This window comes from Esox lucius, chromosome 11 (assembly GCF_011004845.1).
Source record: "Esox lucius isolate fEsoLuc1 chromosome 11, fEsoLuc1.pri, whole genome shotgun sequence".
Lineage (NCBI taxonomy): Eukaryota > Metazoa > Chordata > Actinopteri > Esociformes > Esocidae > Esox > Esox lucius.
Window position 1 is genome coordinate 34,310,119 of NC_047579.1, and position 438,701 is coordinate 34,748,819.

The 438,701-nt window shown below is 42.3% G+C and overlaps 22 protein-coding genes and 1 non-coding gene across 46 annotated transcripts; 16 read left to right on the forward strand and 7 right to left on the reverse strand.

Moving 5' to 3' along the window:
* The first annotated feature begins 15,822 nt into the window (after nucleotides 1-15,822).
* On the forward strand, nucleotides 15,823-85,849 carry fam20ca (FAM20C golgi associated secretory pathway kinase a). Its single transcript, XM_010874224.4, has 10 exons — nucleotides 15,823-17,118; nucleotides 18,765-18,946; nucleotides 25,682-25,760; nucleotides 71,823-71,915; nucleotides 75,399-75,514; nucleotides 77,150-77,330; nucleotides 78,942-79,051; nucleotides 81,118-81,199; nucleotides 81,520-81,579; nucleotides 82,380-85,849. Exons 1-10 carry the CDS (start codon nucleotides 16,568-16,570, stop codon nucleotides 82,654-82,656), a joined length of 1,731 nt encoding a protein of 576 aa, XP_010872526.1. The 5' UTR covers nucleotides 15,823-16,567; the 3' UTR covers nucleotides 82,657-85,849.
* Nucleotides 85,850-101,603: 15,754 nt separating this feature from the next.
* On the forward strand, nucleotides 101,604-104,187 carry LOC117595225. Its single transcript, XM_034295138.1, has 2 exons — nucleotides 101,604-102,602; nucleotides 102,735-104,187. Exons 1-2 carry the CDS (start codon nucleotides 102,055-102,057, stop codon nucleotides 104,185-104,187), a joined length of 2,001 nt encoding a protein of 666 aa, XP_034151029.1. The 5' UTR covers nucleotides 101,604-102,054.
* Nucleotides 104,188-161,864: 57,677 nt separating this feature from the next.
* LOC105013004 (retinoic acid-induced protein 1) lies at nucleotides 161,865-179,645 on the forward strand. The gene is made up of 4 exons (XM_010874223.4): nucleotides 161,865-168,150; nucleotides 168,385-168,478; nucleotides 168,896-168,945; nucleotides 178,047-179,645. Exons 1-4 carry the CDS (start codon nucleotides 161,893-161,895, stop codon nucleotides 178,053-178,055), a joined length of 6,411 nt encoding a protein of 2,136 aa, XP_010872525.2. The 5' UTR covers nucleotides 161,865-161,892; the 3' UTR covers nucleotides 178,056-179,645.
* Nucleotides 179,646-179,740: 95 nt separating this feature from the next.
* On the reverse strand, nucleotides 179,741-202,089 carry srebf1 (sterol regulatory element binding transcription factor 1). Of its 2 annotated transcripts, none has more exons than XM_013135832.4 (19): nucleotides 201,740-202,089; nucleotides 195,763-196,314; nucleotides 193,821-193,987; nucleotides 193,507-193,650; nucleotides 192,916-193,134; nucleotides 192,555-192,669; nucleotides 191,769-191,929; nucleotides 191,425-191,635; nucleotides 191,154-191,338; nucleotides 190,714-190,972; nucleotides 189,903-190,069; nucleotides 188,384-188,552; nucleotides 188,123-188,231; nucleotides 187,617-187,726; nucleotides 184,588-184,720; nucleotides 184,215-184,380; nucleotides 183,539-183,721; nucleotides 182,228-182,339; nucleotides 179,741-181,764 (listed from the first exon to the last, which is right to left on the reverse strand). In XM_013135832.4, the coding sequence occupies exons 1-19, from the start codon at nucleotides 201,849-201,851 to the stop codon at nucleotides 181,544-181,546; spliced, it is 3,495 nt and encodes a 1,164-aa protein (XP_012991286.2). In that variant the 5' UTR covers nucleotides 201,852-202,089; the 3' UTR covers nucleotides 179,741-181,543. The 2 variants fall into 2 exon arrangements, with proteins under 2 accessions (XP_012991286.2, XP_012991285.2); XM_013135831.4 differs by having other exon boundaries at nucleotides 192,555-192,672.
* Nucleotides 202,090-204,661: 2,572 nt separating this feature from the next.
* LOC105010258 (TOM1-like protein 2) lies at nucleotides 204,662-238,967 on the reverse strand. Of its 3 annotated transcripts, XM_013135845.3 has the most exons (16): nucleotides 238,876-238,967; nucleotides 230,539-230,623; nucleotides 227,040-227,118; nucleotides 225,590-225,739; nucleotides 224,232-224,366; nucleotides 221,876-222,052; nucleotides 221,028-221,144; nucleotides 219,285-219,418; nucleotides 219,042-219,084; nucleotides 217,877-218,090; nucleotides 217,257-217,374; nucleotides 216,934-217,012; nucleotides 215,805-215,876; nucleotides 209,008-209,067; nucleotides 208,086-208,128; nucleotides 204,662-207,554 (listed from the first exon to the last, which is right to left on the reverse strand). In XM_013135845.3, the coding sequence occupies exons 1-16, from the start codon at nucleotides 238,925-238,927 to the stop codon at nucleotides 207,409-207,411; spliced, it is 1,704 nt and encodes a 567-aa protein (XP_012991299.1). In that variant the 5' UTR covers nucleotides 238,928-238,967; the 3' UTR covers nucleotides 204,662-207,408. The 3 variants fall into 3 exon arrangements, with proteins under 3 accessions (XP_012991299.1, XP_012991300.1, XP_012991301.1); XM_013135846.3 differs by lacking the exon at nucleotides 215,805-215,876; XM_013135847.3 differs by lacking the exons at nucleotides 209,008-209,067; nucleotides 215,805-215,876.
* A 3,200-nt stretch (nucleotides 238,968-242,167) lies between these two features.
* On the forward strand, nucleotides 242,168-255,777 carry drc3 (dynein regulatory complex subunit 3). Of its 5 annotated transcripts, none has more exons than XM_010874407.5 (13): nucleotides 242,168-242,315; nucleotides 246,159-246,363; nucleotides 246,486-246,602; nucleotides 248,458-248,624; nucleotides 250,558-250,704; nucleotides 251,257-251,376; nucleotides 251,608-251,720; nucleotides 251,846-252,020; nucleotides 252,748-252,879; nucleotides 253,634-253,704; nucleotides 254,203-254,326; nucleotides 255,229-255,360; nucleotides 255,539-255,777. In XM_010874407.5, exons 2-13 carry the CDS (start codon nucleotides 246,204-246,206, stop codon nucleotides 255,656-255,658), a joined length of 1,578 nt encoding a protein of 525 aa, XP_010872709.2. In that variant the 5' UTR covers nucleotides 242,168-242,315; nucleotides 246,159-246,203; the 3' UTR covers nucleotides 255,659-255,777. The 5 variants fall into 5 exon arrangements, with proteins under 5 accessions (XP_010872709.2, XP_010872708.2, XP_019906246.2 ...); XM_010874406.4 differs by lacking the exon at nucleotides 242,168-242,315 and adding an exon at nucleotides 242,464-242,539; XM_020050687.3 differs by lacking the exon at nucleotides 242,168-242,315 and adding an exon at nucleotides 242,464-242,539 and having other exon boundaries at nucleotides 251,608-251,706; nucleotides 251,853-252,020.
* A 928-nt stretch (nucleotides 255,778-256,705) lies between these two features.
* gid4 (GID complex subunit 4 homolog) lies at nucleotides 256,706-264,216 on the forward strand. Its single transcript, XM_010874410.4, has 6 exons — nucleotides 256,706-257,111; nucleotides 257,636-257,695; nucleotides 259,536-259,643; nucleotides 259,768-259,869; nucleotides 261,497-261,627; nucleotides 263,332-264,216. The coding sequence occupies exons 1-6, from the start codon at nucleotides 256,881-256,883 to the stop codon at nucleotides 263,393-263,395; spliced, it is 696 nt and encodes a 231-aa protein (XP_010872712.1). The 5' UTR covers nucleotides 256,706-256,880; the 3' UTR covers nucleotides 263,396-264,216.
* A 3,790-nt stretch (nucleotides 264,217-268,006) lies between these two features.
* Nucleotides 268,007-271,966, forward strand: noxo1a (NADPH oxidase organizer 1a). The gene is made up of 8 exons (XM_010874412.4): nucleotides 268,007-268,115; nucleotides 268,299-268,379; nucleotides 268,489-268,561; nucleotides 268,682-268,844; nucleotides 269,017-269,189; nucleotides 269,309-269,416; nucleotides 270,056-270,173; nucleotides 270,611-271,966. Exons 1-8 carry the CDS (start codon nucleotides 268,014-268,016, stop codon nucleotides 271,353-271,355), a joined length of 1,563 nt encoding a protein of 520 aa, XP_010872714.3. The 5' UTR covers nucleotides 268,007-268,013; the 3' UTR covers nucleotides 271,356-271,966.
* Nucleotides 271,967-276,043: 4,077 nt separating this feature from the next.
* Nucleotides 276,044-298,691, reverse strand: tbl3 (transducin beta like 3). Its single transcript, XM_029123693.2, has 23 exons — nucleotides 298,487-298,691; nucleotides 298,296-298,347; nucleotides 298,058-298,153; nucleotides 297,930-297,977; nucleotides 297,625-297,766; nucleotides 297,112-297,196; nucleotides 294,926-295,096; nucleotides 294,479-294,554; nucleotides 294,260-294,356; nucleotides 293,669-293,877; nucleotides 292,721-292,862; nucleotides 290,432-290,490; nucleotides 290,080-290,186; nucleotides 289,793-289,928; nucleotides 288,938-289,180; nucleotides 288,388-288,458; nucleotides 287,003-287,159; nucleotides 282,505-282,563; nucleotides 282,131-282,234; nucleotides 279,554-279,625; nucleotides 279,230-279,388; nucleotides 278,943-279,036; nucleotides 276,044-276,812 (listed from the first exon to the last, which is right to left on the reverse strand). Exons 1-23 carry the CDS (start codon nucleotides 298,516-298,518, stop codon nucleotides 276,443-276,445), a joined length of 2,781 nt encoding a protein of 926 aa, XP_028979526.2. The 5' UTR covers nucleotides 298,519-298,691; the 3' UTR covers nucleotides 276,044-276,442.
* A 483-nt stretch (nucleotides 298,692-299,174) lies between these two features.
* Nucleotides 299,175-302,172, forward strand: LOC105013116 (RING finger protein 151). Of its 4 annotated transcripts, XM_010874414.3 has the most exons (6): nucleotides 299,621-299,759; nucleotides 299,864-299,942; nucleotides 300,018-300,091; nucleotides 300,608-300,777; nucleotides 301,024-301,126; nucleotides 301,422-302,172. In XM_010874414.3, exons 3-6 carry the CDS (start codon nucleotides 300,089-300,091, stop codon nucleotides 301,887-301,889), a joined length of 744 nt encoding a protein of 247 aa, XP_010872716.2. In that variant the 5' UTR covers nucleotides 299,621-299,759; nucleotides 299,864-299,942; nucleotides 300,018-300,088; the 3' UTR covers nucleotides 301,890-302,172. The 4 variants fall into 4 exon arrangements, with proteins under 4 accessions (XP_010872717.2, XP_010872716.2, XP_010872718.2 ...); XM_010874415.3 differs by lacking the exons at nucleotides 299,621-299,759; nucleotides 299,864-299,942 and adding an exon at nucleotides 299,175-299,193; XM_010874416.3 differs by having other exon boundaries at nucleotides 299,640-299,759; nucleotides 299,864-300,091; nucleotides 301,030-301,126.
* Nucleotides 302,173-306,222: 4,050 nt separating this feature from the next.
* On the forward strand, nucleotides 306,223-308,501 carry rps2 (ribosomal protein S2). Its single transcript, XM_010874417.4, has 5 exons — nucleotides 306,223-306,397; nucleotides 306,870-306,959; nucleotides 307,273-307,714; nucleotides 307,963-308,054; nucleotides 308,379-308,501. The coding sequence occupies exons 1-5, from the start codon at nucleotides 306,254-306,256 to the stop codon at nucleotides 308,457-308,459; spliced, it is 849 nt and encodes a 282-aa protein (XP_010872719.1). The 5' UTR covers nucleotides 306,223-306,253; the 3' UTR covers nucleotides 308,460-308,501.
* Nucleotides 308,144-308,273, forward strand: LOC114840440. The gene has a single exon (XR_003782634.1). It is a non-coding gene; the product is annotated as a small nucleolar RNA SNORA13 (small nucleolar RNA).
* A 1,477-nt stretch (nucleotides 308,502-309,978) lies between the features above and the next one.
* ndufb10 (NADH:ubiquinone oxidoreductase subunit B10) lies at nucleotides 309,979-314,575 on the reverse strand. Its single transcript, NM_001303946.1, is given in 4 exon segments — nucleotides 309,979-310,125; nucleotides 311,249-311,388; nucleotides 312,518-312,656; nucleotides 314,358-314,575. Coding segments are annotated over 4 exon segments (513 nt in total). The 5' UTR covers nucleotides 314,506-314,575; the 3' UTR covers nucleotides 309,979-310,039.
* A 1,410-nt stretch (nucleotides 314,576-315,985) lies between these two features.
* LOC105013119 (60S ribosomal protein L3-like) lies at nucleotides 315,986-325,780 on the forward strand. The gene is made up of 10 exons (XM_010874420.3): nucleotides 315,986-316,085; nucleotides 319,409-319,601; nucleotides 319,958-320,126; nucleotides 321,108-321,243; nucleotides 322,468-322,654; nucleotides 322,948-323,108; nucleotides 323,286-323,387; nucleotides 324,166-324,261; nucleotides 324,516-324,635; nucleotides 325,629-325,780. The coding sequence occupies exons 1-10, from the start codon at nucleotides 316,083-316,085 to the stop codon at nucleotides 325,689-325,691; spliced, it is 1,230 nt and encodes a 409-aa protein (XP_010872722.2). The 5' UTR covers nucleotides 315,986-316,082; the 3' UTR covers nucleotides 325,692-325,780.
* A 28-nt stretch (nucleotides 325,781-325,808) lies between these two features.
* On the reverse strand, nucleotides 325,809-346,560 carry LOC105013120 (testis-expressed protein 2). Of its 5 annotated transcripts, none has more exons than XR_004576463.1 (14): nucleotides 346,142-346,560; nucleotides 343,918-344,011; nucleotides 338,470-340,028; nucleotides 335,345-335,545; nucleotides 334,925-335,219; nucleotides 334,059-334,228; nucleotides 333,106-333,267; nucleotides 332,216-332,315; nucleotides 331,362-331,503; nucleotides 329,950-330,096; nucleotides 329,533-329,736; nucleotides 329,188-329,308; nucleotides 328,576-328,983; nucleotides 325,809-328,251 (listed from the first exon to the last, which is right to left on the reverse strand). XR_004576463.1 is itself a non-coding variant. In XM_034295355.1 (14 exons), the coding sequence occupies exons 3-14, from the start codon at nucleotides 339,778-339,780 to the stop codon at nucleotides 328,840-328,842; spliced, it is 2,961 nt and encodes a 986-aa protein (XP_034151246.1). In that variant the 5' UTR covers nucleotides 339,781-340,028; nucleotides 343,918-344,011; nucleotides 346,142-346,560; the 3' UTR covers nucleotides 325,809-328,839. The 5 variants fall into 5 exon arrangements, 3 of the variants coding, with proteins under 3 accessions (XP_034151246.1, XP_019906201.2, XP_010872723.3); XR_004576464.1 differs by having other exon boundaries at nucleotides 325,809-328,008; nucleotides 328,118-328,983; XM_034295355.1 differs by having other exon boundaries at nucleotides 325,809-328,983; nucleotides 338,470-339,663; nucleotides 339,700-340,028.
* A 5,052-nt stretch (nucleotides 346,561-351,612) lies between these two features.
* slc25a19 (solute carrier family 25 member 19) lies at nucleotides 351,613-361,883 on the forward strand. Its single transcript, XM_010874422.3, has 7 exons — nucleotides 351,613-351,721; nucleotides 354,754-354,927; nucleotides 355,729-355,884; nucleotides 357,948-358,118; nucleotides 358,392-358,572; nucleotides 358,974-359,104; nucleotides 359,230-361,883. The coding sequence occupies exons 2-7, from the start codon at nucleotides 354,796-354,798 to the stop codon at nucleotides 359,410-359,412; spliced, it is 954 nt and encodes a 317-aa protein (XP_010872724.1). The 5' UTR covers nucleotides 351,613-351,721; nucleotides 354,754-354,795; the 3' UTR covers nucleotides 359,413-361,883.
* Nucleotides 361,884-362,654: 771 nt separating this feature from the next.
* Nucleotides 362,655-368,174, forward strand: mif4gdb (MIF4G domain containing b). 3 transcript variants are annotated; one of them, XM_010874423.4, is made up of 6 exons: nucleotides 362,655-362,762; nucleotides 363,879-363,980; nucleotides 364,191-364,318; nucleotides 364,695-364,847; nucleotides 364,972-365,064; nucleotides 365,179-368,174. In XM_010874423.4, exons 2-6 carry the CDS (start codon nucleotides 363,887-363,889, stop codon nucleotides 365,404-365,406), a joined length of 696 nt encoding a protein of 231 aa, XP_010872725.1. In that variant the 5' UTR covers nucleotides 362,655-362,762; nucleotides 363,879-363,886; the 3' UTR covers nucleotides 365,407-368,174. The 3 variants fall into 3 exon arrangements, with proteins under 3 accessions (XP_010872725.1, XP_010872727.1, XP_010872726.1); XM_010874425.4 differs by having other exon boundaries at nucleotides 364,209-364,318; XM_010874424.4 differs by having other exon boundaries at nucleotides 362,657-362,762; nucleotides 363,860-363,980.
* Nucleotides 368,175-368,285: 111 nt separating this feature from the next.
* mrps7 (mitochondrial ribosomal protein S7) lies at nucleotides 368,286-373,146 on the reverse strand. 2 transcript variants are annotated; one of them, NM_001303956.1, is given in 5 exon segments: nucleotides 368,286-368,659; nucleotides 370,215-370,382; nucleotides 370,482-370,545; nucleotides 370,655-370,846; nucleotides 373,051-373,106. In NM_001303956.1, coding segments are annotated over 5 exon segments (690 nt in total). In that variant the 5' UTR covers nucleotides 373,095-373,106; the 3' UTR covers nucleotides 368,286-368,437.
* A 106-nt stretch (nucleotides 373,147-373,252) lies between these two features.
* On the forward strand, nucleotides 373,253-382,368 carry gga3b (golgi associated, gamma adaptin ear containing, ARF binding protein 3b). Of its 3 annotated transcripts, XM_010874428.5 has the most exons (18): nucleotides 373,297-373,352; nucleotides 373,534-373,821; nucleotides 373,920-374,004; nucleotides 374,149-374,224; nucleotides 374,382-374,480; nucleotides 374,587-374,710; nucleotides 374,936-375,039; nucleotides 375,774-375,854; nucleotides 376,344-376,481; nucleotides 376,826-376,907; nucleotides 377,009-377,125; nucleotides 377,214-377,483; nucleotides 377,587-377,669; nucleotides 377,841-377,986; nucleotides 378,726-378,982; nucleotides 379,153-379,322; nucleotides 379,663-379,773; nucleotides 380,046-382,368. In XM_010874428.5, exons 2-18 carry the CDS (start codon nucleotides 373,731-373,733, stop codon nucleotides 380,154-380,156), a joined length of 2,145 nt encoding a protein of 714 aa, XP_010872730.1. In that variant the 5' UTR covers nucleotides 373,297-373,352; nucleotides 373,534-373,730; the 3' UTR covers nucleotides 380,157-382,368. The 3 variants fall into 3 exon arrangements, with proteins under 3 accessions (XP_010872731.1, XP_010872730.1, XP_019906651.1); XM_010874429.5 differs by lacking the exon at nucleotides 373,534-373,821 and having other exon boundaries at nucleotides 373,253-373,352; XM_020051092.3 differs by lacking the exon at nucleotides 373,297-373,352 and having other exon boundaries at nucleotides 373,368-373,821.
* A 278-nt stretch (nucleotides 382,369-382,646) lies between these two features.
* On the reverse strand, nucleotides 382,647-393,897 carry nup85 (nucleoporin 85). Its single transcript, XM_010874430.4, has 19 exons — nucleotides 393,688-393,897; nucleotides 392,974-393,067; nucleotides 391,698-391,854; nucleotides 391,494-391,564; nucleotides 391,366-391,409; nucleotides 390,931-391,000; nucleotides 389,717-389,838; nucleotides 389,329-389,463; nucleotides 389,048-389,170; nucleotides 388,342-388,473; nucleotides 387,727-387,833; nucleotides 387,550-387,633; nucleotides 387,375-387,440; nucleotides 387,127-387,278; nucleotides 386,852-386,969; nucleotides 386,058-386,158; nucleotides 385,185-385,336; nucleotides 384,858-384,953; nucleotides 382,647-382,848 (listed from the first exon to the last, which is right to left on the reverse strand). Exons 1-19 carry the CDS (start codon nucleotides 393,718-393,720, stop codon nucleotides 382,750-382,752), a joined length of 1,956 nt encoding a protein of 651 aa, XP_010872732.2. The 5' UTR covers nucleotides 393,721-393,897; the 3' UTR covers nucleotides 382,647-382,749.
* A 1,860-nt stretch (nucleotides 393,898-395,757) lies between these two features.
* On the forward strand, nucleotides 395,758-400,920 carry sumo2b (small ubiquitin like modifier 2b). Its single transcript, XM_010874431.4, has 4 exons — nucleotides 395,758-395,863; nucleotides 398,732-398,863; nucleotides 399,983-400,054; nucleotides 400,292-400,920. Exons 1-4 carry the CDS (start codon nucleotides 395,843-395,845, stop codon nucleotides 400,352-400,354), a joined length of 288 nt encoding a protein of 95 aa, XP_010872733.1. The 5' UTR covers nucleotides 395,758-395,842; the 3' UTR covers nucleotides 400,355-400,920.
* Nucleotides 400,921-401,309: 389 nt separating this feature from the next.
* On the forward strand, nucleotides 401,310-416,018 carry jpt1 (Jupiter microtubule associated homolog 1). 4 transcript variants are annotated; one of them, XM_010874434.4, is made up of 5 exons: nucleotides 401,310-401,539; nucleotides 403,793-403,932; nucleotides 413,339-413,466; nucleotides 413,680-413,707; nucleotides 415,520-416,018. In XM_010874434.4, exons 1-5 carry the CDS (start codon nucleotides 401,484-401,486, stop codon nucleotides 415,663-415,665), a joined length of 498 nt encoding a protein of 165 aa, XP_010872736.1. In that variant the 5' UTR covers nucleotides 401,310-401,483; the 3' UTR covers nucleotides 415,666-416,018. The 4 variants fall into 4 exon arrangements, with proteins under 4 accessions (XP_010872736.1, XP_019906182.1, XP_019906180.2 ...); XM_020050623.2 differs by having other exon boundaries at nucleotides 401,312-401,539; nucleotides 415,517-416,018; XM_020050621.2 differs by lacking the exon at nucleotides 401,310-401,539 and adding an exon at nucleotides 403,305-403,603 and having other exon boundaries at nucleotides 415,517-416,018.
* Nucleotides 416,019-417,126: 1,108 nt separating this feature from the next.
* Nucleotides 417,127-420,133, forward strand: LOC117595269. 2 transcript variants are annotated; one of them, XR_004576460.1, is made up of 4 exons: nucleotides 417,127-417,287; nucleotides 417,764-418,132; nucleotides 418,879-419,050; nucleotides 419,487-420,133. XR_004576460.1 is itself a non-coding variant. In XM_034295354.1 (3 exons), exons 1-3 carry the CDS (start codon nucleotides 417,182-417,184, stop codon nucleotides 419,016-419,018), a joined length of 615 nt encoding a protein of 204 aa, XP_034151245.1. In that variant the 5' UTR covers nucleotides 417,127-417,181; the 3' UTR covers nucleotides 419,019-419,355. The 2 variants fall into 2 exon arrangements, 1 of the variants encoding a protein (XP_034151245.1); XM_034295354.1 differs by lacking the exon at nucleotides 419,487-420,133 and having other exon boundaries at nucleotides 418,879-419,355.
* The last annotated feature ends 18,568 nt before the right edge of the window (nucleotides 420,134-438,701 follow it).

A 438,701-nucleotide genomic window follows, 5' to 3' on the forward strand; every position in this document is an offset into this window, starting at 1 on the left:
TATCGCCTAGTTACAGATCTGTGCGCAGTCTACCAGAGTGAGTCTATGTAGCTGGGAATAGTTATCACCCTTATTTCTTAAATTGTTGTTTCCCCTTCTCTGCCTCCTGTCAATTGGTTCAACACTTTTCATCGTAAACAACATCTCAACAACCTTGCCACCTATTACCCCTTTCCCCTAGACACACAGGAAGTACACATTGTAATCATATTGTTGTATTAATTCTTTCGGCAGATGAACAGAGCCTTATTAATCATATTCTGCTCCTACCAAAAGTGGGTGGGTCAGATATCTGCAGGAGATATTGAGGCTTGTTTATGCACCAAAATTAATTTCCTCTCACAACCAATCTTGTATCAGAATTAGAAAATATCTGCCTGAGGTGAAGCAATGTTTATGGTTGCACGTTAAGCCTTGTTTTCACTCCTTGTGAGGATATTTCTGTAAGGGTTCCAGCTGCTGTGATGCGTTTTTTTTCCCTACTATGGAATAACAGAAACTGAATAGAGCAAAAACCAAAAACAATAAAGCTATGTGTGGAATGTCGTTACACTACATTACAAAAGAAAGAACGCCTGGTTTTCTGGTTGGAATGTAGTGTATGTGGTTTGCATTCTGATGTTTGTAGACTATAAATATACTGTTTATAGATCATCAGTTGCATGTATGGGTGTGGACAAAATAACAGCTAACAATACATTATCTATTAATACATTAATATCAAGGACCTAATAAGGAGTAGGGCTACAGCTCCAATGTGTCTTGGAATGCTGTCGTACAAGTCCTAAACTGCCTGTGTAGTGGGATGTTGCCATTCTTCAAGACGAAAAGCCTTTAGTTCTTTAAGGGATGAAGGAGGTGGAAATCTACTATATCTGGTGATGGGGGAAGCCATGGAAGGTGTCATCCAGGTGTTCATGAAATCACTCTTGAATTCGTTAAGCGGTGTGTATGAGGGAATTATAATTCAGGAATATTGGAACATCATGAGGGAACACCCAATGCAAACACTGTTCGCCCATGATGTTCCAATATTCCAGATTTATAATGCCCCCATAAACACCACTAAACTAATTCAACAACAGTCCTGTATGGATCCCCCATCATGTTGAACAGTTGGCAGCAGACAACGTGGGCTGAAGGCATTCTTTGGCTTTCTCCAATTGTTATCTCATCTGGATGTTAGGAATTAAGGTTAAAGATGACACCATATTTATTTTTTCCATTTCTCAGGGCTCCAGGATTTGTTAGTTATTAGTTATTCATCTTTGTACATGGGCCTTAAATAGAATGGAAACCCTTCCATAAATTATTTTGTGAAGCTCACAGTTTTTGTTAAGACTGGGTCACAGAGATGCTGATTTAATTCTGTGGACATTTTAGAGGTAATACTTTTGGGGCATTGAGCATCTATCCTTTTAAGTGTTTATCTATCCCTCTCTGTCAGCTTCAACTTGAAACCACTGTTCCTCTTTGCCAATGCAATTCCTCCATGTTCAGTGTACGCTGTCATGATTACACTGCTGTGTATGTAATTGTGATTTCGTTTCTTCAAAGTAACAATTGTTTTCCATGAGGTCTTTCTATTATGTTGTCCAAATATATGCAATTGTCTTTAGGAGCACCGATGCCTTTTCTTTATAGGTGTGACATTAACTTTTCTGCCCATATACTTTTCTAATGTAATCAGTGGGAATGAGTTCTTTGTTGGTCAGTCTCTCTAATTTACCCCCAACACCTAACCTTAACCCTATCTCTTAACCTAACCCTATCTCTTAACCTAACCCTATCTCTTAACCTAACCCTATCTCTTAACCTAACCCTATCTTTTAACCTAACCCTATCTCTTAACCTAACCCTATCTCTTAACCTAACCCTATCTCTTAACCTAACCCTATCTCTTAACCTTAACCCTATCTCTTAACCTAACCCTATCTCTTAACCTAACCCTATCTCTTAACCTTAACCCTATCTCTTAACCTTAACCCTATCTCTTAACCTTAACCCTATCTCTTAACCTAACCCTATCTCTTAACCTAACACTATCTCTTAACCTTAACCCTATCTCTTAACCTTAACCCTATCTCTTAACCTTAACCCTATCTCTTAACCTAACCCTATCTCTTAACCTTAACCCTATCTCTTAACCTAACCCTTAACATCTAAAAACGGTTGATCCACTTGCATTGTATGCATTGCTGTTTTCATTTTCTTTCTCCCCATTTATATAGTAAAACATGTTTACACACACACACACACACACACACATTCACCTTCAGCTTGTCTACACAGAGGATTCATCTAGCTGGGTCATGTCACTGGCCAGCACCAGGGCCCGTCAACCCCACAGAAGACTGTTATCAGGCAACCATACGTAATACTGTGAGATCAGGAGTTAATTAGTTACTCTTGACCATTCCTGGGACTTGGCAGTCCTGACTGCAGTCTGGGGCACAATCAGACTGCTATATGCTGGCCCTGTGAGTGGCACAGGGGCTTTCTTGCTTCAGGATAATAATGCACCTGCTGTCTCATCTCATGGAAACTGTTGGCAAAAAATAAAAAAAACATTATTGTAGGGCTGAGAAAATAACGATATACATTTAAAAGGCTTGGAATGGTTTAATGACCCTCCAAAAAGTACTGTTTTTAAACACGCTTGTATTGAAGTTGTATCTCAACCTATGATTTTTCTGAACTCCCAAGTGTAGGTTCCTTTTAAGAGTCACAGAGCTGTGTTGTTTAAATAGTAAGTTGTTCATGATTCTAGGCTTGGGTTCTCTCTGGCCAGTCAGAACACACTCCAAGGCTGAATAAATGTGATCTGTAGAAGTTTTGTGTAGAAGTCCACAGTTTGTTTTATACCCTGTAGAAAAACTAACAAAACATTGACACATCCCATCTTTCCTAAAAACATTAACGTGAACATTTTTGCAGTCCACATTGTTCTATGTTATTGCATGGCTTCAAAATGGATACTCAGCATGAGCATATAATTCTGACTGATATAGAGGCCTACTGTAAGTTCTTTATGGCTGATTATGGAAATGTAAAACATTGTCAACATGCAAAACGATTCATTAGGCAAAAAAATTGAGCGTATAATCACAATCAAATTCTAAACAAAAAGGTATAAGAACTTGTTGTGAATAGGATTATGCCAACATATACTCACAGACACGTAACTTCTGCATGCTGGCATAGAGAAGTAAAATAAAGAATATGAATGGGTTTTACATGCCTCTTAGCGATACACAGTAGATGGATCAATATACTGATCCCAAGTAAAACCCTGTTTCCAAAAAAGTTGGAGAACTGCATTAAATGCAAATAAAACAGAATGCAATGATGTGCAAATCATTTAAACCCTATATTCTATAGAAAGTAGTACAAAGACAACATATCAAATGTTGAAACTGAGACATTTTATTGTATTGAAAAATAATGCCCACTTTGAATTTGGTGCCAGCAACACTTTTCAAAAAGACTGGAACAGGAGCAACAAAAGACTGGTGAAGTTGTGTACCTGGTTGAATATGAAGAAAGAAGAAAGGATGAACTAGACTAGGCCTACATTAACAAGGATTTGAGATGCCACACAGAACACAAGAAATCAGAGGAATGCAATCACCTTATTAAACACCTACTTTATTCAACTATTAAATTTTTTTAACGTTTTTGCTTAATGATGCTGTTTTGACCAAAAATAGTACATTGATTATTGACAAATATAGATTATTATTGACAATAACCTCTCGTCCACTCTGTAGGGCAAGAACCTGCATGACATTTAAATCAGGCAGTCGGTCTATTGAGTGCCTTGTCCGCGAAGAAAGTAAAAAACTTTAGGGAAAAAGTCCCAACCCACAAAAGTATGCAACATGTTTCAGCGTCGTCAAGGTAAAATGATAAAGGCGTTAGGTGCTGTCCCATTACTGCTGGCAAAATCAAATTGTTGGCAAAATCGGTCATATCTCCCATTTCATATTCTACTAGTGTTTTCTAAAGTGTAAGGTAAATAATTCAGCCGTCAATGCTCTTAAATGGTTATTTCATTTTATGAATTATATAATGTGCTCCTATTGCAACTGTTGAGTCAAATTAGGATAAGATCATATTCTTGCCTGCCAAATACAGTAGTGCCACAAAAACTGTTTGACTCTAGTCACAATTTGAAGCAAGTTTGCTTCAAGGCCATTCTCCTGCTTGCCGAAATTACCCCCCCCAAACAAATTGTGACTAGAGTCAAATTCTTTTTGTGGGATATTTGATTGCATTTTGTGGGAAATTTCACTGCTGATCTGTATACCCAGGTATAACCACATACATTCGTTCAATGTGCTTTACTATGAAAAGAAAAATATAAAAACGCAATAGAATAAAAAAACTGTCAAATTGTTACAATTCTCTAACCAGCCTCCAGGGGGACTCTCCTCCCTGGTATCTCAATCCTTGTACTCCAGCGCTAGGATGAACCCGTCAGTTCCTTCGTAAGTTAATCTCTGCATCATTGTCTTACCCGGCTGTCTCCAGGGGGACATTTATGCCATGTCTGTACATGAATTTTATATTCATCCTCAATGAATTACAGTTCCCAGAACTGTTTACTTCACCACCCCGGTATCTCAATCCTCGCGATAGGATATAGGACTATAGGATAGTGCATGCGAGGATATGTAGCACATCACCCCTATCCTCTGTGAACTTCACTGGCTCCCTGTCTCATAACCAGCCACGACTCAGAGTCAATCAACATCTTTCAGGACCGCCTCAGAAACTATCTTTGAAATGGCCTAACCCAAGCCCCTCTCCCTATTCCTGTATAAATGCTGTGTATACTTATCCAGTGATATGGTGAATACATAAATGAGAGAGCATAGAACTGAACCCTGGGGAACACTAATAGTGAGAGCCTACAGGACAGACACAGGAGCTGAGGAGATGAAGAAAGAGGTAAGGGATGAAATGTCCCTCTGTTAAATCACCAGGACAAGGAGAGGTTACTTTATTAGGGCACATCCAGAACAGAGGATGTTATATATTGTAAACTGAATTCTGATTGGTATGAGACTGCATACCACATGCCATATTTCATAGTGCTTTTACTCCTATAACTGCGTTGGTAACCAATTTGGAATCAAAATAAGGCGTATTGGGGATTTGTGGTGAATTGCAAATGTAGCAGTCTTAAATGCTCGAGGAGCCTACAATGAGTCTTTCCAAACTTCTCCACGCTGAACAAGCTGACAAGCTGACCTAGCCTGATCTAAACCCCAATAAGTGTGGGGTGAATGTCCTAAGGATCTGCCCTCTAACTAAATGCATTTGTTTACCCAGAAGTCCCATATTGACATGCAGGCCACAGAGACCTGTGGCCAGGGTGACATGCTGATGATACTGTTCCCTGGCCAGGGATTAAGGAAGGGCCTTCCTGGAGAGAGAACCAGGAGGCTGGCAGAGGAGTGTGGAGGGAGAGAGAACCAGGAGGCTGGCAGAGGGGTGTGGGGGGAGGGAGAACCAGGAGTCTGGCACAGGGGTGTGGAGGGAGAGAGAACCAGCAGGCTGCCAGAGGAGTGTGGGGGGAGGGAGAACCAGGAGTCTGGCACAGGGGTGTGGAGGGAGAGAGAACCAGCAGGCTGCCAGAGGAGTGTGGAGGGAGGGAGAACCAGGAGGCTGGCAGAGGAGTGTGGAGGGAGGGAGAACCAGGAGGCTGGCAGAGGGGTGTGGAGGGAGGGAGAGATAAGGAAACACATAGTATTTAGCCTGTAGTGCAACACACAGGAATGCAAACACAGATAGAAACTCCCATGATCACGTGCAGGGATACACAAACTAGATGTAAGGCCTAAAAGCCAGTTACTGTTGATAATGAAACAATGAAAAACCCACACATATGCTCACTCTCACTTACACAAACACACACAACATGCTCACTCTCACTTACACAAACACACACACAACATGCTCACTCTCACTTACACAAACACACACACAACATGCTCACTCTCACTTACACAAACACACACACAACATGCTCACTCTCACTTACACAAACACACACACAACATGCTCACTCTCACTTACACAAACACAAACACAACATGCTCACTCTCACTTACACGAACACACACAACATGCTCACTCTCACTTACACAAACACAACATGCTCACTCTCACTTACACAAACACACACAACATGCTCACTCTCACTTACACAAACACACACACAACATGCTCACTCTCACTTACACAAACACAACATGCTCACTCTCACTTACACGAACACACACAACATGCTCACTCTCACTTACACAAACACAACATGCTCACTCTCACTTACACAAACACTCACACATGCTCACTCTCACTTACACAAACACACACACACACATGCTCACACAAACACACACAACATGCTCACTCTCACTTACTCAAACACACACATGCTCACTCTCACTTACACAAACACACACACAACATGCTCACTCTCACTTACACAAACACACACACATGCTCACTCTCACTTACACAAACACACACACACATGCTCACACAAACACACACAACATGCTCACTCTCACTTACTCAAACACACACATGCTCACACTCATTTACACAAACACACACACAACATGCTCACTCTCACTTACACAAACACACACACATGTTCACTCTCACTTACACAAACCCACACACATGCTCACTCTCACTTACACAAACACACACAGTAAGTTCACCTACAAACACATTTGTATAAGTTGTAAGAGCCACATTCACCAAACGCAGGGAATGTTTTGTTTCATTGGGATATTTGTTTTTCACAACTCCTTAGAGGTAATTGCAAAGCTGTTTTTATTTTAATAACACTGGTTATTGACTATTAAAGAGAGAACTTGATTTATTGACATGCTGCAGTGCTCACAGTATGTAGCTGCAGGGACACTACTTCAATCATCAATGTTGAATTATTCAAATGTAATTAAACTCATATTCCCATGCATTCCCTTCAGGATCAATACTGATCAGTTCCCCTAATCTGAGGTAAAGTGTAATTAGGTCCAAATGTGTAATTAGGACCGCCATCATCGGCTCTCATTTAACCTCAGTTGCCCTCATCTCCAAGAAATCCAAACTGTAAAGAAAATGGACAGATTGCCCACTGGCAGACACATGCACATTCATGCATATATGCGCTGACACTCAGACATAAATACACACACAGACACTCCCTTAACTTCATCCTTCCAGAGCGTCATCATCCAGTCATCCAACCAACAGGCCTATGGTCTTCCAGGAATGAGAGCCAAGGCCAAACAAAACACTGGGCAGTTAGAGGCAGAGTCACAACCACACAGACTGCCCCTGTTCCTGGGTGAAACTATGTCTGACTGGTTCACTTTCAGGCTGAGCTGTAACATTAATAATGGTGTGCCATTTGAGTCCCCAAGTGTTAGGAATTGCCTTGCAAATCTGTTATCAGGGGCAGCACTGAGGATAAACACAGAGTATAACTCTGATGGATCCACATTCAATCCAATAGTTTGCTACTTTTGTTTTGATTTCAATCCGTAACCTTAACTTTTGACATCTAGGGGCCCTGTTTTTACAAAGTAAACGCAGTGCATCTGAGTGCAGCTGGTATTGCTACAGGATTGAGGGTATGTCAGAAACACTGTTGCTTTAACAATAGACAGGATTAGATGAATGGCCACATAGCCTAATGTAAATCTCAATGTCTACAGGATTGACTTATCTCAGAATCCGGGTTGAATGTCCTCAGTGCCAACCCCCTGACTAAAACAGCTTGTTTATCCTAAGTTGGGATTCCCAATGTCCCACATTGACACACAAACAAGACTGGCACAGTGGGTTTTGATAAGTAAATAAAGTTGTCAGCATATGCCAATCAGAATGGCTATATAATATAGTTGCATCAAGTTCTGTCTTTAATGTCTTGCCTTGGAATCAACTCCATTTCCAAGTATTTTATTGTTAATAGCCTTAAGAAAGAAAGTAACACAACTTAGATCTATCCCCTCTTTACTATACACTACAACATGCATGTCCACATTGTTATATGTTATTGCATTGCTTTAATACAGAAATGTCACATACAGGACATAAACGTTTTCAGTTTTATGTTAGCTATTGATAAGGCCTATTGAAAGTGAAACCTTGTAATGAAACAAAATGCAACACCTTGTATTAAATATATGCTTACAGACACCTTATTAACCCCAATTAGCATGGAATATTACAAACATTCAGATGATTCTTTATCAGTTATTGAACTCCCAATAAGCCAGATATAAGAAATTTAAATTATAGCCAATTGATTAATTTCAGTAGAGAGTTCTGCGACTGATAGTGTATTCAGCTTGGGCGAAGCAGTGGTATGATTTGCGCAAAATTGTAGAGGGAAACATGCACGCATCTATCAATCACAGAATGAAGTTCCCATTGTGACTGAAATGTCACTGATATAGCACTTAATGTATTTCCTTATATATATTTACAGTCCCTTTCCTCTTCGGTCTGGAGGATGCGGTCTGGATGATAATTCCCAAAAATAATTTCAAATTTTGATTTGTCAGACCACTGGACAGTTTGCACTTCACCTCAGTCCATCTTAAATGAGCTTGGGCTCAGAGAAGGTGGCGGTGGTTGTGGATTTTGTTTGTATATGGTTTCTTTTTACCATAGTAGAGTTTTTCTTGCTTTTGTGGATGCAGCGACATACTGTGTTCACAGACAATGGTTTTTGTAAGTGTTCCGGAGACCATCCAATACTGGCTTTCGGCCTTGTCCCTTGCATACAGAGATTTCTCCGGATTCTCTGAATCTTTTAATGATATTATGTACTGTAGATGATGAGATCCCCAAACTCTTTGCAATTTTATGTTGAGAAATGTTATTTTTAAATTGTTGCACCATTTGCCTGCACAGTTTATCACAGAGTGGTGAACCCCTCCCCATCCTCACTTCTGACAGGCCCATCCTGGAATGGTCTTTTAATCATGTTACTGACCAGTTGCCAATTGACCTAATTAGTTGTTTGATATTCCACCAGGTTACGTTTTTTAGCATTACACCATTTTTCCAGTCTTTTGTTTCCTCTGTGTCACGGTGTAGGGAAAAAAGCCGAAGGCAGATGCAGGCAGGAACAAAAATTGACATTTATTCGCCGAGGAGTAAAGATACTGGAATTACCACCAACACAATGATCGTTGACAGACTCTCATAACAAAATGATAACAAAACAAAATAAGCTGGTTCTAGGAATGGGGGCCTAGGGCCTAAATAAGATACTGTCCAACAGGTGCACAGCGCTAGCCGCGGCTTGAAGGAAATAAACACAATTGCGCATATAGGTGACCAAGTGACAACAACACTACCAGCTTACTAACAGCGTGACGTTTAGACAATACTAGACAACAAACTGGGGAGCTGAGAGAACGTACATAAACCCATTACTGGGGAATGGGAATCAGGTGAGTGTGGTAGATCAAGACAGTCCGCTACATTCAAGAGCACCCCGTTGAGAGGGGTTGGGAACGATGGTGACTAAAAGGCAGGGGAGGCGGACCGGCGCAGGGGAGGCGGACCGGCGCAGGGGAGGCGGACCGGCGCAGGGGAGGCGGACCGGCGCAGGGGAGGCGGACCGGCGCAGGGGAGGCGGACCGGCGCAGGGGAGGCGGACCGGCGCAGGGGAGGCGGACCGGCGCAGGGGAGGCGGACCGGCGCAGGGGAGGCGGACCGGCGCAGGGGAGGCGGACCGGCGCAGGGGAGGCGGACCGGCGGTGGTGTAAGAGGCGCTGCTCCGGGAGGAAACCAGACACTGTTTTCGAAGCGTATTGCTGGCATCAAATTCAAAGCAGGCACATATTTTTCAAGAAATAATAAAATGTCTCAGTTTCAATATTTGATATGTCGTCTTTGTACTATTTTTTTATTGAAAACAGGGTTTAAATGATTTGCATTCTGTTTTTATTTCCATTTTATGCAGCGTCCCAACTTTTTTGGAAACAGGGTTGTATGTACAGTAATATTGGACAGGTGCTGGCGCATTCTGTCATTCTGTCATTTCAATCTTTAATGCAGTATTAAAAAGATTGTTTCCAATCATGTAAAATCACATACAATTGCAGGAAATTCATTTTCGAAATGCGACATGGGGGATGTGTGCAATTCTGAACGATCCTAAATGCCACAATGTATCTATATGCAAATGTGATACAGTAGTAAAAAAAGGAATGTAGTACCTCAGAGCAACCCAGCTCACAATTTCTTTCTCACCTCCTTGTTTGTTCTGGCACCTGGTTGGGGGTGCCAGAACAAACAAAAAATGTTCATTGAGAGAGGGAAGGTTTGGAATCAAATTATGGCTTTACAGTTGCTTTTTTACGGCTTTACAGTTGCTTTTTTAATGCATATTGCGGCTTGATAAGCTGCTTTTCCGCTGTCAAATGTATGCCATTACCCGCTTTGGTTAAATATCCCTACCAGCGCAGCCTGAAATTAACACATTAGATCACATTATTTGGGACACACCTCAAATATGTTTATCCCTCCCTTCTGAGCACAAGTGAGCTAATAAAACACAGGTACATTTTCAATCAGTTGAAACAAAGAAAGCACTGCCATTAAGAAGTTGAAATTGTGTACTAAAGTGCTTTTGAGCCTAGATGTTTATTACCTATAGTTGTCTGTGTCACAGGGGAGACAATGTGGTATCATCCTATCTGTTACCCATAGCCCCTGTGTGTTTCTGGTGGCATCATCCTATCTGTTACCCATAGCTCCCTGTGTGTTTGTGGTGGCATCATCCTATCTGTTACCCATAGCTCCCTGTGTGTTTCTGGTGGCATCATCCTATCTGTTACACATAGCTCCCTGTGTGTTTGTGGTGGCATTATCCTATCTGTTACCCATAGCTCCCTGTGTGTTTCTGGTGGCATCATCCTATCTGTTACACATAGCTCCCTGTGTGTTTGTGGTGGCATTATCCTATCTGTTACCCATAGCTCCCTGTGTGTTTGTGGTGGCATTATCCTATCTGTTACCCATAGCTCCCTGTGTGTTTGTGGTGGCATTATCCTATCTGTTACCCTAACAGTAGCTCCCTGTGTGTTTCTGGTGGCATTATCCTATCTGTTACCCATTGCTCCTTGTGTGTTTGTGGTGGCATTATCCTATCTGTTACCCATAGCTCCCTGTGTGTTTGTGGTGGCATTATCCTATCTGTTACCCTAACTGTAGCTCCCTGTGTGTTTGTGGTAGCATCATTATTTTACTATGTCTGTCTCACTCTTGTGAATCCATCCTTATAAAACATACAGTTCAATACATATGTAGGAATGTGCAAGTATTTTGGTAGCATACTGTGTGTAACTGTCATTTTAATAAAATGATTATAAAAATCTGTGGCTGAATACAAATTGGAAAAGGGAGACACCTTCAGCACAGAAGCAGAGCAAATGTCTCCAGAGCTGTCTCTGAACAGGCCTTATTATCCTAAATATATTCTATATATTTTTGATGTTTTTAGTAATATCTCACAAAGTCTCACAACATGTAATAATAACCATTGATTTCTCTGAACTGGCATAACTAATAATGCACCAATTTCTGAGGTGTTCCCGTAGATATTTTTATCCTCATCAGAAACGTCTTGTCATTGGTAATAACTATTTAAAAAAAGCAAAAACCCCAGATCTTATAATTTTTTATTATAGACTGTTAAAATTGACAATAGTATGTTGAAAATGCATTTTGCTATTGTCTACAACAAATGTTAGTTACTTACTGCTCTGTCTTCAGCAGCAGTTCATGAGCATTGTGCCTGATGCCCAGTCTGGAACAATCAACACTCTTCCAAGAACTGGCTGCCCTGCCAAACTGAGCAATCAGGGAGAAGAGCTTTAGCCCGGTAGGTGACCAAGAACCCGATGGTCACTCCTGACAGAGGTGCAGAATTCCTGTGTGGAGATGGGTGAACCTTCCAGAAGGTCAACCATCTCTGCAGCACTCCACCAATCAGGCCTTTACTGTAGAGTGACCAGATGGATGACACTCCTCAGTAAATGGCACATGACAGCCAAGTTTGCCAAAAGGCACCTAAAGGACTCTCAGACCATGAGAAACAAGATTATCTGGTCTGATGGAACCAAGATTAAACTATTTGGCCAGAATGCCAAGCCTCACATTTGGACCCAACTTATCATCTGGCCAATAACATCCCTACGGGGAAGCATGGTGGTGGCATCATAATGCAGTAGGCTTGTTTTCTGTGGCGGGGACTGGGACACGAATAAAGATTCAGGGAAAGATGAACGAAGCGAAGAACAGACAGATCTTTGATGATAACCTGCTTCAGGACACTCAGGACCTCAGAGTAGGGTGAGGTCCTGGCTGACATAAATCGTTGTCCTTCCAACAGGACAACGATTAATGAGGAACAAATCTATCAAATCAATTTTAGAAAAAGGCTGTAATGTAATAGAATGTGGAAAAAGACATGTGAAGGGGTCTGAGCACTTTCCAAATGAACTGTATATATGTTTAATTCCACAACTTAGCACCACACCTAACACTCAACCAACTGAGTAAATAGATTCAGTGAATGCAAGCTAAACACGCATGGAACAAGCCCTGGAATGAGATCACTCAATAATAGTAGTACATCTGTCACAATACTGATTTCCTGTGGACTTCCAAAAGCTTGTCCTGGAGCTGGTGAACACTTAAGTGTTGACATCTATGTTCTGCAGTAGGTCCTGAAGGATCTTGCCTTCTACAGTACCCTGACACAAGAGTCACAAAATCAACGTAACCGGGTTGTCACCAGTTTGCAAGTGTAATCTATGTAAATCCACAACAGGTGCATAGCAACATGCAAAGGCTAATATGCAAACAGAACAAGATTTTTGGTATGAGCTATAACTGTTCATTATTTATTGGGATGTTGGATGTCTAATACTGCACATTACATTCTCTTGTTTATAAGTCTTAAGAATCCTAGCAAAACCCATTTTAAGAACAATAAAGAAATAGTAGGTTTTAGGATGATGTTAAGACTCTACCCAGATAACCTCTGAGCTAGGAGTAAAGTCAAACAATCTGAAGTATAACAAACTTGATTCAAATTGTTGCATATTTTGGAAATCAGTCTGGATGAGGCATTTCTAGACGCAAACTCAGACAGAACTAGCATACATAAATTAGAAAAAGACAACCATTTAATTGTTTGTTCTAATGGGATCTACATATAATACAAATGGTGTAGCATTCATCACATTCAGACTTGTTCTCAATGCTTTGATCTGAGCAACATTTCTCAGTTTTAATAAGATATTATATTTTTACTCTCTTTTTTCCAAATTGCATGATTGATTGGAGTTTGACTACCTTTACACTAAAAGCATAGCATCGGTGAATTCTCAGACATCTGTTCATGCCAAATTGCTTTGTCTGGAAACACAAGATGGGCTTGCCTTTGGGGAGAACAATGTGTTTGCTTGTTAGCTTTTAGATGTTTTATTTATTTAGATGCTCAAATCTGGCAGTGGCATGAACTAGATGCCTCTGGGACAATAGACAGAAGCCAAGTGAAACTCTTCTGTGTATTCACTCCCAGTCGGTGGTGCCTCTAAAAGCACAGTGTGCGTACACAGACACACAAACACAAACACAGAGAGAAACACTCACAAAGCCACTTTTCCCCCAGTTTCCATACTATGTATTTTAGTAGTGTCTAAGCTGAGACATTTTCACCCATATACACTTCATGCTTATTGCTTTGTATCACTGTGCATCCCACACGTATGAACCTGCGTTGCAGTTCACACGTGACAAGGTAAATAGATTTTCTGCATTTAGCCTCCCAGTCAAAAGGCCTATAATTGGCAGATTGAATAAACTTCATGGCATTTAAGCAGCTATTCATTTAATCCACTGATGGCCCTGGATACTTCCCAAATTGCAGCCTATTCCCAACACAGTGCACTGCATTTGACAAGAGCACGATGGAAATACTAGGGAATAAGGTGCCATTAAGGACACAGTTCTGAGTGCCTAGATGCCAGGCTAGCTCTTGCTGCAGTGTGCAATAATTACATGTTTTTTTGCTGTCAAAATTAAACGTTTGTTTCATTTTGTCATGACAACTAGTCAGAGAGGAGGAATAGTTATAGTTATCATTCATTTTGAGGAGGTATTTAAGTTGCAGATGCATAACAGCCATCACAACAAATGCATATGCATCAATAAGATCTCTTTGAATAGTATTGACATTTTTGCATAGAGATTAGGTCCATCAACTTGAAACAGTTGAAAAACACACACAAATATTTGTTTTCTATTAATGTAGGGATGTGAAAACTAACCCAGAAATTCATGTTCCCTATTTCCTAGTCCTAAACCAAACCCTTAAGGGGAAATCCATCACTAGACACTATTTGGGGAGTCTCTCTAGATAAGTATGTGTGATTGGAGGTGTTTCATACAAAATTAGGCACAGTAGTTGTTTTATTTTGCATGAGGAGCGCTCAACTAAAAACATCACTGGTTGATTGAGGCTGCCATTTGATCTAAAAAGGAATGAAGTCATGTTTTGATGCAATTATTGTGACATTGCTCAATTACACTATTTGTGGGTAGATATTGTTGTCCTTGTCCAATACAGCCATTGGATTTGTCTTAACAATTTCAGCCACAACATTCCAGGATAGCTTGACTAATTTTTTCTGGCTTATTAAAACATACAGCCTTACAGGAACCATAGTTACTTGTCAAATTGTGTTCCTACTGTCAAAACGTGTTTTTTTCAGTATGGGGCAGTACTTTTCTAAGGAACTCGCTTGCTTGTCTTTTTAAAATTGCTAAACAATGGCTGCTTCTGGTGATTGTAAATCCCCAGCTATGAAATTGCTAAGAATTTTGGATGATGTGGTTTCTACCAACAAAATGGGTACATTCTTGTCTTTGTGTCACAAGAGGAAATTCACAATGTTGATGGCATATATGACTCCGTTAATAACACATAAATGGACATAGGTAAATAGAATAATAGTCAAATGTCCCTTTAACCTAACCTTCACACCAACAACCTGTTCCTAAGGTGTAATGCCTGAATATAAATGTAACCCCAATCCTAAAATGTTGCCAAATTGTACCCTGAATATAACCCCTATGCTGGAAATGCCATTTTTCAACCTAACCCCTAAACCTAACTTAAAAAATAAATAATAATCCCCTCTTGGGGATATAGGAATGTAACCACAAGGTCAAATCTTTCTTGTTTTACTACCCTCACAGATTGTGGGTACTCAAAAGTGTAGTAGGGCAGCCCCCTCACAGATAAGGCAGGGGAATAGTCATGCCATTCTTCGGCTTTATATCATGGAGCACAATACAATCTTTGGAGTAAGGCCTACGGTAGCCTTTGCGCAATTGTCCAAGTTTATTTGATACATTAGAACATGTTCCAGGGATGCAGAAGCCTACGGTTTCCTGAATGGAATGCGTCCACGTGTTTCTATACCTTTTGCCTCAGCACTTAGTGTCCACTGTAGAGTGGCACACATCCACATTGAATTTAGAAACAGACAACGCCCTCTTCTTGCGCTTTGTAGAGTTGCAGCCAGAAAAACAGTGTATCATTCCAACGCGCTTTCTGAAGCTGTTTTCATGTCACTGTGGCTGCTTGTATGTAGACTCAGCCAATCTCTTTCTAATGACGCCAGCGAGGTTGGGCTCTGAAGGGTTTGATCATAATATATAACACACCCACCCAGTAAGAGCGCTAGACTAGTTCGACTGAGAAGTGTAACAGCCACGAACAAGTAAAAGCGAAAATATCTGCACCTGCCAAGCGGTGCACCCTACTCTCTGCTGTACCTTGGACGGGAAGACGGTGACGAGAGATTTTGATTTTGTTTCCAGGATCTGGGATTTTATCCTGTCATTGATAGCTAACCTGCTGTTAAAATCTCGTTGTGATTTCGTTTTTTCGTTTATGTTTTTTAAAGCACTATGTATGCATGCTGTTTTTTCCAAATCATTTCCTTGTCTACATTTTGTATTTTCTGAATTTGAATAGTCTTTTGTGTCCGACTAACAAGACGATCTGACTGCACTGACACGTTTTCTTCCTGAGTTTTGTATGCTCTGGTGACGGAACGGTGCATTCGATACCAAAACAATCTTTAAAATTCCCTGATATTACGATTAGATAGGCTATTGTTTTAGTGGTATGTTTAACAACGAGTTGAGTGCAGAATAGCGACTCGCTCTAAGGTGCCTGCTCTCCGCAATGAATCGGCATGTCCACTTGACTGAATATGGAGAATTCAGTATTTTCTAAAAGACTAGCACTGTGCGTAAACATGGAGTTTCTGACATAACACGGATTATGTTGGGAATAACCACAGAAAATCTCCAAATGATCTACACTGCGTTTTTCCTACATATTTTACATTGCCTTTCATCAATGTCGGTGTTATTTCACAGTTTTTTTGGTTTGCTGATTTAACTACTGAAAGTGTATTCTGTAATCCTATATATCAAGATGATATTGTTTCGTAAATTTCGAGTTTTGATACTCATGGTATTTTTGGTCGCATGCACCATGCATATTATGATAGACTTGCTCCCGAAACTGGAGAAACGAGCCGCAGGACCGGACACCGGCAACGGTGGCTGCCAGTGCGCTCACATCCCTAGCGAGGAGGTCGGAAGCTGGGGGAAGCAGCGCATTAGGTCCGCGGTGGAACCGGGTTGGCCTGACAAACACACACTGAGAATCCTGCAAGATTTTAGCAACGAGCCAAACTCAAACCTCACGTCTCATTCCCTGGAAAAAATCACTGCGATTGGAGAGAGATTGGAGGCTTTCAAACGTATGAAACAGTTCGCCGGGGCAGCAGATAACCAGAAGACGCTCATCGGAGATGCAAGCGGGGGTAAGACGGTATCTGTGCCCGTTGTCTCCCGGCTCGCGGCTCTGTTTGAGCATCCTTTATACAAGACTGACCTGCCGACCATCACGGACGATGACACCTTGTTCAACGTCAATACTGACATCAGGTTCTATCCGAAAGCAGCGGGAAATCAAGAATGGTAAGCTGGGAATGTAAAAATACAGGAAGTCAATGTGAAATATTGAAAAGTGCATTCGTTGATTATTGTAGGCTACTAAAATAACAGTTATTTAAATGTAACTCATTTCTGACTATAAGCTTATACCAGCCTCCAGGTCCGAATCCGAATCAGCATTAGTCAACCTTTTTCTTCGCTGTGTGCATTTACATATTTTGAGGTTTGTACTTTGTGAGATATGTTGTCGTAGGTACGGACAGAATACGTTAAGTTGGCATACTTGTATATACGATAAGTAGTCAGTAGAAATGCTGTTGCAATTGTCCAGCTAATTTAACAGAAAATCAGTAATTTCACTTGCTCTTCTGCATGCTGTACACAGTTTCACACAAATAGGCTGGTCTACATGTATACAGTACATATACCTGACTTCTATGCTTCATTGTTGCATCGCGCCAAGCTGTTCTCAAGTTATTAGTATCTTTTCTCAATCCTCTCCTATCACTTCCATCTATCTTCATTTCTCCTAACACTCCATTCTCTTTAGCTGTCCATCTATCTATTAAACTCTTCCTCCCGTCCTCTTTTTCTAAATAGTCCACTCATCCAACCACTCTCAAATAATGTCCACTCATTATTGGAAACTGGGATTGTTTACCTTCAATAGAAATACAAACACCTGATTTTTCTATGTGGAATTCTACATTAATTTGCAATGCTTTGTTTAGACACATTACGAAGAATAGACTGAGTAGGAGTAAAAGGGGGAAAAAATTGTATACACCCAACCAAACAGTTATATTGAAATAGTAGAACATTCATAAAAAAAAGTCTAAAAAAATGATGTTCAATGATGATACAACCCTCTCGGATAGATTATTTGCCATGGTTCAATGTTATATCTAAAACTATTATAGTGGTCCCTTTTAGCTCCGTTAGTAGAGCATGACACTGTCAATGTTAAGGTTGTGGGTTTGACTACCACGGACCCAGGTCAAAATAAGTAGAAAAATGTTTGAATTTAGGATTGTAATTCTCTCTGGATAAGAGATTCTGCAAAATTACAGAATAATGAATATTTATTAGTTCATGGTCTTTGATATTTCTCTATTATGTTATTACATTGTAATATTTTGTAGATGCATTGTTTGCCAATGTATTACTTCTATAAAGATTCTGTTAATTTTCATTCATGTGAGAACAACATATTGATTGGTGAGTGACTTTTTTGATGGTGTGCTTGCCATTATATGGAGGTGACATTGATTACATGGCTTGAGATTGCTTAGAAATAAATTGTCTAACTTCACTATTTGACATCTAAATAAAACATCAGCAAGCTTCCTTGATATTGCATGTAGGAATATCTCTACATTTCTGTGTCATATTTGATTGGATTAGTAATATCCAATGCAACTGCTTTAGGAAAAAACAGCATTATTCGGTGTTACTTTTTTGTATTCCCCCATCCTAAACATACAGTTTCCTTCCATTGTTAAAATAAAAAATAAAACCAAGTCAAGAGAGCATCCTATAAACCCCATCAGCCTACAGACACATTATGTAAAGTTCATTAACAGACTGAGTAGTACTCATCTCCGTTACCAAGGAGTCGTACAAGGACTGTCTCCTCTAACTCATCCTTTTCTTCTCTTCATTACCCATAGGCACAATGAAGCCAATGCGGAAGACGATGAGTACCCACCCACAGGGGACGTGACAGCCGACTCATACCCCAACTGGCTTCGCTTCCATATTGGTATCAACCGCTATGAGCTCTACTCCAGACACAACTCTGTCCTGGATGCCCTGCTCAAGGACCTGGTCACCCAGAGGATAACCAGTGTGGGTGAGTCGGAGGAAGAAACTGCAATACCCAGATTTGTTTTATTGTATGTACAGTGTCTTTGGAACATATTCACACTCCTTTCACTTTCTCTGCAACTTTTTGGTGCTATAGACTTAATTTATGATTCATTTATGTAATGCTTTCAATCTACACACATAATGTCAAAGTGAAAACAAGTTTTAAAAATGTGTGCTGAAAATGAAAAACTGAAAACTGATGTATTTAATGCACATACGTATTCAGACCCTTTATTGAGTACTTTGTAGAAACATCTTAGCAGCTTCAAGTCTTCTTGGGTATTCCTCTACCATCTTTGCACACCTGGATTTGGGCAGTTTCTTCCAATCTTCCTTGTACATCTTCTCAAGCTCGCTCAGGTGGGGAACGAGTCAGTGAACTGCAATCTTCAGGTGTCTTCACAGATGTTCCATGGGGTGCAAGTCCAGGCTTTGGCTGGGCCACTCCAAGGCACTCCAGTGTTGTGTTTGCTGTGTGCTTGGTATTGTGGTTACTGTAGATTGATGGCAACAAATATATCCTTGTAATCAACTCTAAATTAAGTCTACAACACAAAATTTGGAGAAAGTGAATATGTATGTTATGTATGTATGTAAGATTAGATGTATTGTTGGGAAAATGTTGAGTGGGGTTTACTATGTAAGCAGCCTACTATATTACCAGGCAGCATCAATCAACTGGAGGCCCTTGTAACCAGAGGCATAGAATTACTGGGGGATGGGTGTCATGACCCCCCCAATATACAGTACAAATCTATGCCGTTGCTTGTACCAAATAGTAAAGTTAGAAAGGGATGAACCCAAATTCATGAAACAACAGGTAATGAGCTATATTACGTGCAAAGCAATATTGGATTACAGTATTTTTTCATTTAATTTAATTTAAACAAAATAATATTTTTAACGAGAGTTATATTTTTCTCAAAATGAAAGTCGTGAAAAGGATCAGCATATCTCAAATAAAATAAAATATAATTTACATAACAAAATCTTAAAATCATTAAATTCAAAATCTATTTGTTGTTAATCTCCACGGGGAAAAGCAAAGGAACCACTAATTATAAGAAGCAAATGGTTGGTGACCTTCATAAATCAGGTAGTAAGAGGTTCAAAACCAGTGGTACACTGCTAAGGCAATCAACAAATCCAAGAGCCACAATATTTTGCGGTTATAATATAATATAGATCCAGCAATGACAATATAGATCCAGCAATGACACCAAACACACTTTGAAAACTTCAATGAAATGGTTAATTGGCCACACGTCAGTCTTCAGACTCAAGCAATAGGAAAATAAGCTGTATTAACTAATTGTCTAAAATCCCTTCCATTGTGTTTTCCGATCTCATAAAAGATATTTGATTTCCTTGAAATATATTTAATTTTTGGAAACTCATTATGTGTTGTTTCTTTTATATAGCCTTTTTTGTTTTTTTGTTATCAAGTGGGTTGTGTACATTTCTTTAGGTGAGAAACCATGAATTTGCAAAAATGAACAATGTTCATGCAAAACAAATGTATTGAAATGTAAACAAAAATGTATTTGCAAAAAAGTATTCTGGGAAATATGACTAAGGCCCCTCCCGTATCTGTGGATAACTCCATTGGTAGTAGAGTGAACCACTAAAATATGTATACTGTGATTTCAATTATCCTTGATTTACTGAGCAGTTTGACTATGGAAAATAATCTGTCAGACTGTAAAGCAATTACCCAGATTGCTTTGGTGACATTATGTGGCTGTCACAGGCCAAATGGGTCACCTTTTTGAGTGCTGTTCCCAAAAGAGATCTACTGCTGCAATTAAAAATTGCCTGGCTTCCTCACTGAAGAACCTGAGGTCTGCCATATCATGAGCCTTTGTATGTGTGGGTGGATGCGTGTTGATGCGTTCATGAGTGGCTGTGTGTTTGTGTTGTCTGTATGTGTGTGTAGGTGTTTTTTGTGTACTTGTTTAAGTGCAAGTGTGCTGGTGGGCACGTTTTTCTCTGGGATGCATGTATTTGCAGAGTCGTGGTGACATTGTCAAGTTCACCACCCACCATCTTATGCTGAGCTCACACGTGCAACATTGTGCTTGTTTCCTAGTCTGCCCTGCTCGTAGATTGTGAATTCTTGGCTGGTATCCAGTCATTCACAGCTTGAGAGGTTTAGTCATTCCTCCCGTGTCTATAGCTAGCTACCTTGTTTAAAAAATCAAAATAATTGCCATACCATTTGATTAACACTTGATTTCCCCCACATTGTTATCAATATTCAGTTTAGTTAGCTGATGCTCTGCAGAGAGAGGCAGAATGGTGGTGGGAAGATCTGCTGCATCTAAAACCTTTGACCCAGTCCATCTCTTCTTCAGTCTGGAGTTACATTTGTGTCAGGCCAGCAGTAGTCTTGCAAGGCAATACCTCCAAATCTTGTCATCCCTTCTTTGAAGTCTGGAAATAACAGTTTGAACCTGTCACTAAGATTTTTATTGGATGTTCACTTCCTCCCCACACATGCAAGTTTGTTGTTTGAATGCATGGTGCCAATTGTGTTTACTTATTGATTTTTTTCAAACTGATATAAAATACTTAGCAGAGTTGCTCCATATGCTTGCTTAAAACATTGCAGAAAATGGATGGAGACATTGAATTCTGTTTTTGGACAATTATGCTCTATTCACTAAATTGAGTCAATGAAGCCGCTACAACTCCTCTGCTTAAACACTGTATGGACAAAAAGAAAAACATTGCCACACTACAATAGAAGGCTATAGGTATTATTAAGTTATTATTTAATATAAGCATGTAAGATACATCACAATTCTTATAAATCAGTGCTGCTTTGAAAAGATAGTTTAAAAAGCTGCCAATTACTTCAAACTAAACTAAAGCTACTCCAGTTTAATTAACTAAAGTTTCTTTGAAGAAGTAGTTCACTGCATTTAGTTCACTACATTTAGTTCACTACATTTAATTCACTACATTTATTTCACTCCGGCGCCGCTGAGACTGGTAAAATGAATCGAGCTAGCTAACTAGTATGTTGATCCCCTACACCTTTAAGGTCTGTGCACAGCCCTGCATGCTTGGGCGTATGCATGTGCATGGTTTCTGTGCATGCACGTTTTAGTACAGTATATGCGCTGCGACAGCAAGTGACAAAGGGAAGTGACATGTAAAAAATGCTCGTAGAGGGTGTATTTATTAAAAATAGAGGAGGATGTGGGGAAAAACTCAGTGAAAAGGTAACTCACTGGGGCTGGCTGAGGCAGCAGCATCTGGGGCGGTGTTGGAGGTATGGGTGGGGACTGGCTGCCTTTCTCTCTCTTAAGCTTCCGTGTCGGTTGGGCAATGCTCCATGCAGGGCGGCTGCGAGTTGCATCGCTTTCTTCTGGCCTTCTGCGGCTTATATTTCTGATCCTTGGCCGCTGGCATCTTCAATAATTTAGGATATAAAAAAAATGAAAAGTGAATTGGACTGGCACGCTGATTCCTTACACTATTACATTTTCTCATTTTCTCACTAGAACTGTGAGTAAACTATGTAGAATTTTAGCGACCATGAAATAACTGAGTGATTTCACTTGTCCTTGTCTGCCATTGCTTATTTAAGGAGACATTATTGCGTGTCTTAGTGATGTGGATGGAAGAGAGTGAGAGTGCCGCTTTTCCATTTGACAACTGAAGTCAGTGTGCCTCCTGCTGACCAATAGAAATTCAGCATTTTCAGATGTGTTTTTTGTAGACACCCAAAATAATTTCTGGTGAGTCAGGGTTTTGAAACCCTATCTTTCTTCTGGGTTAGGGTTAGGTATCAGGTCCCCACAAAAAACAAATGTGTGTGTGGGATTGAGTGAGAGAATGAGCGTCTGAATGTACCTCTGCATGGAGAACAGCTTTGTCTATTCAGCCTGGATCAAAACAAAAGAACACAGGGGACAGATATCGAGCAAAGTTTCCACTTCAGCATTTTTCTTGCTGATAATGTTTTGTGGGGCTTGTCTCTCTGTAGAGCAGCTATGGCCTTTTGCTCAGTGTGAAGAGCATCTCATAAATCATAGCAGCCCAGGTGTGTCTGTACAAGTGTGTTTGTGTGGAGGCGAGTGTGCATGTGTGTGTGTGTGTGTGTGTGCATATGCACATATGTGTGTGAGTGAGAGAGTGAGAGAGAAAGAGAGAAAGATTTTTTTTCTTATTCATTGTCATTCATGAATTCATGGGGCTCAGATGGAGAGCATAATGTAGATGCCATAACTTTTATAGAATGCAGAATATAGAAACCTATTGGTGGGCCTGAAGCAACCCGTAGGCTACAGTAATCTATCACTGGTATCAATGCACCTCCAATCAATCACGTTGGAATTTCTACATCAGGGATTACCTTTTGGAGTTGGTCGATTAGATCAATGCTACCCCAATCAGTGGGTTGGGGGGTGGGTGGAGGGGGGTGGCGATATAAAAAAAGTATGAAAATATATGCCCTCATTACTTAGAAAAAGAGCATAAGAGTGTCTGCTAAATAATGACTAAATGTTCCAAATTGTTTTCATTTCAACAGACATCCACTAGTAGCCAGACTGACATAATGTAACAGCCAACCTGACGTGTTGTCCATTCATGGGCTATTTATTTTTCAAACTCCGAACAGAATAAATCGAGTAATTACCTGGCATCGCGGCAAGCATAAATTCAGGAAGTGCATTTAAATTTATTTTTTTGGACATGTCATTAAACACTGTAGCCTGTCTAAGTGCTCTTTTTCATTTTACTGCCCAAGGATGGCACAAAATCAAAGTGTCTCCTGGACACTACTGGGTTCTGAGATTGTTCAGCCAAACACACAACAGTTTTTACACATTCAATTAGCTTTGATAAGATTGATTTCTGTCAACGTCCGGATGGTGTTTATATATACTAACATGTTAGCCTCCATCTAGCTGTGTTGCTCCGTTCGTTTTGCAGACTTGTCATTGTGACGGTCACCATGTTGACTGACAGATGTACAATAGTTGTGTTACAAGTCAGTTTCAACTTGCTCCTTACTTTCATCTGTTGGGTGCCTGATATAGCAACACAAATGTTAATTTCAGCACCCAGAAGGGGCCCATTAGCATTGTCCTGTAAAAGTAACGTGAAGAAATACCATCATCTTTTTGGTGCAACTGCTTTTGTCGGGAATCCTGATAAAATCTAAAACGAAACATTGTTTCTCAACAAGTTCAAAACACCTGAATGTGTCTCATTGGTCCTGGATGGGAACTTCAGAGTGGAAAGTTGTAGGGCCTAAAATTACAAGAAAGATTGTGAATGCTTAACATTCTGAATGGCATTTAATTCTGCTACTGTTCTGCAACCCAACTTAACAATGTATGCCTAGTTAACTCCCTTTCAGCTTCCTTTGCTCTGACACACTGAAAAAGATGGCTAGAATGCTTTCACTGGCTAAAATAGACACTTAGACTTACTGGAGTCTGTCCTCTAATAGTCAAGAAATGATAAGAAAAAGTGAGACCCAGCAAGTGTAGAATGGAGAGACCAATCAATGAGACTGAGAAAGAGAGGGAGATGGAGAAAAAGATAGAAAGCAAGCAAAAAAAAAAAGATGGAGGAAAAGAGTGCAAGGGAGGCAGGGAGTAAGAGAGATGGAGAGACTGAGATAGATAGCAAAAGACAGGAAGAAGAGGTTGCAAGCAGGGGGATGACAGTGGATACACTCCACTCTGACTACAGGGCTTGTTTGGATTGGGATTAGGTAGAGCTGCAATGTGGTGTAATATGCTCACGTTAATGCGTTGTAATAGATGGCCAAATCCCCTGAAAGCCCATCCATTATGACAGAAACACAAGCCATTTAGACAGTCCTCTCAGGCCTTTTGTTTGACAGATAATCAGTAAGAGTTTGTGAGCATGTCTGATTTAGCTTGGCCCAATACCTCCGTGTGAAACAGAGTGACGGAGTGGTTGCCAGATCTTTTGGGTTTTTCTTTCTTTTTTTGTGATGTCCAATTGGCTATTATGGCCTTGCATCATTGCAACAACCCAAGCTAGTTCAGAAGAACGGTCCTCTGATTCACTTCTCGCCAAGCCATTCAGTTTCTTATCACACTGCTCACTCAACCAGGAAGTATTTGCTAGTGCATACATGCTTCGAAGAGAGCGCAGGTCCAAATCTTACAGGGTTTTGTAATATTCTCTTTACAAAGTATTTAAGGAGGTCGGTATATGGATTTACCTGAACTGTGGTTGCAAATGTTTACTGGATTAGATCAGATTTCTTCATATTTCTCTTAAAAATTATCACTGTAAAGAACTGAAGCAAATCATTTTGTAGGAACTCTTATGAATATCACTATTATTGGGAGTGCTTTTACAATGCTTTAACACATATTCAAAGCATAATAAATAGGGGTATTTATAGAGTGTGTTACCAATTGCTTTCATCAAGTATGCATATATATATTTTTTTAAACATGCTTATGAGTGCTTTGGAATTGTGCATGCGTCTGTGAGTGTGTACTGGCATGTGTGATCACGTGTGTGAGCGTGTGTGTGTAATTATGCTTTTATATGCTTGTAATGTATGCGTGCAGCGTGTGAAAAAAATAACAATCTGTTTGAAAACGTATTTCAAATACTGCTTGTCTCTGCATGACTGTGCATGGGCATGTCTCTGTATCTGTGTCATCGTAACCAGGATGGTACCGTATATTAACCTCTTTGTCTTTTCCTTTTCCAGCCATGAAGTCAGGAGGAACTCAGCTCAAGCTCATTATGACCTTCCAGAACTACGGACAGGCTCTGTTCAAGCCCATGAAGTGAGTATAAACCATTTGTATGAAATGTAAAAGGCTCAAGGCCGGATTATCTGAAGTCACCTCATACTGAAGAAGGTAAATACAGCCAAAGCCCTTGTTCCATTTGCAACATTCATGTTATCATAATACATCACTTTGCTTATTGATCTCTAAAAAACCTTTTCAAACCAAAAGACTATATCATACTCCCTCATCTAAATGTGATTAGATAATACTTCCTGATGTGAGAGACTTCTTTTTGGGCCAATTCCGTTTTTAATATCACACCTCCATGTAAGCACACTAGGCAGTACTGGTGCACAGGTCAGTTGTTTTTTCACCCACACAGGCCCATAATTCCATATTAGCGATCCGCAACTGCCAGACTATATGGATGAAGTGAAATTCTTAAGCCCACAGCCGACCCTAAATCTGGAAATATAGAAAATGCTGCTTGTTTAGAGCAAGCACTTTAGACTGTTTGAATGACAGAGGCATGACCTGGCAGCTGAAATGCAGTTTACTTTGAGAGGCGAACTATGGCCCAGTTCTCTAGTCCTCATAGATTATAACAAAACATGTGTGAGACCTAGACGCTTAATCTAACCAACATTGTATGACCCTAAACCCGTAATTATGGGGACTGCAGGTTATGTGAGTCAATGATTGCATCACTACAGGGCAGGTAGACCTGTCGGAGTGAGCTCTTGGTTTCTGGCAGGGCACTCCTGTGCCTGCAGTGCGTCAACATGAACTTAAACAAACATCTGCTGTTATGTAGATTCAGTGGAGGGGCGCTTCAAAGTTTTTCACAACAGTAACCTAATATGGTGAGTGACAGGTTCCACACTGCCACGCAACCACTGAAGAAATAAACAACTACACATACTGCACGCAAAGATCAATGTTTTCTTCCAAATTCACACTACTTTTAGAGTAGGCAAAATGAGCTGGTAGTTATTATTAATATTACAGAACAACATTTGCATCTAAAAAATACAGTGTGGAGAACAAGTATTTGATACACTGCCGATTTTGCAGGTTTTCCTACTTACAAAGCATGTAGAGCTCTGTAATTTTTATCATAGGTACACTTCAGCTGTGAGAGACGTAATCTAAAACAAAAAAACTGAAAATCACATTGTATGATTTTTAAATAATTTGCATTTTATTGCATGACATAAGTATTTGATCACCTATGAATGAACTGAAGAGAGCTGGGACCATAGTCTCAAAGAAAACTTTTAGTAACACACTACGCTGTCATGGATTAAAATCCAGCAGCGCACGCAAGGTCCCCCTGCTCAAGCCAGCGCATGTCCATGCCCGTCTGAAGTTTGCCAATGACCATCTGAATGATCCAGAGGAGGAATGGGAGAAGGTCATGTGGTCTGATGAGACATAAATAGAGCTTTTTGGTCTAAACTCCACTCGCCGTGTTTGGAGGAAGAAGAAGGATGAGTACAACCCCAAGAACACCAATCCCAACCGTGAAGCATGGAGGTGGAAACATCATTCTGTAGGGATGCTTTTCTGCACAGAGGAAAGGACGACTGCACAGTATTGAGGGGAGGATGGATGGGGCCATGTATTGCGAGATCTTGGCCCACAACCTCCTTCCCTCAGTAAGAGCATTGAAGGTGGTTCGGGGCTGGGTCTTCCAGCATGACAACGACCCGAAACACACAGCCAGGGCAACTAAGGAGTGGCTCCGTAAGAAGCCTCTCAAGGTCCTGGAGTGGCCAAGCCAGTCTCCAGACCTGAACCCCATAGAAAATCTTTGGAGGGAGCTGAAAGTCCGTATTGCCCAGCAACAGCCCCAAAACCTGAAGGATCTGGAGAAGGTCTGTATGGAGGAGTGGGCCAAAATCCCTCCTGCAGTGTGTGCAAACCTGGTCAAGAACTACAGGAAACGTATGATCTCTGTACTTGCAAACAAAGGTTTCTGTACCAAATATTAAGTTCTGCTTTTCTGATGTATCAAATACTTATTTCATGCAATAAAATGCAAATGAATTACTTAAAAATCATACAATGTGATTTTCTGGATTTATTTTTTATACCGTCACTCACAGTTGAAGAGTACCTATGATAAAAAGACTTCTACATGCTTTGTAAGTGGGAAAACCTGCAAAATCGGCAGTGTATCAAATACTTGTTCTCCCTACTATATCTGACAGCATTTATTTTTATTGGTTTTTCATTTTGTTCGTAGTTATGTTTGGATTCTGTGATCCCGTCCATGTTCTTCACAGCCTGGAAATTAAAGGATCCCAGAGACTATATAATAGAGAAATATATTTTACACCCTGACCTGAGAGAGCCTGTGTGATTGTGCCTGATGTGAGAGACAATATGAAACTCTGTGATGTTTCTTTTTTCTGTGATCTTTCCTAGTGGAACCATCTGTGTTTTATTAATTAATGAATCAACAGGTCTACATGTTAATTAAAAAGAGAACTTGTTTCTTGAACAAAAAATCTTTAACTATAATGCGTGATGCTGATGAACAAGCTTTATTCTTCTGTGGTTGTTGTCTCTGATTGATCAGAGCTTACACTGATGTTGGTAGAAATGAGTATGGTTCGCTGATATACTTTATGGTTCCCTGGGCCCCACACAAGATCTTTTACAAAAACACCAGAGGATGCAAGACATGACTGTGCTGAACAAGAAGACAGCCAAGTAAGTAACTGAGATTATGTGCTAAAACTGGGAGTTTGGTCGGTTTTAGCACATAATCAGAGTTACTTACTTGGCTGTCTTCTTGTATCATTAAGCAATTACAAACAACAAAGACTCACCTGGCTCTGGACTAGCTTTAAGATGGCTTTAGCCTAGCTTTTGGTTAGTGTTTGGCTAGATTTTAACTATGAGTTTCGCTTGCTGTTAGTTTTGCCTGATTGGCTTCTGCTGTAAAAATATCCCAAATAATGAAAAAAAAAATGATTTTCTATCATTATTTGAAACCATCTGATAGTATTCATATTTCCTGTGAAACTCCTCGAGGGAAGTCTAGTAGTGATCTTATATAACTGATTGATATGAAAAGCCCAAAATAAATCCTATTCAACTGGTCCCTATAAACATCTTATAAGTACAATCATGATAAAAATCCGAAAGCATTTTAAAGTCAGATGAATTGGCACTCTGCCTACTGATATACTCTGCCTAACTCTGGATATTTCTTGCATGTGAAAAAGTGATGATGTTGTGATAATGCTTTTTAATACAACTTGAATTAAACCCCTAGTTTGTAGTGATGTGCAGTAAATTCAGTAGTTGTGTAGGCACTTAAAGCCAGACCGGCTCACAAATAAACATACATAAAGGCCATGTTCACCATACAACAAAAAGCTCAACCAAACACACTGAAATTGACAATTCACCATTGTTAAGATAATGTACAAGATCAGAGTTCTAGCTAGACTAAGTTGTACTCAGGGTGCTGTAAGGGCAGAGTGCTAGCTAGACTAAGTTGTACCCAGGGTGCTGTAAGGGCAGAGTGCTAGCTAGACTAAGTTGTACCCAGGGTGCTGTAAGATCAGAGTGCTAGCTAAACTAAGTTGTACCCAGGGTGCTGTAAGATCAGAGTGCTAGCTAGACTAAGTTGTACCCATGGTGTTGTAAGATCAGAGTGCTAGCTGGACTAAGTTGTACCCAAGGTGCTGTAAGATCAGAGTGCTAGCTGGACTAAGTTGTACCCAGGGTTCTGTAAGGTAAGAGTGCTAGTTAGATACTGAACTGTATTGGTCCTTAGACCTGACTCACATCAAAGCAACTTTGAAGTTGTGTTTTTTTTTTTTTTACTCGATGCAAATGTGTTTCCAGGCGTAGAGTAGGAGCGATGTAGGTAACTCCAGAACTCTGACGCCTTGCCAAACTTTTAACAGATACATTTGTGGGCTTCTTTGAAACTTTAAGAGAGCTAAAATATTTGTGTGTATGGATTTAGATTTTATGGCAGGGGTCGGGAAAACTTCAGGAACAGGCAACTCAGTGCTTAAGGTATGTGGAGTGGTGTTAATAAAACCTACTGACTTGAATCAAATCGATTTCATCACTGAGACATTGGATGGTCTAGAACTCGGAAGACTAATTGAAGGAATCCAATTATGTTCACATTGCTGAGGCCTCAATAACAGTGGCGTGACTGTGGAGGAGATAAGCAAGGAGGGAATTCCCACTCATAAACATGGTTGGAGGAATCAGCAGGGAATCCAACTATGCCTGAAGGGTGGTTTGGTTAAGGTCTTCATTATCCCATATAGCCCATTGCGATGAAAGATGCACGGAGTGCATGTAGGAGAGGATGGGAAATCCGGATGAGAAATATATTTCAATCTTGGACGGACAGTTGCCGCTGCCAAGGACGTGTACTCCGGCAAGAAAAGAGGAAGTGGGCGAAGATACGGAAGGGATGATGGGTTCATTAAAGGGGTTCGGAGGGAGTGTATGTAAGCTGGTGGACAGAGGGACGGGACAGAACAGCGATTACGGCATAGAAAGAAGCAGTTCAGTAGTTGGCACTGTCAGCCATGGAGGGGGTCCAGGCTTTGTATCTGTGTAGCTGCACAATGCCAGGGCTCATCCACCAGGGTGCCGCTCTGCCACGCTGACTCCCTGTCCTGCCTTTAGCCTGGCATCCATCATGGCCAGTGGATACCTAACCTGTGCCAACCAAAGCTGGCACTGCAGATTTTAGGCATGGTATACAGGCGATGTAATGTTGATGTCAAGTTAATTGGATTTGTCAGCAGGGAGGAAAGGGAAAAACATTCGCCCACAGAAATGCAATGACAAAATGCTAATAATGTACTTCTTTCATTTGTGACAATAGTCACTTGGTGCTAAATCAAAATGGTTGACACACTGAATGCTGAATAAACAGCTGGGGAAATACTTTGATTTATTTGTTACGGAAGGCAGAGAAGTCATTTTATCTTCAGGCTAGTCTGTGCACATAGGTGTGTTAGACACACAACACACTCACACATGAGCTGTGTATATATACAGTATTTGTAGGACATTTGTAGTGTGTTTGTCCCTTCTTGGCTCGCTGTGTCCTTGTATGTATGAGCTGTCCGAGCCCCAGGGAGTCTACAGTAGGTGTGACCTCACTTATATCTAGTTTACATGAAATCAATGAGAGATGACATGGTTCTTCTCTTAGCCTTGCAAGGACCCCATCACAGTGTTTTCCCATGTTGGCCTCTTTAATGCCTGCACTAGAGAAGGCTGCTGTGTTTTCATCAACTATCATCCCTATCTCTTTCTTCCTGTGCTTTGCCTGATGTCAATCAGGGTCTGACTTTGCCCATGGATCTAAAAATCTCAAATGCCTCACTTCCTTTCAGATAGGAAAGACTGAAGAATGGAATATAACAGTGTAATGGAGGCTGAGAGATGGAATCAAATGTTATCCATCCGTCACCCTTACAGTCTCTGTCCACGGTCAGATTAATCTGTATTCATATGGACTGATAGCATGAGATTGATTATATCAGGTTTGTAACTGTCAGTATTGATCTCTGCACATTATTCTGGTATCAGTCCTATTCAATGTTCGTTTTGGTAGTTTGTTCTGGCTTGAATATTAGTATGTTACATACCAGAACAACTTACATACATGATTGCTTTAATCCATTTAGGACTTATAGTACTCTTTTTATTGGGGAGAGAGGAGGATTACGTGCCCATGATGAAATTAGAACCAGATTGGAAATGTTGCTAGGACACTGGGTTAACATGATTACTCTTAAAGATGAATTTCACCATAGCTCACCTACTTACTTAATGTACTAATTACTCTTTTTAGGAATGATACATTGTGTGATAAAAATACAACTTATCCTCAATGGAATCTAGAAAGAACAAATTAAAATGTTTCTTAATTTCTTTTAAATGCTTTCATTTGCCTTATGCCAGGACCAAATTCCCCATATGAAACTACAACAGGTGACGTAATTGAGAAGCACATTCTGGATATTAATGGCTGGTTATCCTGCTTATACAGTACTATATGAATAAACAATAGAATTAACACACACTTAAACTTCAATATCACCATTAAAGATCACTTCCAAAACATTCTTGATCCAACTTTAGTCTTGACAAGATACCATTGTGTTTGCTTTAAGTTAGTTTTCTATCTGCTAGCTAACTAACCTAAAGGAACAACAAAGACATTTTAATATTTACCACGATATGGGTAGGGCCAGGACTGGCAAGAGCAGCAAGCACTGCCCTAGTCTTTGAGATTATGGAAAATGTTGACACCTTGTACATTTATCAGTATATCTGCAGATAGGAACGTCATATAAAGACATCCAATGGCTCTATCAAACAAAGACCACCACGACTACATACAAATTAATTGTAGTGTGATTGGTATAACATGCAGGTTATTCTATATTAAATAAAACATGACCACATTTATTTTTCAGATCTCTCTTGCCCTTCAGTACATATGTAGGCATGCTGGAGTGTGTTGTTGAGCACTCAAAAAAACCTCATCCTGTGCACCTGTGGGAAAATTATTTATGAAAGAAATCTCACTGACCTAGAAATCTCTCAAACATCATACACACTACCAAATGGTCCCCAGGGTGAAATGCCCCTTAAAGATAAGTGCCATTGGATTTGTAGAGACTGCAGAGACTAAGGACATCTGTTTTCTACATACTGTCTGAAGGAAAGCATTCTGCCCTTTTGTTTGCCCATGGACATTGGGGCTTCTTCCTTTGAACTGAGGGAAGAGCGCCTGCTACTGACACTCCAACACCACTTCCATCCTGCTTAGCATCAGAGACAAGCCAGCAGTGGAACACACACCCAAACTTTCACTCTTTCTTAACTTTTTTTGGTCTCTCTTTCATAACGGAAATTATGTAATACCTTTGTGAGAGCGATGTAGAAGGTGAGAAGGTGACAACAGTCGGTGCGATTATTCGCAAATGGAAGAAACACGAAAGAACTGTCAATCTCCCTCTGTCTGGGGCTCCATGCAAGATCTCACCTCGTGGAGTTGCAATGATCATGAGAACGGTGAGGTATCAGCCCAGATCTACACAGGAGGATCTTGTCAATGATCTCAAGGCAGCTGGGACCATAGTCACCAATAAAACAATTGGTAACACACTACGCCGTGAAGGACTGCACATGTACAGGCATTTACCAAGTTTACCAATGAACATTTGAATGATTCAGAGGAGAACTGGTTGAAAGTGTTGTGGTCAGATGAGACCAAAATCGAGCTCTTTGGCATCAACTCAACTCGCCGTGTTTGGAGGTCGACGAATGCTGCCTATGACCCCAAGAACACCATCCCCACCGTCAAACATGGAGGTGGAAACATTATGCTTAGGGGGTGTTTTTCTGCTAAGGGCACAGGACAACTTCACCGCATCAAAGGGACGTTGGACGGGGCCAAATCTTGAGTATTTTGTGTTAGAACTTGAAAAAACTGTTGGCTGTGTTTACAATCCTCCCTGTCTATAAACCAGACTGGTATCAGGACCATACTTCTATTTTGGGGAAAGAAAGTGGACACTACCATAGATATTTTAGTGGCCTAGCCAGTCTCCAGACCTTAATCCCATAGACAATCTGTGGAGGGAGCTGAAAGTTCGAGTTTCCATTCGTCAGCCTCAAAACCTTAATGACTTGGAGAAGATCTGCAAAGAGGAGTGGGATAAAATCCCTCCTGAGATGTGTGCAAACCTGGTGGCCAACTACAAACCCGATTCCAAAAAAGTTGGGACACTGTACAAATTGTGAGTAAAAAAGGAATGGAATAATTTACAAATCTCATAAACTTATATTTAATTCAGAATAGAATATAGTTAACATATCGAATGTTGAAAGTGAGACATTTTGTAATTGGATAATTTGGATTTCATGAGAGCTACACATTCCAAAAAAGTTGGGACAGGTAGCAATTAGAGGCAGGAAAAGTTAAATGTACAGATAAGGAACAGCTGGAGGACCAATTTGCAACTTATTATGTCAATTGGCAACATAATTGGGTATAAAAAGAGCCTCTCAGAGTGGCAGTGTCTCTCAGAAGTCAAGATGGACAGAGGATCACCAATTCCCCCAATGCTGCGGTGAAAAATAGTGGAGCAATATCAGAAAGGAGTTTCTCAGAGAAAAATTGCAAAGAGTTTGAAGTTATCATCATCTACAGTGCATAATATCATCCAAAGTTTCAGAGAATCTGGAACAATCTCTGTGCGTAAGGGTCAAGGCCGGAAAACCATACTGGATGCCCGTGATCCTCGGGCCCTCAGACAGCACTGCATCACATACAGGAATGATACTGTAATGGAAATCACAACATGGGCTCAGGAATACTTCCAGAAAACATTGTCGGTGAACACAATCCACCGTGCCATTTGCCGTTGCCGGCTAAAACTCTATAGGTCAAAAAAGAAGCCGTATCTAAACAGGATCCTGAAGCGCAGGCATTTTCTCTGGACCAAGGATCATTTAAAATGGACTGTGGCAAAGTGGAAAAGTGTAGTCAGACAAATCAAAATTTGAAGTTAATTTTGGAAAACTGGGACGCCATGTCATCCGGACTAAAGAGGACAAGGACAACCCAAGTTGTTATCAGCGCTCAGTTCAGAAGCCTGCATCTCTGATGGTATGGGGTTGCATGAGTGCGTGTGGCATGGGCAGCCTACACATCTGGAAAGGCATCATCAATGCTGACAGTTATATCCAAGTTCTAGAAAAACATGTGCTCCCATCCAGACGTCATCTCTCAGGGAAGACCTTGCATTTTCCAACATGACAATGCCAGACCACATACTGCACCAATTACAATGTCATGGCTGCATAGAAGATGGATCCGGGTACTGAAATGGCCAGCCTGCAGTCCAGATCTTTCACCCATAGAAAACATTTGGCGCATCATAAAGAGGAAGGTGCGACAAAGAAGACCTAAGACAGTTGAGCAACTAGAAGCCTGTTTTAGACCAGAATGGGACAACATTCCTATTCATAAGCATGAGCAACTTGTCTCCTCAGTCCCCAGACGTTTGCAGTCTGTTATAAAAAGAAGAGGGGATGCCACACAGTGGTAAACATGGCCTTGTCCCAACTTTTTTGAGATGTGTTGATGCCATGAAATTTTAAATCAACTTATTTTCCCCTTAAAGTGATACATTTTCTCAGTTTAAACATGTTATATGTCATCTATGTTGTATTCTGAATAAAATATTGAAATGTGGAACTTCCACATCATTGCATTCTGTTTTTATTCACAATTGTACAGTGTCCCAACTTTTTTGGAATCGGGTTTGTACAAGAAACATCTGACCTCTGTGATTGCCACCAAGTCATGTTTTGCTGAGGGGTCGAATACTTATTTCACTCATTAAATTGCAAATCAATTTATGACATTGTGCCGTCCTCGATATGTCTGCTTAATATCCTGACAGCCAGCTAAACTTCTTCCCAACACCAAGACTCTGAAGATTGATTCTTAATTCCACAGGTTTAATGGAGTTACAAGGAAAATAGTGAAACTGCAACACACAAAAGAGCAATGACAAATTACACATGAATAAAGGCAAATTTACACTACTACTGTTCTATTTCGTTCTTACTCATTTTAAAACTAATAAGAAATATGTGAACTACATTCAGGACATCATAGCACCTTTACCGTGCAGCTCGTTAACAAACAAACACGTGAGAGCTAGCATATACATAGCCGACGTGCATTCAAACCATCCTCAGATTACACTTTACAAACTTAAAATTATTGTCAAAAATAGCTAATAATACTTCCATGATAATTTCCCAAAACAAAGTATACATACCGACGATGCTACGTCAGACATGAGAAGTAGATAGATGGGACAGAAGCGTCGTGAAATTAACACACTCGAGCAAACTGCTGAAAATGCGCACAAAGAGCGTGAGTGTTCGCTTCCCAACTACGGATCACGCCATAGGAAATTTAGAACCGCGCGATCATCAAGTGACCCTGACCTAAATAGAAACACATAAGAAATGCATATTCCTGGAACGCATTAGAATACTGAAATGCTGACTAAAAGTAAGCATGTTTATCTTCTAAAAACTTTAAACTTAATGCTGATTTACATGTTGCCATAATGTTGTTATTAAGAATAGAACAGACATTTTTGACATACGTTTTTCAGATTTTTTTCTTCTAATCAGTTTTTCACTGTTCAAATTAACCTACCATTAAAATTATAGACTGATCTTTTCTTGACTGATCTTTTCAAAATCAGCAGGGGATCAAATAATTTCTTCCCTCACTGTATAATCATGATCAGCATAAGACAATATTTTTACATTTTTAGCAGTATTCCTGATGTCAATAGTATAATGCTTAAATGAGGAGCCTCAGAATAAAACTTTAAAGTACCCCTTTATGCACTTTAGGAAATTCCGATTTTATTCCATTATTATAGCCTGGGTTCTGCCACTGAGAAAATGCCTTAAAACATTCCACAGAATTAGAGTCAAAGCCTAATAAGGACAACTTAAGAAAATGTTGTGATAAACTCTGTGTCAAAAGCTTTTAACAAATCAACAAGGGCAGCACAACTCATTTAATCATTTATGGCATTGAAAATATGATTAACAGCTGAAGTTGTTGCATTAATAGCATTGTGTCCCGGTCTAAAACCTTCATTGGGATTACAGTCTAGACTTCCTGGTTGAGCGGGTGAAGTGATAAGAACCAGAACTGCTTTGGATGCACTTCGGAGACACATCTCAACATAGACTGTACGAGTTTGCTGGGAGTTGCAGAGATGAGGTAGGGCTTTCATCGACAATTGGATGCAACATTGCGGAGTAATGGGGTAGAGTCAAAATAAATACTGGGATAACAATTATTCACAACAATGGGACGAATGCTTTTTTTTCATGGATAAAAGCCATGTGCACACAACATTTATTATTCCATTTTCCATAGTTAAAACCCAAGGTAAACACAGATTTTTTTTCACTGGCTTACCCAACATTTTACAGTCTGTGTTAAAAAGACTAAGAAAGCTGGGGAGAAACAAGCGTTGACAATCTATTATTTTGGCAATTTTCTTTGGAAGTCAATGGAGATTACCTGATTTTTTGAAAAGGCCCTAACACTGGAGGACATACAGTAGTAGCCATTCATTCACATGAGATGGAGTAGCAATTTAGTTGTACGTGTACATGTGTGTTTTCGCATATGCATGTGGTGGCACAGGCGCATTATAGCAGATGGAGCATGTTACCACTGGCAGCTGTATGCACAGCTGCAACTCATACAGCACACACACAAACAGATACAGTAAACACATGCAATGGAAGACAGATCTGCTGGAATGAACTTTATAAATTATCATCCAAGCCCCATACTCCAGTAGCATGTACTCCACATACACCAGTAACATGTACTCCACATACTCCAGTAACATGTACTCCACATACTCCAGTAACATGTACTCCACATACACCAGTAACATGTACTCCACATACTCCAGTAACATGTACTCCACATACTCCAGTAACATGTACTCCACATACTCCAGTAGCATGTACTACACATAAACTAGTAACATGTACTCCACATACTCCAGTAACATGTACTCCACATACTCCATTAACATGTACTCCACATACTCCAGTAACATGTACTCCACATACTCCAGTAACATGTACTCCACATACTCCGGTAACATGTACTCCACATACCCCAGTAACATGTACTCCACATACACCAGTAACATGTACTCCTCATACTCCAGTAACATGTACTCCACATACTCCAGTAACATTTACTCCACATACTCATGTAACATGTACTCCAAATACTCATGAAATATTGATTAAAACAGTCATGTATTTACAAAACCTGTTTATTACTGTTAGGTGAAGTACCTCATTAGGTCTTTTTACAGTCTGATTGACAAGTTACTTTTATAGATTTGCGTTTATTGCCATATACACTCACCTAAAGGATTATTAGGAACACCATACAAATACTGTGTTTGACCCCCTTTCGCCTTCAGAACTGCCTTAATTCTACATGGCATTGATTCAACAAAGTGCTGAAAGCATTCTTTAGAAATGTTGGCCCATATTGATAGGATAGCATTTGCAGTTGATGGAGATTTGTGGGATGCACATCCAGGGCACGAAGCTCCCGTTCCACCACATCCCAAAGATGCTCTATTGGGTTGAGATCTGGTGACTGTGGGGTCCATTTCAGTACAGTGAACTCATTGTCAAGTTCAAGAGACCAATTTGAAATGATTCGAGCTTTGTGATATTGTGCATTATCCTGCTGGAAGTAGCCATCGGAGGATGGGTACATGGTGGTCATAAAGTGATGGACATGGTCAGAAACAATGCTCAGGTAGGCTGTGGCATTTAAATGATGCCCAATTGGCACTAAGGGGCCTAAAGTGTGCCAAGAAAACATCCCCCACACCATTACACCACCACCACCAGCCTGCACAGTGGTAACAAGGCATGATGGATCCATGTTCTCATTCTGTTTACACCAAATTCTGACTCTACCATCTGAATGTCTCAACAGAAATCGAGACTCATCAGACCAGGCAACATTCTTCCAGTCTTCAACTGTCCAATTTTGGTGAGCTTGTGTAAATTGTAGCCTCTTTTCCCTATTTGTAGTGGAGATGAGTGGTACCCAGTGGGGTCTTCTGCTGTTGTAGCCCATCCGCCTCAAGGTTGTGCGTGTTGTGGCTTTACAAATGATTTGCTGCATACCTCGGTTGTAACGAGTGGTTATTTCAGTCAAAGTTGCTCTTCTATCAGCTTGAATCAGTCGGCCCATTCTCCTCTGACCTCTAGCATCAACAAGGCATTTTCGCCCACAGGACTGCCGCACACGGGATGTTTTTCCCTTTTCACACCATTCTTTGTTAACCCTAGAAATGGTTGTGCGTGAAAATCCCAGTGACTGAGCAGATTGTGAAATACTAAATGCATTGAAGCAACTGCCATGTGATTGGTTGATTAGATAATTGCATTAATGAGAAATTGAACAGGTGTTCCTAATAATCCTTTAGGTGAGTGTACATTGTCATACCCATCTCGATCTATCTCCTTGAACAGACACTTGTGCCTGTTGTCTGCCAAGAAAGCATTCCATACACAGTGCCATTCTTGTCTTATCTGGGCAGACATTTTGCTTGTGGTACTGTTTTACCCCCACAACACAGCAAATGTAGTTAACAGTATTCACGATTGTGAAGACTAACAATTTTCTGAAAACACCAAAGACATACAGTTATCTCAATCTAGGAAGGGAAGAGTGTCTTGTCAACTAGCAACTAACCTAGAAAACTGTCAGAAACAAATGATAAAACTCACAACAACCCTACCTAGTGATCACTAAGCTTGGTTTATTCGAGATGTTGTTTGTAATGAGCAATACCAGGCTTTCAATGCTTGCCTCTCTAGTTGGAGGGAGAGAGACAGTAAGACAAGGAAAAAGTAAAAGAGAGAGTTTTTGTGCAAGAATAGGGAGGTTTACTGCCATGATGAAGCTGAGAGGCACTGTAGAAATAATGTGAGTTGGCTGTTCACATATTGAATGAAAACCTTGTTATTCATTTCCTGGTGTCCTGGGAAATTTGTTGAGATCAGACTCATTACAGGAGTAAGTTTAACTTGGCGAGTACATTTAGTTGGGATAACATTGAAATTCTTCCAAACACATTAACATTGTCAGGGTAGTAACGAACTACATGTAACTGGTAACTGTATTCAGTCTAGTTCATTAAAAAATGTATTACAGTTACATACTTTAAGTTGAAGTCGTTTATTAGTGTTATAAAGCGATATACACTGCATATTCTCAAATATTTTGAAAAACCCATTGTATGTAAACAATAGGCTTATGTTAATGGTGGGCAATGAGGAGGTCAATCGGCCTTGTACAGGGAAGGCATTGCAATTCAGTTCTTTCATTGTTTTGGTTGAGTTTGATTGATTGATTGTTTACCACGTCAATCTATGGATCTACATGTACCAGTAACGTCTTCCAGAACCTCAGATCCAGGATGATACGACTGTGGTTGGTTGCAACATACTCACATCTGGAATCTTCCTAGTTGGACATGTTGTAGCTTGATTATTTATGACTGATTGGATCATAAATGGAAATATTTGTTCAGCTGTAACTGTCGGTTGACTTTTAGAATTATAATGATATAATTTTGTTACACATTTTTTGTGTAACAACATTTGTGTGTAACAACATTTGTGTGATGCTGAGCAGGTGCCATCAGCTGAAAATGTTATGCAACTGTCTCACACCTAGAGCATTTAACTACAGTAATATATGTTTTATAGGAGGTTTGTATAGCAATGTTTGGTGCATGTTTTTAAGGGATGAGAAAGGTGGGTGTTTGATGTCGAAGTAATCTAAATTAATCTGTTACATTATTCATTATTGGTGATCGAAAAGACTGATCATTTTATTTTTCAAATAACTGTAATACAGTGCATTAATGTTATATATTTCTTATCAGCCCAACTCTACTTAGACACTCACATATACACAAACACACAGAGTATCTCCATAGCACTGCCTGTTCGCAACATCTGTTCCCCAGCTCCGACAGGCCAAGTCATTATGCTCCCTGTGCCTGGGTTCAGTCCCAAAACAGAATTGCCTTCATTCGCTAAGTACATTTACACATAACAAGAATGGTACTTGCTGTTAAATTGCTGCTAGTGGTAGACAACATATGGTGACAGATCACTCAAATCTACTTAAAGTCGACATACATTTGCTGTATGTACAATACACAGTGATATACATAATAGAAACGTGGGTGGTTAGAGTTTATACTTTACATTCATTTATAGTAATTCACAGTTGAAGTGCACATTTAGAGATGTATCCCAATGTTGGGAGTACTATAGTACAACTGTGTAATAAGCATTAACAGTTAGGAGGCAGTTTGTGGCTGATATAGTCATTCTAGTCTCTCTGGTTCAGGGGAACGATTACTGAGAACTATTATTTTCTCTCCCCCCTCCATCTTCCCTTGCTCTTTTTATTTTTTCAATCTTTTAACTCACCTAATCACTGTTAATCTCTGTGTCACTGTCCAGGACATGGATGTGCAAATTTGTTCAGCGTTGGGGCCACCAAAAAAGTTGTTGCTAGTGGGTCTGAGAGGCAGAACTGCTTTCTAACCTGGTTTTGATGGTTTAATTCTAAACATTTTGCCATGAGATATAATATTTAAATAATTTTAGACAACTGGCAAGCGGAAAATGAAAAATAGTTTTAAAGAACATTTGCTGCAAATTTACAAATGTTGTTATAGGACCGTAGGTATGTTCGGTGAAGGGCTCGAAAATTCACCCATAAAGAAAGAAGAGAAGCAACCAACATTGGTCAGTACCAAAGTTCAGTAACTGGATCCAAGTTTGCGGAAATCTGTACCCATGTCTCTGAGGAGGTTAACTCAAGGAGAGAAACATCAAATGGGGAGTATATTGAAGCCATCACTTAAAGAGTGTCTGCAAAAGGTTAAAAAAAACATAAAGTGTCCTAGAGCTTCAGAGAAGGAAAATAAATAGTCCACCAACACAGACCTAGCAGTCGTCTGGGGAGGCTTGGGGTATCAGTAGAGTTTAAGCTGGAATAAATGGGGACATCATCTATGACTATGGGGCAGAGTGCTCAAAAATGGAGACAAGGCACTGACAACATGAGCAAGTCCATGAGGCAACTGGAAATAGAACACCTGAACTGGTAGACAAGGTAGCTGAAGATGCAATTGAGAAAGGCTTAATAATGCTCAGAGGAAAGACATTTTCCCTAAGGAATGCATTAAAAGACGGTCACCTGTTTAATACATTAAAAGACGGTCACCTCATAACAAAAACATACAGAAAAAGAGAATTAGCTAAATCATATTTTTAGTAGGACTGTTTCAGATTTGTCAAAGTGGAACTCTGAAACCACTGAATCAAGAGCAGGAGATTCCCCTGGAAGAAAATGCAATGAGATGTCAATCGACATTGTTATTTTTACCTTTTCCAAAAGAAAAACAGTCCTTGGATATCAGACAATAGTGTTCGATTTTTCTCAGCTTTATATCTCAAAGGAAATTTAGCTCATCTGGAAAATCAACAGTGTGCTGAAACACCAATGCAAAATGTGCAAATACCATGCCTTTCCAGATGTCTGGAGTACCCAAGCATGATCTGGCACCGTATCCAGCACACTAAGAGATCATATTTAAACTCAATGTATTTGGCTCACTTTCAATGCCCTTCAGTGTTCTTCATTGCCTGCTTCAAAGCCCTGCAACTCTACTTTAAACACAAGAGTTTACTTGTACATGGCTTTCCCCGTGGTTATGGAGGTGATAATCAGAGCATGAAAATGTTGTCAGATGGGACTCTCTCAAAACATGTTGTCAGATGGGACTAGTATTATCAGAGGACCTCAGAGAGAAACAGTAGGATTTTTAGGCTGTTATTTTTACTCACCCTCTATGTAAGACAGACATGACGGGTTTGGACAGGTTGAAGGTTTTTTTCATTTGTCCTTGTAATTACATTACCCAGCAATCCCCGGCTATACAAATCCTTATAAACAGCACTACAGTCAAACACCATGATATGAATGACATGATGGAATTTTTACAATTTAATTCATAGGTGAATGTGTACATCACACTCCTGCGTTGTAGCTGTCCGACATCTCAGTTTTTGTTCTTTGCTTGTTCACACAAATCTGTTTTACTACGACACAATTCTGTTGAATTTCTTTCTAGTTTGGGGATGAGAAGATAATGTTGTCTGTGTTTTTCATCTCACTTTCCTCTCTGCTTTCTCTCCCATTCACTCTTCGTAGCTTTCTTACTCTATTCTCACCAATCATTCCCCTTTCTTATTTTTCCCCTTTTTCTTAATCTCTCCTTACTTTCTCTCGTCTGCCTCTCAGCAAGGAGGCGGTGGTTTAGTGCCTCACACTCGTTTCCAAGCCTGTGCCCTCCACTCTTTGCCTGTGTCATCCCCAAGCTGACAAATTGTATCTGACAAACAGATGCGTAACGGCTTCATTTAGACATGCAAGCTCAAGTGGAGCTCTGCATCACCCTTTACACACACACACACATTTTATGCTTTACAATCCTTGTGGGGACCCCAAATATTACTTAAAAACAAAATTTCCCTAATGCCTAGCTGCTAAACCAAACCTCCAACCACAAACCTAAATTTTTTATCCATTTAAAAGTTTACCCTAAACATAACCCTTAAGCTAAAAGTAATATTTTCCTCATGGGGACAACCAAAATGTCCCCATTAAGATAGTAAATAATCTATAGTAAAACCAAACACATGTACAAACAGCTGTTTACATACACACACACACACACTCGTTGTCTGTCTGTCTGTGTTTATCTCTTATAGTAATGATAAAGTTGCTGTCTAGTTACCCACTGAACAAAAAACTACAGAATACATTTACTATTATTCTTCCTTAGAAAGCTCTTCTAAATGTTTTATTAGGTTAGCTTCACTGGATACCTCCACAGCTCCAAGGTCCATGCCATTTGCAGACTGCTCTCATGTTGGACTTGTTTTGCTGCAGTACTTCTGAACCTAAGCCAGCCTCCCTACCCCACACCCAGAATTTGGTCTCTTTTTTAGAAGTGTTAATGATATATCTGTACATAAAGCCCTAGTGCTTCTGCACTGCCAGAGAATCCTAAGTGCTTATTTAGAACAGAGCAATCCAAGAAAACTACTTTCTGGAATTTCCCTTTCAAGAACAATCAAACCTAAGCGTATGGTAAGCCACAGCAGGTGGTGAGATAAAAACTCTAACTAGGAGGCATTCCAAAGACAAATTGGCATCTAATATCTATGATTAGGAGGGCTTTTTTTTGTAATGTCTTACACACAGGTGGAAAACAACGGATGCAAGTCAAATCTCACTAATTGCTTATATTTTCCAAATGCCAGTTTGTCTGTATCCATGTAATCATTTTAATTGTATTTTTGGCTGCCTATTTAGATTTGAAAGAAATCTCACAATGTATTTCAGTGGTAGAATCGATTTCTTACTTCCCTTAGCAGAAGGTCTAAGCCCACCACACCCAACTAATCAAGAAAACATAAAATCAAGAAACAATACGCTTCCATCCATGTACTCGTTGCACAAACTAAGAATAAGGGTAAGAAAAATGTGTGTCTTCTACAATGCTCCAGCAAGAATTAATAATATTTCGAAAATAATGAAACATTGGGACTGGTAGAGTATTCTGGGAAAATGTATACTATAAAATGGACTTCTTCACTAAAGACATGGGCTAAGAAGATTTTACTCAAATATGAACACTTCAGAAACAAAATGGTCATTAGCTGCCCTTTCCATATCCCCTAACCAGGGGAAAGAGTAGGAACACCACATAATAATACAGCCATTGTCTCACAATTAAACCAGTGTCTTTTGTTAGTCCCCTGTGTTCTTTGTCTGGCCAGGATGTAGGAGGGACCTGTGAGCAGGTCTGGTATCAGCCAGTTCAATGAAGCACCTGGAGGATAGAAATCTGAACCATGGAAGTTCATTGCATTGTCTACCACTCCTCCTTCCCAGTCCCACCCTCCCTCCCCTCGAGCGGGCAGGGGTTCAGACAGAGGAACCTCTGTGTGCTGGAAGTGGATTCTGAAGGTGCTTTTTCATTTTCTCTCTGTTTCGCTTGTTCTGTCGCTCTGGCTATTTCGCTCTCACTCTGTCCCCCACCCCCTCCAGTCCTGTGGGGTATTGTTCACAGTGGGACAGGGAACTGTCACAAGCGACAGGCATGGGTGGATAGCCATGCCGTGCTCAGAAGGGTAGCGATACGCTCTCTAAAGGGGTTGAGCCATGTTTTGTCTCTATCTAGGTTCGGAACAATCCACAGTGCTGTTGGATGCGTACAGTAGGCCTAGCTTCTCTATACCCAATTCATCACCTTGTAATGGTGTTACCAGAGGAAGCATAGATTGTGTTATTAATGTCATTGCAGAAACAACGTCCCTAAAAACCAACAGGGCTGATCCACTGGATTTAACACAATTACCAGCACTATATCCACTTAGTGCTGGTGTTGTGAACTTGAAGTTAATTATGTCTTATAGCTGATCTCATTAGAATTAGGTCAATCACCCTGTGCGATACTTTATGGATTTACACTGAAACTTCTTCATTCTCTGAAATGTTATACAATAAAATCCATGTTCAGATCACTACTTGGTGTCTTTAACAGGTTCTGAAAATAACATGGAGAGCGGCTGGCTGAGTTTCAACTCAAACTATCTCCAAAAACCAAGAGAAAACTAAGTTGACATAATAAGGCCCATCCAGTTTATTGAGTCTGTCCTGTGGTAGGTTTCAGTATATAATAAAAATATATTTAGGGTGGGGGTTAACAAAACACTCAAGCAGTCTCTAACTAGATTAGATAGATTATTATGGATGTTTTAAAAACTGTCAGTTGCTGGCCGGCAATATCGATTTTGACCAAAACAGATTACAAATCCGATGTTACTAATATTTCCTTCTTCGGGTCTAGGAGATAGCTAAACATAGTCTGCCCCTCTTTCTCAAATCAATATGGGTGCGAAGGTTGCCACTATCTTACCCAATAAGATGGACACAATATATAAGGCAGGTCTCGCAAAACTGCTGCTGCTGAACAGATTCCTGGTGGCCAGGAGGATGGCTGGATGTTATGTAAGACATAGATCTCAACACATCTTTATATAAAAAATGATTTAACCTATTTAACCTTGTTTTAAAGAAAACCGATAGGGTGTGGTACCTCGTTCCCTCTCTCAGGGAACAGGGGTGTCGGACATATCCATGAGACCTCTTTTAGGAACTCTTTGTCCCTGGGTTTTGATGCATAGTTTTTCCTTGTACTAGATATAGATTGTCTTTGAAATGTGTTTCTTAACATTCCAAACAACCCCCTCTGTATTAGTGCACTATGTATTTCCCAATGGCCATTTTCAAAAGTAATGCACTTTATAAGGACTAAGGGGCCATTTGGGACACATAGTTTCAGCCCGAACACAGGGATACACACAGCCCCTGATGTGTTTTCCCAGCTGTTTCACCACTTCCACCAAAACCATCGCCTACTCTCCAACCATAATGACATCCTGAACCTACCATTGTTGTGACTAATGTACATGTATATGTTTCTTTTCAACACAATGTGTCCCCATAAGACACTTTCAGGATGAGAAGGATGTTGACAGATCTAAATTGGAAAACCGCCGTTTAGAGGAAAACACAAGCACAAACCTTCTTGATTTTAAACCTCAAACTCAAATACCTTTCCATAAATACTTTTCTTTTTACATAGTTTATCCAGTGCTTAGGTTGACTTTTGTAGAATGCCTTAGTTTTGAAGCTGTGACAATCATTAGTCTAATTTCCAAATATTTGTAATATTGCCTGTAATATGCAAATATGGGCTAGGAGCACAGGAATGGCATATCGACTTGGATAACCTGAGATTCAGGGGTTGGGGATGCAAACAAAATTGATAAACATAAATTAAGAAGTTATATGAAAGGTAGCACTCTTGAAACAGTTCTGTCACCACTCGAGCACGGATGGTGAATGGTATTTAACTGAGTCTAGCATTGACAAAATAGCAGCTGCATCCATAAACCCCACATAACTTTACTCGAGGGTTGGGGAGACAGTCCTAAATAAACTACCACTGCAGAGTGTTGTTGTGGGTGTTTGTTTTTGTGGTGTTTCCAGATTCCTCAAGTAAACACAGATGTATTTAGCAGAGACAAGGAGAAGAGAGGCAAGGAGAGGAGGCAGGCAGGCCAGTTGCTTTATTTAAGCAGAGGGAGAGAGTTCATTGTAATGGAGAGAGCCGCTTACTTACCAGGCCTTATTTGCTGCTCCGTAGTTAACATATATTATTACGCTAAGTGTGCTGATTATGGTAGCACAATTGTAGATCTATAGGTTTCCCTAAAAGAATGCACGCAAACTTTAAATACTTGAGGCAACAAATGCAATTTAAGGACTTTAAATATTTCAAGTTCGGCTGGGTGGGTTTCAAGAGGCCCTTTCACAGAACCTTCTCTGCTAAATGTTTGATCACACTCCAACACTGAGCCTTATTGGATCATGGCATGTCTTCCTAAAGCCCTCTCTCCCTTTCCTTCTTGGTTGCTCACTCTTTCACTGACTCAATTGCCAAGTTCCATTGGGGAATCTGCTTTTAGCAGATTTGAGTTTTGAGGAGAATTTTGGAATAAAAACAGATACACAAAAAAACATTTCCCTAGTTGGCGATCTCAATAGCCCCTGCGTTTCAAATAATGAATTATTCACATGGTTACAGATACTAGGTTGATGAGTAAAAGAGTTACACTGCTCTTGTGCATCAGCAGTGTTCCAAGAAAAGTGTAGAGGGCTTGATGCATTTATTTCCTTAGCAACTATGTCAATTGGTTGGAGAAAAAGTGCAATCCCCCACACATTGTATCCAGAAGAACATAGTAAGTGTTTTTTTCCCAAAGTTCTCTTTTTTTTAAACCTTGCTTAACAACAGATGCCAGAGAGATTTTGGGGAGTGAGAGAAAGAGAGGGTCTGAGGTGTATTAAAAAATGCTTTTACCCACTGTCATCACAGCAGCTGACAAGCTCAGTCTAGGAAAGAAGCTTCTGCAAGTCCAGCCATTTCATGACATACACTTTTGTCTTCAGCTTTTAAGCATATGTGGTGCTGCTACTATAGTGCTTGTTAGCCGGACCATTGTAATGAAAATGAGAACTCTTTGGCCCAAATGGCGCCGACTCTTAACCAGGGTGTTTAGTCAAAAGTAGTGTACTATATAGGGAATAGGGTGCAGTTAGGAACGCATATCCTGGTAAATTCACATTGATTTAATGACAAGCTGAGGACTGGGATACAGAGACAAGCAGTAGAAAGTCCTTAAGATCCCAAACAGTGTTTAGAGGCTGAAGGCTATACAGCTTGTCCTCATTATCGAGTGGTAGGCCTTTGTGCCAATTTCTGTTAATTTGTCACTTTTAAACCCAATGTCAATGAAGGTGATAGCATATTCTCCATTTCACTAATATCAATTACAAAAATAAAATTCATAAACTCAAATCGGTAAGAACTACTTTTCTTCTACCTCCTTTATCATACTTTTTTTAGCTTCTACTGCCTACCCACGACTGTGACACTTGTGTTTTCCCTCCATCTTTTCTCTCCCATTTACCCTCCCTCTCACTGTATAAAAAATTGTGAAGGATTGAAGCAAATGGCTGGTTTTCTTTATGGAAGATTAATTCCTCCCTGTTCTCCCACTTCACATTACTCCTTCATGCCAGATGCAGCTTTGGGAGAGGAAGGAATGCTCTGACAGCCTGTGGCATTTCTAAAATTCCCAACTTGAATCCCGGTTCCTTCAAAGTGCTGGACTGTACTGTAGCAATCTCACCAGAATAACTGAAAGATCCAGTTGGGTGGAGTGAATTATAATCTTGTTACCAGACTTCTCATAAGTCAGTCTTTGACCCTACAGCAGGTGTGTGTGTATTCACTAGAAACCAAATGGTAGCAAACGAGTTGAAACAATCTGAACATGGTCCAGAAACCACATTTAAAATCACCAGAAAGAGGATTAAGACCCACAATCTTAAATAGTTCTGAAATCAGTTCTGTAGTTGGCAACAGATAAAATAATGACAATTTCTTTTTTTTTTGCTGAATCATAATACATGATCTCTGAGAAATAAAACAATTGCATGTGAATAAGTTGGCCATTTCAAATGATAGGATACATCCACTTTTAGAAAAAAATGTTTGGTATAATTATTGGCACCTCAGTTTATGTTGTAGAGATCCACACAAACCTGCAGATCCTCATTCTTTTTCCTGTGAATACTAGACGCATGTACTGGGCTCTGTCACACAATCAATGACATCAGCCTCCAGTAGCTAATCCAGCGAGTATATTAATCTGTCCATTACTGCTAATGGAATTTTGCTGTAGCTATGTACATTCGTGGATGTGATGTTCTTCAGAAAAGTTGCTTAAACCTTCTAACGGAAATGGATGTTGACCTATTAGTTCTTTCTTTGTGGCTGAGAACTTCACGCTCAGTGACCCAACCCTCTTCCCTAGCTCAATTATTTTGCATCCTTCTCCCCACAGGATTGTTGTAGACAAGTGCTTGGTGATATAGAACAGTAGACTGATCTGGTGTAATGCACTGCAGTGTTGCTATCCAAGTTTCAAAGTTTATTTGTCAAACTCCTGCTTCAAACAACTGCCTCGGTCTCAGCTTGATCAGCACTCGATATCGAAATCTTTTGAATGTGGACAGGACATTGGCCTCAGCACCTGTGTCCAATTTTAACTTCACAGACCCATTTGCCATTGTGATGTCATTGAACCACGATCTGTCTTCACCCATGGCTATCTGATCCACAGTCCCAATGAACAAGTTGTCAGGATCGGTTTGTATGCCATGTAATGCTTTTCACAATCAATGGTTGTGTTTTCCCACCTGTGAAATGTGACCCTTTAGTCTTGACATCGATGTTGGCTGGTGAGACTTCCCATGAGCGATGCACGTGTTGAAGTACTCGCTCTGATGAATGGGCTGTTCTGGTCTTTTACTCTCGTGTTGTGTGTCATGCCTTTTGCCATACATTTACCTATGTGTTCATTGTTCTGTCTTGGTCAGCTGTACTCACAGACTGAATCCACACTCTGGTTGTCTCTGCTGCTCTGCAAATCTCAGTGCAATGTCTGATTCTCTTTGCATCCCCTTTAAGACGTAGATCATTAATGCTAAACCACAGTCTTGTCCCTGATCATGTCGTTCTCTGATCTGCCAAATTCACAGTCTCTGCTCTTCAGTTTTAACTCTATCAACTACTTGTCTGTGCTTGTCTGTGCTAACTGATTCAGCCATTGCAAAAAAAAAAGCTCAGAACAGGGCCCTTTCAAACACAGTGTTCCTTTTTGGCAAACAACATTGTTTGAAAATGGGTGGCTAAAATGTCAATATGCGGTTTGTTGTACAATTCTAATGTGTCCTCTCCTAGTGCATGTAGTGCTATGTTGATCTTCACCTTCTCATCCTTGCCATCTGCCCCGCATAGCCATCATGTAGATTTAGAAGCCTTGTTCTGGTGGCAGTAACTTGAAATTAATCTTCAGCATTAACGTTGCATCATTTCACTTTATGTCTTTGTGTTGCTGGCTAGTGCAACCTCTGAAGAAAAAGCCTGCCTGAAATATCTTAATTTCTAGTCTGCAAACTCCATTGTTTGTGGTCGACAAAATGAAGAAAATGTACATTTTGGGCACCAAGTAATAGTTTCTAACGACAATGCCAAATTATAGTCCCCTACACTTATCTTGGCACTCTTGGTAAATTTGAGAACAACTGGCTGTGAAAAAAAGTCTTATCATGAAAAATATTTTTCTCAAATATTTGTATGCCACAAATATTGGCACCCTTTCTTGTAATACTTTGTGCAACCTTGATTTGGTGCATGCATTTTATACTGGCTAATAAGCTGTTAAAACGGCCAGTGGCAAAAGCCACAGAGTTCACTGATGCTATTTGTGCTGAAATCAAACTTAATAAGAAATGTTAGTCAGTTTAACCACAGTGGTTAATGGTGTCTAGCTAAATATCCAAACTTGGCAAATATTCAATGTTATTGAAGTAATTGTTTTCATTTCTCTAGCCATCTACAGTAATCTCTTTCTAATTTAACGTGTTGAATGTAGTGTAGCAAACCTGATATACCTGTTGTTGGTTTGGATGTTAGCTATGTAGGGAACTGGTTTCGAGCACCGTGGAGTTTTGACTAATTGGTTTAACAATGCAGAAGTATACCGACACTCTGCACACATATGGCTTAGTGGCGTACTGGTAAAAGACTATAACATAGGAGACTCTGGTTTGAATCCAGCGAGGGCAACACGATTCCTCCCTTCTAATCGCAAGCTGGCTGAACTAGGCTTGCCTGGTTCCTTTTTTTGTTTTTCAGGTCCTGTTTGGGTCATATTTCCCATGTGTGTCAATATTATTGGTGGGTACCGTACATTCTACTCCCTTTTCATTGGTCAATAATGAAAAGGGTTGCAGTCTCAACACCACCCTAGAATCCTCCCAACATTTAAATCTTCTTGGTATTACGTTGGCTGCGTAATTTGCCAATTCACTATGTTTGTTATGTTGTGCTGCCAAAGAATCCACCATTATTCACAACAGTATAAATGACAGGTTAACAGATTAGAAGAGTTAGTGATCAAAATGAATCTCAGTGCCAGTGTCATTCAACCATCTCGCCTTCTACATTCTCCCCGTCCTTCACTTGACACACTGCCACGCATGCTTGATGACGAAAATAAAAAACATGCATTTTCCATCCTCAAAATCTAGTCTAAGATGAATTATGTAAAGACTGGCAGTGAATATATGCACGGTACATGCTTTGATGAAGAGGGAGAAGCAGAGCAGCATTTGTTCTGTGGTGTTGTTTTCCCCTTGACAGGCAGACTAAAACAAGGCCATGAGAAGCGAGCGAGGCTACTACTGAATATATTTGTCAGACTCCTTTCCATTTGTGATACAACTTGCTATGGGCCTTAGTCCAAAGTAGTTTAAATATGGAATAGGTAACCATTTCAATGTCAGACACAGTCTGGCATATCCCAGCTTAAATGTTCCAAATATAGGTTTCACATTTTGTTCTGAAATTCACATCTGTTAGAAAAGGGCACATTAGTAATCAGATCAAAACAGATTATGAGATAAGGTAGTCATTGCAAGCACTGTGGCTGCAGGAGAAAAAAGACTAATGCCGACAAAGCTATGTTTTAATTATCAGTGGCAAACTATGGCTTTTAGACCTAGGCCTTCTGTGTGGAAAAGATCCTCCAAAAATATCACCTCTAGGTCTAATTTATGAAAATCACTGCTATTTCATAACATATGTTATGGCAAATGAAGAAAGCACATTGTATGCTCTGTGTGCTATGCATTAGTATGTTCACTGCTTGTTAAAAGTGTGTGGTGAATGATACATTGAGCTGAGCTAGCCAAACCACATGGCCAGAGGTGAAGAGAGCAGGATGCTGCAGATAACAAGTGGGCAGATAAGATTAGGGTCGTAAAACATTACCTAGAGATGTAGCTTTATGAATTACTGTGAAACATTCTTGGGAGAAGGTTGAAGGAGCAAGTTAAATGTAGCCGTAGTTCATAAAAAAACTATGAGTAAAACTTTTGCAGGGCAGATTAAGCTGCATATGAATTTAGGAATATAAGCTTGGGTGTAACTGGGGTTTGCCATAGCTACTCTGACAAATGGGCTGTTTCAAGTTTGTTTTTGTCAAATGCACCGAACAACACAGCGTCATCCTGCAAAACAGTGTACTGTAAACTAGCAGCAATCTCGTAGTATTATTGAACATTTAACAATGTAAGCTAGCAGCAATTGGTAGAATTATTGAATATTATTGATAGACATGAATGTGATAAGCTCACAAACTCCATAGTGAGAATATAAGAAAGAAAGTGTATACACAGCAAAAATATAGCAAGAAGATAAAGCAATAATATACATAAAACTGTACATAGCAGAACTTTAAAAAGAGTACTGTAAACTAGCAGCAATATTGGTAGTAGTATTGAATATTATAGATATGGCAAGTATGGAATTTATATACATAACATTTTTAACTACCATACATTTTTGAAAGAGTAGGATGGGGAGTATGAACAGCCTTATGGCCTCAAAAACTGTTTTTGAGTCATCATGCCCGATGCTCCGGTAGCATCTACCAGACGGTAGCAGTGTGAACCGACCATAGCCTGCGTGGCCGTGATCTTTGTGGATGTTCCGTGCTTTCCTCAGGCCTTGTGTATGGTAGATGCCTTGCATGGAGGGGAGACTTTACCACCCTCTGGAAGGACTTGGGGTCTGCAGTGGAGCAGCTGCCGTACCAGGCAGTAATGCAGCCTGAGAGGATGCTTTCATGGGTGCACCTAGTGAGAAGTTGGTGGGAGAAGAAGTTGGTTTAGAGACTTAGGGCTGCACAATATATCGTTTAAGCATCGACTTTGCTGTGTACGCATCCGCAATAGTCATATCGCAGAATGTGCGATTTAGTAAGGGAAACATATCAATCTACAATATATATTTGTTTCAAATGGAATACTATATAATATTACTGTTACATATTATAACCTAACAACCTGTTCTGAAATATAACCATTTTCATGAGTCTCATACATTTTAATTGTAGAGGATGGGGCTGGGGAAGAATGAAGGATTGATAGCCAAAGCTCTTTCTGAAGACATCCTTCCCCAGCCCCACGGCACCTTTTTCTTTCCTTTCCAAAAACATTGAAAAGGATTGTTCTTGAGTGAAGGACAGAAGCGTTCAATTTGCAGTGGTCTCTTAATTTTAACCCTTCTGTTCCTCACTCAAAACCTTCCCTTTCAACTTTTTTGGAAAGGAAAGAAAAAGGTTCAGTGGTCTCTTCATTTTTTCCGGAGCTATATATTGTATACATATATATATACACATATACAGTTGTGCTTGAAAGATTGCAAAACCTTGGAGAATTGGTAATATACCAATTGCACCAAATGTACCATTTGTAAAAAAAAACATGAATGAGCAGGCAAAACACATAACCTTTCTTATGGGATTCTCATTCAGGTCATAACAGAATGGCACAGTCATAGAACAAAATTTGGCAAAAAGAAAAAAATGAAATGACCCTGTTCTAAAGTCTGTTTCTAATTCTGTGTGTTGCCCCCTTTAGCATCAATGACAGTCTTTTGCAATAGTTGTCTATGAGGCCCTGAATTCTTGCAGGTGGTATAGCTGCTCATTCGTCTTGGCAAAATGCCTCCAGGTCATGCAAAGTCTTTGGTCGTCTTGCATGAACCACACGTTTGAGATCTCCCCAGAGTGGCTTGACGATATTGAGGTCAGGAGACTGTGATGGCCACTCCAGAACCTTCACCTTTTCCTACTGTAACCACTGGAGGGTCAACTTGGCCTTGTGCTTAGGATCATTGTTGTACTGGAAAGTCCATAAGCATCCCATGCGCAGCTTTCGTGCAGAAGAATGCAAATCGTCTTTGATGGCAAGATTGCAATCTTGCCATCAATTTTCACAAGATTCCCCTGAAATCTTTCTTTGTCTACCTGACCTTGGTTTGGTATCAAGAGATCCCCAAATGTTTCACTTCTAAATAAGTGATTGAACAGTACTGACTGGCATTTGCAAGGCTTTGGATATCTTTTTATATCCTTTTCCATCTTTATGAAGTTAAATTACCTTTTTACGCAGGTCTTTTGACAGTTCTTTTCTGCTCCCCATGGCTCAGTATCTAGCCTGCTCAGTGCATCCACGTGAGAGTTAACGGTCTCATTGACTATTTATATACAGACACTAATTGCAATTTAAAAAGCCACAGGTGTGGGAAATTCACCTTTAATTGCCATTTTCACCTGTGTGTGTAACCTTATGTGTCTGTAACAAGGCCAAACATTCAAGGGTATGTAAACGTTTGATCAGGGCCATTTGGGGGATTTCTGTTTTCATTAATATTTAAAAAAGAACCAAACAACTGTGATAATAAATGGCTTCATATGATCACTATCTTTAAATAAAATAAAAAAATGTGGATGATCAATATTTTCTAAATCAATTTCTGCCAGGGTATGCAAACTTATGAGCACAACTGTATGTATGTATAGTGAGGGAATGTATTTTTTGATCCCCTGCTAATTTTGTACGTTTGCCCTCTGACAAAAAAAAAATCAGTCTATCATTTTAATGGTGGGTTTATTTGAATAGTGAGAGACTGAATAACAAACAAAAAATCCAGTAAAACGCATGTCAAACATTTTAAAAACTGATTTTCATTTTAATGGGTGAAATAAGTATTTGATCCCCTCTAAATCAGAAAGATTTTTGGCTCCCAGGTTTCTTTTATACAGGTAACGAGCTGCAATTAGGAGTACACTCTTAAAGGGAGTGGTCCTAATCTCAGCTTGTTACCTGTATAAAAGACACCTGTCCACAGAAGCAATCAATCAATCAGATTCCAAACTCTCCACCATGGCCAAGACCAAAGAGCTGTCCAAGGATGTCAGGGACAAGATTGTAGACCTACACAAGGCTGGAATGGGCTACAAGACCATCACCAAGCAGCTTGGTGAGAAGGTGACAACAGTTGGTGCGATTATTCACAAATGGAAGAAACACTAAGGAACTGTCAATCTCCCTCTGTCTGGGGGTCCATGCCAGATCTCACCTCGTGGAGTTACAATGATCATGAGAACGGTGAGGAATCAGCCCAGAACTACACGGGAGGATCTTGTCAATGATCTCAAGGCAGCTAGGACCATAGTCACCAATAAAACAATTGGTAACACACTACGCCGTGAAGGACTGAAATCCTGCAGCGCCCGCAAGGACCTCCTGCTCAGGAAAGTACATGTACAGGCCCGTCTGAAGTTTGCCAATGAACATCTGAATGATTTAGAGGAGAACTCTGTGAACGTTTTGTGGCCAGATGAGACCAAAATCGAGCTCTTTGGCATCAACTCAACTTGCCGTGTTTGGAGGAGGACGAATGCTGCCTATGACCCCAAGAACACCATCCCCACTGTCAAACATGGAGGTGGAAACATTATGCTTTGGGGGTGTTTTTCTGCTAAGGGGACTGGACAACTTCACTGCATCAAAGGGACAATGGATGGGGCCATGTACGGTCAAATCTCGGGTGAGAACCTCCTTCCCTCAGCCACGGCATTGAAAATGGGTTGTGGATGGGTATTCCAGCATGACAATGACCCAAAACACACAGCCAAGGCAACAAATCAGTGGCTCAAGAAGAAGCACATTAAAAGTCCTGGAGTGGCTTAGCCAGTCTCCAAACCTTAATCCCATAGAAAATCTGTGGATTGAGTTGAAGGTTCGAGTTTCCAAAAGTCAGCTTCAAAAGATTAATGACTTGGAGAAGATCTGCAAAGTGGAGTGGGATAAAATCCCTCCTGAGATGTGTGCAAACCTGGTGGCCAACTACAAGAAACGTCTGACCTCTGTGATTGCCATCAAGGGTTTTGTAACCAAGTATTAAGTTGTGTTTTGCAGAGGGGTCGAATACCTACCTGACTCATTAAAATTTTGACATGTGTATATATATATATATATATATATATATATATATATAGTTAGGTCTGGAAATAATTGACACAAGTTTCCAAAATATATTAAAGTTACAGTTAAATAATGAATATGGGCTCTCAGCTTTAATTTGAGGATATTCACATCCAAATTGGTGGAAGGGTTTAGGACTTCCAGTCCTTCAATATGTAGCCCGCTCTTTTTCAAGGAACCAAAAGTAACTGGACAATTGACAAAAAAGCTGTTTCATGGACAGGTGTGGGCTGTTACTTTGTTATTTCTTCATCAATGAAGCAGGTCTGGAGTTGATTCCAGGTGTGGCATTCGCATTTGGAGGCTGTTGCTGTGAACCCACAGCATGCGGTCAAAGGTGCTCTCAATGCAAGTGAAACAGGCCATCATTAGGCTGCAAAAAAAAACATAACCCATCAGTGAGTTAGCAGGAACATAGGAGTGGCCAAAGTCTGGTAGATTCTGGGTAGAAAATAATGCACTGGTGAGCTCTGCAACACAAAATGCCTGGTCTTCAACGGGAGACAACAGTGGTGGATGATCGTAGGATCCTTTCTATTGTAAAGAAAAACCCCTTCACAACATCCAGCCAAGTGAAGAACACTCTCCAGGAGGCAAGCATATCTTTATCTATGTCTACCATGAAGAGAATACTTCACAAGGGCAAATACGGAGGGTTCACCACAAAGTGTAAACCATTCATAAGCTTCAAGAATAAAAAGGCCAGATTTGACTTTGCCAAAAAACATCTAAAAAGGCCAGACAGTTCTGGAACAGCATTCTTTGAACAGATGAAACTGCAATGAACCTGTACCAGAATGATGGGAAGGCTTGGAACAGCTCATGATCTGAAGCATACCACATCATCTGTAAAACATGGTGGAGGCAGTGTGGTGGCAGTGTGGTGGCATGGCCATGCACGGCTTCCAATGGCACTGGGTCACTAGTGTTTATTGATGATGTGACAGAAGACAGAAGCAGACGGATTAATTCTGAAGTGTATAGGGATATATTGTCTGCTAAGATTTAGCCAAATTCAGCGAAGTTGATTGGACGGCGCTTCACTTTAACAGATGTACGATGACCCAAAACATACTCCGAAAGCAACTTAGGAGTATTTTAAGGCAAATAAGTGGAATATTCTGCAATGGCCGAGTCAATCACCTGATCTCAACTCGATTGAGCATGCATTTCACTTGCTGAAGACAAAATTAAGACAGAAAGACCCACAAATGAACAACATCTGAAGACAGCTGTAGTAAAAGCTTGGCAAAGCATCACAAATGGAGGAAACCCAGCATTTGGTGATGTTCATGCAGTCATTGCCTGCAAAGGATTCTCCACAAAGTATTAAAAATGAACATTTTATTCATGATTTTGTTAATTTGTCCAATTACATTTGAGTCCCTGGAATAAGAGGACTGTGTATGAAAATGGGTGCAATTCATAAACGTTGCATACAATATTTTTGTTCAACCCCTTGAATTAAAGCTGAAACTTTAATTGCATCTTGGTTGTTTCATTTCAAATCCATTGTGGTGATGTACAGAGCCAAAATTATGAGAATTGTGTCAAAAGATTTCTGGACTTTATTGTATATATACATATATACTGCCCATAAGTGCCTTCCAGAATTACTGTGAAGTAAATATAAACTAAAAAGTCTGTAAACATTTCTTTAGTTTTTTAGCTTTCTGTCCATTAAAAATCGTCAAGACTTTTGTCAAATAAATAATTTTGTTCCTGTCTCGTTGTATTCAACCAAAATGGAAAATAGCTTTTGTTTGATTATTGCCTTTTCAGGATTTATTTAGTCAGTTATTGTCCCATCAACTGAAACATTTGGCTTTTTGTTGACAAAATTGACACAGGTTAAAACCCCTACTCAATCTAGGTCAGCTAGGCTCTGTAGTGGGTGGGCCGGTGACCCCCCTACCCATACCTATTCATCTGATTAGAACATCACCAGTCATGAGATTTGCATCTGAATGACAATCACTTCTTGAGCGATCATGAGCTTAGCTATTTTTAGGCCAACGACACATGTAGCCTTGATCCACACTGGCCATCTTTGTCTTTTCCTGTCTCTCGCCTTCACCAAACGTAGTGTTCTTGTCAAACACAATTCGAAAATGTTGCCTACTTCCCTGTTTTTCAGGATATGTTGCTAATATTCTTGCAGTAATGTTAAACAAGGGTGCATTCACCTGTAGAATTCCTGGCCTTTTCTTATGCAGTTGTGCAGCTCCAGAAAAAATTAAGAGACCACTGCACCTTTTTCTTTCCTTTACAAAAAATTTGAAAAGGAAAGTTTTGAGTGAGGAACAGAAGCGTTCAATTTGCAGTGGTCTCTTAATTTTAACCCTTCTGTTCCTCACTCAAAACCTTGCTTTTCAACTTTTTTTTGGAAAGGAAAGAAAAAGTGGTCTCTTCATTTTTTCCGGAGGGTTATGTTTGTACATTGTGACAGACTTTTCTAGCTTGCATGGTTCCTCAACTCAACAATCTGTTTTGCTGTTGTTGTGTGTCTTATACACTTATAATTGTTTTGGGGGATACTTTATCCATACTGTAGCTACGTGTTTTACTACACAGAGTAGAACAAAATAATGTTTGTTTGCTGCAAAATATTTGTTAAATAGCTGACTTGATTTTCCTCAGATATTGTTGTAGGCAGAAAAGTAATAACAAAAGATGCCAAGGCTCAGTCCCACCTAGCTCTCATTCAGACCATAGTTGCTGGGTCTCGGCCTGGTCCAATTAAGCACTTCATGCAAAGCTTTATGGTAATGGCAAACCAAACCCAATTTTACCGCTACACATACCTGATTGTAACTGACAGCTAAAAGACAGCCAGTGCCTGTGATTTAATCCATTTGCCACTGAAATCATGGCTCTGCTTAGTAATGCATTGCATAATCATAATTATCTCTACCCGTTGCCCTTGTTAGCAGAGCTTTCACTCTCATTGTGACCCTGAAAGTGAGTACTTTCATGCCCATAAATGTAGTTATGTTTATAAGCTGCTTAACAACCTTACTGTTCCTTCTTACCTTGTGTTGTGCAGTTTGAATAATGCAACCTCCATCCATTATGTGATCAATGCAATTTGATATTGACATTAATAAGCGGCCTCCATTTGGTTGCACCAACAACAACATTAACAGCATTAGCAATTCTGGTACCAAGATATTATGTTGGCACTGAGCTGATTATATGTAAGGTATAAAGTTCCAAGGTGATATATAAATGTTATTAACAATATATGGCAACTATTATTTTAACTATTATTGACAAATTCTAATATGAAGGCACCAATATACTTTTGGCAGGGACAAAATAAAATATTTTAACATCTAGCTCAGTCTTACATTAATTTACAACCCCATTTAAAAAATAGTTGGGATGCTGTGTAAAATGGAAATAAAAACAGAATGCAATGATGTGCAAATAATTAATTCCTTTATTTAATAAAAAATAGTATAAAGACAACATATCAAATGTAGAAACTGAGAAATGTTATTGTTTTTGGAACATACTTACCACTGTGTTGCATCACCTCTCCTTTTTAATAATACTCTGTAAGCGTTTGGGAACTGTGGAGACTAACTGCTGTAGTTGTGAAAGTGAAATGTTTTCCCATTCTTGCTTAAAATAGGATTTCAGCTGCTCAACAGTGCGGGGTCTCCTTTGTCATATTTGTCATTTCATAATGCCCAAATGTTTTCAATAGGTGAATGTTCTGAATTGCAGGCAGGCCAGTTTAGCACCCAGACTCTTTTACTACAGAGCTATACTGTTGTAATACATGCAGAATGTGGTTTGGCATTGTCTTGCTGAACTAATCAAGGCCTTCCCTAAAAAAGACGTCATCTGGATGGCAGCATATGCTGCTCCAAAACCTGTATAATGTATATATTTTTCAGCATTAATAGTGCCTTGACAGATGTGCAAGTCACCCATGCCATGTCCACTAATGAACCCCCGTGCTGGCTTTTGAACTGTGCACTGATAACAAGCCAAATGGTCCCTCTCTTCTTTAGTCCGGAGGACACGGCTTCCAGATTCCCAAAAACTGTTTCTAAGTTTTATTCGTCAGACCACAGGACACATTCTGCACTTTGCCTCAGTCCATCTTAAATGGGCTCGGGCCCAGAGAAGGCGGCAGCGTTTCTGGATGTTTATGTCTGGTTTCTTCTCTGCATGGTACTGCAAAGTTTTAATTTACATTTGTGGGTGCAGCGACGTACTGTTTTCACAGACAATGGTTTTTGGAAGTGTTCCTGAGCCCGTGCTGTGATTCCCACTACAGAACTGTGTCTGTTTTTAATGCAGTGCCGTCTGAGGCGCCGAAGATCACGGCCACCCAGTATTGGTTTTTAGCCTTGTCCCTTGCATACAGAGATTTCTCCGGATTCTCTGAATCTTTTAATGACATTATGTACTGTAGATGATGCCATATTACACTGAGTAATGTTATCATTTAATTCCTGCGCTATTTGCCTGCGCAGTCTTTCACAGAGAGTTCACCTCGTCCCCATCCTCACATCTGACAGGCCTATCCTCTCTGGAATGATCTTTTAATACACAATCTTGTTACTGACCAATTGACCTTGTTAGTTGTGTGATATTCTACCAGGTTTAGTTTTTTAATTACACTGAAAAACGAGGCACCTGCTGTCTTTTTGATAGTTATTAATATGTACATTCTAAGCATATAATCTGACTGAACAAAACTGAACTCTGTGAGATAATGGTGGGTGTGAAGCAAGTATCGATGTACACATTAGATTTTCCAACTTTTCAACTGCTTACATTTTCTAACCGGCAGTCATAAATCAGTAAAAGTGGACTTGAGCTTCAGGCTGACACTGATTCACCACAAGGAGGAGCTGCCCCCTCAGCACCTCTACTTCCCACGTAACAGGACACTTCCACTATCAAAACATTTCTCATCTCACCAGTGCAAACACTCACTCAAAGGTTATACATACTCATCCATGGCACTTCATTTGAATTTGTATGCTCCTTCAGTCGTTATTTTTGAAAGCAATCCATTGATTTTGCAGTGAGGAAGAACGTGACTGCAGGATGGCTAGTTTGGCGACTTTGAGACAAAGAAGAAGTTTGAGAGAGTGAAGAAACGGGGCTACTTGTTCTATGCAGGGTCAGAACCAAGTGAGAGAGTTTAAATTCAATCAAGGCACAATAATATCCAAAAAGATTTGGCGAATCAAAGTGGATTGGGACCCTCTTATCAGTAATGTATAGTAATCCTACCACAGGCTTTTGGAAGCCTCTCGTTCAGCTGGCCTCTTCCTAGGCACTGAACACTCTTTATCTCTACCTTTCTTGCCTGTCTGTCTCCCCGCTACTCTTTCTCTCTCAATCAACCTCTTCCTTTCTCTATCGATCTGTATTCTTCTCTCAGTTTGCGGATATGGAAAGCATTTATTTTGTAATTGGTGGCCTCATTGGATCATGTATTACTTCCCAGAACCACACTGAGACTCAGTCTGAGACACTGTGTAAGACCCAAAATCATGTGTGTGTTTATGTGCATTCATGCATGTGTGCTAACGTTCATTCATGAATGACTGCAACTGTGTGTGTTTAGTCTTTATGTTTTGCATGACTAGAGGTAAAGCATGTTACAGAAAGCTGCAAAATAATCCAAACCAACTAATTTCACATTTGACAGTACTTTTTAGAAAGTTTCACCACACTGTGTCATAAATTCACACTGCACCCCTTTAAAAACAAATGCTTCTGTTCCTTCAATTAAAAAAGTGTTGCACATTATACGTGTGTAGAGATGTGGTATCGGTTTACTTCCTGCATTGTCAAACTAATTTGTCGAAACTCCACGGTTTTTGAAACTAGTTCCCTACATAACCTATTAACATCCAAACCAACAACAGGTATAACAGGAACACAACACTACAGTACTTTCAGTGTGTTAAATTAGAGATGACTCTAGATGGCTAGCGAATAGCTATACAGTACCTATAATGAATACAATGACTCGAGTCGCTCCACGGCTGGTTTGTTTCTTTAGAAAACAATGACAGTTGAATAGCCGACGCTACGTAAAGTGAAATATTCCTTGTCGGTGCAGTTCATCCACCACATTATAACCGTAAACAGTTTTACTTTAGGCTTACTGAAGTATGTAGTCAGCAAAGTTTTAGTCTATCCTGAAGAAATCTTAATGCTACTTGGTTTGTTCTATGGTGAGGATTGAACACCAGTCAACTATGTGGCAGGTCGCATCTCTAACCATAACGCTATTCAACAATGGGTAGTCAGTCTGTCAGGCACTCACTCACTCACTCACTCACTTAGAATGATTGTGTCCCGCACTTTTCCCTACTTTCCAGTCGGCTCACACTGCTGTCAATGACAGGCTGAAAAAGGGATATGCCTACTTGCTGGGCCAACCAATCATCAGCATAACTGTGACTAAGTAAATTGGGAGGACAGCATGTCCTTGACCCAGCATTGAAGGTGTCCCATGAAGCAGGTCATTATTACATGAGACCAGAAGAGAGACGTGTGGAATGTGTGGAATGACAAATAATCTTAACGTGAGCTTTATGTGATTTATGAGATGTAGAGAAATGTCTTCCAAAACAGTAAGCTACTGTAACTGGTCCTGCTTTGAAATAATACACTAGCTGTGGTTGGGGAGTTTCTGGAATCCATTTACATGACATTTCTATTTTAGTTATTCAGCAGACTCTCTTATCCAGTGCAGTTACAGTTAGCGAGTACATTTTAAGATGGCTACAGGGGGTGTACAACATAGTGGAAACACCTAAGAATATATTAAAATCAAAGACCTAATAAGCAGGAGGGCCACCCTTTCCCTTCAGCTCCAATCCTTCTTGGAATGTTGCCATAAAAGTCCTGAACTGTGTGTAGCGAGATATTGCACCATTCTTCAAGATGAAAAGCCTCCTGTTCTTTAAGGGATGGAGGTGGAAATCTACTTTGCACTGCGCTCCAGATCTTTCCATAAAGATTCATTGATGTTCGGATCTGGTGATTAGTGATACCGTGGAAGGCATTTGACCTAATCCTGGTATTCATAAAACCACGCTTAACCACACAAAATAATGGAATCATCACATGGAAAAGGACTTTGAAGTAACAAAATCACAATTACAATCACTGCTGCAGAGGTTACCTTGAGTTGATTGGTAATCAACAGTGCATACTGTATGTGGCAGTTATGAAAGAGGTCTGACAATTAGTTCTTTGATAATCAGGTTTTTAAGCAACATAAGGCAATTTACAGCGCTCCAAAGAGGCCAAATAGTCAATGCCCGAATTGCTGGTGCATCAATCACAAAAACTTGACAGACGGATCGGTGCAGCTTCTGCAGTAATGCAGTCGATGTATCGGTCTGTCGTGGTGAAGAAAGAGCTGAGCCGCAAGGCGAAGCTCTCGATTTACCAGTCAATCTACGTTCCTACTCTCACCTATGGTCATGAGCTTTGGGTCATGACCGAAAGGACAAGATCCCGGATACAGGCGGCCGAAATGAGTTTTCTCCGCAGGGTGGCTGGGCGATCCCTTAGAGATAGGGTGAGAAGCTCGGTCACCCGGGAGGAGCTCAGAGTAGAGCCGTTGCTCCTCCACATCGAGAGGGGTCAGCTGAGGTGGCTTGGGCATCTTTTTCGGATGCCTCCGGAACGCCTTCCTGGGAAGGTGTTCCGGTCCCATCCCACCGGGAGGAGACCCCGGGGAAGACCTAGGACACGCTGGAGGGACTATGTCTCCCGGCTGGCCTGGGAACGCCTCGGTGTCCCCCCGGAAGAGCTAGAGGAAGTGTCTGGGGAGAGGGTAGTCTGGGCATCCCTGCTTAGACTGCTGCCCCCGCGACCCGGCCCCGGATAAGCGGTAGAAGATGGATCAATCACAAAAACATGCTAATATTGTGACAGCAGGTGCCGAACATGGACAAATTGCATTGGTTAAAGACGAACAGTGGTCGCAAGTCAAAGCTGACCGACAGGGATTAACAGACACCTAACAGGATAGTTGGTTCCCATATTCCAGGAGGATTATGTCTCGATACACACTGCTAAACTAATTCAACAGTGATTTCATGAACACCAGGATGACTGCCGTATGAACGCCTTCAATGGACTCCCCAATCACCAGATCTGAACATCACTGAACCTTTATGAAAAGCTCTGTAGTGCAGTGTGTTTCAGGGATTTCACCTTCTTCATCCCTCAAAGAACTAGAGGCTTTTCTTCTTGAAGAATGGGGCAATATTCCACTACATGTTCAGGTATGACAGCATTTCAAGAAGGATTGGAGCTGTTCTGAAGGCATAGCAATATTAATATATTGAAAGGTGTTTCTGGTATTTTTTCCCATAGTTCACAAAGTAGAGGGTGGCTCTGGAGTTATTTTAGGTACTTTTTGAAATGGTGTGCTTTCAGATGTTTCATGGAAATGAGCTAGAACTTCAACTTGAAGGCAGTGGAGTGAGCTTACAGCTCTGGAAAAAATTTAAAGACCACTCAAAATGTTCCTTAAATCAGCATCTCTACATGTATGGCAGCCATTCCATTCCAGTGTCTGTTAAATTCCAACATAGGCACAGCTCAGTTTACTTAATGAGGTACTGATTAGGTGATTACCTGAACCAAATCTAATTTAATGAGGAAAAGTGTAAAAGCCACTGCTGTGGTCATCACTATCTTCTTGCAATAGGACCAGCTGGATGGCAAAAACAGTGCAAGTAGTACCTCAAAGGTAATTTGAATATAAAAATTACTATTCAGCATGACAAAAGAGTTGGAAAGAAAAGCTTTGAGTGAGGAAAAGAAGGGTTAAATTCTGGCTTTACTGGCAGAGGGATACAGTGAGCATCAGGTTGCTTCCATCCTGAAAATTTCAAAGACGGCAGTTCATAAGAACAAGGTCAAGCAACAGACATCGGGGACAACAAAGCTACAGACTGGCAGAGGGCGAAAACGACTGTCCACTGACCGAGATGACTGTCAACTCATTTGAATGTCACTCAACTACCATAGGATGACATCAAGTGACCTACAAAAAGAATGGCAAAACAAAACTGTTTTACTCAAACACACACCTATGAATAGTAAAACCAGAGAAACTGATAATTTTGCAGTGGTCTCTTAATTCTTTCCAGAGCTGTAAGATGATGAAGACTAATGGGGGAAGATGTTGTGTAATTTCTGGCCTGTTACTCCTATAATTCTGGTCAATGTGGTCTTTAGTGGATTTTAACCCATTAATATCCTTTGTTTGCATGAGTTAGTGACCGTCTGGGGATAGGAGACTGCACATAAATATTTTCTCACACATCTATATTCCTACTGAATTGAAACTTGGACCATTGTATTCCAGCATACGTTTTCAACAATTCGTCTACATGAAAACAGAATACTTTAACACAGCTCTTTCAATAAATCAGAATTTGGTTCATTGTTCCTTTCACCATTGCGTTTTCAAAATTGTATACTCACAGATATGTTTGTACGTCTCCGTCTGAGCTGATACTGCCACCTGTGACTTTCATAATCCTGTGTCTCCGCTTTGCATTGTGATGTTTTGGAGGACATAGGGTGTGAAAGGACTAAGAACTAATCCCTCTAAAATCAACCGAGGAATTCCAGGAATCCAACTGATAGCTACGCTACTTTCTTATCGGCTTCATGTAGAGATACACTGATGAGCCAAAACATTGTGACCACTCACAGGTGAATCGAATATCTGATCATCTCCTAACAAGGGCACATGTCAAGGTCTGGGTAGATTAGATGGTATGTGAACAATCAGTTTTCGTAGTCAACTTGTTGGATGCAGGAGACAAGGACTGAAATGAAGACCTGAGCGACGTTGACATGGGACAAATTGTTATGGCCAGACGACTGGGTCAGAGCATCTCTGAAACCACCATGCTTATACGGTGCTCCCGGTCAGCAGTGGTGAGTACCTACCGACAGAGGTACCGAGGAGGGACAAATCACAGACAGGTGACTTGGTGTTGGGCCTCATCTATGTGTGAGGGCAATAAAGGCTATCCCGTCCCCTGGTCAATCATCGGCCCTCCCTTGGTCAATCGTCAGTCCTCCCCTGGTCAATCGTCACATTCCCCAGATCTCTATCTGATTCAGCATCTGTGGGATGTGCTGCACCAACAGGTCAGATCCATGGAGGCCCCACCATACAAATTACAGTACTTGAAAGATCTACTGCTAATGTCTTGGTGCCAGATACCACAGGACACCTTCAGGGGTCTTACAGAGTCCATGCCTCAGCAGGTTGCCCCTGTTTTGGTGGCACCCGAATGACCAACAGCAAATTAGGCAGATGGTTATAATGTTTTGGCTCATCAGTGTACAGTACCAGTCACAGGGTCAACTCACTAGACAGTGAGTTAGATATTTCCTCTGAAACCCTAAAATGTATCAATTAATTTGTGAGACACTGAGTATAAATAGAGGCAGTATTATTTTTGTGCCTAAGATGTAAGTCAGTGCCTCAAGTGTAAGACAAAACACATATTAATTTCGCATTAGAGATTCCACAGCTCTAATATTTGTTTTCCAGTTTGAGACGTTCAATGAAGTGGGGTCGATCTGAGTATTGATCATGGATTTGGTGTATTTGCAGCACGTGTTACATTGGCTGCTCTCTTTCACTCACATCCCTGCAACTTAGAGACAGAGAGAGAAAGACAGATTGAAAGAAAAATACAGAAAGAAGGGTGTTAGTGAAGGGGTGAAAGAGAGAGAAAAGTGGTGTGGAAAAAGTAGCCAGAGGGAGAGAGATGTTATGGAGTTTGAATCAAGCAAAGCCTAGGCTTTAGCTGGTAGTGCTGGCTCCCCCCCCCCCCCCCCATCCCTACCTCCACAACCCCGAGAGAGAGAGACAGACAGAGGTATTAATACAATACATACTGGCATGGTCTGATCTCATAGGCCCAAGCAGACCCAGGAAAAGGCGTAGTCAGCACATCTCCACAAAGCAGGCTTTTCAGCCGCATCTGTGTTCCTCTTCCTTCGGACACAACTGGTCCACGGATGGAGATTCAGCCCAGTAGTTGGCTTCTCAAGGGCACCTGTCCCTAGGTGACTGTATCCCTGCCTGTTTCTAAAAGGTGCAGCTGGGTGCAAAGTTGCACTTGCACTGACACGAAAAAATTGCCAGCAAGATGATTTGCTCTGATTGGGGCAATAAGCAGACAGTGGCCCTGACAGGACACAAAAGTTATAATGACGCCTTCTGTACTGTCTCCATACCTCCAAAATCACATGGCTGTCACACCTCCCTTGTATATCTGGTGAATTGTGTATTTTAACAACACGTGCTAGCTCACAGTGGCAAGATTTTTACTGGATGTTAAATTTCAAGAACGTTCTCTCGCATGCCTGTTGGTACTACATATTTTCTTTTTTAACTGTTTTCAGACACATTTTACATAATGTTCTTTCATCTGCTAGTTTGCAGTAGTGTGTGTGCCATATACTATTTGGACACATTGGTTGCAGTGTTCTTATGAAACTGAGGCATTTCTTTAATAACACAGCTAAACAGGTCTTTACGCCTGAAGGAAAAACCTATTACCATTTCCATTAAGGCTACTGAAATATATTGAAAGAGTAGGCTACTTCAAATCAGCATCCTTTTGTCTTACTTCTTATCACTTCTGTGGTTATCTAGTCTGGATAAGGTGCTCGTTACAGTGAGTTAAATGGCATTACATTTACATTTACACTGTCCTGAACGAGTGTGATGTGTTTTTTTTGTTTATTTGTTCACTAGTTTGCCTTTGGAATGATCAAACACCCCTTCTACTTGGCCCTTTCATAACCAAAACAGCAAAAAGTCTATGGGGATTTGTTTTATATATATTATTATTCAATTCAGACAGAAAATGCCATGTGTTAGTTTAACCATTTATTAGAGAACTTACTATATGCCCAGTCCTGTACATGCAAGTCTTGGGATTAGCTCCTCTAGCGTAACTTATTGCCATCACATGATCGTGTATACGATATTACCAACAATAGCATAGCCTTAATATTATTAATGCAATTCCCATTGCAATGAGCAAGGTACGCAGGACCGATCCCCCCACAAGGAACACAGAATCGAACAGGTGAAGGCAGGGGTGGTGGGTGGACGTGCACCCACATGCTAGTAAAAGAGTGTGTAACCTGATGATTAAATAGACAGGTATACAATCTGACTTGGTGATAGCACTGATTCTGCATCAGCTGATGCGCTGCTGACCAATTACCACTCAGGTTTCCTGGCTGAACTGGCTACGCTAATTACAGTTTAATTATAAATATCAGTATTTTCAGTCTGCTATTTAATTCAGCCTTTGTATTACAGGAGCAGTGTTGAAATTATAATAATATTATTTAAAAAACTGTGGCGTAATGAGAACTTTGTGGAAAAAGTGATAAATGCATAATTGCTGGAGAAAATTGAGGGAGGGAAGGAGGAAAGGAAATGAGTCTGCGAAGTGGAATATGGTTCAGGTTCAGCTGACTGGCTTGGATTGGAATCATGGTGGGAATGGGACTGGTTAAGGCCTGGTGTGACTCTCTGTCGGTATTCATGACTGTCTCTGCTTCCATATGCATGTGTGTGAGTGCCTCCATATGTATGGATGTCTGTGTGAGTACATCAGATTAGTTTACTATACACCTGAAGGTTATCTCTTTTACCGTGCAGACAGGCAAGCAGGCAGACAGGGAGGGAGGCCAAGCAGGCAGACAGGGAGGGAGGCCAAGCAGGCAGACAGGGAGGGAGGCCAAGCAGACAGACAGGGAAGGAGGCCAAGCAGACATACAGGCAGGGATGTCAAGCTAAGTCAGAAGTGTGACCTTTGAGGCAGAGTTCCATGTCTCCAGTCTGTCTGCTCGAAGGCAGAGTTTCATGTCGCCTGTCTGTCATTTGTCTGTGTCTGAAATTCCATGTCTGTCTGTCTGTCTTTCTGCTGTCTGTCTGTTTGTCTGTCTGCCTAAAGGCACATTTCCATGTCTTCGGTCTGTCTGTCAGTTTGTCTGGCTGCCCAAAATCACAATTCCATGTCTCCAGTCTGTCTTGTCTGTCTGGCTGAGTGGTTGGAGCTGCTACAGGATATGAACTACTCCAAACTATTTTCTTTGTAGTGCCCTGGGGATAAAGGTTGCATTTGGAAGCATGCATGTGTACTGTAGGAAGCCAGCCTAGCTTTGTGACCTAACTCCTGGCAAACATTTCAGCCACTTGAGGGCGGAGAGACAGATTTTTGTTTTACGTTTAATTTCCTGCAATTTCTTTCATAACTAACAAAATCAGTGCAGGCCCCTTGGAATTCAGGAGTATCCTGCATCCTCGGTCAGGATTTAGCAATGACCATATAGTTTGGTAGTGGTAACTACCTCTCAGCAGCATTTTAGTCGCTATTGCTAATCGAACGACTGTCAGTGACTGCTGTCAAGTGTCAAAAGAGCACCAGGTGGAACCTAGTACTTACTCTCAATAGTGAGCTGATATATTTATGTACAGGGCCTTGCGAAAGTATTCAGTCCCCTGACCACTGACCCCTTTATTTATAAACACTGAATCTCAAAATCAAACTTTTTCAACTACCATTGGTTTTAAATTGGGACATATTTGTTAGAAAAATTGTAAACTGAAATATGCAGTAAAATATGTGTAAGTATTTATCCCCCACACAGTATTCATCCCTCACACAGTATTCATCCACCACACAGTATTCATCCCCCACACAGTATTCATCCCTCACACAGTATTCATCCCCTACACATTTTGGCCAGAAAGCTCTATCTTGGTTTAATCTGACCACAAAACCTTTTCCCTGGGTCACTCTCGTGATTTCTGACAAACTTCAGACGTGCTTTAAAATGGTATTTTGAGGAACTGCTTCTTTGTTTCTTCCAACCCTCCCATAAAGGTGTTATTCAGAGCACTTGATATTTGGGGTCGACTTTTCTAGGCAGTGCCTGGGTGGCATGAAGTTTTCTCATGGGGATATCCAAACATAATTTTCTGCTCTTTTCCTAATTTATGCACTTGTATTGCTTAATCTCTAACTTCTGTGGAAGGCTCTGTGGCCTTAATTTACCTTTTGATTCACAGCCTGACCAGTGTTAATTTGACAGTGAGGGTTTTATCCAGAAAATGTGGCAGCTTTTTCTACAACTTTAATGGTTTACAGCTGGAAGCCTCAGTAGAGCAATTTCTCATATGGAAACCTGGAGTTTTCACAGCACAGGGTTTGAATACTTATGCAAGCTACATATTTCAGTTTTCTTTCCCAACCTAAAACCAGTGTCAAAGTGTTTAGGTTTGAAAATGTGTTATATAATAAAATATGAAACAGAATGATATTTCTTTGTATTTATTATTTCCAAAACATTTTGGACACTGGGTAAAATGCCAATAAAAACAGAATGCAATGATTTATCCCAATATTTAAAATAGTACAAAGACAACATCAAACATCAGAGTTGGAAACAGAGTTGGTACTTTACTTAAAGACATGGATATTTTGTCTCAGTTAATGTCAAGTTGTCATAACGAAGACATTGGCAGGTTATGTTGTCTCAGTTAATGTCAAGTTGTCATAACAAAGACATCCCAAACAATGTCAACCTTGCATAAAAAATGACATAATCAACCAAATGACACCTAAAGACAACATTCATAAACATTCAAAATGATTCCTTCATGTGTCATGTCATGGTTATGACAGTATCATGACAGTATCATGTCACTCTTATGCACACCCCTTCAAGTAAAGATGCTGGCTTCTGAACTGTGCGCTGATAACAAGAAGAATGGTCCCTCTTCTTTTTAATCCAGAGGACGCTGCGTCCATGATCCCCAAAATATTTTTAATCGTCTGACCACAGGACAGTTTTCCAATTCGCCTCAGTCCATCTTAAATGGGCTCGAGCCTAGAGAATGCGGTGGTGGTTCTGGATCTTGTTTATATATGGTTTCTTCTTTGCATGGTAGAGTTTTAACTTGCATGTGTGGATGCAGCGACGTACTGTGTTCACAGACAATGGTTTGTCTGACAAGTGTTCACCTAATGCAGTGCCGCCTGAGGGCCCGAACATCACAGCCATCCAATATTGGTTTTCAGCCTTGTCCCTTGCAAAGATTTCTCTGGATTCTCTGAATCTTTTAAAAATATTATGCACCGTAGATGATGAGATCCCCAAACTCTTTTCATTGAGAAACACATTGAGAAACATTCATCTTAAATTGTTGCATTATTTGCCCACTCAGTTTTTCACAGAGTGGTGAACCCCTCCCCATCCTCACTTCTGACAGGCCCATCCTATCTGGAATGGTCATTTAATACCTTTTCATGTTACTGATCTGTTGCCAGTTTACCTAATTAGTTGTGTGATATTCCACCAGGTTTAGTTTTTTAGCATTACACAACTTTTCCAGTCTTTTGTTGCCTCTGTCCCAACATTTGTGATTTTTTTTTGTTGAAGTTTCAACATTTGATATGTTATCTTTGTACTACCTTTTATTGAATATAAGGTTTACATTTTTTGCACATCATTGCTTTCTGTTTTTATTTACATTTTATGCGGTGTCCCAACCTTTTTGGAAATGGGGTTGTACAATTGATAATTCAGTAATATAATAATATTGGAATGGGGTCTAAATGCTTTTGCAAGCCACTGTAAATCTGTTATATTAATGTATTCATAACGTTTTTGCTTGCTTCCAACCAGTATTCTGACTAGAATTAATAATAATAACGTTCTTATAACCATCCCTCAACTTTTGTATCTTCCAGGCAAACTAGGGAACAAGAGACACCCCCAGACTTTTTCTACTTCTCGGATTTTGAGAGACACAATGCTGAGATTGCTGCCTTTCACCTTGACAGGTATGTGCTTGTGTATCTGTCCAACTGTGTGTGTGAGAGTCACTTCTAAAATGGAAAAATGGCATTATGTACTGTATCCTGATAATATATATACTTTATTATTTTATAATAGTATTTTATTGGGTGAAAATAAACAGTAATACTGAAATTATGGCTGTTATACTCCCCACTGATTTCTCCTCCCCACTGTTTTGTGGCTATGGCAACTAGACAAGGTAAAAAAAATAGTAATTTCCAGATTTCTAAAAATGTACAGTCCTTATCAATTAATTTATTGGATTAAGATTTTTTTTTTGTTCAAATAACCTCATCTCATCTAAAGGTATTTCTATCATACTGTTTTTTTAAGTATAAGATCGAGCAGATAAACAACAATGCATTTGTTTTGATCCGGAGGGCATTGTATATATTTTTGGCATCAACACGCCCTTGACTGCTGGCAAGTTCCAGAACATTCCGCAGGCAGCCAGCAAGGCCAGCCCTGTCCCCGCAGAGCTGCATCCCATTGAGACAGCTTCAAAAGAGGTACATTAAGACCCCTGTAGAGCAGTTTTGGGCCAAAGTTGATGAAGAAGGAGGAGGAGGAGGAGGCTTCATGGCGCTCTACCCCAGCGATGCAGTATAGTCAGAAGTGGGAAGACAGCTAGACGATGGACGTTGCAGAGGCCACCCTGGGCTGCTAGCACAAATTCCGTCTGGACTGCAGTGTACACGGGAACCTCAGTACTCAAGGTGATATACTCTCAGCATCAGTGTAGAAGCTCTGGGCCCCAGGGCAACCCTGTGCCCAGCCACGCCTGACAAGAGCAACCCTGCGCCCAGCCACGCCTGACAAGAGCAACCCTGCGCCCAGCCACGCCTGACAAGAGCAACCCTGTGCCCAGCCACGCCTGACAAGAGCAACCCTGTGCCCAGCCACGCCTGACAAGAGCAACCCTGTGCCCAGCCACGCCCGGCAAGAGCCCCTGCGCCCCTGCTGTGCATGACGAGATGCCCAGCGCCCCAGGCTGTGCCATTATATAAGAATGTGTTTTTTTCTTTGAGCAATTTTACCTCAATTAAAGATTTCTCAAATTTCTCAAATTCTCAAATTAAGATCAAGCTGATGAACAAAGCATTTTTTGGTCATTTTAATCATGGGTGCCATCATGGAGGGTATTGTATGTGCCTAGTTGCCTTGTTCGGTATAAAAGATAAAGCTCACTGCACTAGCACATCTCTAGCAGGCGGGCAGGGTGAATGTTATGCAATGTGTTTACTATAGCCTGTTTCACATGTCGTTCAAACACACACACACCTCCCCCTCCAACACACACATGCACACCCTTTCAATTTAATGCCAGGACTGGGCCAAAGGCATGTGTTTGCGTGGGCTGAGCGGTCAGAGGAGAGGAAACCAAGGGGCATGCCAATGTGAGCAGGGCATCATTTAGGGCAGGGAGGAGGTAACTGCTAGCCTCTAAAGAGCAGGTTGCTTTTAGTTTGTGCTTCAGATGTGTATGCCAAGTGGAGGCTGCCTATATAAATTATGGCCTTGTTGTTTTTATTCCCATAGTCACACTACCTTCTGGGCAGCAGCGTGTGGGAAGCTGTGGGCCTGGGTATAAAGTGGTGTCCTGTGATGGAATAGGGTGCCTTTCAGGATGCAACTTCTTCCTCTGATCAAGGTTATGTCAAAGAAAAATGATTTCATCCATTCTATTCTACGTAACAAGATGGGACATAAAACCAGAGAAGTTGTTTGGGTCTGTGTGTAGCCTTTTCCTTCCCAGATGTCAGTGTAACTAGACTTGTTTTTGAATAAAGTACAATGTGTTATAAAGGGTGCAATGAGCAGCCCTCCCTATACCCTACAAAGTACTGTACTGTTCTTTACTTTTTAAGAAGGATAACAAGAGAGGAAAACAGACAGACTAACAGAAATAGAGAGGCAGAAAGAGAGATAGAGAGAATCGGGATCATACAGACGTTTCTTTGTCATCTGGTGGATGGTGACTCTGAGATCAGCTATAGCTACTGAGAGCTTTCTTCTAGGTGACTAGGGTTTCATCCCTGCAGCCCCTTTCCCCTGCCTGTCTCCCACTGAAGGCTGAGTCTCTGAGGTTACACACACACATGCACAGGTAAGTATTCAGACTCACACACACACAGACACAGATATATGCACACACACACACATACACACAAAAACATACCCATGCCTACCTCTGCCAGGAGTGTAAGTCACAGAGGTCATGCTGCATGGCCATTTTGTCTCAGTCACACACACACACAGAGGTAGTCCCAGGCCTGTCCAGGAATGTCTGGTGAAGAGGAAGGGGGGGGGGGGGTCCTTCCAGAAAGATAAGGCCTCCCAGAAAGAGAGGGGGAGAGTTACAGGACGAGAGTGGAAAAGGGAAAAGAAGGAAAAGCAAGAGACAGGTGCACTTAAAAGACAAAGAGAATTGAGAGAGTGAGAGAGGAAAGTGAGAAATGCGATGTCTTCAGTGTCTTTTCTAGCAGAAATACGTCTTTCTAATGTCCTTTCAACCTCTTGTGCTTGGGGAGGCTAAAGCTGGGCATACATCTTAAAATGTTTTAAATGTGGACGTGCTCACGCGGCCTTCGGTGGGTGCTCACATTAAAGAAAGTTTCCTTAGTTGACCCCGGCTGGCTTTTCGTATCATGTTGTTGTTGCTTTTCTCTTCACTATCGTTGTTTTTGATCTCATATTCTGACTCCTGAATGTTTCATGGACCCCGTCACAGTGAACAAGCGATAACCAAAATGCAGGAAAACAAATCCAGGAAGTAATATTCAACATGGAATTAACAATGATCTATTAATGAGTTGCACTTCTCTCTGTCACACCATGCAATGGGTGCTCAAATTGGCTCCCAAAAGTTGAACGCTGCACAGTCATACTTAAGGATGCCCAATGAATGTTACTTCTCAATTACAAGTTGCTGGAAATATACTGACTGCACTGAAAATTTGATGGAATTGGATATATTACTAAGACTGTGTCATCACTGTGATTATGCTGAGAAATAGGTCACACCTACTAGCAATGCTTACATTAACTCAAATCCGGTGCTTTCTCCTCAACCATAGCTAATTAGCTTATTTCCAGGCCACTTTAGTACACTTGTGACTAAATATTCCTGAGCTCCAATTGAGAATGCATTCCAACTTGTACAATACAACATTACAATGAAATGAGCAACCCATACAAAGTACAATGGTGCCAGATACATTTTCTCTCCTACTGTGCTTGCCTAGTGAAACCAGTTTGGATCTGTGATGTAGTTTAAACAGAATTAACATAACAATGAGGATTCTTTCACTACAATTATAATTTGGACCGATTGACCAGTTAAATTTTCTCTCTGTCTCTGAAAGATAAATCCTAAACATTTTCATATAACCAAGGTATTTTCTTTCATTTAAAAGCGGAATGAAATTGATCTAATGTGTTTTTATATCTATGTTCTCACCCCAAAGGATTCTAGATTTCAGAAGAGTGCCCCCGGTGGCGGGAAGGCTGGTAAACATGACAAGGGAGATACGGGATGTAACAAGGGACAAAAAGCTCTGGAGGACCTTCTTCATCTCACCAGGTAAACACACTCCCACACTGTTACTACTTCCTCACAACATTCTAACAGATGTCCCACATATTACGTGCAGGACAAAGTTGCCAGAGATTTCCCCCATATTACGTGCAGGACAAAGTTGCCAGAGATTTCCCCCATATTACGTGCAGGACAAAGTTGCCAGAGATTTCTCTCTAACAATGTGACCTGACCAAGGAAATCTCTGTCCTAGCTACTATATAGACCAATAGATTGGTGTGTTACTGTAGATTGGTGATGTAGATTGGCACACACACACACGCTCTATTCCTATCAAACTATTTGCCTAAAATATGTTTTTAATGAGGACTGAGGAAAAGACCTCATTTACTTGAAAGGTCACTTAAGTGTTGTCAAACTCCAACCGGTCTTCTTGCTTCCGGATTGGAATTAGAGTATAGACACACAAAAATACACACACAAATCTGAAAACAAGCGAGCTGCGAAAGCACAATCATTCAATAGGAGGATTCCCATTAAGAGGATGGACCAAAATCCAACCTAACAAGGTATCCCTTCAATAATTCCATCTTGCTCAGGAGCTCAGTGCTGGGCTAATGGGTACGAAGAGAATACACAGATGAGACGCACAGAAAAACAGACAGACATAAAGTACAGTATCTGTAAAACGTAGGGTGGAAAAGCTATCAGTAATTGGCCAAATTTACCAGAATGTTCTGTAATTTTGGTAATTAACAAGAAAGTACTTGGCAAAAATGTTAATGTTGGTAATTTATACTTGAAATACTACATGTATTACATGTATGATTTACATTATAAACCATAGGGTTCAAGGGAAATAGCCTAAATAATTATAAAACGGCATATTTTAATCAATAATTGCAGATCTTCAGTTAGCAAAATTACTCAATACACAAATGAACTGAAGCGTCCCGTAATATACCTTTCCTTTGGAACCCTAGTCAAAGGTCAGTCATCTTCATTGATGTGACTGATAAAACAATACCAAGGCCTGTCTTTTATTTTGTCTCAAATGTTTGTAACATTGGCATGGCTTAAGCAGGACTTAACAAAGGTCCTTTACATTCAATAGGAAGTTCACCACATATCGAATTCCCATTTAATGGTTCAAGACCCAGCCATTCGTTCAGAAATTTTGTAAAAGCTGTTAAACAAAACTAAACCGTGGGTTACAGTTTCTGTTGGCCCGCATACTACTTTCAATGCGAGAAACCATATACTATTAAGTTGTAAAATACTGAACTTTCCTTTCGAAAGGCTGTAGCCGTTCTGAACTTTTAATACCTGTCTTCAGTGAATCTGTCTTCAGACTATCCATTAGATTCCCATGCAGCCCAGTGAACAGCGATGTGGAATAACAGAGGCCATTCTGTCTGACAGGAGATTACTGTTAGACTCAGACGGTTTGCTGGCTCAGCACTTCCTCCATTCCTACCTCCCTGAACCCAAGATTAAGAAACCAACACCAGTCCGGCTACACAACCTACCAGTTCTCTTTTTCTTTCTTTCTGCGTATCTGACTGTCTCGCACACAAAACACACACACACACACTGTCCTCTTGTCACCCCCCCCACCCACCCACCCACCCAAAACCCCCGCTGCCAACTGAGACCCAGGGTTTTCTTTCTCCCATGCAGCCAATAATGTCTGTTTCTACGGCGAGTGCTCGTACTACTGCTCTACGGAGCATGCTCTGTGTGGGAGGCCAGACCAGATCCAGGGTTCCCTGGCTGCCTTCCTCCCAGACCTGGCCCTGGCCAAACGCAAGACCTGGAGGAACCCCTGGAGACGATCCTACCACAAACGCAAGAAAGCAGAGTAAGTGACACACAAACCCTCATAACGCAAATCCAAAAGAGCAGGGTAAAAATCACAACGGTTTCTGTGTACTCACTATGCTGCAGGGGCAAACATATAGCACTTAGTGTTCAGCAGTAACTTAAAAGTGAAAAGTGTCAACTGATGTGTAATGCAGTGTCAGTAAAAGCCAAACATATATAAACAATAACCGGATTTGAAAAATAAAAAGAACAGACCTGTTGACCGTGACAGTGACATCGTTACAGCATCCTACATTTCACTGACCTCTTTACCCAATCTATAGAGAAGCAGAATAGGCCTGAGACACACATCATACACTCTTTGACAGCAAGTTAGGCATCTGTGACCTTCATTAAGCACCTTATGCCGCCTGTTTCCACCTACAGTATGTCTCATTAAGTCTCATTACCCTTCAGATGTTCTGTCTCTCTTTAATTCTTCCTCTCCCGTCACCTTTTGTTCCTACTCTCTTTTGACGTTCTGCCTCTCTGCCTCATACTTGTTCTCTCCCTTTCTCCACTCGTTTGCAGCCCTCTCTCCCTATATCTTTCCATCGTTCTCCCTCTCTCTCTACCTCTCTCCCAATCTCCATCTTCATCTTTATTCTCCGTCTTCCTCTTTCCTTTATCTCCCCTATCTCTCTCTCCGTATCTCTCCCTATCTCCAGTTCCTCCTATCTTGAGCGCCATCTGTCCCCCCTATCTCCCTCCATCTCACTCCCCATCTCCGTCTCTGTCTTGCATCTTTCTCTCTCAATTTTCTTTCTCTCGTCTACCTTCACCTAGTTAACTGTGTACCCTCCAGATGTAAGATCATCTCGGACCCCTGATTACCCAGAGTTCACTGGGGTTCACCGGATGACACTTTATTACGTAGGGTGCAATAGCATGCCTTAGGAAATGACTCAGCAGGAACGGCCAGTTCTCTCAGGGAAACACATTTCTCCAAAAGTAGCAGCTCGTTATAAATTGAGTCAGTTGCCCTGGGAGACAGGGTTTTCTCTCACTTTTTGGTTCCTGTGTGCTTTGATTACATCACCTGAGTACAGAGTGAACTGGGAACATGGAATAACCACATCTACTTTTGTCAATACTTTTACAGCCTATCTTCCTGTCCATCACGGCCTTCACCGTGTCACTGTGGCTCAATTGCTTTCAATGGATTTGATGTGTGGCAAATGTGACTTTTTTCACCCTTTCTGTCTCTTCCCATTTATGTCTCCCACCTCTCTTCCTGTTTCTTTCTCCTTTGCCTCTCCTCTCTCCCCCTCACTCCCCACTCTCTCGCTCTATCTCTCTCTCCCTTTTTGCCCTGTATTCTGTACCTGTCTTAATAGGAAGAGCTGTTTGTGCAGACATGTGCTCTGACAGCTGCACAGTTGCTCTATGCCTCCCTGCTCTGCTGTTGAACAGCAGGGGTCACACACACACACACACACAACCAGGGACATGCAGGCATGCACACATCACTGCTGGAATGCAAAGGAGCCTCTCACACTGAATAAATGTTATTGTGTGTGTGTGTGTGTGTGTGTGTGTCTGTGTATGTGTTTGTGCATGTGTGTGTGTGTGTGTGTGTCTGTGTGTGTGTGTGTGTGTGTGTGATCAGGTGGGAGGTGGACCCAGACTACTGTGATGAGGTGAAGCAAACTCCTCCTTACGACCGTGGTTCTCGTCTGCTAGATATCATGGACATGACCATCTTTGACTTCCTCATGGGTGAGTAGTGGACAGAACCTTGAGCCTGTGTCTGAACCTTTAGACCATCTGCTAAACCACTATAAGCCTGCATCTAAACCTTTAGACCATCTGTTAAACCACCATAAGCCTGCATCTAAACCTTTAGACCATCTGTTAAACCACTATAAGCCTGCATCTAAACCTTTAGACCATCTGTTAAACCACCATAAGCCTGCATCTAAACCTTTAGACCATCTGTTAAACCACTATAAGCCTGCATCTAAACCTTTAGACCATCTGTTAAACCACCATAAGCCTGCATCTAAACCTTTAGACCATCTGTTAAACCACCATAAGCCTGCATCTAAACCTTTAGACCATCTGTTAAACCACTATAAGCCTGCATCTAAACCTTTAGACCATCTGTTAAACCACTTTAAGCCTGCATCTAAACCTTTAGACCATCTGTTAAACCACTTTAAGCCTGCATCTAAACCTTTAGACCATCTGTTAAACCACTATAAGCCTGCATCTAAACCTTTAGACCATCTGTTAAAGCACTATAAGTCTGCATCTAAACCTTTAGACCATCTGTTAAACCACTATAAGTCTGCATCTAAACCTTTAGACCATCTGTTAAACCACTATAAGCCTGCATCTAAACCTTTAGACCATCTGTTAAACCACTATAAGCCTGCATCTAAACCTTTAGACCATCTGTTAAACCACTATAAGCCTGCATCTAAACCTTTAGACCATCTGTTAAACCACTATAAGTCTGCATCTGTCCCTTGAGGACCTGTGTTACAACACCATAAGCCTGCATCTAAACCTTTAGAACCTCTTTTTCACCACTCTGAGCCTGTGTCTGAACCTTTAAAACCTCTGTTACACCACTCTGAGCCTGTGTCTGAATCTTTAGAACCTGTGTTATTCAACTCTGAGCCTGTGTCTGAATCTTTAGAACCTGTGTTACACAACTCTGAGCCTGTGTCTAGCACCCTATTCCCTGTTCTTTAGATTGCACCATGCAGTCAGTGGGGAACAATTCCATATATTTCCAAATGCCTGTGAATGGATGCCTTACACCACACATCTGACAGGAGATTAAATTCCCTAACTATAGGGGCACTTTGTAGGAAACAGACGCTCAACTTTCAGCGCTGTAGCATGAATGATTTTTTGGATGTTTCATGTAGCCCAGGAATAATCCCCCAGTCAGAAGACAGCCAATACTAGAACGGCATCCTAGTGTTGTAAAGAATACATGTATCTAGAAATATTACAATCAAACAATCTTGTGTTAAGTCACAATCTATTACAATTTCAGTGTCTATACAATGCTAACTTTTTTTCTCACTGGCCCAATTGGGCCAGTTGGTCTAAAATCTACTGGCCCAGACTGATTTTCCCTGGCACGTCCTGAATGGATCCGCGCCACCTCGTTCATTCAGAGCAGCAGACATTTATTGGTGAAGCTGCAAGGTTATCAGCAGCACGTTTGGCCACAATACACACCACGAGCTGCAGGTACTTAAGAGCAGGTTTTTGGTAGTTGTTCGTTTACCTTTAAAATGACCTTTGCCTTAAAGGCTTTTGGCAGGAACACACGACATGTATGTAAGAACATGTGTCTCTTGCCGTTATTGTTTTCGACCCACAGAAACTGTTCTTTACGCAAAGACAAAAATAATTGCCAATTGCTTTGCATACGATGCAATGTTTGGGTCCCGCTCTAGAATGCACTATGAACTGTGATTGGTCAAAACAAATGATTCATTGAATATTCTGGGGCAACCACTACCAAAGGGGGTAAAGAAGTACAGACACATTTTAATGCAAGAACAAGCGAAAATTGAAGTGGGACGAGTGACAAAGATGACAAGCAAACGCTTTAATATGATACTATGAATTTAAATGGGGAAATTGTGTACTGGCCCGACGTTAGGTCTTACTGGCCCCGGGCCAGCGAGCCATCATTAATGTTGAACACTGCTATATTAGGACAAATTCAAAGAAGATGTGCCGTGACGTGAACAGACAAATTAATCTAATACTCAACATATTTCTTTTTAAATGTGGTGACCTTTGAACTCTATACCCAGGTAACATGGATCGGCATCACTATGAGACTTTTGAGAAGTTTGGAAACGACACCTTCATCATTCATCTGGACAATGGAAGAGGGTAAATAGAAAAGAGTATACAACATTTTTTTTTCTCATTCTTGTAATTCTCATTCTAGTATAAAACACAACACTCAACCATTTTAACACTTAGTTTAAATAACTTAGTCGGAGGTCCTGTGAGATCTCTAAGTGTTGGGGACGGTGACTGTAAGAAACACAGGCCAGGTGTCAGGTCTTTTTTCTCCCATCTTATTTCCTCTCTGGTCCTCCCTTCTCCTCCCTCTGCTACTCTTTATCCTCCCTCTCCTCCTGTCTTTCTCTTTCCACTTTTCTCTCTTTTCCTCTCTACTCTCCTCTCTCTTTGCTTCAACCCTGCAGGTTTGGAAAACATTCCCACGATGAGCTCTCCATATTGGTGCCTCTGAGCCAGTGCTGCAGGTCAGTATCTATAATTTTACTCATAACAGTAACCTTTCTCTCTTTCTCTATTCATCTATCCACCATCTCTCACTCTTGTATCCATCTATCACCACACCCCCTGTATCCATTCATCATCACACCCCCTGTGTCCATCTGTCACCACACCCCCTGTATCCATAGATCACCACACCCTCTGTATCCATTCATCACCACACCCCCTGTGTCCATCTATCACCACACCCCCTGTATCCATTCATCACCACACCCCCTGTATCCATCCATCACCACACCCCCTGTATCATCATCACACCCCCTGTATCCATCTGTCACCACACCCCTGTGTCCATCTGTCACCACACCCCCTGTATCCATCCATCCATCACCACACCCCCTGTATCATCATCACACCCCCTGTATCCATCTGTCACCACACCCCTGTGTCCATCTGTCACCACACCCCCTGTATCCATCCATCCATCACCACACCCCCTGTATCCAGTCATCATTACACCCTCCTGTGTAAATTGTAAAAGTGCAATTTTTTTGTATTTGTTCTTTTGAATTTTCTTTTACCTTATATTTCTACTATTCTTACTAGGTGAATATTAACATTATAGTGATCTAACACATAATTACAGGAGCAATTAATGCCCAACTCAAATACACAACAACAAATGTTTATTGTGGCTCAGGGATTTGAAACTACCACTTTTCTAATATGGTCCTACACTCTAACCACTAGCTTATCTACATATAAATGGTGTCCTCTATTTAAGAGCTCCTCCTCCTTACCCATTTGCTTTTCTCCTGCCCCACAGAGTGAGGAGGTCAACTCACCTCCGTCTGCAGCTGCTGGCGAAGGAGGAGTACCAGCTAAGCCATTTGATGGAGGAATCCTTGGTTCGCGACCGCCTTCACCCTGTCCTCATCCAGCCCCACCTGGAGGCTATGGACCGGAGACTGCGCCTGGTGCTCCAGGTCTTAGCTGTTTGTGTGGAGAAGGAGGGTTACAGTAATGTGGTGGAGGTGGATGACATCCCCTGGGCCAGGGGGGCCAGGGACACAGCCACCCGTAGGAACGCAATACACAGGTAGTAAGGTATTGGTAGGAGGAGAGGGAGATGTGTGGGTGAAACCCTAGTTCTCCTGGTTTCCCCCATTCTGGACCTTCGAATAAACTACCATTAATTGAGAACCAACCATGGGCATCTAGTCTCACAGAAAGAGACTGACTGGAGCCTGTGACTGTGCGGAAGCCGCCAATTTGAATTCAGTGAATTCAGAGACCTGCCGTCAATGCCTCTATGGAACCTACCATGTATGTGTGTTTATATATAGGTATGAGCGTGTTGAGAAGAGGCCTACTTTTTGCTAAATACAGATGTTTTATTGCTTTAATGATGAATAGGGAAACACTTTTATTTAATGCAAAGGCTATTCTTTTTAATTCTGGTTCGTGCTAAGCTACAGTTTAATTCTGTTATAACCCAATGAGATTTAAATATGTGGTCTGAAGTGGAGTTTTAGCCTTTATGTGCACAGTAGTTGAAGGAATGGTAGGTCAATAAAGCTTTAATTTTAGAGAGATGCAAGTGTATGAACGAAATGTTGTATTATTTATGATATGTCAGTGTGATCGTTATTCATCAGTTGCATCCATTTTCAGTCTTCTTCTATTACTGTCTATTGCAGTACTATAGGCTTCCATTACTATGATATATTATACAGTCACATTTTCACAGTACAGAAATGATCTGGTATTATGGTAATACTGTAATGTCCTGTGAATTACTACATCAGTGAATTGTTTTGGGAACTTTGGGATTCAATAAAATAAGCACTGCTAAACACCATTTTAAAACTGATAGTTACCAACTTGGGTGATTTTTAAGTGTAAAGTATTTACCATAAACACCAGAAAGTGCTCAAAGTATTTTCAGTGCTTTTCGATACAGTTTTAAGTTCAATCTAACTTGATCAGTGATCAATACCTGGACTGAAGAATCACCAGGGTTTTTCCAAGGTTCTCTTAGTCATCCTGAGCATGATCTACTGTTTACTGCCCTTGCCCTGTGCTTTCTGGAACACCAACTTAAAAAAGTTATCCATTTAAGTAGATTATCATTCAATCTTTACATTTATTTTCATCCATGCTCTCATGGTTGGATGATACTGCCCATTTTTATTCTGAATTTCTGACTTACTAAAGATTTTCTTAATCAATGCATTACTGGAATGGTGGGGTTCGCTGAAATAAAAACATGCTGTGTGGTTATCAAGGACATCTTGCATGTACGTGAATAGTTTTTACAGGACGTTGTGTGACAGACATCAATATAGCTATGTTTGTTTTTGCATACTTCACACTCTTTCTCACTTGCACACTCTCACACACTCTAACACATGTACATTATCTGCGCTAAGCCATCATGCCAGTCTCTTTCTCAGTCTACAGGAGAAGCTCGGTGACACTATCTCATCTATCTCAAATTCAGAATGTATCCGCTCATAATAGCTGAGTGTTTTGTTCTGTTTTGTTCTCAGCCAGCATGGCGGTTAAGGTTTCCATTATGTGGAGAAATAAAGTGAGGGAAAGACACTAATCTTTATTATATTATCAGAGATTATTTAATTACCAACATTCTTATGTTAAAATGCGTAACATTGATATCATTATTTTGAGGAAATGTGGTTATAAACATAAGGTAAAACTGGTCTCTGATTACTGTGTATGCCAGTATGTTAGTCAGATTAACTTCCAATTTGCCATGCAAAACAGAGCTATGAGTTTCATTCAAATCCCAGCTCTTACAAGATACACAACATGTCACTATGTGTACATTGTGTTGTTTGATGCTTTAACAATTGCTATGATTATGTATATGTCACAACAACATTGCATTAGGGTATCTTATACACTTCTTCCATTATTTTATTTGTTTTGCATTTGTCTTAACGTTTTGGCACTATTCAATGTTTTGTCCAAATCACTTTTTTGATGCTGTCTGTTATCGCTGGAGGTTTTGAGTACAATGAGGACATGTTTTACAGTCTGCTCCAAATATAGGCCCTAGAATCTATCTATGCCTGGTGCCTGTGCAATGACGGCTGGACTTGGATGTTTTGGGTCGCCATACAAACAGACAATACAAATGCAGAGAGCCTGGTGGCGTGGCCCCATAAGGAGGATCTACAGAGGGAGAAAAAGGTTTTAGTGGTAAATTCACTATGTTGCTACTTTGTGTTATTAAGGTTCCTTGCCCTCAAAGTACGAGCCAAAATATTTAGCCATAAATAGCCACAAATCTCCATTCACTCAATCCAACACTAGCTCAAAATCTATGAAATTAACTGGTAGAACAAAATGTAGGATTGCCTGCCTGCCTGAAAACAAATTCATATTAAAGGTGTTTTGGCCTTAAACTTTTAATTATGACATGCTTACATGTTCAATTCAATTAATTTTGTATCTATTGGTTGCTTAGATCTGCTGAAGACTGTAATGACTGTAATATCACAACCATAGATATCTGCTGGCCTGCAAACTACGTTTAAGTGAGGAACCATGCAATATTATGTTGTGCAATAGTGCAATTTTCAGCCTCCCTGCGCTTAGCCGAAATGAAATGGTTACGCACCTCCAGGTGTTGTGCTTTTCATACTCTCAGTATAAATGCTAGCACAGGATCACAGGTTTTTGTGAAATAGGCACATACTGCTTATTAGAAATTTCTGACATGCACACAATAAAGGCATTTTTTGTGTACAGGACACGATTTTCTTCATATTTGGACAAAGGCATGTGATTGGTTGACTCAACAACAAGGAATAGGGCGGAGCTTGGATTGAGAACAAGCTAGCGAGAACATTTGAACCCTGTTCTTACTTTAAATCCTAACTTTAACAGTTAACTATTAACCTAACTTGAACTCTTGCCTAACCCTCACCTTAACTCTCATTCAACATTTATTACATTAATGTCTGAAAATATCATGTCCTGTACACAAACATCTTCATTCAGTGCTGATCTGAGAAATTGGTGTTCTGTACACCAAAAAAATTGCCTTTTCCATGTTACACATTTGTAATGAACAATTTGTGTCTATTTAACTTTTTTTTTTAATAATGTGTTGGTGAATACTGATCTATGAATATGTTGGAAGACCTAAGAAGCTGCAATGCGCAGCAATACGCTTCTGTTTCCTCCTATTGCATTGTTACTGTGAACATCTGTTTGCTAAATGATAACGGTCTGCAATAAAACAAAACTGAACAAAGTGTCAAGTAACAGTTTGCTTGTGCATCTGTTGGTCTCAGGACATCATATTTGGTGTTCTGAGCTTTTTGTCGCAGCTATTTTTTCTACTGTAGGATGCCAAGCAATCAAAATGCAACAAAGTAAATAAGATATGTATCAATATAATGTAATAGGATTATATTTTTATGAATTCTTATGAATCAGGTTGCTTGGTCTGGTTGAGAATATGCATTTTTCAAAAGCACTAAAACCACTGCCATCCATCCACAAACAGCATTAATATTACATGGCAAGTAGTGAATCTTGACTTCTGACTCTCCGGCTGCACTGAGATGCAACCCAATTTAATCTTCAGAGTCAACCTACAGCTATCTTCCCAGACTCATCCCTTTTCCTCAGACTCATCCCTAAGAAGTCTCCTCGGATTCAACCCTAAGAAGCCTTCTCAGACTCAACCCTCAGCAGTCTCCTCAGACTCTTCTCTAAGCAGCTTCCTCAGATTCATCCCTAAGAAGTCTCCTCAGACTCCTCCCTCAGCAGCTTCCTCAGATTCATCCCTAAGAAGTCTCCTGTGACTCATCCCTCAGCAGTCTCCTCAGACTCATCCCTTAGCAGTCTCTTCAGACTATTGAACATGATTGCAATTCAAACACAATGTTTGATTCCTTTTGTTATTTTTTATAAACATTTTCAAAATAAGAACAGGAAAAACAACAATTTGTGGGAGTTTCGAGGCGTTTTGGTCCCCACTATATAATTAAATCAGAATCACAGAGACACACCTTCCCATACACAACACATGCAAAATAATCTGAAGACTGCGGTGTAATCTTTTCGTCAAGCGCTAATCTCTAAGCTTCCCTCCTTAATGGTTTTATCAGCTTCATCTTCAGGGAACATGGAGCTCATCTACTTCCAGCTTCTTGGATAACTGGGTGATGAACTTGTATTTCAGCAACATCAGCTGTTGCATAATAGCATAGCCCTAATGCTCATGGTTTGATAGATGAGTCAGGGTTATGCAATAATGCATTTCGCTACTAGTAGTTTGAAGCCATTTTATCTGGTTGATTTTACTTTCTCGAAAGGATATCAATCAATTCATAATCCATCTGTATAGTCTCACTTCCTGCTTTCCTAGAACCATCACCAGCCTATTCCTAATAATTTTATATTTAATTTTTGATTGTAAGGTCCCTTGGTATCCTATATGAACTAACTCTAACCTGTCCCCAATTCACTGCCAGATCATAGAGCAGGAGAGCTGGACAGCCTGACAGTGTTGCTAGGCAACACTGCATGGGGCAATGGTGATGATGGCTGCCGTGCTCGGTTAACAGACAGCAGAGAGCCCTCCGATCTATCTGTTCATCTTCAAAAGCACAGGTCTGAATTTTATTAAAGCATGTTGTGGCAATAGCGATTCAATAAATTTTATGGAAATGTTCATTCTAGAAATGGTATTTCTATGGCAGAGACACCAACTGTAAAAGCTTTCAAATCAGTTGCTAACCTCAGGTAATGATGATTGCATTTGTTGGTGTTTAGCATGTGTGCACTTAGTGTGAAGCTGCCCTTCGAGACCCTTTGTTTGCTGCATGCAATGACTGAGAGTCAGAAATCACACAGACATGACTTCCTCTGAAAATTACTATTACACATGCAAATTTAGATTTATCTAATTTGTTTTATATTTGTTAATATTCTCAGATTTTCACAGTTTCATACTGTGTGTCTGTGTGGTGGTTACATTTGACAGGTAAGAAAAACATTTGTTAGAGAAGTAAAACCAAACATCTACAGTGGGGAGAACAAGTATTTGATACACTGCCGATTTTGCAGGTTATCCTACTTACAAAGCATGTAGAGGTCTGTCATTTTTATCATAGGTACACTTCAACTGTGAGAAAATCCAGAAAATCACATTGTATGATTTTTAAATAATTAATTAGCATTTTATTGCATGACATAAGTATTTGATCACCTACCAACCAGTAAGAATTCCGGTTCTCACAGACCTGTTAGTTTTTCTTTAAGGAGCCCTCCTGTTCTCCACTTATTACCTGTATTAACTGCACATGTTTGAACTTGTTACCTGTATAAAAGACATCTGTCAACACCCTCAATCAAACAGACGCCAACCTCTCCACAATGGCCAAGACCAGAGAGCTGGGTTAAGACATCAGGGATAAATTGTAGACCTGCGCAAGGCTGGGATGGGCTACAGGACAATAGGCAAGCAGCTTGGTGAGAAGGCAACAACTGTTGGCGCAATTATTAGAAAATGGAATAAGTTCAAGATGACAGTCAATCTCCATCGGTCTGGGGCTCCATACAAGATCTCACCTCATGCGGCATCAATGATCATAAGGAAGGTGAGGGATCAGCCCAGAACTACACGGCAGGACCTGGTCAATGACCTGAAGAGAGCTGGGACCACAGTCTCAAAGAAAACCATTAGTAACACACTACGCCGTCATGGATTAAAATCCGGCAGCGCACGCAAGGTCCCCCTGCTCAAGCCAGCGCATGTCCAGGCCCGTCTGAAGTTTGCCAATGGCCATCTGGATGATCCAGAAGAGGAATGGGAGAAGGTCATGTGGTCTGTTGAGACAAAAATAGAGCTTTTTGGTCTAAACTCCACTCGCCGTATTTGGAGGAAGAAGAAGGATGAGTACAACCCCAAGAACACCATCCCAACCGTGAAGCATGGATGCTTTGGGGATGCTTTTCTGCAAAGGGGACAGGACGACTGCACCGTATTTAGGGGAGGATGGATGGGGCCATGTATCGCAAGATCTTGGCCAACAACCTCCTTCCCTCAGTAAGAGCATTGAAGATGGGTCGGGGCTGGGTCTTCCAGCATGACAACGACCCGAAACACACAGCCAGGGCAACTAAGGAGTGGCTCTGTTAGAAGCATCTCAAGGTCCTGGAGTGGCCTAGCCAGTCTCCAGTCCTGAAACCAATAGTAAATCTTTGGAGGGAGCTGAAATTCTGTATTGCCCAGCGACAGCCCCGAAACCTGAAGGATCTGGAGAAGGTCTGTATGGAGGAGTGGGCCAAAATCCCTGCTGCAGTGTGTGTAATCCTGGTCAAGAACTACAGGAAATGTATGATCTCTGTAATTGCAAACAAAGGTTTCTGTACCAAATATTAAGTTCTGCTTGTCTGATGTATCAAATACTTATGTCATGCAATAAAATGCTAATTAATTACTTAATTACTTAAATTGGATTTTTGTTTTAGATTCCGTCACTCACAGTTGAAGAGTACCTACTTCACTGTCATGTCTTCTACATGCTTTGTAAGTGGGAAAACCTGCAAAATCGGCAGTGTATCAAATACTTGTTCTCCCCACTGTATTTGTGAAGTGAAAGAAATAAACATATATGCAAAAAAAATAAGTACTTCTATATTTAGTGACTTTTTTACCTTTCAATTAACTCATTTGAATTGTTGTCCACATTTCATAGGCTACATCCAGATTAATATCCACTTTTCTCAAAAGATTCTGCAGCTCCTCAAACTGGCTTGAAACACAAATGGTTGTTATTTGTGAGCAGGAAAAAAGATTATGTGTGCAGTATACAAAAGGAAAAGACATGTTAAGAAGAAATAACTGATCACTTGCTGCAAGGAGGATTTCAATTTATACATAATTGAATGTTATCGATGTACATATTTGTTGAACCAAAACAAGGCACCTAATGACAGGCCCAATAAATTTGTTGAACGGGGTCATAGTTCCCTTTAGGTTTTAGTTCATCATACACAGGTAATGGATCGTTCAAGCTCTGGGCATCACTGAATCAAATTAACATAATCAGTAGAAACTTTTATTCATTTGACTGAATGAGTTCAAAAATGTTTAGATAGTAAAAAGATCTTAACTTAACTCACTGCTCGGCTTGTCAAATAATGTAGGTTCAATTGTAAAATCTGAATAACACACACAAAAAATAATCTATCTAATTCCTTGATCTTTCCATGTTGTCATAGTGATGGTATAGAGATATTGTACAGAAATATTTACTGTATAATATCACATAAGTAACTGCATAATGAGTAAATGGAATCCCATAGAAATGGTTAGAGAACATAACAATAAGAAAACATGTTCTAGCATGGGCATATATTTACTCCTAGGGAATTTGTGGCTGTGTATTGATGGCAGTGGTGTGTGGGGAAGCAGGAGTGGTGTGTGGGGAAGCAGCAGTGGTGTGTTGGGAAGCAGCAGTGGGGCGTGTGGAAGCAGCAGTGGTGTGTTGGGAAACAGCAGTGATGTGTGGGGAAGCAGGAGTGGTGTGTGGGGAAGCAGGACTGGTGTGTGGGGAAGCAGGAGTGGTGTGTGGGGAAGCAGCAGTGGGGCGTGGGGAAGTAGCAGTGGTGTGTTGGGAAACAGCAGTGGTGTGTTGGGAAGCAGCAGTGGTGTGTGGGGAAGCAGCAGTGGGGCGTGGGGAAGCAGCAGTGGTGTGTTGGGAAGCAGCAGTGGGACGTGGGGAAGCAGTAGTGGCGTGGTAGTAGAGGCATTATTATGGGGCATCAACTGCTGATAGAATGCCTTTATCTTATTGGGGGGGGAATGAAGCATGTCTTTATCTTTAAGATTTTTCACTGTTACTTTACCAGGTAAATATATTAAAAACACAATGTTATTGACAGCAACAAATTGGGTGGTGTTTGGGTTAACCATTTTACTCAAGAACAGAATGAACCCTAACCCTAACCCTAACCCTAACCCACACTCCAAACTATATACCACTGAATTTGTCTGACTGGTGGAGGAGAACAAATATCTACCAACCAACCAACATCTTGAAATCTCACATTATTCCTTTCATTGAATCATGTTTATCCAATCGTAGTTGTTTTCTGCTTCTTTGGAAGTGCTGTAACAAATCTGCTGTCTGTTTTCTTGTGAGTTGACCCACCATTAGGGAAACATCTTTTTCAGACTTCCAAAACACGTGCTTTTGGATCAGCAGTAGGCCAATCCCATGTTAGAAAAATAATTAATGGGTGAGTGGAGATGTGTAAACTGACCAGGAGAGGGAGCTGGTGTGACAGAGATCTACATACCTTCTGTAAAAGGCAACTTGAGCAGAAATATGTCGTGTAGGTATAGCTTATTGACATTTACAGTTTTTCTCAATCAGGTAAACATTTGTAGAATTGTAGATTTATCAGTGTTTTTGTGGAATAGAACAATGTGGTCTAAAAACATCACTATTCAGTTCTGTTTTACAGCACTCTGTCAGTGAACAAATAATATTTAAACGTGCCATTTGTAATTTCCATAAAAGTAAAATGATACTATATTAATTATATTTTAAAAGGTATTGGGGAAAGATGTTATTGAAAATAGTGCACTTCATAAATTATTTTTTATTGTAGGCGTATTTCGTTTAGGGGATTCTGTTTCTCCCAGATGATTTTGTGTTGTATGTTTTGGTCGTAGTTTTAGTGCAAAGACCCCTTTTCCCAACCTTCTTGGTGAGCTTTGCCAACCACCTTTTTACTTGTCCCACTTCCTGCGTTAGCAGAACTCAGAGTTTGCCCAGCACAGGGCAAGCTGTACTGCTTACCAGTCCCAAAGAAATTGGGATAAAGCTTGAGAGAAGCTTGAATAATATAGGCATCGCTTTTGAAAGATGAAGGAATACACCGACTGATTTGAACTTGAAAAGTAACACTGAGTTGGCCATGTTTCTCCTCAACAGGTAATCAAGTTACTGAGGACTGTTACAAGCCAATGGTTAGTAATACATTTAGCATACATTTTTATGAAGAAACCTAGAGAGGACCCAGGCTCAGAGGGGTGACCAGTCCTCTTCTGGCTGTGCCGGTTGAGATATTAAGAGTCCAATTAGAATAATAAATACATTTCTCTGGTCTAAATCCAGAGTCTGTTTGATTCTAGACTAGGTCAGAAGTATGACCAGGTGGACAAGGACAGGGACAGCAACAGGCCCCCCAAACCAGGTACTCCGCAGGTGTGGACCAGGACCTCATCTCCTCCTAAAATTTTAAACTGGAGGAGACTGAGAAAAGTTAGAAAGGGCATTCCTCATATCCCCCAACACCATAATATAGCAGTGTAACACTTTACATTTCAATTAGCGCTCCAGAAATAAGGGTATGATTTTAATTGTGCCTATCCCTCAAAAAAACTGACCATCTACGGAGACAATTAGGTCATGGTATCAGCACAACTCTTCCTGGAAATAAAGCAGAATTCAGTTGCTATCAGATTTATCAGAAGTTTGACAAGAAAAAAAAAAAGACAAATTCTGTGAATATTATGTATAACAACTTTTTGAGTTAATGACCATTTTAAGTTTCAAATATTTTTATTGAACACACAACTATGGGATGTCTTTTTTATTTATTTTTCATGACAATACAAACAGAAGCACAAGGACCAAACATTCACGACTAAAAAGAATGAGAACAAAAAAGCAGGACCCACCATTAAACCCTTAGACCCCTGACACAAATCAGAAGAACGTTGGGGACAGTTTGTGAGCCATGCTGTTGTACTTCCTAAACTAGACCACTAGGAAGTGCACTCGGCCAGTATACTGTGGACCACATCCAGACTACGCTTCACCAGATCCCTCATTCTTGTCAAATCCTACAGGCTTGCCGGTCATCAGCTAGGCAAGCCTACTTAAACCTTTGAATCCAAATTGCTCAACACACAATGGCAAATCAAACTATGACATCTTGCTGCAGAAAAGGTCCATTTTGCCATGTTTTTATAAAGATAACCAATATTCCATAGACAAAGGACCTACCTTGATTCGAATCATAACTTTCAAAAACATTACATTTTTGTAAATATATTTCTTATCACATCTAGTATTGTGTACCATTTAAGTCATCCAGGTCTGTGTACACAGATGTCTCACGAATGCCACTGTTCTGCCTAGTAACAGTATCTTAGGACCGAGACCACTGTCCTGTCGTCTCTATGGTAACTGAGGCCCCCTTCTTGCCCTCTGTATCCATCCTCATGTGCCTCTCACAATCCATTGATCCTTGACAGTATTCGTGGTGGTGGTGACAGATCAGAATCTGAACAATAACCAAAAGGCTGCTGAAATGAATCCACCTGCCGGCAAGGTGAAAAATCTGTCGATCAGTCCTTGAGCAAGACGGTTAACCTTAATTGCTCCTGTAAGTTCCTCTGAATTAGAGCGTCTCCTGAAAGACTTGAATATAAATGGTGCCTAATGTTTTAAAGGGGAACAGCGGTCACATGATCACACCATTCAAATGGCAAGTTCCTCCAAAAACACAATGTTTTCCAAAAATACCTTACCTAAAAATGTCTCACTTTGTTTCTGACATGTCACCGCCAATGATACCATTATAATGATGATCAAAAATGAGGTTCAGGTGTGCAGCCGGCCTGAATCATCCGTCCGTCTCATTTCTTCCTTCAGGTGGATCCATCTTTTATATGGATGATCGTTTGACTGCGGTTCCCCTTAGAGAGGAATACGTGTTGATGTCCCAACGTATATAACTAAGCTAGATGTGTATTTAAATGCTTGCACATATGCGTGGGCACATGCCTGACATATGTATTAAATGTGGTGAGACCCAGGTTCTCACATGAAGCTGAATTGCATGGAAACCGGTAGGAGTTCCACTGGCCTCCACCATGCATAAGCTGCGGTGAGCCTACAGATGATCCTGTCCCCAATGGGATCCCGTCTGCTTTAATCAATTGGGATCTGACTGAAACGTGACTTTGCCTACAGCGCTAACATCATTGGGGATGGAGTCAAATCTACTCCTTCAGTAGATGCCTTTGAAAAAAACTCTCCTTTAATCTCTGTTTCTCTATTCACACACACGCAGACATTCACGTATGAACACACAAACATTGTCTCTCCCTGTCTTTCTCTCTCACACACAGACACCGCCACCCCCTCTCTATGTTTTTCTTTCTCTCTCTCATACTCTTTTGCTTTCTCTCACACACACAAAAATATCGGTTGAGTTATGATAATATACCAGCTCATTCCCGCCCCTGACATTTAGTACTGTGAAGGGGAGTGTGTTGGTAGACTGGGAGGTGAGAAGGGCTTTATGAGCAGACAGACAGAAGCACAGGAATACTGTGCAAATGCAGACCCATGTCACCAATTGCACAATAGGCCCCTTTTCATGCCCTGGTGAATGTCTTTGGATGTGTTTGGATGTCTTTGGATGTGTTTGGATGTGTTTGGATGTGTAAACTGTAGAGGGGATAGTGGTCATTTGTGATGCATTGTGACGTAGAAATGCAGTGACTGACGACTGTGATAGTCTTCTGTCTGATCTGATCTAGTCTCCTTCAACAGAAATTGTTTTCTATGTAATCTCCTTTAACGGTGATATAATTCTGTCTGATCAAACTGATCTGGTATCCTTCCAACAGTGAAAGTCTTTGAAACCAATCTGATCTCCTTCAACAGTGAAAGTCTTCTACCTGGTCTGATCTCCTTCAACAGTGAAAGCCTTCTACCTGGTCTGATCTCCTTCAACAGTGAAAGCCTTCTACCTGGTCTGATCTCCTTCAACAGTGAAAGTCTTCTACCTGGTCTGATCTCCTTCAACAGTGAAAGCCTTCTATCTGGTCTGATCTCCTTCAACATGATTGTTTTCTATCTGGTCTGATCTCCTGAAACATTAATAGTCTGCTTCCTGATCTGATCTCCTTCAGCAGAGCATGGGATATATTTTTTATTCCTACTAGTTTTGCTGTTTTATGCCAGATAGATCCTGGTCAGTTCAGCCTGTCTGGCTCCAGCCATGATATTTTATAATTAATAGCATATTTCACATCCAAGAAAAGTTAATGTATTTATTTTGAAACCAATCATAATGATTTGTGATCAAAGGAAACAATTTAAATGTATAGGATATGTTTGTTTGGGTAATTAGCACACTGTCTTAACAGGCTGAAGATAAGAATTTGAACTTTTTCCCTTCTGCAGCACAGGTAATGCAGATTATGGTTGGCACCAACACCATATTCTCCTCTCTGATGCCCGTACTGACACTATACGCTTCAAGAGCCCAGGCCACAGGTCGGGCTTGACGGGTACACCACACTTTCCTTCTCTGATGCCAGTATGTTGCTGGGTACATTGGCATCTGCCAAGAAGAACCATCAAGAGACTATGTTAGTTATGCTACTGCTTCTCTGTAAAAAAAAACAATTAAAAACATATTTACACATATAAAAGTGTGCATTCTACAATGTTTTTTTGTAAAAACTAAAAATGTTGATATACTTGTATCATTTAGGGTAGAAAGAAATTTGAGTAGTAGTTCAAGTCAAGGGCTTGGACACAACTAAAAGACACATTCAAAAACACATTCAACATAACAAATATAAATCAATAAAATGTGAAATAAAGAAAATAAACATAATTAGGTCAGACTAGCTTAAAAATAATCAAATGGGTACCTCTGCTGACTATTTGAAGGAACACACTAGATATTTTTGGACTAGGCTACTACAGCGTTGTTCTGGCTCATGCATGCAGTGTTTTTCTGGCTCATGCATGTCATCGAGAGAGACAATCCCTGTCTGATGTCAAGGTCAGACGGAGGCGTGTCCTGCCTGTGTGCATGTGTGTGTCTTCGCGTGAGTAGCATGCTTGGGCCGTCGCTATAATTACCCGGTGGAGGATATATTCCATGGAGGAGGATGGGGGCTGGGACACAACATTTCCGCACAGACCGAAAAATATATCTGTTGCACAACAACAGTTACACACTGCAGAATGACAGAGGCATGCTCTGGATGTGCTCTGCATCCACAACAGGCTGCGTGGCACAGCAGGGGGAACAAAAACAGGATGAGAAAGAGAAGGGGATGCGGTATGTGGAAAGGAAGGCTACCCTTCATGTGCGTGAATCATAATTATTCACGGGCACCTGAGCAGCAGCCAGCAGTCAGGGGGGGGGGGAGGCGGGGAGGGACGGGGTGGGGTGGGGGGGCAAGATGGTCGGATGGGAAGAGAGGAGGAGAGACATTTCATCTCCCCACCCCCTTCCTCCTTATTTTCATTCATGGCACAATCAGAGACACACTCTATCTCTCCCATGTCTCTGGCACGGTCCTCTCCATCAAAACACTTTCTTTCTTTCTCTTTTACTCTCTGTCTTGCTCTCGCTTGAACGTGGAGATACACAAACATTCCCTTCTGCATTTTTCATAATTATATACACCCTCCTGTATTTCCCATTCACACACAAGTATGCTTACGGGAGTTAGGGAAAACACAGGTATTGCTCTCTCTCCCTCTCTCTAGCTCTCTGTTTCTCTCACATAAACGGTAAAATCTGCATACACACAGACATACACTCAACCTCTCCCATGTAAACATCTGCATACACACAGACATACACTCAAACTCTACCACGTAAACATCTGCATACACACAGACATACACTCAACTTCTCCCACGTAAACATCTGCATACACACAGACATACACTCAACCTCTCCCATGTAAACATCTGCATACAGACATACACTCAACCTCTCCCATGTAAACATCTGCATACAGACATACACTCAACCTCTACCACGTAAACATCTGCATACAGACATACACTCAACCTCTCCCATGTAAACATCTGCATACACACAGACATACACTCAACCTCTCCCATGTAAACATCTGCATACACACATACACTCAACCTCTCCCATGTAAACATCTGCATACACATAGACATACACTCAACCTCTCCCATGTAAACATCTGCATACACACAGACATACAGTCAAACTCTACCATGTAAACATCTGCATACACACAGACATACACTCAACCTCTCCCATGTAAACATCTGCATACACACAGACATACACTCAACCTCTCCCATGTAAACATCTGCATACACATAGACATACACTCAACCTCTCCCATGTAAACATCTGCATACACACAGACATACAGTCAAACTCTACCATGTAAACATCTGCATACACACAGACATACACTCAACCTCTCCCACGTAAACATCTGCATACACACAGACATACACTCAACCTCTACTAAGTAAACATCTGCATACACACAGACATACACTCAACTTCTCCCACGTAAACATCTGCATACACACAGACATACAGTCAAACTCTACCATGTAAACATCTGCATACACACAGACATACACTCAACCTCTCCCATGTAAACATCTGCATACACACAGACATACACTCAACCTCTACTAAGTAAACATCTGCATACACACAGACATACACTCAACCTCTACTACGTAAACATATGCATACACACAGACATACACTCAAACTCTCCCACGTTAACATCTGCATACACACAGACATACACTCAACCTCTCCCATGTAAACATCTGCATACACATAGACATACACTCAACCTCTCCCATGTAAACATCTGCATACACACAGACATACACTCAACTTCTCCCACGTAAACATCTGCATACAGACATACACTCAACCTCTACCACATAAACATCTGCATACACACAAACATACACTCAACCTCTACTACGTAAACATATGCATACACACAGACATACACTCAACCTCTACTACGTAAACATATGCATACACACAGACATACACTCAAACTCTCCCACGTTAACATCTGCATACACACAGACATACACTCAACCTCTCCCATGTAAACATCTGCATACACATAGACATACACTCAACCTCTCCCATGTAAACATCTGCATACACACAGACATACACTCAACTTCTCCCACGTAAACATCTGCATACACACAGACATACAGTCAAACTCTACCATGTAAACATCTGCATACACACAGACATACACTCAACCTCTCCCACGTAAACATCTGCATACACACAGACATACACTCAACCTCTCCCACGTTAACATCTGCATACACACAGACATACAGTCAAACTCTACCATGTAAACATCTGCATACACACAGACATACACTCAACCTCTCCCACGTAAACATCTGAATACACACAGACATACACTCAACCTCTCCCACGTTAACATCTGCATACACACAGACATACACTCAACCTCTCCCATGTAAACATCTGCATACACACAGACATACACTCAACCTCTCCCACGTAAACATCTGCATACAGACATACACTCAACCTCTACCACATAAACATCTGCATACACACAGACATACACTCAACCTCTACTATGTAAACATATGCATACACACAGACATACACTCAACCTCTACTACGTAAACATGTGCATACACACAGACATACACTCAAACTCTCCCACGTTAACATCTGCATACACACAGACATACACTCAGCCTCTACCACGTAAACATCTGCATACACACAGACATACACTCAACCTCTACCACGTAAACATCTGCATACACACAGACATACACTAAACCTCAACCACATAAACATCTGCATACACACAGACATACACTCAACCTCTCCCACGTTAACATCTGCATACACACAGACATACAGTCAAACTCTACCATGTAAACATCTGCATACACACAGACATACACTCAACCTCTCCCACGTAAACATCTGAATACACACAGACATACACTCAACCTCTCCCACGTTAACATCTGCATACACACAGACATACACTCAACCTCTCCCATGTAAACATCTGCATACACACAGACATACACTCAACCTCTCCCACGTAAACATCTGCATACAGACATACACTCAACCTCTACCACATAAACATCTGCATACACACAGACATACACTCAACCTCTACTATGTAAACATATGCATACACACAGACATACACTCAACCTCTACTACGTAAACATGTGCATACACACAGACATACACTCAAACTCTCCCACGTTAACATCTGCATACACACAGACATACACTCAGCCTCTACCACGTAAACATCTGCATACACACAGACATACACTCAACCTCTACCACGTAAACATCTGCATACACACAGACATACACTAAACCTCAACCACATAAACATCTGCATACACACAAACATACACTCAACCTCTCCCACGTAAACATCTGAATACAGACAGACATACACTCAACCTCTACCACGTAAACATCTGCATACAGACATACACTCAACCTCTACCACGTAAACATCTGCATACACACAGACATACACTCAACCTCTCCCATGTAAACATCTGCATACACACAGACATACACTCAACCTCTACCACGTAAACATCTGCATACACACAGACATACACTCAACCTCTACCATGTAAACATCTGCATATACACAGACATACACTCAACCTCTACCACATAAACATCTGCATACACACAAACATACACTCAACCTCTCCCACGTAAACATCTGCATACACACAGACATACACTCAACCTCTACCACGTAAACATCTGCATACACACAGACATACACTAAACCTCTCCCATGTAAACATCTGCATACACACAGACACACTCAACCTCTCCCATGTAAACATCTGCATACACACAGACATACACTCAACCTCTACCACGTAAACATCTGCATACAGACATACACTCAACCTCTACCACATAAACATCTGCATACACACAGACATACACTCAACCTCTCCCACGTAAACATCTGCATACACACTGACATACACTCAACCTCTCCCATGTAAACATCTGCATACACACAGACATACACTCAACCTTTACCACGTAAACATCTGCATACACACAGACATACACTCAACCTCTCCCATGTAAACATCTGCATACACACAGACATACACTCAACCTCTACCATGTAAACATCTGCATACACACAGACATACACTCAACCTCTCCCATGTAAACATCTGCATATACACAGACATACACTCAACCTCTACCACATAAACATCTGCATACACACAAACATACACTCAACCTCTCCCACGTAAACATCTGCATACACACAGACATACACTCAACCTCTCCCATGTAAACATCTGCATACACACAGACATACACTCAACCTCTACCATGTAAACATCTGCATACACACAGACATATCCTTGACATCTACTCATAGAGACATCTAGAACTAGAGAAGAGGAGGTAGAGAGGTACAAGGGAAGACATGGGGTGAGATACTAGGAAGATGAAAGACACAAAGGGGGAGAGTGAGGGAGAAGGGAAGACAAAGTGGGAGAGAAGAAGGGAAACAGAAGGTGAGAGAGGTAGAGGAGTGAAGAAAGAGAGGCAGAAGGGAGCTAAGAGCGATAAAGGGAAAGAAGGATGAGCTAATGTGAGAGAGTCTTTGAAGCTGGTATCCTCCCTTCCTTTTCTCTCTGCCTGTCTGTGCTCATCAGTGTGGAAGGGAGCAGGTGGTCCCACTGATCGACCCCTCCTCCTCTCCCTGACCCCCTCCTCTCTCTGACCCCCTCCTTTCCCTGTGCATCGGCAATCACTCTCTTCACCTCCGACACATAAACACTATCTTCCTCCCTCTGTCTCTCTCTTTCCAACTCGCTCTCTTACTCACACACAGTCTGTCGCTCAGTGGCGGACGGACCGCAAGACTCCCCAGCAGAGGCCGTCCCCCTGAGCTAATGCCATTATACACACCCCCTATCGCCCCCCCCCCCCCCCCCCCCCGTCTGGAAGGGAGAGAACTGCCTTCTACTCGCTTTCTGATCCCCCAGTGCCCCCCTCCCCTCCCGCCATCCCTCTTTCCTCCTCCTTTTCCACTATCCTTGGCTGCCCCCTTCCTCCCCCTGTACCCCCTCCCCCCTGCCCCCTCCAGCTACCCCCCACCCTGCACACAACATGGCAGCCGGGGGAAGAAGGGAGGTGAGTTAGAGAGCCACGGGGAGGGAGAGAGAGAGGGAGAGAGGGAGAGAGAGAGAGAGGCAGAGAGAGAGAGAGGCACAGAGAGAGAGAGAGGCACAGAGAGAGAGAGAGGCACAGAGAGAGAGAGAGGCACAGAGAGAGAGAGAGGCACAGAGAGAGAGAGGCAGCCGTGGCTGACAGAATACTGGTGCCATTTTCACATCGCGGGAAGGATTCATTCCTGCTCTGCTCCGCTCCGCTTGGCTCAGCTCTGGAAGAAGGGAACGAGGACAAGGAAAAAGAGGACAAGAAAGGAGGCTGACCAATAACACAGGTACTGTGTCCCCTGTCTTCATTCTGCTGGGTAGTTAATGTCAGTGCTCGTACAGCACACGATGGACAGACCAAGGAGGGCTGGATGGAGGATGAGGACTGTGTTTGAATGGTAGTGCAGAGGAGGGGGTGTGTAGTGAAGAGGACAGACAGTTCCTCATGTCAGTGTGTTTTCAGGATTTACATTTAATGGGATGATGCATTATGCTGGTTCCTGGTGGCAATTTTTTCCCTGCTGGTTACGTTTCAGTAAACACTGCAGCATGTCTGCCTGGTTTAGAATTTTCTGTATTTCAACCCCCCCCCAAAAAATTTTTTTTGCATAAATGAACATACTTTTTAAAATTAACCAAACAATAGGCAATGTTGGGTTGTTTGTCTTGGGCTGGTTCCAAAACAGTGCATCCCATGTTAGCATGACAAGGCTATGCTATGCTAGCCCTGTGTTTGTGTTGCGTAGCAGTACTAACCCTATGTCAGACCCATGGCACGTCACATTTGGCCTGCGCTGGATTACGTAAGTCTGCTGCCCAAAAAGGAACGGCAACATCTTATGAAACCAGCATGTAAAGCAGCACAGAAAGATCTAGTGTGTGTTGTTTATGTGTGTGTGGGCGTGTGCGTGTGTGTGTTCAAGTCTGTGTGGTTATATTATGTTGTACTTGATAGTAATATACTCAGTATGCCCTGGTCAAGCATTTCAGCTCTGCTTGCAGCCATTTAATATTGCACTAAGACTGCACTGTCACAGCTGACTAAATTGATGTTGCGCTCAAACAGACACTCTCTCTCTGTGAATCCGTTTAGGAAAAGAGTGAGGAGAGAGAGAGTGAAAGGAGGAAATAAGAAAAGGTGGAATGAAAGGGGAGAGAGAGAGGAGAGAAGGAGGGGAACAGAGGCGGTGCAAGAGCAAGAGTTAGAAAAAAGAAAGGGGTAGATGCATGAGTGAAAGAAGAAGGAAGATGCAAGAGAATAGAGTGGGAAGAGACAGAGGGAAAGGAGGAAGGAAAGGGCTGTAGGTGGTGACAGAACAGAGATGTAATGGAGGGATTCTGGTAACAGAACAGAGGTGTGATGGAGGGATTCTGGTAACAGAACAGAGGTGTGATGGAGGGATGCCTGTAACAGAACACAGGTGTGATGGAGGGATTCCGATAACAGAACAGAGGTGTGATGGAGGGATTCTGGTAACAGAACAGAGGTGTGATGGAGGGATTCTTGTAACAGAACAGAGGTGTGATGGAGGGATTCTGGTAACAGAACAGAGGTGTGATGGAGGGATGTCTGTAACAGAACAGAGGTCTGATGGAGGGATTCTGGTAACAGAACACAGGTGTGATGGAGGGATTCTGGTAACAGAACAGAGGTCTGATGGAGGGATTCTGGTAACAGAACACAGGTGTGATGGAGGGATTCTGGTAACAGAACAGAGGTGTGATGGAGGGATTCTGGTAACAGAACAGAGGTGTGATGGAGGGATTCTGGTAACAGAACAGAGGTGTGATGGAGGGATTCTGGTAACAGAACAGGGGTGTGATGGAGGGATTCCGATAACAGAACAGAGGTGTGATGGAGGGATTCTGGTAACAGAACAGAGGTGTGATGGAGGGATGTCTGTAACAGAACAGAGGTCTGATGGAGGGATTCTGGTAACAGAACACAGGTGTGATGGAGGGATTCTGGTAACAGAACAGAGGTGTGATGGAGGGATTCTGGTAACAGAACAGAGGTGTGATGGAGGGATTCTGGTAACAGAACAGAGGTGTGATGGAGGGATGCCTGTAACAGAACACAGGTGTGATGGAGGGATTCTGGTAACAGAACAGAGGTGTGATGGAGGGATTCTGGTAACAGAACAGAGGTGTGATGGAGGGATGCCTGTAACAGAACAGAGGTCTGATGGAGGGATTCTGGTAACAGAACAGAGGTGTGATGGAGGGATTCTGGTAACAGAACAGAGGTGTGATGGAGGGATTCTGGTAACAGAACAGGGGTGTGATGGAGGGATTCCGATAACAGAACAGAGGTGTGATGGAGGGATTCTGGTAACAGAACAGAGGTGTGATGGAGGGATGTCTGTAACAGAACAGAGGTCTGATGGAGGGATTCTGGTAACAGAACACAGGTGTGATGGAGGGATTCTGGTAACAGAACAGAGGTCTGATGGAGGGATTCTGGTAACAGAACACAGGTGTGATGGAGGGATTCTGGTAACAGAACAGAGGTGTGATGGAGGGATGCCTGTAACAGAACACAGGTGTGATGGAGGGATTCCGATAACAGAACAGAGGTGTGATGGAGGGATTCTGGTAACAGAACAGAGGTGTGATGGAGGGATTCTGGTAACAGAACAGAGGTGTGATGGAGGGATTCTGGTAACAGAACAGAGGTGTGATGGAGGGATTCCGATAACAGAACAGAGGTGTGATGGAGGGATGCCTGTAACAGAACAGAGGTGTGATGGAGGGATTCCGGTAACAGAACGAAGGTGTGATGGAGGGATGCCTATAACAGAACAGAGGTGTGATGGAGGGATTCTGGTAACAGAACAGAGGTGTGATGGAGGGATTCCGATAACAGAACAGAGGTGTGATGGAGGGATGCCTGTAACAGAACAGAGGTGTGATGGAGGGATTCCGGTAACAGAACGAAGGTGTGATGGAGGGATGCCTATAACAGAACAGAGGTGTGATGGAGGGATTCTGGTAACAGAACACAGGTGTGATGGAGGAATGCCTGTAACAGAACAAAGGTGTGATGGAGGGATGCCTATAACAGAACAGAGGTGTGATGGAGGGATTTCGGTAACAGAACAGAGGTGTGATAGAGGGATTTCGGTTACAGAACAGAGGTGTGATGGAGGGATTCCGGTAACAGAACAGAGGTGTGATGGAGGGATGTCTGTAACAGAACAGAGGTCTGATGGAGGGATTCTGGTAACAGAACACAGGTGTGATGGAGGGATTCTGGTAACAGAACAGAGGTGTGATGGAGGGATTCTGGTAACAGAACAGAGGTGTGATGGAGGGATTCTGGTAACAGAACACAGGTGTGATGGAGGGATTCCGGTAACAGAACAGAGGTGTGATGGAGGGATTCCGGTAACAGAACAGATGTCTGATGGGGGGATAACAGTAACGGAACAGCTGTATGACAGAGGGATATCTCAAACCGAAAAGAAGTGTGATGGAGAGATAACAGGAGAGAATAGAGGTGTGGTGAGGGAGAGGAAGAGCACACTAGCATGAGGGGAGGGGGATGATGGAGGCTGAGGAGGAGAGTGTCTGCGAGAAAGAACAGAGGTGGTGGGAAGAGAGACAGAAGTGTTGAGGTGCATTTGACAGGGTGACAGATTGATCTCCTTAGTTATGCAGTGACATGTAGGACTGGGAAACACAAGAACGACACAGCAGTTATTGGTCCAACCCAGAGGCCCGTGGTAGAAGGGGGGGGTATGTTAATGTGTGTGTGGGCATGCATGTATTCATGCATTTGTGTGCGGGTGCATGCATTAGGCGTGTGTGTGTGTGTGTTTTGTTGAGGCATCCAAACAAAAAGGAGAGAAAATAGATAAACCAGAAAGCCCCACAATGTGTCATCCCAGCATGTAATGGCCAAACACACTGTTGTTCCTGGAATGCTCAATAAAAACAACAGAGCATGTACACTCACACACACACACACACACACACCACTCTGTTTGATGGGGTGATGCAACCCAATGAAAGGGACCTGTTTATAATGGAGACGGGTGGGAAGGAGGGAGCGATGAAAGGTAGGGGGGGTTGGTCAGTAAAGGGCATGGAGGGATAGGCTGGCAACCCTGTTGTCCTGGTGAAATGAAAGGTGAAAGCTCGCCCTTTTGTGCCCCCCCCCCCTCTCTGGGCTGTTTGCTAGATGTCAGATGATAGAAGAGGAGAGCAAGTAAGAAAGGAGAGGAGAGGCAAGAACAGACAAGAGGAGAGGTAGAAACAGACAAATACATCCATAAGGTCATGATGGGAGAGGAATGGGGGATGGGAATACAGAGATAGAGGAGAGATGGGAGTTACAGGGAAACGTGACTAAAATAAAAAGAGAGATATAGAGGGAAACAGAAATGGAGGGAAAATGAAAAGGGAGGGAAGATTGAAAAATATATCATCCATTCATCTACCATATATTTATCATCCGTCCATCTATCATCCATTACTCTGCCATTCATCCATCTTTCATACATGTAGCTATCATACATTAATCTACCATTCATCCATGTATCATCCATCATATATTCATCTACCATTCATTCATCTATCTATCATCCATCATCCATGAATCTGCCTTTCATCCATCTATCATCCATTCATCTACCATTCATCCATCATATATTCATCTATCATTCATCCATCTATCATCCATTTATCTACCATTTATCCATCTATCATCCATCATACGTTAATCTGCCTTTTTTCCATCTATCATCCATCTATCATCCCTTCATCTACCATTCATCCATGTATCATACATCATATATTCAGCTATCATTTATCTATCTATCATCCATCCATCTATCATCCATTCATCCATGTATCATACATCCATCTTGCTTACATTCACCTATCATTCATCCATTAATAAGTATAGTATTGCAAAAGAAAAGAAAAGGGAGACAAGGAGAGAGAAGCTTTGGAGCCTATCATCCATTCAACTCTGTATCCCTCCCTACCTCCACCTGATACCATCCATGCACATGGACTACAGGCAAAACTTCCCAGGGCATCAGTGACAGTGTAAACCTCTCAGAGGCTCCTGGTCATTTAAAGATGACTTCATTAGAGGACCCAATGGTGGAAAGGAGTAGCCATTTGGCCATCATTATCTACACAGCTACGACACTCACTGGGTCCTGTGAGGAATTGTAATGATGTCATTACAGATCTGACAGGCAGTAGACTATCTATATGCTTGTTATCAACAGTCATAGCCTAGTTATAACTAGTTATATCTAGTCAGCGGTATAAGTAGACAGACACACAGACTGACAGGAAGAGCAAGCTGACACCTCATCAGTATGCTCGCTACTGTGTTTCTGCCTGTTTAATCTTCAGGGAGTGCTTAGTGTTGTTTCTGTGTGTGTGTATGTGTGTTGGGGGGGGGGGGGGGTGTTTCTAGACCGAAATAAGGGCCAATGTTTCTGTGTGGTGGGGGGCTGATAGACACAGAGATAAGGGCCAATGTTTCTGTGTGGTGGGGGGCTGATAGACACAGAGATAAGGGCCACTGCTTGTGTGTGTGAGTGCACCCATGCATGTTTGCTTGCGTGTGTTTTTACGTGGGCCATGCGTGTATTGTGTGTGTGTGTGTGGGGGTGTGTGTGTGTAATTAGGTGCGAGGTGTTGGGAGCAGCACTTTGCTCATTAAAAGGCGCTGGCTCCTAGCCAGCTCTGGTGGAGATCATCAGCCGCCTCTACAAATAGATCCAGCAGTTATTTCCTATGTTCAGACACACACACACATTTTATTTCTTTATTTCTTTATTTTATAAAATACATTTTACCAACACAAATATTATTGTAATGGTTACATTTCTATGTTCAATGTATTTTAGTTCTGGTTAGTGTATTTCTGCATTCTGTTTGAATCCCATGTGTTTATTGATTTCACCTGTGTCTATTTTAGAACTGTCATCTGTGTCTCGTTTGGTCCTGATCAGGTGGCTATTTAGTTTCCCCTGTTCCCTGTGTTTCTTGTCGGTCATTGTTGTATGTGACGTTGCTAGTCAAGCCTGTCTTGAGTATTTTTCAGCCTGTTGTTATGCTTGGTCCACCACATCTGCATCTGTGTCTTGCTACCTCCACAACGTTACAGATATTCTTAATGGTATCCATCATTGAGGGGAGTCTTTCGTTATCTTCAACATTAACAAACAGAATGTGGTGGCCAGATATTGTAGTTTATAATAGAAATGGAGCCTTTAAACATTCTTGTCATAATCTTTCAAATAATGTGTCACAAGTTGTTATAATGAAATGTATGTATGCTAAAATACGAATACAGCACATTTATGTCTCAGCATCCTCATGTCTCTCTCACCTCAACGTTGTAAAGTCCTGTGGGTTTGAGAAGAACCATGATGATTTCAATGGGAATGTGAGCCTGTCCATTTGGTAACCTGTCAGATCTGTTCAGCCTAGCTGACATGATGCTATCAATATTATAATATTTAACTGCCGCTGGGAATGTAAAACATGCTATAGCTATTAATGATTAAGAGACATGGACTGTCTTAAAAGAGGCACTAGAGTACTTCATACAGTAAGATAAAATATTCCAGATTTCCGACCACTTTCTCTCTGGCTTTTATTGATTTTAGCCACCTTTTTCAGACCATACTAGAAAGGGGAAATCTCCAATAGCCTATGAAAATATTATGATAGCGATGAGGTTTGGACCATTGATTTTCTTAGAGGTTCCTATACACCCATTGGTCAACAGATTGTTTTGTTTGGACACCCTATACACAAATACATGATTAAACATATGGACAACATTTTGGGGGGGAAAACATCCTTCTCATTCTATCCTACAGATCCTAATTTCCCTACCCTCTGATGCTAACATTAACCAAACTCCTAAATCTCTACTTAACTCCTAAACCCTATCATGAACCCCAGCCCAAAGCAGGACTGGGTAAACGTTCTCGATTTTTTTCATTTGTTACTGAAATTGTTACTGAAATCTTATCTTCAAAGTATAGCAATGCCTGTACATAGATTATTTCAGTCCAACACAGTACATCCTAGTGCAGAGAGCCGGTCCGTGGCACCGACAGGACTTTGCAGATGCTCCTGCAGTCCGGCTGCTGTGTGTGTTTGAGATCGATCACTGGTCCTGTCCTATCTCAGCTGCTACTGTAATTCAGCAGGCTCTGAGTCATTTATCTAAGAGATAGAGGGAGAGGAAGAGAGCGGGAGAAAGATAGATAGAAAGTCAGAGAGGGATAGCAAGAGAGAAAATAGACAGAGAACGAGAAACCCTGTCCTGCCTCTTAAGGAAAACAGACACTGTGACAATAGTCCAACACTGCTGCCTGCTTTCATATAGGAGACACTTTAAATATAGTCCAGGACGGCTGCCTGCTTTCATATAGGAGACACTTTAAATATAGTCCAGGACGGCTGCCTGCTTTCATATAATAGACACTTTAAATATAGTCCAGGACGGCTGCCTGCTTTCATATAGGAGACACTTTAAATATAGTCCAGGACAGCTGTCTGCTTTCATATAGGAGACACTTTAAATATCGTCCGGGATGGCTGCCTGCTTTCATATAGGAGACACTTTAAATATAGTCCAGGACGGCTGCCTGCTTTCATATAAGAGACACTTTAAATATAGTCTAGGACGGCTGCCTGCTTTCATATAGAAGACAGTTTAAATACAGTCCAGGACGGCTGCCTGCTTTCATATAGGAGACACTTTAAATATAGTCCAGGACGGCTGCCTGCTTTCATATAGGAGACACTTTAAATATAGTCCAGGACGGCTGCCTGCTTTCATATAGGAGACACTTTAAATATAGTCCAGGACGGCTGCCCGTTTAACATATATTAACGTCTGTGTCTCCAATGGCATCCTATTCCATATATGGTAGACTTTACTGACCAATAACTATTTTGTCTATATTCACAAGTTTAACTTGGGTCACAGATACAGATTATATTGTTTACATTCAGTTTGTATCTTTATTCTCAATTTAGGAGATCATTCATCTTGATCGTATAAATAAAATAGGTCTTGACATTCCAAAAACGTTCTATCCTTCCTCAGCTCACCTTACTGAGGGGAAAGACTTTCAGAGAGGAGAAGAAACAAGAAGGGGAGAAGAGTGAAGATGCGAAGAGAGGAAAGGGTAGAGCAGAGCAGAGAAAGAAAACAGGGGTAGAGCAGAGCAGAGGTGAGGAAAAGAAAGGAGAGAAGAAAAGAAGAAGAGAATACGTGCTTGTTCTCTGTGCTGTCATGGCAGCGTTCTGTGTGGTGGATCTTGCCATCCGGGCACCATGGATACGGCAGCTCTGTCGATAGACCTTTCATCCGGGCCATTAACATCCTCTCATGTTTTCTTCCAATGGGAACATTAGCAATTAGCCCCTACAAAGGCTAGCAGACGGTAGGATGCTGAAGGTGGGAGTCCTATGGTAACTTAGAAGTTGTTATTGTTAATGTGCAGGCGTGTGCGTGCGTGCGTGCGTCTGTGTGATGTAACTGACCAATATTAATGTTGCCTATGCATTATCAGTTTTAGTGAAGTGTGTGAAGGGTTTGTTATCTTTAATCTGCCATGTAACTTCTGCTGTCAACCGTATTAGAAAAGACTCAGTCCTCCACTGCCCCCACACAAAATTCACCAACTCTGTCTTGTTTCTGCTGCATCCCAGTAAGACAGAAAGAAACTGAGAAACAGACAGAAAAACAGACAGACCGAGAAACTGACAGAGACACTGACACACAGAGAGTGAGAGAGAACACAGAGAACACCACAGCTCTCTCTGTGACATTAATAGCTTGCCCGTCATCAGCATGCTGATGCCCATTGTCCCTACTCGTCGGCATAGCGATGCCCATTGTCACTTCCTGTCACCATGGCAATGTCCATTGTCTCTGGTCGTCGGCATGCCTCCTGACCCATTGTTTTCCTACACTGGCAGCTGGCCTATACCAACTCTCACATACACACAGGCTGGGCTATACTCACTGGCTGAGTGGCACGGGTTGTTATGGAAGCTAATTCGCCACTGAGGCACTTTTTATTTCCATACCATGGGGGCAGTCAACTGTACCCCCACACTCAGTGACCTAGCAACTGCCTGGCTCTTGATGTCTGGTCGGGGAGCACATCTAAAGCCCACAGCAGTAGCTATGGCAGTTCCTCTTTACTTGCAAAATGATTGACATTACAATCAAATTACAGTCAAATACACACTAGGAGTATGTGGCCGAAAAATAAAGAAGTTGAGACCTATTTCTATACCTAGTAACACAAAGGATAACTGAGGTAAGTGCTTTTTCCCTATTCCAGATGGGCATTCAGTGTACCGTATACAAACACCCATTGTCCCCTCCTCCACACAACCCTTGTGTGTGTGTGTGTGTGTGTGTGTGTGTGTGCGTGTGTGTGTGGGGGGGGGGGGGTTGCTGTCAGCCTGAGAGGTAGTCATCTGTGGCTGCAGTCTAGTCCCCTGAGAAGCCCCCCCCCCCCCCCCCCCCATACCACACACATCAACCATCCCCCATAGAGAGCATCTCCTGAACCCCAATACGGTCACTCTGTTCACCTCCTCCGTCCCTCCTCTACAGGGCACCACAGCTCTGACCGCTGTCTGTCTGAAGCTCTGCTATCATGGCCACAGCGCTGTCCTGAGGGTAAGCCCATGACCTACACAGCAGTCATTTGTCATCATCGTTGTCATGGCCGTCACAATTGTTGCCGTCATTAGTGTCAGCATCATTATCATGGTTTTCTTGCTCCCCTGAAATATAAATACTGTTCTATAATTCCTTATACAATAACAGTAAAGACCTCTGACTAAGGAACGTCTATTTGTGTGCGTGTGTGATTGCAGGCCGATGTGCGTCTGCTTCCTGATGTGTGTGTGTTTGATCGTAAGAGAGGGTTGATACTCTCCTCTGCTTATCGTCTGTTCCTTCTCTCTTTCAAATGCCTCCCCCTCCATTGCATAACTCAAAACGTTGCATTTAAAGCAACAGACGAAATTCTTAAAAGCTGTTTGTTATAGCTATTTTGTTTCTCTCTGATCATTGCATTGAGGTGGTGGTTTGACAGTGGCGGTTACAATCAACAGAGTTTGGGAAGCTACTTTGAGATACATATACACTACAACAATTGTTGTGACAACAATTGAATTTAAATAACGTTAACATAATATACATATCAAATTTTCTGTGCCATTAGTGGCCAGACCCCTGACTTGGAAGGCGTATAAACTGAGTGACGCTGTTGCTTACTTGGTAACTAACATGACACAAGTGCTGTTTCTGGTGATAGTAGAATTGTTTATTTGCCAGTGTCAGATTTTTTTTAATGTATTCAGACAACAACATAAAAATTTTTTCAAGTCTGTAAACGAAGCTGGAAGGACCTACAAGACACCGTCCTTCTACGTCAGGGCTCATTCTATTCCAATACACACTGAGCAAGACACCGTCCTTAGAAATCAGTAGCTGCGTGTATCTCCTTGTTGCGACAGACTGATGGACAGGATTTGAACCCACGCTGCAACCGTACACGTGTACAGGAGGTAACCGGGACCATTTTTAACAGCAGCTCTGGAAGGAAATGTATGTTAAGTGCCTTGCTCACTGACAGATGCTTCCCACATAATCGGATTTGAATCAGCAACCATCAATAAACGGCCATATGCTCCCACCTCAAGAATGTTATTTAGCCTATAAAACAAGTAAGAATCAACCAGGTCGAAAAATCTATTTGTTTTGCCTAATTCATCCATTTTAACTTTTTGTGTGAAAAGGAAAAAGTGAACAACGACAATACATGCCAAGTAATTAGCTACTGAAAACAGTAGTTAAATATGAATTTAGTTCAGCCACCACCAAGCTAATGCTAAATGTAGTTAAATGTGAAGCTGAACAACATGTAGTTCACCACTCCCTAACATTGACACACTCACTATGCCTCAGACTCTTCAGTAGCCTGGCCTCACAACACATTGGTACATGCTGCCTGTCTCTATCTCTATTTCTCTCTCTTTTGATTTGCACTGTGTTCTCTTCACCCTCTGTCTCCCTCTCTTTCTCTTTTTTCCTCCCCTCTCCACATGTGATCTCTCTGTTTCTGTGTGACTCTCTCTCTCTCTTTCTGTCAGACTGACACCCACACCAGAGCCAGACAGCCTAAGCCCAGGGTTAGCAACACTGTCATCCAACAGCATCCTCTGTAACCCTCCTTGCTGCTAGAAGAGAGAGATCGAGAGAGATAAAAATGGATAGATAGAGTGGGAGAGTGTGTGTGTGTGTGTGTGAGGAAGTGTGAGACAAGGAAAACACATTACATGACTCCTCTCATTTCATATTCAGAACCAAATAAGTGGGCTCCAGCATAGTGTGTGTGTGTTATATGTGTAGAGCAACATGTTGTCAGTCACCCAGGGTAACTGTCCACTAGGGATGGGATTATATGGCCGGTTATGAAAGGGACAGTCAACCAACAATTTATTTCCATCAGTGATTTCACATTCCCTCTGGTGATTTTTTTTTTAATGCTACAGGCCCCATTGCAAGAAGCTATCTAAACAGATGCATAGATTTATACACATGATCACAGACATCTCATCACACAAATCATTGCTCAAGGTTAGAATGTACCCACAAGATCATTACTGACCTTTTACAAACATGTACCAATAGTTGACAGTTTGGTTTCTTATGTTTGGTAACTAATGAATAGAACCAAGCATATGTACAGGTAAGGCTCAATCTGGGCAGAGCACATGCCCCTTTGCTATATACAGTAGTGCTCATTCCAGTTGACTTGCCCGCTGTCTCCATGACACGCATCACGCACTCCAACGGGCATGCGTCGTCTGTCTTTGCTACCCGCATCACGCACTCCAACGGGCATGTGTCGTCAATCTTTGTTACCTGCATCACGCACTCCAACGGGCATGCGTCGTCAATCTTTGTTACCCGCATCACGCACTCCAACGGGCATGTGTCGTCCGTCTTTGTTACCCGCATCACGCACTCCAACGGGCATGCGTCGTCCGTCTCCGTGAAATGCATCACGCACTCCAACGGACATGCGTCGTCCGTCTCCGTGACATGCATCATGCACTCCAACGGGCATGCGTCGTCAATCTTTGTTACCCGCATCACGCACTCCAACGGGCATGTGTCGTCCGTCTTTGTTACCCGCATCACGCACTCCAACGGGCATGCGTCGTCCGTCTCCGTGAAATGCATCACGCACTCCAACGGACATGCGTCGTCCGTCTCCGTGACATGCATCATGCACTCCAACGGGCATGCGTCGTCAATCTTTGTTACCCGCATCACGCACTCCAACGGGCATGTGTCGTCCGTCTTTGTTACCCGCATCACGCACTCCAACGGACATGCGTCGTCCGTCTCCGTGAAATGCATCACGCACTCCAACGGACATGCGTCGTCCGTCTCCGTGACATGCATCATGCACTCCATGGGCATGCGAAGTCCGTCTCCGTGAAATGCATCACACACTCCAACGGATATGCGTCGTCCGTCTCCATGACATGCATCACACACTCCAACGGACATCCGTCGTTCGTCTCCGTGACATGCATCACGCACTCCAACGGGCATACGTCGTCCGTCTCCGTGACATGCATCACGCACTCCAACGGGCATACGTCGTCCGTCTCCGTGACATGCATCACGCACTCCAATGGGCATGCGTCGTCCGTCTGTGACATGCATCACACACTCCAACGGACATCCGTCGTCCGTCTCCGTGACATGCATCACGCACTCCAACGGGCATACGTCGTCCGTCTCCGTGACATGCATCACGCACTCCAACGGGCATACGTCGTCCGTCTCCATGACATGCATCACGCACTCCAATGGGCATGCGTCGTCCGTCTGTGACATGCATCACGCACTCCAATGGACATGCGAAGTCCGTCTCTGTGACATGCATCACGCACTCCAACGGACATGCGAAGTCCATCTCTGTGACATGCATCACGCACTCCAACGGACATGCGAAGTCCATCTCTGTGACATGCATCACGCACTCTGTGTGAGCCTACAACTACACACCTTTTGTTTTCAGAATTCTAAGTGGCCAAAAATCCCCAGGCATGTGGATGGCAGTGAATAGACTCACAGACGTGAAACTTGAACAATGAAAAAATGGATGTTGATCCGTTGAAAGTTATCTGTTACGAATCCACTGGACCTTGTTTTCTTGCTTTCACTTGCATCTATTTGACTGTGGTAACAAGAATGAGGTTACCCCTGCACCATACACAAGCCTCATTCCTTTCAAACATCTATGTCTATATAGGAAAATATCAGGAATATTGTCCCATGTGGCTCATGCTACAGTAAAATGTATCAATAATTGATTGATAAAGAGATCAATTAGGCCCTTAAGTCTTTGAGAAATAGTTCACTGGTGAATATAGTTTATGGTGGTCATTGAGCAGCATTATTAAATATGCGTGCATGTGTGTATTTACGTGTTTGCAAGGTTGTGTTTGCATGTGTGTTTGTTGCCATGCTGTTCTGACTCATTGGCTTGGTAATACTGCGGGGGGAGCAGAGCTGAGCAGTGTGTGTATGTATGTTCTTGTGTTTAAGTGTGTGTTTGTGTATTTATTTTTATTTTTTTTGTGCTAGCTAAATTTGGCCAGTCTTCACAAACAAAGGTTATTTTGGACTTGGGGAGATAGTTAGATATATCCAAGGGTAAAATTGGGACAAAAGTTGGTCCAAACGAAAGCCAGCTGGTGCTGAGCCCTTTAGTTATTAGAATTCCGCCTTCACCTTTATTTGTGGAAAATCCGCTAGTGACACATTGTGCAGCGTTCTTGACTTTTCAATTTGGTTCTAGTCTATTAAAACCCGCCATGTAACACCTGCAAAAGTCAGCACGTGCAACAATAACAGAACGTTGATTTGCGGAGCTGGAAGGTCATTACAACATAAAGAAATACAGTTGTGTGACAAGCTATGAAAACGAAAGGACAGCAAAACTACAGTAGCCTATGTGTAAGGTAACAGGAAACATGTTTGAGAATCCAAATTGCATCCAGAAATTGTATCCCAACAAAAACACAAAAATGTTGCCTATAGAGTAACGATTGACACTGCGTTTACGTATAATTTTAGCATCAGTGGTTAATTAAACACTCAGAATTTGCTGAAGTTTGTTCCGGGACCTACTCTCCATGGGTCCAGTATCTGTTTCCTATTCCTGCAGCTCAATTGTTTGTAGCCTCAGTACCGCCTGACAAGATTGTGAAAGTTTTAGCTTCTTATTGTCCGCTATCTGACCTACCGATGTGCAGCATTCGCGTCGTTCTGCCGGAGCTAGTAGGTGAAAAGACAATCTCTAAGCGCGCCCCACCCCCGGCTCGGTCAACAGAGTTATGCGTTCCGGATCTATGCCCACCGGATCCATCTCTCTCGTGCGCCCCAACGTGTTCCGGGACCTCCCAATTTACAAATTAAGCACCGGCAACATCGTAGGAAAATGATAGCCTAGATGAATGTCATTAGAGTTTTAATCTTTTTCCATTTATCAGTTAGTGGGTCTATGGTGGTGAGCTGTCTGCATGCTGGAATTATGCATCTGGTGAAAGTGCGCATCGCCTCATGAAGTGATTGGCATTCAGATACAAACATCATGACTGGTTGTGTTGTGGGGAAAGTTATATGAGATATCTTTATGCCACTAGGCAGTCAGAGATAGGAAGCTAATATACTATATCATATATGTCATACTGTGTTCCTTCCTACCAGAAACACAACCCATTTCCACTTGGCTACACTATGTTTGGTACTGTATGGCATCCCAAACATTTGAACTACATTGGGCAACATGTTTTAAATGTTTCCCGGGGAGAAAGCTAATGGCACATGCATGGTCTCTGCAAAACCTGTATTAAATATCCTCATCATTGGTCCAGTAAATTCCATTGGAACTATTTGTAATTGTATTAGTTGTAGTCAAATACAGTCATTTTCATCAATACATTACCACACGCCTCTCAATTCTGATCTAGTCATTATGACCAAGCAGATCAGCTAGTCTACCCAAGATCCAAATGAGTTGTTAACGGCAGAGACAGTAAGTAAGGCAGAGACAGTAACCTATCTTCTAGGTAACATTTGTGTATGTTAGAAATTATTCAGCTAATGTCTCAAGACAACCATAACCCGATGCCAATTACAGATGCATGCCACATCTTAAAATGTGGGCCCTGGCCGTATTCCAATTTAACCACTGGGGATATCGTTTCATTTTAGATTTAGAATTAAGTTCAGCGTTAGGGTTAGTGTTAAATATATTCATCCAATAGTTTTAAATACTATTGTGTTCTAGCCAAAATGTGTTCGCAAAAACTAACATGCATGTGCCGATATGTGCTCCATGTCATTCTAATTACTGCTTTTAAACTTGGAATTTCATGGCTAACTGAGTTATAAGTGATTCTACTGATAGATTAAACACATGCAAACAATACATTACTCACACGGGATATGAATTAATAGTTTGATATTCTCTGTCACATCCTGGCACAGCAGACATGCCGTGATAGTGGAATCCCTCATTTGGATACCTGTTTGGTGATTATTACCCTCACCTGTGTTCCTCATCACTGTCCCTATTTAAGTTCCTCGTTCCCTAATGTCTCCTATGTGTCATCGTTATGGTTTCGCCCAAATGTAACGTTGTTCTGTTTTGTCTCGAGTTATTTTATTAAACATCCTCTGTCCTCCCAGTGCATGTGTCCTGACTCCATGTCTCAGCGTTACATCTTCTGTTTCTGGAAAGCATCTTCACGTTTAAGGTAAGATTCATGTTTAGGGTTAGGGAACATAGAATCCAAAATGGGAGTGGTATTTGTGTGTGCATGAGGGAGAGAGACAAACGGGTGTGAAAAAACCAACTGTAAAAAGAGTATCCACTGCTCTAGTAACAGGTACAGTCAACCATGACCCAAACTTTTAACTACACAACACACAAATTCATGCGTACACGTAAACACTCACCGGCAGACACAAACGCTGCATGCTAAGGACAGAAGAGGACGAGGGGGTCTGAAAGATAGATGAGGGAAGGAGGGTGCAGAGAAACTGACAGACCAGCTAACTGACAGATCCAGTAGTGCAGTGGAGGGAATACTGTAGGATTTCATTTGGGAGACAGGCAAGCTGAATGGCAGACAGGTACGATGGCAGACAGGTAGGCCGGAGGGCAGACAGGTAGAATGGCAGACAGACAGACAGAATGGCGAGCAGACGGGCTGTGTCCAGTTAAATATGTGATGTTGAACTTGAGAATACTCAACATTTGCAGGAGGAGATAAGGGGGAATGGTATAGAAGGGTTCACAGTTTTTCTTAATCAAATTAGCCACTTAGTCAAATGTGTTTCCCAACAACTGAATGCCTTCCTGAAGACAAATAACATTTATGAAATGCTCCAGTCCGGTTTCAGATCATATCATAGTACTGAGACTGCACTCGTGAAGATAACAAATGACCTTCTAATGGCCTCAGACAAAGGTTCCGCATCCGTCCTGCTGCTTCTTGATCTTAGTGCTGCTTTTGACACTATTGATCACTCCCTTCTCTTAGAAGGTATGCTTTGGTGTTCCTCAAGGCTCGGTTCTGGGCCCATTATTGTTCTCACTATATATGCTCCCTCTGGGTGATGTAATCCGAAATCACAATGTCAATTTTCACTGTTATGCTGATGACACACAGTTATATATTTCAATGAAGCACGGAGAAGCTCCAAAATTAGCTACTTTGGAAGCATGCGTTTCAGATATTAGGAAGTGGCTGACAGATAACTTCTTGCTCTTAAACTCAAGAAAAACAGAAATGCTTGTTTTTGGACCCAAGAAACAAAGAGCGTTGTTAGCAGATCTCACTGTGAACCTCGACGGCTGCATGGTCGTATCCCAAAATAACTGTAAGAAACCTCTGCGTTACCCTTGACCCTGACCTCTCCTTTGATGAACATATAAAATATGTCTCAAGAGTTGCTTATTTTCATCTTCTAAACTTTCTATCAAAAACTGATGCAGAAAAACTAATCCATGCTTTCGTTACTTCTAGACTAGATTACTGCAATGCTCTTCTTTCCGGTTACCCTAAAAATCAATAAATAAATTTCAATTAGTGCTACACATGGCTGCTAAATTCCTAACTAGAACAAAAAAACTCCTGTCCTAGCGTCCTTACACTGGCTGCCTGTTAGGGTTAGGGCTGATTTTAAGGTTTTACTGTTAACCTATAAATCAATACATGGACTTGCTCCTACTTACCTTGCTGATCCAGCCGTAACCTACGATCGCAAGATGCAGGCCTTTTAATTGTACCTAGAATTTCTAATCAAACAGCCGGAGGCAGGGCCTTTTCTCATAGAGCTCTGCTACTGTGGAATGATCTGCCAATTAAGGTTAAAATGCAAACTCAGTGCAAACTTTCAAGTGTCTACTAAAAACTCCTCTCCACTGCACGGTTTATGATTAGGTCTAGCCTGGCCCGGGGGCGTGAAGGTGACCAGTAGGCTTGATACTGTCCACCCTTGCTGTCTTGCCAGGTGGGCTCTCGTCGCCACTGGGATGCCCTCCCTCCAATGCCTTTCGTGGGAAGAGTCACTGGCTTGTTGTTGTCTCTCTGTTGCGCACTTGTGCAATAGGCTGTACTCTGCTGGCAATACTCTGCCCTCATTCAGGGTGGTTGCGGTTGGTGGGTGTCCCTTTGGTTGATGCCTGGCAAGGTGGGTGGATTGATTTCCAGCCTGTTGGGCCCTGTCCGGGGCCTCCCCCGGGTAGGGCCACAGTGTCGCCGGACCCCCCCCCCCCCCATCTCAGTCCCAAGGTCTTACGCTGCTATACTATTGTACTGGGGGATTGGGTCAGTTCTCCTTCCCCACTAAGTTCTCCTTCTCCAATATAAATCGTTGTTGATATGAGGAATGCATTTTCTGAATTTCCCGGTTTAAACTTTAGGACATGAGGTCCTGGTCCACACTTGCGGAGAACCTGGTTTGGGGGGCTCATTGCTGTCCCTGTCCACCTGGTCATACTTCTGACCTAGTCTAAATTTAAATAGACTCTGGATTTAGCCCACATGTATTTATTAATTATTCCAATTAGACTCTTAATATCTCACCCAGCACAGCCAGAAAAGGACTGGTCACCCCTCTGAGCCTGGGCCCTCTCTATGTTTCTTCCTAAAATTCGGCCTTCTTAGGGAGTTTTTCCTAGCCACTGAAATTCAACTCTACTGTTTGCTCCTTGGGTTTTAAGGCCGGGTGTTTCTGTAAAAGCACTTTGTGACAACTGCTGTTGTCACAAAAGGCTTTATAAATAAATTTGATTGATTGATTGACTTACCCCATAGACTCTTCATGGAGACAAAGGATTGGACAGAATAGGGACTTGTTGCTGTTGTCTGTCCAGTGCTATTATTACAAATTATTGGTGGGTCACCCTGCTGTTTTTAAAGGGCATGTCAGATTACAAAGCCTGATGTCACGGATGGACCTTCTTGATGTCTGGTTGCGTTACACAAACCCGAACATTCTGGTCCTCACTGAGGCAAGATTAAATGATTTGATCATGGATAAGAACATTGGAATTACTGTTTACAACGTTTGTCATTCATAGATTAAATGGGGGAGGGCTGACTATATGAGTTCCCAAAGTGGTACCATATCACAAAAGTTGGAATGTTTGGTTCTAGATTTGGCTTATTTTGGTAGATTTTAACCACCTACCTCAAATTTTCTGAGTAATATTTGTCTTGATTTTAACCAGACACAACCAATTACCAAATTACCAAACCTTCACATAAGAAAAACAGCAAATTCCACTTCTTCCAAGGCTAAGCAATTATAGTCTGGCACCGACATGTTCACTTCTCTTCCTTATCCCAGCCTCCAGTTGGCTTGATGGGAGATCAGGGAACCTTTTGTGAGTAGTTGTTTCATTTCAGTTTACTATTTGATGTGCTAGATGCCATGTTCGCAATTCTTTTTTTTTTAAATCCACTGCTTTTTGCTTTGATTAGGGAATCTTATATAAATATTTTTAACCTTAAATGTCATTTTATATGGGCTTCTTTTATGTCCAAAACAAGCTACATCAATTAAAGGGGCGGTAAAACAAATTTTGCAATGTTTTTTTGGATATTGTTGCACGTTGTATTTTCTGCCTTTTCATTTCTTCGATTTTCTAGGTGGAATCAAAATCTACATATAGATTTTTCTCATGAATTAAAATGTTTTGTTTATCAAGTTATCCTCCAGATTCTCCACATCAAATCAGTTGATCTATTTTACTGGCTACTCACACTAAGAATATAGTCTTTAACATTGTATCTTTATCAGCTTCCCAGAAAAAACAGGAGTCAGGCAGAAATGATTAATGTTTTCAGAGAGCCATGACAAGCATGCAAAAAAGAAATTAGAGCAAGGAGTCAAGTGTGTAGCGACCATTTCTCGTTTCCACCAGGTAGCCATTGGATCATTCACATTTACCATAGTTGTTTGAATTGTGTCTCAATCTAACAAACCTAAGCAACAGGACCCAGCAATCAGCAGAGCCTGGTTGTACAAGTTCTGCAAAAAGACAAAGAAATATACTGAGAGCGTAGAGATTAGCACAAACTGCTGACTAACTAGTAATGTTTCCTTAAATAAGTAAGCGCTAGCATGTTAAAATTAGTGTTATTACCAGCACCCCAAACATGATGAACGTGTATAACAACACTGTCTATACAATCAAAATGTATTTCGACATGGGGAAGCAAGTAGAAACACCTAGCACTCACACCTAAAAATAATATACTATTACCAGCAACATCACTTTTTCAAAAGAGAGCACCATGTTAGCTGACGGGTAAACAACTATAGATAATAGGACAGTAGATGGGCTGAGCCCCTATACATCAGAATGGAGCAATTTTACAGCCATCTTACCTGGGACCTGTTCTAAACAATCTACAATACAAACACATAAGTGGCATTTCAGTTCTTAAAGCAGTTACATTTCCTTAATAATATATAAATTGACACTGTCATGCATAGCATAATACATAAAATTACAGTAGTTTTCAAACAAACAAATTCATTTGAAATAGTTTTCAATAATTTATTAATTTAAGAGTACAAAATGGCTATGGTGTAATGTAGGAAGATACAGCATATTACTATTTCTTTATTTCCAAAGATAACAATTTGCTGTTATTTAAAATTATAATAAATGTATGTATTTGTATATACATACAAACATAATTTCATCTCATTGTAGAAATCACTTTTAGTAACAGTACGCTAAACGGAGCAAGCTAGCTCACTGAATTTGGTATGCTAACAGCAGCATTGTAATCGGAGGACGGAAATAGCAGTAACAAGGCTATTGTTTTGTGGACAAAGGCTACCCAACATCGCCACCTGCTGATTATATACAGTAATTATGTTTTTTCGAGGAAAACGCGTAATTTCACATATGTTGTGGGCAACATGCTGTAACAAGCTAGCTTTGCTGTAACAAGCTAGCTGAGGCCGTTACAATTTAAAAAAAGAAACAGAATTCTGATAGTGTAAAGTTACGTAGCTCAACAGCTACGGTTAGGCTGGATTAGCTTTCTTGTTCATTGGTTAAAAATGCAGCTATGTATGTTATACATTTCTACATTATTCCTGATGCGTGAACAATATTTCCCACCTGCTTTGTATCGTTCATCCTTTTTCTGTATCAAATTACTGCTGTACAAAATACCACCATAACTACTGGCTTGACTTTTCCGAACTGGTCACAGGTAAGATGACGGAGCTATTGAGACATCAGATAGAACTATCCCATCTATGCTTTATATCTATAAACAACATTTTCAGTGAGTTTATATACCTTCCAGGCCAGGGATCTGGCCGAAGGTCTGCACACAGATGTGTTGTGTCTTATGGCTTACGTCTGGAGCAGCGACAGTTTGTTGTTATATAGTGTGAATACAATTTTTATTTACATATTATGTACATGTTATTTCAATGAAATTGTTGTCACGACAGTTCTTGCAGTCCAAAAAGACTATAACTCGGTTGATTCTTTAATTCCCTGCTGAGTCAGGAAAATCTTCCTTGTTTTTTTAGCACTTTTTAATCTCCAATATACTTTAAATGTGATGAAGGCAATTCGGGATGTTAGAGGATATTTTAATTGAATAGGTTGTTTCTTTTGATTGTATTTTTGCTTTTGGATATTGTTTTGTATAATGTGTACTTTGGGTATGTATATATGTACAGTATAGTGTATACATTTCATTGGTATTTGGTTTTCCAGGGCTCACCCCCCAACTAAAATAAACTTAAATTGAAAAATAAATCTGTTCACTTAACTTTTTCAGTTGTCCTGATTAGATATGCTCAGTCTCAGTAGAAAATTCATTTGGTAGCCTTGTCTTAGTGTTTAACTAATGTGTTAGCCTAGCCACGCTAGCTGGTATGGAGAGTGAGTCACAGCCCACAGACTCAACACTACAAACATTTAACATCACAACAATAAACAAACCCAGGGCCTGCCTGCCTCTATGTCCATATTTATTCATGTGGTCTGACACCCACCCACTCACACAAATGGCATAAATGTTACTTTATTGAGGTTAAGGTTAGGGTAAGGTTTAGGGGTAGGATTAGGGCAAGGGAGCATGCCATTTCTATTTTCTGGTCCCCATGAGGATAGCCATACAAAATTGTGTGTGTGTGTATGTACTTTACCTAGATGTAATGCTTAACTTTAACCCTAAACTTTACCAACAACGCCTGGACCTTAAAGAAACCCCAATTCTAACTCTAAAGAAACCACAATTCTAACTCTAAAATGAATTGTGAGTTTGACCCTAACCCTAAACCCTGAGCCGGAAATTGACTTTTGCCTCATGGGGACCGGCAAAAGGTCCCCATGAGTCAAATTATTTCTGGTTTTACTATACTCATGGGACATTTGGTCCCATGAGTATAGTTAGACCTCAAACACACAAGCCTGCTTACACACACACACGCCTGCATACACACACATACACTGAGGGAGAATAACAGACACCCACCAGCAGAGGCACTCAAACCCTGCATCGTCCAGTTAGTGGGATGCCTTGAGGAGTTCCAGAGAGTTCTGAGGCCTGTCTAGGAAGTGAAAATCTCAATGTGTGGCTGTGATCATGACTTTCTTGATTTCGGGTCGTAGCCAATGTGGATGCTTCCTGCGTTACTTGTTGTACCTATTGTCTCTGCTTAAGTGCATAAACTAAGATACAGTTCACTCATTTGAGTTTTTCCACCACACAAATGTCCTGGAAAACTGCTAGTTTTATTTTCTACTATGTAGGACGGTGTTGAAAGCATCATTTAAATGTTCCACTGCAACATTTTACTCTGATGTAGACTAATTAATACAACCCCAGTGTCCCAGTTGTCTGGGTGTCAGCAGCAGTACTTCCTCTCTCCAGAGCCAGCAGTTGAATGGCTCTGCTCTATAGAGTCTAGTGGTCCAGTGGTTCTCAACCTGGAGTCCTTTTTGAAGGGATAAGGAGCAGAAGAGAGAGGGGGGACAGAGGGGTAAGGAGGAGGAGAGAGGGGGACAGAGGGGTAAGGAGGAGGAGAGAGGGGGACAGAGGGCTAAGGAGGAGGAGAGAGGGGGACAGAAGGGTATGGAGGAGGAGAGAAGGGGACAGAGGGGTAAGGAGGAGGAGAGAGGGGGGAAGAGGGGTCAGGAGGAAGAGAGAGGGGGGAAGAGGGGTCAGGAGGAGGAGAGGGGGGATAGAGGGGTAAGGAGGAGGAGAGAAGGGGGAAGAGAGGTCAGGAGGAGGAGAGAGGGGGGAAGAGGGGTCAGGAGGAGGAGAGGGGGGATAGAGGGGTAAGGAGGAGGAGAGGGGGATAGAGGGGTAAGGAGGAGGAGAGAGGGGGGAAGAGGGGTAAGGAGGAGGAGAGAGGGGGGAAGAGGGGTCAGGAGGAAGAGAGAGGGGGGAAGAGGGGTCAGGAGGAGGAGAGGGGGGATAGAGGGGTAAGGAGGAGGAGAGAAGGGGGAAGAGAGGTCAGGAGGAGGAGAGAGGGGGGAAGAGGGGTCAGGAGGAGGAGAGGGGGGATAGAGGGGTAAGGAGGAGGAGAGGGGGATAGAGGGGTAAGGAGGAGGAGAGAGGGGGGAAGAGGGGTCAGGAGGAGGAGAGAGGGTGGAAGAGGGGTAAGGAGGAAGAGAGGGGGGATAGAGGGATAAAAAGGAGAGAGAGGGATAGAGGGGTAAGGAGGAGAAGAGAGAGGTAAAGAGGAGTAGAGGGGATAAGTAGGAGGAGAAGAGGGGATAAGGAGGATGAGAAGAGGGGATAAGGAGGAGGAGAAGAGGGGATAAGGAGGATGAGAAGAGGGGATAAGGAGGAGGAGAAAGGGTTAAAGAGGAGAAGAGGGGATAGAGGGATAAGGAGGAGGAGAGTGAGGGACGGTGGGCTATGGAGGAGGGACGGGGATTGAAGAGTAAGTGGAGGAGAGAGGGTAAGGAGGGGAGGGGGAGAGGGGGATAGAGGGGTAAGGAGGAGAAGAGAGGGGTAAAGAGGAGAAGAGGGGATAAGGAGGAGGAGAAAGGGGTATAGAGGAGAAGAGGGGATAGAGGGATAAGGAGGACGAGACGGGGACAGTGGGGTAAGGAGGAGGGACGGGGATAGAAGAGTAAGGGGGAGGAGAGAGGGTAAGGAGGGGAGGGGGAGAGGGCGGATAGAGGGGTAAGGAGGAGGAGAGAGATGGGGATAGAGGGGTCAGGAGGAGGAGAGAGAGGAATAGTGAGGTACAGAGGAATAGTGAGGTACAGAGGAAGAGCAAAGTATAGAGGGGAAAGGAAGAGGATAGACTGAGGGTGAGGAAACCAGGGAGAGGAAAAGGGAGACAGAATTTAGTGTGGTCACCACACTACAAGGTGTGGGGTGTGTGTGAGAGAGAGAGAGAAATCGAGTGAGACAGAGTGAGATTTAAAACCTCCCTCCTCCCCACCTCCCCTCCTGACATCTCACAGCTCTTCCTGGCTGTGAGCTCAGACAGCCTGTCGCTCTTCCTCCCTCACTCCCTCGTCTTATTCTCCTTTAAGCCTTCAATGTATCTCTCTTTATCTCTCTCGCCTCTCAGTCTTTCAATCGCTCTCTCCTTTCTGTGTGTCAACCCCTTTTTCCTTTCAGTACCCCCTCTTTATCTCTTTACTCTTAGCATCTTTCTCTTTCACTCACTCAGTTACTCCCTCACCCTGGGCACCTCCTCCTTTCTCTCCTCCATTCCTCTCCCCTTTCAGCCCTCGCTCAATACGTTCCTTATGTTCTATCATGTCATATACTTTTCTCTCATGGTCTTTTGTCTCCGCTGAATCCCTCTTCCCCTAGATTTCAATATCTCTTTTTCTCGTCATTACATTCTAATTTGTACATAGTAACTTCCTATAACACACATGTACATACATAAACATACACACATCCATATGCGATAATTCGTGCAGGTGGCGTGTTGTAGGTCACAGTCCAAGGTGAGCTGATGAAGTGCTGGATAATGAGAAGAAAATGTTGTGTGTTCTGGAAGTCATTCCACCATAATGGACTATATAAATCAGACCTCTGGTATGTGACATCATTATGTTAGTTCTGTCAGTGCTAAGGCCAATAATAATAATTAACATCTATGTGCCCACTTTATGCTCTGCGTTTTCAAGAAGTCTGACTAAAACAATACGATCTCACATGTACAACAGCGCCACCTCTAGGCCAAGCAAAATCACACTGAAGAGTTTAGCTGGACTTACATACCTGACCATGAGTGCATACATTTTAGAAAGCAATATTCAAATGTTCCATTGCAACCTTTTACTGTACAGGCCGCTGTGTGGTCCATCTGAACATGCCCACATGGTGTCTTACTGTTGTTAGAATGTGATCTTAGCATTGAAGTTGCTAAGCGCTAGCCTTTGTCTTGATGAGAAGAGGTTGATAGGAGGGCCTTAATAATGCATTTTTAACTTCTTCAAATTGGTTTATGATATTTCTTCTAGCAACCTCTCAATATATCAACACTTCTTTGTGACAACACAAAACTTCTTGCTACATTTTATTGAATCAGTGTTTATTTGTATTTGATCAAAATGTGATATAGTGTTTCCAAAAGCAGGTGGCCTGAATTTTGCGCAGTATACAGATCTTATATAATGTATCTACCATATTTATATCTACACGTCTATACATGGTGTCTACCGTAAGTATATCTAAGTCTAGATGTATTGCCTCTACCTCATGTATATCTACATGTAGTATATCTATCAGTCGTAGAGTGCAGAATGACCTGTAAAAACAGAATAACCTTCAACACCCCCCTTTTCTTTCACTTCCTCTGTCCATCTATCACCCTGTTCCTCCTTCTTTTGACATGAAACACCTCTCTCTCTCTCTCTGTCCTCTTTCACTAACTCTCTGCCTTTATCATCATCACACTATGCCCCCTGTTGTTTTGTCACTATCTCTCCTCTCTCCCTCATCACTTTCTCTATCTCTCTCTCCCTTGTCCTTCAGTGTCTGCAGCCAGCTGTGTCTCTGGGCCATTAGTGCCCTGTCCTCCCCTCCATTTTCCTCATCACTGATTCCCTCTGCAGTCTCTCTCCTCTCCCCCTCCCCCTTCTTCCTCTCTCTTTCCTCTCCTCCCCCTCACCCCTCTGTCCCAGGGCTGGCGACGCTCCATTGTCACGGCAACGACAGATAATAATCCAGTCGGAGGTCCACTGTTCTTTTCCGACACTGCAGCAAAATACTGACCAGACACACACACACATATACACACACACACAAATACACACATATATATATATATATATATATATATATACATACACATACACAAATATATGTATATACACAGACATATATATATATATACACACACACACATATACACATATATATATATATACCCACATGCACACACATACACACACAAACACACATATATACACCAACACATGCAGACGCACCCATGCAACCACACACACAGAGACACGCACACACACACACACACTCTAGCACACACTAGGATGCACACACTAGCACATAGGCAACACACACAAAGCAATCTTACTTTCATCAGCAATAACTATGAGAAGAAAATATTAGTCAAGAACCTACACTTTTTTGATGAAGACTAATGTGGAAGAGGAGACAAATGCCTTTGTGGAATATATAATGTAATCCTGATTTGGTTTGACAGGACTGGTTGAGTTTCTCTACCTGGCTCTGCCCAGTGATGTAAAATAGAGGTACATAATTATTTAATTAAACTAAACTAAAATCAGGCTGAAACTACACCAATATTGTCTACAGATTTGGTTTAGTTAAATAAAAAATTATGAAATGTGACTAAGACAAATCCACAACAGAGGCCAAAATGAGATAAGATACATGCAGACCAAAGCACAACACCTCTCAAATGAACATACATTTTACTGTGGCTCAATGCAACTGATACTGTTATAATGGTGAGGCAGGCAAAGGCTAATGTATCCCATCCGTCTGGCATCCTGAAATCCCCGGTGGGACTCTGGTTCCTATATACTGCATTACCCTACGGGCCAGGTCAAAAGCAGGGCACTGCAGAAAATAGGGTGACATTAATTCATTACTGTTCGGTTGGTTATACAGAATTAGACTAGGGAAGGGACTTGTATTGTAAATTATTTGACTATTCGAAGAGAATACTGGGTTTGAATTATTTCTGCCACTTCTTTCTATGTAGAATGTGTGTGTGTGTGTGTGTGTGTGTAAGTGTGTTTGATTGTGGGAGTAGGGGAATGTTAGTACTGTTCTGACAACTTCAAGTGGAAGATGAGGACTGAGTGGTCACACTCACGCACACATACCCATACACGTACATATACAAACACACCCCACACGCACACGTTCATTTCATCATTATCCTTCATTGACTCAGTTCATCACACACACACCTTTGTCCCTCCCTTCCATCCAGGAGGTGTACAGAAGGTATTTCTGAAATGACGGTCAGAACACCGAGGACATTACATCATGTACATCCCTCTGGACTGTCATCTAACACCTCCTTCCTCCTCCTCCCTCTTCCTCAGTCCATCTTTCTTCCCCCACCCTCTGTACTGTCGGCTCTCTATTCATTCTGTCCTCCTCTTGCTGTCCTTCTCCTCCCCCACCCCCTCCTCTTGCTGTCCTTCTCTCCCCACCTCCTCCTCCTGTCTGCTGGCCCTTGCTCCCTCCCTCTCTCCTCCCTGGGACCACTCCATTGATTAAAACACTTGATTTCCTGTCCTTACACACTGTCACACTTGAATATGGAAATGAGGTAATGAGGCTGTTATTGTCATAGCGACATTTCCAGGCAAGGACTATTCCATCATACATAAGCATACTCCTGCCACACAAGTGTGTGTGTGTCTGTGTGTTAACTAACCTCTCTCCATGGCAGAAGGGTCTGGCAGGGTCACTATGACCTCACTACCCTTGGGTGTTTGTTGTCTCCCCTCCCTCTCTCACTCACTCTCACTCCCTACCCGCCTCTTCCTCCTCTGCCTCCTCTCCCTCCCTCTTCTGTCTGCCTCCACAGCTCTCCTCTCCCCTCCCTTCACATTTGTATGGCCCCTAATCACACTGACAGCAGAATAGCACTCAGTCTGGCTTCCGTCATCGCACACACGCGCAGAGACACAGACACACACGAGCACACAGACACACACGCAGACAGACGCACAGAGGTGTATGCGCATGCACACTTACTTACAAAGACGCAGCATTTCAGTGTTTTCTCTCTCGCACACACAAACACGTATAAATTATGTGTAAATGTGTATCTCTTCGGTCATTGCGGGGGAGCTGAATGTCAATGTGTAAAATGATCTCTTGGCTCACATCAATATCAAACACGGCCCAAGGAGAATTAAACATATATAAGTGAAGTGAAAACATGAAGAAAAAGTTAGGTTTAGGGTATGGGATTACTTTTAGAGTTAAGTATTAAGTTTATGGACAAAGTTATGGTTATGTATTAAGATTAGAGTTAGGTATTAAAATGAAGAAATAATGTTATGGTTATGTTTTAAGATTAGTATTAGGTATTCATATTTATTGAAATGTAGCAGCACTCACCATTTTGCCTAATGACACAGTTTATCGTGTGCGCTGATGGAACTCAATGCTGTGTTCCTGAAGTTGTTTTGGGTCATCAGACCACCACATCTCTTGTGTCCGTGTATGTTGGAAACACGTCTGTGCCTCTCTGCCTGTTGGTGTGTGCTGCAGGGAAGTCTCAACATTTAGACTTCAAGGTTAAATGTTTTCTAGTGTCCTCTAAATGTTGAATGTTGACCATGGGTCTATTCATACTACAGTAGTTTCATTCAGATTAACAAGACATGTTGGCAGATTGGTGATAACTCAAATCTAAATTGTCGATCAAGACCTTCCTAGGTTATGTGGGCCACTGTCGTTATAAACAGCCCCCTGGATCTCTGATGTTGGAATACCCTTATTGTCAGTTTGTAAAACACAGTACTTAAAGGAATAAGGAACCCAAATTAGTTATTCCTAATTTGTCTTTATTTCTCCTGGAAACTATTTTGATATGCTAACATTGTATTATTGGTGGCACGAATCCCTTTCAAATTCTGGTACCAATATTAGTAATATAATTATATAAGTATATAAGTTCAATTTATAATGACTTCTCAATCAGTTTTAGAGGATTTGGGCATAATGCCTGAAAAATGCTAATAGTGGTACTGACTTGAAAGTGCTCTGTGTCACAAATACTAAAACCACGTGCATATAAGAAAACAATGTTAGGGAAATAAAACCACAGCGAAATTCCAGGAAGAAAAAAATGTCCCTTTTCAATTTGGTTCAACAATTTTTTTTTTATTATTTCTGCGTAAACAAAAACTGTAACTTTGCAGAGTGAATGAGCCCGAAACATTTATCAAGAAGCGAACATAGTGACAGGTGTTTGTGTGTGTGTTCATGGTCAGGTAGATCAGGTATCGTCAGCGGTTCAGCCATGTCTCTTGATTACAGTGCAGTGATTGGGCTGATGTAACAGGCGTGAGGAAATCTGATGTCTGCCATAGGAAACATAGCTTATCATTTCACACACACACACACACACACACACAGCTGTCACTACCTTCCTCCCCCGCCCTCTACTCTGAGAGAAAGTTAATTATTCTACTCTTCAGTAAGTGGATTCACCTGCTGTCTGTCTACCAGCTCTAGCCTGGGGTGTGTGATGTGTGCGAACGCCAGAAGACTCAGGAAGAGGAAGGTGGAGGGGGTTTAGAGTTGAAGGAAAGGTGGAGAGACCCGGGGGATGAGGTGCAGAAAAGGCCTTATCTAGGACATCATAAAAACGGAGCCCTTGATTTGCAGTAACAAATACCCAGCTGCCTCCCCACCCACCCACACACATGCAAATCTGCATTTCTGAGAGTTTAGAAAGCAAAAACGGACTATTATAATCACCTTGAAAGTATGTAAGTGGAATACATGATCTCTTGACAAAACATTATCTATAATTGTCTTTAAGATTTCAACATGTAATCCAAACCCAGAGAACAACTTCTTCTGCTCTCGGCTCACTTGAATCAATACAAAACACTCCCTAGATAAACATTGAGATGTTAATCAATAGGAAGATATATTGCGAGAGACAGTCAATTTGGGATTTATCTATGGGCAAGTCAATAAGTAGGCAATATCCCTGTGCCAACTGCCTGTCCCTTTCTCTGTCTCCTCTCCAGACACACCTGACTGATTTCTTTGAATTCAAATGTGTTTTATTTTATATTTGAGAGAATGTGTTTACATATAGATGCCGTTTTCACCTCAAAAGGCCCTAGTCATTCCTACAGTTTCCACTGAACTGGGAACATTTGAGCATGATCAAAATGTCTAGGTTATATTTCTTTCTTCCTTGGCAATATCTGTTATTTCTCTCCTTCGTCACCTCACCTCTCCTCTCTCTCCTTTATCACCTCTCCCTCTCTTTCCTCCTTCATCACCTCTCCTCTCTTTCGCTCTCCTTCTCCACCTCACCTTCTCTGTCTTTTTTTAATCTTTTCTCCTGTGTTTCTTGCTTTTCCAAAATGTAGCTTTATTTGGCTGTATCTTTACATTTCCTTCTGAGATTCCCTCAAGAAAGGAATCTCTTGGTCAATTACTCATTCTACCCTTGTAATGAGGTAGTTAATTATCAGCGCTGTCAATTCTGGTCTTGGGCCAGTAAATGTTAGGTTGCTGGTTTTATTCCCAGAGCTGACAGGGTAAAAAGCCTTGTTGTTCTGTCCCTGAACAAGAAAGTTAACCCTACCTGCTTCCTGGTCACATCATAAAACAAGAAAGATGTTTGTATGCTCATTCACTTTTCCTACTGTAAAATAAAAGTTCCTAGCTAGTTATTGAAACACACAAACATAGAGTGGTGAAGTTAGCAAGCTAATATTTTTTTGGACCAACTGTCAAACAAATTCCTCTGAATGTCTCTCTTATTATCATTCTGCCTCTATTTATCATTGTTCATTATTATCTTTTACATCTGTATATCTCTCTTCATTATTATTCATTAACTCTGTATATCTCTTGTCATTATCATTCTGTCTCTATATATCTCTTTTCATTATAATTTTTTACCTCTGTATATCTCTCTGCATTAGCATTCTTCACCTCTGTATGTCTCTCTTCATTATCATTTTTTACCTCTGTATGTCTCTCTTCATTTTAATTTTTTACCTCTGTATATCTCTCTGCATTAGCATTCTTCACCTCTGTATGTCTCTCTTCATTATAATTTTTTACCGCTGTATATCTCTCTGCATTAGCATTCCTCACCTCTGTATGTCTCTCTTCATTATCATTTTTTACCTCTGTATGTCTCTCTTCATTATCATTCTTCACCTCTGTATGTCTCTCTACATTATCATTGTCCTTCGATCTCTCCACGTCATTCTGTATCTCCATATATCGTTTTTTTCATTACCATTCTCTGTCATCTCTCTGATTATAATTCTCACTCTCTCATCTCTCCCACTCATGCCTTTCTCTCTTTCGTTCAGGGAGTGTGGGTGAGGGTTACGATGGGGAGGGCAGGCTGGCTGGCTGCAGGAGATCAGAGAGGAGATGGTGCTGTGTGAAAAGGATGGATGGACAGATGCATTGATAAGGACTGCTGGCTGGACGGCATTCACACTGCATGTTCAATCCTCCTCTCGCCCTCAATCTTTCTCTCATTCACACACAAAGACACACTTCGTCCCTCTACAATTCGACCTCTTCTTCAATGTTTTATTTTATTTTAGAGCACTCTCAGATGTCAGTCTGCTGCAGCTGCCTATTAGATGGTTTCAGACTGCTGTATCATGCTGACATGATACAGAAATACTCACACACACACACACACACACACACACACATTTGAGAATGATGGTCTGAACCGCTGACATCATTCTGAGGAGGAAGAGAGAATGAGAGCCAGAGCTGGCTGACAGCTACCAGTGTAGACAGCACATTAGTCCATCAAGCCTCATCCCAGCGAAACGAGAAACAGAGGAAGAGAAAGATAAGGAAAGGGGAGGAAAGGAGCTGGAGGGAGAGAAAGAGAGAGAGAAAGAGAGGAAAGGAGCTGGAGGGAGGGAGAGAAAGAGGAGAGAAAGAGAGGAAAGGAGCTGGAGGGAGGGAGAGAAATACAGAGAAAGAGAGGAAAGGAGCTGGAGGGAGAGAAATACAGAGAGAAAGAGAGGAAAGGAGCTGGAGGGAGGGAGATAAAGAGGAAAGAAAGAGAGGAAAGGAGCTGGAGGGAGGGAGAGAAATACAGAGAAAGAGAGGAAAGGAGCTGGAGGGAGGGAGAGAAGGCAGAGAAAAAGAAAGGAAAGGAGCTGGAGGGAGGGAGAGAAAGAGGAGAGAGATCAAGGAGAGTCCTGCAGAGTCCTGACTATGCAGACAAACTGTAAGGACCACTGGATTACAAGCAAACTGTAAGAACCACTGGATTACAGGCAAACTGTAAGGACCACTGGATTACAGGCTTAACTGGGTGCCATGAAATCCTTGTTTTCTATCCAGCCTACAAAAGACCAACGAGGCAATATTGGTCACATTTTGAAGAGTCTCAGCCACACCCCCAGACTCTGAAACCCCTGGATGTGAAATGACATGTTTTTGTTTTTCTCTTTTGGGAAACATTTCCCGAATTGCACCCTTTTCTCTTTGAAGTGCACGATAGAGATCAGGTCAAACTTAGTGCATTACAAAAGCATAAGGGTGTCATTTGGGACAAAGAGTGGAAGGGGAAAATGACACTGCCCCAGAACCTGCTATTGTCTTGCCTTCAGGACAGCCAGGAGAGAGAGAGAGACGGTTGCTATGGTAACCTCCCCAGGAGATGCTAGCACACTTGTTTGTCTGTTGGCCAGTGAGCGCCCAGCGGGCAGATGTGGAGTGTTGTGTGTGTGTGTGCGTGTGCGTGTGTTTTCTGCTCTTTCTTCCTCAGCGCTCAAAATGCCAAACCTGTAAACATTGAGTGTACCTGCGCATAGACACACTGATGTGTTGAGGAAGCCTCCAGGGTACGTCTCAGAGGAAGAGGAATCTAGAATTATAGACCAAGTCATTAGCATAGTGTTAGCAAACCACAGGCCGAGATAACAACATAGCACACATTGCTAACATAGAGACAAACAGACAGATGGACAGACAGAGAGCCTGACAGATGGACAGACTGGGAGAGTCTGAGAAATAGAGAGAGAAAGAAAGATAGAGACGGAGACAGAGATTCCTCCAGTAGCAATTTCCTTCTGCTATTGTTTGTTTGGCTGGAGGGTCTATACTGTATGCCAGATGACCAAGAACAGACCCCCCCCCCCCCCCAAAACACACCATACGAGACCCACAGCACGGTGCTTGGGTGCCAACACATGCAGCCCTCCCTCCACACACCACCCCTAGGCATTTGATCTGCCTCCTTGTCTTCTCCAAGACCCACCAGGCTGTTATTCTGTTCTAAGATCAGGATGGAGAGTTGGACCTGTGGAAATATTGATAAGTCGGTTTGGGGAATATTTTGCAAAACATTCTCGTTGTTTAGTTTTTTGCTAACTACATAGGTCAAGTAAGATGAATATGAAGCATTATCGAGTAAGTGTCTGTTGCTAATGGCACTTAATTCACTTAACTACCTTGTTGATATCGCCTAACAACCTTGTTGATATCGCCTGACTACCTTGTTGATATCACCAAACTACCTTGTTGATATCGCCTAACTACCTGCTGATATCGCCTAACTACCTTGTTGATATCTCCAAACTACCTTGTTGATATCGCCCTAACTACCTTTTTGATTTTGCCTAACTACCTTGTTGATATCGCCCTAACTACCTTTTAGATTTTGCCTAACTACCTTGTTGATATCGCCCTAACTACCTTTTTCATTTTGCCTAACTACCTTGTTGATATCGCCCTAACTACCTTTTTCATTTTGCCTAACTACCTTGTTGATATCGCCCTAACTACCTTTTTGATTTTGCCTAACTACCTTGTTGATATCGCCCTAACTACCTTGTTGATATCGCCTAACTACCTGCTGATATCGCCTAACTACCTTGTTGATATCACCAAACTACCTTGTTGATATCGCCCTAACTACCTTTTTGATTTTGCCTAACTACCTTGTTGATATCGCCTAACTACCTTGTTGATATCGCCTAACTACCTTGTTGATATCGCCTAACTACCTTGTTGATATCGCCTAACTACTTGCTGATACCACCAAACTACCTTGTTGATATCGCCTAACTACCTGCTGATATCGCCTAACTACCTTGTTGATATCACCAAACTACCTTGTTGATATCGCCCTAACTACCTGCTGATACCACCAAACTACCTGACTGCTGAACTAAGTTCAAGTTCAAAAGTTTATTCATCATATGCACCGAATAACTCACCTGACGTCTACGTAGTAAGAATTAAGAAATATAAAAGCAAAAATATAGCAAAATTAAAATTAGCAATAATATACACAACAATGTAAACTAGCAGCAATTTTAAAAAGAGTAGGATAGGGAATATGAACAATATGGGTAGAAGTATTGAATATTATAGGTACACTATGAGTGTAATATGCCTATGAATGGTACATACAAAATACTATTCTAATGCACATTGAATATACATGGAAAGACATCAGAGCATCTGGAATGTTCATGTGTGGTCATTATGATCATAGATCAGTGTTGCTGGTTGAGGAGCTTTATGGCCTGAGAGAAAAGACTGTTAGTTTGGAAGTGCGTTCCCCAATGCTCCAGTAGCATCTACTACACAAACGTCTTTCAACAAGCCATCATGGCTTCCCTTCATCTTTCTTCAGTTTGTCCTAGGTGAATTGTGGACAAACATCAGTTTTCTAAATGTTAAGTTTAAACTTTGATCTGTCAGTCAAACTATGCAAAAACATGACAACCTCTCATGGTTAATGTTAGGCATTGATTCAGACTGGTTAAGGCCTGGTGTTTGTGAGGGGTAAAACAGTAAGAAGAAATTATTACATTTAGATATTCATCCTATTGTATTACTGTAGGTGAATAGGTTGGGGAAACGCAATCAAACGATGTACCAATTATCAAGTAGCAAAAATCTACCTAGTACTGGGATTGAACCTGTCCATATGGAAATGTAATATATGAATGTTACTTATATGTCTTATATGAGCTTATATTATGTACATTTATGTACATATATGTCAAAATATACAAGAATTGGCAATTGTTATATATATGTCAGATTGAAATATGTAACATATATGATATAATATAAGTCTTTTAATGTATATGACCATATATTAGATTTCTGTATGGGTGTCAGCCTCTGAGCCAAAGGGTATTTTAAGCCCATCCTCTGTCCCCGTCCACAACACCCTGGAAACTCACAGGGCTACATGATTGTAATTGCAATCACTGTTGCCTCTATTGATAGGCCTTTAAGAAGACACCCTGGATTTTGCCTTGGAACTGGTGCAAACTGTCTGCTATATTGGTTTGTATTGTAACTTTGATTAATCACCTGGCTATGATTGAGGAAGGACGACGTGTGTTCCCGTTTTAAACTGGAAGGATGGCTGGAGTACACTTTCAGAGTCACCCTCCTTAAAATAACAAGCGGGTCGTCGCACATGACCACAGCAAGCTGCTGTTCGCTGCCTGATCTTTAGGGCCCTATTTCACAGACCCCCCCTCCCCCCACCCGACTCCCATTCTCTCTCTCTCTCTCTGTCGAACCTGGAGGCAGTTGTTCTGTCTGGCCTCACACCGTTTTATGAGTCTGTTGCAGGCTTGGAAGGTGTTGGATATGTCCCAGAGGGATGGTCCTTCAAACACCACCAGGAATGTGGTTGTTTGAAGAACCACTGTTTCGTAACGCTGTCTTCCGGTCCTGCGTTTTGGTTTCGGCAAGTCTATGCTCAAAATGATTGACCGCGGGGGATGTGATGCTGGGTTATTTGATGTAGAGCAACAGCAGGTTGTTGGAGGAACTGTGGGGAGAGCTGGGATCCGATCGTTTCACCTGCTGAGGAAGTTCGTAGCTGAGGTCTGCCAGTCTTAGCCAGTATCTCACCTATGTTTTGTTACCGACACTTCATATTCCGACCGGTAGACGGAGGGCCTCGTTTCCATGGTCCCTGTGGATGGAGGGCCCGGATTCCATGGTCCCTGAGGATGGAGGGCCTGGATTCCATGGTCCCAGTGGATGGAGGGCCTGGATTCCATGGTCCCTGTGGATGGAGGGCCTGGATTCCATGGTCCCTGTGGATGGAGGGCCTGGATTCTGTCGTCCCTGTGGATAGAGGGCCTCGTTTCCATGGTCGCTGTGGATGGGGGGCCTGGATTCCGTGGTCCCTGTGGATGGAGGGCCCGGATTCCGTGGTCCCTGTGGATGGAGGGCCTGGGTTCCGAGGTCCCTGTTGATGGAGGGCCTGGATTCCGTGGTGCCTGAGGATGGAGGGCCTGGATTCCGTGGTCCTTGTGGACAGAGGGCCTGGATTCCGTGGTCCCTGTGGATGGAGGGCCTGGATTCCATGGTCCCTGTGGATGGGGGGGCCTGGATTCCGTGGTCCCTGTGGATGGAGGGCCTGGATTCCATGGTCCCTGTGGATGGGGGGCCTGGATTCTGTGGTCCCTGTGGATAGAGGGCCTGGATTCCGTGGTGCCTGAGGATGGAGGGCCTGGATTCCGTGGTCCTTGTGGACGGAGGGCCTGGATTCTGTGGTCCCTGTGGATAGAGGGCCTGGATTCCATGGTCCCTGTGGATGGGGGGCCTGGATTCCGTGGTCCCTGTGAATGGAGGGCCCGGATTATGTGGTCCCTGTGGATGGAGGGCCTGGATTCCGTGGTGCCTGTGGATGGAGGGCCTGGATTCCGTGGTCCCTGTGGATGGAGGTTCTGGATTCCGTGGTGCGTGAGGATGGAGGGTCTGGATTCTGTGTTCCCTGAGGACAGAGGGCCTGGATTCTGAGGACAGAGGGCCTGGATTCCATGGTTCCTGTGGATGGAGGGCCTGGATTCCATGGTCCTTGTGGAGGGATGGCCTGGATTCTGTGGTACCTTAGGATGGAGGGCCAGGATTCCGTGATCCCAGAGAATGGAGGGCCTGGATTCTGTGGTCCTTGTGGACAGAGGGCCTGGAATCCGTGGTCCCTGTGCTGAAGGTAAGTGCTGCTGCGGGGGCGTTGGAGGAGGATGTGGGGCTTCTGCTCCTCTTCAGGACCCCAGACCTGGGAGATTTCAAGGCCATGGGGAAGAAGACAATGTCCATCATCTGTGTGAGGGTTTCCCGTGCTTCCTCCCCAGAAGGGGTGAAGGTGATGAGGTGGGTGGGTGTGTTTGGTCCGGCCCTGTAGGTTGTTGGCGGTCCTTATACAAACTGCCGATTGATAAGAGGATAGCTAACATCCAACAGAGGATTAGACATGGAGCTATAGCCACCAATAGGCATCTGGTACACCTGGATGCTAGTGTTAAGGTCGACTGTCGGTTTTGTGCTGAGAGTCTGAAACTCCTGCACATCTGTTTTTGTGTCTCAGATTGGTAGGGCTGTCTGACCTAGTCTCTGGTTGGTTCTCTGCTTTGGGTGAATTTCTTTATTCCCAACTGTTTATAGTTGGATCTAAGTATAGTTTTACTCGATGAGGTGTAGTCGTTTTGATTAATTTTGTGTCAGGGACAGCTAATTGCCAATTTGGAAGAGATGGACGAATTGTATTCTGGGCCAGGGGTCTGTGGACGTGGTGAGCATGTTTGCGGGGATGCTGGCAGGTAAAGTGAATGTTCAGTATGACTACTACACACTGGTTAGGAGTCTAAGTTGTGCTTGTACTTCCTGTTGTTTGTTTGAGTATTTCATGTATTATTGGCTCTTAGACCCAATAAAGAGGTTTTAAAACACAACTCTCTCTCTCTTTCTTTCTTTCTCTGGAACTCCAGCTCTCTTTCATTCTCTCTAGCTGTCTTGCTCTCTAGTTATCTTTCTCGATCTGTCTCCCTCCCTGTCCAGCTGTCTTGCTCTCTTTAGTTGTCCTACTCTCTCTAGCTCTCTCAGCGGCTTTAATAAATAGAATAGTGCCTCTGTGACTCATATGGTTCTGTGCCGCTTTAAAGACATAGACATATATATACACACACACACACAGAGACTAACAATGTTAAGTACATTCACCACAAGCTGAGCTAATGATCTGTAGCTCCTTGTACACAGGCCAACCAGTCTGCACTGTGATAATACACTGTATTCAGAAGTAGACTGTGTGTGTGTTTGTCCTCTGTGTTGTACAGGTGTGCGTGTGTCCTCTGTGTTGTACAGGTGTGTGTGTGTCCTCTGTGTTGTACATGGGTGTGTGTGTGCTCTGTGTTGTACAGGTGTGTGTGTGTGCTCTGTGTTGTACAGGTGTGTGTGTGTCCTCTGTGTTGTACATGGGTGTGTGTGTGCTCTGTGTTGTACAGGTGTGTGTGTGTGCTCTGTGTTGTACAGGTGTGTGTGTGTCCTCTGTGTTGTACAGGTGTGTGTGTGCTCTGTGTTGTACAGGTGTGTGTGTGCTCTGTGTTGTACAGGTGTGTGTGTTGTACATACTACAGCCAGGCCCTGCTGCTAGGCTATATGGTAATGAGAAGAAGACACTGCTAAGATCCAGATGATGGGGAGGGAGGGAGGGAGTTCAGAAGGGCACATGTGGATGAAGTTGGGAAAGTGACGTTTGTATAACAAGAAAGGGAGAGCAGGAGAAAGGAAGATAGGGGTCCCAATGAAATGAGGAGTATGAGGCACGTACACATTATAGCCTAAAGAGAATAGGAAAAGGTGATTTGGCTGAGAGGAGGGAGGAATGAGAGGGCAGGGAGGAGGTTGGCAGGGAGGAGATGAAGGGAGGGACCTGATAAGTGTTAAGGTTGGGTAGTATGGATAGACAGACAGAGATAAGAGAAGGAGCAAAGAAAGGGTGGGAGGGAGATGGGAGGGGCATGGAAGGGAGATGGGAGGGGCATGGAAGAGAGATGGGAGGGGCATGGAAGAGGATGGTTGAAGTGAGTGAAGGAGGGGGGATGAGCCCAGGCAGTGTGTGCCATGCGGGCTGTGTTGGCATGGTCTCTATCAGGCAGTCTCAGGCCTGGGCTCTGGGCCCTGTGGACACACAACACAACACACTGAGGAGAACGCATTACACTCACACACACAGGAAGTACACAGACCAACAGACACAAGCATGCATGCACACACAGAAACAACTAGAAACATACATTCAGGGGACACACAAACACACACACACACACTCATAATTACATAAATAACTCAGGAACACCGACTCCTCTGTCAAATGCACGCACACACACACACACACACACATAATGTGGGGCAGGCTGTGACTGTGTGTGTGTCTAATGGTGCTAGCGGTGCCAGAGCAGAGCAGATGAAGGATGATGAAGGATGATGTCCCCTTGCTGAAGCTGCTGTTGCTAATAACAAACAGACGGCTGACGGGCTGGGTGGAGCTGGAGGTTAAACAGACAGACAGACCGACAGGCAGAAAGGCAGACAGGCAGACAGAAAAAACAGACAGATAGGTAGGCAGGAAGACACACAGACAGGCAGTTTGACAGACAGACAGAAAGGCAGACAGATGCTCTTCATCCTTCCCTCTATTTTAGACTTTCATCCCTCAGCCGGGACGATATCTCTCCAGCCTCCCCTTTATCTTTCGACCCTCACTCGCTCTACCATTGTCCTCCATCCATCCTCCATCCCTTTCTCTGCGGCTCGTTCTCTCTTCCTCTCTTCCCTCATCCGCCCCCTCATCCATCACTCCATCTCTCCTTTTCCTCTGCCACTCTCCCCAACACCCCCTGACTGTCTATCACTCTCCTCCCCCTGTTCCGCTGGCACAGAAATAACCCCCTCCAGAGTTCTCCTCATCACAGAGAGCTACACGACTGTTTGGATGTGTGTGAGGATGTGTGGCGTGTATCTCCGTAGCATGTGTTTATCCCACATAACTAGATTGTGTTTCTGCTTGTGTCCAAGCATTTGTGTAGCTGAAGCGTGTGTGGTGTCTGAGGGGCAAATAGTATCTGTATAATACGCATGTAGAGTGTGTGTGTGTGTGTGGTTGGGGGAGGGGCACCTTGTCCTTCCTGGAGGTATGTAGTGTATTGTAGAGATCTGGTCCTGCCAGGGGAAATGGAGGCTTCACAGCGAATCAATGCCTTTCAACTGAGGGTCTGCAGTGCAGCAACAACAACGCCACCTCAACAACATTGCCACAGCAACACCAATTCCATGACAACAACACCGCCACGGCAACAACTTCACCTCAGACCAGCCCAAATGTACAACCGGATATCACACTCTGACTTCCATATTACATTTCCATATGGACAAATCAAACATTTTGGTGGTTAGGGTTAGTTTTTGGATAGGGTCAAAATAAAAACAAAATGGCTCCTACCAGGCTAGGCTTGTCGATGGGATATGATTTTAAAATCACATATCAACATCCTGGGAACCTGAAAAAACATCACTTTTCGAGGGGAATGATGGGAGTAGACTTTCCAATTCTCTTTTTTTCTTTCTTTCTCTATTGAAATCTTTATCTTCCCCTGTACATCACCCACATCTCGTTCCCTTCCTCTCCCTCTCCTCACCCTCTACTTTCTTTCCTTACGGGGTGAGTCGGAGAGTAGATGCTAATGGAGTCTTCACAGGATCTCTCTAAGGTGTGAACCAAAGGGAGGGTACATAGGGAGAGAGAGAAAACAGAAAGAGAGAGGGGGGAGAGCCTGCGATGGCACTTTCTGCCTCTGAAAGGGCATTCTCTTCCTTTTCTATCAGCAGACGTCTGCATATCTCCTCTCCTCCGTGAAAATCCCCTTTTCTTTCCCCTCATATGTATGTAAATCAGGCATTCTATGCAAATGAGCATGGATGGGAGGAGAAGGAGTGACAATGAAGAAGGGGTGAGAGAGAAGGAAAAAGGAGGGGAGGTACCTGCTGTGCCTCCCAGGTTCCAATCTATCAATCATTGACTTAGACAGCTGGCGGCTGACTGTTCTCCACACACACAAACACACATATATACATGCTGTATACATTCACATCCACGCACACATATACACACACATATACATTCACATCCACACACACACATATATACACACAAATATACATTCACATCCACACACACATATACACACACATATACATTCACATCCACACACACGTATACATTCACATCCACGCACACATATACACACACATATACATTCACATCCACACACACACATATATACACACAAATATACATTCACATCCACACACACATATACACACACATATACATTCACATCCACACACACACATATATACACACAAATATACATTCACATCCACACACACATATACACACGCATATACATTCACATCCACACACACGTATACATTCACATCCACACACACATATACACACACATATACATTCACATCCACACAAACATATACACACATATACATTCACACACGCACATATACACATACATTCACATCCACACTCCAATCCACACAGTTTTCTTTTCCTTTTTCATCCTCTCCTCTCAGCAAGATCTCAGAGGTTCCCAATCAAAATGAGGTGAATATCCTCAGGACGTCAATATGTCTTTAAAACAGCCACTAGGGGCAACTATAACACTCAGTGTAAACACTAAACGAAATGCCCACATTGAACAGAAAACATTTTACTTTCACTTTCCCTCTGGACAAATGTTGAAATATTACATAAAATAGTGATGTCTTGTTGCATACCTGCCTGTATTAAAATTGAGCTAGGAGGTAGCAGGTGGTTAGTGATTCCTGAATCATTTCAAATGATATCCCTATCCTTTTACCTTCAAGTATCTGACTAGATTTCCCCAACGTCAGATACCTGGGTTTATTGAAAGGTTTTTCTGACACAGTATCTGACTGTCTATTTAGCAGTTATGTGATTGACCTATAGAAAATATCCAGCTGTTATGCTTCCACAAGGTTCCATTTTGGGTGCCATGTGGAACATATAGTTTTGCTCAAATGTTTGCATACCCTTGGAGAATTGGTAATATATGTAACATATGTAAAAAAAAGACAAGAAAATAAATTAAAAGTGTGTAGGCAAAACATGTCTTTTATTTCTTATGGAATTCACATTCAACTGTAGGTCATAACAGAATGGCACAAACACAAAACCAAACATAACAACAGAAAATGTTTTTTTACTGACCACTGTTCAAAAGTCTGCATACCCTTAGTTCTAAATATTGTGAATTGCCCCCTTTAGCATAAATGACAGCATGCATTATTTTGTTGTCTATGAGGCCCTGATTTCTTGCAGGTGGTATAGCTACCCATTCGTCTTCGCAAAATGCCTCCAGGTCATGCAAAGTCTTTGGTCATCTTGCATGAACCACACGTTTGGCCACTCCAGAACCTTCACCTTTTTCTGCTGTAACCACTAGAGGGTCAACTTGGTCTTGTGCGTAGGGTCAGTGTTGTGCTGGAAAGTCCAAGAGCGTTCCATGCGCAGCTTTCATGCAGAAGAATGCAAATTGTCTGCCAGTATTTTCTGATAACATGCTGCATTAATCTTGCCATACATTTCACAAGATTCCCTGTGTACAACACAGAGGACACACATAGACCTGTACAACACAGAGGACACACACACACCCCCCCCAAAACACCAGCCACCACCATGCTTCACAGTGGGGATGGTATTCTGTTCAGTATAGGCCTGGTCAACCCCTCTCCAAACACAGCGCTTATGTTTGTGACCATGAAGCTATATTTTGGTCTCGTCACTCCAAACTACTGTGTGCCAGAAGATGTAAGGCGTGGCAAGATCTTGTCGAGCATATTGTAACCAGGCTTTTTTGTGGCACTGACACAGTAAAGGCTTCTTTCTGGCAACTCGACCATGCAGCTCATTTTAGTTCAAATATCGTCATATTGTGCTCCTTGAAACAACCACACCATCTTTTTCAAGAGCAGTCTGTATTTCTCATGAGGTTTCCTGTGAGTTTTTCTTTATATCCAGAACAATTCTTCTTGCAGTTTTGACTGAAATCTTTCTTGGTCTACGTCACCTTGGCTTGGTATCAAGAGATCCCTAAATGTTCCACTTCTTTATAAGTGATTGAACAGTACTGACTGGCATTTGCAAGGCTTTGGATATCTTTATATACCCCTTTCCATTTTTATAAAGTTCCATTACCTTGTTACGCAGGTCTTTTGACAGTTCTTTTCTGCTCTCCATGGCTCAGCATCTAGCCTGCTCAGTGCATCCATGCGAGAGCTAACAAACTCATTGTTTTTTGTGTGTCTTTAAGAAGGCCAAACATTCAAGGTTTTGTAGACTTTTGATCAGAACCATTTGGGTAATTTCTGTTATCATTACGATTTAAAAAGGAGCCAAACAACTATGTGATATTAAATGGCTTCATATGATCATTATCCTTAAATAAAATACTTATTTTTTGCATGAAATCAATGGCAAAATTTCAAACTTATACTATACTGTTTAGTATGTTACCTCTTACATTTTACATTTTAGTCATTTAGCAGATGCTCTTATCCAGAGCGACATACAATAAGTGCATTCCTCTTAAGGTGTCTTGGAAAACCAACATCTAACAATCATAATAAGTATACTTTCCTTCATCAAAGCCATTAGTTGGCAAAGCCAGTTCCAGAGAAATCAAAGTTAAGTGCAGCTTTATTACAAATTACAGTATTCATTTTCACAAATACAACAATGATACTCAACTTTCTCCATGTCCCCAGTTGACCTTTTAGGATGTTAAAACCAAATTTGTGTTATTCGTCTTCATGCTGTGATAACGATGTCCGACTCTTATTTTGAAATTCAGTATTTTTAGGTAACTTTTTTTCTGAGCATGGTTCTGAAGCTGACTGGCATCTGAGAAACATTAACAAAAACAGCCAAATGTCATTTTTCAAGCAGCCAAGCTCTCATTACCATGGTCAGGTCAGTAGAGGTGGATAGGATATTGTGTCATTCAAAACTTTATTGGTGCCACTGTACTTAACTTGTTTTCCTTGTAATTGAGCATTTAGCATTTCGCCACATCCACAACAACATCTGCAACAGTATGTACTGTATGTGACCCAAACCCGAGAACTTATTAATTGGATGCTGTGAAACACATGGGCCAGCAGCTTCTTACAGAAAAGAGCTCCGTGCCACAAGAGTTGGACTGCTTAAGGATTCATACACATCGTTACGATGGGTTGTTTTTGTGCTGCCTCCGTGACACTTGTAACAATGTCTATATTCTTGGAAAGAACACGTCCTCCGTCAGGTGCTGACAGATGTTTTAGTGTATGTGAGAGTTACAGTTGCTTGTTTTTAGTGCTGGTGGTTCATGACGGACCAAAAATCCAAAAGAACGGTGCCATAACTCTGCTGCATTATTAAACAAGAATGAAATCATTGTTAGCATAACAGTACTAGAGACAAAAATAAACACTAACGGAAGATTCACGGTGTTAGCCTGGCTTGTTCCTTGTCCTAGTCTGGTTTGTTACCTGTCTTAGCTCATGGTCAGTAACACACAAGGTTGCAGCACATTTCACAACCCATAGAGCCGAGTCTTTATTTGACCCAGTTTCTCATAGCGTGAATGTTATCCTGCAGCAAAGGGAAATCTGAATCATGGTGTGGATTAGAGCGGGTTTAAGTAGAAATGACAAACCTTAGTTTACCTGAAATACCCTGCTGTTTATGTCCAAATTCTGTTTCTACAAAATCTCTGTAACACTGCGATCAAATTAAAATACAGCATCTGTAACAAAAGCTGGACAAGTTCAGTGTGGCACAACTCACTGTTTTTTATGAGCCGGAGGCCAGGTGGTAATTGTGAGAGAACAACTTACATGTTCAGATACTTTCATTCATGTGGTTTAATGTGATATAGAGAGTATGGAGGTCTAAAACGCAGTTGTGGTTTATCACTGTTTCATTGCTATCACATTCATCGCTATAGACTCTGTGCACCAGCGTAGTGACGAACTTCCGCTTTTGTCTAGAAGTCGGTATTGCAGTTTCCGGTTTACTTACTAATACTCATCCACATTAGTAAACACCTAAACTCACAACAAGATGAGTGATGCTGTTGTATGGAAAAAAATAAATATAATGTACGTGACTCATTTAAGTTTCAAGGTATAAGTGGGGCATCATTTTAATCAGAAGAATGTCCTCTTTTTAATAAAGTATGGCTCAATCAATGACTTCAAACGCTAGAAATAGTCAGAAAAGGCGATTTTTTTATATACTTCCACGTAACGCAGGTTTAAGCGCAATTAATACCATATAGGAGCAGATGTTTACTTCCTATGCCAGTTGTTATTTTTCCGTTTCGTTGTGAAATGAGGTTACAGTAGTAAAATAAAAGAGGAGACCTGTTTTGGTGCTTTTTTGAGGCTATGGAACTTTAAGCTTCATTCAGGTTAGAAGAGGCTAAACGAAGGTTTGTTTCAATTCACTTGCTATGGGGACGCGCTAGAGTTCCACCTCAGTCAGTGTTCTTTTGCCGTTTTTGAGGCTAGGGTGAATTTCTTTGCGTTCTATTGTCCTGCCTAATACTACACTAAAAAGGAACACGTCGCTAACTAGCTTAGCCGATAGCCGGCCGGCACACCACAGTAAACTACTTACCCTCGTAGTTGTGCAGATAACTCGATACGTAGAGTTTGAATCCCTTGTTCCTCTTGCTTGTTGGAGCAGGGGACCAGGCATCAACAATTCGATGGACATCACTAATGCTTATTTGAGGGAGGTCTTGGAGACATTTACTAAAAACTGACATTTTGGGCGACGTGGATGATCGCCATAAGTAAACCGGAAAATGATATGCCGACACCTGGCTAAAGCGGAAGTTCGTCCGTACGCTTGTGCACAGAGCCTATTGTCTGTCTCTTTCTCCTTCTCTCTCCCTATCTTCTCTTCTCTTTCTTCCACTCACTCAATCGCTCTCTTTTCTCATTCTACTCTCACTTCATCTTTCTACTTTTTGGCTCCTCTCTTGCTTGTTTTCGTTTACTCGCTCTCTGTCTCTCTGTCAAGGAAACTCAGTGACACATTAGGACAGAGAGATGGGTAATGTCAAGGCAGCAACCTTGGGGGTCTGAGGCCCCAGACACACACACACACACACCTCTGCCTCTGTCACACGATGGGCCATGCACCAAGGGCATGTCTAAGCCTCATTTCCTCCAAAGGCTTCCTGTCCCCTTCCCTAGAAAGTCAAGTAGTTAGATTCAGCAGTTAGATGTAGCCACACCTTGACTGTTACACACTGTCATAAAACAGACAGTCATGTCCAGCTTATTGGAGATTAACATGAACAAATACCATCATAGTTGTGTTCTTGTTTTGTTCTCACATCAGAGGAAGTATGATTGCTCTCATTACGACAGTATCCTTGTATATTGTGTACCACCAATATTCTTCCCCACTTGGGTCTGTGTGTACCACCAGTATTCTTCACCAGATGGCAATGTGTGTCCCACCAATGTCCTTCCCCCGTTGGTTCTATATGTGTACAATTGATATCTTTCCATTGTCGGTTCTGTGTGTACCATCAATATCCTTCCCCTTTTGCTTCTATGTGTACCACCGATATCCTTCCCCTGTTGGTTCTGTGTTTTCCATCGATATCCTTCCCCTGTTGGTTCTGTGTGTTCCACCGATATTGGTCCCCTGTTAGTTCTGTGTGTTCCACCGATATCCTTCCCCTGTTAGTTCTGTGTGTTCCACCGATATCCTTCCCCTGTTAGTTCTGTGTGTTCCACCGATATCCTTCCCCTGTTGGTTCTGTGTGTTCCACCGATATCCTTCCCTTCCCTGTTGGCTCTGTGTGCCCCATATCGTTCCCGTTTGTTGCTTGTGTATTGCTTGCTCACACTGTGTCGTTCTCTGTCCTGACTAGTTCAAGCTAGCCAACAGCTGAGCATCATGGAAACATAGAGCCTCCATCTCTGTGGCAACAGGCAGATACACATTCTCTATATGACTCACCTTCATAAACCGGCCACACACAGAACAGCAGATAGAGTGATTAAAGGTGATAAGCATTAGATCTGCTTGATTGGTCACACACGCACGCACGCACACGTACACACACCACATTTCCGTAGATACACACTCTGCTGCATGGCACAAAATGGCTGAAAGCATTGTCCTAGAACCGGCTGTGAGTGTGTATGCGCAGTGGGATGCAGGCCAAGCCGGGGAGATAGATGTGCATGAACTTGACATCTGTGTGTGTGTGTGTGTGTGTGTGTGTGTGTGTGTTGATGCGTGTGTGTGTGTGTGATCTCACAACCAGGTGAGGATGACATTTACTGGCTGAGACAGAGGCTTCAGATGAGTGCTCCAGTTCTAGACAACTATACAGCAGCTCCTGTGTCCTCTACACCCACAAAGACACATTAGAGGGACCGGAGAGAAGGAGAGCGGGGGAAAAGGATGGAGGGAGAGGAGGCGTTTTCCTTGCCAGGGGAGAGTGACCTTCAATCCACTCCTCCATCTCTTCATCCCTCTCTTTGTCCGTCTGTATCCACTCCTCTGTCCAAGTCGCTCGATTGCATGGCAGGTCATTTGTGCACTATTGGAGATTAAGGCTTAATTAGGTAGAGCCGAGTCTTCTGGGCCTTATGGGGTGGAATAAGGAGAGACAGAAAGACAGAGGAAGATGGAGACGGAGAGACAGGACGAAAGAGACAGAGGGAAAGAGATAAAAGAGAGAGAGCGAGAGAGTGGGATCCAATTCCTCTTTTCATCAACAAAGAACAAAGACTAGCGACTCCCCCTCCCCTCCGTCGGGCTTGGCAGAGTTCCACGGCCACATTCACACTCCTCCGTCCCTGTCCACACACACACACACACACGCGCGCTTGGCGCTACACACTGCTCCGCACGCAGTCTGGAGGCTGCAGACAGACAGGAAGGGAGTGGTAGAAGAGGAAGAAAAGAAAGAAGAATGAAAGAGTGCGCAGCTTCCTTCTTCTTTGTCCTGGTCTCCCATAGTGCTAAACTCCCTGAGCATCAGGGAAACACTTTGTGACTGGCAGCAGTTGTCACCTGACGGCTCTCAAAGCACATCCACCTGAGACTCAGCCGTATGGTATTTCCCTTTCTCCTCTTCTCTTTTCTCTCTTGCTCTTTCCCTTCATCCTAGACGCAGTCGTTTGATCCCTCCCTCCATTTTCTTTTCTCTTTCATTTGCCTCATCCAAATCATCTTCCCTTTTTGCTACCTGCTTTCTGGTCCTCTCTCCGTAATTTAGTCTTTCCCTCCATCAGAGAAGCAGCTCTCATCTCTCCTTTTCCACTTTTAATCTTTCTATTTTTATCCCTCTTCCTTCATATTTCAGACTCAGTCATCTCTTCCCCTCTCTTCCTGTCAATACATTCTCGTCTCTTCCTCTTATGTCCATCTATCTCACTTTGAGTCTTCACCATGTGTGATGGCAAACACCTCTGTAGGATTTCTCTACCGTGAAGGCTAGCTTTATTGTTAGCATCGGTCTAATCATTAGTGGCGCCAGCTTTAGTGTTAAGGTAAGAGTTAGCCCGAGAGGGGTAAAGAGAGGGTAAGCTTTCACCAGTAGGGTCTTAGCGTTTCATGTTCACACACAATGAGGATACCCACAGGTGCACTCCGGCCCATCGACAGTCATGCGGACACCGTGTGATGGACTGGAATGGGGTTGGCAGAGATAATGACACTAAGCCCTAGTCCCATATTTCACTAGATGAAGAACTATGTCGCAATAACCATCGTCTCTCCGTGTCTCTTCTCTGGCCCTCCTCTTCAATCTCCCCGATGTCTTCTTATTCCCTTCCCTCTATCTCTTCCCCTCCCTTACTCTCTCTTTCCCCCTCCCTTACTCTCTCTTTCCCCCTCCCTTACTCTCTCTTTCCCCCTCCCTTACTCTCTCTTTCCCCCTCCCTTACTCTCTCTTTCCCCCTCCCTTACTCTCTCTTTCCCCCTCCCTTACTCTCTCTTTCGCCCTCCCTTACTCTCTGTCCTCCCTTTCTCCTGTTACTCCCTTCCCCTCCTTCTCTCCGTGTCCTTTCCGTCTGTCTCTTTTCCATCCCCTCTCTCTCCGTCACTGGCTGTCTCACTCTGTCTTCCCCTCTCTCTCTCTCTCTGTCTTCCCCTCTCTCTATCCTCACAGATTCTGCTCTAGTTTCATATACTATCAGTGTATCAGTGACTGAAAAGCTTTTACTGTCAGCCTGTCTGAGGACTGAATTCCAAATGGCAACCTATTCCATACATAGTACACTGCTTCTTTTCTGGTCAAAAGTAGTGCAGTACATAGTGTGCCATTTGGGAAGCACAATGAGTATGGATGGCTTTCCTTTGGCCAAATTCCCCTGTCTGTTCCTCAGGTAACAGTGGTGCTGTTGATAAGCTAGGAGAGCTGAGCTGACATGAATAGAACATGAGAGAGGCGAGAGGGAGGGGAGTGGGGTGCAAAGGGAGAAGAATGGGGGTGGGAGGTGGAGAGAGAGAGGAGAGGGAGGGGAGAGGAAGAAAGAGGGACGGAGGGAGGTGGTGAGAGAGGGAGGGGAGAAGAAGGAAGATGGAGGGAGGAAGGGAGGTGGTGAGAGAAGGAGGGGAGAGGAAGAAAGATGGAGGGAGGGAGGGAGGTGGTGAGAGAAGGAGGGGAGAGGAAGAAAGATGGAGGGAGGGAGGTGGTGAGGGAAGGAGGGGAGAGGAAGAAAGAGGGAGGGAGGTGGTGAGAGAAGGAGGGGAGTGGAAGAAAGAGGTAAGGAGAGCAGGATATCAAGGGCACCTTCTGGGAAGCCTGGGGGCTTTGCTATGGAACGAACACCTGAATATGCTGATGTTCCAACCTGGCCACTATGGACCAAACCAGCACAGCTCTGCAGGGGCTCACACACACACGCACACACACACACATACACACACAGTATATATGCATGAGCAAACGCTTTCACACACACAAACCCATAGGCATAGATGCAGTGTATAAGCATGAACAAACACACATTCACATTCAGACACTAACACACACATTACACATACATACATATAGACTTGGCCAAATATATGAACAACCTTGGACTTTCTTCAAAGGACTCACATTGTCTCATAAGTCGACCAAAGTACTTGGGTTCCTCTTCTTTATTTAGCTGTTAATATGAGAGAACCTTTTTATTCCGAATCTAATATACTTTTTTAAATCTGAAAAAAAACCAAAAAGGGTATTGACAAAATGTATAACCTAGATTCAATATTTGGTAGTCTTCGGCCAAAATAACTGCAATCAGTTGCTTCCAAAAGCCATACATGAGCTTCCTAACCTCATGTTGTGCAAACCACTCCGGTTCTCTTGGAGTTTGAAAGGTACCTCCCAACTGCTGTTTTCAGATCTCTCGCTGTGAAAAGGAATTCAATCTGGACTCATCCAGCATTTTGCCTTGAACAGTTCATGGGTTGTTTTTTAATTGTGTTCGGGGTCATTGTCCTGCTGGAAGACCCACAACATTTGACAGAGAACCAGCTTTCTGACACAGGTTTGACACTGTGCTCCGTAATGCCTCGCAATTCTCCTGATTCCATGATGCCATGCAAATATTCAAGGCTCCCAGTGCCAGAGGCAGCTCTAAACATCACTGAACCTCCTCCATGTTTGACAGTGGGGAAGCTGTTCTTTTCTTTGAAGGCTTAAATTTGTTTTCTGTAAACTTAGAGATGCTGTACCAAAAAAAACTATCTGTCAACAGCAGATTGTCCCAGAAAGAATTTGGCATTTTCAGGTGTGTTTTGGCAAATTGCATCAGGCTGTCTGATATCACCCTCTCAGTGGTGGGTTTCAAAATGCCCTTTCAGTGTGTTGGCAACAGATGGTGATTGTTGAAACTGTCATACCTTGTGTCCGTGGCTTGAATCTGTGTGGCAGTTGATCCAGGTGAGTTTTCCATCGCGGCCACATCCGAGGAGCTTGCCTACAGAGGCGTGGGCCTCTTAAACGTTTTGATAACATTACATTGGGTGGAAACAGGAACATCAAGGTTTCTGGAGATGGACTCGTCACCTTGAGACTGTCCATTCTTTGTTACATTCTTATCCGACCTCCTCAGACAATTCTCTGGATTTGTTTCATTTCACTGTAGCACACGCAAGGAGAAAATGCGGGCGAATGTTTCTCTATTCCAACTGGTTGAATGAGCGATTTTGAAATTGCGGGCACCTGCAACTCACTACAGGTGAGTTCAGTTCCACGGAGAATCAGTTACTTGAAATGTACTTATTTCTAACTACTTCTAGAAGGTGTATGAAATATGACCTGCGTCAATAATAAGCTAAGACTTAATGAATTCTTGGGATTTTGAGGATTGCTAATTAAAGAAATACTTACGCTGGAAACACAGTTAAGTTGTTTTTTCTAAGATATTGTGCCCTATTTAAATAAAGCGCAAGGTTGCCAATACTTTTGGTCACGCCTGTACCTTCTCCACAATCAAACAGCACCATGTAGATGATGACAGGGAAGGTGTATGTGTGTGCTTGTGCGCGTGCCTGTCAGCCTGTGTTGGTGTGCATGTGGATGCATGTGTGTGTTGGTAAGGATCAAGGAAGGTTTGAGCTTTTGACGATACATTGACGGCCCCCATTAAGAAAAAAACTTTTCGGCTTAGGGGATAGATTTACACTGAACAAAATTATAAACGCAACACATTTATCATGAGCTGAACTCAAAGATCTAAGACTTTCTCTACTTACAGAAAAAAGGCCTATTTCTCTCAAATATTGTTCACAATCCATCCACCTCACAGGTGTGGCATATCAAGATGCTGATTAGACAGAATGATTATTGCACAGGTGTGCCTTAGGCTGGCCACAATAAAAGGCCACTTTAAAATGTACAGTTCCATCACACAGTACAATGCCACAGATGTCGCAAGTTTTGGGAGCGTGCAATTGGCATGCTGACTGCAGGAATGTCCACCAGAGCTGTTACCCGTGAATTGAATGTTAATTTCTCTGCCATAAGCTGTCTCCAAAGGCGTTTCAGAGAATTTGGCAGTACATCCAACCAGCCTCACAACCGCAGACCACGTGTAACCACACCAGCCCAGGACCTCCACATCCAGCATCTTCACCTCCAAGATCGTCTGAGACCAACCACCCGGACAGATGCTGCAACAATTGGTTTGCATAACCAAAGAATTTCTGCACAAACTGTCAGAAACCGTCTCAGGGAAGCTCATCTGCATGCTCGTCATCCTCATCGAGGTCTCGACCTGACTGCAGTTCATCGTCGTAACCGACTTGAGTGGGCAAATGCTCACATTCGATGGCGTCTGGCACTTTGGAGAGGTGTTCTCTTCACAGATGAATCACGTTTTCAATGTAAAGGTCAGATGGCAGACAGCGTGTATGGTGAGGTGTGGGTGAGCGGTTTGCTGATATCAACGTTGTGGATAGAGTGGCCCATGGTGGCAGTGGGGTTATGGTATGGCAGGAGTGTGTTATGGACAACGAACACATTTTGAATGAACAGAGATACCGTGATGAGATCCTGAGGCCCATTGTTGTGCCATTCATCCACAACCATCACCTGATGTTGCAGCATGATAATGCACGGCCCCATGTTGCAAGGATCTGTATTTTTGCATGGCCAGCATACTCACTGGACATGTCACCCATTGAGCATGTTTGGGATGCTCTGGATCGGCGTATACGACAGCGTGTTCCAGGTCCTGCCAATATCCAGCAACTTCTCATAGCCATTAAAGAGGAGTGGACCACAATCAACAACCTGATCAACTCTATGTGAAGGAGATGTGTTGCACTGCGTGAGGCAAATGGTGGTCACACCAGATACTGACTGGTTTTCGGACCCCCCCCGGACCCCCCAATACAATGAAACTGCACATTTTAGAGTGGCCTTTTATTGTGGCCAGCCTAAGGCACACCTGTGCAATAATCATGCTGTCTAATCAGCATCTTGATATGCCACACCTGTGAGGTGGATGGATTATCTCGGCAAAGGAGAAGTGCTTAGTAACACAGATTTAGACAAATTTGTGAACAATATTTGAGAGAAATAGGCCTTTTGTGTACATAGAGAAAGTCTTAGATCTTTGAGTTCAGCTCATGATAAATGGGGGCAAAAACAATTTCATAATTTTGTTCAGTGTATATTTAAAAATTGTTAGGGTTATAGTTATGTTCGAGGTTATGTTTAGGGTTATTTTGAGTTTTTGGGGTTAGAATTAGTTCATTTGAATAGTGTTTGGCTTTACCACAGGTTAGTAAAATGTAAGATGGGTGTGTGTGTGTGTGTGTCTCCACTCAGCAGGGTGTCACAGAGGAGGCAGACTCAGATCAAAGAGTCCCCTCCCCTTCAGTGGTGCTCCCGGGTCCAAGGGTTGCCAAACATACACAAACACGCATCACACTGTGCCACGCCACACCATGCTGAGCTCCACCCCCCCTACTTACTCACAAACTCTCATAAGCTATTTGTCCCTACATGCATCCATTCCCTACACCAGCACCCGGCTGTTCACTCCTTCCCCTAATCAAAACATCAAACCCGGGAAAAGGGCAGAGGGTTGAAGTTAGAAGTTAGAGTTAGGTTTAGACGTAAAAGGGTTTTTGAGGGTAAGGTAGCCATGGAGTCCAGGGTACAGACACAGTAGCAATCTCACACCATCTCGAGTGCTTGAAGCCTGCATTCTATCTAGTTTTCTTCTAAATTTACTGTCTCTCCATGCAGTTACTCTCTTGATTCTCTCTCTGAAACACACACTCCAGAACACAAACACAAACGCAGGCAGAGGAAGTGATGATCAATCAGTCAAACTATTTGATTGTGTCATACTAGAGTAGTAATACGTGTAAGGCCAACAATCCACCTGTTGCACTTAAAAGGCCAGGAAGGGAAATACTGAGAAAGAAAATGATAGATAGAGGTTTTGCGGAGAGGTTTTCTAATTAACTTACATGGTTGAACGACGGTTCAATAAAAACATACAACTACCTTGGACTAAAATGTTCTTGAATTACAAAGTTAAACCGACAAAATTGCACTTTTCTTTTATTTAATTCACACAAAACCTTTTATAATTTCAACACGAAAACAACAAGTACACATTAGCACAAAATGTGAACAAATAAAATATAGTATTTACAATTTGTTTCAGCGAGCCTAAATACTTTCACAGTCAAATTAGACTGGTATTGGCATGTGTTTCTAAATGACTTTCCCTTTGTAAGATCACTCAGTTAAGTATGGGTTTGCTTGAGATCACCAAACACAATGGCATTTTTCTGATAGAGGAGAGTGTGAGGGAGAGAGAGAGGAAGGAAGGAAGGGAGATAGTACAGGGTCCTCAGTTCCATTATTGCACTAAGAGGCAGGACGGCACACTACTCCCTCCCCTCTCTGTCTTTATCTCTCTCTCCACTCAGCTCATTTTTGCTTTACCATGTCAAGGAAGCCTGCTTTAGTCCTTCAAAGACCCAGTTCTGCAGTTGCCTGCTGTAGGTGACCGCTAGTGAGATGGTGACAAGCAAAGGAGAGGGAGACACAAAAAAAAAGAGTAAAGTACAAGTTATTGATAAAACAAACAAACAAAAAAAATCTCAATTTATGTTGCTGCAAATAATTTTGAACACTTTAGAACAATTTAGAAGAATGGCTATCAAGACAACATGTAGCCTAATCCTGAACATTAAAAGACGTCTTTCCGGACGTTTCCACAACATGGATTAGGTACTCAATGTTGTCTATTATGTCCATTCATGTGTCTTAAGTGTAAAGAACTCAATTCAGTTATTTGAGGATTGTCCTGTTTTTACTTTACTACAAGTACAATGCATATTCAAAATTCATGACCAGGTAAAGTGACAAGTGGGTGCCAATGTAGAAGAGCACTCATACTCTTCCACTCCATCTATCAGAATTAGCTGGTAGGAGTGCTCCGTGCCCTTCACCTACAAGGTGTACGCTGGTCTCTACTAAGATAGTTTCCTGCTGAAACTAGTTCCCCAATCCTGTGTGTTTCACTTGCGTGTAATAGTGTTGTCATGCCACCTCTGTTTCATGCTTCTGCTTTGCTTAGCTCTGTGAGTAGTTCTCTGGTTGCCACGGTAACAATGGAATGTGGCGTCGTTTCCCAGTGCAGGGCTCGTTCTTAGGGAAAGGTCATTGGGCGCTGCATGGTTGTCAATCAACTAGAAAGATAGAGATGGCCAGTGAGACCTTGCCAAAACGCACTATCAAACTCCAGCCAGTGGCCATCCAATCTCCTGTTCCAATTTCTAGAGCGGGCTGCCAGGAAACCCATTCCACAACAGAGGATAACATCTTCATCCAGCTTTCATGGCCAAATCGGAATTCAAAACCTAAACCTCCAAACTGATAACTACAAGTGGAGTTAAACGCATTCCTCTCTCTTTCTCTCTCCCTCTTTTCACATTCTCTGTCTTCAATCTGTCTTTCATGCTGAGATTTGAACAGTGTGTATTTGTGTTTCATGTGTGTGTAGAATATGTGTGTCTGTGTGCTATTGGCTGTGTGTGTGTAAGCAGATGGTGTATGTTTGTGTGTGTGTGTGTGTGTGTGTGTGTGTATCTTCTGTGCGCGCATGCAGTACTCACCAGGGGTCCCTATTCAGTCGTGTCTATTTCCAGAGAGCCATCTTCATCACTGAGGAAATAAACGGTCATGTCTGTGAATGCAGATGAGTTATCATGAGCCCCACAGATCGCCAGTCGCACCTCTCAAAGGGAGATCACACAGAAACTGGCTAGTCCAGCAGAGCTAATGAAACTGGACAGGACGATATCTTAGCTGCTCCAGATACATTATTAAGGCTATATTCAACTCCAATCGAAATCGGAAAGGGACAAATGTGTTATAAAAGGAGTGGGGGGGTGTGGGGGGTGATAACTGCTGTTTAACTCTTGCTGTGAGCGCTTCTAGTCTTACCTGAGGGCTTTTCCTCATAAATAATATTGCAATATGATAATGTCCTCTTCCAGCTGGGACTGATTTGCCCACTGCTGCCTTGATTTACATATCACCATGGACATGATGTAACCTAAAAGGGACGAATGTTGTTTGGGCAGGAGACACTCCTTGTTTTCAATCAAGTCAAACCATGCCTTAAACATGAAAATAACTGAATCTCAAATGTATTTCCTTGATTTCTCACACTTTCTTCTGATTGGATCTTTTTCTCATTGACCTGCTGGTCATCTGTAAATACACTAATGAATGATTTGGTCTTAAGGTCATATACTCTTATAATCTCCACTTGGCACAGACAGAAGAGTTCAGGTAATCTGTAGATTACTTCCTAGGTTTTTACTAGCCACTTTCTTCTATTTTGCAATCAGGATGTAAGTAATAACTTCATAGGCGTAATCCGGCTAACTAGCCATATAAGCAAGAATCTGTTTTCTATAAATGTTTGACAACCTCTCTGGATTGGAGGAAAGTCACTTTGGTTTTATATCATCTGTGTCAGAAAAAGATATTCTCCCCCTTCCCTACTCCCCAACTCCCTCCTCCACTTCTCCGTCTGGACTAAAATCGGTGTGACTGACACAAACACACCTTCACCCTCCAGCCATGATGTAACAGGACACTAACAAACATCAGGCCTGGTACATGCTCTTTTCATTTCCCCTCCTCTCCCCTAGGTAGCAGGCTGAATGAAACCTCTCCTTTCCTCTAGGTAGCAGGCTGAATGATTCCTCTCCTTTCCCCTAGGTAGCAGGTTGGATGATTCTTCCCCTCTCCTCTAGGTAGCAGGTTGGATGATTCTTCCCCTCTCCTCTAGGTAGCAGGCTGGATGATTCCTTTCCACTCCCCTAGGTAGCAGGCTGGATGATTTCTCTCCCCTCCCCTAGGTAGAAAGCTGGATGATTCCTCTCCTTTCCCCTAGGTAGCAGGCTGGATTATTTCTCTCCCCTCCCCTAGGTAGCAAGCTGGATGATTCCTCTCCCCTCCCCTAGGTAGCAGGCTGCATGATTTCTCTCCCCTCCCCTAGGTAGCAGGCTGGATTATTCCTCTCCACTCCCATAGGTAGCAGGCTGGATGATTTCTCTCCCCTCCCCTAGGTAGCAGGCTGGATGATTTCTCTCCCCTCCCCTAGGTAGCAGACTGGATAATTCCTTTCCACTCTGAAGGGTAATCGGCTGGATGATTGTGGGCGTGTTTTTCTGACTTAAATATGTAACGGACACCAACATGTCCCCAAAGTTTGTAATTGTTTTTAGGTTTAGAGCAATAGTTACAATATGGTTTAGGTTTAGAATTAGGTTTGGGATTAGGTATTCCCGTGTTAGGGTAAGGTAAACGTGTGTGTGTGTGTGTATGTGTGTGTATGTAAGAGAGAGAGAGAGAGAAAGAGAGAGCAAAGGAGTTCTGGGGAGCTGTTGTCAGAGATGATTGAAAGAGTGGCAGAGAGAGAGAGATCTGTGTCAGACAGAGAGACAGAAAAAAAAGAGCAAGAGAAAGAGAGCGATGAGAAATCCTATCTATAGCTGCCAGTGACGATGATACGATGAGGAGAGAGAACATTTGCAGCGCTTTGGATTATCAACCATACAGCGGAACAATCCGTTTCCTGCTCCCTCCCTCTTCCCCTTGAACTCATACACACACACACACTGACACACACCAAAAGACACACATGAGATCAGACAAGGTCTTTCAGGGCACGCCTATTAAAGGTACACAGGCACTCCTACTCTACAACCCGCACCCTTCATGTGGCCTGTAAATATATCATACAATGAGCATAGAAGATGTTATAGGCCTACCTCCCCTGTCTAATTTATGGCTGGTCCAGGCCGGTCTGTTCAGATGGTTGGTCCAGGTCGGTCTGTTCAGATGGTTGGTCCAGTCTGTTCAGATGGCTGGTCCAGGTCGGTCTGTTCAGATGGCTGGTCCAGGCCGGTCTGTTCAGATGGCTGGTTCAGGTCAGTCTGTTCAGATTGTTGGTCCAGGCCGGTCTGTTCACATGGTTAGTCCAGGCCGGTTTGTTCAGATGGTTGGTCCAGGCCGGTTTGTTCAGATGGCTGGTCCAGGCCGGTCTGTTCAGATGGTTGGTCCAGGCCGGTTTGTTCAGATGGCTGGTCCCGGCCGGTTTGTTCAGATGGCTGGTCCAGGCCGGTCTGTTCAGATGGTTGCTCCAATCTGTTCAGATGGTTGATCCAGGCCGGTCTGTTCAGATGGTTAGTCCAGGCCGGTCAGTTCAGATGGCTGGTTCAGGCCGGTCAGTTCAGATTGTTGGTCCAGGCCAGTCTGTTCAGATGGTTGGTCCAGTCTGTTCAGATGGCTGGTCCAGGTCTGTCTGTTCAGATGGTTGGTCCAGGTCGGTCTGTTCAGATGGTTGGTCCAGGCCGGTTTGTTCAGATGGTTGGTCCAGGCCGGTTTGTTCAGATGGTTAGTCCAGGCCGGTCAGTTCAGATGGCTGGTCCAGGCCGGTCAGTTCAGATTGTTGGTCCAGGCCAGTCTGTTCAGATGGTTGGTCCAGTCTGTTCAGATGGCTGGTCCAGGTCTGTCTGTTCAGATGGTTGGTCCAGGTCGGTCTGTTCAGATGGTTGGTCCAGGTCGGTCTGTTCAGATGGTTGGTCCAGGTCGGTCTGTTATTAACAATGGGTGTGTTACATTGACTGCATCCCAAATGGCACACCATTCCCTAGTACATGACTTTGGACCATGATCCACAGAGTTCTGTTTAAAAAGTAGTGTCATATAAAGAGAATAGGGGACCACTTGAGAAGCAGCCGTTGTGTATCGTTGTGGCTTGTGAACAGGAGGGGAGTTCTATTCATTTCCGAGGAGCTCATGAACCCCAGCTAGCAATCACAGTCCACACTAATCTCCCTCTCCTCCCTCTACTCCTCCTCTTCCCCCTAAAGTCCACACTCAGCACCCTTCTCCATTTTCTTCATCTTCTCATCCTCCTGAAGTCAAAAAACCTCCCCTTCTCATCCACCGCCCCCATTACTGAGTTCATCTCATCTCTTCCTCCGAGCCTTAGTATCCTTCTCTCCTGAACCTCCTTCTCCACTCCTCCCAAGCTTCATTCTCCTTCCTCATCCTTTTCGGGCATTAGACTAATAATTTCCAATCCAGACCCAAGTCTTCCCTCCGCCTCTCCGGCCTCTCCTCGCCCTCCCTCGTTCACTCTCTACCTTCATCCTCATTCTATTCTCTAGCAGAGGTACAGAGCAATAGAGGTGAACAGAGAGAACTGGAAACAGAGAGATGGAAATAAAAAGATAAAGTACAGATTGGGTGGATTGAGTGAGTGAGGGGGGAAGGGGCAAGGATTCAGAAAGTAAAGTATTCCCGGCAGACCAAGGGAGCGAGAAAAAAGGAGGGAGAGAGAAAATAGGAGAGGAAGACACACCAGAAAACTTTTGTTCTGCTGTAGTTAGCACCTTAATGTTTTAGATCCTGAGTGTAGCCAATGACAGCATACAGAGCCTTTCCCAAGCTGTACCTTCACCATCTGTATGTACTAACGCTGGTTGTGTTTCGGGTGAAAGCATGGCTCCATGCATCTAATTCACAAACACCAGGCATTGCGTTCACATTATGTTCCTGCAGTGCAAATGTTTTGAATATACGACAGGATTTGGTAGACGAAAGACAGGGACACGTGAAAGGAAAAGACGCTGGGGAGGAAAAAGAGAGAGAAGGCATTGGAGAGGAGATCTTGTTTTGTCTATTAGATGAATTGCACTGAATAAATTCCACAAATCCTCCACAACCATAATCAGAGAATAGCCCCTAGCTGCCACAGCATCAGGACAATCCGAACCACAGTCCTCTCCACATCTTTAAAGCAGAAACAAAGGACACCGCCCGACACTGTCATTCTACTACCACGGCACAGTTTAAGCCCGCAAATGAACACTGCCTGTGTAGACTTGAGATCTACTCACGCCATTACACACTCGTGCACACCAGTCAAGCCTGGCAGTCCACTGTCTACGCTAAATCCCTGAATTAGGTCACTGTTTAACAGCTAGCTAGCGTCCCCACCACCACTGTCATCGTCACGGTACCAGTACCAGGCCACGGAGGGGCAGAGAGGGCTTCAGGGGATCAGTCTCCTGGGAAGCTGTTTGTGCCTGTTTGAGGAGCTGCACACAAACACACACACACAAACATACACACAAACACACACACACACACACAGACACACACACACACAGAGCTTCACAGCCACAGCCACACACACTCACACACATATACACACACACGGACATATAAACATGGAGGTTCACACACACACACACACACACAAACACACACACACACGGAGCTTCACAGCCACACACACACACACACAGACACAGACACACACATGGAGCTTCACAGCCACACACACATATACACACACATGGACATACACCCATGGAGGTTCACACACACAAACACACACATGGAGGTTCACAGCCACACACAGACATACACACATAGAGGTTCACACACGCACACAAACACTAACACTCACACAGACAGTTTCAGTGCAGAGATGAAAAATGCTGCTGTCTGTCTGGTGGAACATACCACTGTCCCTCGGGCTGAGGGCTGAGCGCAGGGGGGGAGCATGAAAAGTCCAGCATACTGCACTCTGTTCAGGTGACTGTTCACTCACCCTCCTCAAGCCCTCCCTCCTCTGTGTAGAACACACACACCTCCCTTAAAGCCTGGAGAAGGAGATACAAAGTGAAGAGAGGAGAGACAGGAGAATGAGGGCTATGGCTACTAGAGATGTACTTCTGCTATGAAGACGGAAGACTGAAAAGGACTAATGGTCCAGGGAGGGATGAATGTCCATTGGTGGTGATACATTTTGACGGTTAAGCTGGGGCATCTTAAGCTCAGTGTTCTTGAAAAATGTTTACTCTATCAGTCAAACTGTACAAGAACCTTTCACGGTTAGGTTAACCTATTCATTTGGAGTGGTTAATGGCTATGGTTGGGGATGGGTTTAAACAAAACAAAAAACACGTTTAAGTATAGGCATTCATTTTGAATGATTAAGTAAAAGTTTTTGGGAAAGGTTGGAGAAATCCCCAAATGAATGCCGTTTCCTGGGGTAGTGAAGGGGTGCCTTGGTGCACATTTACTGCTGCTGCATGAGTTTGAATCCGACCCACTCTTCCTTCTGCAAAAAGGAGATCTTTCATCACTTTTCCTTTCAATAAAGTGCCGACTTCAGTGGAAAAAAAAAACTTTTTGGTTAACTTCACTTTTTCAAGTTGGTAGCCCTAGTGTGTCATTTTTTAACTAGTTCACTGAACGCAGTATCAATGGAAATTGTTACTTGATGTTGTGTTTCTGATCCCTCCTGGTTAGAAATAGGAGGCTAGAGACGGAAGACATTGGTCCTGTGGTACTAACACGCTGATTTGTTCTTCTCTCCTTCCACCTCCCTCCCTCCCCATCCCTCCCGTCTCTCTCCATCAGAACCCCCCCACCCCCCCAGCCCCCTCCCTCCCCCTGCCCCTCCTATAGCTGAGCCATGCAGTCGTTCAGTAGAGAGAGGAGTGGTTTCCACGGCAACCAGCCCTGCTACCAGCAGGAGCCTCATGAGTTATCGCGCCTGGAAAGCTACAGACAACACCCCCACCATGGACAGACCAGGCAGGTCTACGAGGCCCAAGCCCTGGCCACTGCCACGGGGATGCCCACAGCGGCACCAGGGCCCGGAACTCTACCAGGACCTAAGGACTGTTACAGCCAGCAGGCGTACCCCGGATACCCCCAAGGCAATGGTGGCGCTGTGGCTGGGGGCGGTAGTGCCGGAGGTCCGACGTCCCAGGCTAAGAAGCCCTACAGAGGGGGGAGCAAAGTTCCCCCTCCGCCTCCTCAGCATATGCAGGCGGGCGGCTACAGCAATCACATGGGCCCCGGAGGTTACTCTGCCCAGTATATGAGCGAGGGCCACCTCCAGCAGTCTAAGTGGGATGACCCAGCACAACTAGCCCAGTACGAGCAGGAGATGGTGGGCAGGCTGGAGCCGGGTCCCCCTGGTTCCTCACAGTATCTCGACCAGAACATGCTGGCTCACTCTCAGAGTCAGTGTCACCAGCCACACCAGGGCTCGGCTCCGGTCTACACCAGCCCACACCACCAACCCCATCCCACAAACCCCACCCAGTCTCCCCTGATGTACCCCCAGGGTCACCTACACTACCCCCAGCACTCCCCCTCCCCTTCCCCCTCCTCCTCGTCCTACATGGAAAAGTGCAGCTCCATACCCCACTGCTACAAGGGCTACAGTATGCCTCCCGGCTCCCAGTACGCCAGGCAGATGGGCAGTCACAGCAGCCTGAAGCAAGGGGGCTACAGACCCCCACCCCAGAACAACTACAGCTACCAGCAGCCTCCATCCAGAGGCGGCTATGAGCCTCAGCCTCCATTACAAGGCATGCCTACTTCCCAGGAGGCCCACCCAAAATACCAACACTTCAGCCAACCCCAGCAAAACTACTGTCTGTCTGAGCTGTCAGTCAGATCCCCGGAGCAGTACTACCAGACCTGTAGCCCCGCGTCAAGCCACTCCCCCGCACGCTCCGTAGGCCGCTCGCCTTCCTACAGCTCCACCCCTTCCCCTCTAATGACGAATCCAGAGAACTTCCAGTACGGCCAGCCGCCCATGACCCCCGGGACAACATCCTCCTCCTCCACTTCCTCTGCAGGTCTGCAGGACCAGGGGTTACTGCTGCCGCCACGGTCCCACCCGTCCCCGTCGCCCGGCATGGCCCACCTGACCCCGCAGCACAGCTACGTGCAGGGGGGCTCCGTGAAGGAGCGCTTCTCGGAGAAGCTGCTGGCCAACCCCAGCCTGTGGAGCCTGAACGCGCTCACCTCCCAGGTGGAGAACATTTCCAACAACGTACAGCAGCTGTTGCTTTCCGAGGCCCTGGTGGCAAACAAGAAAGGGGGCAAGCGCAGCAGTAGCATCGGGAGCAGTGGAGGAGGCTCCTCGAAGAAGGGAGAGGAGTTCAAGGCAGTGACAGGAGCCCCAGAGGGACAGCAGGGTGGGGGACCCAGTCAGGACCCATATGGCTCCCACCAGCAACAGCCCCTTCCCATGGAGATGCAGGAGGGTGGGTACTCCAGTAGTTCAGATGAGCAGCTGGAGAGGGGATACTACTATTGCGGTCAAGGCAGGAGCCCCGCTCAGGCCCTGAACAACACACACCTAGGCTTGGACACGACCTCCTCTTGCTCCATGACCTCTCCGGATGACATGTCCACTCGGTCCGGAGACTCCATATCCGGCGTGCAAAGCGTGGCTTCTAGGGACAATCTGACCCCTGACCCCAGGTCACAGGGGGACCAAAACCTTCCTAACACCCCGATGAAGAGCATGGGCGACGAGAGGTCCCCTGCTAGTGTGACGGTCCTCAGCCCCATGAAACAGGAGAGCCAGTCCCCTCCAGACATTCAGCGTCTGGGTGAGCCACTGAAGGAAAACTTTGAGGAGTCAGCCTGGACAGAGAAAATGGCAGATGATGAGGACGATCGAATGAAAAAGACTAAAGATAGTGAGCCTGATTGCAAAAGCAGCAATAATGTCACAGATGATTCTGCGAAGCAGGAGAAATGGCAAGTGGATGAGAAAGGCCATGCTCTCTATAGCAAGATCAACAAAGCAGTGACAGAGGGGAAGAGTTACTGCTATGATGACAACATGTACCACGAGATACAAAACAAATATGAGCATGATGAAAGGGACTTGGTGGAGAAGTCCCCAGGCTTCTCAGACTCCAGTAACAAGCAAGAACTCCTGGGCCAGGAGATGAAATCTGAGGTCTTTAAATCTGAATCACCCAACGATTCGGAGAGCTCAGTGAAGACATCCCCCTTTATTTCCAGTGGTGACCATGACCAAGATCAATATTTAACGGAGAAAGAGGACAGCTCGGAAAACGCCTCACCAACCCCGAGGGGCGAGACGTTGAACAAGAGGCTCTCTGCCTTAGAGAAGAGAGACAATGAAGAATATGAGGAGGAGAAGGAGGAGGAGAGGCAACAACACTCTATATCTCCTCTTCTGTCTGCTGAGGAGAGAACGGGAGAAGAGAGTGAGAGCCTGCCATCGACTGAGGAGGTAATCAATAATAGATTCAGTCCGCAGGAGAATCCTTCTGGAGAGTTGTGCCACAGGACGAAAGGCCAAGGCCGTGCTGAGCCTCAAATCAACTCAGATCGTGCTGAGACAGAAACCAAAACATTACAACTGGGTCCAGCATTAGCGGCAGAAACTTCCGAAAGGGGTTCAGCCATTTGTGACACTCCACCCCAGTCTCACTCGGTCATGCCGGTTTTCTCAGCTCTGAACGATAAAGCAACACCTCCAGCTCCGGCTCAGTCCAGGGACCATATCGATCACAGCGATGCCAAGGTGCTGGAGCCTGACTCTCCTCAGCTGCCAGGGAAGTCGATATTGCACTCAGCGCCCTCCTGGGCTGACACCCCACCCTCGCCAAAGAAAGGCGATGAGGACATGGAGCCGGGCATCAACTGCCCAAGCGCTGTGACCCCCTCAGCCAAGCTGGAACCCATGGCCCCATCTGCACACCCACGGGCATTCGGCCGAAAGCACGCCCGGGGCAGAAGAAGACTGATGCACTCAGGTGTGGGGATCAGGAGACAGCTGACTGTGGAGAAAGAAGGGGAGAGTGTCCCTTCACCCCCCCAGAAACCCTGCATGCCCTCCAGCAAGAGTGTTCTGTTCTCCGATCAGATGGACATGGCCGCTCACCAGGACTTCATCACCACAATAAGTGAGATGCCCAAAGTGATGGTTGAGGGCTCCCGCTCCAGAATGTGCACTCGCTCATTCAACACGCAAGACACACCTCCTAAGGATCCCCAGCCTACCGAGAGACGAAAACCAGGCAGGAAACCGGGTTCGAAACCAGGCCCAAAACCAGGGCCTAAACCAGGACTTAAACCAGGAATAAAACCAGTGCCAAAACTTGTTCCAAAGGCAAGTCCAAAACCAGGACCCAAATCAAGTTTAAAACCAGAACTGAAGCCAGGTCCAAAACCAGGTCTCAAACCAGGTTTAAAACCTGGACCAAAAGCAGGTCTAAAACCTGGGACTAAACCGGGTCCAAAACCTGGACCAAAAACAGGTCTAAAACTAACTGAAGGAGCGCCCCGGGGTCGTCCCAAGGGCACAGGCTCTAAGTCTAAATTGACACAACAGGAAGGTTCCATCCAATCCATAATAGAGAGTCCAGGAAGAAATCGGAAATGCTTAAGTGTCAACAGTAACCAAGGTGATGAGAACCAGGAAGTGATAGCTCCAGGCAAGGACAGAAAGAACATGATCCTGAGATCCAGAAAGCCCCCCCAGGATAAGCTTACAAAGGAGAAAGATAAGGAGCAAGCTGAGGAAAACCTAATTCAGACCTTGACAGATATAACAAAGCCCAATGCAGTATCTAAATCTGAGGAACCTATGAGCATAGAGCAAGCCCTCTCAGTATTTCCTAACCAGACAGACACCAGTATAACAGACATTAGTATACCAGTAACTCCATCTGAGAAACCTGCGGAAACAACCATTGCTGTACTTCAAGGAACTGCACCTGTACTTCCACACAAAAGAAAACACAGTCCTCAGCCTCTAGAGCCTCCTGTGAAAAAAAAGAGAGGTCCAAAGCCAAAACCACAACAGTCACAGCCTGAAAATCTCCAGGTGGATCAGGGCCACCAGTCTTCCTTATTCAAATCCAAGGAGATAGGTGAACGAGGACCCAAAAAGAAGCTAAAGAGAGGCCAGCATCTCAAGGCATCTCTGACCACTGTGCTGACCAAAGATAACCCTCCTCCCATAATGGCTGACAGTGATGTTGTAAGTGAAATACCCAGTGTCCCACCTCAGTGTCCCACCAAAACCAAGTACCTTCCTCCACGCAAAGGCAGAGGTCTGAAATACGAAGCCATGGTTCAGAAAATCAACTCCGGAACCAGTTCTAAGAAACACCCCCCAACACCTCAACCCGAGATCACAGTGGCGCCAGTGGAGGAAGTGACATCTAAGCCAGTGTCGCTGTCCATCTGGGAGGAGAGTGAGACCCCAGTGCTGGCGCCAGGGAATGCCCCTGAGGAGACATGGGAGGAGGTGACAGGGGACATGCTGAGCTCTACAAGGGTCCAGAACAAAGAACAGCTGGCAGGAGTGCAGCAGAGCAATGTGAAGGGGTTGCAGCCAGAATCAAACCCAGCATGTGTGCTAGCAGCAAGTAGCACTAACAAATCCACCAGAGCCAGAACCAAGAGGAGAAGATGGGCCGTAGTGGAGAGTACAGATACCACGGTGGTTGCCATGGAGACAGGGAGCCTGATCATCAACACGCCGCGGTTGGCGAAGCAGAGGGCCATCAAGAACAACCACGAGATGCACCTGAAACAGAGAAGGAAGAAGAGGAAAGGTGGACAGGCTCCTTCAGAAGAGGTGGGGGCTGAGGACAAGGTCGAAATACCAACAGGAGACCAAGTGATAGAGACAGAGGCCCAGCCAACCACTGACACAACAATAACAACCACTGTTCTACCAGCAGAGATCACAGACAGCCCACAGATGATTGCCACGGAAGCAATCCAGCCGCCTTCCTCTAAAAGAGGGAGGAAGCCCTCTTCATCCCCCTCCAAAAAAAGGGGCAGAGGAAGAGCCCCAGGTGAACAGCCGGGCAACAAACCACTGAAGATGCACAGAAAACCTGGGCCTAAAAAGGGGATCAAAGATGCTATGGAGGTGATTGAAGCAGTGGTGAAGGCTGCAGGGATGGAGCCCCGACTAAAGAAGAAGAAATCAAAAAAGAATAGTTCCACATTGTTTGAGGAGGAAGCGTTTGACCCGTTTCTTACAAAGGTGATAAGCAAAACCACAAAAAAAGCCAAAATCTCCAAATCTGACAAAAGCCCCAAAAGCAAAATCAAACATTCATTCTGTCCATATGTGCGTATCGACAGCTCCCAAGAATTTGCTTCACTCTGTACAATCATCAACAGACCCAATGAAGAGCTGAAGGTGGTACTACATAAACCCCGGAAAAAGAGCCAGATCAAAATTAAAAACCCAGTCATGGTTGCCAAGGCAATGTCAAGCTCTTCGGCTATGCTCCAGGGGCCTTTAGTTAATAAAACCTTAGTTGAGAGGTGTCTGACGTGTTGCCTGTGCGGAAAGCCAGCAAACTACCGGGAACTCGGGGATTTATGTGGGCCTTACTACCCAGAGGATAGCATCCCACGCAAAATCCTGTCTGAAAGACATCGAGATAGTCAAGAGACAACAACAAGCTCCAAAAGCAGCTTTGAGGATCCCACCAGCAGCACCCCAAAAAGCAAAGGAGACCCAAGCGCCGAACAGGCAGGCAGTGAAGAGGGGAATATGGAAACAGCCCCAAAGGAGGGCAGCAGCAGCAATGCCCGCGGGGGTCTCCATCAACAGCCCCATGCCTGGCGCCCCAGGAGAGCAGAGAGGGCACTGGCAGTGGTTGGAGGCCCCCACCGCGTGACCCTACGGGACAGGTTCAGGAGGATGCAACAGCTCCAGGAGGAGAGGAGGGCTGCGGAGGCCAGTGGTCAGGAGGGGGTCAGAGGAGGAGGAGGAGGCCTGCTCCAGAGGCTGCAAGGGGAGGCTGAAGCCAAGGAACACTGGGCCCATGAGAACTGTGCTATCTGGACCAATGGGGTCATCATGGTGGCCGGGAGGCTGTACGGTCTGAAAGAGGCTGCCCGCACCTCAGCGGAAATGGTGAGGCCTTCCACTGTCTCTGCTGGTGTCTTTCTTTGTCTTTTTCTCAACTTATCTCAGTACCACAACACTGACGCTGTACTGCTCCATTAAGACAAAATCCTGTTTTTACATTACATTGAAATGAAATTCATAAAACCCTGCGTCTAATTAGTAAGGATCTGCACACGCCGGGCACAGCGAGTGTGTGCTTAATCACTGAGTTGTCTGTCTTTCTGACTGACCGATCCCCAGAGCTGCGCCAAGTGCCAGAGAGTGGGGGCGTCCATCAGTTGCTGCTGGAAAGGCTGCCCTCACAAATACCACTATGTCTGCGCCAAAGAGACAGGTGAGAGCACTGGATGAAGGGACAGATGAAGGAGTATTGTGTGCATTATTGACCACAACCCCTGTGGCTCCATCCCATCCACTTAAGATGCCTTGGGACTGTATATATATATACTGCATGTGCGCGCGTGGGTGCGTGTGTGCCTTTTAGCGTGCGTGCCTATGTATGTGTGTCAGCTTCCTGTCTATGCATGGCCTCCTCTCACACAGCCTCATGGCTTCAATAGGTTCAGTGGGATTAGAACTCCTCACACGTCTGCAGAGCTGGCACTGGGAGGAGCTGAAGGGCCACTTTAATCCTGCAGAGTGGCTGCAACCTAGCTCATCCTTTCATTCCCCTTTCTCCTTCTTTCTCTCTCCCTGTCTCATCATCTCTCTTTCTGCCTCTCTTCCTTTTATTTTTTTTTGTCTCTCTCAGGCTGCATGTTCCAAGAGGACAACTTTTCACTGAAATGTCAGAAACACAAGGTAAGCAAGTAAACCAAATTATTCTGTACACATGGAAAGGGACAAAAGAAATACCTTGATCTCGTAAATATTCGTGTTCACAAAGACCCTTCGCTCAGTCCCCCACGGGGTTAAGAAACGGATTTTAAAATGTTTCACATTGGATTTCTGTATTTGATAGAGAGACAGAAGAGATGACAAACATGACAGAAAGGGAGACTCACAGACGCACGTCCATAGACATAAACACCCACAGAGGGACAAAGAGAAATAGAGTCAGACACTCCCAGAGACAGAGGATTTCTGGAACCATGGTTGTATATCTCCGCGTCTCCTCTGGCAACAGCCTATCATGTCCCTCCATCTGGCTCTCCCTGGCACTGAACACTATTGACTAACACTAATACCGCTGTTAACAACACCTGAGCACTGATTCGGCTTACATAGTGTTCTGCAGGGCTGGAGGCCCCTCCCAACTCTAAACAGACAGGATCTAATATAGTGGTCAGATTCTTAATATACACAGGCTCTAATACAGCAGTCAGACTAATATATACAGGCTCTAAAATAGTGGTCATTGAGATAGAAATTCAGCAGAACTCTTTAAGGCAGATTAGGAGAGAGAAATCATAGCATCAAAGTTACCAGTGAAATGTCTCCTTTTGTATGGGCAAGAAGGTGCGACCACATCTTCCAAAATTACTGACCTAATACAGTGGTCAGATTCTTAATATACACAGGCTCTAATACAGTGGTCAGACTCAAATATATACAGGCTGTAATACAGCGTTTAGACTCTAATATATACAGGCTGTAATACAGCGTTCAGACTCTAATGTACAAAGACTGTAATATAGTCAGATTCTAATATAAACATGCTCTGATATTAGGGGTCAGAATCTTACTATACTCAGGATTTAATATGGTGGTCAGGATCTCTCCCACAAAGGCTTTAATATAGTTTTCAGGCTCTAATTTACACATGCTCTAAAATACTCAGGCTCAAATAGAGCGGTCTGCACCAAGCAGAGGGTCTCCCATTGGCACACTATTCTCTATTTAGTGCCCTATGCTCGTCAAAAAATACATTTGGATGTTCTATCATGACCTAGATTAGAACCATCTTATGTGAGTTGTACTAGAGTTTTCATATTGGACGATTGCTTCTTATAGAAAATAATTCAAGAGGAGTCCCCAAAAATTCCTCTAGGGTTGTTTGTATAAATATTTCATAAAACCCTTCCAGGTTGATACCAATTTATTTCAGTGTGACAGGGTTTAAAAGCCATCAGATATAAAACTTAGCGATGCACCAATATATGAGCCGGCAGCTGCATCGGCGGATTGGCAGATTATGTGCATTCACCCGAATAGGTTCCAATATGCTCCAATAAGGTATATGTATCCTATTTATTGTTATTCATCTTTTTTCTAATATCTCATTTATCTACATATATATCCAGGCACTGTATGATGTACAATTTAGGAAGGAGGTGTATTTATTATCGTATAATTTATAACTTTTCAATTCAAAATCAGACGTATTTCTGCGAGTCAACTGCTATTAAAATATACAGAGAGATCACTTTTGTACGCTTGAATTTACATTTGTTGAAATTAGAAGCATAATCAAAAGCAACAATTCGTATTTAACTTATTCCAGGGTACCCGAATGACAAAACATCTATATGGGAATTGACATGGGCCAGTTGTGGTATATAAATATCAGCTATTGGCATCGGACAGAAGTACACCCCGAGTAAGAATCTGCAAATGGTTCCCATTCAAATTAGGCCAAAATCTTTTGGCTGTTTTCTAATAATCAGGCATCATTGTTCAAAATGTCACAACAAACTTTGATGACATCATAACCAACTTTCATCAAGACAGACAATTAGAAAGGTTATCATAGCTAGCCATCACTAGCAGTGTAATGGAGTGGTCTGGTCACTATGACATGAATATATTGAATTATTCTGGACATCATTGCTTACAATCAGGCTTGTATTCATTTTTGTCAGCGGGAAAGGATTCTCTCCGTGGCCACTTGTTCCCGACCGCATGAAAACTTCCCTTTGCCATGATAATCTCAAATCAATGTTAGCACCAGATGTTGTAATCTACCATGACACTCACACGGGACGGCACACATCTTACAGCAGTGGTATGTACAGTACACTGCCATAGCATCTAGAGGGCACTGGTCAAAAGTAGTGTGTTTCAATTATAACATGGTGTCACTTGGAACAAAGCCCATGTCTATGCACATTACGTCATAAGGTATTACATTGCATTTGTTCGTTTTAAAGCACACACAGGTAGTTCTACCAATGGCAAATGATGCTACACATGATCCCTTTTAGCTGCCTCTCTGAAGGCACCATTCATCCTTATAACTACACATGTTTTGACCGTTAGGTACTTTAACAGAAGTAGCCCAATTCTGCTCTTCGGGTTTCCAAGAACACAGATTGCTTCTTTTTTGTGCCCTCTGGTGGTAGATTTACGACGCTGCACTCTGGAAAGGCCAATGATGCCTGAGAGAGTTGTGTGTGTGTGTGTGTGTGTGTGTGTGTGTAGGGAGGTGGTTCTGACATTCAGCAGGGAGCAGCACTGAAATGAAGCAGGAGTCTGTCACTCACTCTAACCCTCTCTTCTCCATACCCCCCTCAACCCCTCCCGTCCCTCCCCCCCTTCCACCCTATCCACCCTCAACCCCTCCCGTCCCTCCCCCCCTTCCACCTTATCCCCCCTCAATTCTTATGCTCTCTCCCCTCTTTCTACCTTATCCCCCGTCTTCCCCTCCCTTCTCTCCCCCCACTCTATCCCCCCTCGACCCCTCCCGTCTCTCACCCCTTCTACCCTCCCCCCCACTCTATCCCCCCTCGACCCCTCCCGTCTCTCACCCCTTCTACCCTCCCCCCCACTCTATCCCCCCTCGACCCCTCCCGTCTCTCACCCCTTCTACCCTCCCCCCCACTCTATCCCCCCTCGACCCCTCCCGTCTCTCACCCCTTCTACCCTCCCCCCACTCTATCCCCCCTCGACCCCTCCCGTCCCTCCCCCCTCCTACCCTCCCCCCACCCCCCTTGACCCCTCCCGTCTCTCACCTCATATACCCTCCCCCCCACTCTATCCCCCTTGACCCCTCCCGTTCCTCCCCCCTCCTACCTTCCCCCCACTCTATCCCCCCTCGACCCCTCCCGTCTCTCACCCCTTCTACCCTCCCCCCCACTCTATCCCCCCTCGACCCCTCCCGTCTCTCACCCCTTCTACCCTCCCCCCCACTCTATCTCCCCTTGACCCCACCCGTCTCTCACCCCTTCTACCCCCCCCCCCACTCTATCCCCCCTCGACCCCTCCCGTCTCTCAACCATTCTACTCTATACCCCTTTACTCTATCCCAGCATCCACAAGTCAATGAAACAATCAGCAGTCAGTCAGCCCCCTCTTTCTGCTTTTTAAGACTTGAATGATGCAATTCATGGTCCACTTTTAAAGAATATAACAATTTACAAATCCCTCCTATTGTTTAACCATAAAAGGAACCAGGCAAGCCTAGTTCAGCCGGCCTTCAATTAGAAGGGATGAATGTTGTTGTCCCTGTCTGGTTTCAATCTGCGGTATTCTATGTGGCAAACTGTCTCTTTAACCATTACGCTATTTAAACAGCAGGAATGTAACTTTTACCTCAGCCATTAAATTTTTGCTAAAATAACGTGGACAACAAAACATTTGTTAACGGAATTGAAGTGTCCTCTTGTACAAAGATTACTGTTAATGGTCATCCATACAATAACAGTTGAATAGCTAACCATTACGCTATGTGAACTACAAGGAAATTGAAAGCATTGGCTGAATCTCAAATCACATACTACATATTACATATTACATACATATTACAAGTACGTACTTCGCGGATGGTGGTGAAATACATCGTGTTTTTTATATAGTTAGCTAGTATGTCAGTATTGGGACGGACTGGGAAGTACTACCTCGTCAGAAAATTGCACACATAAGGTCACGCATTAACATCACGCCAAGTTTGAATATTTAGCTACACACCATTAATCATTGTGTTAAACTGACTAACTTAACTTATTACATTTACTTCCACCACAAATAGTATCTATGAAATGTATGGCTTTTAATAGCCAGTAATAGGCCTACTGGTATCTATTTGCTACTTGGAATAGTCATAAGAATTGAGTAATTTTTTGCGAGACTGAAGATGAACACTGCCAAAGCTATTTCATTTCATGGCACAACAACGTTCATTATTCTATCATTCGTGAATTACATTGATATAATAACAATCAATATAGGTGAAGATAACTATTTTGTCAAGAGAAAAGACGAGAGAATCGTAGATACCCCTCCTCTTTTACTGCGCAAGGGGTTGTGATCTATAGGCTATTACCCAAAAACAATGCACGGAACCAGAAATAGTTGCAATATAACCGTAAACAGTTTTATTTTAGGCATACTATAAAGTAACTACAGAAGTTTGTAGCCAGCGACATTTTTGTCTATCCTGAACCAGTCCTAATGTGTCATTTGTTTTTCATGCGGCGAGGCTCGAACATCGACCAGGATGCATGGCAGGCCGCGTCTCTAACCACTACGCTATTTAACAAGGGGTAGTCGGTCGTCTTGGCCCTGCTCCACTTCCGAGGTTTGGCAAAAAGAAACTGTGAATAATTGAATGTTTAATTTAGGAGGTATTTTGTTTTGTATGTCTCAAGTCTCCAAATCAGACATGAACAAATCCACACGTAATATCATTAGGTATGCCTATCTTTTATTTTCTGTGAAACTATGCAACCTCCAAAAACTGCGGCGCCTTATGGGATTCCACTTCGCTACCAGAGGCTGCATCGTTGAACACTCGCTCAAAGGGGCCAGCGGAGGGTCTAATTAGCCTCGCCACCCTTGAGCATTTTTGCTCCATCAGCGATCGAGACACTTGTGCAAACGGCTGAAGCCCACATGAATGCACAAATGGAGGGCTGATGGTGGAATGGCGTCAGTGGGGGTTCACCTGGGATTCAACAGCCCTCTCCTCCCTCCATCTCCCTCTTCTCTTCTCCACCTCCTCTGTGCAGACTGAAACGCAGGGTTGGAAATCTGGCCGCTGATCAAAACACCACCCACTGCCTGAGCTCCTCCCTTCCCCGTCTACACACCTCTCTGTGCTCTCCTCCCATCTCACTTCCTCCTCTCTTCCCTGAGACTCCTCCCTTCCCCGTCTACACACCTCTCTGTGCTCTCCTCCCATCTCACTTCCTCCTCTCTTCCCTGAGCTCCTCCCTTCCCCGTCAACACACCTCTCTGTGCTCTCCTCCCATCTCACTTCCTCCTCTCTTCCCTGAGCTCCTCCCTTCCCCGTCTACACACCTCTCTGTGCTCTCCTCCCATCTCACTTCCTCCTCTCTTCCCTGAGACTCCTCCCTTCCCCGTCTACACACCTCTCTGTGCTCTCCTCCCATCTCACTTCCTCCTCTCTTCCCTGAGCTCCTCCCTTCCCCGTCAACACACCTCTCTGTGCTCTCCTCCCATCTCACTTCCTCCTCTCTTCCCTGAGCTCCTCCCTTCCCCGTCAACACACCTCTCTGTGCTCTCCTCCCATCTCACTTCCTCCTCTCTTCCCTGAGCTCCTCCCTTCCCCGTCTACACACCTCTCTGTGCTCTCCTCCCATCTCACTTCCTCCTCTCTTCCCTGAGCTCCTCCCTTCCCCGTCAACACACCTCTCTGTGCTCTCCTCCCATCTCACTTCCTCCTCTCTTCCCTGAGCTCCTCCCTTCCCCGTCAACACACCTCTCTGTGCTCTCCTCCCATCTCACTTCCTCCTCTCTTCCCTGAGCTCCCTCCCTTCCCCGTCTACACACCTCTCTGTGCTCTCCTCCCATCTCACTTCCTCCTCTCTTCCCTGAGCTCCTCCCTTTCCCGTCAACACACCTCTCTGTGCTCTCCTCCCATCTCACTTCCTCCTATCTTCCCTGGATCCGTTCCTTCCATTCACCAATCACCTCCCACAAATAGGTCAGGAGCTGGTGGGGTTGTTAAAGTGGAACTGCATTGATTTATGCAGTATGGGATTTTACGAAGCATGTTCCAACAGCTCAAAATCCAAAACGGCCAGTGGTAACTAAAAATGACGTGCACATTCCAGTTGACCGATAGGGCACAGCCATCTTGAGCGTCACGACCATGGTCAATGGCAATCAGTGTCGGGACAATGGCTTGTAGCTACGAAGCGCCAAAGTCCATCTGTTGCCCTGGATTCTGGATTTCCAGTGCACACTTCATTGACGAGAATTAGAAGAGAAAGTTCAATGCCTCTGGGATGCAAACAATGTTTTCAGATTGGCTGCAACTTCGGAATAAACGCGTGGTCTTGTAGCCAGCAAATGGGCATTGTGGATTGCGTCAGGATCTGTATAATTCAATCGCAGCAGCCAGAGATATACTTTAGTGCTTTTAAACAACTGGTTAGTTAACTATTTTGTCACCTCTGGGGCTAACTAATCTCTATGGGCAAAACTATATTTCCTGGTTTAAACGGAAACAGCGATTGGACCACCGCAACGAATGGGTTGAAATGCATATGCCTTGGGATGAACAGGGACCATTTCAATGAGTCAGTCTTCTCCCATTTCAAAAAGTACCACCGTAGATGTGCGGCGTTGAGACGAGACGCAGTCGTGGAGGTCATTTCAAAAATGATGATGCAACTCGCGTTTCATGTACATATTAGGCATTACAGAACATACAATATGAATTTTTATGGTATTTTCTATTATTAAATATACATATCACAACTTGTTATGTCTTAGTTGGTAGAGAATAGTGCTTGCAATGCCAGCGTTGTGGTTTCAATTCCCACAGGGGACAGAATGAGAATGAACAAGTACGAAAACATAATGCAGTCACTACTGTAAGTCACTGAGGATAAGAGCATCTGTTAAATGACTAAAATGGAAATTTGAAGTGAGAGTGAGATGGAAGGCTCAGAGCAGGCAGAGCTCTCTCTCATCGACTCAGGATCTGAGGGACGCCGGGTCTGTGAGACGCCAATTTAACAGGCTGAGCAGTAAATACATACACGCAACACACCTGTCAGGTCTCCGTGGAAGCCTGCCTCTGTTCCTCCGCTCTGCTCATCTGACTGTTGTAGGACACGGAGACCAAAGGGAGGCAGGAGCATTGGCTAGAATCCCTGTTCTCACCGCCAGGACTCCTGTTGGGGTCAGGGACTGACACAGAAAAACACAAGCACAATGTACACACACATGCTCTCACATACAATATTATAGCATGCACGAACGCGCGCACACCCATACACACACCCATACACACACGCATACACACACCCATACACACACCCATACACACACGCATACACACACGCATTCACACACCCATACACACACCCATACACACAAAGCACTGATGGGGACACAAACACACATAGTTAAAGACAAACGGAGGCTATTTTAGTGCTCTCTGCGTATGTGTAGGAACAAAAGAACAGGTTGGTACGTCAGAAAGACACCCAAAGATATAAACAAGAAAAAAGACAGTCCTTCAATAAGTAGGAGACAAAGAGGAAGAGAACAGGACAGAAAGTGAGTGAGGGGGGATTTGGAGAGGGAGAGAGAGACCAAGGTTGCTGGATGAGGGAGAGAGAGAGACCACGGTTTGCTGGATGAGGGAGAAAGAGAGAGACCAAGGTTGCTGGATGAGGGAGAGAGAGACCAAGGTTGCTGGATGAGGGAGAGAGAGAGACCACGGTTTGCTGGATGAGGGAGAAAGAGAGAGACCAAGGTTGCTGGATGAGGGAGAGAGAGACCAAGGTTGCTGGATGAGGGAGAGAGAGAGACCACGGTTTGCTGGATGAGGGAGAAAGAGAGAGACCAAGGTTGCTGGATAAGGGAGAGAGAGACCAAGGTTTGCTGGATGAGGGAGAGAGAGAGAGACCAAGGTTGCTGGATGAGGGAGAGAGAGACCAAGGTTGCTGGATGAGGGAGAGAGAGAGACCAAGGTTTGCTGGATGAGGGAGAAAGAGAGAGACCAAGGTTGCTGGATAAGGGAGAGAGAGACCAAGGTTGCTGGATGAGGGACAGAGAGAGAGACTAAGGTTTGCTGGATGAGGGAGAGAGAGAGAGACCAAGGTTGCTGGATGAGGGAAAGAGAGAGAGACCAAGGTTGCTGGATGAGGGAAAGAGAGAGAGACCAAGGTTTGCTGGATGAGGGAGAGAGAGAGAGACCAAGGTTTGCTGGATGAGGGAGAGAGAGAGACCAAGGTTTGCTGGATGAGGGAGAGAGAGAGAGACCAAGGTTTGCTGGATGAGGGAGAGAGAGAGACCAAGGTTGCTGGATGAGGGATAGAGAGAGACCAAGGTTTGCTGGATGAGGGAGAGAGAGAGACCAAGGTTGCTGGATGAGGGATAGAGAGAGACCAAGGTTTGCTGGATGAGGGAGAGAGAGAGAGAGACCAAGGTTGCTGGATGAGCGACAGAGAGAGAGATGCAGCAGATGATAGGAAAGATAAAACAGACACCAGCACAATTAGGCGTTCCTGCTGTGTCTCTCACTGAAGCTGGTTCACTGGCCAGCTGTAAGCTCCAGCCTCCCCTACTGCACACTGCAGATAGCTTCATGACGGCTCTGTGCACAACTGCGCATACACACACACACACACAACAGCCCCAGCACACACATTGCAGCGTTCAAGTTAGCTCAGAGCAGACACTGCAGCTTTCATGTTTACACAGTTCAGTCCTGCAAACATGCGCACACACACACACACATACACACACACACACACACACATATATTCTTTCTGCAGTACTGATAGCGCTGGGGCGTTCTCCTTCAGCAAGCATGAGTACACACAGTACAGAGGTAGAAAGACAGGAGCGAGAGAGGGAGAGAAAGAGGTAGAGAAAAAGAGGGGGAGGTAGAGTGGGAGGCAAATGAAGAGAAGAGACACAGACACACTGCACCTGCAGAAAACACAAGTATACACCCACACAGTTGAAGAGCATGCTGAACATTATCTTTGTGTCCTTGCTTTGCAGTGAACAGCTCTAATGGGTGGTTTGTATGTGTCCTCCAGGCTTTGTAAATAGAACCACCACCCAGGTCCAGTGAGAATCACCTATGCAGCGTGACAGCCAGGACATCCCGCCTCCAACCACAGCTGACCATGAGGATGAGTCATGAGAGGACATCATGACAGACAAACGCATCAGCCAATCGGGACGTAGGGGCTCCTCTTAGGCACCGATGATTGCAGCAATACAGGCACAGGACAGCAGGTCCATTAGAGAAACCCACATAGCCCCGGCAACAGCCCATGATAACCAGACAGACAGACAGACTGACTGACTGCAGTGTGTTCACAGGCTTTCCACAGCTCTGTCTGTTTCTGACGTCTAGATACATGACAGCCATGGTTACTTAGAGACCAGCCCTCCACGGAGAGAGGGGGACGCAGTGTACTGCTCAGCATCTGGAATGGTCCCTATCATTCTTGGACAACTGGTGAACTGTGATTGGTCAGACCAGGTCCTCTGTGGCTACGCTGTCTGAGTTCCAAGTGTGTGTGTATGTCGGGGGTGTGTGTGTGTGTGTGGGTGTGTGTGTGTGAGAAGAGAGCGTATCAAGATGTCATGCGTCATAAGATGCCGCCCCTCCACTGGATGTATTTTAATGTGCGCTTAAGTGTTATACAATTGTACATGGCGTGCTTCAACAGGTTCTAAATATGATTATGATATTGAGAGAAAAAAAATAACAGTATTTTAATATAACGCTCTTCTTCCGAGATGTATTTGGATGTGCATATTATGGCTATACGACCCCACTGAGTCAATGTGGATATCTGTCCTGCTTTGTGTTCAATAAAAAAAAAAGATAGGATAAAAAAATAATAATAATCCACATCAATAGCCACACCATCGTAGTACTTAGAACACAGGCCTAATATGCTGCTTCATTCTGAGTGGGTTGTGAGCTGGTGTGGATATTGGGTCAAAGTTCACGCAGTCAAAGTTCAGCCAATGTGCACACATAACATGATGCACAGTAGATGCCACATCACCATGAAGGTGAAGGAAAGGTCAGGCCCTAGGGCCCGGGCTAATGTCCTCTCTCACGGTACATCTCATCACAGACCCCCATTGATATCGCCGCTGTTCTCCATCACCGAATGCAAGGCTGCTTTTACCATAGAAGTAACTGGGACACGACTCGGAACGGATTCTTAGCACTGTCTCTATCCTCCCAGTGTGTTCGTAACGTAGCCTCCATCTAACTACAGCATCCGGTCAGCTGACACACTCAGCGAGCATCCAGACAGGAGCAAGTCACCCCACCGCCAAACCTCTCGTTGTTCTATTGCTCTCATTATTTAATGGTGTACATAGTATTTGACGCTGTTTAAATGGAAGACGTGATGTACTAATATAATTGTGTATAGTATTTCCTAGAGATGTTTATTTTCTATGAAATGTTATTGCTTATAAAATGTTATTAAAAGAATCCATAAAAAATTAAAAGACTTTTGGGAATGTCACTGGTTCTAAGTTGAGCATGCAGTTTCTTTTTCATGTTTCTCTTGTTTTAAATCGATGACACTACATCACTTTGTTTGAAATGTTTTTGTAACGCCGATGTCAAATATACCAGCACCTTTCAATGCTGCTCAGACCAAGGACTGTTCCTTTTTGTCATCTTCTTTGAAATCTGCACTAACACACACACACACACACACACACACACACCATTTAAAACACTGCACTGGAGGCATATATTACAAAATGTTCTTTTTATTTACATATCCAAGAATAACCGTTAAGAGGAGAAAGACAGGGGAGGACAGAATAATGAAGCAGATGTGGTTTAAGATTTGACACATTGACACTACCGATAGAACCAGCACACAGGGAAGGAATCATCAGTCCAGGCATTTACAGAGACACTATCCCTAACTATTCTGTCCTGGGATGAACACAAAACATACGCATGCACGCATCCACGTGCACGCACACAGACACAAAGCTTTTTTTAAAAAATTTTTATCTGTGTTCTGACTGTTTCTTATTGGATCAGACAGCAGGTAGTTGTCCCCGGACTTGAATACAATGGGTGGGGCAATCTTGCTACAGATTTCTTTGGAAGAGATGGTAACCAGAGAAATGAATGGGGTGGACTTTGTTCCATCTGGAAGAGTTGTAAATCACCCCAAGACTCAGACACTTAGAAATCCCCATAGAAGCACATACCCTCCACAATAGTGCAAACGTACACATGAGACAGATGAGAAGAGCTGACAAATTGGTATTTCATCCCCATGACACGATGCTTTCATTTGACACATTCACACTCCTTCGCCAACAATGGCAACACAATCAAAAGAGGTCCAAAATGGCACTCTGTCCCCTTTGAAGTGCTCCACTTTTGACCAAGGCTCTTACAGCCCTGGCAAATGTAGTGCACTATATAGGTCAAATATGGCCATTTAGGGCGCATCCTACCCTCCATTGGGCCCCTAGCCTGTGTCAGTTACACAATGAGGCTTGGAAGTAATTAGAATGTGAAATACTGATAAATCAAAGAAACACATTTTTATAAATACACTTTATATATCTGTCCCGATATATATACTGACTCGGTCCCCTTTTCAACATGACAGAGAAACCTGCCCACTCTACATTCTGCAATTTTATGTTGTCTGAAATGTTGTGCTTCTCAAAAGCCCAGTCTGTCCCAACATGGTTGGCTCCTCCCATCCAATCAGACAGACACCCACCCTCAACACACCAATCACAACAGAACGCTCCTCTTTGGAAGAAGAAAAATTGCAGGTAAAAACCATTTCTCTTGCAGCTCTCTTGCTCTTTCCCTCACACGCCCGCACGCACACATCCTGTATAGGGCACTACACCACCACCCAGTGGACACATTCTGCCACTACAGGGGATATCACATTGGTGAATGGAAACACACCGTAATCCCTGAACATAGATAATGCTGTGGATGATGACTGAATATGTTAAATGACAGATCATGGTAGCCATGGTAATAGCAAAATTTTATTGGGATGAAAAGGAGCCAAGGTTCTCCTCTGCTAAACTGTTCATCTGAGCACTGTGTTTTTCCTGTGGTCCTCAAACATCTTGGGGCTGGGGACCTAATTTGGAATAGTATATTCATCAAGCACCCCCATCATAATCACAGTCCAACTCGAGGGAGAAAAAATAGCGATAGAGGTTTTACTATGACTTTGGGAGTGCATGACGGAACAAACCAAGCCTTGGGTCCTGTGTGAAAATACTTTAAATACGTTTTGTAGAAAACTGGATGGTGATCCTCACAGACCGATTTCCCAGGGGTAACCTTATAAAATGTTTTGAGAGTTTGAGGACCACTGGTCTACAGCACTGAGCAATGAATCAGGGATACGGGGAGATATGAAACTCGTGGAAGGTAACCGTCTTCCTGTCTGTCGGATATGATTCTCTGTGTCTAGGCAGTCTGTCTCTTCAGCTGCAGGCCGAACGGCAGAAACCTCTGTCACTGTCTGTGTGTGTGTGTATGAAACTGTGTATTTTAGGTGGAGGTGACGGTGCTACCGCTGCCCAGCATGATGATCATCTGCTGGCAGTCATGGAGGGAGCGCTTGTCCCCCAGCTTCTCCAGAGTCCGGGCGGCGTCGGCCAACATCCCCACCCTCTGGCCGGGCGCCGACAGGAAGGAGGGGGGCAGGTAGCGACACGCCAGCATCACAGCCTCAGCCTGCTCCCTCTGACCAGGACGCATCTCACACTCCTCTACAGAGACAAACACAGAGACGAGGTGGAACACAAAATACACCTCCAGCCTGTACACACACACACACACACACACCACTCACAGACACACAGACACACACACAGACACACACACACACACACACACAGACAGGCAGGCAGTTACACACAGACAGGCAGGCAGTTTCACACAAACAGACACGCAGGCAGGCAGTTACACACAGACAGACACACAAAGACAGACCGACACAGACAGACAGACACAGACAGACAGACAGACACACACCACTCACAGACAGGCAGGCGGGCAGTTACACACAAACAGACACACACAGACAGACACAAACAGACAGACACAAACAGACAGACAGACATAGACAGACACAGACAGACAGGCAGGCAGTTACACACAGACAGACACACACAGACAGACACAAACAGACAGACACAAACAGACAGACACAGACACAGCCTCATCAGTTACCGGTCTTGGCTCCAGGGGTGGCTCTGCGTCTGAGCGAGCGGTCCAAAAGCTGGTGTGTCCTGGTGGGACTGGCCCCCGCCATCAGCCTGGCTGTTGCTTCATGAAGAAATAACTGAGGGAGAGACAGAGAGGCAGAGAGAGAGAGAGGCAGGGAGGGAGGTCGAGAGAGAGGCAGAGGGACGGGGAGAGAGAGAGAGGCAGGGAGGGAGAGAGAGAGGCAGGGAGGGAGGGAGGAAGAGGGATGGGGAGAGAGAGAGGCAGAGAGGGAGGGAGGGAGAGAGAGAGGCAGGGAGGGAGGGAGGGAGGAAGAGGGATGGGGAGAGAGAGAGGCAGAGAGGCAGGGAGGGAGAGAGAGAGAGAGGCAGAGAGGGAGGGAGGGAGAGAGAGAGGCAGAGGGACGGGGGGAGAGAGAGAGAGAGGCAGAGAGGGAGGGAGGGAGAGAGAGAGGCAGGGAGGCAGAGAGTAGAAGGAAGAGAAAGTGTATGATGAGTGATGAGTGAGGGCAGATCTGTGTATGTCAGGACCAGGGATATCACCAGAACCCATACTTTGGTACCTAGTCAATGCCAAGAGTCTGAAAACATGACGGTACTGGTTTTTGTTCAGCACCGTAGGTACCGGGGATCCAAAACGTGACAGATGGCGGCAAGTGCAGCTGCAGTAAGATTGGCCAACTTTGCGTTTGGAGGCGGATGATCAGGGAGTAATACATTCACATAAAGCACCATGCAAACTGCGCCTTCAAACTTTCAAGACTGAAGGAGGAAACACTTCCAACTAAGCGAAGCACCTCAAAGACAGGCATGCAGATTTATTTAAAGGAGAGTGAGTTTGAATTCACGTCACATTACCAACGTATCCAGAGTGTTATCCTTGTTAAATCCTCATCCTGAAACATACCATACCATCATTTATGTTTGAGACAGCTGGCATTGCTGTGCAGTCTAGCCAGCTATGTTCCACACGACGTTTGCAATGGCATAACCTCTTAAACCAGGCCCAATGGTGTGTCATTAGTCAGTATATTTAAACTACTGCTTGCCCTCTGAGTAGAGGTGTGTGTGTGTGTGTGTGTGTGTGTGTGTGTGTGTGTGTGTGTGTGTGTGTGTGTGTGTGTGTGTGTGTGTGTGTGTGTGTGTGGCCTCTGCTGTTTTCTTAAGTACATGGGATTCATTGTTGTGCTTTAGTTTTTTCCCGCGGTATCGGATTGAGTTTGGAGAAAGGTTTGGCTGGTAATGACACCGGCCACTACATTCGGGCATGGCGACATCCCCAGTCAGGGCGTGTCTCCCAGACATTCCTCCGTCCTACCCTGCGCATGGCGGGCCTGAAGCTCTGGGCCAGCTTCCGGAGGGAGGACAGGTCCTGCTGGAAGCCATGCAGCTCGCCCGGGGAGGCGGGTTGGGAGAGCCCCCCAGGACCGGAGCTCTGCTGCAGGCGCCACACGTTGGTCCGCATCACCAGCAACAGGTCACACAGCAACAGCTGAACGACCTGGGGGAGACAAACATCTTATCAGGGGGGGGGGGGGGTTGATAAGATGTACAGGGCCTTCAGTAAAACAGAAAGGCGCGTGGGTGCCCCGTCCGTCGTGCTGAATGGGGGCCGAGGTCTGTGTTGTACTGCAGGAACATTGCACCCAGCTGAGAGACACATGCAATGCAACTACAATGCACCACAGCCCTAACCTGACCGTGACCTGACCGTAGCACCACGCAGGTGTGGGTATCTGCATGTGGGTTTTCTCTCTTTCCCATTTCAACATTCATCCAAACCTTTCATGATTTTTTGAAAAAGCTGTCGAAGACTTACGGGTTAGGGTTAGGTTTCTGAGGTTAGGGTTAGGTTTCTGAGGTTAGGGTTAGGTTTCTGAGGTTAGGGTTAGGTTTCTGAGGTTAGGGTTAGGTTTCTGAGGTTAGGGTTAGGTTTCTGAGGTTAGGGTTAGGGTTTGAGGAAACCGATCACTAAAACGTGTGCCTTTCAGCACCTTGTCTATGTTACTGCTATGACAGTGAGGTCCCAGGTTGAGGCTGTCTCTCAGAAGTCTGCTGGCCTTCTCACTGTGGCTGAGGCTGAGCTGGCCGTTCTCTGGCTTGGTCAGTAGGGCACGCACCGCTCGGAACGTGTTCACAGCCGCCTTGGGCAACGGACTCCTGAGACACACATCGAAGAGCATCATCAGACAGGTGGGAATGCTGTCACATTCTCTGTTAAGAGCTTGATTCAGTCTCTCGGCTGTGCGTGTGTGTGTGTGTGTGTGTGTGTGTATGTGTTTGCGCGCACTGCAATCTGTAGACTACGAGGCAGATTCTCTGCAGCAGGGTATAGTCTCTCAGCTGTGTGTGCGCGTGTGTACTCACTCGGCAGTCTGTAGACTACGAGGCAGGTTCTCTGCAGCAGGGTACAGTCTCTCAGCTGCCGAATCGTCTCCCTGGAGCCAGTTGATGATCACCACGGCAACTGACGACCACCACTTGGAATGCGGGTCACAGCCTGAAGAGTCAGACAGATGTTAATAAAACCAGACATTTATCCACAGCCACTTACACGACCATTCCCGACCCATAGTCCTTCAAAACTATTTGGGCGGGAGGAGAGGGCCTGAATGTCCCCATGCGAAAGATTCGATTTTAAAGACCCTTATTTTTGCCAGACAACTTTAGAACCCATTCTGATTTCCCATGATGTTCTGGGATTAGGTAACTGAACATCCAGTGTTCTCCATCCGTTCCTGCACAACTACCCAGTACACACCTTCCCTCCAAATCCTGTACCACTGGAATTAAACGTGTAGTCATTAGAATCAGTCTGGTGTGAAACCTACTGTATGGTGGCTCTCCAGGAACAGGATTGGGCAGCAGTCCTCTACTCAGTGAAAATATATATATATATATGCACATTTCTCCATGGTTCTCCCCTCCCTCCCTCCCACACACACTAACAGGTCCAGCTGCTGCTGATGACGACCTGGGTTTCAATCTGTTCCCCCTCTGGCGTGGTCAGAACATGCTGACACTGCCTCTACTCTGACAGCCTGATCTCTCCAAGGGAAAAGACCACCTCTGTTTAACATTGGGCCAACCCACGCACCCACACACACACACACACACACACAGACACACACACACACACACAGACACACACACAGACACACAGACACACACACAGACACGCGCTGACTGGGCAGTCTAACAGCATGCCAAAGAAAGTCTGCTTTCAAACTCTACACACACACTCTTCCTCTAGGTACTTGTTCACGGTGATTAAAGACTTGACAGGACTGGAAGATGGATGGAGCGGTGTAAAGGACAGAGCATGTTGTGAATACCTCCCATATGCTCAGTGGAGCGAGGGAGCCTATCTAAGGAGCCTATAGCGACTTCCTCTCCTCGTCTTTGTCTGCTCTGATCTGATCTTGACAACACAGGGACCAGTCGAAGCCACGTGTCAGGAGCTAGCCACACAAGTGTTCAGGTGACATGTTACTGAAGATCACTATAAAAGAGCAACAGAGAAGGACTTCTGAAAGTACACAAAGTTATTGTGTTAAGTAGTCGGTCGGAGCACCATGGCAGGAGTACAAGTCCTAGAAGTTCTTACACGGAACAAAATGATAAACGTAACACTTTTGTTTTTGCCCCCATTCATCATGAGCTGAACTCAAAGATCTAAGACTTTCTCTGTGTAAACCAAAGGCCTATTTCTCTCAAATATTGTACACAAATCTGTCTAAATCTGTGTTAGTGAGCACCTTTGCCGAGATAATCCATCCACCTCACAGGTGTGGCATATCAAGATGCTGATTAGACAGCATGATTATTGCACAGGTGTGCCTTAGGCTGGCAACAATAAAAGGCCACTCTAAAATGTGCAGATTCACTGGATTGGTGGGGTCCGAGGGGTCTGAAAACCTGTCAGTATCTGGTGTGACCACCATTTGCCTCACGCAGTGCAACATCTCCTTCACATAGAGTTGATCAGGTTGTTGATTGTGGCCTGTGGAATGTTGGTCCACTCCTCTTCAATGGCTGTGTGAAGTTATTGGATATTGGCAGGACCTGGAACACGCTGTCGTTTACGCCGATCCTGAGCATCCCAAACATGCTCAATGGGTGACATGTCCGGTGTGTATGCTGGCCATGAAAGAACTTCCAGGAATTGTGTACAGATCCTTGCAACATGGAGCCGTGCATTATCATGCAGCAAGATGAGGTGATGGTAGTGGATGAATGGCACAACAACGGGCCTCAGGATCACGTCACGAAATCTCTGTGCATTCAAAATGCCATCAATAAAATGCTCCTGTGTTCGTTGTCCATAACACACTCCTGCCCATACCATAACCCCACCACCACCATGGGCCACTCGATCCACAATGTTGACATCAGCAAACTGCTCACCCACACCACACCATACACGCTGTCTGCCATCTGCCCTGTACAGTGAAAACCGGGATTCACCCGTGAAGGGAACACCTCTCCAAAGTGCCAGACGCCATCGAACGTGGGGCATTCTCCCACTCAAGTCGGTTACGACGATGAACTGCAGTCAGGTCGAGACCCCGATGAAGACGATGAGCATGCAGATGAGCTTCCCTGAGACGGTTTCTGACAGTTTGTGCAGACATTCTTTGGTTATGCAAACCGATTGTTGCAGCAGCGGTCTGGGTGGCTGGTCTCAGACGATCTTGGAGGTGAAGATGCTGGATGTGGAGGTCCTGGGCTGGTGTGGTTACACGTGGTCTGCGGTTGTGAGGCCGGTTGGATGTACTGCCAAATTCTCTGAAACGCCTTTGGAGACGGCTTATGGTAGAGAAATGAACATTCAATTCCCGGGCAACAGCTCTGGTGGACATTCCTGCAGTCAGCATGCCAATTGCACGCTCCCTCAAAACCTGCGACATCTGTGGCATTGTGCTGTGTGATGGAACTGCACATTTTAGGGTGGCCTTTTATTGTGCAATAATCATGCTGTCTAATCAGCATGATATGCCACACCAGTGAGGTGGATGGATAATCTCGGCAAAGGAGAAGTGCTCACTAACCCAGATTTAGACAGATTTGTGAACAATATTTGAGAGAAACAGGCCTTTTGAGGACATAGAGAAAGTCTTAGATCTTTGAGTTCAGCTCATGATAAATGGGGGCAAAAACAAAAGTGTTGCGTTTATAATTGCGTTCAGTGTACATCCCACGTGTCAAGGTAAGGGTTTGGAGCACAACACCAACCTCAGCCTACGTCCAATCAGTGTTGTATATAGTGTACATTTTCAGTGTCTTCTCTCCATGTTGCTAAAACGATGGCTAGAGGACTATTGGTCTCATTTGCGCCTCGGTGAAGAGCAGCATGTGGACCAGCAGCGGAGCAAGACGAGGCCGTTGGGTCTCACCGGTCACAGTTGCCATGTTGGATCCGATGGCGAAGGACTGGGTGGTCGCTCCGGCAGCGTCTGACGCGCTGGTCAACAGCTGCAGGTACTCCAGAGCATCCGCGTACTCTCTGAGGGGACACACGCTTCGGTTAGTTCAGAGGGAATTAGCACACCTTAAGAACACGCGCTGGTTATGAGCTACGATCAGCGTTCTCTTAGGGACACGCACAAACCCTGACACACCTGACAAACACTAGGAGGCGCTCAAGAGCTCATGTTCAAAAACACGAGAGAATTCGCCCGAAAAAGCCAAAAAGACGAATCCATTCATTCAAGATTAAATTTTTACAGCGTAGTGTTAGAAGGTTCTCCTCACCCTGAAACTAGTCTAGAGCCTCAATTCTCTTTTAACAGCGGGCTACCGACATCAGCCTCCACTAGCAGTGTAATGTCATCTTTTTTTATATGATTAATTATCCATGGGATTGATAGCGGGTTACACCATGCGACTGTGGATCACCTACCCCTCTCCGTCAGTGGGGGTCTTACCCCCCCGGGGCTGGGCCACACAGTACAGGGCCTTCTCCAACAGGTGTTCCCTAAACGCCTGGGTCACCTGGGCCAGAGGGTCCACTGTGGAGACACACGGAGGGACAAGACATGAGGCTTCACCTCCGCTGAGAACATGACTGGAGACAGAAGGACTGTGGCAGAGCTTTGTAGACGACCCGTGTCCCCTTTTCATCTGGGTGATTGTGCGTATCGACGCCCTCCACACTACTGACCCGTGTTGCCCGCCTGGCTGTAGATGCTCTCTTTGGGGGTGCTGCGGACAGCCCAGTCCCCGTCCACGAAGAAGCGGTGGCCCAGGGGGTGACAGAGCCACTGCATGGCTGGAGGAACACTGCCACTGGACGACAGACAGGCCTGGCGGGCGCTGCTCAGAAACACCCGCTGGGGACGGAGGGACACATACAGCGTATTCAAATGAACATACCTCACGCTCTCGCACCTCACGCTCTCGCACCTCACGCTCTCGCACCTCACGCTCTCGCACCTCACGCTCTCGCACCTCACGCTCTCATACCTCACGCTCTCATACCTCACGCTCTCGCACTTCTAAATGGATCCGATTCAGTCCGTTTATTGGCCTGGGAAATGTATCGGCTAAAGCAAATGTAGATTTTCAAAAAGCAAATAGGCATTAAACAATAGAATGAACCAATAGTCACAAATGAAGAGTAACTTCACACCATCATTTAAGAACCACAAAGTTTAAAATATGATATAGTAACCCGTTTATATTTGAAATGTTACATTATAAGCGGTGTCCTGTGTTGTGTCGTGTGCTAACAGCAGAATGGAGGAATGACGAGTGGATGACTTTCACATTGCCCTGCTGTGATTTACACACTGGGGTATTTAACCTGACAGATAGGGGGAGTTTGCCCAAATCATATGGGTTCAAATTATTTATGGGTTTATTATCACTTGAAGGAAATATGAATCCTTATATGAGCGTACATTTGGTTACGAGGTCAGAGCATTTCGTTTTTGGGCAGGAGGCACATTTCCGTTATTTCGTTTTAGACGGGCCTTCGCAACCTTCCCTCTGTTTAGGGAAACAGCTTTCCACCCTCATCATTTACACTTTGGTGGATTCTTTCACATGCACCAAGTATTTCTCATCTTGTGTTTGGGCAGAACCGTGTTGCAGCCCTGGGCCTGGGACCGGTCTTTACATGAAGCTGACTGACGGGGGAGGTTCTCTAGATTAATCTCTGAGTTGATGAGAACTCATCTTTTCTGAATTTTAATCCCGCTCTGAAGCATTGTTAAAGCTTTAGCGTTTTTGTTTTATGAATTGGTACTTACTAATTGGACCCCAGGTCCCACTAACATAGAGGCCAGTTGGTTGTCTGACTGGCCGGAGGTCTCCATTGGGACGTCCACTGTAATGCTCTGTGTGCTGGCCCTTCTTGCCTCGTCCCACAGACTGTTCAGTGCCTTGTGGGCGTTTCCTGGGGTGTTGGTCTTTAGGCAGAGCCTGATGTACCACTTTGTTTGCCTCACCGCAAAGATGTCTACAGATACGTTGAGATCATGGTCCCGGAATCCTTTTCAGAACAACACGGCTGTTCGTCTGACTGAGATTTATCGTCAGGGCTCAAGTCTGACAGAATGTGCACTGAAGCTATTCACGTCTCGCTCTTCGTCTCTTTATTCCTCGCACTCCTCCCATATCCTGCCTGACTCCCTCCCTCACAAAGAGACAGCGTTTGGAAACCCGGCGAGGCGACTCACCGATGTGAAGTGAAGGAGTCTGGGTAGGCTGGCTTTGACTCGTAGGGCTGCGGAGACGTAGATCTCTCCAAGCGTGGCCACAGGCAGACAGGGACCTGAACACTCGGCCAGGTTGACAGCACTCAGGGCCATGTGCACAGCAGACAGGCGGCTGGCACCCAGCTTACCTACACAAACAATTAGAAGAAATAAGCCAACCACAGACCCCCGGACAGGAGAACAATGTTAAACGTTTCCCGTCCACTCTGCCTTCGGGTCTTCAACTGGGCCAGGGGTTCTACAGCCCTAACAGGTGAAAGTCGTGGTAATGGTTTGGAATCTCCGTTTGGGTGCCACAACTAGTGTCATAACAACATGTGGCGAATCTTCTCATATAAAGCTGAACCAAATGTTTTTCTAAAGTCACTAAATCCAGTGAAAGGTTTTCATGCTCTAAATAACGCTACTTTGTTTGTACGTACATCCTGCTGCTCCGATTTGACAGTCAAGATGGATTTCCTTCCTAATTTCACCTCATCAATTTCCCTGTCACGATTTGATCTGTTCATTTGCTTCATGTTATTAATGTGAACAGTATCCAAACAGCAGCTGAGAGTAGAAAAGAATCTGTGCATTCTGACCGTGCGGCAAACTTCCAGCGCGAACACACAGCCCTCCGCCTGCCGTTAAACAGATCTACACACGCGTCAGGAAATCCGGCCCACGTCCACCTCTCTCCGATCCCAAGTTGATCGTACTAAAATGCATCCGTATTTCCGGAGTACCCACGGCGGCGTGGTGTCAGCGGGAGGCCCAGGTCCAGGTCACCTACCCGTCATGTGCAGCTGGTGAAGACGGTGGTACACCAGGGCGGCGTCACGACTGCTCTTGCGCGCATCCTCTCGGAGCCCCCCGGCGCGGAGCCCGCCGGCCCTGACAGCCAGCCAGCGTCCCACCCACAGGCGCTGGAGGCAGAGGCGGAGCAGCGCCCACAGGGCGGCGCAGGCCAGGTCCAGCTGAGAGGTGGGTAGCGGGCGCCCCAGGGCCTTCAGACACGTCCACAGGTTCTGACTGGCCTGGGCAAAGTCTCCCTGTGGGAGGGGGGAGGGGGGAGGGAGGGGCTGTATCAAACCTGCAGTCACACGCTGCTAATCTGTGTGTCTACTGCACTCATATATATCACATACATATATATAAATATACACATTTATATATACAAATTTGTTATGACTATATAGGAAATCGGTTTCAGTGAGGATGGGTCTGTCATACCCGGGCAAGGTCCAGGTCGGCCTGCTTGCGGTGCCTCCAGAACAGCACGGAGGAGCCCGAGTGGGGCCTGGTGACGGGCTCTCCATAGACCAGGAGTCGGATCAGCACCCCGGCCACCAGCAGGCCGTTCAGCAGCCAGATCAGCAGGGTTGGCAGCATCCAGTCCATCCAGCCCCACGACTCGGCTGGGCGGAGGAGAGCGGAGGAGGTCAGGAGACAGTCGCACGGCAGTTCTACACCCCTCCCGCCCCCCGGCTCCATCCCTCCATACCTGCGTTTTCCAGACCCAGCATGGCCCTGCCGGTGGAGGGGGGGGCTCCCGGCTCGGCGGCGGAACTCCTCCCTCCACACAGCAGCGCCGCCAGCGGGTTGAGGGAGAGGAAGAGGAAGGTGAAGGTGCACAGAGCCACGCGCGAGCGGTCCAGCATGCCGGCGCCACCCGCCGTGGACAGGGACAGCGCCTCCATTGGACTCACAGCTGGCTGGGAGCAGAGAGTTAGAGGGCGTCGGTCAAACATCACTCTGACCAGCACCATTCGCACGCCCCGTTTGGTTTCTCTGTATGTCCTGCCTGACGTGTCACCTGGCAGTCATGTCTGAGCAGGGGAGGTTTACCTTGCTGTCCTCCCCCATGGGGCTGTCTGGTTCGGAGTCGCTGCTACAGTGGGAGTAGGAGGTGGGAGAGCCCACGTCAGAGGGCGGGGGGGTGGGCAGCTCACTCTTCACGTCCGTCTGAGGACCGTCCACCTCCATGGCAACCAGGTCTTTCAGAGACTCTGAAGAGGCAGAGATGACGAGAGAGAAAAGAGAGAGATGGAGAGATAGAAGAGGGAGGGACAGGTTCACCCTCACAATAGTCCAGAACAACACTACATCTGTAATGAGATCTGGGTGGCTGCAAGCCAGGGATCATGATGAAAGGATGGAGGGGACGAAAAGGCCCAGGACGGAGAGAAGAGCAGCCGGGACAGAGAGAAGAGCAGCCGGGACAGAGAGAAGAGCAGCCGGGAAAGAGAGAAGAGCAGCCGGGAAAGAGAGAAGAGCAGCCGGGACAGAGAGAAGGGCAGCCGGGACAGAGAGAAGGGCAGCCGGGAAAGAGAGAAGGGCAGCCGGGACAGAGAGAAGGGCAGCCGGGACAGAGAGAAGGGCAGCCGGGACAGAGAGAAGAGCAGCCGGGACAGAGAGAAGAGCAGCCGGGACAGAGAGAAGAGCAGCCGGGACAGAGCAGCCGGGACAGAGAGAAGAGCAGCCGGGACAGAGAGAAGAGCAGCCGGGACAGAGAGAAGAGCAGCCGGGACAGAGAGAAGAGCAGCCGGGACAGAGAGAAGAGCAGCCGGGACAGAGAGAACAGCACCCAGAACAGAGAGAACAGCACCCAGAACAGAGAGGAGGAAAACGTACTGTTCTTCTGAGCTGACATCTTGAAGGCAATGTTTTCAGCTTTCAGTTTCTGGTTAGACTGCTGCAAGTAGCGGATGTAATCGATGGCCTTCTTCAGGATTGCTGACTTGTTGAGCTGCTTAGCAGATGGAAGAAGTTGTGACAAACTAAGAACCAATTTGACAGCCTCGGACAACACTGTCTTTGAGCACAATGAATGAAGTTAAATAAATATAAATATAACACTAACAGCGAACACCGGAATCCACAAAAATACATGTTTCTCTGTCATAATTCTGCAGTCTCCTGCTTAATGTCGTGAATCAAATCTTTGACATTTCACTTAAAAAAAAAAATGTAGACATTATTTTTATATTAATACCTTGGCCTCAGTCCCAGCCACAAGGTTTTTGAGCTCAATGATCTTGTCGTTGATAGATGAGCGGTAGCGCTTCTCGATTGCATTGTGGGCCGTGCGCTTCTCACCTTTGGGGGGCGGGCCCATGGGCTTACCACTGATGGTGATACGGTTGATGGGCAGCTTGTCAGAGTCCATCATCACTGGCACTGTGGTCAGAATAGTGCCTCCACTCATCAGAGCCTGAGGGAAAGAGAGGGAAGAAGACAGAATTGAAAGGACAGTAAAGGACAGAAAATATTGTTTTATAATATGATTAACTATCATGTTGTTAGAATAAACTCCTTTTGACCAGGGACAATCATGTTGTTAGAATGAACTCCTTTTGACCAGGGACAATCATGTTGTTAGAATGAACTCCTTTTGACCAGGGACAATCATGTTGTTAGAATGAACTCCTTTTGACCACGGACCATAATGTCATATCATGAGAATTTGTTTACAAAGTAATCAGAAAGTGGCTCCCGGACAATATGTTCATGTAAGACTGGGGCACTTCGGCGGAGCTTCACAGAAGCCCATTTGAAAGCGTATTATCAATGTGACGGCCCCCACCTGGAGGGAGTGAGTGCTCTGAGACGTGGTGGTGGCCAGGGAGCTTATGCAAGGAGAGGCCACCGTGGTGACCATACAGGGATCACGGTTCAGTGTGGTCAGCAGCAGAGATTCAGCCTTGATGAACTGGGGCTGGAGCAACACCTGACAGAAGGTAAGACAAACAGAGGGAGAGAGAGAGAGAGACACGGTGAGGGAGGGATGGGTGAGTTAGACTGGGTCTTGAGGTGACAGTCCACTCCAAATGAATGAAGAACTGGGCTGGGATGATTGAACACAACCTTACTAACTATCCTCAGATGACCCCTACTCACTGGGACTTGCTGAACGTGGTGGGAGGCGATGGTCTGAGCTGGGGGACTTGCCGAGGTGGCCAGGAGAGGAGATGAGGTGGTCAGAGCCTGGATGGTCACTGGCTGAATGCCAGGAGACGAAGACAGGCTGACGATTGGCTGGGCGGGGCCTCCTTGATGATTGGCAACTGAAAAAGCATCAGGGTCAAGTTCATAAGGCACCGAATTGAAGAAAAATGTACTAAAATAGCATGGAACTCCCTAAAAGTTTCCTTTTTCCTAGTGTACACTAATGAATCCTCAAAAGTAAAGGTTTGTATGTAAACGGTATGTAACCTTTTGATCAGAGGTTTTATGTAAACTTTTGATCAGAGCCATTTGGGGGATTTCTGTTATCATTATGATTTAAAAAGGAACAACTGTGATCACTATCCTTAAATAAAAGACAGTTTTTTTTTGCATGATCAGTCATATTTTCAAAATCAATACCAAAATTCCACCAGGGCATTTCTGCCAGGGTATGCAAACATATGAGCACAACTGTAAGCGTCTAGCAAGGCCAAAGTTCATAGATTCCACTAAGTTCGCATTCACTAATTACGTGGCTTCTTAGTACATGACTTCGGACCTCTACTGTGACATCATGAAGTGATATGGGCACTAACTCACTGGCAGTGTCATTTTAGTGTTTGACCTTTGACCACTACTCACCAAAAAAACCTGAGGGGAACTCACTGCTCTGGACCGACCTCAGACTGTAGGGGAAACTCACTGCTCTGGACCGACCTCAGACTGTAGGGGAAACTCACTGCTCTGGACCGACCTCAGACTGTAGGGGAAACTCACTGTTCTGGACCGACCTCAGACTGTAGGGGAAACTCACTGCTCTGGACCGACCTCAGACTGTAGGAGAAACTCACTGCTCTGGACCGACCTCAGACTGTAGGGGAAACTCACTGCTCTGGACCGACCTCAGACTGTAGGGGAAACTCACTGCTCTGGACCGACCTCAGACTGTAGGGGAAACTCACTGCTCTGGACCCACCTCAGACTGTAGGGGAAACTCACTGCTCTGGACCCACCTCAGACTGTAGGGGAAACTCACTGCTCTGGACCCACCTCAGACTGTAGGGGAAACTCACTGCTCTGGACCCACCTCAGACTGTAGGGGAAACTCACTGCTCTGGACCCACCTCAGACTGTAGGGGAAACTCACTGCTCTGGACCGACCTCAGACTGTAAGGGAAACTCACTGCTCTGGACCGACCTCAGACTGTAGGGGAAACTCACTACTCTAGACTGCTCCATCCTGGCTGTTATAATGGACAGACAGGCTAGGTACTGCTTAGTGTTAGACCGATTATCTGGGCCGATTTTCGCCTTTTACTAATTTAGCTGTTATCGGCCCTTGGACATTGGCCAAGCCGATAATCCCTTTCATGTAGTTGATCAAAATGCCCCGCTGGTGCACAGATCTAAAAGCTAATCAACCAAAATAGATTGCACCACTCTATTTGGAAATGTATTAGAAAATGAAAAAAAAATACCTGATTAATTTAAAGTCAGTTTTGTGTCTGTGTCGTAGGGGGAACTCTTCTGGTGCGAATTCCATTCAAATATAAAGATCGGGAACATTGGCATATAAAATCGGTTATTGGCCAATTTAATCCCAAAATATCAGTATCGGCATCGGCCTTTATAAACCGATATTGGGCTGACCCTAGTACTGCTCCGTCTCAGCTGTTATAATGGGCAGCCTGGCTAGTCCTGATGACAATGCCAAATTGGATTTCATCGACATGTGCTTTCACCACGCAGCATGCGCGCACCAGTGTACATCCATGTTGGTTTCCGACCACGCGGGCCTGCCATCGGCGCACACTGCTAATCTAGACCGCCGCCACCTGCCGGTAGCCTGACCACCTGTTGAGACAAAGGGACGGACGCAGAATTGCCTGTTCACCTGTGTAGCCGTTCTGGGCGCTGTAGTTGATCCTGATCTGCTGAGGGTGCTGATGCTGGGGGGCCGGCGTGGTGAACAGGGCCTGGGGGGCGGCCGTAAACACCGCGCTCGGGCCTGTCTGGGGGGCGTGGGGGGAGGAGGCTGGTGGAGGAAGCTGCACGGGGGAAGCGGCAGTGGGGGAGAGGAGTGGCAGGGGCTGGGGCTGGTCCACCGTGGGTTGCCGGAGGCTCGGAGAGGGCTGCTGCGTGGGCTTGGCTAACGGGACTGGGGTGGTTGTGGCGACGTGGGCCAGGGGTGACTGCTGGAAGGTGGAGGAGTGGAACGCCTTGTCCGGGGGAGAAGAACTCCTGATGATAGGGGGGCCCAGGAGAGCGTCCAGGTGGGGGCTGCTGCTCAGGATGGAGGAGGGCGAGGATGTGGAGGAGGCGGACGTAGGGGAGGCGGCGGAGTGGGTCAGGGCGGAAACGGGGAGATCTGGGGTGGGGTCGAAGAGACCCGCTATGTCCTGGTTGAATTCCACCATGTCTTGGTGGTTGATGAGCTGCAGCATGTCTGAGAGAGACAATCACAAAGACAGGTTAGTCAACCACTGATGTGCCGGTATAGGAGATTGGGAGAAGGGGGGTACCCAATGGAAAACCACTAAACATGTTAGAACATTTCAGACATCAAAATGGATCTGTAATCAAAACCTTCACCCCCACAATACTTCTGACCACAATGGGGAAAACCCCAAAACTTAGTTCCTAGACCTAGTTACATAGTTATGGGTCCCCAGCAGCAGAGCAGACTGCCGATGAAGCCATTCTAGACAAGGGAAGAACTGTGCCTAGAAGGCCACTATCCCAGAGTTTTCTCTTCAGTGTTGACATTGAGACTGGTGTTTTGTGGATACTACAAACCCGATTCCAAAAAAGTTGGGACACTGTACAAATTGTGAGTAAAAAAGGAATGGAATAATTTTAAAATCTCATAAACTTATATTTAATTCACAATAGACTATAGATAACATATCGAATGTTGAAAGTGAGACATTTTGTAATGTCATGCCAAAAATCATTTTGGATTTCATGAGAGCTACACATTCCATAAAAGTTGGGACAGGTAGCAATAAGAGGCCGGAAAAGTTAAATGTACAGATAAGGAACAGCTGGAGGACCAATTTTCAACTTATTATGTCAATTGGCAACATGATTGGGTATGAAAAGTGCCTCTCAGAGTGGCAGTGTCTCTCAGAAGTCAAGATGGGCAGAGGATCACCAATTCCCCCAATGCTGCAGCGAAAAATAGTGGAGCAATATCAGAAAGGAGTTTCTCAGAGAACAACTGCAAAGAGTTTGAAGTTATCATCATCATCATCATCTACAGTGCATAATGTCATCCAAAGATTCAGAGAATCTGGAACAATCTCTGTGCATAAGGGTCAAGGCCGGAAAACCATACTGGATGCCCGTGATCTTCGGGCCCTCAGACGGCACTGTATCACATACAGGAATGATACTGTAATGGAAATGTTTTCAGGAATACTTCCAGAAAACATTGTCGGTGAACACAATCCACCGTGCCATTCGCTGTTGCCGGCTAAAACTCTATAGCTCAATAAAGAAGCCATATCTAAACAGGATCCAGAAGCGCAGGCGTTTTCTCTGGGCCAAGGATCGTTATCAGTGCTCAGTTCAGAAGCCTGCATCTCTGATGGTATGGGGTTGCATGAGTGCGTGTGGCATGGGCAGCCTACACATCTGGAAAGGCACCATCAATGCTGACAGTTATTTCCAAGTTCTAGAACAACATATGCTCCCATCCAGATGTCGTCTCTCAGGGAAGACCTTGCATTTTCCAACATGACAATGCCAGACCACATACTGCATCAATTACAATGTCATGCCTGCATAGAAGAAGGATCCGGGTACTGAAATGTCCAGCCTGTAGTCCAAATCTTTCACCCATAGAAAACATTTGGCGCATCATAAAGAGGAAGGTGCGACAAAGAAGACCTAAGACAGTTGAGCAACTAGAAGCCTGTATTAGACAAGAATGGGACAACATTCCTATTCACAAACTTGAGCAACTTGTCTCCTCAGTCCCCAGACGTTTGCATTCTGTTATAAAAAGAAGAGGGGATGCCACACAGTGGTAAACATGGCCTTGTCCCAACTTTTTTGAGATGTGTTGATGCCATGAAATTTAAAATCAACTTATTTTTTCCCTTAAAGTGATACATTTTCTCAGTTTAAACATTTGATATGTCATCTATTTTGTATTCTGTATAAAATATTGAAATTTGAAACTTCCACATCATTGCATTCTGTTGTTATTCACACTTGTACAGTGTCCCAACTTTTTTGGAATCGGGTTTGTATTTAATGATGCTGCCAATTTAGGACCTGTGATGGAGTCTGTTTCTCAAACTAGACACTCTAATGTATTAGTCCTTTTGCTCAGTTGTGCACTGGGGCCTCCCACGCCTCCTTCTATTCTGGTTAGAGGCTTCACATCTTAGAACAAGAATAGACTGACGAATTTCAGAAGAATGTTTTTGTTACTGGCCATTTTGAGCCTGTAATCGAACCCACAAACGCTGATGCTGAAGATACTGAACTAGTCTAAAGAAGGCCAGTTTCATTGCTTCTTTAATCAGCACAAAAGTTTTCAGTAGTGCTAACATAATCCCAAAAGGGTTTTCTAATGATTAATTGGCCTTTTAAAATGATAACCTTGGATTAGCAAACACAATGTGCCTTTGGATCACAGGACTGATTGCTGTTAATAGCAGGTCTCTGAGCTGTATAGATACAGACACAACTACCGTTCAACTGAGCTGTATAGATACAGACACAACTACCGTTCAACTGAGCTGTATAGATACAGACACAACTACCGTTCAACTGAGCTGTATAGATACAGACACAACTACCGTTCAACTGAGCTGTATAGATACAGACACAACTACCGTTCAACTGAGCTGTATACATACAGACACAACTACCGTTCAACTGAGCTGTATATATACACACACACAACTACCGTTCAACTGAGCTGTATATATACACACACAACTACCGTTCAACTGAGCTGTATACATACAGACACAACTACCGTTCAACTGAGCTGTATATATACACACACACAACTACCGTTCAACTGAGCTGTATATATACACACACACACAACTACCGTTCAACTGAGCTGTATATATACACACACACACAACTACCGTTCAACTGAGCTGTATATATACACACACACACACACAACTACCGTTCAACTGAGCTGTATATATACACACACAACTACCGTTCAACTGAGCTGTATATATACACACACAACTACCGTTCAACTGAGCTGTATATATACACACACACAACTACCGTTCAACTGAGCTGTATATATACACACACACACAACTACCGTTCAACTGAGCTGTATATATACACACACACAACTACCGTTCAACTGAGCTGTATATATACACACACACACACACACAACTACCGTTCAACTGAGCTGTATATATACACACACAACTACCGTTCAACTGAGCTGTATATATACACACACACACAACTACCGTTCAACTGAGCTGTATATATACACACACACACAACTACCGTTCAACTGAGCTGTATATATACACACACACAACTACCGTTCAACTGAGCTGTATATATAAACACACAACTACCGTTCAACTGAGCTGTATATATAAACACACAACTACCGTTCAACTGAGCTGTATATATAAACACACAACTACCGTTCAACTGAGCTGTATATGTACACACACACAACAACTGTTCCAAAAAAGTTGAAAAGGAATGTTTTGAGTGAAGAATATATTATATAATATATATATTGTGTATGTGTGTGTGTGTGTGTGTGTGTATGGTGCTGGCTGTAGTGTTGTGGTCCGGGGTCACTGGAGGTCAAGGAGAGGAGGAACATCAAATGACACAACATAGTGGAAGTGGTATCCCTAAGGATTCAAAGGGGGGAAACATAGTGTTTGCCATTAGCTTGTGTGCAACATGTTCAGTTGGGCAGATGGTACCCCCTCCTACAGTCCCTTACAGGGCTGGGAATGTGCCCAGTAAAGACGACTGGTTAGCCAAAGACAGGTAAGACCCCATCTTTGAATCTGGAACAACCTATGACGGGCACAGCCCTGCATCTGGCCACATCATATATACGTACTGAGGTATTTACACACACAAGGTACAGTGTGATGAATAAAGACGACAGTGGGTGTAATGAAATGTATTAAGGTGGAGGAACACTACTCAGCTGGCCTGTGATGGCCGACCAAACTGAAGTACAGGGTTATTTATGCAGACGTATAGTCCCCATTGAGTCTGGTATACCACCTATTCTCAGTCTAATATATTTGTCCCGGGTTGTGGGTCCCGGTGTCTACTGTGGATTGTGATACTGTGGTCGGCCCTGGCCATGATAGTTTTGGTTTTGTTTGCAGTCGTGTGTCAGTGTAAAAAAGATTATACAAAATAAATACATTTCAATTAAAATAATGGGAGGAGAAATTATACTAATATAGATGGTTTTACAGAAAACTCCAGAAATGTATGTTAGAAAATACTGAAAATAGAAAATACTGTTCTGATGTTGGGAAGTATGCTAATTTAGTAATGAGTCTTTTGTGATTTAAATATAGGTTAAATCTAATAGTGTAACATCAAGGAGCACCGCGTTCTAAGTTGGTCCGACCAGGATATGAAGCTTGAGTCATTGTTGAATAGCCATTGTTGTGTGTGAACATGGTATAGAATTACAAGAACACACTTCTGCTTAATTTCTGCCCACAGCAGCCTGACTAGCCTGGATTTGTAAACCAATGTTTTGTATGAGGTGATCACAACCAACCAATCAGAAAGTACCTCAGACACTTGCTATGCGGACCAACCCCCAAGACAGAAAGAGAGCTTGTCTGTGGTTCCAACGAAAAGGGGTTACTAGCGGGCAATTCTTCTACAGGTTACTCTCGGTCAATTCTGGGGATGGGCGGGTGGGCTGCTGCAGCAGTTAGAGCAGATTATCATTATGGAGAAAATTTTGCAAAAATATTGAATATTAGCGAACCGCCAAAAAAACGAATAACCAACATTAAACTGATCGTATGGTTACATAATGAAAAGTAATAAGTAAAATACAGTTTAGAATATTATCAATATGATTATCATTAAATAAGACTGCAACCGTCAATCAGTTTATACATATATAGAGGGTGAATCTTGAAAGACAGAAGTAGCCAAAAGATTATTCAGATCGTTGTGTGTTATTTCACTTCACATGAACCCGAGAAAAGGGAATGCACGATAGTAACCTTGTCATGATGTCAGTAGGACAACTTGGAGGGGCGGGGCGCGCAATGCAACTTGCTTCTGTTCGTCTCACATGTCGGTAGCTGGCAGCACATATATAGTTGAAACCATCTTTCAAACTATATCAGATAACTAATCAACTTATCAATAATATCAGAAAACATCAGATCCAAACTTTGGAGATAGCATCCCAAAACGTTGTTACAGCGCTAAAATGAAAGTAGTATGTAGTAACAAAAGACAAGCACCAAACTACAGCAAAGGGTTCGCAACTGTAGTTATCTGGCAAGGGATTCTCTGACAAAAACAAACCTGTATCACTTGATGTTTGAGTAAACTATAAACAATTGAATTGGTCCTCCTGATTTCAGGTCATACACTAAAAGGTAGCTAGCTGGCTAACTAACCTAATTCTTGTCATGACAGAAAAGGCAAAGTGTATGGGGTTGAGTGACTAGCGGTATTAAAACTACAATACACACCTTAAAATATGTAACTATTAGTTTACATAGTTTGGCGAGAAAACTATGTGCTGCTGTTTCATATGTGGTACGACTGTGCATGTCAGTTTGAAAGTTCAAGTTGCTAGCTTCGCCAGCAAAGAAACACCTGCATAGCTAGGTCAATCTTAGTTTTCTTACCATCAATGTCGTTGAGCAGAGCCGTGTCAATATCGCTGGGGTCATTAAGAGATAGTTGGAGAGTTGGATCCAGATTATCCAGTGACGGATCGTCAAAAGACAAGTTGTTCATTTTTATGGCTAGCGTATGCTGATGTTAACAGTGTGGCAAAAAATGCTATTCCACTTAAATCGATGTCTGGACAGCTAGCCACATTTGCAATAATGCCTGTAAGATGAACTCCAAAGTCTTACTGATTTGTCATATACTTCCTGTCTCTGTCTTCATATTAATGTTCAAGAAGCAAACTTGTCAAGCTAAACAGTGTGGTTCACCAACATTGCTTAGGTGGTTATGATGGAACTACACAAACCACAGGGTGCCCAAAAGGAGTGACACTTGTTTTAGCCAATCGCAACAACCCTGTGAATTCTGGCTCCCACTTTCAGTCCCATGCTTGTTGTGCCTGGCAATTCCCAGACAAAATACAAAAATGAATGTCGATGGCATTTAAATCTGTGCATGGCTATTATGAAGAGTGAAGAGGCATTGCTCTTAATTTTTACTTTCACGTTCCTCGAAAATTACTAAGATTTATCAAGAACACTATAGACATTTATTTTAATCAAAATAACATATAAAATGTAAAATGCATTGATCAAACGGTTTTTATATTTGTTTCGTTCAAGGTCTTCACTTTATTCAGGGAAAGTTTTAGTTGTGTTTTATAGTCATATGGTATTTACGGTATTTCAAATTGTAGATGAACAGCATGGGTCTGTTTATTGTGGGCTTGTCCTTAACAGCCAATCACCCACAAGTAGGGGTGGGCTGACAACGATTCAAGTTTGTGTGGCCGGTAGCGATGACTCCGCCTGTAGAACCAGAGAAATCGACCAATGGCGAACTCGGAAACAGAGTGGGGTGATCTGACATCACGACTTTGGGTCCCGTGATTACATCATGTATTTCTCCATGAAGAGTAGTGTAGCTGAGGGGTGGGCGGAGCGGGATGAATGTGTAGGTACAGACTCAGAAAATCACAATCACCTTTTATCGCAAAATGCACACATACTCATATTGCACTTTGCGTAATAATTAATTATAATCCTCAGTGTTGCTTGAAAATATTGAGACCATGGGACAAACTGGGTTCATGGAAGTCCCATTTGGTTGGCTGGCTTGAAGACAAAACAAACACTTTCTTCAAACAATAATATAAAACAAAAGAAAATATATTATTTAAACATAAAAATTAAACAATTAACTTGGTAAAAGACTCTCCAGAATATCCTTTAATAAGTATACATTTCCTCACAAAAAATCAGTCTCATCCGCCAATTGCTGTCATAGTGAAACATACACATCCATTAGGAGCAATAGGCCCACATGTGGAGGCTCAGGAATAAGCCATGGTAGCACAACAAAGGCGTGGTGGAGGAAAAGAAAATGGGTCAATAACCTGCAGTAGCACAAGAGCCAACAGATTTAACAGCGAGCAGATTATATATATATATATATATATATATATATATATATATATATGTGTGTGTGTGTGTGTGTGTATGTATGTATATAGGTACACATCAACTGTGAGAGACGGAATCTAAAACAAAAATCCAGCAAATGCCATTGTATGATTTTTAAATAATTAATTAGCATTTTATTGCATGACATAAGTATCTGATCACCTACCAACCAGTAATAATTCCAGCTCTCACAGACCTGTTCGTTTTTCTTTAAGAAGCCCTCCTGTTCTACACTCATTACCTGTATTAACTGCACCTGTTTGAACTCATTACCTTTATAAAAGACACCTGTCCAGACACTCAATCAAACAGACTCCAACCTCTCCACAATAGCCAAGACCAGAGAGCTGTGTAAGGACATCAGGGATAAAATTGTAGACCTGCACAAGGCTGGGATGGGCTACAGGACAATAGGCAAGCAGCTTGGTAACAAAGCAACAACAAGGCAATTATTAGAAAATGGAAGAAGTTCAAGATAATGGTCAATCTCCCTCGGTCTGGGGCTCCATGCAAGATCTCACCTCGTGGGGCATCAATGATCATGAGGAAGGTGAGGGATCAGCCCAGAACTACACGGCAGGACCTGGTCAATGACCTGAAGAGAGCTGGGACCACAGTCTCAAAGAAAACCATTAGTAACACACTACGCCGTCATGGATTAAAATCCTGCAGCGCACGCAATGTCCCCCTGCTCAAGCCAGCGCATGTCTAGGCCCGTCAGAAGTTTGCCAATGACCATCTGGATGATCCAGAGGAGGAATGGGAGAAGGTCATGTGGTCTGATAAGACAGAAATCCAGCTCCCTCCTTAATTTGCAATAAAATGCAAATTAATTATTTAAAAAATCATACTGAGATTTTCTGGATTTTGGTTTTAGATTCAGTCTCTCACAGAAGTGTACCTATAATAAAAATTACAGACCTCTACATGCTTTGTAATAGGAAAATCTGCAATATTGGCAGTGTATCAAATACTTCTCCCCACTGTATGTAGATATTCCATTAAAAAAAAAGCAATTTCCAGCTACAATAGTCATTTACAACATTAACAATGTCTACACTGTATTTCTGATCAATTTGATGCTAGTAAAATGGACAAAAATAAGTGACCCCAAACTTTTGAACAGTAGTGTATCTGTGTACTGTACATCTCAAATGCATGGACATCAACCATAATGAAAGACCTGAGCATGGATTGGGGATCAGTAGAAAACTGCAGCGCTGTGAATAACCTGGTGCAAGTAAGTTGCAGTCAGTGCAAATCAGTTAACTGGCCTAAATGTACTTGTCCCTGCATGCATGTTTTAACCATCATTTCATATCTGGACTGTTCACAAAGACAGACGCAGCATAAAAAATGAAAGTAATAAACAGACATGACTAACAGAGATAATAATCACAAACAAAGCAGAAGAAGAGGTCACATGTTGCTAGTGTTTTATTGGGGGATTAATATATACATCAGGTCACACAATAGAAGGCTGAATCTGAAGTAATGAATGGCATCCAACAGCACAGCCATAGTCATGGGACCTTCATACAGAAGCAGGGACAAGAGTTTTTCTGGTCATGTGACAAGGCTATTTCGCCTAGAATGGAACATTTCTTGGTCAGGAAAAAAAAATCTTTAAGACTGTCAGATCAATCTATTTAATCTGACAGTCTTAAAGAGTAATATGTTAGGGCTTTTGCATCCTCATAAATCACTGCCACAATTAAAAATCCACTCTGTCCAAGTGAGATGCTACATTAGCAGTAACAAAGTGGCTTAGTTGAAAAAAAATGCCTATGCTTTTGTCTAGAAAATAAATAAAAATTATTGATTGTAAAATTGATGCTATCATACCTAAAATAAGAGGTAGGCTATATTACTCAAACTAAAATCAGATCAAATAGGTCAAGAATGAAACAAAGTTTAAGCTCATTATTATTTATTATTATATATTATCATTATCATTACGTATTTGTTTCAGTACTCTTAAACACACCAAAACAAGAATGCCTAAGACAAGTTGTACTAATCATACATTCAGGTAACATTTATAAATGACTGCCACAAATTGTCTTATCTGGAAGTTAAACACTTTAAATTACAGATATGATAGTAGGGTACTTTCTGACAAAGATTACATTTTATGTCAAAATGTATGTAACTTAAGTGTAAGGAGACCTGCAATGAAAGTCTAATAGGTCTTCATGTGAAAAGTACTTTTGCAGTTATTTATTAGATTAGGAAATACAGTAACAGCTTTTGCCTATTAAACTATGGTCCATAGTCCATCTTTTCATGAAAATAAAAAGTAATGTTATACCCTTATTTTACTCATTCAGTCACATGAATAACACTCCATGACCTATTAAGCAAATTAAAACAGAATCTTATAACAGGTTAAAGGGTTAGCGTCTCTGCAGTCCCCCTGGTAGTCAAGTCCCATTGCTGCCACTAAATGTCATCCTCAAAGACAGGAAGCTTTACCAAAACAATCCAGACCAAAGTAGACACAGATAAAACACGGTAAAATAAAGTTTTTGGTTATCCTACAGAAGAAACTCCCAGACTCTTTCTGAAACAAACATGGATTAATAAGAGGAGTCACTTCCACCAAAGTAGAAAGCATTTGGGATGAATATATCTTCTTGCACGACAACTGTACATACACAACCAAAAGCCCAAACAGTATACGAATGACTCAGCTTTTGGCCACATACAGAAAAACAGATATCAGATAATCACTTTTAAACATGTGCTTTAGGTAATATTCACATATTTCTGAAACTTATTTTCATGTATACATATGAATACATATTTTACAATAACTACACATACAAGCATTTGAAATGTTTGTTTGTCAAATATGTTCCCAATATTACATATCAATTTCAGTGCCATTTGCCTTTTCCTTTCCTTAAATTTCCATGTCAGAAACTGTCAGTTTATCTATTCAATCCTTAGTGTGCATTAAAGACCAGAAAAATGCTGACATTTCATAAAGATAAGATCATATGCAAATTAGCCTTCAAGAAAGTTACGACAATTGGTTTCCTATAAAATATATTAACAAATAGTTACCATCTTATAACACAAGGACGCAAATACTGAATGTAAAGGGGTCCAAAAGTGTACAAAGCTAATTCAATTTGTTTTATCGTGGTGAATGGAAAATGTCAAACAATATTCCTGTATTAGAAGAAACATTTTGTAATACTTTGTCATTTAAAGGTGTCATTAAAGCCTCCGTTTTATTTACACTTTGGAACTGACATTTGAAATACTTACATAGTGATATGTTTTTTTTTTTTAAAGTAATTTATCACATATTTGGTGGGTGCTTAGGATCTGATTAAATAACCTCTTTTGGAGCCATTCCTTCCCCTACTACACACATTTAAGCAATATTTGCTGTGGTGCCATATGACTGCGGGAATAGGTTTTGTAGTTGCCGTTTTCCCTACATAACAGTTCCATAGTTGATTAATACTTGCGTTGAGTCTGTTAAATAGTAGTCTTTTCCCATGCATTGCCTCTGCTTTTACCAGCATTTCATAACTGCAACAGTGAAAGGGTTAAGATAATCATAAAAGAAAGTTAAAAAAACACAAATAAAGATACAACATTGTGCTAGTACATAGTACAGTACAGTACAAACCATTAAAATAATAAATGCATACATTATGCATATGTATTCAAATAACAGTACTAATCTCTGCGTAGAGACTATACCTTGGTCAGATTTTTCCCACTGACCTTAACAAAATCACCACACCTTTGGGGAACATTGACAGGATCATGTTCATTTTATCCCAACCCTCATAATGTTAGGTAAAATACTCCTTTGGGTAGGTAGCGCTACAGACGAGATTAAATACTATAAACACATCCCACACTGACAGAAAGTTGCAATAGCAATGCATGATACACACAGCCACGCAGCAAGCATTTTGGCCCTCCGCACGTGAGGGCCACACTGGCAGGATGAGGATGGCAATGAGGGAGAGTTCAGTTCAGTAGCTACACTGCTCCCTGGCTGGTGGGCCAGGGGGGTGGGGCACATAGGTCCCTGGGTGCAGTGGACGCCCCAGAGAAAGACAGAGTGAGCGTGCGAGAGAGAGAGAGAGAGAGAGAGAGAGAGAGAGGGAGAGAGAGGTTTCCTGGGGTAGAGTCTACAAGGCAAACAAGGCATCCTCCGTCCGTTCAGGCTTCTTGCGAGCACCACTGGCTCCACTGATAGGAGGACCGGGCTCGTCAGCAGGAGGAGACGGTAAGGAGTCAACAACCTTCGCTCGCTCTTCCAGAAACTTATCAAACTCTAGAGGAAGATGACAGGAAACCAGTTTTAACAGCAGGACGTCTAGAAAGGGTTGGCCTAGTTGTCCTCCCCACTCCCTGCTCTGTTTGAAGCACGACACTACACCTGATTTAGCCCATTCCTGTGTTGAAAATCAGAAGGTCAGTCAAACCAGCTGAGGTGGTAAGCTAGGACAAAAGTCTGCAGTACTTTGGGTCTAACTGCCTGGATGCAGCACCAGAACATACATGGGTAAAGCCTTGCTATTATTGGTTAGACGATCCAAATCCGTGAGGACTGTGTGTTGAACAGCACACCTCGCAATGAAAAAACATCTATGATGGCAGATTCAGACTGAAGTATTTTGTGAATGACAGAGCAATGAAAGAATTGGGAATACAGCCTTAATATATAAAGTGAAAAGGTGCTGATCCAATCATTTTGGCAGATAGCAAATCCATCCCACTGAGCAGAAGCCTCTACATTAACATACACAGTATGAGGTGTGTGTGTGTGTGTGTGTGTGTGTGCGCGCCCTGAATCCATCCATACCTTCACTGGTGACCCCTTCCTCACCATCTGCTCCATCCCCTTTCTATTCAGACAAGAAATAGAAATCAGTAACATTTGTGGTCCATTCTGTCAGGAGGAACGCATAATTATTAAATCTCCAAGTTGCCTTAAAGAGGATAGCTGAAACACTGGTAATCCCTTGGAGATCTGCATGAGTAAGGCTTGCAAAATCTAGGCAGTTTTCCCCCAAATAACCAACATTTCACATAGAATCCAAGTGGATGATTTTAGCTTTTCTTGGTTTATTATTTTATTGGTGATAGAAATCTTCCAACTGGGATTTCTGGAAATCCAGAGAATGAAAGGAATAGTTATCCGAATTGTGAAACCATAGTTGACTAGGCTATCCAACATTCTAACTCCTACAGGAAACCATGCACAACTCAGGGAGATAAACACAGTCAACCACGCCAATGTTTTGTACTGGGATTGAGATACTTCAAGAATGTGCACATTAAATTAACTTCGAAAGACCCATCCACTTGTCCATCCAGCCTTTCAGAACATGTTCACTTATTGCTGTACCAACAGGACCTGTGTCTACCTTTCACCTTCATCAGGAAGAAACGCTATCATTACCTGGTGTGATGAGATATTAAAAAAAAGTTCACGTACTGGAAAGATTGATTCTAGAAACCAATATATTATTATTAGCATGTTGTGTACCACTCTCATGCTAGCATCTTATACTAAACTGCTTTATTGTTACATCTCTCGTTGGTGAAAAATTATTAGTCAGATAATATGCAGTGAATCAGATGAAAAATTGGAAAACTAAAGTTATGAAAACTATAACTGATCTATCTGGTTAAGTGAAATGGATAGAAATGTCATGTGAAAAAAAGAGTAAAGAAATGGGAGAAGAAAAGAGAGAAGAGAAATCAAAGTAAAGAAGTCTCACCACATCAGCACAGAGCCACTCCTCTATGTCATCCATGACAGAGGACTGCGAGACAGGGATCTATGGAGCAAAGCCATGGACAAACCCAGGGGCCGGCACAAACCCACACAACAATCAACCCCATGGCCACCCGACAACAACAGTAACAAAACAAAGAAACAAAAACAAGAATAGATTCACCGGAGGCTCTGAGAGGAACACCACAAATAACAAAAACAAAGCCATCAAACTGAAACCAAGAGAACACCACACACATGCACGTATACCCGCACATACGCGTGCACGCGCGCACACACACACACACACACACACACACACACACACACACACACACACACACACACACACACACACACACACACACACTGCAGTGGTCCTCAGACATTTCCGGGAGGAGTCCCCATGTGTTTAGGATGTTCAACTCATTAGTGACTTATGCATAGAGACAGGAGTTTTTCCTGACTGAATCGCCTTATCAGAAACAACTGAGGATCCACACAATATTCCAGAAAGCTGGATTAATAACTTAGTAACTTGTCAAAGCAGAACTGGAGCAAACTCTGTGTTTTGAAAGAGAGCATGAACTGTAGCTTACCCACCGAATACATGTTATTCAGTCACTAGGGCCTGTCCCTTGTCAGACAGTCAAACTGACATGGGGACCTGCATTGCACACAATGCTTTACAAAGGAAATACTAAACCTTGAGTCGATCCTTTACATCACAGATGTTAAACCAGTTCCGCAGACGGCTGTTTGCAGGCTTTCCCTCCCACCCTGTACTTAATCGATTAAATAAGTCACTAATTAGTTAAGATAATCCCTCACCTGGTTGTATACTTCTCAGTTGGGCACCAATTAAAGCAAAACCCCAAAACCAGCAAACACTAGGCCCTCTGTGGAATCAGTTAGACACCAGTGGTTAAGATCTTTCAGAATAACAAATTTAACGTTATAATTTCTCCACACTGTCAATAATTTATCTGGCCAACTTACTCTACCTGAACACTTTGCCGTCAAACATTCTGGGACTCCCTCGTCTGGGAGAAGCCAGATATGTTCAGAGAACCCTATATTTGTTAAACCATCTTTCTGGAATAACCCTTTGGGTATGGGCCAAATCACATGATCCTGATTCAGGGAAAACTCAAATCCCAAACTACTTACCAGATATTATTTAATCCTGGTTACTTTTAATGAGCAGGCATTGAACTACCAGCAACAGCCACTTGTGTTAATTAGTTAACATCAGTTAATTAACATGACTCAATGATTTGTTGGAAGGACAATCTGTAAACACAGGGGCAGCAAACACCGGTAACGAGGACTAATGCCAGGATCGCTGAGGAGCACACGCATGCACACACACACACACACACACACACACACACACACACACACACACACACAGACGCAGGCACGCACAGAGCAAGGCTGGCAGCATGACATGATGCAGTGATAGTGAAAATGAAAAGGAGAAGGTGACAGGGTGAATGCTATGGTGTTTGTGTAGAAGGCAATGACTCAGGGAACTGATAGGAGAGGTCATGGAGGTTCGTTGATTAGTTTGCCCTCATGATTTAATGGTTCTGGGGCAAATGTATACGTATGAGCACCCTAGTAGCTTATCTTTAGACAGATCCTATAGTTCCACTGTTTGTCCAAATACAGACAACCTTCAACTTTTCTTAAACGTTTCACAATTTAAAGGGTCATTATTGTGACTTTTCACATTGTAATATAAAAACATGTCCGTAATATATCTGCCGTAATTGTGGAATGATTTAGAAGCAAAAATAAATGTTTGGGTTACACACTAAAACGCATCCTAAAATGATTTGTATTCATCAACAGAAGGTGCACCGGCAAATGTAAAAACATGCTTTTACTTTGTCATTATGGGGTCCTGTATGGAGCTTGATGGCCAATATACATTTTATCTATTATATATTAAGTCTATAACCAAATGGCAAGAAAGTGATGGCATCTGAATAACTTCCGAAGGCACAGAACATGGCTACATCCGTATTTGTGTAATGATGAAACAGAATCATAACAGAATCTCTTCCAGTCTCATTTAAGTTGCTGATCACAATGATACAAATGACAGAGACACTTAAAAGTTACTCCAAACTGTGTAGACTAGTTACACCTTGAGAATAGATTTTGATCAATACATCTGCATTTACAAAGGTCATATCTACAATTTACTCTTTGGAATATGGCTAGATTTTCAAACAGATCAAATTCCATTGTTTATATGTACTGATATGAGGACATAAACCTGCTCTTGTCATAAAGGGATAGTTTGGGACATTGGTAATTTGGGCCTTTATCTACTTCCCTGAGTCAGATAAATTAATGAAAACCATTTGAATGTCTCTGCATGCAGTCTGTGAGAAGTGGCTACCTAGCATTTGTACAATTTCTAATGTCAGCTCCAAGACTGGAGGTCTAACTACTGTACAATTCCCATCTTTGTACTTAGCTGGTAAGACTTCTCATAAAAACAAGCTAACTTCATTTATAAAGGATCAATACAGTGAGGGAAAAAAACATTTGATCCCCTGATAATTTTGTACGTTTGCCCACTGACAAAGAAATGATCAGTCTATAATTTGAATGGTAGGTTTATTTGAACAATGAGAGACAGAATAACAACAACAAAAATCCAGAAAAATGCATGTCAAAAATTTTACACATTGATTTGCATTTCAATGAGTGAAATAGGTATTTGATCCCCTCTCAATCAGAAAGATTTCTGGCTCCCAGGTGTCTTTTATACAGGTAACGAGCTGAGATTAGGAGCACACTCTTAAAGGGATCCATGCAAGATCTCACCTTGTGCAGTTGCAATGATCATGTGAACAGTGAGGAATCAGCCCAGAACTACACGGGAGGATCTTTTCAATGATCTCAAGGCAGCTGGGACCATAGTCACCAAGAAAACAATTGGTAACACACTACGCCGTGAAGGACTGAAATCCTGCAGCGCCCGAAAGGTCCCCCTGCTCAAGAAAGCACATGTACAGGTCTGCCTGAAGTTTGCCAATGAACTTCTGAATGATTCAGTGGAGAACTGGGTGAAAGTGTTGTGGTCAGATGAGACCAAAATCAAGCTCTTTGGCATCAACTCAACTTGCCGTGTTTGGAGGAGGAATGCTATGACCCAAAGAACTCCATTCCCCCATCAAACATGGAGGTGAAAATATTATGCTTTGGGGGTGGGACAACTTCACCACATCAAAGGGACGATGGACAGAGCCATGTACCGTCAAATCTTGGGTGAGAACCTCCTTCCCTCAGCCAGGGCATTGAAAATGGGTCGTAGGTGGGTATTCCAGCATGACAATGACCCAAAACACACGGCCAAGGCAACAACCGAGTGGCTCAAGAAGAAGCACATTAAGGTCCTGGAGTGGCCTAGCCAGTCTCCAGACCTTAATCCTATAGAAAATCTGTGTAGGGAGCTGAAGGTTCGAGTTGCCAACTACAAGAAACGTCTGACCTCTGTGATTGCCAACAAGGGTTTTTGCCACCAAGTACTAAGTCATGTTTTGCAGAGGGGTCAAATACTTATTTCACTAATTAAAATGCAAATCAATTTTTAACATTTTTGACTTGCGTTTTTCTGGATTTTTGTTTTGTTATTCTGTCTCTCACTGTTCAAATAAACCTACCATTAAAATTATAGACTGATCATTTCTTTGTCAGTGGGCAAACGTACAAAATCAGCAGGGGATAAAAAATTTAAAAATCCCTCACTGTACACATCAAACTGTAAAGGGCAAAGGACCTAATTGCCGACATCCCCAAATTACATCTTTAATGATTCTGTAAGAAACTGTCAACGAATAACTGCAGTAGTGGTGAGGGCTTTTTCAAGTCCCAAAAAATACAACTGCAATCCAAATGCTGTTTAACAAGCTCATTCACTGGGCCCATACTGCTGTTTAGAAAGCTCTATTTACTGAGCCAATAGGCTCTGTGCACAAGTGTATGGACGAACTTCCGCTTTAGCCAGATGTCGGCATATCATTTTCCGGTTTACTTAGTAGATGTCTCCAAGACCTCCCTAAAATAAGCATTAGTGATGTCCATCGAATTGTTAATGCCTGGTCCCCTGCTCCAACAAGCAAGCGGAACAAGGGATTCAAACTCTACGTATCGAGTTATCTGCACAACTACGAGGGTAAGTAGTTTACTGTGGTGTGCTGGCCGGCTATCGGCTAAGCTAGTTAGCGATGTGTTCCTTTTTAGTGTAGTATTAGGCAGGACAATAGAATGCATAAAAACGCAAAAAAACGCAAGCGCGTCCCCATAGCAAGTGAATTGAAACAAACCTTCGTTCAGCCTCTTCAACCTGAATGAAGCTTAAAATTCCATAGCCTCAAAAAAGCACCAAAACAGGTCTCCTCTTTTATTTTACTACTGTAACCTCATTTCACAACGAAACAGAAAAATAAAAACTGGCATAGGAAGTAAACATCTGGTCCTATATGGTATTAATTGCGCTTAAACCTGCGTTACGTGGAAGTATATATAAAAAAATATATATCGCATTTTCTGACTATTTCTAGTATAGCGTTTGAAGTCATTGAATGGCGCAAGTATATAAGTATATACACATTTTTTTTTTGAAATAATAATAAAAATTCACCTTTTCTGACTATTTCTAGTCTAGCGTTTGAAGTCATTGACTGGCGCAAGCCATATTTTATTAAAAAGAGGACATTCTCCTGATTAAAATGATGCCTCACTTAAATGAGTCACGTACATTATATTTCTTTTTTTTCCATACAACAGCATCACTCATCTTGTTGTGAGTTTAGGTGTTTACTAATGCAGATGAGTATTAGTAAGTAAACCGGAAACTGCAATACCGACTGCGCAAGTTCCTCACTGCGCTGGTGCACAGAGTATATACTGTTGTTTAGAAAGTTCCATTTACTGGGCCAATGCTGTTGTTTATAAAGCTCCATTTACATAGGCCAATACTGTTGTTTAGAAAGCTCAATTTACATAGGCCAATGCTGTTGTTTAGAAAGCTCCATTTACTGGGCCAATACTGTTGTTTAGAAAGCTCAGTTCACTGGGCCAATAGCATTGTTTAGAGACCTCGGTTTACTGGGCCAGTATTACTGTTTAGGAAGGGCCATACATTAGGTCAATAGTACTGCTAAGGAAGCTCCATAACTGGCTCAATAGTACTGTTTAGGAAGCTCCATAACTGGCTCAATAGTACTGTTTAGGAAGCTCCATAACTGGCTCAGTAGAGCTGGATAGCAAACTGACAAAACGTTACACAGAGATGAGTTACTGTTACTAATGAAAAACTGTAGTGTAGGTACATTCTGCTACTTTAAGTGCAGTTTACAGAAAATGTGGGTCTCCTGGGCCCAGAAAAGTGAATAAACTGCATTTATGAGATTGCGGGGGTTGCAGTATACAAAATAAAGCAACGCTCACTTTGCAAAGCCAATAGGATGGACATATAGTAGAAGGACCAAAATACAATATGCATTAATTTCATACCAATCACAGCAGCAATCAGTGCATCACATCAAACAGTATTTAAACTAATTATATGAATATGTTAATCAATTAATGCACTAGTCGTCCACTGTTAGAACTAGAATACTATGGCAGTTAATATGAACAGTACATTATTATGTCGCAGATGAGGATACTTTCTGCTACTCAAAAGACTGAACCAGGTCTATGCAGCAACAATAATAATAATACTATTGACAACAACAGAAATACAACTGGAATTAATGAAACATGGTCTTCCGGTCTCCAGAGACCACTGACTTGACTACACGCTTCCATTGATGAGTATGTCAACACCCTAAATAGGATCAAAGCTGTTGTGTAGCGTGAAAGTATCTGTATCTCTTTGACTTAATGTGAGAACGTTAGTCATTTAGAGCCAGATTCAGAGATACAGATTAAGCCTGGTCCTTGACTAGAAATGCAATGGAAAATCTCAATCAAGCTTGACTTTTTGTTTTGTTTTTTTACGCCTGGACTTGACTTGATCTGTGTCTGAAAAACCGGCCCGAGCTGTTTGTGAAAACCAACAGCTGTCCACTTGGACAAAGCAGACCTGTCACTTCATCCATGAAGGGAAGATGAGAGGATGGAGGGATGAGAGCCAGGACCAACAGTAGGAGGTAAAGGGAGTCGAAACGCGTAACTGTGTGCGTGTGTGTCTGTGAATACATACTATATAACAACTCAGAGGCCCTCAAAGCCTTACCCATAAGGAAAAATATTGATTTTAACAGCTTATTCAATGGTACCTGTGTAAGTGCTGTCATTGTTTTATTCGCACTTGTGTGAGTACTGTCATTGTATCATTCGTACCTGAGTAGGTACTGTCATTGTTTCATTTGTTTCTGTGTAAGTACTGTCATTGTTTCATTGGTACCTGTGTAAGTACTGTCATTATTTCATTTGTACCTGTGTAAGTACTGTCATTATTTCATTTGTACCTGTTTAAGTACTGTCATTGTTTCATTCGTACCTGTGTAAGTACTGTCATTACTTCATTTGTACCTATGTAAGTACTCTCATTGTTTCATTGGTACCTGTGTAAGTACTGTCATTGTTTTCATGGCTCCAGTCTGCTGTTGGTGCTAGCTGGTTAAGCTGTGTGGAATATGGATTGTCAAGGGACGGAATGAAAAGGTGGATGGACGAACGGTGACGAGGGGGCCAGGGATTGAGGGTTATTGGTAGTGGATGAGGGGGTGACTGGACATGGGGGGAGGACACTGAGGATGAAGTCCTCACCATTCCTTGGGTAATAAGCCAGCTGTCTATGGGCAGCTCCAACTCTGGGTTATCATCCCCTATGACCCTCAGCTGAATCAACAACAGAACAAGACCTTACACAATATACATGATAGATAGTGGAAGCCCCAGACCAGAGCAAGAGCACAGTGGGGGAGACAGAGAAATTAAAAGTGACGCAACAACCTTGGCTGAACAACAGACGCGGGTGTGTTGGGGGGGCAGACGAGAGGAAGAAAATACAGAATCATTTCAAAAAGGTGAACAATCGGGGAATGGAGGAAGAAAAGATGGACAGTTTGAACCTTGAGCCCTCAGCTGATCATTACATCACAGACTGAGGTTATCTCAACTGGCCCTGGCATCTGTGCATGATCAGGATGTAAAGGCCCTCCTCTTGGCCGCAGAGACAACGTGTTGCTCTTTTAAAACGTGGTTCTCTGATATTCCACCCATTTTTGGTAGTACAAAGAGAAACACCAGAGTGTTTGTGATAACAAAAATGCCTTGTTAATAATAACTGTGGTCCTAGAAGTGGAGTGAACAAAAAAAAAGGACAATTTGAAGGGGACAAAACTGACACGCAAAAAAAGTGGAATTCAACTGCATGACTTGTGATGACTTTTGAAATGACAACCATGTGTCCAAAAATAAATACAAAAACACAACACTGAGGAATGATGGACTATACTACTAACCTGAGTTTCTAATTTAACAAAGCTATTACAGTTACCTCTTTAGAGTAGTAGCCCTGTTCAACTAGACTGCAAGGCGTGATTCCAGTATGTGCTTGTTACTCTAACACCATCTATACTGAGGGAGCCAGGCTCTACCACAGGACAATTACCAGTAGGACCAAGCCTCCCAAATGGCTCACTGACCCCCATGAACCCCAGCACTCTGGTCAGAAGTAGTGTACTGAGCAAGGAATTAGGCTGCCTTTAAGGACACACCCAGTGTTTTGTCTGGTTGTTCAGAGAACCACCGACAAGTGAAAAATACCCTAAGGCCATCACATGCAGAGAGAAGACCAGGGCCTGAGCGGCACTTCAACACACACTCCACACTTCAACACACACAAGGGATGAAAATGTACACCACATCTCCCGGCTTGGTTTGGTGGACTCACCCCTCCGGTGGTGTTCTGTTGTCTCACGCCCAGAGCCGAGGCCAGACCGCCCAGGGCATGAGGGTCCTCGTACTTCACACTACCAGCACACGTACACAAAGAGAGAGAGAGAGAGAGAGAAAGCAGTCAAAACCAGTTAGAGCCAGACCCAGTGTGTGGCATGGACATGGTTCTGGAAGGCTGAGAATGGCCCTAGTACAGCAATGGTCAACGACACATTCCAGTATCCGGAACTGCGGACAGCAGACTGATTCAAGCCAACACAACAGATTTCACTCGTGTCCTACATGCAGGAGGGAGAGCCGAGCTTGAGAAAGCCGTACTTTTTGCGCTGGTCAGCCAGGGAGCTGGTCCTGGTCTGAGCAAACATGTCAAAGTCGTCTCCGGGCTGGTGGGCCGACAGTGAGGACAGGGTTCCGCTGACACTGGCCCCGCCCACATCTGAGGAGACACGGGGGAGGAGCATGAGACACCATGAAAAAACACCATCTGCATCTTCAGAGTGGAGCGCATCACAAGCAACGTCATTTGATTCATTTCCTTTGCCTGTGAGAATGATTAGCCCAAGCAGGTCTGATTAGCACAGGCAGGTCTGATTAGCACAGGCAGGTCTGATTAGCACAGGCAGGTCTGATTAGCACAGGCAGGGCTTCACTATTTCGCAGCCTCTGTCATAGACACGGAGGGTGTTGAGTTTGTGGTCATCGTCACTAAATAAATAAGGAAATTGCTGGTGTGTTGGAGAGTCACATATCCCATCAAGTTGTGCCACAGTTAAAAAGGTTTGGTAACCACTGCACCAGAACTCCTCATCATCACCATTCTAAGTATATCTGAATGCTGGTACACCTCCAGGCATCTCTGATGTATGTCAACCCTTGTATCTGGTAGTGCACTTCAGGCCGACCATTAACGTTCCCGTTGAACCCTTTTCCATTCTTACCCAGGCCGGCGAGTTGAGTGGACAGGGAGGCGGGGCCGGGGGCAGGGTCTGGGACCAGGGCCGGGCTCCGTGTGGGGGAGGCTGTGGCCCCTGTGGGTCCAGCCCTGAGGGTGGCCACCGGGGGGATGGGGCTGGACAGGGCTCGGGGGCTGAGCACAGCGGGAGAGCCCGGCGTCAGGTCTATCAGGTTGTCCTCTGTGGCCTCGCTCAGCATCTGCAGGGACACGACAGTCAACATCCTGCGGTCCCACACAGAGGGAAAGGACACCAGCCTCTCGGAGGTCGGCCTTATGTGTCTCACATTCCAGTGTTAATAACTAATACAAGCAGAGGACTCTCAACTAGACCTGTTGGTTGTAAAGAACTAATCCAGACACAAAAACAAGGTAGGAAGATCAAGGTACCGGGGAAGTGGAGATGTCTGGTTCATCAACACATTATACTAGCATGGTGATTAATGGCAGGAGTCATGAGAGTCTGAGACAGAGAGGAGTATGTGTAGGGGGACATCTAGATCACTAAAAAACGCCACTTTATGGAAGTTCCATGTTGACACATGTCGTATGGACCAAAAGAGACGGTCCCCATCATTAAAACTGAATGACACACACACACACACACACACACACACACACACACAACATACTTCTATAGTCCATTATCCATGAGACATGTTTCAACATTGGCCTTACTGACTAGAATGGAGTCCTGTAATACTTGCCTCCATCAGCTAGCCATGACAAAGAAACAAAGCAGACAGAAAAATGACGTAAACGCAGCAAATAAGAAACAAACGGGGACAATGTAGATCCAAGCCGCATGTCAGAAAAGGTCATGGAAAAGGTGCTAGAGGACCGATACGAACATGTCATGGCAACACGCCGACCGATACGAACATGTCATGGCAACACGCCGACTGATACGAACATGTCATGGCAACACGCCGACCGATACGAACATGTCATGGCAACACGCCGACCGATACGAACATGTCATGGCAACACGCCGACCGATACGAACATGTCATGGCAACACGCCGACCGATACGAACATGTCATGGCAACACGCCGACCGATGCGAACATGTCATGGCAACACGCCGACCGATGCGAACATGTCATGGCAACACGCCGACCGATGCGAACACGCCGTGAGACAGAACTCACCCCGTTGTTCTGAGCCGCTCTTCCAGACCGGTACCTCTCATACCTGCAAAGACCACAAGACAAGTCCTCATACATAAAGCTTGTACATCTAGAAAACATTTACTAACATAAAAGGTAGTGGGGAGGGGGGGGGCTGCTGGAGTGTTTGTTGTATACCAACAATGAAGTCAAGGAGAGCATCCTTGTTCCCCACAGGACATTTGGAAGTGGTAAAGTAACCTATATACGTTCTGTGTGTGTTACCTCTCGTATCGTAAAAAGATGTTGTTGAGGTCGTCGTTGACATGCAGGAGCTCCTCTGTCACCTCCTCATTGGAGACCCGGGAGATCAGCTCCACCACCCGCTGCTGCATTGACCTGCATGTCCTGTTCAGCTCCTACACACACAGGGCAGACAGACATCACCCACGGCATCCCCATCCTCTTAATGATGCTCCACTATTAAGAGAGGCCCATTAGAAACTACCAGTCTGTCCAATAACTGACAAACACTGCTTTATCAAGCTTGCTTGTACCATGTCCATTAAGCATTGCAAAATCTGTATTTTCACATGTCTTGTGTTTTGTGTTGTACATTTTGTTTAAATACTTGGACACAAATAGTTTCACCATGAGGTTTTGAGAGGGTACGTAGTTCTAAGGATGTGACCAGAATAAATTCACCATGAGGTTTTGAGAAGGTACGTAATTCTAGGGATGTGACCAGAATAAATTCACCATGAGGTTTTGAGAGGGTACATAGTTCTAGGGATGTGACCAGAATAAATTCACCATTAGGTTTTGAGAGGGTACATAGTTCTAGGGATGTGACCAGAATAAATTCACCATTAGGTTTTGAGAGGGTACATAGTTCTAGGGATGTGACCAGAATAAATTCACCATTAGGTTTTGAGAGGGTACATAGTTCTAGGGATGTGACCAGAATAAATTCACCATGAGGTTTTGAGAGGGTACATAGTTCTAGGGATGTGACCAGAATAAATTCACCATGAGGTTTTGAGAGGGTACATAGTTCTAGGGATGTGACCAGAATAAATTCACCATGAGGTTTTGAGAGGGTACATAGTTCTAGGGATGTGACCAGAATAAATTCACCATGAGGTTTTGAGAGGGTACATAGTTCTAGGGATGTGACCAGAATAAATTCACCATGAGGTTTTGAGAGGGTACATAGTTCTAGGGATGTGACCAGAATAAATTCACCATGAGGTTTTGAGAGGGTACATAGTTCTAGGGATGTGACCAGAATAAATTCACCATTAGGTTTTGAGAGGGTACATAGTTCTAGGGATGTGACCAGAATAAATTCACCATGAGGTTTTGAGAGGGTACATTGTTCTAGGGATGTGACCAGAAGAAGTCCGACACACTCATGGGTGAGGGAAAGATAGATCAACACCTAGGGAGATTATTTGGTGTTCAAACGTTACTGGTGGAAATATATACGGTCATACTACTCCCCCTAGTGGACCTAATGATTTCTAAAATCTCACTTGAGCAGGCTGATGACTCACTCAGGGAAGATTTCAATTTTACTTGCGATTCAAAGAAATAATAAAAAAACAGTTGGAGCACTGCAGGTGAATTATTTAAAATGCTTATGTCATGTGTAGTGCTCAGCTGTCTAAAATGTATTTTGAAGTTAAAACTACTAATGTAATATTTTATTAGTGGTGCTGATTCTGTCCCAGAAAAGTGGGGTAGGTACACAGGGGTGTCAGAGAAACATAATTAATAGAATAGACATTCAACTCAAAACACAGCTGTGTTTTAAAAGAGTGTATATTTATATATTCATATTTTTACCTTCATTTAGTCATGGAAAAACAAACACTCTCTCTTTTGCAAGTTAGCCCTGGTTACAAAATAAAAGTTTAGCAAAAAAAATGTATAGTGCAACATTATTATAATTACTGAAGAGTCGTCCACATTCACGGCAGCGCTCTGACATTATAATTCTTTGCTGGGGGGAGCATAGTTTCTGACCTGAAGAAGTTCCAGGTCAGAGGCATCCTCCTGTCCAGGAACCATCTCTGTCAGCATCTCTGACATCACTTTGGTGTTTCCTCTCACAATATCCAGTTCACTACGCAGCCGAGCGATCTGAAAAGGGGGCAGACAGGGGGGTCAAGGGTCAGAGAGAGGATGAAAGGTTAAAGTTAAAGATAACTAGTGGCAACCCTGCTTCGGCCTGTCAGATCAGTGAAAGTCCCAAAAGAGGGTAGGAAGGAAGAATGGTGAGTTTTCAAAACGGGCCCAAGACTAGGCCAGGATGAGTCTTGATTGTCTAAAGTGGCTTCCTGCCATCATCTAACATTGTTTCCTTTATTTTCATTAATATATAAGAACTTAACAGGTAAATGCCATATACCAAATTGACACTACTGGGACTATCCAGGTGAAAGCTATTGAAACCTGGTTTCCAGTGGGGAGCCACACACGTGGATGTACCACTGGACAACAATGCCACACCAACGGATCATTTGTAACACCAGTGGCATTCCATTTTCAAACGGACTCAGTGTTAAATGTAGATTGCTATTATGTTCACGGTTCCTGCCATGCACCCATTTTAACAAGAATATTTACAGATTTTTTATTCACCCCATCACCTAACTCTAGCTAGGAGCATCGCTCAGGCCATACTGTTTGGCATCATTGAATAATGTGACATAGCTTGGATGCATTTAAATCTGGAGTCATTTAGCAGATGCTCTTACCCACAAATCCCATGTGAATAACCTCTAAAGTGGTCTGACCCAAACCTTGGGATGGGAGATAACTGGGGCCTCTACTGTACAGGCTCACATTTCTTATTGGAGCTTCATGCTCACCTGTTCAGGGTTGGCAGTGATGGGCCCCTGTACACTGGGGATGTGCGGTATCTGTGGGATGGGGGTGGGAGCTGGAGAGGGGACGGCGGCAGGCTTGGGGACGCTAGCTGTGGCTGCGGCCTGGGGCTGGACGGGGGCTTTGTACTTCAGTATGGCTGGGTCCACCTCAGGTAGACCCTGCAGGAAAAAACTCATGAAGTTAGCACATCACTGAAGCCTGAGCCCGCAGAACTGAAAAGTTCCTCTGCCTTGCTCGCTACACATGGTTTTCCTCATATAACTTATCCTACTACACATGGTATTCCTCATATAACTTATCCTACTACACATGGTATTCCTCATATAACTTATCATACTACACATGGTATTCCTCATTATTTATCCTACTACACATGGTATTCCTCATATTACCTATCCTACTACACATGGTATTCCTCATATTACCTATCCTACTACACATGGTATTCCTCATATTACCTATCCTACTACACATGGTATTCCTCATATTACCTATCCTACTACACATGGTATTCCTCATATTACCTATCCTACTACACATGGTATTCCTCACATTACCTATCCTACTACACATGGTATTCCTCACATTACCTATCCTACTACACATGGTATTCCTCACATTACCTATCCTACTACACATGGTATTCCTCATTATTTATCCTACTACACATGGTATTCCTCATTATTTATCCTACTACACATGGTATTCCTCATTATTTATCCTACTACACATGGTATTCCTCATTATTTATCCTACTACACATGGTATTCCTCATTATTTATCCTACTACACATGGTATTCCTCATTATTTATCCTACTACACATGGTATTCCTCATTATTTATCCTACTACACATGGTATTCCTCACATTACCTATCCTACTACACATGGTATTCCTCACATTACCTATCCTACTACACATGGTATTCCTCACATTACCTATCTTACTACACATGGTATTCCTCATATTACTTATCCTACTACACATGATATTCCTCATTATTTATCCTACTACACATGGTATTCCTCATATTACTTATTACTGCAGCAAGGATGTGGAAGATGTCTCTTCTGTAGCTAACTTGAGTCCATCACTACTAACCTCAATTACGCTTAACTACCCTTAAATCAAAATACAGAATTCCCTCAATGAGTTGCCAAAGTAAACTAACTAGAATCTTCCCAAACTGGCAGCATGCCAGGTACGTCTGGGCACTCACTCAAATATAACTGACAGGTAACAGACATTTAACACATGGGGAAAAAAACACCAAAATTCAATTAAATTTGGAATGGAACTATTTGGGGATAAATGTGGAACAGAGATTTAACTAATAAACATAATTATAGGTAAAAGCAAACATTTTATCTAGGAATAAAGTGTGTATGCAAACATATTTTTACTGTTCTGGTGGGAACCAAAATGTCCTGCAAGGATAGTAAAACGAAACATTTCACCTTAGTGAGAACATTTCACCAGACCCCATTATGATCAAGTCTATTTTTGGCTTAGGGCTTCAGTTGGTAAACTACGCCACTTACAACTCAAGTGTTCAGGGTTCGACTCCCAAGGGGAATACTATAAAAATGTATGCTTACTAAAATATATGCTTAAGTAACTCTGGATGAGATCTTTACATTTATATTTTACATTTACATCTTACATTTTAGTCATTTAGCAGATGCTCTTTTCCAGAGCGACATACAATAAGTGCATTCCTCTTAAGGTGTCTTGGAAAACCAACATCGGACAATCATAATAAGTACACTTTCCTTCATCGAAGCCGTTAGTTGGCAAAGCCAGTGCCAGAGAAATCAAAGGGCGTTTTTTTTGGCGTGTTGGTGGGCGGGCAAGTTAATATACTCATCAAAGAGCTGGGTTTTAGCCCCTTTTGGGATATTGGCAGGGACTCTGCGGTCTTGGCTTCAGGGGGAACTTTGTTCCACCACTGAGGTCCAAGACAGAAGCGTTCTGCCCATCCGTGAGCGTTGGGTGGCCAGAAGACATGAAGTGGCAGATCGGGGTGTACGGGTGGGGTTGTAATGTTTAAGCATAGCCTGCAGGCAGGGAGGTGCAGTTCCCTTAGCTGCTCCATAGGTTAGCACCAAGGTCTTGTAGCGGATGTGAGCTTCTAACAGAAGACAATGGGGCTTGTGGAAGAGAGGGGTGACATGGGTAGGTTGCATTTGGGGAAGGTTGAACACAGGGATATGTAAGCCATTGGGGTCATGTTTAGAATTAGTGTTAGGGATACACATTAGGTTTAGGGACAATCGGATTTTGAATATTAGAAAATGTGTGAGTGTGTGTGTGTGTGTGTGTTTGTTAGGTCTCACCCTCTGTGGTGTGTGGATAGGTGACAGAGCATCCAGGTCAGCCATGGGGAACTCGATTCCCTTTCTCTTCAGCTCCTCATAAATATGGACCACCCCCGTCAGGTCAGGGCTACTCCTGAAGGCATCTGCCCAGGCCTGGCAACACACAGAATAAATCCTTGGCCCATAATATAAACTATACACTCAGTTGACAGAAGGAAATGGTTATTCAAAGCTTTAGTGAGACTGACAATTAAATTCTATGTTAGCAACCTTACAGAGTAAAGTATTTGTCATCTTTTGAATTTAGCGGCTCCGAATGGACCAGTAAAAAACACTTGTTAATTAAATGCAGTCTAGCCAGAGTCAGACACTTTATAATACAAAAGAGGAGCTATACAACTAACAGCCTAAAAAAACAAATGTACTGTTTCCTCAACAGGCTAGCTAGCTCCTAAAGACCAACATCAACGTGCAGCTGCCACCAGTTCCCCCACTGACAGTTCCCCCACTGACAGTTCCCCCACTGACAGTTCCCCCACTGACAGTTCCCCCACTGACAGTTCCCCCACTGACAGTTCCCCCACTGACAGTTCCCCCACTGACATTTCAAGCTAGTTTTGGAGCAAGCTTACGGTACATTGTTAAACACGAAAAGCCTTATTGTGCCACGAGTCAGTGCACCATCTACTGGGACAGCTCAGCTGCATAGTATTCTCAGCTGTCCCACAACAAAATAGTTATTGGTGCTTTGGTGCACTAAACATGAAGTCCGGGGTCGTGGGGGCTGATCTGCCAAACCTTCTGCAAATGTGGGTAGAAATGTGACAAGTGTGGGAATGAGATTAGAATGGGCAGAACACATGACCCAAATAGCTTTGTGTGACCGATATGCCGGTTCTGGTATCTGAGAAAGAAACACCTTCCTGTGCGTTTCACACATGACCGTGTCCAGTCAGTACCAGTCCTGTCGGCTTGTTGATGAGAGAAATAAAATAGCAAGAATTGTTCAAGATGATAGGCAGGTGAAAACAAGGACAGGTCCCAGTACACATTATCAACAACAGAGGAGAGGGGAAAACATTGCCTGGTCAGTTGTTTTCGATCCGTGCTGAAGTCTGCTGTCAATGGTACAGGCTGGTGGCAGTAGCGTGGGAATGTTTTCCTGGCCTACATTAGTTTGGGGTGCCAGGACTCTGGATGAATGTAGGGTTTCTACAACTTCTGCAGCCTGGCTTCAAGCATTGTCTTCGACATGAGATTTGACAGGTTGTGGCTCCACTTAGCTCTCTTTTGTTTGGGTTAAATGCAACATGTAGCTGATCAATCTAGACTGACTCCTTCCTGTAGTAAAAGGACCTGCATGCATTTTAGACTACCTGGATCAGGGCCAGGACTTTGTCCTGTACGATGGTGGGGGGGTTGGTTTTGGGGGAAATTATTTTGACCAGAACACCATCAATGAAGTCCCGGTTAGCCACAAGGACGTGAAACCGGTGGCCGCAGTTTTTCACGCATGTCTCCAACACCTGGACAGAAGGAGAGAGAGAAAGAGAAAATGGATACGAAATAGAGAAAAACTAAGAAAGAAACAAAAGAAAGAAGATCGGCAAAACATTCTAAGAAAATATATTTGCTCAGATATTCACAGACGTCTGTCTTTCCTCTTGCAGAGAATAGAAGAGATTTTAACCAACACACCGTCCAAAAACTCTAGGTGTATGCAGGTAATAAATTTTTTTTAAAAAAGTACAATTGTTGAGAAACCGCCTGGGGGAAATCACCCAACAGACAATACAGCATAATGTTGAGTGCTGCTCAACACAAGTGTTAATTCCACAATGTGTATGTCGCTTTTTATAGAGCAGGATTCTAGTGCAGTGCAAGTGAAACTGCACTGCACTAGTTATGCATGCATTTCTGCTGACAAATGTACCACAAGTACAATGATCTAAAGTCCTATTTGTTTTATTCACTCCTCTTAGACTTTAATGCTAAGAGGAGCCCCAAACGTATACATTCTTTAATCCAGGTTAAAAACAGTTCTTTATTCACGTGCCTATGACTGAGCGCTTAAACATAATCACAACTTTGTTTTTATTTATTTATGTTTAAATTTCTCTTTTTCTATGTTATATTATTATGTTTAACTCAGTTATGTTTTTATTCTATGTTTTACCAATCATTACATAATTTTTCTGTAATGCAAGTTCTGGTGCTAAGAGAGGAATAACCTATGTGCGAATATATTCTATTGCATTTTTATATTTTTCAATTCATTGTGAAGCACATTGAATTGCGCAATATAAATAATCTTGCTTGCTAGGCAATAAGCACTGCCAGGATCTGCTAAGGAGTAGGGCTTCGCCAACCCTGTTTCTGGAAAGCAACACTCCTGTAGGTTTTTGGCGCCAACCCCAGTTGTAACGAACCTGATTCAAGTAATGAACTAGCTAATGATTAAAATCAGATGTGCTAGATTAGGTTCAGAGTGAAAACGTATAGCATGGTAATGCTCCAGGAACAGGCTCAAGACATTCTCTTGCTGTCCCGTCTGATGAGCTCAAACGTTGTCTTCCAAATAGCCGGTCGGACCTACAGTGCTGGGTTGATGGCTGGTCATTTCTATCTACTGGTAATGTACACTTTTACACCCTGAACCGGGTTTAACCTGTGATCAGTTGGGGTTTCAGATCTGTCACCCTAACAAACAATACACCTAACCCAGATATCCATGCTGGTGTAGAGTGTAAACAATCTCCAGTGTTTTCAGATGGGTCAGAGCCCCAGGGAACACACGTAAATCCCCAGAGTGCCCCACCGTCTCACCGTCAGCCCCAGCATCACCTCCCGGTAGTTCCGGTTCCCACTGAGTCTCTTCTTCAATGCTCGGATGGCATCTTTGGGCCTGCAGGAACACAACATATGTAGCTAAGCACCTGCGCTTCCAAACTATGCATGGCATTCTTAGTCTAGAACTGATAATGCAAAAGCATCAAATAATAACTGATGTTGACATTAACTAATTCAGCTGTGTTGTTAAAATGAAGATTAAGGTGATGCATGCCTACTTGTTCACCTCAACAATATGATTCCATCTAGAACACATGCAAAATCTAAAGCAAGACAACCAAATATAAAACCTATACCTGACCATCTAAAAAAAAATCCCACACTTAACTAAATAGCACCGAAAAAAGGGGAACACCTCTGCATGTCCTAAAAACATCTGAAACCTTACAACCTCAAAGAGTAAAGTGTCAACGAGAAGACAATACCCCCTCCGAAAAAAAGAAAGTGCACTGTCTTTTTGAACAAGCACTGGCTTGGCTAATCCACTGGCACTGGCTTGTCCAAATGTACTCACCAGCTACTGCAAATGCACTCATCATCCTTCACGCCCTCTGCTTCAGATGAGAGTTAATGAGCTCCCATAAAACTATTTATGAACTCTTTAATGAATTCTGGATCTTATTCAGAGGGATGAGTGTGTGTATCAGTGAGTGTGACAGTCACGGCTGTGTGCGATGCATAAAACATTAACCGAGTGGTGCTGCTGGTGTTCAGAACTAATCTCACTGACACCAGCAGCTCCAGCGGAGAGTGGAGGTTGACACTAACAAGTCCCTACAGAAAGGCAGAAACACAGTGAGCTCTGTGGTGTGTGTCAGCGTGCCACCGCATGCCAAAGGTAACAGACGTTTCAGGGGGGCAGTCTAGGTTATACGATATGGGGCATTAGGGGGCAGTCTAGGTTATACGATATGGGGCATTAGGGGGCAGTCTAGGTTAATACGAGAAGGAGCATTAGGGGGCAGTCTAGGTTAATACGAGAAGGAGCATTAGGGGGCAGTCTAGGTTAATACGATACTGGGCATTAGGGGGCAGTCTGGGTTTATATGATACAGGGCATTAGGGGGCAGTCTGGGTTTATATGATACAGGGCATTAGGGGGCAGTCTGGGTTTATATGATACAGGGCATTAGGGGGCAGTCTGGGTTAATATGATATGGGGCATTAGGGGGCAGTCTGGGTTTATATGATACAGGGCATTAGGGGGCAGTCTGGGTTTATATGATACATGGCGTTAGGGAGGCAGTCTGGGTTTATATGATATGGGGCATTAGGAGGCAGTCTGGGTTTATATGATACAGGGCATTAGGGGGCAGTCTGGGTTTATATGATACAGGGCATTAGGGGGCAGTCTGGGTTAATATGATATGGGGCATTAGGGGGCAGTCTAGGTTTATATGATACAGGGCATTAGGGGGCAGTCTGGGTTTATATGATACAGGGCATTAGGGGGCAGTCTGGGTTAATATGATATGGGGCATTAGGGGGCAGTCTGGGTTTATATGATACAGGGCATTAGGGGGCAGTCTGGGTTTATATGATACATGGCGTTAGGGAGGCAGTCTGGGTTTATATGATATGGGGCATTAGGAGGCAGTCTGGGTTTATATGATACATGGCATTAGGGGGCAGTCTGGGTTTATATGATACAGGGCATTAGGGGGCAGTCTAGGTTAATATGATATGGGGCATTAGGGGGCAGTCTAGGTTTATATGATACAGGGCATTAGGGGGCAGTCTGGGTTTATATGATACAGGGCGTTAGGGAGGCAGTCTGGGTGTATATGATACAGGGCATTTGGGGGCAGTCTGGGTTTATATGATACAGGGCATTAGGGAGGCAGTCTGGGTTTATATGATATGGGGCATTAGGGGGCAGGGAGACTTGTGAAATGTCTAAAATGTCTTCTGATCTGATTTGCATTAATCAAAATAAAATCAAAACAAGTGTGCACAGAATGATTGACTTCAAAACACTGTCTTGCTATTTCAACTAATTTGCGTTCCTGAAATATTTTAACAGATCGAATATTAGGAAACAAAAGTACCCAATTAAAATATTACAAAATATACTGCCCTCTATAAGTATTAGTGAAGCATTTTTATAGGTGGCAACATACAGAATACCCTCAAATAAAAGCTCAAAATGTATACTTCAACCTCATAGTAACAGATTTTAAATCAAAATGCTTTACTGTTCCTATCTGTATTTACATTCACAGCCCTGACAGAATCTTGAGCCCAAAACCCATAGACAGATGAAGTAATTGGTCTATTACATATCCAGATATTCCATTCCACCTGAACAGGCTGACATTCAAGGCATTTCTTTTTAAAGAAAAGCAAAAAGGCATTATTTTCACAATTTCTGTGTAATTTCAACCTCATAGTGCAGGAAAACAAGAAAAACTTCTAAATCGTACAGAACTTTTGTACTCTCCCTCGACACATTGCCTTGGGGCTAGCAGTCAGACGCTGCCTGGCCTGTTATGCATTGTGAGTGGAATACAAGGCATTCCAGTCAAGCGGAACAGACAGACTGGTGCACGCGTCCATGATCCACATTAACGTGCACTTGTGAGGACGATAGAAACAATTGTAGTGGTCCCCCACAATGCTTTTTGGCAGGTCTCCACTAGGGAAAATGCAGTATCCAGCTTACAGGTTAAGGGAGAATTAGAGTGAGAACTGGGTTACTTTTAGGTTTAGGGTGGTACTAGTTATGTTTAAGCGTTATGGCAAAGTTATGTTTAGGCATAAAAGTTAGGCTGTTGAGGCTAACGATAGTACAAGGTTAAAGTTAGGGTTAGGGCTGGATTTCTGAGCCAGGGTTCAGACTCAGGTCCCCTCAAAGATAGAAAAAAGATAGTGTTTGTGCGCGTGCATTTATGTCATAGGCCACTGCATGACAAAGCTTGAGTGCATGTGGGCATGAAGAATGTGTCAACAAGAAAGTGAGATAGAGAAAGAAAGCAAGACAAAAAAGGAAAGGGAAGCAGGAACAGTAAATAATCATAGAGGGAAATTACCCATCCTTATGCATACATAGAGAACTTCAAGGTGCCTGTTGAGCACTGCCATAAAAAACAGAAACTGATGGCTAATTTGACTTGGGCATTAATAATCTGTTGATGCGGCTATTGCCTAAGTTGGCCTATTTGTGGCAGTGTGAACTGTTAAAGTGTCAATTTTAAAAGAAAAGGTCATTCAATGCAGTGTCCCCTGAGAAGCTGCAATGATCCATGATCACACTACTTTGGAGAGAGAGGGGGAAAAAAATGTGTTAGGTCCTACAGGACATTTGGCACTGTATAGTATACTTTAGCGCTTTCTGAGATTTCCACACTATGCATTGCTCTCTTGGATTAACAGTGTTAACAGTGCAAGATGAATCCTCATGGATTGTAAGTCCGTGGTTTTGTAATGCTGACCAACCGTCCGTGAAGAAGAAACGCCAGATAATGCAGGAGCTCACCCTTCCTCTGTCTCGTTGATGATGTCACAGATCTCCATGTTAAGGGTCCAGTCCTCAGCCTGCAGGCCGCCATCTGTGGCCTTCTCTGGAAAACACAACAGGAAGTCAACAACAACAAATGGACCAGACTCCTCAACGGACAAGACGGAACAATAAGGAGTGGGTCGTTTTTCTCAACACTTAACCCCAGAAGAAAACCCAGTACTGACCAAAGAAGATGAGCTGCCGTTCTGGGCAGGATTCCTGCGCTTATTTATTTTAGGATAATTTTCTAGCCACTGTTCTTTCACTTGTGCATTGCCTTCTCTTTGGTTCAGGCCAGAGAACTGTAAAGCACTGTGACAGCTAATGTAAAAAGGTCAAATTGATTGAATAATTGATCGACGAGATGGGAGATGTCAAAGTGATTTAATAACTGACCCAGAGTAAGTCTGCCAATCCACTCGGCACTAAGCCTGGAGCTAGATGTCAGACCATCTGCACGGTGAACTGTCCTTACCTCACCAATCCCCACTAATTAGCCTAAACTACATGGGTTATGTAACAATACTGTGTGAGTGAAAAAACTAGTGTAACCAAGGTCACCACTGATGCATTCACCTCACCCCCACTGACTCCATGGTCAGTGAGCCATTTTTGTGTGGATTTGGGGGTATGCTTTCCGATCATTATTCCTGCTGGAAGATCCAACGAAGATGACCCAGTTTTATATTCCTGGCAGAGGCAGGCAGTTTTTGACAGGAAATCTCCTGGAGTCTGTCGCATGTATCTTAACAAGGTTCCTAAGGCCTTTGAAAGTAAAACAGCCCCACAACAGCACAGATGCACCAGCATACTTCAAAGTGGGTATCAGGTGGTAGTGCATGACCACAGCCCGTTTTACACCATACACAAACTCCAGTGTTTGTTGTCAGAAAGCTACAGACCATATAAACTGGTTCCAGTAAAATTTCCAAAGACATGTAGCAAACTCCAGGCACTTTTAGATGTAGTGACAGCACAGGTTTTCTTCAGGCAAAACTTCCAAATCACTTTTTGGCAAGTAGGCGTCTAAACTGTGATCCACGGAGATCTTTTGCCACTTGAACCATAGTTCTCACAGAGCGTTGGATCAAAATACATATGCTTCCTCCACCAGGCAGGTTCATGACTGATCAAGTTGTTTTACATTTCTTAATTATTTGCAAATTATTTGCAGGATCTGAGAAGGTCAACAACCTTTTGTCTTGTGTGTTCTCTGGTCTTTCCCATATTAATGGAAAATGAAAGTGAGAGAGCTTAGCATGTGTCCACTCATATGGAGACTCTAAAGTACTGTATCATGCATGACCACTTTAGAATTCCCAAAGACTCAGATAAACTCTAATCAGATTTAGTGGTGTAAATAGTGGTGGCACGCACACACACACACACACACACACACACACACACACACACACAATTTCTAGAAGATTGTATTTGGTCTGCCAACACATCGTCTTGCTAACCTCTTGACAATATGTAGGTCACAGAGGGGAAACCACAGTAAACAGCATGATGCAGAGTTGAGCCACTCCAGCAGTGTGTGCATGCATGTATGTATACAGAAGAGAATTAACGTAGGTTAAGACTTAACCACTGCTACCTTCACTGGGACATCCCACATAATCTTCAAAGTGGATTGAAAAGTGGATGGACGTGGGAGTGAAGGGAAAGAGGGACAGAAAGGGGAATAGAGGGAGACTTGGGAATAGTTGGAAAAAGATGTGGAAATAGAAAAGAGAAAGGGAACAGGGGTACAGAGAGAGAGAGAGTGTGAGAGAGTGTGTGAGAGAGAGAGAGTGTAATTAAAGGAGGAAGAAAAAAGGAAAATTGCTTTTCAACTGTTTTTGGAGGATAGCCTAGATATTTTTGTTACTGTGCTCATATTCATTGTCAAGTAAAAGTGCATTCCTAGGATCAGGTCCATAATGTTAATTTATGATCTAAATTAGTTCAAATCAGAACTTAATCAGCACCTTTACTTGCACATAGTAGAGATGGACTGAGTTCAACCCACTCCAGACCCACAAACAGTGCCTTGGAGTGAATCCAGGACAAGCAGTCACGTGGCTACACAGGCGGCAGGCTGTGCCATCCAGTGCCAACGCCACATCTTCCTCAGTTCCCTCTCGCCTGACCGTCTGTACTCACGCTCACTTCCCTTTCTTCCTCTTCTTCTGTCTGCCCCATCGCCATCTCTCCCTCCATCTCTCCCTCCCTCCACTTTCTACCCACCCCCAATCCCAACCAGTCAGACAAGGGTCAGAACCCTGGCCACTGTATAGGTTCACACTATAGCACAGGAAGGTCTTAGATGGTGGACAAATATGTACAGGTGTCTAGTAGGAAGACAGGATTTAACCGTTTTTTTTCAGTTATACAATGGCCATAAAAAGTATTCACCCCCTTTGAACTTTTCCAAATGTTATTGTGTTAAAAAATGAAATCCAAACAGATTTAATCAGAAGTTTTTACCACTGATCAACAAAAATACAATCCATAAGTAAAGCAAATTGCTCTAAATTATTTACAATAATTAAACAGACAATAATTGACTGCGTAAGTATTCACCCCGTTTGCCATGACACACTTAAATGAGCTGTCTTTAGAAGTCACATAATAAGCTGAAGGGGTCTACTTGTGTACAATTAAGGTGTTTCACATAATTTCAGGTCAACTAAAACAGAATGTGGAAGGTCCCACAGTTGGTTAGTAAGATTCCTAACATAAACTGCATTATGAAGATAAAGGAACATGAAAAGCAAGTCCAAAATAAGGTTCCTTCACAGGCACCAATTATGGGTCAGATAAGAACATTTCCCAGGCATTGAATATCCTACAAGACACAGAAAAGTCCATTCTTAAGAAATGTTGAGAATATGTCTCAAACGTGATTCAGTCTAGAACAGAGTATCAACACAAAGGTACTAGTCAGGGAGGCCACCAAGAGGCATATGGCAACTTCTAAGGGAGATACAGTCTTAGATGAGTGAACTGGGAGACACTGTGCATACTGCAAAAACAGCCCAGGTGCTTCACAAAAGAGGCCAGTGAACCTGTAGGACAGTGGCATTGTGGAAAAAAAACTAATCAAATCTCCGCTAGAATGCATGTGGGAGACTGAGAACAAAATCTATGGTATAGCTATTTTGCCTCAATGCTAAGCACCCCAAACATACAGCCAAAACCACACTGGAACGGCTTAAAACCAAAAAGTTAAATATCCTGTAGTGGCCCAGTCAAAGCCCAAGTCTCAATCCAACTGAGAATGTGGAAAAAGTTGGGAATTGCTGGTCAACAAAAGGTTCCCATCCAAAATGACAGTTTGAGCAATTGTGCAAAATAGAATGGGCAAATTTCCTGTTTTGTATTTGTAATACATATGTAGAATTTACTTAGAATTACTGAAATTACTGGCAGAAATAAATAAATCTGCCACTGATCAAAGAAAATACACTAGGATTTCAGGTTGTAACACAATACAATGTGGACAAGTGGGGATGACTACTTTTGAAAGCCACTGACTGCTTTAAGCTACTATTAGTTTGATCTATTTGCCATCAGAAAGTGGTTTGACTTCACTATTTGCCCAAACTTAAAAAACATGCCAACATAACCTTAGATGTGATCTCACACACACACACAAAGATACTTCCTGTCAGGCCACTTAAATAAATGAAGTGATACACAATGCAAACCTCATTAGTAGGACGGAATGTTGCCCCCTGCCTCCGAGTGCTCTCCCATTTCCTCTGGGTCAAGTGACCTGACCACGTTACTCTCTCCAACTGCTGCTAGACTGTGGTGTTGGATACCACTCTCACCAGCCTTACAACCACAGCAGCAAACACACTGGCCAATCTTGAACATATGTTCAATGCCCTGCATAATTATAGTTGTTATGCAGGGCATTTGTTCATCAGCTTGATCTTCGACTGAAGTAATGATATGAATCTAACTGAGTGAAAATTATTCAAAAACATGCATGCCATGATTACGGGCACCAACAGAAAAATCGATTGATTGTATATTTCATCATGTTCTTATTTTCATGCTTTTAAAACATTTCTGGAAATGCATGCCTTCACATGGTTCCTCTGAAACTTGTTTGCATCTTAGAGAAAAATGTGAAATATTTCTAAGAATCCACAATGGTTATTCAATATTAGGCCAAATGTTTCGGTTATGAAAAACATTTGACCCCAATTTTCTCCCTATCCAATATCATGACATCACCTTCGCAATTATGGACACCTTGTGGCACACATACTCCACAGCAGGTGCAGGATCACTGAAGATTGAGAACCCCAAGCATTGTCAGTGTGCTGCAACCAGGATTTGAACACCTGGCCGACAATAATGTAATTATGTGAGACCGTAACTAAGACCACAGCACCTCTTCTGGGCACTGTGACAGTCAGTTTGGTAAGAAGACAAATTCAAGAAGAATGTCTTATACAGATAAAGTCTCATTACACAAAGTCAATTGAAAGTCACAGGGCAGAACAAACATGGCCGTATTCAGGGTCCAAACCAAGCACAATATGCGGGTAAATCTCAGAAATCTGGTGGGTAAATGTCTGTACCAACATAGTCATGTTATAAAATATCTGGCCTGATGGCTCTGGAATAAATTACTCCTGTGTGCCAGCCACAGAGCGTCTCTAGTGCTCCTAGTTTCCTGGCACTGCTGACCATACGGGACATCACCTACTTGACACTGCACCAGTCTGCTGCTAGCTACCGTTCATTAAAAAGCTGTTATGTGGCGACATTTGCATGGAGTAAAACAACCTTTGAAATGAAAACCCACCGACAAAGAGGAGGACAAATCACAAACTTGATTTGATTTACCGTTGATCAATATATTAAAATAATTTGTATTCAATTCAAATTTCACTCTCTTGGTCATAATACCTTATTAAGGCAATTTATTATTTTGGCTGGTAAAAAATATGCTTGGCTGGTGGATTTTTCCATCTAACAGTCCCCTTGGGGAGCCGAATAGTTAATTACGGACACTGGCCGTTTTGTTTACTCGGCTCCCATCTTTGAGGCAGTATGAAAAAGCTGTGTTTCTCGCTCACTCGGTTGGGGTTATACATACTTCCTGATGGTTGTAAATCCGAACATCTCACTCTGAGATTTTCAGCCCCCTTCATTGCAATGCATGACTGCCTGGGTCAGCAGATTCTTTGAAGGGTAATGTAGTTCCCAGACACATACCAATTTCGTGAAAGCTCTGGTATAACAAATCATTCAAGCTTGGCCTTCATTAGCCAATATGAATGTTGTGAAAAATTTCAGGCAAGATATTAATTGGCTTAATCCGCCTGGTGTGCCAGCCAATCATGTCCCACAACCCCTGTCTCCATGTGTTCATACTGTGTAATGTTGCTGTGACCAGCTCAAATTAAGTGGGCACACTAGCCTGGTGACAGGTTTATTTAATGTCCTGTGATGTGACTGTGAAAAACAACAGGACATTTCTAACAACAACACACACAGACCCATGAACAACAGAAGTGAGAATGTGGAGTAGGCACACCACTGAGATGTAAAGATCCACTTAGCTGCTCTAACCAACACATTTGGTAATGACTTGACCTCTCTCAGAACAGATGAGGGGACAATTATCATGATCTTGGATGACTTAGCACCAACCTGGCCAAAGGAGGAGAGCAGTGGCCACAGCCTGACCTGTAGGCTACACTCAGAGCAGTGAAATGCCCTTCTTGTGCACATACAACCAACAGCCTTCTAGCTTCGTCCCAGAGTAGTAAGACAGCACAAACTCACAATATATCTGGATGAGGTTTGCCTACTTCATCTGTTATAATTCATCCAGATGCATAAAATATTATTTAACCAATTTTGATAAAAGCTAAGAATTTCTAATTAAAAAGATGTGACAATTTGCACTGTAATTTGAGTAAATTTATTTTTATAAAATGTACTGCAGAAATTGGGAAATGCAGTTCCCAGGGTTGTATTGTTGGTTTTATTTGCAATCAATAGGTTTTGTTTGGTATACATTTCAAGTTGGAGTCCCTGCAGAATTATGTTAAAGTGGAATTTCCCAAGGCTAACCATACAAAACTGAAAATACAGCTTATTCAACTACCCACTGGGCCCTAATGAATATACCAAGCTCCATTGTCTGTCAAAAAAATATTTTGGCTATGAATGTCCTGTTAGGTAATCAGTGACAATCATGAAACACTCTCCCTGTCTTGAGGGTGCATTGGCCCAGCAGACCTACCTAGGATCCCAGCCCCATCGCATTCAAATCATCACAATTACTTCTAAGCACAGCTAAAGCTTTATTCTGCACAATTTGGCAGCTACAGAATACATGTTAATAGTGCATATCTTAAATAGCCCTCAAAAGTAACTAGGTCTACAACAGCAGACTTAAAAAAATGCTAGCTGAGGGTTTATGGAAGTGCTATAAATGTTGTCACAGGCCCCGCCTAGTTCTCAATCTGTTTTTACTAACAGCAATGAGTGGCTTTACAGAGAAGGTCAGAGGAGAATGACAAGTTTAAAACAGTTTAATGGACAACTGGGCCATGAAAGCCTTGTTTACAATTAACGACTAGGCCCTTATCCTGAATGGCTTTAAAGTAAAATGTGTTGCTACCATGGTTGCAAAATCACGCTTAATATAAAAGAGTCATTGTTACAGAACCCATAGAACTGCCCAGAAGAGGCAAGCTCTTCCCTTATGAAAGGATGCTCCCATGCAAAACAGGCATAGCCTTATCATGTAAGATCAATGACAAACAAATTGCTATAACACATATACCACTACTCGCAACCCCAAAGATCAATCAGTTATCAACTTATTATCTAGCAAATCACTGGCTGGGAGCATAAAAAGGTCTGTAACACTGGTATTTCCCATAGAGGTGGATTCTAATAAGGTTACAATGATGTTTGGTTTGTTTGAACAGTTACATTATATTAAACAACCAATACAAAAAAAGTCCACTTTAATGCATAGCCAAGACGAGGGGTATTGAACTCTTACTTTAAAAGTCACTGGTTTTCTGTTCTACCTAATCAGTAATTGTACCCCTTGGTATCCCAAGTCACAACAAGCCTCAGATTGGAGGGTTGCAATGGATCAACAGAGTGTAACTGGCCTTGATGTTAAGAGTTGAGTTCAAGGCAATAAAATCGAGAACCAATTGGCAAAACTGTCCCAAAGCTTTGCAAGGATTTATAGAGCACATCTCTTTTTTTTTTTACAATGCAACTCTGAGATATGTTATGTTTCTTACATCCCCTGCACCAGGCTTTAGCATGACCTACAATAGGGAGGACACATAGGGAAGCTACAGGGACATGTTTTACAAGCTTCCTCAACAACACCCCTGGCAACTGAAAGAAGAATTGGGCACAGCTTACCGGCATGATAAAGATAAGGTGTGTTTGTACACTCCCATTAACGCCATTTCAGGAAAAACATAGCCACATGTCCTGTTGACACTGTATGTATTGCTTCTCATAAAGTGAACATCTTCTTGTAATAGAAATGAGGCTCTTATGGGAACTCTGAAGCTTTGATGTGAATCACAATTCATCATCTTTCGAGGGTACTTTGCCAATAAGTATCTGGGGGAATAGATATGTAACAGGAAGTAGAAGGATCAGTATTAGGGCCCTGTTGCATGTTTATGATTTAAAGCATAATAATGATTTAAAGCATAATAATGGGAAAGTTTGGACCATGCAATGAGGTTGTCTAAGCATTATATTGTGATGTTTCTGCATTTTCCAGCATGGTCAAAAGGTGAACTTACTTCCTATTAATTCCCTTCCATAATCATATGGTATGAATGTCCCATGGGAACACAGAATTATACAGAACAAGTGTTTGTACATTAATTAATTGTTTTAAAGCCTGGTAGCCAAATATTACCGAGAAATGACACAGCACATTAATGAATAACTGAATTTCAATTGAAAAGCTCGTGTGCCAACCAAAACGATCTAAAGTGTTTAAACAACTGAAAACCTATTGCAAAATGTCTTCTTGAAATAATTCCGTCAAATTTTGGTGAAAATGTGTAATTACTTTCAACAAATGGCACCTTTATTCCAGTTAGCTTCCACCACTAGCCTATCCTTTGAATGGCTGTTTTGGGCCAGCGAACAGATAACGCGTTAGCTGTCCGATGACGCTACATAACACACATAGCTAGCCAGGTATGTATCCTTCTGAATGCTCTACAGTACAATACCAAGTGTTAAGCCAACATACACAATCTATAAATCATAATTAAACAGCGTCTACTACTAGTAACTCACCTATACACTGACCCACGGGAGTGCTATACGGATTGCCCAGTAAGAACTCCATCTTGATGACAACAACAGTCAGTACAGAATGACAGAAACTGGAAGAGGCGGGTTATATGTAAATCCCACCTACTGAGCAACCCCATTGGAAGATGAAGCAGCACTACTCAAGAGATCCTTTGGAAAGTGATGGGTTGTTCGTGAACGAACGGCTCTTTTTGGAGAATGTTGGGAACCAAATAGATTTTTTTTTTGCATGAACACGATTGTTTTCAGATAAGTTAAACAATGATTTAATAAAGATTGCATATCAGCGCAGTACAAATAATCAATAATGGGGAGAGCGCATCTTTGCGTGTTTTCCAGTAGCGTTACGTCAGGTACCACAAAATGGACAGGTAGGAATTATAGTATTTGCACATGCATTTCACGATCTAACATCACTGCAGCCTGCGTTTTGCCTTTACGTTGGTGATTTGCTCCTTTTTCATTGTTCTGTGGTTATTTTAAGCATTTTAAATAAAGAGCCGTTTGGGAGCCATATGAGTCGATTATTTCAAATGAACAGAGCCAAAAGAGCCGGCTCACCGAAAAGATTCGGAATACCCATCACCAGAATACAACGATGTGCTGTTCCAGACGGAAAGACGCGCTGTGCGTGCATCACAGTTACAACAAATAAAGTACACCTGATAAGGCCCAGCAGGTGCAAAGCAGCGCTGCTGCATGCAAGACTGAAGGAAGAGGGGGTCTGTGCTGAGGGTTCACGGTGGAGGAAATCACCCGCAGATGTGAGCAAGTTTTGTGGGGGGACACAACAACTGCCACCCAACTGTGGGGAGTCAGGAAAGACTAACCACGCTTATCACCCTACAGCCAGGTGTGTCTCTGGTAGAAGAGGCAAAGAGGACCGAATCGAACGAGGGAGAAGGCTAAACAGGGAGCTGCTGAGTAAAGCTATCGTGTAGAAATAGGGAGAGACAATCCATAGACCGAGGACAGAAAATACTTAACTAAAATTCTGTGCTAACATCCAGAGGAAGAAGTTGGGAAAGTTAAAAATGTTTTGCTTAGCCTATTTAGTATCCAAAAGATGTGGGGGAAATATTCATTTTTATTTCATTCTATTGCTTGGGCAAACAATTTATTTTACCCTGAAGGTCCATTTTACCACAGCACAGACCTACTGTGCTTACCCTTACCAAGGTAGGTCATGTGGGTTTTCCAGAGTAAAATAAAAACATTTAATTGTTCAGCTTGGTTAAAACATCTGTAAATAAGGACTGTGCAACATTGTACACATCTTTCTCATCAAAGTTACTTATATTGGATTAATTGAACTGTCCAAGCAGTGAACAGTTGGATATTTACATATGTCTTAGTTAGGCCACGCCTGTGGCATTTCACATAATGGCTTATATCACCTGGTCTGCAAGATTCTGCTGAAGGCAGTAAAAGAAATATGGTGTGGCCAGCAAAAAACAATGGAATCAGGCAACACATAACGGCCAGGGCTGTAGCCAGCTATGAGGTCACCAAGGTCCGGACCCGGGTAATTATATGTATGGACCATCTATAAACATTCAAAAATATATATATATAACTGTATAATCAGGTGTTGAAAACATCTGGTCAATCCTCACAGCAAGTGGTTCCATGGAGCTGCATCTTAAATTAGGCTACTCTCTAGTTGGTGCACAATGCTTATCTCTGTGTTGTTTGAATAGCTGCTCAAGTTCACAGCCAGCCGGGATCAAGCAATCCAGCCACACTCCAAAGTCGAACTGACCTGGCATGAAAGAATGTATGTGACTAGGACAGTTGACAATCATTAATTAATTAAGTAACCCAAGGTCAGGGACGTTGCTAGGCTTATTTCTGTGATCAATATTAATTTGCCCCCCCTAAATAAATCAATATATTTTCTCAGTGATTCATTTTTTTCTTCAACCGTTCCATCGCATCTTCTGTAAATAGTAGCTAACGTCTCCCTAGTATCAGCCATCGGTTCCTAGTGGTCGAAGAACAAAATCCATTCAAGTTCAAAATGTAAATGCACTGGAAAACAACAGAACATTTTCCTAACAACTATACCTTTTCAGCTAGCCTACCACCATTTTTTATTGAAATGTATGGCGATAAAACATTATTTCTATATTTTAAACGTCATGTATGGAAATTGTTTTAGACAAGTTGCAATTTGTGAAATGTGACTTGTGCGACAGACCAGCGGTCGTGTAATATGCCTTTTGTTGGTGTTGGATGGATGGGGACAGTGTGGACTTTAAATTCTTTATTTGAATAGAATTTAAGTAAAGCATATTAGATCGATGCCTAATACAAACTATGAGACAGGTATACTTTTAGCCAACCTTGACCAAAAATTACATTATTTTGATAGATTGTTACTCTAAAAATACATGATGAAAAGATGTTTTGGGGACTTTTATAAAACTCCTGTGGAGTACACCTAAAAGAGGCTTAGCCCCGCCCCCATCCATGAATCTCTAGTGACGTCCCGGCCCAGGGTGTTTGCAATAAACAAACGATATAATCTTTTTTTTTAATAAATGCTCTGTAACTAAGTTAACTAAGTTACAGAGCATTAAGCAGCTATGTAAAGGGATAGTTAGCTTACGTTAGATGTCTAGCTAATGTCAAATGCAAGCCACAGAATGAAAGCAACGCTAAACAATTAGTTTTTTCTATGCAAGTAGTAAGACACCTAGTAATATATGTTTTCTAGGAAGACTTATCAGCTCTGTTATTCCAGATTAGTTTATTGAGGTATTTTAAGAAGGCAAAAGTGAAAGAAAGAGATGACGGGACCCTGAATTTAGCCTTTCCAGACAACTCAAGAACTGACTAAAGGCACTTTTATTGTAATATTTTAAAAAAATCCATTATTTTTGGGCGACGCTACATAGGTCGAACAACTTAAAATCTAAATACGAAATGATCAGTGCAAAATGTATCTTAAAACAATGGCATATATTTACTTTGCACTCAGGGAAATTAGTGCCTTGGACCTGTAGGCCCAGTGGCTTCGTTAGGCGAAGGCCACGTCCAAGCATTTCAAAGTGTATAATTCAACTGTCAGACATACCAATGGACAAAATTCCAGATCCCTAACAATCTACCCAACTTCGACCAGCCGCTAACTTCCAGACTCCCTCATTTCAACCAATCGCTATTCCGGCGCTTTTTGACGTTTGTTTGGGGACATTGTCTAACATATGACCCTAACTAAAAGAGATAAAAATGTATCTTCTTAATTATAATTATTGTAATTAAAGCACATTGGTGGTGCCAGGCCGTGGCCAGACGGCGCTGAAGCACCCCGTGCATTAGCCCAGCATCCCAATGAACACCCCCAAGAATTATTCGGGAACGAACTATCGACGCGCGATAGTTGAGCCAACAGCCATTCGTCGACCTGAAGGACAGCGGTAAGTGAATGATCAGCAGTACCCCTGTTCTCGATTAGGTTAACTTAACTCCGCTGTGTTCGTGTTCAATTAGAGAAAATATGTTGTGCGACTATATCCTGTATGAAAACGTTTATAAACGTTTGATGGACTCTAAATGTTGAATGCAGCCTAGTTGCCATGCAACCGTAAACATATTCGAGCTGCAGACGGTAATTATAGACATCCCTTTGAAATAAACGGAGGTAAGACTAATAATAACATATATTGTATATAGCTAGGTGTTTGGTTTCTTTGCAGTTTCACAAAACAAGAAGCCTGTAGAGTGAATATTCGGATAACGTTTGATTTAATGGCAGAATAACATTTGCAGCAGCTAGCTGGGTCATTCTTCGTAAGTATGGCTTCTGCACAATGGATAGAAATCATTCGATTATCTATGGCTTGAATCTCAGAATTTATGGGGAAAGAAGTAGCTATACTGTACTGTATATTTTCCAAATTGTTGCTATTATCTCAGATAAAAATAAACATTTTGGACTTTCTGGGGGGAAAGCATATTGGTCAAATTCAGTCACATAATCATGTGAAACTTAAAAGTAAGTACACTCAATAGAAAGTTGTCTTTTTGTGTGCTTATTTGGACACACAAAATATTCAAGCCTGGGTCCACAGTGGGGCAAAGCCGGGCATTGCCTCCCCAGTTTTGTTTCCCCTGTAACACTGCAAATTTTATGAATACGATGCGCCCCCCATTGATAACAAAATGCCCCCTCAGTCATCCTGGAGCCAAGCCTGAAACCATTCATTGATTAATGTGAACCAATTTAACAAATCACACCAAAAAATTAACTTAAAAACCATCTATTACCTGATTTAATGTAAAGTACACTTATTGTTTGCAGAATACTTGGTGTTAAATGTTAAACTTAAATCTAAACAACTTTGGAAAAAAATTCTAAATCCATTCAAGATTTTGGCTGCAGTACTGGAGAAAATGATTTGGGTGAAGGATTCTGCCTCAAGAGTCCACATGAGGGCGCACTGTGCTAAGCAATAAAATAGTTTTTTAACCAGAAGGCAAGCAACTAGCGAGGTTACTAGCTTTCTTGTAAACCCTTAAGGGAAGACTAATGTCTTTTTTAACAAAAATAGGTAATTGAATAAGTAATGCGTCCAATAATTGGGGATGGTGGCTGGTAATAGGAGGTTTCAGAAATGCTTTCTTAAAACTGTAGAGTAGATCTTTCAAAACTGCAGTTGGTTATGTGGATTATAGGGGGTTATACACTGCATAGGACAGGTCATCCCACCAAATCAGCCTAACCGAAGAGCTAACTGAAAGATGCACATAGAAATCTCTAAGAACCCCAGGGTAACATCAATGGATCTACAGGCCTCTCATGTCAACTATCAGAAAGAGCCTGAACAAACCTGGCTTATACTGAAGATCAGAAAGGAAGAAGCCATTGCTCTCAGAAAACAATACCAAGATGACTCACAGACAACACCTGGGAAAAGAACAAAACTACAGGATGGTGTTGTTTGGCCAAAATTTCAAATGCCATGTTTGGCAAAAACAAAATACAAAATAAACCCTGAAGCCAAACCAAACATGAATCTTGCAAAAGGACAATGATCCAAAACACAGAAGCAAAGCTATAATAATAATAAATAATAATAATATATCATTTTTAAGCACGCAAGGTCACCATACAAGACACAAATCACAATAAAGATAAAAACAAACAGAACAATGCTAAAAGCAGATGAATCGTGATGATGAACTATAAGCAGATGAAAAGTGATCATGTTGGATATGCCAGTGTGAAAAAATGAGTTTTCAGACAGGTTTTGAAAATGGAAAGCGAGTTGATGTTACCGATGTCTGCTGGAAGAGAGTTCCAGAGGCGAGGGGCAGAGCGGCTGAAGGCTCTAAACCCCATAGTGGTCAAACAGGCCGGAGGTACAGTGAGGTGAATAGAAGAAGAAGACCTAAGAGTACGGGTGGGTATGTTGATATGAAGGAGGTCAGTGAGGTACAGAGGAGCGAGGTTGTGAATGGTCTTGAAGGTGACGAGCAGAATCTTAAAATCAATGCAGTATTTTACTGGGATCCAATGTAACTGCTGAAGAACAGGAGTGATGTGATTAATAGATGTTCTGGTGATGATACGAGCGGCAGAGTTCTGAACCAGTTTACGTTTTTGTATACGTTTGAGAGGAAGACCGAAGAGAAGAGAGTTACAGAAATCGATACGGGATAACCAGGGTATGAATGAGAATGGCTGTACTAGTGAGTGTGAGAGACAGGCGGAGACAATTGATATTACGTAAATGGAAGTATGCAGACTGAGTCACTATTTATGTGAGTTTAAAATTAAAGTGTGCTGTTGAGGATGACAACAGAACAGAATGTTGTGACCAAAATAGTTATAGAAATTAAAATACATTTATATTTTAGATTGTTCAAAGTAGCAACCCTTTGCCTTGATGACAGCTTTGGACACTGACATTCTCTCAACCTACTTCATGAGGTAGTCATCTGGAATGCTTTTCCAACAGTCTTGAAGGAATTCCTATATATGCTGAGCACTTGTTGGCTGCTTTTTTCCTTGACCCTGCAGCCTAACTCATCCCAAACCATCTCAACTGGTTTGAGGTCGGGTGATTATGGAGCCCAGGTCGTCTGATGCAGCATCATCCTTCTCCTTGGTCAAAAAGCCTTCCACAGCCAGGAGGTGTGTTTTGAGTCACTGTCCTGTTGAAAAACAAATGATGGTTCCACTAAGCGCAAACCAGAGGACAGATTTCCACCGGTTTAATTTCTCTTGTCTTAGCCAAAGAAAGTGTCCTCTTATTGCTGACCTTCAGTGGTGACTTCTTTGTAGCAATTCAACCATTAAGGCCTTATTCAAGCAGTCTCCTCTGAAAGATGGATCTTGAGATGTGTCTGTTACTTGAACTGGCAATCTGCTGCAGTCTGAGTTACAGTTAAGTGCCGATTTCTGAGGCTGGTAACTCTAATGAACTTAAGCCTGCAGCAGAGGTAACTCTGAGTCTTCCTTTCTTATGGTGGTCCTCATGAGAGCCCATTTCATTTAGCAATTGATGGTTTTATCGACTGCACTTGAAGAAACTTTCAAAATTCTTAAAGTTTTCATAATTGACTGACCTTAATGTAAAATAAATTAAAGACCGACTATTGTTTCTCTTTGCTTATTTGAGCTGTTCTTGTCATAAAATGTATTACTACAGTACAGACATGATGATGGTATTTTGTGTACCCACCCTAACGCATTAACAAGAAGTTACAGTTTAAAATCTAACACTGAAATAAACAAAACAATGTCGGAAACGGAGAAACAAGCGTAATTGAAGAAAATATTGTTCTGCGTATGGCTTCTATATTTCACCTCTTCTTTTCCAGTACCCTCCAGTAGCCTGGCTGCCACTGAGTGATAAATCCCAGCCATTAAACAAATGACAGAAATACTTTGAAAATAGCTATGCCAGATTTTGTGGGTGTTTTGTAAATCGCAACATGCACACTGAAACGTTTTTGATCAAGGAATAACATTAGCCATCTCAAGGACCTCCACGAAAAACTAAATGCATACAAATTATCTTTGAGATTCATATCTTTGTGTTTCTGTGGTGGCCCTTATGGTTTTATGGGCACCTAATGTTGTATTTTGGCCCTTTGGAATCCAGATATCTTGCTAAATAAGAGATTCCTGGGTCAGAAAAGACAACACATAAGAAGGCTAACTTCAACAACTTTGTTTTATAAATCTGAGCCTACATCCATAGCGGTACTGAATAGTTAGTTACATCCTGTGACACTGACTTTGCCATCCCCAGGAGCAGTTCAGTAGTGTGGCTTCAGACACATACAGAACAGGCAGGATGAGCAGGCTATATGACACCCTGGAGCCCAGTGTGATGGATAAGAAGATGCTACAGCAGGCTGTGGAAGAGCAAGGCCCTCAAGACCAAGCGGGGCAGATTGCCAAAGAGGAGGGAGTCCTGTATGAGGAAGTCTGCCAGTTGTGTCTAAACTACAGGAGTAAGACATTTGACAGGTGTTGATGCTATCAATTTGCATATTTATTTGTCCACAGAGTAGGGCATGGTTGCATTGGAAATACTTGTTTTAATTTTTGAAATAAAGATGTTCTTTCTCCACAGACATCCTGAAGATTGATCACCTGTGGCAGTTCACATCTCTGACCAAGCTACAGCTAGACAACAACATCATTGTGAAGATTGAAGGACTTGAGTGCCTCACCAATCTGAAGTGGTTAGGTAAGTAAGACCTCTCTCATAGACTCTGAATACATGCTAGATAGTTAATATATAGGGCCTATAGAAAGTCTACACCCAACTTGAAGTCCTTCACATTATGTCAGTGACTCTAAATTCTATGCATTTACTTCACCCCCACACACACACACACACACACACACACACTCACACATATCTACACACCATACTCACTTTTAAGATCTGTTTTTGTATTTGTAAAATATAATTATGTTTTACAACCCTGTTTCCAAAAAAATTGGGATGCTGTGTAAAATGAGAATAAAAACAGAATGCAAAGTTATGCAAATAATTTTAACCCTATATTCAATAGTGAATAGTACAAAGACAACATATCATATGTTGAAACTGAGAAATGAAAATGAATTTGAATTTGATGCCAGCAACACATTTAAAAAAAGTTGGGACAGGTGCATGTTTACCACTGAGTGGCATCACCTCTTCTTTAACAATACTGTGTAAGCATTTGGGAACTGAGGAGAGCAATTTCTCTCTAATGAACTTAGTAGTTTTCGAAGTAAAAGTGTAGTCCCATTCTTGTTTGATATAGGATTTCAGCTGCTCAACAGTTTGGGGTCTCCTTTGTCGTATTTTTCATTTCATAATGCTCCAAATGTTTTAAATGAGTGACAGGTCTGGGCTGCAGGCAGGCCAGTTTAGCGTCTAGACTACAGAGCCATGATGTTGTAATACGGGCAGAATGTGGTTTGGCATTGTCTTGCTGAAATAATCAAGCCCTTCTCTGAAAAAGATCTTGTCTGGATGGAAGCATATGTTGCCCCAAAACCTGTATATATTGTTCAGCATTAATGTTGCCTTCACAGATGTGCAAGTCACCCATGCCATGTGCACTAATGCACCCCCATACCTTTACAGATGCTGGCTTTTGAACTGGGTGTTGATAACAAGCCGGATGGTCCCTCTCTTCTTTAGTCCAGAGGATATGGCGTCCATGATTCCCAAAAATAATTTTCTATTTTAATTAGTCAGACCACAGGACGGTTTTCCACTTCGCCTCAGTCCATTTTAAATGAGCTCGGGCCCAGAGAAGGCGGCTGTGTTTCTGGATCTTGTTAATATAAAGTGTCTTCTTTGCATTAGTAAAGATTTTACTTGGATTTGTGGATGCAGCGACGTACTGTGTTCACAGACAATGGTTTTCAGAAGTGTTCCTTAGCCCATGCAGTGATATCCACTACAGAATCGTGTCTGTTTTTAATGCAGTCCCGTCTGAGGGCCCAAAGATCACAGTTATCCAATATTGGTTTTTGGCCTTGTCCCTTGTGTACAGAGATTTCTCTGGATTCTCTGAATCTTTTAATGATTTTATGTACTGTAGATAATGAGATCACCAAAGTCTTTGCAATTTTAAATCTTAAATTGGTGCACTATTTACCTGCACAGTCTTTCACAGTGTGGTGAACCCCTACCCATCTCAAAGACTCATCCTCTCTGGAATGCTCTTTTTGTACCCAATAACATTGCTGACCTGTTGCTAATTAATCTAATTAGTTGAGAGATATTCCACTTTTTTTTGTGTTTCAACATTTTCAACATTTGATATGTTGTCTTTACTATTTTCTATTGACTATAGGGTTTAAATTATTTGCACATCATTGCATTCTGTGTTTCTTTACATTTTACATAGCGTCCCAACTGATTAACTCACACCCCTGAGAAACACGTTTGGTAGTAATTACAAAATATATAGCTAGAGAAAGATGTTGCTTTTTCACTGAAAGTCAAGCCATTCATTTATACAAAACTAATAATCAATTGTCAAAGGAGCTCTGTTCTAAAATGTGTCTATTATTTTTCGTCTATTGTTTTTCTCTAGATCTGTCTTTCAATAACATTGAGGTGATCGAGGGGTTAAATTCTCTGGTGTTGCTTGAAGACCTGAGCCTGTACAACAACAGAATTTCTGTCATTGAGAACATGGACACACTCCTAAACCTCCACATTCTGTCCCTTGGGAACAACCTTTTCACTCAATTGGAAAATGTACGTAACTCCCATCATAAATTTACACTTCATAAATGAGTCATTGAGGATTCACATTAGGATTTTATACTTTTTATACATTCAGTTCAAAGGCTCTAAATTCTGAGTGCAAAGTTAACATATGCAGACGCTTTAAGATTGTCATTTTGCATGTGGAGTTTTAAGACCCAAGTCGCTTTCCCAAAACAATTATGGAAAATTATTTAATATTACAAGGAAAGTGCCTTCACTATTATGTGCATAAAAGCACATTTTAATCTATCAAGTTATCCATAAAATGGGGGAAAAACTAACATTATATTAACTGCTTTGCTTGTTTCATGACCAAAAGGTGGGGGGGGAATACTTTTAATTGTTTTTTATTGTTTGGAAAAGAAAATGTTTACCCTCCTTGTCCAATGTTCTGTGCTTATCCTTACCATTGTAGATCAGCCTGTGGGTGTCCAAAGAAAAAACATCCTTGTTCCAGAGAATCTACTGAATACATAGCCCTAACTTTTAAGTACTCCTTAGCTTAGCTTTTGGTTGATAGCATGCCTTATGGGCATCTTGCAGTAAAACTAAACAATTCACTTTTCAGAGACTCTCTTGATCTGAACAGAGTTACTTGAGTTTGTAGATCCAACCTTTTGGTCATTGTGATTAACACATTGAAATTATCAAATTCAATCACGCATGTGCGATGATAGGCTCATATGGATTAATGTAGAATATTTCTGCACAATACTATAAGATTATTTGGTGGGTGCTTACAGAACTCCAAAAGTGTTTGGACAGTGATATTTTGGGGGGTATTGCAGTACTTTTCTGGGTATCAGATGAACCATTTAGAAATTGCAGAAGGCTTTGTACATTGTCCCCCATTTTAAAGAGCCAAATGAATTCAGACTGTTGGCTTCACAGCTGTTTGTTTTTATACAGGTGTGTTTCTTTGTAGCCTTAGTGCATTTACAAGAGAGTTGTCAATGTCTGTTCGTAATTCAATGCTTTGCAATTGGAATCTGGTGCTAGTATCGGACAACATTAATTTCCAAAAGAGGGTCAGTATAAGTCAAGCTAGCCATCATGATGCAGATCAATCGGACCGATTCATTTGTGAATATGGTTGAGTGTTATGGTTTGGGCGTGTATGGCTGCCACTGGAACAAGCTCATCTGTTTTCATTGACTAGTTAACTGCTGATAGCAGTAGCAGGATACATTCTAAAGTGAACAGAAATAGATTGTCTGCTCAGTTTCAACTAAATGCACCACTTTTTGAGGGCCAAAAACATAGAAGATCCTTGACTGGCCAAGTCAGTCATCTGAATCTGAATCCAACTGAACTTGCAGTAGACTGAAGGAAAACATGCCAAAAAACAAGCAGGAGCTACATTAATGGCTTGGCAGAGCATCACCTGCAAAGATACCAAGTGACTGATGTTTATGGTTTTCAGACTTGAGGCAATCATTTTATGCAACAAATGTCTCTCCAAGTTCTTTGAAATGACTTCTTAACTGTACATAATTGTACAGAAAAACAAAAAAAGATGTGTCACTGTTAAATAATTTTGGAGTTCACTGTATATTTTTCCTATTTCACACATGTTCATCGCATAGCTCAGCTCAATGTCACCATTTTGTAGCACACATTGAACAATTAGTGTTTTGTTTATCAACAGAATTTACAAACTGTCAACTCAGAGATTCGAACAAGCAACCTTTTGGTACTCTCCCATTGCTGTAATTGCTGGCTACCTGCTGCTTCCTAACATGTTATTAGCATGACATAATCCCATATAATTTCCCATACACAGGTTGAGCCACATCCTGGATAAAAAATCAAGCTAATGGAAAATGTCCATAAGAATTTTAGATTTTAAGTCATTGACTAGGCTTAAATCTGTGTCCAGGAAACCACCCCAGTATGTTATCTCCTTGACTCTGATTCATAGGTGATCTACCTCAGAAGGTTCAAGAATCTGCGCACTCTCAATTTAGCTGGAAACCCAATCTGCAGGGAAGATCACTACAAGATCTTTGTGGCTGCCTACCTTCCAGAGCTGGTTTACTTGGATTTTGGGCTACTCAATGAAGAAACAGTTGAGTTTTCCCTTAAAACCTGGTCAGCTTTGCTATTTGCCCACTGAAGGAGGTGTTAGGTTCATATTGGTAAAGGGGAAGCTGGTCCTAGATACATACTTAAGTATGGGAAATGTCCCTTGAGCAAAAAGCATAGGCGAACCAATGGGATTACAGGGTTACACATACAGTATGTGCTTGTTTCCACACCACTACATAATATTTTAAGTCTTATCGTAAAAAAGAATTTGACAAAATACCTGAGTAATGCGTGGGATTAGAGAATATCCTGTCTTGATGTAAACTAGAGGGTTTTAAAAGCATTTAAGTCCTGGAAAACAAACAGCTATAAGCAGAATCACAGAGGAATTGTCATACATGAATATACATTCATCCATATTGCATATTTACATGTTTATAGAAAACAGTTGCAAAGATATATTTTGGGCATGTTGATCAAGCTGTGCACTAGACATTACATTAACTTGATAGTGCATAGATAGTTTGCTATGTTTTTACTCTACCAACCATGCGGGCTGCCTGGCCATTAAACATAGTATCTGCTTATGTAGCGAGAGCAGGCCCATGGAAAATACCAGTATGCCATCGAGGAGATGCGCCACAATGAGACCCAGGAGAGAAAAGCCATAGAGGCAAAGAAAGAACAAGAGGACCAGTTCCAGCTGCACATGGTAACCTATGTAAATATATGTAAACCTGTGTAAAACTGTGTAAAACATACAGACAGAGCAAAGCTAACAGTCTAATCCCATTCTGGGCATTAAGCTTGAAATCATTGGTTTATCTTCCATGCATGTGTTGAAACCAATTGTGTTTGTGTGTGTGTGTGTGTGTGTGTGTTTGTGTGTGTCTGCGTGCATGTGTGCATGTGTGCATGCGTGTGTGTGCTTCCCTTACTACAGGATGCCTTTGTGGAGCACTTGAATGGCCCGTATCTGTTTGACAGCATGTATGCAGATGATGCAGAGGCAGCTAAATTGTCCTATCTCCCTGGAGTGCCAGTACTACTAGAAACATATCCTTCAACATCCTCTAACTCTACATTCAGTTTTGGAGAATGTTAATTTAACCAAGAAAGAGAAAAGAAGCATGACAAATGGGTTTATCCCACTACTGCGTGTTTCTTGACTCTGTTCCTACATTCAAGAGTCAGCTGGTGGAGCTGTGTATGCAGATGTTTGAGGTTGGCTTGGCACAACATGGACGGAGGGAAGACGAGCTCAAGTCCTTCTTCGACTGTTCCAGGGAAGCCGTGGAAGAAAACCAGCAGAGAGCAGCACAGAGTGTTGCAGACTTTGAGAGGGCCAGGAGACAGGTGACTCCGCAGTCTTTGGCCTTCGTTTTAGAGTTCAAATGTTCACGTTTGAGAGAATCCACACGGATTGACAGAACTAGACTTATCGATGAGTAGATCAGTTAGCAAGTCTTACTGGCAGCTGTTTGCTCTTCCCAAAACCAGTTACGGTGTTTCTCTTCCCATGCAACCTTTTGCTTTATGATCTAATAAGCAAAACTGGGACCTCCCAAGAGGCACAGCATTTTCTGTGGTTTGAGCCTTGACTGTGCAATTAGCTGACAAAATAATTGGGAGCCCGATGGACCAGTAGAATTGGAGGTATCATCTGCATCCTAGCAACTCTGACTCAGATGACTGCAAAGCTACCTGAGGTCAGCCTCCTGGTTACACAAGCTGTGCGGGGAAAAAAGCAGAATGGCTTTGTCCAGATTCCTACAAGGAAGGGAAACTGTGACCTTCACTCTCCTGAAATGAGAGTTGCTGCAGTGAGATTGGGCCATGTATACAATTGGAGTTGACAAAATTGGTGATGGGTAAATTACCAAAAGGGTAAATTATTAATTAATAAAAAGCTAAACTTTGTGTTCCCAAATAAACCGATGTAAAGTCATTGCCTCGCAGTATAGCTGCTTCATTGCGACGAGAGGTTGTAGTCCTGGTTGCGGTCCAAATCATGTATAAATATTTTTCAAAAATGTGTATATATACACACTTCTTCTGTATCTCCTGGTGGCCACACACACAGGTGATGTCAGAGATGCAGCAGGCCACAGACCCACGTCTCCTGGAGACACAGCTAAACCACTGCAATGATGAGATCAACCAGCTCTGTGACAGCCTTATGACCCAGGAGCTGCAGCTGGTTGACCAGCTGGAGGTGTGTGTGTGTTTGTAAAAGCCAGGTCTGAGTACATGTGGGGACCAGAACATGACAAATAAATTCCTACAAGGTTTTTTGTCCGCTCCCCACTAGGAATAATGTGATTTCCAGTATAGGGTTTAGGTTTTGGGTGAACAATGTTGGTTTTAATATTACAATTGGGAATACTTTTTGGTTCAGGCAATGTTAATGTTAGGCAATAAGATTAGGGTATTGAAGTTATGGCTGGGTAAGGTTAAGGTAAGGGCTAGGATTAGGTTTAGGATTGCAGGATATGGAACATGGATGTCTGGGTTTCAGGTCCCCACAATGATGCAAAAACAAATGTGTATGTCTCATATAAAGCAACAAACTCTGAAACATTGTATAATATATACACAATATACTGTTTAAGCTTAACAAAAGCAATACACAAACACAATCACAAAATCATTCGTAGTCTTAAAAAAAACAGAATAGCATTTTATCGTACACAAGCAATAGTTAGTATGGAAACGGTTTCCATTTCATGTGTGTTTGGAAGGAAATGTTTGGAATGTGTATGTAATGTTTAGGCACTTCAAACCTAAAGTACATGATGATATGATGTCATAGATTCAGCTCACAGACAGATTAAATGCAGGAAAATATTAAGTTAACATGAAAACCTCAAAGCAAAGTGTGTTCTGTTTCACATTTGTTATTTAAACACACATTTGGCTCTGAGATGTGTTACTCATTGTGTAACTGCTGTGCTTTTTTTTCTCCCAAGGACATAATCAAAGATTTTGAGAGGGACATTTTGGACATGGTTGCCGGATTTGTTGAAGTTGTTCAAGGAATATATCCTTTGCTACCCCATGTATTTATTTCAATATAACTAGTTGACATGTATTACCTCAGTGTTACAGTATTTGATGCACTTATTAAAATCAAGGTCTGTAAGCATCAAGCATCACAGAGTAGGAGAGGCACATTCCACGCCAGGAAGGCCAGATAATATGTAAGACACCTCTGATTACCTGCAAAATTATATATAACCTAGCCAACTTTAAAGACACCAGCTACAACATTTGTTTAAAAATCATCCATATTGGGTCATTGACATTGCCATGCTGGGAGATTATCCATAGCATTCAATGTAATATGGCTGCATTGTTGTGTATTGTGACTTTGGTGATAGAGGCACCAGATTGCACCAACATTATCCCGAATACACTGAGTTGGTTGGAGGGATGCCAGACATGGTTGCTTTAACACGTGCAGGGAGGGCATGATCCTTGATCTCCACCAACTCTGATATATATACAGCACCAGACAGTTTCCTTGACATATACCTACATTTGCTCAGTGCAGGGACTTGGAGAACCACCACCATGAGAAGCTACTGGAAATCGCTGTGGCTACCCTGGAACAAGTGGCCAAGAATGAGCTGGAAGAGGATATGCCTGATGATGTCCGAATGGTCAGGGTCAGAACGTAACTGTGCCTACACTGTATCCTATGGGCCCTAGGCAAAAGTGACGTGCTCTGTAGGCTAGGCTGTCAATTTGGCCAGAAGCCTTGTATGTAGCGGCATATCACCATCTGAGCTTGGTAGGTTGGTGTGGGACAAAGGTTGCTGGCCGAGAAATACATTCACCTCTAAGTGCTTAAGTGCTGCCAAGAACTTCCCAATTGAGCAAGTTGTTTCATAAGAAGCAATTACTCAAAAACTCTGAGTGCATTGAAGAACTCGATCTCGATCTTCAACTCTTTCAAGACTGATGGGAGTTGCTTTGACGAGGGAAGGCAATAACATATCCTATTACATATCCTCTCCTATTTCAAATGCAAGCCAAATTTGAAAGAATTATTTTGGTCAAGGTTATATCTGTTTGGACATGATTTATTCAGTTTTGATTTGTAATTATGTTTGACCAGCCGAACCATCTGCACATGAAACAAAATTGCCCCACTGCTAAAACTAGCTGATGATTTTGTTTCTATCCCCTATGCCCAAGCTGCATTTAGTTACAGCATCACTACACACAATATTGTATGCATACATGCTCCTCCATATTTTACTCTAAATGAAATCTGTTCTTTTGTACTCCATCCTCACCAGTCTTGACAACATATCACTATTTACTGTTACTGAAACTAGCACCTCGGCAGTACTGGCCCTCTCTACATTGCCCTGATCCATCAGGCTCCAATGGAAGTGTCTCCTAGATACAGATTCAGAATCAGACTTTCTTCCCCTCATCTTAACATGAGCATTTATGGAGAGAATACAAAACTGAGACAGTATCAGTGTCTATGGGCATATTCTTCCTACGTCACCCCTCTAACTTACACTGTGTCTCTATCACTCATCCGGTGTAGCTGTTTGTAGACAAGGACACAGTGATTAATGCAGTCAGCGCTTCGCACGACACCCACCTGCTGAAGATTGATAATCGCGAAGATGAGCTGGTGACACGGGTCAATAGCTGGATAAGCGCTCTGATAAAATCGGTAGGCAGAGGAATGCATAGAAATACAATCACATACTGTGAATGTATGTGAGGCATACAAATATAATTACATAGATTGTATTTTTGTGTAAGACAAGGCCTTTCCACACAGTATGACTGTTTCCACCTAAAGATTTTTCTAACCTTGTGGACGTTCTTGTTTTGCATCTTATTTGCAGATACAAGATAAAGAAGTGAAGCGGAATCGCAAGCGCATCGCAGAAATTCACAACTACATTGACTACGTCAGAGACCAGTTGAGTGAGATGAGACAAGAGAGGTGGGGAAAAAATATATAGAAGCAGAAACAGCACAAGACCAGACGTCTAGAACATACAGCAAATGCCCTTACTTCGTTTTTTCATGAACACTACAGAAAAGGAATTGTACGAAATTAAAATAAAAAGTATTATTTGTCTTTGGTGACTTTCTATGAAATAAGTATTCCTAACTCCTTTTTCAACAACTCTGCCATCTACTGTACTATTGAAGCTAGTGTGTGTGTGGTGGAGTCGGAGAATCCACACCAGGACAGTATCAGAAATCAGAAAAATAGGACATGTTGCCAGTATACTCACATGGAAAAATATGATTTACTTGCTTGGGGGTTAGATCTGGTGTAGCCTCTATTTGACCAGGACATGATTGTATGCATGGTGAGATTTGGAGGTAAGAGTCTTGGTATAGAGTAACCTCTACAGTTGGACAGGTGGTTCTTGTTAGTTTTAAGGTTAACAATAAGGCAATTAACATTTCAGATACAAGACCTTTTCAGTGTTAACTGTGATTGCTTTTCTTGGTGTGTGTGCTTCCTATCCATGTGTTTTATTGTTTTCCTTTTTTCTCTTTCTTATTTGTATGTATTTCCTTAATACATGAATACATTTTAAAAGAGACCTTGGTCTCTGCTTGATTTCCCAGTTAAAATAAAGGTAAACATTGAAAAAAGATTAGGTTTAGACAGAATAGGATTTTGAATGTGAATTAACTTTCGGGTCCCCACAAAGAGTAAGATTCTTAAAAGGCGTATGTTTGAATGTTCATGTTTTACTAAACTGGTGCAAAGCACAGACTGAATCCCCACAAAATAGATAACGAGGGGAATCCACCATACTATTATTAAACTCATAAGTGTACGTTTTGATTATGGCCATTGCGGCCTACCCTAATCAGAACTATGAAGTCAGGCCCAAATATATTACTATACTACTGATCATTCATGTCTTTTTCCAGACGAAACTACGGTAAAATGTGTAACTACATGTCCCATCATGCCTTTTCAAAAATTAGCCAATATTTTTTTCATTCAAAGAGGGAGTGAACTTGTCCAGCCAATGAAATAGGCTGATGCTGAGTTGTCTGATGCAACGTTGAAGTTCTTTACGAGTTCAGAAACTCCGTACAACACGTCCAGAGAGCTAACCTGAGGTCCGGGACGACAAGCTAGTTGTTCAACTGGCAAGTTATCTTGTTAGTAGTAGCACCTCTCCTGACCCCGAGCTTCCTTAGTCGGTGTGGTTCATGACTGTTTCCCTCGGGGACACGCACGCATTAGCGCTCATCATGCCGGTCCGAGCGGAGTGCTGTAGCAGCGCCGCTGCGGCCCTTACATCCTCAGCCTCTCTTATTCCTCCCCCGCCTATAAACACGCACCAGCCCGGGGCTGCTACCTCGCTGCTGTACAGCGGTTCACAGTTTCGAGGGCACCAGAAGAGCAAAGGAAACTCGTATGACGTTGAGGTCGTTTTACAGGTAAATTCAGATCCTTTGCCAAAGGCATGATATGATATGATAGCTAGTTAGCTGACCATTTAAGGTTCTCACTCCTGTTACTGTAAACTACTGACGCTCTACCGATTTAGCGAGCAAGCCAGGTAAGCTAGTTAGGACCTAGTTTACAAAGTAGGTTTAGCAAGTTTGACAGCAATACATATTTTACTAGCCAACTGTGCTAGTTACGTTTGTGATTTACAACCAGATTAATTATTGCAACCATGCATGGTTTCTGTAAACAAATGGCCTAGATTGGGCATGATTTGTCACCTAACGCCAGTCAACGTTATTTACGATCGCTGGGATTGATTGACAGATGGTTGTTATCGATCGGATAGGCCCATTTATTTCACAACACCCCTGAAACTACTTAAGAATAACTTAAGTCAATAGTTCGTTGTCCTTAGTTTTGCGTTGTGAAGGCCTAAAGTGTTGTTGTTTTTAAACAAGCGCTTTGTCACCACGTACGTGAAGGCCATTCATAGTGCGTTTGTCTCCTGCAGCATGTGACCATGGAAGACTCCTATCTCTGTGGTTACCTGAAAATCAAAGGCCTAACTGAGGTATAGTAACGTGCTACCTACCATTTCTCTGGAATTTTGGCATACAGTTAAAGTTAGCTATGGCATGTTAATAAGGGCATACTGTCTGCAAAATGAAAACAATCTTTGTGGCAGGCTGAGGTAGGCACATCTTGTTGCACGTTTGAAAGGGGTAACAGCTCATTCCAGTGATATACATTATGTAATGCAAATTTATGACAATAGATGTTGTTCTCATTTTGCAAATATAAGTCAATTTCATGTGAAGTTTTTATGAAGTTGTATATATGGTTAAAGAAATCAGCTCAGAGATGTTTATTGTTACTCTGCTAGTAATCAAACAGTGAGTGAGGGAAACCTACAAACTGAGTTGTAGTTGAAAAAAGAAAATACATTGCTGCATTTTTTTAATGCTTAATTGTACAAGAAAAGTGAAGAAAATTACAGAAGTACTTGGTGAAATTGGAATGGATTTGAACCTATACTTCAGTAGTACATCATCTCCAGAGACAGTGGCTAAGACAACAAACCACACTAGGCCACAGAACGATTAATCTGATGAGACACTATGTACGGTGGAAATGAAAACTAAATATACTTTGTCATGACTACATAGATGTCATTTATAAAGCCCTTTCTACATCAGCAGTTGTTAATAATTGATCATAGAGACATTCAACCTACAACACCTTAATGCCAGAACAAATAAGGTTTTGAAGCACAGTGGCTAGGAAAAAATGCCATTGAGGCAGGAATGATTGGGTCACCCATGTTGGGTCAGCACCAAAATCCTGAAGAGACGCCAATAACAGACCACAAACCACCCTAATATAAGGCAGTGTACAGTAGTAGCCCGCAGTTCTCTTATCACATCATTGAGCAAATGTTATACAGAAGGACATAAAGTAGTTAATGTTTAAATTTTCATACAATTTCCATACTTTTTAACAATGCTTCTTCCTTTGGTTGCCTAATGAATACATACGTGAATAAAAAGGTATTTCTAGTTATTTCTGATGGCCATGATGTGTGACATGTCATTTGGAGAACTGACTTCCTAATACTTTTTCAAACTAAAAACAACCAGATGTTGTAACCACATAACTATGCCTTAAATGTGAGCATGCTGAGTCCCCACAAAGAAAGTTAAATGTAAAAAAAAATATATATATATATTGGTCTTGAGTCCAGAGTTCTATGAAGGTTTTAAAATGTTAACATGCGCATGGGATAATCAAAATACGGCCACCAACTATGACTGCACTCTGAGTATTTAAAGAATCTATGTACGACAGGCGTCTTTAACTTCACTGGCCATGCCCCCTACTCATATTACTTACACATTAAACACAGAACAGATACCAGGTCATTCTCTGGTCAAGCTAAGATCTCTTCAACAGTAAACCAGAGAATCCTATGGTCTGTTAATTACTCGTTTACCTAGGGCACAGTATACTAAATGAACCCACTATAGAAATGAATATAAACACAACTGCCAACGTAATATAAAATAATAATAACATCATAACATAATACTTTGGTTCTCAGTTTCAAGTTCCCTTACTAGTAAAAAAGCTATTGAAGGTATAGTTTTAAGGAAACCCTGTTGAGACTACAAAAAAAAGATTTTATGCTTTATACACAGCATACTCAATCTTTCAATTAAATTACTTATGGATAAGTTAACAGGGTTATATTTTCTCTCAGGAACACCAAAGCAAACAGTCTAAAACTTAGAGCGAGAAACTAAACCGTTGTAATGAGAAACTTTTTGGTTTTCATTAAAATACATGAAACATTGCAAACATGACAACTGTATTATGGTGCTCACTGATGAAACCAGCTCTTCTGGTCCTTGCAGGAGTACCCCACTCTCACCACGTTTTTCGCAGGAGAGATCATCAGTAGAAAGAGGCCTTTTTTAACCCGGAAGTGGGACGCAGACGAAGATGTGGACCGCAAGCACTGGGTATTCATTTGAAACTCTAAATGTTGTCAGTATATTTTCCTAGTGAAGCACAATCATTTCTCTATTTGTTGTCTTTTTACCAAACACAAAAACGGAACTGAAATACTGTTTTGTTTCTTCACAGGGGAAGTTTCAGGCTTTTTATCAGTATGCGAAGAGCTTCAACTCTGATGACTTTGATTACGAAGAGCTGAAAAACAGTGACTTTGTCTTTATGAGGTGGAAGGTGAATCTGTCACATGACTATCTTTCCTTCATTCTTTCCTAATAAAGGTGCAAACCAGTCACATGATTACCTCGCTGAAATGTCCAAGCTCCCAAAAACACGGTAAAAAAAAATATATTGTTTAAAAGTGACCTTGTCCTTTCTGAGAGGTCACCACCCATCACAGTACATATTAAAATCCCATCCAGGTGTACTGCCAGTCATTTGTAGAGGGGGAGCACTGGTTTCTTTCTTTAAAAACTCTAGAATGGGTTGCGACTCTCATTTTCTATTCCAAACCAATGATTTGTTTGCAGATTATTGTTATTATTAAACCTTTATTTCAACAAGGAAGACCGACTGAGGCCAAGGTCTCTTTTACAGCTGGGCCCTGCCTATACATGTTAAAACATACTGTTTAGGTTCAGTGATTGCAAAAAAAAAGTGCACAGATAATAAACACAAGACAAAGTACATTGCTTTAAACTCCGGTGTTATTCTCTCAGTGGCCTCATGCTTTTAGTAGGTATTGGGCCTGTCACGGTCTGCGCTGTTCTTAGATGTAATAAACAAACCCAATGCGCTTGTTTTCAGTGCACACGTGTGTATATCAAATACATATAACACCCTGAGAAGTACATATCATATATTACTTTTGAGCTTTACATACAAGTCTTGTACATCAGAGCAAGCCTGACGTACCACTCTGGAGGATTACGTAGATCAGATCCCCTAAGCCAGGGATCTACCGACCATGCACAAGGCCCTTCAGTACATCAAAACATTTAGCTGTTTGTAAGTTCTATACTTCTGTCACTGCACAGAAAACACCTAAACAAATCAGTCAAAATGATCACAGACAGGCCATACAAAAACAAAAATCTATTTAGGTTTAGGAAAAATGAAGAAAAATCAGCTACGGTCAAAAAAATCGAATTGGGTAAAACACAGAAATAAAAATGAGTTAAGATGAAACGATCAGAGTGAACAGCAGATTGTTACATTTTCACAAGTTATTCCCCTGACTTCCATACGCAAGGAGCATAACAAGAAAAGGCAGTCATACCCAATTCTGTGGAGATTGCAGAGGCCTCAAGTTTAATCCAGGCTTGAAGTCTGGTTTTATGTGTTATATTTCTAATGTTGATGAGTGATGACAAATAAGAAGGTTGTTTATTTAGAAGGTTGTCGAGGAGTTATCACGTTTAAGTGAGTTAAGTTTTCCAGAATTTAGAGGGATCAACATCATCATTGCATCATCAGACTCCATCATTGCACTAAGAGAGTGTCTAGATTTTGGGACATCTCAGCAGAAAAGAGATTCTGGATAGATGACCATGTGACTGGCGTGCATTAAGCATTAAAAGGATAGTTAACACAAATTACAAAATCACACATTGGTGTCCTTACCCTTTAAGCAGTCTATGGACCAATTGTGACTGGAATATATGCTTTGGTTTGTGCCACACATTTTAAAATGCTATCGTTTGTAAACAGCGGTGGGAAACTAACCAAAGGACATTGTGCCATTTTGTTTGTTAGGTGAACTATCCCTTTAACATAATTGTCTATTTTTTAACAGGCCAAAATAGCCTGGCACTTTGTAGCATGGCCATCTAATGATTATCTTGTTTCTTGTCTCTCACAGGAACAGTTCCTGGTCCCAGATCACACCATTAAAGACATCAGCGGAGCGTCTTTTGCTGGCTTCTATTACATCTGTTTCCAGAAGTCCACAGCCACCATTGAGGGTTACTACTATCACAGAAGCTCAGAATGGTACATAATCTGCATTCCAAATGGCATCCTATGGACCCTGGTCAAAGTAGTATGGAAGAGTATAGTTAACTTAATTAAAATCCCACATTGCATTTTCATTTTCCACTTTTGGCTGCATTATTTCAGTCAATATAAAAATTTTAATGCAGTCATGTGATTTGCATTTTAATGTACTGGTATGCACATTCGCTGTCAATATTCAAATGTTAATGAAAAGCCATTTGGCATTTAATTTTCAAAGTCATGCCCTGCTTTGTTGTTCACAAAATTCAAATGTTCATTCAAATGTGAAAAGTGAGAAACAGCACCACCCTTTGCATTAGAATTTCCACGCTCTAAAGCTGTTTTCTCCGAATGAAAATGACATTGCAATGCGATTGCATTTCCATTTTTCTACGGCCCTGTCAGTCATTCTCTGAAGGTGGGACACCGTCAGTCATTCTCTGAACATGCCAACTGGAAATAGGTAGGCAGTAGTCATAGATGTATGGGAACAATGGTAAATTTAGGGCTGATTTAAGTGATGTTGGATTTTGCGGGTCGTATTGAAAGCAATTTGATTTCCTGGTCAGATGCTCATGACAGAATAGAAATGATAAATTAATATGTAGCTGAATTCTCAGCCATCACAAATAATGACATTGAAACGTTTGTGTTTGCAAATTTAAAGAGGGACTCGCGCGTCTCCCCAGGGGAAGTTCTGCTCTGTAATATGGATGCCAAAGGGGTCACAATCATCATCTTAAAACGCCATAATGAACAAGAAAATTAGGACACTTTTTAAGTGTATGTTGGCAGATGACACATCAGGTGGCATTATGGAGGCACTCAAGTATGAATGTGCCATCTATATATTTGGAAAAATAAACTAATTTCAATTAATATTCTCAATGTTTTTCCCATAAATGAGCTTGTTCATTTGAATCACAGACAGCTGTGAATTCAATTTTGAGCAACTGACTGATCATATATATAGCACTGCCAGAGCCGTACAAAATGACCTCCAGCGGGCTGCTGGTTTGCATGACCAAATTGTCCGAATTTTTTTCACCACGCTCTGAATTTTCACGCTCTAAAGCTGTTTTTAGACTCTCTGGCCACATGAGGCCAGGCACTGTCCTGCACCAGGAAGAACCCAGGGCCTACTGCACCTGTGTGAGCTGTGTGAGTTCTGACCGTGGGTCTGAGGATTTCATCCCGGTGCCTAACAGTAGTCAGGGCACTGTTGTTTAGCACGTGGAAGTCTGAGTGACCTTCCAAGGATGTGCCTCCCCAGACCATCACCGACACCCTGCCAAACCGGTCATGCTGGATGGTGTTGCAGGCAGCAGAGCCTCTAAAACCAGGCTTAGAATGTCCCTAGGCCTGGGGAATGCCTGTAGGATTTTTGCTGAAATAATGCAGGCAAAAGTGGATAATGAAAATGCAGTGTGGGATCGCATTAACATTTGAATTAAGTTAACTATACGCTTCCATAAAAGATTGCACTATGTGGGGAATGATTAGCAGTTTGACCACTGTTTTGCATAAAAATGTTAGTATTTTGAAATAGGATGGATGCATTGGTGTTGCTTTTCAGGGATATTCTCACCGACATATTGAGTTTGAGGAGATCTTTAGTATTCCACGCATGGGAACCTACGGGGTAGCTTCTCACTGCTACTGGATTGCTTTTGAATTGTTGGCCACTCTGTTGTCTTCCAGGTACCAGTCGTTAAACCTCACTCACGTCCAGGAAAACAGCATGCCCATATACGAGTTCCGGTGACACCTGCAGGCTGGCAGAGGAGAGGGTTTTGATTGGCACGACCCAAGAGACACATCGAGGGTGGGGATCACACCAAGGACATACTGAACAGTCTCCCCACTGACGGGGGCGAAGGTGGACAGGCGAGACGTAGGATTGGATGAGGCCACCAGTAGACTCTTCTTTCCAGCCTGCCAGTATAGACTGCAACCGTTTGGATGACCAGCACTGTTGTGTTTGGATCTCCTTGCTCTTTCTCCTTACAGGTTCTTGTTTTTTAAGCTTATTTTCCTCTTTTCCTGCCATGTTGAAGCTCTCTCCCTTTTACACTGAGGAATTTAGAATCCTTGTTTGTTTTTTCAGAAATTGAGAATCTGCCAATCAAGTGTTATTTTTCTTTCCTTGTGGTTCTGGATTGGGTTGCGCGAGTTTGATGTTGCTTTTTAATTTATTTTAAGTCTGTCTTATTGAATTGAGGTCTGATTGACCGAGCTACAGTGATCAAGCAGTCAGTGAGATGATTTAGGTCTCCATCGGAAGATATTAAGGTGTGACATAATTAAGGGTGTGCATTTGCAAGTATTCTTTAGAAAATTGATGGTCAGTGATCTTCCATGATGCAAGATCTGACATCTTAGTCGGATGGCGTATTGGCAAAGGTTGATGGTTAAAGGCAGGGTATAATCAAAGGTTTATTGTGGGCTGTTAATACACATACAATATTACAACAAAGAATGCTTAAGCTCTGAAAGTGGAGCTGTGGAGCTGACAATGTAGGCCACAGGTGTCAAACTGGTTCCACGGAGGGCCGAGTGTCTGCAGGTTTTCGCTCTCAACTTGTACCTGATTGATTAATTAGTTCACTAATTGGTTAATTTCTACCCCCACCTGGTTGTTCAGGTCTGACCTGGGAACCAATTTAAAGGAAAACCCAAAGACCTGCAGACACTCGGCCCTCCGTGGAACCGGTTTGACACCCCTGATGTAGGCTATGGCTATCAAGATCTACCCAAGCCCTAGCTCGTATTCGTGGACTTAAGGCTGCTACTGCTGCTTTTCGTAAAGCTTTTCCTATTGTACCTTTCCATGCCACAACCAGATGAACTGAAAAATGCTTTTTGCTTTACATTTTTCTATGCAAGTAACAGAACTAAAGCAGCCAGAGGTTTCAGGCATTGCCCTTTTTCCCATTTTATTTTCAGAAAGTACTTTTTAAAAGTATTATGTTGATGACATGAGTGATCATTCACAGCCACCAGAGTATTTATTGAAAGTGAATATTGTTGTTGATTTACGTATGTGTATAGATGTATAAAAGAAATAATAAAGAGTCGTTTTTATTCAGCAGTCTTTTCAAAGTCCAATTTGATGTGGCTTACTAATGTTCTGATTTCAGAATGTTATCATTCTAGTGGCCCTGAGTAGATTATTTATAGTTGGGGGGGGGGGGGGGCATTTAAATGTAAGGTGTTTGTATGGTGCATCGTTTTACATGAACATTGGTTTGGAACCATGTAAATTGTGAAAATGTCTCCTAGTCACTTGGGCTGTCTTTCTTGAAACGGCACCACATAATATCAATGAAATCCATTGAGTATAAATGTTTCACTGTGTGGTGGCCTAATGAACACGACCCAGAAATGTGTGAGCACATGAAAGATGTGAACTAGAAAGTTGAAATATTTAACCTACCTCGTGGGTCAGTTAAATGTTGCTCATGCCAGCATAAATAACGTCACACTAAAAAGATATTTGAAATACAGAATGTCAAATGGATAAGCTTTCCTAGGAATGTCCTCACAAACTGAGACGGCTGCGTTCAAGACACTGCCGTATGGACGTTTCCACAAACAGTGATTTTAAAATGTGTTCGAGTTGTTGACTGGACCGCATTATCAGCTGACTTCTTTTGGTGTTCAGGCTCTGTTTTCCAACCATTAGTGTGTGACTGTGTTTCCTTAGTAAATGATGGAACCAAAACCGTAAATGGCATGGACACGTTATAAATGTCAGTTGAGACAAATGCAAAGGTTGTATAATGCAGTTGGTGTTTTTCACTACTGGTAAAACATTTTTTTGGATTTTATCTGTCTTTACAAGCGTGGCACCATTACACTGATGTTTTATAAGATGTTATGGATGGATGAAAGGCATTTCCATCGACATTGCAATAAAACTTTCCAGCGCATCATGGTTTCCTTGGGTTTGTCAATGCAATGCCATGTCTGCATCTGAAACGGGTCTGATTCTTAGCTATTTTTATATGTATTTATACACGAGTTACACAGTCAACCAAAATTCGATAGAACAAATATAAGAGGGAGAAAATGTGATGAACTGAGTTGCAGAGGGATATTGGTGTTGGGAGAAGATCTCCAGAGATACCCTGGAGAACAGAACAGATGCGGTCAAAGGGTTGAACAATCGGACAAAACTAGTAGGTTTTGTCTGAAGATTAGTGGGAAATAGGTAAACGCATAAGCAAATTCAGTGTCTGAGGACTTATTTGTAAGGGTGGAGATTTGTGAGGGTGAAAACAATTCTCCCAGTAGGGGCTACATCCCTCACCACGGTCACATGGACGTCCTCACTAGGGGGAGCCCTCGAGTGGATGTTTAGCAGGACGGACGGAGAGGCTGCTACATCCCTCTCAGCGATGTGGACGTCCAGCACGGTCACATGGACGTCCTTGCTTGGTGGAACCCTCGAATATATGTTTTAGCAGGACCGACGAGTGACGTTGAGAGGGATGTTAAGTCGGATGGAGTGGCTGATTCGCGGCTGCCACCGCGGCTCCGTCCGACTTAACATCCATCTCAACGTCGCTCGTCCGTCCTGCTAAAATATCGACTCGAGGGCTCTCCGTAGCGAGGACGTCCATGTGACCGTGCTGGACGTCCACGTTGCTCATGTAGCTGCCTCCAATTGTGTGAAGTATACCAAGTTCCTGTGCAGGGCGCACCCATGTTGTTTGATTTTCCCTGAATTGACAACCAAAAGTAAAACTGGGCATAGTGTTAGGGTTACTTTCAGGTTTACTCATTACCCGATAGGTTTAGGATTAAGGCTGTGTTAAATATAGAAATAATAGTTGGGTATTGATGTTGATTGTGTGGACTGTGAACTCGAGAATGAGTTTTAAATATATTATTATTCCTAAGATCCAAACTATTCACATCTAAATCCAGCAATGTCTGTGTCTCTGATGGTCTGAACACAAGAAGGAAATAATTGAGAACTCGCAGTTAGGAAGAACAATTGACAGTGAATTGCAAAAGGTGATTGCAGCAGATAAGTCCCGCTGGAAACGTGTTTTTGACAGGAGTGATTGAAACCATCAGAAGCAAGTGACTTTTCACCTTTTCCACAGCACTGTGAATGTTTAATGGGATGTTGGGGGCGCCAACATTGATCTTGCACAAAATTGTTTTCATGCCTCGCCATAAATCCGGCGTAAGAATGTAGATTACCCGAGTGATCAAAAAGGTTCTTTTGCATAATCAATACCCCGTTAATGCCATTTCTCTAAACAACGGGGAGTTATTTCTTATAAATATTGAGTCATTGTTCCGAATGTTTATTTTGTGAGGGGAGAAATTATATGTGAAGCACAGCTTCCAGGCCAAAATAGCTTGTTCATGAAATGCTGAGAGTTTAATGGGTAGACTCGCACTCTTTCTGTCTCACACACCCTAGCAAACAAGCACAAACACACACACAGCTTACTTAACAGGGACAAAGCAGCCTACCCCAGTCTTTATAAATGACTGCCGTCGCTGTTCAGTTGAGAAACAGCCCAAAAACCCACAAACCGCGACCAATGATATTTCAACAGAGTCATTTGTTTTCAAAATAGACCAATTTCGCCGAAAACCCTCGGAAATGACAACACTGACAGACAGCGTCTACTAAAGATGAGGTCAAGCACATTGTCTGCCTTATGAGTGGGAGTGTGACGTAAAATGTGTGGTCAATAGGAAAGGAGTGGAATGTAATAGGAAAAACAAAATGTAACTAAGGCAGGGAGGTAGAAGTATGACTGGTGAGCTAATGCCAGGAAATTACATAGGCCTAATGACACTGTATAGCTAGCTCATTGTGGAAGTCTCTTTGGGCACTTGGTAGACAAGAAATTAAACTATGTTAAACATGAATAGACAAGTGACATTGACCGGGTGAGCGAGAGTGGAAAAGTAGTGAAAAACTCCACTAAGGAGAGATTACAGGGCACACTGCACAGTGCACTGGAGCTCACGTCATGACCATATGGGGTGAACATGAGAGCAACAGGTCATTCTTGCATGTTAGGCTCCCTGGATATTTTAGACGCTCTTGCACTCATGCATGCTGGGCCCCCTAGGTACTTACAGACAGGTTACTGTATACAAAACTAGTGCTGATACTGTCCTGCTATTATCACTCTTATTTTATTACTTACCATCTATTTTTATATAATGAATTTGATTTATTTATCATTGTTTTGCATGAACACGCTCTTACCATTTTCACCTGAATTGTTGACGTACACAAATATTTCTGCAATGCGTCTGCTTTTCGTGCCTCCACCCCCTCACCTTCAGGTTCCTGTGAGCTATATAATATCAGTTTTGACAGAACCAGTCAGCAACACGCAACTTTAATGAACTATAACCATATAGGCTTTTTACTGGCTATTATGGAAGAGCAACGGTATCCCGTTAATGTCCGACTTATTGGAATAATTCAGAAGGAGAAGAGCAAAGTAGGAATATTTGTATTTGTTGTGCTTATTAATAATGAATTTACCTAACTTTTAGCTATATTGAGAACGTTTATATTTATAACATATGTATATATATAAATATGCATTTATACACACACACATATACATATGTCATATAATGTCATATAATGTCATATAATATATAATATTTAACATTTTCAGATGTACATAACTTCGGTGCTTTGGTCAGATCAAAATGACATAATTGTATACAGAACCTTGAAGGACTTCAAGACACTTCATGTAAGTTACATCCTTTGCAATTCAAGTATTTTTTTAAATATTTAGTATGCTACAGACATGCTACACATGTAGCCATTTTGTACTTATTCCAAACCTTTTATCAAAACAGAAACAAATGAAGAAGACATTTCCACCTGCAAACCCCCTTAAAAAGTCGGACAGAATTATTCCCATGTTCAGAGGTACATTTTCCTTCCTATAAAAAGCTAGCAAGTGCCTATTGATTCATATTAGTTGTATACTTTTCTTAACTAATAACTAATGGTTAATTCACGAGGATGAACTTTATAATCCTTAATCAGACTGGAAAACCAAGAAGAGCAAATCGTTGGTCCAGCTCAAGTATCTGGAGAAATACTGCAGCAAGCTCCTCAGCAGCGGCCCCCTCGTCTCACAATGTCGTGTGCTCATCCAGTTCTTCCATCCCAAGGATCAGGATTTACAGCCCGATTTCGCCAAGAACAGGTAGATAAAAGCCAGTACAACGCACAACGTTGATAAGCTTCACAGTACTTCATTTTGAGCTTTACGCACAGCATTACGCACAATTACGACGTCTTGAAACCAAGTGTTCCGTTTTGATTTTATTAAATTCAGATTTAATTCATACACCTACTTCTGTGACTTCCATCCTCAGCATTGTGATCATGCCTTCAGAAGACCACCATTTTAACGCTGGCAACGTAACGCAGCCGTTTCTAACACAGACATACCAATGCGTGGCACCCTACGAAACCAAGGACATCAAGAACCGACCGTTCAAAGTGGTCATGAACGAACACGTTGACGTGCTTATCAAAGACAAAGCAGGTGAGATAATTATTTCCGTACTGTAGCGTGGGTAAAGCATTGTGCGCAATTTATTGTAATTTAGAGTGCTTCACCATAAGTTTCCTTGACCAGTCTAAATCATCTCCCCTTATTCCCAGGTTGGTGGCTAGTGGAGAATGAGGACAAACGTATAGCCTGGTTTCCTGCTCCATACCTGGAAAAGATAGATGAGGATGAGGATGAAATGGAAGGGTTCCATGGAGAAAGTAAGTGTCCATCTGTCTTCCTTAAAATTACAATTTCATTCAAACTATGTAGACACAAACTTTAATTCATCTTTAAACAGGCATCACAAACTACAGCAAACTTCAATCACCACTTGCTCAAAATCAATGGAAAAATGTTTTTATTTTTTATTTTATTAAAATCACCTGAAATCAACTCAATATTAGATTTGAAATGACATAAAGCTGATTTAGAAATGTATGAAATAAAAATGAATATGCTCACAGTCCATGGGCTTCGACTGAGCTTGACTAAGCTTAAACTGCATCTGTGTAATCGGCCCCAACGTTTTTAATTCAACCTTACTCTTTGTTTGTGAAAATGAATTTAAATATTTTACGTATGGAAGCCTAATCTCCACTGTCCATCAACAGATGACAACCGCTGAAAAAATATAAGAATTCACGTATACTGATCAAATGAATGTGCCAGTAGATCTCCAGTCAAAGATAATCATTGTCATGCGTTGCTATTTTCCATGACCATGGAATTGCACAATTTACAATACTTTTCCATAAAAAATCAATACACTCAAGTTCATATTTGAACTAGGAAGGTTACATTCGACATTTTACTCAATATTCCAGCTTAACCTGTAAGTCTGCATTGTACATCCATAGGTGTGCTGTACAGTGCTGCCAAAAGATACAGTGCTAACAATGCTGATGAGGTTTCTGTCGAAATTGGCTCAGTGGTGGAAATCCTGCAGAAGTCAGACAATGGCTGGTGGCTAATTAGGTATGTTACTGAACTGTCTGACTAAACAAATAATCACGTAGCTGTAGTTATAAATTATAGAATTGCTTCTGTACTGTTGAGAGAATGAAATTAGAATGTGCAAACGTCATGGGGTAGACCAAGTGTAAGGCAAATAGAACAACACTAATAATCTCTTTACAACACAAGCCTCCTTTAGTTGGTTCTGAGAAACCATATACCAGAGACAACCAAACCAATTTATTAGATTAGATTCACCGTCATTGTCACCGAACAAGTACAAGTACAGTATAGTCAGTTGGCTTTAACCTAACTCCTTTTTAAATAGGCCATAGACATGTCAGCTCTATCACGGCTTTTAAGACCGTTTTGTACAAAAGCCTAATTCATGTTTGGATTTATGATTAGAAACTCATGTCAGTTTCCAATTCCTAACTACTCTCTTGTTGTCTTGACAGATACCAAGGCCAGACTGGATACATTCCTGCCATGTACTTGAAGCCCTACAAAAACCCCCGTCTCCGCCTGGAGGCTCTCCAGCAAGACCTTTGTAGCTCCTCCCTCAACCTGTCCCAGCTGCAGGTCCCGGGCGCCGGCCACTCGTTGGCCAGGCAGGCCGTTGATCTAAACCGTTCCCAAGGGAACCTCCTGCGGCCGCCCGTCTCTCAACCTCCCATGCCCAATCAGCTTGTGCCTATCAAAAAGTCTCGTTCTTTGAACGCTCTATCTGAGCTTCGGCCTGGCCCTCCACCTGTGATCGTCACGCCCCCTGCGCCGGATTGCCCTACCAGGGGTAACCCAGAAGCGCCTGTCGTGATAGAAACGGACGGGAAGGGAGATCGACGCGGCAGCAGCGTAAGCAAGAGCAGTGTGGGAAGCGAGGGGAGCGACTTCAGCGACTTCAGCCTCAGTCCAACGTCTTGTGAATCGTCGCTCAACCTGAGCTCCGGTGAGATGCACAAGCTTTTGGAACGGAGCCGCGTGCAGGAGGCCTGCTGCATCAGCCCCGACAGGGATGGGTTAGAGGGCAGGATGGTCCACAGCACATCTGAGAATAACCTGTTCAACGTGCCCCCCTCCATGCCCAAGGTGCCCCCCAGGCCCAGGCCGCAAGAGATCCTGACACGCTGCACCACTGTCACGCGCAAGAAGGCCTCCAAAGCCAGCCTGTCTCCACAACCTGCTGAGGTGGAAAGATACTAGACTGGAGCTTTGTTGAATGGGGAGGAGGAGGGAGATGAGGGTGCCTCTTTGGCCTTTTGGATTGAGTGTATATGGTTGTGGACAGGAAACGTTTTACTGTCTCTTCCTGTGTTACAGGACGATTCCAAAGCTTTAGAACAGAAAGTCACTACTCTCTTTGGGACTTTGGGACAGAGGGGTCATGAAGATACCGGAATATGATGACACTGACTCTACCATGGTTTTCCAGTGTTCCGCTGTGTCTTGTGGGATGTTCATGAGTTGTTACATGAGATGAAGTATCATGGTTCTGCTATACTGTTCCGTCTTGGCACTTAATGTAAGGAATCATAGTTAGAAAATTCCTGCATTGTAGGTTGTGTTAATTCCAGATTCTGTATTTATTTCTGTAATATACACTGTGTGCACAGTTATTAGGCAAATCGTATTCCTCAAGACTTATTTTATTGTTGAACAAACACAATGCGCTCATTCAAACCAGAATGTAATGGAAGCTCACAACTGAATGTTTAACAATGGGGAATACATAAGCGTGTACAATTATTAGGCAACAGTTAGTGTGCAGAATTATTAGGCAACTAAATAACAAAAATAATTTCTCCAACTCACTTGTTTATTCTCAATTGTTTGAGTAATTGCAACAAATAAGTAACACAAAATTAAAATTAAACAACATTTCTGGCCTTTCAAAAATATTCAGTGACCGATATAGCCACCGTTCTTTTCAATAACTGCCATGAGCCTTCCATCCATGCAGTCTGTTTCTTGATCTGTTCAAGATTAACTTTCACTGAAGCAGCAACCACAGCATTCCAAAATGCTGTTTAAAGAGGTGTATTATCTTCCCTGACTGTAAATCACATGTTTAAGAAGGGTCCACAAGTTCTCAATAGAATTATTCGGGCATCTTTGAGGCCCTTGCTTGCTTGCCAAGCTGTGGAGTACTTGGATGCATGTGATGGAGCATTGTCCTGCATAAAGAACATGGCCTTCTTGAATGCTGAGGACTTCTTCCTGTACATTACACAAATACATATCACCTGAAAATGATTCAATCCAATGAGAATTCAAGTTTATATGGTTTAGAGTTGGAAAATGTGCATAGAAAAATTAATACGATGAGAATACTCACTTGCCTAATACTTGTGCACACAGTGTGAGCATTTCTAAGGTTTGGGCTTTGCTGTCATTTGTTTAAATTCCTCTGACATCTTATATAATCCCAATTGAATATACATTCAGAAGCAAACTTTTTTTATAGGTATTTTGTGATTGTCATTATTACTTAAAACGATTTAATTTGTCATTGCTTCTCCAGTATATTGTCTTCAATGTAGTGTTTCCTATTTTTCCTCCTGTTGTGCTTTATACATGTTAGTCATTGACTTTGAAGATAATTTGGTTCCATGCAATCACTCCTCATATTGTAGTGCCAAATGCAATGAATTCCATAATAAAGACAGACTAGATTGTTCTGTAAATAGAGAAAATATCTATGTTTCAATTAATCACTGGAACTATGCAGTGTGGCTTCTATTTCAAATGCTCCACCTCCTGAAGAAACATTAGAGAACCAGCATATATCAGGAGACTGTGGTCACCAAGCAGGCTCACTGTTACTTCTATGGCGTTGGATATGTCTCAATATTATTTGTGTGAACAGATATAAAATCCATAAGTAAATCTGTATGAAGAGAGTGACAAACCATGTGAACACATTGACAATCTGTGCGTGAATATAAAATCTGTATGAGCAGACTGACAATCTTTAGGTACATTTGTACACATTGAAATCCCACAAATCACCATGATTTAGCAATACATTAAAAACCTTTGTGGATCTCAGTTCTTCACGTACACATTTAAATTATACGCCTACAGATGACCTTTTACACAAAAATAGTTTTGAGACAATCAAAACATCAGAGGGAAAACTAGTATCACTTAATTTGTGTGTAAAAGTATAATTTAAATTTGTATGTGCAGAATTGAGATCCACAAATGTTTTTTCATGTATCTGGAAATGTTTATTTGTGGGATTAGAATGTGTATGTTTTATGATCACAGATCACAAATGTACATTTGAGCAATCTGCTCATACAGATTTTAAATTGCCGCACATATTGTACAGGTGCTGGTCATAAAATTAGAATATCATCAAAAAGTTGATTTATTTCAGTAATTCCATTCAAAAAGTGAAACTTGTATATTATATTCATTCATTACACAGACTGATATATTTCAAATGTTTATTTCTTTTAATTGTGATGATTATAACTGACAACTAATGAAAATCCCAAATTCAGTATCTCAAAAAATTTGAATATTACTTAAGATCAATACAAAAAAATGATTTTTATAAATGTTGGCCAACTGAAAAATTCTGAACATGAAAAGTATGAGCATGTACAGCACTCAATACTTAGTTGGGGCTCCTTTTGCCTGAATTACTGCAGCAATGCGGCGTGGCATGGAGTCGATCAGTCTGTGGCACTGCTCAGGTGTTATTAGAGTAGAAACTTTACACTGGACTTCAAGCAATGTGGATTCTGTGCCTCTCCTCTCTTCCTCTGGGACCTTGATTTCCAAAGGAAATGCAAAATGTACTTTCATCAGAGAACATAACTCAGCAGCAGTCCAGTCCTTTTTGTCTTTAGCCCAGGCGAGACACTTCTGACGCTGTGTCTTGTTCAAGAGTGGCTTGACACAAGGAATGCGACAGCTGAAACCTTGTCTTGCATACGTCTGTGCGTGGTGGTTCATGAAGCACTGACTCCAGCTGCAGTCCACTCTTTGTGAATCTCCCCCACATTTTTGAATGGGTATTGTTTCACAATCCTCTCCAGGGTGCGGTTATCCCTATTGCTTGTACACTTTTTTCAACCACATCTTTTCCTTCCCTTCGCCTCTCTATTAATGTGCTTGGACACCGAGCTCTGTGAACAGCCAGCCTCTTTAGCAATGACCTTTTGTGTCTTGCCCTCCTTGTGCAAGGTGTCAATGGTCGTCTTTTGGACAGCTGTCAAGTCAGCAGTCTTCCCCATGATTGTGTTGCCTACAGAGCTAGACTGAGAGACCATTTAAAGGCCTTTACAGGTGTTTTGGGTTAATTAGCTGATTAGAGTGTGGCACCAGGTGTCTTCAATATTGAACCTTTTCACAATATTCAAATTTTCTGAGATACTGAATTTGGGGTTTTCATTAGTTGTCAGTTATAACCATTAAAATTAAAATAAATAAACACTTAAAATATATCAGTCTGTGTGGAATGAATGTATACATTATACAAGTTTCACTTTTTTGAATGGAATTACTGAAATCAACTTTTTGATGATATTCATATTTTATGACCAGCACCTGTATATCTGCTCACACAAATAATATTGAGACATAACTGCTCAGCTGCCGGACCTCAAGGCCCTCCAAAGGGTGGTAAAGTCTGCGGAGCGCATCATCTTCTCCCCTCCGTGCTAGACATCTACCACACACCATGCCTCAGGAAAGCAAGAGACATCATAACAGTTCCCCAGGCTGTAGGAAACTACAAATCACAGAGATCCTTCATCTTCTTCAGAGTGGAGGACACTTGGCTCGAGCCAAGTGCAGGACTGGCTTTTCCACTCATACGATAATATGATAAACAGAATAAATGTTAAACAGCCCTCTATGAACTCAAATTCAAAAGGAAAGCAATTACCAAGGTGTGTAAGAGTGGCAACACGTTTAACAGGTTGGAGTAGTCTCACATGATAAGGGACCTAAACAATTCTTCAACTTTTCCTTAAAACCTGTCATACAAACCAGAAATCGAAACAGAGATTCACAACCAACCATCAGCTTTTCCACCCACAGAGCACAAACAGATGAGAGCGTAGGGAAAAATTCCCACTTTGACACACAATTACCCGTTACTGGGGGCAATCGTAACACTGAAAAAAAGTTATAGTAACCCACGGTATCTGAAATAAAAGCCCACCTCAGAGTTGTCACATGACTGCTGTATCAGCTAATAAAGTTACTTTTTTTGTGCGTACGGTTCAAATTTGTTTTTGAACTGTACCATAAATCAAGGCTTGAAAAAGTTGTCCAAACTAATATATTTTGAAAGGTCAGTACTAGTTATCAGTGAAGAAGGAAAGTCATTTTTAACATTTAAATGTTTAATTTGAATGTCTGTTGAATGTCTGTTTAATCTCTGAATATAAAACCAACCTTATTTCAGGGCTTAACTGCATCTCAACATTAAATCATTGCTAGCTAGACTGAAGACCAACTTCACACTGCCAAAGCTATTTCATGGCACAACAACGTTCGTTTTTCTTTCCTGCGTGAATGAAATTGATACAACTATCAATATAGGTGACGATAACAAGTGAAAATACGACAGAATCACAAAAAACCCTCCTATTTTACTGGTTGTGGTCTATAATTACCCCAAAAAACATGCAGGGATGCATAATTCGAAAAATCCACCAGAAATAGTAGACCATCTGGGAATTTTTGGCATAGCTACCATTTTCAGCGTACTGTGGTTTCAGACACACTTAACGTACTATATATGCCAGTATGCGATTTGAGATTCAACCTTACTCTAGAAATCAAATGGCAACATTTCTCCAACAGGAATAAACTTTCATTGCAAAAAGCTTTGCACAAACTAATCATTAATAGGAATTTCAGTGCAAATATAACTTAATCCAGATGGTACACATTTTATTCCAAATCAATTTGTATCATCATGGCATACAAAATCTAGTATTACATAAGAGGATTTGGTTATTTTATACAATGCGGAACAGCAAGTAGTTTGAACAAATTTAAAAAGTCAAGGGAGCCGGTTTCAGTTAAGAACCGTTGGGTAAGTTCTTCAATATTCCTGGCCACTTTATATGACCATACAAAAGTATAGGCCATTGTCTTAATGACAACTCAACTGAATCCAGAAAAACTGCTGCTGGCCCTATCAGACATCAACACTGCTGAATACAGAGAGAGGGTCCGTACTGACAGCAATGCACATCTGTTCAGAAGTAGACATTTTAGGACTTGACTCCGTTCCTCTAGACACACCCCCTCAGTGTCTGCGATCAACAGGTGACCATCGGGAGGGATGGAGACGACGCGGCACCCCGGCTCATCTGACACCCTGACATCTTTGAGTCTCCCGGCTCCTCCTCTTCATCTGCGGAGCTCTCCCCGCTGCAAGAGTCATTGTGGCCATTTTCTCTGCCATTTTGTCTCTTTCCATCTCTACGTCTGTTGACCGAGGCTTTCCTGGAGATGCTAATTTCATCGTCGTCGCTGTCATCCTCCGCCACCCCCTCCATGCCGGCTGGGCAGTTTGGGTCTTCCCCCTCCTCAGCCCCCTCTTCTCCACCCACGCCAGATCGCCCATCAGTCGTGAATATGCGCTCCTGAAGATGGGCGGTGTCCATCTCCGTATCTTGATAATCCCCACTGAAAAAGAATGACATTGAAATACCTTAGACCAAGCACAAATTAAAGTGGTGTTCAAATGCTCATACTGAATTCCCTAACCACACTGTGTATGCGGTCAGTATGGTTAAAGGCCTGCAACTTCCACAGCCAGAGTAACATACACATTTAAAATGTTATTATAAATAGGCCCAGGAACACAGAAATCACCAGCTTTTAAATGAATTGATGGTTGATACTGTGCCCAAGTAATCCATGTAATTTTATCTTATTACTATACCAATAAAATAACATTAATTTTTCTAAATGAAAAAAATACATGTATTGACCCATTCATAGACACTCTAGATGTTTCATAAAAACGGCAAGGGTTTAGATTTTTAAAAGGTCAGCATTTTGCATTTCCACACAAGGGCAGTACAATAAAGGGAGGGAATAAACCTATGACTCCTGTCATTATAAAGTAAATTGAGTAGTTCCAGATTTAATCTAGTTGCTGCGTGCATGGCTGAGTAGATAACATTACCTCAACTTAGTTCATACCATCTAGATGTTTATACAAACAAGAAACCAGGCAAGCCTAGTTCAGCCGGCCCACATTAGAAAGCGTCACCATCTCGAGATTCCAAACCGGGTCGGCCAAGTGAAAGGCTGTGTGACTAACCACTACACTGTGGAGTTGTTCATTTGACGGGGGTCATTATAGCCTCTAACCTGAACAAATCCTCTTTCGCCACTGTCCGTTTTAATAGTTAATTGGCCATTCGTGAATGACACTGATGCAGTTAAACTGACTAATGTTTCTTACTAAGTTAACCAAAAACAGTGGCTATGTATTGCGTTTGCCACTGGCCATTTTAACAGCGTATTAGCCAGTAATAAGCTTTACCGGTATCTACTAACCTCACTCCGAGACACACACTCCGAGACACACACTCCGAGACACACACTCCCCTTAGCCTGCTCCACTTACGCGATCCAGCAAAGAAACTATGGATTTCTTCACTTTATTACACATGAATGTAAATGTGAGGTCAGGCAAAGAGAGTGGGTGATCTAGAGGATGGATGGGAAATGTAAGGCCATTCAATTACACTGGTATCAGGATTGGTGACGCTGTTCCATTTCCTCATTCCGATCATCATTACAGTCCCTTGGCTTGACACAAATGGCTCCATTTCCTGTGTAGTGCACTACTTTATACCAGAGGCCTGAGGTATATAGTGTATAGGGTACCATTTGGAAAACATCCATAGATAGAAAACATGCGGTTTCAGAATGGGCAGGAAAAGTCTGTTTGGTTACATCAGAAATGATCATACCAGATTGGTGATGGTGAAATCTCCTTCCCTCGATTCTAATGAACAATATGAGCCACCATTTCAAATTTAGATCTATTGCAAACCTCATTGGGCTTACGGTCACTATGCTGATTAGTCAGATCAAGCTGATGAATCAAACGTTTATGATAAAAAGGCTTAAACAATCAATACATTTTATTCTAGACTACTGCCATGATTAAAACAACTCTGAACTGGGAAGCATTTTTATGGAAACTTAATGTGCCTCCCTTGTGGGTATGGCAGCAATGCCAGCAACTAACCAGTTAATAAGGACATCAGCAGGGTTTTTGGGAGTAGACACACAAATGCAAAGCTACCAAGAAGCCGTTGTTTAGCTACATTCCTTTATGATGGCAGCGTTTCCAAAGAACTGTTTCCTGGAAAGCCTTTCCATTAACCAGAGGATTTATAATCCTACAACACTTGTTTATGCCCAAAATTTCCACACAGGGTAAAGAAGCCTGGTGAAAATGTCGTTCCCAAAGAGTTATTATGAAAAGCACATGTCCGTACAGATACATATTTTCACTTTTGTTAATAATAGCCAAGATATTATTTTCATCAAAGCTGGGTTTTCCCTCACAGTTACATTTAGAATTGTTGAGCAATGACTGGAATCACAACAGTTCTGTCCATGCATCAATCTGTTGGAGGAGTGGCACAATGACAGGTAATTATAAGCCATTTATGTGCGGTGAGGTGAAATAAATGTATTTGAAGCACATTTAAAAGTAACTTGGCATGGCTGTGTTAGTATCTAGGATTCTGGTTGATGCTTGCGGTGTTCAAAGCTCTTGGTCCTCCTCACCTGGCTGTTGCTCCGGTAACTCTCATCTTCTGCCACATGTAGTCCAGGAACATGGAGGCCTGCAGCAAACGGCCAATCCTCTGCAGGTGTCTCTCTGCAGGGCACAAGTAGAGTCAAATTAAATGAGGGCAGTCTATTGAGACACAAACTCACAATTTGGTCACACAAACACTCTCTGGCATCAGTGGTTTGATTCCTTCACCATTATTCAGAAATTAAAACATAATCCATCATCTGCAGAGGTCATAGTGACGTTTGGCTTGAGACTCTGATGTAATGAGACAGACCTGTGTAGGGTATGAGGCCCTCCAGGTGTGAACGCGCCCCCTGGTACTGGAGCAGCTCTTCAGGGGAGAGGTGCGTGAGCATCACTCGGATCACGGCCTGGGCGTCAAGACAGCTCCGGGCATTGGTGTTCCACACAGTACAGTACCGCAGCATGGACTCTGGCGGCGGGGGTCAGGTTTAGTGATGGAGGGAGAGAGATTAGGGAAAACCTCTCTGTCAATCAGACGGATCAATTTCCATATTGAATACCCATTAAGCACAAACACTTTTTAGGAATATTCTGAAAAATTTGCTAAATATTAAACAAGCCATCTTGTTGTCACCTTTCTGGTCCTGGCGCAGCTTCAGTAGGGTCTTCTCCAGCTGCTCCTCACCCCCTACCTCCTGGCGGATGGCTAGGAGCAACACAGAAGGCATAAGGCCATTAGATGAGTCCCTCACATAAAATGTAGCGTTGAGTTGAATAGTTATGTAATGTCTCCCTGGAGGAAGGAAAAGCCGTCTGTCTTTGAATTTCTCATCTCGCCTAACTCCTGCACTTTCCCTACAGCATTCCGGAGCCAGGTTCTGATGTTCTCATATTACATTTGAAAACTTGTAATATTATCTCTATCTCTTACTGTTTAAAAGATTGTTCCTATCTTGCTAGCAAGGTATTTTTCTTTCAATTGCACATTTGACAGTCATATGCTAAAACCTGGGTACTGACAAACCCTACCATTAACCATTTGTTTTGATTAAACCATATACACCAATGTTACCTGATGGGAATCTGAGTTTATATTCTGTAGTTTTCCATTATATTGTCATGGTAAGTTTCTCACTTTTATTCACCATAGAGAGAGACTATTTTGAAAATGTTGATAAAGTGAGAGAAACATGTTGCCAGGTATGTGATGGTTGAGAAACGACAAGACCAGTAGTGGAGTCAGGCAATAGCTAAGGGACAGCTGATTGAATCTGTATTATGTGAATGCAAAATAGAGAGCCAAGTATACCATTGTGCATAAAGCAGAGAAAGAGTACCCTCCTCTGTTTAACGCAAATCATTAATCCTTATATTTACCTGAAAATAGTACAAAGACAACATGACAATAAGATAAATGTTAAAACTCAGTAATTGTATTTTTTTGCCCATTTTGAATTGGATGCCAGCAACACTTGTCAAAACAGTGGGGACAGGGCCGTCTTTACCACGGTGTTGCATCATTTCTTTTAACAACACTCTGTAAGCATTAGGGAACTGAGGAGACCATCTGCTGTAGTCCTGAAAGTGTTTTCCCATTCTTGCTTGATATAGGATTTGGGGTCTCCTTTTCTGTATTTGTCATTTAATAATGCACCAAATGTTGTCAATAGGTGACAGGTCAGAACTGCAAGCAGGCCAGTTTAGCACCCAGACTCTTACTAGAGCCATGCTGTTGTAATACGCCCAGAAAGTGGTTTGGCATTGTCCTGCTGAAGTAAGCAAGGCCTTCCCTGGAAAAGACATTGTCTGGGTGGCAGCACTAGGTGCTCCAAAACCTGAATCTATTGTTCAGCATTTATGGTGCCTGATGTACCTGCAACTGTTGTGTCTGTTTTAGACATTAAATACATTGACGCAACAAGCCGGATGGTCCCTCTCCTCCATGATTCCTGAAAAGATTCTCCAATTTGAATTTGTCAGACAGGACAGACCTCAGTCCATCTAATTGTTGGTGTGTGTTTTTTTCTTTGCATGGTAGTGTTTTAACTTGCATTTGTGGATGCAGCGACGTATTGTGTTCACAGACAATGGTTTTCTGAAGTGTTCCTGAGTCCATGCAGGGATTTCCCATTCAGAATCCTGTCAGTTTTTAATACATTGCCACCTGAGGGCCCGAAGATCACAGCCATCCAATATTGATTTTCAGCCTTGTCCCTTGTGTACAGAGATTTCTCCAAATTCTCTGAATCTTTTAATTATATTGTGTACAATAGAGATCCCAAAACACTTTGCAATTTTACATTGTGATACATTATTCTTCAATTGTTGCACGTTTTGCCCACGCAGTCTTTCAGAGAGTGGTGAACCCCTCCCCATCCGCTCTGGAATGATCTTTTAATATCCAATCATGTTACTGACCTGTTGCCAATTGACCTAGTTAGCGGTGTGATATTCCACCAGGGTTCGTTTTTTAGCATTACACAACATTTCCAGTGTTTTTGTGCCTCCCTCCCAGCTTTTTTGAAATGTGTTACTGGCATCAAATTCCATGTATTTTAAAAGAAACAATAACATTTCTCTGTTTCAACATTTGATATGTTGTGTTTGTACTTTTTTCTACAGAATATAGGGTTTAAATGATTTGCACATCAAACATTTCATTGGCTGACAAACATTTTGAGCCAGACAAACATTGCATACACACAGTCTCTAATGGTCAAATGGTGAGTGTGTACACTCCTGTGTTTTCAACCAATTTGTTGATTTAGCTCAGGGTCTCCACTCAAGGCCATGACATGAAACTTCACAAAACAAACCGACACAGAAAGGTATTCTCTGAACTTTCTCAATAAGAAATCATTCCAAACATGGTAAGCATGACCCATTCTAGCCCACACATCGGTGTGCAGCCATCTATGACTCAGAAGAATGGCCAAGTCGAATAGGAAAGTGTGGAATGTGGGTGGATTGTTTTTGGTCTTCTGAGTCTGTGTGTGTGTAAGCCCTACGTGCCAGACAGTCAGTGGTTCTGTAGAAAATGTGAACTGGTTAAAGTAGTTAATGATTCCAGGTACTGGCAATGTTAGGTAACTCCCCAAAACATGTTACATTTGCAGCCCGAGGAAGGAGGAACTGATTTCAATCACTTTCAACACTGTCTGTTTGTATTAGTGTGTAGTAGGATCTGAAGAGTGACAGGTTGAAAGCCTACCTTTGATAACTTTAAGCACAGTGTGTGGTTGGTCCAGGGAGATAGCCAGGCCCAGAGCCTTTAGGTACTTCTTCTCATGGAGCAGGTTAGACAGCTCCTGTTTCCTGCAAAGATAACACCAGAGCAGTATTACTCACAAAATAGACACCAGTAGGGAATTGGTGAGAATACTTAAAATCCTGACGACAAATAATTTAGTAACCTATTGAAGATAACCCACTCAACTAAAGTATAAGAAACACAAGTAGGGCAGTGGAGAATCTAATCACAGGCAAGTATCACCCAGTAACATAAAAACCCAGCAGACAAGAGAAACCCAACAACATCCAAATGTTAGGGTTAATATCTACTGAAGTGGAGACAGAGGAACTCACTTGAGTATCTGGTCTTCCTGCTTAGCCTGCTCCTCTGCCTGTTCGACCTCGGTCACATCCTATAGGGGGATGACAGGGACAGCATACATTTTCCATACCATTCATGTACTTCAATTGACACAATATTATAAAGTAGCTAATTGGTCGACTTCCACATTTGCAATGCAATGTTATTAAAAACACTGATGTCAATTTTACTCACTGGGATTAAAAATCTATTTTACAAGAGTGTCCTGGCCAAGACAGGCATCAACCAAAAACTAATTTAAAACAACACAGGAAAATCTAAATACAGCAACCATACCAACCAGCGCCAATAAATGACCAAATAAATACAAAGAAAATATGCACAATTTTACAACCAGGGACCACTGGATTGACCCTTCCAATATTTTTTATTTATTATTATACACACCCAGAGCTACAAGCTATGTCAGATTGAAGACCACTCCGTGCTGTAGGAGCAGCAACCCTAAAAGCTATTCTGCCCATCTCTGTGTGGACAGATGGAACTGACAGTAAATAGAGATACTGTGATTGTAAGGCTGTTCTGTCCATCTCTGTGTGGGCAGATGGAACTGACGGTAAATAGAGATCCTTGTAAATTAAAACCTACCAATGAGAGAGCCTGTGTATCATCAATGAGGGCCAGCCCACTCTATTTTACTGAACACTGATGAGTGAACACTACTATAGGTAATGAACCTTAAAGCACCATGGTAAAGTGTCCAGAGAATGTAAGGACTGACAAGAAGCATGCGTGTAAATGACATCCCCGTAATCTAAAACAGACATAAAAGTTGCACGTGCAAGTTTCTTTCTAGCTTCAAAAGAAAAACAGGACCACACAACTTTAACCTCTGTTTCTTTTACCAAGTGGAGAATGTGCTCAATTAAAATCAGTTGTCTGTATATCCAGATACAGACAACTATATTACCATGTAGTGCAGTGTGTAATGAACCTATAGATTTTTTTCTATGAGTTTGAGAACAAGTATATTGTTTTATCAGCATTTAGGACAAGTTTCAGCTCATAAAATCTTTGTTGAATAATATTGAAAGCGAGTTGCAACTAAGAAAGGGCCTGAATATGAGAGAGTGCTGAACAATAACAAAAAGGCTTATAGGTGAGACCTTGTACCTGCACACATTGGGATCCATTAGATAAATAGTTTTCAAACAATAACAGTTTCTATTGATAATCCTATATCCAAGAGTCTATGTTTCATCATATCATGACCCACCGCAGCAAAAGCCTGTTATTGGTAAATGAAGAGGGCTGCACAGGGGTGCCCCTTGTCTAGAGACAGTAAGATCATTTATTCATTGGAAGCTGCTTAAAATTGGGCTTTTTAAAAAAAAAAAAAAATGTACACATTATCAGTTTCTCTTTTAATCTGGTAAAACAAACTTTCAGTTGCTTACAAGAGGTTCTAAAAATGTCCACCAAAACAGAGAGTTGGAAATACGTCTATTTATGGTTTCCCAAAACTTCCTCGGATCATTTAGATTGTTTGCGGTTTCATTTAAAAGGTGCAATGTTTTGGCATTTTTTATAGAAACAGTGCACTTAAACCCAAGTTGCCAAAAAGACCACTAATCTGACTCAAGGTCAGAGTGCCTGGCCTTGGCCCACACCATATCAAGTTGGTGAGGAAGACATGACAGCTCAGTTGAAAACCATGCATTGACACACCCTTTAATCCAGTATCTCTAAGGGGGCATGCCTATTAATAATCCCCAACCATCACAGAAAATCTGTTGAGCACTTTTGACATTCAGTATAAAGTATCTCCCAATCAAACTGCAATAAAACATACAGAAAACCTTGTTCCAAAACTGCTTCAGGTCGGTTTTAAAGACCGTTCTATTCGGTTACAATTTCACAATCCTGTGAATCTTTGATGACCTACAATGGGTGTAACACAATAGCTGTAACCGGTCTAAGAAAACACTTACTAAGCTTTTGATTTAAAGATAATCCATTATTCACACCTTTGAGTAAAATTATTTTGACATACATTAACAAGCTCAGAATCCAGTAAGGTGGCATTTGTGAGACATCTTGGCTTGAAGTGGCGCAAAACAAGGAAACTAGTTGGTTTCAAAGGCTTGCAGGCACACAATACAGCTTGGTATTAGCGCATACAAAAGGTGGATGACACTAAGACAACAATGAGCTCTCAATCACAGCGAAGGAGCTCTGACAGCCACTGTCTCCTTCATGGTTTCACACGTACACATTTACTAACTCCTAAGGTCATTGCCATGATTTTGTCTCAGGCATCAGTGTTTACTTCTTCACTTCTATTCAGAAATTAAAACATAATACATCTCCACAGAGGTCACAAGAAGTATTGGCACATTAGTTGCGGATTTCTCCTCATCAAGGATTCAGATGAAGTTGCAGCTACATCGAGAGAGGCATTGCCATACAACCACTTTGTACTGTAGACGGTTAATTCTACCTGCTGCAAATAAAGTTGATATTCAGACTAATGTCTCGCATGCTTGGACCAAAAATGTCTTGACAATTTCTTAATGTGCAGTCTGCAAAAACCATCAAGCGCTATGATGAAACAGGCTCTTATGAGGACCATCACAGGAAAGGAAGACCAATAGGATTACTTTCAGCTGCTGAGCAGTTCAGGGTGTGGACTGTTTGGACTGCAGGCAGACCATTTTAGCACCCAGACATTTTTTTACTACAGCTCCATGCTGTTATAATACGTGCAGAACGTGGTTTGCAATTGACTTGCTGAAATTAGTAAGACAAATCTTGTTACTTTTGTCCTTCAGTTGTGGTTTTTGTAGAAGTTCAACCTTAAAGGCCTGATTCACACATTTTCCTCTGAACTGTTGATGTTGAGATGTCAGTTACTTGAACTCTATGAAGCATTTGAGGTGCAGTTAATGCTTATTTCAGCAAGTCAATTGCAAACCACGTTCTGCACGTATTACAGCATGGATCTGTAGTAAAAAATTGTCTGGGCGCTAAAATGGACTGCCTGTAGTCCAAACCTGTCACCCATTGGAAACATCTGGCGTTTAATGAAATGAAAAATACAACAAGAGACACCCCGAACTGCTCATCAGCTGAAATCCTTTATCAAGCAACAATAGGAAAACGTTTCACTTCCAAAACTGCAGCAATTGGTCTCAGTTCCCAAACACAGAGTTGTTAAAAGAAGAGGAGATGCAACAGAGTAATAGACATTCTTGAAATGTGTTGCTGGCAGCAAATACAAGGTGAGCATATATTTTTCAAGGAACAATATAATGTTCCAGTTTCAACATTTGATATGTTGTCATTGTACTGTTTTCTACTGAATATAGGGTTTAAAATGATTTGCACATCTTTGCATTCTGCCTTTATTTCCATTTTACACAGCATCCTAACTTTTTGGAAAGAGGGTTGTATGCTGATTTAACACATCTCGGTTACTACATGACTCAACGTGTTATTTCATTGTTTTCATGTCTTAACTATTATTCTAGAATGTGGAAAATAGTAAAAATGAAAATAAACACCCATGTATATTTAGCATGACTCTGTTGTATCACTGTTTGTTTTGTATTCAAGCACATATTTTTGTAATAAGAGTTGTGCAAAAACAACTATGTTAAAAGAAATGTTAAATGGCTCTCATAGATTATATTTTGTGGAATATACTTTATATTGTTATAGTATCTAAGTTCTACCAGACAGCTTAAGTCATTTGCTGCAATTCGTTTTTCTATTTATATATCAGAATACTAGGCTTACACCAACATCAGTTTGCTTTAGTGACAAAGGGCAGCTTTTCTGTTGAAACAACTGAGTAAACATCACTTGTATGACTGACACGCATACTGATCTTTTCATTTGGCATTGTTTCACCATTAACAGATAGGAATCTAACAAATGTGTCTCTTGGCAACACGTAGCTACGGCCCTCTGTTACATGGAGGTATAGCCCTTGGCTTCTAGGAAGATTCGGTGTTCATAAGTTTTTATATCCTGATCTGCACACCTGCTTTGCATATTTGGGCTGTGGTGAGGGTTTCCATTCAGGGGGTTGAATCATTTTGAGACTGGGAAGTCATAAGTTGCATTTTCAGTTGAATTTGGGGAAACCACTTGAAGCATTCGTTGTGTTGAGCCATTTCAATTGTTTGTTTGATTGGTTCATTAAAAACAGCCAAGAGTCGGTACATTTTGACAATAAACTTGATTTGCAACGGGGGTTGAATAATTTTGATTACAACTGCATGGCTCTTGGTAACATGTATGTTTGGTTCTTTGTAACACAAAAGGTGAGAGTTCACTAGAACAGTTTGTTGCTTATAAAGACGCAGCAGATGTAGAAAGGCTTTAAAACGTGTGTTTGGTTGACTGATTTGTTAAATTCCTATTATTCAAGTGCTGTTGTTTCCATCTGAAACAGGTACCCACTTATTTCTAAATAACTGGAATCAGCCAATGAATCAATGACAGTGGGCTCGGCCTAGTACTGACCGTCCAGACAGTGATGTTGGAGTCAGCTGAGGCAGTGACCATGCGGTCATCTTTTCTGGTGGCGTGGAGACCCCAAACTTTGTTCTGGTGGGCGTCCAGCGTCTTCACACACTCGTTGGTCTTAATGGTCCAAAGCTTGACCAGCCCGTCAGTACCACTGCAGACAGAAAGCAGGAGTTTTATTAATGTAGCTCAACACTTAACTAAAACCATTGGTTTAAACAACTGATGTGAAATGGTAACAGGCCAACCCCGGACACTAAGTCACAACGTTTGGGCTGATTACATTGAGGAAAAAAGGCACTATAAATGGTATCCATATACATTTGTTATACATACCAACTATTCCACTAGAGGTACAGTTACTGACAGAAGTACTTTTTAAAGCTGTGCGTCTTCCATTTGCAAAAATTAATTGAAGTTCATAGGCAGTAGTGAAGTGCCACAGGGCTGGTGGGTAGGGAACTGACAGCCCAGTGTCACTAGGCTGCAACTAGGGATTTGGACTGGGAAAACATTCCGTAGCGTATTCTTGTAATAAGTGAGTCAACATGCAAACGTTTAAAGAATTTGGCATGCGTGATATGGCGACATTTCCAAAACCTTTTGGCAGACGTGACAAACCACACAAACCATTTCAATTGCCTCACACTGATTTTGTTACTAGATATACAGTGCAGTATTTGTTCAGTGGCGTACATTTTATTTCTGTATTCTAGCACTTTGGATTAGAAATGATATAATAACAGTTGAAGTACAAACTGCCAGCTTTACTTTCAGGTTATTTTCATCCATATCTGATAAGCCATATGTATGGCTGCCACTGGAACGGATTCTCATGTCCATATTGAATTCTGAAGTGTATAGAAATCTAGTCAGCTAAGATCCAACCAGAGTACTCAAAACTCATTGGACGGCTCTACACCTCGCAACAGGACAATCACCCTGAGGAGGCTGCTAAAGCACCCAAAGCTAGTTTCAGTTAATGACCCTTGACTGGCAGAATCCAGCCGAGCATGCATTTCATACTGAAGACAGAAAACAAAAATGTGCCAAAACAAACATGCTGAAGATAATCAGAGACGCTAATCAGTCATGAAAGATTGACAGTCATGGAAGGCAAAAGATTGGCAACCAAGTGCTAAATAGGACAACTTCTTTTGAGATTACTTTGTCTCTCCAAAGGGCAGTAATTACTACAAAGTTCATGGTTCTGGATGAAACTTCCCTGAAACCTAATCTGACAGTTTACATTTAACATGTTTATTATTGTTTTATTTAAAGTCCAGTGAGCTTGAGAGGCAGAGACAAAACAACATTTTAACATCCATTACTATCCAAACAGTTGACTGTAGTCGTGTGGTAATGTTATCGGCGTGTCGTACCTTGAGAGTAGCTGGGTCCCTCGGCTCACAAAGATGAGCTTCAGCACGGAGGCATCGTGACCCTCAAACGTCTACAACACATAAAACAACAGACATGCATCTTCAAAGAGTTGAGCCTTGAAGCAACACAGTAATTCTTCTGAGAACAAAACTCATTAAATTGGATTTCAAGTGGAGTTACTTCAAAAGAAGGATTAGGCCATCCCAACATTGCCTTCACCTGTTCCGCTGTGAGTTCCTAACATGAAGCAGGGTCTTAACTACAAACTGGACTCCACCAGCTGGGGGGGGCAGGCATTCAAACATCATCTGAACAGAAGTCATTGTGACCTAAAAGTCAAGGGACCAGGCGAAGACGTCACAGATCTAATGACGGCGCTGCCCCCCAGACCACAATGCTTGACGGTGGAGTTTCGACCACCAAAACAGTGCACTGGGTAGCAATGCCTCCATAGTATCATGGGGACACGAGGGGAGTCATTCCTGGTAATATAATAGTACGGATGAATAGACTGACATCAGTGCCAGCCCCCACTTCCACCACACACACCTTGAGGCAGCTGAAGTCCTGGAGGCCCCAGAGTTTGATGGAGCCATCGGCTGAGGAGGTGGCCAGCACTTGGTCCATGGGGGAAAAGAGGACACACCAGACCCCCCGACGGTGGCCCCGGAATACTCCTAGAAGGGCCAGGTTGGCCCCGGGGGCCCCCAGGGACCACAGCTTGGCTAGGCGATCCTGGGAACCGGATGCCAGCAGCTTGTCATTAGGGGACACCGCCACACTGTTGACATCCTGGGGGAGGGAGAGCATCCAGGGGGAGACATAGAGATGAGAAGATACAAGGGGTGAGACAGGAAGAGAGGGGTTGGAGAAGAAAGTGATCCAGAGGGTTAGGGTAAGGAAAGATAACGTAAGATAAGATGATATTAAAATGGGCTAAAAAAATATATATACAAAGAGTCTGCCCTTTCCCCTCAAATATGTTTCTATGTTAGACTTTTGACATCTGTACCCTGCAGTGCTCAACATTTCTTTAATGCCTAGAAATGTGAGCTAACCTTGGCAGTCAAGAGTTATGTGAATGTTATGTAAATGTTTCCTGGTATAAATGCAAACTAACTTCCAGCACTGACAAGAAAACCCACAGAATTCCCAAATCATCAGTGTCCATTATGTAACAGATGATCATTGTTCTTGGACACAATGGCTCCCATATTCAGAAACTCCAGGTTTACTTCCTTATGATAAATAACATTCTGGTTAACTTCCTTATAAAATCTATTTAGGCAGCCCAAGTCAACAAACCCACTATTTGTCATTTAGGCATAAGTCTGTTAAGCTGAGTTAGCCACGATGTCACCCAGTGCCCGGGGACGTGTCCTCTTGTGCGCGTGCGTACCACACCTTGTCATGGGCTTTCTCTGTAACACGAGCAGACAGCTCCAGTATGTCACTGTCTGTTTCCGGGACAGTGTCTGGAAGATCCCACACCTTGATTGTGCAGTCCTGACTACCAGACACCAAAAACGACTCCTTCATCCTGACACAGGCACACAGACAGGCAGACAGACAGACACAGGTGGAAGGATTAGAAAGAATACCACATCACGAACAGTGGATATGTTCATTGTTGATCCAGGTCCAGGATCCAGAGGGGTCTTTATGTCATCCAACTGGTGTAGTTGGTTTACCTGGAGCAGGTGATGGAGCCCACAGCGTTAGCATGACTAGAGCCCAGGCCCACACAGCACACCTCTCCACTTTCTTGGTCCTGCCTCCACAAACGCACTGTTTTATCCTGTACTGACAGAGGTGATCAGTTATAGTGTGTGTATGTGTGGGTAGGGGGTGGTTCATTCATCTTTCCAACTAACATCAGTGTTAGTTGGCAAGATCACTTCAAACAACATACACTAGTAGTTCCCAAACCTAGTGTATACACTAGTAGGTCACTTCCTTAAGAAAAGGCAGAGGTAACCAGCCGTAAAAAACTCATTGACTGTCAGTGTGAACATTAAGTGGTCAGACGAGCAGCAGCCTCACCTTTGCACAGCTCACAAACAGGGAGCCTTTTTTGAACACATCAAGTGACAGGACAGTATCTGTGGAGGAAGAGGAGAAACAGGGTTCAGAAAAGGCTTTTCAGAAGCCAAAAATCCAGATTTCTCAGAAAGAAAAATATATTCTAAAGAACAGAGCACATCACTCCGGTTCTTAAAACTTTGCATTGGCTTCCAGTCAGTTACAGAATAGATTTCAAAGTGGTGCTTTTAGTTTATAAATCTTTGAATGGTTTAGGACCCAAATACATTTCTGATATGTTTGAAGAATATAAACCGAGCAGGGCTCTTAGATCCATTAACACAGTCCAAACTAAACATGGAGAAGCTGCGTTTAGCACTTATGCAGTACACAACTGGAATAAACTACCAGAAGATCTTAGACGGGCCCCAAACGTATACATTTTTAAATCCAGGATAAAAACCCTTATCTTTTCACATGCCTACGACTGGGCACTTAAACTGAACCACACGGTTTAGTCATTTAGCGTCCTATGTTTTTATCCCATTTATAATATATGTTTTCTTATTATTATGATGATGTTTTCATTTGCTTTGATGGTTTCACTTGAGTGAGTAAATATTATTTGTAATTTTTTTCCTCTTTGTAAAGCACATTGAATAGCTCCAATGTATGAATTGTGCTATATAAATAAACTTGCTTGCTAAAGACAGCATATTCCACATCTTTAGCAGCAGAAATCCTTTTAAGGTCTGATGGATCCACAACCACTGCCTTTCAGAAAAGAGCTCAGTGTCAGTCTGTATGCCGAACAAGAAAAACGAGTTCACAAGCGTTCACGGTCACTAAACCTGAACTTGAGTAAATAACACCCGGATGGTACAGTCCGAAGCCGACGAGAACAGCTGCAGCAGGCTCATGTCAGGATGGAAATCCACCAGGCTATGAGGGGAGGTTTGATTAACTATAGTGAATAATAAATAGGAACCACAAAATGCTACCATTTTAAAGATTTCCATGAGATACAGTTTTAACTGAAGTAAAGAGAACACAAACAGATGTGCACTCCCCACTTAGGAAACACTTTGCATGTGTGGAAATACCATTTTATTTCAGCTCATAAAACATGGGATGTAGTTTTTACCGGTTAGATTTATATTTCTGTTCAGTGAGTACTGCAGTCAGGGGAGAATAAATCACTCTACATCCCTAATAACTACTCATTACCCAGGGGTGACATCACCACAGGGAAGTCTTTTACACACAGGGAAAATGCTAACAGTCAAAGAAATGCGTTGCATTCTAAGGATGGTTGACATTATGAAACCATCTACAATGATTGACCGCCCTTGACCATCAAAATGCAATAAACAATGTTTGACTGTATTTAAGCTGGACTCACGCCACCTGATTATGGCAGCACCCAGCAATGCAGACTGGAGAGCGAACCCACAGGGCAACATGCCAAACAGCCTATTCCCCATTCGTCCTAGTCCACACCATCAATGCGCGTGTGGTGTATTTTAGTTGTTATTTGGTGATGAGTTATCAATCCAGTATGTAATCTATCATGAAATGCTGTGCGCTTAAAATCCCAGAGTGAATCTTCAAGTAAATAATCCCTAAACACTGTACCAACAGCAAAAAATATACTTTTTTTTAGGTATTTGATTGCGATCGCTCACAGTGTTTTTGTTAGTATAGGATAAACACACATTACTGTGAAGAGGAGCATGGTCAAACCATGTTAGTTATTATTTGTTAAACCTTAAGTGGGAATCTGATTGAGCTCGCTCAGCATGTTACCTTGAGTAAAATAGGTAGCTACAAACTCTAGCCTGTTACCAGGTCTGTCTGGGCTGTCTTGCCAACTGGCATCAGTGTTTTTTTCTCCATGATTATTCAGAAATTAAAACAATATACATCATCTGCACAGAGATCATTTTCATGTTTGACAGCAAGACAGTACAAACAGACGAAGAACCAGACTAGAGTCCAGGTGGTGACAGTGAGGAAGAACTGAGGTAGGATCATCTTTCCTTCAAATTAACTCTGATACCTTCAATTGCTGTTTGAAAAAGGCTGCCATGGTTTTATATGATTCTTACATCCCTTTCAAATCATTCACTTCAGGAGGAAATAGTCTCCTATCCAGTAACTTATCAGTATCCACAGGAATTAGCACTAATGTTAAGAGCCTGGTTTAAGGCCGATCCCAGTTTTGCGAAAAAAGTTTGTGAATACAATTTTGGTTTTGCATAGGGTCACAACCCCATAGAGGTGCTGCCCCCTGCTGGCCAGATGACTCACCTGTGTGTCCGTAAAGGATCTGACAGCTACTGGTGTCCAGGTCAAACACCTTAAGCTGAGAGCTATTGGTTGCCACGACGATGTGAGAGTCATTTTTGCCAAGAAACTTCACATCCAGAACCTCATCATTGTAACCAACAAACTGGGGGTGGAGTTACAGTAAGGGACAAAAGAGAAAGGACATATTATAATTAAAACCATCAATTACCTTGCCCCCAGGCTACTGTGTATGAGCCTGAAACAACAACCATTCACAGTTAGCCTTGTGGGAGGGCTGCATCAATATACAAGAATGAGGTAATAATCTTAGTTCAGTCAATCAAAATACTGCGACGGGTGACCTTAAACGGAACAGCATTTCTCTGAAGGCGTTTTAATCGTGTAGAGCAACAGTTATACCCAGTCTAGCCTCAATCAGCCCCTCCACACTACCGGATGACAGCAGAACGGCTTTTTGGCCTAATATTTAAAATAGAAAAACAGCGGTGGAAAACAATGCCAAGAGCATTCCCATGTTGCTGTGCAGTGACTTATGGGAGGCTTGGTCTCAAACGCCAGTGACACCCTGGGAGAGCAACCAAGACACCCCTCTGCCCATTTCTACGCTGCGTGCCACAGCCATGTAGACCGCGCACTGCTACGGCCGGCTAGCTGGAATGATAACCAAGACGACAACAGGCTTTCAGACAGGCTAATGTCTGTATGTATGTATACATCTCGGTGGAGACAGGAACCCTGCTGTTTTCCTTGGGGTTATGAAATGGCATGGATGAAGAGCAGAGATGTACCGCTCAATGGTTAACTTAGTCTGTCGGAAATGTGGATGACAGTTCTTTGGAAATACATGTATTAGTCCAAACACTTGTTTGTAACGGGTCCAAATGGAGTCACGGTGTCCCCCAACCTTAAGACTCCTGAACAATGAGAAGAATGACCCTAAGACAACACCTGTTTCTGGGTGGTAAGGCCGGGCAGCTGGTAGAGCAGGATGTTGTGTTCGGCTGTGACCGTGGCCAGTCGGAGGGAGGAGGGCAGGGGAAGGCAGTGGGTGAGGCTCCGGGGGTCTCCATCCTCCACCTCCCCACCCTGGGAGCCCGACGGGGGGGTTTGGGTGAACACACAGCGGGCAGAGCTGGCTTCCCACACCCGCAGTACGCCTGCGGGGAGAACCGGAGTGTGAAGCCGAGGTCGGAGCTCACTCACCACGTTCAGTATAACAGGTCACTACCAACTCTAGCCTGTGACCAGGTCGGTCCGCGCCGTCTTGCCAACTGGCATCAGTGTTTTTTTTCCTCCACGATTATTCGGAAATTAAAACAATATACATCATCTGCACAGATTACTCGGCAAGACGGCAAAAAAAAACAGATGAGGGACCAGACTTCTCATTTAGAAGTCCAGTAAGTATTAATTGATCGGCCTATTGGAAAATAAAATGATCACCTGAGTCTGTCCTCTCATTGACTCTCATAGAGGATTGTCTACACCAGGGTTCAGACTCCTCCAATTGGCCTGGATGTTGTCACTGGAAGAACCTACCTTTGCTCCCTGCTGTGATGAAGTGGAGCCCTCTGGTTTTCACCCCCATCTCCGAGAGATCCTGCCCCTCAGGGAGCAACACCACACTCTCTACAGCCTGGCAAGGAAAGAACACGTTTCAAGCAATTATTCTGATAATATAGCAATCAACTTGAATTTGGAGGAAGCAAGTGTTAAACAAGATAATACACAGGAAGAGCGTAAAACAGGAGAGTTAACCTCATAGACGGGCACTGTCCTCTTGGCTGTCCGGGTCTTCAGATCCCACACTGTGCAGATCTTGTCCCTGCCAGAACTGCAATCAAACAACCAGGCAACATTCAGTTAGCTAGGAATGAATGGATCAGGTATGATCGCTCAGCATGTTGTCTTGACCCAACTCTAGCCTGTTACCAGGTCTGTCTGGGCTGTCTCGCCAACTGGCATCAGCGTTTTTTCTCTCCATGATTATTCAGAAATTAAAACAATATACATCATCTGCACAGAGATCATTTTCATGTTTGACAGCAAGACAGTACAAACAGTTGAAGAACCAGGCTAGAGTCCAGGTGGTGACAGTGAGGAAGAACTGATGTAGGATAATCTGCTATAAAGCACAGTCACGACTGTTAAAGCAAACACTTTTCTAAATAAAACCAGGAAGCGGTATATTCATCGCCACGGTACCTGACCATGGAGGTTCCATCAGGGGTGAAGGCCAGGGAGGTGACAGGACTGTAGTGGCTCTTCAGTATACACACACACTGGCTGGAACGCAGGTCCCACACCCGGATGGTACAGTCCGAAGCCGACGAGAACAGCTGCAGCAGGCTCATGTCAGGATGGAAATCCACCAGGCTATAAGGGGAGGTTTGATTAACTATAGTGAATAATAAATAGGAACCACAAAATGCAACCATTTTAAAGATTTCCATGAGATACAGTTTTAACTGAAGTAAAGAGAACACAAACAGATGTGCACTCCCCACTTAGGAAACACTTTGCATGTGTGGAAATGCCATTTTATTTCAGCTCATAAAACATGGGATGTAGTTTTTACCGGTTAGATTTATATTTCTGTTCAGTGAGTACTGCAGTCAGGGGAGAATAAATCACTCTACATCCCTAATAACTACTCATTACCCAGGGGTGACATCACCACAGGGAAGTCTTTTACACACAGGGAAAATGCTAACAGTCAAAAAAATGCACTGCATTCTAAGGATGGTTGACATTATGAAACCATCTACAATGATTGACCGCCCTTGACCATCAAAATGCAATAAACAATGTTTGACTGTATTTAAGCTGGACTCACGCCACCTGATTATGGCAGCACCCAGCAGTGCAGACTGGAGAGCGAACCCACAGGGCAACATGCCAAACAGCCTATTCCCCATTCGTCCTAGTCCACACCATCAATGCGCGTGTGGTGTATTTTAGTTGTTATTTGGTGATGAGTTATCAATCCAGTATGTAATCTATCATGAAATGCTGTGCGCTTAAAATCCCAGAGTGAATCTTCAAGTAAATAATCCCTAAACACTGTACCAACAGCAAAAAATATACTTTTTTTAGGTATTTGATTGCGATCGCTCACCGTGTTTTTGTTAGTATAGGATAAACACACATTACTGTGAAGAGGAGCATGGTCAAACCATGTTAGTTATTATTTCTTAAACCTTAAGTGGGAATCTGATTGAGCTCGCTCAGCATGTTACCTTCAGTATAATAGGTAGCTACTAACTCTAGCCTCTTACCAGGTCTGTCTGGGCTGTCTTGCCAACTGGCATCAGTGTTTTTTTTCTCCATGATTATTCAGAAATTAAAACAATATACATCATCTGCACAGAGATCATTTTCATGTTTGACAGCAAGACAATACAAACAGACGAAGAACCAGACTAGAGTCCAGGTGGTGACAGTGAGGAAGAACTGAGGTAGGATCATCTTTCCTACTGTTTAGCAGGGTTAGGTGGTCGGCATAAATAAATAACAAAGCCCTGCCACAACTTGTCATTTCGCAAGAGCAAGAAATAGCATATCATTGTTCTCATAAAGATACAGCAATTGAAGATTGCTAAACTATGTCATAATATTAGTGTAGGTCTAATGTGTTTTGGCAGAAAAAATTAGTGACCGGAAGGTACTTATAATCTGGGTAAATTAACACAGCAATACTGCTCGAAATACGTTACTAGTTCTGGAAAAGCAAATACACAAGATGTGTTAAATTATGTATTACCGCAATATTGTTTTTTGATTTATTATAACAGCAGAGTCCCTGCCAGACCCAATATCCACTTAAACCTGAGGCCTCAGCGGGAATAACACCTGCGTTTGAAGCGTTGTATTTTGTCTTTTGCTGTGATCATCTTTGGTCTGTTCACTGTGTTTTTTTCTGTTTGGTTTTAATCATTGTACATAAACTGTGTGTTCAAATGTATATGCAAGGCCCAGCTGTAAAAGAGACCTTGGTCTCAGGCTGTGTTCCTTGGTGAAATAAAGGTATAATTATAACAAAACAAATTACCACTCAAAATAATCTCTTTATACCTTCATATCGAGAAGCACTGACCTGCAGTGATAGACTGACCGATCAACAGCAACCAAAACGATTACGGTTCCAAGATACAGCCGCAAATCAGAAAGGTGTCTCAGAATAAAGTATAACATTTCAACAGCTTGAATATAAAACACTTGAAAGAATATATATATATATGCTTAAAGAATCAACCAATGGGACTAAATGGGGTCTGCCCCTAAGTATTGAGAATGATCTTAAAGGTAAACCAGATCCCAGATGAATCTGCCTGCTCTAAACCCTGTTGTGACTGTGGGTCCAGCTAAGACTGAAGATGTTAGTGACTTACTGTACGACCCCAGAGGACCCCTTCAGGTTGTGTGTGCAGTACTGCTTTAACACATCCCACAGCTTTATGGTGCCATCACAGCCACCTACCAACCAAGAGCAGGATAGACACATATTACAGCGAGGTGAAACACGTCAAATCATGTTAATTATCATTTCTTAAACCTTAAGTGGGACTCTGTTGTTCAAGTCAAAGACAGCATAACAGTTCACTACTAACTCTAGCCTGTTACCAGATCTGTCTGGTCTGTTTTTCCAACTGGCATCAGTGTTTTTTCTCTCCATGATTATTCAGAAATTAAAACAATATACATCATCTGCACAGCGGTCATTGAAATGTTTAACAAGACAGTATAAACAAATGAAGTGCCAGGCTAGGGTCAAGGTAGTGAGAATGTGGAAGTACAGCTGGCTCATCTCTGCGACTGTACAGAAGGGTTAGATGGTCGGCTATACAGTCACAGTACAAAGACACGCTATGACATTATTGGTTATAAGAGGTAGGTCAGTTCACCAGTGGCAAGCAGTGTGGAAGTGGGGTCAAAGGTCATGCTGGCAATGGGCACATTGTGGATGGCCCTCCAGGAGCGTGTACACTGGGCTTGTTTCCATTCCCACTGCTTCAGCAGCAGGGCCTTGCTGGCTGTTACCAAGATCTGGGTAAAAGGTGGAGGAGGCAGAAAGGGAAAGGAGGGGTAAATAGAGAAAGGGAAAGAGTAGGAAAAAACTAAATGAAAAAAAAAAGTGTGGCTTAAGTACTTTAGTTAAAACTAATAACTGACGTTGGCACTAATAACGGAGTGCCAAATGTTGGTTTACCTCATCATCAAGGCTGAGTGCAAATGATGTGATATCCTCCTGATCATCCTGCAACCACAAAAATATTATGTATGAGATTCTCGACAGATGAATCTACACAAGTGTTTAGCAAGAGTGACCAGTCTCACCTGTTCAATACTGTGAACAATCTTCCCTGTGACGATTTCCAAAACGTTGACACGTGTGCCACACGTACAAAATATGTACTTTTCATCTTTACTGATCTGTGACAAATGAAAACACGTTGAGATATAATTACAATCTTTTAACTGCATAGATACCCATAGATATGGCCTTAACTTACTACCAGCTTAGTTAACTAACGTTTTTGAGGTAACGTTAATAAGCAGACAGTAAAAACCTAACCTGTACTTTTCCTCCCTTGTAGAATGGTTCAATCGTACTGGAAACAGCATAGCTACATGGAAAGTAAAGACAGTTAGCAATATAAAATATGCTGAAATTACACAGGTCTGCTAAAATGTCCCGTGTTGCAAGTTAGCTAGCGAGGATTTGCCTGTTAACTTAGCTATCCACGTGACATCCGACAGACTTACTTGGTTTTAAACTGGAGATTGACGTTTGCCATTTTGCTTTGAAATACGTGGTTAAACCACAACGATTTGTTTAAAAGACAGATTAACTGATGTAACTGGATCAATTATTTTTACAAATCATTATTTCCGATAATAAAAAAAAATCCCACATGTCTCAAGTAAGAAAGAGCCGCATTTGCTTTAGGTCGCGTTGCTCTTGGTCGCACATATTGTACGTCACCTAGCATGGGGGTTGGCGCACGGATTGTGATTGGCTATTGGACAATAGATGCAGAAAGATACAAAATATATTGAATATGAATACATAGGGAGCACATCATTTATTTAATACAAAAAGTATCCGCAAAGTGTTAAAACAAAAAATAACATAACATTCATATTCAATAATAAAATATTTGCATTGGATAAGAAATGTTTACATTCCTCTTGTTTTTTTATAAGTCATAGATAGACCACGGTACAGTCAACTCAAGACGTGGTACCCTTCATGAAATTGAGAAAAGGTGAATTAAAAAAATAAACAACACAGTCATATTTTTGGGATCAACTTCGCATTTATTTCAACTGAATAATTTCTTATACACAAAATGTCAATGAGTATGATACATAATCCAGTGATTTGTTTGAAATAACGTGAACGTGAATGTGTTTTACGGTTGGAGCGGTTTGTCTGATCAAGGTCGTCGTGTAACGTTATCTGACTTTCAGTAAGAAGACGAGTAAGCTGGCTTTTTCAATAGGCACAAGTTTTATAGCGCTAAAAATACGTTTAGCATTGTTTTGTTAATCTGAAAGGCTATAGTTCCAGTATAATAGCTGCCCACTCAACCAGCTGTCACCAGCGGGCACCTGTTTGCTGGCTCACTGTTACAGAATAGACAGGGTCTTTCCTATAAAAAAAAAACTGTACTGTTGTTACTGCCACTTGCTATGGAGCTACCTCACGAGACAGCCATCCAGCCTGTTTCACTTATGGCACCGACCACCAGCCTACTGGCAGCTGTTTAGCTAAATATTTAAAAGAGATATTCTACAGTCCACATTTGGATCTTCGTATTGCTTTAGAAAATTATAGCATGATAGTTTCAAGCAAAACCCATGTCCCCCCACAGCGTGTTTTCCAACGTTCTGAAGCTTTCTTAACCGTAGTCGTTGCTAAGGTAAACAAAGCCCTCCGATCATTAATGACACAAACCTATCTTCCTCCGTGTCCGGTAGTTAGCGCTGTTAGTGACATTTTTTACAACATACTTCTATGGAACTCAACATACAGGTAAACAGCGCCTACTGGCTACTATCAGTGACAATAGCATCGAGAAGGATAGATTTTGCTAGAGACTAAAAACCTATTAACACGAGAAAAGTTCTCATTCACAGTTAAGAGGACAGACGACTTGTGCTAGAACAGGAGGGAAACAACACGGCCTCTTAGTTCCATGCTTCATAGAAATTAGAGGTTTGTAAATTTGTCAGTGCGCATGACCACTCCTTTATGTCAGGAATGTTCATTTGTTTATGTTCTCTCTTTGAGCTAACCTACATGAGGATACAATACGTTACTAGACAACAGGAATGAGAACTAGTTGAACAGAGGTGATTATTATGGTGAGTACATAATTATACTATTTGTATCTTGGCTAATCAGTGGAGTATGCTGTTGTCAATACGTGTAAATTAAGTACTTGTCTAAAATGTATTTTTTGTTATTATAATTTTGTTTTTATTTCACGGCCACATTGTTTTACTATTCGATTTGATTTTAATACTGTTTACTAAAATGTGCTTGAGTGCATTTGTTATATTTGCGGTTTTAGGGGCAGATATCAACTTGTCTTAAATTTAAGAGACATTACCCAAAAATACACAAGCTGAATATTATACATTTTAAAGGTTATTTCAAGTTATTGGAATAAGTCTGTGACGTTCCAGAGCACTTATTGTAACTGCCCATAGGCATCAATGTTTTTAGGCTCAGTAATATCCATACTTTCTCACATTGTAACATCCTTGGTATTTATTCAGCTTTTACCTCACTGCAATTAAGTTCTTTTGGTTTAAAAAATAATGCATCATTCCGATGTATACAAATGAAATACACTTTTTTGTCTTTTACACATTAAGGCTGACCCGGATGTGTCTTCTCAAAGTGGTGGTTATGATGTGGAGCTGTTTGTGGAGACCCCAGACTATGACTTGATCTGCACCATTTGCCAGGGGGTCCTCAGGTGCCCAGTAAGAGCTGCATGCCATCACATCTTCTGCAAAAAATGCATTTTGCAATGGCTGAAGAGGTACTGCCTGTGCCTCATTATAAGTAAACATTAGTGCTTCCATAGAGCCTGGCTGAAGAGCCTGTTTGCCTTACACAAATAAGAAAATCTAACTAAAAAGCTTGTTCAACTGAGAATCCTACTTAAAATAGTTTTATTATATATTCCCAAACTATAGATATAATCTATATATGGGAGACCGTCCTGAAAGGTGTCATGTTCACCTTATATTTAAAAATGTTATTATTACAATTATTTTTTCCTGAGGTGTAGACAGCAGACCTGCCCCTGCTGCAGAAAGCCTGTTAACCAGAGCCTGATATTTGTGATGTTCAAGCTAGGCAAGGCAATCGGTCGCCTAAAGATCAAGGTAAATATATATGTACATTTTCTGTTAACCTAATCTCTTGTGGCAAACATCTTCTTACTTGCCCCTTGGGTGTGTTCATGCTTAATCTTGCAACGCCAGAGCGTGTTTCTGAATGTTTCATACATGACAGTCAGTCCATGCAAGATTAGCACATGCTACTTGTTTTACAAGTATTAATAAAGACTACATAGAGTTATAAGCTCTCAATTAATATTTGACAATGACTGTGTTTCATAAACAAGTAATGACACTTCACCACGTGTAGATGAGTAACTACAAACACTCTTTCCCGTAGTGTAAAAATGAGATCCGTGGCTGCCCGGATACTTTAGCCCTCTCAGAGCAGTACTGCCATAGCATGAGCTGCCTGTTTGAGCTCATCCCCTGCCCCTACCAGGGCTGCCGTGCTCAGCTCCTCCGCAGGGACTTAGAAGCTCACGCCAGGCACTGTGAGCACTGGCGGCAACCCTGCCACATGGGCTGTGGCACGGTGTTGTCCCACCGCACCCAGGCCCAGCACAACTGCTACAGGCAGCTGAGGCAGGAATACGAGGCCAGGCAAAGGAATCACCGGGTTATTGCAGTAGCGCTCCAGAGGAAGATGAGGAGGATGCAGAGCACCATGGCACACATGAAAAGGCAGATCGGCCTGATCTGTGAGAGCCTGGAAGTCATGGATGACCTGGAGGAGGTGGAGGAGGAAGAACTGGGCGACAACAGCGGCAGTGGGAGTTTTAGTAGTAGCAGCAACAGCAGCTCATGAACACTGGTGGGATGTGAAATAACTCACACACAGGATTTTCTCTGCACTGGAACTGTGAAGGACTACATTGATTTTACTGATAAAAGATCTGTGGAATTTGAGTGTTCAAAGACGGGCTGCCTGAAATAGCACATTTGATCAGAATTGCTTTAAGGACATGTTGATAATAAAACTTCATATTTGAAAATGTATGAGTAAAGATATAGCCGCTTAATACTGTGGCATTTTTTACATTTTTATTTTGTAAATGTAAAATATATCAAATACATATTTTGTAAATGAAGTCAGCAATCTTGATTGTGTTTTTTATCCCCACTTTCCCCATCCTTCAACATTCCCCATCTGATTCATCTCTGAACCATATAAATAGTTCATTTGACAACCGCATAGCTCTTCGCTGTCCCATGTGTACTCAGTGGACACTTCATTATTTAAGCATAGGGGAGGTCATGCTAAGCCCCACAGGCTGTTTTACGGATGAGCCCAGCATGGTCACATCAAATACACACAATCTATATTTCTATAAATATGTAGTACGCAGAACAACAAAAACATGAGCTACAGCTATACATAAAAAGTTCCAGTTCAAGTTTCTTTTATCAAATGCACCGAATAACACAGCGTCGTTTTAAACAATTACATTCTTGTGACATGGCACACAACATCTACATAGTAAGGATTAAGAAATATATAAAGTAAAAAATATAGCAATAATATACCTACCAATATAAACTAGCAGCAATTGTAAAGAGTGTAGAGTGTAGAATTGTAAGAATTTGGAATGTTCATGTGATCAGTATGATCATAGATCAGTGTTGCTGGTTGAGGAGTCTTATGGCCTGAGGGAAAAAACGGTTTGTGAGCCTGGACATGCGTGCCCTGATGCTCCGGTAGCCAGTGGTGTCGTGGTGCCTGGAGAAGTGGGTATTCTGTAATCAGGGGCATAGCATTAGGGGGGACTGGGGTCCCACCAAATTAGAGACAGGTCAATGTGACCCTCCTGGAAAAGAGTGAAAATCCTGGGATTTTGCTAATGACTCATAATTGTATCCTAATTGAGTTACTTGGTGTTTGGTAATGAAGGGCCTACTTCGCATCAGCAACACTGACTCAACAACAAACAAGTCATTCATAAGAATATAACTGAAGGCACCTTCATACATATAGTGGGGAGAACAAGTATTTGATACACTGCCGATTTTGCAGGTTTTCCTACTTACAAAGCATGTAGAGTTCTTTAATTTTTATCATAGGTACACTTCAACTGTGAGAGACGGAATCTAAAACAGAAATCCAGAAAATCACAATGTATGATTTTTAAATAATTAATTTGCATTTCATTGTATGACATAAGTATTTGGTCACCTACCAACCAGTAAGAATTCTGGCTCTCACAGACCTGTTAGTTTTTTTTTAAGAAGCCCTCCTGTTCTCCACTCATTACCTGTATTAACTGCACCTGTTTGAACTCGTTACCTATATAAAAGACACCTGTCCAAACACTCAATCAAACAGACTCCAACCGCTCCACAATGGTCAAGACCAGAGAGCTGTGTAAGGACAGCAGGGATACAATTGTAGACCTGCACAAGGCTGGGATGGGCTACAGGACAATAGGCAAGCAGCTTGGTGAGAAGGCAACTGTTGGCGCAATTATTAGAAAATGGAAGAAGTTCAAGATGACGGTCAATCTCCCTCGGCCTGGAGCTCCATGCAAGATCTCACCTCGTGGGGCATCAATGATCATGAGGAAGGTGAGGGATCAGCCCAGAACTACACGGCAGGACCTGGTCAATGACCTGAAGAGAGCTGGAACCACAGTCTCAAAGAAAACCATTAGTAACACACTACGCCGTCATGGATTAAAATCCTGCAGCGCACGTAAGGTCCCCATGGGAGAAGGTCATGTGGTCTGATGAGACAAAAATAGAGCTTTTTGGTCTAAACTCCACTCGCCATGTTTGGAGGAAGAAGGATGAGTACAACCCCAAGAACACCATCCCAACCGTATTGAGGGGAGGATGGATGGGGCCATGTATGGTGAGATCTTGGACAACAACCTCCTTCCCTCAGTAACCGCATTGAAGACGGGTCGGGGCTGGGTCTTCCAGCATGACAACGACCTGAAACACACAGCCAGGGCAACTAAGGAGTGGCTCCGTAAGAAGCATCTCAAGGTCCTGGAGTGGCTTAGCCAGTCTCCAGACCTGAACCCAATAGAAAATCTTTGGAGGGAGCTGAAAGTCCATATTGCCCAGCGACAGGATCTGGAGGTCTGTATGGAGGAGTGGGCCAAAATCCCTGCTGCAGTGTGTGCAAACCTAGTCAAAAACTACAGGAAATGTATGATCTCTGTAATTGCAAACAAAGGTTTCTGTACCAAATATTAAGTTCTGCTTTTCTGATGTATCAAATACTTATGTCATGCAATAAAATGCAAATTAATTACTTAAAGATCATACAATGTGATTTTTCTGGATTTATTATTTTTATTCCATCACTCACAGTTGAAATGTACCTATGATAAAAATTACAGACTTCTACATGCTTTGTAAGTGGGAAAACCTGCTAAATTGGCAGTATATCAAATACTTGTTCTCCCCACTGTATATATAATAAATGATGTGTCAGGCAGTCATTCATGCAATGGTATGCAAAATCATGATCCTATTAAACAGCTACTTCAATTAGGGTACAATCATTTAGCAATCAATTATTTATCAATCATTGGACACCTATTTTGATGTTGAAAACAAACATTTTAGCACATTGACAACAATTATTAAATGATCAATATGTTTTGATTTTAAATGTAGCCAGAAACGTTATCAGAAAGTAGCAATAGAACTTGTCAAGGAGTATTAACTTAATCCAACCACCGAAGTCCACGATCATCTCTTTAGTCTTGCAGATGTTGAGAGAGAGTTTGATTTCCAAGCACCATGTAGCCATGTTATTTACCTCCTCTCTGTAAGCAGTCTCATCTTTGTTGGAGATGATACCCAGGCTGGTGGTGTAGTCCGCGAACTTAGGGATGATGTTGGAGCTACGTGTAGCCACACAGTCATGCGTGAACAGGGAGTAGAGGAGGGGGGGAGTCCCGGTTCACACATGATTGGGTGGCTACACGTAGGCCCCTGGGGGGCCCGGTGCTCCAGGTAAGTGCAGTGGAGGTGAGGTGGCCCATTGTCACCACTTTGGGTCTGCCTTTAAGAAAGTCCAGGATCCAATGGTGGTCTGTTTGGAGCAGGAGAGGACTCCCAGACAGAGTCAGGGAGAGGTTGAATATAGAGATGAAAACCTCCGCTAGCTGGTCGGCACGCCCCTGAGGACATAGCCTGGAATGCCATCTGACCCTGGTGACTTTTGAGGGTTCACTCTTTTAAAAGCTTTCTTCAATTCAGCTGTGGTTAGGGACAGAGTCTGGCCGTCCTGGTCCTCAACAAGCCTTCCAGAAGGAATGGTGTTTGTTGCCTCAGACCGTGCATAGGTGTTGAGTTCCTTGGGTTGATATGACAGCTTAAAGGGGCCATATGAAATATTTTTACTGTATTGCTAGCATAAATTACAAGAACACATCTGCAGTTAATGTTTTAAGGTCATTTTTTAAATAGTTTTTTCTACAAAGTTCAGAGTGCCTGAGATATTCCCAATTTAAACTTTCTCTCCAGTCTGTCAGTTTGCATTGACTTTCAGTGAACTCATTCTCACTTTAGAAACTCGCAGTACTTACTATCCCTACCACCTGATACTGGACTAGCAATACTATTCCAGTACTGTTTAAATTCAGTCTTGTAAATGAACAAAATAGAAATCGGTACATACAATACGTTCCCAAATCTTTATTAGAATCTGCGAGGTGGATCATACGGATTACATGGTGTTGAAAACATCGCGAGATTTGCCGTTCAATAAATTCAAACGGAACTAAACCGAGGCCTTCTTCCTGTTATACAGAGCACGTAAGTAACTTGCTGTTTGCTCTCAAAGGAGAATTAGAATCCACAAATATCCGCGTGATCTTTCTACTGATTATGTTATTTGAGTACAGAAACCCATTAAAATACGTTTCACAGTTTATTTCACCCTGTATTGAGAAGTTTATGCTTCTAGAATAATTGTATTTCGCTGAATTCTACGCCAGTTTCTAGCTGACTAGCGTACATGTAGCGTTTTTAAAAAGGAAGTGACTTAACATGCTCAGACTAACGTTTATTACTGGATAATGAAACTAGTCGGTTAAACAGTTATGAGACGTGATGTTTCGTTAGCTAGTATTACTGAGCATTGAAGCAGTACAATATCGTTTAGCTACGAAATATTCATCGTTCAGACATCTCACCATGTATTGTTTTTGACAGCAAATGGCGGACAACGCCGGTGGAGAACGTGGAGGTTTCCGTGGAGGTTTTGGTAGTGGCGACCGGGGTCGCGGCCGTGGACGCGGTAGAGGCCGCGGTCGTGGTCGTGGACGCGGTGCCAGGGGCGGCAAGTCCGAGGACAAGGAAGTGAGTAGATATCCCTAAGCCCTGTTCTGTTTCAATTTAGGCTGTCTCAAATCAGCAATGGAGAATTATTTAAGGACCGCAGAAGTACAGGTTATTTTAGAATTAAAAAGAAGTTCATGCTTTTTTTGGAGGGAGGTTCTTGTGAAATGACCTGTTGACCAGAATAAAACTTATGCTGTCAGTACATGTACACAGGAAGCAGCGGTCTAGACCAAGTCAGGTGGCTCATGTGTTTATAATAGTGCCAACAAGTTGTAATTTTAAATATTTCAAAGAACATTCAACTTGGCCAGTACTGACTGTTCACTGCTGTCTGCCAAAATGGGGTGACTTGTGGCTGTGTAAACTGGACAGCTAGAAGTTTGCCCTCAATCACTGGTTAAATGTCTTTTGTAATGTGGTTTTCCTTCATATGAAGGATTAATGCGCATTTCTGTAAACTGTTGTGTTAAATGCAGTGTTTGTGTTTCAGTGGGTGCCAGTGACCAAGCTGGGTCGCCTTGTCAAGGACATGAAGATCAAGTCTCTAGAGGAGATTTACCTTTACTCCCTGCCTATCAAGGTAAATTATACATCTATGTAGTCTACACTATCTGAACTAAAAGCCCTTAGTAAATCATCAGGATCACCATTCATTGATAAACTTTACATAGTGAATGTGAATATTGTCCTCTATGGGAAACGTCTGCTGAAAGCCATATCTCAGAAGTTTTAGAATTCCATCTGCTGGTGAAACATTGTAACTGGATGAACTGGCACTTGGTACATTGTCTTTACTGTAGAGATGAGCTCTACACTAAAGGTGTAAGAAGGTTCATGAGAAGTGTTCCTTTTTATTAGTCCTAGCTTTATTTTACTCAATGTTCTCATTTCAGGAGTCAGAGATTATTGACTTCTTCCTGGGGTCTGCGCTGAAGGATGAGGTGCTGAAAATCATGCCTGTCCAGAAGCAGACCAGAGCTGGTCAGCGCACCAGGTTCAAGGCCTTTGTTGCCATCGGTGACTACAACGGCCATGTTGGCCTGGGGGTGAAGTGCTCCAAGGAGGTGGCCACTGCCATCCGCGGGGCCATCATCCTGGCCAAGCTGTCCATTGTCCCCGTGAGGAGAGGATACTGGGGAAACAAGATCGGCAAGCCTCACACCGTGCCCTGCAAGGTGACGGGTCGTTGTGGCTCGGTCCTGGTGCGTCTGATCCCTGCCCCCCGTGGTACCGGCATCGTCTCCGCCCCGGTGCCCAAGAAGCTGCTCATGATGGCTGGTATCGATGATTGCTACACATCTGCCAGGGGATGCACAGCCACTCTGGGCAACTTTGGTAAGACAGCCCTACACTAGTGTTGGACACTGAATGGGTTAGAGTGCAGCCGCTTCCCCTCCTAGCTCTGCTCAGCTTCACTGGTCAGTGGTGTAGTGGGCATTAATCAGGAGGGAAAAGTGGTAATGCACGACAGGAAGATTTCCCCATGGTCTCCTGTTCCCCTTTTGTGCTTAACAAATCCATGTAACGACAGCAGCCCAGTCTGGTAATTGGTCTTTGATACTAACCATTGTTTTTCCTAACAGCCAAGGCTACTTTTGATGCCATCTCCAAGACCTACAGCTACCTGACCCCTGACCTGTGGAAGGAGACAGTCTTCACAAAGTCTCCCTACCAGGTCAGATAAAGCCTTGCTGTCACAATTTGTTAGTGGGTTCAGATATTTAACTTGAGTTGCTTTGTAAGACTATTCTTAAGAGTAATACTTGCCTTTGTATTGCCTGTTCATTGTCTCAAAAATGAATGGGTTACTGAAGGAGGCATACAGCAATTCTTGAGGTTGTCTTTGATTGGTGCCTACTGAATCCTTTCTTTGTGCTCAACTGCAAGAACATTGTACAAACACCAAGTTGTAGATGTGTGTGATGGGGAGTTCTGCTTGTTTTTTTTGTATTCAAAACAGTAGTTGATGAAACTCAAACTGATGTACTCTGTCCTGCAGGAGTTCACTGATCATCTGGCGAAGACCCACACCCGGGTGTCTGTCCAGAGGACCGCAGCAGCTGTCCAGGCAACCTCCTAAATACTGACAACACTGTTGATTAAAGGGTTGTGAAACTATTCATTGACTGTGTGGTTATTGGAAGGTGAATCTGTGATCTGCTTTACTGTCAGTATTGCCATCATGAGTATTAAGGATTCTACATCTGAGAAGTGTGGGCCTAAGACTTTTCCATTAAGTACATTGGATGGAATCAAATTGACATGCTAGGAGAGATGGGTTTCTATGTACATCAGCTTAATATTGGAAAGAGCTGCATGAATAAACATGTCTGTAGGCTAGTACATTCAGTCAAATGTTGTATTTAGTCAATATAGGAAGTCTGGTGCTTTGTCAGAGCATTCTTCAACAGTGAAACAAGTTGGCAACTTTCCTGGCTTGTAACAATTTGAGATTGTTTTAACCAGGTTAGCTGTTTGGACTTAGCAGTGACCCTCCCCGTGTTCAGAATCACCTGAGGTATATACAGGACAATGTTGATTCAATAGGTGTTGCTCAAAACTTAAGGAATGAGGTGTCAAACAAGGACTGGAACAATTCGCAAGTTTCTTATGTACAGAATTACTGCCAAATTAACTGTTTTTATGAATGCCCTGAGATTTACTGGAGTGCAGGTAACTAGAGAGTGCCTGTCAGGAAGGTCGGTTAGCCACTAAGTCCAGGGCATTGTGAAGGTGTGCTGATGACTTAAGCAGATGGTGAACTACATCCAACTTTTGGAATGTACTTTACTGCATGGGTGTTTCACTATAATTCTGGTTCTAACTATATTAACGAGTTAAGTGAGCAGTCAATGCAATGTTGATCTCTGACCAGATCACGTCAGGATTCAGTTAAAACTTGATGGCTTGTGTGTTCATTGTCTTGTGAATTTAAGGTTTCTGGTGTAGCGGACAGGTCAGACTTAGGATGGCAATGCATGAAGTTAAACTGGTCCTTTCAGAGCAGGAATGTCTAGGTTCTGGAGAGTGAACATTAACTTTAAGAGGAACTTTAAACAATAAGGATATTACAGCTATGCTGTAGGACAGTGGTTCCCAACTACGGTCCTCAAGTACCCCCAACAGTACACATTCATTGTAGCCCCAGCCAAGCACAGCTGATTCAACTTGTCAACTAATTATCAGGCTCTCACTGAGTTGAATTGGGTGTGCTTGTCCAGGGCTACAACAAAAGTGTGCTGTTGGGGTTACTCGAGGACCGGAGTTGGGAACCACAGCTGTAGGATGGACATTATTCAGTAAGAGCTGAGATTAAGCTTGAACAAGTTTTCAAAACAGTTATTAAATGGAGAAATGGCTGCAATGTCACATTCCAGTAGTCAGTTATCTAGGTTGTGTAGCATGCAGTCCTTAACCTGGATAGATCTAGAGGCCTCTGGGTTACAGTAATGAGACGTAGCTGAATTTATCAAACAGAAAATCTGAGAAATAAGACATTTAAAGGAAATATTGAGTGAGTTGTGCAGAAAGCTGGAGTTGAGGATGTATGCAGTTCTACCATAACTAATAGAGGAATAAATGACACTTTTTTTCAAAGAAACTTTTTGGACATTTAATACATGGTATAGACATGGAGCAGACTAGGTTTGACGCAGTGTTTTAGGCCTTCGCATTGGCCGCCATCATCCTCTCTTTCTGCTTCATCAGACATTTTCTTGAGCTGGCATAAGCTCCCAGGTCCCCATCTACAACAGAATCAGGAATGGGGGTAAGGTTTAGGATCTAACACCAGTTTGACAATCCAATAGTATCCTTATAGACTTTGCATTTTACAAAACTAACTTTTTTAGCCAGAACAAGTTGTGTAGCATGAACAATCTTATGTTAGTTTATTTATCTCACACTTACATGGTTAAGTCATTTGAACAGGAAATTGATATGATTCGTATTGGAAAGGTTCAGGCATTTAGATTTCAAAAATATTTTCAGTATCATATATAAATCAGGCCTTACTGTAACAATGGGGAAGAAATGTTTAAAACGTTTGCTCCATGCCGGACTGTGGCCGTCAATCATGGGCAAAGCAAGCAATACAGGTATGTGCACACTGCACAGAAAGTAGATACAGTTGTGACAATTGTCTCCACACTTTCAAAACGCCAGGGAGCTCTATAAAAAATGTGGGGCACGCTATCTCGGTCGGTGGAGTCTCCAGCTACCGATGTCTGCAAGTTAACACATAATCTATTATCACGAGTCTTCTTCGACACGTCTTCTAAAATGTTGCGTAATGTAAACAAGCACTGGTAGGACTGCTTGATAAATCTAGGCCTGCAGCTATCGATGATTCTATGCAAACATGCTTGATTATTTGAATAACCAAAACAAAAACCATGCCTTGTGCTGTATTTGTTGTTGCCTTTTACACTGAACTAAAATAAAACCAACAGTCGGTGTCCTATACTTAAACAACTGAAACAAACCATCTTAGAGATTTTCATACATGCATATTTCTATATTACCAGTCATGAAATCCAAAGATCAGGGCCTAATGTCAAATCGCATGTGTACTCTGTACTAGGACAAACGTAGAGCATTAGAGGAAAACAGACTGGCACAAGCCTTTGTCAGGATGTCTACCATGATAAAGATAGTTCACTGGTAAAATAAAACAACCCAAACCAAACAGTGTTCTCAGTACATCTGCATGCTCACAATAGCAGGGTGGCCTCCCTTCTATATCCAGTAAAAAAGTTGGAGGTTTTAGGAAAGTGACAGTAATTTTGGCCCGCAGGTTTCCAGCGACGCATTATGACAACTGTCACTGGTAACACTGAATGGTAGGCATGTCTGGAGGGTGGTACATACAGCGTGACTGGTAGGCCTTGGCCACCTCAGAAAACTGCTGGATCTCATTGGCACAGTTCTGCTGGTAGCTGGCGCCCTCCCTCTGCTGGCAGGCCCTCAGACGCTCCTGGACCACCTTCACAATCTCCTGGTCCACTTTACTGGAGGGGGAAACAAATGTACAGCTGTTTGGAAGAAGGGCGCAAAGACACTGATGGAACTCACCAGCCATCAGTTAAAGAAAGCACTCCCAAGGACAGAGGAAGCTTTGCCAATGAATCAATGAAAACAGCAGGTAACCATCTTATGGTATCTGACCACAGTCACTAGTGTTGGGTAGCATCCCTTCAGCCTCTACCCACTTCAAGGTTTGGTGCGTTGTGTTCAGAGATGCTCTTCTGTACACCACTGTTGTAAAAATTATTTAGGTATTTGTTACCTTTGTCAGCTTGAACGAATCTGGCCATTCTCCTCTGACATGTCATTAATTAACAAGGGGTTTTAACACCCACAAAAATGCCACTCACCGGATGTTATTCGTTTATCCCACCATTGTTTGGCTATTGGTATTAATTCCCAGTGGTACTTAAGTATGTATTGCACAGTTAAGCCTGTCAACACGCTGTGGTATGCAACAAATACGGGCAATAACTGTTTCGGTGCTTGGCTTTTGTCACTAGTCATTCTGAGAAATCAGGTTATAGGTACCATCTTTAGAATGCAGGGAAAGGGCCATTAACATGGACTTGCACTGATAGGAGGAGGTACTGTCCTTCTCAGCTGTTGTTCTTTTCTCACGCCTCTTCCCTAAGAACCCAACAGAGTAGCTGGCACAATTTACATATCATATTAAAGATCCTTGAATAGAATATTTATAAACTGTTTGAAAAGAGTTTTCCACTTAATTCCCATTTTTCTAACTGTCAAAACACAATCTTTAAAATAAGAACTGTGTTTTTATGAGTGATGTAAGGTAACTAATCTTAATACTCACAGTTCATAAATGCAATAATGTACTTATAAACCAGATCAAGGAGTGACTGTCAACTCTATGTCTTGACCCCCAGACGACAGCCTGTCCTTCTCGCCAACATCAAATCAGCTGACTTGCACCTGAGTCACTGCACTTATTTTCAGGTCATAATAACCGTTTTGTGCTCATTTAAAACATATTCAATGGGGCTTCTTCATATCGGCAGTTGGTGTAGAGTCCCTGGTGTCTGACTGTAATTAGGAGGAACCAAAAGCACTGTTGGCCGTTGAGGACAGCTGCTCACAGTGTGTACATACTAATCTCGCCTCCACTGCATCTCAGCCTCATAGTAGCATAGGTAGTCTCCCTCTGTGCACTCGGTCAGATCAGGAACACGCCGGAACTTCTGGTGGTAGTACTTCTGCTTGTTGCCTGACTGGATACCATCCACAAGTTCTGTTGAAAAACAAGTGAAGGATGTCAACATCTGCCTGTATATTAGCCACGTAGGAGAAGGGTACATGGGACTTGGTGCTCACAGACCTCAGAGGATAGGTTTGGTAAAAGCTAACTGCAGCATTGGCTTTCACCTATCCATTTAATGTTGGCTAGTAATGGGATGACTGATACATGAAGGACACACAGCATGCACAGCAGACTGGGAAACAAAAAGTAAACTAAGAAATCAAGCAACTAAGCACTTTCTGAAGACCAACCGGGTTGGCTCAGAAACAAAATGTTACAACTCCCTCTCGTGGAAATTAACTACATGTTGTTTTGACTTTTTATAAACAATAATGGTTAAAAAAAAGGGTGGGGAAATGTTTTTGCTGCATTGTGTTTGTGGTGGAACATGTGGTTTATATAGTTTCAGGGTCCATCAGAATCGGTTTTAAAAGTGATTGCAAGTTGTTGCTAAATAAATCGCCACGGAATTGCTGATCATGATTTGTTTGTCTTAGGACTCAACATTTACTTGATTCAATATATATTGAATTTCATGGGTCTGGCAGATTTTAATAGAAGCCCAAAAAAAGAAAATCCCTACTGACAGCATATTTTTCTGCCTCCAAAGCTACATAGCCAGATATTTGAAATAATAGGAGATACTTTTTGAAAAGGTAGGGATTTAGATGTTTTTGGAAAAGGGTATTGGCTCTGCTATGCTTTTAAGTGAAAGCTGGTCCCACCATTGGCAGACAAAGAAAAGCTTGGGCTGTGCATCCAGGAGGGTTGGAGTGTGTGGACAAGTGGGAAAGATGGGAGAACTTTTGTAGGTTGAATACCAGATGAGATGCAGTATTCTGGGAAAGTTGCAGGGGTCTGATTGCTAAAGCAGGGAGCCCAACCAACAATGAGCTGACTTGTAACAGTAACTTTGTAAAGTATTTCATTGTAAATGTAGCCAAGAAAAAAGTAGTAATGCACACACAATGTATTTTAATCTGTTTTAGTTTACATTGTAGGGAACAAGGCTGGCTGACTTTGCCAAAATGTCACACTCATTGAATCTTTACACTTATGACAGATGCTGCAGCCCGTTTCTTTCTGCACGTGGACAACTGCTCAGTCAAATGGTAACTCTGTCAAAGTATACCAGATTGTCCAAAACAAAGCAGCACATATTGCAATTATATATATATATATACATCAAGGGCAAATGTCAATACCAAGTCACTATCTCCTGGCTCTTTGAGGAGACTGACTGGATGTACTGAGGTGTGTTCACTGTTGGCGCACTGTTCCGGTAGTCATCCAGATTAACAACAGGGTTAAAGTTTTAAATAAAACCTCTAAAGACCAATTCTAGACTATATGACTAGGTTATAGTGTCTTGCTCTTGGGCTCATACGCATTGCCCACATTTTGAAACGGGCCCCTGGGTGCGTCTGTTTGTGTGTATACTACAGTCTATGGTATACTACCGCACCGGCCTTACTGTAACGTTATCTATGTTCTGTAGCGATGCAGTATCTGACTCAATGCCAGAAGTCTTTGAACATACATCCGGAACATGAAAGCCTGCCTTCTGATTATAAATATGTTTTGTAGCCCAATGGCATATTACCGAGAAGTCTGTCCACCTGAATGTCTCCAGAATGCTAGCTGACCAACATTGTCATGGCTTCATATTACAAAGCTAGCTAGCTAACTCACCTTTGAAAGTGGTGACAGGAAGGTCCACGGAATAATAAAATAGTTTTGTCAAAATCAGGGCGGGGTTAGGAAGAGCAGTCTGCTTGTCCACAACAGGAGTCTGACGGGGAGGCTCCGGGTACGCATTTTTATCAGAGTCCGATGTCATTTTGCTTTGTTTAGTTAGAAGAAATAAGAAATCTCTACCATTCGACCTCGTCTATGCTACTTTCGAGGCTGCGCATGCGTTGGAGAAATAAACATGGCGATAGAGGTCAGTTCATAGAGAAGGGTAGAGGACGCCTTATTGTACATATTTTCTTTGTATTGTACAGTCACCGGCCATTTCATTGGGTACACCACTATATATATATAAAAAAAAACGTGGCCATTGCTCCTGAAAACGTGGCCATTGCTATTAAAACCAGGTGAACATACCTCAATATACTGATGGGATTGGTCAAGCGAGAGACAAAAGCGACATGGGTGGGGATTAAGCCCCCTAAAATAGTCGTAGCGACGTCCCTTTTTGAAATGCTCCCTTGCAATCTCGAATATAGAACATGCCTTTATTTTCAGAGGTCATAGTTATGTGAAGTTTGTGAAGAAGGTGCAGTGTAATTTCTTTAACTCCCATAAGATGGCACTACATGACCAAAAGTCCTCTGACCAAAAAAAATACCTAATTTGAGCTCTAACATAATCAAAATATTTCATCTATCTATTTTGATGCTTGCTTATGAATTTCCTATTGGAGAATCTTATCAGCATTACACTAGCCTTTGAGCCCGAACACTCCATTCCCTATCTGCCATCACCAGAGTCTGAGGGCAGGATAAACCTGCCTCCCAAATGTACCTGTTCTGCATGAATTGGGCCCTTGTTGGTTGCTAGGGCAAAAGCCAGAGGGGTCACATACTTTTCACAGTTTTGCGCTGCAACATCTGGACTCCAATCGCTGGACCTGGAGTATGGTACGCAGGTAAAAGTGAGTGCAATATGCATACAATATGTTTTTCCAAATAGTTATGAATACTTCCTCTGTATATATTCAGGGATTATAGGATGTTTATACATGTACCTTGCTCTTTGCTCTAATTTGAAATTGTACTGTATTACTTGTCTTTAATTTCCATCTACAGAAACCACTACCATACTGCTTCACTGCTGTTCTATATCCCAACATGACTGATTTCTGTGTGCATGTGTGTGTGTTTGTGTGTGTGTGTGTGTGTGTGTGTAACTCTTTGGCTGCCTTAACCTCTTCATTGGAGCAGTGTTATTGGAACAGTGTCACTTCCTCCTAAAGTTGGCTATTATATTATTTATTTTTAAACTAAATAATTGCACTGGGGAAACCAATGTCATGTAAAAACTACCCCTTTACGAAAACCGAACCACTGAAACATTTGAACCTTTATATGCATTCCATCTCGATAAGTAGATCCCTTGATTGACTATGTCCGAGGCTATGTGAATAAAACCTGCTGCGAACGGGCCCTTAAACAGTAGATCTCTCTTGCTCTTCCCGTGGCCTAACAGATGTCTGCAGCCAGTTGTCTGGCCCACTATGACCAATGACCAACCCACCCCCCCAGTCTGAACTTGTTTGAAAATGAATACGGCTCCTTAACTGGGCCAGCCACCAAATTAGAGCTCTGCGCGGAGTATCATCTTGGGCATGACCCTGACATCAGCACTTGTTCCATTCTCTTTCTGTCCTTCGCCTGGACGGTGCACACAAACATGGTCAGTGTCCTGCTGTCTTCTTCTTTAATTCTAACCTAGAGGTCATATCGGGCTGCGCTTGCCTTGGTCTGCTGTTGTCTTTATGTGTCTTTATTTATGTATGATTCGATTTTTCCTTTATCTGGTGTACTCTGTTAGGATTTTAGATAACTTTTTATAGAATTTGCTTCGTCAGGTTGCGTTCGTATATGCCCTGTGGAAGAGAGCAATGGAGTCTTGCTTTCCACACGTGGTCTCAGACATCAGACATAGAATTACCATCACTCTTTGGACTTTGTTGTTTCTCAACGGTCCAAGAATAATTTGTCACTATTATATTTGAGAATTTTAATTCATTTATTTGACATGCTTGGATACTGATAAAATATTGAATAGTGCAATGTTACTTACTTGATTTTTGAATAGTGAAGGATTTGTCACATGTTTTGTTAAGACAGCATTTTCCTAAAGTTTTCATCGTGTTAAATATTTCTGAAGTGCACTGAAATATTTGTTATTTTTCCATTTTAGTTAGTAATACCGCTTTCGGGGAGTTTAGTCTTATAAAGGAAGTGGATGTAATATAGATATACTGATGCCTGTCATTTTCCTCAAAGAGACTGTGGATTTGGAAGACTTATGTACCTCAATAGATCATTACTAATTTTCTGACGGGCGTGTTTTTGGTCCCCGTGCCTGTATTAAACGCCTGTGTAACACATTCTTTGGTGTACAGGCTGTTTAGCACACTGACACATGGCTTCAGCGACTTAAGCTCTCAGGCTGGCAGAGTACACAACATAACCATTCATTCTCAGAACACATACACCGGGCTTCTTCCTGACACATGCATGTTCTTGGCACCGAGTTAGACCAGAAACACACAGCATGTGCAGATGACTAATGGTATGAATGTGATTAAGTGGGATTTAGAGATTATTCGGATTCTTGCCCCATCCCACTGGAGGAACTGCTTATTTGTGTTAGTTAGTTTATAACACAAGATGTTAGTTTATACTGTACTTGTTGTATCTGCTCCCTGTTGGTTAACTATTGCTGGTTAGTTTGGATACATGCAAAAAAGATGATATGAATTCAAATAAAACTAAATAAATACACAGAAACATCAACTTCAAAAACAGACTCTTCTCAAGCATGAAGCACAATAATGACCTGGACTATGGGGACTACAGCATTAATGTCTTGGACTATGGGGAATACAGCAGTAATGTCCTGGACTATAGGGATTACATCAGTAATGACCTAGACTGTGGGGACTACAACAGTAATGTCCTGGACTATAGGGATTACATCAGTAATGACCTGGACTGTGGGGACTACAACAGTAATGATATAGACTGTGGGGACTACAACAGTAATGTCCTGGACTATAGGGAATACAGCAGTGATGACCTGGACTGTGGGGACTACAGCAGTAATTACCTGGACTGTGGGGACTACAGCAGTAAGGATCTGGACTGCGGGGACTACAGCAGTAATGACCTGGACTACGGGGACTACAACAGTAATGATATAGACTGTGGGGACTACAACAGTAATGTCCTGGACTATAGGGAATACAGCAGTGATGACCTGGACTGTGGGGACTACAGCAGTAATTACCTGGACTGTGGGGACTACAACAGTAATAACCTGAACTGCGGGGACTACAGCAGTAATGTCCTGGACAATGGGGACTACAGCAGTAATGACCTGGACTGTGGAGACTGCAGCGGTAATGACCTGGACTATGGAGACTGCAGCGGTAATGACCTGGACTATGGGGACTACAGCAGTAATGACCTGGACTGCGGGGACTACAGCAGTAATGACCTGGACTGCGGGGACTACAGCAGTAAGGATCTGGACTGCGGGGACTACAGCAGTAATGACTTGGACTGCGGGGAGTACAGCAGTAATGACCTGGACTGCGGGGACTACAGCAGTAATGACCTGGACTGCAGGGACTACAGCAGTAATGACCTGGACTGCAGGGACTACAGCAGTAATGACTTGGACTGCGGGGACTACAGTATTAATGACCTGGACTGCAGGGACTACAGCAGTAATGACCTGGACTGTGGGGACTACAGCAGTAAGGATCTGGACTGCGGGGACTACAGCAGTAATGACCTGGACTACGGGGACTACAGCAGTAAGGATCTGGACTGTGGGGACTCCAGCAGTAATGACCTGGACTGCGGGGACTACAGCAGTAAGGATCTGGACTGCGGGGACTACAGCAGTATTGACCTGGACTGTGGGGACTACAGCAGTGATGACCTGGACTGTGGGGACTACAGCAGTAATTACCTGGACTGTGGGGACTACAACAGTAATAACCTGAACTGCGGGGACTACAGCAGTAATGTCCTGGACTGTGGAGACTGCAGAGGTAATGACTTGGACTGCGGGGACTACAGCAGTAATGACCTGGACTGTGGGGACTACAGCAGTAATTACCTGGACTGTGGGGACTACAACAGTAATAACCTGAACTGCGGGGACTACAGCAGTAATGTCCTGGACAATGGGGACTACAGCAGTAATGACCTGGACTGTGGAGACTGCAGAGGTAATGACTTGGACTGCGGGGACTACAGCAGTAATGTCTTGGACTGCGGGGACTACAGCAGTAAGGATCTGGACTGCGGGGACTACAGCAGTAATGACCTGGACTATGGGGACTACAGCAGTAATGACCTGGACTGTGGGGACTATAGCAGTAATAACCTGAACTGCGGGGACTACAGCAGTAATGACCTGGACTGTGGGGACTACAACAGTAATCACCAGGACTATGGGGACTACAGCAGTAATGACTTGGACTGCGGAGACTGCTGCGGTAATGACCTGGACTGTGGAGACTGCAGCGGTAATGACCTGGACTGCGGGGACTACAGCAGTAATGACATGGACTGCGGGGACTACAGCAGTAATGACCTGGACTGCGGGGACTACAGCAGTAATGTCTTGGACTGCGGGGACTACAGCAGTAAGGATCTGGACTGCGGGGACTACAGCAGTAATGACCTGGACTATGGGGACTACAGCAGTAATGACCTGGACTGTGGGGACTATAGCAGTAATAACCTGAACTGTGGGGACTACAGCAGTAATGACCTGGACTGTGGGGACTACAACAGTAATCACCAGGACTATGGGGACTACAGCAGTAATGTCCTGGACTATGGGGACTACAACAGTAATCACCAGGACTATGGGGACTATAGCAGTAATAACCTGAACTGTGGGGACTACAGCAGTAATAACCTGAACGGCGGGGACTACAGCAGTGGTATTGGATGTTTGTTGACTTGTGTATCTGTTTCTCTCCCTGTCAGTCTCACCGTAAATTCCATGCCCCACGCCATGGGCACATGGGCTTCCTGCCCCACAAGCGCAGCAAAAAGCACCGGGGGAAGCCCCGCAGCTGGCCCAAAGATGACCCCAGCCAGCCTGTTCACCTGACCGCCTTCATGGGCTACAAGGCTGGCATGACCCACATCCTACGAGAGGTGCACCGCACTGGCCTGAGTACGTATAGCCTGCCTTTCAGCTTGTCATTGTTGGATGGTAGCATTACAGACATACAGCGTAGTATGTGAAATGTAGCAGTAGTCGTACACGTATGCAAATCTCCTCTCCAGTATGAGCTGCAGCAGATTAACCTCGTCCCAGATTGGATTGTACTGTCTTGCTGTCAGGCAGTGACCTCTGTGCAGATGATGTGTGATGTTTTAATTTCTGAATAATAGTGAAGGAATCAAACCACTGATGCCAGAGATAATAAACATTGCAGTGACCACAGAGCAGGTCCTAGCTTTTAACTCAGCTTTTCGCCTTATTGTTTTTCTGGCATCTGACCCTCTCTCCTCCTTTTCTTCCAACAGAGCAAGCCAAACGGGAGGCGGTGGAGGCAGTCACTATCATTGAGACACCTCCAGTGATGGTGGTGGGGATTGTGGGATATATTGAAACAGTCCGCGGCCTGAGATCCTTCAAGACCATCTTCGCTGAGCATCTCAGTGATGAATGCAAACGCAGATTCTACAAAAACTGGTGTGTGGCAATCAATGTATCATGTATGTGTTTGTTGTCCGAACAAGGAAACTTATTAGTGTGGTTTTTCCAATAGCCTGACAGCATATGGTTGTTTGAGGTGTAGTAGAAGACTACTTAATTTGTCCATCAACCATCATCCATCCTCACAACATCTGGCATCGATTCATTTCTTTCCACACTTTCCTTTTTTGACCTCAACCTTTTCAGTTTCTTTTTCACATTGTTGAAAAGCAACATGCAAGTTAAACATTTGCTGTTTTATTTGGCTTGTGTACTCTAGTGTATACCTATTAAACGTGCGACTACAGAGTGACCAACAAAATGTTTAAAATTAAGTTGAGGATGTGCTTACTGTTCTGTCAGTGAGGATTTGGGTAAGATCAAAGTTCCTTTATTGATTACGAATATAGAACAGGTAACTATTAACTGTCATGTATAAAGCACCACACTCAACCCAGCTGTCATGTATAAAGCACCACACTCAACCCAGCTGTCATGTATAAAGCACCACACTCAACCCAGCAGTCATATATAAAGCACCACACTCAACCCAGCTGTCATGTATAAAGCACCACACTCAACCCAGCTGTCATGTATAAAGCACCACACTCAACCCAGCTGTCATGTATAAAGCACCACACTCAACCCAGCTGTCATGTATAAAGCACCACACTCAACCCATCTGTCATGTATAAAGCACCACACTCAACCCAGCAGTCATGTATAAAGCACCACACTCAACCCAGCTGTCATGTATTAAGCACCACACTCAACCCAGCTGTCATGTGTGCGTCACCTTCAAGTATGGACTCACTCTAAACCTGACAGTGACCTCTGTGCAGATGATGTTTGATGTTTTAATTTCTGAATTGAACTGATGAAAGAAACCACTGATGCCAGAGGAAAGGGGGAAAAACAGTCATGACCAATGGAGATTCCCTTTCAAACTCTTGAAGCAGTCTGATAACTGTCTTTCAGGTACAAGAGCAAGAAGAAGGCATTTACCAAGTATGCCAAGAAGTGGACAGACGAGAGTGGCAAGAAGCAGCTGGAGAAGGACTTCAATAGCATGAAGAAATACTGCTCATGCATTCGGGTGCTTATTCACACTCAGGTACAAAGAACACACTTATCATGTTATCCAAGGGATATCATCCTCTCCTCAGTGAGTTTCTATTGGCACGTGGTGTATGAGTAAGTCCTGGCAGTATTCTTGGGGTTTGTCAGTCCCCCCACAAGGAGCTCCCTTTCAAACGGGCATAGCTCTCTGAGTTACAGCCAACCAAGATACTACCGGATCACATAACAACTAAATGAAAGCCCTTCTCTAATCTCTACACCCTTATTGCAAACGTTTATCTCCTCTCTTTCTCTTTTCTTTGCTCTTTCTCTCACTCCCTCTCTCACACAAGCATACAGCACACACACACACACACACACACAAATCTACCTACAAACACACTCACTCTTTCTCCCTCTTTGTGTGTCTGTGCACTAACAGAGGATTTCGTGAGCATTGAGTTTCAAATGGCAGTTTATAAATAACCCTGCGAGGAGCAGAAAACTCAACAGCACTTACAAACTTGCCTTGAGGGAAATGTTCTATTTGCGATAAACACCACCCACTACTTAATGTTACTGATTGATTTCGTAGTATTGTCATGTCTATCTGTTGGTTGAAGTATTTAGATTATATGAATACTCGATCATGTGAATGTGAATTATGTCATTAGCTGGAACAATGCAATCTAAAAAGTAATGTTCCTGAAGGATCTTTTTGTGTGTCAGAGAAAAAACCCAGCCATGAAGGGACTCACTCTGTAAACCATAGGCATAGAATTGTGTTGAGACATAGATCTGAGGAAAGTTACAGTGGCTCTCAAAAGTATTCACCCCTTCTGGTCCTTTTCACAGTTTTTGAGTGTGAGTTTTTGCCAAATACTAAAAAGGTCCATAATGTCAAATAGAAAAATAAAATAGACACATTTTCCAAAATTGACAGAAAATACAAAATAGAAAATAACGTGCTGTGTAAGTATTCACTCCTTTTGCTATGACAGACCTGAGCAGCTGTGGTGAAACCAGTCGTGTTCACAGCCTTTTTTGTTCATATTTACCTAGGGTGCCAAACATCCTGGAGGCCACGGAATACTTCGATATGTGTGTTTTTTCAGGGGATTTTGCACCCCTCCATCACAGGAATTAGATGCTAGAGAGAAATCCTTAGGTGGGCGTGGCATGCGTCTGAGTGTGTGCATGCATGGGAATTCGTGCTGGCTCCCGAGGACTTTCGACATGGACTCCCCCTCCCTGTCTTCTGCCTTCTGCCCCCCCGTAGATTCGCCTTCTGCCCCTCAAAGCGAAGAAGGCCCACATCATGGAGGTGCAGCTGAATGGTGGGACCATCTCTGAGAAGGTGGACTGGGCCAAGGAGAAACTGGAGCAGGCCATCCCCGTGTCCTCTGTCTTCTATCAGGACGAGATGATTGACGTCATCGGGGTCACCAAAGGTCACGGGATGAAAGGTGTGGCATATGAGGGACCGGTGTAAAGGGTGATAATGAACTGTTTTCATTTCTGAATTACTGTGATTGGTTGTAATCCCTCTCTAGTTTAGACATGTTTCTAGATTGAACAGAAGCAATAAATTCTTATCTTAGTACAAGATGTCATTTTATGCCAGTGTCTGCAGATTCCTTGTGCAGTACCATTAAGCTATTGCCCTGTCCTGTAGCAATTCCTTTACTTCTGTTTTGCTGATGGTTTTCCAACTATCCATTTCTATAGTTTTTCTGTAATTTTCCACCTTTCCTATCAGGTGTTACCAGTCGTTGGGGAGTCAAAAAGCTGCCCAGGAAGACCCACAAGGGCCTCCGTAAGGTGGCCTGCATTGGGGCCTGGCACCCTTCCCGTGTGGGCTACACCATCGCCCGTGCCGGGCAGAAGGGCTACCACCATCGGACTGAGCTCAACAAGAAGGTCCGCTACACTAGTGGCTACGGGCTGAGTCGAGTTGCTAAGTCGAGATGTCATTGTGTCCACACATCATGCTTGTTTGTCTGTGAAAGATCTGTGTAAACGTACAGTATATACCTGTAACTCTGGATTGGATTCAGTTTTGGTTTTACATTCAGTGCCATCCCTCTGTACCTCTAGATCTATCGTATCGGCAAAGGGGTCCATGTCCAGGATGGCAAAGTGATCAAGAACAACGCCTCCACTAACTATGACACCACCCAGAAGACCATAACCCCCATGGTATTGAACAGCACTATAACCACACAATAACATGTTAATGATGTTATGTCATTGGACTGTGCTCCGTGTGGTAAAACACATAACCAAGCAAGCAGCATAGCCAGGGGCTTGATCAGAGTTGGTCAGAGGTGGCCGAAGCCACGCCTGAAACTTGGCCACCACACCAGCCCCCCCTCCCGTCACCCCACTTTTTAAGATGAGATATTTAAAATGGCTGGTGGTAATAGAACACGGAGAGGAATTTCATTCTTGTCTACTGTGTCACACAAGTTCCCGGTCTAGTGGATGAATGTGTAATGGAGTTACGAGAACACACCCTGCATCGCACTGCCGCTTGTCTCTGAAGCTAAGCAGGACTGGTCCTGGTCAGTCCCTGGATGGGCAATAAGCCCTATGTTCTGGGGATCAAATCCCATTGGCCCTGGACATTGAAGGGGACATTTCCCTGTCTTGTGTGGTCTTTCATATAAGTGATAACCCTGACCTAACTACATTTCCACTCTGATCCGACTTATCATCATGGCCACCAAATCACCCCTGACTGTCCATTCATTCCTCTCTGCCTCCACATCACCATAATGACTACGTGAAGTACTATTGATACTAGATGGATAAAATCCGAATGTATATAAGTTACTTTGGATAAGATCATTGACCAAAATGTACATTTTAATTGTACATTGTTAATATTGGTTGATTACATTATGTGTCCTCTGCTTTCCACTACTAAACTATCTTAATCTGAGGATGCTTTTCCTTCCCCTCACCTTCCCTGTAGGGAGGTTTTCCCCACTATGGTGAAGTGAATAATGACTTTCTGATGCTGAAGGGCTGTGTGATCGGTTGCAAAAAACGTGTCCTCACTCTGAGAAAGGTACAGTGCCTCTATGCTCCAGGACACTACACTGAAAGTCATTTGACATTTTGAATATGACAGTGACCTCTGTGCAGATGATGTACGATGTTTTCATTTCTGAATAATTGTGAAGGACTCAAACCACTGATGCCAGAGATAAAAACATGACTCTGCCAATAGGAGGTTGGAATGCTTTGTACATTGGAAATATTTAACCTTAACAACCTGTGTGTGTGTGTGTGCGCACGTGTGCGTGCACTTCTCTCTCGCAGTCCATGCTGGTGCACACATCACGCAAGTCCAAGGAGACTATCGAACTGAAGTTCATCGACACCACCTCCAAGTTCGGCTACGGCCACTTCCAGACAGCCCAGGAGAAGAGGGCATTCATGGTGGGTAGCGGCCTGCGTCGGCCTGGGTGGGATGCATGGCCCCACGCTGTGGGTGGATGTGAGTGGGGGAGTGGGAATGAGAGAGGATGTCTGGGCTGGAAGAGTGTGGGTGAATGTTGGTAAGTAAAGGGGAGGGCTGGAGATACATCATGTAGGGATGGGTTTGTGTGTGAAAACCCTGTATGTTTCAAACGTCTTTCACATCTGTTTGCAATCTTTGTAAAGCATTGTGCTTATATCAAACTAGCTGCCACTCATCTAGCAAAAAAATGCTTTTGGTTGAACCCATGGCGGGTTGGACGTGACAATTGTTTTCGTATTTCCTTTATTCAATCATGGAATGTCAAATTTAGATTTATGTTTCTTTTCCAAGTAAGCCCTGGCCATGAAATCCGTGTATACATAGATTCACACGGACAAGACACAACACAACATGAAGATAAATGGAATTTAAAACAGTGCAAAATGCATGAAAGAGCTTTAAAATATATAGTCAACAGACCATCAATCTGGAACATGAATGAAACAAGCAGAGTAAAATATGCCAGTGATAAATGCCTCTGTATGTTTCATGATGACCTGGAAGCAAAGCTAAAAGCACTCTTGCAGAATTATTTCTTGTTTTGGGAATGTGATATCAAATGCAATTCTGTGATCTCAGATGATGTCCGTTATTTGGAAGGGTTAATTTAGTGCTCATAGTGGCAACGGTCAAAAGGTGACCTCGGAGGCTAACATGCAGTGAGTCTGTTGCCAAATCTCCGAGCAGTAATTGTGAAATAGATTGTGTATTATCTGGGTTCTGGGCTGGGCTCTCTGAATAGACAGCAGGAGGTGTGGAATTGAAGGAATGTGGACTGGAGCACGATGGGGGATCCGGGTGGCCACAGGGCAAGCCAAGAGAACAGGATGCCAAGTTCTCAGCCGAACATGACTCATATCTGGGTGAACGTTTTGCTTTCACAACTGACCTATGTGACCTCTGACCTGCAGGGCCCACTGAAGAAGGATGTGCTGAAGAAACTCCCTGCTGAGCCAGTGACAGAGGATGCATAAGAAGATGGTGGCAAACCTTACAAACCAATACAATTAGCAAATTAATGTTCTTATATTAACAGTCTTATAATAAAACAGTCTTATCCATCCAGGCAGTGTCTACTCTGTTCAAATATGCTTTAGGGACACTCCCAAAACAGAAGCCTATTCCAGGGCTCTACTTGGATGTTTTTTTATAAGGAGCACCTGTGCTAAACTATGTTATTTACAGGTTGACAGGCAAAATATTTAACAGCATATCTGAGGTAAATGGTTGCACTTTAAAGCGTTGTATTCCCTATAAGAGAATGTTTATTGGTGGCACATGATCATTTGTGTGGGACATTACCATGTATTTATATCATCCAGTACATCTGAATTGTCCCTTTTTATTCTTATATGAGTAGTTCTTTTAATCTTGTACAACCAGTCAGTCCCAATACATTTATAGCATGACCATACAATCTTTTTTATTAATTATTGGATCAATGGAAGGCAAGTATGCTGTACAAAAATACATGCAGAAAGGCATTCACTGCCTTCATCTAAATATAAAAATAAAATAAGCAAAGATGAGAAAGTAGCTTTTCAGAGAACCAACAATATCCTAGGGATTTTCTCAGAGCTGCAGTCACTTTTATAAAGTAGCAATACGCTGGTAAAGTCAAACGTCTCTGGTGACAAACACGTTTTGTTTTGCCTTTGTCTCCACAAATCTGTTTGACAGGTGGTAAAAAAGGGAAAGGGTAGTTAGAGTTTATTTCTGCCTGGTGGTTAGATTCAGAACGTGGTTACAGTTGATCACCTGAACAGCTAAACTCTACTCAGACTGAGACTTCTTTATGATCCGAACAGAAATGAATGACGGTAGGCAGAGTGGTGACACCAAACAGTAAAGTAGGGGATACAGAGCAGTATTGAGTATTTACAAAATAAGTTGTATTCAGTATACGGTTCTGGGTCTCAGCAGAGGGGTGTGTCAGTGTTGTGAATGTAGTTGTGTGTTATGTCATGGTGGATGTTTTGTGTGGACCCCAGAAAGACTGGTGATCCTTATTTTATCCTGAAATCCATCCACATTCTTGTTCGCTGCACTTTACATCTACAAAAAAATTAAAAAATGGTTTAGTTTAGTTAAATGAATTGTCATTAGCAAACTAACTTCTCATTAACTAGTTATCTTGTTTTCAGTGTCATTTTAAATCTCATCAAATACATTTGTAGATAACAGCCATGGATAAGCAGTGGCGTCAGTGGCGTCATTAGGCCTGGGCGTCCGGGGCTATATCCCCGGTTCTTTTATGAATAGCACCGGATCTCACATAGACCAAACAATATAATAATATAAAAATAGCCCCTGATCTATTCATCTATAATTACGATTGCACATTATGACAGTGTAGACGTGTAGGCCGCTAGCATGTACATCGAGATTTTCCACACGTACATTCAAAACCCTGTACTTTCAGCCCCGGGCGGGGCCCTGAATGTATTGTGATCCTAGCGACGCCTTTGAGGACGAGATCGCAACTCCAGCTGTCAGTCAAGGCTGCAAAGAGTCAGTGCAGGTGGGCTACTCTGCTGGAGGACACAGGGACAGTTGTGGGATTACATTATATATTCACCCTCTGAAAAGGAAAATTAGAAATAATGGCAACATAGAATTCAGTTCGGTCTAGTTAGTATTTTGTTTGTTTCTTTGAGATGTGTTTGGGACTGAAAGTGGAAGGGTAATATCACATGGATTTTGCCGAAATCAGCTAATATTCACTAGAAATCATGATTCATTCAATAGCCTACTTGTTACTGGGTAGTTAATGTGAGCGACGCTTTCTGTTTGGCTGTTGATGAGAAACAGAAGCATAACCTTACCTGGCTATAACGGTGATAAAATACAACTTTTAACTTGGATCATAAGCAAACTCACGCAATGTGTTATTTGTTTTCCTTGAAGGTTCCTTGAAGACAGAATACAGGACATCTTAATAGTGGGGTTAAGCGTTGAATAACGACTGTCAGAGAACGTTATATGAATTTAGGTATAACGTTATACAGTGCGTTTAGGGATTACTAAGGGATATATGGTCATTTCTCTGAATCTCGGATCTACCCTTTAGTACAGTAAGTTGTGACAACGCTTCATTAACGTTGACTGCCAAACACCAACAAAACTCAAGAGTAGAAACACCAGCCAAAGAAGCAGAAGTGAATATTTAAAATCACCTTGGCTTACGGCGACCTGCTCAACAGAGTCGCTTGTTGATTCCCAACACTTAGTAAAGATCATGCCCACAACATGATTCAGTCCCTCCCAATAACGCCTGCAGCTTTAGCCCGCCTGGAAATAACACAGAAATGCTGTGAAAACCAACAGGTCAATGGGTAAACAGCTTTTTAAAATGTTGCTTGTCACCAGAGCTTATGACGTCATCGCTTTACCAGCGTACCAGAATCGCTGAAGGAGTCCATTTTGTTAGGCCAACTAAAGAGTTCTGGCCAGTCCCATTGTCTTAAGTGAGATGGCGTCAGACCCTCGCGAGGCTCGTCCCTCAACCGAGAGCAGGTGGAATCACTTCGCCATCTGACGTGACACAACAGTAAACATTACCACCGAGAGTTGAGAGGACAAAAAGATTCAGTACAAATCTGGAGTTACATGTAGAGCCTTGTGTGGTTGTCATACAGGGACACGTCATCCCTTCCAAATGGCACACTATTCCTTGTGTAGTGCACTTCCATAGCTGGCAATTGTTCAAAATGAGTGTACTTTGGAATAGGGTGCGGATTTGGACTGACTACTGTGTTCACTACAGGGCTATTGCCGGTCAGTTTGGTACTGCAGAACTATCTGATGTCAGACCGGTGCACTGTACCAATGTCTGTCCCAACACGACATTCTTCTCACCCTCAGAGTTCCTCTCTTCAGCTCAGAGCGTAAAGCCATGCCAGTCATGCCACTTCGTCCTTTCAGATGCCACTCTGCAGTCGCCATGCTACGTTGTTCACGCCCAACACAACTTTAAGGTCACTCATAAGCTGGGACTGAGGCACCTTGGCTCCACCCCTTCGCTCCACCTTCCTATCATCATCCACCTTGTGGACGCCCACTGGTTTTCCATTATGACTACGGTTTCCCACGTCTTTTCCAATCCTTCACCTGAGCCAGGGGCTATTCGGACACAACGCGCTGGGAGTCAGTAGAGGAACGGCGTGACGAGCGGTCAGGGGAATGCTGGGACGCTGGAGGGTTGTCAAGCACGGAGGTCATGAGAGGAAGGTAGAGGTCGTCCATGTTGGGCATCACAAACTCCTTCTGCCGTGGACAGAAGAACAAGCGAGGGGACAGAAAGTGAAGTTGTAGAACGTTGCAAAATAGAGCAAGAAATATAGTGAGGGGCTGATATTGCAAATTCAACCCCATGCGGCAGTGATACACAGTGCCTTCAGAAAGTGGGAGGATTTTAAGGTGATGTGGTGCCCCACAATAAGGCCCCACGTCAGTGGAGAACCGACTGACCTGAAACTCTCGACCAAGCTTCTTCTCTATCCAGTCAGTGACGTGTGTGAAGGTGACCTCCCTTTCCCCTAGCATGGGACGCACGCGCAGGTCCAGCCTGGGAGGAACACGAAAACTGTACCTGGGAGAAGACGGAGGGGGGCAGACAGGGAGGCAGACAAAGAATTAGATAGGGAAGATAGAGCAGTGACTGCCAGAGAGAAATCACTCAGTTTGACACTAGAATAGAAACAGCTAATAAACCTTTCGATTTAGTGTATCTATACAATGATGTGATAAAACCACAAAACTAGAATGGACTAGAGTTATTACATTCCAATGCATGAAAGAAGAAGGTTGCAGTACCATATCCTGTCCGTAGGGGGAGGTGGAATGTTAACAGCCAGAGTTCCAGAGAGTTCTAGAACCTCCACAGTAAGCATCAGTGGCATGTTGGAGACCTCTGCAATTTTCTTCTTGATGTACTCATTCTCCGTGGCTTTCTGGAAGTACTTAGATGAGGCAATCTTGTCAACAAACCTCAGAAACCGTTTGCCAGTGCTGCCACCACTTCCAATGAGAGCAGACAGGAAATGCAGCACAAAAAAAAAACAGTTACCACACATCAACTCACATACAAACAAATTGAAATAATAATCACGTTTCAACAGTAGTGCTACATTTAGAATGGATCTTAACCAAAAGACTCTCATCTATTGAACAAACATCAAGTATATGATGCTAAAACAATGTTGTATTTGAAATGCAATATAGCCAATTTACCCATCAGTGACAGATGGTGGCAAGCCTGTGCACTTTTCTCCCAGAATTCCCTGGGGCTCTGTCGGAGGCACTTCTTCCTCATCAGATGAGCCAGCACTGGAGGACTCCTCATCACTGTCAGCTAATACACACAGCCTTGTTCTGGATCTGGAACACACATTGCGTACACACACATACACACAAAGCACCTAACTTGAATTGGATCCAGAAGTGTCACGCACTCAACTTGTAACTTGTCAGATGCATGAAAAAGATACAGGGGTGGGGATCAGATAAATTAGCAACAACTGAAACTAGCATCATAATCATAGTCTACCTAAAATGTTTGAAATATGCCTATTCTACAGGCAAAGCACATTCATGTACATATCAGCATATTACGAGGTGCCGGAGTACATTTTGTCTGCATACGTAAGCATACCCCTTGAGTTGTCTTCATTCTCTTGACTAATGGTTCTTTTTCAAATACACTAAATTGCTTCTCTGACTCTTTACCAAAACCTGAGTAAACGATTGAAAAGAAAGCAAATATTATTCAGTACATTTAGTAATTGCTTTTTCTCAAATCTAGCAACCTTGCCAACAAGCATGACAGCACACATAATTAGACAACCTACTCTAACTTGATTGATGGTTCGAAATAGCTCAGCAGGTAGCTGAGGTTGGAAAAAGGAAACCTATCTACTGTTTACGGCTTTTATGAAGCTAAAGCCAACTCCATAAATTTGTAAGATAGCTTGTATTTAAGAAATAACTACTTTTTGTATTAATCATTAAGAAACCAATAGACATGTGATAAACAAACAATGAAACAATGTTTATCAGTGTAAATCAAAGACTCTCTAAAGATAGTCATTCTCTACCTCAGGCCAGCCTACTTAAGGGGATTGCCCTCCCATAAACATCGTTGTGATAGCAACTGGGTCTGTTCTGCAACTGGGCTATAATCTGGGGGGGTCTCAATGTGCTTTTTGCCTGGTGTAGTTATTACACAGATAACAATACAGGCTTCAAATTAAGAATCATTCACTTAACACTGAAGAAAATGTGATCAAACAAAACAAATCTGAATGGTCACATGCTGCCGTGATGCCTCTGGATCCACAATGACTGAGAGTCATCTTGACGAATCACTGACCCAACATCTATTGTCCTCACACAGACAAGACACACAGCTCCAGTCACATAAAATGTACAGGTGGATCAGTAGAATATGAGGACATCTGGAGATGAACTGTTTTGAGGCTGCTTTAGTGACCTCATGGGATTTGAGGGTTATGTAATGTTTCCCCTGGATACCATCCAGTAGTCCGTCTTCAACTCAAGTCCCCCCCATTGGACACCTCTAAGTGGTGAACGTCCTTAATGGTGATGGCCACACCTGGGTCGGGTCCAAGTGATCCAAGTCTTACCCTACACGTCTTGCCTCTGGGAGGACCCTGTCAGCCTCCACCCCAATGCACCTCTCCTTGCCCAGTTTACAGAGGTTCAGCTTAGTCTCCAAGGTCATCTGCAGGCAGCCTGTATACACCACCTCCAGCTCCAACCAGAGGCCTGACAGAAAGCATGGCAGAGGACAGGGGGCTAGCTAACGATCGTCACATCCACCCATATATGCAAACAAGCACACATGCACCAATATTGTTTTGGGATTGTTATATTAGAATAAAAACGGGTTTAATCTATCTAGGCCAGATTAAAACAGGGCTGACCAGGGATAAATCCCTCGAGGTCATTTTGTATTTTTTTTTACTGCTACCTATATTTGGTAAGTATTCAACTCGACCAAGTCAAATACAGAGATATGCAGTATAATCCACAGAAGGGGCTGACTCTAGAAGGGTTGACTGTTAAGCTCATAGGTATGATATAGATGCCTAACTGCAATCTGTCTGCAAAAAAACGATCAAGGATTTTTAATACAGCACTGGGTTTTATACACATTTTCAGATCTTCTTAAAATGAATTGATTTTAAGCAATATTTTATCCCATCACTGGCTGACCATGCATGACCACCTTTTATGAAAATGCCTGACCTTTTACACTGTCATCACACTGTGTTAATTCTAGTATTCCAATTCCCAACTCTATGGACAAGTTGTTTGATTAGGCTTGGGATCTCGTCAGCACTGGACAGTAGGAGGACCGGCCTGTGAAAATGACGTGTGTGTGTGTGTGTCCACGCTGGTTGGAGGAGTTCAGCATGTAAATCTGTGAGCAGAGGAAAGCTACTGATATGCATTTCTATCTCAAGCACACACACACCTCGGTGGTCCAGGGAGGGTTTTGAGATGCTGAGCAACTGGGGTATGCAAGTCCCCATGTCCAGGTCAGCCAGCTTCAGCTCATTCACAAAGTATGGCAACTGTAGGACAACAAACAACAGTGGTGTTCAGGAAATTAGGGCTTTGAGTTTTATGCAGCATCTAGTCCTAACACTTACTGTCACACCCACCCCTCCACACCCACCCACACCTCCACACCCACACCTCCACACCCACCCACCCCTCCACACCCACACCTCCACACCCACCCCTCCACACCCACCCACCCCTTCACACCCACACCCCTCCACACCCACACCTCCACACCCACCCACCCCTCCACACCCACACCTTCACACCCACCCCTCCACACCCACCCCTCCACACCCACCCACCCCTCCACACCCACACCTCCACACCCACCCACCCCTCCACACCCACACCCCACCACACCCACCCCTCCACACCCACCCACCCCTCCACACCCACACCTCCACACCCACCCACCCCTCCACACCCACACCCCACCACACCCACACCCCTCCACACCCACACCCCACCACACCCACACCCCACCACACCCCTCCACACCCACCCCTCCACACCCACCCCTCCACACCCACACCTCCACACCCACCCACCCCTCCACACCCACACCCCTCCACACCCACACCCCACCACACCCCTCCACACCCACACCCCACCACACCCCTCCACACCCACACCCCACCACACCCCTCCACACCCACACCTCCACACCCACACCCCTCCACCCACACCCCTCCACACCCACCCCTCTCCGCACCCACCCAACCCTTCACACCCACCCCTTCACACCCATCCACCCCTCCACACTCACCCACCTCCACACACGCCCACCCCCAGACTCACCCTGATCTTACTCAGCTTCTTCTGGATCTTGTGGGCCACCATGTCCACCCAGTACTTCTCCCGGAGGAAGTCCCAGAAGATCCGCCCCACCAAGGCATTCACCCAGGCCGGATGGCCTGCTGTTGGGCATCCTTCAGCTGCTGATGCCTCCTCATTGGGGGGCTGGATAGAAGAGAAAACAGAGTCAAATTACTCAAGCAGGAGTAGGAGAGCCGATTTCACAATAGAAGGGCTGATTCAGTATGAACTGTCATTCATCACTATGTAAGGCATCACTAAGGCAAAAATGATCCTGTAAATCAGCCCTCCTATGATGAGATGCTTAATGAAAACAGTCCCTGAACAGATGCTTGACAACTCAGCTAAGACAATCCCTATCCCCAGTCCAAAACCTAAACTATTAACTAGTAGGATTTCGAAATATCATAAATCTGCAGTAAAACATTTCAACTTCCATCTGCTCCACAGCAGATGCTCACCACCCAGGACATCTAAACAAAACCAAGCACTCAGCAGCGCTAACAAGGGTTTCTAAGGTAGGTCCCTACCCGTTTTGGCTCGTTTGCTTCTGTTTAGTACATAACAAAAATAAGCCAGTCAGATACACTGCGGCTGTTCCTTTCCCAGCCAGGCAGATCCATTCAGACAAATAGACATTTGGTCCACTCAGCATGTATACAGCATCTAGCTGAGTAAGTCCCTATCTATATATCAATCCATCATCCTCCTCTTCAACACCAATGACTGATTGTACTGCTGTGGCTAGATTTAGGTTTTCTAATGAAAGAAATAACAATGATTAAAGGTTAGAGGTTAAACAGAACAGATCTCATTTGATTAGCACCTGCCAGTGATCATTCTGCCATTATATATCATTGACCGTGGATATGGACTGCATAGAAAGGGCAGACCCCATTTAACCACTGGCATAACTGCTTAGTTTGGTAGCATACCCTCTTAATGGATTTGGGGCTCTCTGGATCACTGTGACAGGGGCTGGGGGCGGGGCTGCCGCTTTCAAAGCCAATGAGACGACTCATATAGGAAGTGTAGTCCTGTAGGCCCAAGAGAGGGGGCAGGTCGTCTATAGTGCCACTACTGGACCCCCCACTGCAAAAGACCTCTGGAGGAGAGACATGGAGATAGACAGAGACAGAGGGGGGAGACAGAGAGAGATAGACAAAGACAGAGGGGGGAGATAGAGAGGTAGACAAAGACGGGGGGGAGACAGAGAGAGGTGGACAAAGACAGAGGGGGGAGACAGAGAGAGGTGGACAAAGACAGAGGGGGGAGACAGAGAGAGGGAGAAGTGTGGAGACAGGAGGACAGAGAGGCAGGAAGACAGAGAGGCAGGAGGACAGTGAGACAGGAGGACAGAGAGGCAAGGAGGACAGTGAGACAGGAGGACAGAGAGGCAAGGAGGACAGAGAGACAGGAGGATAGCAGAGAGACAGGAGGATAGAGAGGCAAGGAGGACAGAGAGACAGGAAGACAGCAGAGAGAGGAGTACAGAGAGGCAAGGAGGACAGAGAGACAGGAGGATAGCAGAGAGACAGGAGGATAGAGAGGCAAGGAGGACAGAGAGACAGGAAGACAGCAGAGAGAGGAGGACAGAGAGGCAAGGAGATGGGTGGACAGAGCAAGTGGCAGAGGGGATATGGAACAGGGAAGGGAGCAGATTAAAACAGCAGTTCATTCAATTCATGAATAACACCGAAAAATGGCAAGCCACTGGTTCCTCTCCAGAGTTTGTCCCAAATGCCACACTATTCCCTGTAGTGCACTAATTTTGACCAGTACCCACAGAACTGTTTCGTACCAGACTTGGACACATCTCTGATTGGGCTGCTCTTGACCTCAGGCCTCGCAGCTAACAGGAAGTGCTGGAACCACTCTTCCTTTTCCCTTCCTGTACGACCAAAGAGGTAAAGGGTGACAGGGAGGCCCTGCGACTGTGTGTCTGGGAGCATCTGCTTGTCTGTTCTCTCCTCCTCCCCTTGCTCCTCCTCCAGATTCTCCTCTCTCCCCACCTCTCCATTGGCCAGCACGATACAGATGGGGTACTTCTTGTTCCAAATTCTCTTCCGTGCCAAAGCAGCAGGCAACAGGGAAACCTGTTTTAAATCAAGAAGAAATAATAGACAACGTCCTGCAATAAAGCCTTTATAAACCCATCATAAAGCCTAGACGCTTCATAGACCCTTAATGAGCAAACACTGTCATAAATGGACAGACTGACCTTGCAGTTGGCCAGCTGGTAGTAGCGCGAGCGCAGGAACACGGCGTCATGGGACTGTCTGTGGAAGGCTGCCTGTCGGGGGATGTTGGTGCAGGGGTAGGCCAGACACAGGAGGCTGCCCTCCAGGGTCACATACACAGAGTGGGTGAGGGACGGGTGGTACGTCTCCGGGTCGTAAGCGTGCATCTCATTCATCCAGCCCTACAACGTATAGTACAGGTTCAGGTAACATCCGGGAGGGCAGCCATACCACCAACACATGTCAGGTGGAACTTTATACCAGCGCCAGTGGGGGCTACTCGTGACTGTTCTGATGAGCATCAGCATTTCAGCCCACACTGTCCTTAACAGCAGAAAGGGTGGTTCTGTGCTCAGACAATCGAAGAGGTGCTGTCATAAATTCGAGTGACGTTCTAAGATCTAGAGACACACTACTAAGAACTCTGGAACATTTTGTTCATAGAGGACATTTCCCCATTGAAACATTCAATGGGTGCATTCAGTAATTTACTACATAATCTTAAATGCTTTCATAACCTAGAAATTGTAAAATAGTACTAAACTTAATAGCATTTGCCGTTAAGAACATCAAAAGCAGGGGGCTGGCAAATGATTGTTTTTAATATGAATGTAATGTGTAACAGTAAGTAGGTGAGAAGATACTCCATTTGAAAAAAGAAATAGTAATTCTGTTGTTGTTTATATTTGTTTATATTGAAAAGCAATTGTGTCTGAAGTTTTGTCATTATACGTCACAGTCAGCAAACAGGCCTTCCTTATTCCAGTGTGTTGTATTATTGTTCTTTTATCAAAATTGTTAACACGGAGATGTTATTTATTAAAATCTATGAGACTGAGCCAAGAGCTGTTGTAGGTGCAGGCACACCACTGAGCAGTCTGGTTCCAGACCCAGACCCAGACAGGATAATGCCCAAACCATACATCCAAGCAAGCACAGCGTGGTTTGTATCGGCCATATTGAGTGAATCGGGCATCTTTCTATTCCAGGCAAAACTCAAAGCTAGGTATAGTGGTCATACTGTTAATTCAATCCGCTTGGCTGGTGTAACTGTTCTGTCACCTAATGGACTTGGAAGCCACACAAATACATCTCCAGATGAAAAAAGATATCATGTGCTGTATTTATGCCTAGTGTGAAATTCAGCATTAAATACAAAATGTCTTATAGCTGTAACAGTGTTGTAAACTCTGTTGTTCTAAGTGGATGTGTTTCTTGCAAGGAGTCAGCTTTGAGGCGGAACCACACACACACACATTCACAAACACACACGTTTGTCTTTCTATTCTTGTGGGAACCAGTGACATTACTCAGACCAAGAATTCATGCTCCTTAATCCTTACCCTTAATCTAACCATAACCTTAAGCCAATATCCAAACCTGTGTCCATGAAAGTAACCTTACCCTAACGCCAGACAATAACTTGTAATTACTAAACCTAAAAGTAACCCTAAAAACACAATGTACATTTTACCTAAACCTAACACCTGAGCAAAACATTTTACACATAGGCCTGGATCACACACACACACACACAAACACACGCACACACAAAGAATGACAGTACATGTGGAAGTTAACTGTCTGAATAGAAAGTCAAAGATCTACAACCAATTCCATCAGACTAAACAGACACCTGCCCTAGATAGAGGCCTTTCAAATGGCCTCTGGTGATTATTATCGGTATGAGGCTCCATCTCTAGGACACCAAGGGCCACAGGGTGGACAAGGGCCGGGCAACAGACTGTGACATTAAAATACAATGTATGCAAATGTATGTGGGAGTCTATTTAAGTCTGCAAGCCCTTCATTCATCACAAATCAAACACGAGCTACAGCTCTTGGAGGCCAAGGTGCAAAAGGTGCACTGGCTCTGGTTGTGTATCAGTGGAAATGGGGGTGGGATGCAGCACAAATGGCACCCAGAATTGTAAATTTGCAGTGAACTATAAAGGGAAAGTGGTCATTTCCAATGCAGCTCAAAGTCCAACATGCGTCTGTACTTGGCTGTAAGCACCTCAATCCTCGCCATCCTCTCTAATCAGCACCTGGCCTCATTCACGCTCTGCTTCACAGAAACAAAGACCTCTGCTTAAAAAAGAATCTATAGGAACAAAGACAGTACTAATTATTATGTACACAGATACAGTAGGCTGTGGCTTTGATTCATAAAAATGTATCAAGGATAAATGGATGGTTTGAATGTTAACATCATATTAATGTTGGATTTCTTTAACCTAGAATTCTCTTTTGGTCCTGGCTATGTGCTTTATAGTGACATCAAGCACACCCATTACAAGATGCAACCACCACAATCCTTGACATGAAAAGGCTTTTACTTTGTGCTGTACCGCATTTTTCAAGTTGTTTAAAGCCACTGAACAGTGACTTTCTTTACTGTGCTGGGTTACTTGGTGGCTTTTGTTTGGAAACAGAAAGAAATTCCAGATAAAAAAAGGTAGTTAAAGGAAACGTTCTTCATACATTTGTTAGTTAGAGGAAAGGTCCTTCATACATTTGGTAGTTAGAGGAAATGTTCTTCATACATTCGTTAGAGGAAATGTACATACATTTGTTAGTTAGAGGAAATGTTCTTCATACATTCCAGCAGGTCAATTATTCACATCAATTATTCACACAATGCCAAAGACGCACCAAAGACAACATATGCGCTGAGCTTAAGCAATGAAAAAGACCAGCATTGGCAGGATGGTAATTAAAATGTCACAGTGGGATGGCTACCATAAGGGATGCCACCAAGAATTAGCTCATTGGTGGGAAAACGTACTCAAGATATGTTTTTATTGATTAAGATCAAGTAATTGTAATGCTTCGAAGAAATAGGTTGTGTACATCCGAAAAAATGCAATTCTTATAATTTTTATATTTAATTCTAAGTGAGCAAAAATGTTGAGACTGTGCAAGGGATATCCAAACTTTCACTACATACTTCAGATCAAAGCATACTCTCCATTTTAATTTCTGAATGCCCATCTGGCTCAAGACACCATCTCCTCCTCCGTCTCTCTCCACCTACTGTAACCCCCTTAACCCACGCCGCTCGTTTGTACTTTGTGTTCATGAACTCCCGTATCGGACGACTCACCTCCAGGATCTCTGCACTCTTCTGTGTCCCACCGGGAGAGTCGGCGGACAACAGGCTGTTCTCTGGGGACCACCGGTTCCCCCTACTGCCCCAGGGTGGCAAGGCGCCTGAGCGCCGACGGGGCGTCAGCACCAGGACCACCATCAGTCCTAACAGGAAGCCACACACCAGCCCCAGGGAAAGCCCGGTCACATAGGAAGGCAGCGGGAGCACCAGGAACCCGTAGGCCAGGACGCCCACAAGGCAGAGCCAGCGGACAGGCACCGAGGCCACGGGGACCCCAGGAATCCTGCTTTGGGCCTGGGGCCGGTTCCCTTGACGCCGGTCTCTGGTACCAGCTCCCTGAGGCTCCGCATCCTGGACCTCAACCACCTGGATGACGTCTCCGTTGGTGCATATCTCATAGCGGCTGCCCCCCAGCTGGCCCTGGTGCTCTGGGGTGACTGAGGGCTTCGGGGGGCCCTTTCTGGGTCGCCTCATTGGGGTTTCACACACACCCTGTTTGCTGTCTGTTCTGAGTCTGTACCTTACTATGGTCTCCCCGGTCCCATTGTCATCATTCATTGAGGTACCACTCCCAGCACTTCCGCAGCTAACCTGGGAGGCCGGGGAGTCCCCAACCCCACCAGACACCCTCTGCTTGGGACTCCCAGTGCTCGATTCATCCCCCATCATCTTACCCCACATGCTCATGGGGTCCTGGATGGCCTCAGAGAACTTCCTTCGCGTGTCCTCAAACTCGGTCATCAGGGAGCTTCCCTTGAGCTCCGTGGGTGAGATAGGGGACGGGGGTGTCACTAAGTTGTCACCTCCTGAACCTGCGTCCTGAAGCCTGGGTTGGGGCTGGTTGAACTGCTTCCAGGGTGGCATGTGAAGCTTTGAGTCAGACTTGGACAGGTAGATATCAGGCTCACGACGGGAGATCTCGGTGGAGAGGGACTTGACCAGGCTAAGTAAGGGCTTGGTGCCTAGTAAGGATTCTGCCTCTTTGCTCTCCAGCTCTGTGGAGGTGGACTTCACCAGGCCGGGGTGTGGTGACGAGGCCATGGCCAGGTTAGCCAGCGTATCTGGGGAGGAGGGGGAGTGCGAGGCGTGGAAGCCTGAGGAGCATTGTCCCTCATTTGGCTCCAGCCCCAAACCTAGTCCCATGCCTGAGCCAGGCCAGCGGTCCCTGACCTCCCTGACCTCCCTGACCTCCCTGACCTCCCTGACCTCCCTGACCTCCCTGACCTGTCCAGCCTTCTCTTTGGAGAAGGCCACAGCAGGGCCGTCGTCATGGCTTCCCAGAAAGACGAGTTCACTCTCATCCATACTGTCCTTCCCTCCGACTGTTGGACAGCCTGTTACTCAGAAGGCAGCTCTGGACTGACGCTCAAGCTGAAACGGTTCCATTGTTTTCTCAGCTTTATCATGAAAGTCAAAGTGAGGGTGTTCTGCGGCTGTGGAGAATGGACCCGTGGAAAGCTCTCTCTTAGTGGGGTACTGGAGGTTAAGGGGGGGGTCACTGGATGCTCTACTCCAAAGTCTGGATCATTACTCAGTTACTGGATACTGAAGAGCTGTGGAAGAAGAAAAAGCAATACTGAGTGATATATCTTCCCATTTTAAGTCTATAACCACACCCACACCCACACACATAGAAACAGTCTCGTGCAGACACACACACAGACACACACACACAAACATGTTCACCCTGAAGGGCAGTAGAGGTTCTGTCTTGAGTGGTGCCATATCCCCTCTCAATAGCCTTCTCCTTAGTGAACCAAAGTCAGCGCATCAGTGTCCGGGACGTCAGCTTAGTGGGTCCTGCAGATTCTCCATTATGAGTGACAGAGCGTTCCCACCCACACCATCCAGCACTAGCTGGCCTGTCAGCCCCACTCCAGGCAAAGCACTGTGACTAATGGATTTAGGTTTAGCCTTCTTGCAATGCCCCGACCCCTCAGTATTCTCCTCTCCTCCTGTCCCAACCACAGCCTAATCTCTCCTTTCTGTCATCACTCCTCTTGTTACGGGTTGCTTCCCCTCCGCCCTGAGTCAGGTGGTTCGGTCCCTGTTTTGTTTTTCCACCTGGAGTGCTGGGGGTGTGTTCAGTAGGGCAAGGGGCGTGGCAGAGTCTTCACTGCAGAGCCATTCTTCGCAGCTGCACCTCATCCACATGATTCACTCCAGCAATATTTAAACCCGGGCTGATCACCTCTTCGGCGCCAGTTTGTTATCTACTACCCATGTGACCTGCTGCTTCCTCTGCTGCGCCTACTAGCTCCTGGCCTCACCACCCAGCCTTCACCGTCAGCTCTCCCCCAGCTTCGGACCTGCCTACACTGTTTTCTCATACAACCCTGGCTCTCCATTAAAACCTTTATTTTTGAATCTACCTTACGTGGTCTGTGTGATCTCTCTGCGTTCTGGGTCAGACGTACTCTAACACCTCTCTCTTCTGACCTTCCTACCCTCTCATCTGCTCCCCCTATCTCTCCCCCTCTTGTTTCCGTCCTTCTCTCTCTTTCCAATTCTTTCCTTCCTGGACAATGGGGGAACTAGCTCTCTCTCTGGTCTGTCAAACAGCATCAGGTCTGACTGAGGATGAAAATAGAATAGAACCAGGGTGGGTGGCAGACATCATGGCAGGTCCTTCCTTTCTGAACCAAACTGTGTGAGTGTGTGTGTGTCGGTGGGTCTGTGTTTATGTTTGTGTGTGTGTGTGTGTGTGTGTGTCGCTGGGTCTGTGTTTATGTTTGTGTGTGTGTGTGGGTGGAGGGCAGAAAGAGGGTGAGTTCCATACAGAGGTGAGTTTCATTACTCTCTGTAATACTCTGAGATGTAGGACAGGCCCAGGGTAGACACTCCTAATCCCCCATTAGGAACCATGACCCTAGTCAGATTACAGGTTTACATAACCTCCAAGGCAGTGTCTGGGTGTGTCGAAGTTCTCCATTCAGAAGTTAATTAAACACGCATGTTGAATGTTCTTAGACAGTTCTTAGACACACAGACAAACAAACACACACTAGTGACAGACGCACATAGATACACTCTGTTACACCAACTTAATGTAGCAGGAGAGCTCCCCTAATTCAGGTCTGTACATGTTTTTGTAAACAAAATATCAAAGTAATTAAATCTGTCAAGTCATACAAATTCTAGACAGGGGAGTGTGTTTGTATCCTTCCAGTATTCTGAGAATATATCCAAAATGGCAGGCTCTGGTCAGGATACAGCGGCCAATGAATAGTTCCAAATATCAAGACATTTTGGCACAAACCCGGCTGCTCTCTGCCAGTAAGGTGAAGTCAAATAAGAATTTCACCTTTCAACACAACAACGATCCAAAGCACACATCCAAATCAACCAGAGAAAGTCTTGCAAAAAGGAAGATCAATGTCCTGGAATTGCCCAATGCCCGGACCTCAATCCTATAGATAATCTGTAAAGTGACCTAAAGAGTGCTGTGCACAGAAGATCCCCTCGCAATTTGACTGAGTTGGAACTCTCAGGCAAATAATATTGGGATAAAATGGCAAAATTCAGGTTTTCTAGGTTGATAAGAGACCTAGTCAAAAAATTTTTGTTGTCATTAAATTTATCCATTTGTTATTCACTCAAAAATGGTTGGTTCTCTCGAGTCCCAAATAGTGCCCTGTTGTCTATCTAGTGCACTACATTGACCAGAGGCCATAGAGTTGTGGGACAAATGTGTCCTGTAAGGAATGGGATGCGTTCAGCTCCAGCTATCATCCTCATCACATTAACGTCAAGAGTCAAGTTCCAAAGACTAGATTATCTTTAATCCTCCATATCACAGAGCTGTATGACTGTGCATTGATTCACTTAGGATGTTAATCACAAGGAATCCACTCAGCATGACACACACACACACACACACACACATACACACACCATCTGCATGCCCACACCCTGACAGACTTTAAACACACGTGTAAATACACACAACCAACACAAACACGTCGATGCACTCAAACACGTAGTCATAACGCAAACACACACACACACACACACACACACATTAAACTGTCTGTCATAACACCCCATGACTCAGCTGACTGCTTGTGTTCCATTGAGTCACCATGCTGCGTTAAGTCTCAGCACATAATATCCGACAAATGAATAGCAGGCAAATCTCCACATAGATAGCATAATCCAGCTCTGTCAGGGTAAAATACTACTTCTGTTTCGGTAAAGCATTTTATGTCCAGGATCAGTGAAATTCCTATTTAGTTCAGGTAGTGAATACCTCCTCTAAATCTGAACTACAGACTGTCTTATGTATAAAATTAAAATGAATGCAACAGTTTTCCCATGGTCAGAGGATTTAAAAAGGATTCCAGGCACTCTGCTTCCCCTACAACCCTTTCACCAGTTGTCACATTACATCAGATACAGTACGGCTCTTCAATCTGAATGGAAACCAATTATAATGAAATAATATATGACAAAGTGGTTATTAGTCTGATATATTCTAGATCAGATGTCCTCATGACTTGGCCATGGTTCCTGCTGGAGCCAGGTTGGGGTCATTCAAGTTCAATCCCTCTCCTTCTGATGTAGACAGTGGGGGAGTATCAGTTGTGTTTCTGTCCTGGCATCCTCTCTCCCTGCATCATTCTCAAAATGTATTGGAGGGGATATGAGGGAAGAATCTCAGATCTTCTGCTCAAATGTACTTTAAGAAGATGATGAGGGAGGACACGAAGAATCATGTGAATACAATGTATTCACCCTGATGTATTCATTCTATTAGCATACCATACTCAAGTATTACACATTATCAGACAAGGAGCCCAGACCTGAGTAAAATATGACAAATACTCATGGCATTAGTGCAATACATTTTGATTTCACAGTCAATGAAGATGAAACCACCTATAAATAGATAAATAATTTTTCCATTGAAAATAGTAAGCAAACGCTTGGCAGTGTTTCAGACAGTCTCCTAGATTTGCAGTTTTAGTAGAAACTGAATCTGAAGCAATAGACAATGAAATGTTAAACACTGAATTATGTCTGGTATTTAGCCATATTGACAAAAAAAAAGCTTATAAGGCTTGCAGCAATCTTCAGCCCTCTCGAATCAGTTAGGAGTTTTTGCAATGAGTGTATATGTAGATACAATCGGATATGAGGAAATAGAGCAAGCAATAAAAAAGGTTACAAAAATATAATCTCTATTCATCATAATAAAGATTCATCATTCATGTAATATGAAAACGGTCCTCTTTTTCATCTGTGTGACAAGTTATACTGGTTGGATCCATCATGGTTGTCTTACATTCTCAAAATCTGTGTTGTTTACTGTAAGCCAAATTCAACAACAGAGGGACAAAAACATCATGTGGGTTATGTTAAAGACATTGTGTGCATACCAAAAGGACAACAACGTGAAACAGATATTGTTTAAGATAATGGTATCAGGCTTAATTAGCATACCTTGGATGGACTTTCTTAGGTTGTCAGTTGAAATCCCAGACTGGATTTGTGGGTTTTCTATGGCTGCAGAAGACGCAGACTTTGTATTTGCTGGCTACGTAAAAAAGTGACAAGAGATATGAATGTTAAAGCTAAGAATTTACCCACGACTGCTGCCCATGGGAAAAGACAGGAAACAAGGGGGTATAGTGGATTTCACATGACTGCTGCCCATGGGAAAAGACAGGAAACAAGGGGGTATAGTGGATTTCACATGACTGCTGCCCATGGGAAAAGACAGGAAACAAGGGGGTATAGCGGATTTCACATGACTGCTGCCCATGGGAAAAGACAGGAAACGTGGGGGTATAGCGGATTTCACATGACTGCTGCCCATGGGAAAAGACAGGAAACGTGGGGGTATAGTGGATTTCACATGACTGCTGCCCATGGGAAAAGACAGGAAACAAGGGGGTATAGTGGATTTCACATGACTGCTGCCCATGGGAAAAGACAGGAAACAAGGGGGTATAGCGGATTTCACATGACTGCTGCCCATGGGAAAAGACAGGAAACGTGGGGGTATAACGGATTTCACATGACTGCTGCCCATGGGAAAAGACAGGAAACGTGGGGGTATAGTGGATTTCAGGTGACGTCATGTAAGTGGGGCTGAGTTACATAGATCAAAGTAACACATGTGAAACTGGACAAATATAAGCACTAATCTTTATGCCTGGTCTCAACCCTCACGCCCCTCAAAATTCAGACATTTCGTCGAGACATTTTAGCAGAAACTGATTACAAAATGAGAAGAAAACTGGACCGCTCCTCCTGACACTTGAAACACCTTGCTCCTGTCATCTTGACACATCCTTGGCCCAGATATTGATGAGGACATTTTGGGGACACAACCATCAATCAAACTGAGAAGAAGGAGGGGTTCCTGTCTTTATAGGCTACATAGAGTGTGTCGTTTTAAAGCAGATAAGTGAAAATAGAAAGTAATTATGTGTCCTCATGATACGCATGTGCAGACCTTGGGTCTCGCCTCCAAGGGGGCAAAAAACTTGGAATGGGACTGTATTTCATCTACTATTTGACATCACTGGTATCAAATGAAAAATAAAACAAATCTTTGAGTGTTCATCAGTCATGGTTAGACTACCGTCCAGACCATCTGAAATAGAGAGCTGCTAGGCACTGCGTTATGAAGAGACAAATTAGAACCACTGAGAAATAAGTTCATGCGTGTACCAGTTAAAGCAGTTTAGTAAGGACATTTTAGAAGAGAACTATGACATCTCATCACTTTTTACGGTTCTAATTGCGTTGGTCCCTTGCCTTTACTATTCTAAAGGCTGCCTTCTGAGTGATACATAACAAACATAACTGCTGGGTTGTGTCTTTCATGCTGTTCTACAGCAACTCTCAAGTTTCATCCTGTCCTCTCACCCACACCTCTGACCTGCTCCAACGGGCACAGGCCTGTGTGGGTCTATTCACATAGGCGCTGGCAGGCAGGCAGGCAGAGATCTAACTGGTCTGGATTAGACAACAAGACTAATTGATGGCGAGCCCCTTCTTACATCAGACAAATAATCTGATGGGTTTATTCGGGAGGATAATTAGGCTGTGCCAACATTGGAACGAATATGAAGCTCATTAGGCTACACAGACGTGGTTGATGGGTGTTAATCCAAGCTGTATTAGATATGTTTTGTTTAGCAATTAATATCCCTACAAGCTTACGGATTTTAAGCTTTGTTTTTGTGATTCAAAAGACAGCCCCAAATGTTACATTTGAACATGATCAAACTTCAATAGGATAATTCAAATCCAATTTCAATGATCTTCCATGTAGACTAAACAAATGATCGTCTTAAAGTATCAATAAGCAACTGAAATAATACAAAACCTGAGTGATGGGGCTGAAGAAATGTAAACGTAACTCTCAAATTGAAAGCTATCCATAGCGAACCATCACTGGTTTTAAAATAATAGTTTTGAGACTGTTCGTCTACGCTGGCTTCGTTTACTAACATACACGTGTTTTATATGTTGAGATAACTAGGCTCATTAGTATTTATAAGAAAAATAGCAAATTGAAGTATAACAGCGTTAGGCATGACAAGTTAGTGTAACTGGAATGTAGGTCTGTTTGTAAAATGTAAATATCTTTATTTCAATCTTTAGAGACGACCAAACACAACCTACCCATTAGAAACTAGGCTATGCTACTCACCTGAACAGCATCAAAACGGCAGTGAACGTAAGCTATCCAATTCTCTTATGCCGGTTGATAGACAGTTATAGGGAAAGAAACCAGTCTCTGTCGTTGAATTCTGTGGTCTTTTGCTTTCGCAATCAAAACTCTATCGAAGAGCCAGTCAAAGAATGCACTGAATGCAGCGCGTCATTCTGTATCTCCAAAATACTGTACAGGGATGCACTGCAGTAGCTAGGCTAGATTGTCTAGAGAACCACTGATTTAACTTTGCTCACGTTTGCGTAGAAACGCACCTTCGCATAGCCTTGTTTGACGTATATATTTCATATATATCTCTTTCTTATATTCTAAAGCTGAATTGTAAATTCAGAAGTCCAAATCGCATAAACAACAGTAGCCGATCCACTTTGCCTCCCTGCTCTGCTACCCTTGAAGAAACGCAAAACAAATGTCAATCTGATTATTAGAATCCTGGCTTCGGTGAGAGACTCTAATCCAGATTAAAGCTGAGTTGGCAGTATCTGCGTTGTCGTCGGCTGACACACATAGAATAGAATCTTCACGCACACATTATTTAAAGATACTTAAAAAAATGTATAATTAAAAAAACAGGTTGTAGCATAGGTTAGACAACAGAGCTATTATTGCCTGCAAATTTAGTAGGCTACTCACAGTGTATTTACTGCATGGAATTACATAATGTAACATAACATATACATATATAGAACACTATGCAAATGTCTTAGACCAATTTATGAATTGTTTAAAGCAATGTATTACAGTAGATTACAAACACTATCATAAAAATTTTGAAAAATAACCATTACTACAACAAACCATAACATTTGTTTTCAGAGTAATAATAATTCCTTGTGTTGACCAAAAGAGAAGAAATGTTCCAAAGAAATGTATGGCTTTATTCATTCCGTTTAATCATTTGGTGGCCAGAGATGTAAAAGTACAAAGTAAAAGTACTTGATTGTGTTAGTTTTGAGCAGTTCCTATTCCTAATAAAGACTTACATTACCGGAAAGTATAACTAACCAGTAAGCTAAATTGATACATTTTCATTATTTATTTTTATTGTATTTCCCACTGGTTAATCATGAGCTAATTTAGGTCTTAATTACAAACCTCCCCGAAAAGTGGTGAACACAGCTGAACCCTGCCGAGTACTTTTACCTTGTAATTTTTACGCCTCTGTTGATGGCAGTAACATGCACAATAGATGCTCCACAAAGTCATTACTGGCACAGGAGTTATGGTGGTGAAAGGTCTACCACTAACTTTATTCATTTAGTATTTAAATACGTTCTGATTAATGTTCTTAATTTCAGAGTGAACACATAGGGTTAGGCTACAATGTCTCCGTAATAGGCTACCGTTATAATACATGATAGCAAAATGGAGGCTGAGGATATTACAAACAACTTTGCCATGGGGGATGCATAGCTCGAATGGGAAAGTTAGATGTGTTGGAAGTATTTTGACTTGTTTGTTAAAGCAATGGAACATGTCAAGTGCAGAGGATGAAGGTCTTTCTAGGACAGCAAGGCGACAGGTCACGTATAGGCTACTTAGGCCATATGGTATTGTAACATTCGTTTTTGAATTATTCTAGGCACAATTTGTTAATGTGTTCTAGTTGTTAGCGTGTAGTTGTTCTGACTCCATTCCTCCAACTCAAAATGTTTTAATGGATAACATTTGACTTTTGTTTTTATACAAACTTTTGTTAAATTCAAGATTACAAGATGGATGTTTTATATAAGTTTTGTCTTCTACCGTGGCAATACGCATTTGTGATTATATGATTTCAAGTTTGTACTGACTCCCTTTATAACACCAGGCCATGTGATGTGTATGAATATTTAATGTGATTACGTCCTTGCAACGTGTCCACACCTCTGTCTCACAGTCTCTGTACAGCCAACCAGGTGGAAGAAGCCTTTAAGAGGGTGGCAGCGTGAGATGGGCTCAGTTCTGAACCCCTGAAACCACCCTTGACATTATCCTGGCCTCACTGTGGACACTATCAGTAGGAAATACTGCAGTAGGGGAATAGATGTTTGACTGAAGGCTGTATGTGTGTATTTGCATGCATTTGCATGCATTTGCATCCCTCATTTCAGCTAATTGTTTCAATGGAGAAATTAATCTTGTTGGATGTTTTTACACTATTCTGGCCCCACAGCTACTAATAAAATGCATTGTTTGGAGCCAGCAGACAAGCCGTGGGTATGAACAAATGTAATAATTAGGAATATCATTGATACCATTGAGCCATTGATATGTCTTAATTGGGAAATGGAAATGAGAAAGAAAAAGAAGCTCCAGAGTTTAAGTAGCCTGACAACGCACGGGTGGTCCAGAAAGACTGTAGAATAAATAGAAAATTGTCTAAAGATAGAAGAATAGGTTGTTTGAGTAGCCTATGCAGAAGTAAAACATTCCAATTATGGTAGATCTATTGGACTTATGCAATTAGATATATATCCAAGGACAGATCTACATTCTATGAAGCCCCTGGGCACGAGTGTGTTTGGAGGCCCCCCACCCCCCAAAGTTATGAAACGTTTGCACACACAAAGTCCCCCCCCATGTAATACCACTCCTTGTCCCCTTAGATTTTCACATTACTTATGGAACATTTTGGAAATTACTGGGACTTTCTTCCCGTAATATCACCTCACTTGCTTCATTTTCTTTTTTGCCTTTCTTTTTGTAATAATAATTGTACAAATATATGCAAAATATTATTGATTATTAATTTTGGCTCACATTCATGGAAATATGTGATATAAATATGCTGTATATAATATATAACATTAAATACATAATATTAAATAGATCTAATATTTAGCACACACTGGTAGTTGGTGGCCCTGGTACTGGTGGTGATGGGACCAAGGGGCCCCTGTATATGTTGTGGAGGGACCCTGGTTTATGTTGTAGAGGAGGGGCCTTAGTATAGTTTGTGGAGGTGTGTCCTGGTAAGAGTTGAGGTGGAGTCAGTGGGCCTTGGTCTGATATGAGTCCCCATATTGCAGCGCTATCAATCTATCTATATACATTTTGCATTCAAAGTTGATTGTCCCAGGGGCCTCAGGGTGCCTTGTAGCCCAATGGTGAGTGGTCCTTGGGCCCATGCCCCATTTGCCCTGTCCATAATACGGCCCTGGATGTACAGTGAGGAAAACAATTATTTGATCCCCTGCTGATTTTGTAAGTTTGCCCATTGACTAAGAATTTATCAGTCTATAATTTTAATGGTAGGTTTATTTGAACAGTGAGAGACAGAATAACAACAAAATAATCCAGAAAAACACATGTAAAAAAAAATTAGAAATTGATTTGCATTTTAATGAATTAAATAAGTATTTGACTCCCTCTCAATCAGAAATATTTCTGGCTCCCAGGTGTCTTTTATACAGGTAACGAGCTGAGATTAGGAGCACACTCTTAAAGGGAGTGCTCCTAATCTCAGTTTGTTACCTGTATAAAAGACAACTGTCCACAGAAGCAATCAATCAATCAGATTCCAAACTCTCCACCATGGCGAAGACCAAAGAGCTGTCCAAGGATGTCAGGGACAAGATTGTAGACCTACACAAGGCTGGAATCGGCTACAAGACCATCGCCAAGCAGCTTGGTGAGAAGGTGACAACAGTTGTGGTGCGATTATTTGCAAATGGAAGAAACACAAAATAACTCTCTCCCTCGGTCTAGGGCTCCATGCAAGATCTCCATGCAATGATCATGAGAATGGTGAGGAATCAGCCCAGAACTACACGGGAGGATCTTGTCAATGATCTCAAGGCAGCTGGGACCATAGTCACCAAGAAAACAATTGGTAACACACTACGCTGTGAAGGACTGAAATGCTGCACCGCACGCAAGGTCCCCCTGCTCAAGAAAGTACATGTACAGGCCCATCTGAAGTTTGCCAGTGAACATCTGAATGATTCAGGGGAGAACTGGGTGAAAGTGTTGTGGTCAGATGAGACCAAAATCAAGCTCATTGGTATCAACTCAACTTGCCGTGTTTGGAGGAGGAGGAATTCTGCCTATGACCCCAAGAACACCATCCCCACTGCCAAACATGGAGGTGAAAACATTATGCTTTGGGGGGTGTTTTTCTGCTAAGGAGACAGGACAACTTCACCACATTAAAGGGACGATGGACGGGGCCATGTACCATCAAATCTTGGGTGAGAACCTCCTTCCCTCAGCCAGGGCATTGAAAATGGGTCGTGGATGGGTATTCCAGCATGATAATGACCCAAAACACACGGCCAAGGCAACAAAGGAGTGGCTCAAGAAGAAGCACATTAAGGTCCTGGAGTGGCCTAACTAGTCTCCAGCCCATAATCCCATAAAAAATCTGTGGAGGGAGCTGAAGGTTTGAGCTGCCAAACGTCAGCCTCAAAACCTTAATGACTTGGAGAAGATCTGCAAAGAGGAGTGGGACAAAATCCTTCTGGGATGTGTGCAAACCTGGTGGCCAACTACAAGAAACATCTGACCTCTGTGATTGTGTTTTTCCACCAAGTACTAAGTCATGTTTTGCAGAGGGGTCGAATACTTATTTCACTCATTAAAATGCAAATCAATTTATAACATTTTTGACATGCGCTTTTCTGGATCTTTTTATTGTTATTCTGTCTCTCACTATTCAAGTAAGCCTACCATTAAAATTATAGATTGATCATTTCTTTGTCAGTGGGCAAACATACAAAATCAGCAGAGGATCAAATAAAAAAAAATCTCACTATCTATAGCTTACAGCAGAGGTCTCAAAAAAAACAACTAATTATTTGACCTACGCCTTTGTGAGTGTCTTGAGCATATTTACTGATGGTGCACTTCTTTGTCAGGTACTCTGCTGTGCATGTTCCTGAAACAAACCCACTATGCCAATTGCATACCTGTCTCCCTAGGCTTTCCTCCTAATACCCTGATTAAAAAATACATTAATAAATACATTTAAAAAAAGTTACCTAAAAACTATTTTTGTTTAACATGTTTATTATTCATAGCCAACTCAACACAAGAAGTGTTACGGTTATGCAGACATTCTCAGTGTGAAAGTTCAAACCAGACAGTTACAGCAGTGACATCGTGTGGTTAAAGAAAAACAGGTGAATTCATGATGATAATGATGTGTTTATATGTGTGTATGTGTGTGCGTGTTTATATGTCGACGCACCTGAGATAACAGAGGTGTTAAAAGCGATGAGTCCATTGCGTTTTACACACTGCTACCATGTCAGGGGAAGGCAATGTTGTGAATTGAAAACTCGGATGGTTGGGCGGGAAGACGACGTTGCAACCCTTCACAACTCTTTCAGTAACTTGTGCTTTTGGTTGTATTGATTGACAGCATTTGAATGGGCGGGACAAGAGGAAAACATGATCCAATTGGAGAACGAGTTTCATCATGTGATCCCTCCCTACATGTCGATTGGTTCAATTTGCTTTATACTCAGGTTTTGTTTTGCGTAATATACGTTTTCAGGAGCTAGGAACACTCATTCTAAAATATTCCAACAAGCTATTCTTTCACACACTTGTATGGATGACCCCAATTTAAAGGTGAGTCGAAAGTACTAACATTAGCTAACATTACGAAATAGCTTGCAATAAACCAGTATGACTGTGGCCATAGGATTAGCTAGCTAACTTGTCTAACAAAGCTAGTTTTGTGTCAAGGTCTTGTCCTCTACTCCAAATTATATTCAAAAAATAATAATCTAGTGTAGTTAGTATGAATGATCACATCTACTTAAAGAAAGTAAAATGAAAGGAAGTGATGATCATCAATGACAACTAACATGCGCATGCTCTACATTTGAGTGATCAGGAGGAGGGACTGTTAAACTGAAGCTAGTTAAATCAACATACAGTAACATAGCTTACAGATACGTCATGACACTTTATAGAGTCATTCTCTGTCTAGATTGAGAAAAGGCAACATGTACCACACAATAAATATCACACATGATTAATCAGTGGAAAGTGCCGGTTTACACTAACACTGCCTTACAAACAGCCGCAGACCAGACAGGGTGCCCATGCTGACACCTGTCCACTGCCGAAACCGCTTACAATGGGCACGTGAGCATCAGAACTGGACCACGGAGCCATGGAAGAAGGTGGCCTGGTCTAATAAATCAGGTTTTCTTTTACATCACATGGATGGCCGGGTGCGTGTGTGTCGATTTACCCGGAGAACACATGGCACCAGGATGCACTATGGGAAGAAGGCAAGCCGGCGGAGGCAGTGTGATACTTTTGGCAATGTTCTGCTAAGACACCTTGGGTCCTGCCATTCATGTGGATGTTACTTTGAAACGTACCACCTACCTGAGCATTGTTGCAGACCATGTGCACTCTTTCATGGCAACGGTATTCCCTGATGGCACTGGCCTCTTTCAGCAGTAGAATGCGCCCTGCCACAAAGAAAAAATGGTTCAGGAATGGTATGAGGAAGACAAGGTATTGACTTGGCCTCCAAATTCCCCAAATCTCAATCCAATCGAGTATCTGTGGGATGTGCTGAACAATCAGGTCCAATCCATGAAGTCCCCACCTTGCAACTTACAGGACATAATGGATCTGCTGCTAATGTTTTGGTGCCAGATACCACAGCACACCTTCAGAGTTCTAGTTGAGTCCATGCCTTGATGGTATGGCATGTAGGGAGGGGTTATATTTTTTGTCCACTTGAGGGTTGTGTGTATGTGGGGAGCGGGCTATAGTCAATTTGGTTTCAGGGCATGTTAATGAGGCTAACTGCTGTAGGACAGAGACTGTTCTTGTGGCGAGAGGTTTTGGTCCTGATTGACCTCAACCTTATGCCAGAAGGTAGAGCTCTGAATAGTCCATTCCATTTTGAGGGTGAGAGGGATCAGCCCCAATAATTGCCGCTTGCCACCGCGTCCTGGAGGTGTGTAGGTGGTGTAGAGACGGCAGATTGCAGCCAATCACCCTTTCTACAAAGCGGAAGATGCGTTGCAGCCTGCCCTTGTCCTTGGCAATAGACAAAATTAAAGACTAACTATGATAAACAAGATTATTAATTTGAAGTTTATTGATTGGTGTTTTTCTCACTACTGTCCAATTTCTGTAGGCCTAAAGCACGTTGTAAGCCTTGTTGTAAGTGCTTAAGTGCTAGCAAAACCTATTGCGGTGTTGCGCACTGCAATCAAGCAAATTAATGCCTGAACATAGATTTTGCGCATCGTCACGTTGCCTGTGCGCTTAACTCCGTTTGCTGGAGGTGTGACAGCGCGAATATAACGTTAGCCTTACCTAATGAGTCATTACAAAACTTAGGGAATGTATTGTATCTGGCCGTGTTATTCATGAAAGGGACGTCTATAATATATTAGCCTATACTGTATTTTCACGTGATCTCTGCATATTCGGTGGGGTGATGCTCACGAAGATGGAACTTCAGGTTCGAAGCAGCGAGGTAAAGTTAGTTTTATAATGGACATTCAGTGGACATTCATATTTGCCCGTCAAAACCAACAAATTTAGGACAACGAAAAGTGTGCCATGACAACAAAAGTGGTATATTCGGACTCGGGGGAGGATGGGCTACTATCTACGGATTTTTAATAATATTTCTGTTGACAACAGGTCCCTTTGAATTTTATCGGCATTTCTTTGACCAGTCATATATTTTTCTATGGTCAACTTATTAGCGTTAGCCTTACTTTTCACACTCCTTAATTTCACTACCCAGCCAGCAAGGGGCATCTTGCTTTGCAGTCTTTCTGCTGGTGTTGCACTCTCTCCATTGGCTTAATGGCATCTGAGACATCTGGGGCCTTACCGTTAAAGTGATCCTGGATAGCTGGGCTTGCAGTCAGGAACACCTTTCTGAAGTGCTGATCGTAATGCTCTATGTCTATGCTGCTGATGCAGTTTGGAGAGGAAGCTTCCTTGGCTCTTTAGCCATAAAACAATAAATAAAAACATTCACATTTGGTACATGGAAAAAAAGTAGGCACATAAGATCCAAGTACGAAAAATCCACATTAAACCAACATAAGTTTAGCCGCATTCCTGGCTAGACAGCTTGTCAGGAAAATTAGGTGTAGGGCTTTTTTATTTGATTAATTAATGTTGAAGAGTGGGCAGAGTTGCGTAAACATCAGCCTTTAAAGAAGCAGCGCCTGCCAGTCTCATTCCAGGGCACCCATTTCACTTGTTCTTCATCCATTCATGCATGTCACTAATTCTATGACGAGGCATTTGGCTGCCTTAAGAGTGTCATAGTTACTCTCGCCGTTTACCCGTACTTCATTGAATTTCTTCACTTTGATATTTAGAGCACTGGGAAGAAATCAGGCTTTGTAAATGTTCCCCATGACCAGAGAACAGCCTACATTGTGTTGCCTATATAGGGGACAGAGCCAGACCATTATCCTGCCACCTGTAGCCAGGCGAGGGTTGTCCTATGTGGGGAAAGTGCACGTGGCCACCCCGCTGGGGACTCCAGTCACTGCACGTCCTTCCTCCTCAAGAACACTGATGGACAATCCATGTTTTAACATTAAATGTCGCCCTGAGTAACAAGTCACCATTTAAGCCTTCAGCAAAGCTCTTTTCTCCAGCCCAGGCCCGAGGTCCTTTCGTGGGGCTGCTGAGGTGTCATCATGGTGGGCTATGACCCAGGGTCACAGAGTGCTGCCCTAACCCCAGAGGATGCAGCCCTGGCTGGGTCGGCCTCAGGCATGGTGACCCGAGCCCTGATCAGCCCGTTCGATGTCATTAAGATCAGATTCCAGGTACAGTAAGCACCAGTGTGGGTCTCATCTGGGCCTTTACTTGCATAGGCTATGCATCTCATCTCTATTTGGGTGTCATCTTAGGGTCTTTACTTGCATGGGCTATGCATTTCATTTGTATTTGCTTTATCAGATGTTCTAGTTAAACCAGAGGTGCAAAAAACTACAACGTACCGTAACAGGTGAAGGGAGTGTCACTTACCGGTGATCAATGAAATAAAAAGGAAGACATTATCAATTGTGGTTGCAAGTTAGTTCCCTTAAACTGGTAATTTAGCTCTTAATTAGAAACTTCCCTGAACTGGTGATCACAGCCAAGTACTTTTACTTTGCCCTTTTTACACCTGAGGTAAACCTCTGTAAGTTTTCTGTATGTTTTAATTGCTAACTTTGCTTTCAATACGGAGATAAAAAATGTCAGTGCAAAAACAGCTATGCCTTAATTATGTTGTTTATGTGAATCCAGGGTTTTAGTGCCAAAGTTTCCACTGCTTTTTTTCCTGTATTCCTTAGACATGAGTCAGAGTGCCACATCCAAAACTGGAGTACTCCCGAGTAGGAGTTTCCTTACAGAAACATGCTAGAATACTCCAATGTTGCCCAAATGGATCTTGCTTGTGGTTTGCTCTGCCCATATCCTTTCCTAGGTTCTGTCCATTCAGTTTCCCTAGGCTTTCATTTGGAACGACCATTGTAGGCCATCTTGGTTTAGTTATAAACGTCTTTAGATCTAGTCAAGAATGTATGAAGCACAATGCATATTTCCTGACTGACACTACACACCCCTCTTGGTCTCTTCAGTTGCAGATAGAGCGCATGTCCTCCCAGCACCCAGAAGGGAAGTACTGGGGTATATTCCAGGCCTCACGCTGTATCCTCACGGAGGAGGGGTTATCTGCCTTCTGGAAGGGTCATGTCCCCGCCCAGCTCCTCTCTGTCTGCTTTGGGGCAGTGCAGGTTTGGAACATATGAACTGGGGCATCAGCACACCCTGTTGTGTCACAAAGTGTAGTCATTGTATGAGTTGATGTCTGGGAGTTTGATTTTAGTCTTAACTTTAAAAGTCTCATGTCTTTCTCCTAAATGCATATAGTATGTCTAGCTCGATTTTTCAAAGTAATGACACAAGCATCTCCCTTGGGCTGTAACAGTTAATTTATACGCAGCCCTTCCCGGTTAAAATGTACAGTGGATATAAAAAAATCTACACACCCCTGTTAAAATGCCCGGTTCTTGTGATGTAAAAGAATGAGACAAAGAAATCATTTCATAACTTTTTCTACCTTTAATGTGACCTATAACGTGAATACAATTCAACTGAAAAACTGAAATATTTGAAGGGGAAAAATAGAAAATAAAAACTCACAATAATCGGGGTTGCATAAGTGTGCACACCCTTAAACTAATACTTTGTTGAAGCACCTTTTAATTTTATTACAGCACTTTTTGGGTATGAGTCTATTAGCATGGCACATCTTGACGTGGCAATATTTGCCCACTCTTCTTTGCAAAAGCGCTCCAAATCTGTCGGATTGCGAGGACCTCTCCTGTGCACAGCCCTCTTCAGATCACCCCACAGATGTTCAGTTGGATTCAGGTCTGGGCTTTGGCTGGGCCATTCCAAAACGTTAATCTTCTGGTGAAGCCATGCTTTTGTGGATTTGGATGTGTGCTTTGGGTGAACTTCCTCTTCAGCTTTCTAAATTTGTGCCAAAATTGCCTGGTATTTGGAACTGTTCATAATTCCCTCCACACTGACTAAGGCCCTGGTTCCAGCTGAAGGAAAAACAGCCCAAAGGATGATGCAGCCACCACCATGCTTCACTGTGGGTATGGTGTTCTTTGGGTGATGTGCAGTGTTGTTTTTGCACCAAACATACCATTTGGAATTATGGCCAAAAGGTTCAGCCTTGGTTTCATCAGACCATAACACATTTTCCCACGTGCTTTTGGGGGACGTGATGTTTGTTTTTGCAAACTTCAGCCGGGCTTGGATGTTTTTCTTTGTAGGAAAAGGCTTCCATCTTGCCACCCTACCCCATAGCCCATTCATATGAAGAATACAGGAGATTGCTGTCACATGTAGCACACAGCCAGTACTTGCCAGAAATTCCTGCAGTTCCTTTAATGTTGCTGTAGGCCTCTTGGAAGCCTCCCTAACCAGTTTTCTTCTCATCTTTTCATAGATTTTGGAGGGAATTCCAGTTCTTGGTAATGTCTATGTTGTGCCATATATTTGTTAATTCTGAACACCGCCACATCCCCAGTTATGTGGGTGTGCACACTTATGCAACCAGGTTAAGGTTTTTATTTTTAATTATTCCCCCTCGAAGATTTCAGTTTGTTTTTCCTATCGAATTGTTCACATTATAGGTCACATTAAATCATGTCAGAACTTTTTGCCACTTTTATCTTTGTTTCATTCTTTTACATCACAAAAACGTGGCATTTTAACAGGGGTGAGTAGACTTTTTATATCCAGTGTAAGTTAAGAGTGCATTGGTTTGTGGGAGTCCAGCTGATCCATATCTATCATGAATCAATTCAAGCATTAAGAATTGCCAGTTCAGTGGTTTTTACTGATGTGCTTTCATTTTCTCCTAAAATGTATCTAATCTTTACTCATTTGATGCCAACTTTAATTCAGTAGCCTCTCAAACTAACAATGTATGGATTTGGCTAAATATATAGACTCCCTTTTCAGTTAAAATCAGACAGACAATTTTTGACACACTGTTATTGATATAATTTTTTCTTTCTAATATAACTAAATTACACAGAATCAGATTTAACACCAGTATGTTTCTGCGTAGTACTGGAGACCATGTGTCAAGGTTTCTATCAACTCCTGTATTAAAGGAGCTATGCATGTCCCTACATCTCTCACTTGCTAGTGTGTTGATAGATTATGCTAATATGATCACCACCTATTTTTTCATACTGTGGTCTCCTTAGTAAACTGTGTATAACCAGGCATTGTTGTGTGAAACTCTGTCCATCTATGCTTACTTACCTTTTAGTTTGCCAGCTTTGAGCTGTTGACCGAGGTGGTCCATAAAAGCACGCCGTATGACAGCCAGACAGCAGGGGTCCACTTCGTGTGTGGCGGTCTGGCTGCCTGCTCGGCCACGGTGGCCTGCCAGCCTCTGGACACACTGAGGACACGCTTCGCTGCTCAGGGAGAACCCAGGGTGAGAGAAACTGACCGTTATTATCCTCAACATAAACGCTGTCATTTCTGATATTCTTTTTATTTACTGTGGATAATGTAATTTTTTTGGCAAGCAGAGAAATGATTAAACCCAATCACTTTATTTTAACCAAGTAGTTGTTGACTTATTCATGGCTTATTAGTAATGAACTGTCTATAATATGCATGTAACTTTGTGTAAACCTGTAATGGGATACTGTTTCATCATTGTACTGCATGTTATACAGCTAACGACAGACGTCAATTGTTCTAGGTGTATCGGAGCCTGAGGCATGCCGTGTCTACCATGTACCATTCGGAGGGGGTTCTGGGGTTCTACCGGGGCCTGGCTCCCACAATGGTGGCAGTGTTCCCCTATGCAGGTCTGCAGTTCTTCTCCTACAAGGTCCTGAAGAACCTCATGGGACCACCACCTATGGACAGCTACGTTGGAGGTCAGTGGCCAGTGGACGGAGGGTGATGCCTTCTTATTGATACTGTTTAAAATACACACTGCTGTACTCCCAGCTGTCAATGAAACTAGAGTAGAACCTACGCATGGCTTGCACACAAAGGAATATTATTTCAAACTAGAGTAGAACCTACGCATGGCTTGCACACAAAGGAATATTATTTCAAACTAGAGTAGAACCTACGCATGGCTTGCACACAAAGGAATATTATTTTAAACTAGAGCCTGGATAGAAACCTGCAGGATGTCCAAGAATGCTGAAACACTACTGACCGACCTTGAAGGATGGATGCCTAGAAATGGCCTAAAAAATAGTTTCAAGTTGTTTCAAGTTTTCAAATATTGAGTTTGTCTTAATGTTGTCCCTATTCCTTCATATTATAGCAAACCTCAGAAGTTTGATATGTGGGAGCTGTGCTGGAGTTATCAGCAAGACAGTCACCTACCCCTTTGATCTAATCAAAAAGAGACTTCAGGTGGAAGGCTTCGAAGTAGCCAGAGCCCACTTTGGACAGGTACACCAGACATCCCTTTTACATGGTCTTATTCAGCAGTTGTTGTGTCTAAAAGCATTATTTAGAGGAGAACCAAGGCAAGGCTTCACTCGACTTAACATTGCGTTTCTGCTAAACCTGCTTAGGTGCGGAGGTATGCTGGCTTTGTAGACTGTGCATCACAGATCGCCAGAGAAGAAGGACTCCGGGGCTTCTTCAAAGGCCTCTCTCCCAGTCTAGTAAAGGCAGCACTATCCACAGGCTTCACCTTCTTCTGGTATGAGATCTTTCTTAATGCAATACAGAACCTGAAGGGGACTGGTGAGTAGGGGAGGACATCCAGTAGAAGTTCCCCCCCCCAAAAAACAAACCTCATCCAACTTCTTGTGGACACGCTACGTAAACAGACGTTGTACCATAAATCGGTCATGATCCAACTGTGTATATATGAGGATGAGCAGCATTCATACTGTTGCTTTGGACAAACCACTATTTCACACTAGCACTCTTCAATATCCAGAAGGTGAGCAGACATTCACCCCTTAACATGCCAAGAGAGTGGGGAGATTTTGGTTTTGCCTCTGGTCCTGTTCTGTTCTCTTGAATGGACGCAGGAGTTGATCTGTCATATAACCAATCCCGTAAGACATTAGTTCTGGGTTAACCAAGATTAAACCTCAACCAATATGGGGAAATGCTAAACTGATCAAGGGGTGTGTAAACAAGCAGAGGTATTGGAGAACGTGGCAGAATCACGCACATCTACATCAAGCAAGCCACATCCCTGACCCATGGGTGACCGTGTCAATATTACTGCTTTATATCTAGGGTGTAGCCTATATTTTGGGAAAATGTCTGGTGCGGTGATGCTTTGGACCTTACACATCATAAGGAATGATACTGTCTCCCCTCACCATTTGTCCAGTGTGTAAATGTGGCAGTCATGTAAATCTGCAGTGGTTTGTGGACCTTTTTCATGCACCAAAAACAGCCATATTACAGGGAGCTATTGTAACAATGTATTTTAACTACCTGCAGAGTTGCATTTTTTCTAACAGACAGTGTAAGGATCATGGTTATTACGGTGTTTTGTTTTCTAAATATGTTTCTGAATTTCAGAGTTCATTTTTGTTTTACTTTAGTTTCTGTAGGCACCATTTCCCAGGTAATAACAGAACATTGCTTCAACTCGAGACAATTTGAATCTTCACTGATATCGCTCATCCAATGTGTGGTCGACACTGCGTTGTTACCTCTCTGGTGTGGGGAAATGAGAAATCTGATGGAGGTTGAACAACACATGCGGTACCCTGTTTGAGGAGAGATGACCGAATAAGTCTTTTGTGGCTCCATCTGTCAACACAAGGCTGCATTAAGTCTCTTTCAGTAACCCATTTTTTGGTTACTGTATTGATTTCCAAAGCAATGAAGCCTTTTACCCTAGCATTGCCAGGAGTTCTACAGTTAGAATCAGGTAGCTTACATTTACTAGGTTCCGAAGTTTGAAAATTCCCATTAGCTTTTTGATCCAACAAATATTTTTAAACCTTCTGCTTTGGGCTGGATGTGATATATAATGTGTATGTAGAATCATTACCATACCTGAGTTAAAGTGAGTGGGTTTAATGACATGACATAATGCACCATTATCTCTGACATGCCACTTACAATCTCTGGCTGAATTTAATTATTTTATGTCTGTGTGGCTAAAAACATTTTTATATAATTTTTATTTTCCTAAAATAACCTTATCTGATTACCACTGTCTTGGATTATGTACTGACAAATGTACTTCTGTTTTGACTGCTGTATAAGGAACTTTTTGTTATAGAAATATTTCACAGCAATTTAGATGGTAACAATACTCTACATTGGTTAGTACATAAACTGTGTAGATTTTGAGCAACCAGGAAACATTTTCTATATTAGCCTTTTGCCATAACCACAAAATCAAACAGCGTTACAATTTTGACAATGAATCTGGGCTAGGGGAAAGATGTGAAAGAAATGCTTGATAGCAAACTCAAAGAAAGGACCATACCAAAGTTAATCTGATCACAGAATGCGTTTTGAAAAAGGGCAGTTGGATAAAAGTGCTTTGACGTTAATTTACATTTTAGGTTAAGCTGTTGTCCTGTTCAAATGTAAAGTTTGTTGCCTTCTGTGTATGTAATGTCTTGCAATGTTTTTCTCAGTTCTATGTGTTTGGTACTGTATTTGGGAATATTTATTGAAATGACCATTTATGCTGTTTTTGGTTTACTTTTCTTTGAGATACAATACTTCCATTTTCTATAAAACCTGTAACAGTTTGTTTTTCAATTTTTTTCTCAGCTCTCAGCAATAACATTTTGATGCAAATTTGTTAACCATACTCAGGCTAATATTTACCTACTGATTGCTCTAATATGGAAGAAGGATCTTGACTGTCAATGTAGGTTTTAAATGTTGCACCATTGCACACCCCCAGGGAAGGAATTGCAGGATTTTTTTGCTTTGTCTTTGTGCATGGGCAGAATTTCAAATCTGAAATTTCAACTGAAATGTACTAATAAAAATGTTCTATTACCCTGTTTTGAAAAGTAGGCTGGGGTTGCAGGCTGGCTATAATTTCAACCATGTACATGCCATATCGAACACTTTATTTAATATTAAAATATTTATTTGATGTACTCTGTTGGAAAAAGATGCTTTATTATGTATATGAATGTGGTTGGCTACTGGGGCACTGTAGAAATGGTGTCAGTTTAGTTAGTGGTGTGATTCTACATTTTGAAATAAAGGCTGCTGTACTTTTTTCTTTACTTGTTTTATAATTCAAATGAACTTGTCATTGGAAGGATATAGATTTTGACATTGAAATAGATTTCTTTCTGACATTGGTATATGACAGGGCTGTCCAAACCATAGACTGTATATAAAAGGTCCAAACAGTTCCACAGCGTGTCTGCAGGTTTTTTTTTCTTTCTATAAATTGGTTTCCAGTTCACACACAAACAACCAGGAGAGGGTAGAAACTAACCAGTTAGTAACCTAATTAGTCAATCAAGTACAAGGTGAGAGCGAAAACCTACAGACACTCGGCCCTCTGTGGAACTGTTTGGACACCCCTGGTATATGATCACAGTTGTTTTACTAATAAAAAATAACCTCAGACTTTATAGTCTTTTTCCTAGACACTTCTGCGAGTGCAGCAGCCTGGTGAAAAGGAAAAGGCAACAGAGACACTTTTGTAAATTTGTAAATTCTGCAATTAAGTATCAGGTCAGAAGTGTCATTATAGTCTTGTTCTGAGCCCCCTGTTGAACATGAATACAATTTTGAGGATACAAATGTAAAAAAGGTCATATTTGTTTTTTAGTAGTAACTATAATAAATATAATACAGAACTAACAAACACAAAAAAGACAAACTCGATTTTTGCATTTAAATACAAATGGTTGAGAGAATTATGTTTAATATTTAAAAAGGATTATGATCAAGTTTAGAAATATATGTCCTGAACAAAATGTTTTTGTCAAGTCGGTCTGACGATGCGACCAAATCATACTCCGTTTATCCATACTCCCTGCACAAAAGTAACGCGTGCGCAGAAAAAACTCAGGAAATTTAGAAATAGCAGCCTCTCAGCTGAGTTTGTGTACAATGTCATCTGTGCGTCAAACGACATTTTAGAAAAGTAAGTAACTCTTCATTACTTAGGCTGATTTTGAGGAAACACCTAATCAAATGAATCTAGGAGGTTATTTGCAAATTTTCGGACTCGAGAAATCGGCTTAACTCATCCTGGTATGCTAGCCAGTTAGTACTTTATTAGCAAGCTAGCTAGGAAACTGCAAAAAACGTTTCTAACGTACTTCACCTTGTTATTTGGCTAACTGGCGATTGACAAATGGTTAATAAAAACGTGCGATTACGTTACTTTCATATTGTAGTTGCTTGTGTGACGTAGTTAGCGCGCTAATAGTGTGATGATTTGTTGCACTCATTGCATGTATATGTTCAGCAGCTAACTAGGTTGAGCAAGTCTTTTGTTATATTTTTGTAAATGTAACTTTTAAGATAAATGTATGTTTTGGAAAGGCATCCTCTTACTAGTAACGAACTACCACTACCAGAACAAATAGTTATGTCGACGTGCTATGTGGGCATTGTAACAGGTCGGGGCTGTAGCATCTGGATAACCATTACCTTTCTATTTGACAGTATTAGAACTGTGAATGTTGGCTTAATCCCTCACGTCCCTATATGAAAGAGGCCCAAAGGGCAGCCAAATTGATGACAACACCGATTTAGACAGCTATTGTGTTGAGACATTGTTCTGTGGTTACGCTGGTTTTAATGAATTTAGCTGTCTTTGAAGCCCCGTTCTGTGAGTCTCACTAGCATGTACAGTAGAATTACAAATCATCATGCATTAGTACAAAATACGCATATACCAACTTTAAATGAATGGTGATTACACTATTATGTTGTGGGGTTATTTTTCTGCCACAGGTCCAGGAGCCTCTGGTAGGGTCAGCAACAGCATAATGCACTTTAGCCATTAAACATTCCATTGAACATGCATCAGAATATTGCTCAGAATTGTATTTTATACAGTAGTTGTTGTTCAACTTTATTTACTATGTACCAACTTTCTCATCACTATCCGGTTTATGTCAATATTATCAGACTTTCACACATTCAGAAGTCTCACATATACAATTATAATGAGGTATTTTCTTAATAAATGTACAGGGGTCTCATTTTAACAGAGAACTCTGTCATTCTTAGAGTGTTTTCTTCTCTCAAGGTAGTTGGATGCCTACTTCAAAGATGGATAATCCTAACGAGGACTACAAGATCCAGTCATTCGACTTGGAGACCCAGAAACTGCTGAAAACGGCCCTGAAAGGTCAGTCTCTCATTTAGTGTTTGCCTTTGAAAAGGTATATAATATTCTGTGTGAAGGAATCATTGTAGTCAGAACAGAAATAAAAAACAAGCATCTCTTTTTGGAAAAGCTCAGATGTGCCTACCTCCCCATTTTGGGAAGTTTTGATCTGTTTCGTGCCTATTGAATGTGACCCAGCTGAAGGTGTAAGTGTGGCTGTCTTTGGATTAGTCGTCTCTATGCCCTCAGAGCCCAGCGCGGTGGACCTGGAGAAGGTGTCCAATGTCATTGTTGACCAGTCTCTGAAGGACCCGGTCTTTAGCAAAGAGGCAGGACGTATTTGCTACACTATCGTTCAGGTATGGTAATAATCATTAGCTGTTTGCTTGTCTGACTGTTAGTAATGTTTTTAACAGAGTATTTATGACGTTTCAACTTATTGTGGTCAACTTATTAATAACATTAGAGTGTAAAGTACAGCTGGAGATTAACTGTAAATGAAAGTCCAGTTAGCTCTTTTCCAAAGCTTTTGTTTGACTTAAGGGCAATGATCTAAGATCGGTGGACATAAACCAAATCCCATTCCTTTTTTTAACAGTAATGATGAGTGGTTGGCTGCTCACCAGGGAACAGGGGTGACATTACAGATAAACTATAAGAGCCACAGATGCCTTTGGACTGGATGGCGGTGTGTGACCAATAGGCTGTGACCTTGCTCTCTCCCACCACCTGCAGGCAGAGGCTAAACACAACGGTAATGTTTTCCGGCGGAACCTGCTCAACCGTTTGCAGTTGGAGTTCAAGGCCCGAGAGGAAACGCGGCTTCGCTCGCGGCAGGAGTGGGTTTGCTTCGTGACCTTCATCTGCAACATCTTTGACTACCTCAAGGTGAGAGACAAAGCCCCCCCCCCCGCTGTGTCGAACGGAGGCATACCCTGTCAGTAAATCGCCCTGTCCCAGTTTCCCCATCATAGGGGTTGAAAAGGGCTGCTGCTCTCCTTCCAATCCCCAGGTTAACAGCATGCCCATGGTGGCCCTGGTGCACCCGGTGTTTGACTGCCTGTTCCGACTGGCTCAGCCCGACTCGTTGAACAACGAAGAGGAGGTGGGAGATGGAACGTAAACCTACATTAATCCAAGAGTAATTTAATGCTGAGTATGTGCCGTCGTGGTTGGCGACACGCGTCCCCTCTGAAAGGGTTGAATGGTCTTTTCTCAGGTGGACTGTCTGGTGCTGCAGCTGCACCGCATCGGCGACCAGCTGGAGAAGATGAACAGCCAGCGGATGGACGAGCTCTTCTACCTGCTGCGGGACGGCTTCCTGCTGCAAGAAGGCCTGAGCTCCATGGCCCGTCTGCTGTTACTGGAGATCCTGGAGTTCAGAGCTGGGGCCTGGACGCTGAGCGATACAGCCCAGAAGTACTACTACAGTGAAGTCAATGACTAGACTGAGTCCAGGCTGGGCTGTTGGTCACGGGGCGTGCCGTTCAATAGGCTCACAGAACAGTTGATTACAGAAAATACCTCGTATTGGCCATGCTTAGGTTTGGGTCTCCGGTTTTGTGTTTACTGAATGTCTCTTGGATGATAGGATCGGCAGAGGCTGTGTAGTGGATGATTACAGAAAATACCATGTTTCAAGGTTTTCCATTGAGTCGCCACTCTCCAGTGTAGTTGGCAGCAGGGATGTGTAGCAAGATAGTTGGTTTAACATTGTGTTTGTAAGTTGAATTGCAAGTTGTTTTAGAAAGGTTTTTGTTGCTATTGGGTTGCAGATTTGATATTGTAATGGCCAGTAGCTGAAAGACTGCGGGTGTGGACCCCCTAAGTGACAAGGGGAAAATATTTAGTTGCGCCGCTGAGCAGATCACTTAACCTGTAGTTGACTCCTGTAGTTTACTCTGGATGAGCATGTCTGCTGATTCAGTAGTGCTCAACTTGTCCACTAATTATCGAGCCCTTGACTACTTTAAATAGGTGAGCTAGTTCAGAGCTTCAACATGTTGTGGTTGCTGGGGGTCCCCAGGACAGGTTTGAGAACCAGTGCTACTTTACTGAAATGTAAAAAATACACAAGTGTGTTTTGAATTTGGTTGGTATGAAGCAAACAGAATTTCACAAGATTTTGTTTTGATTTTGCATTTTTCCTTCAGTCAAATTATTTGTTGTTTCCACATTCCAATGTTATGAGAAATGTAATTATTTTACAAAGTTATTTCAGATATATACATTCCGGTCACTCAGGCTTACGTTTTCTTAGGTATTCTGCCTGTGGTAACAGAAACTGTTTAGGTTGATATTTTCTACCTATCTCTACAAAGAATCTTAAGTTGTGCAATACTTTTGGAGAGCTTAGCAGTCGATTTGGACTGGCAAATCAATGTACCAATTCAATTCTGTTCCACATACTTTCCAGTCAACCTTTGTTTTAAAAGCCCATATATTTTGAGCATTATCATTTTTCCCTTCTTGAGGGTCGTTTGACTAAATCTAATGCAACAATTTTATAGAATGTATGTCCCAATACAATATAGGTCTACATTGCTGCAGTGATATTTCACTATCACTAAAGTAATTTTTTTTATTGAGTGACAATTTTCTATTATTGGGATTTGGGACCAAGATTAACGTTAAAGTAATTGGTTTTTCATTACATTAGCAATTTTTTAGGGGATGAATTTAACTAGAATTTAAGGAGTACCAGAATTGTGAATGCTCGAAGTTCTTATCTGAAATATTTGTTTTTCAACATGTTGTGCCAATATGGATGGCAATATTCTCAAAGCTCTGCGTTATTGTTTTTTGCACAAATTTAATATGAACCTATCATTTTGCTGAAGGTATTTGTATTCTTAAGAAGTTCCTCTTGAAAGGATATAATCCACACATTGGTGCTACAAAATGAATGCTGTGCTTTTGCTTTCAGCTAGGGCAAACTCTACACCTCAATACAGCCCTTAATTATGTTTTTAAGCCGAGAACGAGTGCATTCATTTAGTGACCATGTCTTCTGCTGTTCACTGCTGTTGTTGATGTTACTTGTTTGCAGTAGTGAATTTAATGAGGTCTTGTTTGGATTCATTGTTTGATATATTTTTTCGGAATGTAAGACCGGAGGGTGTGTCGAAGTGGAAGTGGGACAAATTCAGTCTTGTGTGTGTTCGTTCCAGAGGAAGCAGCTTTGGCTACCTACTTGGATTTATGATTCATTCCACCAGCACTACACTTTTACCAGGTGACTTCTAATTAAGTGTTCATACAAATGGAGAAGTCACTGATTTAACATGTTTGGATTTGGTGAAAGCCAAGGTGATTCACAAAGGGTTTATAGTTAGGCAAGCATGACCCACAACAGGACCTTTGAATTGAACAATTGAAGAACAAAGAACAGCTGCATAGAACATATTTTTCCTTAAAAATATGATTACACATGTTTATTTGTAGGCTATTTTAGCAACCTATGTTGGCCCTTGTGAGATGTTTTATACCAGAATATTGGTAGGTACAGTAACAATGTACTGCTGGTTGTATACTAGATTGAAATAAGTAGGTACAGTGCACTTACTGCCAATCATTGGAATGTTACTGACAGCCTGGCACTCACGTTCACTGCCTGGCGCGCTGCCCATTTCACATCAAAACCAAAATCTTTGATAACTAAACTTTCAGACACCGATGGACCAATGAGTGAAAACAATAAACTACAATAAACTCAGTCACTCACTAGTTCAGAGAATTATAGTGCCATGGTGTTAAAAAAAACAAAAAACAATATGCAATGATCATTGCTACATGAAGATTAAGCATTTCCAGTAATTCAGCACTGACCTTTTTGTCACATTTGGTGAGGGCAGTACTCACTATTTGCCTACTAGTGATTTGGTTAAAATGCCTTAGTTTTACACAGAATAACCAAGTAGGTTTGAGCATTTTCTACATTTAACTACTGTAGTAGAAGTTCAACATTTATTGCACTAAGAGAGTGCTGTGTATTTATATTTTTCTATAAATATTCCATTCACTAGTGAGGTATGACTATTGAAATATTTGAAGTACATCGCTCACTTATTTTTCAACTGTTGTACATTAACTGCAGATGGAAATTGACAAATAAAATTGACTTTGAAACAAATGTGTTCAGTTATATAATAGGATGACTTACTGTTGATGATAATAAACCCATAACATAAATACAGTATGTGATCACATTTGAAACAGTTTCACTACTCTTTATTTAACTACACCGTTAGCAGCAGTAGTTGCATTTACTGTAATAGTACTCACGTTCCATATTTTCGGATAGACACCTTGCCAAAAATGTCACAATTACAGCCAAGATCTTTTTATTTACAATGACTATGAATTGGGGATAACAACATGTTGTCCAAATGTCCTAGGAAATCCATTCCGCTGTCCCTTCAGTTTAATATCTCCTAGTCCCTCTGGTACCGTTCTGCATGTTGCCTTGGCGTTAATAGTTACCACCAACGATAGTGGGCGTACGCTCTGTTGGATTCAGCCATCTTGTGCAATTCGTGTTTTCGCTTGATTACGTTGCCCTCCTTGGAGTACGCAGCCAACAGTTCCTGGGATAATTTCTCATACATGAGGGTGCGTCTGTTCTTGTTGTCCCGACACTCTGTGATCATCCACTTCATGGCTAGGAATCGCCTTCGGTTGTCTGTCAGGGGGACGGGCACCTGCAGAGCGGCCCAGGAAAGTGAAGGACATCATTAGATACTGAGTGGATTATGTGAAGAATCAACATATCCTAAATCTTAGGTAAAGTAATTGCCTTGGAGAATACACTCACCTAAAGGATTATTAGGAACACCATACTAATACTGTGTTTGACCCCCTTTCACCTTCAGAACTGCCTTAATTCTACGTGGCATTGATTCAACAAGGTGCTGAAAGCATTCTTTAGAAATGTTGGCCCATATTGATAGGATAGCATCTTGCAGTTGATGGAGATTTGTGGGGTGCACATCCAGGGCACGAAGCTCCCATTCCACCACATCCAAAAGATGCTCTATTGGGTTGAGATCTGGTGACTGTGGAGGCCATTTCAATACAGTGAACTCATTGTCATGTTCAAGAAACCAATTTGAAATGATTCGAGCTTTGTGACATGGTTCACTATCCTGCTGGAAGTAGCCATCAGAGGATGGGTACATGGTGGTCATAAAGGGATGGACATGGTCAGGAACAATGCTCAGGTAGGCCTTGGCATTTAAACGATGCCCAATTGGCACTAAGGGGCCTAAAGTGTGCCAAGAAAACATCCCCCACACCATTACACCACCACCACCAGCCTGCACAGTGGTAACAAGGCATGATGGATCCATGTTCTCATTCTGTTCACGCCAAATTCTGACGCCACCATCTGAATGTCTCAACAGATATCGAGACTCATCAGACCAGGCAACATTCTTCCAGTCTTCAACTGTCCAATTTTGGTGAGCTTGTGCAAACTGTAGCCTCTTTTTCCTATTTGTAGTGGAGATGAGTGGTACCCGGTGGGGTCTTCTGCTGTTGTAGCCCATCCGCCTCAAGGTTGTGCGTGTTGTGGCTTCACAAATGCTTTGCTGCATACCTCGGTTGTAACGAGTGGTTATTTCAGTCAAAGTTGCTCTTCTATCAGCTTGAATCAGTCGGCCCATTCTCCTCTGACCTCTAGCATCAACAAGGCATTTTCGCCCACAGGACTGCCGCATACTGGATGTTTTTCCCTTTTCACACCATTCTTTGTAAACCCTAGAAATGGTTGTGCGTGAAAATCCCAGTAACTGAGCAGATTGTGAAATACTCAGACCGGCCCGTCTGGCTCCAACAACCATGCCACGCTCAAAATTGCTTAAATCACCTTTCTTTCCCATTCTGACATTCAGTTTGGAGTTCAGGAGATTGTCTTGACCAGGACCACACCCCTAAATGCATTGAACCAACTGCCATGTGATTGGTTGATTAGATAATTGCATTAATGAGGAATTGAACAGGTGTTCCTAATAATCCTTCAGGTGAGTGTAAAGTTGTTGGTGCACGTATGCACCGACTGAATAAAACAGACAAAACCGAGGTCCTGTTTAAACTGGTGAAATAATATTCCAAAGTCTGGTTGACCAGTGCCTAAAAGTTTTCCTTAATTAATTAAAAAATACATATACACAAATAGCCAGGGTCCAGCCTTTAAAAAAAATTGTCACGCTGGTTGTCAGCTGTAGTATAGGATGTAATAAATATAACTCATCTGACCTGGTAGAACTTGCCTCCTTTTTGGATGCTAGCTAGGCCAATGACAGGCATGCAGTTCTCAAGAGCCTGGTGGAAGATGGCGTATGGATTACACTCAATCTCTGCCTTCTTCCCCTGTGGGGCTTTGTGGTATTTCTCCACCTGCTTTCTCTTCAAGCTCTCCAATGTCTGGGAAAGATATGGAGGGACATAAGACATTACTTTGAAAGTTTTATCAATCATTCAGTTAAACAATCCCAGAGGGTCAGTGTTTTATCAGTGTTCTACCTGTGTCAAGATACCTCTGGCTAGAATCTTCTCCCCATCTCTCATCATCATGTTGACAAACTTGCTGGAGAGAGAAAGAACAGCTATAATTCACACTGCATTGCCAGGGTAAATATACATGCACTTAGTTAATCAGGGTACATGTACTGCATTCTGTGTGTGTCCTGGGGTACCTTAACACCGGGTCATTGAAAACCGAGCTGGTGGTAGAGTTGGTGGTGGCCTTAATGGGCCTGACAGCTTTCAGCTCCCTCTCCTCTTTCTGCTCTGTTGTGAGCTCTGTCTCTGGCATGTTGTACAACTCTTTCCGAGGTTCTGGCTCCAGGTAGTACGGATTGTACCTGCTCCATCTCACCAAGAATAACCTAGAAAGACGTGGGCGACAATGGGTTACAGGTCCTGGAAGTGGCTCCATATAGTACAGTGGTTATAGTACATCGGTTATAGTACATCATAGACACGACACTACATTTACATAACTAAACGTCCAATGCTGCTGGCAGAAACAGAAAGGAGTAGCTAGTGTTTCTCAGCTGTGTTCCAGCTGTGCATTTATTAGTAGGATTCTGTTGCAAAACATTCCCAAGATGAGGAATAAGACTTAACTTATCAACCATTTAAAAGCACTAATCAGTATATAACCTATGCATGGGATCAGACAAAATGACTCGATGAGATGCCAGAATGATAAGGTCCTATTGAAAAGTGCCCGGCACCAAAAACCCAGAGGGTGGATAGTACTTGTATCTGCAATGGACTAAATGTAGCCTAAAATAAGTTTTATAACCTGCAAAAACAATATCTGCCAGAAAAAGCACTTGGGCTAAAATGTCCCCTCTGTCTCTAAAAACACACTCTCTGCCAAATGCAGCGTGTGCCCCAATCTACCACTGGTGCAGCATCGAATTATGTTGGCACCATGAGGCAGCCTAGACAGAGTTTCTGTGAAGTGTTTTTAATCTTTAATTATTTACATAAAAAAGCTTTTTCAACTGTCAAATGGGTATCGTTTTTAGCCCATAATTCATGGCAAATCAGCTTTCTGAAGGTTGATAGCTTGACATTTTACCAAGTGAGTTAGATACTATATTGTACATGGATTAGAATTAACCGGCATATTTGTATTGTTTCTGCAGTTTCCTGACACCATGAAGACTACACCTACTGCAAATTGCATAGTGATTGATGATTTCCTCACTCAGATTTGGTAAATTATTGAATGGCTTGCCATCATTATCCTGAGTGAATGATGAGCTCAAAAGCAAACCTAATCTCATTGTTGTTGCTTGTAGTCCAGACCTACCTTATTTTATTATTTTGCTTTTTCATGTGCTTTGAGATTATTTTCTGCAATGCAAAGCGCTCGTAATACATTAGTAATACATCATCAGCCTTTGTTGATGGGAAACATTGTTGCTTTGACGTAACAATGCGCAATTAAGGACGTCAGTAAATATTGTCAAGGTCCCTGGCTTGAGGGAGTAGGTGGGCCGGTACATTAAACACAATCGGGCTGAAACCTGTCATGATCACTGCAGTACAGGAGAGCCTGTAGTAAAGCAGCTGATGGGAGTTGATAACAGAGCTAAACAGATGCAGAAACTCAAGAACATCCCCAAAGAAACTCATCCCAGAGAAGATGAGCACCACCTCAAACCAGTTGCCATGGCTACAATGGTTAGGATCACCAAAGAGGTGGTTTCCAAACGGCAGGATCCACCAATAGGAGAACAATGGAGAGCAAATTGTAAGCCCTAATTAGGATGATATAATGGACTTCTGTGATTTTGTAATTGGATATGATATAAAAACCATATGTAAGTAGTGCCAGGACAGACCACTTTCCTATCTCTTCTAACATACAACACTAACCTTGACAACTGCAGCTGAACCAGCCAAGGCACCTAAGACAGTCAGGGACGCTAACAGCCTGATTACTTTTTAATACTGAGGGGTGAGACTCGCTGTATTTTTAATAATACTTATTTCCTTACATAGATGTTAATTGTAAAAACTACATTAGAAGTTAAACATAGGATAGTTTGCTCTTGGGGTATAAGCTATTGGTTATCTTCCTCTGTACAGCGAACAGTAATCCTCGTTAAAACGGGCTACCATAATAACTCTCCCTGTGTAACCGAAGACCAGATGTTTCCCATTTAAAATAAACGTAATAATCCTGAAAGAATGTAGGATTCTTTTATATTACTACTCCAAGCCTTTTATCAGGTAGCTATTTCAGGACTGTGAGTGGAAGGGAGACACCCACATTCAGAATGTAAATAGTTCTACGGGTGGGATAACCCAGAAAGGAATTTAAAGAAACATCGATACTCATTAGACAAGATACCTGTTAATATATCGCAACCCTGAGGGTATTAGCGAATACATTGCTTATATTAGCGGTCGACAATATCCGATCACTGATATGGTGAGAATTCCTTACTTGCAACGGAAGCTAAGCAAATATATGGTATAATGCAGTATGACTGTGTTAAAGTAAAAATCTACTACATTTCTCAGATGTTTACAAAACTATAGCGTCGTAATACAGCAACATAATAATTACCTGGGTGTCCAAGGTTTTAGTAAACCTGTGATGGAGGCAGCCATCTTTGAAAATGTGGTACTTTGAAGACCCCAGCATAGGCTCTCTGGTATATGCCTAAAATAAAACAAAATATATTTTATTTATTTTTCCTTATAAAGTATTATACTGATACGTGTTTGAGTTTCAACATTGTACACAACTGAAAACAATCGATATTTCCTCATATATTTCGACCATAGTGGGCATATTGGTGACGTCATCGCGCGATGTTGCCAGTGCTATGGCGTACCAGGAAGGGGAGACGCTAGAATCCTGGCTCAGTGAGTGTATTAGCCTATTTATTCCTTGATTTCATATACATTATTATTGCATTGTTTTGAATGTTTGATTAACGCGTTTGCGTCGGTTAGATCGGTTAAGTTGTCCAGAGACACTGCCTTTGTGGCATCCCTGTTATGGGATTAATCTTGTTTGCAATCTCATTTTAAGTATCCCTTTCAGGAAAACCCTTGCACTGAATCTGGATCAGTTGTGGGTGGTGGTCTTTCAAGCCTTCACCCAGGGGATGTGGCGGATGACTCCAGACGAGCTCCCATTTAACTGAAGCAGTTGAATAATATTGTGGTTTAGTTATCAAGCATCTTAAATTGGCCGATGTCACTCACAGATCCCCGTGTAGATTTTGACGGTGGCTCAGGATGCATGCGTTTTGTGCCATTGACACTACTGTGGTAGCGAGTGCAATGTCGAGGGTGAAAGAGGAGCGATTACACAATCCCTCTGTTGACTGTCAGTGTCAGTGAATTGGACTTTAACAAGCTGTCAAGTCTCAACTATAAAGGCATAATGTGTAAAACAATTTTACTTTTTATTTGATCTGACTATAGATAAAGCCACCCATCCGACCAACAGACAGGAGGATTGGGAATACATCATCGGTTTCTGTGACCAGATCAATAAGGAACTAGAAGGGTGTGTTGTTTTCTGATTCACATAATCATACTATCATTTGTAAATTCATTATGCATTAGCTCTGCTTTACTGTCGCAGTATGTATAGAACTTGCCACATTTCCATTTAGGAGATGTGCCAATGTTAACCTATCTGTTTGTGCAGTCCCCAGATAGCTGTCAGGCTGCTGGTTCACAAAATCCAATCGCCGCAAGAATGGGAGGCCCTTCAGGCTTTAACAGTAAGGTTTTTCTTTGGTACTATTTACTTTTAGCAAATAATGGTTCTGTCTTTGAGGCATGACATCACTGTGTCTGCAGACTTGTTAATGGCCACAGTGTATTGGCTAGCCATGTGACCAAATGCTTGACAACATTTTCATGTATATCATCGTCCAGGTATTAGAGGCATGTATGAAGAACTGCGGGAGAAGGTTTCATAATGAAATTGGGAAATATCGGTTTCTTAATGAGCTGATCAAGGTGGTTTCTCCCAAGGTAAGTGAACTATATCCTGAATGCATTGTTCTATTCTAGTATATTCCTTGTCCCCTGTGTGCGACTGTGTGTGTCATTGAAAAATATCTATCTCATGTATTTCTAGTACATGGGAGATGGGGTGCCAGAGAAAGTCAAGACAAAGATCATTGAGTTGCTGTACAGCTGGACAGTGGCTTTCCCCAATGAGGCCAAAATAAACGAAGCATACCAGACCCTACGGAGACAGGGTAAGATCTTTGTCCTCGAATGAGGAAATGACCTCTTCTTTTTGCTAAACGGGCTTGGACGCTACCATTTAAATTCAGGAAGTACATTCAAATCAAATCTTAAGGAAGTACATTTTCACATTGCTTTCAAATGGAACCCTGTTTCTGATGACCCTTCCCTATAGTCATTCTGAGTTATTTTCATCTTACCTGTGAGGTAAATCGCACACACCTTCTGCTCTACAGGTCTTGTAACTACAGACCCTGAGCTACCAGTGGACAAGACTCTGATTCCTTCACCCCCAACACGCCCCAAGAACCCTGTGTTTGACAATGAGGACATGGGCAAGGTGAGACCCCTGGGCTCCAGACTGTGTATCCACAGTACACATCATTTGTCAAGTGTGTCTTCGTATGACTGTACACATGAGAAGTGCCATTGGTTGGTTTTAATACATGTTGAACTTGACAGGAAGGCTTGTATCTCTAATGCAGGGTGAACACTTTTTCATTGCATGCAAATATCCTTTTGGGGAAGATGGAGGTGTTAATCCAATGAATTGTAATAAAAGCAATAGAAATGTTAAAATTGATTCATAGAATTGATTAATTTACAATTCCTAAAGAAATGGCTTAGCAGTATATCTATATGCTGATTGTTTTTTTAAGTTAAATTTTATAGGTCTTAGTTGTAAACATCTTGCTGGAAATGTCTCTTTTCCTGAAATGACTGGTTAATTCCTGCTGCTATACACAAAACCAATATGCCCATTATTTGACCATGGGTCGTTAACCCAACCATGATAGTATAGAAAGGTAGATGGTGTGCAAGTATGTGGGCTACATTAGTGCTGTGGTTGTGCTATTAGAGCACAAGATCATGTCCAATTTCATCTGTCTGTATTGATAATATAACAACCTTTTGAGTAGGGTAACTTTCCATTGACGTGTGAGGGCTCATTATAAAGATTCCCTTTCGTCCACAGCTCTTAAGGAATAAGATTGTTGATTACTGATATGCAGACAGGGTCAAACAAGCAGATGTCACTGTGCTGAACTGACAGAAACATGCATTTGTGTTTAGCTGCTAGCAGAGCTTCTAAGGAGCAAAAACCCAGAGGACCTACAGGAGGCCAATCGGCTTATCAAGAACATGGTGAAAGAGGTGAGCGATTGCAACATTACCTTTAAAGCGGTACAGAGGCATATTAAAGTGTAGTTAGGAATGCATAGCAAGCTTGTGACATAACACTTGTGTTTAGTCATGTTTTCATGAGAGGACTTGCTGTAAGCATTTATAAATGCTTATTGCAAGTCTTAGAATTTACCATGGCATAATGAAGACCGTATAGAAATTGTTTGCTGAGCCGTGGTCCTGTGCTAACACTCCCTGCTCAATGCACCTATGCTGCCCCTCGCCAGAGTCCAAGGTTGAATACCGTCTTTACCCCTCACCTCGCCTCTCTCTGTTATTTATCCATAACACATGGTCAAATCTAAGACTTGTTATAAGCATCTATAAGTCAGTTGTGTCCTTGTTAGTAGCTAGTTCTCTCTCGGTCATATGGCTTTGTTCTCCAAGGTCAGGTGAATGTATTTTTAATAGAATAGATATAAGGCTGTTACTACAATGTTCTAACTCTGATTCTCTCAGGACGATGTCAGGGTTCAGAAAGTGACCAAACGAATCCACACCCTGGAGGAGGTGGGCATCAATGTGAAGCTGCTTAGTGAGATGCTGTCCCACTACGACAAGGACCGCTCCTCCCAGTCCGATCGAGAGATCATCAAGGTGTGTGTTTCTGTCAGACGTCACACACACTCCTCTCCTCTTTGCTGACTGTGACGCTTATAGGCTGTTACACGTTATATCTTCTCAGACTCCTCAACCGTGGCTTAACACAGTTCTGCAGTCCCAACCCTGGGCCCTAACCTTTGGTGGTTTGCAGATCTTAAGGTTGTGAATCGATTTAGGCAGTTAAGTGCTACAGCTCTTTACATATCTGCAAACAGCAAAGGTCAAGCCCAGGGAGGCTGCTGTGATGGCATTTAGTGATCTGTTACCTTCATTTTATGTGTGTAATCTGTGTCAATGGATGATGGAAACGTGTCATCATATATTTGTTTCAAATCCAGGAACTCTATGATCGCTGTGACAAGTTGAGACGAGCTGCGTTTAAAATGGCCACCGAGACTGAAGATAATGACACAAGTTTAGGTGTGAAAACAGTTGTTTTAACGCTCTTATATCTCTGTCATTATGGCATTGTTGTGCCATCTATTTAGGACTAACCCTAACCTTCTGGCCTATGCCTCCAGGTGACATCTTACAGGCCAGCGATGACCTCTCTCGGGTTATCAACTCATACAAGAAGATAGTTGAGGGCCAGACAGTGAATGGGGACAGTGAGGATCCGAGATCTAACGCTGGTGAAAGTGAGTGATGGCACGCAGTGAAAACACAGACACACACACACTGTTTTTGTTCTCCATTCATCTCTCTCCATCTCACTCCATTCTACAGAGACCACAGGGAAGAATGACAACACCGAGACCTTGATTGACCTGGCGGGCATTGACATTATGAGCCCTCCACCTCCTCCACCAGCCCCGCTCCCACTGGTCTCAGATCCCAGCCCAGCCAATCAGCTGAGTTTCCCGATTCCAGTCCTGCCCCCTCCACCGAAACGACTGGCCGGATCACATGCCAGTCAAAATAACAGTCCAAGTCATCCAGCAGCCGACAAGGCCATCAATGCTCTCTCTTTGCTTGACGATGAGCTGCTTTCTTTAGGTACTATATTCTTTCCACTTAGTTTTTTTAAGAGTTAATGGAAAGGCAGCTTTATGTTCAAACGAAACCGCATGGTACTACTTTTATCTCTGTATTTCATAAGGCCTGAACGATCCAGTTCCTTCTCTGAGCAGCCAATCGAAACCAAATCTGGATGAAATAGCGAATCAGTGGACTTCCTTGCAGGTAGGTCTTCCCTTCAATGACTACAATGGTGAAAATATAAGACTTTACATTGGTAATGTGTGTCAGTGAAATAAAATGCATGACATGTAGATTGTGTTAACAGACTGTATGAAGAATTTGTTTGATGCCTTTTAATAGTTTAACTGTCTCTTCCAATCTATCCACATGTAGGCTCCTGACCCAGTTCTGAACCTCTTTGGTAGTATAGTGGGGACAGGCCCGGTATTTCCTCCAGTCCAGCCAGCACCAGCCACCGCCACCAGCAGCCTCCAGGATCTACAAGATCTGGCCATGTTAGACTTCGGAGAGCCAAAAAGGTTCTGACTTAACCATACCTTCATTACATTTTTTGGTACTATTACAGAAAGAATCCAGGTATTGTATTATCTATATTGAATGTGATTATGTGCATCACTGTATGGCTGAAGTGAAGCATAACCCCTGATGTAAACATAAGGCTCAAACTGTGCAGTTGTGGAATTAAAAGTTGGGTTTTCTACCTCCTATTGGGAACCCAGGGTACTGCAGTGGGGCCACGCCCCAAAATTAAAGGAAACTATATTGTTTTTAGATATATTCTATACTGTAGGACAATATACACACGTATATTCAAGAAATATAATTATTAAAATGAAACCCTACATTTTGAGTACATTTGAAAAATGTGAATCCCCTTGTCAACAAGGTGAAAAATACTGCCATTTCATCCCTGAGCAAGACAGTTTATCCCAAATGTTCCCAGGACGCTGTTATAAATAAGAATGTGTTCATACCACACTTAACTAGTAAAACTGTACAAATCAAACTTAGATTAAAATCAAGACAGCTACAGAAATAAAATGAAGGGAAGACTATTAGATGAGTATGAAACAAAATGTACTAATTTAAAAGCTGTATTTATTTTGGGGTGGGCGCATTACATTTCTCCTCCAGCACACCTTTTTCTTTTTCGAGTGGAAACTGGACCATAGTAGTGTACCACCCTGTTATACTTAGACTACTTGTATTCTTTTCCAATGATTTCACAGACCGCTCATGTATGTCTGTGGTTTACAGTTCACACGTTGGCGGTGGGTTTGGGAAAGCAGCCTGCAGGGTCCCCCTCTCCTCGGCCCCCCTCCTCCCAGGCCCCACGCCCGGCTCTCCTGCAGTGTCCCACGCCAAGGCCCTGAGCTCTGCCCCGGGCAGCCCACTGTTCCACCCGCTGTCCCCCGTCCGACAACCCTCCCTCCAGGGGAGCAGCCCATCACGGGGGCTAGGACCCGAGGCCTCCCTGGGCAATGTGCACGTCCCCCTGGAGGCCATTAGACCCAGTGAGTCCTGAAGAGAGGGAGGGGGGAGAAAGAGTGGGGGCAGAACGGATGGAGCCGGGTGGTGACGTGTACCCCAGTCAAATGGAACCTCACTACTTTCTATGTGTGCTTAAATGACATGACCAACAGAGCCTACGTCAGCCTCTCAGTGTCTGTCCTGTTCCTTCCAGGTAAAGTGCTCCCGGTAACGGCCTATGACCAGGACGGGGTGCGTGTGCTGTTGAACTTCGCCTCAGACTGTCCCCCTTGCAGACCAGATGTGCTGGTGTTGGTGGTGTCAATGCTGAACACCGCCCCACTGCCCGTTCAGAATGTGGTCTTTCAGGCGGCCGTGCCCAAGGTAACACACACACACACACACACACACATGTGCGCGCGCAGGCTCCATGGAGAAGTCGTAACAGGATTTCTACCGCCAGGGGAACGTGTACATTATGTATACACACCCAGTACTCTGACAATGTTGTATACAGTCGACTGCCAAGACTGAACCGTATTTACCCTCATCCACAAAAACCCCACAGTGTGTGGCTCACTGAGTTGCTTGCAGCGCCGGGCATTTGCAGTCTGTACCCACCGAAGGTCTTCCCTCACTACTTGGTCTGGATAAAGATGGTCTGCTAGATGACTTCAGTGTACATTTTCCACCCCCTTTACGCCGTCTGCACCTTGTCTTCCAGTCCATGAAGGTGAAGCTGCAGCCTCCGTCAGGGACAGAGCTGGCTCCCTTCAACCCCATCCTGCCTCCAGCCTCCATCACACAGGTCATGCTGCTCGCCAACCCCCATAAGGTACGAGGACCAGGGGTATCTCCTGGTCGAGTCATGTTGTGTCACGAGCGACTGAAAGGGGCTTTCTTGGGTTTTCATTTCACTTGAATGTTTGCTTTTTAGTGCTGAATACTGAGACTCTGTTCATCTGCCTGTAGTTCCTGGCATCTGATCTTCTCACCCTTACAATCCACTGAAAGAGAGGTTCCGAGGGGAGAGGATGCAGGTGTCAGGGAAATCCTCCAGTCCGTGTGACATCTCTTCCTGACCCTCTTTCAATGTGTCTGTTGCAGGAAAAGGTGCGCCTGCGCTACAAGCTGGCTTTCTCGCTTGGAGACAGGCAGTGCGCAGAGGTGGGTGAGGTGGACCAGTTCCCCCCGCCCAACAGATGGGGTCACCTATAGCCACTGCCATACACCACAGAGCTGAGTCTGGATGGGCCAAACCAACACTCTATGATGGGGGAGTTAACCACACATATCCCAGAGAGAGATCAGTAAGGCAAGGCAAGGAGAGGACTGGACGGTTTGCAATGTTACAGTATCGGTGTATCATTCCTTTTTTTCCTGTTTGCTTTGGTGTTTACCATCTTTGTGGCCTAGTTGCGATCAAGGCATTTGGAATTTTGTGAGTGTAATATAGCACACCAATACAGGCTTGCACTGAAGTCTAAGCCAGTTTTTCAATAGCTTGTAGCGCTTTACTGAGCTTGTATTTAATTTTATTCCTGGACTGTATCTAGAGGGGTACTAGAGCTTTTCCATGTCTCAAATGTATACAAAGATGAACCAAGTGTGTGTTTTGAGTGACAGTCTATACTGAAAATAGTGTTATCATTAAAGCAATAGTCAATCATAAAGCATTCTCCCCACCTGGTTTTGATGAAAAGCTGGCAGTAGGGCTGAAGAAATTCACAGGCAGCGCTTAGGAATGACCATTTACCTTTAAGTAATTTAGCAGACGCACTTATCCAGAGAAACTTGCAGTTGAGTGTATTTTTACATTTCACTGACCTTTCATAATGGTGGCAGGTAGGGAAGTCTAGTGTTTGGAGCATCTGACCAGTAACTGAAAAGTCAAATCTCAGTGTCACAACGATAAAAGCCCCAATTACTTCCAGGTCCTTACTGAAATGATCATGGGTATGAATTAATGGTTAGGACAGTGTTTGTTTACATTGACTTAATAGTAAGCTCATATTTTTGGTTGTGTATGACAGTGGAACTAAGCACATACGAGTTATATCGTTAGAGACGTTAATTAAGTCTATACTTATGTCCAAGAAGGTATGAAGGAACTGTGAAGACACTAGAGTATTTCCTAACCAATAGACTCGCTCTGTGGTTACTGAATCCCATTGCTGTGCCAAATGTATACAGCAGGTGGTATCCACAAGACCACAGTACATTTAGCACCCACAAGACTAACAGCACATACTTGTATTACCCGCAAGACTAACAGCACATACGTGTATTACCCACAAGACTAGCCACTAACGAACAATAACTAAATGAACACTTACTCAATGATGACCACACTATTGTGGACCACGCTATTGTTACTCAATATGACCACAATATTGAATGTTAAGCGTATACATTCAATAAGAGGAAATATTAATCCTGTAACTGAATTGAATTTGGGGTAAACTAGGAATCTTATGCAGGTGACTGAAATATTAGCTCAGATTAAACATTTCTATCAAAGTATAGAATGTTACATTGAGTAGACGTGGATGTAACCTAGCTGTTGACAAAGGCTGGAAGATGATTTGATGAGGTGTTTTAATATTTCTTTAGTGCATACCCAGTGATCATGCTTATCAGAGATATTAACTGTGGTGGTTTTTTGATTGACGTTAAGTGCAGTGTATAGTGTGTCTCAATGATATTAGTTATGGTTTGCCGGACCATCTCTCTTTAGGTCCTACCGAAGATAAGAGCAACTACTTTCATGACTTTAGAGATACATCTGACTGGACGTGTACAGTGACCTTCCCTACTTTTCCCTGGGATTCCCTAGCAACACTGTAAACAACTTTTTGAAACTCTCAACATGCTGTAACTTGTGATCATAAATGCAAACCTTAGCTGGTTTCTATTCTATGGGTGAATGTACGGGTTCTTCATATGCTACTTCTGAGGCTTGCTATTTGAATTAACCTTGGTGTTTTGTAGTTTACGTTCTGTCAACCAATTTAAGATATTACATGTATTATTTTCTCCACTGTCTATTGTAATGATGTATTTATTTATTTCAGTTTTAGTATTTCAGTGCATCACTGAAGTGACCAGGCATAAAACTGCATACACTAATCCCTTGCTTTTAAATCCATGAAGACAAGCGAGCAAGTGATGTCTGAGGTTAGGGAAGTGGCAAGTCAGTTTGCCTAGGCCAAGACAAAGGTCTGCCCCCTCTCTGAATGTCCCTGACCTGTAGCATTGCGCTGTGTAAATAGGTGTATTTATAGTCTTTCAGAATGTCTGTGGTCAAAGTTTAATGTTTGTCAGTGTTGAGTGGAGATGTCTTGAAGATATCCATGTTTGTACATACTGAATACACATGTACTATTTGTTTGCAGCATGACATTAAAGCATTTCTTTTAAAGGATACTTATCTGGTGTAACTTTGTCTGATGTTCTTAAGGCACTGGATTTCTGTTCTTACTCTAGCACATTCACCTTGAAATCAACTGAACCAAAACAAATGGTGAATTTCAAAATCAGGCGCATTTTCAACAAATTGACTAGAGTCAACATTCAGGGCCTACCATGAATGGGGCCTCAGCCGAAGTGCCCTTTATACAAACCGTTTTACCGTGCACTTGTTGATCGTGCATGCACCTTCAAATCCCGGCCCACAGCATTCAAATCAAGCATTTCCACAGAATTAAATCATGAAAAAAGTTCAATTTATTATCAAATCACATCAGACTTGACATGGCTTATGTACAGTAGAAAAATATGAACAGGATAGGAAGTTGGCCGGTGATGTTAGTCAAACCTCCACTGTCCCCTCTTTCACTATGGCTTTGGCCAGGTTACGAGCCAGCGCTAGTCGCAGGATCTCAATCTTGGTCGTATCAATGTCCTCATCCTGAAAGAGAAAAGGGAACCACTTAATGGAGAACAATGACTATCCCTTAACAGGTTTATCATGTTTAATACAACACTATACCTTGTGTTACAGAAACCAACTAACTGTTGCTGAGGATTTTTAATAAGGTCATATTGTGATTTTCTACCCATGGAAAAAGTCAGCACTTTGAAAACAGAGGGCTGCCGCTGGGCTGAGGTTGGTTTTATCGTAGTTTAGAGGGCAAGTGTACTCTGTGCTATACAGTCTTGGTGCAGTGTGCACAATTGTAGAGAGAGGTCAATTCCTGAAGGCCAATTAGCTTAAAGTCATAGTATATCAGAATGTTTTTGGTAATATATTTAGACTATCTTGATAGTTTGGCTCCTGGATGCAGACTGGCTGACGATGTGGTATATAATACAACTGGTATCACACAGTATGACTTGCTCCAATTATGAATTTACATTGGTAACCAGTTAATAATAGCAGAAAGGCACCTCAAGGGTTTTTGGTATATGGCCAAGGAGTGATCCCACAAGAAACCAGGACAAAAATAAATATGGTTGACCTTCGAAATACAATATTTCAAGAAAACGCTGATAGATTAAAAAAAATGAGCCCATTTGATACAGAGAAACTGGCACAGCAGGCACTGTAACCTACACACAGCCCTACTCGTACTTGTAGTTTTGCACATGCTGCAAGTCACCAGCAGAAGACAACATGTTTTGAAGAAATGTTCCCCTAGACGGTTGGAAACGTCAATGTGTGTGCAAAACGTTACCTTGGCTCTAAGAATGTGGTTTTGGACTGGCAGGAAATACTCTACACTCTTGTCTTTCCTTATCTTTTAGTATAATGGACTTGAATGTGCATCTTTTCTTATTAAATAACAGTTAAATAATGTCAGGTCTATGTCAAGACAGTAGTTACCACTGCAATTTTTAAAAAAAATGTATCAGAGATCCCACTCTGGGTGGTATTTGCTACACAATATATTCCTATATATTTTACAGAAGGGGATATAAGAAAAGTGCTATTTAATTCAAAATACTACTGATATTACAAAGTAATGAAACATTGAAACACAATTGTTTGCTTTCTAGCACATAAAACCAGTTTTCAAGGATGCCTGGGTAAGCTAAACTTTGATAAACTATTTCTAAATTATATTTTTAGATTCCAACATCAAATATGTCAACATTGTATGTCGCAAAGGACTTTCTTTTGTTTGTGAATATTCTAGAAACTATGGTATTTTTCGTCGCGCTTTTGTACTGAATCACTAATAAACAACCCCTCAGGCCTTTTTGGGTTGATTATAAAACGGACTGCTGATTGTGTGAAGGCTGCAGCATGATACCTTATGCCACAGGTAGGTAAAATAAATAAATGTATATATATTATATACACACACCACCTTATATTGTGGGAAAGTGAATGAGGGTCTCTCTTTCTGTAGGAGGACACATCTCACAATGTTGGTGCAGCACTCAAGTAGCATACATGACAAGTAGCCAAGGGCTTGGTAAGCATTTGATTCAGGCGTTCTATTTCTAGACTGGACTGATTATATGGAACAGTCTGGGCTCCTCAGGAGAGGTTGGAGGAATCAGGGATCCAGACCCTTTCTCTGGGCTTTTTGAGGGACATTTTTGCAAGCTGATATTAACGCTGCTGGAATGGAGTTAAGAAACGCGCAAATTGAGAGCTGATGTTTTCACACTGGGCACTTTATTTCAATTGAAGAGTGTTATAACTACTTGGTCTGGACAAAAGCCTGACGTGTCCGGTTATCCCAGAACTGCCCCTGACTCAAAACATCTGAGTCAGTAGAGAGTTGCTTCCTATCACAAGTCCTAATTATGACCATTATGATGAATATCTTGGACTTAAGGAAGACCATTATTTGAGGTGCCACCAAATCCTGTCCTGGTGCCACCAACTGAAAGCCTCGGACACCAGTGGAAACTGTTCTTCTGAAGCCCTGAGAATACTGTGCGAAATAACTTAAATGTAAAATATACCTGCATGGCTCTATCTGGTTTGGGCAGACAATTCCCTGAGGTGAGGTCCTCTAGACAGAACATCAGCTCATGAGTTTGATCAGCAGAAAAGATCACCTGCAAGAAGACGACACCACCAACGATTAGTCCACTCACTGCAACCAAGGCCAGTTACCCTGAAGAGCTAGCATCAACAAAACTGATGGACAAAGACGAAGGCAAAAGCAAAGACTATTCAAAGTTTACATAATAAGCTAGAAAACCAACATGAATTTGGAGTATGCGGTAGCCTAGGTTAAATACATAGTTCCAACATTAGCTCCAGGATGATGCAGTGGGACAGCTGACCTCTTTCTGCTCCAGCAGGGGAAGGGCGTCTGTCAGCAGGGTCATCCAGAAGGTGCGGGGGGCGATTTTAGCGGTCATCAGGGAGAGGAGGAGCTTTGCTGCATCCGAAAAACATTTCTCACCATAGAGTCGGTGGAACTCCCGATACTTCCCTACACAAGAGGATCACACGTCTTAGAGGCAAAGCACAGCATGAACATTACAATTATTTGTAATTGGAGAGGTTTATGTATAGTTGTCCCTTTGGTAGATAGTGCATAAAGCCCAGGACTGGGCACTGGAACAGATAAAACCAGATACAAATGACATAATTCTCTCTATGGTGTGATTGACTACACAGACAGTATCGTTTTGATTAATTTGTCACGGTTGCAAGTATAAAACACTGAGAAATGTACAGAATTCTGAGAAATTATGTGAGAAGAATCAGTCAATCACACAAGAACACTGGAGACATGCTCAGAAAGAAAGGAGTCATTATACTCTCTTATAGCACTGCTATAGCAATGACCTAAATGTTTACACACACTTTCCATATGATTGTTTAAGGTCGACATAGCCTTCATTGACTCTGATGGGTAAGTTTAACCTTAAGACTAAACCTAACCCCTAAGTCTAATATTTTTTTTCCCCCGAGTGGGGACTGGCTCTTCTCAGTGAAACTTAGTTGGGCATAGTGTTAGAATTGTGTTTACCTTTAAGCTTAGGGATAAGCTAGGGGATAGAGAACACAGACATTTTTATAGCAAAAACAATTGTGTGTGTGTGAAGCTGACTAAGGAGTGTTTGCCTGTGTGTGTTTGTGTTTACTACTTAATATGTGAATGCTAATGTGGGTACAGAGCTATCGGTGGACACATTTGCACCACATACCTAGAAAGGTCAGCCTGTCGCTGAGCAGCATGGCGGAGCCCAGATTGTCAATCAAGTCAAGATCAGAGAAGGCCCCATTGGCACAGTAGTCCTGGAGAAACCTGGGAGATGCAGACAGACTGAAGTAAACCCACAGGATGGAAAAGGGGGGTGAAAATGACCTACGGTACCTCCCCAATATGAGTGTCACATGGTACCTCCCAGTTATGAGAGAGACCTACAATATCTCCCCAATATGAGAGTCACATGGTATCTCCCCGTTATGAGAGAGACCTACTATATCTCCCCAATATGAGAGTCACACGGTACCTCCCCGTTATAAGAGAGACCTACTATATCTACCCAATATGAGAGTCACATGGTACCTCCCAGTTATGTGAGAGACCTACAATATCTACCCAATATGAGGGAGTCACATGGTACCTCCCAGTTATGTGAGAGACCTACAATATCTCCCCAATATGAGAGTCACATGGTATCTCCCCGTTATGAGAGAGACCTACAATATCTCCCCAATAGGAGAGAGTCACACGGTACTTCCCCGTTATAAGAGAGACCTACTATATCTACCCAATATGAGAGTCACATGGTACCTCCCAGTTATGTGAGAGACCTACAATATCTACCCAATATGAGGGAGTCACATGGTACCTCCCAGTTATGTGAGAGACCTACAATATCTCCCCAATATGAGAGTCACATGGTATCTCCCCGTTATGAGAGAGACCTACAATATCTCCCCAATAGGAGAGAGTCACACGGTACTTCCCCGATATGAAAGAGACCTACGGTACCTCTCTGATATCAGTGTGGCGAAGGCAGCATCTTTAGCTCTGATACTCCAGGAGAGAGCTGAGCCTAGTCTGTTGTTTCTCAGAGCTCCTTTGGCCATGATCTTACAGATGCTCCTCACTGCAAAACACACAGGATTAGGGAGGGTTGTCCATCATACCAGCACACCTGTGTGTGTGTGTGTGTGTGTGTGTGTGTGTGTTCACGCGTGCATGGCAACACGTCGTTGAACACATTTGATTGACGGTGTGAGAGAGACTCTGTGAGGCCCACATACCTTGCTCTGTCATCTGCCTCTGCTCACATATCCTCAGCACCTTCAGGGCCTTCCTCTCCGTGTCCAGAGGCACGCGCTCTATCTGCAGCTCCAGGTACACTCGGCCAAACTCTGGACAGTGGTCGAAGTAGTCTACCGCCAGCTGCCATAGACTAAGGACCAGAAGCACATACGCAGGTAGGGCTTGTCCTGTTTAACACCAATGACCCCCACGAACCTCATGCAAATCTATAGTGACGGAGTCTCACCTGTGATGAGTGAAGAGCCCTGAGGCGTACTCCAGCAACAGAAACTCCCTCAGGTTGGAGCCAAAGCTGATTGAACGATACATGTTTTATTAGTTCTTACCCACAGCAGAGTATTGGGAGATCTTGTCTTAGTATTCAATAATGACATGTGAAACCAGTGGTCTGCTTATCTTACTGTAGATTGTGTGACTGCAGCAGTTTGCAGTGGTCCATGAGGTCTGTCAGATGTGCCACAAACCACCAGTTGTTGAGTGCAATGCTGGATAAGTACAGATAACAGGCGGGACACAATGAGTCGCTGTACATTTGGCTCTCCGGTAAAAACAGCTATTCTAAAGACGCTCCTCCTCACCTGCAGTCCTTGATGACCTGGTGGATGTCAAATTCAAAGGCTGCCAGCAGGATGCTGTCCAGAGGCTCTGGGACACTCCTTGTGTCCAGGAACATGTGCATGCTCGACTGGAACACACAGACAAGGCCCATGTGACTGACTATGGAGACAGACTAATAGGAGACTTGAATACACACAAAATAAACATTGACAGGTAGCCTCCTACCTGCCTTATAAGCTAAGCTGTATTACTCAGTACCAAGGCACAACAATACTCACAAGACAAAATGTTACAAATAGAAAATCCTATTGAAAATGTCCAAACCAACCAGTGAACTATTTTTTGTTTCGCATGAAGTAGGGAACCTGTTTATTGCAGTAAGTACCTGTGTGTAAGTGGACAGTACAATGTAGTACATTTGTGGTAGTACGTAGATAGTAGTGTAGTACCTGTGTAGTAGTAGTAGTAGTAAGTGGACAGTATAGTGTAGTACCTGTGTAGTAGTAGTATGTGGATAGTATAGTCCCTGTGTAGCAGTAATAATAGTAAGTGGATAGTATAGTGTAGTACCTGTGTAGTAGTGAGTGGATAGTATAGTACTTATGTAGTAGTAAGTAGATAGTATAGCGTAGTACCTGTGCATAATAGTGTAGCTCTGTGGGCTTGACGATGGGATGGGAGAAAAGGAGTCTGGTAACCAGGAAGTGATACCAGGTACTCAATAGTTCCTTGTGCTCCAGGAGAACATCTTCATCACCAACCAGGATCTATGTGGATAATAAAGAGGATATAGATTAACAATGGATGGAAGTACAAGTGAATAATTTGGTAGTAGATGGAAGAGACCACATCAACATGCTTTTATCTCCTATACTGTCAACACCAATGCAGGGACAAAGCCAAAGCTTGGAGGTCTGATATGACCAACACACCATGGCATAAAGCTATTCTTAGACAACTCCCAAGATGCCTTACTGAAATTATAAACCAGTAACCAACACAATTATGGAAGTTAAAAGTTGTGTGATGTCATAACTGGTATACATTAGCAAAAAGGCATAAGGGTGCATGCTATATGGCCAGTATACTATGGCAAATGGCTGTACTTAGGCACAAAGCATTGCAGAGTGACTGAACAAAGCGCTTAGGTATTTTGACAACATATTCTAAACCCTTGATTCCTTATTGCTCTTATAAACCAGTAACCAATTCAATTACAGCTGTAAAGAGAGATATGATGTCAGACCCGCGGTATATGTTCTCTTATAAACCAGGTGGTTTGAATCCTGAATGCTGATATGCTAATAGCCATGGTATAGACCCTATTTCAGTGGCACTGACCTTACAGATGACCTCTAGGTGGGGGTTGCTGGCGAAGGACTGGTCCTGAAGACAGCGGTCCACTTCCTCGTGCCAGTGTCTCCACTTTACGTCAAACTCTGTTAGTGTCTGAGCCCCACTGGGCTGTATTTGGACATGACAGAGAGCGGGTAGTCACAACCACAGTAGACGTTACACGGCTAGGGCTAGACCCTACAGTAATATGCTCTACCTCATTTAAATACGAAACGCTGCGCTTTGAGGTTACACATTTCACTTCAAGATGAAAACACAATACGTACATTGAAGATGGGCATCTTTATGAGCAGGTTGTCCAGCAGTTTAAACATGCCCCTGGCCGCAGGCTGCAACGCTGCCTGTTTCATCAAGACCTGCCTGGCCTCGTCCATCCGACCCTGCAGCACGTAGCTGATTACCTAGAGACACAGAGGGGACTGTAGAGTTAGTTCAGACATTCTGAAGTACAATCGGGCAGCGTTTGAATTTCGGTTACTTTTCGGTTTAGGCATTACTAGCTAGATTTAGAATTAAGCTTTAAGTCTCTAGGTAAAGTTCAGGCATTAAAAGGTAGGTTATTGAGGTTAGGGATTGGTTTCGGCCACAAGGACTTCTGTATCAGGTCTCCAGAAAGACAGAAAATACAAAATGTGCAAGTGTGTTTACACCTACCACGTCCCAGTAGGCCTGGTGCTCTGTAGGGCTCTCACTCTGCAGCACATCCCTGGCCTTCTCATCCACATCAGCCTTGTGTAGCCTCACCCAGTCCAGAAGGTGGAGCAACAGGGAGCCGGCTGGCCGGTCAAATATAGATCAAAATCATTCAGGACAGGCTTTTGTAGGTATGTCTTTGTGCAATAGTAACAACTAATCATTTTAAATGTATATTGTTCATGAAAATATTTACAGGTTATTTACAGGTTGGTAACGGAGTCAGCACTGTTAACATCGATTTTGAGGGCCTCATCATGTCAATCTAAGATTCTCTAAGGGATAATGAACAAAGGATGCCATATCTGGTATATGAAGAGTATGGTCAATATAACACAGCCTAGAGCAGTTTTTGGGCACAACACATTGCAGAGGCAATATGCCACAATGCTCTGAGACGCACAATTGTTATTATAAACCAGTTACCAAAGCAACTTGAAGTTTACGGTATCATATCAGCGCTTTCAGCCAATCAACAATCATCATGCAAACCACCCAGTTATAATAAGCTCTCATCCATGAAAGTAAAAATATCAGCCGAAAAAATACTTAACTGACTACATCAACACCAGTTTTGAAGAGAGACCAGAGTACACAAAGGAAAAGTGCTGAAATTCACTGCATTTTACATGGCCAATGCCTTGTTATGCTTAAATATGATCAAAGTCAATAGGGTACTGTAGTCTCAATGTCAATCACAATTCATTTATTATTAAATGGCCCCTATTTTATTCTCTTAGTGTTCAATGCACCTTGTACAACTGTCTGATTGAAAAACATTTGGAGAAACCAAAAATATTAAAACATTCTTATGTTGAGTAGCAGTAACAGCGATAAATGAATAGGAAACAGATGCCCAGTCTATTAAATTAATACAAATGTCAGTGCCTAGCAAAATATTATATCAATAATTAATCATTTTATTTTCCTATGTAGCATTAAGTAGCGCGAGTCAGCTGTACATATGCCAAAAATCAGTCCCCAGCTTGAAACCCATTTCCTCATGTTCTCTTTAGTCTGCATCCAACATAAGGCGCAATTTTTTTGGCACACCAAATTGCAATTAAATGTAATTATCAAATTACAGTACATTTAGAATAATGAAAATTGGCAGAACAACAATACATTTGGGATCAGCAGTATCAGTAAAACCCTTTCGCAATCCCCATTCCTACCTGGAGCTGCGTCAATGAACAACACTTCACACAGGTTCCAGATAAGCTCTACTGCCAGCAGGATTGACACCTGTAGAAAAAAAACAGGAGAGATGCGTCTGACCAACAAAAGCTCCTATTACACTATGCTAGCTGTGACTGGCTGCACATGAAGGTGTGATAAGAGATCAGACCAAGTATCCCTCAGACATTGTTACCTCATTTAATTAGCCACTTCTCTACACAACTGCTTTTTCTGAACAGAGACACAAACTCACAGTAGCCTGCTGGGTGGCGACAATTTCCCTTTTCCATAGCTCTTTCAAAATGGCACTGCTACGATGTGGCCATTCCACTTACATAATGACTTAGCAGACTCCAAAAAGCTACAAGTTGTTGGCCGAGCTGACCTGGGTTACAGTCATAACCTTAAGGGCTGTTTTGCATGTCATCTACCTGATTTCCATATTGTGTGGCCAATGCTGCATCTTGCACGGACACTGTAGAGTGAGCAGAAAGAGCACGTCACAAGACTCTCCATGAACTTTTTCTATTAGACCCATCTGATTTACCTTCTACTTTACCTGCAACTTGCTGAAGCTCCTCCATGCATGCTCTAATCACCGACCTGTAGTTCTTGCTAATACTGACAAACCTGAATGAACAAAGCGACATTTTATGAAGTAGATGGTTCCACGCTTCACCATTCATAGTCGTACCGGACCACCGCAGAACATCTCTGGGTCCTGGTTGGAGTGACAGGAGAAAGTAGTCCATTTCAGACTTACTGGGTTTTTTTGTTCTTGCTGGGAAGGTCATCTCTGATTCCCTGAAGACCGACAAAGATGTGATGGGACTCATTGAAGAGTTTACGCAAAATTGGTGAACAGATGTCCTCATCTTTCCTGACCTCATGAACAAAGGGACAACCCCCTGTGGACAAACCTGAGGAGATGCACAAGAAGAATGAATTAGAACATAATCCCCAGGGGTGCAAAAAACAAAAAAATGTAAACAATGTAGTGTCACAATTTCTTTTGCCCACAACATTGTATTAATAAACTGATACCATGAGTGAATTTTGTATCAACAACAAATGCTGGTAGATTTGGGCATTGCTTGGTAGACCTATTAATGAAATTCACACAGGGCTCTATAAACAAATGTTTCACTTGCTTTTTTTGATTCATAAAACTCTGAAGTATGAGCATATGCAAGTTATAGCACAAGAAATCTACCGCTGAAGTTTTCAATGTGTTTTTGTTTAATAGATGTACTACTTCAACCAGTTGGCACAGTACACTGTACTACGGCCAATGAGAGTGGCGCACTGAAGGACTCAGATTCCCAGCAGGAGATACTATTTTACCCCAAAATCTCCTGAAGGGAGTTGGTCTGGAATATTTACTTTGCAGGTTTTCAATGTCAGTTTGAGTTTAAATTCTAACTGCTAGAAAACCAACTGTAATCAGATTCAAGCAGGCAACTGGCAGAAGATGTTTGCGCACAGATACAAGTGCTGTTGTCTCTGGTACGACAGTAACCTGATTTCAGGGGTAGCTAAGAATGTCTGATCTGTGTTATTTTGTCTTAGACTCAGATTACAAGACTTTAAAACTGACCAGCAATATATCACAGTACTTGTTACTAAAAATAAATGTATTATTTAGCATACACATTTGGTTTTGTATATTTGGTTTTATGTATTGCACTGACAAAGTTTGTCAATAGTCAGAAAACGTACAGATCCTTAAACTGTCAAAATATAATCTGTTGATTTGGCCAACAGGGCTTGACAGTTGACAAATTGAAAGCTATTTATAAGGGTAGTGATTGTGTATTTGCTTTGAAAAACACTAACATTATAATTAATAAAAACACATTAATAAATAAAAATGTGTTGAAACACTTGTTTTGTTGAAAGTCAACTCAAAGCTTGCAACTGGTCACGTGTATTTTAAATAAAACCATTGTAATGCAAATAGGCCATTAAGGAGGCTCTGTACTTTGAAAGGCTTTAAATCCCGTTTAATATCACAAGATATGTTCATCTGCCATATATACCTGATGCTTTGTAAATGGTCTCATAAACCAGGATATCTCCAGGACCCCAAACAAATCCCAAGTGTTTTCTGTTACTGTCGACCCCCGGGATAGGCTGAAAACAAGAATAGTACAGACTTCGTAAACCAGCTTACTGTTTAGAGCAGCGGTTTCCGAACTTTTCCATTCACCAAATCACAGTCAACAGCTATCAAGGACCACCATTCGCAGTGTCTATAATTTTTAAACAATGATTATCTTGAAGGTTGTAATACCATTCATATCCAAATCTTCATGTTACAAACAAAAACAACAAAAAACATCTTAACTTTGCAGTTCACCTGCAGAACAGATGACGATGATGGGTTTAAAAAAAGTTTACTTTGCGAAACGTTATTCAAAAGCAACAAAAAGAAAAAAACAAGTAACAGTTACTCCACAGACATTCTATTGCATAAAATGCAGGTATGTCGCTTCGTTTCGTTCTTTCTGTTTCTATAAAACAACAGATTTTCGACTACATTTTGTATCGACGGAATGAATGATTGCTGGCATTATCTTGTGACCCAATCAACACAAGGTAATTCAACATAGCGCTTACTACTAGTAATATCGTAGATATCGGCGCTCAGTCAGAGACGTTTGAACGATCTGTTAGCTGGCGAATAACTAGCAGATTGACACATTTTAATTACACACTGCTCAATACACGAGCAATAAAGTTGCAGTACTTACAGTAGTTGTCGGCTCCACATCTACCTCCTCCATTACCAGTAACTTGGATCAACTCAATGATACAACTCAATTAATTTCACTTAGCTGGCTAGCGATAATGAAAATTCTAACCATTAACTATAGAAAGTAGGCGCCTCAACCATTCAGCTGAAGGACCCCAAAAAATGCGCATGTCTATGGACATGTGGGGAATCGATGTCGTGCCTGACTAGAAAATAATATGAGTAACAAACCAAAGCACAAGAAGGAAGAAGTACCAGAATTAACTAAAATCTACTCTCAAGGTTGCAAAACAAACAACAAAAATTGCATGCCTAATGGTAGTTGATTAAAAATGGTTAGAGGTCAACTGGTATTTTTTTTTTTTTTTTTGCATAAACAAGATATATTAAAAACAACCATAGGCCTATATTTTCTTTCAATTCATACTCCAGTGGAGGGGCGATGCCACGGTGAAATATCCTCTCGTGAGCAGCTATGACACTGCCTATGCTATAACAGATGCAATAATGGCATGCTGGTAAGATCTGTTTTAGTTATGCATTGTCCAAAATCAATAGAAATATTCGCTAGCTATTTCAAAAGTAATTTTTATCAGTACCGACTGTATATAGTTTCTGGAATACTAATGTCATGAATATATGTTGAAGAAGGTGTGAACTCTTCCACACAAGTATGTTGATGAATAAAGTCCGAGAAATCTCGCATCGATATTACCCTGTTAAATCTATTCTGGTAAAGTTTTAAAATGATATTGACACTATGTACTTTCTGTGATCTCCAAAACGAATCTGTATCTCATTTATTTTGGCACTGCATTTACTCTAGGAAACTGTGGAAAGATGTCAGTAGATTTGTATGTTTATTCTGATTTTGAAATTACTTTATATGAATATCATTGTCCCAAAATAAAATAGCTCTTCAAACTGTGAAATTGGGCACCTTATACAAAATATATCTGGAAATATAAGCCCTCTTGCTTTCTTTTGTCTTTTTCTGTACTTATTTACTGTCTCTATCTTGCCCCCCAGGCAAATGAATTTACTTTATTATTTCATTGTTTTATGTTTTTATTGTTATGTTACTAGTATGTTTGTGTTTGCGTACTAGTATGTTTTGTGTTTGCACTATGGCAATAAAAAATAAATAATAATAGAAGATAATGGCATGCATACTGTATATTTTATCCTATATATGGGTGTAGATATGAGAATATATTTGTTCAAGTATTTAAAGTGCAGCATTATTTCAATGTATTTATTCGCCATAATGTGCATATTATCCAATTAATAAAAATGCAATATTATTTAAACAGCAATTTCTTACACTATTGTATAGATTTGCCAAATAATGAAAGCAACTATTGTGTAATGCAGTTTTCCATCCATTGTTTTTGTCGTTTACCTTTTTTTCCAATGGCAAATATGGAATTTTTACAGTAATGCACTATTCTGGACTTTATCAACATCTATCCATTTCTGTATGGGCATCCTTACTTGCTTGCTGTGTCATCTTTGATACTTCAAATACTGCACATAGTTTTGCTCATCTACACATTCCACTGGTAATATAGATATACCTAATATTTGTACATTTCGTTGTACTGTGCTGCATTTCGTTGTACTGTACTTGTACTGTTCAATGACAATAAAGCTGAATCTAACCTAATCCAATCCAAGATAGTGGAAAACATTGCAGTACAACTGTACATACTTTTTAGGCTGAATGTTATGCCTCATGAAAACAAGATGGCCACTTAGGATGAGTGCTGTTCTCCATGACAAAATAAAAACAGAATACCCAAGCATTAATCTAAGTGCATCATCCTAATATTATTCTGCAAATGTACAGCAATGGCAAAGTTAAAATTAAAGCACTACGTTTTCAGTTCTTATTTTTATGAAACAAAACAAAATGGAACGTGTTATAAATGCGCGTGCACGAGTTACAGAAACGCGCACTTAGACGCTCCCGCCCTCTGGCAGTGCTTCACATGTTCCCTTGTGACCAACCTCTGCCAATGAATGGGAAGTACAGTGCACGAGCATGTATTCGTGCTTGCGCACGCAAGGCTAGTATTTTAATCGGGCGCGAGTACGTGCGCGTACACGTCTATTCTTTGTGTGGCAGAGTAGAGAGGCCAAATAGAGTAACCATGGCTGACGAGAAACCCAAGGTAAGTTGCTTGAAAATATGCTTACATCTTATTACATTTATTTACATAAATAATTGAAGGAGAGCTAAGAAAAACATTTACATCCAATATTTCCTTACTTGAGATCTTACTTGACTCAAGTTGTGTATGCGCAACTACTCCATTTGAGACACCGGAAGACTTGTGCACGCGCCTGCATGGGCACGTAGCTTGCTGCTTGTTAAATTCCCGGCCAGCTAGCGTTTCTAGATGAGTATGTAAGACATGCAGTCATCTTCTCGTCACTCCATCTTTTGTATTTGCAATGTAAACTGACGAAATCGGTTACATCGAAACAGTTGTCTGAGTCACAGTGTATGTATCGCTTTGTAAAAACCTGCTGTTCGAACACTTTTGCATTCATTCATTGCTAGCTAGGTAGGCTATTAGGTAGCTAGCTAGCTAGAACTCTGCAGTAACAGCAGTCTGTTTGGGCAGAGTGGTATACAGCTGACTAAATATAACGTTTATTTCTGTGATTCAGAGATTAGAGTAACAGTCCAATATGTTATTGTTATTACTGTGCTATCTATTGCAACAAGGGTCCTTCTGCCTGCTTAGGAACCAACTTGGGTGATGAATTCCAGTTTTCAAGGTTTATTTGTCAAATGCACCGAACAACACAGCGTAATCCTGCACAATGAAATTCTTATGACCTGGCACCAAACAACTATGTAGTGAGAGTTAAGGAGAAGTATATACTAATGTATGTATGTACAAACCCGATTCCAAAAAAGTTGGGACACTGTACAATTTTGATTAAAAACAGAATGCAATGATGTGGAAGTTTCAAATTTCAGTATTTTATTCAGAATACAACATAGATGGCATCAAATGTTTAAACTGAGAAAATGTTTCACTTTAAGGGAAAAATAAGTTGATTTTAAATTTCATTGCATCAACACATCTCAAAAAAGTTGGGACAAGGCCATGTTTACCACTGTGTGGCATCCCCTCTTCTTTTTATAACAGACTGCAAACATCTGAGGACTGAGGAGACAAGTTGCTCAAGTTTATGAATAGGAATGTTGTCCCATTCTTGTCTAATACAGGCTTCTAGTTGCTCAACTGTCTTAGGTTTTCTTTGTCGCACCTTCCTCTTTATGAAGTGCCAAATGTTTTCTATGGGTGAAAGATCTGGACCGCAGGCTGGCCCTTCTTCTATGCAGCCATGACATTGTAATTGATGCAGTATGTGGTCTGGTATTGTCATGTTGGAAAATGCAAGGTCTTCCCTGAAAGAGACGACATCTGGATGGGAGCATATGTTGTTCTAGGACTTGGATATAACTGACAGCATTGATGGTGCCTTTCCAGATGTGTAGGCTGCCCATGTCACACGCACTCATACAACCCCATACCATCAGAAATGCAGGCTTCTGAACTGAGCGCTGATAACAACTTGGGTTATCCTTGTCCTGTTTTGATTCGTCTGACCACAGAACACTTTTCCACTTTGCCACAGTCCATTTTAAATGATCCTTGGCCCAGAGAAAACGCCTGCGCTTCTGGGTCCTGTTTAGATACGGCTTCTTTTTTGACCTATAGAGTTTTAGCCGGCAACGGCGAATGGCACGGTGGATTGTGTTCACCGACAATATTTTCTGGAAGTATTCCTGAGCCCATGTTGTGATTTCCATTACAGTATCATTCCTGTATGTGATGCAGTGCCGTCTGAGGGCCCGAAGATCACGGGCATCCAGTATGGTTTTCCGGCCTTGACCCTTACGCACAGAGATTGTTCCAGATTCTCTGAATCTTTGGATGATATTATTCACTGTAGATGATGATAACTTCAAACTCTTTGCATTATTTTTCTCTGAGAAACTCCTTTCTGATATTGCTCCACTATTTTTCGCCGCAGCATTGGGGGAATTGGTGATCCTCTGCCCATCTTGACTTCTGAGAGACACTGCCACTCTGAGAGACTCTTTTTATACCCAATCATGTTGCCAATTGACATAATAAGTAGCAAATTGGTCCTCCAGCTGTTCCTTATCTGTACATTTAACTTTTCCGGCCTCTTATTGCTACCTGTCCAAACATTTTTGGAATTTGTAGCTCTCATGAAATCCAAAATGAGCCAATATTTGGCATGACATTACAAAATGTCTCACTTTCAACATTCGATATGTTATCTATATTCTATTGGGAATTAAATATAAGTTTATGAGATTTGTAAATTATTCCATTCTTTTTTACTCACAATTTGTTCAGTGTCCCAACTTTTTTGGAGTCGGGTTTGTATATGTATAACATTTCATTGATTACAATCCCATATTGTCTCATTACATCACCACAAAACCATGGCTTTAGAAAAGTAAATTCTAAATAATAGTCAAGAATGTTATTATTTAGTATTTTTATGCCACTGCTGAACGATGAGGGTTTTAGTGAAGGGGAGACAATAGGTTTATTGGTATAAAACAAATCTGTTAATACAATGTTTATAACATCTCTATGAATGAACATCTTGTGACACATTTCAATAATAACTAGTAAAATACATTATTTGCCTTTAAGTTATTATGTGGAGTGATTTGTTACAAAAACAAAAATAAATATAAAAATTTTTGAGGCTTTTAGCTGACACTTATGACCGCTGCCATACTTGATAGTATGATAGTGATATTAGATTTGATTGGGACCAAGCTTATAATTTTCTCTTTTATCAAAGAGAGCAGCTTTTAATTCTGATAGGCAAGGTAGTATTGTTTATGAAAAATCTAATTTCTATTCAACCTTTTATTTGTACCAAAATGCATTGTGTAGAACAAACATTGTAATTCTAAGAATTATGTCAAATCTGTATTTCATTTAACTGAATACAATGTTTGTTGTGTCCACCAGGAGGGAGTAAAAACAGAAAACAACGACCACATAAATTTGAAGGTTGCTGGGCAAGACGGCTCTGTAGTGCAGTTCAAGATCAAGAGGCACACGCCGCTCAGCAAACTCATGAAGGCGTACTGTGAGAGACAGGTGGGTCTCCTATGGCAGCCAAAATGATGCCACTGGCCAACATCACGAGGGCTATCAGAGGCCATGGTCAAAGAATGACCCGCCAGCAGCACCTATAGGTAGGGCTAGGGCTTTTATTCATATGTGTCAGAGTACACTTGCAGTTCTGGGATCGGGTCTACACATACTTATTGAATAAGGTCCCAGAACCTTCCCCTGATTACAGTCCTACCTATGGGAAAAAGGGATTGATGGCAAAATATGTAAGTATATGTAAGTGTCAGAAGGACAAGGAAAGTGACTGAAATCTGGATGCACACTTTTTTTGTTCCATTTAAACTCTCAACACTGTCAGACATAGCCTTGATAATCATTGCTGTAGAAAATAACATTACTCAGCATTTAGATGAGCCAAATAAGGTTATCACAATGTTGAACATAGGTTGAAGCTTCTGAAGCTAAGATTTTACAATATGTTATTATCCATCTCAAATATCCACAACTTGTTATAGATGTTACAGATATCATACCACTAGTTTATTGGTCAAATGCACCGAACAAGGGTCATCCTGTACAATGAAATTACTAAAAGAGGATACTGACAACGCAGAGACAAAAAATTATTATCGACTAACCAGTTCACTATATAGACTTGAAAACATTTTACTTGGTTTGATTTTGAGAATATTCAGGTTGTTTTAGTATATTGGTTGACATTTCAATGGAATTGAAATACAAGGTATGGTAGCGCAGTCTCTAGTGCTAGGGCTTGCCAGGGCCTTATTGTGTGTGTTTGTGTGTGTGTGTGTGTTTGTGTGTGGATCTTGTCTCTTTAGCCAACTGCATCCATGTAAGTAGGCCAGGCTCAACTTATTTTATTTAGTAGAAGCTACTTCCCTCCCTATTAATTTTTATCTGATAAAGACTGTTTTGTGAACATGTGGCAATATAGTAATGGCCTTTTCTATTTCGAGCATTACTTTCCAACCTCAGTGTTTTCATTCACATAGTACCGAAAGGATAGTGACTTCTAAATGATTGCCGAACCTTGCTTAATGTATTGCTTGGGAGGGGATGATGCAGAATGTATTTGGAGAGATTCAGACAGTTTAATAGAATTTACTATCCATCTCTGTCTAGGGGTTGACGATGAGGCAAATCCGGTTCCGGTTTGATGGACAACCAATAAACGAGACTGACACACCAGCACAGGTAAGCCAGGAATTTCATGGGTGACCCTCTTTTTTTTTTAATGACAAATCACTAATTCCAGAAGGTTACATTCATCCCTGATTTGTTATAATTTACATGTGTGGATATTATTGCAAAATGTGTTCTAATGAAGCATTCCCATTCATAGCTAATTGATGTAAAGCTGTTTAATGAATATATTTTCAGTATACAGTAGAAACACATCAAATTGTTTAAATACTACCTTTTTCCTGACAGTTGGAAATGGAGGATGAGGATACAATCGATGTTTTCCAGCAACAGACAGGGGGTCTATACTAATGTGTGAACGACCCCCCACATCATCTTCCCCTTTCTCCAACCCCAAGACTCCTTTGCATTTTGTTCCATTTCCCCCCACAAAAATCAATACCATGCGCAAGATTTCCTGCTCACAGTTATACGTAACTGCTGTTGTATAGTGTTTTCATTCTTGCCTTTGTTTCCTTCCTGTTTTGTACATAAACAAGCTAAGAGAACTCTGATGTTAGTTCCATTCATATGAGGGTGCTGTGACAGTAAACGGCAAGATCCAACTCATAAAAAGTCCAATGTTTGGGGGACTGGTTGGTTTTCACTTAGATATCTATTTTCTGCCTCGTTTACTCTGAGAATGAGACTGGATTTTTATTCAACTTAATTTTCTGTTATCCGCTCCAGAAAATTGGTTTTATATCGTTTTTATATATATATATATACATATATATAAAATAGTGATTGTGTAGAATTAAACAGTTTGACTAGTCCATGCTTCAAATAAGGAAACCCTGAAGAGATGTATCAGTCCAGGTAAACATCTGTATTGTCTCAAATGTATTGTTAAAATAAAGTTATTCTCTTTTTAATCACGCTCAGTTTATTTGCTATGGGGTTCACGTCATTGCAAATATGTTAAAATATTATGTAAAAAATATGTTATGTTACACATAACTGGAGTACTTAAGGGTAATGTATGCTCAACAAACTTTATTCATCTGAATGAAAACATGTACCTTTCTAATTGACAGCATTCGTGTTCTTTCTCGAATTTGAAAAGTGGATAAAGAATGGGATCGAAACTGTAGATAACTACCTTTTTCTAGAACATTTTTAATATGGTGCAAAAAGTTAAAGGTTTTAACTGCTTTGAGGCTTCGCACAGGGGTGGAGAATATTGCACGTTAAAGAAAAAAAATTGACTTAGAATGGCGGTATGAGCCACCAACCAGAAAAAGGATCTCCGAGGTTCCGTCCAACCATAGCGGGTGGAACTCTAGTGGGCTGTGACTTTTCACAGCCTTCTCGTCTGGTGCATTCTTCAATTCAGTCGGGTGGAGTCAGCATCTCAGCTTTTTGTTGCCAAAATCATATTTTCTGGCCAGTTTTTTAAGTAAAAAAAATAAATACGAAGTTACTGGATTAATCGGTAGAAATGACGACGACAACAACCTTTCAAGGGATGGACCCCGGTGCCAAAAGCAGTTCCAGGTAAAATTTAAATCCGATAAAACATAATGGACAAACAAAAGAAAATGGGATCCACTTAGCTGCTGTACTCTACTTTGCTCTGCTTTCCAAACAGTTAAGAAGCCTAATATTCCAAACTAACTGGTCAGTTCGCTGGTGGCAGAGACGTTTTTGTTTTTATGTATATTATCTTTATGAAACCCATTCTTGCTTATCAGCTAGCAAATAGGGTGGTGCGAACAGCATTTTGGCTGTAATAGTGCCTCATTCATCAGCGAACGTGCTAATGCGTTAGCCAGCGGCGCGTATTTAACTACCTTGTCACAGGCCTTTTAGTAAAAAAAAAAGATTTAGATTTGCAAATAGTTTAATATCTGGTAAGCAACTTCTTCTTTTCTAGCAACCATAGTGGTCTAATTAACTAGTTTGTGGCACGGGCTAGAAGGCTCAGCTGTCGCGTGAAACTTATTTAAGGGAACGCTCGCCCTGAACGTCATCTGGAAACTAACAACCTTTTCTTCCTAGTATGGCTAACATATGTTGGATAAGCTGACATACTGGTATTGCGAATTCGGTTGCCCAATGGTATACAGTAATATTCTAATAAGCCACGTTGTGCAGAATTTTCCTTTTATGGATGTTCCAAGAACACGGTTGACTCAATCGGTCAATTAGCATTTCACCCAATAATTTAATAACCCTACTGCTTGGCTACGATTTAGAACTTGTATGAGGCCGAGGGTCTACTCGCTATCACTGCAAGAAAAAAGCGAGGCATCCCATCGCCTGGACACTCCTATGATTAAGGCGAGTGGCAGGGACCTGGAAGAAATACCGTTTATCAACCTTTCAGACACTCCATTTGGTTGGTAACCCGAGTCGGCTATGCGACAATTTCTTATTTAAGCTAGTTCTATGTTGTCGACTAATTGGTGGCTAATGCGGTTTTTACTTGTGTGGGGGCTTAGCTAAGCCTGCAAATCTTTGCTCATTTCGCCTTGGCTTTAGCCATCTTGGTCGGCTCTGCTGCTGACCATTAGAGAAATTCTTTCCGACAGGAGCAATCTAACTTTGGCACCCTTCAGCAATTGTACATAAGGCCATCAAGGCTTTCAATGGCTGACAGTATCAGACTTACTCTTGGCATCTCTTCAATCAATCGCTGATATCTGTTGAACAACTGTCGAGTTGTCCCACTTTTCTAACCGCAATGCCTCCTTTAACGGGAAATATTTGCCGTTTCATTGTTGGGTGGGGTCTCAAAAACAGCCCATTCTTTTTGCCGCCGGGTGGAAAGCATGAGCTCATCTTAACTATCACAGAAGGGTTAACAAGCCTGCTTTAGGCATTATGAATAACCAAGCGTTGCAGACAGGGTTAACAGCACCAACAATACGCCAATACACACTCCATCTTGTCATACTCTGTTTGTTATTCGTTTTTTATTCCAACAATTGATGAAAAGTATTTTTAAATTTTTTATCCTGTCTGTACAGCTGCTCGATGTATGCTGATGAATTCAGCCTTCTGTGTAGAGCAGAATAGAGGGGAGGAGATTGGGATTGGTTCTGCAAACACATCAAATTTTCTTCTCCACCCGACTGGGGGAAAAAGGCATTCCTTCTCATTTTCATGTCCCTTCTGTTTGTTAAGAGGGAAGAATGTTTGTAAGTGGGTTTACATTGTTTCTCCCATCTGCTTTTTGATACTCCATGTCCATTTATCCCTCCCTTGCCTATTGATATTTAGATCAACTACCAATAATGTTTTTTAACCTTGACATTGTACCCCCTATGCCTAAGCGCATGCCATGTCCAGCCATGATGCAGACTGCATTTGTCCAATCAAATATTGGAATGGCGTTGCTGTCTGGCGTGAAAGCCATCCCCTGTGTAACTGCAGTGGAATTCCTGCAGGGCTCAAATCTGCAGCTGGCCAGCATGGCACATTGCAGGCCCTCGGAGTCCGCTGTAGCCAGGGAAGGGGCGAGATTGGGAGTATCCAACTGCCTGACAGCCAGGGCACAGGCAGCGGGGAGACCGTGGGTGGACAGAGAGAAGGACGTCTGGGTTCTCGAGCAGCGAGGTGGCTGTGTGCTTCTCTATTTGTCATGTATTAAAGCGGCACTGCTGCAGTTTACTAGTGACATGGCGTCTGTGTGCTAAGCATGACCTGATGGAGGGGCTGCCGGTTGTAGTGTGTGTGTGTGTGTGTGTGTGTGTGTGATGGTTTGTGATGAATTATTCTCCCAACCTTCCTTTTGTTGTTCTGCAGGGTGCTGCGGCCGCCGGGCGGTGCCTCCAACATATCGTTTGGCACAGATGAAACCCCCCCTGTACGCAAGAATAAAATGGCCTCCAACATTTTTGCTGAGCCTGATGACCCTCACGCCCATCGGAGGAGCAACCCACCAGGTATTTAGTAGCAAATAGACTACACATTTAACAGTCATCAAGTGGGTCAGGCATGGGGAGAGGGAAACCTTCATTCATTCTAAACACATGATTAATGAGGCCCAACTGGGCATGACGCTGGCCAAAACCTTTGCCTTTGTGTTAAAACTATGGGGGCCTTCTGTCACTCTGAAAGTGTCCGGGCCAGGCTTTCTGTTTGGCACCCTTCACTGTTACCTGTCCTATTTGTTTACAGAACATTTGAGAACCCATTAGGATAGGGCATAGATACTCAGAATGACAGAAATCAAGTTTAGATTTACAAATCTTAACAGTGGGAATTTAAAGACGCAACTAGTAGTTGTTGTTGTGATTATTGGTCCCTGCCCCCCCAGCAGCATGCTAGTCATTGTACTTCCAAATGTTGAATTAGGCACACATCTATCTGGTGACCCCTTCATTTCAAAGATTAGAAATCACTTAAATATATATGGGGTCAAAATAAAGTGTACCTAAGTGTGTACTTATCATAGTAAGTTGGAATCTAAACTACTCAATCATCCAGTTTCAGATCATATACAAGCCAGGTGTATATGATTTAAATGATTTATGGAACAGATGTTTTTTTCCATCACACATCAATCAATCAGATTTATTTCATAGAGGCCTTTTTGCTTCAGCAGTTGTCACAAATGCTTATGCAGATACCCAGCCTGAAACCCCATTAGCAAGCAACAACAGAGTTGATGCACATACTTGTAAATGCTCTTATATATTTATGCTATGTTTGGACTGTACAGAGCAAGTCTCATGGTTACCATTGTTTTGGGCGCTCTTTTTAAATAACAAATGGGCATTATATCAGATGGGCTTTACTTCAACTTATCTGTTGATCTTGACAGAAAATAAAACGTCTAAATTACACCACTTATGCGCAGGGATTTTTCTGCTATAGAAACCCCTGGGTGAACCGGCAAATAGTTTTTTTTTGGCCTGTCCAAGAAGAAAATGCAGAAAATACATGGAAATCAATACATTACTTAAGAAAATGTGCGTGCATTTATTTAATGGAATTCTAAGGTACTATGGATGGCCAATCCACTATTAACAAACTCGCTCTTCTGATCTTGTGCAGATGCCAGCTGCTAGCTCCTTAATAAAACAAGATAACCGTTTATGTACTGACAGTGAAATGCTGAAGATATTTAAAGTGAGAGATATCGCCCCGAATTAAGACTCTACTTTGTCTATTAGCTGCATTGTCTATATATTTAAATGGTAATGCTGCAGCCTGCATTTTAATTTGGTGAGGAATTGAACATGTAGCTAGATAATGGGTTCATATTTTGCCTGTTTGTAAAACCATGAAAAAAAGCAAAAGGTCATTCTTTACCTCTTAAAGTAAGCAAATGTTAGCAAGGTGACCACAAAGCCTAAACATTTCACTGACAAAACCTTTTAATAAAATGTTAAATATGAAGTGATAATATTGCGTTAACTTCAATAGCCTTCTGTAACTGCTTTATTGAATTCAAGTATGTTTTTAGTTTTGGAAAATGAATTGTGTACTAGTGAGCTGGTGACTGACATTATTATTATTATTATTATTATTATTATTATTATTATTATGAATGTAGGTAGTTATAAAACCTTTAGTAGATGGGGGTTTTACAAGGTATTTATTAAATATTTTCACATTACATAACATTTATTAGTTATTCATCTTTTAGGATCCCTGTCAGTTTCATGGGCCTTTATATTGAATTTCAGGAAATTAGCTTTAAAATAACAAATATATCCTTGGAGCATTTGTAGAATTAAGAAATTATTTTAAAATATTGTTAGGGAAGGGCCTCTACGATTACTTTAAAAATTGTGGTTAGGGGGCCAATGTCTCCTATCGTTGTGCGCTTTACTATGCCTTAGAGCATGAACGTACATGAGTCTCCACCGGGATGTTGGCAAAGTCCAACATTGCTCTCTGTGAGGGGGAAACTGAAGTTGTCTGCGTGGAGGGAAAGAGAAAGTGTCATCCCCATGGCAGTGATAGGAGAGACATTATATGGATATGACAGAAGAAATTAACTTTGTTTATTTAAGTCCCGAGGGAATGGTAGGTCTTCAGATTTGTGTGGAAAAGGGGATGGGCATGCTGTTTGGCAATGGAACACATTTTAGATCATGAGGGAAATGGTTCTCTGATCCAATGAGAACAAAGGAAAAAATATGTAACTGTTAATGGAACTATGTTCAGCAAAAAACCGCTACCACTTGTCAGCTGGCTTAAACCATCCCCACGGTGAAGCATGGGTGGTGGGAGTCTGGTCATGACTTATGGAAAGGTAAACTGAGAGAAATACAGTGGTCAGTGAAGAACACCTGACCGAGAGAAAACGGGTCCTCAGTCTGGTGCAAAGATGAATCGTGCAAGGAAGAACACATTTCTGAACTTGTTTTTGCTTTGTCGTAATGGGGTATTGTGTGTAAATACAGAAGGTTTAACGCAATGACACATTTTGTAGGACTTTTATGGAGACCTTTGCCTGTTGCCTTTTTAGGGCATATATGCAAGAGTACACTGTGCCCTTCCTGTTTAAGTTGTTAGCTAAACACCTTCCCACATAGTGTCTGTTGAAGCAACATTCATTGCTTTTCCTTTAAGTAGGCCTCCAACTGGAGCAGAGGAAGTTACAGGAACAGTATTCACTACAGTACTGGGAATTCATCTCACATGACACAGGATCACGTTTTCCTTGCTCCCTACTTAACCGTTTAGCGGTGTGTCCGGGCCCGTTCACGAGCCAGGAAAGTGTTCATTCACTCTGACAATTGTAGCAGGCAGCTGCTCTAACTGTTCACTGTCTTTCTGACTTTCTGCATTGTCTCCGGCTTCACAATGAGTTCATGTTAAGTTCAGACAAACAAATGATGACATTTATGCACATTCCTAGGGACACCTGGATTGCTTGGATATTTTGGCTTCTGTAATGTTGAGTACCAGGCGTGGCTTATAACTAATTAAAATGGCTTTGACAAAAAAAATTTGATAATAGAGCTGCGGTGGTAATATAACGTCCTTTAAAAACATTGTGAAAAGTGAGGAAGGAATCGAGATTGATACATTCAACTATATTAAAACATGAATCACTGTTTAGGGAATAACTAAATGTATTGAACATTTTAATTTGCCATCATTTATTCTAAAGCATTAATATAAGTCCATGATTTATATTTACTGGAACTTTCTGAAGAGGCAACGGTAATGTCTCCAAATATGATTCATGAGTCTACCACTTTGTTTGTAGCCATGATTTAATTATGCTAATGAACATTATTTTTGTAGCCTGTCTTTCCCTATAAAAACAAATCTTCCAGACCTCAAAAGTGGTTGCCTCATGCGGTTTAGACATTGTGGAATTGGAACACTTTTTTTCGTTTTCTTGTAAAATTGTGGGGTTTTGAAAATTAATGGGGAAAATATGGTGTGTGTATGCTTTTGCGCTTTAGGCTTACATCCCTGTTTCAAACAGAATGCAATGATGTGCAAATCATTGGAACCCTGTATTCAATAGAAAATAGACAACATATCAAATGTTGAAATTGAGGCATTTTATTGTTCTTGAAAAAAAATGCCCACTTCAAATTTGATGCCAACAACACATTTAAATAAAGTTGTGAAAGAGGCAACAAAAGACTGGAGAAGTTGTGTAATGCTAAAAAAAACTAAACCTGGTGGAATATCATACTACTAATTCGGTCAATTGGTAACAGGTCAGTAACTTGATTGGGTATTAAAAGAGCATTCCAGAGAGGATGGGCCTGACAGAAGTAAGGATGGGGAGGGGTTCACCACTCTGAAAGATTGCGTGGGCAAAACGTTCTACCATGTAACAATAACGTTTCTTAATGTAAAATTGCAAAGAGTTTGGGGATCTCATCTACGGTACATAATATAATTAAAAGATTCAGAGAATCCAGAGAAATCTCTGTACACTAGGGAAAAGGCCAAAAACCAATTTTGGATGGCTGTGAACTTTGGGCCCTCAAGCAGCACTGCGTTAAAAACCAAAACAATTCTGTAGTGGAAATTGCTTCATGGGCTCAGGAACACTTCCGAAACAAATTGTCTGTAAACACAAGTTAAAACTCAACCATACAAAGTAGAAAATATATGTAAACGAAATCTGGAACCACTGCCGCCTTCAGGGTCTGACCTCATTTAAGATGGTCTGAGAAGAAGTGGAAAACTTTCTTGTGGTCTGACAAATCCAAATTTTAAATTATCTTTCGGAATCATGGATGCCACATCCTCCGGACTAAAGAGGGACCATCTGACTTAATAGTGCACAGTTCAACAGCTGTTATGGTATGGGGGTGCATTAGTGCACTTGGCATGGGTGACTTGCACATCTGTGAAGGCACCATTAATGCCGAATAATTTATACTGGTTTTGGAGCAACATGTGCTGCTGTCCAGGCAGTGTCTTTTTCAGGGAAGGCCTAGCTTATTTCAACAATACAATACCTACAGTTCAATATGCACACATGATCCACAGAGTTACGATATGCTGGTCATTTTCCTATAATTTCCTTAAAAAAAACATGCTTATTGCGCTGCAGACTTGGGGGCCCAGGCCGTTAGGGGGCTCCTGAGGGCTGACAAACTTTGCTCCACAGCAATGTCTTAAAATGTGGCAATCTTAGTGACCACAACCTGTTACACATCCAATGGACGATTTGCAATTACATCACAGTAAGAAACCCTAAAAGCGGAAGCTAAAAACGTTCTCTCATTTAGCTTCTGTTAATTTAACTATTAGGACATTGTAGAAAGCATCATCATTAATCTCGTTGTGGGGCTATACAATTAAGTATTGCGTATATACTCCATAATTCCAAACTGATACATGTCAATATAGTTTGAGAGCTATACACTATCAAGTAAGGCTAATGGAATATTTTAGAATGTTTAGTTTACCATGTCGATATAGCCTGCTATTATTATTATTTTTAACATTTTAAGCACAGACCAATGGTGACAGCAGTTGAAACATCAGATCACAATTTTACTATAATATCGCAAATCATATTCAATACATTGTGTCCGCACCTAATTATAGTGATAACCTTATCTTGAGGGTTCTGGAAAATCCCTGCCCTGCAGGGAATGTATAAATTGGAAAAAAGTATAAAACTGAATTAAGATAATATTAAACACATTTATAGGAGCACTTACATTTTATAATGCTCAATCCAAATCCTGTTGCATCAGATTTCATTCTGCTTGAATATACTCAAGTCAATATTAATATTTAAAACATGAATATAGGTCTTGTTGGATGTAGTGTTTTCTCCATGGTGGTCTATAACATGTCGCGTTTGCTCCATGGTAGTCTTTAGCCTGTACTGTTTTCTACTTGGTAGTCTATAGCATGTTCTGTTTTCCCCATGGTGGTCTATAACATAGTGTTTACTCTTGACATCACAATCTGCAATAAGCTGAAAATGAAGCCAAACTGGTTTGTCTCATGAGACTGCCGATGTTAATGGCCAACAATGTAGTGTTTGCTTGTTTGGCCGTTTGAACTTGTTCATTGAACAAGGTCGGTCTCGGCTAACATTGAGGTTAAAGACATGACCATACTTGACTCTGTCTGTCTATACTTACCCTAGACTGCTTTAATGATATATTTGGTTGTGGGGTTTCACCCAAATGTAGTAAGAGAATATATGCTGCAGTGTAACAGTATTTCAATTCAGCCGTTGCTCTCTGCTTACATTATTATAGTGCTGAGACATAAGCATAACTTGTACAATGGCCTTTTTTGGCAGGTTATGCCTTGAGGAATGCTGAGACAGCTCTTACGATTCCTTGCTGGTTCATTGAAGAACCTCACTCAGACGCATGGGCTGTTTTGAACTATAATGCATGTTTAGGAGCAACCTATGTCAATGAAATAGCCTGCACATAAGAAACAAACAAGAAAGGACACCACTTAACATGGTAACATAGCTTAGTTGTTTCTGCGTAGAAAGACACTGTCAAATCTGATACTTGGTCTTGGGGTACTATCAGAATATTTGGACTCTTTTTGGCAGTAGCAAGTCAGTCATAACAGCACTTGGTGTCCATTTCAAGTGTTCATCTACCATTACTACAGCTTATTTAAAAGCACTAAAGCAGTCATTCAACAGTGTGTGTGATTTAAAAGGGCTTGTTTAGTCGCAGTGACACTTCACAATGCTGACTCTCTTTGCAAGCCACGAATTGACCTCGAACAAACCCTTTGTTTGTCTTTTGTTGCCCCTAGTCATGTAGACGGCAGGCCAATCTGTTGACTTCCCATTGGTTCTGTTGTGCAGCTGTGGCTCACTCACAGTGCGTTAGCCTATGTGGGTTGGTGCAGCCTTTGTCTGGTGCCCACTGGTAGCCCTGAAATAGAGGATCTGACAGTCTCTCAGACTGATTGTATCGCAGTCCTGATTTGGTAACTTTTTAAGTTAGCCGAACATGTATGTTGTATCTGGAAATGTAAGTGGGCACAGTTGGATAAAAAGCTTTAATGGCTATCAAGGCCATTTCATATTTCTTATATTGAATGAGTGAATTATAATGTTGCATTGTAATACATCAAATGGTTAACCGTCCTCCAGGAGGGCTTTTGTGGCAGTCCACATCTTCTAGGGCTGTCAAAATTGCTCAAAAATGATGTTGGAATATTCCCTCTAAAAAAACCACAAAATTCGAACTATTCGAACATTTGGTTGCGCATGAGCATTTTGTCAATGACGCTCTTTACGTCAATAACAGGACAAATTAATACAAAGAGACATAACTACTTGTATAGGTAGTCTATTTAAGTTTAAACATATTTGAACGTAAAACCTACACAAAAACAAGTGAATCAAATGATGACCAAGACCGCAGACCTCACGCGAGCACTTTTTCTCTCTCGCCTTTACGCTCTCTGCGCAATATGTGGCTTTGCGCATAACGGTTTAAAATTAACAACAATAAACACATTTTGAGTGCTGATCAAGAGTTTTGTGCAAGCAATTTAAGGTTGCGACTATTGTCCCAAATATAGCAGGCTTCATTCAGCGATTGAAACAAATATTATTAACATTAATTGAAGTTTCACAGTAGTCTATATAGAACCGACATTGAACGCTCCGAGCTAGCTGTGCTGTGGTAAACATGGAGCTTTTCCTTGACATGAAACAGTAAATAATCAAACCAGTGGAAGCCGTGCATTTAACCTTTATTCATGCATATGCTTTGTTTAACATTAAATAAAATGAGGCACACAATTCCGAGAAATGTGACAACAAAGAACTTTTACCCTGAGGTTCATAAAAAATAAAGTGCTTTTAAAAACAAAAAAGGCTACTTACATTCTTGGCGCTTGAAATAAAATAATTAATTTAAAAAAAGACTGCAATCAGGCCCGCTAGCGTGCCCACTTGCAAAGCAGTGGGCTACCTGGTATTTTAGTGAATTAATTCCAATGCATATCAACGGTCAACTTGGATTGGCTCATCATTCATCGGTCGTACGGGATGGTAAACTGTATCTCGGAAAATATTTAATGACATGCAGGTTGAACAGTATTGTGACTACAAGTTTCTTGTTCCTCGTTTACACCTTTTGGAGATGTTGTGAACGTAATGTGTCCAAAAAGACAATGAAATGGGAGGAGTGCTAAAAAGCCCACAGGATGGTGTCTGTCCAGGCAGAATGTAGGCTTGGCTGTGGCACACCTGCCTTCCCTATAGCACTGTGGATTCATCTGCGCCAACTCCTGTGATGTGCAGAAGTATTCCCTCTAGTGAGAAAATAATGTGTGGCTAGGAAGAATCTGTGGAAAAACTGAGGCTCTCACTCCTGGTAGCTTTAAAATCCTATTTTACTCCATAATGAAATTAAGTTGACACCCTTCCACCTACACATCAACCCAGTAATGTGTTGATTACAGACCATTCATCTGGCCTATAAATGAACCATATAACGGGGTGTTCCGGTAGACATCTGGCCTATAAATGAACCATATAACGGGGTGTTCCGGTAGACATCTGGCCTATAAATGAACCATATAACGGGGTGTTCCGGTAGACACCTGGCCTATAAATGAACCATATAACGGGGTGTTCCTGTAGACATCTGGCCTATAAATGAACCATATAACGGGGTGTTCCGGTAGACATCTGGCCTGTAAATGAACCATATAACGGGGTGTTCCGGTAGACATCTGGCCTATAAATGAACCATATAACGGGGTGTTCCGGTAGACATCTGGCCTATAAATGAACCATATAACGGGGTGTTCCTGTAGACATCTGGCCTATAAATGAACCATATAACGGGGTGTTCCTGTAGACATCTGGCCTGTAAATGAACCATATAACGGGGTGTTCCGGTAGACATCTGGCCTATAAATGAACCATATAACGGGGTGTTCCGGTAGACATCTGGCCTATAAATGAACCATATAACGGGGGGTTCCTGTAGACATCTGGCCTATAAATGAACCATATAACGGGGGGTTCCGGTAGACACCTGGCCTGTAAATGAACCATATAACGGGGGGTTCCGGTAGACACCTGGCCTATAAATGAACCATATAACGGGGTGTTCCGGTAGACACCTGGCCTGTAAATGAACCATATAACGGGGTGTTCCTGTAGACATCTGGCCTATAAATGAACCATATAACGGGGTGTTCCGGTAGACATCTGGCCTGTAAATGAACCATATAACGGGGTGTTCCGGTAGACATCTGGCCTATAAATGAACCATATAACGGGGTGTTCCGGTAGACATCTGGCCTATAAATGAACCATATAACGGGGTGTTCCGGTAGCAGTTTGCATTATGACAAGTAAACCTAGTTGTTGCAACGTAATATCTAGAAATAGCCAGAAGCCTGGCTTTGCCTCCATTCATCCTACTGGGCTAATCATTCATTAAATGCTTCATCATAACAATAATGAATGCATGCCCCCCCCCCACAGACATTGCCACGGGTGTGTGTCATGATAGGAGTAGTTGTCATGAAGACTAAGTCAATCAGACTGGGCTGTTGTCACTTCCTGGGCTGTTGTCACTTCCTGGGCTGTTGTCACTTCCTGGGCTGTTGTCACTTCCTGGGCTGTTGTCACTTCCTGGGCTGTTGTCACTTCCTGGGCTGTTGTCACTTCCTGGGCTGTTGTCACTTCCTGGGCTGTTGTCACTTCCTGGGCTGTTGTCACTTCCTGGGCTGTTGTCACTTCCTGGGCTGTTGTCACTTCCTGGGCTGTTGTCACTTCCTGGGCTGTTGTCACTTCCTGGGCTGTCCACACTATGTCATAGTTCAGTTAATGCAGCGGTTTGCTAATGTGGACTTTGGGGTCAACACTCATCCACTGGATGTTTTTTTTTCTTCCTGCAGGCGGGACGGCCAAAGGTACTTTGTGCGGGGAACCATCTGCCCCTCTAAGACGGTGCCAACAGCCACTCCTCTTCCCCAAAAACAGTGACACAAACGAGGTCATCACCTCGATCAACATTCCTGCAGGGGTAAGGTGGAGGGGTCACTGACGTGTCATTGGTTGGTTCATAGATAATACGCTTGGAGTACAACGCTTGATTTCTCCAAGCCTTCTGTCTTGCATTGTTTTCAGTGATTGTCTTGTATTGTTGAACTGACTTTAATTGATGTACTAAAATTACACAGTAGTAGTAAAATGCTAGGGTTATTTGTGACTTGACTGTGATAATTCTTTCTTTCAGGTTGAGGGGTGTGAACAGGCAAACAATGGTAAGTATTTTAATAAATAATGCAGTGTTTACTCATGAATATAGATTAAAAAAAATGTTTTCCTAGGGAAACCTAATTAGACATGTCCATAGACATCCTAGGAGAAGACATTCCCGTGTCTCTCAGACCCGTCTGTAAATAGCAGCGCATGACACCCGTTATCCATGAATGGCCTCACAGGCCACTGTGGTAGCTCGGATTATTCCACCCTGCACACCTTTTTAAACGGACTAATCTGACTAGTTTTTATTATCTAAAATCAAGATGACCGTATGAAGCCATTTTACAGCAACAGTTGTCCCAATGTGCTGGTACAGAAACCCGGCCTAACGCCTTGAGGGGCCGGGGTCCCAGGCGTGCCCAGTCCATACATGTACTTGACGACTTAAGGTTTCACAAGCTGTGGCCTGCAATGGTCCACCAGGACATCTGTCGTATCTTGTTTGTCCTGACCGTGTGTTCTGCCAGGAAAAACCCATGGTCTGTTGTCATAGGCTTTATGACGCAGTGCTTCTACCGGCTGTTTTGTCTTGGGCCACACCTTTAGTCATGACAATCAAATTAACTTTTATTTGAATTTGCCCTTTCATACTTGCTTTGTGGTCTGTAAGAGTAAGGGTATTTATTAGCTTCCACGTTAACTGTCATTTTAGTTGACTAATGACTTAATGGTTAAAACATTGTTTATTGCTGCTTTTAAGATCAATACTACTCTGCATTCACAGTACAGGTGTTGGGGAGACCACAAAGCACTTATGACTGGCTGATTGTAATAGCCTGCACATAAGAAAAATAACTGACTTTTTCATCATGGAAACCCCTCTTTTACTGCCCAAGGGGTTGTGATCTAGCCTCCCCAAAAATAATGCATGGATGTGTACTTTGAAAATCCACCAGAAATAGTTCCAATATAACCATAAACCGTTATTTTAGGCTTACTATAATGTAGCTACTGAAGGTAGCTGGCAACGTTTGTCTATCCTGAATGTATCCTAATACATAATTTTTGACTGAGACAAGGCTTAAACTCATGAAAAATGCTCATGTATTAAAGCACATTTTTGTTAGCTAGTATTTCAAGTCTGTTTCTGAGATTATAATTAAAAATATTGGGGTAACTATCTACTTGCATCTAATGCATGTTTATTGACATTGGTGGCTGTTTCAGTGAATCAGTTTTAAAGAAACCCCTACATCTAGCGCAGTGCAGAGCAGTGCCTTAGAGTACATTATATTACAGTTGGTTGAGCTAGTCCGTTGGCGAAACAAGTCATAATGGTGTTTCTTTAAGAGGGAGTCCGTAATATATGGAAAACGTGGACCATGGGATGGGCTTGACTGACCTCAGCAAGGGGTTGGCTGACACAGTCACATGTTGAAGTGGAGAATTACCTAAGCAGTGTGCTTAAGATGGAAAAATACTTAAGGTCGTTGAGGCCAAGATGCTTAGAAACACCAGGTTAAAATGTTTAAGTGATTCGATAACCCTAAAACATATTTGAATGGTTCCCATAAACTCTAGATTTCTGATAATGCATCATCAACCGAGAATAAGTGCCTACTCCTTTAACAGTATATTTTCATTATGTATGAAATTTGCCTTGGTGGAGGACTGTTCATCTGGTTTGACTGAATTTTATTTTCTTACCTGAAAAATAAGTGGTTCACCTCTATCTCCTGCTAATTGTAATTTTGTTGACTTGTCCTTTAAAACGTGGATGAACCAATCGTGTTAGTAATGCTGGAATGAGATGATGCATAGTTGGCCAGTCAGAAAAACCTGACATTGTCTCATCCTCTCTGGTGAAGTAGACTGTGCTGAAGAAGCCGAGGAGGAGAAGAAAGAGGATGCCCCACAGCCCTCTGCTCCCTCGGGAGAAGCTGCCAACCCCACTGGCCCCGCTCCCTACGGCCGAAGAAACCCCCCAGGTGGCAAGTCCAGCCTCATCCTGGGTTGAAGTCTACTTTAGTTGGAATGTTTTTTATTTTTGAATGAATTAACCCCCACTTTCCCCTTTCCCACCTCACAGTTCCACTGTTAACCCTCTTTCTCTGCCCGACTCTCCACCGCCCTACCACAACCCCTCTATGAGCCATGGAATTTGGTCCCCCTGTCTTGTCCTCCCACCTTTTGTTTTGTTCCTTTTTTCTATTAAAAGAAGAAAACCGTTGACAGAAGCACTTTATGTATCTCTTCTTCCCTCCTCCCATTAGCCCAACCTGTAGTGTGCCTACATCGCGCCTGCTGGAAAAGGCATGACGTTTTAGCTTGTCTCATTCTCCCCCTGTTGTAAATGGGTAAAAAAAAAAACAGTATAAAAAGATTTGATGCGTGAATTTCTAAATACAATAAAGATTGATATGAATTTCTGTGTTGCTCCTGGTTTGGTTTTTGAGGAAAGATGTTATATTTGTGGCTCTGTCTTGAATGTTTCGGATATTCATGGGGAACCACATCAATTACCTAGTTGTAACATGAAGATGACCGTCTGGTTCTGTCAAAGTAACCTGGAACTCCGAAGAAAAATCCAAAGAGGTGGTAGCTGACTCAGCTTTGAGAGAGGATTCTGCTTTTTATTTGGCGCTCAAATTCCTAGGTACCATCATGTTCCCAAACTACTGGTGGAAGGAAAGGATTGCAAAGATCACTAAGAAGGCACACCAGCGGATGTACTAGTTGTGGCAGCTAAAATCCAGATCTGGCTTTATGCATGACGCAGCATCCATGATGGGTTTAGTGAAACACATTGTACTGTCTGCAGAGGGCCATCGGCTGCTATATGCTTTCCACCGAGACCCTGCATGACTATGGTAAGGAGCAGGTAAGCTCATCGACCCCTCCCACCATGGTAAACCCTCTGTCCCACAAGTCATCCTTCATGTGAACAGTACATTTTAGTCATCACCATACAATCCTGCCATTATGGGGAGTTGCAGTGGAATATAATGGTAAGTGTATGATTTGGTTGATTGAGCAGTTGAGACTACTTTTAAAATGACTAATCAACCCATCAATTTTTTTTATAAAGCCCCTTTTACCTCAGCAGTGGTCACAAAGTGCTTTTACCAAACACCCAGCCTGGAACTCCAAGGAGAAAACAACATTTTGGCTAGGAAAAACTCCCTAAGAAGTCTGAAATTTAGGAAGAAACTTTGAGAGGAACCAGGCTCAGAGGACAAGTTATAATGTCTTGGAATGAAAGAAACTAGTTAAGTCATACCTAGTCCAGTCGTAGAAGTAACCCTGTTCATTGAGATACTATAGGATTTGGTTCCAGCTAGGCACCACTCTGACCAACTGAGTTTACTGATCAGTTCAGTGATTCGCAGTTAATAGAGCACATGAAATGCCTATTACCCTCCAGGACCAAGATTGCCTACACCTGTTGTAGACATTGCATATTTGGCTATCCACTGTCGGCCTGATTCATTTGGCCCCGGCACTGATTGTTCCCAGGTGTGAATCCTTGTGGGATGTTTCCTTTCTTGTTTTTCAAAGTCCTTAATATGTTTTTAGTTGTCCAACTGGCCACTTTCATGTATACCTTCTGCCAAATCTCAGGGACTGTAACACCCAAAAGTAAGGTATTCTGTATGAACAATTTGTAATACTTTTGCTAAGGCCACAACTCTCCTATTTTCCCTAGGAAGTCCCACAAAAATTACTCAAAATGATCAAATTTTCTTGACCTTGGTGGCGCCACAGAGCTCATTCTATAAAAAGTTTTAGTTATTCGGGTGGCACATGGGGGAAGCAGATTTTTTAAATGTTTCTAAATATTGTGGGACACATTTAATTCCCTGGATGGTAAGGTAAGTCCATACAGAATATACACACGCCAAGCCCAGATATATTTGAGAGTTTGTTGTCTCCACCTATGTAATAATGTGAAACTGAGAGGTGAATGAACCTATCCAGTCTTTGTGTATGGTACTGGGGAAGTGTAGTCTACAATGTATTGCAAGCTAGGGCCTAGGTAACACATTTGATTATTTAGTCCTTACTGTTTCTGTACAGTCCTAACTTTTTATTTTCCTTCCATCCCCATGGATTAGAGTTGGAATGTGGAACTGTCATCCAGGTAGACTCTGGGCAGGATGGAGTCCTACATTGCTCTGTGATTCTTGGTGGTGAATCATCTCGGGACGTGATGATAGAGCAGGTGGTGTGGTGGAAGAAGGACCAGAATCACCATCGCACCCATCCCCCAGTTTTCCAATACAGCTTAGATGGTCAACAACCCAATGATCCCAGATTTCTGCCAAGTCAAAGATATCAGCTCGCAGGGTCATTTGGCGTTGAGGAAGAGGGCGACTTGTCCCTGTTGGTCAGAAAAGCCCAGCCTGCAGATGAAGGTCTGTATGAGTGTGTGGTGGCCACCAACCTTGGACAGTGGAATTGTACAATCATCCTAGAGGTTACAGGTGAGTTTTAAATCTTGAGGCCAACATTTTAAAGTAAGTAGAAAAGGAGAACCCAGGGCTAATAATGCAGAATGTGTGACAAGCGAAACCAGCACTGACCCCACTTTTATTCACATTTTGTATAAAAAAAAACAGGTTCAATGTATTGTTCTCAGAATGTCCATTCCACAGGACAATGAACCTGCCATGGACTTTTCGCTCCATTTAACTTCGCTGCAAAAATAGCCTTAAGTGGAAGTTAAATGTTAACCCACAGAAAGACAAAGCCTGCAGTGTCTGAACAAAGCCAGCCTTTTCAGCACTGCGTGTAAATGTACCACAGCCATTATCACAGAAGTCAACATTGTCCGATGACTTGTCTATTTAATCTTTTTTTAGAAACCAGTTGACACAACAATGTCAATACTACATCACGTGTGTGAATGACTTAAGCTGTTGTATTGATGAGTAAGGTGGGGGAAGGGGCAGGGAGATTGTAAGCCTCTTACATAGAAGACGTGGACAGATCAAGAAGTCCACGGGGGGTCGTTCCATTCGAAGGAATTATTCGAGACCGGCCTAAAAGTGGCAGTTCTTGTCGGCTTGTATGTCTAGTGTTTGGACATCACATAGAGGGACACCAGAGTGCCAGTCATGCAGTGAATGTCATCACGTCTCACGGTCACAAAGTAAAAGGGAAAATGAACCTCTGGCTTTCCCATGATGATGGATGATGGCATGGATTTCACTTGTACTTTGTGTTACAGGACCAATGCTTAAGGATCCTGAGGACCAAAATGAGATGCCCAAGAGGAACTTGATGTGGTTGGCAGCTGTATTTGTGGTTGTAGGCTCTCTTGCTTCTGGACTGTTGCTTCTCAAGCTGTTTCAAACCACAACACCCTGACGATGTCTGTACCCAAGATTACGCTGGTTATGGTGAACATTTTGCTGCGATTGTCTTCAGTCCTTTGTTTTTCTCTCCGTTGTGTCCTACAAACCGCTGCTTTCAACAGTCTGTAAAGAGTGAGGAATGCAAGAAGATTAGGAAAGAATTTCCTGTGTTTCAAATGCCAGGATGTTATTTATATTACTTTCTTTATTGCATTTCCCCCCACATGCAGATAGAAACTAAGAACTTTTGTATTGTAAGTGTAAGTCTTGGTGATCCATGAGGAATTTGTAGTTGCAGAAGGTATGTATTAATAGATTATTGACATTTGCATCATATTAACATATGGAATGTTGGGTGATCCCCAGTAAAGCATGAGCCTAGCTTAAGAAAGCCATGTTGATGGACAGGACTGTTCCCATAACATTCTCAGAAGTTCTATGGGCTCTTTTCCCTCTCAGTCTTAGCTCTGTTCTATTGCAGGCTACAGCCAGATGACTGGATATGACTGCACTGCCTGATATGGCTGGAAGAGGGAGCAATCTGGTGCAACAAGCCAATTCTGGTTCTTTTCAGAACTTACCGTTTGACCAGTCAGAATCTTGTGAAAAGTCAAATGTAAAATATCAATGCAATTTACATCACCAGATCGTATAAACCAAACCAGATATTTTTTAGCATTTATTGTGATATTGTGAATAAAACCTGAAGTTAGGTTTGGGACATTGGTTATGGGATCTTTGGAAGAATATGCACATTGTCAGGGTTACACAATTATTTGTAATACTATAAATGCGCTCAAACTACATATGAAAAGTATTTTTTTATCTTTATCTTCTATGTACAAACTCTCCTCTCTGTACCCCAGTATTTCTTTGAAATATTATTATAACACCATAATGGGCCACATAGTGTGGAAAACCATAATTATACACTTCCCTTTGATTTAAAAAAGTATATGACCTCTACATTTATCTGCTCAATATATTATAGTCAAATAAAACCGATGTCACCTTAAAGTAACTAATTTGTCAGTGTTTTATAATAAAGGTCAAAACTAATAGTTTTTCCTATGTAAGGTAGTTAAATAACATCTCAGGGGTTTGAATAGTTTTTTTGTCCCAAGATACTGTTAAAGCCTTTCCATGGTTCATGCAGTTGGAATTTGGAGAGTTGCAACTGTTTTTATTTCCACAAGAGGGGGGGCTCCCTTTATTCTCTGCATTATTTCAATCAAACATTCCTAGAGTACGGCCTTACATCACATTGAAAGCAGCTTATCTGGACACTTGTCACTTCACATCTGGATTACAGCAACTCACTGTTTGTAGGGCTCCAGGTAGTGATGGCCATTCGAGGCTTCATTAGCATTATTTTAGCAGCAGGATATTATGCTGGCAGCGCTCAGATTTTCTTAATCACAATAAAAAACATTATTTAAATGTATATAGTTATACATTTCAATGTAATATAGATAACATTCTAGTCTGTGAAAAAGAAGAGAAAATAATAACATGGGTATGGACATTAAACATAAAATGTATAGACTAGATTGTAAACTATATTACCTTATACATTTAAATGATGGCTTTTATTTTGAAAAAGAAAATCTGCATTTGCACTGCTAGCACAATATCCTGATGCTAGAGGAACGGTAATGAAGCCTTGATTGGCCATTATTAGGTCCGGGCATGTGCCACCAAACCCCTGCGACTTATTCAGAATGTAGCGACCTGCCTGGTGTTCAAGTTCTCCATGTCACCCTGCTTCTCACACCACTGGTTTCCAGTTGAAGTTTGTATCTGCAACAACAGGAGCCTCTCCCCCCCTGCAGCTATGCTCCAACTCTTCACCTCTACCCAGGCTCTTCATTCAGCCACCACCGGGCTCACCCCCTCCCCGCTTCGGGGCAGCTCCCAATTTACAAAGTCAGAACTCTTCATTGTCCTGTCCCTCAATGGTGGAACTAAGATCCCATGGGGGCTAGAATAGCTGAGACTGCCCATTTTCAAAAAACCTAACTAAAATGGTTCCACTCCCACCACCTCTGTTGTCTTTTTATAATAATGTAAATAAATAATAGACTTTGTTTTTATTATTTGTATGGTCTTCTTTCCAGCACTGGGTTTGGCTGAAACTAATGCATTGACTAGAATGCCATCACTACTGAGCTGTGTGTTTGTTTTATCTAGCTCTCTTAAAATGTATGCAGTTACGGTAAATCACTCTAGATAAGTGCATCTGCTAATGACTAATGTGAAAATGGTGTGCTGGCTCTTGTACAGCTCACCAAGTCAACATCAGGGGCCGTAAAAGAGAAAGATGTCCGAGGATCATTTGGACGCTTCCATTACTAGTCATCTGAGTGAGATAATGGTGCTACAGAAAGTGGCAAGCAATGACGGTTGTCTGCAAAGCCAGGCTGCCATGGTCAGACATCTCTTGTTCTGATCAAGTTTGCCATTTGTCAGAGACATGAGACTGTACTTTCACAGCAACATTGACAAGCACTGTGTGCCAGCTTTCAAGTGAGCCTTTCCACTCATGTAAAAACTGCCATTGTGCCCTAAAGAGACCTACACTGCTGCTGGTTAGCATGCATTTTTGAATGTTGATATCTTATATGTTTATTTTATTATGGGTGTATTTGACATGGCTTGCACTTAGTCTCAGGGTCAAATACAATTTGTGACTCATAATCACGTGAGATCAGTAGCTGCTTCTGCTTTTTTTTTTTAATCTCTAATCATTCCCTATCTCTCTGTTGTTTATCTCTGTGTTTTTAAGGACAGATAACTAGGCAGCGTTATCTAGACATTTCCATTTATTTTGAAAGCTCAGATATACAGTGCATGTTGGTAAAACATGTCTGCTCTTTATTTGTGTTATGCAATCTTCCTTTGCATCGTATCGGCTGATGGTGAGTGGTATTTATATGGTTTAATAGTTTTCTATTGGGAGAGTCATATACTTTTAAGAGTTAATGAAAACATTTGTCCTATTTCACATTTACTACTGTTGCATTAACATTTATTAAAAGATTACATTTGCTTAGATTTTCTGAGGTTCACTAGGATAGGTGCTTTTTTTTTGTATTTGCTTGCTAACTGCTGGGGCTGGCGAGTCTATTGGATTTTACATTTTCTGAATCTGTCACAATTGCAAGCAACACCCCTTGTTTTTCCAAATTGGTTTCATATTTATGTTTCAAAGTCAAAAAGAACATGAAAAACTGCTTTACTACTCGGGTTAAGGCACCGTCTCAAAAGTGCACCATTATCTGGTTTATGAAAAACATCAGTTGCTAAAGTAAATTTCAATAGCTTGTGTCAAAATAACCAAACAATATAGCTTCAGGGACAGCTGCTCTACTATCAACCTACTTTAGTTTTAAAATGTTTGCCAATTGTTAAGAGCATTTTCCCCAAAAAAATCTGTCAATAGTTCGGACCCAATGCAACCTTAATCCAAACAATCAACCGACATAGCTTCAGGGACAGCGGCTCTTAGTTTGCTTCATCTGTGTTCTGGGGCTATAGCTTCTCAAGAATTTAAGTATATTTTGCTTCATCCTAAAAGTTGTCACTGGTATTGTTTTGCTTGACCTGTAGAAATGTACTGCAGTCTTTTTCACATAGCTTATTTAATCCTTGTTTTACTAGCTGATTACTGAGTACATGTGACGGTGGAATTGGTTTAGTTTCAGTCTAATTTGCTGTATTGTCCCTAATTTATCCAGGTATCATTACGGGTGTGACATTAAATGCCTCCCTAGTTATACCTCTCACAAAGAACCTTGGCGTGACACTCATTCTATGCAAACATCAAAGCAGTGACTCCCTCTTGTAGATTCATGCTGCGCAACATCCGCAAAATACAACTCTACCTTACACAGGAAACATTTCAGGTTCTGATCCAGTCTCTTTTCATTTCCTGTCTGGACTGTTGCAACGCACTGTTGGCTGGGCTCCTTGCTTGTGCCATTCAAGCCCCTGCAACTTGCAACTGGCGTTGAAGCCAGGACAGCAGAGGTGGTGAGGTCACATTTCCCTGTGAAGCCAATTTTGTCTGAAAACCTGTAGCCAGCAAAGTTTTTGTCTATCCTGACCCAGAAAGCATGCACAGATGCAAAACTTAAAAAATCCACCAGAAACCGTCATTTTTAGGCTTACTACAACATATCTACTGAAGGTTGTAACCACAAAGTTTTTGTATATCCGACACAAATCCTAATGCATAATTTGCTTTCACTGTGAGGAGATTCAAATGCGGGACCTAGTTTGCAGATCCGCTTGTCTAACCACTACACTATTTTACAAGCAGTCAGTCAGTCAGTGACTTGCGCTCTCCTTGGCCGGCTCTGCTTATGTGGTCTGGCAAAAACATACACATTTTATTAAATTAAGTAAGAGATGCTTGACTACAGTAATCAATCTCATGGAGTAAAATAAATATAAATAAACCATTCATTGTTTATTAATTATTCTGCACGCCGTACGCCCATAAATGTGCATGTGCATACCTTTGAGCAACGCAGCGTTTTTCCTGTGGCCGTCTATGTGCTTCTGTGTTAGTCTCAATGTAGTGGGTTTGACAGAGTGGGCAAAGTCAGTGTAAAATAGAATGGACTCTACCCAATAACTTGTTAGCTATGCTATATAGGCTACCATTTAATACTACCGCTTTTCTTTTTGCTTCGTCTGTCTTCTTTAGCTAACATCCAAATTAATTCCATAACGTGATTCAAGTATTTTCGTATTTTTACGTACTGTATTCTTTTGTTTGTTTTATTTTGCGTTATTACGGGTTCCCAAATGTAATACTGTAAAGCGAAGCTGGCTAATACTGTAATGCGTCTGTAACCAGTTGCCAACTCTCGCGAGTCAAACCAGCAACCGCGGCAGCTTCAAAAACAAGTCCAAAACAATCCCAATATTGTTATAGCATGTTACGGTCAATGAATGAGCCTGCATATTAAACTCAAGCCACTCAGAGTTTGAAATGCAAAACATGTATTTTAAAATCAACAAGCAAATAATTATTTACAAAAAATAGCCAAACGTCAACAACGCGTATATGGAGAGGAGACATATGGGGCGCCGTTTGTAAAATCTTGCACATTCTATAATCCTGCTCAGTTTTTCCACATTTAGCATTGCCAAATATAAAAAAAAATGCATTACAATTTTCAACTGTCACTTTTTCAAAACATTTGAGAGAAATTCAGGTAGATTCATGCAATAACTTTTCCAGTGTTCTGCAATAACGCAAAATTATAAAATATTATCTTAAATGTAAATGTTAAATCTTCAAAACGGAAATATTATTGCCATTACGGTAATTGGCCACATCAATCGGTTGGCCACATCAAGTCTGGGCGAATTAATAATAATACGAAATAAATATTCAATTATAAAACATGTGGAAACAATTCAGTGTTGCTTTATTATTGATCACTATGTGTGCTCATACATTAACTCAGAAACTGAACTGCAGAGACTATATCAAAACGTCATTACTGTAAAGGATTACAATGAAAGGGGATGTATGTAGGATTTACTCTCCATGTGGAAGATAGGTGAATTGCAGCAAAAACGATTCTCTTTGAAACCAACTCTAGTAGCACTAAAATTGATAAGCAAGTGTATTGGTAAACATCAGACTGAAGGTGAGGGTGGTTGGTTAGTGGCAGCATGACTACAGTCATACTGTAGTTGGACAAAAAGTATACTATTACTGTGCTTTGCAGGATGGATATATAGTTGCAACACTACTATCAACAGACTCCTGCAGACTGGTGCTTCCTGGATGTACCCATGAGACCTGTTAAAGGTCAGGGAAGTCTAATCTGGCCGTTCTATTCATGAGTTAAAACTGCACTATTCTCAAATTAAAACTGAGAGACTGCACTTTAAGCATATATTCATTATTTAACTGTAACCTGAGTGTTTGTTTGTTTGTTGCTAGATAATGAAAGGTCAAAATGAATGGGAGTAGAGTAGAAGATTTTTACTCAAAATAACCTTTTAAAAACGTTTCCTCAAAAAAGCTCTGACACATGGTGTGTGTGTGTGTGTGTTTGTTTGTCCAATCTAATGAAGTGAGCGGAGGCCTATTGGTCCGAAAGCAGGAGGGAGACAACATCACCATCCACTGCAGCACCTCTCAAACAGACAGAGAAAGCTTAACTCTGTTCAGGCGCTTTACTAAAGAGACTGAAGTCTTCAACCTTTACAAGGAAACTAAAAAAGTCACTCTTCAAGATGAATTCAAATCCAGAATGTATAACGAGGGAGAATTCCACAATATGTCTCTGACCATCAAACACCTGACCACAGAGGACTCTGGGGTATACTGGTGTACGTACATTCGTTTTAATAAAGCAAACATTGAGGCTGAAAGTGTTCTTCTGGTTGTCACTGGTGAGTTAATCATTAAAAGGGCACTCTCCTGTTTCTTTTTAATTTGTTGTAACGCTATAAATCAGTGATTCAATTGACATACCCATGAATGTGTGAAGAACTTAACATGAATGTATTGACCCTTAGTGGAATAATAAGGATATCTAGATGATCTATGTGGCCGTGATTGATGTACTGCAGGTGAGGAGTGTAACCAGCCTGTTGAGCCCTTGTGGATGGATAGGTACATGACTCTAATCCTGGTCTCAGCTGGAACCGCTGGCATTGTTCTCCTCCTCAGTCTGGTCATCCTCTTCACCTGGGTCATCCTCACGGTAAGTATTATGGACAAAGTTGTATGTGTTTTGCTTTAGTGGACTATTATTCACCCACACACATGCAAACATTCAGTCCAAACTGTTCATTGTGAACACTTTTATATGCTGTTCATTAAGTACACTTTCCATTTTTGTACAGTGCCTTTAATCATAAAATTAGTAGGTTTATGGACTTTCTTTTCCTCATTCAAGTATCTTTAATTATACCAAACAAAAATCGAAACAAATCTGAAGTGTGGTCCCATGTTGCTGAAATAAGATATAGTTGTTTCACAAAGTTCAGCCCTAAGTAAAAGTTCTGCCATTGGTCAGAAAGTTGGTCAACCATGGTTTTCCACTGGTGCAAGAAGAAATTGTTTAAAATAATACATATTTGGATCACTGAGGGATTATGACGTTGTCCCACTTGTAATTTAATAGGAACTAATAGGTTCAAAAAAATATGACCCCAACAATTTGGACAGTATTTTCGGACAAGGTGAACTGCACATGTGAAACTGCTTTTGTGATCCTAGATGAATGCCCTAACAGAGCTGTTAACAGTTACATACTTGATCACTGGTTCTTTATAGGAATTTGTTTATGTTGCTGTCTGTATTATCTATTCCATTTATCTGACATTATTTCCAAGTATCTTTAGCCTAGCATTTAATTTTGGTTCTGCAGGGATTCATTAAATCTCAGGTCTGGCTGCCCAAGGGGGCAAAGTCCCTTGTTATGTGTGTGGAATACCCACTTTTTTATGTTTTTTATATTGAGCAAAGCCGCTAATGAGGGAACTAAACATTATTTGTCTGGGAATAATGTTGGCCCACCCCACGTTGATTCTAAACTGACTGACCTGCTAGCTGTGGATGGAGGGAACGCGTGAGTAAAAAGGAGATTAAATCAGGTGACTGGATTTACAAAGAAAGTCAATATAAGGAAACCGAACAAAAACATATTTGGATGTCTAGGATAAACTGACAGTTATGACTGTACTCTAGAGGATTGGTTTACTTGTGTGGAGAGACTTGTATGGAGTTAGATATCTGCCAAAATGTCTAATCTGGCCTTTCTATTCTTGAGGCTTATGAATGGTTTGCACCTTGTGGTAAACCCTCTGTATTTGCTCTCATGAAGTCTTCTCTTCATGGTAGACTTGGATAATGATATTCCTACCAACTGGAGAGTGTTCTTCACTTGGTTGGGTGTTGTGAAGGGGTTTTTCATTTAATTCCTAAACCCTTCCTCAAATTAAAACTGAGAGACTGCACTTTAAGCCTATATTCATTATTTAACTGTAACTTGAATATATTTTGGTAAAGGAATATAAGGAAACCAAACAAAAAAACATTTGGATGTCTAGGAAAAACTGACAGTTATGACTGTACTCTAGAGGATTGGTTTACTTGTGTGGAGAGACTTATTCCTATTCCTATTGTTAGCATCATAAGGAAATAGATTTGTTAATTGGTATGATCGTAAAAAAGGTCATACGTAAAACATGAAATGTAAGTGTGATATTAGACCTGTGAATGTACAAACATACGTGAGTAATGTGGCATCTGTAAATATATGACCCGAATTTAGCTCTTTGAAACTGTAAAACTAACAACAATAAGTTGGACCGCTAGACCATTGCTCCACCGTAGCGATGCCATTCCTGATTTCATGTTCAAAATAAAAGTCTATAGCTGTTTTTTAGGACCGCATAACGACGTTACCCCATTAGGCTATCATGCATTTAGGCATTCGTTATAAATACTTGTGTGAAAATGACAAGGACACAATATTCCCTTGCATATAATTTCCTTATGAGGTAAAACACTTTTTTTTTAAGGCGAAAAAACACTGTTTTCAAAAATTCCTGTGTGTGTGTTGGCTAGATCTAAATCCAAAGCCGAAAGTTTTCGTTTTCTGAAGAGATCAACACGAGAATGTCTGTAGCGAGGTGCATTGCAGACCTCCGGAGACTTGTCAAACATTGTGAATTTGAGACGGGGCTATCAGAAGACAGACTTGTCTGTGGACTGCACAGTGAGAGTACTAAAAAAAGTATTAACAAAGAAAGATCTGACACTTGAGATCGCATGCTACATTGCTTCTGCAATTCAGTTGCAAAAGACGCAGTTGAATTGCTGGAGAATATGTACTGAATACATTTCACACGAAATAGTGACCAAAAAAAAATGTGTTGTGTGAAAAAGTCACATGACCCTGCGACGTGTTGGTTCAAGGATAAAGACTGTAGATGTAACAAAAGAGGACATGTACAGAAAATGTGCAAAGTCAAGTAGCATGATGATAAATCATACCCAATGAAAACTGGAGAGATAGGAATGCTGCACATCAGGTCACATAAACAGGCTCCAGTAAATCAAATGAAGAAGAGTTGTTATTTCTTGAACTTCATTCACTTTAAGAGACAGACCGTACAATTATTTGGGTAGCACCTGAGGTAGTGGGAAGGACATTAAAAATGGAGTTAGTTACTGGATCTGTTTGCTCTGTAATTTATCACAAAGATTACTATGGGTGAATTCCCAATTTCCAAACTTGTACCTCCCTCAGTGATGTTGAAAACATACACAGGTGAGAAAATATCTCCTATGGGTTAACTGAAAGTGAATGTGAAATATAAAAATAAAACAGATTTGTATGTGTTGAAAAATGGAGGTGTACCATTATTTGCACGTTAATGGTTTAGGAGTATCCAGCTTAATTAGCAGTTAACAAAGAGACTGCATATCACCTCAAACCAAAACAACAACTGTACAGAGTAAGGCTGCACAATATATCGTTTCAGCATCAACATTGCGATGTACGCATCTGCAATAATAGTCATGTCGCAGAACGTGCGATTTATTAAGGTAAACATATATCAGTCTACAAAATATATTTTTTCAAATGGAAAACTAGCATTATATCTGTCTGATCTAACGTAATTTACTCAGATTTATGGGTTATTGGATACACAGTTAATTATAATAATAATAATGATTATTTTAAACATGGAGTTCATTGCTGCATGTGGTTGACATACATCGTTGATTATATGGAAATATTTTGGCTACAGACAGGATGATGTTGTCCAAAAACAGGTACTTTGTCGAGAGTGCCTTGCAATTGTTGCCACAACACGAGGCAACACGACCAATTTGTTTGATCATTTAAGGCGGCACCACAAATCTTCCTAAGACGAGTGCAAAGCATCTCAATGCCGTCCAAAGCAAAAACACCATACAAGAAAGGTTCCAAACGGCAGAGAAACATCACAGATTCAATAACATTTCACGTCGCCAAAGACATGGTGCCGATTAACACGGTTACCAAGAGGGTTTTAAAAACATGATCCGTTTGCTTGACAAGCAGTATGTAATGCCATCCCGCAACAATTTTTCTGAAGTTGCTATCCCAGAACATTACAAGAAATGCAAGACACAAGTTGAAACAGAGCTGTCACAAGTGGAATATTATACAGCAACAACAGACTTGTGATCCAGTTAGACATCGGAGCCCTACATAAGTCTGACCGAACACTTTATTAATGAGGACTTCCAACAGAAAAGTTGCTGTTTGCAAACTGCATTTTTCCAAGAGGATCATACAAGTTAGAACATCGCAACAGGCATGAGAGAAGCTTTAGCTGATTGGGGCCTAGATGAGAGTCGTCTAGCCTGTATAATAACAGACAATGCCGCGAACATGGTGAGGGCTGCACCTGAACAAGTGGACCAGATTGCAGTGCTTTGGCCACAGACTGCATCTTGCAGTTGGTAAGTTATGCCCAATTGCGCATTCTATTTTGCTACTGTTGCTATTGCTATACTATTACTGTTACTTATTATTACCTAGCAACCTGTTCTGAAATATAACCATTTTCATAAGTTTTATACATTTTTATTGTAGAGGAAGGGGCTGGGCAAGAATGAAGGATACAGACTGTCAGGTTGATAGCCAAAGCTTTTCTGAAGACATCCTTTGTTTTTTCATATCGCAATATATATCGCAGAAAAACGAAATATTGCAATGTCAGTTATTTCCAATATCGTGCAACCCTAGTGCAGAGGAAAAACTAACACAGATACTGACAGAGTCTGCATGGGTTTTCCGAGATGGAATAGGCACCCTTAAACATATGAAAGCATGAATTTGGAGGATTCAACACATTCTCTCCAAAGTTGACTGGTGGGACTGGGCAACACCGATTGTGCCCGTCAACAAGAAGACCGGTGACTTATGCATCTGTTTCAAGGACACAATAAATCCTGTACTACACGGGGACCAGTCTCCGCTCTCACGCATTGAAGATATATTTGCATCACTGCCACGCGGAGAAAGCTTTTCAAAGGTAGACCTTGCCCAGGCATACGTACAGGTGGAAATAGAGGCGTCATTGTGAAAATATCTCACAATAAATACCACAAAGGGAATTTACAGATTGTTTTTTTCATATCCAGTTCCCCAGCAATATGTCATCCTGCCATGGACCAGGTTCTCTAGGGGATACCAGGCACACAATGGTATCTGGATGATTTTATTTTAACTGGGGTTGATGATGAGGCTCATTTGGCAAACCTATGGGTGGTTTTGTAAAGATTGGAGGAATTTGGACTGAGAGCCAATTGAAACAAACGCAGGTTCTTCAAGGACTCTATTGAGTATTGTGATCATATCATAGACAGACACGGCCTACACAAATCCCTGGACAAAGTCAATGAAGTTTTGAAGGCCGCATAGATAGAAGATGTGAGCGAGCTGTGCTCTTTTTTGGGCCTTGTCAACTATTACCACAAGTTTCTACCTAACATTTCCACTGTGTTGCACCCCTTGAACTGTTTGCTGCAATTAGGTTTCAAAGATTTTTTTTAATATTGAACTCTCATAAGTGTGTTCCAGTCTTGGCAGCTGCACGCTTACAACAAAGGGCTCTGTTCCTCGGTGTCCACACATACATCATTGAGTTTAAAGGGACTAAGCAACAAAGAAACGCGGATGGACTCTCTCGCCTTCCACACGAGTCACAACCTTCTGAGAACTCAACGGATCCAGCTGATGTGTTCCACTTGCCCCTCCCAGTTACAAGAGCTCAAACACAAATGGAAACCAAAAAAAGACCCTAGAATATCTAGTCTATGAATTGGCAATAAATGGATGACCAGTGCAGAGCGACCCCCAGCTATCTGAGAACTTCACCTGACGAGATCAGCTATCGGTGTGTCAAGGCTGCGTCATGTGGGGCACACATCATTGTACCACCCGAACTACGTTCAAGAGGTTCACGAAGGGTACCTAAGTAAAGATGAAAAGTCTTACTAGGAGGTTCCAGCTGCCAGCTGGCTGGTGCCAGCTCAGTTTTGTTTCCCCAAAAACACTGAAAATGGTATATGAATTAAAAAATACCCCCTCATTCATAGAAAAATCTCCCCTTGATAATTTCATCCAGGAGCCAGGCCTGGTCTGCCTCTCTGACCTCAGAAAAATCATTTTGGCACCTCATGCATGTTATACATGTTATTATAATGGATACATCCAAATCAATGGCAATAAAATAACTAAAGAAATCCAGCTATTTCAATTATATTCTTATGAACGATAAGTCCACTTCTGTTTCGTGCTCTATCCACAGACAGTATTATGTCATTATGTTGCCTGCCTTTACAGTTTTATTAGTTAACTACATATTTTAGCAGGTTGAAATAAAATGATCACTGACAGGAATGTAAAGAAAATTGTGAACAAATTATTTTATTTCAGCAACATGGGTCCACATGAGACAACATGGGACTCCCATATGGACAATGAAAAATATGCTTCTTCTGTTCTAGATTACATCAACATCTGCATTAACAAAGTCACCTCCCATAAACTAATAAAGGCCTTCCCCAGGAACAGTTTCTTTCCATCTACTGTAACCCTACTGATCACTGTGACCCATCACTAACCATACCCACCCGCCCACCGCTTAGTTCTGCCTCTCAGGGACCTTGTTACATAACTTTCACTGGACCACTGGACTCTGACACTGCTTTGCAAAGTCTCATAAGTTAGTTTTCAGTTGGTACGGGTACATGTTTACCTCAGGAACATTGCTGCCATCCCTGCATTTCAGTGGCACATGGCACTTTGCACCTTCAACTTACCTGCACTGCACATTTAAAATTGCCATTGTACTTTCATTTTTCAGTTGTTACATGTACATGTATACCTCGGGAACCTCATTGCTGCTATCTCTGCATTTCAGTTGCACATGTTAACTTACACCTCCAATGTGCCTTGATTGCACAGTTAGAAATGTCATTTGTACTTGCATTTGCCCCATTTCACATTCCACTTTTAACATACACTATACTAAATACTTGTAAATTTCCTGCCCTCTTCAATTTGCATTTCTGGTTCGATGCAAACTGCATTTTGTTGTACTGTACTTGTATGTGTTCAATGACAAAGTTTAATCTAATGTATCTTATGCAATTTATACTACCCCTTTGCACATATTTTTATTTAATTTGACCAAATATGCCTAGAAAACAGCAATGCCTTGGGAGCAATTTGAGTTCACTTCCCTGTTGATTTTTATCAAGTGTGCCAATCATTTTAGAGGTAACTGTGGTAAAATATTTGACACGGCTATATCTCTGTCTTTCCAGCTAAAGGCACAGCATACAACAAACGAACAAACAGGACTTGTCTACGAAAATGTGAAAATGTTCTGAAAATTTCTATGAAGATGTGAGCACCAACTTAACACTTTCGGGACATAAATAATGTCATACTAACTTATATAAAAGCTAAATGGTTGTTTTAACATGGGCTATGGTGCTTGACCAAGAAGATTTTTTGTTAAAATCTTTTACTTAAGCCAATTTATTTAGGCAGTTTTCTGTTTACCATTGCTTGCTTTGGTTCCTACCCCGATGTTTCTGTCCCAATAAATCTAGAATTCTTGTATAGAATAAATGAGAAAAAATAAATAGAGAAATGTATAAAACTTTACATCTAAGCATAGGTTGTAACTTGAGCGCATCCACCCTGGTGCTTTGGTATAGACACTTTTTGTGTTACTAACAGCGATAACGTATTTTGTAGGCGGAGCCAAACTACTGTCAGAAAGTGAAAGTAACCTCTTTAAAATAGGGATGGGAAACCGAGGCATTCTGAACCATTGAGGTTTGTTTCCAATTAACAGTTAATTGCTCGAAGCTTTCCAACACAGTGCACAGCAGGGACGTCTGCTGGACAAAATGTAATGTGACATGTTTGGTTTAGATGTAGCCTGTTGTATTTAGCCTGGAGCGGTGTATTCAAATTGATGGCAAGGATTAATAAATAATGAGGATCATTGAAAAGCGTAACCTCAATAAAACAGGAATCTGTGGAAGGAAAAAGGATGACATTTTCGTTCAACAAAATGGTATTACCTGCAACAGGAACAATCAAACCCGTGACTTTGTGATCAGCTGTCTGGGGTAATAAGGTTGTGCCAGTATTAGATGATATTTGATCATTTGTGCACTGTGGGGTTTTGAAGCTTCGGACGTCATTGATCACGTTATATTATACTAAAGTATCTGTCACTTTTAGTTACATTAATTTCTTATGAATAATGATTGAGCCATTTAAGTCAACAAAATGCCCTGTTTTAATCTCATTTAGTCAAATCACAGTATTTGCCTCATTAACCTATCATAGCCTATAAACATATCACCATATCAAACAAGGTTAATGGGACATAATGTTTCTCTTACACTATTGATATTGCCTACAATTAGGCCTATTCATTAAAATTGTAAGCGCAGCGTTGTGCTCATTATGGAAGCATGAAATATCCGAAATGTAATAAGCCATTGGAATATGCGTATTCGTGCAGTTTAATTCACATTGATGGAAATATCAGTTTGTAAGAATTGTAAGATTGAAAGGTGATTACAGAAGATTAATTTTTTTTATATAGTTAACAAATTGGTACACCCACGTCTCCAGGCACCACACCACGGTCTTTGTCTGTGCTTATATATTGCGATGATGCGTTTTCAGAAGTCTTTTGATGACATATGAAAGCGCATCTTGAAAAAAGCACTGAGAAACCTCTCTTTCAAAAATCCTGCTTTCCATCTGGTAGTTAAATAAAACATTTGTCACAAAGATAATTTCTAGTCTTGTTTTTGTCAACCAAAATTATTTTCATTTTTTTTCTGTTTCTATTCAGTCAGTTATCGTCCTGTCAACTGCCACTGAAAAATAGATATTTAACAAATATTTTTATCGACGAAACTGAACACTGTCATACACATGTTCTCCATTGCTCTCTAATGCACGATCCTATTACCCTTTCCAATAATCTAGCTAGGCAAAAATCTTGTCTACTTTTTAGATTCTTAAATTATGACTCAAATAATAGCTAACCAACACTAAATAATTTTCATTTATGACTCTCAAATGACTGGTCTATGACTACAGTCAAATAACTAGCTCTATGACTAACTTGCTCTTTCAAATTATTCTCTCTAATTTCCATTTGCATGCATGTCACAAACTCTTAATGACAACCCTCAAAGTAATCGGATTTCATTAGCCTTTTATGCAAGCATTTTCAAAGCAGCCATTCTAAAAACGACACTTGCTGGGCCCGGTTGGAGCTCGAAGGTGATTTTGTAACGTCCAGAAGCTTCGAACGTCATTGATCACGTGGTGGTGTACTTTGAAACGAGTTTCTGGTTTGCTGCAACAAACAGCTCGGAAAACTGAACGGGTTGCTTCGGACCTTCGTGTTCATTTGTCCTATCCTTACCAATATGGATCATCCGGAAGCCTTCTCCAATTATTTTGTAAAGTAAATGTCATACCACAGAATATTATCGTATATCCCATTCATTCATATTAAATAAGCATTGCAGAGACGAGCATTCCGGATGATTTCATTTGTCCAGTCTGTCTGTTTAATGGCTTGCAACCATACACGTCTGCATTTTGCCTCAAAGGGTGGCTGGCGAACTATTTCAACTTGCCGTAATGTTAATGTTTGACAAAATTATCTTATGTCGAGATGCTGCTGTACATCGTGGTATAGTGATTAAAGACACAGCTTCTCACATGGGCGACCCGGTTTCGAGTCCAGCAAGGGCAAAAATATCACTTTTAAATGCGAGCCGGCTGAACTTGGCTTGCCTGATTCGTTTTCTGGTTCATGCTTCACCCCAGATTGTCGAACCTGTGATTTATTAATGTTCAGTAGTTATCTGAGTATCACACTTCATTGATAAAGGTGATGTTGTCAGTAAAGTATGCACATGTTTCACATACAGTGATTGCCTAAAGTCTGCGACATATACTATAGACGCTGGTTTGTAATATGACTGTTTCGTTATTCAATTCTGAACTGCTTACTTAGGATATTAACCCAAACTAATCTTTAAAGGCACGATTTGAACAGTTAGTTGAAACTCTTTAAATAGTTCTTAAACATAGGCCTACTTACATCAATTTATTTTGCATTACTATTTAATTAGATTTATTTTCTTCTTTGAAATACTTAACTCAGAATCTGTTTTCACTGAACTCTCAGAACACACGTTCTGGATAATTAAGGGCTTTTTTACTAACCTAAACAAGAATATGATTTTACAGTGCAGATTGATGGATGCAGCAGGAAATCAACCAGATTCAAGATGGACAGAAGGGGGCAGAGAAGTACTTCAACATATATTACCATTGTTATTGAGAAATATTCTATGCAAACAATATTTATTCAGCTATCAATTTGCCTGCAGAGATCAGATATTTGTGTCAGTAATAAAGGTCTGAAGTTGTCTGGTTGATCAGCATCTGTCTCCTGGGAAACTCTTGGTTGTTTTTGAGTTGTCCAGATGAACACAGGTAGGGCTAATTTAGGGGTAAATTCCATTGGGATCTCACAGATCCTTGATGTCTCAATAGCTGTAATATTGTTCTGTATGTCCAGTCTCTCCTGTTAACAGACAAAAGCCACATAACACTCCTCTTTGTCTAGCACAAGGGGCAGACTCACGTATGCCCTTTGTGCTAGTCCTTTAAAGCACCAAATAATTCCAAATGATGTATAAATGTAATATGTCAAACAAGATATTTACTGGATGTTATTTTTGAAAGGTACTGATCAGTGTACAGATGTTAACGAATTTTGAAGGAATTCAGAATTATACAATCATATGTGGAGGGTGAGAATAAAAGCTGATGGGGTTTGTGCAATGATTTTATAATGAACATGGATTTATAGTTGAACAAATACTTATTTCACTCATTAAAATGCAAATCAATTTATAACATTTCTGACATGCGATTTTCTGGATTTTATTTTTATTCTGTCTCTCACAGTTCAAATAAACCTACCATTAAAATTATAGACTGATCATTTCTTACAAAATCAGCAGGGGATCAAATACATTTTTCCCTCACTGTATCTACAGTTCCAATGTTTGCCAAACTAGATGTAGAGAAGAGATGAGCAGAGGTCTGAGTGCAGTATAGTACAGCTGTTAAGTTAACAGTTGGCAGATGTCTTTATATGGTGTGCATTGTCACAAAGTGCTTTACAGAGACACCCGGCCTTAAACCCCAAGGAGCAAACAACAGTAGTGTTGAATTTCATTGGCTAGGAAAAACTCCCTAAGAAGGTCGAATTTTAGGAAGAAACCTAGAGAGGACCCAGGCTCAGAGGGGTGACCAGTCCTCTTCTGGCTGTGCCGGGTGAAATATTAAGAGTCCAATTGGAATAATAAATACATTTCTCTTGGCTAAATCCAGAGTCTATTTGATTTTAGACTAGGTCAGAAGCTGAAGCTCTTGCGGCCACCTCCCGTTTAACTAGGCCATGCTCACGTTACCACAGAAGATGTTTGGTTCATGACAAAGCTGTCCTGCCTGTCCATCCTTTGGCTGTTGGACAAGCATTTTGGGAACAGTGAATGATTGGGGTGGGAGGGGTCAGCGTTGGTCTCTCCTACACACTTCCTTGCCCTGTAGTCATGTAGGATCTGGATAAAAGGCTGGTAGGGGCAGCTGTCTCTAATTGGGGACACTCAAAACAGCAGTGCAGAGATGCCTAGAGGCACCAGGGGCCCTGGTGAAAGGGGACGGCACTTGAAGTACAGGTATGGGAATCGGCAGGTAGGAACATGAGGCCTGGCAAGCCATTGTCTCCTGCTCCCGGAGCTGCAGGGGCTCTCCAACAATCCCCCCATGAGAAACCGGGGTCTCCAGTGTAACAGGTTGTGTTTTTAATCACTATGCCACTAAGCGATATGTGTGCAGTTTGTCGGTATGCTTCTGCATTGTTAAACCAATTAGTCGAAACTCCATGGTTTTCCTCAACACCTTTTAAACACTATTTTGTTGTTTTTGTAGCAGTTATTTCATGTCATTTTTGGCCTGTAGGGACCTTGCACCATCTATCCCCGGCCAATCCTCAAATGCCTAGCAGTTTGCCAACCATGTACACGTCTGGCCTGCCTTTGAATCAGGACAAGACTCAACTGCTCTCACTAACCCTCCGTACCAAGCTTGGAATAAAAGTTTTTCTTGATTGCTTTGGTTAACATGCAGGCAAAACCTGAATGTTGGCCAAAATTACAGATTTTACATGCACAATGCAGTAAGCATCTCTCAATTACAAACATAGAACAAAGAATGTGTTTTTTAAAAATGAAGTCTCAAGTTCACATATTTTTCCTGTACTGTCCTGTGTGTTCTAATTCAGAGTACAGAAAACAGGGTGGTCAGTAAGTTTACAGTAAGTAACATTTAGATTTATGACAACCCAGACAGTTAAGGCAGTAGTGAAACAGCTTAGGTTTGGCAGTACTGGTAGTCCTGCTTCCATTATTGTGATACAATGTAAAACCCTGTTTTCAAAAAAGTTGTGTAAAATGGACACTGTGTAAAATGTAAATGAAAACAGAATACAGTGATGTGCAAATCTTATATTCAATAGAAAATATTACCAAGACAAACAGACTTGAGACGTGCCAGATCAGGATAGAATCCTACAGTTTTCTGGTTGCACTGGTGCTACTAAATGAAATTCCATCTGGCACAAATATATTTCATTAAATGGTTATTATGTAGCGCCCAGTGGTGTATATCAAATGTTGAAGCTGAGAAATGTTATTGTTTCTTGAAATATATGGACAGGGGCAACAAAAGACTGAAAAAGTTGTGTAATGCAAAGAAAACCTGGTGGAACATCTCTCAACTAATTAGGTTAATTGGCAATGGGTATCTTCTGGTATCTTCTTCGAACAAATGCAAAGAAGATACCAGATATGAACAAGATCCAGAAAAGCTGCCGTGTTCTCTTGGCCCAAGTACATTTTAGATGGACTGAGGCGAAGTGGAAAACTGTCCTGTGTTCTGACGAATCAAAATGTGAAATAATTTTTGGGAATCACGGATGCCGTGTCCTCCAGACTAAATAGGAGAGGGAGCATCCTGCTTGTTATCAGCTCACAATTCAAAAGCCAGCGTCCGTGATGGTATGGGGGTTCATTATTGCACATGGCATTGGTGATTTGCACATCTGTGAAGGCACCAGGAATGCTGAACAATCTATACTGGTTTAAGAGCAACATATGCTGTCATCCAGACAACGTCATTTACAGGGAAGGCCTTGCTCATTTCAGCAAGACAATGCCAAAGCACATTCTGCACGTATTACAACATCATGGCTCCTTAGTAAGAGTCCAGGGGCTAAACTCTTGACTGCTTGCTGACTAATTATAGTTGTTCAGTTTTTACACATTGGCAACTGTTTGTTAAATTAAATTCAAAGTTCAATCTAATCTAAATAGTTAGGGAGTAGGTATGCTTTACTTTAAGCTTTAACACAATTTCTAAAGAACTGGCAACCCTTACTTTTCTTTTGTGCTCTACTGCTATAACCTGGGTACACTGGGCACCTTCATCCAAACATAGTCTGTGTTTAGACATTGGGGAAGGAAGTG

What these genes read in the sequence shown, in the direction of transcription:
- noxo1a (XM_010874412.4), top strand. Translation starts at nt 268,014, where the DNA reads ATGAACTATAACCATATAGGCTTTTTACTGGCTATTATGGAAGAGCAA. An exon ending in AATTATTCCCATGTTCAGAG is followed by an intron (nt 268,562 to 268,681) that starts GTACATTTTCCT and finishes ATCCTTAATCAG; the next exon opens with ACTGGAAAACCAAGAAGAGC. An exon ending in AATGGCTGGTGGCTAATTAG is followed by an intron (nt 270,174 to 270,610) that starts GTATGTTACTGA and finishes TTGTCTTGACAG; the next exon opens with ATACCAAGGCCAGACTGGAT.
- mif4gdb (XM_010874423.4), top strand. Translation starts at nt 363,887, where the DNA reads ATGCCTACTTCAAAGATGGATAATCCTAACGAGGACTACAAGATCCAG. An exon ending in ACATCTTTGACTACCTCAAG is followed by an intron (nt 364,848 to 364,971) that starts GTGAGAGACAAA and finishes TCCAATCCCCAG; the next exon opens with GTTAACAGCATGCCCATGGT. An exon ending in CGTTGAACAACGAAGAGGAG is followed by an intron (nt 365,065 to 365,178) that starts GTGGGAGATGGA and finishes GTCTTTTCTCAG; the next exon opens with GTGGACTGTCTGGTGCTGCA.
- LOC117595269 (XM_034295354.1), top strand. Translation starts at nt 417,182, where the DNA reads ATGTTTCCTTTCTTGTTTTTCAAAGTCCTTAATATGTTTTTAGTTGTC. An exon ending in AGGGACTGTAACACCCAAAA is followed by an intron (nt 417,288 to 417,763) that starts GTAAGGTATTCT and finishes CCCATGGATTAG; the next exon opens with AGTTGGAATGTGGAACTGTC. An exon ending in AATCATCCTAGAGGTTACAG is followed by an intron (nt 418,133 to 418,878) that starts GTGAGTTTTAAA and finishes TTTGTGTTACAG; the next exon opens with GACCAATGCTTAAGGATCCT.
- mrps7 (XM_010874427.4), bottom strand. Translation starts at nt 373,094, where the DNA reads ATGGCTGCCTCCATCACAGGTTTACTAAAACCTTGGACACCCAG. An exon ending in TTCAATGACCCGGTGTTAAG is followed by an intron (nt 370,546 to 370,654) that starts GTACCCCAGGAC and finishes TTCTCTCTCCAG; the next exon opens with CAAGTTTGTCAACATGATGA. An exon ending in CCAGAGGTATCTTGACACAG is followed by an intron (nt 370,383 to 370,481) that starts GTAGAACACTGA and finishes TATCTTTCCCAG; the next exon opens with ACATTGGAGAGCTTGAAGAG.
- slc25a19 (XM_010874422.3), top strand. Translation starts at nt 354,796, where the DNA reads ATGGTGGGCTATGACCCAGGGTCACAGAGTGCTGCCCTAACCCCAGAG. An exon ending in TCATTAAGATCAGATTCCAG is followed by an intron (nt 354,928 to 355,728) that starts GTACAGTAAGCA and finishes TGGTCTCTTCAG; the next exon opens with TTGCAGATAGAGCGCATGTC. An exon ending in TCTGCTTTGGGGCAGTGCAG is followed by an intron (nt 355,885 to 357,947) that starts GTTTGGAACATA and finishes CTTACCTTTTAG; the next exon opens with TTTGCCAGCTTTGAGCTGTT.
- LOC105013116 (XM_010874415.3), top strand. An exon ending in ATTTTGCAATGGCTGAAGAG is followed by an intron (nt 300,778 to 301,023) that starts GTACTGCCTGTG and finishes TTTTTTCCTGAG; the next exon opens with GTGTAGACAGCAGACCTGCC. An exon ending in TCGGTCGCCTAAAGATCAAG is followed by an intron (nt 301,127 to 301,421) that starts GTAAATATATAT and finishes TCTTTCCCGTAG; the next exon opens with TGTAAAAATGAGATCCGTGG.
- LOC105013004 (XM_010874223.4), top strand. Translation starts at nt 161,893, where the DNA reads ATGCAGTCGTTCAGTAGAGAGAGGAGTGGTTTCCACGGCAACCAGCCC. An exon ending in CCCGCACCTCAGCGGAAATG is followed by an intron (nt 168,151 to 168,384) that starts GTGAGGCCTTCC and finishes ACCGATCCCCAG; the next exon opens with AGCTGCGCCAAGTGCCAGAG. An exon ending in TGTCTGCGCCAAAGAGACAG is followed by an intron (nt 168,479 to 168,895) that starts GTGAGAGCACTG and finishes TGTCTCTCTCAG; the next exon opens with GCTGCATGTTCCAAGAGGAC.
- fam20ca (XM_010874224.4), top strand. Translation starts at nt 16,568, where the DNA reads ATGATATTGTTTCGTAAATTTCGAGTTTTGATACTCATGGTATTTTTG. An exon ending in GCTGCCTTTCACCTTGACAG is followed by an intron (nt 71,916 to 75,398) that starts GTATGTGCTTGT and finishes CTCACCCCAAAG; the next exon opens with GATTCTAGATTTCAGAAGAG. An exon ending in CATCTGGACAATGGAAGAGG is followed by an intron (nt 81,200 to 81,519) that starts GTAAATAGAAAA and finishes TCAACCCTGCAG; the next exon opens with GTTTGGAAAACATTCCCACG.
- LOC117595225 (XM_034295138.1), top strand. Translation starts at nt 102,055, where the DNA reads ATGCCTGTAACAGAACACAGGTGTGATGGAGGGATTCCGATAACAGAA. An exon ending in ATTCTGGTAACAGAACACAG is followed by an intron (nt 102,603 to 102,734) that starts GTGTGATGGAGG and finishes AACAGAACACAG; the next exon opens with GTGTGATGGAGGGATTCTGG.
- LOC105013120 (XM_010874421.4), bottom strand. Translation starts at nt 339,780, where the DNA reads ATGGATGAGAGTGAACTCGTCTTTCTGGGAAGCCATGACGACGGCCCT. An exon ending in ACCCTCCCTGGACCACCGAG is followed by an intron (nt 331,504 to 332,215) that starts GTGTGTGTGTGC and finishes GCTTTCTGTCAG; the next exon opens with GCCTCTGGTTGGAGCTGGAG. An exon ending in CCAGAGGCAAGACGTGTAGG is followed by an intron (nt 330,097 to 331,361) that starts GTAAGACTTGGA and finishes TGTGTGTTCCAG; the next exon opens with ATCCAGAACAAGGCTGTGTG.
- LOC105010258 (XM_013135845.3), bottom strand. Translation starts at nt 238,927, where the DNA reads ATGGAGTTCTTACTGGGCAATCCGTATAGCACTCCCGTGGGTCAGTGT. An exon ending in CTGACCTGGAACTTCTTCAG is followed by an intron (nt 219,419 to 221,027) that starts GTCAGAAACTAT and finishes CTGTGTGTGTAG; the next exon opens with GAGCTGAACAGGACATGCAG. An exon ending in CTGGCTGACCAGCGCAAAAA is followed by an intron (nt 217,013 to 217,256) that starts GTACGGCTTTCT and finishes GTGTGCTGGTAG; the next exon opens with TGTGAAGTACGAGGACCCTC.
- tbl3 (XM_029123693.2), bottom strand. Translation starts at nt 298,518, where the DNA reads ATGGCAAACGTCAATCTCCAGTTTAAAACCAA. An exon ending in TGTTTGTGAGCTGTGCAAAG is followed by an intron (nt 290,187 to 290,431) that starts GTGAGGCTGCTG and finishes CTGTCAGTACAG; the next exon opens with GATAAAACAGTGCGTTTGTG. An exon ending in AGGACTTCAGCTGCCTCAAG is followed by an intron (nt 288,459 to 288,937) that starts GTGTGTGTGGTG and finishes TATGTGTTGTAG; the next exon opens with ACGTTTGAGGGTCACGATGC.
- drc3 (XM_010874407.5), top strand. Translation starts at nt 246,204, where the DNA reads ATGAGCAGGCTATATGACACCCTGGAGCCCAGTGTGATGGATAAGAAG. An exon ending in TTGAGAGGGCCAGGAGACAG is followed by an intron (nt 252,021 to 252,747) that starts GTGACTCCGCAG and finishes CCACACACACAG; the next exon opens with GTGATGTCAGAGATGCAGCA. An exon ending in TGCCTGATGATGTCCGAATG is followed by an intron (nt 254,327 to 255,228) that starts GTCAGGGTCAGA and finishes CATCCGGTGTAG; the next exon opens with CTGTTTGTAGACAAGGACAC.
- jpt1 (XM_020050621.2), top strand. Translation starts at nt 403,329, where the DNA reads ATGTCCAGCCATGATGCAGACTGCATTTGTCCAATCAAATATTGGAAT. An exon ending in TCGGAGGAGCAACCCACCAG is followed by an intron (nt 403,933 to 413,338) that starts GTATTTAGTAGC and finishes TTCTTCCTGCAG; the next exon opens with GCGGGACGGCCAAAGGTACT. An exon ending in GTGTGAACAGGCAAACAATG is followed by an intron (nt 413,708 to 415,516) that starts GTAAGTATTTTA and finishes TCTCTGGTGAAG; the next exon opens with TAGACTGTGCTGAAGAAGCC.
- rps2 (XM_010874417.4), top strand. Translation starts at nt 306,254, where the DNA reads ATGGCGGACAACGCCGGTGGAGAACGTGGAGGTTTCCGTGGAGGTTTT. An exon ending in GCAAGTCCGAGGACAAGGAA is followed by an intron (nt 306,398 to 306,869) that starts GTGAGTAGATAT and finishes TTTGTGTTTCAG; the next exon opens with TGGGTGCCAGTGACCAAGCT. An exon ending in TCACAAAGTCTCCCTACCAG is followed by an intron (nt 308,055 to 308,378) that starts GTCAGATAAAGC and finishes TCTGTCCTGCAG; the next exon opens with GAGTTCACTGATCATCTGGC.
- LOC105013119 (XM_010874420.3), top strand. An exon ending in GGGTGCTTATTCACACTCAG is followed by an intron (nt 321,244 to 322,467) that starts GTACAAAGAACA and finishes GCCCCCCCGTAG; the next exon opens with ATTCGCCTTCTGCCCCTCAA. An exon ending in AGAAGACCATAACCCCCATG is followed by an intron (nt 323,388 to 324,165) that starts GTATTGAACAGC and finishes CCTTCCCTGTAG; the next exon opens with GGAGGTTTTCCCCACTATGG.
- gid4 (XM_010874410.4), top strand. Translation starts at nt 256,881, where the DNA reads ATGACTGTTTCCCTCGGGGACACGCACGCATTAGCGCTCATCATGCCG. An exon ending in ATGTGGACCGCAAGCACTGG is followed by an intron (nt 259,644 to 259,767) that starts GTATTCATTTGA and finishes GTTTCTTCACAG; the next exon opens with GGGAAGTTTCAGGCTTTTTA. An exon ending in TTGTCTTTATGAGGTGGAAG is followed by an intron (nt 259,870 to 261,496) that starts GTGAATCTGTCA and finishes TGTCTCTCACAG; the next exon opens with GAACAGTTCCTGGTCCCAGA.
- nup85 (XM_010874430.4), bottom strand. Translation starts at nt 393,720, where the DNA reads ATGGAGGAGGTAGATGTGGAGCCGACAACTACT. An exon ending in AGCTACACTATTATGCACAG is followed by an intron (nt 387,834 to 388,341) that starts GTACTACGCTAT and finishes TGTGTGTTCCAG; the next exon opens with TCGAGCATGCACATGTTCCT. An exon ending in CAGGTCATCAAGGACTGCAG is followed by an intron (nt 387,634 to 387,726) that starts GTGAGGAGGAGC and finishes GTACTTATCCAG; the next exon opens with CATTGCACTCAACAACTGGT.
- srebf1 (XM_013135831.4), bottom strand. Translation starts at nt 201,851, where the DNA reads ATGAACAACTTGTCTTTTGACGATCCGTCACTGGATAATCTGGATCCA. An exon ending in TCTGCTCAACGACATTGATG is followed by an intron (nt 196,315 to 201,739) that starts GTAAGAAAACTA and finishes TGTCTCTCTCAG; the next exon opens with ACATGCTGCAGCTCATCAAC. An exon ending in ACCCCCACTGACGGAGAGGG is followed by an intron (nt 187,727 to 188,122) that starts GTAGGTGATCCA and finishes GTGTCCCCTCAG; the next exon opens with AGAGTACGCGGATGCTCTGG.
- gga3b (XM_010874428.5), top strand. Translation starts at nt 373,731, where the DNA reads ATGCATGCGTTTTGTGCCATTGACACTACTGTGGTAGCGAGTGCAATG. An exon ending in CCAGACCCTACGGAGACAGG is followed by an intron (nt 374,711 to 374,935) that starts GTAAGATCTTTG and finishes TCTGCTCTACAG; the next exon opens with GTCTTGTAACTACAGACCCT. An exon ending in ATCAGTGGACTTCCTTGCAG is followed by an intron (nt 377,670 to 377,840) that starts GTAGGTCTTCCC and finishes ATCCACATGTAG; the next exon opens with GCTCCTGACCCAGTTCTGAA.
- sumo2b (XM_010874431.4), top strand. Translation starts at nt 395,843, where the DNA reads ATGGCTGACGAGAAACCCAAG. An exon ending in TGGCTGACGAGAAACCCAAG is followed by an intron (nt 395,864 to 398,731) that starts GTAAGTTGCTTG and finishes TGTGTCCACCAG; the next exon opens with GAGGGAGTAAAAACAGAAAA. An exon ending in AGACTGACACACCAGCACAG is followed by an intron (nt 400,055 to 400,291) that starts GTAAGCCAGGAA and finishes TTTTCCTGACAG; the next exon opens with TTGGAAATGGAGGATGAGGA.